General features: G+C 37.9%; 34 protein-coding genes and 2 long non-coding RNA genes across 72 annotated transcripts; 21 read left to right on the top strand and 15 right to left on the bottom strand.

Annotated features, from left to right (window-relative positions):
* The first annotated feature begins 20,169 nt into the window (after nt 1-20,169).
* On the top strand, nt 20,170-26,866 carry LOC124631985 (sorting nexin-4-like). Its single transcript, XM_047166638.1, has 10 exons — nt 20,170-20,362; nt 20,436-20,542; nt 21,032-21,170; nt 22,424-22,601; nt 22,978-23,116; nt 23,517-23,644; nt 24,045-24,207; nt 24,752-24,913; nt 25,961-26,075; nt 26,321-26,866. Exons 1-10 carry the CDS (start codon nt 20,285-20,287, stop codon nt 26,369-26,371), a joined length of 1,260 nt encoding a protein of 419 aa, XP_047022594.1. The 5' UTR covers nt 20,170-20,284; the 3' UTR covers nt 26,372-26,866.
* An 8,553-nt stretch (nt 26,867-35,419) lies between these two features.
* LOC124631927 lies at nt 35,420-39,687 on the top strand. Its single transcript, XM_047166564.1, has 2 exons — nt 35,420-36,027; nt 39,235-39,687. Exons 1-2 carry the CDS (start codon nt 35,851-35,853, stop codon nt 39,409-39,411), a joined length of 354 nt encoding a protein of 117 aa, XP_047022520.1. The 5' UTR covers nt 35,420-35,850; the 3' UTR covers nt 39,412-39,687.
* A 2,857-nt stretch (nt 39,688-42,544) lies between these two features.
* LOC124631610 lies at nt 42,545-137,693 on the top strand. 7 transcript variants are annotated; one of them, XM_047166096.1, is made up of 7 exons: nt 42,545-42,738; nt 131,451-131,647; nt 132,954-133,082; nt 134,248-134,367; nt 134,730-134,904; nt 135,189-135,317; nt 135,499-137,693. In XM_047166096.1, exons 1-7 carry the CDS (start codon nt 42,668-42,670, stop codon nt 135,734-135,736), a joined length of 1,059 nt encoding a protein of 352 aa, XP_047022052.1. In that variant the 5' UTR covers nt 42,545-42,667; the 3' UTR covers nt 135,737-137,693. The 7 variants fall into 7 exon arrangements, with proteins under 7 accessions (XP_047022052.1, XP_047022051.1, XP_047022054.1 ...); XM_047166095.1 differs by having other exon boundaries at nt 134,727-134,904; XM_047166098.1 differs by having other exon boundaries at nt 42,546-42,738; nt 134,742-134,904.
* On the top strand, nt 46,235-47,100 carry LOC124631612. Its single transcript, XR_006984527.1, has 3 exons — nt 46,235-46,393; nt 46,482-46,669; nt 46,949-47,100. It is a non-coding gene; the product is annotated as an uncharacterized LOC124631612 (long non-coding RNA).
* LOC124631613 lies at nt 52,729-53,507 on the bottom strand. Its single transcript, XR_006984528.1, has 2 exons — nt 53,218-53,507; nt 52,729-53,106 (listed from the first exon to the last, which is right to left on the bottom strand). It is a non-coding gene; the product is annotated as an uncharacterized LOC124631613 (long non-coding RNA).
* On the bottom strand, nt 91,613-95,837 carry LOC124631609. 2 transcript variants are annotated; one of them, XM_047166093.1, is made up of 2 exons: nt 95,743-95,837; nt 91,613-95,180 (listed from the first exon to the last, which is right to left on the bottom strand). In XM_047166093.1, exon 2 carries the CDS (start codon nt 95,178-95,180, stop codon nt 92,106-92,108), a length of 3,075 nt encoding a protein of 1,024 aa, XP_047022049.1. In that variant the 5' UTR covers nt 95,743-95,837; the 3' UTR covers nt 91,613-92,105. The 2 variants fall into 2 exon arrangements, with proteins under 2 accessions (XP_047022049.1, XP_047022050.1); XM_047166094.1 differs by lacking the exon at nt 95,743-95,837 and having other exon boundaries at nt 91,613-93,075; nt 93,121-95,590.
* A 2,582-nt stretch (nt 137,694-140,275) lies between the features above and the next one.
* LOC124631740 (cytosolic carboxypeptidase-like protein 5) lies at nt 140,276-157,911 on the top strand. The gene is made up of 17 exons (XM_047166311.1): nt 140,276-140,780; nt 141,450-141,601; nt 141,963-142,088; nt 142,476-142,686; nt 143,098-143,219; nt 144,161-144,432; nt 144,593-144,686; nt 144,944-145,135; nt 149,424-149,674; nt 150,014-150,152; nt 150,880-150,978; nt 151,452-151,583; nt 152,173-152,350; nt 152,862-153,000; nt 153,412-153,622; nt 155,080-155,217; nt 155,830-157,911. The coding sequence occupies exons 1-17, from the start codon at nt 140,678-140,680 to the stop codon at nt 156,481-156,483; spliced, it is 3,213 nt and encodes a 1,070-aa protein (XP_047022267.1). The 5' UTR covers nt 140,276-140,677; the 3' UTR covers nt 156,484-157,911.
* Nucleotides 157,912-161,733: 3,822 nt separating this feature from the next.
* LOC124632053 (40S ribosomal protein S14) lies at nt 161,734-162,973 on the bottom strand. The gene is made up of 3 exons (XM_047166706.1): nt 162,815-162,973; nt 162,391-162,635; nt 161,734-162,001 (listed from the first exon to the last, which is right to left on the bottom strand). Exons 2-3 carry the CDS (start codon nt 162,625-162,627, stop codon nt 161,783-161,785), a joined length of 456 nt encoding a protein of 151 aa, XP_047022662.1. The 5' UTR covers nt 162,628-162,635; nt 162,815-162,973; the 3' UTR covers nt 161,734-161,782.
* A 765-nt stretch (nt 162,974-163,738) lies between these two features.
* LOC124631764 (GTP-binding protein SAR1b) lies at nt 163,739-170,919 on the top strand. Of its 2 annotated transcripts, none has more exons than XM_047166356.1 (5): nt 163,739-163,757; nt 164,496-164,545; nt 165,590-165,709; nt 167,252-167,553; nt 169,139-170,919. In XM_047166356.1, the coding sequence occupies exons 2-5, from the start codon at nt 164,503-164,505 to the stop codon at nt 169,253-169,255; spliced, it is 582 nt and encodes a 193-aa protein (XP_047022312.1). In that variant the 5' UTR covers nt 163,739-163,757; nt 164,496-164,502; the 3' UTR covers nt 169,256-170,919. The 2 variants fall into 2 exon arrangements, with proteins under 2 accessions (XP_047022312.1, XP_047022311.1); XM_047166355.1 differs by lacking the exon at nt 163,739-163,757 and adding an exon at nt 164,035-164,196.
* LOC124631763 (histone-lysine N-methyltransferase 2C-like) lies at nt 170,662-216,802 on the bottom strand. Of its 8 annotated transcripts, none has more exons than XM_047166346.1 (51): nt 216,644-216,802; nt 216,392-216,479; nt 213,741-213,951; nt 212,951-213,094; nt 212,575-212,859; nt 212,079-212,355; nt 211,850-211,964; nt 211,514-211,633; nt 210,960-211,132; nt 210,253-210,443; nt 209,756-209,889; nt 209,576-209,673; nt 209,003-209,258; nt 208,480-208,640; nt 207,847-208,090; nt 207,512-207,671; nt 206,993-207,279; nt 206,001-206,099; nt 205,499-205,735; nt 205,097-205,231; nt 203,004-203,179; nt 202,403-202,655; nt 201,885-202,042; nt 201,183-201,307; nt 200,670-200,797; nt 200,135-200,337; nt 198,714-198,815; nt 196,597-196,732; nt 195,986-196,279; nt 195,634-195,753; nt 195,195-195,305; nt 194,761-194,867; nt 194,242-194,444; nt 193,682-193,892; nt 193,160-193,273; nt 189,542-189,652; nt 188,966-189,158; nt 188,527-188,660; nt 185,165-185,485; nt 184,819-184,977; nt 183,598-184,734; nt 183,428-183,518; nt 183,240-183,340; nt 177,079-182,967; nt 176,772-176,990; nt 175,849-176,004; nt 175,271-175,409; nt 174,604-174,877; nt 173,585-173,714; nt 173,055-173,237; nt 170,662-172,879 (listed from the first exon to the last, which is right to left on the bottom strand). In XM_047166346.1, exons 2-51 carry the CDS (start codon nt 216,477-216,479, stop codon nt 172,787-172,789), a joined length of 15,186 nt encoding a protein of 5,061 aa, XP_047022302.1. In that variant the 5' UTR covers nt 216,644-216,802; the 3' UTR covers nt 170,662-172,786. The 8 variants fall into 8 exon arrangements, with proteins under 8 accessions (XP_047022302.1, XP_047022307.1, XP_047022308.1 ...); XM_047166351.1 differs by having other exon boundaries at nt 195,986-196,240; XM_047166352.1 differs by having other exon boundaries at nt 195,986-196,237.
* Nucleotides 216,803-217,046: 244 nt separating this feature from the next.
* LOC124631924 (peroxiredoxin) lies at nt 217,047-219,142 on the top strand. The gene is made up of 4 exons (XM_047166558.1): nt 217,047-217,491; nt 217,593-217,710; nt 217,935-218,340; nt 218,445-219,142. Exons 1-4 carry the CDS (start codon nt 217,329-217,331, stop codon nt 218,499-218,501), a joined length of 744 nt encoding a protein of 247 aa, XP_047022514.1. The 5' UTR covers nt 217,047-217,328; the 3' UTR covers nt 218,502-219,142.
* A 2,715-nt stretch (nt 219,143-221,857) lies between these two features.
* Nucleotides 221,858-224,216, top strand: LOC124632001 (rhodanese domain-containing protein CG4456-like). 3 transcript variants are annotated; one of them, XM_047166653.1, is made up of 5 exons: nt 221,893-222,013; nt 222,096-222,182; nt 222,876-223,079; nt 223,558-223,720; nt 224,108-224,216. In XM_047166653.1, the coding sequence occupies exons 2-5, from the start codon at nt 222,122-222,124 to the stop codon at nt 224,169-224,171; spliced, it is 492 nt and encodes a 163-aa protein (XP_047022609.1). In that variant the 5' UTR covers nt 221,893-222,013; nt 222,096-222,121; the 3' UTR covers nt 224,172-224,216. The 3 variants fall into 3 exon arrangements, with proteins under 3 accessions (XP_047022610.1, XP_047022609.1, XP_047022611.1); XM_047166654.1 differs by lacking the exon at nt 222,096-222,182 and having other exon boundaries at nt 221,858-222,013; XM_047166655.1 differs by lacking the exons at nt 221,893-222,013; nt 222,096-222,182 and adding an exon at nt 222,341-222,512.
* A 146-nt stretch (nt 224,217-224,362) lies between these two features.
* LOC124632000 (putative thiosulfate sulfurtransferase, mitochondrial) lies at nt 224,363-225,780 on the bottom strand. The gene is made up of 4 exons (XM_047166652.1): nt 225,500-225,780; nt 225,211-225,408; nt 224,844-225,006; nt 224,363-224,553 (listed from the first exon to the last, which is right to left on the bottom strand). The coding sequence occupies exons 1-4, from the start codon at nt 225,597-225,599 to the stop codon at nt 224,502-224,504; spliced, it is 513 nt and encodes a 170-aa protein (XP_047022608.1). The 5' UTR covers nt 225,600-225,780; the 3' UTR covers nt 224,363-224,501.
* A 1,082-nt stretch (nt 225,781-226,862) lies between these two features.
* LOC124631823 lies at nt 226,863-249,022 on the top strand. Of its 2 annotated transcripts, none has more exons than XM_047166440.1 (18): nt 226,863-226,977; nt 227,156-227,330; nt 227,806-227,978; nt 228,128-228,282; nt 228,579-228,786; nt 229,174-229,400; nt 231,673-231,853; nt 232,898-233,047; nt 233,365-233,473; nt 233,871-234,016; nt 234,613-234,752; nt 235,063-237,327; nt 237,766-237,900; nt 238,238-238,362; nt 238,774-238,887; nt 239,299-239,384; nt 242,937-243,155; nt 246,536-249,022. In XM_047166440.1, the coding sequence occupies exons 2-18, from the start codon at nt 227,258-227,260 to the stop codon at nt 246,794-246,796; spliced, it is 4,767 nt and encodes a 1,588-aa protein (XP_047022396.1). In that variant the 5' UTR covers nt 226,863-226,977; nt 227,156-227,257; the 3' UTR covers nt 246,797-249,022. The 2 variants fall into 2 exon arrangements, with proteins under 2 accessions (XP_047022396.1, XP_047022395.1); XM_047166439.1 differs by having other exon boundaries at nt 237,754-237,900.
* Nucleotides 249,023-265,775: 16,753 nt separating this feature from the next.
* Nucleotides 265,776-314,293, top strand: LOC124631822. 3 transcript variants are annotated; one of them, XM_047166436.1, is made up of 9 exons: nt 265,776-266,019; nt 272,506-272,546; nt 291,868-292,144; nt 300,080-300,159; nt 305,776-311,330; nt 311,413-311,579; nt 311,668-311,879; nt 312,007-312,197; nt 312,313-314,293. In XM_047166436.1, exons 5-9 carry the CDS (start codon nt 305,799-305,801, stop codon nt 312,535-312,537), a joined length of 6,327 nt encoding a protein of 2,108 aa, XP_047022392.1. In that variant the 5' UTR covers nt 265,776-266,019; nt 272,506-272,546; nt 291,868-292,144; nt 300,080-300,159; nt 305,776-305,798; the 3' UTR covers nt 312,538-314,293. The 3 variants fall into 3 exon arrangements, with proteins under 3 accessions (XP_047022392.1, XP_047022394.1, XP_047022393.1); XM_047166438.1 differs by lacking the exon at nt 291,868-292,144; XM_047166437.1 differs by lacking the exons at nt 265,776-266,019; nt 272,506-272,546 and adding an exon at nt 291,646-291,758.
* Nucleotides 314,294-316,917: 2,624 nt separating this feature from the next.
* On the top strand, nt 316,918-322,608 carry LOC124631760 (contactin). Its single transcript, XM_047166342.1, has 3 exons — nt 316,918-320,567; nt 320,798-320,983; nt 321,159-322,608. Exons 1-3 carry the CDS (start codon nt 317,124-317,126, stop codon nt 321,465-321,467), a joined length of 3,939 nt encoding a protein of 1,312 aa, XP_047022298.1. The 5' UTR covers nt 316,918-317,123; the 3' UTR covers nt 321,468-322,608.
* A 347-nt stretch (nt 322,609-322,955) lies between these two features.
* Nucleotides 322,956-327,141, bottom strand: LOC124631701. The gene is made up of 7 exons (XM_047166251.1): nt 326,868-327,141; nt 326,585-326,789; nt 326,395-326,468; nt 325,798-325,890; nt 325,369-325,482; nt 325,058-325,183; nt 322,956-324,972 (listed from the first exon to the last, which is right to left on the bottom strand). Exons 1-7 carry the CDS (start codon nt 327,036-327,038, stop codon nt 323,233-323,235), a joined length of 2,523 nt encoding a protein of 840 aa, XP_047022207.1. The 5' UTR covers nt 327,039-327,141; the 3' UTR covers nt 322,956-323,232.
* Nucleotides 327,142-327,315: 174 nt separating this feature from the next.
* On the bottom strand, nt 327,316-440,575 carry LOC124631700. The gene is made up of 15 exons (XM_047166250.1): nt 440,129-440,575; nt 354,707-354,848; nt 341,623-341,744; nt 337,077-337,883; nt 336,858-336,998; nt 336,551-336,675; nt 336,341-336,469; nt 335,621-335,789; nt 335,120-335,283; nt 334,782-334,949; nt 334,257-334,459; nt 333,477-333,642; nt 332,385-332,518; nt 331,847-331,964; nt 327,316-331,759 (listed from the first exon to the last, which is right to left on the bottom strand). The coding sequence occupies exons 1-15, from the start codon at nt 440,232-440,234 to the stop codon at nt 330,173-330,175; spliced, it is 4,281 nt and encodes a 1,426-aa protein (XP_047022206.1). The 5' UTR covers nt 440,235-440,575; the 3' UTR covers nt 327,316-330,172.
* A 113-nt stretch (nt 440,576-440,688) lies between these two features.
* LOC124631621 (putative malate dehydrogenase 1B) lies at nt 440,689-443,573 on the bottom strand. Its single transcript, XM_047166113.1, has 5 exons — nt 443,436-443,573; nt 442,655-443,217; nt 441,546-442,014; nt 441,347-441,467; nt 440,689-440,933 (listed from the first exon to the last, which is right to left on the bottom strand). Exons 1-5 carry the CDS (start codon nt 443,571-443,573, stop codon nt 440,689-440,691), a joined length of 1,536 nt encoding a protein of 511 aa, XP_047022069.1.
* Nucleotides 441,166-445,289, top strand: LOC124631622 (ribonuclease P protein subunit p30). Its single transcript, XM_047166114.1, has 2 exons — nt 441,166-441,335; nt 443,865-445,289. The coding sequence occupies exon 2, from the start codon at nt 444,092-444,094 to the stop codon at nt 444,908-444,910; it is 819 nt and encodes a 272-aa protein (XP_047022070.1). The 5' UTR covers nt 441,166-441,335; nt 443,865-444,091; the 3' UTR covers nt 444,911-445,289.
* Nucleotides 444,880-465,661, bottom strand: LOC124631620 (protein Lilipod). 2 transcript variants are annotated; one of them, XM_047166111.1, is made up of 10 exons: nt 465,299-465,661; nt 464,094-464,358; nt 463,293-463,520; nt 462,287-462,352; nt 453,855-454,007; nt 449,836-450,038; nt 449,249-449,410; nt 448,730-448,961; nt 447,386-447,542; nt 444,880-445,431 (listed from the first exon to the last, which is right to left on the bottom strand). In XM_047166111.1, exons 1-10 carry the CDS (start codon nt 465,359-465,361, stop codon nt 445,287-445,289), a joined length of 1,674 nt encoding a protein of 557 aa, XP_047022067.1. In that variant the 5' UTR covers nt 465,362-465,661; the 3' UTR covers nt 444,880-445,286. The 2 variants fall into 2 exon arrangements, with proteins under 2 accessions (XP_047022067.1, XP_047022068.1); XM_047166112.1 differs by lacking the exon at nt 444,880-445,431 and having other exon boundaries at nt 445,797-447,542.
* Nucleotides 455,983-461,674, top strand: LOC124631623 (RNA polymerase II-associated protein 3-like). Its single transcript, XM_047166115.1, has 3 exons — nt 455,983-456,334; nt 458,136-458,381; nt 461,279-461,674. Exons 1-3 carry the CDS (start codon nt 456,062-456,064, stop codon nt 461,483-461,485), a joined length of 726 nt encoding a protein of 241 aa, XP_047022071.1. The 5' UTR covers nt 455,983-456,061; the 3' UTR covers nt 461,486-461,674.
* A 302-nt stretch (nt 465,662-465,963) lies between the features above and the next one.
* Nucleotides 465,964-474,930, top strand: LOC124631619 (DNA polymerase zeta catalytic subunit). Of its 2 annotated transcripts, none has more exons than XM_047166108.1 (20): nt 465,964-466,133; nt 466,254-466,375; nt 466,514-466,642; nt 466,725-466,819; nt 466,903-467,693; nt 467,773-467,953; nt 468,114-468,208; nt 468,292-469,496; nt 469,575-469,694; nt 469,772-470,456; nt 470,531-470,722; nt 470,885-471,005; nt 471,084-471,328; nt 471,603-471,763; nt 472,120-472,257; nt 472,630-472,767; nt 473,140-473,330; nt 473,640-473,867; nt 474,114-474,339; nt 474,591-474,930. In XM_047166108.1, the coding sequence occupies exons 1-20, from the start codon at nt 466,112-466,114 to the stop codon at nt 474,750-474,752; spliced, it is 5,247 nt and encodes a 1,748-aa protein (XP_047022064.1). In that variant the 5' UTR covers nt 465,964-466,111; the 3' UTR covers nt 474,753-474,930. The 2 variants fall into 2 exon arrangements, with proteins under 2 accessions (XP_047022064.1, XP_047022065.1); XM_047166109.1 differs by having other exon boundaries at nt 465,965-466,133; nt 468,295-469,496.
* Nucleotides 474,931-475,236: 306 nt separating this feature from the next.
* On the top strand, nt 475,237-477,885 carry LOC124631639 (interleukin-1 receptor-associated kinase 4-like). The gene is made up of 4 exons (XM_047166132.1): nt 475,237-475,516; nt 475,650-475,816; nt 475,892-476,988; nt 477,069-477,885. The coding sequence occupies exons 1-4, from the start codon at nt 475,338-475,340 to the stop codon at nt 477,465-477,467; spliced, it is 1,842 nt and encodes a 613-aa protein (XP_047022088.1). The 5' UTR covers nt 475,237-475,337; the 3' UTR covers nt 477,468-477,885.
* LOC124631640 lies at nt 477,727-479,643 on the bottom strand. Its single transcript, XM_047166133.1, has 5 exons — nt 478,976-479,643; nt 478,721-478,843; nt 478,496-478,642; nt 478,193-478,414; nt 477,727-477,997 (listed from the first exon to the last, which is right to left on the bottom strand). The coding sequence occupies exons 1-5, from the start codon at nt 479,450-479,452 to the stop codon at nt 477,731-477,733; spliced, it is 1,236 nt and encodes a 411-aa protein (XP_047022089.1). The 5' UTR covers nt 479,453-479,643; the 3' UTR covers nt 477,727-477,730.
* A 238-nt stretch (nt 479,644-479,881) lies between these two features.
* On the top strand, nt 479,882-480,906 carry LOC124631642 (MICOS complex subunit MIC13 homolog QIL1). Its single transcript, XM_047166135.1, has 3 exons — nt 479,882-480,042; nt 480,151-480,307; nt 480,385-480,906. The coding sequence occupies exons 1-3, from the start codon at nt 480,035-480,037 to the stop codon at nt 480,580-480,582; spliced, it is 363 nt and encodes a 120-aa protein (XP_047022091.1). The 5' UTR covers nt 479,882-480,034; the 3' UTR covers nt 480,583-480,906.
* A 389-nt stretch (nt 480,907-481,295) lies between these two features.
* Nucleotides 481,296-485,233, bottom strand: LOC124631641 (proliferation-associated protein 2G4). The gene is made up of 8 exons (XM_047166134.1): nt 485,073-485,233; nt 484,646-484,880; nt 484,170-484,323; nt 483,648-483,869; nt 483,272-483,364; nt 482,854-482,967; nt 482,593-482,739; nt 481,296-482,337 (listed from the first exon to the last, which is right to left on the bottom strand). Exons 1-8 carry the CDS (start codon nt 485,155-485,157, stop codon nt 482,248-482,250), a joined length of 1,140 nt encoding a protein of 379 aa, XP_047022090.1. The 5' UTR covers nt 485,158-485,233; the 3' UTR covers nt 481,296-482,247.
* A 452-nt stretch (nt 485,234-485,685) lies between these two features.
* LOC124632107 (UPF0415 protein C7orf25 homolog) lies at nt 485,686-488,653 on the top strand. Its single transcript, XM_047166776.1, has 8 exons — nt 485,686-485,935; nt 486,013-486,196; nt 486,269-486,405; nt 486,517-486,680; nt 486,890-487,086; nt 487,425-487,559; nt 487,636-487,778; nt 487,926-488,653. Exons 1-8 carry the CDS (start codon nt 485,786-485,788, stop codon nt 488,007-488,009), a joined length of 1,194 nt encoding a protein of 397 aa, XP_047022732.1. The 5' UTR covers nt 485,686-485,785; the 3' UTR covers nt 488,010-488,653.
* Nucleotides 488,654-489,059: 406 nt separating this feature from the next.
* LOC124631993 (DNA polymerase theta-like) lies at nt 489,060-496,235 on the top strand. Its single transcript, XM_047166646.1, has 9 exons — nt 489,060-491,248; nt 491,333-491,457; nt 491,537-493,557; nt 493,635-493,818; nt 493,901-494,082; nt 494,174-494,343; nt 494,640-494,967; nt 495,258-495,522; nt 495,820-496,235. Exons 1-9 carry the CDS (start codon nt 489,138-489,140, stop codon nt 496,107-496,109), a joined length of 5,676 nt encoding a protein of 1,891 aa, XP_047022602.1. The 5' UTR covers nt 489,060-489,137; the 3' UTR covers nt 496,110-496,235.
* A 721-nt stretch (nt 496,236-496,956) lies between these two features.
* Nucleotides 496,957-522,173, top strand: LOC124631892 (tubby-related protein 4). Its single transcript, XM_047166528.1, has 15 exons — nt 496,957-497,280; nt 500,265-500,429; nt 507,698-507,880; nt 511,146-511,319; nt 511,594-511,855; nt 512,522-512,622; nt 512,961-513,185; nt 515,478-515,694; nt 515,958-516,125; nt 516,546-516,667; nt 516,795-518,508; nt 518,970-519,210; nt 519,296-519,452; nt 519,536-519,730; nt 520,063-522,173. The coding sequence occupies exons 1-15, from the start codon at nt 497,185-497,187 to the stop codon at nt 520,177-520,179; spliced, it is 4,137 nt and encodes a 1,378-aa protein (XP_047022484.1). The 5' UTR covers nt 496,957-497,184; the 3' UTR covers nt 520,180-522,173.
* LOC124631891 (RWD domain-containing protein 1) lies at nt 522,170-524,304 on the bottom strand. The gene is made up of 5 exons (XM_047166527.1): nt 524,134-524,304; nt 523,714-523,916; nt 523,298-523,441; nt 522,605-522,791; nt 522,170-522,417 (listed from the first exon to the last, which is right to left on the bottom strand). Exons 1-5 carry the CDS (start codon nt 524,201-524,203, stop codon nt 522,305-522,307), a joined length of 717 nt encoding a protein of 238 aa, XP_047022483.1. The 5' UTR covers nt 524,204-524,304; the 3' UTR covers nt 522,170-522,304.
* A 245-nt stretch (nt 524,305-524,549) lies between these two features.
* Nucleotides 524,550-526,008, top strand: LOC124631681 (BRISC and BRCA1-A complex member 1-like). Its single transcript, XM_047166213.1, has 2 exons — nt 524,550-524,822; nt 525,203-526,008. The coding sequence occupies exons 1-2, from the start codon at nt 524,755-524,757 to the stop codon at nt 525,990-525,992; spliced, it is 858 nt and encodes a 285-aa protein (XP_047022169.1). The 5' UTR covers nt 524,550-524,754; the 3' UTR covers nt 525,993-526,008.
* A 164-nt stretch (nt 526,009-526,172) lies between these two features.
* Nucleotides 526,173-552,340, bottom strand: LOC124631679 (PH and SEC7 domain-containing protein). Of its 9 annotated transcripts, none has more exons than XM_047166203.1 (19): nt 552,031-552,340; nt 543,456-543,522; nt 542,826-542,879; nt 542,348-542,438; nt 540,342-540,584; nt 539,794-539,910; nt 538,017-538,143; nt 537,071-537,210; nt 535,479-535,589; nt 534,430-534,548; nt 533,771-534,144; nt 533,348-533,523; nt 532,477-532,670; nt 531,945-532,146; nt 531,316-531,467; nt 530,678-530,906; nt 530,210-530,354; nt 528,183-528,305; nt 526,173-528,084 (listed from the first exon to the last, which is right to left on the bottom strand). In XM_047166203.1, the coding sequence occupies exons 1-19, from the start codon at nt 552,163-552,165 to the stop codon at nt 527,959-527,961; spliced, it is 2,925 nt and encodes a 974-aa protein (XP_047022159.1). In that variant the 5' UTR covers nt 552,166-552,340; the 3' UTR covers nt 526,173-527,958. The 9 variants fall into 9 exon arrangements, with proteins under 9 accessions (XP_047022159.1, XP_047022161.1, XP_047022160.1 ...); XM_047166205.1 differs by having other exon boundaries at nt 534,439-534,548; XM_047166204.1 differs by having other exon boundaries at nt 537,071-537,204.
* A 187-nt stretch (nt 552,341-552,527) lies between these two features.
* On the bottom strand, nt 552,528-558,069 carry LOC124632095. 7 transcript variants are annotated; one of them, XR_006984581.1, is made up of 3 exons: nt 558,046-558,069; nt 553,198-553,311; nt 552,528-552,698 (listed from the first exon to the last, which is right to left on the bottom strand). XR_006984581.1 is itself a non-coding variant. In XM_047166760.1 (3 exons), exons 1-3 carry the CDS (start codon nt 557,898-557,900, stop codon nt 552,685-552,687), a joined length of 438 nt encoding a protein of 145 aa, XP_047022716.1. In that variant the 5' UTR covers nt 557,901-557,909; the 3' UTR covers nt 552,528-552,684. The 7 variants fall into 7 exon arrangements, 2 of the variants coding, with proteins under 2 accessions (XP_047022716.1, XP_047022717.1); XR_006984578.1 differs by lacking the exon at nt 558,046-558,069 and adding an exon at nt 557,916-558,018; XR_006984580.1 differs by lacking the exon at nt 558,046-558,069 and adding an exon at nt 557,948-557,966.
* Nucleotides 558,070-558,644: 575 nt separating this feature from the next.
* LOC124631933 (CDGSH iron-sulfur domain-containing protein 2 homolog) lies at nt 558,645-560,597 on the top strand. Its single transcript, XM_047166570.1, has 3 exons — nt 558,645-558,907; nt 559,345-559,553; nt 560,210-560,597. The coding sequence occupies exons 1-3, from the start codon at nt 558,811-558,813 to the stop codon at nt 560,300-560,302; spliced, it is 399 nt and encodes a 132-aa protein (XP_047022526.1). The 5' UTR covers nt 558,645-558,810; the 3' UTR covers nt 560,303-560,597.
* Nucleotides 560,598-560,770: 173 nt separating this feature from the next.
* Nucleotides 560,771-568,284, bottom strand: LOC124631932. The gene is made up of 7 exons (XM_047166568.1): nt 568,101-568,284; nt 567,539-567,597; nt 563,108-563,270; nt 562,821-562,957; nt 562,550-562,706; nt 562,153-562,219; nt 560,771-561,582 (listed from the first exon to the last, which is right to left on the bottom strand). The coding sequence occupies exons 2-7, from the start codon at nt 567,582-567,584 to the stop codon at nt 561,577-561,579; spliced, it is 576 nt and encodes a 191-aa protein (XP_047022524.1). The 5' UTR covers nt 567,585-567,597; nt 568,101-568,284; the 3' UTR covers nt 560,771-561,576.
* Between the last annotated feature and the right edge of the window lie 8,432 nt (nt 568,285-576,716).

Here is a 576,716-nt window from a genome sequence, read left to right as displayed (position 1 = left end):
TAAACAATAAGTCGTTGCGAATAAGTCGCAGTGATCAAGTTATAATCCAATTACTTACTTACTTGATGAACTATTTAAATTAAGTGACCTTAGAATTGTTTCACAAGAGCACTATATTAGTCCATCGTCGACATACTTAGTTTGTAAATACAAAACAATAACAACGATGCAATCTTGACTCATCGAACTATTTCAGACTCTTGATATTTGTTCAAAACTTCTCCAATGAAGATGAGTTATCGAATAATTCATTTATCACAATTAATGAATGGTAGTAAACATCAAAATGACCTTATCGCAATAAACCAAGACAAAGTTCATCTGCTGTGTCTTACAAAAAAAGGTTGGGATTGAGAATAAATGAGGTCATTAACCTTCTTTCTTTTCCTCATCACTGGCCACAAAGAATTGAAATTATCAAAGTTTTTTAAATAAATTTGACAAAAGGCGGTATGGATTTTTGACTTTATTCGCTAGAATTGTATAATCTTGGCTTGTAAAGCGAACTCAGGTGTGTTAACATTAGCTCCCTCGAGCGCAATATTATAATAAGCGATACACTAATATGCATGGTATGCATGTATGCATATGCTTACAAAGCCTGTTTGTAAATATGTTTCGGAATATAAGGTAGAACATTTTGCCAAATTCTAAGCTAAGTAGGTACTTTATATGTGGATTATAATGTAATTAAATATAATCACATATTATGACAATTTTGATCGTCATACTGTTCGTACACTTCAATTTGTCGTTTAAATAATAATAAACAAGGCTTCTTTGAAAATTTTAGGAAAAAACCTTCAAAACATTTGCAGTGATATACCGTCAATCGTGGCCATGGCGTTCCGATCATAAATGGCTGCAGTAAAATCACTAGAAGGTCTTTGAACTAGGACACCATTATGAATAGCAACTAAGAAACCGAAAGAAAGTACCTACTGAAAATTTCTAATATAAAATAGTAAGTGGCGACAAACTAGTATCATATCAACCGATGAACTGGAATTTATGTACGTGACCCACTGGACGAAGATACATTGTTCGCGTAGATGCATTTTCACGCCACAAAATATACTTTTATTAAAACTTAAAATCGTTCTACTTTATAGAGCTTCGCACGACTTTGTAGTAATTGTGAAGGACCTTTAATATCGGTGATAAAATATCAGGCTTCATTGGAATATGATCTTATAAAATATAGCTATTCAACAACTTGTGTGTGTATAAACTAAAATCTTCCTAAATTATTAAATTACTTATTTAACTACTTTAACCTAACTTCCATTAAAAATGTAATTGACCAAGTTCTTAATTTCTAAACCTAATGTTGCGTGAATCAGTGTAGTGTGTTAACAAATATAAGCTTTTTATATCGAACCTTACATTTAATCTAACACTCGTTCATTCAAATAAAACACTGCCAAAAACTGCACAACAAAAGGAACTATTTAATTTATCCCCATCCACTACTAACCTCGTTCACACGAGCGAGTAACCAAAAAAACATGGATATTCGTCAATAAACGATTCGGACACGAACCGACTGCGAACCGGTCCCATAGGAAATTGAAACGGTAACCTACCACTGCCTCCTACACATGGAGAACAAAATGACTTGCGGAGATGTCTTAACGCAAAATCTCTTAAGAAAATAACGCGTCCAAAATGCGGGTGTTCGGGGGACGAGGAAAGTTAGTAGGTCCACCCTTGCATGCCTTCTATGGAACCCACCATTATTTAATAAAATAAAATCACCAATCAATCAAGACCAATCTTTGTCATATTGGTTTTGATTTGCCAAGGAACCCGAAAGCCTAGTCAGTTTTAGAAACTAATCACGCCTAGGTTGCTTGACCTATAAGAAGGCGCCTGACCTACCTTCCTTATGGCATCTCCGCTTTCTTTCTTTCCTCCGTACTCTTACACGATGGCTCCATGTATGGAGGTTATCTAGTAAATGGAAAAACACGTAGTTTATTTAATGCCACGGGAAATATGCTGAGTGAGCGTCTTTAAGTAATGGCGCAGGCAAGACGACTTTGGAGAAATTGTCCTTTACCCTACAATATATGCACAATATGGTAAGGCAATCTATACTTACATAATAAGAGGGAATATACAAATAAGAGGGAGAATAAACAAATATATGTTATATTTGTTTAAACAAATATATGTTATATTTGTTTATACCCTAAATGCTTCGAAATTATTAAACCAATTTGAAAAAAATCTTCGCTGTTAGAAAGCTACATAATCCCCGAGCAACATAGGTAGGTAGGTACGTACGACACGCAGGTGAAACCACGAGAAATTGGCTTGTAATGTAATAAGATACATACAATATTATAGAACTTATGAAATATCAATTTATTTATTATAAGACTTCTCCTCGCGATAGTAGCAATGTGCTACGCCGTAGCTATTTTCGTAGCAAACGCGCTGCACTAACAAATGGAAATGTTCTACATTATGCCATGCAGCGGTGAGTAGGGAACCTTTATCATTTAAATACATACATATCTAAGTTATTTTTAAACTAAATATATTAAAATAAAACGTGGAACTCAGCAACAATTCGTAAAGAAAATAACCTCCATTTATTAACACCAACTAAAAAGGGATTGGCAGAAAAGTGTAGTTATAAATTATAGGGTCTGAGTACCCGCCATCCGTCAGAAGCTAAGGGACCAATACGTAACGAATTGATATGTTACGCCTCACTGCTTCCAATAAGATACAATAAAAGGTTTAAAGTACCTTCGAAGTTTGAACTCGATAGGATAAAGGAATTTGGGGAAACATATGAAGGCTATTCTTCCGTCAATATTTTATATAAGCCGTGTTCCCGCGGAGCTAATGCCCGCACCCGGATAAAATATAGCCTATGTTACTCGCAGATAATATAGCTTTCTAATGGTGAACGAATATTTAAAATCGGTCCAGTAGTTTTTGAGTTTTACATTACAACCAAACAAACAAACAAAGTTTTCCTCTTTATAATATTAGTATAGATAACTACTTATACAAGAATGGGATATCGTATGCTAGATAAAGATTATGGTGAGCACGGACGTTCCATAGATACCCACATATATCATATCCAGTCAAATGGGTCTTGACTGCCTTTTGGAGTCGTTACTCACTCGTAATCAGGAAATCTTACAACCAGTCTTCTCCAATGGATATCCTGTGACTCTTGTTGACGAAGCAGTCACTATAAGTGAACCCTAATACAGGTATCGAGGAAAAGCCTAGACCAATGTTGAGCATAGTTCTAAATATAGAACGACAATAAGTCCCCGTGTGGGTTTTCCTAGATAAAAGCTAGTCCTAACCGTGGGAGTTAGTCGACCGAAATAGGATTATTTGGAATTTTGGTTATCGGTATTCCCCAATAATTGGATTATGGAGGTCAGATAGCTGACGCTCCATGTTATATGAATATTCAGCCGATTCAGGTTGGATTGGAAGCTGAACCCAAAATGTTAAAAAAAGATCTGCATTCCAGAAATTGGTGGTACATAGGTAATTGTATGGTACAATGAAATGACAAAGTAAATTGGTACATGATTTGGTTGACAAGTAACCATAATTTTATTATTGTATATTTTGTATACGCTCATATGCGTAATCAAAATCGGGTATATCGAAGTGCGAATTATCTTCAGGCTTTGATAGAATCTAAATGTAACTTAAAATATAACTTGTGAAATACTTCATCTTCATGACTCAAAAACAACAACACTCTTTAAATATTGCATTTAAGTATAAAAACCTTTTCCAAACACACGCAGATTTAAACTTAATTAAAGAACTGGAAGCGGCGAGACGCTGAAATAATTGTATGAACAACCGCCGTACAAGCTTGTTCACACATAATTAAACTACGCTCGGTACACAGCTTGGTAGCAAGTAAACGAATTTTCGGCTTCCTGATGCGTCCTTAAAATCTTCCCTGGGTATATGAAAATGGCTCAAACATTTTAGTGCACAATTTTCTGGTTGAAATCCCGGATCATCTTTTAAGATACATGCATAAGCACATCATGAAATCTGGTATAATGTAGCGGTGGAATTTCTATGTAGTTAGGCTTTTTGTCTGTGTTAGGTAAGTATTAGAAAGGACGTGATTATAAGTTATCTAATTATTTCTTAATTCATAAAAATTACAGTTCACACGATTGCGTTTATTTTTGTCCTATAGAATTACGTTAGTCACTCAATGACAAACTGCAACTTCATAGATACAAACAACGCCATAGCGGCACAACTAAAACGATGAAAATACCATGGTATCCATAACAATACGATCTGTTAACACTAACCATCAGGCACACGGACGCACCGCTTTAAGCTAAATTCACTTAAAACATATTTAGTACGCAATAAACGTCAAACGAAGAAAGAAAATCGCCTCTTACTTAATCGAAGACTAATTGAAGACTAGCCACGTCCCGTGGAAACCACTTCCCGTACCCGGATAAACCCCTGCGTGTAACGCCGGATGTACCCGGTGGAACCTACATATGTCAGGGGATAGTGTAGTTTTATAGCAGCGAAAGGATATTTCAAATCGGTGCATTAGTTTATAAGCCTTTTCACAAATAAACATAAAAGTGATACCTCTTCTTAGTTCTTACATATTCATATTATTTACTAGCTTCCGCCAGCGGCTTCGCCCGCATGGTGTGTTGATAAAAAATAGCCTATATGTTAATCCGGGGTATCACCTATCTGCATACCAAATTTCAATCAAATCGGTCCAGTCGTTTTTGCGTGATTGAATAACAAACATACATCCATACATTGTCACAAACTTTCACATTTATAATATAAGTAGGATTTGCGTTCCACAAGTTTTTTGACAAGGTTCTAATAGCTAAGGACAATTGTGGACCCTGTTAGGGCTCAGCAATATTGGGCATTAAATGCCAGTACATAATAAAAATATAAAGGCACATGATAAAAGATTATTAGAAGTCACAGCTAATGAAGTATTGCTAAATTAATTTCATTAAAGTTGGAGATGAATTGAATTTCTAATTTGATCATTTGTTAATTCATTCTGCTTTGTTTTAAGATGAAGAAACCTATAAAAACGTTAAACTTGTATGATTTATTAGAATAGAATAGACTTGTATTTAAATTTATGAGGTTTCACAAAACCAGATGAATGTTCACCACAAGAATTAATAGCTGTTTTATTTTGTTTAAAGATTTTACATATCTACTTAATATTATGAAGCCAAAGAGTGTGTTTGCTTTAAGTCGCTAATCTCAGAAACTACTCACCCAATTTGAAGTATATCATTCAAGCCTATCTGCCTGCGCGAAGTTGTTTCCACCGAAGAAGCTTTTTTGTAAAATACAAAACTATGTAGAACTATGTAAAATATATTTAAATAGATAAGTTTTAGAAACTGTTTGACGTCTCCCAGGTCAACAACAAAAGGAACCAATTAATCGCTATAAATAAGTCAAGCGTACTAACACAAAAGCGTTTCAATCTATCATTTTCCCTTGAATTTTGAAAGGAATTTAATCAAATTACCTTTCGATAGTTGCTCGATATCACTCTTATTAGAATTCAATTCGTAAATAATAATCTTGTTCTGTGAATCCATGAGTTCTGTTCATCACTGTTTGTAAGTTTTCTCAAAAAAGTTATTGAAAATCAAGGTCATGTATTTTTTAGTCTGAGTGGTGACAGCATAAAAAGAGCATGAAATAAAAGTACTAGTACGACAAATTGCTCATTGTTTTGGGCTATCCACTTTCATATAAAACTGGTAAGTACTTAAGTAAGAATTAAGTATAAACATTATCAGAAAAACAGTTTCGGTACCGCAAAAAATGCTGTAATCATACTATTAAGAAAGCATAACAATACATCTTTGAAAGCGATAAAAACATTAATTTAAACAATAATAATGGCGTCCACGGCCGATTTCGGCCACGGTGGCTGTTCTCATTTAAGGAGATCAGCCAACTGCGCAGGACATTTTATCGTGCACGAGCATTTGCGCAGACACAGGTGCACTCCCTATTTCTTCACTCTCATAGCCCGATGGGACGGCAATCCGACACGACCGGAAAGAGATCAGGCGCAGGACCGACATTTACGTGCTCTCCGATGCACGGGTGAATCAATCACCAACTTCCAGACTACGGGCTGCTTTGTGAAAGTTTTTTTAAGAAAACCCACAAAGCGATTTCGGCCCGACCCGGGAATCGAACCTGAGACCTCGAGCACAGCAGCCGCGCTTGCGACCACTAGATCAACGAGGCAGTAAATTTTTATATAATTATATTCCAATTGAAACAATAACTAACAGGTAACAGATGCCCTTTAAAACTGAAATTAAAAATAACCAAAAGTTCCCTTTATTCTCTAAAGTCTAAACACTTATATTTCCCCACATAAAGCAGCTATCACCGCGGATCTATGTAAGTGAAATCAAGAGCAGCGCCGGCAGAATCCATTCCCTGACAATGGAGTCTGATTTTGTGCGACACAATACTACGAACTACATATTTACGTCCGGTGTGTGGACTGCAACAGGCAACTTGGAAAATACTTCAGAAGTACCAATTTACAATGTGTTTTTTTCTAAACAAAAGTCGAAAAAATAGGTAGATAGATAGATAGATAGATATACTCTTTATTATGTACACCAATTTAAAAAAAAAAAAAAACTACAACAAAACACTAATCTACAGATTTAAAAGTCGGTGACACAATGGGCGGTCTTATCGCTCTTTGGATGGATTGAAAATAAAAAAAGAAATAACTGTATTGCAGGTAGTTTTAGGTGTACTATGTATATATGTATACCTAAAAATAGACAAATAAAAATATAATAAATAAATAAATATATATATATTATATAAAATAACACAAATATGTATATATATAATATATATTGAAAGTTGCCAATTAACTTTAGTGATACCTACTCCGCAACAATATGGTATTTTACTGGATTATAAATTGGAAAGGTAGTGCTTTTTCACCAGGTTCTTGAAGACTGCTAGAGATTGAGCCTGCCTTATTGTCACGGGCAATGCATTCCACAACCGCACAGCTTGAACGGTGAAAGATTTATCAAAGAAGTTAGTGGAATGCAATGGCATCTCTAGCCTTAAATTCTCTGATGACCTTAGATATTTTGCATGTGTGTCATTAAGGAACTTAAAACGTTCTTAAAACTTAAACTTAACTTAAGGAACTTAAAGGGTAATTGATAATGGTGGTTTATCTCAAGAAAGCGGGTGAGCAAAACTTGTGCGTGCAAATGCAGGTATGTACATGCATTTTGTCTTGGTTTACATATTTAAGTAGTAGCCGAAGTACAATTACATACACAAGTATGGTTCATCCGTTTTCATCAAATAAATTAAATATCTACAGATTCATGCAACACAGCAAATAAGGATTGTTTAAGGTAATTTTGTTAAGGATTTGTTTAAGGCAATTTTTGGGTGCACATCCTATGGGGCGCTAGTGTAAATGTCGCTGGTTAGTGCATCCTTAACCAACACATCAATCGAATATTCAAAAGATAACCAAAACGTGAACTATCAATGAAATTGCTATTCAAATAGCTTGTCATCAACTCATCATCCCAAATCGATATGTGATGAATTGCAAATGTTAGCTTAGAGACCGAATTAATTTGAAACAACGACAAGTTGAAATAGCATCCATTTGGGATATTTGTGAACAAAGCTAAAGGGTAAACATTGAAATTATTTCGCAATTTGCAGCCCGAAGCAGCGTGATCGCAAATTGCAAGTTGCGAATGGTCAGGTCTGCTGATTCTAATTGTGTATTTCCGTGAATTCGGTGCTTCATTACGTACATAGTAAATAAGCTGAATATTAATTAATGAATCCTTTGATGAATTCATTATGTTCTATTTACTGAGATACCATCGATAAAGGTGCTCAGGAACCAGACATAGATTGCATAACATTCAAAGGATATTATAATGAATAGCATCATATAGGACTCGTTGAAGAATTCTTGAAATAGGTAAATTGATGACACAGAATTTGTAAAACACATTACACTGGTTATAATTTTTTTTAACCTGAAATATTGAACTAAACCTAAAGAAATATCACTTTCATCGTTGAATACGTTGGTATTAGCCTTAATCTAAATGTTCTGTTTTATCTAAAAGAAGTAAAGGTATTTGTATCCAATAACCAAGTAAAGCAGTGTTAAAATGCGCATAAAATAACACTTGAATCTTTCTTTATTGCCTGCACAATGACTCTAAAAGCCAGAGCTACAGATGATAGCAATTTCACGCCGGTACAGCGGCTGAAAAATTGTGAAGTAGTCTAGGAAAGTATTGGCTCAGCAATTTGAAGTGTCTCACATATTGTTCGATGTGACTTCCTTTTGTCAAAGCTTAGAGAATTAGACTTTGTTTTGGACTTCTGATTTTGGTAAGATTTTTTATGGAGTATTTAGACGTTGATTTTGAGTTTTTGTTTTGTATACTTAATATGTTGGTAGTCTTTCGTAGTCAATTTGTTACTGGTTATATTTATGTCACTGTTTCTATGTTCTTTAGTGACTACATGGTCATTTGATTCATTTCCTTAACAGTTAAAAAACCCTACTCTACCCCACAGATTTGTCGTGTGCAACCTACTTGATGTAGGTTCTGTATTCCACAATTCAATTTGTAAGGTGAATAGGTATTGTAAGCAATTGAGGTTAAGAGGAATATATTTGAATACCAAGTACGGGACACATGTAGTCCTTTAAATCCTGTCGACTGCAAAGTTTTGTGAAACAAAACTGCGACCCTGAATAACGTGTGATGCGGGTATAAGTCTAGCTTTGTCATTTCACTTTGAACTTTAGGAATAGTACTAATAAGCTTTGTAGCAAACCATTTACATTCCGAACATACTCGTCCAGTACGAGCGTCCCGTGGTCGCATCCCCCCGCGCTACCTTGACGGCGCGGACATAGATGCGCTCGGATAGCTTCGGCTTCTTTCGGCTCGCGCCGCTTAGGCGTCGAAGCGCCTACGACTGTTGGCCGGCCCGCACCCCGCGCAGTCCGCCACCAACCGGCGTGTGATACACACATATATATGTATGCTCGTTCCGCGCAGCCCCGCCAACAGCCGAGGCTAGTTAGTTTTATACACGAAGTCTATGTATACCACGAATCCTCCCGATAACTGTGTTCGTTAGTGATTAACTCTTTTTTTTGTAATAATTCTTATAACTTTTTTTGTACTTTTCTGATAATGGTGTAGTGTGGTTATGTTCTTTCTTCATTATACAAACGTAATCATAACCGGTGCGTTTAATTGGAAACCCCACTCCCATATGTGGCGCCCAACGTTTATTTCGTGTGATAAAACTATTCCTACGCGGACATAAGTGTGGTGCGATAAATAAGTGGACACTTGTAGTGACGAACTATTTAGTTACCTACGTAGTTTTTACAATGCCGATAACAAGGAGCAGAGCCGCTAGTCTGACTCGCAGGGATGATACCCTCGAAGTATTCCCCGACCCCTCGAGACCGACGACGCCGACGCCGACCGCGCCCGCCTATCACCAAGATGGCGGCGGCGCGTCTTCGCCGCGCACCGACAACAACAACGCTACGTTTTCCGCCGATAACGTCGCGACTATAATTGCATCTTTGCAACGCTCGCAGACGGAAGCGTTTAAAGAGCTGTTCGACTCGATGAATCGCGCAAACGCATCTACTCCAGTCGCATTGTTAGGGCAAAGCACCCTTACCCGCTGCAAGGCCACCTTCTCCGGCCGACCAAAAGAATCGGTCGAAGCATTTATTGACGCCATCGAAGCATACAGCGAGTGCGCACAAGTGACGGACTCAAATATCGTCCGCGGACTTGCGTACCTATTCAAGGACGAAGCCGCGACATGGTGGCAAGGCATTAAGAGTTCCGTGTCCACCTGGAGCCAAGTAAAAGAAAATCTAATTAGTGCCTACGGGGACCGACGGCCACCGCCACGTATTTATTTAGAAATATTTTCCACTCCGCAACAACAACACGAAAATACGGATATTTTCGTTGCACGTGTTCGCGCCCTATTAGCGAGGTTGCCGAAGGGCGACGTATCAGAGTCAGCACAGATCGACATGACGTACGCCCTGCTCCACAGCCGTATACGCAAAAGATTGCGGAGGGAGGAAATTAAAAGTTTCACTGAGTTACTCCGCCTAGCACGGAATATCGAAGACGCGTACGATCAAAAGCTCACGACGCCGATAAGTGATAACAGAGTGCAACAAAATGTGCAACCGCCATCCACATCCGCACATCATAGTCATCACGCTCCGCGCGCGCCGCCCGCTTCGTCGCATAGCACGACCGTGCGCGCGCCGACCTCAAGTGTCGTGCACGCGCGCACGCCGACTTCGAGCGACGCGATCGCTCGCGCGCCTGCCGCCGCTCCAGCCGCCGTCGCCGCGCGGCCCGCCGCGCCGCTCGCGCCGGCGCCCGCTCCGCCGACTCGCGACTCGCAGCAGCCCGCCTCGGTCAACAGGCAACGACCCGTCTGTTCGTATTGTAAGCGATACGGTCATATTAGGGACCAGTGCCGTAAGTTGGTGAACCAAGGTGAGCGTATCCAATCCAATATAAACTCTGCGGATAGTGAAACATTTTACTGTACTGATTTATTTTCATTTTATTGTACTGATTTTTTTTCATGTAAATATTTACAAAATGTTGTATGTAGCGATGCTACTACGGAACCCTCTGCTGGACGTAGTTTACGGCCTATTTTTAAAATTAAAATTATGAATTTTAACGGTACTGCGTTAATTGATACGGCCGCAAAACGTTGCATTGCGGGTCATTCGCTATATACTCTCCTTCTAGGTCAGGGACATTCTTTTAACTCCTCCTCACAGAACGTGAAGCTTGCGGATGGTATTATTCGTACTATGGACGTACTCACTACCACCTTAGAAGTACACTTAGAATCAAAAGTGATAACGATTCCGTTTATAGTTTTTCCCGACTCTACCAATAATGAAACATTATTGGGTATTGATTTTATTACCGCCGCCGGAATAGTTATTGATTTTGATAAAGATATCTGGTATTTTAGTAGCGATGACAATATAAAATACACCCTGTCCTATGAACCTACGTCGCGTAGAGTGTCATGCGCCTCTACAGATATACTAAGAGATGACGAGGGCACTCATCTTACGTCAGCTGAGCGACAGGCGCTCGCTGATGTTCTTAACCGACACGCACACGTTTTTAGAGCAGGGGGAGGTCCGACTCCATATGCTGAGCACCGCATAGAGACGGGGGATCACCCACCTATTGCTGTCCCTCCGTATCGATTAAATCCGTCGAAGAAACAGCTGATGAAAGCCGAGTTGGACAAAATGTTACGTGATGACATTATAGAAGAGTGCGAGTCAGCTTGGTGTTCACCGGCGTTGATGGTGCCGAAGTCCAACGGTGGCATCCGCTTCTGCGTGGACTATAGGCGTCTCAACGCAATCACCAAGCCTGACACATACCCGATGCCACGCATCGACGAGCTACTACAGAGCACGAAGCGAGACTGTTACATGAGCACGTTAGACCTTCGTTCATCATACTGGCAGGTAGGTCTTCGGGAAGCCGATAGGGACAAGTCTGCTTTTATCTGCCCTCTCGGTACTTACCGTTTCAAAAGAATGCCGTTCGGTCTCCGAAACGCACCTGCGACGTTCCAGCGTCTCATTGATCGTGTCCGCTCTTGTTCAGCTTTACAGGATGTAACCTTATTAGCATATTTAGACGATCTTTTAGTCATTTCTCAAGGTTATACTCAACATTTAAAAGACCTCGAGGCAGTTTTTAAACGTCTGGCCGAATTCAACCTCTATGTAAACAGGGAGAAGTGCGCTTTCGCTAGGGGGAGCGTTCATTACCTCGGCCACGTTATTACACAAGAAGGTGTTTCCACCGACCCTAGGAAGGTGAGTGCTGTTCTCGAGATGAAGGAACCAGGTAACCTTAAACACCTGCGCACCTTTCTACAAACATGTTCGTGGTTCAGAAAGTTCATACCGAATTTCTCGAAGGTAGCTGAACCACTTACACGCTTGACTAGGAAAAGTCAAATATGGTCTTGGGACTCAGAGCAGTCTCAAGCTTTTGAGGAGCTGAAGCGTCTACTAACCACAGCTCCTGTACTGATCCAAGCTGACTTCAATCGTCCCTTCATTCTGCGTACAGACGCAAGTAACTACGCCTTAGGTGCGGTTTTATTACAGGGCGATGGTAATCAGGAAAGGCCAATTGAATACGCCAGCCGACTCCTCAACGCAGCAGAACGCAACTACTCTACCACCGAGCGTGAAGCGCTTGCTGTAGTGTGGGCGGTGGAGCGTTTCCGGCCTTACCTAGACGGCCAACCGGTCGTAATCGGCAGCGATCATCAACCACTGCGATGGTTGCTTTCACTTAAATCACCAACAGGTAGGTTGGTCCGTTGGGCGCTCAAGCTTCAAGCTTTTGACATCCAATTCCAGTACACACCAGGGAAAGCGAACGTCGTGGCAGACACGCTGAGCAGGCCGATCTGTTCTAGCGACTCTCGTGACAGCTGCGGTATCTGCTCAGTCATCTGTGACTTGCCTACGAAGACGCCTAGTGAACTTCGCTCGGAACAACTCTCAGACCCTGAAGTGGAAAAGATTGTCAAGGAGCTTGAGGGACCTGATGATGTCGCGGCCCAAAGATGGCTAGAAAGGGGTTACCTCATGGATCAAGGTGTCCTGTTCCGATATAATCCGGACTCTGAGAGTGAATCACCGCAACTAGTCATCTCTGCAAGCCACGTTCCAAATATTTTAAAAGAGTTGCACGACTCTCCAACAGCCGGCCATCCAGGCATTGACAGAACGTACCAGAAAGTAGCACAGCTGTATTATTTTACAGGAATGCGGAGAATAATCACTGATTATGTCAAAGCCTGCATCCACTGCCAACGATATAAGGCCACCAACGCCAAACCACCAGGCTTACTCCAGACACCCGTTATGAACCAACGTAACGAGGTGTTGGCTATAGATTTATTCGGCCCGCTACCGGAGGGAGACCAGGGGGAGCGATGGATTTTACTCGTTGAAGATACGGCTACACGATGGACCGAGCTGTATGCTCTTAAAGAAGCCACAGCAGAAGCTTGTGCCCACATTCTTATTGAAGAATACTTCATGCGCTTTGGTCTACCTCGTAGGATTATTTCAGATAACGGTGTCCAATTTGTTTCAGCCGTCATGCGCCAATGCATGACAGTATTGGACATCAAACAAAACTTCATTCCTCTCTATCATCCAGAGTCGAATCCTGCAGAGCGAAAGAATCGTGACCTCAAAGCCATGCTAGCTCATCTCGTAGAGGGAGACCACACTTCTTGGCCAAAGAAGTTGCCGGTGATTCGATTTGCCCTCAACAGCGCTAAGTGCCGCACTACAGGAAGATCACCCGCTTATTTGTCCTTTGGCAGAGAAATGCGATCCCCCACAGAGGTCGTTCATGACCTTCGTGCCATTGAGGAAAAGCATAACTTCGTGCCGCAAATTACACCTTATCTTAGGCAGTTCCTCCACTCGTTCTCAGCTGTAAGAGAACGCGTGGAGGTCCAACAGGACAGGGCGAAACGGTATGCTGACGCTTCGCGCCGACCGTCGGATTCTTTCCAGGTAGGTGACTTAGTAATGTTGAAGTCGCACCTACTTAGCAGCGCATCGAAAGACCGTACGTCGAAGTTTTACCCACGTCGCGATGGACCGTATAAAATCGTGGGAGTAGTTAGTCCCACAACATTCAATGTAGCCAGCACGCAGCAACCTGATGTTGTCATAGGCAGATACCATTCGCAAGACATTACCCGTTACCACGGTAATGATCACTCCTTCCCTCTTCCCGTCATCCCTAAAAGGAAACGCGGACGTCCAACGGTTAGCATACCAGTTCAGGAGCGAGGGCGTTCTCCAGAACTGGAGGGGGAGTGTGTAGCAAACCATTTACATTCCGAACATACTCGTCCAGTACGAGCGTCCCGTGGTCGCATCCCCCCGCGCTACCTTGACGGCGCGGACATAGATGCGCTCGGATAGCTTCGGCTTCTTTCGGCTCGCGCCGCTTAGGCGTCGAAGCGCCTACGACTGTTGGCCGGCCCGCACCCCGCGCAGTCCGCCACCAACCGGCGTGTGATACACACATATATATGTATGCTCGTTCCGCGCAGCCCCGCCAACAGCCGAGGCTAGTTAGTTTTATACACGAAGTCTATGTATACCACGAATCCTCCCGATAACTGTGTTCGTTAGTGATTAACTCTTTTTTTTGTAATAATTCTTATAACTTTTTTTGTACTTTTCTGATAATGGTGTAGTGTGGTTATGTTCTTTCTTCATTATACAAACGTAATCATAACCGGTGCGTTTAATTGGAAACCCCACTCCCATAGCTTCATTATTAGTTAAAGTATAAAAAGTATAAAATAAACTTGACATAGATACAACTGGAAATTGCAGCAAAACTATTTACGAAGTAGATTTATATTGTACAGGGTAATTCCCTCACATTCACTTTTATCCAGTCAGGTGGTTTGGACCTCATTTCACACTCAACGTGTTAAGGATCAGGAGTCATTTCTGCATTTTGAACACGTAGATATCTTATACCAAGTTAATTGGCGGTTTGAAATGCTCAAACGATTATCCACGGTAGCGCAATATTTTATGCTAAGCCTAGGAAACCGAAGCCGACCTGTGACATAGCACGATCGAGACTCTAAGACTGTCAACATTTATTGCAGTTTATAACATAAGCTTGAAATATACCTAAATCCTGGTGTCAAGATAAATATGACCTGTAAGTAAAGTGTAGTAATATTATAAAGATGGCGATATTTTGTAATTGAAAACTTAGTACCTACCTATGCTAGTTACCTACGTAGATGGACTTTTTTAAAAACGAAAATGCCTGCCTCCTACCTATCTATTACCCTTTGTAGATGCGAATGACCGCGAATTTTCCAGAAACATGTTACCATTAATTTTAATACCAAAAACACAACATACAGTAAAGAACACAACTCTGAGCAAAAAAAATACGAATAAATTTTTTCACATGTTTTCCCATTATAAATCCGTTTTTTTTTTTAGGCTGACAACGCTAAACCCAGGATTAAGGGAACGCTCAAATAAAGCTTACGCAGCATGGTGACATATTATGAGTGTTATACAAATTATATTTTGTGGTTTAATAGGTAGGCTTGATTTACGTAGACACTGCATTCATGTACCCGCCTAGCCTTTTCCCAACTGTTGTGGTCGGGTCGCAGCCTAACCGTATATAACTGACATCACATAGGTAAATAACTTCAATCTATAGTGTTTTCGGTTTTTTGTTATTTTAAGGTGATATTAGAATACTATAAACATGAAGGTTGAAGTTGAAGGTTGTACCTTCATGTTTATAGTATTGTTGTTGTTGACCTTCATGTTAATCATAACGCAAAACCGACGGAACGAATTTCGATGAAACTTAAAACTTACATCAGAATAAAATATAGAATAGCTACTTTGTTCCCCCGGGACGAGACTGAAATCGCGGGCTACAGCTAGTCAAAACTTACAAAGGAATGTAGTTAAATAACTTAGTTTTAGCATTGAATTTAGACTTCAGTTCATTAAAATTCCGGCGCACCATAACTCGCAAATAATTCGAGGCTTCGGTAAAATATTCACATAATATTTGCTATGAGCTGAGCTGATCAAGGCAGGTACGTGGGTAGATGGGCTAAACTTTCACAGACAGATGGTATGGAACAATTTCTCAACTATTTTGGAAAACTTTGCCATGTTCAGGGCGACGACATTGCCTTTGAAACTTTTTAGCAGTGAAAACGTATTTATGTTGTTTTCAATTTTCAATACAATTATTTTTTAAACTGCCATTTACAGCACTATATTTCGGCACGTAAACAGGCATTTATCAACCAGAGTTTTTTTATTTATCTAGAAGTTACTTTAGTGAGATTTTTACAAGTAAGTATAAGTAAAATGAAACTCCAATGTAAATACATATTTAAACCCGCGCTTATGTTCCAAAAATCAATCTCTATTCACCCCATGTGTGGACTTTAAGTCAATAGAATTCAACAGGTTCAAGAACATTAGAACGAACCCATTGTATGAATGATCTTAAGAACTTCGGATTACTTAATAAGATACTAAAACCAGATTACATTACGAACGAAGCAATGCAAGTATTTCTAAAGAAAATCTTTAGTATCTTTTGCAGATTTCTTTTTGCAAATGTAATTTATTATTCTTCAGTCATACATTATACATGATATGGCTCAGCTTTATAATGTCATGAAGATCATTTATTGTCTGTCATCAGTGTTATTAATGAATGGTTTAGGTTAAACCACACATAAAGATTATTAATGAAAAAAAGAAAATGCTTCTAACTTAACATCGTGACCTAAAGTGATAATATAATTCATGAATTTTAGCCACCAAATATCGAATAAAAATATGATTTGTAATTTTCAAAAATTAAATACTTCCTACTCCTAATGCATGTAAGACCTAATAAAAATTCGCCTCTTTTTCCAACCTAGGTAGGTAAACCCGGACTATGAGTTCCTATGATCTAGATAGAAGTAAACGGGTATTTATCCCAAACCATTTGTTTTTCTGATCCAGTCGATCCAGACAGACGCGATAAAATGCGGCACAGAGTAATAAAGAACCAGTAGATTCACTATGATAACCGTAGAAAATCTATGTATCCATATCTGTGACACGATACGCCGTGAATCTAGGTCTTATTTTATCACTATCGGTTATTTAACGTCTGCCTACATATCTGTCTATATTATTCGCTTCCCTGCTTCCGAAAAAACGCCTTCCAAAAATATCTGAGAACCAAATCGTCTGTCTGCGCAGGAACGCTAAGAATTGAAACTTTTCTATTGTAGATATTTGACTACGTGCCTTGTAATATCCACTCTAATAACCGATATACCGTTGTACAACGTCCAAGCTACAATAGGTAGGGACGTGCCGAGAAAAAAAGGAAATACTTAAGTAATATTTTTGGCACCCTTATCGTTTAAATGAAAACGATTCTTAGAAAAAGAAAGTAAATCCTTTTGATAAAAAATGCTGGGCCATCATAAAGCCTGCTCAAAATTAGAATTAAGAGAAATTAAAACTAAGTAAAAACTATTTACTGAAAGAAAGTTCGTAGGCATTTTGATAAGTTAACGTAACAGTAAAACTGTCACTTGTTTCAAGATTAACACTATATACAGTCCCAAATTCGTCCCAAACAATACACGTATCTAGGGCTGCCATCTGCCGTTTCTCCGGATTTGTCCTCGTTTGGGAGCCGTCCGGGGGCCGTCCGGGCGGGGTTTCAAGAAGTGTCCGGGAAATCCGGACACTTTTCATGTGAGGAAGCACCTCATTGAATTTAAGTATAAGTATGTTAATAGTAAATTGATTACAAATTAGATATTATTTTGTATAAAAAAAAAATCGTACTCGTTCGGGGAAAAATGCGATTTACGCCAAATGTCCGGGTTTTTTAATGTTTGTCCGGGTTTGGCGAAATTCGAGATGGCAGCCCTACACGTATCAAATCTGAAACATACATTACCTACGTTTAAATTATCAACCGTTGGCTGTAGTTTATTAAACATCTGTAGCTGATGCGGAGCTCGTCACAAACCACTTTACGTTACAATATGTCCCTATCTCCCGTGACATCGCGTCGCCATTAATATGTTTGTCGAGGACAATAACTGTGACACTACGGATGAAGCTTTTTGCTTGAGACACATCTTTATAAACAGAGTTAAATACCTACAACTAGCTAATGTTATAAAGTGATTAAAGTACCTAGGTATGTACATAAAAATATCGCGTCATTACCAGTGGTCCAAATTGATGTAAGCACAGTTCGACTTTATAATTTTAGTATGAACATGCATAATACCTAATGAAATGTGTATAAGATCCACCGCCAAATCGGTTCATCCGTTCAAAGAATTTCGGCGCCACAGACAGTCAGACGTCGTCAGGGGTTAAAAATAAAATAACGATACCGTACAAACTTTTTGTTTTGACATGTTTTAGGTATATAACACAGACGAAAGGTTAAGCCGTATTTAAGTCAAGGCTAAAATTAACCTGTTTAATTCAAACTTTGTTTTAGCTTTAATATAATCCTGTTATTATACCAAAAGTGGGACGAATTTCACAGATTTCCGCCAACATTAATTACTTATTCGCGGTTATTTATAAGTTACTGAGTAACCGTTATAATCTATAGGTACCGTCGGCTTTGTCCCCTTTTATAGAAATTAATAACTTTATTTTTATTTTCCAGCTTTTATTAAAATGGTGTCAATAATCTGTGGTACCATCTACCTATACGTAGGTCCTTACTAATGTTATTACGCTGAAGAGTTTGTTTGTTTGAACGCAACTAATGGTCCGATTTGAAAAAATATTTTAGTGTTAGATAATAATAGATGCCCATTCATCGAGGAAGACTATAGCCTATTTTTATCCGTGTGTGGTGTAGTTCAGTTGGTAGTTTAATACTCAAAATCTGAGAGAAGCTAGTAAACTATAAAACAGCTAAGTCTAATTGTTTTCAATATCGAGGAAGGTAAATGGTCATTTTATGATTACCTATTGAAATTGTTTCACGAATCACGAACCGCGGTCCCTTTTCAATGTCACCTAGCTATGACGTAAATCTTATAGTACATGAGTCTAGGTTTCCCAAATAGTCAGTGTAGACTTTGTACCCTTGTCTACCCACTACTTCCACCTATGGAAGTGGGTAGGGACTAATATCAAAGGATTTTCTAGATAATTGGATATTTAAAGGATCCTACTAATATTATAAATTATGCCGTTAAAGTGTCCGAAAAATGCGTTTTTTACTCTTTCATGTACCCATCCATCAGGTTTGATAAAACTTAGCTAACATAGGAATAAACATACAAATAACATAGGAAGGATGGTTCCTATAAGCTACTTTTCGTCCTCATGCGGGAACCAGTTGCCTCAAGACGCTAGCGACCACGAGCACAAGCTATTAAAACAATTAAATCAAACGACGGCGACAAGTCGTATGACACAATTTTTGATACTTGTATGTCGAATCACTCCTCATTTTAAAAAATCTACACTTGGTGATAATTATATACCTACATCCTATCCTGAGTTACCTAGTAGCCAAAATTATTAATTAAACAAGTAAGGTAAGGTTTCGACCTTCATTAACAGTGCCAAATTGTTCCTAACATACTTAATTAAAAGGTACCTTATAAGTTTCAAGTGATTTCAAGATACCTTGAACAACAATAAATAACTTCAAACTGGGTACTTTCTCTTTGATGTCACACATTAACTTAGTTATTTCTGTAACCTTATCTATTAGAAAACAAACAAACTTTTAATTAGTAGCGCCCGCCCATCTACTGAAACTAGATGAAAAAGTTTCATAAACTTTTAGCTACCCACTTAGGTAGATAGGGCCACCTAGTGCTAAAATGTATCGGGAAATTTCCATGCTGGAAAGTCTCCGGAAAGATTTGTGACTTTATATCGAAATGTAATTGATCATAATCACAGTGATTACCATTTTACTGTTACACCTACTCTATTTATTCTCTTAATTACTACTTACTAATAATCATCGTTATATCCATCATCTCAACCTTAGGAAGCCCCCTGTACGGTGTACCTTCAACACAGTCTCTAAAATCTCTTAAATTACCCGCGATCTTTTTTAGACTATCGGACTACCTGGCTGGTACCTGCCAACTACCTTAGCTGAATCTGTCACTTTTGCCCTTTTGCCAGCCTATTGCCCGCATACGAGCAGGATGTCGCCACGCAATGCCTAACATCCTTCTTAGTGCTATGCATTAAATGTTGATATATTTAATTGTAGACATGGAACGCTCTAATACACCTGTTCCACGAATTAAATATTGCATTAATGTTTGTACTCTTTCACTCTTAGCACTAAAGGGATATAGTGCTATCCTGCTGTCACATTAACATAAAATATTTATAATCTGTCATCAATTTTGATATTTGTGTTGTCATTTGACAGTTTGTCACTGTTTTCTTGTCTGGAAATTTTAAATAATTTTCTTTATTACACCTAAATAATACCACCTCATATTACGTTAAATCGCATCCCAAAGCAAAATGTCAGCACAAAATTCGCCGGTCAAGGCGTCGAGATCGCCTAGCGTTATCGAAACAGCGGATGACTTCGATAGCCAGGTATTGTATTATTACTACGCCTACTTTCCTTTATTTAGGACGTGAAAAGTATTTATCTTTGTGTTATTTCCAGGATACGTTGTTGAAACACGTTGATATTTCGATAGTTGAGTCAGAAAAGCGCGCTAATGGGACGTTGCACGTTCGTGATCATTACACCGTATATCTAATCGATCTCAAGTAAGTGGTTCTATTCTATTGTTTTCTTAACAAATTAGACGTCCATTGTGCGTCAATTAGACTTATTACCGCTGCCTACACCACTTCCAATGGTACCAAGAGCCTGAGATTGAAATGTCAAAGCTAATTAGGTCATTTCCTCATAAAATTAATTATTTCTTGCTTTCTATTGTTGGTGTTACTGAAGGTAATGGTATTACTAAGAAAACTAGTTTTACATGCCATAGAATGTGAAACAAAATTTTTATATTAGAAGTATAGCTCTGCAAAGAAACAATATTATCAGAATTTTGTCATGCAATCATTTTTATTACTAAATGTAAAAGCAAGGCATCAAAACAACAGTCGATATGAACAAATCTAATAATAGAAAAATGCAATATCTGTATATAAGTGAATGTATGCTCAACTTTTTTAAAAATAATTGATATCTTATTTCCATATCTAGTTTTCAAAACATTTGCCGCAGTAATTTTCTTTTTATTTCAGAGTGACAGACCCCGATTACAAGCTGGTGCAGTCAAAGATTAGCACAATTTGGAGACGGTACACAGAGTTTGAACAGATTCATGACTACCTACTCGTAACTTACCCCCATGTCATCATACCACCACTGCCTGAAAAGCGGGTGAGTTTAATCAATATTTTTAACTAAAACCCAGAGGAAGGTACTTTTGTAGCTCTAAAAATTCTACTTTAGAAGTTCTACAGTTTAGAATGTTTTTATTTACTTAGATATTTACAATACATATAAAAAACTATCCTATAGTCTGTTTTTTAATCTCGTAGACTAAATTGACACTTGCAAAATGTCAAACTTTCTAATAATTTTGCTAGCTCTGTGGTGCAGTGTTGTACTTACGATACCGGTTCGTTGAATCGTAACTTTTTATCTATAATAGACGAATTTAATATTCATTCAAAGTTTTATATTTAAAATTCACGTACGTACACATGGCTGTACGACGTGCTACAAACTGCCAGGGATATCTGACCACGCAAAGCCATGCGTAATCATCAAGGATAAGCCCATTATTTCAGGATGACTTATTGTAAAAAGTTACGATTCAACGAACCGGTATCGTAAGTACAACACTGCACCACAGAGCTAGCAAAATTATTAGAAAGTTTGACATTTTGCAAGTGTCAATTTAGTCTACGAGATTAAAAAACAGACTATAGTAAAACAAAAAGAGACACTATAACTAAAACGCGTCAAAAAATTCATCCCCATCGCTGTCAACTGGGAGTTTACCCAAGAAGCTGGCAGTTCTACATAATATATCATCAAATTTTTTCTACATCCATGTATGATATAAGTGTTAATAACGTATTTCTTTCTATTAACTATATATTTTGCTTTCAATGTTTTATACATATATTACAATGAAGACATAAAACTATCTTTGTCTCTTATCTCATTGATGTAATTATTATCATAATTAAATCAACATTTACATGATAATTCTATCTTCAAATAGTCATGACTTGTAGAGAAAGTTCAAAACAATAAAGATAAAAAGTAGGTGTGTTAATATTTACATTACCAATCAATCGTTTGTTATTTTCTGATAACAGAAGAGTGAAAATAATACACCTTAATCAGCCAAAATATTTATTATTTATTATGAGTATTCATTGATAATGTAGACTAGTTAAAGTACATAACATATTTTAATTAGAAACAAGCAATTATTACCCAGCTGTTGTATGTTCCACAAAATATTGAAATGTCAGAAGGATAGTTACATCATTAACGCGTGTTATAGTAACCCAATTGACTTAATTTTAATCCTGTAATTTCTATGTATATTCATAATTTTGTCCCAACAAGTAGAACTTGTAGAACCGCCATTGTATACTATGACAATATATCTTCAGGTCCTTTACGCTTGGAGGAAGTCAGACACCACGGACCCTGAGTTTGTGGAGCGAAGACGAGCGGGGCTTGAGAACTTCCTGCTGCGGGTCGCGTCCCACCCGCGGCTGTGCTTCGATGACCAGTTCATCAACTTCCTACAGCAGGAGCACGGCTGGCGGGAAACTATTACTGATAGCGGTCAGTATGGAACTTATGTAATTAATTTTCTGGCACACTAATATTAATAAAAGTAATTAATGGAGTTTATTGCCAGTACTTCTCCTTGATATCCACTTTTTGGAACCATGCAACAAGTGTCTGACTGTTCATAAGGGCCTCGAAAGCCCTACATGAAATAAAAACTTTTGACTTTGACAGTGCCAAGACCATTACTCAATGTAAAAGAGCAGTACAGACTAACATACCTGTTAGATCCATAAGACTCTTGAGAATTTGGAGTATTTTTAGTAAGTGACACCCTAACTGATCATATCTTCAGTGCCTAAAAATAGGATTAGGCATAAACTAAACCTGCATATATAACTTAATTTAATATTATGTCTGATGATTTCAGGGTACATATTACAAGCAGAAAACAAGATCAAATCACTCTCTGTGTCAATTCGGCTAAAAAAGCCAGATCCAGAGATTGAGAGTGTTAAAAACTATGGGAAACAATTAGAGACTAATTTAGGAAACTTTCTTTATACTAGGTAAGTTTTACTTAATACTGGCTTCTTATATTTGACAGCCAAGTTTCATAATCCGTCCAGTAGTCTTAGGATGAAAGCGTAACAATCTTACTGAAAAGACCTAGGTAAATAGGTTTATAAAATTGTTAGGTAAACTGCAATTAATAGTGCATACCTTTCCTTCCTTTATTGCATTCCTAGAAAATGCAACATATGTTTTTCCTGTTTATGTCTAATATTTCCATTACTAGCACTTCATTTGCTTAACAAAAAATAATAATCTGGGAGTGGTCTAAAATACAATAAAATGATTAACACAAAGGTTCCAGAGAGCCGACTTTCCTTAAGACCAACACGTTAAATCGGAACCTATTGATTTTGTATTCGTAAATAAATAATATTGTATTTGATCACATTTCAGATCAAAAATAATAGAAAAGAATTACGCTTTGTGCAAGCTACACGCGAACTACGGCAAATTGTTCAGTGAATGGAGTGTTATTGAGAAGGAGATGGGCGACGGACTGCAGAAGGCGGGACATTACTTCGGTATGTTAGTGACCATCATTATTTCTTATATTTTACTAGAGTTATTTTACTTATATATTTACTTAGCCATACTCATCGTCATTCGTTTCGTTTGGGCATTTTAGAAGCATCTGTTCAAAGAGTGCGTTAATTTTTTGAAGCAGTTTCACAAACCCAGCAGGTTAATAATAAGCATAGTGCTGACTGAATGGTAATCTCCTAAAACTCGCATCGAACGACATATTGACAAATACGTATTTCGTGTTTGTAGAACAATAAATGACCTTGCGAATCTTGCTAGAGGGATGCCCCAGCAGACTTTGCTAGAAGGCATTTTTAAGGCTATTGTACATTTAGGAAAAGTTCAGCTCTGAAAATTCTTTCAAGCCCTGTTTAAAGAAACCTTAATTAATATTTACAGACTCAATAGCAGACAGCATAGACTCAGTGGCAGAAGACGAGGAGCAGCTAGCAGACCAGCTGAAGGAGTACTTGTTCTACGCCAGCGCTCTGCAGCAGCTCTGCACCAACCACGAGACCTTGCAGCGGGCACTGGAGAATGCACAGGATACGCTCACTAATAGGTATTACTATCCGAGACTTGTGAAACCAATAGAAATAGTTTATTTGTCCGATAAGTTACTGATAGGTTATCAAAGATTTTATCAGTAACTGGTGAAACTGCTTAGGAAAGAAAATATTTTTTGGTATTTAACATCTTGAAAGTTGTAGGTGTAGATTATTTTAAATAAAGTTATGCTGCTGCAAGTGATGCTCAAGGAATATGTTTCTTTTGAAATCATCAACTAAGTGTCAGACTTGTAGGTGTAGGAAAATGATAGCGGTGACTTGGGGAGCCAATGCCGTTGATGATTTGTATTGTTATATGGGAAAGTGTTTTTAGCTTTTATTACCGATTTAAAAATTGTAGATAGGGATAAAAATTAACATTTTACTGCAAAAGTCAACAAGTGTAGAATGGTTGGTCCAATTATTTTTATCTCCGTATAGAATTTTTAGGAATACATTTGTTCACTGCTCATAGATTGACTAACTTCACATCTCGCCAATCTATACTAAAATAATATCTTATATGTCACATATTCTTTACCATATTTCGTTCGTCAGGGTGTCTGAGCGCAGCCGCGCGGCGGCGGGCAAGTCGGGCATCATGTCGCGTCTGTTCGGCACCACCGACCCCGACATCGTGCGCGACCAGGCCACGAGAGCACTGGACACCAAGATCCTGGCTGACAAGGATGCTATAGAGAAAGCTAAGAGTGATCTAGAGTGAGTAGACATTAGGGAATGCAATCCCGACTCGAGATTGCAAATTCGGGATCCCGTCTAATTTAAAAAAAAATTGAATTCAGATGACTGAAAAAGCTGTATGTCTGATAACTGCTTGTTTGTGATAGTGAGGTTAATTAAAATAACATATTACTCGAAAGAAAATAAAAACCTTTATTCTTTAATCTTACCAACTAAATAATAATCAGGTTGTAAGGAAATTAACGTAGGTAAATTAGGTAATCAAAACAATAAGCTTATTTCAAGGGAATTAGTAAAAAGAGTGATTTTGAAAATGACTCCTTAAAAAACAAAGTGTATTAATAGTTTCATCTGCTAAACGGCATCTAATGTCCGTTGCAATGTACCCCGCTGCTGAGAATGCCCTCTCCGACTCAACGCTGGTTGGCAACAGCGTGGCGAAGCAATTATATGCAAACTGCAAAAATCGCCCCCTTGTTCCTCCACACTCAAGCAAATCCATTTCTTTTTTAATGGTAGATTCTAATTTTTCTAAGCTCGTGGACGTATATACAGGTGCAAAAGGACTTGGTTGTGTGTGTGTTGCGTCACTGACCACTGCCGCCCAATCCCGTCAATCTCGAACGGGATCTCGTCATATGATGCGTCGGGATTGATCCCGAAAAATTACACGAGATCTCGCGAGATCGGGATCCCGCGGGATCGGGATTGCATTCCCTAGTAGACATGTATACTCCTTGTTATAACCTGTTGACCAAATAAAATATAAATGTACTTTTCATGTGCTACTATTTCTATAATGATCTCCTAAAAACAGTATGCATGATTCAATGCGAATTAATGTATGCAAAATGTATATATTCCTTAAAGCTCATGTTAAATACATAAAGCTTCATATACAAAATGCTTTTGTTCGTTGGTAATTTAATCAGTTCGTTCATTGTGCCAGAAGACTAACTTTATTATGATTAAGTTGAAATTTTATGAAAATGGTGCTAGTATTATTTATTTCTTTGAACTACATTATCTTGGATATTTCATTTTGGATTATACAATTTGTTACAGAGAATTCACCAAGAAGGCGCAGGTAGAGATAGAATATTTCCAAAAACAAAAAGACAAGGATCTCCACGAGTCACTCGTTAGCTTTATTACTCTGCAAGTGAAAGCCGCCAAAAAGGTAAGATACATTAAAAAAGTTAATTTAATAATTCGAAAGTTTTATAAAATAATAAAAAAAAAACAACGGACTTCAACAATACAGCTAAAACCTTCTCCTAAATCTGACAAATACTATGCTGATAACCTCATCAAAATCGGTTCAGCCAAACGTAAGATAATATCCGCACATATAGGCCAAAATGACAACCTCTTTTATTTAAATCGTTTTCGTATATAAACATGTTTTTTTTTTTCATTCACTAGAACCTACAAGCGTGGACGCAGATTAAGGAATGCCTTCAAAACATGCCGTAGACTCCACCAAGGAGTTTTTATACCAAATGTACCTACTGTGCGTTAGTCTTAATACTTTTCTATCTCACTTTGTAAGTTGAACTTTTGTCACTTTGAAATTGAGCAAGGAAATACCGACTGTAGATCGCACCACGTAAATTTGCAATTCTGAAGTTAGCCATTTGACGCATTACGCATGTGCAAAAGTGTTTTCATCATTGGAATATTTTGAAACCAATTGTGTCCAACTTCGGATACCTAACCAAAACTGTCGGCAGTATGCGTAAGGAGTCCAATGGCTAACTTCAGAATTGAAAAGTTGCGCGAACTATACAAAAATTACATTCGTAAAAAATTTAGGCAGACGGCAAATAACGCCATAAATAACCAATCTTACGTCCGAACTGTAACATTGAGTTGCAGATGTCAGACCGCTAATTCGACCAATGGGCATCAAGTAGTCTTTTTAGGCTGGTTATGGTTAATAGGTGTAACTGGGTCTTTGGATCGTACTATATAACCCATAGATATAATATTACTAAACAAGATTGCGCACGCTCAAAATATATATTTACGAAAATGAACTCTATTCTAACGCAATAAGGTACTAAATTGGTTGCATAATACACAGAGGCAAATCCGAGCCGAGAAGGATAGTTCGAACGGAGGCTGTTTGTCTCTTTCTAACACCTTGCCAGCATAAAAAAATGTTGTGATCAAAAGTTTTGTCTTCCCAAAAACAATTGAATCACTTACATTTTTATCTTATTTTAACAATTGTAAGTCAACAAATTAATAACAATCGCATTAATTTATTCGTATTTATTATTAAAACATAAACAACATAAATTTTTATTTTGCTTTTTTTTATTTTCTAGCGGTAACCCTGAACATTCTTGGCGCGTAATCAGCATTTAAAATTTTGTTTATAGTTTTTTGTATTAAATCAATTTAAACTATTAAAATGGTGAAAAAGTGTTGCGTTTCTACTTGCAAAAGTGAATCCTATGGTGGTTGCAATATATCGTTCCACAGGTTAGCTAATAATAACATTTTCGTAAACCAAACAACTAGGGTGCCCATGAATTCTTGTAACGAGTCAAAATATGGGTGATGGATTTTAAAACTGTTGTACTATTGTTATAGCTTCCCAAAAAATGAAGAAAGGCGACATAAATGGCTCAGCAGTCTATATATGAAGTAGAAATACAAAAAAAACAGTCTTCACTTCGAATCTTCCTGCTTTTATACTGCTAATTTCCGCTAATTATTAAAAGCCTTTATTAGTATCTTAAGGTCACAAACTGCGTAAGTTAAAACTTCAATACTAATCTGTGTTTAATAATCTTAGCAAACTCGGATTGGTCTCACATAGCTTAATCTCATAGTCACCCTATTAGAAAGGGACAGACAGCCTCCGTACTAACTGTTTCACTCGGCTCGTTTTTTGGGTTTATATGCGCAGTCCTGTTTACTAATATTATGTCTATGATATAACCACACTCAAGTGACATCCGTCCCTCTATTTACGAACTCTTTGGACATAAAACCGTCCATGGACATTAAAAACCATTGCTGCCTATGAACGTCTAAGAGAAAAAAATATGATAATTATTCACTTGCTCAGTTTGAGAATGACGTTATATGTTTATATCTTATACTCATTTGTGAACGAAAAATCGGTGTTTAAAAAAATAGTTGTCATAGTATTTTTTTACTCTGTGTGGTAGAATTGACTGCAATAACTACTGTAATCAAAAAAATCTAATTCTTTTTATAATAAAACATCGGTTTATTTTTACTAAAATCTATAGATTTTGAGATTTCAGTCAGTTTAATAAATCTAAGATAATAATATTCCAATTTATATATTGAACAAATTAAATCGTAACTCATTCCATATCAGTAAATTGAATTGATATTAAATAATGTGTGTTAATAGTATTTGTTCTACTGATCGCTGTTATTATTTCTCCATACTATTTTTATTATGAGTTTCACCTAAATGTTCAAATATTGTAATATTGAGTTCTAGGGGCCAATGTGATTCGGGCGAGACTATTCGTATGCGTCAAATTGACTATGCAATTGTTTGTGGAAACTGTTCTGAATAAACTAATAAAAATAACTATTTAGAACAGTTGCTACAGACTCTAATTGGGCACCAGAATTTTACTGAGTAAATTAGTCCTAAAAAATTGAGAATAAAATGACGAGCGAAGATGTCAAACGAAAAACGCCTTCTTTTGAACCCGCTCCGTTTTGTAAAACCAAAAATTTTCTACAGATGTGTGAAGGAACCTTAACACCTCGTTAGTTCACCCGTAACTGATCATTTTGGTCACGACCCCATACTTATTTGACCTACAAGAAGGCGTCTTACCTACCTGCCTTATTGCACCTCCCTTCATCTTTCCTTCCTCCGTAGGGCAATCTGATAGATATTTCCCAGAGAATCCAAGAAAACTTCGTAAAATTCTCGTGTCCATAGAACGCATTTTAGCCTAAGTGTTAGACAAAGACATATACCTACCTAGTTCTATGTACATAACCGTTATAATTATAAACCTACGAGCTTTTTCTTCACGTGTAGTCTGTGACAGTTTCAAGTGGCGATTAAAGAATCATTCGCTCAAACTGAAACTGTGGATAAAAATGTATAATATTATAATTTTGATAAAATATGGCGTCTTGCACATTTTAGGCAGTACATTGTAGTCGGTAATGCTGAGAAAAATGTTTTTTTTGCGCAAATAGTCGATTTTTCCAGACCATGAGTGTTTACCGCCTAATAAACTTAATTACTAAACATATCGCTCACCTAGTAGTATAATGGCACATTTACAAAAAAAGCTATATTGGGTTTTTACGGCCTAAGTGTTTAAAAGTGTATAATTTATAAAGTGGTAAAACGGCACGGCGTTAGTTGTTAAAACCATAAAATATAAGATAAAATATAAAATGAAGTCATAACCTCGTTTCAAACGTTTGCAAAATCTTTGACCCTCGTTTCTGTAAAATAAGAAAAAAGTAGATGTGTCATTATACTGCTAGGTGAGCGATATTTCTTGTCCTAACCAGAAAACCAAAGGTGTATAATGTCCTAAAAATGTATATTGATATACTAGTCTCCGATAAGTGTGTTATTCTCAAATCATTTTCAAATTGAATAATGGAATCTTACTACATACGATACATGTCTACAATATATAAGAATAATCGGGAATTGATAGAAATAATATAAATTTAAATTATATTCATGAATTTCATTGTCGTTTTCAAAATTACAAATTGTAGTATCTCTCAAATTTCAAGGGCGGATCCACCGTTGTGGGCACGATGGGCATGCCCACAACCTTATTACCTAGACTTGTGACATCACACTTTTACGATAGGCTGATGATAATACTAGGGAACAAAATAATACTTTTTTTTGTTGCATTTAATTTTATAACTGTTGTTTACTAATTCGAGATCACCATATTTTTTTCTTACAGCTTTAGTTTTTGAGGTACTTTTGTGTCCCAAAACTCAAAAAAATTCGCGCTCGCTACGCTCGCGGCTTTTTCACTTTGCGGTGGTTTAAGTCCAATGTCGAAAAAGTTAGATTAGTTTAAGTTAAAATTGAAAGTAGAAAAGGATAGCACCCCCAAAACGCCCTCTTTCAGGACTTTCGGGTTAACAAGAAGCGGTGAAGAACAAAACAAACTTCCCAGCAACACAGCTGTCTATTACAATAAAATTATTATTATTTACAATAGTCACTATTTTATATTTTTTTGTACAAAACAGTACCAAAACTCAAAAAATCTCGCGCTCGCTACGCTCACGGTTTTTTTCACTTAGCAGTGCCTTTTTTTTTTACTTGTTTCTGTGATTTCGTGTCCCAAGACTCCAAAATTTTGCGCTCGCTACGCTCGCGCAAATTTATACGGTTTTATACCACGTCTTCGCTTTCGGTTTTATAACTTGGTATATAACTACGACGAAATCTAAAAATGTTCCGGCTTGCTACGCTCGCGCAAAAAACAAAACTACTCACAATCTTTCCATACATAGGGGTGCTTTAGTAATGATTGCACCCGGTACATAGGCTAGAGACGGAACTGATAGTGAGCATAATATGAGTTTAGATATATTTAAAAAAAACGTTTTTTTTAGCATTATTAGATTGGTTCGTAATTTTATTTTGTCGTTTTTTTTTTGGGGTGCTCAATAGGTAGCAGCCCGGGGTGCCACCCGATGCTATGCTATGCTAAATGCGTCAAACCCTCCCTATATTGGCTTACTGGCTACTAGAAGTTATTGATTGAAATAGGTTTGGATCGAAACTATTTTTTTTTATCGGGTCCAACTTCCTCCTAAGTTTATTTTCATTCCTAATGCCAAAGTCCTGATGCTCAAAAAAATAATTTCATTCAAAAGTTCATAAACGACTTGCATAATTTTTAATGAGCATGTTCATGCTCCGACTTTTACTTTTCTAGTAGCCGCTTCTAGTTTCGATTTTCTAGTAGCTGTGACCACAACCTTTTTTGAGGGCTGGATCCGCGCTTGTCAAATTTAAATACTCATCTGTGATTTTAAAGGAATCCGACGTTTGTATTATATTGTAAACTATATGATATGCTATGTTGACTATGTTTTATTTATGTTAATTATTTTTTTGAAGTGTCAATGAATCAGTTTTTAATAAACTCAAACACTTTGTATAAGATTTTTTATTGTTTCACTTCTATGTCGATCTCTTTTCATACTAATCTAGCACCATTTACCCGACAACAAAGATGTTTCATGTTTTTGGCGCATGTCTTATATTAACTTAATGATCATGTCCTTATTAACTGCATGGGGCTGAAAAATAATGGTAGGAGTCGGAGATAACCTTTTGCTAAACCATATTTTAAACGGGTAGATATATAGTAGTGTATATACAATTGTTTATTCAACCGGCCAACTAACTAAATTAAGTGATTAATTTTAAATTAAAGAAACCTATGAATGTCCTTGAAAAAGAAATATTGTCCATACAAATGACATGGCCAACAGTAAACAAACATTAAAAATAATAAGCTAATCAATATAAAAGTTGTAAGTTGCAATAATTTCCCACGAAGCGCCACAAAGAAAGACCCTCATAAAATATGTACGTTATGCGGCAGTTGAAAAGAATTCAGTACAGTCAGCTGCAAGATAATACGATTATTATGAAACTAACTTTAACCTTTATTACATACAGAAGTTAGAACATGTTACCCAGAATTCAATGAAGAGAATGCAGTTCTAGGTCCATCAGTTACTTGCTCCTAAATGCAGACGTCGACAAAATACGAATGCTCAAGCTGGCTTAATTTTCTACTGCAGCTACAAAACGCTTCAGGCGTCAACTTGTTCCTGGAAATTAGAGCTGAAAATGACAAGAAAAGACACCAATTTTCCTATAGGTATCTAGAAAGCTTCGTCGTTCAACTTACCATAGATTTATTTATTCGGATTTCAACCGACTTTCCAAAAAGAAACTGTATTTTCGTGAGAATCTTTATTTTGTGATCGACTGTACCAAAGTTAGTACCATAGTTGTGGCGGCCAGTCGATTCACACGTTTATAATTGTCTGCCGGCATAGCACGAGGTAACCACTTATTGATTTATTGATTCCATACGCTCGTAACATTGTGGTTTACTTAGATTTTTATTAATTCACTCTGATCGAAAATACATATTTGGGGGGAAAATGGGCAAAGACATTTTTTGGATTTAAATGATTCATCATCATCTTCCCGGCTAGGTATGGGGCGATATGAATTCAAATGACTATTTCCTTTAAATTATAAAAAAAATCAATCATCTTTTTGGGAATTCGGTAAAATAAGCAGTAGGTAGGACATGTCGCATTACAGCTTATGTTCTTGGTTAACTCTGTCTTTCAAACCTTATGAGAATGTCTAAACGTTGACGTTTTGCAAATACATATTTAGGTACTTAGGTAATCTTGCGCCTTGACACAGTTTCAGATCAAAATATAAATAGCTGCTGTTTATGTTTTATCATTTCGATGATAATAATATGACAAACCTATATGGACCTTTGTTTTTATTACGTAGTACCTACTTACGTACTTACTACTACGTCTTATATGCTAAGTTACGACTAAGACTGCATAGTAGAGGATTAATTATTTGTCTTGACTATCACTTGGAATAGAAGTCGTTGTATGATATTGTTGTATTCATATACGTAAGACCATACTATGTTAGGTATATACCTACCGCCTACAAAGGCATCTATTGTGCAACTTTAAGATATCTAGCGACATTGTTCTGATGCGAAATAAACGTACTACGTTAGCAGACTGCTACATGAATATCTCTACAGGTACAGTTTACGAGTACCTACCTATTTAAGCCTTTCTAGACTTATCTATAAACAGAAAGGCAGTTTTTTTTTACTTGCTGCTAAAAAATCTGTGAGCGTGACACTTTTGTAGAGGCTACGTACACGTGTGTAATTTTTATATACAATTTTGCTTCATTTTTAGAGAAACCATAGAAAAGCAACACCATACGCATCTTTAGACTTTTGCCCAAGTAAGAAATAATAAGGTTCCTCTGCTCCTCATGTTTCCTGAACCGTTGCAATTCGTTCGTAGCCACAAAACTATTTCAGCTATGTACGGCCAGCTTGCAAGCAATTCTGAAGCCGGCGCCTAAGGTATGAGAATTTAATCTATTATTAGGTAACAGACTCCGGTAGAAATACCGATGTTCGGTATCATTTTCTATCGTTTTTCATTCTATTGCTGTCTACAGTCTACACTTGAGATGTTTTGAATTACTGCATCTATTTTATGTAGGAGCAATGAACTCCGTAATATGCTTGATCCGTACTACCTACTAAGTACTTGTATAAAATCGCTGTTTCCCCGCTTTTTCCCGAACTTTTTCCCATACCCGGACAAAAGTGTATCCTTTCTCAGGGACTTCTTTCGAGACTATCTATAGGTACCTATATCAAACATTTTAATTGATCCAGTAGTTTTAGCGTACCTACAGACAGGCAAAAAACGCTCTAAATATGCCACTATTTTGAAGAACTTTATGAGATGTTCAACTGTCATAGAAATTAGAGCGAGTGCTCTTATCGGGCGTTGCCCTCGCGAAACAACTTCCAGTCCAGATAATTTAAGAGGTCTTGACTTATTCCACTAACGAGGACAGTAAACAGCTTTATATCATAAAATAATAAGTATCTGCCGTTGTTAATAAGCACGAAAATATCTTTGTCTTCTGTTTTGTTTTCCAAGTAAAATTACTGAAATGGTATTGTGAAAATATTTAATGAATTAGAATATCAACAGGAAGTCATCTTTGCAAATAACTTGGTATAGATAGTTCAACTCAGATTTGCGCGCGGCCCTATGTGTGCGTCGGCTTGTAAATATACAACTTTCGTTCGTGTGACAGTGACGTCGTCCGAGCATGACGTGTTCTTATCGCTTTTTGTTATGGGTACAGTCGTTTACGAAAATGTCTAGTTCTTCACGGAGAAAATGTTTAAGGAGTCAGGTAGCGTTTCAAAAAATGAAACAACATTCAAAGCTTTTTATTATTACATTTTACAGTTTTTCATTATTTTCTCATACGTTTTTTCAAATTGACATTGACAGTACCTAAGAAATAAATGAGGTGAAATATCTAAGATGAATTAAATACTTCTTACATATTTTCTAGCTCGGGGTACGAGGACAATAAATAAAAGTGTGGACTAAAAATGCAAAATTCATCATTTGATTTTTCAAGGAGCGATTCAGAATCATTATAAATAAATAAACATTAAATTACGTAATAACTGTTTTCTTTAAACAGCCGTAACCCCTAAATAACTGTATTTGTACCCGACTGTACCTCTTGTCACGCACACAAAGTCACTGTATATGTACAAGGGTTACCCACACATAAGGCCGCGCGCAAGACTGAGTTGAACTTACTATAATTGTACTACATTTATAGGTGCTTGGTAGTAGCACAATTTTGGGGATCCATTGCAATCATGAGCCTAAATGTTGACAGATTATCTCGGATAGGCATGATAATTTAAACACAAAAAAAAATACAAAAAAGGCGTGTTTTCCTCACGCCTCCTAAAATTACATAAAAATATGCTTAATATCCAAAAATTTACGGTGCAGTCTCCTTTTACGGAGCCATAAAAGCATTAATGTAACCCGCAGTGCTATTAAGAGCGCAAATCTGCAGTTATTTAATAAAAGTAAGTAAAACAAGAGGAGGCAAAGCGTTTAGTGGCTCGGTATTATCTTTACGACTGTTTACCGCGGTAGAAGTAATCCACAGCATCCCAATTGTGTAAAAGGTAGGTACCTAACTGTAAAAGTAAATATTAGATGGCTACAGCTAATCGACTGTTGTTTTGTCATAGTTCTCTAAACTACAGCAATTCTACTTAATTTGTTGATAGATTTTATAAAATATCTACGTGCTGTTCGGAAAACTCACCACAAAATTCATTAGTGAAATGGTAAAAACTACCGATAATTTATGTATCAATTGTCTTATCAACCGAAAATGTGCGTTTTTACTCACAAAATTAGTGTTTAGGTAAGTAAATAAGCTCTTATTATATTAGCCAGTTATCTAATTGGTTCTGTCTAGAGACCGTAGATATGAATTGAAATATTTTGCGATTGGCACTTGATGGAAATATACATTAATTCACGAGACTTGAAAGAGCTAATACTTAAATACTTAGTTACTCCTATTGTAAGAATATTATGAGTGGTTTAATAATAGCAGTAAGTGCATACATTTCAGTCACTATTTATTTATCAGTTCGTTTACGCTGACACATGCTGACATCGCTATTAATGAGATTTTGACCGAATATTTTTGTGATTGCTGCGTAACTTGTGGTTACGTGTTACTTTCCTAGATAAATAAATACAGATTATGCGAAGACGATAAAACTTGAGAACTTTTATTATTGACACTTCGGATATCTACTTGAAAACCCTTTTGTTTCCGTCTTTCAATCCGCTTCGGGAAGCTGTCTAGAAACCTACTTTGTAAACGCACCAATTTCCATATAATTTTCAGATAAAGAAAAATGATTTACTACTTTCCCATCAAAGTTGACCACTTCTGTCTGCATCAATTATTCGTGAAGCGACATCCACATAGAATCGATAGTGAAATGGGTCACTGTCATAAACACAGCCGTTTCTTACGGACCATTACACACGTGACCATTCAGGCGTCCATATACATCATTTACCATCACTTGATACCATCGGTTCCTTGACAACTGCTGAATCCAAAACAGTTGGCTATAGAACAATTTTGCAAAAACAAACGACTGTCGTTACCTTGCAAAATAGTACAAGAACAGCCAATAGAAAGATTTTGGAAAACAAAGGACAATCGCAAATTCCAAATTCGAGCTTCAAATTAGACCAATCAGATCCTTGTCTTAAAAACAAGATCGAAAATGAAGCATCAGCAGGTGAGCGTGGACTACTGGGCGATGTTCAAGAGCATGGCGATGTATGGGGTGCTGACAGTCTTGGGGTGGATGATGCTGAGGCTGTTCAATGCCGTGTTCTCGCTACCAAGGAGGTTGAGGACGCAGCAGGAGAATATACAGGCTACGTTGGAGGAGTTTCAGGTTGGTAACCATTTACATTTTACGTTTATTATTGAATACTAAATGCTGCCACAAATTGGCGGTGAATCACCCTATCAGCCTGTAGGTATAAACTGTGGTTTCAACAGAAAGTCTTTCCCTATTATTTTCCCGCTATCTCGTTCGTGTATGCAAATATCAAATTTTGCCAAGGGGTAGTTTAAAAACTAGGTAGGTAACATATCAGAAAAAAATACATAAGTAAGGACATACAGCATAAATGGCTCTTTTATCCAGCCCCGGATCTTCAATTTTTTTTAGGCGGGGCAAAAACTGAAAAATGCCGCCCCGCCTACCTACGTACTTATGTTTATTTTCACCAACGAAAGTCACTTTTTTGGTAGGTAAAGGACTTAAAAAAATGTGTCCAAATCATTGTAGGCTCAAACTGTTCGCCAGGTTTAAGTTATGAAGTCGAGACAGACAGTGCCGGCTTTAACTCTACTAGCGCCCTGGGCGAGATTTCTACGGCGCCCCCAACTACAATTCAAAAAAACAGAGACATAATATGTAGTTACCGATTGCGCGAGCGAAGCGAGCGCGAATTTTTTTTTATAGTTAACAAGTCAAAGCAAAAATTACCTAAAATGTAGCCCAATCGTACATAAGTTATTGCTGGTTGGTGAATGCAAAAACACGGGAACACAGGTTGTGATTGCGCGAGCGAAGCGAGCGCGAAATTTTTTGTTATATTTTAGAACTCAAAACAAAAATGACTTAAAATGTAGCCCAAACGTAGATAGCTCTTTGTTGGTGTTGGCGCCTATGAATTAAAATTTTGGGACTTAAAGTAGTACCATAAATAGAAACTAGAAGTTACTTTCTTATTAATAAAAGGACTTAAACTTACTACCTTTTTACTACTTAACTACCTTTTTGCCTAGCAAAAAGGTAGCGTCGTTTGTAGACAAAAAAATTTTCAAAAATAAAAACAACTATAAAGTGAAGCAAGCCCGAAACAGCTTTTTTGAGATTTGGATCACTAAAAGTCCTTAACATATATAATAAAAGGCGACTGTGAAGTGAAGAAGCCGCGAGCGAAGGGAGCGCGAATTTTTTTGAGCATTGGAACATTAAATTAAAAGTAGCTATATGTGAAAAAAAATGTAAGTATAAAGTAAGAAACCGCGAGCGAAGCGAGCGCGAAAATTTTTGAGTTTTGGGACATAAAAGTAGTGTATCTAACGCGCGCGGCATTGTATGACAATACATTAATTTAATTGAAATTTCTTGGTCCAGGAGCGTACCGCGGCGCCCCTGAGCTCGCGGCGCCAGGGTTATTCGAACACCCTGCACCATAGGTTAAGGCGGTCCTGATGCTATCCATACATTTGGATACAGTTCTTGTAAGCTGCGATCTTTGATGAAATTTAAAACAAAAATAGGAGTAAAATTCTGATCAAGGATTGGTTGGGGGCGCCTGCGGCGCCCCTTATGTCCGGCGCCCTGGGCCGTCGCCCAACCGCGCCCTACCCTAAAGCCGCTACTGGAGACAGATTAATGTACACAAAAAGTTAATAAGTAGGTAAAAAGCGCTGTAAAGTAGCAAGCAGTCGGAAGCGCAAACTTTTTTGTTTTTGAAGACTCCATAAATATTTTTTTTCGCTACATTTGACTTATAAAAGGTAAGATAGCGCGGATTAGACTAATGAAGCCAACAAGGCAAAGCCTGTGTAACATTGCGCGAGCGGAGCGATCGCGAAATTTTTTGAGTCTACGACACAAAAGTACCTACATTGTCAAGCCACAAGTAGCCGCGAGCGGAGCGAGCGCGAACTTTTTTAAGTTATTTGTTTGAAGACTCACAAATCAAACTGGGAATCATGTACAAATAAAAAGAAACCGTGATTAGAGCGAGTGCTATTTGTGTTCGTTGATTGGGTGCGTAAAAATAATAAACCATCAGAAAAACAGTACAGAAACGGTAATTTAACCGCGAGCGTAGCGAGCGAGAATTTTTTCACTTAGTTGGAGGATGTTATGAAAAATAATCAAAATGATCAATTAAACATAGCGAAGGCGACTTTTTTTGAAACTTTGCTTGTCAGTATCATGATACAATGGAACTTCCTTATCAAACGGGTGTAATTTCATCAAAATTTTCTGGTGGTGGGGCGTCCCGTGGCGCCCCCTGAGACCGAGGCGCCCGGGTTATTCGCACACCCTGCACCATAGGTTAAGACGGCCCTGTAGGTAACTATTATGGTAATCTGTGATGTAGGATTTAAAATCAGGCAGCCGCTTGATTTTGCCGCCCCCTGAATTTGCCGCCCGGGGCATGGGCCCCGGCTTGCCCCCCCCTAGATCCGGGGCTGCTTTTATCCATACTATGCCTTCTTTCCCTAATTGATTAATTGGGGAGAAATAAGATAAAATAAGAGTTAAGCATTAATGTGGATGGATGGAGAGGTGGAACTAGGAAAAGGTGGATCAATTGGCTTAAAGATGACATGAATAGGAAGGCAATAGTATTGTATGATGGCTGAAACAGAGCAAAATTGGAAAACATTTCGCGCTGAGCACAAATAACTTGCGAACTTGGGTAGGAAGAAGAAATAGGAGAAAAGCAAGATGAAATCCCCATGCTAATATTTATCCTACGCATACAATACATTACAAAAATTACATAGGTAAACAATAAAACCCTATTGCTTGATTCAACGGTGGTTTGAACAAACATTGATTTTCTGTATCTACCTCTATTTATCATAGTTTGTTTTATTATATTGCTTGTGTTTCTCAAAACACGAAGTAAACAATTTAATAATATTGAATAACTGAGATTGATGGTTTTGCTTTATTCGTTGTAAAATATACAAATTATAATGTCTCATGTTTACGCGTATCTATGTGTTTTGGTTGCCAAGGAGTTAATTTTCGATAAATACAGACTAGTTTGTGAGGTCGAAGGTGTAATTAAAACTTTGACACAATTTCATAAAATACCGCTATGAAATGGGACAAAGTTTTTAAAGTTATTGATAGTCATTTAATACATTGGGTCATACAGACCCAATATTTTACTACTTATCAAAACAATTTCTATAGGTTTTTATAATAATTTTCTCATACCTATAGGTAACTTCCTAGTTCAACTTGCATTAAATATTCTAAACACTTCTTTTTTTTAAGTGGCTGTGGAGCTTGTAGCGTTATTTTACTACAGAATAACTTAATGTACCATTTCAGAGGCGGTATCCAGACCTAAACGTGACAGAAGAAGACATAAAGAACGCTGAGAAGGAACTAGAAGAATGGAATAAAGAAATGGATGAAAAACTCAAAAAAGATAATGCAAATGACGAAGAATCTGAAAAAAGTGAGAAACCACCAGCTGTTGAAGGTTCAGACAAGAAAACTATATAATTGTATGAAGGCCTTTTGTTTTCAAGGCTACTCGTAATAAGTCGTAATGTACCAGTATAAGTTGATACGCCTCTCTATGAAACTTGCGCAATACATAAGTTCAGGTGAAAATGGTTTGTATATGATGGGTTTATATTGATTACTATTGTTTACGATTGATAAAGGTATTGTGTATCTATTGAATGAATGTTTCAGTTTGAATATGGATTTAATAAACTTAGTCAATATTAACTGTAGTTTCATACCTACAAAATACGAGGTGTTTTATGCCTTCGAATCTGGAATCTGTTTTAATTTAAAACATTGTAATTTATTGATATGCTTATCATTTTCCCAATTAAGATCGATCTATCAATAAGAACTGCGAAATGCAGGCTGCTAAAATGGATAAATAAAATCATAAGGTAGGTATCTAAGAGTACCTACTTAGGCCAAATAATCAGTTAGGCACATACTAAGACATGAGTCTCGCAGAATAAATGTAATCATCATAATTAGGCAGGTAGGTTATGAGTCCATAAACGTTTATTGTTGTCTGCCGTCGCCCATGACTAATACAGAAAAATTACAAATGTTGTTTACTTAGGTATTGTTCTCAGTTTATTGTGCGCAAAGTGATGTCCTCCTAGCCGATTATCGGCTACGGCGGCTGTTCTCATGTAAGGAGATTAGCCAACTGCGCAGGACATATTATAGTGCACAAGCATTTGCGCAGACACAGGTGCACTCCTTATTCCTTCACTCTCATAGCCCGATGGGACGGGAATCCGACACGACCGGAAAGAGATCAGGCGCAGGACCGACATTTACGTGCTCTCCGATGTACGGGTGAATCAATCACCAACTTCCAGGCTTCGAGCTGCTTTGTGAAAGTCTTCTAAAACCCACAAAGCGATTTCGGCCCGACTCGGGAATCGAACCCGAGACCTCGTGCTCAGCAGCCACACTTGCGACAACTAGACCAACGAGGCGCAAAGTAACCAGCATCTAATTAAACACCTTTGAGTTCATGATAACCAAAGAGTTTTTGAAAAAAGTAAATCTGATAAGAAAGAGATTGGGGTCACAAATAATGTCAACACACTATTTGATATCTGCGCATGCATGCCCAGCACGATGAGTTTTGTTTGGGGAAGGCCTTTGCCCAGCTGTGGAAGTTTTTCAGCTCTGGCACCGACTTTGATAATTTGTTTAAATTTTTTCTCCTTATTATAAATCTGTTTAGAGGTATATAACGCATGTTATATGTATTAAGTACTAGCCGTTTTCCCGTGGTTTCACCCGCGTCCCGTGGGAACAGCCCATATGGGGATATAGCCCTCAGTAATACTCAAGCTTCCGAACAGATAAATAATTTTTTAAATCGCTTCTGTAGGTAGTACTTTCGGAGTTTTTAGAACAAAAGTTTCTACAATATCTATTATATTAGTATGGATAAACAAAATAATCTCCAAATAGATTTCGAGCTCAGTGATGCAGACCACGGATTTGCATAGGGCTGCCATCTCGAATTTCGTCAAACCCGGACAAACATTAAAAAAACCCGGACTTTTGGCGTAAATCGCATTTTTTCCCCGAACGAGTACGTTTTTTTTTAAACAAAATAATACCTAATTTGTAATCCATTTACTTTTAACATATACTTAAATTCAATGAGGTGCTTCCTTACATGAAAAGTGTCCGGGTTTTCCCCGGACACTTCTTGAAACCCCGCCCGGACGGCCCCCGGACGGCCTCCAAACGAGGACAAATCCGGGGAAACCCGGACGGATGGCAGCCCTAGATTTGCATAGCGCGGAGTTCACGGTCCGATTTGTTCCGCGGTTTACAGCCCACTGGGTGCTTGTAATATGCACTTCCTATGCCATGATGGTAATGAAATTAGTTACGACGCGAGTATTTTCACACTTCAGTGATTATTGTAATATATTTAAAATCGCGTGGGCAAAGAAAAAAATACATTATTTTAGTTGATAATTTGCAAAAAAAGTTTCGCATGTTTTTGAACAGAGTGACTTCATATTTATCAGGATAAATGTTGTACAGTTACAGTAAACAAACTTAAGTGTACACTCTTACTTGTTTTTACAATAAGATTCACTCGCAAATTAAACTAATTAAGTTAAAGTTTATTAATTTGCAAGTTTTAAAATAGTATTTTCTTGTAAAAAAAAAAATGTTTTTCTACGTATGTTGAGTTGATATTTTAATAAAATTAATGGAAATAAATATCACTATAGTATTATAGAGAAGCTAGGCACTCAAAACATTGCATCTCTTGATACATATACAATCAATGCCAGATGACAGAAAATCTAGATAAAATAAACATAGTCACAGATGTCCGGCTGTTTGTTTTTCAATGTCAACTTTAGTTCTAAGAGCTGTCTCTAACAAAACGAGAATTGAATTACTCATCAATGTGAGTAACTGCTCTTTAATGGCTCGAGTGATGGACTTTAAGTAGATGATTCACTGATTAAGATTAAAATCAATCAAAAATAATCTTAGTGAAATTATTGTGCAAAATATCAGATTTACAGTTCAAAATAGGTTGTAAATATTTATTGCAAAAATACACTTGGGGACATTAAATTCTGGCCAGAACTGGAAATAGATATGTTTAAAAATAGATTTTATTAGCATAGGTATCAGATTAGATTCTGTTTTTGTAAATACATAGAAATAAACGAGTAGCACCTGGTGAATTTATTTCCATATTTACATCCTATTATAGCATGATAAAAAAATATCAAAAATGGGCAGACTCTAGCTAGCTCAAAGGTCTATTTATAAACCCTATTACTTGCCCGGTCAATCAATACTCAGCTGGAGCACTGCTAGATAAAAACAGTCCCGTTCAGGCGTTCACCCCTTGAAACTGAAGTTCAAGTGCCCACCGCTAGATGGCAGTGTACCGAGCGACACAAAAGCTGGCTAAACCGGCCCCCCGAGGCGTGGTTCCAAGAGCTTTCACCCCAGCTAAAATGTTATTGATCGGTTCGCAGAGTACCAATGCAACAGTAAATACACAGTCGTATTCGGCGTGTTTATTATTATCTTTTGAGTCGTCGATATGAAGAATATGTCCTCGATGTATAGATAAGTTATCATTCGCCGGTGGCGTAGTAAACACTGACATTAATCAGTCCGTTGCATGGATCTTAGTACGACAGGCGCGTCGATTGCTCAATTAAATTTACCGTGATTTGATCAGTGATGTTTTGTGGACTCAGCTGGTGATTCTGTGCTCAATATGACGAGGTCCAGCTACCGTCCTCTGGTGCCCAGGTCTTCCAATAACTCCTTGGATACGCGAGATAATGGGTGAGCTATTTACTTTTATTTTTCATTGATAGTTTTTCTTTTCGGCGTGAATTATTTTCCGTAGTCAATCCTATCGGTACTTTTTGTTACATTTGAATTAATTCTAAGACTGTCCTTTGTTTCATTCAATATAAAGATAAAGTCTGGCACCTACAGTCCAGCAAGTGATAAGTATTCAAATTATGATGGTAGGGTCTTTTCAACATGTTTCCTTAACAGGTTTTGCTGAGGCTGGTCCTTGTTCAGGAATGTATGTTTATTAAGTGTACCCTTTTTTGCGGCATTGATTTTTGTGCCGGCTCTCATTATTGTCCACCTTCCTACTCCGTTATTTTTCTAAGAAATATATAATTTTGGCTTGCTGCATTGTCAAAATATGCCTTTGTGCCTACAGTGATTCAAGTTTGAACCTGTTTTCTGAAATGTAAGTCTGCTATACTATACCCATATGTTTTTCAATTAAGTAGGTACATTCTTTTGAAAATGAAAAGAATACACTTAGTTCAATGTATGGTTTTTACCACACGCTCAGGGCACGCGAAGGATCTCCCATGGAGCACCAAACATCTTCAAATGAGAGCCGTTGTTACGTTTTCAACACAAAGACTTCGAAACTAGGAACCGGCTAGACCCAAATGTGATAAAATTCCATAATCAGCATTGAAATTATAAATAGCTTGATGACGATCCCGCATGTATATCTGGTATACATTATGACAAAGAATAAGCACTGAGGGTCATCAAGACATTCATATTAAACCTTCTTTGTATTAAAATACTCCTTTGTTGAACCTATCAGGCTATTTATTTATACAGTTATTATTCTAGCTCCTCTTCTTACCAGCATAGATAGATGTGATATCAATCTGTAGATCTAAGGAAATCTGACGCATCTAATGAGGAAACTAGACAATTTACGTGTCTTTATATTGCTCATAATCTTTAACCCAGTCCTTCATAATGGATAAGGAAATATTGTTCCAACAAAAAAAAAATGATGTGTTTTACACAGAAAACTAAACATGTTTATTCATTCGGGGTTTTGATTGAATAATGAAACCTTCAAAGTAATCTTATCAATGTTTTGTAGTCAGTGTTTATATATGTTACCTATTTACTTTCACAACAAAAGTAAATATTTACTATGAACCTAATATAGTGCAATAATTCGAAGAGGTTCAAATCAAGTGGGAAGGTAGCTACTATGGGTGCTATCTGGTAATATTAATAAAACCTTACTTTTAACGACGTCAAAAATCATCAAAGGACCCCTCCCGCTGTGGGTTAGCAACAGTGAGAGAGTGTCAGACTCTTACTGACTAAAAACCGTCGTTTATCCGTCGTAGGTCTTTTATGTACCACGGTAACTCTTTCGAACAATCCCGCAGCCCCGGTAGATTAAAATGATCTTGAGAGTAGAAGAGGAAAACCAGAAATATTACGATTTGCCTAAAAGAGTTGAAATCGTATATTCGAATTTTCTCAGTTTCTCAATAAGTGAAGGTTCTCTTAGTTGTCCTTTTAAGTAATGAAAACCTTCACAGTTTTAAGGTAACTTGGCATAGAGACGGGAAACTAATCAAGAGCCGAGTATGGCAACATGGCACGAAGAAACTTTGCGAAAATATGGGCACACTTGCCAAACTTTATGTAATCAGAAGTGACAGGTTGGAGGCTATTATTCAGTAATTGTATAAGTTATGAGCCTGTAAATATAAACAGAACTACTTACTAGGTGCTTTGTTCGGTGAAAGTCTAGGAAGATTTAAAATGCAAATATGTATATTTAAATTATTAATGAGACCATATTTCTGGTAATTAGTGTAATGGTGTGGCCGTTATACGATCGGCAACTGTGACTCTCAAAGCTCTTATATAGTTAATTCCCTACACTTCTTAACCTTGTCTTATTCTTCTGCTTGTCAAAATTTCACTAGGTAACTACTAGAAAATGTATAAACAAAACACTAATGTGCTTTTGTGAGGCTTCGACTGGCTAACATTAACATTAGCAAAGTTACATGATAGAAACTGTACCTAGTTATGTCACTTTTTATAGTAAAAATTAAAGTTATAACAAAAATAGCTCTCAACACAAAGTTAAGTAGGTAATATTCAGCCATACCTATGTACTTACTATTCATCTACGATACAAGTAAAAACATGCTGACTAGTTTTCTAAAAAGGTGATTATGCTAAGATAAATGAGTAATGCAATGAACACACCTAAGAATGATGATGACGGCAGTTCACGATTCGGTATCAAAGTGCAATCATAATAAAACTAACTCTAGGAATCTGTTGTCTTTGAGCACGAAGGTTGTATATAAAACGATCAGGTAAATACCTATCATTAAAAAAGTTACATTAAAATCACCTTTGTTATCTATGGCTGTGTCATTTTTATTCAGACTTGTTGTCACCTGTTCATTTGAAAAACTTTTTTTATGCATATAACACGTGTTTACGTCCATCTTATTATTTGACATAATGATAATCACACCTTTTAATTGACTTTTTATCGTTCATTGGATAAGATAAATAAAGCAATCGTCAATTAGCTCTCATTATCGCATTAAAATGAAGACACGAAAATTTTATAATTGCCGACAGTAACAATGAGTCAAGTCACTGTTAATCTGATGTATTCCATGATAAATAGTGACTCCACTAACATTATAATTGTGTAATCAACACTTAGGTACACCTTTTTGGTCGGCAGATTTGACCTACCTACGTTTAGTTCCTACGCTTTAGCTGAGTACCAAATCAATTATGACTATTTCCTACGTATCCAATCCTAATTATATTTAAGAAACATTTGAATTGGTAACATAGACACCAAATACTTTGGGGTACATTAAGCATTATATCTTTGATAGAATATACATGCAACAAAGGGTGTGCTATGTATGAATATAGATGGATGGAAAGGAAAAGGTAGACCTAGGAAAAGATGGATATTGCCTGAAAGATGACATGAATAGGAAGGGAGAGAGAGAGTCAGTATGACGAGTGACAGGGAAAAATGGAAGAGGAAGTCATATTGCGCCGAACCCAAATAAAATTGGGAACAGCCATGCGATTCTGTAACAAACACATCATCGATGCTAACAACGACGAGTTCACAGATGTCGCATCGTAGACATCGCTTTTAAAAACAACGTTGATAAAAACCGTATTCGCTAAGCAAAAAAACTCGTCGACGATCTGACGAACAACGATGACGGCTTAGATGTTTACAGTGTTGCCAAAATTCCATTTAAAGTATAATCGAGAAAATCTCGACTAACGTTTTTTGGCGTTATTTCGACATTTTAAATCAATGTAAATGCATAATATGCATGTTTAAGACACATTCTATTCGTTATGCAACGAATAATTAATTAATTATATCATTTTCGATATAGAAAATAATGACTCAAATCTTTGACATTTGTTATAAGGTTATGTAGTATAATATATAGTCTGTGTCATTTCAAAACTCAAACATTTTGCTCATAACTAGATTATAAGTTTATTTATTTAAATACGAGAAAGATTTCAAAGCTCCAAATGGCTTTAAGCGGTCAAGTGGACTTTAAAAAAAGTTGTACCCATAGCCAACGGCATTCTACTTGTCCTGTGTTTTAGTTTGGTTCCAAAACTGTCGAAAGTAAGTACACAATACGTAACATTTATATTTTAATATACAATACAGTCTTTGTGAACTACGTCTATTAACTAAAATATTTATCTTTTAGTATCTCGCAACGCACTGCCTTCGTTGAGTCAGCTGGAAGAGCTAGTAAGCTTTTTGGAAAGCAAACCATGTTTGATTATGATGGGCCATGCTCGTACTGCGAATGCGAGCATGCATGCATGATCCGTAAACAACAGCCCTAAACAGTGAAGTAGTGGGTGTATGAAAATATTGGAGCAGTGGTGTAAGGTTAGTAAACAATAATCATTTATGAACCTATATAGTGTGTGTTTACTGTTGCATTGAATCATGGTAAGTATAGTAGGTACTCTTCTACATTATGTTTTGTATGTATTAGGTACTAAATTAGTATTGACAGCAGGCAAATACAATGACTTTACTCTATCCTTCAAATTCAATCATAAAGGCATTTGAAATTACAACTGAAAGTTAAACCACACCAAGCAAATAGTTGTTCTATTTATTTTATATATTAGGTACACCATATAAGTTTTGCTTGTGTTACAGTACTGGAAGGACAAAAAGGAGCAGTTCAGAGGAAGTCCAGTTCTATTGCAGCTGCGAGCCAACATGAATTTGCCAGAACTCGGTGTAATCAAGTTAAAAATACATTCTATTATGCAAGGAGAATGTTTTGGAATCTGAATTTAAAAATAAATGCATATTAAATTCTTGACCGTTATTTGAAGCTTACTAGTTTGAGATAGGCACCTACGTGTTTTCCGCTTTTATCTCTGTCCTTTTCTACCCCATATCTTGCATCTCTCTCGCACACCGACCAGTTTCACTCCCCACCAGGCAGGAGGCGACGAGTGTTCTCGGCGGCCACAGTTCGTCATTGGCGTCTTGTTTTCCGCCCGAGAAGGTTGGTCTAACCAACCGCTGTAGTATTTCGTTGAAAAATAAACTCAGTGCTCTCGCAGAACACAGGTGAGTTTATAATATTTTATACAATTTGTTAACGGTTTTACCGTTCGATATTCGATTTTGCGAAATCAAGTGTTAATATTTTGTACATCTACCCCTTTTTTTGTCACGAGTTTCTTCCGTGTACTTTTTTTTTCAGTAATTTGTTTTCAGAATAAGTGACTTATAAAGCAAATACGGATGCGGTAAATAGTAAAGCTACCACAGCCCGTGCACGTGACTATGGAAAAGAAAGCAAGCCCGAAGTTCCTAAGGCACCTGTGGCCCTAGTTCAATCCTGCAAGGCGTTCAACTTTTTGACAAAAAAGAATGGTGTGAGGTGCGGTCCAACCAGCATCTCCTTAGTTCGGACTGGTCACTACCGCACTTGAAGAGGGCTGGTGGTGTCAAGAAAGCTTTTCGGCCTTGAAAGACTTGGTACGCTCCCCTCGGACTGCCAGTAAGTCTGTTAGCCACCCCCCATGGGGGTCGGCTCATTATCACGGCGTGTGATGGTTTTCGGCCTTGAAAGACTTGGTACGCTCCCCTCGGACTGCCAGTAAGTCTGTTAGCCACCCCCCGTAGGGGTCGGCTCATTATCACGGCGTGTGATGGTTTTCGGCCTTGAAAGACTTGGTACGCTCTGCCTAGGACTGCCAGTAAGTATACTAGCCACCCCCCGCAGGGGTCGGTTCATTATCACGGACCCGCGCAGGGTACCAATCTTGCATTTTGCGAGTCGCAGCATCATTACAAAGCAGGGACCAGTAAGTATACTAGCCACCCCCCGCAGGGGTCGGTTCATTATCACGGACCCGCGCAGGGTACCAATCTTGCATGTTGCGAGTAGCAGCATCATTACAAAGCAGGGACCAGTAAGTATACTAGCCATCCCCCGCAGGGGTCGGCTCATTATCACGGACCCTCGCAGGGTACCAATCATGCATGTTGCGGGTCGTACCATCATTGCAATCTACCCTCGCAGGGTGGCTTTTTGGATCGACTTTCGAAGAGTCGCCATTATAACCTTCCCTCGAAGGGAAATGGTAATCACACTCACGCTGAATGGCGTGTGACGCAAAACTCTAAAAGCTCCCTTGGGATATCACGAGTAAATTACAATAGGAACCATGTCCAACAGAGGAAACAGAAAGCGTCCAGGACCGCAGGCGGACTTTGATGCGTCCAACAAGGCACGTAAGTTATGACTTTCCAGGCGGGTTGCCTAACATTATATCAGGACCAATGGAAAGAAATGGGAGCTCCGCCTTTCTTGTTAAAAATAATAACTGGGTATTGCATACCATTGGCCAAAAGCCACCTTTGATAGATAATGCCAGATTTGACCAGAGAGTCCAAAGAGATGGATGTCGTCATATCCCAAATGATAAAACAAAAAGTTCTATTGATAGCTGCAAATTCTGCCAGCTTTCTTTCCAATATGTTTCTTGTGCCCAAAAGGCGACGGAAAGAACCGTCCAATACTCAATCTCAAGGTTCTCAACAAGTTCATAATTACGGAACCCTTCAGTTTAATAAATGTTTTTCGGGTGCTAGAGTTTCTTCAGAAAGACGAATGGCTGTGCAAGTGGATCTCGCCCAGGCTTACTTCTACCTTCCGGTAGCCGAAGGTCACAGATATGTTCTTCGACTAGTATACAGAAGAAGACTGCTTCAGATTACGTGCCTACCATTTGGCTTAAGCACGGCACCCAAGACCTTCGCCACAGTGACCAATTTGGGTGGCTCAAACTTTGAAAACTCAAGGGTTACTTATAATTGTGTATCTCGATTTTCTGGTGGCTCACCAAGATATATTTGCCTACTTTGGGATCATTTGCACCATGTTTTGGATGGCAAGTGAATAAATCGCAAGCATTATCAACAAGATAATGACAAAACGCACTACGTGACAAACAGCACGACAAACTTAGAAGACCTGCATAGCTTGATAGGACTTTTAAACTTCGCAAGTTTTCGTTGTTCCATACGGCAGACTGCATTACCGGGCTCTCCTCACTTTCCTCAATGCAGTGTTGAACAGCAATCTATACCTACCCTATTCATGGAACCGTGAGCCAAACGGTGAACAAACCATAAAAAGGGTTCTTATAAGTCACGATTGAAGTAATGATCATATTTTATAAAAATAACTACGAAAGTAATATACTGACAACATTAGAAATGATATTTTAGAACGATGTCTGTGGAACTTATGCAATCTTTTCAAACGTAATTGAAATCAAATATGTATAATAAATGCCGTAAATTATTTTCTTAATTTTAATGAAATATGTAGTAAATCGTTGACATTTAAAATGAACCTAGAAGTCTTGACTGTCATACATAGAACCCTACTTAATTGAAGACCACAGATACTAAGAACATTTTACATAAAAATGTGACGTTTTTGTCATCGGTCGGGTTATACCCACCATTTTGAAAAAGTGTCATTCTTTGGTTACATTGTGGGCTCACGGCTCGGTGAATGGAGTATAGCAATGTTGAACCTACCAGCAGATACCTTAGCAGATCTAAAGTGGTGGCTGGTCAGCTGCCACCAAACCTTGGATATTCATTCGCCACTTCCCTGTCACCTTATAACCACGGACGCCTCCGATGTAGGATGGGGGCACAACTGAACGGAACTCCCGTAATGGGTTCATGGAACGAGAGAGAAAAAGGCTTTCACTGCGATCTGAAAGAGATGCTTGCAGTATTAACTGGAAAATCACGGCAAGTTGCTAAAGAGATCAACAGCCATTTTTCAATGCAGAAATGGGACTGTGGTGTCATATCTAAGAAATCAAGGTGGCACCCGATCAAGGAGCCTACCGAACTTGACGTACAGAGTATTCAGTTATCTTGAGCTGTATCAAATCTATCACGTCGTGAATCATATACCAGCCCTATTCAACAGTCAGGCAGACCATCTCTCCCGACACAAACCTCCACCGGAGTGGCATCTTGTATCAGCAGTGGACCTATTTGCCTCGAAGCGAGCCCAGGGACACATAGTTGTGTACTACGTGCCCCTAGATCTGAAGGACCCGAAAGCGGGGTTCCACGATGCATTTTTCTCAAGTTTTGACTTACCCGCTAGCATGGGTATTACCGCCACCTTACCTTATACCGTAGGTCCTCAGTCATCTCAATTCAGGAACGGGAGTTAATCTCATAGTAGTTCCTTCGGTGGCACCAGGTATTTTGGCGAGCAGATTTGAAGTCCCGATCATTAGCAGTACCCTACACACTGATGAACCTCGAGCAGAAACCGATAGACACAGCAACGGGGATACCCCCTGCCAAGGTCAAGGAAATGGGGGGGGGGGAGGGACAAGGAGTCTCTCCGACTGAAGTCTTCTTCAATCCACACGCAACACTTATCAATCAGCTTGGAGTCGATGGTTAAATTGGGGCGAAAAGTATGAAATTGGATCCTATGAATCCTTGAATCCCTATTTGGACATAGGTCCAAATAGGTAAAAATTGGGTAAGTATAGACTTACCCAATTTTTAGCGGACTTACACATAGTAAATAAACTAGCATACAATACTATTTTATTACACAAGTCAGTTATAGCTACACTATGCAATGCAGAAACCACTCTAGAGCTAGGTTCACACGTTCTAGTCGGACACATTTTAAAATCAATAGCGCTGAGCAAACCTGTTCCCCGGGAAGCCGTCCATCTGGAATATTGACCAATTGGTAACCTACTTAAGTGCAGTAAACGTAGACGAGAATAATCCATTTGCAACTTCCAGGCACACTGCTGCTCTTTCTTTTGCTAGCTTGTTTCGGAAAGGCGAGTCCATGATCTTTCCTTGCTTGCAATAGACCCAGAACATTTCAAAAACAACAAAGATAATTTAATCTTATGGCCAGTCTTTGGCTCTAAGACCGACAGTTCTAGTCATAGGCAGTCGGGTTGTTGTTTGATGGATAATCAGGAAAATATAAATCTAAGTCCAGTGTATTGGGTCAGAAAGACTAAAGCCTTGTTAGAAGATAGACGGACATCGGCTAATTCCTTAAATTTATTTATATCCGTTAGAGGCAGGCACCCGAACGATGATGCGGGTGGATTAAGACATTGTTAAAAGAGGCAGGAATAACTACAACCCCAGGAAGCTTCCACTCGGCGGTAGCGTCAAAATCTGTGTTGACAATATACCTTTGGACGATATATTAGCAAAGGGTAATTGGCGATCAGGCAATACATTTGCCCATTTTTACAGAAGGGAAAGATACCCACTAAATAGAAGTAGCAAGTTATCTCGATTATTTAATTAATCCAGCTGATTAATGTCTATATTTTTGTTACTATTGTTATTAAGAAGTATCGCAATGTTTTTGTTAATTACTATTAGAAAATGAAATCAATTTTTGCTTTTGTTCTTGCATCTCTCTTTTAATTTTTATTACTCATCCTTCGAGCCCCTTTCCCAACTATGTTGGGGTCGGCTTCCAGTCTAACAGGATGTAGCTGAGTACCAGTACCAGTTAACTTTGATTACATTAGTATTCCAGGACGCAATACACATACTTACATGTGATTACTCGTGTACCTAAGTACCTATTTACATACACAATTTCATTGTGCTTTTGCTCACATTGGCGTCCACTTCCACCAGGCGATAACAAACACGTCTCAAACTAGTAAGCTTCAAATAACGGTCAAGAATTTAATAGCAGCGTTTTACCTGAAATAAAACGCATATTAAATACTTACCTTATTTGAAGCTTACATTTTAATTTCTGCCTGGTGTTTTCGACTCAATGACGAACTGTGGCCGCCGAGAACACTCGTCGCCTCCTGCCTGGTGGGGAGTGAAACTGGTCGGTGTGCGAGAGAGATGCAAGATATGGGGTAGAAAAGGACAGAGATAAAAGCGGAAAACACGTAGGTGCCTATCACAAACTAGTAAGCTTCAAATAAGGTAAGTATTTAATATGCGTTTTATTTCAGGTAAAACGCTGCTATTCATTATAAAATACAAAATAATAAAAAGACATGATGAATTAAAATATTGTTTTATTAATTCATGATTACAGAAAAGTTCAGTATTTTTATAAAAATTACTTTGATACCTGCACACTATTGTGTAATGTTAAAAATGTTTATATTACTATTTAACATACACAGGTAAAATACATATGTATTGTTAGAAGGTGTCTACATAGTATTGTTTATTAAATAACTTCTAGCATGACATCCACTGTCCAAGTCACTGCTAGAGTCCGGCTTGCTTATCCACCAGGTCACAGTTGCTTCTTACCTACCTCGTACTTATCAATAATATCTGGATGGTTGATGGCATCTAATGTATATTGTTGAGTCCTTGAGGCAGATGCTTGTGAGACATTGTTCTTGTAATGTCACATAGCATTATTTGGTACTTAAATCCCACTAACAAAAAATTTGACAGTACCTGCAAAAGGTGGATGGACGGTAAGTTTTAGGCATCTATCCACTGTACTGTATGATGATTTATATTATATTGATTAAGTGTAATATATTGGTGCGGTTGCTAATTCCTCCTCGACGATTCGCCTTTGTTAGGAAAGGGGAAATCTCAGGAAATCTTTCAACTGTCGAATCTGTTCTTCAGTCAATCTTATTATAGTTTCTATCAGTAGTTAGTGTTAGTAAATCCATAATACGTATCACGGAGGCCTGACTTCTTATTTATTTAATTATCATGATGTTTAGTTTCTTCCAACGAAAAATCATACAGGAAAGACGAACTGCCATCTAAAACATTAAAAATAGGCGCAAATGTTTCAGGGATTAAAGTACGATAAACAAATCATCATAAAAACATATTTTCACATTGCAATTTATTAAATAACTTGTTTTACTTACATTTCAATCGCCTTCATCCAAGAAAACATCCACAATTTACAAGCTTTTCGGTTTGACAGATAAAATCGAAGGCGAAGGCGAGGTTGTCGTTGCAGGCGAGGATGTTTCGTGTTGCTGAATACCGATTTTCATACATTTGGCACCAAATGTTAGTTCTATGTCACGCCGTCAACATCGTTGAGGCGCTACGATCGCGCAATTTTAACTAATGAATACCGCCGAGTTTTCATCTGATGTTACAACGATGATTTCTTGGTTGTAAAGATGTTTTGCCTTAGTGAATCGCACCCCAGGGCAGGAGGAAGAAGAATGAAGATCTTTGATAGAATATCAAAAAAACATTTTATATTTGAATTTAAAGCATTTCGTTCACCTTATATACTGTTTTAATAGTTGACACGCTAGTGCAAACGTGACAGTAACAATTAGCGGCCATTTGGATTACAAGCAAGGTAATTAGTCTATCGTTAATTGATACAAAACAATGTATGGGAGACCCTGGTATTTATAGCACGTTATTATGTTTGTAATTTCTCTCATAGTAGGTCAAGTGAGAGTTTTTTTATAGAAATAACCATAATTAGTGTGTTAAATTATTTATTTTCAAACTTCGCTCTACCTCCATCATAGGAAAATTTACTAAAAAATAACTTCTACTTATACGTACTAACTTACACTTGTACCGTCTTACCACAAAAACTTTTAAACGTCAGTTTATGCCTTGTCTAAAAAAATGACAAATTATGACGTTGACATATGGTTCATTTTGCAGCCAAAATTTTATTAGACAAGTGTAAAACAGGGTTTAAAGTTTTTGTAGTAAGGCCCCTAAGGTCTTACTTAAGAACACTTATGTGTGAAGGCGTTTTCATGCATAAGAACATGTAACTGCACTATTTCCCCAAATTATTAATTTAGTGCTAATTGTTTTTCGCTCGACTGCCAAAAAAAGGCGCTGTGTACTTCGGAAACACGGATTAAAGTCACACCAAGGAATAAGAAAGGAATAACCATACATTTTCATCAGTTTGAACTTGTATGAACTTAACTCCGTGTTTATTAAAAAGGGGTAAAAAAGCATAAACACCAGTGAAAGAAACCTGGACGAATAAATAAATACTAATTGAAGAGTTTTGAACATGACAAAAGGCGATAACTGTCTATCCTGTATTAAGTACCTACACCTAGCTTAACTACTTATATGCACTCAATGAGCTATTGTCATGTCATGAGTTTATTCGTTCTTTGACACGACACATGTCTATAGACATATACACAATTATTAGTGATACATACAAGTACGCCACGTGTCTGAATAATCAAGCTATTACATCTATGTCTAGTGCCTACTCTATATTATGCTTACTTTGTCACATTGCGTAGGTATTAATACTCCTTTGTATGTAGGTACATACGTTACCTATAGGTAGGTTCAGTCTTTGAGTATATCATCCAAAGTATGGTACATTATGTAATCAGAACATATAGAATAAAGTACAAGTTCTATAAAAATGCTGCATAAGTAAAACCCTATAAAACTAAAGGTCATTCACCTCAATTCATTAACACGAAACCAAGTCCCTACTAAATCGGATTGCTCAACGAAATCATACTCAACATAAAGCTACCGTCAAAGTAATCAACGAAAAACTACTGAGCTGAACATTTTTAAAGTTATTAAGTACATTTTTAATCTGAACCGCGCTCGAAACGTTCAAGCTTCAGCGTGCATTTTTAATGAACTCTTTTCAGAAAATATCGGCGCCTGAAGTTGAACGCACGAATGTGTATTTAAATCCTGGCTGGATGTATTTTTTAGTTTTGCGTTCGTCTAACAAATGGGTTCCTTATTTGAATTCCTCATAGGTGACGCGCGGAATTTGAATTAGGAAGATATTAGTGCTCATTTGGTTACTTATCTGTGGTCTCTTATCTTAAAAAAAAAACTAAATTAATCTCTATAATATCTAATCTTGCTGTGAAAAATCATAGAATATTGCTTCCGCATATTTGTTTTGGACTTTTGCTAGTAAAGGTAAAAATAACTAACAGGGCTTAAATAATGTTAATTCCATACCACACTTCTAAGAAACGTCTCAATATTGTGACATTATGAAATACCTAGACACGACATCATGTAAACAGAATGCGGTTCAAGGTATAGGTAAGACAAAGAACCGTCTCTATTTACAGAGTTCTCGCTACTGAGAACAACATTCACAAGTCTTAGAATTCAAAACCTAGAATTTCTCAGTAACTCAGATTAAATAATATATTTGCATTTAGAGAAAATTCTAGATCCTTCACTTATATTGAACTTAAAATAACTTTATGTGGGTTGAAGTATTAAAGTCTAAATTCGCTTAACTCAGTCTTAACAATGAGAAAAACAGGTTTAATGGTTTAATGTTACGTCAAATGAATTAATTTAATTCTAACACCCAATAAATCCATTGTATTAAGTTAATGAACTGTTATATAAGTATTTATGCAAGGAATTAATTAACTTTGGCGGTTTCTTCGGAAATGGGACCTACGTTACGTGATCATTTACGTAATTCTAAGTTACAAATCAGCCATGTTTAATTTATTTAAATAGAAGCTTGTGGACTGCCTTCTCTGTTATTAAAGCTTTTATATAATCTGGAGTTAGCTTGCCAATTCAATTAAGTGAAGGTCTTATAATAAGTACGATTTGAAGACTGAAGGATAAGTTACACAAAAGGTTCTGAGTAGCTACCTATAATTTCGTGGATTTGTATAATTTCGTGGATTTGAAATGACTGAAGGGCCGTGATGGATCTAGGGATTAAAACGTTGAATAAACATTTTGCTTTATGTCATAATTTAAAAAAAAACTGCTATCCATAAATAATTTTTACTAAAAAACCTATCAAGATAAAAAAATACTAAATAAACAAAATAAAAACCAGATTGCTGTAGCTACCTAATACCTATCGATTCCTAAATGCGAATGCTTTTGGCAGCATCCCCTATATATGGCTAAATTTAGACGACGTCAGCTATTACACCAGCTCGCTGAGCTTTCCATTTCCCGCCACATTAGCGAGCGTGTTCCAACCATAGATATAATATAACTAAACAAGATTGCGCACGCTCAAAATATATATTTACGAAAATGAACTCTATTCTAACGCAATAAGGTACTACATTGGTTGCATAATACACAGAGGCAAATACGAGCCGAGAGGGATAGTTCGAACGGAGGCTGTTTGTCTCTTTCTAACACCTTGCCAGCATAAAAAAATGTTGTGATCAAAAGTTTTGTCTTCCCAAAAACAATTTAATCACTTATATTTTTATCTTATTTTAACAATTGTAAGTCAACAAATTAATAACAATCGCATTAATTTATTCGTATTTATTATTAAAACATAAACAACATAAATTTTTATTTTGCTTTTTTTTATTTTCTAGCGGTAACCCTGAACATTCTTGGCGCGTAATCAGCATTTAAAATTTTGTTTATATTTTTTTGTATTAAATCAATTTAAACTATTAAAATGGTGAAAAAGTGTTGCGTTTCTACTTGCAAAAGTGAATCCTATGGTGGTTGCAATATATCGTTCCACAGGTTAGCTAATAATAACATTTTCGTAAACCAAACAACTAGGGTGCCCATGAATTCTTGTAACGAGTCAAAATATGGGTGATGGATTTTAAAACTGTTGTACTATTGTTATAGCTTCCCAAAAAATGAAGAAAGGCGACATAAATGGCTCAGCAGTCTATATATGAAGTAGAAATACAAAAAAAAACAGTCTTCACTTCGAATCTTCCTGCTTTTATACTGCTAATTTCCGCTAATTATTAAAAGCCTTTATTAGTATCTTAAGGTCACAAACTGCGTAAGTTAAAACTTCAATACTAATCTGTGTTTAATAATCTTAGCAAATTCGGATTTGTCTCACATAGCTTAATCTCATAGTCACCCTATTAGAAAGGGACAGACAGCCTCCGTACTAACTGTTTCACTCGGCTCGTTTTTTGGGTTTATATGCGCAGTCCTGTTTACTAATATTATGTCTATGGTTCCAACATGGCCGTCACTGCGATTGGGAATCCTGATCGTTGCTAGGCAACCTTGATTTGTTTATGTAGATAGCTTTTGTTTTTCTTTTGTAAGGTATGTTTTGGAAGCGAGCTGATGACTGCAACTGCCGACCGCACGTTCAGTGATGGTATGAAATCGGTTGATATGAGATTGGCACTGCATGTGAGATTGGCACTGCATGTCAGCAGCTCGCTTCCAAAATGTACCTTAATTTCAAGGGTTGTTATCGAAAAGTAAGTTGATATAATGTAGGATTTTTTTATTTAGATTAATTATAATCACGTGAACCCCATAAAAGTTTTCTTTATCTGTATGTCCCAGTAACTAAGCAACAAAAAGATTACGTGAAAGTTAACATTATAAACTCAGTTTCACTCAGCAACTAGAGTGTTTATCTAAATAAACAACGTCTGTGGAAACACAGAAGTTTTACAATTCACATCCTCTCAAACAAAACAATAACGATATTTGTCTTTTGTTATTTGTTTGATAATATCACGACATTATCACTTCATATGATAATAATAGGTACCTACTTACTGATAGCAGTAGGTGACAATGCACTTGCATTCAGTAAAGAGGAGTCTCCCGAATGTTTACGGACATATTAATGGAAGATTTTGTTAAAATATAGACATAATGAAATACAAGGTGTTTTGTATTGTCTAGGTTGATTTTAAAGTAATAAAGCCTGCCCTGTATTAGGCTTAAAAGTTATTTTTAACCATAGTTACTAGTTTTATCCATCCGTACTAAATAGCTACATCTATTTGTAATGGATGCTTGAAAAAAGCTCTCTTGAGATCACCAAGAATAAATTATGCAGACATTGCTGAGATCTTTGTTTTATAACGTAGCTTAAATTTAAGATTTTCTTTAGAAGCTGGTCTGCAATTGCTTTGCATGAGGTTCTGGATTAAATCAAAAGGTTGCGTAGCAATGTCTAGCTATAGGACATGACAAACTTAATGTTTTTGTGCTAGCATGCTCTCCTACCTAATTCTAGGAAAACAGCGACGTTATGTTTTGATTCCATTTCCTAGACTCTCTGAATAATATTGTTGGTTGTGAACAATGTGTTAGATAGATAGGATATGACAAACATTTCGAATAGTGCGCTATCTAATAGATAACTCACCTACTCATATACGTAGTATAAAACACCAAAATAAATATATACCTAGTATTAATCACCCAAATAGTGATAGCTGGTCTCCTACCAGAATATCACCTAAGGGTCTAACAGTCAGAAAACACCTAGGTCTACCAAAACACTACCAAAAAAAATAATTTTGAATGATACCCCAAAAACTAAATGCATCTTGTGCACTGGCGTGCATATTCGAGAAGGCTTTTATCGAACAGTGGATTAGTGAACCAGTCAGTTAAAAGCTATAGATTAATACTTAAGTATTTATAAGTAAAACAAAAGAAAGCGTGAAAAACATGAGACCTTTTAAACACTGACCTTTTAAACATTTTAAACGCTGAGAAAAATTTGCAACTGTGGGTGCATCCAGTACCTACCTACAGAGCATATTATTACATAGCATTGCACTTCAAGATATCATATGCAACGAATCAATGGATAAGTTCTTTATTTCCATGCGGTTTAAACGCAATCAATACCTAAGTATATGAACACGATGTGATATTATTATCTCGCAGATAACGGTTTTGGGCACGTTTCAATGACAAACCCTAGTTATTCACGTGTAATTCTACGTGTTCCCTGAAAAACGTGTTATTCAGCAATATTACTGTTTAAATACGAAGATTATATTGTATAAGGTATTTTATCAGGTATTTCCCATAATAATGGTCTTTTTTTTTAACGACGTCAAAAATCATCAAATGACCCCTCTGTGGGTTAGCAGCGGAGAGGGAGTGTCAGACTCTTACTGACTAAAAACCGTCGTGTTCCGTCATAGGCCTTTTGTGTACCAGGGCCGCGGTATCTCTTTCGAACAACCCGCAGCGCCCATAATAATGGTCTGGGTCCACGATTCGCGCTCGGGTTGTAGAAACAACCCGAACGCGAATCGCATACCTAACCATATAACCATAGAAATGGTTAGGTAAAACGTAGTCTTGAGAACTACGTCAAGATCGAAAATTAATTTCATTTCAATCGAAAAACTATATTTTCTAACCAAAGACATCATTAGCACCTACATGTTTAAATAAATAGCTATAGGTATACTGTATGTCGTGGTGGCCTAGTGGGTAAGGAACCAACCTCTCAAGTATGAGGGTGTGGGTTCGATGCCAGTTCGGGCAAGTACCAATGCAACTTTTCTAAGTTTGTATGTACTTTCTAAGTATTTCTTTTACACCAATGGCTGATAAAAAGGTGAAGGAAAACATCTTGAGGAAACCTGGACTATACAGTCTGAAATCACCAACCCGCATTGAGCAAATGTTGTGAATTGATTAATGCTCAATCCTTCTCCGTGTGAGAGGAGGCCTGTGCCCAGCAGTGAGACGATAAAAAGGCTGTAACAGTAACAGTATAGGTAGGTATACTTACCAACCTCCACTGATTAGTTCGTAATCAAAGATCCTATAACTGAGGTTCATTGGCAGAGGTGACCACTCCCTAACTAGGTCATCTCCTCATTTTCTCCATAAAAACAGGTCGTTAACCTTATCACAATCTCTGACGTTCATTACTGACCTACTCCTAACTTCTATATAATAATAATAATCATTTGACCAAGAGTCCTGACCTTAATGACACAAACTTCAGCGTTCAGGGCGAACCAATACATTTTATGACTTTGAAAAGTACTGAGGTACAGTCGGCTTCAAAAGTAGCTGAACAAATCTGAAGTTTCAAAATCGTTTAACACCGTGTCATCGATAATTTACCAAAGTATTTTTCTCCTTTTTTTTCAAAGTCCAGGATTTTATTTATATTTTGGCTTTTATTGTCATTACGCATTTTTTTCTAATTTTGATTTGTTCAGCTACTTTTGACGCTGCCTGTACCTAGTCCCCTTATTCAAATTGCTACAGTAAGTTTGAAACAAAGGAGGGTAGGATAACATAGTTCGATCCGATCAGCCTCAACTGTTCCCGACTTAGGAGTTTGGCCTATTTTCTGAGCACCAAGTGAATAATAGGCACGACTAGTTAAATTGTCCAGGTAATTTTGTTTTTGCGTCAGATTCTTGGAAATTGTCCTCATTTGGCAGAATCGTCAACATTGTCATCGACGACATCGTTTGCCATAATTATTTAAAAAGAAGATACCTACCGTGTTAAGGATATTCTCTTGATCAAGGGTTTTTTAATAAATGTTCTCACGAATCTGTTTTTTAAATAAATTCTAGACCAATAAACATTGAACCTACGATAATTTTATCAAGACCACATAAGAGCAATTATTTCTGTAACTTACAATAATATTTTTGAATTGTTTTACCTAATTAGGTATTTATATCTTATCAAAGTAACACTTTTCAATTCACTAAACTAGCACTCGTGTATTTCCTTCCTAGAACTAGGTATATTTGGGTAAAAATGTAATTTAAATCCAAATTCTATTGCACCCAAGCTGCAGCGTAGGTATGCCTTGCCCCTTCATTGCACAAGTTTCCAACAAGTATTTCTTAATTTTACCAAATCCAGAGAACATTTAATTATAATAAGTATGTAGGTATGTACAATTCAATTAAACGTAGAGCGGAAAAAGACTGCTGTTAAACTATAAAAAGATATTATGTCTTACATATTGGGTACCACAATCTATGTTATACCCAGTCTAAACATAGCTCTCATACTCAAAAATATTTTGACATATATATATTCGATTAATCATATTTTATTACTGGCCTACAAAACACTAGAATAATCCAGGCAATATTATAAAAAAAAAAAACACACAGAAAACAACATAAACCGTGGTTTACTTACACAATATGCCACCCACGAGCGTAAATTCCTCAGTTTACGACTTGGATCTCATCATGCATAGTCCTCATTCCAGAATTAAGCCGTCGCTGACAGGAGATTAACACGCGACCACGGTGAACAAAATCGCTAGCGGAGATGTCATAACGCAAAATCTCCTAAGAAAGTAGCGCGACAACATGCGTGTGTTCGGGGTACGAGGAACGTTACTATCTCCGCCCTTCTGCGTCTTCTTTAGAATCTGCTAATTTTTCACCAAGCAATAAAGACCAAACTTTGGCAGATTTGTCTTGATTTGAAAAGGAACCTAAAAGCCGCATTAGTCCTAGCAACTGATCAAGCCTACCGCTCGTTACTTGACCTACAAGAAGGAGCCTGACCTACCTATTACTGTTACAGCCTTTTTTTTTATCGTCCCACTGCTGGTCACAGACCTCCTCTCACACGGAGAAGGATGACTTACCTGCCTTATGGCATCTCCGCTCATCTTTCCTTCCTCCGTGCACGCGACCCAGATTAGGGCCACAAGAAAACAAGGGCGAGAAGTTTCATATGAAAAGGTGATGTGGTCGTTTTGTGAGAGACAGAATTAAGTTTTACCTGAAATGAGTTGCCACACGTGTAATTAAGTTGTATTACGTTGAGGTTCACGCAAAATAGGCTAGTCGCCCTGCTTTTTTACTATGTAGTAGTAGGCTAACTAAACTTCTAGTTTTAAAATATGTCATGAAATAGGTATGCATCAAGCTGGATGGTTACAAAACTTTCTCGTATTAAAAATGTCTCAAATTTAAAGTAGATATTAGAATATAATTTCCCAACTTATATAATGTGCTTTATGGGAAAGCTAAATTCATGCATGGTGCTAACATAATTACGACCCCAGTAAACCACAACAGCGAGAAAACTTTATAACAAACAACGTATTTATGATCGCATTAACCTCTTTTCTTTCAAGCTTACGTAATTTAAGCTCGAACTTACATAATTCGCAGTTTTATGTTTGACTAGATGTTTACCACGGTTTCACCCGCATTCCGAAGAACTGTGCTTATGTGTAATGTTTTTTTTTTCATACGTTGATAGTGAAAGGTTTACCTAGTGGAAATATTCATATTTTGTTATTTTTGTTAAGAATATTCAGCCAGTAACATGTCAGTGACGAGTACCTCACCTTTTGTTCCTGAAAAAAATATTGTAATATCTTACTGCCATCGTTTGTTCTGTGACAAATTCAGTAAAACAGGACAGTCATAGAAAATTATATATAGATAAACAAAACAATTGTTAAATTACTACGCGGCTACGCCACGCTACTGTGTGCTACGCGATGCTACATCGAGTACCAAACACTATTCTACACCAAGTAAAACTTTATTACCAAGACCTACAATATACTAAAATGAGTACCACTAACCTACTATTCACAAGGTATTAAGCTTCAAGCTTATCTAGAGTAACAAACTTTTTACACCAAGTATAAGCAAAGAGTTATGAGCCTAACCCCAAAAAAATAAATTGATATTGGATCCAGACAGCAGATATTTTTTCTCCTCTTAAAATAAATCATTTAAGCACGTCTGAGCGAGTGTTCTTCGCAGCTGACTCGTAAAACGGATCGCCTCTTAACGCCTGCCATCCATATTTTATCCATCAGCCGATCGTTCACCTTCTCATACAAAAAGTTTCCAGATTGAAGTGGAAAACCGCGGGGATGTGGCTTAAATCGTTCTTACTTGCTTTTATAAACATTGAAGAGTGAGGAAACATATATCATTATAATATGTTACTTTTTAAACTGCATTATGTTACAGGTAGGTATAGATTATTTAAAGAAAGCCTGATTTAAAGAAGCCTTTTGTAAAAATAACTATTACTTCAAATAATGTCTTAGTGAAAGAAGATGATATTGTGACATGTTTCACAAAAAAGGATGTCCTATTAACAGGATCTTTAATTATGTATATAGAATGTTATTTTTTTCCAAAAGTATTTTCGAAAAATGTAAGCAATCAGTCTGTATACTTTTAAATAAATCAAATCACATATATTTTGTTTACCACAAATCAAAGAACAGTTCTCTCCACTAGCAACATCTAGATTATCCAGAGCTCCCACGAAAGTAGTAAGAAAGTAGGTTATTTGCAGCACAGCTGGCCGGCAGCGAGCCAGCAACACTCCAAACATATTGCAGGCTTCGAGCTACGTCAGTACGAGTTGCTTTTCAAAAAGTGCTTGTGGAGAGGGTGACAACAATATTAAATTCGTGACGATTTTCTATTTTACCCTAAGTAGGCCCATAATGTACATTGATTTTGACAACGACATAATAGTGAATTTAAAGATGAAAACTTTTATGACTTACAGCCAGTTTCTTCATCAAAAGTAAAGTGTACAATATACCTAACGAATTGAAACTAACTCTAACGAAAGTGTACAATATAAACAAGACAACTCATGAGTGATACCTATTGGTTTCCAAATAGGCAGAAGTGGTATAGACAGGCACGCAAAATTTGCGCACAGCACCAGACCGACGTTCTAGAAATTTCGAACCTTTAAAGCCAAGAAAAACAAAACTAAATCCTATCATTATCAACGCATAAATCAAATAAGGAAACTGAAATATTTACAAATACATTTTTCCAGCCGAATCATGCCAATCATCAAAATATTCTAATAGAAGTGATGTTTATTCTCCAAAACGTGTTTGGAACAATAATTCTTACGCTTGTACGTAAGGGAGATAAATAGTATTGCGTTCGAGAGCTAAATAAAGCAAAACTATGATAAACTAAGGGGCACGCACGCCATACTGGACTTTAAGATATAGCATTTGTTATAAACACAATTAACTGATAGCTGCGATTTCACCCTCGTTACTATAAAACTACTTCAAGCAGCTGTATGAAGAAAATCCTTCATCGATAAATGGGTAAACACTAAAGTATATTTTTAAATCGGACAAGTATTTCCTGAAATAACCGATGATGTAAGGCATCGTTCAGACCAAACGTATTGTCGGCCGCTGACTGTGAGCGCGCGTTACGCAGTTTATTGCTTTTCCATATATATTGAAATTGTCGTTCACACCGAACCGACTATACGCTATTACGTCGTCTGTTGTCGCTGACTCTCAGTGGCCGATTATTTTACTACGCGGCTATGCACGGCGGACGCGGATTGGCTACGCGGACGCAGTTGCCGAATAGCGCCGCTCCGCCGCGCCCGCACCGCCGCGCGCCTCGGCCGCAATACACTCGAGAAACAAACTTCAATGAGGACAGACGTGACACGTGACACCTCGCGATGTTCGACACCGAAAAGTTTGTTGCAGAAGTACATTCTAGAAAATGTATTTGGAATGCGAATTCAGAAGAATTTAGTGATAGAAACTTACAAAGATGCGCTTGGGAAGACATAGCATCTGTTATGTATGAAGATTGGGGGGTTCAAATACTGAGCTCTTTTATGTGTAGAGTAGTCAGCCGCTCAGCGTACGCATCTAGTGTGAACCTACACGAGCCTATTCTTTTGTTCACACATGTAGCGCATCGTACGCGATAGCTTATTGTCGGCTTGGTGAGTACTGGTACTGCAGATTGAGTCGACGTTCACACTGGGGCAGACAGTGAGTATACTCACAGTCAGCGGCGGACAATACGTTTGGTGTGAACAATCCCTGAGACAAATTCAAAGGAACATTACTTTAATAAGCACACAGAACAGAATTTTGTCGATTTTCTACTGCATAAAAAAGTATTCAAACATTTTAAAACTCTTAAGAACAACAACTCAGTTAAGTCTTCATAACTTAAACAGGAACTTCATCCAAGAAAACTTTACGTTTTCCACCATTTTCCACTATCAGCTGTTTTTTGCGATGCTCTTGGTGAAAATACGCGGAACAACAAGGAGCTTAAAATACTCGTAGAAAATAAATAATTAACAAACATTATATCGATTTCCTATTGCGCGCTTGGGCCATATTGCGCGCTTTAAGACGCATATTTTCCCCTATTATTTTATTATTTCTGTATAATCAATAATGTGCCTCATTTTAAGCGTGTGTCTACGTCTATTGTTGCGCAATAAAATTTATTTTCTTTCTTTTCTTTCTTATTATTTATCTTTTAGACCACTTTTTTAACCAGTCTTTACAAATGTTCGAGTTGCCTAGGCTTTAAGGTTGACGGTAATAAAACACTGCTATTCAGCTGCATCCGATTAAACTGGAAACCCACCCCTACATAGTTGGATAGGCAGATGATGATGTCGATAGCTATTACATTGTAATAAATAAGGAATCGCTTACATAACAAAATTTCATAAAGTTCCTCACTGCCTATTTGTTTTCCACCACAATATTATTTTGTAATATTTTCATAGTCAAATCTTCTGGCTCATTAATTTGGCATAAACGACAACAGTAGCGAAGGGATAATAAATTAATAAAGAAGGTAAACAAGGGCGAGAATACATTTTGGCAGTTTAAGATAGAGATGCTTGTTATGTAAACAAGTTTTATTTTACTATCAAATGGTTGCCTCCGCATTAGTGACATACATTCTTCTACTAATCAAAGGTATTGCTGACAGCTAAATTGTCTCGTTTTCTCATTGTGTATATTTTAACTATAGGCACATACTAAACTTAAGGAAAATCGGTTTACAAAATCATTATCAAAAGCGTGATCGGTAAAGTCCATGTCTTTTTTTTTGGGTCTGCAATGTTATTCAAAAAAATTCTGGCTGGATATCCTTCATAATCATATTGTCCAACGATGAATGAGTTATACTAAATTATGATTTGCATATATATATATGCAAATCATAATTTAGTATCGCGACTGCACAAAGGACCCAACATCAGAGGACCCATATTTATAACAAAAAATTATAATAGAGACAACATTATTGATATCAATATGTTCTAAATAGAGGAATGCTATTAAGTATATGTCAGTGTGAGTGACTTGTTTACGTGTTTCGTTATCACTCCGCTTTGCAACGCAGTGGCGTAGATATATTGCATAAATGTACCTAAGCTGTGTATCATCTGCCTAACCTTTTCCCAACTACATATGTTAAGGTTGACTTCCAGTATAAACGTTTACGATGACGGACTGCATTTATATGAGCCCGCGTGGTGTCTTGATAAAAAATAGCCTATGTGTTAATCCAGGGTATCACCTATCTACATACCAAATTTCAATCAAATCGGTCCAGCCGTTTTTGCGTGATTGAATAACAAACATACATCCATACATTCTCACAAACTTTCAAAATTGGATAAGTAGGATATAGGATAAGTAGGATTATACAAGCTTAATTAGTCGAACAATTTTTTGGATTTGATTCTCAGTTTGGGTTAAACTATGCATGGTTTTTTATCAAGATGTCGCAAGTAACTTGAGAAATAAAGTTCTCAGAGTGTTCGTTGCATACAATGCAAAATTAAAACATAGCGGTCAGAGCCTGTTTGCTACGTTACCATTCCTTTTCTTAAAAATTATTTATATCCTATTCATCAGTGATAATTCGATGACAAAACAAATGCCAAACAATAAAAAGGTTTCCGTCAGCCTATTATACTACTTACGATAACCCCTGAACATTATGGCTTCTACACACAAACAAAAAAAATATCATCATTCACACCGTACAGTAGCAACATCTCGTAAACATTAGGTAAATTTCCTCTAAGAAAATAAGGTCAAATATCACGAACGAATAAATGCTGCCAAAAATATATATATCTGGCAAGCAAGAGCTCTGACAGTAATTATACTCGAGAGAGTCCTTGGTAGGGTCATTATCATTTTAATGAAACGGTGCTACGATGTGACGAGTACTCGTCACTCACGCTCGCTTCGGTGTAAACGCGGCCCGGCTGTTAATTCCAGGGGACTGGCAAGCTGCCAATACTGTGTTATGAGTATTGTCAGGTTATTGTCAAAAACTGTTTGTGTAGGAAAATAAAAGGCTATCCGAAATAAATGGGAATGTTTTAAAATTGCGCAATTTTAAAGTGAGAATGGTTTCTTAACTGTTTTTGTTTAATGATATATTTTTTAGGCAGATGATATTGGAGTCTTTGCAAATATAGCAGACTAACCAGTTTGTATCAATACATAAACACCTATATGAAAATTCTAAATGGAAATGGCACAAACTCTTTTTTTCATAAGATACGAATAAGATGAACACCTATTTTCAAAACATGAAATTACTCCAAAAATAAATGTTAACGTAACCTAACGTATACATATGAAAAGTTATTTTGAGATGAAAAGACTGTAATAGCTACCTACATTGCTAAGGTCAAATACATTTTTAGGTCACCCACAGACGGGCAATCAATTCCATTCAGAAAAAGCTACGCATACACGATAACGTCAAAGGGATGAAAATAGCTTCGAAGGGGACGGTTTTGCCCCTAATGGGGAAACTGGGATACAGCGTAGGTAGCCTTTAGGAAGTAAGATAAAAATGAATAACGATATATAAATGACAATAAAACTTTTTATGAAAACATAAAATCGACTTAAAATTGGTTCAGCCAATCGTAAGACCGCATGGGCAGGTCAAACTGGGAACCTCCTTTTTTAAAGTCTATTAAAAATTGGAAATTACGTAAAGAGTACAAACACGAGCAACATTTTTATATTTACTTACCAAAATTCAATAGCGTTTTTCTATTGTTTTATTTATTAACGTTAGATTTTTTACAAGCGGAAGATTTTGGAAACCACAATATTATAAAATAGGTCTCATCTCAAACTAAAAACCAATATCACGAAGAAATCGCTTTTCGAATCGAATACCTACATAATATTACACGTACATTGTAACACCTAATAAACCGAGATAGCTTACATTGTGCAATTTCCTGCTTCACCTTGTGAGACTCCCGGCATTAAATTAATTCTGAAGCCGGTATAGACGTATTATGGCCCATTTCAATGCAAGTAATCTGTCTAACTGTCCTTGTAGGCATGAAATAGGAGAATTATTCGTATTATATTATGTAACTAGCTGTTGCCCGCAACTTCGTCTGCGTGGGCAATATAGAATCGTCAAAATGACGTGACAGTATAATTAGGATTAGCACTTAGCAGTCGCATAGATTCATTGATCAAGGTTGTGTTGTGGATGTGACCATTTATCTAAACAAAAGAAGTAAAGTTTGTGACGTTGTTCAGCCAATTTCTAAAATTATTACGTATGGTGCGTAAGTAATTTTCACAGGAAACAGCTATAATCTATGTCTACATGCTTTGAGTCTGACAAAGCTGTCATTTGTACATTTTCTGCAGCTGCTGCGACTAATCAGAAGCCAGAAAGTCTGTCAGTCTTACCATAATATGGATATCGTCTTGTGTAGTTGACTGGATTGTAGATAGGTAGTCGCTCCAAGCAAAATATTGCTACTCAAACAGATTCGGTCACTGGAAGCCAACACCAACATAGTTGGAGAATAGCTGGATGGATGATAAAATGAGTCATCATCATCAGCAGGCGCGTAGGGTAGGATAGTTTCACTTACTCATGGTAAGGCTAACCCCACATTAGGCGTGCGCGATCCTCGGGCGTGTGAGTAGCGCGGGCTTCGCGAGCGCGCTGCGTGAACGTCGCGTTTTGCTGCCCTGCGGCATGTGTGAAGAGTGCAACCGACGCGCTCGCGGCGAGCACGCGGCGCCCTTCGCCTGCTATCCCCGCCGCCCGCTAAACGCCTTAGCAGTTAAACGTCAAGGAGAGCGGCGCGTGCGCGCCGCGAGCGCGCTGCAAATGCCGCAGGGCAGCAAAACGCGAGGCTCACGCAACGCGCTCGCGACGCACGCGCGGTGCCCGTGCTACTCACACGCCCGAGGATCGCGCACGCCTAATGTGGGGGAGGCCTAAGCCGGGACTCCACCGAAATGTTTGCATTAGTTCACGAATAGGCAAAATGTACGTATCTGTGAGAGTCCACTTCATGTGTTCGTACTTGAAACCTGTAGTTTTGTCAAGATTTTCAGAATGTACGCTCGCAATTTGTCATTTCTTGGTGGAGCCAGCAAATCAAAAGAAACATAAGTGTTGTATACTGTGCGTCACTACCGCACACCGGGAAAATTTCGCTCTTGCGGAGGACGTTTATATACCATATTTTGTGTCACACGTAAACAGGACGACAGTAAGTATCCACCGAAACACTTTCAAAGATCTGATGAACGAACAAATCAGAACTGACTTCGTCACCTGGGGCCAATCAGAGCTCTATGAAGCGATAATACGCTTTGGCTCCTACTGTTATTGTGGTTTCTGAAAATTTATTCACCTCATTCAACGATGTAATTCTGATGGTACTATTAAGAACACTTGCTTAGCGCAGAAGCTGACGTTGGCAGGTCAACTCTTTTGACTTCTCGAATAGGATACCATTGGTTTTTTTGCAATGCACACCTGCAATGCATTCTGGATTAGGATAGGATATAGGTGGATAGGATTTGCAACAGAGAACAATTCTGTCTTTGTGATTAAATGACATCAAACGTAGTTTTATATAAAAGGTGTTTTTTAGGGTTTTTAGACTTGGCTCGGGTCTTACTGAGACTGTTCGTAATCGTGAACAGTGTATTTGCGATCAGAAGTTGAAAGTAAGCATGTCTCTGGCATGCGGCGCGTAATTTGTACGTTTTCAGACGCATAAAGCATTTTACGTGTGTATGGTATTAAATAGAGAGAGCTCCCATTTCTTATCTGCACTTTGTATCTGGGCTTGTTTTTAAAGCTACAGAATCCTACATTACCTTCCTCACGCTTAGCAGCGGTTGCGAGAGATAGATCCTCATTTCTTCTTGGATTAAGTTTACATATTTTGCATCAGAAAAAATAATTAAGGTCTACTTAATACTACTCACTCAAAGTAATTTGTTTTAAGGCCACCACATTAGTGGAAGATAAGCTAAACTATGTTTATGAAAAAATCCTGATATGAACTCCATCTGTAACTTTAAATGATAATTAATTGTTCCACTAAAGTCATCATTTTTGACATAATGTTCAAAAAATAATTTAGATGGCACCGTTTTAAATTTGGCTGAGAACTATTAATTTTCTTTTCATCAAGGTAATAATTATAGTTGGATTTTGATGTGGCACGGCAAACTGACAAACACTATTGAAATGTCTATCGAAAAATTACTCTGCGTGTTAAAATATGGTGAATTACGGAAAATACACAACTCCATCTGTTGAAATAATAATCCTCTATAAAGAATGTATGGTAATATTGTCATTTACCACCTCGCAAATCGCACTCTCTCCTTTGACAAATTTGATGTATTTTATTTATCACAGATGGAGCTACTTTAACCTTGGCTAAACAAAATTTTCATATTTTTTTTTCTTCCGAAGTTACTTATAAAAGTGTGATTTTCTGTGTAAAGATTATAATAATAGGCCGATCAACTAATATAAGTACAACATTCAAATGTACAGTTTTGACAAATAGATTGCGTGTCGTAATATTTTACATCTTGAATTCACAAAATTAATCATATCTTTTGATAGAGTGAATCGATTTCGATGAAACAAAAACTAAATAATACCCCAAGTTACGTAGAATTTTTGTATATAAGCATTGTCTGCATTTAATTCGTAGATTTTACGTGAATCCCGAACAAACAAACAGATAAACAGACAAACAGACAAAAATGACAAAAATGATTGAAATGGGTTGTGTTAGTTATCCTTTAAAATGCTGGCTATTTTTTTTGTCAATTTCTTCAATGTACAAAAATTACTTTTCTACAGATTTATTATACCTATGTATAGATTAATTTTGATTTGTATCATTGAATTAACGCACATCCTGAAATTAGTTTGTTCAGAATCGTTTACTGAATCGATTTATATCATTTTTAATATAGGTAATTTTTTATACCAAAAATAATTAAAACTACGGAAATTATTGTCATATTAACCCTGTACAGTCAAAACAAATTCAAATAGACCGTAACTCAAAGTAATAAGAGTTTGTGTATTGTCGGCTTTTTCTGTAGTTTCGTTATGTTGTGTCGAGTCGAGCGGCGCGCGGCGCGATATTTGCGTGCGTAGTAGTATGATCAAAAAGTTCTCCAAGAATTGGTATAACTAATTTAGTAAATAACAATGCATATACATGTTAAATTAAAAAAATTCAGTGTATGTATTATGATTACAACATAATATTCTAATTGGGCTGTTTGAGGGTGTGCGTTAATTACGTTACATGTTGTATATAAACATAAAACATAATATAAAAGAGCATCGATCAGGCGTCGAAGTATTTTATGTCGTCATTCAAATTATCTTTGAAAATAACTCTATAATTATTTGTCAATCATTTTAGGTTTTTGCACTACTTTCTGGGAGCAGCAATTTCACTGCAGAGTTAGTAGTTCTACATCTTCCCAGCAAAAGACACCTTTTGAATAGTGCTGTTTTACCATCGTAATTTTAATACAATGACCTTTCATTTAATTTTAAAACACTTTCAAGAAAACTCTTCCTCTAAGATTCTACACAAATAACAACACACTACAATTTACTACACAACCTCCAGGCTATAAATCCAAGGCACTACATCTCAATGACGAGAACAGAAATAAAACAGAAAACTTCCACATCCATCTTTATTTGACCCACAAGAGCAGGGAGCCCAAGGTCAATCTATTTGTGCGACAGGAAACCTCAATCGTCAGTTTACTTGTATCACAGTGGGATCAGACAATTTGCAATGTCAAGTTGACACCAATAACTCTCAGTAAATGGCATATGAGGTATCTACGGAGTACAAAATGACTACCGGAGATGTCATATAGGAAAATCTCCTAAAAATGGAGCGCGCCAAAATGCAGGTGTTCGGGGGGCGAGGAACGTTAATAGCTCCCTAATATGCCTTCTTTAGATCCTCCGCCTGAAAACCAAATAAGCAACCAATAAAGACTAATAATAATCTTTGACAGATTCGTCTTGACTTCACAATCAACCCGAACGCATCGCTATTTCTAGCCCTACCTTACATTCTCATGTGGCATCTCCGCTCATCTTTCTTTGCTCCGTGGGGTCGACCTTATAACCTATAAATAAAGTTACTTCAGATCCATTACTGGGCCACTTTTCTATATGTAGAAAATCTGTGTCTAATTTTGAATACGTACCGTGGGAAGTTATTTAAGTGTGCTTTTATCGTAAAATGAAAGCGTTTTAGCATATTGCGTATTTGAGCGAATTATGGAAAAAGAAGATATAATTATATTTTGTTGCTAAATGTGAAGGGCTTACAAAAATATCTACGCCTTATTCATTTTTTTACGTCTATTTATAATATTAAAAGGCTAAAAATACGTCAAGAAATTCTAACCAATTTATTTACACACACGTACAAAGGTAACAAACACTCAAACAGCTTTTGAACTTCGAAATGAGAGTCGCAAGAAAGCAAGAACTAGGTTGTGTCAACAGCAACCTGAATGTAGCCTCAAAAGTAGGTCGGGCTTAACTTGTTAATGAGTGGGCTTGCACCCGGCCGATATACAAGCCTTTTAAAATTCGAACGCAAAGCTATGAGGTTTTATTTTAAGCCTCTATTAATTATACCAGTAATTTATGGAAAAGGCCAAAGGTTGACGAAATGACGCTGTTTGATAAGGCTCTAACTAAAATTATGCAAAATAAACGCAATATCATTTCCGATGGGAGTTAACTGTGTTTTAGTTGTCGTAGGTCATACATTCGTACTTAGAAATTGTGTTGATTTAAAGAATTTACCCATGAAGAATGGCTAGAACATAAGGATGATAATTTAAAGCTTAGAAATACACCCTCATGATTCTTTGATCAAACAAGGGCAAAGTTAATTGGATCTCGCAAAGACAAGCCAACATTAGCTCCATTCAATCAAAAACATATTGAGCGTCATTCATTCTATTATCAGTCCCCTGTCATTCTCATTCCCTTGGCATCCTCATTCCCCTGGCTCGATGTTGAATCAAGGATAATTCGGGAATAACCTTGATTATAACGTAGAACTCGATCCATTTATCCCGGACAAGTTATCCTAGCGATAGTTATTTATGTCGGCACGATTGGAACAGAATTGAGGAGAATAGTCCTCGATTAATTAAACTATGTTTGTTAGCCGTCCTCTTTGAATTAATTAATGGATTGGTTTCTTTGGGAAGGTATCTTGTACCTACTTTATATTCTCGGGTGTTGAAGATATTACTGAATGGGTTTCAGTTACTGTGCTCTCTTGTATCGTGTTGAACTTAATCTGTAAACATAAGACCTTTGAAGACGATCATTCGTGGAAAACTGGCGTTACCTGGAATGAAATTAAATTCTGGGAAATAAATATGTAATGCTGCTTCAGCATTTTGCGTCTGCAAGGGATACGAGAACAAATGAAGAATGTATTTTTAAGATTAGGCGTTCTACTTTTATTACTTTGTTACATTTTAATAACTATCAAACTGACATTATGAGCGACATAATTTAAGAATGTGTCACCTGTCCCACGTTGTCCGTTATTGGTTCAAGGCAAGCTATTAAACTTACAATTACGAATACATACTTAATAATAGAAGCTCAATGGATAACTTCCTACAGAGTTACACTTTCTCTCTCTCTTTAGGCAGAAGAGAAACTAAAGTCATGGGAGGCGCCTCATTCCATAAATCAGTTCTTATTATGGTGACTTACTCCAAGCCACCTACATGGGGTTCTGGGTAGGATATTTTAATCACCGCAATTATTAAAAAATAAAAAAAAAATAAACATCATTAAGTTCACCGGTATTACGCACAATTTGGTTATTATATCAGAAATGTTCGCCCATTAATAACGTTGACCATTAGCGGCCCGGCCGATTAGATAAAAAAATATGAAAACATTTTACAAGATAATTTATTCATAGAAAACCTTATCTCTTTGGGGTCGGGGTTGATGGGAGATACAAAAAAAACGTTTAGTAAAAATAATGTTGAGGAAAATTGTGAAAAAATTCAGAACACACTCAAGAACCCAACCCAATTATTATTTCAACGGAAAAATATCTATTATTTTTAAATAATAATAATAAGTTAGTAAAGGGCCAAAATTGATCTTTTAACACGTTTCAATAATAAAATATACACACATTGGTGAATCGAGTTTTTACTTCGGTGTCCGCGTATGGTTTGTGAGTACAAATAGTCTTTACACTGCAAAACAGATGGCGCTACTGGCACGTCTCAATGATAGTTTTCAGCGCTTCAGCTTTCAGTGTAGTTACTAACATAAGAAAGTAGCGGTTCAATATATTTTGTACAAGTTTAGTAAAAATTTAATTAAATTGATTACATTTTTCATTCATTTTATGGTTTTTCTAACCGTGTATATCTAAACTGAAATACGAATTGTAAAAGTTTTTGTTACGTTTTCATCGTCATGTTAGAATTAATTAAGAAAACTTAAAATTCAACCATATATGCAAATCAAACATGAATAGTAAGCACCCCACTATCGGATAGTCTTCTATTTTGATAGAAATACTGTTAAAGGACAATGGGCACTTTGTATGAGATTTGGTACCCGCTCCAACAGTAACGTATGATATATCATTAGAAAGGTATTTGCGTGAAGAATAATGAAAACTATGGGGCCTGCCTCAATTAGCTGTCCGATCCGAGTAACGATAAAAATTGAATCGACATAGAAACAAGTATGTCATCCATATATGCAAATTCATTAAGAGGCATATGTCGTCAGTGTTATAATTTTAAACTCAGTTAATAGACATCTTACATTGTTTGAGATACACTCTATTATAATCTAAAGTTTGCAATATTCTATGGAGTCATACTACGGAAACACAATCGTCATCTGATTTGACAAAAGTTCAAAACATTTCTATTCATCTTTTTTTAAATCATCATTATCTCAGCACCTCTTGAGGAGCAAGATTAAGTCGTAATATGTACTATGTTAACATCGTCTCCTAACTTTTCAACCTTAATTGATTGTAAATACTGAAAGACTTTCATCAAATACATAACCTAGTTCTGCGTGAACTGCAAAGGTCTGCACAGTCTTTTTTTAAAGCAGTCGGCAGGCAAACATTTTAAGAAGGCCTAATTCCTGTTTTTTGTTACTTTACCAGTTTTTATTAAATACAGTTCGATTTAAGAACTACATCTACGTTGATGATTTATAAACATTACACATTCTATTAGTCGATGTCACGCGAAATCGACAAGGATTTGGGACTAGTCGTCATAGTAAACATTTTTTGCCTTGCCAAGACCTACGCAATGGTACTAGAATCAACACTGTTGGACAGGGTACCAAAACGCCCATCGTCCTTTCTGATAGCCGTCAGACAATTTAACTTGTTCGGGCTTTCTAACGAAATGAGGTCGGTTTTCATCCCAAACAGTTAATGAATTCGTTACTTTTTGTTGGAAATGGACTGAATGGATGTTTGTTTTGACTTTATGAGTGGATCTATCTCTATGAGCTCAATTATTAATATTACCCTTGAGGAAATATACTATTTATATTATTTATCACTTAATACTTTTGTTCATTAATATTATCTGTAGTGACACATTTCCAATGAACACTCTTATTCGGTATTCCCCGTACATGCATGTAGATATGCCTGCCCACCTAAATTTATTTATTTATTTACCTCAGGGATCTAAAGACATAGAAAAACTCCCTTGATCTCTCATAGGTACTCATGATCTTTAATATAAAGTAAGATGAAGCTATGATCATCTATAGGACCTGCAAATAAGTCTACAGACAGTCTACAGTTAGGACTAACGCCTTTCATGCTTAGATCCAACCAAATTAATGGATTTCAAAGCGATGAGACTCAAACATTTACAAAAAGGTCACAATCCACAAAGGCTGTCTACTTTATTACTTTGTGAAAACGAAGGTGACCGATGACTGTCATCATCCTCCGAGCCTTTTCCCAATCATGTTGGGGTCGGCTTCCAGTCTAACCGGATTCAGCTGAGTACCAGTGCTTTACAAGAAGCGACTGCCTATCTGACCTCCTCAACCCAGTTACCCGGGCAACCCGATACCCCTTGGTTAGACTGGTGTCAGACTTACTGGCTTCTGACTACCCGTAACGACTGCCAAGGATGTTCAATGACAGCCGGGACCTACAGTTTAACGTGCCATCCGAAACACAGTCCATGGTGTCTAAGATATACTTAGAAAGTACATACAAACTTAGAAAAGGTGACCGATGACTGTATCTTCTTTTATGTTATAGGCATTTGAATTTAGAATATAATTTAAATATTTGCCTTAGCAATACGGTTTTATAATCGCTTTGTAGGCAGATTGTTATACTAAACCTAGGTCGGGTCTCATATTACCTAAAGCGATTGTTAAAAGTTTGGTTCTTCTTTCAGGAATGGATACATTTTAATAAAGCTTTAGTTACTGCTTCACAGCAGAATTGGTGAAAGGTGGGCGTTTTAAGGGCTGTCCTTTGTATATGAAGTTAAAAAAGTGATGTTTAGCTGCCAAGTTTGAATAAATGGTTTAAAAATTGTAGAAAATCTTCAAACTGTATTGATTAAGTAGGTACCTTAAGCACCCATGTTCCTTCTGGAATCCTTTGTGTACTCTGTCGAAGTTGCTAGGGAATTGAATAGCCCAGGCAGAATAGCTAAAAATTTTTTGGTAGAATTTCCAATCCGGTTGGCTGTTACTATTACTCTAGTAAAGCCATTAAGGGTAGAACATAATTAAACAATAACAATTTATGCGTTGCGTTATAGTAACCGCATCACGATGCACGTGGCTCAGAGTGGAGACTAACCACTTACTGTGGTTATCGCCGACTCTTGAAAACGTGAGCGCATCATATGTGAGCACTTAGAGTAAGAAATTATTCCGTAACACGTCATAAGCTATAAAAATCTTACTGAATAAGAAAGGTTGGCTTTAAAAAAATATTTCGTCTATGGCTCTACATATAGGTAGGTTATAAATAAATAGGTTCTTAATTTATATAACAACCTGTATAAGACTCTACAAACATGAAGCTTCGGAATTACAGCAAAAGTGCAACGCGCCCGTCCTACATAAAGTCGGACGAAAGACCTATTCAGGATGTCCTGCAAAAATCGGCCCGATTATCTGTCGGCAAAAAGGTGTGGGCGGGCAGCCTTATTTGTACTGCAAAGAATTTATCATAGACCGCAAAAAGGAATAGGTTTTAAATTCAAACTGACTTTCGATTTAAAATAAAAACAAAAAATGTCATAGATCAGAGTACAAAGAACAGACATGAAACTCCTTACATAAGACTACGTGGTCGCGCGTTCTAGCCACGTGTTAGTGGTCTACTACATGACACTACTACGCCGTGTAGGTAATAAGTTAGCACTTTGTTCTACTGCAATGCAACGTGTAAGCGGTTTGTCGGGTCTGCAGAATTAAGTTATTGTTCTGCTTAATTAGGTGGAACGAAGTTTTGCACTGAGCTTTTTAGTTGTGCTCTGGTTTGTTTATTACTAACATTCGTTATGTACGGTGCAATTATCAGGCTACTATTATGCATTTAAAGAAAGTATTTAATTACTTTCAATTAATTTCATAAAAAAATTCCAATCAACAAGATGAAGTATCATGATAAGTACACAAGTTTTGAAACTTCGACAAAAAAATAATTTAAGAGAGTTCCAAACTACGCAGTATATAAACCGTTAAATTATTATAAATAGGATAATATTTAGTAGACCTCCGACCCGACCAGGAAACACTACAATAGTTTGTGTTACACCGCAGTGTGGAATGACCTTTACATAGTGCATCGTATCTGGTGGCTTGCCAAATGGCGTGGAGGCAGTGACCACAGCTGTATGCAGCCAAACCGCTTGCACTATTAAATAATGTAATACCACTGAGATATTACTACGTAACGTACCTACTAGGTGTTCTTGTATGTAGATGTTGTTTTGTTTGTGTAAGTCAGTTGTAAATAATAATTGTTCTTATTTTGAATCCTATGCGTAAACAAAATAGATGTTGGAGGATTTTTCCAACAGACGTTGGAAGTATTAAAGGAAAATATCGTTAGGATTGAAAGAAGTCGAATACAGACCACTTTTGTTTTTCTCTGTAACATCTCCTGAGATTAGCTAAAAAATTAATTAGATAAAATAATCGAAATAAATAATATTTAATGAGCCACTGCAGCCGATCGAATTTATGCGACTTTACTACTATTTATATAAGTACGTAAAGTACCTACTTCAGAGAATTCTCGTGTCAACTAGTGTCAACGTTCATCAAATTATTTAATCTGTGGCTACATAAATTGCATTTGGAACAAAGTCTTTTGATCCAGCGACCAAACATCATTTAATCGTATTGAGCTTAAATTTACGGGATTTCATTCAAAAATTAAATTTAAGGTCCTTACGCCTGTTTTATTGGACTTTTATGCGAAAATGGACGAAATAATCGAGTTTATCCCGTAAAATATTCACCCTTAGTTACGTCAAACATTCCACGTGACGTCAAAGTTCTACCTTAACCTTTTAATTTAGAAGTCAATGCCTCAAATTGTCTATTCTTATTTTGATGCTCGGCCATTGCTAATGACTGAAAATAAATACAGGATTGAAAATGCAATTAAGATACGATTGTTTTGAAAATTATATCTAATTTAAAAAATATATTTACTTATTTGAAGTAAAGAGTGCGTAGGTTTATAAATGACCGTATTAAAATAATTTCTAAGTAATAATTTTCAGGTCATTGAACTCAGTAACTACGTCATAACTCTCAGTTGAACTTGTGTACAGTATTGCAATTTGTCGAGGTAAATAAGCATGAAAAAGTCATAAAATAGTATTTGTTTTGTGCAATTTTCACAATGCGCTATTATTGTGAATGCATTCATTCATTCATATGCGACAAAATAAGTGTGCAAAATGGGTATGCAGTACACATTGTAACAAAAAAATTGACTCAAAGCATGGACTATAATAATCCACTCGGCCTGACATTAAAAGTTTGATTTATTTAGATGAAACATAACATAATAATATGATATACCTCGGTGATCGAGCATACCTTAGAGTTATTTCTTCTTGGTATAAAAGTATGGATTCAACTGTAAACATAGTAAGGGTCATAGATTCAGTTTCAGTGCCATGTGTTAGTAACATCATAACATCGCATGGATATCTATTCCCCTAAAATAACTGGAATAATTAGCTCCGATTTTTTTTCTGTAATATTTGTTCAAATAATATAAACAAATGCTATCGAGGTCGTATTATGAAAATTAAATATTATAATCTTAAATATGAATCAAAGTACTAATATATTAAGATAGTACTGGCCTTTCAGTGAACAGGCCGATGACTGACTGACTCACTGAAAGTTTATTTCAATACCAAGAATTCAAGGAAATCTTAGTCTGCATTTATTTTTACCGGAAACTTACTGAACTGACGATTCCTGATTTTCATGAGTATTTGCTTATTAATATAAACAGTTCCCTCTTTTCCTGAGGTCAAATTTATTAACCTGGTTTTCTTAAAATGAGCGTTTAGAACTCGATAGATTAATTAAAATTATGTGAAATTGAAAATACGGGGGATTGGAAACGCACTTGATAAATTAAAACAGGTTTGCTGAAAGATATAATGAATACGATTCAGTTTACAGTATTGCCTGATTTCTGGGTAGATGAGAAGTTAATCCGATTATACCACCAATTACAATTTAACAGGAAGGGACTTTTCATAGAAGTTTAATTTGTGGAAAGCGGAAAACGTTGTTAGTATCACATAAAGTATGGCTACTATATTCTTCGTATTATTTTCAAAAAACTTTCTTCTGACTTCTTCCATGCAAATACGAAATACATCACAAGCCTTTTTTTTTTAACGACGTCAAAAATCATCAAATGACCCCTTCCGCTGTGGGTTAGCAGCGGACAGGGAGTGTCAGACTCTTACTGACTAAAAACCTCGGTGTTCCGTCATAGGCCTTTTATGTACCAGGGCCGCGGTATCTCTTTCGAACAACCCGCAGCCCCGGCAGGCCTTTGCCCTGCTGGGCCCCGCTGGGGTTGCTGACATCTCTTTGAGGAGCCCGTGGAACGGGTCTGTCGTCTAAGTAGACAGAGGGACGATGAGCCACCCGAACTCACCGCCCACAGACCCACGCCTACGGTGGCCGGGAGTCATCTCGCGACACCCGGCGCCCATGGTGTCTACCTGGTCCAGCGCGGCGGCCGGGATGAAAGGTGCGAACTCTCTTGCGTTCCGCCTCCTCCTTCTCGAGCATGACCGCTTCGCAGAAGGAGGCGACGGCATCCCATTCCCTCTCGCCCCGGACCATGGCCTGAAACAGGGCCGGACGCGAGAGGTCGCCGCCGCCCAAAGCCTCGACGAGGACCCGGCGGTGCCCTTCCCATGCGGGGCACACCTGGACTGTGTGGTCCACCGTGTCCTCGGGGCTGTCCGTACAATGGTGACACCCGGGCGCCTCCTCACGACCGATTCGGTGCAGGTACCTCCCGAAACAACCGTGTCCGGTGAGGACCTGCGTCATGCGGTACGTGAGGGCGCCGTGACTCCTCCCAAGCCACTCCTCAAAGAGGGGACTTACCGCCACGATGGTGGCGTACCCTGCACTGGGTTGCGACAGTCGCTCCCTCCAGGCCACCATGAGATCGCGCCGGAGCTCCGCCCGCTGCGCGACAACTTGCCGCGGCAGCGGAGTTTCCCCCCGGCGCATACATCACAAGCCTAAGGTCTTTAAAAGATTCAACAAAATACTGCTTAAAATTCTGTCTCATTTAATTATACAAATTAAGAATAATAACTACATCAGCATATGCAAACATCTCCTCAACTAATGAACTTAATTTAGCTATAAAGGATAACCTTTGAAGTTTCCAAAACGACTTTCTTGAAAGCCAGGAAGTCGCGCGGCTTCTTGTAAACTGTCGACTTTCGACCTCGTTGGAAGCTGGGAGAGCTTATGAATAAGCACTGTTGATGCCGAAATACGAGCGTGAGTAAAGCTTGCCGAGACCTTCAGGATAAACTGATATTTAGTAGGTAAATATGTTTAAGTTATATATACATATACCTACTAATACTGTAAACATTTTAAGGAATAGTGAGTGCACCTGTGTCTGCGCAAATGCTTGTGCTTTACTCTTGGCTGATCTCTTTATATGAAAACAGGTGCCGTAGCCGATAATCGGCTAGGAGAACACCACTGTAAAACTTAAATTAATATTTTATGAACATAAGTATGAATGAACTTCCTCTTATGTGAATTTTTTGAAGGAAAATAAAGTGTCTAATACTTGAAACTGTTAACGAGCTTCCAATAATTGAATTAGCCGTGAAACATGAATCACTTACAGGATAACCGGTAAACCCAATGAAAATCATGAACCATTTTCCCTGTATTTTCCTCTTTTGTAAAATTTATTAGAACGCAAGCGATGCTTTTCTCATTATCACCACGTTTGCTTGGCTCCCGACCAAATTGTTTCATATGAGAGCCATCTTTGAATCACATCGAAACATGGCAAGGGTGCGCGTGCGTTTCCCAACGTATCCTGCGTTAATCATGTTCTTTGTTCAAAACTAGCCGTTTTCCTTCGGTTTCACCCGCGTCCCGCGGAAACTACCGCCTGTACCAGGGTAAAATATAGACTATAGAAACATCTATTCTTATTTTATTCTTTGAAAGCAGTTTCAGTTCTTCTCCCTAGTTGTTACTTTCAAAGAATTTTTCCAACCGGTTTAAAAACAATGTTTCTTCCTCATGATATTAGTATTTATAATATAAATGTGCAACGTTATGAAATGATGCCGACTCGTTCGTGTAATATTTTCCAACACCCACACGTGTTAATAACCTTATCAGGTCGTGATAATGGCTTTGTTTGTTTTGTTTAGTTTTATAGCGCAAAATCAGAAACTATTCTGTTCAGTATCGATAAGAATCGATTTCACAATATTGATTGCGAATTTGTGCGCTTCATGCAGTGTTACGAATTATATAAGTATGTAGAATTAATTTAATGAAAATAGCTTTGATGAAACAAACGTATAGGATTTGTTATGAATAATAATAAAGAGATTTCAGGGGAGAAAACTATGTGATGATAGCAGCTGTAGGGGCTAAATCATAATTATTATTAACTTGACCCTAAGTAGACTTTAACAAAGTATTATAAATGCAGTCATGCGTTGATTAAAGCCAAACTGAACAATATTAATTTAATAAAATTATCAAATAAATATTTGAGTTTCGCTAATAAATAATATAATATAATAGTGATATAAATAATTACCGTTATATTATCGCAACGTTAGCGACGGCAGTGTAATGTGGGTTGCATTAATTACATATAATAAACGCATGATAAATTAGCAATGTTTTGTATAATTTTACTGAAACTTCTAAAAACGATTTTATATGGAGCGAGTACCTGTCCTCCGCAACCCAGTTACCCAGGCAACCTGATACCCTCTGGCAACACTGGTTGACAGACTTTCTGGCTCCTGTCAACGCGTAACGACTGCCAAAGATGTTGTTCAAACCACAAACTCCAAATATTGGCATCAATATTGGGGCCAATACTGATTGGCCACATGGAGCCAACTTTGGATCCGACTTCAGATGTCATAAGCCATCATTATCATCATGTACACCAACCAATGACAAACCTTTGATCACGCTAAATGCCACTATTTATAATGTAAATAAACGCACATTTACGAACGCGTGCCAGCACGCACGTGCTATATAAATAGTCTAATAGTATTAAAATAATTTAGGAAGTATATCCACTTAGTTCGGTCTGCTACGCAGTATAGTTGTTAATGAAAATGTTGCCTTGAACACTGTTTATCTAGAAAACTCATCGGGTTTTTCTATTACGCATCGTTTTTTTTCAGGGAATATAGTGTTCTGCGTAAATTTGAGTATCATAGATAGTACTTCTATAGTTTTGCAGTTATCAGAAGATTAGCTCATCGATCTTATTTTTAGGATGAGTCAGTTTTATATATTAGGTACCCGAATGGCATTCGCTTCAGATTTTGCAAGATTTTGTAGCAAGTTTTTTATTTATACCTAGTACGTTTCTAAGCTTTATGCAAAAATTTATGCTTCAACACTTTCAATATTTCAGTACAGCAATAACATATTTGAATACCTAATCTACAATTCGTTAACCCATCCTATTTATCCCGAACCTCTAAAAGTTCATTGAACCGATATCACGTGTTATGCAAATTGTCTGATAATTCCGCGTGAACGCCCTCAGGACTCCCTTTCTTTAAGATAGGGTGAATGGTTCCTCTTAAGTCTTTTAAAGCCTCAAACGTCTTCCCAAAGCCTTATAGTGCAATGACCTTACTAGTTGCTACTCAGTGAGAGTACGTGGTGCCTTAATACCTTCTACAGTAACGGTTAAGCCGTCTCAATAGTTCTTTGGGATCCCTTCCAATCTTCTAATGGATGATGACGTGGGTAATTTTATTATAGGTACAGCATTAGTGATTGTGTTTGTTTTGAACATAGGGTAATTTATATTCATATTTTTGTAAAGTACTGTTATTGTATAAGTATTCAAAATTTATATTATTTATTCATTATTTTAATAAGTGATGTCCGGAATATGTCTAATTTAATCAAATTAATAATTAATTGTGCTGCTGCTGTCGCTGCGGCTGCGGAGAACCTCAAGCGGCGGAAATATAGTGGCCTTGTCGGAAACTATATTTTCGAACCGTTTGGGGTTGAAACCCTCGGGTCGTGGGGTCCGAATGCCCACATTCTATTTAAAGATCTCTCTAGGCGGCTGGTTGACGCTTCTCGTGACCAGAAGGCTGGCTATTACCTCGGACAAAGAATCAGCATGGCGATCCAACGAGGTAATGCTGCCAGCCTCTTGGGCACGCTCCCAGTTGACAGCGATGGGGACGAATTTTTTGACGCTTTTTAGTTGTTTGTTTTACTAGGATAGTTTTTGATTTTAATTGTAAATATGTATTGTAAATATCTATGTAAATAAATAGTTTTAATTTAATCAATATGTTTACTTAAAACGAAACAGAGGGTACCGGGAATATCGTTTAGTTTTTATTTAAACGATATTTTATCGCGATAACTTTCTGTTTCCATTTTCTGCTACATTCTAGGTACATATATTTCGTTTACATAGAGAATGATGAAATTGCGTATTTTACATTCCGCACGATATTCTGTAAGTTTTCGAGCGCCTGCAACGAGATGTGAACATGAGACAGTTTTATTCGACTCACGTCTCTCAAATAGAATGTGAAGTGGTTTATTTACATAATAGGTACACATTTTATGGGTGTTCTAGGTACTTTGGAAGGTTATTTTTTCTATTGTTATGTAGGAAAATGAAATGGAGTGCGCCGTTTGAGTATTTGATGTGATTTTTGTGATACGAGTTCAGGATTTTATAAATGTTATTCTTACAATAGCATCCAATATATTTTTAGGTTTAATAGACATAGGGTAGGTAGTACTACATGCAGTATTGCACGTCTTTCGCATGAAATAAGGAAACATAGGACTTGACCTCAATAAGTTTTTTGATGATTTACAAATTCCAGCTTGAAATTTCATTGGAAAGGAATCTCAATTCTTGTCACCGACTATTTCAGTTGAACGCCGTCAGAATTCCAGCCATTCTATCTGTTGCCCAATATGACTCATTCATTCGTTTTCACTGACAACAAATATTACAAGGGGACTATTTTAAATCAGGTTACGAAAACCATTGAAAGTTGTAGAGTAGGTGTGAGTAATGAGTGGGTATTTGATAAATATCTCTGCAATGGTAACCACTCTAAGCCTTGCATAACGGATTTCAGGCGCTTTTGGTTTGGTTACTCTGTCTGCAACTAAACTATGATTAGGGTTTTTTCTCACTGGCTTTTATAATATGCATAAGAATAACCATGGGATGCGAATAAAATACAAACGTACAAGTAAACGTGAAAAGCATTTTCGTAAAAAAAAAATCAATCTTGTAAAAGCGCCAAGCAAAAGGAGGTTATTATCATATCCATAAGTTTATTCATATCTTTCATTGATACTTAACACCAGACGCATTTCTGTTACGATGTTACGAAACAGATTAAATAAAACTGGCAGTATCCTCTGGTTTAAAAATAGAATGCTCCTGCGACACGCCCCGAGGTCGTTCAACTTTAAAAAAATGTAAGAATTTAGTGCAACGCGGTTTTAGGAAGTAGGTACGTTAGTTTTTCTATGAAAGACTGGAGTACAGTAGACTAAGCTTTATATTTGGGACAATCTTTTTTACGTAGAATAAAAATAAATGAAGTTCAATGGTCTATTCTTACAGTCGCACACAAGTGCAACTTCAGAAGAGAACGTGCACTTTTCCACGGATCTTAAATATTTATAATTGTTTTAACAGTAACCTTGCTCTAGCGGCGAAAGTATTATAATTTATTGATAAGGGCCAACATCGCCAGATCGATTTTTGATCACTTTGATGGCACTCAATCTCGCAATTACCTACTTATATCTCTGCAGACTGAAAGACGAGAAGTGTCAATCGACCATCCAATTAGTGACCGTAAAATCAGTAAGTGAACTCCATCGAATGGCCGACATAACAACCCACTTACTCCCACTCATAATTCTAAAACGGTCCTATAGGTAGCCCGCCATTATTACCACAGTTATTACGTCCCGTCCTTACATCGGCAGTTCGCCAGTTAAGCTCCTTTACAACAAAATAACCCCTAATGATGTTGACAAACTCGTAATACCTGTACCTAGGATAATGACTCATTTCTTGCCTAAAACTCCGTAAATAGGTCCCCAAATTATAGTCACCAGCATGAAAAACAAGTTGATATACAAACTGCGTGGTCCGAATCCAAAATGGATATTTGTACCATAGATAATTTCTACTTTTTAGAACGTGATAATTTAAATTTGAATTACGAACTTGGTTGACATTTGTAAGCTACCACAAAAAATATAGGAATGATAAATGATCTGATTTTGTAGCTATCTTATTTATCGACTTTTACATGTACCTACGACATTTTAGGTCAATATGTGAGTGCTGTTTTTTGTCGACGAAATTAATTGTCAATAAGGAAAAACGACGAAATTAAAAAGCACGTTAAACAACTACGGACAACATTTTTAACGTAAAGTTAATAATTTAACTATACTGTACATCAACAAATCCTACGAATCACATTATGTAATGACAGAATACCATGTGGCCATAATTCATGATACATGGCTTAAGATGTGGATGGTACGATGACTAAGATACCTCATAAAAACCAACGCCATAATTACCGCCAAATGATGTTTTAATGCTTTGACAAGCTATCAAAACTTAACAAGGCTTCCAACGTCCATAATAAAATTACCTACCTATATACCTTTTATAATATGGGAACTCGATCACCCGAATGATTAATAAAATTATAACACAAACAAAAGTATAAATGAGTCACTTTATTATAAAAATGAACTACTAATAATTTAATGAATTCAATATTGAAAGTTTTATGCGAAATTATTGATCTGAGTCAGAACCGTCCTACGCGCCATCTTGATTCGAAAACTGATTCATCTCATAAAATCATGTAATTAATATGCGTTATACATAATTTGAGGTTTGTTTATGTATTCGTTTAGTATTTTGGCTCTATATTCATGTACTTAATTTTAGTTATAGCTAGGCTTTATTTATTGTTATGCATGTCTTATTATAGGAACACATTCCTAAGATATATGATATCTATTCGCGGATTGCTGATCCTATCTGTGACGGAAGGTATGTGCGATCGATTACTTGGTTGATACATAGGCACAATACTATCTATTAAAAGTATCTAACTGTAATATTGTATTATATAGGGTAGCATTTTGGGGCCCACATTATTTTTGATCTACATAAATGAGCTATGCAGCCTTTCGCTCCAAAATGGAGTTATAATGTCATATGCGGATGACACTGCTCTATTGTTTTCAGGCAAGTCAAGAGCTGAGGTGTATGCTATTGCTCAAAATGGTTTTGACGTTGTGACTAAGTGTCTCCAGAATCACCTCCTAACATTAAACGCAGATAAAACCAATTACGTTTTATTTACAATTAGAAACAATAACATACCACTCAGTAACGTAAACATTCACGCACATATTAACTGCACGTATGCTGACAATGCATGCTCTTGCCCCACTTTAGCCAAAGCTGACCAAGTAAAATATCTAGGTGTTACGATTGACTCAAATCTAAATTTCCGTAAACATATCGAGTTGCTATGTACGAGAGTACGTAAATTAATATATGTATTTAAAAATTTACGTAATATAGCCGACTACAAAGTAATAAAACAGGTTTATTTAGCTTTGTGTCAATCTATTCTTACATACTGCATAACTTCTTGGGGCGGTGCAGCTAAAACAATTTTACTCCCATTAGAACGTGCTCAAAGAGCAATTCTTAAGGTTGCTACCTTCCGCCCTTTTCGATTTCCTACGCACCAACTCTACACAGCATGCGATGTGCTTACAGTGCGGCAATTATTTATTTTAAACATAGTGCTTCACCAGCATACTGCACTACCTTTTGACCCTCTGCCTTCGGACAAGAGAAGGAAGGACTTAGTTTGCATAGAGCCTCAAATCAGACATGCCTTTACTAAGCGTTTTTACGTGTTTTTAGGACCTCTTCTATATAACAGGCTTAACAAAGTACTGAGTTTCTATAGTTTAAGGTATAACAAATGTAGTAAGATGTTGTCAAAATACTTAGTGACACTGAATTACACAGACACAGAACAACTTCTAGAAATTTTGACATAATATTTAGTCTGTTCTACTTGATAATGTTTATTTTTGTATTATTCCATAGATATAGTTATATTATGTGTACTATTGTATGCTAAGCTTAGTTGTGTAGTTATTTATTGTAATAGAATATATTTTCGTTTTAACTAAAACTTTCTGCCATAATGAAACTGGATTGTAAGTGATGACCTGAAACACAGGTTTAAATTAAACCTAGTTCGGGCGGTCCACTATCAAATAATGCATTTTCCGAATCTATCGTTATTCATATTCTAGTTCTAGTATATTTGTAAGCACATTAATTGTATCATCCTTGTAATAGGAAAACTTGTTTCTGTTGGATTAGTGTTCTTTTTTGTAAACATTATTTTTAATAAATTTTATTTATTATTTATTATTCTCTATGCTTTATCTATAAGATAGAGGTCAACGAACTCCATCATACAGTTGCGTTCAAAAAAGGTTGCAACAGTTCTTGTCTATGATTTCAAACTCCTTATAAAAACTAAAGAACATTAATTTCATACTTGAACCAGCACGTGTTTGATCGCGTGTTCTCTGATGTCATATTATGCTTTTTTGGCAATTCTCCATCTTTGCCGTGAGAATACCTATTTAGTTTTTGCTGATGAGGTTTAAGAGTGTCTGTAAACAGTCTATAAGAATAGCAATAAAACTAATTAATAAGTAAATGTAGTTAAATTTTTTGATCGCAAAAACATATTTCAGCTTTAAAGTGTAGAAATTATTAAACCTTTCATACAATTAGACTTACCTACTACGTATCAAGAGACTAGAATAAAATTGGATATAAAAACTATACAGACAGAAACTCCTTACAAGACTCAACCTTACACAGAAAACTACACACGAAAATTACAACCTACAAGCAACCCTTTTTCATCCAAAATTATGATCACGTTCCCCGTAAAACGTGTAGTAAAGTAAAAAATAAAATATAAAGCGAATGAGAAAACGTGGGCATGGGCACGCTTGCATGGCGTCTCCCGACATTTCCTAGTTGGTTTATGTAACCGATATCAGCCCGGAACTCGGCCCTTGTTGCTAAGATTGCGTAATGTGTTTCTAGTAATAAGTCTCCGAGATTTACATCTTGAGACTGTTCTCGTGATAGCGTGCATGTTATGTTAAATAGGAACTTAATTTTCTGTTAATCACTGTAAACTACGCTTTTATTGGTTCCATGTTTGTTCAGGATAGTTCCATAACTTTTGATATCAAATATAATCGTACGAAAAGTTTTTATGCAATAGTATTCAGGCTACTCTACGTTATTTATTTTTCATACATATCCACACTAGACTAGAAACATCCAATTCATCAAGTACCAATTTCCATCGGTCTGCGTCGGTACAAAAACATAAAATGGAATATTCGATACAAAAGAGTCAGTAACAATATCGTTGTATTTTGCAAGTGTCCATGTCAGAACGAATAATAAAATCAAATGCACGTGTCTGCCACACATGTCAACTAAAATGGACATAAAAGAACAATACTGTCCACAAATATATCTATGGACTGTCTATAACTGCTTGTCAGTTTTATCTCAATATAATATTAATACCACGTTGTAATTTTGTAACTCAAAACGGTATCACCTATCCAAACTAAATGTTTAGGCTTTGTGCAGACTATTTAGTAGATTATGTGAATTTGCAAAAAAACGGTTATTTTTGTAACAAATAGTATAGTACTTTATACGTATCGAAGAGCGTACTGCGGGCAACTAGTAGGGAAATATATATAAAATGGTCCATCTATAACCGCTTGTCAATCTCACTAAATTATATAATGTCCGTATAATGTAACACTCATGTTACATCTTCGGAGTTTCTGAACAATGCTCTTGAAAGAGCGAGTGGTACTCGTGAGACCGGTTGTCAAGCATCTCTCGACGATAAACCCCGGTCTACCGCATCTATGAAAAATCTTATACTTATCTTAACTTTCTTAATATGAAAAAGGAGGTTGATGAAATTCGGGATGGCAGGAGAGCATCTTGTTAAGCAACTCGGTTGGGCAGAGAGGTACAAGTCCTATGTAGAAAATAGGAGTTGTCTTATAGTTATGTGCCAAAACGAAACAAGGATAACCAAAATTAATAAGGTGAACATACCTATAGATACATGAATATTAAGACAGCTGTGCAATGCAGCGCCTATGTATCTACACATGGCAAATGCAGAAATGTGGGCTCCAAGTGCACCTTATTTATTCATATAATTTAAGAGAATAGAGGGTTCTATTGTGACGAAAGTTGATTCACGAAAACGAAAAAATAGGACTAGATACTTTAGTCTATATTTTAAGCTTACAGTTATTTATTAAGATCATCTTAAAAGATTCGCTTTTCCCCGACGCGACGACGGACTCAATGTCACAGTTCATTTTGACGTTAAACGCGTTGACAGATCTGTGACGTCACCTAGAAATAGGTACACTCAACTATATAAACTAATATTAGTCACTCTGAAATCTATTTCAGTACCAAATTCGCTCGTGCTTCAGTTACTAGACAAAAAATACAGTCAACGACATCTTGCATCAATTTAGTTGGCCATTTCTCTTTGTGGACTCTTAAACAGCGAATTCGATTCGCACTAAAGAATTCCTGTGGAGCTTTTAAATCTATCTTGCAAGCAAGAAGCTTCGACATAATGATAAACTTTTTAATATTATATAATATTGTGATTTGCATTTTTATTATGTTTTTATTTGTTTTGTATTAGAGTATGGCCGCCAAAAATTGTACAATAACAGTCGTGAAAATGTAACACTCTGTAACATACGTGAATGAAAGTAACACACGTGATTTTATTAAGCCTAGTGTACATTAGACATAATGTTAGAATTTGTTTTTTTTGGGTTTTTTGTTAATTTTACTGTAAATTAATTAATTTGATAAAATTAGATTTAAACTCAATAAAACAAAATATATATTAAAGAAAGTTTTATTTTTCAAATAAAAATGTTTTATGTACTTCTATTTCAAATTAATAGAATAGAACCATACACCTTATAGGTACTTACGTAACTGATCTGAAGTACGAGATCCAAGTACGAGTTATTATTATATGTATGTAGTAAAAAAACAACTAAGAAACAGTCTTCTATAAAAAAACAATAACAAATCAAATATTTTCTTCTTTGTTTACCATAAAAATAGTAGGTAAGAAAAAAAAAAATAAAAGTCTTTGTTTCGCCGCATGGCTTTCGTAAAAAAAAATTGTAATATAATCATTCGAAAGTAAAACCATATCTTCCTAGATAAACCGATTGTTATAAAATTCGATACGCAAGTTATACTTAAAGATCTAAATCTAAAATAAACACATTTAAGAAATATGAATATTATGAAACTATGGAATTTTCCGTTTGCATAGAAAACTGAAATTGACTGTAAGATCTTTTTAAAACACTTTTTTGAAAATAAATTATATAACTGGTATTTCGATCTATATAACCTGCTAATTTGTACCTATACCAAGTTTTATTAAAACTGTTTAGGTAATTCGTTTTCAAGATCAATAAAAGTTTGTATAAAGCCATTCCGCGTAAACGCTTAGCATAAAAAAATAATATTAGAAAAATATTTTAAAAAGTTATCATTCTTGACTTCGTATCGTTCTAATTAACTTATATTTGAATATGGCGGATATAAGTCAAAAAGACTAACCTTTTATAACAATATCAACATTTTTGGGAAATCTTTTCTTGTTTTCTCGTAACTTTAAGAATTACACTAATCAATCTTAAATCTACCTAATTTTTACCAAATAAAACTCAATCCGTGACAGACTGTACGTGTAATGCCGCCTCCACTCATTCGTCCAACACCCCCAACAGTTCTTCCAAACTTCCACGTGTGGAACGTAGGCGGCATAAAAATGTACGTTCGACATTAATTAGACATGACATAGATTAATAATTAGTTACGAAAGACAATAAATTACGTTCACAGATTATAGAAAATATATTTGATCTGATGTATCTTTTAAGACATATGCTTTCCCAATCAACTCTAGCTCTATTCTTTTTACCACACTTAATTCGGGAACAATATCACGATCTTTTTTTGTAGGTACAAATTTTAGTGTTGGTTTATAAATTGTTTTTAAAAACAGCACAGAATAACCTACAGTAACATCAACTTCTACCCTTTCTATAAAACCAACATAATATTTCCAAGATTGTCTTATAAAATACCTCACTAATACACTATCACCTACACTTATATTATCATCTTTGGTGTTTGGGGAATCACACTCTTTGTCAGTTATCTTGTTTATATCAGTCTCTTCTTGAATATTGTGATTATTTCCTGTTTCTTCTTCAACTGTTTCACGAGTTATAATAGAGTCAGAATCGGGTATAAACTGTTCGTCATCTGAGGTGTCATGAACAGAAAAATCATCATCGTTTTCTGTGGAGCTTCCACTAGAATCAGCGATATTTTGCGTCTCACGAAATCTTGTCTTTTTGAGTGTAATATTTTGTTTCTCATTTAGTTCTGACATGGTCGACGTGGATGGAGTTGGGTTATGATATATATCTATATTTTTTTTATATGATAAATTTAATGTATCACACATGTTAATATTTATGAGATTCGGTTTACCATTATGAAAACGTTTGATACAGAAGGCACGATTTTCCGGTTTGTACCTCACTTCTGATAATAGGGTTACTTTTTTTTTTGTGTCGTTACCAGTCCTACCAATCTTCTCAATCTCATTCCTGTTTTCTTTCTCTTCTTGCTCTGAATCAGATATTTCACTTAATTCTGATATTTTCCTTTTTTTATCATTCTCTTTTGCTTTATTCCGATCACGATTATTTATTGTATCACTGTCTTTTTCAGATTCTTTGTTTGGTATAAGTTGGTGGTTTTTGACATCTAAACATTCACAATGACCTTTTGGGAACAAGACATCACTACAAAAGCAGCTCAAACATCTGAATTTAATGACATCTGCTATCTCTGTGTTAGCAATTTGATGAAGAATCATTGTCTGTGGTACAGGCGTTAGAATTTCTGATATTGTGTATCTGGCAATATCAGCCTCTGTAACATAAAAGATCATTACTGACGTGTCCGAGTCCTTAAGGATTTTAAATGCTGTTTGGGCATTTGGTATATCTATGCCCTGTGACACATAACCATCGAGTCTGCGTTTTAACGCGCCACCAACTCCATCAGCGGCTCCCTTTCCATGAGAAGATTCACTGAAATTCCACGTGGAGTTAGGGAATCCTAACAATTTTGTATGTTTTGAAAACATATAAAAATTCTTCTTTTGTTTGTATTGGCTAGTAGGGCCATCAGAAAAAAAATGAACAGCGGACACAGTCGGAAATTCCTTTCTAATATGGTTAAGTATAGGTTCAAGATGGGCCCATATGGCCTCTGGACCATGTTCATTGCTTGGTGATAAAGAAGCAAATGCTTGTGGCTTGGTTCCACTGGTATACAAGACACCAGTATGAATTGTTATTTGTGGTTTAGATGCACCAAAGTGCATAGATTGCACTTCTGTTGCAAGTTTGCATGTGTAATTTTCGCTAAAATCTATATGAAGAGCAACTTCAATGTTTTTCAAGTTTTTTATGCACGATGTGTATTGGTTATACTGATGTTTAATGTTGTAAATATGTTTTTTTATAATACTAAGTTCTATGTTAAATTTCTGTACTAAATTTCCCAATGACTCACTTACTGGTTTCTTTTCCATCTTCTTAGTAATATATATTTTATTATCTTTTTTATTAGTATACTCATGTTTGTCAAGTCTGAATTCTTCGTAATTAACAGTTTCACTTTGGTTATGACTACCCCAGTTTAAGGAAATAACTTTATCTTTACAAAAAGAGCATTCCCTATACGCACATTCTTTTGAATTCAAGTCACACTGTACTTTAGACAAAATTATATCTAAATCCTTGGTTTCTATCATTCCGAAAAGTTTTAATTTTTCAATCTTCAGCATTATATTCTCATGTTTAATACATCCACATGTTTCTCTATTTGAGAGTTTAGGACGCAAGACATAGAATGGCCGGTACTTTTTAAATGCAGTATACTTTGCTTTGCCACCTTCCAACCTATACTTTTTGTAAAGATCCTTCAGACTTTTCAATAAGTAGCGTCGCTGTCGTTTATTTTTCTTAAAAGTTTTAACTTCATTCTTCCCGGCTGTTGCTCTGCTCACATCATCTCTTTCATAGAATTGTTTAATTTCTTCTAAAATCATCGTATTATTTCGCAAAATGCTTCTTCTGTGACGTACTCTTCCTTTCAGTCCCAATACAGCTGTAGTTATGCTTTTTACCTTGTACTTGTTTACTATTTCATCCTCAACTACTTTTTTAAGAACATTTCGATCTTTATTATCTTTAGAATTTTTGTAAGTATTTTGTATAGCATTTGTTAGAACGTTATAATTAAGAAGCTGTCTTTTTACTTTTTGTTTTTCTGGTGTGGATATATTGGGAATATTCTCTTCTATAAAGCTTTCGGTTTTTGTAAGCGGTGTCATTTCAATATCATCTTGGATTGTATTGGTACTTAAAGGAACATTATTTATTAGAAATTCTGCATTTTTGACTTCCAACTCGTTAATACGCGCGATTAATAATTCTTGTTTCTTTGTTAAACGGTAACATTTTTTTTTAAGTGCTGCAATATTTTTTGCCATCTTGTTGATTTTAACCTCATAGCTATTTTTTACTAAAGCCAAATGTTTTTGAAACTTTCTTCTTTCTGCTAATCGTGCTCTGTTATGAGTTAAATCATTACTCTCAGTTAGATCACTATTATTTTCAGTAACATTTTCTTTTATTTTATCTTTTTGTCTATTTTTTCTATTTCTCCACTGTGCCCTTAGGATTTCTTTCTCTCTTTCCGAACATTCACAAATTTTTTTTCTTTCTTTATTTCGCACAGCATTTTTACGCTTAGCTTCTTCAAATTTTTCTGGGTTGTTAGCTCGCATTCGCTCTCTGTACCGCTTTTGTTTTTCTGCCGCCGTCAAAACCATCTAAAAATAAAATATTTGCGTAAATCTATTTTGTCAACTATGCCAGGACTTAATTATTTTTTTTGTCCCCCAGGATTTGAACGTAAATCCATCAGAACGGAAACTGACTAGCTCTAGACAAAAAATACATTAAGTATAGCTAATTAAGAAAACTGATACGGATAAATCGACGGTATAAACTACAAATACGTTACGTTACTTTTTTTTTACCGAATTCAAAAAAGAAGGATCGTTCCGAAAAACGATCCTTACGGGTCGAAACCCGTATGGCATGTAGAAATTAAAAATTAAAACTTGTAGGTTTTTAAATTGTTTCTTTTTTGTATTTTATTTTCATTAGATTCTCTAGTGTGTACTACTCTTAACAGCCGATCACGAATGTTACGTAACACTAAAGTAACACATGGTATCATTCGTGAATCAAAATATGGTTGGACATAACCTTAAAAGCCTTTAATTCGCGTAAGTTTTGAAGTAATAAGACATCGTATAGTTTGAATTGCTAATGGAACACTGAAGCTACACACATAATTTGAATAAAATAACAAATTTGCATTCTTACCTTGCATTATTTTCACTTAAAAATAATAAAATCTTTTGAGACACAATTGCCGACTACCTTCTCGACCAACTTGGACAGAAACAAAATGGCGATTTTTATCTGTACGGTTGGCCAACTTGTCTGTGGTGTTGCTATTACTTAAAAATATTTTCGTGGCCAAGGTATCTTTTTGATTAAGCCGTTACTTTATGGTAACTTGCGTGAAGTATCATTCGGGAAAAAAAGTGAGACTATTGTTTAAAGTGCGTTTTGAATTAATTTTTATGCTATATTTTAATAATATCAGTTAAAAGTATACAGTAAATTACTCAATTAATTTAGAAATTAAAAGATTTTACAGGATACATTACAGTTGTACCCAATTTTGTGACTCCGAAGTGTGAAATGTCTAGGTAGGACACACGACTCGTGTATGGAAAGTAAAATAAACATATTAATAAAAAATAAAATGGAGCTTGTTTAATACACTCTAAATGGGTGGAAACTATTTATATTAATACATATAATACCGCGAACCTGAAATTATTTAAAATCTACCATATCTTCTGTGTAAAAATATCCATAAGTTATAAATTAATGACAAGGACAATATATTTTTCTCAAAAGTACAATTTTTGGCGGCCATACTCATTAGTAAATATTTTATCTCAATAACAGAGCTTTCGGTTTAATTGAGAGCAGCACGTGTATCTTTTTTGTTACTAAGTACGTTATGAATACTATTTTAATAAAATTACTTTGTTATCAGTTTTTTCTCTATTAGTTTTATGCTTTGATGTTATTTTATTGTGTGTAGGTACCTAGTATACAGACCTATTGCTTTCCAATTATTACTTCACTTGATTCTTTGTTGTTTTAAGCTTGGCCACGCGTAGTCCAAAAGCCATAAATCAATCACCAGAATATATCATCAAGCTCAGTACGATTCAAATTTGATTTACCACGTTTGATGTGAATGCGATCGCATCAAAATCCACTCTCGAATATCGTTCCCGGAATCGGAACTCAATATGTGTCCATTGCCGACGGCATTCGCCAAACATACGTCGAATGGATTTTCACAGATTTTCGTGAAATCGCGACGTATGTATCCGCGCCCCAGGCCTCTCCCGGACCGGAAAATTGCTTGATGCTCTAAAACCCTCGCATTTTTTGTTTCATTCCGAAAAGACAAATTCGTTAAGTAAAGCTCCCGCCATTTTGTGGAAACTTTGAGATGTTGTTGACAGCGCTATTTCCGATTCCAACAATCTGAAAAGGTTTTATTATAAAATACTGGCCTGGCCTACTTACGTTTCGGAATGCCTATTGTTAAGTGCTACTTGTTGATATGAACTAATTTGAATTTGGAAGAGAGAACGCAACAATGAAATATGTTTTATTTTTGCAGTCTACTTTACGATTCAATACAAACTGCATGCATCGCGATGATCTTGTTTCTATCTCTGCTAACTAGGCCACACAGGTTTAATTTAAACACAGGTGTAAAGTTACCTGTTTTCATTAATCAATTAACGCTCTGACCCGGTTTCTGCTCTCTGGTTTCATATAATTCAATAATGGCTGATGCTAATGAAGTAATGGTTTCGCGATAATTCCTCATTTATGAGCATTATGACGCACAAAGTTCAGATATAGAAGTAACGAATTCACATTGAACAATAATGTTTGTACATTTCTCATTTCTTTTGTTTCCTGCATAAATCTTTGTTCTAACGTGGGAAGTTATTGTTTTTCGGAAAACGGGATTGTATCCTGTCTAAATGCTGATCTCATGAGATTTACTATGAAAATCAAATCAATAGAACAAGGTCTCAGGTCGGCATTGGATCGATTTGAATCGAATTTTGAAATGGGCAGGGTATTGGATGATGTTGACTGTGTGTTTCATCAGTAATTTGTAAACTCAATATCGAAATGGAACTCACTCACACAAGTACGTTCCTGTTACATTGTTTGCGAACTGAAAGCGATCCGCGTAAAATTTCATTTGATACATTCAGCCGACGTTATGGTGACTTTTTGTTATCAAACACCAACCTCTTTTTTACCATCGTTTTTTTATTTTTGTTTTTTCCATCAAGGTTGGCATTTTTGTGCCACCTGTATATGTTCATTCGTGCATATAACAAACAAGGTTCAGTCATTCATTCAACAAAATAAGAAGAATCAACAAATTCATGTCTGAACGCCTACTTATGTCTTTAAACTCACAAACTCAAATTCAATTTTTTTTTATTTCAAATAGGCCTATAAGAGCTCTTTCAAAAACGTCAAAGTCAAACGTCAAAGTTAGGTGCACGGTTCCAAAGAGTTGGTCTCATAGAGAAGAACCGGCAAGAAACTCCATAAGGTATATACATCTTTGGGATTTTGATTAAATGCCCCCATACACTCAAATTCTCGTAGAGTCAGCTCAAAATACCAAACAACCCCTATTTTTCAAGGTCTTGGAAACTGCTTATCATATCAAGTCATCAGGCCACGTGCTAAAAGTAGAACCCACCCGACGTGCTAAGCGGTTAGCGGCGATTATAATGACCGATAAAAACACAATTTATCACTGTCTATCTTTGCACAGAATCTTAAAAGTTAACCACGGGAAATAGGTTGCTATGCTTTTATTAGCACTGTAAAAGGCTATATAGTTGTTAATATGATTAATTGTTCTTTATACGGACATCTTCTATTACGGTTAGAAAAATGTTAAAGCAGAGTTAGAGAAGCGCTTATTGAACAGGTTTCTTGGTTTATTTATTAAATGTAAAGAATATAATAATTTTAGAAGTATCGTACGCATGTAAATTATTATTGTACACAACAATAAACGTATAAGTAAACACGCAAGAATATAATGACTGGTTTACGCACAAAAAAAGAAGCCACGAAGTAATAGATCACTGTATGACGTCCGTACACAATATGACCGTTGTTTTCCGAACGAAAAAGTAAATAATACCCCTAAAATGTTTAATTTATGACTTTAACATACGGTACAATTTGTTTTGGAGTAATGCGGACATGTGGTAGCTCTCACGCACTGCAGCAAACGTTAAATGTCTTTATAAATAACATACAAAATGTTCATAAAAAGGATGTTTTGGAAAAACAGTTCAATTGTTTAAAAAAATTGCTTTGTTCGAAAGAGTTACCGCGGCCTAAGATGGGATGGGATTGTGGATTTTAGTCAGTACGGGTCTGACACTGCCTCACGCTGCCCCCACAGCGGAAGAGGTCATTTGATGGCTTCCCATAAAAACGTAACTAGCAGTTTCCCTCGATACTAATTCCTTCCTTATAAAACTACTTCACCTGGATCAGAAATACCCAATGACGTCTCCAGGCCTTATTTTGCCTCAAACCTATGAAAACGTAGCAATCAATCTAAACGAAATTGTAGTACCTAACAAATATGTATTAAATTCCATTACCAACATAACATAGGACAGATAGGATAAGACAGTGAACTATAAAGACAAAGCCAACACATGGCAACACAGTCACGTGTTACACGACCTTTGTCGCCTCTGTTTGTAAACGTCGCGTGAACCACAGACAGATAAAGATACCATAGTGCATTCATTTTTTACGCTCCTTCAATGTTGTTGACAGAGACAACGTTTGTTTTGCGTCATGGCCTCTTTTTTGCAAGCTGAGACGTGAAGTAGCTTAGCTTCTTAGTAGTTTGAATAGTTTGTGATTTATATGCTACCGAATTCTTGCCTGTGTCGTACACAATTTAAATAATGGCAGTTTTAGTATTCCGATGGTTTTTCTATTAATTTCCTTAACAAATATAAAGGTGGTCAAAAATCGGTTCTTAGACTCCAATTTTAGTCTTCCATTTTAAATCTGGAATTCAAGCAGACGACAAGATAGCGATAGGTCAAAGAGTAGGCACTCTTTGACCTATAGCTATTTGAGTTCTGCAAACCAGTTAGTTATAGGCATTCTAATATTGGATTAGCCCAGATTGCGAAATTTCTACTTTGGTAGCAGTTGTAAATATTCTACTATTTATAGAATTATCGACGTCAATACTTTAGCAATCCTTATGAAGCAGTGTCTACAGCTCTAAATCACTGGTCAAATAACACAATGAATAAGGATAAGCAAAGGGGATTTACTTAATAAAGAATTTTCGCACATTCCATTTTTTATATGCACAATGATGTAATGTAACCTTAAGTTGTAATACCCAATAACATATTACCAAAACCACAACATCAGCAAAAACTGCAATTACGTATGTATTCCTAACAAAAACTACATGGGAACGTTCAAAGGTCTTGGTTTTTCAAATTGGTCAATGGTCACCAGTGACATAGAACATCTTTGAGAAGACTAGAGGAGACACGGATAAGTCTAGCCTAGAAACAAAAGAACACTTGTACTTCCTAACCACTACATGACCCTCACATAAAAATTCACTCTTTCAAAGAAAATACTGTTGATCTAACATCAACAAAATAAAAAAAATATTATGTTCAAAAAAAGGAACGCAATTTCATCCAAAGTTATTATAAAACCTTATTGAAATAATCTCATCATTATAACCTTAATTCCTTCATTTCTCTTGTTCCTTAGAAGATCACAAGAAACAAGAACAATCGCTAATTAGACGGAATTTAACGTTTATTTAGGAAGCTCAGATGAAATATGAATGTAGACATAAATTATTTAGTTTTGAGAAAGATCTTTAGACTACAGACTTTCATCTCTGGGTTATATTTAGTGCTAATTTAACCGGGAGAGAGACAAAGAAAAACATGACTCTCATTATATCTAGGGTAATAACCTTGCCTTGAACGTTATGTGTACCATGTTAATTGATACTAAACGTTCCTGATAATACAAATATGTAAAGTATCAGTTACAGAAAACTTAGTGAGCCAAATAACTTGATTTGGCTGTCGATTAGGCCTGATCCAAACCACGAGGGTCCAGAAGAATCTTTAGAATTATTAAAATAGTAATTAGCTGTTCCACTGAATATCAAAAAACAAAAGTAATGCTGTAGATCAAAACAGTTTAAATGATAAAACTTGAACACTTAATTAAGCCCAAGAGGCAAGGATAGCTCCTATACATTGATTCGGATTCGGAGTGGAGTCTCTCAGTTATATATATTCGAGAATAAAGATAAAGCGTCGGTATTGGCATTAAAAACCCATCGAATTTTTAAAGAAAATATACATGTTAAAGTTGATAAATTAATGCATGTGTAATACAGATTGTGTTAAATCCAATTGTCAGGACCGTCACAATAAACCGGAGGCGTCTTTCAGCAGGTTATGAGTAAGTTTTGTAAACTATCATCATCAGGCCAGCTGTTTTGCGTTCCGTCTCCATAATAATCAGATATTGTAAGACAAACATAAGAGCACACATACGATACTCCTTAAAATATCACTGTAGGCACACGATGTTTATTTTGACACCTCATATTCGTGCAACGATTTTAGAAAATTGTAGTCATTTGAGATATTCGGAAATTCTTAACAGATGAAATAAAGAGAAGGGAGGTTTTTTAAATAGCGGAAGAGAACAGAAACTACATATTCGCAATGAGGGAATTGAGTATCATTCTGTAAGAATTACTCATAGATCTAAATGTGAAATTTTGACACCCAGAATCTTGCAAGCCAAATCAAATATTAGTTTTAAAACTTGATCGTGCAGAATTGAAATTCCAAAGTAAATAAAGAGATAATGTTATCAGGTTTAAGTATTATGTAACGTATTACATTTATCATAATTACAATACTGACGGATGTTAATGAACCTCGGCAATAATAAAACACATTCATTGTGGTTTCTGCTGAGAACCACACTGCTTTTAAGTACCTTTTTACAAGAATTTCCGTTACGTCTCCTTTAATGATATTTATGGCTTTAAAACACCTAACTTAGAATAAATAAGTAGGTAACTTCGATCATGTTGTCGTTAATTGTTGTGACTTCGAACTGTTTAATGTTATCCAATAGGCGGTTGTACACAGCGAATGTTGAAACAGCTGGACAGCCGCGACGGCTTGCTCACCAGTAAACAGTGCCACTAACTGACAACTTGCTCACAACCGGTTCACTGCTTCCGATAGATCAACTTTCCTTTTTATTTACACCCACGAGTAACACCACTAATTATTCTAATGCATCTCTATTTTGTTTCCAGGTAAATATTCCACGCTCCAGCATCATCACGTGATATTTCGGTAACTAGCACATCCTATATGAAAACAACAACATTTACACCGGAAGATGGATTGCAGTTATGATTGCTATGAAGCTCATTTCTAAAAATGGAGCGGTTCCTGGAAATAATGAGATGTAGTTTTATATGCACGTTTGCCGAAAACTCGTTTGCCCACAGCCCCGCCAAAATCAATGAAGGCAGTGGCTTCTACTGTGTCACATTATTTAATCATATAACAGCAGCGACACTGACCGCATTTCGGTTCGCAGCCTGCAGCATCCAACACGGGGAAATGCACCTACTTTCTTTCCACTGCAACTAGCGGGCTTTGGCTACAATCACCAGATTCGCGTTTACTCAAAACAACACATGTTTTTTTACCAAAATCTTCTTCATCATCCCTATCTTCACTAGGGTAGAGTTCATATTAGCTTGTTCAGTTTCTATTTATGCCCTATACAGACTGCGCACAATCCCGTTTATTTTTCCGTAGCGAGATGGGTGTACGCGACTCGGTCGGTTAGTCGTCCGTAAGCCACGGCGCGGTCGGGCCGCGCTCGCGGGTGCTCCAATTTATTGAACTGACGATATTAGTGTGAGATCTGTTTTTTTGGAACATGTGCTGTGTTTGATAAAGAAGATGACCGGTGAAATTTGCTGCAGCCAAAAATGGTATGCGTTGATTTGTGCGCGTAGCTGAAAGGAGAGATGCACTTGCGTGCTCTACTCTCACTCGAACGGACAACCGCCGGCATGAAGGGCCAACCGGTTTGGTGAGATCTTCTACCGATCCACACTCATGTAGAATAGAAAGCCCTTAGCTTAGACCATAGTGCATTTGTCCATCGTCCAGTTTCAGTTACGCTTCACAATTATTTTTGCTCGTTCTCAAAATTTAAGGAACCTGTAGCATAATGTATGTGGATCACGTCGTAAAAGACATTGTTTGTGCATTTTTCTTATTGGTCATACGGCAATTGTGTAGAGCTTTTTATTTCTTTGCAACATTACATAATTGCAGACACACGTTGTCGAACTCTGGGAATTTCATTAGTGGCTCTACATAATGTGGGCTTTCAACTGTGGCGTACAATAAATATTATTACGATTACAGAGATAACCATCCAAATTTAATTAAAAACGTTCGACATTTGTTCTATAAAATAATGATTGGTAAATAATATTAACATTTGTCAATATTATTGTTAGGATGAAAGTACTCTCTTTGATTACTAGGAATATTTCGTGTTTGCAATGTTAATTTATTTTACGATGTCCATTATGCATAATTAATGGTTGTACTTCCACACCCCTGCCTGTTGCTTAAACTACTTCTGAATGCAAAAGTAGGTGCAGCTTGTTATCAATTAATATACAATTATTATCATTTCACACTTTTCCGTTGTTTTCAATTAAGCATTCCAATGTTTTTATTATCGCACCCGTTAGTTATTTGTTTAGTTAAAAAAAGTAGGTATCAATAACTTTTGTAATTGGAAATTAGTTTTAGTTACCTACGTGGTAATTTATTTATGACGTTAAGTATATTATTAAATAGTATGAGAAGTATATGTATATTATGTTTATTTACTAAGGAATTCTATTATCTTACATTATTATATTTGTTTTTAATAAACTGGGTAATTTGGTAGATAATGATGTTCAAAAGTTTTGCTATGATATGAGAAAGAGGAAACAATGTATTTCTGTTAATGATATTATCTAAATTGGACTTTCTTTTCATTTATCTAATAGGTATGATACCTATCTTTTCTACAAACAAAACTTAATAACAAATATTAATGAGAAAGTTAAAAAATCAACTAGTACAAACAATTTTTTATCTGCAGTAATACGCAACGGTTCATATTTCATAGCTCTGTATCGGTGAATTTTAGTAAAGTCATTGTCCGGTTTCACGTGCAAGATCACTCTCGGGCTCTCTGGCTGAAACATCGCCAAAACACGAATACTTATTACGCATGTGCAATTAATTCTGCTAATTGTAGTGTACAAAGTCTTAGGCATTACATTCAGAAGAATCTTAAGCATGATATTACTTCTAGTTCCTCTAAAGATTTCACAAGACTGTGCCATCGGTCGTTGTTATGTGCGTTTTTCCGTTCATTTCCGTACTAATTTATGAGCCGACAAACTGTCGGCTAAAATATTGCAGCGTGAGAGTATTCTAAAACATACATTTAATTTTCATATAAATCTACCCAAATTCGGTCCTAGGGTGCTATGGCATCAATTTCCGATGCAAACTTAACCATAATCATCCAGAGCTTTAAAAAATCTGCGTACATAGAACAGAACCTGAATAAACTCCATACAAAGTCGCAGACTTGACCAAAGCCTTTGATTTCGTATCTAATATCACGTATCTAATATCAACTTTCTAACAATTGTGGACTACCCCTGTTTATAAGAACGTCAGAGTTTGTAGCAACACTGAAGATTGTCGTAGAGAAAACTAAGTTTTATCGCTTCGAAATTCTTGGTTCGGTTTTACTATGCATTAAAAATTTGTTCCCTCAAGGAAATATGTAATCTTTTGTATATAATTAGTTATAATCATATTACAGTCTTGTAGGTTTTTTTATTAACTCTCGGGATGGCCCAATTATTAAGACAGTTTGTTTATTATTTTATTTATTTGGCTTTTTCATCACCGTCATAAGCTGTTTTTTCCACTTTTTTCTTTGGTGTTTCTCTATTTTCAACATTGTACCATTTTTAATTTTTTTTCTGGATTAGCACTAAAAGTCTGTAGGTACTAATTAGTGATACCTGGATAAGCTACCATCATCTATTATTAAACCTTTCCTACCTATTTTTATCTCATGTCGAAGAGGCCGTTGACGTCTTCGGCAAACTTATCAACCACAACAAACTAATTAGTAATCAAAGTGTAAACAAAAATAGGTAAAGCACGTGCTCACATCATGTACCATCTGCTAAATATCGAATCTATGATGTTGCAGCCTGTGGTAGGTCTATCTAACCGCTGTCACGTGACACCAACAGCTGTCACGTTGCTTTACAAATCGAATTGAAACAATAAACGCACGATAATCCATTGCGGGTTTATTTAAATGTAGAACGTAAAATAAAAAGCATTATTTTCATCTGCTTTTGTCATAAAAATGAAGGCGTCCCCTACGTAAGCATAAGTATTAAGTAATATGCACTTGCTATAAGACGATCTTATTTCTTTAGGAAGACTAAAAAGCAGACAATCTCTATTGGCTGTTTAATCCGTGAACCTTTTATACATTGTTTAAAAAGTAACTTAATAATCGCTTACTGCAAGAAGCGGATGCACGCACAGCTATCAAAAATAAAAGAGTTTGCCTATCAGCTGTTGATGCAAAAAGTCTGTCGGACATTTATAAATCCATTTATATCTTGTACTGGTGCCAACATCTCTTACTTTCATTACAACTACGGTGAAATTGTAACGAAATTTCTTAGCTGTTGCGCATGCTGTAGTAAAATGTTTTGATAATACGTACAACATACATTTATAAAAAAAAAAACACGTGGAATCCGTCTAAACCATAATCTGAATTTTTAATTAAGTGTGTCAAAAGTTTCATTAGATAAGGGCCGCCCTATGGATAATGCTTAAATCCTTCTCATTTTAAAGATTCCTTTTTCATCCAATATTGGCTAAAGATATCAAACTTAACCCGCAACTTTGTAATATAAGATGTCGACTCTAGATAAAAGCGAGAGGAAAGAGTATCGGTTGTAATTTGACCTTTTTTAATCCCTATTGTGCCAGCAACAAAGCCAATGCCATCCGATCCCTTATCGACATTCCTTATTTGAATGGCATCCATAAGATATACGACCATGAACCGTGTGTTAACCTATGCGTCATAAAGGACACTATAAAAGAAGAACAAATAGGAATATGGAGGGAACCCAAATTGGATTGCCGCGCGCAGACAAAGAGATTTTTGTAGATAAGAATGTACCCTATTAATCTGTCTGCGAGTGTAGACTAATCACATTAACCCTTTGAGCGCAGATAAAGTATAAATATTTTTATAACGCTTTTTTAAATAAAACATTCCAATTTTAAAATTGCATGTCGGGAATGAATGGAGAACTTCATTCGCATTTGTAGCTAACGTAATTGTCATCATCAAGTGTTACAGGAAGCGCGCATTGTAGCGGACCCTTTCTTAGTGAAGTCTCATTAAAATTGTCCACGAACAGTGGCCATTGTTCGCGGCATCGTGCTTGTGACATCCTACTGTTACGCAATGAACAATTTAAAATGTTGAAAGGAGAAGACGACACTTTTATCAACATTTTTTGTATAAAAACTGGAGTAAAATACGGATTTCCACAAACTGTCTTTAAGCGATACTTGACAATTCTATTACCTCGTTTCTCTGATCTCAACATCTGTTAACATTTGAGCAAAGTAAACCTAAAATTAGCATAAACACTCTGTTTAATTAGGAAACAATATAGTGCAAGTTTGATATCTTACCACAAAGGTTAAGGTTCGCTCCAAATCTGATTGTCAACAAGACAATGTTATCAAAACGGAATTTAAATGCAAATAACTATCGCTATTAATATTAATAACGTTTAAGACTCCGTCGGGGCGCGCTCGACATAATTGAATTGATGGCAAAACTAGGGAGTTGCTACGTTCAGAACCTAATTGCCTTTAACTGTGTTAGCACGTCGAATATAGCCTGGAATATAATATTGTGGGATATAACGTGCTGTAAATTACATTTTACATGTTAAATAAGTGATGGAAATAAAAAAAAAACTGTCGTGGAGGAAATCCTCAACAAATAAGCCGATCAACCAACATAAAAAGCAATAACCAATAACTTATTCTAAACACATATCAGCGGAAAACGTTACATTAGATAGAGCCCCAAAAACCGTCAACAATAAATCAAGTTTTCCTAACAACACGAAAATACCCACGAAAAAGTCGTAAATAATATTTTTCCGCCATAACGACCCTTTGTAACTCTAAGATTACCCTAATTCCTTCGGGTCGTGACCTCTATAGGGTCTCCTGGCTGCTACAACCGCAAGAACGAGAAAAAATGTCCCACAGAACATTAAATGAGTTCTTATTTTATTTTCAAGGAATTTTAATCTGTTGGGCCGAGATTATAGTAACTCGATAAACCAACTCCTAAAGCATTGTGGCTCATAAAAACTTCATTAGAAAGTAAATATATTTTCTTTCTTCTTTCGCGTTTTTCGCGAAACAATGAGTGGTGCGATGACCGCGTTGTGGTACTAAAACAAACGCAAATCGTATCGCTTATAAATCTCCTTACTTACTTTAATGTCGTGAGTCTCTTTTGTTTTTTTTTTTTTTTTTGTTTAAACTCCGTGCTTGGTTTTACTGCATTATACAAACAAAACCTGATAAGCCTGGCCGACAAAATGACAGACAACTGTCAGTGGGCGAAGCACGATGCTAACAGATGACTAATAAGGATGACAAGATAGAAAATACTTATAGGGACTTTAGAAGGGACGAGACCATGGCACAGAGTTACAAATTGCCACAAAATAAATAAAAAATAGAGAAGGAAAATTTATCATCACAAATATATTTAAATTAAGTACATAAAAGTAAAATTGACTCGTCATGGTTACACTATTTCAACGAGCATAATTCGTTGGCAACACCCGTTAGTCAGTAACAAATTTTTCAATCAACCTAATCAGAATTTATGATAAGCCAAGGCGTATCATTACTACAGCCGGCCCACTACGTAATAGCGCTGATTTCTCTCATTAAACCCAGTTTAGTAAAGTGTGTCGAGCTAACTGTAAGTTCATCTAAACGTTCAACTAGTTAACTATATCAAGACTATATCACATTTGTAACCTGAAATAATACACGGTTTTAGTATTTGAACTTCTAGCTCTTTTTTTTCCGACGTCAAAAATCATCAAATGACCCCTCCCGCTGTGGGTTAGCAGCGGTGAGGGAGTGTCAGACTCTTACTGACTAAAAACCGTCGTGTTCCGTCATAGGCCTTTTATGTACCAGGGCCGTGGTATTTCTTTCGAACAACCCGCAGCAACTTCTAGCTCTGCGTTATGGAATCCATTGTTACTGTCTGCTTTCAAATTATCTTTAAAAATATTACTCTACGCATTTAGCTTTGTATGATTTTTCCCTAAGGTGCTCGTTCTTAATTCTAGTCTTAACACATCTCATCAACATCAACCTCCTGCTCTTATACCAATTTTATTTGTGGTCAGCGCAGCATGTTTTCTTTTTCTATACTCTTCAATCTGCCGTCATCTCACAAGTAACATTCTTTTCAGCCATGTCTAAATTCTTTCTAGTCTTAACCTACCTCATTGTTACTAATATTAACCTGCCTAGAGTTTAGACGTGGACTAACATCTCGCTCACTCATTGAAACTTTCACATCTACAACCAAGTATTAGTAGGAAATAGTATTGGCTATCGATTACTAGTTTATAAATAGTCCGGGTACAATTTTAACCGTTTAAGTTACAATTCAAGTTAGGGACAACGTCACAGTAGTAGGTCAATTGACTTGACCGCTTTTCCTTGACATATTTGTATATGCATTTACTTACTAATGTACGGATGCATGTGGGCCATTTTCTAGGGAATTTTAATATAGCTTCAATTCCTGGTAATAAAACAATTTTCCTTTTAGCCGCTTGTATAATTAACGGGACTTACAAATTTGTTTTTTATTCATATTTTGTAATGGAATAAAGTTGCTTTGTAAGAACGTATACTTACATAGTTATTAGAAAGCTTCAAAAGATAATTTATCGAAAAAAACCCGTTTGAAAAATGCATCGTTAAAATACCAAAGAAGAAGAAGAGAGAAAAAAAACGAATCTAATGATGACTTTCAATGCATCACCTACCATCAAGTTATACTTTTTAAAAGATAACAAATGTGTATAAAATATATCAGTCAGAGAAACTTCGGTATCTAGGGCACGCGAAATTTAATTTATCTTAAAAGCATTCTTGAACCAAGAAGAAAGAATAATCTCGAGTGTTGAGTATCGAAGATCCAGACATAATTTGTGTGTGTAATATGAATATAGAAATATAATTAAAATTCATCAGTATCAAATAAAGTTTCGATTATTGATTTATTTCTTTCTTTGTTATTTTTATGCGCGCCAACTTTTCTTATTATATTTTAATGGTAATGTGAAATGTCAGGGCACACTTTACAGCTGAACGAACATAACATATTCATTCAATTAGTCGGTTGAACGAACGAAGACCGACCGATTGGTTACTATAGGTAATCAAAACATTTGAACGAACAAACATTTCTACAATTGTTAATTTGAGGTTTATTTTGTAGTATTGATTGTAAAAGCAACTTTTGAAGGACGTGTCTAAATATATTTCATTGTATTCTATTTATAGTGCCAGTGACCTCTTATTTGAAGTTACTTTTCATGAAATAAAACGACATATAAAATTTATACCAAATAAGTATAAAATTCTTAAAAGCATGTTTCAGAACGAGTATTCGAATTATTTAAAAAATATTCCGAGAAGGCCATGTTGTTTAAAATGAAAAAAGAAATCTTAAGTTGCATGTAAGCGCTTATCATTCAAAGCGCGAATCGCAAATAAAAGATTTTGACTGTTTTACGAGGCTCGATCGAAATTCATATTGTTGTATTCGGAAAAAAATATTGAAAGAAGAACTTAACATTCTTATCACTGATTTGCCTCAATGCGTCATTCGTTTAAGTTGTACCTAACAATAACTACTTGCGTTTCAATGATAGAGGATTTCACCTTTAGCCTTCTTTTGCTGGCAAAGGAAACAATGATTATATACCTACTCCTATATGTACATCTACATACAACACTACAAATACAATGTATTTTGTTAAAATACCATTTTAATAACGGACATCTTTAGAATCCACTTCATTTTGTAATGACTCTGAAACAACCTGAACACTTAACAGAATGACAATTCAGTCATTTAATCGCCCAACTTATGTTTAATAGTCTTTTTATTATCTCTAATCATAGATGAAACATGCGTGTAGTTTATTGTAATTATTTTAACGATCAATACTTTGTTCCAAGTTAATTCAGAACTAAAAGCAATTGAAGTCGCAATTAATCTATTTCAAAGTTTTAAAACTCATGATAATGATATGTTTGCTATGCTTTTAACTGCCTCTATAATTTGGTCCCATTTATTTTTTCTAAAGACATTCGCAAAAAATTACCGTTCTTTCCCATTATAGTAACCGTTACCTGAAAGTACGCACAATGAACATCGTGAATGACCCTAAGACCGATTATAGTTCGGCCATTCAGAGAATGCGTTCCTGACACGTCGCGATTGAACTGACGACGTAACTTTGCAATGGCGTTGCAGTTACGATAAAAATATTTTTGCTGGTTGTTTACCGTTTTAACAATTGAGGAGCATTAAAACAACATTATTATATCAATAATCAATGAATGTTATAATTTTGTGCCAAACTGAGTGTCAAATAACTTGGTAAACAATATTTTTCTAAATCTATACTGCGCTATTACAAGGTTATGTCAGCGGTTTATATTTTGTAGTGCTGTGCTAAAAATAACAGGCAAGTATCGTAATCTGTTCTTATACAGTTATAATATAAAATAATACGTTTTGATTTTCTTTTTAAGAATTGGAAAATAATGGACTATAAGACTTAATTATAACGTTTATGAAATATAAAAATAAAACTATGACCAAACCGCATTTTTATACTTAGATTAAAAATGGTAACCCCAAATGGCGTTATGGGCCGCCATTTTGTGACGCTAAAACAGTCGTCCGTTGTCGTTTCGTGCGCATAGACCACGTTTTTCAAGTGTTTTCGATCTGTTTTTATTTGATTACCCGGCTTTTGTTAGACCGAGATATCAGGATTGATTCTGTTATTGATAATAATATAATTATACATGTAGGCGAAGATGATGATGAAGACACCACCTCCTCAAGCAAATCGGAGTCTGATTAATATTCTGTTCGCACATTCAATTCAATGTACTTGTAACAAAGAATAAATAAAACAATTTTATTATATGAATATTACCTTTTTTTGGTTTCCACTTAAATAACTAAAATATAAAACAAATGATTCCGCCAATTTAAAACGAAAATAATCTTAAAATAATGCGGCGGTTCATTTTGAAGGAACGGTAACGAACTCAGTGTTATGTTGTGCCCATCACTAGTCGTGACTAACTGATAGGTGTCAGGAACGCATTCTCTGAACGGCCGAAGTATAGTACAATTACGATCCATTCAACTAGCCTATCATAGTCTGTGGAATCTGGGGCTAATATTCGCCAATTAGAGTAGGGCAGCGGAAAGGTGAACCTTTGTAGTCGACACAATTTTAGACCAATAAGATCAATGAACTTAATGATGAGTCATAAATAAAGAGCTGTTCCTATAACCTATCTAAAGTGACAAATCTGAATTCTAATTATAATTTTCCCACCAGAGTGTGAGAATGAAATGAATGAATAGGTAAATTGATGTCACTTCCTTCCCGCGCAATTGTTGAATTCATAAATCGAAGCGAAAGTGTCTCTATGGTAAATGTGGGCGTTGGTCATGGCCACAAATACACGATGCTTGTAGAAAAACAAATATTTCCTTCACGCACGTTGACACCTACTCAACTATGAATTTATTTGTTTTATATCCCACATATATCCGATTTCGAAATCAATATGTGAGGTCAGTTTTTGACTTGCTTTAGTTTTGTTGACATAAAAATGACGACACATTTTGTTCAAGGAAAACAAAGGCTGTAAAAAACGAAAGTTATGACAAAGTTTCTCCTGTTCATGCTAATTAACGGTTACAAGAAAACCAAACAATGCTAACAAAGAAATTAGTACGGGTCAGTAAGCTAATTACGCATTGAGACAACGGTATGTACGTGTCTATGAATCATAACTAAACTCTATGCTTCCACAGACGATAAAATCTCAGACTTCAATTTACAGCCCATTACTGTTTACAGATCTATCATCAAAACTCCATCAATGTGAAACCGCGATGATACGTGAAACGTATTTAATATCTTCGTGGTTGAACCTTAAGTTTTTGCTAGTCAGTGTACCTTGTTAATGTTTATAAACGTCACTACCGCCACGACCGAGTTACCGTTAGAGGTGTAAAAAAATTGTACCGAGCCGAAAATCCGACGTTGATTGAGAATTCTGGGTCATTTTACATCTCAGTTGAAATGCTGTGCAGAAACATGAAGTATTGGTACATCAATTAACCGACGACAGACAGATATACATATGTTAACTAACTCGCTGTTGAGTTCAGCTTTGATTTGCGAAAATATATCTCAATACATTTTATTGAAATGGTAGATTTGAAATAAGTACATATTTCAATTTCTATCGAGTTCGCAGATGCTGTTATATTTAAAGAAACCTTCCTCGCGTGCCCACACTCCTCCAATGAATATAAAACAATAGAATTAGAGGATACCGCTGTAAATAAATAATATTGGCACAACACCTGCTGACATCCCTACGTTCTTGCAGACCCAATGAAATTCAATTTATTTGAACACCTGCCCCAGCCTCCTGACTCCGAACACACTCCGTGCCACGCAGTATTTTGTAACAGTTCAGTAACATTTACTTTTGTAACACGCTGAGGAAAATATAACTAAGAAATAGATTTAAAAATGTTATTTACAAAAATAGAACTATAATTTTAAAGTTATGCAATGTTAATAGAATACAAATTAGACATGATCGCGTAGATAGCTGCCGACTACGAATTGGTAAATTAAAATCAACATAGGTACTTTCGAACATTGGACCTCGTAACATCAAACCGGATTGAGAATACTAAAAAGTTTATACAGCAATTTTATGATTAAAAAAACTTACAAAAAAGGCTATCAATAAACTATTAAGATTAATTTAAAAAACTGGTATTGTGTACGAAGCTGATACCGAAACTTGCATAGCCCGAACTGTCGACTGAGTTCAATGAACTATTTTTTGTGGCGTCCAAATCTTGTTTTATATTTCTGGCAAAAGCTTCATAGAGATACAGAAACGATACGTTGTTACATTACACTTTTAAAAGGCTGACAATGATAAATAAATAATTCTAAATATTCTATGACTTATTAGCTGTGTTCAAATTATTTTTTTTAAGTTCATTGCTCCTCCGTCTCATTTTTGCGGATGTTTATCGTACCTATTTAGTGACAGATCAGTGAATGTTGTCTAGGCTTTTGACAGATACTAATAAGACCTAGAGTCAGCTTTTTATTTTTACTCAGAACATCAGAAGAGAAAAAAAATGTCCTGTCGAAAATCTGCAAAAAAAAAAACAACTACAACAGTTGACAATTTCTTCAATCTTCAAATTAAACTTAATATTCACCATTACATAAACCATGAAACAAGCCGTGCCCAAAACATTCTTGAGAAATATGCAAAATATGGTAGACAGAACTGCTGGCTATCACGCTACTGTCACCATTACTCCTGATAAACAAGTTACTTCCATCAAATTATCTACACAATCAAACTGAAGTATGGCCCAGGGTTTACGGGTTTCATTTATAGTTTTGTATTATACAAAACAAAACGCAAGGTCTTAACAAAGGTAGGGCAGCATTAAAACCTTTATGGAAATAAGAGGAATGGAAAATGGCTGACGCACCTTGTTAATTCATAATATTACAAGGAGGTTTTAGTTGAATTCAAATCGCAATAGATTAGTATTTGGTCGATTACTTACATAATAATTTCTAAGAATCTGTTTGCTATTAACAACTGGGTCAAACAGATGGAAATTAGAGAAAAGGCCTACGATCTAAAACAGACAAGCTTTCAACTGCGAATTCCAAGTAAACAAAGTCGTTTTTGCTAGTAAAATCTTACCTTATCCTTGACTTTCGTTTCCAGCCGTGTCATTGGCACGGAATCGCACGTGGATCACGAACTATTCAATAAAATTATGTGTATTTAAAGCCCAACTTTAAATAAGCATTAAACCACAGTTTAGCACAAGTTCGTAAATTGTTCTCGGGCGGAGTCCCCAGCGACCGATAAACGTTATATTTAGGGACGGAACTTAATAGACTGCTTCGTTTAATTTATGGAAGACAGCTTTAATTTATGATGTTGTTTTGTTTCTCGTACATCAAATAAAACCTTATTAGAAATTGTGGTAAACAGAATAACGACACGAATAGTTGGCCCTACGTTACCTATGTAATTGCTGCGGAAATGTATAGTTAACTTCAACCAGTCATGACCATGAAACAACAGCGTGGAGAATATATTGGACGATAAGAAAGAGCCTGACCGCTTATCTAGTACTTGATTTATTGTATCTGCTAACCACACATGAAAATACAGGCACAAAGAAACTCGCTTTACCTAACACTAACTGCGAAGGCTAACCTTCCATGAATCACCACAGAGAACCGCGCAGAGAACCGTTTACAGATGTTATAAAATATTGATAAAAATCGAAATAAAAACTTAAATGCTAAATATTAAAGGAAAAAAATTATAAGCAATTTTAAATGAAGACAATGCTATTATCTGGATGATTTCAGCTGTTGCTTTAATTACAGAAGATCTTGTAACACATTTTCACTTCCCCCAATCAATTTAAAATCTGGCGTGTTTTGTTTGTTACGTAATAATGAATGAGTATGCGTGTAAGAAAATCGCCGGGGAAACGCTAAACTAGGATCGCGTGTTCGTTTAAAACGCGGTGAAACCTGCCCTTTGCAGCTCCGAACATCGCAATGCGGACTCGGGACGCCAGATATAATTTACATAAAATACAAAAAAAAAGTTAATTGAATGCAAATTAATTTCTTTCTGTTGTTATAATCCATTTTCCTTGAGATCGTTTTCTGGTATGGTAATTGCGGCTTTCACTTTGTTTGATAATTTTTCTTTCAGTATTATTGTGAGTGTTTTGTCTTCCATTAATTAAATGACTTAGGACTGACAAACGTTACTAACCAGTAACCATTAGTCTTTATATAATTAAGTGATAAGGACATTAACTATTGCTCATGTGCTCACACGAAAGTAGATAAAAGTTCATTACCATCAAGTCGTTAGATAAGTTATAATATTGGTATTATCACGAGAGCATAATTTGTAAAGGAAGCACGCACGGCTATACCCACTATATTTCGTATGCATACCCCGAATTCTTTGACTGTAGGTAATAAATTCCTCTCAAATACCAAATATTTATACGCCTCGATCCGATTTCCGCTAAAGATTGTGGAATTGTAGTTCATCCAGTCATCAAAGCGATAAAGGTTTATATAGTGGTAAACATCCGTTTCCTCACGTGGTTGCGCTCCAATAATCTGCAATTTATAGGTCACAGCCTGATGACAAACCTTGTTTACAAAAATCATAACGCGTCAAATGAAAAAGAGGTTGCAACGGAAAGTTTCAACGTACAGTTTTTTTTTCCTTGATACTGCCATATGTTTTCCACCTGCAATCTTAGTTGCGACTGCAATAAAAGCCATAAAACAGTGAAAAACACATCAACTAGAGTGTTATGTGTGGCCTATTTTATTTTATTTTGTAACATTTATAGCAACACTCAGACCATGTAGCCTAAATGTTATAACCGTGTCTGTTTTACATTGAAATCGCGTTTCAGTAACCGTAATAACTAAAGTGTTATTTTGAAGCGGTTTTGGTTACTGTACTGACAATGACAGCGTTGGTTTTCTTATTCTCAATAAGAACAAAGGACACTTCAGTCAATCAAAACTCGCCACTGAAGATTTACATAAAAATAAATAAACCTGAAATTCTGACACTTTTAACTGAAGTTATATAAATTTAAATCAATTCCGCAGAACCAACGTTTCAATTTCTTGAAACTTTCAAGCCACGTGCAACCCTAACCAATTATGCGGCTAAAGGAAAATTATTATTTTCTAATGTGAATATTAATATGGCACAAACATCCAAAGCGCATATAAAAGAGGTTGACACAGTCTTCGTGTACAGTTGTATAAGTTAGGCAAAGGCTACGTCGCCGACTGCCACGGCTCCGACCTTCACGAGTCGAGGGTCATGGCTTTCACGCAAAACGGCTAATTTCAGAAGACCCACCATTTAAAACTGTTCGTTCAGCACGCCACAACTTCACATCTTTCCGTGTTACGCCTGCAAAACACGTGAAACTTTGCGTACTTGTACTATGGGAACTCGAAACTACCATAGCCTGTCTTTGAAGATTGAATAAATGTTTACCTTACGTTTAACAGATGTGGCCATTTCGACACCCGTATAAAATATACGAAAAAACCAGGTTATGGCAACAGTGAACCTATTTTTACGCAATAGAAACTGTTCTTTTATTGATGATGATTTCAGAGAAATGTGAAAATAAAATGTATGTTTACGTAAGTGCATCTGATAATGATTGATGATTTCGATTTATCACTCGTACAATGTAACGAGCTTTTCCAGTAGTGTTCTAGAGTTTTCAGTGTCATAATACAAAACATGTCGCTCATACATTAAAACAATTAAACGAGCTCTATTATAATACTCACTCAATTAACCTTACTTACGTTTATCACGCTTAACATAGCACTAGTTACGAACTTAATTGCTACAAGTCAACATAAGGACAAAACACAACAACTACATAAATGTAAATAAAAACTGCTTACTTCAGCCTCGTCGAAAGCATTAAAAAAAGAAAACATTTTTAAAGAAAACAATAATCGTAAACTCGTAGTAATCGATTGCTTTAAGTATAAAGGAAAGTTCTAATAAGATGTAATCACGAAAGCTTTGACCCTGAACGTTGTACGCGCTTACTTAATTAATCGCTCGCTGAGGCGTGATACGGCAAGTTAGACGAGGGGTGTTAAAACGACCAATTGTTAAAGATGTACACGACAATTTCAATTGGGGAGATGTTACGTAAATTATGCCCAAGTAATGAATGATGTGCCCTTTGCAAAACACAGTTCTGTTCAATTTGATGTCGTACTGGACCTTTAGAAAGTTTTGCAATTAATTACTTAGCAGTCGTAGAGCTCGTTGACCCGTAATTTAAAGGGTCACTTATTTAGGTAGGTATATTGTATAGCATCCAGCCAAACCTAGGTTTTTCTCAGAAGTAGATTACCACAGATTTCAGAACCTGTTACATTTTTCTACAAGAAGCAGACATTGTGTCTGTGGCAACTTGGCAGCTAAAATATAACAAATTCAACGAATAAATTCAAAAAACGAACAGACATAAACAACTTCACATTTCCAATTTTGAGTTTGAAAACTGCAAGTTGAACAGTAACACCTGCATTCAAACATTGGCACAATCTATTTATACGATGACGTCAGATGCATCTAAATAAAGTGAACACTTTTGAACTGACCAACCGCGACTGCACTTTCGTGGTTTGCCCTACATTTTAATTTTAAATAGACTCTGCCCTACATTTTGGCCCTGAGAGATGCCAGACTTATTTATACGTTTATTGGGACACACGGTTATTTTAATATTTTGGTTTGAGTGCATCATTCGCAGTAATTTGGCTGCATATCAGACTATCCATCATTTCAGGTGACATATGATACACTATTTATGGATTTTCTACAACCATACTTGCTGCTAAATCATCTAAAATTAGGAGGAAAGTTATTTTATGCAAACATGTTTGTCTGGACAAGCAGTTTTTATAGTTTATGTTGTTTTTGAAGTTGAGCGAGACATTATGAGCGTTGATATTATTTTGTACCAGACTAATATAATACGCGGTATTAAACAATCAATCTTCGCATAGTGTTGTAATCATAAACCAAATATTATGATACATGGCTTGGTTTATCGAGAACTGGCCGATTTTGGTAACACGCTGGGAACGCGAAGCTGGGGCCACCCGTCGCCATCTAGACATGTTTAAATTACAGACTTGTTTTCTTGTCAGATAATATGATAACAAAATGGATGACAAGGGGTATTTTTGCAAACATAATTTTAATTGTTAGTTTTAATTAATAAATTTAGTTTTTTCATGGATCTCATTGTGTACATCCTATTTTGATGCATATCTTAGGTCTCACGTCAATCTTAAGTATTTATCCCTGTTATTAATTTCAATCTTTAACCCACACCATAAAAACTTAAAAACACGAGATGTCATTCCATCTTTAAGCATTAAATTTTCCTTACTCAAAACCTCTTTGGAAGAATATTTTCGCACTGGCAACATTATTCATAGGATCACGCGCGTAGGGCACACGAGCGACCTCGGCCGTAACCCTGCGGGGCTTCGCTAAGTCCCATAATGAACCGCCACAATACATGAACTGTATTTAACATGCTTAACGATCTAAGAGGATCGACTATTGACGTACTTATGTATTTGCTTGTTCATTTGAATGCCGAGCCATGTTTCGATGTGTACTTTGCTTGGTTGTGTTTGTTTGTGTGATGTTCCGAATTATAATCGTGTATGTATCGTGAGGAATTTAATTATTCATAGGTACTATAACTACTAAGCTTATTAGGTATCTACTGAGTAGCCTCTATATAGACTCATACTGACTCTATAACTGATCTGAACTGTGCGAAAACGATACATTCAACATTCATATATATTTGCCATACCTTGTCAATGACAAAAATTTCAGCAATAATCACGCAAAAATGTGCTGCATGTTTACTAAAATTTTCCACACAGGTACATCCGAGATGAAATGCGATATCCTACTATAATCCAACTCCATCTATATCAATTTATTGCGCACTATGTAATAATGTTGCCATTACAAATAATTGACAACGGTCGTCAGCGGCAATCATCTGGCCCGGCCGTCATTTAATGAACCGGAAGAGATTATTAACTCTGGACTTTACATTACTGGATAAATGATGAGGATAATCTATCTACCTAATGTGATCATCTACGAGCAAAGTCATAGAGTAAACGACTTTAGGAGAAATTGACCACGAAGGAGATCGCTTATACTTGATAGCTTCAACGTGATGTCGATTACTGGACAATAGTTATTATCAGTCGTTAAAAGTACAAGCACATATAACTAAATAGCTAGTACAAGTAGAGACTTCTACGTCAAAACTTTTTCGTCAATTGGCCTGAAATCAGTAAACACTCAAAATACTTCCAGTTTGCAGTGCCAAGGCTTGAAAACCGATTCGAAATATATTTTTATATTGTGTTTCTCCAGACATAGAGAATGGACTTTGTGACTTCCTGTGCGAATGTGAAGAGAGAGATATAGAGACAGTAGCTATAATAGTAGTTGCACCTGTGGAAAAGAGACAAGTATTTGTTATATAAGCAGTTGATTTCTTATATAGAGTTGCCAATTTCACGAGGATTGTTCAGTCTATTCTCCATGTTCTTGTCATCCACACAAAGACAGCTTCTTGACAATTCTTGACAGAACTACACGGCTGAACAATAAAAGTAGGTGGCGATGCTATATGTGTAGTCGGGACGAGAACGTCAAGACGGACTATAAATAGAGCACAGGTGACATTGTGGATAACCCTCGCCGTTATAATTGTATCAGTTTTCTTTAGCCAATATTGACGTAAATTGGCGATTAGTAAACATCATTATTTATCAGGAATTATATGAAAACATACACTTTATTTGTTGACACTGACATTTTGTGAAATTACGCATTAATTATGTTATGAAAAGATTAAAAGACTTGGCAGATCAAACTTAAAATTACAGTTAACTTTTATACTATTTTTTAATTTTAATAATAATGGTACGTACAGTGGTCGCTATGGTCGCCAGATTTGTAACGAAATAGGTCGCTGAAACAAACATCAACATTAGATTGACAAATTGGAAGTAGAAATGCGTTTGATGTGTGATGTTATTAGGCCAATATCCAACAGTAGAGTAGACAGTAATTGCAATTCACTGTTATGACTTATAATATGTAGGATAATGTTGGTGTTAATGAGCAAAATAATGCGTTAAAACGAATCTAGGTGTCATTACACCAGATTTTAGTAAAACTAGCACAGCGTTATTAGATACAATATTTATTTTCTAATTGACAAAGTTGGCTCTTTTAACTAATTATTTGTCAAACTAATGGTTGTTTTTGTTGAAAAACCTTTTTGTGTTTTTCTTCGCATTTTGTAAAGAGGTTTTAGTTCGGCGCCGCGGTATATTGTCCTTGTCGGATATTTTACTCAGCCACTACTCAGCCTCCTAAAGCTTAGCAAATATTTACCCAGGATTGATTTACCGTTTACATTGCTATGTCTATGCCGCAATACCTATTACCTATAGACAACTCTTTCACTCAACTTAACTTTTCAGGAATATATAAGATTTGCTTTGCTTTTAAGAATAATAGGTAGTATATTTTATAATATTCAGTAGATTATATTTTATATGATATTATATGAAAAAATATTGAAAGTCGTCAAAATATCCGGCGGCAAAATCTGTCAGTAATCGAGCATGACGGCTTCCCGATAATCGAATGGCGCCATAAAGTTTTCCTTTTAGTGCGGAACCTAAAACAAGAAAAATAAACTAACCCAATATGCGTACCTATATCTATTGTATATCGTTAGGTTATATGAGAAAGTTACGACACACTAACCCTAACATAGGTATTAGATTTTCCAATAAAACCTCTTCAATCTGTTATTCTATTCGATCAATAAGAAAATCTCGACTAATTGAAATTAATCGGATCATTCGATCGGATCATGCGAACCCTGTGGCGTTTTACCAACGTTTTGCTTCAGTAATTGAATCGTGCAAAAGCTATTTATTGGACACATGGCGACACTTATTAACTCATACACGTGAACACGTGAGTATTGTGTTTAATCCAATTCATTAGTCTGTTTTAGAATAGCCATCTCATTTCAGAGTCACACATATTTACGTCAAGTCTGTAACTACCAACTGATTTGCATACCCTAAAAATATTGTCAACATACGTAAAACTTGTCTCTCATACATCATAACAGACACGATGATATGTGCTGTAACAATTTGAGGAGTCGCTAAATAAACGTAAACTGTAAATCACTACCTGTTCACATGTTTCACGCTGCATCTCAAATGTCCATTTACGTCAAAATAAACATCGTAGGTAATACTTATCGATAACTCACATCATAATACAATAAATAGCTGTCAAGCACTTAACGTCGCCTTTATATTGGCCATCACTTTGTTTACCAGCCTGACCAAAGACTGACCTTCGCTTAAGGCGTAAGGCAGTTTAATTTACGACCTCTTGAATCCCCAGCCCATCTATCTATAGTCAGCTAAAAGCCCTTGTAGGCGAGCCCATGAAATTCGGTACTCGTCAGCTTTATCTCTCAAGATGATGTAAGAAGCAAACACTAAAGATTTCTCCGAGCCCTTGCTCACAATGAAAAGACGAGTCTCACAATTTCACAAAGAACTTCGCTCCATTTAGCTACGTATAAGAACGTCACAGTTTTACAGTTTTCTTTTAGTACAATTACTTTTCAGTTGAAAAGAACTGAAGGAAAGGTCCTGTCGTTTCGCTGTTCGCTTCTTGAAATAAAGTTTTGTAGCTCTCAGAATGTTTTCCATGTCCTACATTACGAGAAAAACGTTAACAGTTATTGTACCTGTGAATGTGGATACCTGTTTCCTGGGAGTGGCATATAAGGACACCATTTTGTTTTTGTTATGTTATTCCATATTTGAAATACTTGTTGCAGTGAGGTTATGTTATAGTTAATAATATAATATGGTAAGTTATGGTTTCTTCATGTGACGTGTGCAGTTTATCAGACCAGCTTACCTGTACGTTTGATTTTTAACTTCTTTCAGAAGTATGTTAATTTTTTTTTCTAGTTATTTTTTATGACAGTACCTACATATTTCTAGTTAAGCTTTTCTTATCTTTTATTCGCATTATTGACGTCAATTGTTTGCACAGTTCTTTTACAATAGCTATCGAAATAAAGGTTCAAGAAAGCAGACCTTTGAAGACATGTAGATGTATTCGGGCGATGACAATTCGTTTCTTTTGTGTGATCTATATTTGATTAAAATAAGACATTACTTACATTACCTTTCTTCTACGTAATGTACAAGAAAACCTAACCCAATTTAACATTACATAATAAATATAAAATTATATAAAACCTTCTTGGCTGCGGAAAGGGCGTAATTCGAAACATGACATGTAATAATTAATCTAGTTACAGCGAACAGTGAGATTACTAATTGGCCGAACGCCAATCGCTAGGTCGAAAAAAATGGATTAATCGCCTGAATTCAGCGTCAATCACGAACAGTTATCGGCAAGTAATGCTGAAAGGCATGTGATGACGTCACTTGCTGTGTTCTACATAATATTCATTGTTACATAGAGCATACTGTAGACCTATACATACTGTGATGTATCATTATGCTAATTTAATAGAAAATAAATACTTTCTTTTGCTAAAGAATGAATGTTTTTGATTCGGAATCTGTGGAGAACTTACTACTATACCTAGTACCGTCTGCGGTCTTACCACATTAGTTTCTTTTATTACCTAATATAATTTAACTAGGTACTAGGTACCATACAGTTACCTTCAATACGCATTGTACACCAATAACGTGAGAAGGTTATCGGCAAACCTTTCTTCGTAATAACATTTAGGTAATAAGCCTTTTCATTTATAATTATAGTTCATGAAAAACACCTCAGCTGTTCAAATGTAGGTACCCTTGACATTACAATTACGTATACACTCATAATTTACCGCCGTTTACATTTGAAAACAGTTTACTGTTATTATGAATACCGAGCCTTTGATTGCGCCGATAAATTAACAGTTAGGTACCGCGAGAAGTAATTATTAACTTTACAATCACCAACTACATTATTATACTGAAAGTTTGTAGGTTACTTAGATAGAACGCCGCTCGTGAATAGTAGGTACAGAACAAATTAAGAAAAAAAAGAAAGATCCAAACCAAACAGTATGTTCAAAAAGATCAACAAAAAAGTTTTTGCTTATTTGTCAAGCAAAACGGAAGCCTTTGAACTTTGCTTAACTTTTTTCTATTCGATATTCAAAACAGCGTCCTAAAGCCACCGCCTCGACGGCACCGTCTCCTCTCCATATCCTGCATAGTAAAACGCATATTAATACATTATAGTAATATTTATTTATTGTGTGTGGCAATACGCGCGGGCGCCGAGTTGTGGGACACGGCGGGAAAGGGACATTGAACCCTGTCTGGTTTCCAGTCCAACGCTTCCGCACTTTGTCAGTGTTACCACTTTATTCACCTGCCGCACTCGATATTCATCTCTATGGTGCATGTCTAAACTTGTTCGTGCTTAATTTACGCTTGATGAAACTTTAATGAAGTGAGATGAGAAATAACACCAGAGATTAAGTCGTTACTTTAATTTGTGCAGCTGTAACTGTAAAACTAATTTAACTCTTACTTTAACATTTCCACATATGAAATATACGTACATTTTAATGCTAATAAGTCTGCTAGTCACTAAGGATGTTCTAAAGCCACTAATGAAAGCAAGTCTCTATCATTCTCGATTGAACTCACACCTCATAACTGTAGCCTACCTTTAGTATGACTTATGGGCTGTATAATTATTAATAAGCCGACATACCATCGCTCCACCAGGTACGGAATCATTATGTCTAGCTCTTAGCTGCTACCATAAATAAATAGAACCTAAGATGGCGGCTACTTGGAATCTGAAAAAATAAACGAGGCATTTCCCAGTTAGTTTGAAGATTACAAAGTTTAAAGTTAGCTAATCTACCTAAATACTGCGTCTATTGTTATTAGATAACACATGAGATAATATCTTGTTTTTACTAGATAACTGAACCTCCATGAAACCTTTCTGTGTTCATGAAATCCGTGTGATAATAGTTTTCCTGCCAAAATTCGTAATTGTAAGCTTAAGTGCGGTAACAGCAGCTTATAAAATTCATTAATTAAGTAAATATTATAAAGTACCGTAATGAGTAAGTATTTCCACGAAACAGATGCAGTCTCTTTGAAGCGTGCTCTGAACAACTCGCCAAAATTGACGAGGTACTTTCATCAAAACTTGATCAAAGAGCAACAGTTTAAGTAAAAGTGCTTTCAAAATAATTTTAACTGCTCCTTCGTGATAAAACCAAATCACGATACAATAGACAGCTAAAGCTGAGTGCAGACAATAACAAATGGCCAAAATAGAAATTGAAAAGATATTCATTGCCGTCTATTAATACATTTAATTAACCAAAGATCATGGCGTCATTGTTCACTAAGTCTATTTAAAGCTAAAATATTCTTAGAATAGATATTATGAAAACAAATGAAGAGTCTGCAGATCTTATTAACGACCACGCATCCGCATAATATTCACACTATCAGACTAAACACTCGCTTATATTCTGGGAAAAAAAAATATCTGTTCATTCATTCAAGAACAGCTGATCTAGAGAAAAATGTTTGGCTAGCAATAATACTAAATATCAATGAGGAAAATTGTTTTGTTTGTGTTTTCGTTGATCTAACCACGCCTTTAGAGCCATCGATCGGTGGGCGTGGCGACTTCTCATTAGAATTCAGATAACGCAGAAAGTTCCGCTCAGAAAGGAAATCTGTAGTACAATTGTATTGTGTGTTCCGTTTCAATGTGAATTGTGTTTAATTGCCACTTCGCTTCCACGTCGTTTGTGGCTAGTTCGAGGAAGACTGTTAGCGGAACTTTGATGTTGATTCCAAATATAAATTCTATTTCCTTTGTTTGAATAATGCACTGTGTTTTGTATTCCCCATGTGCCTTGTAAAGACACACTATTCTAAGCATATGATTTTCCTAGTGCCCATATAAATGTATATTTCCAGTTGCCGTAAGGTTCTTCGAACTAAGTCCCTATTGCCTCAATTACTTTGTACTTAAAGACTACGAGGCCTGCAATTTCTATAAAAAGATGTTTATGAGCCGTTTCTCTAGATTTCCCTTCGATGCGTTTTGCAGATATAACAGTTTACTTTTATTGCCCACTTTTACAACATAAATAACATCATCTTATGTAACAAGTATCTAAGCTATTAAGTTTAGAAGTTTTGATGCGTGATAACTGTTATTGTTAAGCTATAAATTATATCTAGCCATAATTACTAGACTAGCACACATAAACCATTTTTTTCTGTCTTGCAAATAGGAAGTTTGTAGGTATATTTCTTCCTTTGCTAGTGCTGCTGGATACAACATTATAAGATACCTAGGTATAATTTATGTACGAATACACTCACGTAATGCTAGCGAAATACGTAACAAACACAATATGCTTTCATCTGTTGATATAATAACTTCTGGATTTAAAACGGTTATGATGTACAGAAATAGTTCGTTCTGTTTCGACATTCCACTTGACATTGTTAGAATATGTTCAAGTGCTAGCATTCCTAGCCTCTATTAGAATATCTAATCAATCACAAGGTCGTACCATGGTGAATATAATTCATAAAAGCCATGGGAGGCATGAGAGCGCCCAAGAATCTTCAGAGTTCTGAAGTTAAAAGTATGCCAATAAAGGAGGGATCAAAACCATAAAATGTCCCCGACGTCGGATCAAGTCGTTTCCATAATTTGCCATAAATAGTTTCGTCGTTTGTCGTACTTTGAGACGAATTCCTTCATTGTTATTTCATTGTGGTATGTATTCCCTTATCCATCGAAATGAGTTCTTCTAATCTAATTTTAGTATCCGACGGACTCACGTGCAGAGATTGTTTTCAGAGCGACATTTCTTTCTATCCTAATCTCTGGGATTGGGAATAAGTCCAGCTTAGCCCTAAACCGTAATCTCCTTATAAAGCTTGAGCCGACATTTTTGTAGCTACTGTTTATTTCAGGTTGTCATTTATTTTGTCCTTGATAATAGCCTTGAGGTGTCGCTTTGATTCAGCAGTCGTGATTCTTTTAAGGCTTCGTGTGACAGTCACATAACATGGTATTTCATTACTAGAATTCGTTCTACGTATTGGAGTTGGAGCTTTTACATGTGACGGCTCTTTGTCAATCAACACGATGTGCTTTGAATTGTGTATGTATTCTGTATTGATGTGATTTGATCCCGGCGTATCGAATAGTTGAAAGCGAATAAACGGTACATCCAATCAACAGTCGCCATTCATGCTTTGTGCGATTTGTCCGATGGAATGAATTCAAAACTGATGGAACGTTCGCTTTATTACATATAGCGCTAGGTATTATTTAAAGATTTTGTATGTACTTAGACAAACAGCAGGATAGTTTTAGGATTTAGTTCACTTCGTCCTATTCGAAGCACAACATCATAACACAGAACACGTGATGGCTGGTAGAAACAAAACATGCCTGTTTTATTACCAGGCTATTTAAAAGTCGTAAATCATTGTTGTAATTTTATTTGATACAAATTACGTTGGTACTAATCACAATAGAGCCTCATACTGCTATAATTTTCATTCGGATCAAAAATAAACAAAGGTTTCCCACAGTTTACACTTCCGTGGGTTATTTTTGATCACATCATGGTTTTGTGAAACCCAGAATCGGTCGTTATAGTTTTACTACGACTTCTGATTCAATAAAAGAATCGAATGCAGATCGTAAAATTTCAGTCGAAGGAAATGGTTACGTAGACGACACTTATAAGCCCATTGGCGTACGTTTACGTATGAATGTTAAAAATAAACTAACTATAGTCAAATATTCATTAAAACTCTCCCGGTTCGTCGGAGCCAAGTGCGTCACTGTGCGAGATTCTTCGATTTTTGCAGTCGTGAATGTGTGGACGGGAGAGTGTTACCACATCGTGAAAAGGACAGTAGTTTAGCTGCTAAACTCATTATATAACGACTTAGATAATGTACACTGAGTCTTTGTAATGACCCCTTATAAAAACTCAATTATGTAGTTTGTAGCAGCGATAATAGCGTTGTAATTTTTTCATCAACTGGTCATACCTAATCCTTCGGTGGGTAACCTCATTATCCGGACAGCTACATAATCTACATCAATAATGAATAATGATACATGTATCTACTTGTATTCATCTTTAGATCTTGAAAAAACACCAGCGTCCATACCGTCCACTATAATTCATGGACGTGGTTTTTTTTAGATCCCAATCAGGTCTGCAACGGAACTGTTAACAAGTTTTTTACGCAGTCATACTTCTTTCTCATTGGTGTTTATAGGTCGTATACCAACAGGATATGTTCGTCCGGCACGTCCTCCATTGCTTGATTGTGTGGGGGGACGGTGACTATTTTTGAACAACACCAGCTAATGACGGCAAATTGCCCCCCACGTCTACTCAGAATAAACCAACTGAAATAAACGTCGCGTGTAACCAAACGTGGTAGACTTCGTTTACAATTAAAATTATCTATATTTAATCTAAATCGAAATATTAGAAATGTAGCTGCTCGAAATTATTTGTTTTGATGTCTTGATTTGTCGGAACATGACAATTAAAACACAAAAATATCTATAAACCATATTTAAATACCGATGCATCACGTAATCGCTATGGTACAAAATCCATCATAATAGAAAAGAGTAACTTTGTCCACGGCCAGTGGATCGGAAACCAGTAACCACGGTTAATTGACGCAGCCGAACCGGAACCACCGTTAAGTTCCCGCCATTATTCTCTTGTCATGTGCCAACATGGCCGCCAATTGATTTGTTGTAAAAGGAACACAGGAATGTGGCCATTGCAGCATAAACTTGTAGCGTTTTTGACAAACTTAGCGTATAAAAATTAACATCAATAATAGCCAAAAACATTTTTACGAAATATTCAAAACCACGAGTAAAAACCCATATATCCGCGTCCAACAACCAAATAACGAAGTTGTTTTGACACCAACCAAAAAAAGGAAAATAACTTTCCCATTTGTTCCCCAAATCCTCCTTGTCGTGTCAACAGTAAATCACAATTTATTATGTGTATATGTAAGCTAGGGACGTCAGGGACGTGCCACAAGATATTATATGTATAGAAAAGCTTTACGTTTTAGGGTCGCAAAGTCAAAAGGTTGTTTTGGGATTTTGGGCGTACTACTTCCACGAAATAACATATTTTTTCAGGAGAGTATATATACCTATGTAAGAGTTCCTTAAGTATATAGATTTCAATATACATATGACATCTTTAAGGACCCGCTCAGGCCCAAGTTTCAAGAAGGAACTGCCAACCTTTGGAATCCAACGGTTGGACACATAAAATTATTTAGCATCCTACGCGGGCATTGTTTTCCTTAGAAGGGAGCGAAGGTATATGTACCAAGGCTTCGACCTAATATTGTGACAGACAACAAAGAATGCACAAAGGGAACAATTAATTATGTCGTTCTGTCCCCTTACCGACGTGGTAATCAACCTTTTTGTTTTTTTTTTTCTGCAACATCTCGTCCAGTCGACCGCAGCTTTGTTCCAGGTTTCAATGACGATCTGCCATTGGTTAATTAAGTTGTAAAATTACTGGCTTGATTAAGGTAGTATTTTTTTGCAAATGCACCATGTACTTCCTACTACTGAAACCGTTCATCAAAACATTTTAAAGCGACACAATAATCACAACAGACATTTGATTTATTGTCTATCAGCAGACGTATATTTGTCATCTATAACTCGCCTTCATAGAAACTATAACTTTAAGAGGACTGGTGAGCATAATAAAATATGGATCCGTCTATTGTATGCAAAGTATTCATTCAATGATATCTAATTAATAGCGTCTAACCATTTAGAAAGTAAGAATTAATCGATACGTCATATTTTATATGCTATGCTAGACTTAAACAATGCTAGTTCTGCACTATAGTTTATACATATAAATTAGATATGCTATGCTCTACCAGTGACATGCCTTTATGGATGTGAACTCTAAAACATTTTTTTTATTTAATAACACGCACATCAACACGAATGATAACTACACACGTACGTAAATTAAGCGGATAAAAATATCTAAAAAAATAGAAACTTCAACTGCAATTAACTATAATCAACGCACGTGATTTGATTGTAAAAGCTTTGTATCAAAGGTAATTGAGCGTGTGTTGTTTTGAAATATAATAAAACATGTGTATGAATATTAACTGATGCATAAAATGGAATATTTCAGAGAATCACTTTTTGGAAAAATTTATTTATATTACACAATATGATGCCGACGCTTTGAGTAAACATTTTGTGTAATCAATACGTATATAATACTAAAATTAAAAATAAATAATGTGAACCAGCTATAAAACTTCTTCGTGACGTCAAATTTTCACGTAACGACCAACCATAGACACGTTTGATGACGTTCTTCTGAAATGTAAACAGAATCAGAACAAATTAATCGTTAGCACTTTACAAGATGACTGTGTGAATAACAATTTCATGAGAAATGGTAATAAACTCTAAAGAGTGACACATATAGGGCAATATTGGCCAATAGTTCGGTATTATACGACACTGGTTTAGTGCCAAACACACTTCGTTAATAGAACGGGACCACGTTTTCAAGCACGTGTGTCCAGCATGGAAAACTTCTCATTTAAGAGATGATTGTATGTAGGGCCACTACCTTAAGATACATAATAATTTTTAATAATGACGAAAAATGCAACACAAAAAATGTTACAAAACACTATTTTGTAGTCTCTTTAAATCCCACACAAAAAAGTCTCGTTAATCCCGAAAAGAACTCTAGTTAGATCCTGAATGCGAAAAAACATTCGAAAAAAATTTGCACTGCTTTAAACAAATGAATACTCATGTCGTTCTAAAATATATTGATTTAAGTAATTAGATTAAAGATTCTGACCACAAAACCAACAATACCAAGGAAAAATAACGTTCAGAAATATATAGTACGAGTAGATCTAGCATTTAACGAATACATATTCATCTATGTACCAATAACACGTCAGTCAGTGAGAGCAATTTCTAAACCGTTTATTTTCATACATATTCTAGTGTAGGGAGAGGTACTTAAAACACCATTATGTTAGTCGATGATAATCATGTTTATGACACCGATGGTCTTCACAGGTTCATCGTAATGTTCGAGTGTTATGATAGCTTTAATTTTAGAACTAAAAATATGTGGGATCGGTTTGGTTAACTAATATTTTCGAAGAATAGTTATCAGATATTATGCGTGTAAAAGTATTTCGTAAACTTTTAATTCCATTACTGAGTTCAATTTACATTAAGAATTGTATATTAAAATAGATACAAGGACGCTTAAAACTATCAAAGGTTCTAAAATTCTTTAAAGCAAAAATTTTGTATTGTGTCTCTATCGTACACATTCTGTAATGAAAACTGCTTAGCTTAATGAAAAATCCTACAAAAAGCATCTACGCACTCTTGAGGAATTTAAAAAAATCGTTACCAAAAGCAATACATTACATTTTCGCTACAAAAATATTAAAATGTTTCATCAGTTCTGACGTAAGGAAGAGTAAATACAAAAGAGTTATCAGACTATGTACGTAGGTGATCTATGGTACATTGCGCTGTGCTTACTCATTAAGCGTTCAATTCTTCGCTGCGTTCTGTTATTCCGACTTTAATGAGTTTTACAAAGTTTTTTTACGTCTTCATTGCATCTGGCCATGGTTTACGATTCGCGAAGCTCCGTAAAAACTGATAGATTAGCGGTTTACTGTTTTTTTTTTTGTAGTTTATTTGAATACCGTTAGCATTTGTTCGTTTTGTTTGCACGTACCTAATCATTTAATTTTATCACTGGACTATATATTCTTTTATTTTCAATAAAATTCTGCTTCACTCCACGATGGGTGAGATATAAACGTAAAATGACATACCTATATACTGTAGAATATACATAGATACTATTCTTTTACGAAATCCAACTGCTAGGTATTGTTACAAATAGGGCCGATGAAATATATTGAGGAACAAAAGTAGCAATTATCACGGCACTTCCAGAAATAGCCCAGGCCCTGGGCCACGCTGAACCTTCAAGGTTGAGCCAAGATTATATTAGATACTTCTCACAGAGCCAACGGAACATTTGCTTTAGCTAAATATTTCGTAATTAGCGCTGGTGAAATGTTGTCGTCTCCATTGTTTTTGCTAGATAAATAGAGCAAGCAATTATCTAGAATGGCACTCGCTTATGTTTATAAATGTGTAATACGATTTTATTTAATACGAATCTACTAAAATTATGTTTTTATGACTTTCTGGGACTTAGTGATACCTACCACCAAATGTTTTGCTAGTTACCGATTACAAATTATATCTTTGGCACATATGAGTAAATTATTAACTGACCATTTTTGTTTAGCTGTCACCATTTTGCTGTCCATATTTTACATACTACATCAAAGCACTCTATTTTAAAAATCGAACCAATATTCAAATATTTTCTTTCTTTGTTGCCAGGACGACGTCACCACCCGGGGAGCCGTTGGTGCGGGCCCCGGTGGGCAAGCCAAGATGTCCGCCAGCCATATCTCGTCTCCGCGTGGAGAAGGTGGAAGGAGGCCTGGCGGTCGCTGGGGTCGTCGTCGCAGCCAACTGCCAGATAGTTCTACCGATATTCGGATTCCTGTTCATGCTTGTAGGATGTGTGTTAACTGGTGAGTATTCAAAAGAACCAAACTGCTACATTGTACTTAATCATTTGGAACGTGACCAGTTTACGTAGCAATCTCTTTATTGTTTAGTAAATAATTTATTATGCAACTCATATATTTACCTATAGCCCACCTCCAGAAATACCGGGAAATCGCCAGTTTCTCATAGCGCAAACATTAAACAGACAATAAATAGAAATACTTTTAAAAGCAACAATATAAATTTCCCGATATCCGTCGCTTCAGGGTCGGTTCTGAACTAATTTCAAACTGAGTCTTTTATTTGATTTCATAACGTTATTGAAAGTGCAGCCTCGCCTACGTTTATTTGACTGGAGTATTCTGTAGATACAGTATTTAACGAACTAGAAAATCTATTTAAACTAAAATAGATGTCCATCTAAATGCTACCCTCGCTGAAACGACACGCCCACTCTCAGTTCACACTAAAGTATTTTCACATATTGACTCAGCAGACTACAGAATTCCTCTAATCTCGTGACAATGGCCGGCTTTCGTTTAGAGGCTACTGAAGATTATTCACGTACCTTATTATACACTCTAATCCGTCTTCTATTAGTGTTCTCTAAATTCTATCACAGTTTAATTCAGTCTAATTAAGGCAAATATGCTCAGCGTCAATACGGTGTCAGAATGTTGATTACAACATAAATAAATAACACTTCTCGTATATTTTTTTATGAATATAATGCTGATTCAAATCATAATTAATTCAGTTAAAACATGTAATATTTTCCCAATATTGGCCTCCCACGTCGCAGCTAGACTTCACACTTTCATAATTGCACATTATGTCAATGCACTAGTGAGATCTTTTCACAACACTGCGGCGAACCGTGAAAGTGACCAATGTTATATTGTCTTTCATAAACACGTTCTGAAATTCAATCTTTGTTTCCGCATTCAATGCGGTTTGTGCTTAGAGAATTTAACCAACCGGAGGTGCCTTCCTTCCCAGCGGGACCCCGTAGGGCCAAACTATCGGGTCAGCAGGATTGTAAGAAAAAGATATTGCAGCCCTGGTACTCAAAAGGCTCCAGAAGGAACCTTTTAGACATACACTAACTGCGAAAAATCCACCAACCCACCCACCTTCCTCGAGGGTCTTATTTGAGGATTTCCCTAAAAATCAGACCAAATTATTTATTTTTTCTTTCTTTCTTTATTTGCATCGAGATTTGTGCTCATGGCAGTTCCGGGTGGTTACATGCTATAAGAACATCAATATTCTATCTGCAACAATGTCAATGGCAGTCAATACTTAATAGTATGTTGTGTTATGTTACAGCGGCATCATATCGCGGTTGTGGTGAGAATGAGGAGCCGGATCACTATGCTGCCCGGATAGCATTTACTGGAAACTCGCGAGTATTGGGTCCTGTGTGCATCGTGGCTGGAGCTATCATGACCATTGCTGGTACGTACCTATCATTATTTAATCAATTAATACCTTGATCATGATTGGATATATTCTAATTAATTCAAAGAAACGCCAAATGGTCGTTAGTGACTAGGTATAGGCCGAATAGATCGGTGATCACTCCCCGAAAATTAATGATCAATTTCGTTTCTGGAGTCGTCGAAATGAGATATTAATCATCTGCCCTCATAACACTGTGATAAGTCATTTCACATTTGAAAGATCCTTAATAACAAGAGAAATCAAATTAGAGCTTCGTGCAGGAAACACTTATAACGTGTGACTTGTAAGAGTTAATTAACGGAAGCCAGTTATTATGGCAATCATGGATGACAGACTTGTCTTGATTATACTGCTGCGGCTGTCGTTAACTACGTCATGCGTACGTGACGTCAAACTGTTTCAGACTTAATAGCAGCTGAAAATTGTTTTGATCAAGTTGCCGTCATACTTACTTCGGTAGATTCCTTCTATAATGGCAATCGCTGGAACTTTGAATTCCGAACATTTTATCGCTAAACTTTTTCAGCATGATAAAGTCTATCCAAGGACAAATTAAAAGGTGAAGAGGGCTCTCAAAGACGAGGTCGCGACGAACCCAAAGGGTCACACGTCAGATATTGATCGCATTAAGCTCTGTGTGAATACAATGAACTTAACGAATGATTAGCATTAATTACTCATTCACAAACATATTATTAAATTAAAGACAATCATTAACATGAACAAACCCTTTAAAGACATGTGCTAACACTGCGAGTGTGTTGACATACATTTGTAATTAGGTTGTCTGAGCGTGATCTGATTCTTGAAACAGTATTATCATTAAGGAATAATAACGAATAGATACCAATATCATTAGGTACTGCAGAAAGTCTCGAATGTGGACTACATAGATTATTCGTTACTATTATCGCCCGTACCTACCCTGCAATGCCATTATCTACTGAATCATCGTAATCATCTTATTGCCCAGAGAATTTCGGGGCTAGATTAGCTAAATCTAACTTTAAGTAGTGAATCAGCTCCTGTTATAAGGACCCTAATCTTTCATCGTTTGATTCAAATTATTCCGGCTAACACACCTCATTTGACCATCCTACGCATTGGTTTAATGCTGCCATACAACGGCTAAATAAATCGAATGTATTGTCTATTCCAGGTATCGTGTTATGCATATTGATGCGAGCGGCACAACGTCGTCAGCGTAGGCTGGCGTTCCACTGTCCCATTCACGGCGACTTCTACCCACTGAGCCCACAGAACAGCAGGAAATATTCGCGTAAGTACCTTGTCGGATTTGAATATACGATACCTTTTTGGAATACCTACAATTGTTTTTGGATTTAAGACTGCGTTGTTAGAATTATAATTTGACGTATTAGTTAGCATGTTATTTTATTAGTCTTTAAATGCATCTACTGAGAAGAGAAATATTGGAGTCAACTATGACATCATCTTCTACCAACTACTTCCACAAACTTTACTAAATGCAATAAACTGAAAATTAAGAACTTTTCATATTATTCTTCTAATCATCAAACCTCTACTAAGTACATCTCGCACGAAACACCACTCTCATTGTCATAACCACATCATTCATCTTCCTTAAAACACAAATCTTTTCTGTCCACTAAACAGCAGTTGTTCCTGCAGGCACGCCAGCAGGCATGTGGCGTTGGATGCGCAGCTGGCTGGGCCTGGTCGAGGAAGGTGAGGCTGCTCGCTGTCCAAGGTCTGCGGAGCCTGCGTCACCGGCACGAGCTGATGCGCCGTGCCCCCCACCTTTACCTTTCTTAGTGCCGTCGGATTCTGTTGTGTGAGTTTGAATTTGGAATACTTTTTTTTTGTTTTTGAACCAACGAGGTTAATGGTCAGTCGATGTGGTGATATTTCTACTGTAGTTTTAGAACAGTGGCATAGCAAAACCTCACTGATCTACTCTTCTATGGATGGTTTACCTACTACACTCTCACAACTTTAAATATTTTTATAAAACTTTCTTCACGAGTCTGGAATGGAATTTTAATCTTTATGAGGATTATTCTTGGTGTTCCACTTTCCCATAACATTTCACTTATTTGTTTGTGCTTGTCATTACAGAGGCATGGCATCAGTTCTTGGAGCTCCTCTTAGTCCCGAGCAAACGTTCGGTTCCATCAAATCGCTCGCGATATCCAGGGAGGTCGCCAGCTTCCCGCTGTCGCGCTCACCGACACCGCCACCATTGAGGTAAATATTGTTAATCCACTTATGTATAAGGCTTCTAAGATATACCTAGGTCTCAGGAGTAAAAACTGTTAAGCCGTAACTTGAGCTCCTTGATATCTCATCCGGAATAAATACCGGACAAGTTTAATAGAAGTTCCAAGGAAGAATTCTTAAACTAATAAGATTGTGTTTATATTTTCAGTTGTCCACCGTTCAAAGAGGAGTCCAAGGGTTCAGACGACATACCGAATGCAGTTATAATACGTCCAGACTTCGACTGCGGCTCGCCGACGTGCAACTACCGCGTCGTCGAGTGCAAGCTGACCACTACGGAGGAGATACACCGCAGTGCCCCACACAATAGTCTTCATAGCGTGGACAACAGACCAATAAGACCCAACACAGTTTCTATAACGATACCCGACGAAGGGAAGGGTTAACAATCCGTTTTAGGCTAGACAATTTTTTAATTAAATATTGTTCAAAGTGAGCTGGAATGCGCTATTCGAAATATTTGGCGTAAGGGTTGGCGACGACCAAATGGGCGTATATGTGTTTGTGTAATGCCTAGTTTTATGCTCATTGTTGTTAGTAGTGAGCACAGACAGCCACGATACGCCTAGTGTGGCCGCACCCTGACGAAAACGGTGTACATAAATTGTTTTATATAAGGATCACAATATTATTTCTTAACATTCGTCTGCTCAAACGATCACGATTTGTCTTCCGCTGCTGCTCACTCGATCAGCCACGAAATTGATCACTGTAAAGTTTTTACTGTCACCTTTGCTGCATTTACGTTGGGTTGGTTTTTCAATCTTGCAATTAGTTCTTGGTGTGACGCAAATAGGGTGTGATAGCCAACTCAGGCTTGCGGACAGTTACAAAAGGACCATTTTATATATAGGTTCTACGGTTGAGTGTTAAATCCTAGATTATAATGAATACCACACAGTCTATGTTTATTAGCAATATATTGCGCCAAATATAGTAAGTGTAATGAATGAGAGATTGAATAAGAATGTCTATGTTAAATGTTATATGATGAAGTGATTATACGTTATATTATTTTGCTTCCATTTACTTTGAACTGAGCAGAGCATTTCGTTCATTTTACATTGTGCATGTTAGGTTTAACTCGTCCTATTTATGTGACACTTAGAATTGTCTGAAGACGTCAAAATAATTTATTACTGAATTATCATACAATTAGTATGACGCAACCCAGAGGCCTCGAAACACGTATGTAACTTCTACTTACGGAATTAATGTTTTTTCTTTGTTTTCATTATCGTCATTAGATTATTGAACTAACAATAGGTGCACGCCCACGTGCTTTATCATTGTCACTTAATAAAATATTTATTAATTAAAAATAGAATAATAAAATGACAGGTATGACTTCGATTACCTATTGTAAGACTATAATGTTCCTTCAGACAAGCTACAGTAGATATCACGTAAATAGGACATTCATTATATCTCATGATTATCCCAATGATCATTGTGTCGGCATTCTAGTCGTATCGTTCTATCTATACTTTGTTGGTGTAATTATATACCTTATTCATATAATATGTACGCGGTAGAAGAAATGTATTGGCTCAGTAGGATAAAACGTTCCTTATATTAAATAATATTTGTAGGAAATTGTCCATTACATTCGTTTACACGTAATATTAGTGTAAGTATTATTGTGTAAGAGTACATACAAAACACATGCCCTAGTTATAGTCCCGATTGTGATATTCTTTTAATTTTTAACACTTTTTTGACTTGAATGCAAAGGCAACGTTGTTGCGGCCGCAGAGAACAAAAGAAAGCATGTTCAAAATGCCTTCTTATTTTATCTGTGGTTTTTACCTATAAACAAAATAATTTGAAATCATTTTGTATATAAAATATACATATAGGTTGTCCCTATTTTGTTGAATCATAAATCATTGTTTTGGTGAATGAGCCAAAAGGAAGATGCCAAAATAAAGTTCGTCGCGTCCATGTCTCGTATGTTGTTCGTTTCACACTCAATAAATTAATTGTGCTCAGAAAAGACAATTGAATAAGAAGCAAGGATGTAGATAAAAGTCGTAGTCCACGTATATATTATATAATTTAGAATTATTGGTACGTAGGTCAAGTTATAAGTTTGTGATGAAGGCATTCATTGGCCAAGTTATTCAAAATTATATGGAAGGTAATTTTTTATAATCCGTAGCTAAGTGCCACGCCTAAATAATCTATTATAATATTGTATTGTATACTTAAATTAAGCTTATTTAATATTGTTATAATTGTAAGGATGAAATGAAAATACAAATTTGAGTTAAAAACGAGACCTTTTCTTTTGATTTTATTTGAGTTTATATGGAATCCCTCTAAATATATCTTATGATTAATTATTGTTTTTTTATTTATAATCCTTTATACTTAGGTTTTGGCTATCGTTGAAATAGTTCGTGTACCTATTGTCATTAAATATCGCGTCATAGAATGCAATTATCATCGGAATATCTAAAAAAAAATTGCAAGTAGCAAGAACAAAACTAGCAAATGACTACAAATTGCTAAAAAATTACACCTAAAAGGTAAGAAGATAGTGATTTTTTCTTTAAATACACACAAAGAATCCGTCTACACTAGCTGCACCTGTGGTAAAGACCCCTGCTGATTCTTTGTGATGCCATACACAACCCCAAAAAAAAATTTGCACCCGTCGCTGCTTCTTTTGCCGGTGCGACATTATGTTACATTGTGAGTGAGTTAAGACAGGTGAGTTTTGTACGCATGTACAAATTTTGAACTACCTGCCTATTGCTTTGATGTCTACTTATTGATAACTTAATAAGGAAGCAGTATCGCACGCATCATTGCCAAATCATTGCTTACAAAACCAAAACTACCTACTGAACCGATTTAAAAGTTTGCTAGAATCCTATAATAATCTTCCACGCCGATTTCGGCAACGGCGACCACTTCGACCCTAATGGCGTGCGTGTGCTCTCATGTGGCTGGAGTATCCAATTTTGTGCGTGAAAGTCCGCGCACACTGTTACCAGCCACAAAATTGTAGTTGATAGCTACAGGTGGTCAAGCTTTCAACTCATCTCGTTTGGCATCCAACTCAGCGTGCTTCAAAGTCAAAGACTTTGGCTTTAACGCGGCTTCTCCAGTCTCTGCGGTTGGATGCCAGATTCTCCCACTGAGACGGGTCAATGGAACAGCTTTTCATGTGGCGCTTCAGCACATCCTTGTATCGCAGCAGCTGTCCGCCACGTTTCCGCTTGCCCTCCTGCAACTCGGAGTAGAGGATGCGCTTGGCCACTCTAGTATCCGGCATGCGCAGTACATGCCCGCACCAACGAAGCTGTCTCCTCATGAGGTATGCTTCAATGCCACCTACATTGGCTTTCCTCAACACTTCTGTGTTACGCACACGATCAAACCAACGGATATTTAATATTTTGCGCAGACATTTGAGGTGGAAGCGGTCTAGTTGCTTGATGCGGCGTCGGTACGGTGTCCATGTTTCCGCTGAGTAGAGTATACAAGGCAACACAACTGCCATATACACAGAGACCTTTGTGGATATCTTTAGGTCATGGGAGCTGAAGACCTTCTTGTCGAATTTGCCGAAAGCAGCGGCTGCAGCACCAATTCTGCTATTGATTTCGGCGTCAAGGTCGCACTTTGCTGTTATAGTGCTCCCCAAATATCGAAATTTATCGACCTGCTTCAGGACATCTTCACCAAGCATAATGGCCAGTTCTTGACGTCCGTGATTGTCTAAAGACATTACTTCTGTCTTTTTGATGCTGATTTTTAGACCAAATGTACAGCACTGCTTGTGAAGGTTCGTGACTAGCTGTTGCAGACCTTCAGGGGATTCAGCCACGAAACAGAGGTCATGTGCATACATAATGTCCTGTATATGTGCATAGGACACCTTTGTGGTCGCCTTGAGTCTATTCAGGTTGAAAAGTTTGCCGTCAGTCCGATAACGAATACGAACTCCTTCAGGAGAAGAAGTCAATACTTCACGGACTACAACTGCGAAATATAATGCAAACAATGTGGGAGCCAGGACACAACCTTGCTTCACTCCACAGGTGACGGAGAAGAAGCTCGATTGGTCATCTTCAACCGCTACACAACATTGCATGTCATCGTGCAGGAGTCGCAGGAGTCTTATGAACTTCTCTGTACACCCCAACTTTCTCAGTACCTTCCAGAGGGCCTCGCGAGGGACGCAGTCAAAGGCTTTTTCCAGATCAATAAAGCAGAGATACAAGTGCTGTCCCTGCTCTCTACTTTTTTCCTGGAGTTGACGGACTGCGAATATTGCCTCACAAGTTCCTCGGTCTGGTCTGAAACTAAATTGGGCTTCCGGCAGAATCTTTTCAGAGAGGTTCCTGAGACGGTTTAGAAGTACTCTGGCGAAGACTTTTCCAGAGACAGAGAGCAGTGAAATACCGCGGTAAGAACCACATTCCGACCTACTCAAGTAGTCTACCTACCCAACAAAAGTCGTGAAGATTAGACGCAGGTCATCAAAACCGGACGGACGGAAACGCCCTGTATTGACGTCGACTTTTAAGTGCAGGGCAACACTGAACATGAAATAGAATCAATGTTCTATTGACATATAAACTGATTAATTCTTATGTGATTTTCTATACTTCTTGTTAGATAATTTATACACAAATTGAAAATTAATTAGAGAATTAAGTGAACTGCTCATAAACGCTTATAACATAAGCCCAATGATTTACTACTGGATGATAAGATAAATGATTCTCTCCATATAAATATCGCAGATAATTCCCGGTCTAACATTTGGACTCAAGTCGTCCCATAATTTAGACCCAACCTAACAAAATCTCTTTGTTTGGGACTGAGCAGGATAACATTTTTCACACTGGCATTTTCAGTTTTCTTTGTACTCAAGTCGAGCCATAGTCGAGCCAGCAAATGAAATGTCGGCCATCTTGAATCAAATTTCATAATGGCATGTGTCTTTCCAAATATCAAGTGATAGCAATTAAAGCAATCGGGAAAATAATAAAAACTTACCATAAAACATTTGCATATTTATAAACTAAAAATTAATTATTCCAACTGGTTTTAAATAGTTTAAAAAATTAAAAAGATCACCAATAAAACAAATCAGCTGTTATCCGTCAATCGATGTCAACAAAATTACATAATTTTGTTTAGAAAAACAGTGCAGCCTCCGTTTTTTAGTGTCATTTTGAAATTACCAAACATGAAGATTCGATCTATGTTTCAATGGACAAATTGATAAAGTAGATGTGTACCCAGCGGCTCACAACATTGGCGACTGTGATTTTTTGTATAATGTAGTCCGCTGTAATATTTTAGTTATGGATCAAAACAATATAATTGAGTGCGGTGGATTTTATTTTATTCATAATTTTGACTCTGGGAATCTCGGACATGTGGAACGGGTGCCGACGGAGCTAATAGGTGAGTGGATATTTCGGTAATTGACGTAAATTCGCAAGTCCAAAGACCTGCTATAATTTGGTGAGTAGTTGCCAATTTTATGCCCTTTTCACGGACTTTTTGTTATTGTTGTGTGCTCGAAATAGATTTGAGGTCGTTTTAATACATTTGTATGAGCTCTGGTACACCAACTTAATCAATATTGACTTGACACAGATAACATGTATTGACAGCACAGCAAAGAAAGTTAATTTAATCAAATGGAATATTCCAGCTTACCCATTCACTGTTATGCCGCAACAAACCAGACCTTAGCTCATCAGTGTTTTAAAAATGTATCTCATCCAAAAATAAAAATATTAACAAATATTTTGATAAACATTACAAGAGTATGCAAAATGTCATAATTAAATTATTATAAAGTAGCACCTTTCACTTTTCCTTTCATCTGCGTATGTTGTAGAAGAGAAAGATTAAAAATTCTTACCAGAATTACCCTCAGTACTTTAAGTACTCGCTAGTTCATTCTGCTTATTCTAATTGTAATCACATGATTTTTTTATATTACCAAGGAACAGCACATTTATAGAACAACTATTCTCATTAGAAATAATCAAATTAATCATATATCAATTATACACATCTTGTAATACAGGCAAATAATTAATAACTTTTTTTTTTCTGCCGCAGCTCCCAGCTTAAACCCAAAGACAAATGTATCAGAAACACCGGACTATGAATTCAACATGTGGACCCGGCCGGACTGTGCCGGCACGGAGTTTGAGAATGGCAACCGTACCTGGTTCTACTTCGGAGTACAGGCCAGTGAGCCTGGCGTACTGGTAATTATTGTTACCTTTTTTAATTCATATACCTTTTTATATCATTAAATTTTTTGTAATTGGAAATGGAATGTTTGATAAAACAGAACTACAAAACTTATTTACTTAAAATTGAAGCTTATAAGAATTCCTTTACCTGTATTTCTTTTGCCATAAAGACTACATACTCTGCTCTAACAAGACTACATAGCCAATCTTATAAAACTTATGGACGATTTCACTGGTTACTGATAAGGTCTTTGACAGCCTAGGTATCATTCTACCTTCATGATTTCTGTTAAAACTTATTTTCTAAATACTCTTCAATTACATATTTGTTGTTCTATTAATTCTATATTTTTATTCTTGTTTTTTCTACTAGGTGCGGTTGAATCTAATAAACCTGAACAAGCAAGGCAAGATGTACAACCAAGGCATGGCGCCGGTGACGCGGACGCTGCCTGGCAAGCCTCAGTGGGAGAGGATTAGGGATCGTCCTGTACACTCAGTAAGAACATATTTTAATTACTAGCTATATATTACTGTTTTGTCTCCAGTTTAAAGTTCCTATGTTTTCTTTTATTTATTGCAATTTAAAAATGCATAGCCTTCTAATCTAGTGGGCAGAGCCATATATCATTTTCATGCAGTCAATAGATAGCACTAATTTTGTAGGCTGAATTAAAAAAAGTAAACAAGAAAAGTTACAGGTTTTTACTGTTCTACTTAAATTCCATGTACAGTTAGACTGGCCTATTTTTATCTAATCCGAGTTCCAGTTGTCTTTCTTGGGCTACGCTTGAGACCCTTAAATACGAATAAAAAATGCTAAAAAGCAAATCAAATTCTCATAATAACATTACAGTAAAGAATACTTATAAGTTATTTTTTCCAGACGGATGACAACACATTCACCCTGAGCTTCAAGTACCGTACATCAGAGAACTTGAAAGCGACTACATTCTTCGCTTTCACCTACCCATTCTCTTTTGCTGAGCTGCAAATAGCTCTCAACTCCATCGACTTGAAGATGCTCCCTCTGCCACCGCCGCAGTCAGCTGATGATATCTACTATACGAGGGAATGCCTTATCTATTCTTTAGAAGGTAAATACCTGCTAATAATTGAATACAGAATCATTTATTTTACCTAAAACTTAAATAGAAATGTTAAAATTCAGTTATGTTTCACGTTCATTTGAGAATAGCAAAAATAATGGTATCCAATAGGTCCAGTAGGTAACTATTCAGATTGAACTTTAATAATATTTTTGAAGTAAAACTATAGACAGATGTTTTTGATGTATGTTTCTTATATAGAAAAGATCTTGAAACACATGCTGTTTAACTGAGATTTTATTGACCTATCTATCTATTGATTTTTTACTAAAGAAACGATTTTTACATTATCCCTATACAAGCAATGTGGAATTTCTATCTCTAGTAAGCAAATCCACATACAGATATAATATTGAAATCCACCCTTAGAGAATTACACCCTTTCTTTCATATGTTCAGGAAGGCGAGTGGACCTATTAACAATCACATCCCATCACGGCATTACAAATGAGAGAGAGGAAAGGCTCAAGAACTTGTTCCCCGACCCCCAGGAGAGGCCTTACAAGTTTCAGAACAAGAAAGTAAGCAGATTTACTAATAAGATCATATATTATGTAAACTACTATCCCTGGAGATGGATCTTCTTACTGGAGATTATCCAGCTTAAAAAATTTGCTTAGAAGTTCTTAAATTATTTTTAAACTGATGCCAGTTTTTTTTTTCTGATAAGCCATACTAAAACTGTAAGGAGGGTATTGATTTCGGCGTGATACAAAATGTTTATTAACCTATGTTTATATCGTTATAAAGTTGACTAATCAACTTTCTAAACAGTCATTATTAGTCACTTCTGCAAATAAAAAAACGGAATAATGTTGGCAAATTCCTACTGCTGCATAAAAACCAGACAGACAAATAAACGATATAGACTTATTTATTAATAATGATCAAAATCAAGTTCAAAGAACCCTATTTATTTAAATAAGGAAAGGATTCATGTATAAAAGCCATCATGTTTGCCAAACGCTATAATAAATTGATTATTGGCAAATATTTCAAACAGTTTGCCGAGGACTAGACAATGGTAATATTTTTCTCACGGCAATAGGATAACCTATTGTTAGCTTTGGATATGTAATGTACGGGAATATTATGGTATTTCTATATGTTTTTAGTCGTATGTTATTGTTGATACAGGAATTGCCCTTAACAAACATAGGGTATAAATCCGTAAAATTTTTTGTTTTCATGTTAAAGGTATTTAAAACCTCCACCCACTAGGAATAAAACTACTTGTGTCTATGGGCATGTCAATTTATCTATTTACTGAACCCAACTTCGTTTCTTAAAACCTTCACCAGTTTTGCTGCATTTAAAAAATCTAAATACATTCTGAGTACCTACTAGCAAAAATAAAGTTCATTATAAGACTTTTCCGCTATACGAATTTGAACCTTCCACTACCAATCTTAAAGTCCAATTTCGTCTACCATCAATTCTAAATAAATCAATTTTCCCACAGGTGATATTCATATCAGCTCGCGTACATCCAGGAGAAACCCCTTCAAGCTTCGTGTTCAACGGTTTTCTGAATCTCTTGTTAACCCGTAACGACCCCATCGCGATCCAGTTGAGGAAACTCTATGTGTTCAAAATGATCCCGTTCCTGAACCCTGATGGGGTCGCCCGCGGCCACTATAGGACCGACACGAGAGGGGTTAACTTGAACCGGGTCTATTTGAACCCTTCGTTGGCTCATCATCCTACTGTGTATGCTTCTAGGGCGTTGATAAGGTGAGTTCTAGACATAAGGCTAAAACTTTTTTTTAGTTTGATCGAACCCTACTTATGTCACTCAATATTTATTTTATATAAATAATTTAATCCTATTATTGTAAACTATAAGTTAAGCTAAGCCTATAAAAAAACGTAAAAGAGAGTATATTGTCCATAGATATTACCACTATGGCACAGAGAAGGAAGACTTCTGTGATGATAACAAGAGTTTTACTTCACGCAGCATACAGAACATTAGCGAGAGCGCTGAGGTAACATTAATACAAAATCTATAGCAAGTCCAATAAAAAAATTACACAACAACCCAAAACATACACTTCTATCGATATTTGATTATATTGTTGTTCAGTAACTCAGTTCATCAATTCAATTCAGATCATACATTTCTGCCAGAAAGCTTTATATTGCAGATCTCTATACTACTTTTTCCCACTCTGATCTAATGAAGCTTATAAAGTACTCGATTTATCCACACCCTACCTCTGTCTAACTAAACTTTTACCTTCAGCTTCTAGAAGTAAAAAAGAAGAAACCGTCAAGCACGAACGCGAAAGTGGGCGAGTACAACAAGCGAGAGAAGCCGACTAAGATAACGAGTAACAAGTCTGCTACTACCATCAAACCTCCTTCTTCCACGTCAGATAGCTCTAAGAAAGAGTTCAAAACGCTTAGTGGGGAAGCTGCGAATTTGGCTGAACAAGTAAGTAATAACTTTACTATTGTTTATAGATGAAACAGCATTTTGGAAATAGAACTCGCTGTATTTTTGTCATGTCTTTTTGTTGTGGCATGTCTACTTTTTATTTAGATAATATTGGCGTTATAAACTTTACCTAAAATGAAATTGCACTGCAAAAATAACTTCTAATAAACACACTTCAACATGGCCAGTCAAAGTAGACGGAAAGTTAAGGTTATCCTTGTAATAATTGCCAGAATGCTTGAAAGAAATTGATGTCCATTATTATATGGAAACTATAAAAATCCCATCGATCCGATGAAATAAAATAAAAAACAATCTCAAAAGTTTTATCAAGACCAAATTGACGATTAACAAAAAGGTATTTTTCGAACTGGTTTGTTTATTTAATCCGCAGTGCCAAATAAATGCAAAAGTAAAACGTTAGCCTTAAAAAATCGAATAAATACTCAATACTCAATGACTTTATTGCATTCCATAATGTGTACAGGCTGGTGGGTAAAATTAAAAGAAACAATTATGGACCCTGTCGGGCACAGCAAAGTTAGTTTTTAGAGGAGAGGACGAAGAGCGCTTTTTAAACATAATAATATTGAATTAAATGTAGAAAATCTTATTATATTTAGATATTTGAGTAGGTATTATTTCTGTGTAGATTTATTTACATTTTACTTATTTATTATTTATTAAATTTATATTCGTTTATTTATATATTATTAATTTTATTATAAATATTCTATATTATGTATTAATCGTTATTAATTATTTTATTTATTTATATTTATTTATAAATTAGCTGTAGTTTTTTTTTTTTTTTTTATTTATGACTCAATAGTAAGAATTTAATTAAAGGTATTGCACGGTAAGTAAGGTAAATAAATTGATATATTAAGTACTGCTTGTTTATTCCAGTTATCCTAGTTTCCCTAGTTGTATTTATCTTTGAAATATTCGTCAATTGTGTAGTAGCTTTTATCTAAGAGAAATCGTTTTAGTTTATTGGTAAATATATTATTTGATTCAGTGTTTTTTATGTATTCTGGTAATTTATTGTAGATTTTAATGGACGTAACAAACGCACTAGAGGAATGCATATTTAATCGTGAGGTTGGTAGATTGAGTCTATTTCCATGTCTAAGTTTGTGTTTTGTTTGGATGTCTGCTCTTTTACTGTAGAATTGTGGGTGCTTCCTTACAAATTTGCAAATTTCAAATATATAGAGGCAGGGTAGTGTTAAGATGTTTAGTTTTTTGAAATGTGGTTTACATAAGTCGGTGTCTTCAATGTTGGTTAATATTCTTATAAGTTTCTTCTGTATTGTAAATAGTGAAGGTGCGTCTGTACTGTTACCCCACAATATTACTCCATATTTAAGCCAAGCGAATGCGTAAGCATAGTATGTTACTATTGCTGTTTTGAGGTCTGTTGTTTTCTTTATTTCTCTGAGGGCATATGTAAATTTAGATAGCTTAGTTTTTATTTTCTGTATGTGTGGTTTCCAGTCTATGTGTGTATCTATGTCTAGGCCTAAAAGGGTGAATTTATTGACTATTTCTAATTTCGATCCTTTGTATTCAAAATTAATATTTATGGGGGTTTTTTGTCGCGGGTGGAAAGGAATTATTTTTGTTTTATTAAAGTTAATTTCAAGGTTGTGTTCGCTCATCCAATATGTTGTAGTGTCAAGTATAGATGTTAGGGTTTGGTTTAAATTTTGGTTATTGTTGCATGATGTTAAAATAGAGATGTCGTCGGCAAATAATACGCTTGTTTCGTTTATGTAGTTAGGGAGATCATTAATGTAGATTAAGAACAGTAGGCAGCCTATAACACTTCCCTGCGGTATGGAGGCGTTTACGGGTATGTTTTGTGATCTAATTAGTTCTATGTGTTGTGTATTGTAGTGTTCGATTTCAACGACTTGTTCTCTGTTTTTTAAATATGATGTAAACCAGTCATAACTTTTTCCACGGATACCTATGTTGTAGAGTTTATTTAATAATATATCAAATTGTACTTTATCATAAGCTTTGGTCATGTCTAATAGTAGTCCAATAGCGTATTTTTTGTTGTCAATAATTTTAAGTGCTTCTTGGATATACTTGTAGACAGCCAAAACTGTGGATCGGTTCTTGCGAAATCCATTTTGGCTGTCGTTGAATATACTATATTTTTCGCAAAAGGCATAAACACGGTTACACATAACTTTTTCAAATATTTTTGATGCTGTTGGTAGTAGTGCAATTGGACGGTAATTGTTCGGGTCAGTTTTATCGTTTTTCTTGAAAATGGGTTTAATGAGTGCCTTTTTGAGTAAGTCAGGAAAGACACCTTCTTCAAAGGATTGATTTAAGAGTATATAAAATGGCAAGGTTAGTTCATCAGCGCACTGTTTTATCAGACTGGGTGGAAGTTCGTCAATTCCGTGGCTGTTCTTGTTCTTTAAGTTTTTGATAATTATATTTACTTCATAAGGATCAACTGGGTTAAGATATAGTGTATTTTGTGTAGTTAAGGCTGTCGGTAGCCCTTTAGGTGTACTGCCGGTAGATGTGGTAGCTTTCCCACCAATGGAGGCAAAGAAATTGTTAAAAATGTTGGCTACTTCTTGCGGTTTCGCCGTTAACTTATTCTCAACTTGTAGTGATATATTATGTTTCTCACTTTTACGTTTTTTGTTTGAGCGTTCATTTATGATTCCCCACATTGTTTTTACTTTATTATTCGATTTTGTCATTTTATTTTTGTATTTAAATATTTGGCTAGCGTGAGTTGAGCTTACAAATTACAGTTCCTTTCGGATATCGTGCCAGAAACAGATTAAAACTTTTTAAGGAATAACCGAGTTGGATTGTTTGTGGTTCGTGTGAGCAAACAATAATGGCTGGCGCAATCATTTTATTGAAAACTTATTTGTATTTCTAAGGTTATGACATAATAGGTGTTTACATTAAACTTAGGCTTCTGAGTGAAAATAATAATTTGAAATCATCAACAATGACACTGAGATTATTAACAAATAGCCTATACATACGTTTATCTGATAAATATTTGCAATGGCAAAAATCATCAAATAACCCCTCGCGCTGTGGGTTAGCAGCGGTGAGGGAGTGTTACATTTTTGCTGACAAAAAATCCATCGTTTTACTTCGTAGGCCTTTTATGTACATAGTACGGTAACTCTTTTGGAAAATTCCGCAGCCCAGCTAAATAATTGCCAAGTTTCATGAAAAATCCATCCAGTAGTTTTGCGTGAATGTAGAAGAAAATACACACCTTACAATAAATATTAATAGGATTCAATAAAACATAGTCTGACATTAAGCTTAATTCCTTTATAATTAATTTGTCGTCAAGCGATCCATGAAAAGTGCATGAATTAATCCATCGTTAAGCTTATCGACTCAATTTCGTATAAAGTCAGTGGAGCGGCGCGGCGCTCAGGCGGATTATCTCGAAAGCTCTTGTATCCTTTCATTTTTAATTAAAAAAACTACCGGTTATGCATATGTGAAATAATATATAGGTATATAAAGGCCCCAGTACACGTTGGCCTGTGTTGGGCCAAGCTGTGCAATGCACAAATGTAGGCCACGATCAAATGGTGTTTACACATTGGCGCATGGCTCATTGCTGCCTGGCAAGCCACTTGCGATGGACGTCGAAGTAATTAAGGCTTCGGCTATTTATTTGTACACTACTATACATATTTTTATTATACTACACTACTATATATATTTATATTATACTACACTGCTATATTTACTACTATATTTATTTTTACACGCAACTCAAAAGTGTACAATCCTCAGCGGTCGGTGATGAACTAAACATTGGCCGAATGTGTAAACACCACACGCCAAGCTGGACCAAGATTCCTTTGATGTGTGCCCAAAAAACCGACAACTTGCCGAATGCGCGCCAACCTTGACAAATGTCCGCCAACCTGCACCAATACCCCGTGTACACATTGGTGATGGCGTGTATTGGCCGCACTTGGGCCAACGTGTACTGGGGCCTTAAGCGAGTGATAGTCGACTTTGACCTTTTGGTTAAATGGTTTAAAATATGTATAGGTAGGTACGTTAATAAATATGGAAATGTGACCTATACAATAACTGGCGTTTATTTCGTTTCTTTGATCGAGAATACAAACTTTTGAAACAGAATAAATAACCAGATAATGCTGATTTTATTTTATTTGACATATCAAGTTTACCCAATCCACATCTGACGATCAGCCCTGATTCTATAGCTTGGATTTAAAATACAACCTTCTTCCCCTAGGTATACGACTTAAAACTGCATGAACAGCCGTCACAAACGAGCGATTCTTCCTCCAAGCCATCTGTGTCCAACATTGGGGAATCGCCCTCTCTCCTGAACGACAACTTGCTGCGAGCCTGTTTAGGCTCCACAGTACATCTGAGCACTAGTGAGGAGCTCAACTTCCAAGGACCCAACCCGCTGAGACCTCTGAGAGATACGCTCAAAAATAGTATCAGTCTGCTCATGGAGTCTACGTCGTCTGTTGCTTGGTATGTTTGAAAAAAACACCCTTAGAATAAGAACAAACGTTTTTATTTTAAATGTCTATAAAACTTTCAATAAAGGAAAAATTCATTAGAACAAAAATTGAATTTTGTATCACCTAATTATACAAAAAATATCGCCGTATATCATGCTTAATTTGCATCTTTTATTTGTTGTTATATTAATTGTTGCTTTTATGTTTTGATGTTGTCTCAAGTCTAAAAGTCGATAAAGTTCATATCTATTGAATGTCTGCTCTATTGGTCCTTCGAAGTATTTAATCCGAGACGGTGGTAAATTCATATTTATCGGCATTTGGGTAACTTATTTTATCAAATCCGCAGTGATGGCTTAGCCGGCAAGGAGTCCAGGCAGTCGAACGTGAAGATGGGCTGGTGCCAGGACTGCAGGACGGCAGTCAGCAAGCTGGAGGACACCATGCCCGGCATCACGAGCATGGTGCCCGGGTATAATGTTGCCATGGTAAGTAGTACATGCACAGTGACAGGCAAGGAGGCCCGGCAGTCGAACGTGAAGATCTGCTGATATTAGTAAAACCTTAAAGAGCAGTTTTGCCACTAATATTCTTCCCCATATGTATTTAAAGCCAGTACCTACACTGTGATTGAGATTCCACCGGTTTGCAGCACTTTGATGCACACAAATATTTCTTCTGGTTTACTGGCTCTAGAAAATTTTCCCGAAATTGCAACCTTTCTGCGCGTACACATTTTGGTGGAATCTCGACACAAGAAATACCCATCCTCCTACTTTCCTATCCGTCCCTAATAAGTCCCGTCCTCTCCCAGGGCCGTCAAGACAATATGACGTACCACACCATAGACGAATACAGAGAGCACCAGAGACAACAATTCGACGAGCAGTCCAAGAAGGTATGCTGACAAATGTTACGTTTCCGTATTTACTATATGCCATGTACGATCCACTTTGTCAACAAATCGTTAGACTATCAAAACGTTTTCCTTTACAGTGCGTGCCGAATTTCGACCTTATTGTATTTAATTGTCATTTACCTAAGGAAGCTAAATCGTATGGTATGTTATGTAGAAGGTCCATTTTACGAAAAAGGTTTGAGCGCATGTGGCGATCAACGTTCATTCTGTATGAGAAGAAGACTGTGCCCTGCCCAACCCAGTGGTGTTATTAAATGTCACATACTGTATTTTGAAGTTCTCCCGTTTGTCCACAGTCTCAAGACCCATCAGACCCGCCAGCGAAGGACGATAATATCCACTTCTGCACAAACTGCTTCAAGAGATACGTACTCACGGAGTCTAATGAAGAAATCGTAAGTCAGACTTTACTATTATGTATATTGTCATTTCAATTATTGTAAAAATAAGTAGGTATTCCATTTTGGGCCAAACTGTCAAAGCGTAGCGGATTGAATAAATTTTTAAACATCGACGCAAAAAATTTTAAATGATAAAGGGTGGGATTTTTGGGGAGGAGGTCCTTTCAAAATTCCTGAGTTACAGAATATAAATTATTGATAATGATGTTCTCCTAGCCGATTATCGGCTACGGGGGCTTTTTTCATGTAAGGAGATTAGCCAGCTGCGCAGGACATACGCAGACACAGGTGCACTAACTATTCCTTCACTCTCATAGCCCGAAGAGACGGTAATCCGACACGACCGGAGAGAGATCAGCCGCATGACCGACATTTACGTCATTATGGAAATTCCATTGTCCACTCATAAATTAAATTCAAATTTTCACTTTCTTCCCTGTTTTCTAATCCGTTGTTTTGGCCCGAAGGTATGCAGCGTGGTATCGACGCAGAGCGTTGCGGTGTCGGCGGAGGAGAGCTCCGAGCACCGCACCGACACCGACTCGCACGACACCGTCGCCGGCAGCACGGGGGATGCTGTCGTTACTGTCAGCACAGCTGTGAGTATGCCTTACCTCACCCAGCGGGGCCCAGCAGGACTTAGGCCTGCCGGGGCTGCGGGTTTGTTCGAAAGAGTTACTGCGGCCCTGGTACATAAAAGGCCTGCGAAGGAACGCGATGGATTTTAAACCAGCTAAAGTCTGAAACCCTAACCGCCGCGAACCCACAGCGGGGTCATTTGATGATTTTTACAATGGGAAAAAAGTATGCCTTTTCTACTTGTAAACTGACCATATGTGTTGACAACTGATGGTTATAACTAAGTATATTTTAAGAGTATCTTTCTTTAAAACTGTCAGCCGCGCTGAATTTGAGGTTGTCATCCATCAATATAATTCAGGAATTTCTGGGCCTCTTCCATATTCGGACGTTTCGGCGCGTGGGTTATAAAAATGGTGTCCTTAAGCGCGTCTGATTCGTTAACCTCCGATAGAATTGCGATCTACTTACATTTTTAGGAAATAATACAAAAATCAGTGGTACTTTTTTGCAGGATTATTTAATATCAGTGCAGGTTAGCTCTCCACCACAAAAAATAGTTTAAGTTTTGTATTCCAGTATCCTAATTCGCTTATATGTTTCTCCTAGATAACTGTCCCAAAAGAAGAGAAGCCCAAGTCTCCCGTTACGAGGCAGGCTAAGAAGAAAGCTGCGCCGGTGCCGTCCGCCAATAACAGTAACGCTACCGTCACGAAATCACCGCCTAAAGAGACCGAGTCAGGCCTGTATTTGTATATAGATTTGCATGGACATGCTTCGAAAAAAGGTAAGACATTAATACTCCTACAAGAAGTGAAATAATGATTTCCAGAAAAGCCTTTTAGGTTTTACAGAAAATTAATTTCTATCCCAGCTCTTTGAAAATTTCATGTACAGACACATTTATGCACATTATTTGACAGATTGAGGAATCTGACAAATTTCTTCAATACATTTTCAACCCTATCACAATAGTTGAAAGTTAATGTTCGATTGGTAAAATTTGACGAATTGGGTAGTTTGACCTGTTCATACATCACTACAAAGTATAAAACAAAGTCGCTTTTTCTGTGCCTCAACAGGAACATAGGGATGTTCCTTTGTACGCTTAAATCTTCAAAACTATGCAACGGATTTTGATGCAGTGTTTTTTATTGATAGAGTGATTGAAGAGCAAGGTTTATATGCATACATATAACATCCATTAAATAATGGGGAAATACTATTATCCCGTGTAAAGGGAGCGGGTCGCTAGTACATAATATATGAGTAGTTACATAATAATGTTTGTTTCCCAGGTATATTCATGTACGGCAACCACTTCGACGATCTCGAGAGCTGCGTGGAGTGCATGCTGCTCCCTCGCATCATGTCCATGAACAACCTGCACTTCCACTTCTCCTCCTGCAACTTTACCGAGAGGAATATGTATCTCAAGTGAGTAGGGTTGTACTCTTTGTTAGGGGATTTTATCGATGTTAATCAAGGGATTTTTGGGGCGAATAGATTTATGCTATATTTTTTTGTGAATTGAATATCGACTTATGAAAAAATGATTTTTTTAACCCGAAAACCATATTTTTTTCAAGCGCTTATATTAGCTTCACTTGTATTTATGTTTGTAAGAAAATCTTGGAATCTTCATCAGACCTACTTTCCGTCTTCGATGAGGATGAAATTTTGCACACGCTCTGAGTTCTGATGAACATACATGACTAGCTAAGTAACGTCATTATATAAAGCGTGTTTTTTAGTTTTTTTTTTAACTATGTATTTTTGACTCAACAACAATTCGTAACTGAATTTGTTATTTTAATTTATTTATTTAAACTAAATTCGTTCCTCTAGGGACCGTCGCGACGGCATGTCTCGCGAAGGCTCAGGCCGAGTCGCAGTGTTCAAAGCCACAGGACTAGTGCGTTCATACACACTGGAATGCAACTACAACACGGGACGCCTAGTGAACGTCCTCCCGCCGACATTGCGCGAGGGGCCCGCCACCCTCCCCGCGCCGCCCGCCCCGCTGCCGCCCAAGTACACGCCGCACATCTTCGAAGAGGTAAACCCCTTCCAGGTTTGTGCGCCGCACGTCACCTAGCACATGACTGTTGATTGATCCTCGGCACTGGGAGACGACAATATCGACATGTTTGTCGATATCGATAAGCCATTTGACATTTCTCGGGTATTATGATTTTTGGCTTTAAAGATTCCAAAAGTCGATGTAAAATTATCGATACCTAAGTCATTTGACATCACTAATTACCGGAGGTGATTATGTATTTTGATTTTGAAGATGACAGTACCAAAAGTCAGTATAAAATTATCGATATCGATAAATTGATGTCGCATCGAAATTGATAGGTAATGTTTTGAAATTGTTCTTTTGTCTTCTGTGTTCTTTCTTTCTTAACTTTCTTCTGTGTCTGTTACTAACCCCGCTCGCTCACAGTGTCGATGTAGTGCATCGTAGAGTACTTCCCTATCATCGCAACGTTTACTTTTGGATGCGCAATATCTAAAAAAATTCGTAGAAATTAATACACCACTCTCAAAATCTCTGCTGAGAAAAACGCCTGAAAAAATCTTAAAATATTGTTCTACAAAATAGGATGTAACAAATGTTCATTTTGAAAAATATAGTAGTAGTTTTCATCGAATTCGTTATTTAAAATGAGAATGGTATATTAACACGATCTTAGAGAGTGAACATATTTCAGGGAAGACACTGTCGCGCAAAGAATCTGGAGTTTTTCGAAGAGATTTGCCCCAAAGAGGTCTGTCATAAACCTTGTTTAAGCTAGTTCACATTTGCAAAATAATATCATGAATATATGCTATACGTATTAGCTTTAAAACAAGTAGTTTGAGCAACGCTTTATAGTTCACACATTAAAATAGATTTTGTAAGATACCTCTTTAAAAAAATCTCCAGATTTTTTGACACCCGCTGCTTAATAAGCACCCTTTATTTTTATGTCATCATCTGCCTAGTTTTATGTTGGGGTCTGCCAGTCTAACCGAATGCAGCGAAGAACCAGTATTTTTCATGGAGCGACTGCATATCTGACCTCCTCAACCCATTACTACCGGCAAAAGCCATATAAATGTCACCCCGGACCGACAAATTATAAGTGCGGTCGGAGGATGTCATTGCGAAACAAAGATGGTCACCCATTCACGTACCAACCGCGTGAAGCATTGCTTAACATCAATACACCTCATGATGATCTATCAACTCGAGCCATTGTTACTTAACCACTTCTGAAAGACGGTGGAACTATAATAAACTGAATATTGTGTATGCATACCTAAAACTCCTACATGATATTTTTTTTCCACGTCGTTTTAACTTTTGCAAATGTGCCTAATAATTTTGTTCACAGGATTTATTCAAGCTTGTGTGTGCTTTGCATTAACTGCAGTGTTACTATACTCCTACTTTCCAAAACCGATTGCACTAGATGTAATAATAACTCTTTTAAGACAATATTATAAAGCAACACTGATGTCTAGGTGGGGCGTTCCCTGGGCGCGTCGATCTTAGACCTGACGGGCCAACACCCGAACTCGCGCATCCCGTGTTCGGAGCATCGCAACTTGTCCGCCGTACGTGAGTGGCTTCGAGCTCACACTAGAACTATGCGTCCTCAGGTATGTACTGTAGGCAAGAAGATGGAAGGACTGGTTCCTACTGGTTTGATTGGGCAATAGTGTTAGGTGGCTATCGATACCCATCCTAAGTACGAGGAGTGATAACTGCAAAATGGGGGTTCTTGGGGTACCTACTGAAAATTTTCCTTTAATTTGTTTTTAATCTTTAGCAATGCAGTTTATGTCCAAAATCATGTTCTTCTGCCATGATTTGAAGTCTGGAACATTGCGGTATTACTTACATATTCACTCAGGTTCGACATATCGATCAGTCAGAAACCGATCTATAACTTACGCTACAAATAACTGACACAATCAACACATTACTTGCACGCTTCAATAAATACACTATTTTCTCTGTTGGTAACCCTACGTCTTTAATTTTCAGTGTTAACTACTAAACACAACGCGTTTTAAACTAGTCGTGGTAAGAAAATGTACTTATGGGAGTGGAAGTGTGCCGTTCAATTCAATCATTTAACATACACTTGAATGTTTAGCACTAAAGTTAGGAGATAAGTTTTAGCTGCATTCGACTCTTTTATATGTTCTCATTAGTCATATTTACATTATACAACTGTCAAGTACTTTATAAATACATCTCTATTCCAGCTGACGATGTCACGTTTACGGCCCAAGACGGTGTCCCCTCCCCGCGTGCCGCTGTACGCTCGCTCTAAGGGCAAGGTGACCGAGGAGCGCAAGGAGAACACGTACGTCGGCGCCAAGACCGACACCGAGCGCAAGCGCAGCCCGCCCGTGCTGGCGCCGCGCTCCGGACACGACATCATGAACCTCAACATGAAGTTCGGCAAGAAGAACGAGCCCGTCAAGACCGCCTCCCGCACCAGATACCTCAGCGAAAACGAGCCCAAGCCCAAAACGTTGTCCACCAAGCGTAGGAACATTCTAGCGATACGGAAACCGAACTCGAGCAAGACGCAGGTGAGCGGTGGGGTGGTGAAGGCGAAGATGAGCCGGCGGTCGGCGGACGACGCGGAGAGCCCGCGCACCTCCATCGTGTCGGGCAAGCTCAGCAAGCGCAGCTTCACGCGCTCCGGCCGCGGCTCCGCCACGCGCAGCTCGCGCCGCGCCGCCGCCTCCTCCTCGTCCGACGACATGCTGGGCGGCACGTGGGAGGACGTGGCGGGCGGCACGGTGCTGGGCGGCCTGCACGACGCGCTGCCGCTGCCCGGCAAGCGCCGCTCCTTCCCCAACCCCGCGCCCGCGCACCTCAAGAAGATCCGCCTCAAGACCGTCATGTAGCGCCGACTGCGCCGACCCGCCCGACACTCGCGCAACCCCAACTGACCGGGACGGCTAATCCGTCCGTCTCCAATGTACTGTCGGCCAGAATTGTGGTCTACACCACCCTGTGGGCGAGGCTCCTTTGGACGTCATGAAACTTCAAAGTCGATATCCTCTTACACTTAGTTAGAAATGTATACCTGAGCTAAGTAGATCTCGCAGAAACTTATCAAAACTACCTACTCGACCACTTTCATAGCTGACGACATCAGAGCCGGTCACCACGTGTGACACGTCGTGCAGCTGCGGCGGGCTCGACGCTCCGGCCACGTCACTGCCAGCGCTGAGCTAGTTACCCAACCACCGTCAATGGCAATCAAGTGTGGGGTTACATTTGGCGCCTGTCCGTAACTTATGCCATTAAAAATTGTGTGTGATCTTCTCCTCACTGTCCTATCGATCTAGCTATAGTATTTTGTCTCGTTTTATGTTTAGGGTTAATATCGTTTCTAACTGCGACTTGCCACCAGTAGGAGTTTACGATGGTTGATTTGAAACTTTTATTTTATTTTTATTTATTGGTAGAAATATTTTTAATGGCATGAGATATAATTAATGTGAGCTAGTGTTGTAACTTAAATTTTCTTTGCTTTATTAAACCCTGTAACTTGTGATTATGTTGACTGAACAGGCGACTAAATTCTTGTGTTCTCTTTAGCATAATGTTTTATATGTCAATTTTTATCGTTTAAAATTGGAAGTCTGTATAATGTTTAATCCCAATTTTTGTGGATTGAAATATTTATTTAACAAAAGAAGTTTTTTACTGTAAGATTTTATATAAAGACAGAAATATTATTATTGTTTGCGGTGAAGATTATCATCTCCTGTAGGCGAGTTGAATGCTCATGGAGCAATGTTTTCAAAATGTGCTTATAATGTATAATGTACTATTGATCTCATTTATGAAATTTAGCAGAAAGCTGGTTTCAAGAGTGCTCATATCTATTCAATCACAAATATTTCTGTGCCCATCCATGACTTGTTTTAGCAGCTTCGAAAATACCGAAAAAAATGGAAACAGAAATAGCAACAGTAACAAAGTGTTTGTGATATAAAACAGCTACTTGATTTATAAAGAGTTTTTTTAGAATAATGTATGTATTATTAACATATTAACTTGTCTACACATAGAGTAAGAAGCGGACGTGGCTTACACGAGCGACAAGTTCCGCGCCACCAATCTTAGTGCAATAATTTTATATGAATTACTATATGTACCGGAAGTTTTATATACAAACGTAACACTAAAAACATACTTTCAAAATTCATATGTATAATACAGTGTTTACGGTAGAAATGCGTAGTGTGTATATTTTAAAACAGTAACTATTTATTTATCTGAAATATTAATATATGGTTAAATAACATACAATGTTCTCACAATCATTGGTTTTCTTTTAAATTCCTGTACCTAAGGCTCAGGCCTTCCTAGCACCTGTTTGCACTTTCCTATGTTCTGATAATACGCAGAAATAATGTTGGAAACTTTAGACTTCAGGTAAAAACAATATTTTACCTTAGCATGTTACTCCAAATACATTCAAGGTATGAGTAGGAGCAACCCCAGCAGGGCCAAGGCCTGCCGGGGCTGCGGGTTGTTCGAAAGAGATACCGCGGCCCTGGTACATAAAAGGCCTATGACGGAACACGACGGTTTTTAGTTAGTAAGAGTCTGACACTCCCTCACCGCTGCTAACCCACAGCGGGAGGGGTCATTTGATGATTTTTGACGTCATAAAAAAAAAGGTATGAGTAGGAGCCCTAATGGCCAAGTTCACCAACAAGATAACCATCAATTTTGTTACTGAACAACTGAATTTCCACATGCAATTTCAAAGTAAACAGTAGTTTAATGATAAACAGATGGTTACGTTGTCGGTACAAATGAGCCTACATATGACCTTGTAGGTGTTGAAGGAGTTCTTATATTTAATCGTACTGGCTGTTACAGTATTTATTTTTTATATTTCAAATATTTTCATGTCACTTGACTTGTCAAATTTCACTTAGTAAAAATTTTTCCCTTTACATAATATCGTATTTTTCAATTACAACTATTTTACAACAAATGGTTATGGGCCTAGTCAGCGTCGACAAAACCGCATAAGGGTTCACCAGTTCTTTTAAAAGTTAGTCCATAATCCAACGTACCTTTCAGATACTGCAAGACACGCATAGCCGCAGTCCAGTGAGCCTGCATAGGATTCTGATTAAATTGACTAAGAAAACTAACAGCAAACAAAATATCAGGCCTAGTATTGATAGCTAAAAACATAAGACAACCAATTAAGTTTTGGTAGGGAACATTGCCAGCCGATTCAGTTTGAGAACGCAGGTTAATGCTTACATCCATAGGAGTGGTTACAGTCTTGCACTCCGACATATTAAAACGACTCAAAGTCTCTAAAATATACCGTTTTTCGTCTACCTTCACATCGTTAGTTCCGTTTTCCCTAGCGATATGCAAACCAAGGCAATAGCTGAGTTCACCTAAATCCTTAACACCAAAATATTTTGTCAAACCGTTCTTTAAGTAAGATAGCTCAATCTCATTATCATAGATAAATATTAAGTCATCTACGTATACTGCTAGAATGGAAATATTATCAGGACCTCTTTTCAAATAAATACAGGGCTCAGACTGTAATCTGTTATAGCCTAAGTCCAAAAGTACCTTATCAAGACGTTTATTCCAGGCTCTAGCTGCCTGTTTCAGACCATAAAGCGATTTGTTCAAATGACACACTTTTGTCTCTTCGCCTTCAACAATAAAACCTTCAGGTTGTACCATGAACACATTCTCTTCAAGTTTACCGTACAAAAAAGCAGTGTCTATGTCTAAATGATGCATTTTCAAATTCTGTTCAACTGCTAACGCAATTAAAACTCTCAGCGACGAATAACGAACAACCGGTGAAAAAGTTTCCTTATAGTCAATACCATAACTCTGATGAAAACCTTTAGCTACCAAACGTGCCTTGTATCTACAAATGTTACCTTCGGAATCACGTTTTAACTTGAAGACCCATTTACACGGTATAACTTTCTGACCCTTGTTCTCTATTAAGGTCCAAGTACCGTTGGTCATCAAGGAGTTGTATTCGTCTTCCATAGCAGCTATCCATTTAGCTTTATCAGGTCTTGAAAGAGCATCAGAATAAGAATAAGGTTCGTCTGTTAACTCACCACTTAGCATCGTCGAACAACAGACAGTACAGCGATAATTTACAGGTTTTCTATCCCTTAAATTGTACCTCATACCAGTTTCCACAGGCACTACTTCTTCCTCAGCAGGAACTATAGAAGTTTCAGGAAGAGGAGAAATAGGTAGAGCTGGTGGTGTAGGTACAGCAGGAGCACTACTTGTACTTGCCACAGGATCATCATTCAAGGCTGACTCTATTGCTGAGCTGCCTTGGACCTGTAAAATATTGGTATCAGAAGAGAGAATAATGTCACGACCAGGTGACTCATCCTTTTTCGGAACCGTATCTGAAAAACAATTCTCCAAAAATACTACATCCCGTCCTTTAATGGATTTCCTAACAATAATAGGATCTCGAAATCTATACGATTTGTTGTCATCACAATACCCAACGAATATATACTGCTTTGCTTTCGGGTCTAGCTTATGACGATCGCAAGCGGGTACATTTACGTATGCACGACAACCAAAAACACGTAAATGAGCAAGATCTGGCTTCCTGTTATACCATAGCTCATACGGAGTACGATTTTCTAAAACTCTGTGTGGACATCTATTTTTAAGCTGTACGTACCGCTTCTTGCCAGAAAGTCTTGGGTAGGCCACTATCTTGCAGCATACACCTAGCTTTTTCAACTAAGGATCTATTTGTCCTCTCAGCAACCCCATTAGACTCAGGACAGTATGGAACAGTGGTCTGATGCCTAATTCCTTTTGAAGCAAGATAAGCTTCGAACTCAGCATTGACGTACTCACCGCCATTGTCAGTACGTAAGTTTCTTATTTTAAGAGAAGTTTCTCTCTCAACAAGAGCTTCAAACTCTAAAAACTTTTTCTTAACAACCGCTTTAGAGCGTATAAAATAAGAAAAAATCATTCTAGAAAAATCGTCTACAAAAATGAGTAAATATCTGTTCGATTCTAAAGAAAAAACATCAAAAGGACCATTAACGTCAGAATGTATAAGCTCCAACATTCTAGTACCTTTCTTATACTCAATAGTTTTGAAGGGTTTTCTACACTGTTTTCCTTCTACACAAGCTACACAAGGGTTTTTATCTAAAGAAGAATATTCAATACCTTTTGCTTGACCATGACGCAGGTGTTCCAACGCAGCGCGGCATAAATGTCCTAGCCTGCGATGCCACAAACTCGAAGAAGTATGTACATCGCCAACCATTGCGCTTACCGGGCAAATAGGTATATGATCGAGTCTGTACAACCCACCAACATTGCGTGTTGCGTGCCCTACTGGCTTGCCAACTACCTTTACGCTGTTATTGTTGTACATGTTACATCCTCTTTTATCAAAAACTACAGTAATGTCTTTGTCAACTCCCTACTTACAGAAATTAAATTTGTGCTTAATTCTGGAACAAAAAGAACGTTTTTAATACTACTTAATTCTAAGTTATTTTTCTTTAACAACTGTACATCACCAATGCCTGTCGAAGAAATCTTCTTATTATTGGCCAAAGTTATTACTTTACTCTCAACATTAGAATTGAAGTTAGAAAGCCATTCCTTTTTGCATGACATGTGTGTGGAGGCGCCACTGTCCACGTACCAATCCGACGAACTTATGCTTCCTCCAGCACCAAAAGACATTAATGTCGATTCCTTGACATATCCTTGCTTTGACTTTTGTCCTTTTTTCTTTTGCGGACAATTCAGACTTTTATGTCCAGGCTCCTTACATCGGTAGCACAAGTATGATTATTGTAAGTACAGTCGAGGACATTTATAAGTTTACTTGTTTGTACAGTCATGCACGATTAAAGGGAGGATGTTGAAGGAGTTCTTATATCTAATCGTACTGGCTGTTACAGTATTTATTTTTTATATTTCAAATATTTTCATGTCACTTGATTTGTCAAATTTCACTTAATAAAAATTTTTCCCTTTACATAATATCGTATTTTTCAATTACAACAATTTTACAACAGTAGGGCTTGGATATACTCTTAAAATATAAGGTAAAAATAAATAAAAGAAAGAAATACTGCAAACCCGTTTATTTAAAGTCCACAGTATGCTTAAACTAACAGATTACAACCTGCGACCTCTTCGGCCACCCTTCCTGCGAGTAGAGTCTGAGGGCACTGGGGTAACATCCTCAATGCGGCCAATCTTCATGCTGGAACGAGCGAGAGCACGGAGGGCAGACTGAGCGCCAGGGCCAGGGGTCTTGGTCTTGTTGCCTCCTGTGGCACGCAGCTTGATGTGTAGGGCGGTGATGCCAAGAGTCTTGCACTTCTCAGCAACATCCTGGAAAATGCAAAGTGTCAAGTTAATGATAATCAGATTTGCTAGGGGTAGACAAAATATGTTACCTACAGTATTTTAGTTCTGTTACTTTTATCAATAACTTAGGGCCAGTTAAAATAATTCTGTTAAGCAATTTTACCTCAGACATGGTAAACTTTATGAAAGTTAGTGTACTTGTAGTGAGTTGTGACACCAGCATTGAATGTTTATCAACTTAACAAACGATAGTTAATATATAATCTAATTTTCTTGTAATATTTAAGAAGGAAATCAAGGTCGAAAAGACTAATTCTCATCTGATAACATCCAAAATACAGACATAACCTCAAAATTTACTATGTTACTGCGAAATCCTCAAATTTTGGGGAGAATAAAAGTGGTAAACAAACCTGAGCGGCTAACATAGCGGCGTAGGGCGAGGCTTCATCACGATCAGCCTTCACCTTCATGCCACCGGTTACTCGGGCAATGGTTTCCCGACCGGACAAGTCAGTAACGTGTACGAATGTGTCATTGAAAGAGGCGAAAATGTGAGCCACTCCGAACACTGTCTCACCCACCAAGTGCTGTGGGCCCAGGGTTACCTGGACCTCCTCTTTCGCAACTTTGTTTTTCCTCGGTGCCATGGCTCAGCCTGAAAATAACAACACTTCAGAACCACTTTTGTAACCTAAAATATCTGAGTAATCCACACACTGTTTATCGCGTGCACAGAACTAGACATTAGATAAATGTTTCAGCCATATGTAACTGTAATTATTTCTCGTTTATTCAATAGTATTTAGACATTATTTTAATAAAACTCGATTATACCTTTAGCTTAAAAAGCTGTCAAAAATCAGAAAGAAACCGAGTTGTCAGTGTTGCCAATATAGTTACTAAAAATCTTGTTGCATTAGGAATATTAGTTTATTTTTTTCAGTGCACTTTTTACATTTATACTATTACAACGTCTAGTTTTGTATCTTACTCACCGTTTTGTACTTTTTCTTTTATCTTTTTAAACAGAACACAATTAATGTTTAACGCGCTAATTAAATGTTTGTAAGAAAGTTAAGAGACAAAAGTTACTTAAAGTTTACAATAATTCGTTTATAAATTTTAAATACAACACCAGTAATCTCGATACATACAGCTTGGCAAAAAAGAGTCTGACGCGGTGACAGTTGGAACTAAAAATCAAAATCAAATAAAAATTGTTAACATCGTTATAGTTCGGCCATTCAGAGAATGCGTTCCTGACACGTCGCGATTGAACTGACGACGTAACTTTGCAATGGCGTTGCAGTTACGATAAAAATATTTTTGCTGGTTGTTTACCGTTTTAACAATTGAGGAGCATTAAAACAACATTATTATATCAATAATCAATGAATGTAGTTACGTGTCGTCAGTTCAATCGCGACGTGTCAGGAACGCATTCTCTGAATGGCCGAACTATAATACTGGACATTGAAGTGTCCCATTGACATCGCCTACTTAGGATTGAATATCTCCAAAAATAACAAATATCAAAATCTGTGAGTCGTAGTATTCCGGGTTGCCACAGGTGCGATAGTGCTGACCTCATTTATTCCACACTCTTTTTTGCCAAGCTGTAAATAATATTTTTCAGAATAACTGAAATAGTAAAACTTACAAAAGAATTTATTGAATGGGGTATCACTATCACCGTGTTGCACTCAGAAAATGGTGTGTTCTAAATATTGATTTTACTTTGATAAGAAGCAATAAGTGTAAATCGTAGTGTTCAAATGTAGATAATTAAGTTATTCAAATTTTTATGTAAAGATTGCTTATAATGTTGTTTTAACCGACCTTCTAAAAACAATATATTTTTATTTTTATTTAGCGAACAAAAAGGAGGAGATGATTACAAAATCTAAATGTTACTTTAGATAAATCTGTACCAAAATTGTATTATTTCATCATACAGTGTTTTATTTATATAGGAAATAACGAATGCTCACTAATAAAAAATGCCAATTATTTTATTTATCTAGGAACGAATCCATAAACGCAATGTGACAACATCCGGAAATAGCGTACGTCATTGCCAACAGATTCATATTTCCATCGCATATTCGTTGCTGAGAAAAATCGTCGGTTTTAGCGACGTAACATATTGCAAATAAGTGTGAAATATTGTGATAAACTTCCTTTTAGCATTAGTTAAACTAGTTCAATTTTAAAAAGTGAGTATTTCCTTTGCGTTTTTGTGTAATCCAAGTTCGAAGTTTCAAGTACGGGAATGACGTTCTGTCATTCATGTTACTCAATTCAATATTGTATTCCTAATACGTTTTCGATGTCTCGTTGAGTTTGACTGCATGAGTGATGTGTGGTGGCACTGGTCAGTGAAATTCCACTGCTGGTTACTGCGACGTAATTGATAACAAAGCGATTTGCAAGTCATTACTCATTCCATGCCATACGCTCCTCTTTGTGATGAAGGTGGAGATGCCCTGAAATAATTTCGTTTCCTACGTTCCAGATTCAAAATGTTTATCTTGGATTGGTTCACTGGCGTTCTTGGGTTCCTTGGTGAGTGCTGTTCTTATTAGATCCCTTTTAGTGCTGTTAATTAGTCATTAATAAGAATTAATGATAATATGATTATTAAAGCATCCTAAAATAGCTGACTTATCTAACGTATAGTAAAGTAATATCAAAGAATTACCCTTAGAAACATAGTGGTATTTGTAAAGCTTGCTCAATGTTTGATGCAATAGTAAGTGCTATTAGATAACAACAATAAATTAATGTTCCTCAATGTGTTATTTAACATTCTCAGTATTTTGAATGTGTAGCAACTAGAAATCCAAGTAGTGGTTAATATTTACACTTGTGGCATAAACTGAATCAACAGTTTAATAATGAATCTAATTCATGAACTTGTGCTAATTACTGTCTAAGCAAGCATTGTTGCAAACAATACATATTGTTTTATTACATTTAGTTCTATTGCAGATTTATTTATTCTTTTCCTCCAAGTACACTATTCTTACAGTTAGGCTTAAAGGTTTAAACTAAACAGCTTACAATGTTATACTAACTAAACAAATAACAAAAAAATACTCTTAAACAGTAGAAAAATTATACAGATGAGTAGCAAACATTTTAAGAAAAGAACAAAAAAAATAAACACTAAAGAAACTATGAAACTACATAATTTCTTAACACAACTATTACTAAATGATGAAAAGTGAAGGTCACTGGTTAGTTTGACACAGTGACCTACAAACCATAGCCTTTTTAGGCTGGCATTGTTTCCTCAATGAAAATTTAATGGCTTCTGTAATTATGCATGAAGTTTTATACTACTTTATTAGTGAACTAATTAGTATTGCAATTATATTATGCTTTTTGGTTTAATTACATAAATACTTGAAATAGAATGAAACCAACTTTTTCAGTGTTCATTCAGTATAATTACTGGAAAAGATATTTATAGTGCAATTCTAAGTAAATGTACATATCAAGAATCAAATAACAGTGACTAGTATTTACTAGCAATATTTTAAATCATAATTCTATTTATTTATACATAAAGCTGTGAATGACTTAACATGGTGTCTTGTTTATCAGGTTTGTGGAAGAAATCAGGCAAGCTCCTCTTCCTAGGGCTGGACAATGCGGGCAAGACCACACTCCTGCACATGCTGAAGGATGACAGATTGGCGCAACACGTTCCCACGTTGCACCCCAGTGAGTAACTACTATGTTTTAGGTACTCTAAGTACATACAATGGATTTCTATAACCTAGTATGGTATGATTTGTTGTTAGAGATGGTTTTTGGATATTAGCTCCTTAGAAATTGTGTCAAAATGCAATTTCTAATTACAAAACAGTGGATTGGTTTTAGAAATCCACTGTTAAGCAATGAAACTGATGGTGACTTAAAGTGGTCTTGATAATGTTATAATAAAAAGACTACAGTCAAATTTGTGAGTCATCATTACTTTTTATTATAATTCTGATACAAGTCTAAAGTTCAGTAAAGGTAATTACAGACAAAAAATATTAAATAACCTTGTTTGTGTGTATCCTCAAAGTTGATATTTATGGAGTTTTTTTGATCAAGATAACCCTTTCTATATGACCACCACTCAATAAAATTAAAGAGGAAAAACTATACATTTACTTCTTACAAGGCCATAATAACATTATTACAATTTTATGAATATTCTATAATCATAAAAGTTGAATTTACAGTTTCTTTTGTTACACTTTGTACTTAACTTTTATATAATTTAACAAAAAATAATAAAACATATTTTAGTAAATATTACACACATCCAATTTTCAACTAGTTTGAAGCTACCACAATAATTTCAATAATAGAGGTGGTTTCAAGGTCACTACGCCGTCTAATTTCCTGATTTGAATCAATTATCTTGACAAATATAGCAAAGAGGTATCATGATGACTGGCAAGTTATTGTCAAAATATAGTTCTATAACATTTTCATGTGCCAAGACTACTTACACTATAAACAATAGCAACAATCTTATTTATAATTAAAATGTATGAACTTGCTGTTTTATAATGTTCTCTTTACTAACACATTTGCATCCTGTAAGATAACCATCATTATCTTGTTTCAAACTAAGTATCCGTTATCATGAAAAATTCTTAGCACACTTAATAGAGTTATTTATAACTTATTCATATTTTTATTATAAAATCTTGTAGGGAAGTTGAAATTAAGAATAAAAATGTTTTTTTTTTTTTTAAACCAAAAGCCAAAAAGTAGTTTTGTGAATACTAGGTCTCTTTTATTATTGTTATTTTAATTTATTCTGACTTGGCTTTCTGTGACCGCACTTAGAATTAATATGTGTGTGGTGTGATCAATAATAACATTGGCTGTACTATACTGGTATATTCCTTGATATTAATCTTGTTGGCATGTATTAGTAGTCGCTTGTACGCTACATCTGTTTTGAATACAAAGTTGGTCTTAGAAGTTAATTATTAGACCAAAGTAAATGTTATATCTAGCTAGGGTATAAAATCAAGTCACCGTCTTAATTCTGGGGTCAACTCTACAGTTTAATCACATACCTACCCTAATATTTCACACATCTGGATGAAGCCTGTCGTAAGCCTCAAGTTTTTATACTGCACTGTTCATAATGTCAACAAGTTAGCTTCACCCTCGCTTGAAAGTGGTACACTAATACCACACACAATAAGTAGCAAAGATTATTGAATCTGCTCTTATGCTTAATGTTACACTCCACAGCGTCGGAAGAACTGTCAATAGGCAGTATGCGGTTCACAACGTTCGACCTCGGTGGACATCAACAGGCGCGGCGCGTGTGGCGCGACTACTTCCCGGCGGTGGACGCCATCGTGTTCCTGGTGGACGCCTGCGACCGCCCGCGCCTGCCCGAGTCCAAGGCCGAGCTGGACTCGCTGCTCACCGACGAGACGCTCAGCAACTGCCCCGTGCTCATCCTCGGCAACAAGATCGACAAGCCTGGCGCCGCCAGTGAGGATGAACTCCGCCAGTTCTTCAACTTGTACCAACAGACCACTGGGAAGGTGAGCACACTACATCTTACTCAGCTATTTTATTTCCCCACTGCAAGACACAGGTATCTTATTTTGGAACTTTTTGGAACCGTGCAGCTAGTGTGACTTTTTATAGGAGCCTGCAAAGGCCTATTTTAAATAAAAACTTTATAAAGGGAAGGAAGAGGTGGTGTCTTTATGCATACTGATAAAAAGTAAATGCATTTTGTTGTCTAGGTACTTCTAATTGCAACAAAATTAGTTCGACACTTTATTTATGAAAGCGTAACGAACAGTTAATTGCCCATTTATATTTTTTGAAACAAAGATTGCATCTATTTATAACTGCTGTATTCTTTGTGATGTAAACGGCAAAAATAGACTAAAAACAATGACTCTTGAGCTTACAGTTCTATCTTCATTGTCCATGTTGTAACTTTAATTAAATGCAAAACAATTCAATAGACTTTACATTATCATCCTGGTGCTATATAAATTAATACATCAGCCAACTGACCCATTTTATAAGACTCTTATCATTTGTATTTTTATGCTCCGACTACTTTGGTAAATGTATGTACTTTTATAATTAATAAGTTATTATTCGCGGCGTCTACGCATAAATAGTTAGGTCAATATACCCGGAAAAGTAGTCTGTAAACTACAAGATTCATCAAAATGGATATCTTCATTCTAGGACATCTATTTATTCTTTACATAAACCAATCAATCATTACATTGACAGCATTTTAGCTGTTACGTAAACGTGCTATCTTTTCCCTATCAGTCAGTCTCACCATGTAAAAGATACAATCTTTGCCACAAGTCCGCCACCGCAGACCTTGTCCCCGCGTATTATCTAGTATTTATATTTATTTATTAGTACCGTTATCGCATCGTAAATGCATGAACGTGCCTGTAGATTTACCAAATCTTCATTTTAAATAGAATTACGCAGTGTGCTTCCCATTGCCGTTCTTTTTCTTCCTTGTTTCCATTTTATACTGAAGAGATAGATTTTTGAACCTAACAGGTGGTTAATTAGGGCAGGAATTGTCTAATTGGTTTCAACTTGTTGCATGTGTTTTTTTTTTAATTTTGAATAATTGCCATTCTATAATAATATAGGCGCAGTATCGATTATGTTAAAAGTATAACATAGCTGGTAGAATTGGTATGCAGGCTTGTCAAGGTTTATTTATTTATGCTAATTAACTCGACGTAGTGCCAGGTATAAATTGGTATTATCTATTGCGGTAACAACGTGATATTTCCAAATCTAGGTGCAGTTAATTTTCTTTGTATTTATTAGCCATATCTTGCATAGATACAAGCCTCAAGTGATATAGTTTGTCAAGTATGCCTTTAAATAACTTATTCGTCACCAGAGTATCTACTCCACTCTTGAATTAATACTTCTAAACTAAATACATAAATACCCAGGTGACATAGCTCATAGGTTTGCTAGGCTTTACAATCTCTTATAATAAGTGTAGTGTTTTAATATCTTCTGGAAGATGGGAGTTCAAGATCGCGGAACGATGCCTGCATTATTGAGCTTATGAAATAATGACGTATGTCCGAATGTGCTAAGCCTCATCGTACATTGTTGCAGGGCAAAGTATCGAGATCAGAGCTGCCCGGGCGGCCCCTGGAGCTGTTCATGTGCTCGGTGCTGAAGCGCCAGGGCTACGGCGAGGGCTTCCGCTGGCTCGCGCAGTACATCGACTGAGCGCCGCGCCCGCCGGCTCGCTTATACTCGCGTATGCTTCTCATATAAATGTCAAAACGTAGCCGCCCAAACGCAATAATATACTCTGTGCCTGTGTATCATTTCTCTTACTTTACATTGTCACGTGGTTTATACATGAAATGGGACTTTACTATTATGTACATATTTAGGTGAATGATGCTTTTCTCAAGTTTTTAATAATACAACCATGCTTGTTTTCGGAGTTGTAGACTTTGCCACAATTTCGTTTAATGTGTGAGGCGATTACATACTGTATAGCTAGAGAGAATAAAGCGGCTACGTTTCTCAGATGTATATATGCTCAGAACGCGCCCGGTTGTAAGCAGCCCAACCATCGCTCACTAGTAATGCTTAATATATAGTGTTTGTAACATCTCGGTATCGATACTAGACATTTACTAAACGAATCCTTTTTATTATTGTAAGAAACATATTTCAATAAATAAAATAATAATTTATTATACTGCCTCTTTTTCCTAGGTTAAGTAACTAATTTGGCAGTGCCCTGTGTTGGGTTCACACCTCTGTATGTGTACGAGGTTTTGCCGCTTCTGATGTGGAAGCAAATGACGAAGTACTTAGTTACTAGCAATACTAGTGTTAAAGTACAAATGTGTCGCGAGCGAGCATTACTAGTTAGCGATTTATAATGTAATGCGGTTCTACAATATCTCAGCTACGAATAGCTGCTAGCTGTATTGTTCAGTGATTTTGATTTTGGCTGTAAACTGAAACAACAATTATAATTTTACGTAAGTCTAATGATTGCGTCAGGTGTTTCTTCAAGTCCTTTAGGTTTGTAAAACCATTATAAATTTGTGTCTATATAAATAAGGTAATGGTGCAAAGCATGGTCATTTGGTATTATGTATCATTTCATCGCCAAATATCTTCAACTGTTGAGACAAAGCCGCGCTACCCTGTACAAGCAGCTCTGTCGTATGTCCTCCTCTAGTAAGCGTTACAGACAGTTTCCGTCTCACCCTCGAGTCGAGTGTAACACGCAATTCTATTCAAATTTTAACATTAATTTTCTTATTCTCATTCCAACATGAGTGATAATTTTGACTCGATTATGTATTTATCCAATAAAGCTCATTGTGTTGTATGTGTTAAAGTGACGAATGTTATATTTTTGTAAATTATTTCAATCATTTGAATTTTTCGGAATGTTTAAATAGACATTGTAAAGAAACGGCTAGTCTACGTTAGTGGTAGCTGAGACTTGAAATGAATTTTAATACTTACTCAGTTAAGGTTTATAGTATACAAATATCTTCCATTAATACTAATTGAAGGTGCAGCAAAATGGAACCAATAAACAGTATTTCATTATTTCTGTTTTCAAGCACAATCAACTAGATCATTATAAAGATGTATTTTTGTTTCGATCAGATTTTAAAATATTACATCAGTGAAAGGAATTTGTAACGATGTTTTCTGGTGTGTTTCCATTAGTCAATTGACGTGAAGTTCGAGACACGCCTGTTCGCGCGATGGTCGCCTCGCTAGACAAGCCGTTTCCAATAACTCAGTTGCGATCAACGTGTGCTGGCTCTCCAGCTTTACTTAGACAATGTTCTTTGGTATATTATTTGCAGTTTAAGTAAAAGAAAGTTTGTAATAAAATTTATATGAAATAACTCGCTGTTTTATTTTATCCATAAAATCCCTGATGATATGGAAAAAATCTAAAAATGAAAAAATCTTTGGGCATGGTTTACAGGTTGAGATCGATTGTGTAACAACAAATAAAAACTGTTTTATACTAATTAAAATTTTAATTATAGGAAAATAATGCAATAAAAATACTAATGTATAGAATATTACTAAAGTACATAATTTTACAACTTTCAAAATGTTCTCTCATGAAAATAATAATTTGAGTCAAACTTTAGTGCATAATGTATGGGAATGCTTTAAATAAAATCGATGGAAACATTTGATGAGTGGTGTATAACTGATTACAAACAATGCATAAAACATATCTATTCCATGATTACATGTTCAAATGTTCATCACTGCGCTAGTCATATTTACAATCTGTACTCAAGATATGATATTGCACATTTAACACTTAAAATTACATTGCATGAATTTATAACATTGGTAGACGGCGACCTGCGTTACATAATTCCTTGTGCTACATACATACATTATATAATATTTCTCTATAACCAGATCTTACAAGCGCCTCGGTAGATTCCTGATACTCTACAGACGTCGTACGCGCACGAGCGTAGCGGTAACGCAACAAGCTAACCTAGTAGGTTATAATGGCCACTACATAGTGAAGTTCACGCGAAATTATGTGAGGTAATATCACATTTGGGACTATTCATTAAATTTATTACATAAATAATTACACTAACTACTATATGTGCACGTTGTTTTATTCACACCATTTATTTGAGACGGTGGCACTATGTATAAACCATTACTTTGAGTAAATATTCGTAAAATAATTTCATCACTAAATGTCATGTCTTCTCTCGAAAATATATATGAACCCTTCTCCTAACACTTGTCCTGCTGAGCAGTATGCGATAAACCATGTGAATAAAAGTACGCACGCAGACACTCATACATACAAACAGGCAACAGTATACATTAAAGTTCGTCCACCGTCGGAAGGCGCGATGTGTTCCGCAGATCTAAGCTACGGAGTTCAACAACAACGGGTCAGGCACATCGTGGCGTCTCGTGCCGCTCCATTAGAAATTATATTACTACCCTGTTCATGAAACGCGTTCATCTACCTAACACTGGGCCCTCGATAATTTCTAATAAAGAGGATATTAATATCGCTAAATAAATTGTGCTCTATGCATACTAAATGCAGACTCGTCTATTTGGTAACTTAACCTAACAATTAGTCACTGCTGAGATTTACAAGTATACGGTGAGTATACGCAAGTATTGATTGCCTGTGACGATCTAGGTGCGATACTTCTCAAATAAATGTTAATTAATAAAATCATTTAAAACAGCGACACAAAACATCCATAAAATACACATAACATAATAAAATTATACACTTATTCTACTCTACTCTCGTAAAACGTCCACATCTAAAACATTTAAAATTCAATAACAACTTTTTATATTGATTTAATATTATTTACAAAAAAAGGTTTCCGATCCGATTGATTACCGCGACAGTTAAATATAATAGTTATAAAAATGAAGATTACCGGTAAGTCTGTTGATATTGTCTTATTCGTAGATCACACATCAGCTTAAACAGAGTGAATCGTTTAAATAAGTCTAATAATAATGATTTATTTACTTACATGTAGTACAATCACTTTGGTACATAAAACTAGGTATCATAGCCTTTCCTACGCTAAATTAAAACCGAGTATGGTTGTATATCAATGTGTAGAGGTAAATGTGCTACAGTATTTACATTTAGACATGAATATCCAACGGTGCGAGTGCACACTGGGCGTGTATGTGTGGGTTCAGTCTCCGGTGCAGGTGGTGACGACAGTGGTGCGGGTTCGGTGTTCAGTTCATCCACTTGCGGCAGTTGGGCGCGCCGCACATGCACATTATTTTATGAGCGTCGTCTTCTATGTCGAATTTGTAGTCGTATGCCAACTGTTGAAAAAAAAAACATTCATTAAGTATAGAAACACGAATGAAAACATATGTATGTGTATATAGGACAGGTTTGCTCTCCATCTTGTTACGCTGTTCTCTGTCGGGTCGAATCTTATAAAAAGTACCTCGTCTACAACATGGAATGCTTCTAAAGAATTAGGCTATAATTTACCTCTTCCCCGCGCGCGATGCGTCGCTTGGCGAATATGATGATGCGCAGATGTCGGTCGACCTCGACGGTCTCGGCGACGCAGTTGGGCTGGCACGAGTGGTTGATGTAGCGAGCGAGCCCGCCCGACAGCGTCGCGTCCACCACGCGCCGCTCGTCCAGCCGGAACATGTAGATGCCGCGGTTCTGCAATGTTATATGAACTTAGTGGACTTTTATATTGATATTAGTTTAGTACGGACGAAGCCTTGGGGCAAAACAGCTAGTTTTATTTTTATAATACACAAATTCTTAATAAACATGGGTAGGTTGACACCAAAACAAACTTATATCCGCTGATGTAGTATTTTTTGCCCTATGTAAGCTAAGTCAAATTCTAACCTATGCAAAGGTGCTTAGCTCATTCAGAATCGTTACCTTATCAATTATTTTTTTAATAATGACCAATAAAACTGTGAATGTCAAAATTGTAACAACTGAGTGCAATATTATGTTTCTTAATCCACTAACATTGCTTTAATAATATTCCTTACCTTAGCTTCATATTGTTTCTCCCGTATCTCCGATAGCTCGGAGCGTATAATCTCCCCGATGTACTCGATGACCATGGTATGTTTCTCCAAGTCCCGGGCGGCGTACAAACCCAACCCCTGGATTTTAGACCTAGAAATATTTTATATGTTAGATTCATTGATCAGTTTGTTTTCGTATCTAGAGGTTGATCTGAAATGGGAATTAAATACTGTTAAATATTTTTTTTTGGTATTTCTCCTCCTTGTATTTGTCATGTTACTGAAAGAAAAAAGATCTTGGTTGTTTCTGCCATAATTTTGGTGTCGTATCTAAGTATTTCAACCTCTTTGTACACAATAATTTCGTATTCTCCGTTTCTCATTCTTACCGTATATTTTCGAAATCAATTGCTATTTCATATTGTTTATTATGATATTCATTATGATATGCATTTTTGATATTCGTCATGTTTCTTCATAAAATTGACTCGTATCTGTGCATGTGATGTCACTGGATGAGTCGTTGGTCATCTCTTCTGTTTTTAAATGTTCGCGGCTAGTTTTTGTTTCATTTTCGTTAACGGGTACAGCTTGTAGTGACGGCTCAACTTGCTCACTGAGATTCAGCATAATATGTTTACAATATGAATGTGACCTGATACCAGTAAGTCGTTAATTTACTTAGATGTCTATTCAGTTTTATCTGACTGTTTTTGAAGTGGGTTGATTATATCAATGAGTTAGGTTAGGCTGTATATTCAATTTCATATCACAGGTTGTCTAGCGTTTATTGAATATACATAGACAAGAAAATAAATTACCACCATTATGATGGTTGATAGCACCACTTAGGTGACAACTTATGCGCAAAATATTTCATCACCCTTTTAAAGTTATAATTTGACCATAAGTAGGTAAGGAAAGAAAAAGAAACATTTATTGGCACAACATAAGACAAACACAAAAAATTACATAAAAAAGGAATGTGTGTGCCAAATAGGTCCCGTTAAACTTTATGATAGTCAATAAGCAGCACATACCTGGCGAGGTAGACGTTGTTCCGCCACTCGCTCTTCATCTTCTTGTACTGCGAGCTCTTGGTGTGCACGAACTGCTTGGAGTAGGGGCAGGCGGGGTGGTCGGGCATGGGCGGCGGCGCGGGCGCGGCGGGCAGCAGGCTGCGCGTGGGGCGGCGCCACGCGGCCCGCGCCCGCGCCTCGCTGCGCGCGCAGCCCGACGGGTTCACGGCCAGCCCGCCTTCCAGTAGCGCTGACCGACCGAACTTGAAGCGGTAGTCCGTCAGCGTCTCTATGCCTAAAGATATGGGAACATTGTTGATTATATAGTCGTTTGTTTATACTGGGAGCTTCCCAACGGTGAAAAAAAAGATCAAATTGAAATTGTTCAAAATCTTAAACATTACAGCCTTACTACAAAACCTTAAACATCTGCTTAACACTTGTCTAAAAAAAGTGTGGCTGCAAAACGGACTTTATTTCAACGTAATCTGTCATTTTTTTAGACAAGTGTCCAACAGACGTTTAAAAGTTTTTGTGGTACGTCGGATATAAATTAACGCCAAAGGATGAATAAAAAAATTGTATGACTCAGAGCTAGTATGTTGATTGTAGCTAAGTTGAGTTGACGGTAAAACACGGCAGATCACTTGAAATAGTTTAGTCACAAAAAATATTGTCAATAACTTACCAGGCAAACTCTCGAGTACTCTGACGACAGCTGGTTCAGTCAAACCGAACAGATCTTCTCCAGTCACATAGTTGGGCCACAGTTTCAGTACTCCTTCTTCAGGGCGTCCTTCGCGTAATGCCGCTACGGCGTCTAATACCTAAACAAATACGTTATACATTAATTTAAAAACTAGACATCTTTACCGGGGCCTACACATTCTGTGGCCGTCTTGTGGTATCTTATGGGTGACACTGCTGGTCCACCTGTTTGGATGCATTCAGTTTGGACGTGTCCAGCTCAGTCCCATTTTAATTTTGCAGTTTTTTTTTACCCACATCGAAAATTCACGTTGAATATTAATTCAAGATATTTAAAAATAGTTTGTAACAAAATAACATATTGTTATATGTAGTCATTTCAGTTCTTGTCAGTTATTGTATTGCAAGTCTGAAGGGAATTAGGTTAACCACTCTTTTTTACTCCAACATTGTCATTCTCCATCTCAATTCCGAGCTCTACGTTCTTCCCCACTCCCGCCACCAGCAGACACCTAGATGTTTCCGTGACGAAAATAAGTTGTCGCTCACTATACTTACATTAGCCCAGGCGGCGCGTGGCGTGGCGGCGGCGCACTCGTTGCGCGGCTCGTCCTGCGCGCGCACGTGGAAGCGCGGCCGCCCCGCCTCCTCCGAGATCCAGCACAGGTAGCGGCAGCGGCAGTTCGCGCGGGACATCGACCAGTAGAAACGGACCTATAGACAACATGCCAATCAGTAAAAGACAAGAAAAAACAGCCTAAAATATTGATTATATTGGACACGTAGTTTTCTTTTCTCGAGTGGCGGATCTACCAGTGGGCAAGCCCACAACTGTTACTGTGACATCACAATTATTTCCTTTAGGTAGTCCCCTATGCACCCCTTCTGTAGACTGTACTCTCACTGTTTATGTTCCCCTATGAACTACCTATATATATTCTTCTTATTTACTCCCTTATACACTACCTCCATCTGGAGTCGTGGTGGCCTAGTGGGTAAAGGACCAACCTCAAGTACGAGGGCGCGGGTTCGATCCCAGGTCAGGCAAGTACCAATGCAACTTTTCTAAGTTTGTATGTACTTTCTAAGTATATCTTAGACACCATTGGCTGTGTTTCGGATGGCACGTTAAACTGTAGGTCCCGGCTGTCATTGAACATCCTTGGCAGTCGTTACGGGTAGTCAGAAGCCAGTTAGTCTGACACCAGTCTAACCAAGGGGTATCGGGTTGCCCGGGATACTGGGTTGAGGAGGTCAGATAGGCAGTCGCTTCTTGTAAAGCACTGGTACTCAGCTGAATCCGGTTAGACTGGAAGCCGACCCCAACATGATTGGGAAAAGGCTCGGAGGATGGATGGACACTACCTCCATCTGTTATCTATCTACAAAAATCAAGATACATAACTATGTATCTATTTTTATTTGTACTTATTTTAAGTTTAAAATCTCGAAAATGTCAATTATTGTTCAAAGCTACTTACAATTTTGTACCCAATAGGGTAGATGTAATTCGGCGTATGGAATGCCGCGAGCTGATGCGGCAACAGATGTCCAGGGCTCAGAAATATGAGTCCTCCCACTCTGATGAGATGGTTCGTATCAGAATGCAGCATGACTGATGCCACTTGACGTTGTTCGTCACGAGAGATGTACACACGACGCTGTACGCTGAGGGTCGTAAGCTCGTTGTCTTTTTCATTCTGTGGATCAAATAATGAATGATCAAGAATTACGTATTTAAGTGCAAAAAAAAAAATACGATGGACAATATATTACTTAAAAACTTACCTTGGGAGCATGTGACGCGCAGAAAGCAGTCTTGTTCTTATAGAAGACGCAGTTGTCTTTGACCGCGCAGCCGAGATGGTAGACACTGCCACAGCGTACTTTGAAGCATCGCACAGTTGCGCCGAGTCGACGGCACACGGCACACGTGGCATTCGAACCAGCTGCTAATGCCGTTTCTACGTTCATGAGAGCGCCGCTCACGGTCTCGTACACGCCTTCAGACCACAGAGCGCAGTTTAAGTGCACCCAGCGGTTCACGTCACAGTTCAGTAGACGTGACACGCCGTCCGCGACACCGTCGCCTTGGATACCACACAACTCACACCGTCTTGCGTCTTCATTTGTGACGGGCATTATAGCGACGCCAGTTCGGAACACTAGCTCAGTGAGCTCTCTGTCAGTCGGGCGCTTGTACTTCACAGGCGGGCCAATACAACCCGGCGACCACGCCTTGTAGCGTACTCCTCTGTATTTCTCCCTCTCGGTACTTTGGTTACTCTTGTCATCTTGCTCACTCTTCAGGTCTTCATCGAGCGCGCTGACGTCATCACCAACCTCCTTCATCAGTTCGTCGTTATCTAAAGAGTCCATGAACGACAAATCCATTTTCTCGTCTTTAATGTCTGGCTTTATATCTAAATCGTCAGTCTCCATACTTTCCGTGGATGCTGTGTCGAAATCATCTCGGTCCTTAGACAAGTTGGTATCGACTTCAGACTTCGTATCTTCCTTGACAGCAGTCTTAGCTTTTCCATCAAGAATGATGTTAGTAGGACGCCATGCAAAGCTCTCGTAACATTGTGTGCTACAGAAGTATAACTCTGAATCACTATCACAGAGAATTTCTTCGGCATTACCCTTATTAGCGGAGAGTAATGGGAACTCGGATGCTTTAGCTCTTACGACTGAATCGAGGATGACAACGTCACAATGACGACAGAATTTGGCCGCTCCGTTAAGTATACTTTGGATGTCAATAGGCGTTCCCTCTTTGCCATCCTTACCCTTGGACCTGTAGAGACCAAGCTTATGTGATGGTGGAGTTGCAGTCCTTTCTATGATTTGATACGACGTAGGTGGCGGAATGTGTAAGATTCCGGCGAGCTCTTTGAGTACGCCAAGAATATCTTCAGCAGCTCCAGACGTGAGGGTGAGCGTGACGGTGACATTTTCATTTGTTTCGGTACTACCAGGTGAATCTCCGCCCTTAACTTTAGCGGCATCAGTGTCGAGAGTCTTAAGCGCTTTCGAATTCTCGTCGTCATCTTTCGACTGATATAATGACACCGGTTTCACTCTGATGGGTACTGGTGCAATAATAGGTATTATAGGTGAAATACGTCCAGAAGCAGAGTCACTATCTTCATCCTCTTCTTCATCATCAATGAGTTTGAGACCAGGGAAACGGTTGGGAGGTTCCGTTTCGAGGCATTCAGGACTAGAGCAGCTAACAATGCTATCAGGCGTGTCCGTATCTCTCTCTTTACAGATGAAGTCCAATTTCTTATCCTCTGGGTCATCATCAAATAGAATAGGCTGGAACTCTTGGTCATAGAAACCTCTCTGAGTGGACGCTGGTGGTTTCTCAGGCAGAGGTTCCTCTTCTCCAAACGGTTTCGTGTTGTAGTAATCTCCAACGTTAGGTATTTTTGCATTACCGAATTCGCCAACTAAGTCGCCTTTTAATAGATCGTAGTCTTTATTTTTTAATTTTGTCAAGTCTCCAGACCCGAATAGTGGGCAAACTGCAAAGTTTGTAGTTAGAGCGGGTTCTTGTATTTGCATTGCTGGCAGTAAACGTAACTGTGTCATGAGGTTGTCAATAAACGTATCGTAGTCTTCCTCATATCGGGAGCCCTTGCGCGGTCTCTTCTTAGCATTAGCTGCATTCAAGTTGTTTTCAGCGGCAGCTTTCATATTCATTTGTATTTGTTTTCGTTTCTTTTGTTGATATTCACGACGTTTACGCTTCTTGGCTTCCGATGGAGTCTCGGGAGCATTGGCTTCTGAGGCCGCATCCATATTGACATTCTCCGTGAATTCTTCTTTCATAGGCTGGTCAAGCTTGCCCTGATCAGACGCGGTTGAAACTCCAGAAGTCGCGGACTGCTGAGAGCTTTCGTCTAGTAACTCTTTCTTTACATCCATAGGAGTAAACGGCCTGTGCACAGGACTTTGTTGAGGAGGAGCAATTTCTTTCTTTATAGCTTGTTGTAGCTGCTGATTCTCAATACTCATTGGATACATTTGCATAGTTTTCATAGTGGGTGAGCTTTCTGGTATAGGAGTGGTCTCCTCTTTGCTCATCATCTTAATAGGCGGCTTGCGAACATCCATCAAGGATTGCGTCGACGTTTGTGTCAGTGGGGATATCGAGGACGTAGGAATAGTTTGAATGGGCCGGGTGTTGAACGGCGAGTTCACAACGCTACTAGTCATTATATTATGTCGTGGGGAGTTCTTTGGTATTTCTACTTCTGGCGTCAGAGCTAATGTTGGTGGCGGTATTGAAGGTCTTGCCAGCTGAGCTTCTAGAGACGGTATGGTGCCCAATGCTGGCGCAGTTCTCTGTATGGTCAGTGTACGTTGAGGGACAACTGTAGCCGCGGCAGTGGTGGTTTGAAGCAGTTGCTTCAGCAACACGTTCTGAGACTCATCATTCTTCTGGTTGGCTGTAGTCTGTTGCACATTGTGTTTATTTGATGCATCTGTCGTAGTAGTTGTAGAAGTGGCTGGCTCATCTGTCTCCATCGGCTCTGATTTTACTACTACGGCTTCAACGCTATGCCTTTTCGTGGGTTGAATATGCCCCACGATAACTTCACTCTTTGGCTCGTCTGTGGACTTAGATCTCTTTAGAGGTGAGGTTAGTTGCGTGTGTAGCAGTTTCGATGACGTGATGAAGTTGATGGAGCCGGGCGGAGCAGGCTTGACGGGTATCTGATTGATCCCTGAACTAACAATGCTATGCGTACGCACAGTAACGTTCGGAGCTGGCTCCTTGTTACCCATCATTGGTCTAGAGGTCATGACTAGAGCTGGCGGCTGACTAGAACTTATGCTTTGCTGACTGAACGGTAGATTACTAGTATTTATTTGTCTTGTAGGTTGTAGTAACGTGTGACCTAGTATGCTAGTTGGCAGTGACGATTGATTCTTTTGGAACCCACTCATACTGGTAGTGATTGTGTTATTCGAGTGTATCATAGTAGCAGCTGCCGTAGAACTATGTATTTTCGAGAGAGCTGGCATTTGAATTATTTGAGAAGCGACCGAGGTAGGTCCGGCGTCATCCATGGGTGAGAACGACTGATTCGAGATCATCTGTGCGGGAGATTTCATTAGTGAGTTTTGTATGCCGACCGGGGAGTTAATGGGCGAGACATTGGGTGACTTGCGCATTTGTCCGATCGATGAGAGCGTGTTAACTCGAGAGCCGATAGCCTGCGCGGCACTCATGGGCAAACTCTCGGAGCTGGGTATAGATGTGATGGGTTTACTATCAATTCTTTGTATAGGCGATGGCCTAGACGCTGCCACCTCAACCTTGGAAGAAGGTAGCAAGTTTTCAAAATTCACTTGTGTTGGTGTTGTGGCGTCACTGTTTTTCCTCATGACGGGTTGTGTGTCCACTTTAGACGTGTTGGGGTTAAGTGATGACATGATTGTTCTAATCTGTTGCGATACATTCACCATGTTTGAGGTTAGCTCGGCGGGTTGCGAGAGCGGCGACAGTTGAGGTACAGTCGCTGACTGCAGCGCTAGTCTCTCTGGCTCTCGCTTCGTAAAACCTGAATTATCCTGGCTTTCCTTTTGTTCTGGTTTTGGAGTACTGACATTAGGGTTTTGGACACTTTGATTACCAGGTTTAGGATTTTGCTGTTTCATTCCATAAGTTTTGGTTTCATCGCCAATGTTTTCAAGAATATGGAGCATGTCTTCGAATGTCTCCACGTGTTTCGTATTCTCTGCGGTCTCGTGGTGTTCCTGCATTGTAATGTCATTTAAATACCGCTCTTGAGACGGCGTCGGTGAAGGAATAGATATTTGCACGGAATCTTGCGCCATGTCCGAGGTAATCTGCATGTTTGAGTCTATAACCATCTCTTTAGTTTGGTTAGCAATCGCTTTTATTGTTTTGACCACATTCTCTTCTGGTTTGCTCTCAGACATCGGAGGCGGCGGCGGTGGCTCAGAAATGCTCTTATTGTAAGAAAGTAGCAAGTTTGTCTGTATGTTATCCTCTGGTTTATCCTCATCGTCGCCCTCCATAATATTATCAGGAATTTTCTCTGGAATTGGATCAGGACTCTTTATGTCAGCCTTTCCTAGTAATAATGGCGTTCTATCGCTAAGACACAACGTATGCGGGAGTTCTGTCTGCTGACTGATTTCACTTTCTATGTCAATATCCTTGTTTGGCTCCTTAAATATCCCAGGTCTCTGATCCATTTGCGATGAGCCCTGAGCGGTCAGTGATGTCAACTGTTGTGACGTCGATGTCATGGGGTTGGTAATAATATCTTTCTCCGGATTATTTTCAGATGACACAGTACTGTCAGGTGATGCTGCGTCATCTTGGAATATCTTAGCCGGTAGAGTTGCGTCATGAGTTACCGACAAACTTGATAGCTTGGAGTTAGATAATGCAAGCATCATTGGTTTCTCGATAGTTTTAACAATTTTTTGTTTCACTTGGTGTTGTGTCAATATCGAGACTGGTACTCGAGGTGGGTTTACATTAGCTACTTTTGGTACGTTCGACGATATTACACTTATAACTGAGCTTATTGGCTTGGAGAGCGGTGGAGTCGACATGTTGATCGTGAGCGGTGGATTAGTCAAATTCAATGGAACTTTCTTCATCTGCGTTTTCCCGACTCCGCTTACATGACTGGCCACGCTTGCGATGGGTACTGATAGATTCTTCAGTACGGGAACAGAAATAGTTTGGTTGGCTATCGAGACGGAGGCTACAGTCGCCTGCGATACCTCGTCAAGTATCTTAGTGTTAGTGTGCGGTGAAAGCATTGTCGCACTTAGTAAAGGCAAGCGAGCGCGGGAACCAGTGCCCGGCTTAAGGATTTTATATTGCTGTACGCTAGCTGGTTGTTTTCCTGTAGATAAACTAATCACAGCCACAGTCTTAGTGGTAGTTTCAGTACGTGTCGGCGCCCTTTCAGCCGTCTCGTCTTCAGTTTCATCATCAGGCTTACCACTATCTATCAGCTCTTCAAAGTCTTCCTCAGTAGCGATACGTTCCTCTGGCGAGATCGCATCAGGTTCGACAAGTACTATGTCATCATCATCTAAATGTTCTACGAGTTCTTCAACATCGTCATCGTCATCGGACCGAGTTAGTGATGATCGTGGTTCGTCGCTGCGGGAAGTGCGTGGTCCATATTCTAAGGCATCAGGTGTGTATACTACGTAGCTTCGAGCGTCAGCTGAAGTAGGGGACGCAGTAGGGTCGGTTTCCTCTCTATCAGTATGATGAGTAGCCGCTGTACCTAACATACGTGGTCGTGGTGGTGTACGGCGTTTAAGTATTGATACTTTAGTTAGATGCGCGGGTCGACGCCTATCTTCTTCTCTAGGCGGCCATCCGGGTGCACCTCCGAATAGACCAGGTTTGAAATACCTGTATCCGGGTGGTATTGGCGCGGGCGCGTGGGGTCCGTGTAAGCCTCCGCCGTGGTCATGCATGCCCGGTGCATGGGGGCCGTGCATGCCTCCACCATGCTCGTGCATGCCGCCCGGTGCGGGCGAGGCTGCCGGGGAGGCGGATGGTGTTGGAGTACGAGCCACGTGGGGTGAACGAGCTACTGATGGCGAAGCGGGAGCCCCGCCCATAGGACTGTATTGTTGGCGTTGTAGCATTTGTTGACGCTGTATAGAAAATAAGTCAAGGTTAATCACGATCTTGTAACCAATGAGAAGCTTGATTATTATAGTCAATTTGAGTAGGCAAGAAAGGTTTACCTTTACCGTTAATCTTGATAGGACTTCACACAAATACATAGGAAGTAAATAAACTACTGCTTGAAATAATGATTCAATCGATAGAGTTCCTGTTATTTTTAGCTGAATTTTATTTTTAAAACTAGTTTTAGTTAAGTGCCTACTCAAATGGAACATAGTCAATAACTTATTATACTTACAGCCATCTCGTTAGCCGGATTGCCGGGCGACGGTAGAGGCTGTGGGCTTCCGAGAGGTGAAGTCTGTTGTCGACCACCGAAAGGACCGCCAACTCTTATACCTAAGGTACAAACAAATATGATATATTAAAAAAATAACAAAAGATAAGCTTTATTGTTTTATTCAATTATATTTTTGACGTAAGTACCTTGTTGGTGATGTGGCGGTCTAGCGAATCTAGTTGGCAGAGGGGAACAGCCGGGAGCAGGTCGAGAGAATCTCCCCGTTCCGTAGTCAACCTATAACAATTATAAATGTGTTATTTTCTAGCAGGTTTGAAAGGGATTTAAAAATGTAGATTAGCCTGGATAATCTTACATTTTGCATTTGCGGCGAATGTGAAGCCACTGGACTTTGAATTTGTGATTGTTGATATATCTGAGGACTCCGACTGGGCGTCGGCAGTTGAGGACTAGTCCTCTGAGCTTGCAGTTGTTGCAAGAAGTGTTGCGGCGACATCGAAGTTTGCATCGGAGACTGTTGTGTATGCATCGGCGACTGTTGCATATGCATCGGCGACTGCTGCGAGTGCATCGGCGATTGTTGCGGCATTGGCGAGTGTTGCGACATCTGAGTCTGTTGCGCGTGCATCGGAGACTGCTGATGCATAGGAGATTGTTGAGGATGCATCGGCGACTGCTGATGCATCGGTGATTGCTGCGGATGCATCGGAGATTGGTGCATCGGCGACTGTTGAGGATGCATCGGCGACTGTTGCGGCATGTTGGTCTGTTGTACATGCATTGGCGACTGTTGTGAGTGCAAAGGTGACTGTTGCGTATGAAGAGGGGATTGCGTCGATGGATGCAGTGGCGATTGAGACGTGTGGTGTAAGGGAGACTGCTGAGAGTGCAATGGCGATTGCATCGGTGATGTCAAGTGATGCAGCGGAGATTGTGGCGCCAGAGAGTGCAGTGGAGACTGAGAATGTGGCGACTGCACGTGGAGAGGAGACATCGCTGGTCGAGCACCAGGAGTTCTCGGCGTCTGTGGCCCTTGTTGCATGGAGCCTCTCACTCCCGCCATCTGCTGCTGACCGAATTGGACCATTCCTCCAACAGACTGAGGCCTCTCCTGGACCCCTGATAACTGTCTAACTAGTTGCTGTTGGGGAGCACCTGACTGCTCAATCACAAGAGTACGACCACCTTGCAATAATCTGCCCTGTGTATTCAAAGGTGAAGTCACCAAGCCTATCCTTTGCTGGGATATTGGCTGACCATCAGCACCAATCACGGTTTGTTGAGTACGTATTATTTGTTGTTGCTGTATTGTGGCTCCTTGGAGGCCAAGTTGCATCGGCCGGTTGATCGTGGCCTGCTGTTGCACCTGTTGGCCTTGGTTCATGTTCTGGTTCTGAGCGAATACAGTCTGATTGGACGTTATTTGTTGTTGGTTAATGACACTTTGTTGGGCCAGTTGAGGGTTTTGCTGGCGCTGTTTGGTCTCGTATTCCTAGAAAAAAAATGGAGATGATCAACACGTTACCAGGAACAAAGTGTATTGTTATTTTTTAACTGGGGGTCATCATTAGTTTACCTGTATCAGCATGCTGTGCTGACGAGCTTGCTTGCGCGCAGCCTCGAGATGCTTCTGTAGCGCCTGCTGTTCAGTAGATACGCGCTGTAGTTCAGCCGCGTCGTTAGGCAGTAGCTCGTTGCCAGACTTGCGCAACTGCCGTTGCTTGCTGTTCAGCGACTGTAAATTGAAAAGCCTCAAGTGTAAAACCGGTTCAAGACCGAGCGTTAAGCCCCCGAGTTAGTGACAAGTTGGTTCTGTTACCACGAGCCCGGAGTCGGCACCTGGAATGTTCTACAAGGCGGCCGGGAGGACGGCGCTGCCACTACAAAGCTCACGAACACGAAAGCGCACTACTGCGGCTCACCTTGCGGATCTTGCGAAGCTTCTGAACCTCGACCTCGTAGTGGCGCTGCTGGTCGGCGGCGAAGGCGTTGTACTGCTTCAGCCACTGCTCGTACAGCAGCCGCGCGTGGTGCTCCGCCTCCGTGACCGGGCGCTCGGGCGGCGCGGGCGGGGCCGCCGGCGCCACGCCCAGGTACAGCGGGATGGCGGGCGCGGCGGCGGGGGGCGGCGCGGGCGCGGGCGCGGCCCCGGGCGCCGCCCACTCGCCCCCCTCGCGCTCCTGTTCCCGCTTCTCCTGCTCCAGGAGCTCCTCGAGAAGCAACGGTTGCTCCTGGTTTACGTTCTGACGGTTAAAGTAAGCCTGTTGATGACGCTCGGCCTGCGCCGTCGCCCGCCACCGTTAGCTTCGTCACCGGTCGCGATGCTAGCTTCCTAGAGGTCTTAGCTATGTCACCTAGCGACACGTTTGTGAATCGAGCTCGGTGCGTTCGCTGCGACATTCACTACTTATATCGATGCATACTTTATTGTTTGTGGCCGGTTTAAAGTTTACAATTTACCCATCTCATCTTGAGTGTTGAGCCGAATGAAAGCCTTTAAAATATTTTTATTGAAATTCATTTTACACATTGTTGTACACTAACATATGAATTAAAACTCTTGGAGATTTTTCAGTCGGCTCGACAAGTGAATTACGAACAATTTTGAAAAATTAAAAATTTTACTACTTTTACTTGATGTGTGATTATTTTCATAACAGTTTAAAGAATGACGTGACTTAGATTGTATCTAATAGTTCAGTGCGCATACTCTATCGATAGACTGTTGATATAAAATAACAAATGTGATATAATAACGCGGTGCTAATATCTAAAGCACATATGTATTTGTACTTTTCAAGTAGCAGCTTGACAACTATCTAAAGGTGTCTAAGAATCATCTAGAAGTTGTTTTGTGTTTGTGTAATATACATGTCTTTGAATGTGAGTTGATTCTTCTATTCTAAGCTTCTAAATACGATAAATTACATGTAAGGCACAAAACTATTCTAACTTCTGTTGGCGTAAGTCGAGGCTATTTTAGGCTCTGTATCGCCCTCCAAAATTTCTGTCATAGGTACTTTTATGTATTAAAAAACGAAACACAGAGTAACTATATTCTTCATTGCAAAATACCTCTTATAATTAATCATTGGAGGTTTTAATTATATTATGGATATCGCATACATTAGACTTTATCATGCATATTGAGCTTTGTTCATGCTCGCATCACAAATGTTTTGTACCTCGAATATCTAGTTACGTACATGCCTTTACCTATGCCATTTGTTATCTGCCTTACTTAACAGCTTCTTGATAAACTACTTTGGCCCAGGTTCATCTACAACAGCGGCCGTTTTTCTTAAATAACTGTTTACTTCGAAAATTGAACGTAAAAAATTATAATAAACAGTTATTTTAGGAAAACTGATGTTGATGTTGTCAATGAACTTGTGCCTTAAAGATTTCGGCCCACAACCAATTCGAATATCGAATTTCCATCACCTTATTTGTAAAACAAGATGAGACAGGTAATCATATTATTATACTATCTTCTACTGTCTTTAAACAATTTATGATTTAATAGATATTGAATATGAAATTTTGTGTACGTTTTAGTGCTTATTTGTTTAGAACGTTAGTGGTATTGTGTTAGGAAGGATGCTGAAAAGGTACAAAGGTTAGTAGTCATTACGCATGCGTGCCGCGAGTAAGCAAAGTAAAAAGCGTTAAAACAGACACGAACAAGGTGGTTAGCGGTGACGAGACCCTCAATCCGACTGGGCCCACTAGACTAAGGAAAGGAAATCTAAATGAAGGATAAAGGAAGAGGAAATATAGACTCTATTTCATTGTTGACAAGAATCAATTTACTTGTCCATTCTTTGCTGTCGAAAATGTACTTTACGAAGATAGAAAACGATTTGTTACCAAAAAGGAAACAAAGAGGTTGGATAGATTACTAAAGAGAGTGAAGTATGGGAAGTTGAAATTGTCTGTTTCGTATTTAATCTGAGGTCTCGTCAACAAGAAGCTTATACAATAAAAGTTGCATTCACAAAATGGTGTTTAACTTTTAAAATATTTTTCTCTTTTTCTTTGATAAAAGAGAAAGACATCTAATTATATTTACTCAGTTTCTCAGGAGATGTATTTATTGCAAATCTTTCTGTACCTACTCTGTGATATAATATACCTCGTTCAGTTACGAATCTAACAAAACATTTTTAGTTACAGCGTTCTAACACTAGCCTCATGTCTATTGATATTAAAGAGGTTTTATATCTTAGCTTCTTATTGAAAGACATGGAGGTACGTAGTGGGGGGGGTGCGGTTCTAAGTGCGGGGGTGGGGGTGGGGTCTGACCTGCAGCAGCAGCGGGCGGCGGTGCAGCCAGTCGCCCCAGTCCGCCGCCTCATAGGGCTGCCCGCGCCAACAACCATCAACCACCGACATGCAAATAACACGCCTGTACTCCGCCGTCCACATTCAGCCTACGTCACGCAACTCATACGACCTTTTACGTATAAACCTTTTTTTTGTGTCTTTTATAGAAACAGTAATGTTGTCTTCTCAATTTAAAAATGAAGACAGGATTTAGGCCAGTATGTTCCAGTATAGTCGTATGAATTGTTAGCGATATCTGATATACCCATGCAATATTAGTCTTCTAAGCTCGTAACGAAAAAAGCGACAAGTTTAATTTCAGCGCATATTTACAGTCGAAAGGATCCGCCACCAACGCATAGACAAATTAATATTGCTTTGGATATGATCACGCTCGTTCAACTTCACATTGTCTGCGATGCGATCGAATATCGAAGCGACTGATGAACGTTGTTACAAGTTCACATTTATTGCAACTCCAGTGACAAATCGACAGTGACTCGTAAATGTGAACCCAAGCTTACTGCATACATTTAAAGCCAAGAATTTACTTCGACATTGTCGCCGTGTCGAAACAAATTCGTACAATAAAAAAACACGTAGATATCAAAATATTACTGCATGCACGACAATGTATCCAAAAATCCTCCAAGACTATCAAAATAATTAATATTAGTAAGATTACTTAATCGTAAGTTGTCATTCAGTTTTGTAAGTTTCATCATTAGAATTTTTTAAATAGCAATGATTTGTGATTTATGACGTGACACGTTACTATATTTGAGTTAATTGCGAAGTATATCGACTATGTATTTAGTCATCTGCAATTTAGTAAAAAATATAGCATTTTTAATCATTCTCAAAATCATTATTACTGTAAAGTTAATAAAGCATGTTACAGTGTATAGCGTGGTGTCACGTCACGTGTGGGTGTGTGTATGTGTGCGTTGGAGCCTACCTGTGGGTAGGGCGGCGGCGGCGGCTGCGGCTGGCGCAGAGTGCCGGGGTAGGGGGGCGGGGGCGGAGGCCTGGCCCCGCCCGCCGGTACAGCGCCTGTTTGTACTTGCCCCACCTGCCCGCCTTGCACTGTTGCTGTGGGATAACTTTCATCTTAGTACCATGTTTTCATGCTATAAGCTAAGGTACAGTATAATAAGTTGAATCTTTAAGATGCATTGTGTACTTATTGAAACTTAGTTTGTGTTTCGTTCATATTATATGTCATGTCAGCAACTTGCTGATTACTGCGGTTCCACTAACTCTGAATTTTCTATATTTCTTCTACAACTATCAGTTTTACCTTTGCTTTGATTGTTCAGCCTGATTAATCAAACTCCGTCCAGACCAGCCACATAACCTCCTTAAATAGAAGCTATAGTATAAAGTAGTATACTGACCAGCATAAGGCAGATGTGCGAGCGCCACAGTGCGGTCAGCGCGGACCACGCCGACCGAGCCGTCGGCCGCGACCAGCCGCGTGCCGGCCGCGATGTTGCGGCCCGCCGCCAGCGCCGCGTTGACCTGCGCTGTCATGGCGGACACGATGCTGGCCGCACTCGCGGGGATACCCGTGGGACCCGCGTTACCTCCCTGGATTGGATACAAAATGATAAATGATATTTATTTTACAAAACGTTGAAGTCACTTTTAAACGTCAAATTTTCTGTAATAGCGAGTCCAGCATGTACTAAGTATCAAGATTGACCATAACAGGTGACGCGACAACTAAATATAGGTGTGAAAACAAACTTTAATCAAGTTTGTTTCTGAAATATATAGAAAATACTACATATAGAAACAACACCGAAGACAAAGAAATATATAAAAATTAAGTACATCTACATTCCAAATTGAGTATCTACTTTTTTTGAAGTCAATATTTACGCTAAAAAACGTACAAACACGTTAAATAAACTCCAAAAAAATGGTTCGAAAAAAAATGGCCACTAAATTGTCCACTTGAAGAATCATACCTGTGCATAATGCATGTGTTGCGCAGCAGTGAACTGCACTTGCGGTCTCTGCACAACTTGTTGACCCATCACCTGTTGGCCCGGCTGTCCGAATTGTTGAGGACGCTGTTGCTATAAACGAACACACTGGTTAATATCCCTCTTTTTTAAATATCCAGGCCCCCCTATAACCTGCGGGTTGTTCGAAAGAGATACCGCGGCCCTGGTACATAACAGGTAGGGAATGCAATCCGGACTATCCGTAATCCGAAAAATCCTGATATCCGCACATTTTTACTCGACTTGTAAATCCGGATTCGAAAATCAAATCCGCGGATTTTCTGAATAATAAGAAACCTAAAAAAAAAACGGACAGAAACAGAAGAAGTAATTTGCAGAACTGTAGAAACCCGTATTAATCCTATAGAAGTGTTTGTTGAATCACATAAAACTATTTCCAGAGAACAAGAGTGTTTAGATCAAGAAATGAGTTTTCGAGAGAGATTAGCATTTGAGATATACAAAATCAACTAGCTCGTGCCAGCGGTTTCACCCGCATCCCGTGAGAACCTCTGCACGAACCCGGATAACAAGTAGCCTATAGCCTTTCTCGATAAATGGGCTACCTAACACTGAAAGAATTTTTCAAATCGGACCAGTAGGTCCTGAGATTAGAGCGTTCAAACAAACAAACTCTTCAGCTTTATAATATTAGTATAGATAGTATAGGTAAGGCTGGAGAAGAAAATGTCCTCATCAGCCGAAAGCCTGAAACTGATATTCCCAGTTTAGTGCGAGTGGAGATGGCGCTATTCGAGGATAGTGGTTCACGAGGATGATACTTGGAGGCCGCTTACAAGCATCTTCAATGCATTCCCCCTACAAGCGTCGAATCAGAGCGTGCTTTTTCTGCAGCAGGAATTATGTGTAACCGAATTCGCAGCAGGTTAAACGATAGCACTTTACTTAGATGCTTTATTATTTTTGAGGTCACATTTTATGTACATTTTATGTTTTTATCTGTATCCACCTGCGCAACAGAGAAGCGAGTCGAACCCTTAACATCTAGTGGCGAGGTGTACCTATCAGCCATGAGCCATTGCAAGCTTCCAAAATATCTGGGTGTAACTCTCGACAGGTCGCTCACTTTTAGGAAACACTGCGAGAATACCAAGCAGAAAGTTGCCTCCCGCAACAACCTGTTGCGAAGGCTAACGAGCACGACCTGGGGAGCCTCACCATCGGTGTTGCGAATCACTGGCCTGGCACTGTGCTACTCCGCGGGCGAATATGCTTGTCCTGTGTGGAGTCGTTCCGCTCACGCCGGGCAGGTGGATGTAGCACTGAACGAAACGTGCCGCATTATAACTGGCTGCCTCAAGCCGACCCCGGTACAGATGCTGTACCCACTGGCCGGCATTGCCCCACCAGATGTTCGCAGAAGCGTGGCTTCTGGCATCGAGAGAGGAGAGAGCCAAATTCGACACAGACCAACGACACCGCATGCACAATTACACCCCAGTGCCACAGCGGCTCAAAAGTCGCAGGGGGTTTTACAAGATCGTTGCTCCTGTCGATGGTGAGGCCTCTCTACCCAGACGGGAACTTTGGCGGTCGAGGAGTTCCACTGCCCACTCCGTTTGTCCCGCTCTTGGAAAACTCCCTCCTGGATACGATCTCCCGAGAAGAGTTTGGGAGTCCTTAAACAGACTCCAATTGCAGGTCGGCCGAAGCAAAGACAATCGGTCCAGGTGGGGTTTCACGGGCAGGGTGGACCTTAGGTGCGAGTGTAGGGCTGCTATGTAGACCATGTCCCACCTCATCGCATGTCCACTGTGCCCTGAAACTTGCTCACGGCAGGACCTCATAAGTGCATCCGGCCGTGCTCTCGCTGTGGCGGCATATTGGGCTGACAAAGTGTAGTCTCACTGTAAAACGACATGTTCGACATCGACACGAAAGAAGAAGAAGAATTTGTACTTATTATTTTACTAACATTACTCAGCACGCGAGTTACAAACTGATTATTTAATGAGAATATTATAGCTATAACACCAAAATATTAGTATTAAAATTGATTAGTATTGAAATTGAATAATTCTAAAAAACAAAAATAAAATAAATCATATGATTTGATTTTCCAGTGTTTTTATTTTAATCCATTTACACAAATATGAGAAACTTTATATTATACTTCGGCCGTTCAGAGAATGCGTTCCTGACACCTATCAGTTAGTCACGACTAGTGATGGGCACAACATAACACTGAGTTCGTTACCGTTCCTTCAAAATGAACCGCCGCATTATTTTAAGATTATTTTCGTTTTAAATTGGCGGAATCATTTGTTTTATATTTTAGTTATTTAAGTGGAAACCAAAAAAAGGTAATATTCATATAATAAAATTGTTTTATTTATTCTTTGTTACAAGTACATTGAATTGAATGTGCGAACAGAATATTAATCAGACTCCGATTTGCTTGAGGAGGTGGTGTCTTCATCATCATCTTCGCCTACATGTATAATTATATTATTATCAATAACAGAATCAATCCTGATATCTCGGTCTAACAAAAGCCGGGTAATCAAATAAAAACAGATCGAAAACACTTGAAAAACGTGGTCTATGCGCACGAAACGACAACGGACGACTGTTTTAGCGTCACAAAATGGCGGCCCATAACGCCATTTGGGGTTACCATTTTTAATCTAAGTATAAAAATGCGGTTTGGTCATAGTTTTATTTTTATATTTCATAAAAGTTATAATTAAGTCTTATAGTCCATTATTTTCCAATTCTTAAAAAGAAAATCAAAACGTATTATTTTATATTATAACTGTATAAGAACAGATTACGATACTTGCCTGTTATTTTTAGCACAGCACTACAAAATATAAACCGCTGACATAACCTTGTAATAGCGCAGTATAGATTTAGAAAAATATTGTTTACCAAGTTATTTGACACTCAGTTTGGCACAAAATTATAACATTCATTGATTATTGATATAATAATGTTGTTTTAATGCTCCTCAATTGTTAAAACGGTAAACAACCAGCAAAAATATTTTTATCGTAACTGCAACGCCATTGCAAAGTTACGTCGTCAGTTCAATCGCGACGTGTCAGGAACGCATTCTCTGAATGGCCGAACTATAATAAACTGATATAAGTAGGTTTGTTTATTTTCATGAAAAATCCGTAATATCCGGATAATCCGGATTGGACCAAAAATCCGTTCTTAAAAATCCGGATTTTAAAACAGAACGGATTTGCATTCTCTAATAACAGGCCTATGACGGAACACGACGGTTTTTAGTCAGTAGTTTTTAGTTAAGAGTCTGACACTCCCTCACCGTTGCTGCAAACCCACTGCGGGAGGGGTCATTTGATGATTAAAAAAAAAAAGGCCCCCCTATAACGTACATACCATGGACCCCACGACAGACATGATTTTCTCTTTTATTGGTACTCTACTTTTTTCGATGTATAATAGGGCCAATTTTATTAACAGTGCCATAACAAACCATATAAGCGTTAAGCCGAAACGTCAATCTGAAATTCACCTATACCAAGGCCGCCCGTCCCATATCCCAAGTGATAATGATTATAATGTATTGTGTTATGTATATATAAATACCGGATGATGCAGTTGAAGCCGCTGTGGCGCGTTGGTGAACATTTGCGTGAACACAGGCCGGGGCTTGTCTTCGTTTTCTAGCTTAACCTCCGATTTGATGGCTTGCATTGCATTCTGTTTGGAAGAATGCGACAATGACTTTGAGCGAATTTAAAATGGAGAAAATTAAATTAAAACGGTAAGATTTGAGAAGAAACTACAAGCATTACTGTTGACTGTTGACTGTTGCTTAACATAGTGTCGAACTAAATTGATGCTGAAATCATCTATCCTACCACTTTCAGTTTAGAGATAATGGTATCGATAGATTTATCTTTGAAAACAGAATATAAAGTCTGCACATAACCTCTACATAATTTTCAAGAATAGGTAATTAAATCACTTTCTCCTGTAAAAGCCTGTGTCCAAAAATAAACCCACAAAAAAGCTGTAATGATAAATGATCATGACAATGACACCCACACATTCAATACCACAATCCCACAGACCATAAAACATTTTTAAAAATAAAACCGTCCTTACCTGCAACGCCATCTGTTGATTCTGCGTAATAACTCTTTGCACGGGATCGTTGTACATGGGCTGCGGCGCGGGCGTCGCCGGGGCTTCCAGCTTGACGTCCGGCTTCACGTCTTCGAGTTCCGACTTCACTTCGGCTTTCGATTCTATGTTCTTGACGGCCTTTTGTAAGTCGTTGTACATTTTGTTGTCTTGTGCTTGTTCGTGTTCATCCCTAAAAGTTAGTATGGAACTCTTAATATTTCTAAGGTACAAACACTTTAAAAGTGAGCCATAGCTCAGACTTAGGACTCGCGTAAATATTATTATCATTTGTTCTGCAGTTTCCTAGTATTTTTTAGCTAGTTTTATAATCCTTGATCACGTTTTTTTAGAAAAATCTAAACACTACTAGACATTTGAATTAAGACATTTCTATTTCTTTCCATTTCAAAATATGGTGGCTCATAAAGAAAAGAAGAAAAGAGAATGAGTCGGGAAGGAAAGGCCACTTTAAACAGTCCCTAGATAATCTAAAACTTATTTGACTAAAACAACTATTCTAAAATTAAAACACTACTTACTCAGGCTCTCTCTTCGCATGTCTCTCCGGCATGCCATCATCAGCTAACTCCAAGCCGTCCAGTATATGTTCCGTATCATTGAGCGCTGCTAACTCCGGGTCTGCGTACTCTAGAATATTGAACTGTTCCCCTATCTCTGCTGTTAGTGTCTCGAACAACTCTTCGTCGTCTTCCCCGCCTAGACCTGTTAGGATGTCGCCCACCTTTGGAAATAAAAGATGCGAGTTAGATGTCGGAAATTGGTACTTATATAAGTATATAAATAAAAGGCGTGGCTAAAGTTAAGTCCATTGGTTAGAGCTGAGGCTAAACATTTTTCTGCTTGACTATTCGTTTGGTTAGATATTGTTGAGAAGCTTTGCCGAATTTGACAACTGTTGACACGTAACTACTTCTATTGCCTAATTTCATTTGCAAATCAAACGAGCCTTTTTCCCAACTATGTTGGGGTCGGCTTCCAGTCTAATCGGATGTAGCTGGGTACCGGTGCAAATAAGAGACAAATAAACGGTAAATCACCTCTCCGATATTGGCGCCATCTTGTTCAAGTTTGTCCATATCGCCCATATCCATCTCATCGGTACCCTGTTCTTGGTTGGACTCCTGCTTGTTTTCATTGCTGGGAGCTACGACATATCATAATCATTAATATTCATCCTTTATTTATTTTATATTCGGTATTAATAAACATTAAAATGTAGGTAATCACATTTTGAAATCAAAGTCATAAAAGGCTAAGATTTTGATAAACATAATAACCAAATAATGTACTCCATCATAAAAACAAGTTGATGATTTCTTGAGTCAACTTGTAGAACGTTTATGGAGATATAATACTCAATACTTTACAAGCATTCCATATGTTATACAAGTAGTACATTTTATAACACGGGAACAATATGGACCATATACCTTGATACAAAGAATACAGAAGTATAATGTACGAAACTCACCGTTATTCTGTATGACGTTTTGTTTTTGCTCCACCATTTGTTGGGCGGGATTAGGTACTGCTTGTTGCAGTTGACTGTTCTCTGCCGACACTAAACGCTGTTGCATGATCACTGAAACAAGTCATAGGTTGGTTAAAAAAAATTTTTTTTAGCATTACTAGGTTATAAAGCTGATAAGTTTGTGGGTTTTAGAAACTTCCACAAAGCAGCATCGAAGAGAATTCAAAATGTCGGTCCTACGCCTGATCTCTCTCCGGTCGTGTCGGATTGCCGTCCCATCGGTATACGAGAGTGAAGGAATAGTGAGTGCAGCTGTCTCTGCGCAAATGCTTGTGCACTATAATATGTCCTGTGCAGTTGGCAAATCTCCTTACATGTGAACAGCCGCCGTAGCCGATGATCGGCTAGGATGAAATCATGAACAGTCGTCGGTACTCACAGTGATGGTCAGGTCTGTTGGTGTGCATGAGCGGCGCCCGCGCTCGCAGCGTCACCGGCAGGGGCTGGCGGAACGGCTGCCCTTCACCCACACCTGCGGCCGGCGATGATCCTTCGTGTTCTAGAGTAAATTACATTAATTGGGTAATGTTTCATTAACAGTATAACAATGTCGTCGGTATAAAAAATATATCTCTAGTGTTATTATTTAACACAAACCGTCTTCAAATATTAGCAATAATATGGCAAAGTACAACAGGATTAATCTCAATATGTATTCCACAACAACTTTTCAACAAAATGATATATTCTGATATCAATCATTTGAAATGCAGACACTCAGAATGACTTACGTCCTGTCCACATTTTCTCCGGGTTCCTTTGCAGCAAATCTCTAAGCTGTCTGTTAATATCATCATTGTTCCCGTAGTGCAGCGGGAAGCGTTGTGCAGGGAAGGCGCTACGGGGCGCTTCAGCGGGTGGCGCGGGCGACTGCGGCGGGGCCCCAAGCTGCGGAGCCCCAAGCTGTCCCGGGGCTCCCAGTTGCCCGGGGGCCCCGGCTCCCGGCGGCGAGCTGCCGTCCGGAGCGCGTAACCGCTGCATGGCTGCTTTCGGGAGGACGTACGTGCCGGTTAGTGGACCGTCTTCTAAAATTTTATTGTAATCTTGCTTTTTGGAACTTGTTTTTCAGGTTAATAGGTCACAACTATCCATTTAAATATGCAGTTAATAGTTTTTGAAAATCAATACTTTCAAGTTCTAATTTGTCATCAGCAGTAAAAATCTGCCCATTTAAACTCACTGAAGGGCGAATTTTAATGCGCTCAGGGTGTGGTGAATATAGGCAAATCCCCAACCAATTCGAGACCTTGTAGTAGACTGTTTATTGGCTGTGCCGTAATTACTGTAATTTTTATCAATACAATCTAAATTCAGTGTGCAGTCAAACTGCATTAGTCAGTACCTTGCATCCTCTGATCATGTATAATTTGCTGTTGCTGCTGCGTCTGTTGCTGTCGTTGCTGCTGCAGATGTTTCCACTGCCTCTCTTGTTCAGCCTCCCTCGCACTGCGCTGTTGGTTGCACGCGCGTTCTTGCTCCTACATCATCATACTCCATGTCAGCAACACAGGACAGAAACGTACACGGGACTAACATTGTCATTGTATAAGGACAAATTCATAGAAGATTAAATTAAAAAGCTTTTTTGTAAGGTAAAAATATTTGTTCTAAAATTTGTCTTTGTATGACAGATTTGATTCAATAGGTAATTTCACTGTTTAGAATATAGCTGTAGTAAAATTGCCTATTGACTTGGATCTATCGTAAGACTGATGTTAGAGCAAATATTTGTACATTGAGCGTCTTTGAGTGCGATAGGTTTATTATATGATATGTGAAACAACGCACGCAGTCCAAATCCACATGAAACGCATCATCCAATTCCTTCTGCATGGCACCATCGCGCCAGACTGCGGTCGGTGCGTGAAGCTCCTAAGAGATAACACTAGATATTAATTTTTAATATTAAGTTTCCGCACCACTAAGTATTAGATTATGCAACCTATACAATGACAATCAGTTCCGTGTACTTGTTGTCCAGTATTGTAACATGCTGTAACTACGCAGGCAATTTTATTATAACTCGCTATCCTATGACAATGTACATATCTGAAGCTAAAGTTAATTATGATTTCGATGATGATTAAATGCTATTTACATCACTAGAATATTGTCAGTCTTTTGTACTAATACTATTTCTATTATACAGTACTAACACAATTTTATTTTAATCGATATTATGATAGTGTGATTCGATAAAGGCTTTTTCTTTGCTAGCCATTTGTTCAATCGTCACAATACAATCAATATGTCACAAAGTCACACTACTACATTAAATTGAATTTGTGCTAAGTATGTTCATTTTTATATTTTTTTCACAATATTTAGATCTATTAGTATGAAATGCTCCAAATTAGGTAATATCCATGCTTATGTGTTAATATAATCCGATTTACGAGATGTAAAATTAATATACATTAAGTTTAATTTAAATAATTCGATTAAATTCTTAGAAAAATGCATTAATGTACTCCTTACAAACTTAATGGATATTAATTTATGACCCCATAATGATTATGTTACGTCATGTTAATATTTTTACTATACACAAAACCAAAAAGTAAACTAATAAAATACTACCATTTTGTACATTATTATTGCTAAAACTTTTTCATAATATAGAACCTAAACCTAATAGATTTATTGTATAGAATAGAGTTGGAAGTAACAACTTAAAATCTATACCTGTGAACTTACAAAGTACATCCACAAAGCTTTATACAAGAGCGTAATGACGCAAATAAACTGTGAACTACATCGAACTGTGTTAGAATTGTTAGCACACCACAACCAGCCACCAACAGCGTCCAATGTTAAAGCCAACACTACCAAGGCAAAGCGAAAATAATAAAATCAACATTACGGAAACAGGGGACACGAGTCCGGGAGGCTTTCGGGAATCGATGGGAAGGTAATGGTCTCGTAATAAAAAAAAGCTTAAAGAAAATTAACAAAATAATCACACAGCGTCCAACGCCATTAAACAGCCAAAATTTTTTTGTTGGGTGATGACAAGAATTTAAATAAAAATCGGAGGAAGTGCTCAGGATCGCGTGGTGCGACGTCGCGAGATCACCCAACAATACGAAACGTATCTCGCATATACACGCACACGATCTTGTGTTCTTGTGTCGAGTCATGTTGTGTCTCTAAATGTACGAGTGCTAATGTGTACTGTTGTGTTCATTTTTTCATGTAGAGTATGATGTGTATGTATCCAATTTTTAAGTTGAGTATTATGTGTATCCAGTTGAAATTAAATGTGATGATGTGAGTAGAATGCGATGTGTATCTGTGCATGTGTGTGTCGCGCGGTGTGTATGCGAGGGCGGGGCGCGGTACCGTGTGTCGCGCGAGGCGCGGCAGCGTGCGCATGATCTCGGAGGGGGTGAGCACGCGGATGTGCGCGTCGGCCTCCAGGAGCCCGCCCGCCGTCACCGTGACGTTGGGCGCGCGCACCCCGGGGCCCGCCAGCGCGCTCGGAGGGGGGGCGGCCGCGGGGCTGGCCGCGCCGCCCGGCGCTGCGCTGCTCTCTGCCTCGCCCGCGCCGCTACTCGAGCTCTGCTGCGCCCCAATCACTTCTTAGTAACAGTTCCATTGTCCCCGACGAGACCTCGTCGCGCGATTCGTCCGACTCGCTCCCGGGGATTCAATCGGTCCGATATCGAAACCTCAACGATCGACGTTGAAACGAAATGTGTAGATGGGGTAGTTGTGAAATCGGAAGGAATTTAAAAGATTGTCTGACTAAACGGTGGGTTTGGGATATTTTAACCTAACCCGTGTGAAATCATGATATTGAGGTGTACTAGCAACGGTATACAATGTTTGTCGTGGCTAAAGATGATTGATACCCTGAACCGACGACGTGGCAAATATTGTGTATTTTATTGATGCGTGCACAATTTATACCTAGCTCGTACAATACTCTTCATGAATGAATAAAACAGTGCTATTCGAGCCCGTATGCACACCCCATGAAAAATATGAAACAATACAAGAAACCTTAGAAGTACTAGCACTAAAAGGACTATTCAGAATGTGGACACAAAAAACAACTACTCCCCAAAAACTCGTTAACACAAGGTGTCTGCCCAAAAAGAGTAGTGACTAAAATATTGTGTTAAGTACTGTAGATCCTCTCACTTTGATATTCAACTGCTGCGAAATGTATCAAAAGTCCTTTACAAACAGAAATCTAATGAAAACAATGTGCTAGGTGTATCCTACAGACATATTATGTACACTGGTGCTAGCATATTGAAAGAGGCGACAGAATCTACAGCAGCCGTGGTATTAACAACAGATCAATTCCTAAGGCCACGTTCTTGAGTGATTGCGTAGTCATTAGAGCGAACACAGAGAAGAGACAAAGATTCATATTAGTTTTAGACTAACTCGGGAAAGATAGAGTAAGATATTTTAGCTTTATCAAGGAGCCCACTCTAGTAACTACGCTAGCCCTTCACTCCGAACGGGCAAACTCGACCGTGAGCGAGACAAACCATAAAACGGACAGTTTAGCTATCACTAGAACATTAAAGTGCACGTTTGTCAACGTACAAGTGAATAAGGTTCCAAGCGGGCGATAGTAAACGAGCCTTACCGTCAGATGCACAAAGCTCCATAAAAGTTAAAGCTTCTTTAAATCTATTGCTGACTCTTTCTTTGTCAACAAGATAAAAAATGTTAGCAATAGATTTAATGAAACTTTAACTTTAATGAAGCTTTGTGCAACTGACGGTTACTCTTATTAAGGCTCGTTTAGTATGGCCGTTTAAACAACCCGTGTGTAGAGTATAAATAACACACAGTATAAACACGGTGGTCAGTGAGTTGGGTTAGCACACACCACATGTATGACATACAAGCTGACATACCTGTTGGGCTTTCTTCATACGTATAGCGCTGCGGTTGTCTCTAGCGCGTTGTAAGTACGGCGCTTTCTGATCGGACGGTAACGCCCGCCATTTCTTCAGGATTTGTTTGCAGCGATCCACCCAGTTTGGAAACTCGGTTTTCCATTCTGGGTGGTTCGTGTTGGCGTATAAGACCGCTGATATTGTCGCCGCTGAACCTAGACCTATAGAGCGCGGTACGATATAATACACAATCTATCTAAAAACTGTAATTGTAAAAAAACAAATGGTACTCTTACGGCCAGTTTCACTGGTTACTGATAAGGTTTCTGACGGTCTACCAGGAACAAAATTTATAGTTTATCTGTCGGATAAAACAGATAAACTGTAAATGTTGTTTTCATATTTGACGGATAGCAACATCTGGCAAAAATTATAAGCAACTTTCTCTGCTGCATGTGAAAGATAGCATTAACTTTCGGATAACTAACCGACACTTTAACAGTACCAATGAAACCGGCTTTAATTTATAAAAAGAAGTATTTATTGTACATACTCTCATCAGCTCGCATTTTATCAGCACTGCGCTGGTTGTAAGACGGCGGCTGTGCTTGCGCAGTGTCGGGCCAGGCCGTGCTGCCGCTGCCGCTCTCAGAGAACAGTGGACTCATTGCACTGTTACTGCTGTATCGATAACATAAATAACAACATGTCAGAGATCTTCAGGGATATTTGAAAATAAATAGATGAGAAGCTTCGGGATAATAACGCTTTATATCCAAAAGACACATAACAACACGTGTCGAGTATAATTTCGGTTGCATGGCGACTGTCTCTTTTAGGCATAAATATGCACCTTTTCTGCATGTCTATATGCATGAGAATAGGACTACATCCTGCATCAAATGACAATTTTGTATCTAAAAATGTAATTATATAAAATTTATTATATTTTTTAACACATGAAAATACTGCGGAACGGGATACCTATAAAAACAAACCTACCAATGTTAAGTAAATAAAAGCAAATCCTTGCATCTTAGAACAAATATTAATAAAACAAACAAACCTGCTGCCTCCGAATTCAGGATAAGGCGATGTATATTCCATGGGGCTCTGCAGCTGCTGCCTCTGCTGAGAGTACGGCGTGCTCGCCATAGAGTTCACGTACGATACCGACGACTCTTGTGATTCCTGTTATATAATAAAGTTTATTACGGGGTTAATTTGTATGAAGGAGGTGTATTTTGCTGTATTGATAAAGTTTATTTATTTATGCTCTTCAACAATGAGTACGCTATTACAGACATGATTATACATTTAAACTTAAGTCTATGAGATCCATCAATACATCACAGTCTTTAAATATCGAAAATATTCACACAGAATGAAGCATAGATTCCGAAAATTTTGATGAAATCACAGACAGAAAAGTAAGAATACAGTTCTTTACTTGACAATCTCTAAAGCCTTGCCGCTTCACGCGGGTGTGACACATATTTCCCGTTATGTACCTTCTTCTCGTGTCGTGTCTCTTATTGTAATTCGTCCTTTTTGTTTATGTCAATTTTTTTTTGTATTTTTTTTTTGTTTTTGTCCATGTGTCACTCGCGTGAATACAATGTTGTTCTTGTCTTTCTTTCTTACTTTTCTATTGAGAATTTTCCCTGCACCTTCCGAGTGTCAGTGTCATGATGTCAAATGCACTTTTTATTAAGTCCAATAATGCAGGTGTCCAAATTGAAATAAACATTAAAAAATCATGACAAACCTGCGAATCATCAGTGAGTACTCCTTTGAATATTTCATCGACGTCATTGCTGTCCATGTCGGGCAGTCCGTCGCGAACCATCGCGTCTAAACTCACGCCCAACAGGGAAAGGTCGTCTTTCGGCGATATTGTCGATGCTTGAGATGAACCACCAGTTTCTAGGACGAAAAATTTATAATATCACAACTATTTTAAAAAATATTTTATCAACATTACACTAGCTTCGCTCCGCGGTTTTCCAGGACAGGACATAAAAGGTATCCTGTATGTTAATGTTATTTTGATATATAATAACATATATTACTGACAAGTTTATATAAGACAAAATCCATCCCGTAGTTTTTACGTAAAAGGGGAAGAAACATGCACACATACTCAAAAATCAAAGAATGGAGTAAAATTTACTAGTACCATGGAGTTAGCTAAAAGTTCGGCGCTATTTACTTATTTGCACTGCCCTGTATTTTCTGTGACCCTTAAATTCCCAAGAAAAATAAAATAAAAAAGAAAACACTCACCACTGCTAATAGTCTCAGTCTTCGTACTATGCACGGTAGGTATGCTCTCAGTAGCCACAGTGGGCGGTTGTTCCGCCTCAGCGGGCTGAGGACCAAGTATCGCGTTCTTCAAAGCCGTGGAGTCTTCCGTATGCTTTAGCTGTCCATCATCAGTTTCTGTCTTTATCTTCACTGTGCCATCTGAGTTGGTGGCGGCTGATGAGTCTTCTTTCTCGTCTTTCGGTTTTAGGGACTTGAGGATTTCGGCTTCGTCCTGTTTTCCAAGATAAGGGGTGATAAGCGCATATAAACTTTTCAAAATTACTAACTAGACTGCAGGATTGTAAGAAATAAATAATTGAATGAAATAGCTAAGTAAATAGGGGTGTTCTAGGATGTGTTGTCACTCAGCAAATGGTTTTTCAATAAGTACAACTTAAAGCTTCAAACTGAAAGTAGAAGCCCTAAACCGAGCAGAAATAGAAGTCTCTCTCATTTAAAAACTCTTCATTGGAGTTCAGGAATTCGTAGACAAAATTAATAATACCCTATTACCAATAAAAAAGGATTAAGTTACATCGTACATTTTCGATTTAAACTTGTATTATCAATTCAAAATTACCGAATTCAGCGCTATAATAACCGAAGTATCATGATCATTAAAGCTAGTTAGCGCGGCGAGTACATCTTCGCCGTCGCTGTCTGAGTTGTCCAGGTCCCACTTGAAGTCCCGCAGCTCTCGGTACCCTTCCGGTGTAGCTGGTCGGAGGGAACCGCCTGGACTTTCTGCAGGATTCGCTGAGTAATAATAAAAAAATAATATTAAATAGCTGAATAAAAAATTAAATTATTAATTTAAAAAAACCCCTGACCCAAAAAAAGTACGCAATTAAACCCTATAAAAAGCAAAAAATAACTTTAAACACTACGTAAGTACCAACTAAAGCATGTCAAACTAAACAAAATTTTGTCGTGTCGGGGGACCGCTCTAATTTATTAGCCTCACGTTAGAAGTAATTATCTACTGCTACAATATATACAGGAATGAATTTTATCCAGTGCGCAAACTTTGTCAACTTATAGTTGAATAAGTTTTATAGATACGTATATTTTTAATTTGTCGTGTTTTAGTACAAAAAAGAAAAGTTATTGATATCGAAAGATGTTTATTTTGTAACCGATTGTACGGTCACAGTCGTCATAGTAGGCACGGGGCGGCAACGCGAAACCGGTTTACTGACGCGAGCGGTGCTCGGCGCGCGTAAGAATAGTTGGTATCCATATTTTGCTGATTTTAGGGCACACAAATGAATGAAAAAAAAAATTTTACTGATGATGCAGATATGTTCTATTAATGATTCTGGACCACCAGTTATTTTTTGCGGACTGCTTAAAATTCATTCCTGTATACTACATATAACTTTGTATATAAAATAATTGTGTTTAGATACGTGTTTTTTATACGAGTGTTATAATTAGGTAGGTATCATTTGATTTATGTAAGTATTTTTAAAGGTAAAAAGCGGTCCCCCGACACGTCAAAATTTTGTTTAGTCTGACATGCTTTAGTTGGTACTTACGTAGTGTTTAAAGTTATTTTTTGCTTTTTATAGGGTTTAATTGCGTACTTTTTTTGGATCGGGGTTTTTTTTTAATTTATAATTTAATTTTATTTCATGCTTTTTGAAGGAGCTCCTTAATTTTTCCTTCCTTCATTTAATTTCTTTTATTTTAAGATGGGGTCGCTATATGCGATCACGGCCAAAGGAAGCTGTTTAACAATCCTCATGACAAACTGGCTCTGGGAGAATTGCACAGATTAAGAATCAATAAAGATTAACTTTTGGTCATTCTAGATTTTCAGCAAAAATATAAATCGGTTTATCCGTTTCATTCCGGCATTCCAGGGTTTCATCCGTCACATCCAATTTCCAGTATCAGGTTCTCGTCAATTACAATCATGAAGAGAACTAGTCAAGACAAATTCAACGAGCCCAAACTCGATGCGTTTACTAAAAGGCAGTTCAGGGTTACGTCTCCTATCTTCGTGCCCTAACAGCAGACCAGCTCAGCGGTTCCAGAAGACATTAGTGTTTCAAATTTCAGATCCCACATATGCTTGCAAGTAAACTGAGCGTGTAACATTCCTATCACACCTATCAAACGAGCTGATGACCTTAAAGACCTGAACCGATTTCCACCAAACATAGCTAAGAACACTCCCGAATGACATTCCTTTCAAACAAAAAAAAACCGCATTACAATCGGATCATCCGTTTGGGAGCTACGATGCCACATACACACACACACACAGAGACACGTCAAACTTATAACACCCCGTCGTTTTTGCGTCGGGGGTTAATAAAATAGTATATGACCGACAACAAGCTTTGGAATGCCTTAGGCAATAGTTATTTTTTTTATCAAAGTCCAATTTTGAACAGGCTAACTGTAAATAGTCAAGTAAACTTAGGGTGAATTACACTATTTAACTATAACGATAACGAAATCGTTTTGAGTTGTGAAATCGCCGATTTTACTAGTGGGCGGCAAAAATACGGCCGGTTAGACGGTGCAACTGTGTCTTAGTAAATAATATTCACGGGTATTTGCGTGACGCTTTGGGGGTAAAATATGAGTAAAACTGACTTTCAAAGAAGGCTTTGGAAAATTACAAGGGCAAGTAAGAGCACAGATATACAAAAATAATCTTACCAGTTGACGAAACGGCTGCTTTAGTTGGCTCCAGCAGTTCTTTCCCAAAGAATGCTTCTTGCATGTATGATGGAAACTGCTCCATCAGCTTAGATCGAGGCTTACGACGCGGTTTGCGCTTATTACTCGGTGATTCTATGTACAAAGACAATATTATTTTTAAACATCCACTTCTCTATAAAAAAAAAATGACAGCCCAGTTTCACTGGTTACTGAAAAACTGTCAGTTATGTGATAGTTAATGCTATCTGCCATATAAAGGCTGCTTAAATTTCTGTCAGATACTGATAGCAGATAAACTATAACTTCATCTGATAGATGAGTTCCTGACAGACTATCAGAGCCTTTATCAGTAACCGGTGAAACTGGCCTATAACTCTTCTGTGTTCTTTCCCATCTTACCTCCAGAAGCTTGAGTCCCATCTCCATCTTTCTCTTCATCAGCTTGAGCTTTAGCCGTGGTTTGTCTCTGCCGTACCACAAAGCCACCAATACCGAGCTTGTTCAAATTCCTCTGCCTCTTTCTGCGCAGTACGGTTAACCCTGAGTCTGTGGTATAGATGGTGAAGCCTTCGGGAGGAGGCCCGTCGTTGGCGACGTTCCATAGGATGCCTTCCTTGAAATTCGTGTTTGGTACTCCTGTGATGAAAGTTTAAATAGTAGAGATATATTTGGGTCGTTTGCCTAGCAATAATTAGATTTTAAATTAATTTTGATTAGGGATTTATGGGATTATGAGCAAACTATTGTCTTGTGGTTGGATTCATTTGCAAGTATCGATAATTCTCCAAAAAATAACCAGTTAACACTTCAGATCCTATCATCACTATAAAGCGCTATAAACTTACTTCCTAGCAGGTATTTTCTTCACAACTATTCTATGTTGGATCTTTGCAAAACTCACCTGGTTCGTCTTTAACTTCAGCCGTGCTGTCAGGCTTGGAGTCATCTCCCATCTCGACGTCTGCATTCTGAACCACTGTTTCAATAGATGCCATTATTTCTAATCCACAATGCCAGCGTCGAACATACAAAAACTCATGTTAGATACACATCTTACATGTAATAATTAAATAATTATACAGGGTTACTGGTAAGTAGACCGCATCCTTTCAGGAGGTGATAGTATAGGTCAATACGGACAAATTTGACCCTGGGATACACTGGGCAAAAGTTAACCCGTTTCAAGATAATCGAATTTCAAGATCAGTCGTCTAGGTACACGTATAACTTTTCATTATTAGTTAAAAGTCTCATTTTTGTGGATTTTTGTTTGTTTTTGGATAGAAGATGAATCATTTCATAATAACAAACCATAAAACTGTACAAATCTCAGAGGAAATTATAGCGAACAGAAATTACTTTTTTAGTAGATATTTTCTCAAAAATATTACTTTTCATTTTTTTGTGCAGAATACTTAAAAAACATCTACATTTATATGGCTATCCAAAAAGCCACAAAACACACAAAAATCCGCAAAAACGAGACTTTTAACTAGTAATAAAAATGTATACGTGTACCTAGACGACTTGTAAAGAAAAGATCTTAAAATTCGATTATCTTGAAACGGGTTAACTTTTGCCCAGTGTATCCCAGGGTCAAATTTGTCCGTATTGACCTATACTATCACCTCCTGAAAGGATGCGGTCTACTTACCAGTAACCCTGTATACATATACCTACATAGAGCAATCATATAATATAGTAAGCATAGATAGATAAGGCATAGACAAAGAGTTTAGCTGTTTTTAAGTTTAAACTCTGTTTTACATAAAGCAATATTAACCATAGATATAGTAAATGACGGTTTAAAATAATTTACACAGTACATAGAAAATACTTCCACCCCCATAAAAAATACCCCCATGCAAAGCTGAAAACCGACAAAATATTCACCTGCGTCTTTCTCAGTGTTATCATTCTTGAAGCGACGCTTACGCCTCGTGTGCGTGATACCCATCTCGGCCTCCAACTGCTTCATATGATGTGCCCCGCGCTGCGAGAGGCAGACGTCGTCTACGTAGTACTCGCCCGCGAGGCCGAGGGACTGGGGCGTGGGCCTGGGCACTGGGCGCGAGGCCACGGGGTTGCAGATCGCACTGGCCGTGGCTGAGCCGTTCTCGATGGCTCGCGCAAGGTGAGGTGGTGGCAGCTCGCGGCCACGGCATAGTACACATTTATAGCTGTGATTGGAAAGAATATTTCGCATGAGTCAGAAACCGTCTTTTTAAAACGTATTATGGCGCCAAAAAGATCGGTCTCAAAATGAAATTTTGTTATAAAACGTATGATTGAAACAGCCTATAATCATTTAATTGCTCATTTTGCGCAAATATAAGCGCAATTTAGCGCAGATTTAAGCGCAAATTGGTGCAAACCAATGCGCAATTTAGCGCAACTACAATTTCAACTCACCCAGCCCGACAGCACACTTCAGCGTCACTCTCGCTGCGGATGGAGTCGCAGGAGGCGTGCAGCCAACGCCGGCAGCCCTCGCACTGGATGATCAGCTCGCCGTCGGAGTACGGCTCCGAGCACACGCAGCACATCACCAGTGATGCACAAGGGGCACATTCTGTGGAAAAATGATTCTATATTAAATTGCCGCAGACGTGGAATCTTGCAGAATGGTATCTTGTTTTTGTCGGTAGGTATACTGAAAATAGTTGAAGAATGTTTGCTTGGGCGATGATGAAAAGCGGTGTCCCAGCTATCTGAATTGTCATGGCACGTGGTGTGGCAGTACGTACCTGTGTAGTTGTCGCACCAGGCCAGCGTCTGGCGCGTGCCGCACGTGAGGCAGCGGCGACAGCGCTCGCAGCGCCAGGGCCCGCGCGGCACGTCGGCGAGCGGCGGCCGGGCGCAGTACGTGTGCCACGTGGTGTCGCAGTCGTCGCACAGCAGCAGTAATGTCTCGTCGCCCCGGGCCCCGCAGCCCTCGCACACGGTGCAGTCCAGGCAGCGCCAGCCTTGCGTCACGATCACTTGAGATACCTACATTACAGATACGTTAGCCACACTCTGCGAGCACCGCGGTCGACCGCAGCCGCGCGCTTCCTGTGTCATCGTACGCGACAGACGCGGTCAGCGGACAGTGCCAGACAAACGAACGCGCGCCACTACGATTGACAACAAGGTAAGTTCGGAGCCATAAATTCTTTGGATTCATGTCAAATATGGATATTGCGAGAACCTAAAACACAAGATCCGAACATAATGATCCCATGTTGAAACCGAAAGAGAGCCTCAAGTTAATATTAGGAAAAATTATAAATTGGAATCTTGTCACACTAGTTCACTATATGTATTTAGGCCGTCATGATAAACTGATACCTGAAAACAAAAAAACTTAAACTACACAGACCAAACAACCAATCACTCACCTTAATATTAACACAATAAGGATGATACGTCTGCCCGCACTGAGCACAGGCTATAAGGCACCCTTCCGAGTCCGTCCCTATAGCGCCGCACATCACGCACAGATCTTGCGTTAGTACGAACTTGTCTTTACTCGAACACAACACTAATTTATTTTCCACACCTGTGATACAAATATAAAAGAAAAAATAAATATTATGTATGTTAGCAGCACCTCAAGAAGGCATGATCACTGAAAAAAAGTAATTAGTCCGTCTTTTAGATAACCCTAAAATAATAGTTTTTTTATTTAGTCTCACAAACAAAAAACAACGAAGACATAACACGATTGAATTTTGTGTGACGTCACTTCTAAGTTCAATGTTTACATAGACGTGACGTCACGAGCCCCCTCTTAAGCTGCGTTATATCTTAGTAAATATTAAAATTTGTGTTAAAAAAAAAAAAAAAAAAAAAACAATATTTTTGGCCCTTCTAAAATGGGGCCTAGTTAGGATCACGCCTATTCCTAAACAAGTTTCTTACCTGGATCATCTTCAGGCGCTTTATTATCAGGAGCCTGGGGTCTTTGCAGCCCAAGACCTGGTACTCCAAACACTCCCCTCATCTTTGGTTTAGAACCCCTCTTCCTTCCGAAGTCCAGAACTGATCGCTGACGTTTCTGGAAACCCAGTTTACCCGCCGGAGGGAACCCGCCCTTTAGTTTGTATCCTCCAATCTTCTTCTTCGCCACTTTTGCTGACACCGTGAATGGTTTACCCTTGCCCAGACCCACGTCCGGCTAAAAGAAATTGTATATTAGTACAGCCGCTAATTTAGATAATTAAGTGTCGCCTAAGTGATTAATATCAACGTTATGTATAATGAGTTAGTCATAATTATTTAATTCTTACTTCAGTCTCATAATTATGAATTAGTTTTTTGAGTTCAGAACTGAGGTATTTTAAAGAAGTCTTTACAAATATCCCATTTGACTATAAAATAAGCTCCACCTTTTATAATCTGATGCTCATTTGGATCATTAACTAATTGCCACATCATTATAAAAAATGTCTTACAAATTATTTAACCTACACTACAATATATAAAACTATTTACTTTTGGTTCAATCGCAAGAGGATCCTGCTCTTGCTGCGAGTTCTCATCGCCGAACGACGAATCCTGAGATGTTGACGCTACCGTATCTTCGTCGAAAGCTGTTAGAAAACACATACATTTTTACAATACAGAAAATTTACCTTATAGCAAAGTAAATAAGGTGCATTTTTGTGTACTCACATCCAGACTTGGAACCGGTTAGATGCATCTGTGCCTTACAAATTGGACAGCTGTATTCATATGATGGATTCAATTCTTTCTTCTGTCTGTATTGCTGTGGTTCCGCGTCCGGATCGCACATTCCGTGTACGTATCTGTTATCAAAATTTATAATTAATTTTAAGTTAAATTAGAATGTAAAACGAGGATAGATAACTTCTGCCGGAAAATAAACAATTTTCTGCAGAAGTTATCTATTCTCAAAAGCTACCCCATGTGTATTGAAAAATAATTATATATTTGCCTAATAAGTTTAACTAGTTTCGAAAGATCCTGACAGCCGCAAAAGCATATTATTATTATTTTTTTTTATCGTGCTTGTTAGTGATCCTAAGTTGTCTGTTACTTTTTCAGTTTCCACCCGTGAGAATCTATAATTGGCTTACTATATCATATAGAATTGTTATTCCTTTGTTACAGCTGTTGATTCTCCTTCCAGTAAATAAATAAATAAATACCTTTTACACAATATACATCGTATCATATCTCTATAGGCAGCGGCGCGGTAAGCACGGCGACAGAGCGGACAACAGGAGCCCTTGTTGCGCTGCTGGTAGCAGGAGTCGCAGACGGTGTAGTGCGCGTGCCAGCGCGACGACGGGCCCGCGCCCGGAGACCGCGACCCGCAGTCCGAGCACACGCGGCAGCACTGGAGTTAATAAGCTTGTGCCATTACTCGCCAAGAAGATGATAACAACAAAGAGGTCCGCTTTACAGCCCTGAGTATCTATGCTCTGGACGCCACGAATTTTTGCCGACAATGCGGCTAATCCAGAACGTTTTTCGTAATTCCAGAACATCGAAAAATGGGTTGTGGTATGAGAACGTTTAATTTGTAGTATGATAACTTCATAATAACCGTAATATTTTAAAGGAGCTAATTAGCTAATAAGGAGCTCATTAGAAAGATTTGATGACAGATAATTATGTATTTTTTTAGGCAGTGCACAGGAGGGATTATTATTAATTACGAAGCCATTTACAAGAGAAAACTTTTGGAGTGATAAGGTCCAATTTTCGATTTGATCAATTCACAGCTGATTCAAATCACAGGTGTTCTAATTTCAAACAACCTGCTGCTGAAGATAGATGTTGTTTTTGTCTTTGTAAAGGCACAATATTATTTCTTGTTTCTAAAGTCAACCTTCTTCCTGAAAATCCTCACCTTACACTTCCACCCATACTTAGGCACGGTCGCCATGACGGGCCGCAGACAAGTCGCATGGTATAGCTTATCGCAATGTTCACAGGTGACGGCCCTCGCGTCGGCCGTGCTGGCCTCGCCGCGGCACACCTGACACACGCGGCAGCCGCGACACGACCACCCGGAACGAACTCCTGGGGAGATGTGGAGATTTGAGGTTGCGTCTAAGGTAGAAAGGCTGTATAGGTTTTGGTACTGCTACCTAAAAGATATACCTGCTATTTAAAAGAAAAAGGGCAGCTTTAGAGGGGCAAAACATCAGACGAACCAAACATTGCAAAGTTGCTAATTTGCGTGAAGCTGTGTGGTATGCGACTTAGATTCCTTACTCAATCTCATCTCATCAAAAGTCATTAAAGAAGTAATGAAAAAGATTCACAAGACATTGATAGTTGTCTGGAAAATATGGAATTTTGCTGCTGTATTTAAATTTTCTATTGCCTTTTTATTCAGTCTTACATCTGCTCTGTCACAATGTACAAAGTATTTAAAATTAATTCGAAAATCGTACATACCCGGCAACTGGGCGAGTCCCACACATGTGCCGTGGTAATGCGCGCCGCAAGTGACGCACGTCATCAAGTTAGCTATGTCGCCGATAGTTCTACACGTCCTACAGTCTATGTCTGCGGTACCTGCGAATATAACACTCCTTTAAAAACATTATCATTACTAGCTTCTGCCAGTGGTTTCACCTGCTGGGGCCAACTTCGTGCACCCGGTTACAAAAACAACCTATAGCCTCCTTTGATAAATAGGCTAAAAATATTTTTTCAAATCAGACCAGTGCCAGAGATTAGCGCGTCATAAGAAACCAACTCTACAGCTTTAAAATGTAAAAATAAACTTACAAATAAGAGGCACTTGATAAAGGTGGTCCTTGCAAAAGGAAGACTTGATCTGGAAATCCATGAAACCCCCAGATGCAAGTACACATGGGAGGTGAAAATATTTGCTGCAACTCATCTGCAACAAAAAATACAACATTACAACCTGAGAAAAATCGTAAAAATTAAAATGTTCAAATTATTTTTGTCTTAGAATGTATCTGTTAAGAAATCATACATAGTAAAAACTCACTTTACAAGGTATGCTTGCACCATGTCTGCTACAAAAGGCACATTTCCTCGACAGAGCGGCGGTCACAATCCCCTTAACCCTCGCCTCTTCCAACTGCTCTTTATCTTCATCAGAATTCGCAGCTGCAAACACTTGGTCTTGGAAAGGCGGGCTGAACTCAAGACAACACCGATGGACATATAATGCTCCTGACGATACAACCCCTGCTAATTCCAAGATCTCTGGGTACCCGATGATGGATAACTCATCTGTATGTTCCATGTTGTAAAGAGGTGTCCTGTCAACAAAAATACGTCATTGATAAACTGCGACAAACCTTACAGTTTCAAGTCTATTCATGTTTCTGTTGTGATTCATTGCCTTATCATTACTAACTTCCTGGATTATATCATCGAATGACTTAGTTATAAACACGAAAGTATGAACTAGTAAACAATTGATTTACGCGTAAAATTCCACAGTAAAACAATAAACAATTGAAAGTGTAGATACTTACTTGCACTTATTGAATGCTTTCTGGCGCCTACTGAGAGGCAGCGCAAGAGGATGTTGATTAGGGTCCACAAGTTCAGGCGGCGGGGACACGAGCCCAGGAGTCACAGGGGTGCTAGGAGTGCTCGATGGTGTGGTAGCATTGGTAGGAGTCGCGCCGCCGGAGTTCGATATTCCAGGAGTGGTGCTGCCGTCGCCTTCCCCGAGTTTGCATGAAACCTGCCGCATCTCGCCTTGACCTAGCTGACTTCGTTCGCTCAAATTGCATAAAGCGCACACCTTCCCTGGCCTAAACAAAAACATAATTATACTTATAAATATAACTACCTAGGTATTTACTAACAACAATCAATTACTCAACAAGATGCAGATTTTCGTACCATTTTTCAGGCATATAAGGTGGTTCTTCAGGCAGGGGTGGAATAGAGAAATCATCGTCATCCATCATGTCTTCAAGGGAGTCGTCGCGACTACCGCGGTGCCGCTTAGCTCCTCTAAGAGAACCTGCATTCCCCCCTCTATATCTGTTGAAGAAGTTCAAAGGTAACTTTCCTACTTGATTACAACATTAGAGCCAGTTGAATTAATTTCAGGTAAATTCCCTATGTATATTGTGCAGTGAAGGATTAGAACTATGACACAATACATTGCCATAAAATAAAAATATGATAAGAATGAATGGATACAAATGGCTGAGTTGTTAAATTTTCCATCATAGTTGCTGGCATGTAGGTAATTCTCTATGCCTCTTCTGAACAGATTCCCAATTAAGATTCATAATAGAGTAGGGTGCTCCTACATTCATCCACATTAAACAATTTATTTATTTTATTAATTAAACCTGTGCTTACTTTGTCTTTCAAAAGTTGACTTTATATACTTGACACACATGGAATATTCAAAAGCAATTTAAAGTAAAAGTATTTGATCTTTTTTTCTTATTAATAAGAGCTCATTGAGAAAGTTTCCATAAACTCGCATATTTACAAAAACATATACCACAAATTCTATCTCTGCTAAACAAGACTAGATTACTATTTACAATGCTGTCTGCAGTGGTAAACATGATAAATTTTCCTTGCTCTTGAAGTCAGGATTTTAGGGTGTAATAATACATCTTCATTGTATCTATCTCTCTTGTAGAAATTTCCATTCATTCTTTTAACTTACCTTCTGACTATCTTGCCTTCTCGTACCAACTTAGGACCTTCCTTCCTAGGACGCCCTGGCCCCCTACGGCCTGATGTGAAGAACGGCCGAGTGTATGTCTGATGGTGAAAGAAGGCAGGCTGCGACACCCCTCCATGAGGAGAGGCAGGCTCCTCCCCCCGAGGAGATGAGGCACATGATGTTGGTGTTGATCCAGGTCCTGGGTAGAACTCTAAAATATATTTACTGTATTAGGTATTTCAATACATAATTTGATTAAATTATATGCTGCAGGAAAGTTTATCTCTCTGTCTATTTAATTACCATACAAACTTTTTTTTACATGGAGCTAGGATGAAACCTGAATATTTTAATAAGGTAATAGCCCGGTCAAAATAGACATAAAAGTAGTGGTCAAATAACATAAATTCCCACAGAGCTGATTTTTGGTGGAGAGCTAGATTTGATCATTATAAATAAAATACTAAAAGTCCCCATCGATCCCATGTGTGCGTCAAAAGTTATTCGAGGCCAAATGTCAAAATTTTAGGTTTTTTGTTTTTTTTTCGAAAACGGTAAGTTTTATCAAAAAAAGACATCAGACCAAAGTTGTAGATCTTTAAATTTGCTACAAAAATGGCATTAACAATTCTCTCCTAAATCTCACCATTCCTGAGATATCGCGATTCAAAGAGTCACACTACACATGATATGCATATATAAGCCACGTATATACGACGGCTGCCTTTAAGTTGTGTAGTTTGAAATAAGTATAGACAATCTAATAGGTTAATATCATTTATTGTTTTTCAAAGAATTCTCTGCGATATCTAATGCCCTTTGCATGCATTAAACCCAGTTCTTGAAATATTTATTCCATTCTGAAGTGGGGGTAGTCAAATTGGCCGATTTGTATGAGTCAACAGCTTTTTCAGGTGTGCTGAAACGTTTACCACGAGACTTTACTTAATTTTGGGGAATGTAAAACAATCGTTATGCCCACGGATCCATGTCACGGTATGTTACATGTTGGTCTGCGACAATTAACTGCCGCATAGCCTCCATATTATCTTGGGTCATATCGGGTTTTGAATTACCTTCACGTGGTTTGTCGCTAAGGCTAGATTGCCCACTTTTAAATCCTAAATATCAGCGTACTGCAGTCCTAAGGCATGGTTCTGCATCACTAAACACAGAACAAAAATTTTTAAACCGCTGTATTCGCGACAATCCGCTTTTAAAGTTGTAGAAAATTATCGCACGCTAATTTTCCTTCGACATTTCCATTTTTATCCAGAAGACTGGGGTTGGAAATTGATACATAATATCTGGACCCTATTAAAACTTTACTCCCACCTGCTCCAGAAAAACTCCTGACATAATTTTTTGCAATTGCAAAAATGATTATAGTATCAAATCATCCTCCGAGCCCTTTTCCCAACTATGTTGGGGTCGGCTTCCAGTTTAACCGGATGTAGCTAAGTACCAGTCCTTTACAAGGAGCGACTGCCCTATCTGACCCCCTTAACCCAGTTACCCGGGCAACCCAATACCCCTTGGTTAGACTGGTGTCAGACTTACTGGCTTCTGACTACCCATAACGACTGCCAAGGATGTTCAATGACAGCCTACCTACAGTTTAACGTGCCATCAGAAACACAGTCATTGGTGTCCAAGATATACTTAGAAAGTACATACAAACTTAGAAAAGTTGCATTGTTACTTGTCTGACCTGGAATCGAACCCACTCATACTTGAGAGGTTGGTTCTTTACCCACTAGGCCACCACGAGTTTTTGTATGAATCTGATAAATCTATAACAATCACAATGATAGTTAACCCAATAGTTAATATCAATAATGACATCATATTAGAACTTGACGGCAATTATTCCCTTAAACTATCCTAAAATTGTCATGACAGTTAGTGGAGTAGGCCTACAGGGAAACCACGGTAAAGAAAACGCGCCGAGTACACTACCTCACAGGTGGCGTGGAAATGTGTGCATGTCCTGTATGGAATATACTTTGAAGCGCGATATCTCAGGAATGGTAACATTTAGGAGAAAACTGTTAATGCCATTTTTGTAGAAAATTTAAAGATCTACAACTTTGGTCTGATGTCTTTTTTTGATAAAACTTACCGTTTTCGAAAAAAAAACAAAATACCTAAAATTTTGACATTTGACCTCGAATAACTTTTGACGCACACATGGGATCGATGGGGACTTTTAGTATTCTATTTATAATGATCAAATCTAGCTCTCCACCAAAAATCAGCTCTGTGGGAATTTTTGTTATTTCAAATGTCTATTTTGACCGGGCTATAAACGCAAAGTAGTTTTTTCAGGATGCGCGGGAAATAGCTAATTACAGTATATAAGGTACACTCTTAGACACATATTACTGCTCTGCTCTTAACAATGACAACAAAAATACAAAAACAAAACAAAATTGGTTTAGATCTAATTTCACAAGGCCATTTAATTAGAAGTCAAAGGTTTACCACAGAATTATAACAAGGAAGGGCCAGAGTTCACAGGGCACAGTAGTTAGATACATCAACTTACTATTTTATGTAAACTTAAAATATTTTTCATATATTTTGTACTAAAAATAAATAATAAATGGCACATATTATAATACTTTTTGATAGAATATAGAGGTTTATACCTGACGACGGCGGGGCTTCGCCTTCTTCTTCGGATCCATCGTCAGCTAACAAATCAACGTCCAAAACTGTATCGTCCTGTACGTCCATCTAAAAGGTGCACATACAAGATTACAGGCGCAGTTCACTTCTCTGTACGTAAATGTTTTGTGGTTATGACGAAATTATTTACAACTAGCATCGAACCAAAGCAATGAGACCGCCATAATGAACGAGAACGACAAGTGTATTCCATTGCAAACTTTTAAACTTACCGCAAGACCTTGCGATGGACTCAAAACTTGTCAAATTCAGTAAAGAAAACTTATAGACGGTAATAAAATCATTTTACTATTTAAAATTACATTGAAAACACAAAAACAGAAAAATTATACGACTCGCTGAAATGCGAACGAAACGAAGCGCATAATAGTGATGTCATCATACCGATACCAACCAAACTATCTACAATCGAAAAGATTAACTAAATATTTACTCGATTAAATTTTAAATCGATTTGAGATTCCATTTTTAAATTATTCTAAAAACTTAAACCAATGAAAAATTGAGTTTTATTTTTATATATTATTGTGTGTATTTTAGGTAACAAATAAGCGTAAAATATTCAAGTAAATGTCAATTATTGAAACCCTGTTATGCTTTTTCTGTGAAATGGAACGTAGAACTTACTTGCTTACGTGTTTGTTGTTTCATTGGATTTTTTAATGATGCTGTTTTTTTTTGTCAAAATGAAGATAAACACGTTTGTGTTATGTGTGTACAGTTAATACACACCTGTATGACGTGTGTGTGTGGAGTAGGTTGCATTGGTTAGCCGGTGATTGACTGACTTTTTATGTATATGTTGGTGGGTGTCTACGATACATACACGATACGTGTCAGATAAGTCATTGACTTAAAATTAATTCAACTTGGTGCGATAATAATAAATGAGAAACCATGAAATATAATTTGGTTTCTGTCATACTGGTGCTAACATTCAGTGTTTCTTGTAAATCATCACTATTTGATAGTGATTCTTGCTACTCATTCGGCAGCGGCAATGTTTTCCCCGGCGGCGCAAGGAAAGTTGATCACAAACTACAATTTACAAAGGCAATGAGTAAGTTCCATTTAGTAAAACAGGTATTTTATATACATATCTATGTAAAAATATTATTTGTGATACTTTTATTATTAATTGTTGATTTCCCTCAATTTCAGTTTCGAAACCGGCTCCTGAATGGGAAGCAACTGCGGTTGTTAACGGTGAAATCACGCAACTTTCATTGTCAAGCTTTAAAGGAAAATACCTAGTATTCTTTTTTTACCCTCTGGACTTGTAAGTATAGATTTCTTTCAGTTAAATCTCGCATTATAATGATATTACCTACTTTAGCTATGGTAGTTAAACTAAACCGATAATTTATTTAATAATACATATTATTTATCTCTTTTCACTTCTTTTTTGTTCTTGTTGAGCAAAAACTATATATTCCAACATAACATGATATTAAAACATTACTTTATTGGTAAAAATCCTAATATGCAACAATTTTGTTTCAGCACCTTTGTTTGCCCTACAGAAATATTAGCTTTTTCTGAGAGAGTAGAAGAATTTAGGAAAATTAACACTGAAGTGGTGGCATGCTCTGTTGATTCCCATTTCACACATCTTGCCTGGATTAACACGCCACGCAAGGAAGGTGGCCTAGGAAAAATTAACATACCGCTCCTTAGTGACTTAACTCACTCCATCGCCAAAGATTATGGTGTTTACTTAGAAGACTTAGGCCATACTTTGAGAGGATTATTCATTATTGATGACAAAGGTGTTTTGAGACAGATCACAATGAATGATTTACCCGTAGGGCGATCAGTTGATGAAACCTTACGACTGGTGCAAGCATTCCAGTATACAGATAAGCATGGTGAAGTATGCCCTGCTGGCTGGAAACCAGGGCAAGATACGGTGCGTATCTAAAAAATAATTGATAATACTAGATAACAACTTTAATTGAATTTAATCTAAACTTGTTTGAGATAAGTTTTTTAATTGTTATTTTATCATTACAGATTATTCCAAACCCTGATGAAAAGAAGAAATACTTTGAAAAGGTGGCAAAAAATTAGTTATTCGAGTTAAATACTGTTGTGAGCTATGTCAACGCACAATAAATCAACATGGAATTACTGCCACCAGATAAACTGCTCCAGAATGACAAGAAAACTTATATTTTTTGGGAAGAAAAGTTGTAAAATTCAAACACTTCATTCTAATGTCAACTTTTATATGATCATGGATTAGGTATATAAAGTTAGGTCTGACAAACAGGTTAAACTTAGTTAAAAGTTTATCAAGTTATTGTCTGACAAAGAAATTAATATTATATATAAATCATACATTTACACTTTAACATTCTATCACAATAGTAGAAATACTCTGTTTTAATAACTGACTGCTTAAAACTACACTTTTGTGTTACTTAATATACATAAGAAATTAGGTTTACAGCCGCTAAAATGCAAAAAATTAACGTAATGAATGGTACGTACAAATTATCGTTTAACTATTCAATTTAATATTTATGTCAATAAATCACCAACAATGTTACTTTAACATCACTAAGTACAAGACTGATTAATGTGAAGTAAAAACTTTTTTATCGATCATTATTACTTAATTGTCAGGTGTATAACCAAACGCCTTATAATTATTTTTTGTAAATTTTAATACACAGTGTTTTTTAAATAAACTCTAACTAAAAATCATATCTTAGCATTTTCCTACCCTAAACCTACTTACAAACTACACATCATATATACATATACATTAGGTAATTAAAAAATTAACATGAATATGTATTAATTAGTATCAATATTACATTTTGATTTGTTGTTGTTATTATTGTATGGTCTTGCCAAGTCTTATAATCGATTTAGACACTGTATTTCGATTGAGGTAATAATCAATGAACATCACTAGTTTTGTCAAAATATTTGTTGGTTGGGTTCTCGTGGTTGGTACTCCGGTAATCTTCATCGGAGGAGGGTTCATAGAGTAACTTTTAAATTTTAAAGAGAGTTCCCGACTGCATAGATCCGTCTAATGAAAAATATTTTTTTATTTTTTGATGCAGCGCAGGAAGTGTCAGACCTTTACTAACAATGTTCCTTCTTACGCCCTTTATGTAACTCTTTCGAACAATCTCGCAGCCCTAGCAGGCTTTGGGCCTAAAAGGCCCCACTGGGGTTTGCTGACTCTCTGGGGAGTGCGTGGGAAAACGCGCCGCCGACATGGGCCTACTGCTGTCTCCTAGGAGACGGAAGAACGACGATCCACCCGAAACTCACAGTTCACAGACATAAAAAAAATATTAGCAGTTACAATCGTGTTGTAATGCGGTGCCTATGCGGGCCGCTCCGCAGGGAGCCATACAGTCATTTAACCACAGCGATGGAACTAGTCCGAAGTTTATAAAATAAAGGAAATGCTTTTTTATAAGACATGTTTTATAATTGCGTCAATGTGAAACAAACCCATCGATATAAATGTACCTACTCTCATAGCTGGGCATTAACTCGTTAATCCGTTAATCGTTAATTAACGAAGTTAACATTTTGATTAGCGGATTAACTTTTAAGTTAACTTTAAAAAATGTTAACGGACATGTTAACTTCCGTTAATTATGCAGAAGTCCGTTAATCGTTAATCCAATGCCTACTATTAATTTACCGCACGGCTCCGCGGGACGAGGCGCGAAAAGCAGGTTCAGACAAGTGCCGGGCGCGGCGAGCGCGGCGCGTGGCAGCGAGTGAAACACCAGATTTCAACCGAGCCAAAGGCCTTCTCATAGTCCACAAATGCTAGACACAGGGGCTGATTATACTCCTCGGTCTTCTGTATAATCTGCCGCACTGTGTGGATGTGGTCTATGGTGCCTTCTTCCAAGAGATTGTACAATTCAGCTCAATTGGATTCAGTAGGTATTGGAGCACCGGATTCCTAGGGGGAACAGATATTTATAAATCTATTTATTAAATACAATACTGCTATACCCTCAAGCGCTGCAGTAGAACGTCTGTTTTCCACGGGTAAAGACATTTTAACACCAAAACGAGCCCCGCTTTCAGACGAGAACTTTAACATGTTAATGTTTATGAAGGGGAATATGCACCTTATGTCCAACAATTAAATTACACATTTATTTATTTACGATATAAAAATGCAATTTTACACGTAGTTAACGGATTAACGATTAACTTTAACTTGCGTTAATTCTTCCGAAATGTAACGCTTTAACGTTTAACGAAGCTAACTTTTTTTGTAGCGAATTAACGATTAACGAAGTTAACAATTTTATTAACGGTGCCCAGCTATGCCTACTCTCTAGAATATGTATAATATAAATGACCATTCCATTCGATCCAAGCAAAATGCTTGAATTTTGTAGTGGTGGTTCCTATTTATTCCAAACTGGCTATGTTACTTCCCAACAGTTCGGAGCGTATAGAATAGAAGAAGGAGACAACCCCCCCGTTTTACGTAAAGAATGTATTTTTTCTAACCTAGTTATTAAAAATTCCATAACTATTTCAGTTTTGTACATTGGTCGACATTGGTCATCTATTTTACCGATGTATTTTACGTTTTATAAAGTGTCACATAACAGTAAATCATGCCTTGAAAAACGGTTTCCAACTTATTGGGTTTCCCCCAGATTTAGGGGGTAAATAAGTAAGTTGGGACTTTTTTAGAGGTTTTTATTTTTTATGACCTAGCGATTTACAACCACTCTGTGGTGACTGGCGGTGATACTCGCGCCATTGGCGGTCACTTTATTGTCTGTGAAAACAAAACCGCCTTCTTGTTCTTCCTCCTGCCCTGTTCCCAATTTTATTTGGGGTCGGTGCAATATGTCATCCTCTTCCATTTTCCCCTGTCCCTCGTCATACTCACTCCCTTTCTATTCATGTCATCTTTCAGGCAATCCATCCATCTTTTCTTAGGTCTTCCTCTTCCTGTCCATCCATCTACATTCATACTTAGCACACAGTTTGTTACATGCATATCATCTTTCCTAATTACATGCCCATACCATGACAATCATCAATCTACTTCTCATCTTTTCTGTAACTGGCGCTACTTTCAGACTTCCTCATTCCTCACTTTATCCATTACAAGAATGAAGAACACCAAACATCCATCTCAGCATTCTCATTTCTGCTACATGCACTCTCTTCTCATCCCTCTTTTTCAATGCCCAACACTCCGATCCATAACTGGACGACAAATCTTGTTACGGATTTGTATTGAACAAAACCGCCTTCTAAAATCCCTAAAAAACAAAAAAATTTTTTTTTTTTAGGTGCATCGGCCTACGATTTGATGTCTAATCCTTACAGCTATGTTTTTTTATAGGAACCGGTTTTTTATTAGATGGACAACTCAATAATTAAGGCGATTTTAGGGGTTTTTGAAACCAACTTTAGGGATAATATTTTTCAAGAGTTGGTAACACTGCCTTGAAAGTCAATAGGTAATGTCAATAAAGAGTCGTCAATCAATCAAAACAAGCTTATTTTGAAGAACTTTTTCATGAAAGTAAACCTTTTTGTTGAGTTTATATTATTTTAGGTAAACGGTAAGTCTTTAGCATGATAGCTTGCATACCTTTATGATTAATTTAGTCATTTCTTCACCAGTCATTTAATAATTTTACGCAGTGTTTACAGAATAAAGAGTTAACGCGATGTTTTCATTTCCTACATCTCTTACTACTGCTAGAAATGCAGTACGTAAGACGAATATACGTACGTATCAGAGCCCTAGGCCTGAGTTCTACCGTTATGTCCATGTTTTAATAATAACAACTGCTTCTCTGATCAATCGTGCATACAAGAATGCCTTTTGTTATTGAGTATTATCAAGTTTTATTGAACAATACCTCATTTAACAGCTTACTCTTATAAGAATAGCACGTATTATACGTAATAGCTATATATCATATGTTCAAGTATAAGACGATCATAAAATTGTTGAATTTATTGCAAGTGGTACTGTGAGTTGTTCAATAAATTTTATTCTTAGAGTATATTGGCATCTGTTTACACATGAGTGTTAACTAGTTAATTTACACAACTGTAAGTATTGGTCACTATCATGTGATAACACTTATTTGCAATACCTAAACTAACATTGTCATGTGTCATGTATTAATCATATAGTATGAGGGTATATTTTATAATATAATTATTTATTCACTTTCTGTTCCTTCCATTCGTAAGACAATTGAATAACTCAATCATTAAAGACTTGTAAATTCTTATTGTATTTGTTTCCATCATGTATATTTTAGAATATATATAGAATGTAATTAACATGATAATTAGTTGTAGGTGAAGCATTGTGCAAGTAACACATCTGTACTAACTCAATAATATGTAATATAAGAAAAAAAATGTATATCGCTGACTGGTTATTTATAAATTTACTATTTATTACAGATTCATTGTACAGTTTCATAGTAGGCAGAAGGGAAAGCACAAACGGAGAGACAGATTTCATAAAAATGGTGGACCCCAAGAGAGTGTTGAAGTACGAAGATATGTTGCAAGTAATCCACCAGCCAGAGAAAGTGATCATTGATGTTCGGGACCCAGACGAGGTGCAATCCACTGGCAAGATACCATCCAGCATCAATATTCCATGTAATGTGTCTAAATGTTTATTTCTGATTTTTTATAACTTTCTTCACAAAACAACCTAGACTGATGGCAGTAAGAAAAAAATATTTAGCTTTATCTCAAAGAATTGAAAAACTACAAATAAAAAGATAATAATATTAAACAACAGAAGTTGTTATGAGAAGAATAACAATAACTGTAAATATTTGAGACATTCAACCTTTCATGACCCATAACAGCAGTTTAATTGATAATATTTATGAATCTTTATTTCATGTATTTATTTCTTGAGGAAGGAAAAATTTTATAGTATTATATTAAAACAAATAATAGGATAAACTTAGCAGTAACCAGAATTTAAACTCTATTCTTTTGGGTCTAAGATTCATTTTGGTTTAGATCTGATTTCTGAGTACTGTGTTTAAATGAGTATTCTGGATTAAAATTCGTCATTTATTATGTTAGATAAATATGTAAATTATAACAGCTTCTCTTGTTACAGTGGGAGATGTCCATGAGTCATTGGTGACAATGTCTCATGAGGATTTCCGGCGTCAGTACCAACGAGAGAAACCATCAAATTCCGATGAGCTTATCTTCTATTGCCAGTCTGGCAGACGATCTTCCGAAGCCTTGCATAAGGCTTTGCAGATGGGCTACGTAAAGTATGTATGATAACAACTGGTACCATCTACACTTAGTCATAAGAGTTCTTATACAAACTTATTAAATCCATCTAATTTTTAGTACCCCGAAACATAATATTTGCATTTATAAATCTGTTGGTTCAAAGTAATCTTATCATGTGTATGTTTGTGTGGGTTAAATATTAATTCTGGCACATGTTTTTTTATCAATTTTACAACGACATAAAATATACTGCATCTACTTACTATAATTACTACTTCAGAGAACAGTATACACCCATTCGAGCAAAGGCGAAAATGCCGAAATGTTTTAGGCATGCGGTTTTTTAAAGCTTAAAATAAAGCGAGCTCGTAGGCTCGCATATATTATGAAAATCACTCTAAAATATTCCATTTTATTTTCAGCTCAAAAACTTATTTGGGAAGCTGGTCGGATTGGTCCAGTCGACATAGTGATAATAATGTTTAAAATGTGATGTATGTTAAACAAATAAAAATATTTTTCTTATTTTAATTAAAAGTTTTGTCATTCTAATCTCAGAATACCTACCGAGTATGTGTCCTTCTGCAGCCATTTATAGTGAAGTAACCACATTATTGGAACCTATTTGTGGTTCCACAGATATAAAAACCACAATCTGAAATAACTCAAACAAAAAATAATAGAAATAAAATCAATTTATTGTTTACCACAAATAATAAGGAACATAACATTTTTATAATTTGACAAAACCAAAACAACTTGAAGCAATAAGTATGTCAAGGACAAGTTAACCATTACCAACATATTTGAGCTGATTCACTGGGTTTTGCTTGCCCAGTCTGTCCAACTACCAAGGTAGTTCTTTGCACTGAAATAAAGCAAAGATAAGTTACAGTTGCAAAATAAAAAATAACCTTTGCAAACTCAAGTATTAAATTATGGTCTCACACGATTACAATATGATGTGTGACTACCAATAAAACAGTTACAGGTTTCTACTAACACGCTACTAGACAAATTGCAGCTGAAGACAACTTTATGGATTTGACATTTGAAAGAGATATTATGCAATAGATCAAGGGTAGGTACTAGATATTCATTTCAAAAATATAACTGCTTACATAAACAGACAAACTATGTCTATGTTTTACAACTTACTTTTTAAATCCCAAATTGATAGCATTCTGTTGTGCCATGCCTGACCTCTTTCCAATCATACAGTAAAATATAATTTCTGTATCTTCAGCAGGCTTGGGCCTTTTGTAGGTGGTTTCAAATTCTTTGTCAGGCATTGTTCCCAGCACTGGTGTCACATTACCCACTGTGCAAATGAGTAAAACATAAGTATGTTACCTATCCTATTACCGTTTTTTTTTATGTTTTGAATAATTGCGGATGGAATGTGAACAGTTTATTATTGTGGTCTTATAGTCCTCAATTATTTTATGAGTATGTTGGGGTGGTACTGTTGAAAATTTGAAGTACTTACCTAAAATTTAATCTATATCATAATGAAAGTACTTACGTGGGATGTTGACGCTGTTTGGAATCTTCCCATGTTCTTTGATTTCATCAGGCTCCCTTACATCAATTATAAGAGTACTGTCCTTAGTAGTTGCCTTTTTCACATAATTATAATCAACTGTTAATTCCTCAACGTTTACTGGTGTTGAATATGATCGTACTGTGTTGGTAATGGTAAGGTGGGATGACGGAGTTATATCTATAAAATAAATAAAATAAAAGAAAGCCTTGTTCGCCAAGTTCTGAGTGTTAAGTAGCAGAGATATATTGGATTTTTTAATAAGACTTACGAATGTTGTATCTTCTGAGACATTTCAAATTTGTAGTTGCCGCTGTTCTCAAAGTTTGAAAAGATGACGGGAGACACCGACGGATGAACCGACATAGCATTTTTACTAAAGTATTGGTTTAGTTATTATTGAATAAAATACTACAACCACTTTTCAATTTCTAGGTACGAACTTAGCTTTTGGAGACTTTTAGCAAATTATTTGAAAGAAACAACACTGAGATTTTTTTCCAAATTTTCGCTGTTTTTATAGTTTTTGAAAGATAAATGATATATATTGACATTGACATAAAAAAATATTGACAAGTTACGGTTTTCTTCTCACAGATTATTAATACTTTGGACGATTTCAATCTACAGCGAATGGCAACAATTTTGACTTTAGCAATCTACGAATTTACCCATAGACATAATATTAGTAAACAGGACTGCGCATATAAACCCAAAAAACGAGCCGAGTGAAACAGTTAGTACGGAGGCTGTCTGTCCCTTTCTAATAGGGTGACTATGAGATTAAGCTATGTGAGACAAATCCGAATTTGCTAAGATTTTTAAACACAGATTAGTATTGAAGTTTTAACTTACGCAGTTTGTGACCTTAAGATACTAATAAAGGCTTTTAATAATTAGCGGAAATTAGCAGTATAAAAGCAGGAAGATTCGAAGTGAAGACTGTTTTTTTTGTATTTCTACTTCATATATAGACTGCTGAGCCACTTATGTCGCCTTTCTTCATTTTTTGGGAAGCTATAACAATAGTACAACAGTTTTAAAATCCATCACCCATATTTTGACTCGTTACAAGAATTCATGGGCACCCTAGTTGTTTGGTTTACGAAAATGTTATTACTAGCTAACCTGTGGAACGATATATTGCAACCACCATAGGATTCACTTTTGCAAGTAGAAACGCAACACTTTTTCACCATTTTAATAGTTTAAATTGATTTAATACAAAAAAATATAAACAAAATTTTAAATGCTGATTACGCGCCAAGAATGTTCAGGGTTACCACTAAAAAATAAAAAAAAGCAAAATAAAAATTTATGTTGTTTATGTTTTAATAATAAATACGAATAAATTAATGCGATTGTTATTAATTTGTTGACTTACAATTGTTAAAATAAGATAAAAATATAAGTGATTCAATTGTTTTTGGGAAGACAAAACTTTTGATCACAACATTTTTTTATGCTGGCAAGGTGTTAGAAAGAGACAAACAGCCTCCGTTCGAACTATCCCTCTCGGCTCGGATTTGCCTCTGTGTATTATGCAACCAATTTAGTACCTTATTGCGTTAGAATAGAGTTCATTTTCGTAAATATATATTTTGAGCGTGCGCAATCTTGTTTAGTAATATTATATCTATGGAATTTACCATTCTCAATTTTGACAGCTGACCCCATCCATCAAAAGCTTTCAAGCTTGTGCAAAAATATTTTTAATTTTTCTTAATTTATCCTAACTCCATAGACGTTGTAAGTGTATGAGTGTTATATTATCACATAAACGAAGTTATAGTTGTATTTTTATCACAGAGAAGACATATCATTATGTCGAAACTCGACGCCTACTATACCTTGTGATTTTTATTGTGTTCTATTTCTATGCGAGACAGCAGTATCAATAAACATGAGTAACTTATCTTACTTCCAGATGCTATAAGCTTAACATACAGGAGTGTGCGAGTGTAGTTGGTCAGTGGTGTGGTGTGAAATGATTTCGTGTTGAAATCTGTCAGGTTACTACGTTAGCAATATGGGGTCCATGCGACCGACGGGAAGGTTCCTATCGTTCGCTAATAACATCCAGAGGACACAGAAGCAAACTGGTAAGTTTGTAACTCCAAGTTGTCAATAAACTTGATCACATACCAATGTTATGAATCATATATACAACGTCCTTGTTTGCAAATGCTATTTCATTTATGTATGTCAAAATTGTGTCGTTCCTTTCCGCAATAACGTTATAAATCAGTTCCATACTAAATTACAACATTATTGTTTATTTTGTACATTTATTTTTGTATGATGTTTGTAGTGACTAAGTACTAAGAGTTGCAGAATTAAGTCATTGTTTATTTGTATTCTTATTGAACCTGCTAATGTTATGCATGTGTTTCATGAAGTCTAGTAACTAAAATGAATAGTTTTATTTATTTCATGAAAATTCAATATCTTAATTAGAATCATTTTGATGTGTCAATGAATGTTTAATTACAAATATTATAAATAAACAGCCAAATGAGCAAGTAAGTTACAGTTTGCATCATAATTCTTTACTCTACACAATATTTGTTCCTCAAGTGCCAAGTGGATTCCCGCAAAGCCTATCAGGCAGTGAGACAGATGTATCAACATCTAATGAGAACCTATCAAGAGAAGAGCGCTATGTGGTCCGACACACCGCCAGAGTGGAGCCTCAGGGGCAAGAGAATCAGACACAGACTAATAACAATAACAACCGCAATTCCCTGAAGGTGAGGAAATATTTTTTGTATAACACAAGCATGAACTTGCATATTGCAATAGTCCCTCTATTCTCTCAAATTAAAACTGTCAGTCTTTTAAAAAATTACATTCTTTGTACCTAAGAAATTATCAGTAAAACTTAATTTGTAATTTGCAGGAGAGTGTAACAGGCAGTAATCGTAACTCCCTTAAAGACTCTGTGGGTGGTGGCAACAGCAATAGAAGCTCACTGGACGTGTCCTCATCTTCTTACAATACTCTTATCATACACAACCAGGATGACTCCTGGCCTCCAAGACCTACTCCTATCAGGTGAGACCTTATTTCAGAATTAGTTTATGGTATTCAAAAACTATTGCAAAAGATGCAACTAATAAATGAGTCTTGAAGAAGTATATGTCTACATGTACGTGTAAAAAGTATGGACTCAACAAATCTTTGACAATTATTTAGCCATATCGTTCAGTGTTGTGTATAGAATTTATTCTACATATATCCAGCTGAATAGTTCTTACAGAACACTGAATATTTAAAAACAATTATTCAGAGAATAATCATTTATATGTCATGTTTTTTTTATATTTATTACTGCAATCTTTACCCAATAGAGAGCATGAAAGGACAAGTAGTGAAGTAAAACACCCTACCACTCAGTCATCACCATACCACACACTGAAAAAGAATGAAGGAGTGAAGAAACCTAGTGGGATACCTGTACCCAAGATGCATAAGGAACAGAATGTGACTACTACTGCCAACTACATTGATATAGGTGGCCAGAGGATTTATACTAGCCCACCTGATCATGGCGTTCAGGTATGTTTATTACCTTACTGAATTGCATGTTCTAGTCATTTTAATTGGTTGTCTTTCATTACTGAAATAAATAACATAAAAAGCAATAACCAAAAAAGTTGAATTAATTAAAATCAGGGGTATTAATGAGTATGGATATGAATGAGGATGGGTAACAGAAGAAATAGAGCAAAAAACAAATCACACTGACTTCCTGTAGATTTTGATGCAAGACTGGAAACTGAAGCAGAGATAGTTAAAGAAATGATTGAAATTAGGCTTATTAAATAATCACTTTTTCAAGTCAAAATACTTTGGACAGCACAGCACCCCCAAAAACGCACCCATTTGACCACTTCCTAGTGTTATGCCTGCAAAGAAATGGTTGACAATGTATTATATTTTTAGGAAATAACCGAAATCCCCGACGACTTTCTCAACCAATCGTCAGTACTAAAGCATTTAGCAAAGGAAGTAGCGCAGTCGCCCACCCCCCGCGGTCCCACCCCGCCCGCCTCGCCTCGCGCCCCTGCGCCTCCTCGGGATGATTCGAGGAAGGCTAAAGGGAAATGTTCTAAGGCTAAGCTTAGTAAAGAGAAACTGAACCTGTCTAGGTCACAGCCTGATCTTACGAGGTGAGTACTATGGATTTATATATTTATTTCTTTGTAGTAATCAACATTTATTAACCAGTGTATTAATGTATTTAATTTAATGTGATTAGGTATGACACACCCGATATACTCCTCTTGTGTACTCCTCTTATGTTCTCCACTTATGTACTCCCCTTATGTACTCTCTTATGTACTACCTTATGTTCTCCACTAATTTACTCCCCTTATGTACTCCCCTTATGTACTCTCTTATGTACTCCCTTATGTTCTCCACTTATGTACTCCCCTTATATACTCTCTTATGTACTCCCTTATGTACTCTTTTATGTAGTCCCCTTATGTACTCCCTTATGTACTCTCTTATGTACTCCCTTATGTTCTCCACTTATGTACTCCCCTTATGTAGTCCCTTATGTTCTCCACTTACGTACTCCCCTTATATACTCTCTTATGTACACCCCTTATGTACTCCCTTATGTACTCTCTTATATACTCCTTCAGTTCTCCACTTATGTACTCCCCTTATGTACTCTCTTATGTACTCCCTTATCTACTCTCTTATGTACTCCCTTATGTACTCTCTTATGTACTCTCTTATGTGCTCTTCTTATGAACTCTTGTGTACTCCCTTACATACTCTCTTATGAACTAAAAATGTGCGAGAATTAGATAGAACACAAAAGGAGTACATACGAGGATTACATAATAGTAGTATATAAGAGGAGTACATGAGAGAGCAAATAATAGTAGTATATAATACTAGCTGGTGCCCGCGACTTCGTCTGCGCAGGTTTAGTATTTCGAACAATATGTTTACAAATTGTAGCCTATGTGTTATTCTGATGTATAAGCTATATTATTGTAAAGTTTCATTAAAATCCATTCAGTAGTTTTTGCGTGAAAGAGTAACAAACATCCATACATCCATACATACAAACTTTCGCGTTTATAATATTAGTAGGATAAGAGGACTACACAAGAGAGCACATAATAGGAGTACAAATTTTTTTTTAGCTTCTTTAGGGAATTCACGATTAAGAAAACTTTGAACTATAAAGCTAAGCGTCCACTTGTCGGTATCGTAGGCAACGGACGCATCGTACAAAACGGATAAATATTTCACAGTGCGTCCACTGAACCGGCAGCGTACGGATTACCGATGGTGAGTACCAGCATACGGATTGACGATGCCAGTTCATTCGGATTTTCATAGTGAACGCACGTGTGGACTCTATGAGAATGGAGGAAAGCGATGAAGAATATTTGCCGTTGTAGCTTGTTTGTTAGCAGAAGAGAAAGATTTGGAAAAAAAGACAACAAAAGAAAACATATTATAGTATCTGTACACAACATATTCAGATCGGAACAAGGAGAATATCACACCCTATTTCCTGATTAGTTAAACGATGACACAAAGTTCTTCCAATATTTTCGACTGACGATGCAGAGCGAGCGCGCGGACTGCGTCCAGTGATCGGCGTTACATATGACGTCATCGGCAGGCATCGCAAAAGTTGCCTCTCGGAGCATAGGTGTCGGCATTGTCGATGTGCGATGCGTACGATGCGGACACGTGGACGCACTTATATGAGTTTCTATATAAATAACACTACGATCCGTTGCGTGCGATACGTCCGTTGCGTACGATACCGACAAGTGGACGCTTAGCTTAAGGATTGGTTGGAGGGGCTTGCGGCGCCCCTTTTATCCGGGGCCCTGGGCCATCGCAAAACCGCGCCCTACCCGCTACTGTTTTTAGGCATCTGTCTTACCTAGTCAATGCCATATAAGTTACAGGAAGTTACAGTAAAATAGAAAAAAAAATGTTTTTTGTGCATTTAGTACCTAACTTGGTGGAACTTGGAACTTAGTATTTGAAAACTATTAGTTTTAATAATCGCCTTTTAAGATATATAGATATCCATTGTCTTGTTGTCATTGATATCTAATCTAAAAATAGTTACAAGATATTATCTCATTGTTACTTCTAGTATTATAAAGGAAGAAAATGCGTTTGAAAACACTTTCATGCAGCAGAAAAATGGTTTACCAGACATAGTTTATATGCCTCAATAGGCTACTAACTTGGTTTTCCAAGTAGTTACCTCACAAAGCAAAAGAGATACCTACCTCGAAATACTAAAACATTACTTAAAAAATCTTTCTGTCATAGCAAGTTTTGCAGGGATAAAATTAAAATTGAGTGACATTTCACTACTCTTCCGCTATTCCCATAGAAACCGACCACAAGTCCCATACTAAAACTACCATACATCCTATTTATTTCCCCCAGTGTGGGCGTTCGTGCAGTCCCCGGAGGTTCAGAGTCCAGTGGTTGGTGCAGCGGCGGCGAGGGCGAGCTAGAGGAACCTGACGATGCATTCACTGCAGTGCTCGATGCCCTGGCTGCGGAGAACCATCAGCTCAAGAGACAGCTGGCTGATGCCTGCGAACGAGTTGCTAAGACTAATAAGGTAAGGAAATGACGAAGATGGTATTCCATAAGTCATTAGCAGTCTTACTTACAAACGTGAATTAAATAATAAGTTATACTTAAGGGGTGTTTAAGAAAAAATCTTACTTATAAACGTGGCTGAAATAAATCATTTTCTTAGCAATGTCTTAAATGAGCTGTCAAATTAAGTAGCCTCACACCCTTGTTTAACCCGCTAATAAGCAAAATGGCTGGATCTTTACCAGCTGATTTTTCATTTCCGGTTTATTGACAGCTCAACTTTTTAATTTTATATTTTACGGATGCCATTGTTGCCATTACACAACGTTTTCATGACAAATATTTTTTTAAGCTACCAACATTCTGGTAGTGTTGAGAAATTAGTATGTTTTTATGTCATTATCTGTTCATTACTTAAGACATGCTTAAGCAACGTTTATAGGTCAAAATAATTTAATCACTACTTAAGGCTTTAAGTAGTAATTAGTTAAAACAATGATTAGAAGATGATTAGTTGATTTTTATAAGTAAGGCTGTTATAGTTCGGCCATTCAGAGAATGCGTTCCTGACACGTCGCGATTGAACTGACGACGTAACTTTGCAATGGCGTTGCAGTTACGATAAAAATATTTTTGCTGGTTGTTTACCGTTTTAACAATTGAGGAGCATTAAAACAACATTATTATATCAATAATCAATGAATGTTATTACGTCGTCAGTTCAATCGCGACGTGTCAGGAACGCATTCTCTGAATGGCCGAACTATAGTTACACATAGTTATATAAACTTTGTTCAGTAGGAATAGTTTTTGTGTGTCTTGACATATTTTTTTGGTTTTGTATGTCACACCGACGTTAATTTACTGTTATTATATGAAGTTATGTATCATTATACATAATCATGATAACGTGTTTAGACTAGATTTTAGGGTTCCGTACCTACAGGGTAAAACGGGACCCTATTGTTTTCGCAATGAAAATGAAAATTGGGATAAAAAAACATGAAAAAATTACATAAAAACTTAGACTTAGATTTAAAACAAAGTTGTATTTGTCAAATAGCTGGAAGAAGAAGTAGAGAAAGTCCGCACTGCTCACGAAGAGCTGGTGGGATCGTGTGAGCGACGGGAGCGACTGGAGCGAGCGGCGCGAGTGCGGCTGCAAGCCGACTGTCGCCGCCTGCACGATCTTAACCGCGCGCTTAAGCAACAGGTAACAGTGACCTCATATTATGTATGTGGATATTTTGGGAGCAAACTCAAATATGTCAATCAAGACTCTTGTCTGTTGCTTTTATTTTTGATCTCTAAACTCATCGCAGCAGTTAAAACAGATTTTCTATTCAAACAAAAGTTGAAGCATGACACTGTTTAAACAGGTCACGATTAATTATATTAATTAAGTAGTCCTAATATCTTCTCAATGTAATACTGTAATAATTAAATACTTATATAATAGAATATTTCTGTCTAACTAAATCCAAATGAATTTAGTTAGATAAAAATATTCAGGACAAAATGTTACTGTAGGTGGAGCTACTGTCGCAAGGAGTTCGCACTGAGAACGATAGCAATGCGGAGGCTTTACGCAAGGAGTTGCAGAACAGAGAGATGCTCATAGCACAACTCATTACACAGAGTAAGTTGAAATCGATCTTTCTATCTGGCTTCTACACTAGAGTGACGAATAAAATCAATAAAAAAAGACTTTTGTTTAGTTATTACCTTACTAACTGTGTTTGTGGACATTAATCAAGAATAGTCGAATGAAAGATGTGATGAACGATCCCTATAGAGAGAATATTTTTCGTTTGAAACTTTTCCATACATGCTCTTATAATTTACTAGTTATATAAAGCTTATTATACAACTGAGGAGGTGTAGTTATGTCCTAATTTTCACCATTGTTTAATAGTGACGAAACCACATGATAGCTCTTGAGCTCCTTTTCATTCAGCGGGAACTTGGCATATCGGACCATTTAAAAATTATAAGTCACTTAGCAAAGTTTTACTACAAAGTTCGTCTATCGGCAGATAAAGAGTTAGCGTGTGCTAAAGAGCGTCAAGAGATCGAGATGGCGGCACAACGCGCTACGCTACAGGAGCAGCGCACGCACATCGACATACTCGACACCGCGCTCACCAATGCACAGGCCAACGTCGTGAGGCTGGAGGAGGAGGTTCGTATAGCTCGCACCAAACTTTATGTCGTCCGTCGTCGCCGAACATTGTGAGAGTCCCTGTGGAGAAAACAATTTTAGCTACAAAGCGGGTGGTAGGGAAGGCCAAATGCGTTTACTGTGTTCGGAATTTAGTTATGTGCGTTGTCCGTCCCGAATGTTGATCAGGAACTTCGTGGAAAATTGTAATCTCTAGTTCCTTCAAGATTTTAAAGAAAAGTCCTTCGCCTTTTTTACTTGTGTATTTACATCGTTGTTAAATTGAAATAAAAATATAAAACATAAAATTCGTATTAAAACATATGGAAAAGAAAAATCAATAATTTTAACAAAAAAAACCTTTCTTTTGACAACTGACATCTTCATTCTTTTTATATTTGTTAAAGGTTGCATACCTATATATACATACTTATTTGGACACTTCGTCTTCGTTATTTGTTTTAATTAACCATGGCCATGATGGCCAGATTGGTTTGGACCACCCTACAGTAGCCTAATGAAAACACTAACCTATAAAGTCTCTTTGAAAGTTATCTTGTCTTATTTTTTCGAGGAAATAAATATGGTCTTATATACTACAATACTACTTTCCCCAGTGTCGTCACGCGAGCGGCTACGTGGAGCGCGTGATGGGGCTGCAGCGGGCGCTGGCGTCGCTGCAGCAGGCCTCCGACCGCCGCGAGCACACCGAGCGGAAACTGCGCGCACAGCTCGAGAAGGAGCTGCAGACCCTCAGGTACCCATCACACGTTATGGTGTCAACCATGAACCTCCTGCCCTTATTCCAATTTTATTTGGGGTCGGCTCAGCAAGTTTCTTTTTCCATACCTTTCTGATTGCCGTCATTTTACAATCATCCTCTTGTCCTTATCACGATTTCTTATTTTGATGTCGGCTTCCAGTCCAACCGGATGCAGCTGCATATCAGTGTTTTACAAGGAGTGACTGCCTTATCTGACCTGCTCAACCCAGTTACCCGTCAACCTAATACCCCTTGGTTGGTGCTGTCATTTCACAAATAACCGTGACATTCGTTGTTGTGACAGGAAGCGCGAGTGCAACTGCGGCGGCGCGAGCGCTGCAGGCGGGCAGGGGGGAGGGGAGGCGGAGCTGCGGCGACAGCTGCGCGAGCGCGACGAGCGGCTGCTGGCGCTGGAGGGCGAGTGCGCCAAGTGGGAGCAGCGCTACCTGGAGGAGGCGGCGCTGCGCCAGGCCGCCGTCTCCGCCGCCTCCATACCCAAGTCAGTACTGCAGCTGTGCCTAGTGTATAGCGACGAGCGGCTGCTGGCGCTGGAGGGCGAGTGCGCCAAGTGGGAGCAGCGCTACCTGGAGGAGGCGGCGCTGCGCCAGGCCGCCGTCTCCGCCGCCTCCATACCCAAGTCAGTACTGCAGCTGTGCCTAGTGTATAGCGACGAGCGGCTGCTGGCGCTGGAGGGCGAGTGCGCCAAGTGGGAGCAGCGCTACCTGGAGGAGGCGGCGCTGCGCCAGGCCGCCGTCTCCGCCGCCTCCATACCCAAGTCAGTACTGCAGCTGTGCCTAGTGTATAGCGACGAGCGGCTGCTGGCGCTGGAGGGCGAGTGCGCCAAGTGGGAGCAGCGCTACCTGGAGGAGGCGGCGCTGCGCCAGGCCGCCGTCTCCGCCGCCTCCATACCCAAGTCAGTACTGCAGCTGTGCCTAGTGTATAGCGACGAGCGGCTGCTGGCGCTGGAGGGCGAGTGCGCCAAGTGGGAGCAGCGCTACCTGGAGGAGGCGGCGCTGCGCCAGGCCGCCGTCTCCGCCGCCTCCATACCCAAGTCAGTACTGCAGCTGTGCCTAGTGTATAGCGACGAGCGGCTGCTGGCGCTGGAGGGCGAGTGCGCCAAGTGGGAGCAGCGCTACCTGGAGGAGGCGGCGCTGCGCCAGGCCGCCGTCTCCGCCGCCTCCATACCCAAGTCAGTACTGCAGCTGTGCCTAGTGTATAGCGACGAGCGGCTGCTGGCGCTGGAGGGCGAGTGCGCCAAGTGGGAGCAGCGCTACCTGGAGGAGGCGGCGCTGCGCCAGGCCGCCGTCTCCGCCGCCTCCATACCCAAGTCAGTACTGCAGCTGTGCCTAGTGTATAGCGACGAGCGGCTGCTGGCGCTGGAGGGCGAGTGCGCCAAGTGGGAGCAGCGCTACCTGGAGGAGGCGGCGCTGCGCCAGGCCGCCGTCTCCGCCGCCTCCATACCCAAGTCAGTACTGCAGCTGTGCCTAGTGTATAGCGACGAGCGGCTGCTGGCGCTGGAGGGCGAGTGCGCCAAGTGGGAGCAGCGCTACCTGGAGGAGGCGGCGCTGCGCCAGGCCGCCGTCTCCGCCGCCTCCATACCCAAGTCAGTACTGCAGCTGTGCCTAGTGTATAGCGACGAGCGGCTGCTGGCGCTGGAGGGCGAGTGCGCCAAGTGGGAGCAGCGCTACCTGGAGGAGGCGGCGCTGCGCCAGGCCGCCGTCTCCGCCGCCTCCATACCCAAGTCAGTACTGCAGCTGTGCCTAGTGTATAGCGACGAGCGGCTGCTGGCGCTGGAGGGCGAGTGCGCCAAGTGGGAGCAGCGCTACCTGGAGGAGGCGGCGCTGCGCCAGGCCGCCGTCTCCGCCGCCTCCATACCCAAGTCAGTACTGCAGCTGTGCCTAGTGTATAGCGACGAGCGGCTGCTGGCGCTGGAGGGCGAGTGCGCCAAGTGGGAGCAGCGCTACCTGGAGGAGGCGGCGCTGCGCCAGGCCGCCGTCTCCGCCGCCTCCATACCCAAGTCAGTACTGCAGCTGTGCCTAGTGTATAGCGACGAGCGGCTGCTGGCGCTGGAGGGCGAGTGCGCCAAGTGGGAGCAGCGCTACCTGGAGGAGGCGGCGCTGCGCCAGGCCGCCGTCTCCGCCGCCTCCATACCCAAGTCAGTACTGCAGCTGTGCCTAGTGTATAGCGACGAGCGGCTGCTGGCGCTGGAGGGCGAGTGCGCCAAGTGGGAGCAGCGCTACCTGGAGGAGGCGGCGCTGCGCCAGGCCGCCGTCTCCGCCGCCTCCATACCCAAGTCAGTACTGCAGCTGTGCCTAGTGTATAGCGACGAGCGGCTGCTGGCGCTGGAGGGCGAGTGCGCCAAGTGGGAGCAGCGCTACCTGGAGGAGGCGGCGCTGCGCCAGGCCGCCGTCTCCGCCGCCTCCATACCCAAGTCAGTACTGCAGCTGTGCCTAGTGTATAGCGACGAGCGGCTGCTGGCGCTGGAGGGCGAGTGCGCCAAGTGGGAGCAGCGCTACCTGGAGGAGGCGGCGCTGCGCCAGGCCGCCGTCTCCGCCGCCTCCATACCCAAGTCAGTACTGCAGCTGTGCCTACCATATGGCACCATATCTGTACCTAAGTGATGGTGAGAACCTCTCGTCCCTGTGTGAAACGAGGACGCGAGATGTCGCCTGGTGATTAAATTCGCAAGTTGGTAGACGATGAGTAATACGGGAACTCTGTTTCGTCGGTCCGAGCAATATAAAGCCCGTATCGACGGTACGTAATTCACGCATCCTCATAAAATATCGAATTGTAAGAAAAGTGAAAACCCTAGACAGATTTACCACAGCTCTTGTATACAAAAGGATTCCAAAAATACCGATGAGTTTTAGTCACTCAAAAAATGATCCCTTTGGCTCCACCAACTAAGGCTAATTTGATGATTCCCCTCAATGCATTCATACTCAACCAACGCTCAAAACCTAAAAAGAAGTTCCATTGTAAGTCAAAACAGTTCCGTGTTCAGGGACGCGAAGATCGCGGCCTTGGAGAAGACGTCGGCCGAGTCCGAGCGGCTGATGGCTGAAGCTCGCAACGAGAAGATACGACACATGGACGAACTTCACTCCGCGCAGAAGAAACTCGCTGATTTGGAGGGAAGGTGTGTATTGCTCAGCATTTTTTAACCGACTTTCCAAAAAGGAAGAGGCTTTCAATTCAGCTCTTTGTATAATTTTTGTTTCATATTTATGTACTTTTATTATAGGGTGTGTATGTTAAATGAAAATGGTGAGAAATTATTCTCATGTTTTATAACTAAGATTTTTCTCTGGGATCTGTGTATAAACCATTCATTTGAACAACAGATGGAATATTTTTTGCTGAGATCAATTTAGATCAATTTTATGCCTGACGTATATTTGTGTGTGTAACCCCCTTGTTATGACATTTAGGAAGTAAATTTTAACTAATATATGTGTCTTTTTATATATCCACAGGGTAAAGGAACTAGAATCTAAAGTAGCAGAGCGTGACGCGATGATCAAAGTTTTGCAGAAGCACACGAGTGCTGCCTACGACAGCGGCGCCTCACTGAGGAACAACTCCAGCCGCGAGGAACTTGGTGAGTCACTGAAAAAAACAACTTAAGAAAATTAATGAAACCCGCAGTAATGTGGATTTAGAAGTACCTCCATAGTTGGGGGGTAGTAGTCTATAGTCCCTCCAATTAAACTCCATGGGGGTTCTTTTGTGACAAAATTTTTCGCCATATTTTAGTGAACTTCAGACAGGTGAAACCGGTAGCAACATATTATTTTTATTTTTTTTCATAATCTGTATATCTATACAGATTGTAATCTATTCAATCTTTTTTATAAAAGTCCGGACTTTTTGTCTGTAGAAATGAGATCACTTTCACGCAAAAAGTGTTTGGATGACCACTGATTCCCAACTCTTATTACTACTGAAAATAAGGGTTTTATTGTGAGTTGTATTCAGCCTTATATTTGATTTGCGTGTTGTACATTTGCAGTGGGTCTGTCGTCGGGCGCGTCGTTCTCGAGCGCGGAGGGCGGCGGCAGCGTGGCGGGCCGCTACCGACACCTCGCGCGGAGGAACTACTCGCCGCACAACGATAACTCCAGTGGTGAGTAAAAAGCCTTTTTGAAACCCCATGCTTTGCGAATATTATCATCTATAGGTTTTGTCAAGAAATCTATAAGATGCGGTTTTTTTTTTCAAAATTACAATGGTAGGTGAACTGAATACGAATCTTACTGTTGAGGTTATTTTTTTATCGACCTTAATACTTACTTTTTATTACTCGTATTTTTTACTGACGAAAGTTTTTGATCGAACTTTAACGTTCTTTATGTCTCTTTTTTGAGATGTTTAACTGAATCGAATTCAAATTATTACAGTGTTTTAAGTTCATTTTATCATATCGATAATATCATGAACAGTGAAAAGGAGGACGACTCCATCAATTTCATTTCTAAAAACCATCCAATATTTTCCCAACCTATCGTCAACTAAGTGTAATTTATTATGTCATCAGGCTGCGGCTTCGACAGCACATCCCTCCGCTTGGACGAGCAACTCGCAGCGCTGGAGTCTCGGCTGGAGCGGCCGCCCGTGCCTGCCGTGAGTTACCTGCCGCCCGACCCGCACCGGGACTATTACTGACCCGACACCACTAACCGCACACATACCTACCCATCTACAACCATTTAACATCGACAAAATTTCTCGAAAAATTAGATATATGAAAAGTTTTTATCGATTTTTAGCTACACTAGCGCCATAATCACGATCATTATAATACAAAATTGGAATGCGGTTTTAACTAAGCCACCACCATCTATGGTTGCTATCGATATCCACTTCGATAAGTTTGTTATTAATCGCAGCCCAAACAGCACGTATAGTGTCGAGAGACACTGGTCCACGTTTTTCTTCCACAGACAGTTATTGAGTAAAATGAGTGAAAAAGCAATCGTTACTTCTTGTATAACCAGTATCAACTTCTAAAATAAAATTATCTATAATATTTATATGCAGCGCGAAATTAAAGTCAGCTACTACAACTGATTACTCTCACACAATATATAATATACCTATGGCGGTACAGTGCTATTTATCCATATCGATGCCGCAAGCTATTCAATTTTAAAAATTGTTTGATGTGCTGGGGTTATACAATCTTTGTCTTGATGTCACACCATCACGGTTTGACAATTCGAATTCCAATTCGAAAACGATTATTCGATTCGAAATAATTAAGAATTGAAGATTTGATAAAAAATATTAATATTCTCGAAACTAATTTAAATTTATATTCGACTGCACTACCGATCTCTCGAACTAGGCATTTTTCTATCATTTTATATTAAAAAACATTCCTGAACTCGATAAATTCCGCTTACTCACACACGACATTCCGGCGATGTACAAATGTTAACGAACAATGCTTCGTTTTGTGTTCCATGTTTTTATCCCAAGTTTTCTTAACCCCTAACTGCCAACAAAGACAGTAGTTATCTAAACTCTAGTTAAATGGTGTGCCTTTAACCGTGTCTTAACTGTAAGTGTGTCAAATAGCGTTTAAGAATCTCCGTAAATGTATTTACAACTGTTTTCTTACACTCCACTAGTATCGAACTAGTCTTATAAGATTATAAGGATAAATTGTAGATTACTCACCAATTTTAAGATAATTTTCATCAAGGTTTGTGTTAATAAATTGTTTTCGATATTTGTGGCTGCAAAATATTCCAAAAGCTAATGAAAATATGTTTAGCATCTCAGGAGTTATCAACCACATGGCAGCTTTTTCGAACGAAAATAATTTATTAATACAGATCTAGAAGTACCACTGTCAGTCAGTCAATTAAAAAAATGTGAATTCAATATTTCACTTTTTATATTTTGATACTTTTATATAAATTAAAAAAGCAAAATAATCGAGTACAGTGGTATTCTATGTTCCAGTTAAGGTTCACTTGTTGTAAACTATTGTACAAGGTGAAAGGTATCAATTAAATGATAATTAACTTCTTACGATATTCGAGTGATCCTGATTTTATATAGAAGTAAAACAGAGGCATTGGTCACAAAAATATGCCAAAGTTAGTACCTATTATATTATTTTTTCGGCCCATTTATAAAATGTACTCCTTAAAATAAAACATAGAATAAGAATTACGTTTGTTTTTGTATTTATTTAAATTAAAAACATGCTAAAGGAATTGAAATTATATTTGTTTTGATTATGGGTCAGCAACATAGATTTTGTTCCTATAATTAAACAAAATAAGCCTTATTATATCTTTAGAGGAAGTTATAGTCTCATATAATATTAAGTTGCCTCAAAGTCGGTATATAGCTTGAATGTGCATAACCGCGTGATGACTGCGAGATTAACCTAACATAATTTTATCTCTGTAAACCCTTGATTAGGATGATCTTAAATCCTTCAAACAAGTCTGTTTAACTTGAGAAGGCTACATAAACCATTATGATAATGTCGCAGCTATATTAGGGAAAGATATTCAATTATTGTAAATCTCATTAATTTAGATATTGATGGCCTTACTACAAAAACTTTAACCACTGTTTTACACTTGTCTAAAAAAAATGTGGCTCCAAAATGAACCATATGTCAACGTCATAATTTGACATTGTTTTAGACAAGTCTTAAACTGACGTTAAAAAGTTTTTGTGGTAAGACGGTTTATGCCTATTGTGTTGTTATTGCTAAGAGGTGCTTGTATGTAAACCATTAGATGTCAAAGTTTGACCCATTTGTATGAAATAACAATTAAAAAATTGTGCCGAGACTAGAATAACATAAGTTATTCATATCGATATTATATTCGCCGTTAATCTGAGGCTTTTATCTAATTAATAAGGAATTGTATACAGATATATTTTTGTAAGTCATATTCAATGTAATATTAATCACATTTTTAGAAGCATGTTTTAGAATAAACATCATGTTTTGTTTGTTGTGGTTTTACTGGCTGTTCCTAACACTAGGCTTGGTGATGTTGTGAAGAGTGCCCTCGATTGGCGAAAATAAACAATGAGCGCGTATTTGCGTCTTCGTAATATTAACATTAATGTATTCGCTTTTGTTTGGAGTGTTGCAGTGATAGCCTACTGACACTGTTGTTATAACAAGACTGCTCTATATAGGCCACTTTGAATCTCACACACTACACAGAAATAAGTGAAATAATTCCTTTCACTTGACATTTTTATCTAACTTAATTTGAGTAAAGATTGAAAGTTATACAGTTGTAAAGTTTAAATTCATTGATTTTGAACTTTCATAAAGTATTCATCAGACTAGCGTTATAACCTTAATCAACTTCTATTTCTTATGACTACCTCGCCGTATGAAGAATTAGGGAACGCAATACATTTTTCTATACAGTATAAAATAAATGGCGTCAGAATATTAATGAATATGAGTGGTCTTACTAGAGTGGTCACGTTATAACTTTCTTCGGGCAGCGCCGCTTCCGTAATGAGGTAAGAATCACTAATTATTGGCGTTTGTCCGTATTGTTCTATTGTGCCAGTTCATTAACTCGATAACACGTTGCCACACCAACCCAATTTGTTTTAGTTCATCTTATAAATATAATTGTTACGAAATCATGGAATGTTTGAAGCATATTAATGGTGCTGTTTACATAATGTTGACATTACCATATGATTAAAGATTGAATAATGCATTTACCTTAATAAAAAATATCATAATGTCTCACTCTAAGGGTCAATTCCCACTGAAAGAGCAGCGGCCGGCAGCGGCCGTAAGAGCACGGAAAATGTAAGAGCGCGGCGCGGTGCGGCGCCGCGCGGCCCGCCGCGCTCGCGCTCAATCCCTTGCAATTACGGCCGCTGCCGGCCGCTGCCGGCCGCTGCTCTTTCAGTGGGAATTGACCCTAATTCTAAAGCTAGAGTCAACTTTGATCTCATTAGTCCCATATAGACTAAACTGGGACTGAAACAGTATTTCTTTAGATTTGAGACTAGCACCTACCACAACGAAAACTTAATTAGCCTAAATGTTTCTACATAAATCGATAAGATAAAAATATCAGTGGTATTCCCAATTAATATCTTTCTATCTTTTCATTTGAAATGTTACTAAAAATAACAAATCTGTTAATGACATGCCATTGACAGCGCGGCCTCTGCTGCTTCCCCGGGCTGGGCACGGTGGGCGCGCGGGGCGGCGGCGGGCGCGGGGAAGAGGCACTGCTCCTTGAGCGCCAGGGCAGGGCTTCCCAGCAGACGCGCTCCTCGAGCCTGCCCCCGCCCCCCTCCGCGCTGCCTCGCCCCCCTCGCAAGCCCTCCGCCAGGAACACGCGATACGACCGCTTGGAACATAGAGATGCGCGTAAGGTCAGTAAACACAAAGAAGTATTTGCAACTTAAAAAGGTACCTGCATATGTATTAGCAATACACACACAAGAATGCGGTGGAGAGGAGACATGACGGCATCATACCATTTGTTTATTTACCTGAAACAATCAATTCGCGAGATTCCACAACTTTACAGTTCTTGACAGGTCTTTTACATTCTCACTCTACATTTTAGATTTCTTTATTCCTACTCACACATCGATGTCCAAAATATAACTGTATAAAATAGGTAAAGGTAAATTGTTGTTAACGGAAATTATTGTCATTATCCTGGCAGTCACTGGCCGGAAAACGACCCTGATTATACCTATACAAACAGATATTTACCTTGTGACCGGTAATTAGTGAGTTTTTGTCTACCTCGATACAGTAAGCTTTTTTAGGATTTACCATTAAACAGGAAAGTTTAATGCCAAACATAATTTTTATTTATTTATTTATTTATTTGAATCAGGCATCTAAGGCCCATAGAAAAATACAATACACGAATATTATAACATTAAAACATACACTAATACATATTTTATTTATGTAACTTAAAAAACTAATGCACACGAAGTGTCGGCGTCGTGTTACGCAGCGAGGTGTCGCGTAGCCATCCTCGGAACCTCCGATAAACGACACCTTTCGGCCAAAACTCTTCCTTCAGGAATGTCTCGATGTAATGAGTTGGAACTCGCACCATGAACGAATTGAAGTTCGTATTGTGGCGCGACTCCAACTTCGCCACCCTCAAGGTCCAGTTTGTCTTGGATCGGACATACTCCACGATCTGCTCCACCGTCGTGGTGTGATGTAGACGGGACACGTACAACTGCGTCGTTGGTACTGCAGGACGCAGCAGGATGTGGGGTCCAGTTTGTGCGGTACCGCACTGATTCCTACAAGGTGGCCTCTTCTTTCTCCTTTCAACCTTTATGAAGCCTTGTCGCACATGTCCTTCTTAGGACCAGTCTGTGGCTGTGAGGTGCCACGGGTTTGTTTACCCCCTTTTGCTTTGGCCCGCTTTGTTTGCGTCACAACGGGCTTGTTGGTGGCTGCTACTGCCGCGTAGGCGCGTTTGGGGGTTAATGTTCCTACGCATGTCTCGGCCGCAGGTGTTGACACAGCAGCGGCGGCGGCGGCGGGGCGGGGTGCGTCGTCAGCAACATCGGCGATCGGTGACGCACTCGAATTCGCTGACTCGAAACTGATGACCGACGCATTTTGCGCCCCGCGACGTGTATTCACATTGATTATATCTAATGACCCACTTATGGAAACAGCGTTGCGCAACAACGCCACTTCACCACGCAGGTCACTGATGGTAACCTGTGAAGCTTCCATCTTCGACTTCATATCCTCCAGGCTTGCCTTCAGACACGTTATGTCTTTCAGCAGCCTGGTGACGTCGACGTGATCGAACGTGACGGGAGGCAGCTTATGCAAGTCCTTCGCCACGAATTCAGGCACGTCGTCAGGATCCGTCCTTTTCAGCAGGGAGATGATGTCCTGCAGGCTCTTGTCGCCACCGTCCCTTCGGCGGGATGGCATCTGCTCGAGTTGTCCGAGCGACTTGTAGAGCAGCAGCTTTGCACTGCAAACCTCGTCCTCTTTGTAGGCTGATCTGCAGATCTGCACGATGCTGACCTCATCCATATAATCGATGGCATGATTAATGAATGCCAACACTTCGTTGGCGATGAGCGGTTTAGAACTCATCGCGACTGAGACGGGCAGCGGCTATTGCCGCGCAAAACGCGAATATAATATTCGTACTGTGCAGCGAAAACGCGACCGTTCTCGAGCGCGCATCGCACTACACTATCATACTACTACTACTATGTATTATAGTGATAGTACATACTATGTACTATCACTATAATACATAATTGTGTTAATTGAATAATATCGCAATAGAATAAAACCGTACCTACTTTTAAATTATACTAAAATTGCTGAACTAGCTATTACATAGGTACGTACACCAGTGAAAACTCCAAACATTACATCAGTTTTAAATGCAGTTGGTTTTCCAGAAAAAAAAAACAGCCTTTACTTGGGACAGAGTACACCATAATATTTATTTAAATAGGAAGTGCATGGGTACTAAATTGATAAGATGAGGAAACAGCATACAGCACAGCAGCACAGCATACAGCACAGTTTATCGAAGTTTTATCTCAGGTTCGATGTTGAACTGGAACGGTAAACCCGTTTCCCACCTAGATAATACATAATGGACTAGTTTTCAGCACTGTTGTGCTTTCTCTTTCACTATCTTTCTATCGCCAAGTTTGTCTTTAATAATTCTCATGAAACAAAACTACTCTAAGCTTCAGATTATGTAGGTATGTAGTTCCTCAATTAGATAAGTGTCAAGATTCCCTTCAGTAGTCGGATCATTGATAAAGTGTAATTTATCCTTAGCCATTTTCCTTTAAAATTAATAGATAAAGCACTGATAAAGGTTCTCAGAAACCTGCCTTAGACAGCTACAATTTTTTTATTTACCTCGTACTTGAAAACGACGTAGTGCTAAAATAAGTTAGCACTTTTTTAGCTACTTTATCATATAAAAACATGCTTTTTCTTGCTAAAAGCTCCGTGTAGTACGCTTGGCTAGTTAGCCACCAGTAAGTCATTAAAGTAGAAACGGTTCACATGTTAGTTTCTAAGTGAGTGATTAGAGAGTGCCAACACCATGCATGTGTTCCTACTAGCTACCTAAGCTATCTCCGCGGTCGACAGGTGAACGATAGGTCAATTTCTTCACTCAATTACGAATGATGAATGCGTTCAAATGAACTGCAATTTTAATCCACTAACAAGTTAATTTGTTATCGCAGATGGAATCAATAGTCTTGTTACAGAATGACGTTAGTCGGTGTAGTCTGGTTTATTTTTAGATTTAGGTAACTTAACTAAGTACCGTAATTTGATTGATTATTGGTAATTATGATTGAATGTACAAAATCACTCCGAAATCCGATTTAACTAATACAACGTAACAGACAGATTTAGCCACAATTTTGTATGGAATCAGAAGTACAAACAATACCTTTTCTAGTTCCATTGAAGATAAATTTAGCTCGCCAAAGCTGAGTAATGTAATGTCAACGGCCTGTTCCAAGGCCGGTTTATGGTAATAACATGATTATTTTATGACGCTCTATAATATCAGTGGTAGGTAACTATTGTAAATAAATACCTACTTGCGGCTTCGGAACATACGAGTTTTCTTATTCTGCAAACACATTACAAGGGTCATCAGCCCTTGTTGGCAGTTGGATAAAAGTTATCAACGATAACAATGTTCAGTAACCTCTGTCTCTGTTGCTATTATTTCCTCAGATTTTATCATAACAATTTGTTCCAGGACTCTGACGGCTCCGGGTCTATCGCATCAACGGCCTCTCGCAGCTCACCCCTCCCATACGACACAGTTCGCAAGTTGCCCTCAGTACCGACCTCCGCGTCCCTCCCCGCAGCCGAATCCCGAGAGTCACTGGTCCGGCCCCGAGACTCCAGCCTCCCGTCACCTTCGAAGCTGGCCGTGTATGCAGCAGCAAGGAGACGGTCAGCCGAGTCTGCGAAAGATAATAACAAACGCACACATCATTATAGGATTCAGTTTTAGGACAACCTGGATTTTGGTCTATAATGGCGTACAGGCTGCTATTAGAACCGGCCTGTAAGTAACAAATTGGCACAAACCATGGTTATTATCAAAGGAACCTATAGAGTAGTAGCGGTGTGCCCAGACTACAGGCAAAAAAATGTATTTATAAATATTTACCAAAGTATGTATGTAGAGTTTTACATGTCCTAAACACATAGGTACACCTAGGTACGAAAGCGTTCACTCATCCGAGAAGCCCTTCATGAAACCTGATATTGACGTGTTTATTTTCAGTTTAAACATGGCAGCCGTAAATAAATAGATGTTGCCTGTGTTTTTGAACATGCGAAATCCCCCTAATACTTTTGATTTTCGATATATTTTGAGATAGAACCCCAAATTTTAGAGGTGTGAATTGGGTGTGAATGACAAACTAGTCTTATGATAATTGTTTTTTTTTTTGTTAGTATTATCGGGATTGAAAAGAAGAAGAAATTAGAGTCCCTATCAAAGTGCGAAGAGATTTAGAATTCAGCACCGGTGACCTTTAAACCAACACTTAATTAGACCCCATTTGCGATGTAAACAATTAACTGACAATTCACTGTTTGAATCCTACCTAATGAGTAATAAGGGAGTTCTCTTCTATCTAATAGTTTAATTTATGCAAAAAGCGTATCCATGTCTTATTCAACGCCAAAAGATACGGCAATAGTAACAAATAATGTACTCTAACGATGTCTAGTAAGTAATTAATTCAATATCTGTGTGTTGGTGTTTTTGCCCACGCAACGCCCACTTAACCCTAAATAGCCTACGGGTCTTAGATGTTCTTGAAGACTGGGCATATTTTTTGTATGGAAAGCAAACTAAAGAAAAAATATGATTTGATTGACGAAGATATTCCTTTGTTTAATTTCAGTGGACAATTAGTCATTTTTGATACGAATACACTTACGAATCAACGATACATTGAGTTTTACGAAGTTTTCATGAATGAGTGAATGAATGAATTTAGTGTTATTTTTTATGGAAGAAAAAAAAAGAATGGTAATAACAAAAATTAATCATAATGACCGCTGTTGACATTTTTCATTGAGTAGGTAAAACGGTTAGTAATCGTGTTTTGCGTGTGAAATTATGAGTCTGTTGTAGCTAGTCGCGTTATTTTAAGTTTAGGTCGTTTTATTTAGAAGAACGACATTTTTATTTTTTATGTCACGTTTTCAGCCATGTACGATGTTAAGAAACAAAAACTTATTTAAAATACACATAAAAAAGATTAAAAGGAAAAGTGTTCAATTAATATTAAAATTAATTTAGTATGATTGATCGTAGTTAGATACCAAAGATATTGTAACTTAATTTGTAGTTTAACTTTCACTAAACTAAATTCAGTCTATTGTTCTATTGGCTAAGTTTCACGATCAGTAAATAAACCGAGAGTCAATTAATTCAGAAAAGCGAGTCGAAATTGGTAACAAAAACTTGTTGTTTATGTAAACATCTTACTTATCGACTCAAATAACTGTATAAGAAGACTTAGTTATTACCTTTTTAATAGAAGTATATAGTAGATATAACGATACAATAAAATAATAGCTTCGGCCAAGACGCCCGCGGTAATTGGAACTAATTAAATGTTAGTTTTTCTGTATTGCCCGCTGGAACGTTTTGCCGGCAAAGTACCACTTTATATTTCACATTAATTGCATTTAAAGTCTGAATATTAAAATACTTAAATAATAGCTCAAATAGATGGTAATCAAACGCTTGTTTTTGTTTAATGAATGCTCGATGATCGTTGCAGCTATTTCGGTAAGAAATTGTTTGTATTACGGCAGTGTCGGGTCAGTCGACGGTTTGCTTGTAGAGCCTATTTCACACGGCGCTTGTTTGTCTTGAGACACTTTATAAATATTTTGAATACAGTAAAAAATAACCGTAAAATCTATTTAGCGTACCTATTTCGTTAGAAAGCCTGAGATTAATGATAAACTTTTAATTCTCTTGAAATATTATTAACTTATCTACCTGGCGCTTTTGTTAATTCTCCTTGCAAAAGTAGAAACATCTTGGCGCGTGTGAAGTGGGTTATTACAATTTAGCGAACGTCACGCATCGGTAGTTCTGACTTGAATACAATAATCATGAACAAACAATTACTTTCAGCTCGAGAGATACTGTACCGAATTTGTGAACCCACTTATTGCTATTGATCGAATAAATGAGAGCGTTTCTATATTTACACTTGTTTTATTTGTGGCTTTTTATTTTTCCTTATTCCTACAAAGCGTCAGAAATCAGTAGCCGTTCAAAACACGAACTGGGATTTGTGTAAGTACATACTGCTTTAAACTAAGTACGTATAAACAGCAAAAGCAATAAGGAGCAAGCTTTACGACCAATAAGATTGTGTCTGGGGAAGGATTGAAAAGATACCGAGTTACGACGGCGGGATATCAATTTAAATTGTAGCTCACAATAATGTAATATTGATTGCTCGACAAAGAACATTATCCGTCTCGTTTTCTTAGTAAGTACGTAGTTTGAATACTACTTACGTGTGGGAGTTTTTCAGACGAAGGAATTGTTGGGACAGAAAATTATTGAAAAATTGAACTGAACTAAGTAAATTAGTAACTGCGGAGCCGGGAAGGGAAGCTATGTAGTTACTAAAAAAACATCCTCAAAGTTTAAACAGAACTTTATTGCGCTTTTATGTCAAATCTGTACGAACTTTATTACCTTCATAGAAGCCCCCTGCGGCTACAATTAGCAGTTAAGGAGCTCAATAAACAGATAAAGAATAAAACGTTAATCATGAACGAGTTTGAATAAATTCTTGACTGTTCATAAAGCGACCTTGATCCTGACATTTGCGTACCTAACGAGAATGAGGCCGAGTGGCGGCCTCGCGCGCCTGACCGCCTGTGCTTGCGCAACTCAACCACCGACCACCGCAGATAGCCACGACTATTACAATACGAGATAAATGTAGGTACCTCGTACCACGGTGCCACCCTGCATATCGATATCGCCTGTCAGCTCTCGACAATCGCACAAACCTTCGCGGTAGTGACGTGACACGCTATCAATACACTACTACGGAATGAGGACAATCGAACAATTTACTATTCATTTATCAAATTGATTTCATTAAAAATTTATATCAATCAACTGCCACTCAATTCAGAGAATGCTGTACTTATGTACAATACAGATTAATAGTGATAATGATTCCTGGGGTTGTTAATCAAGATAAAAATTGAGTAATGTAATCGTAGAACTTTTATACATAGGTACAGTGTCTTTACATGAATAAGTACCTACCTATTTATTAATTTTTTTTTAAGTCGTGGTGGCCTAGTGGGCAAAGAACCAACCTCTCGAGTATGAGGGCGCGGGTTCGATTCCAAGTCAGGCAAGTACCAATGCAACTTTTCTAAGTTTGTATGTACTTTCTAAGTATAGCTTAGACACCAAATGACTGTGTTTCGGATGGCACGTTAAACTGTAGGTCCCGGCTGTCATTGAACATCCTTGGCAGTCGTTACGGGTAGTCAGACGCCAGTAAGTCTGACACCAGTCTAATCAAGGGGTATCGGGTTGCCTGGGTAACTGGGTTGAGGAGGTCAGATAGGCAGTCGCTTCTTGTAAAGCACTGGTACTCAGCTGAATCCGGTTAGACTGGAAGCCGACCCCAACATAGTTGGGAAAAGGCTCGGAGGAGGATGATGATTTATTAATTTTGTTTAAATAGGTATTGTAGCATAAGCAAAATCGGCATTAGCAGTACCTACCTAAACCGCAAAACTAAGTTGCAGAGTGCAAAATCCCAAGTACATAAAACAATCTCGTAAATAATAGAGATGTAATATTAAAAACGCAAAAGTAACAAAAAAAAACATTCGACATTGTCACTCTGGGATAAGATAAACGATAATAGATTGTTTACTTAGATCGTAGGGACGCTTTATTTATATTGTAGCTTCACAGATAAACAAGTGAAAATCGTTCACATGTCAATAGCACGCGGTGATCTCTCAAACAACGTGTTATCTCTCAACGACCACGTTTATGGGCAGACTTCTATTGAAATACAATGTATGTTTAGTGTCCCGATAAAGATTTTTTCGTAATACTCTATGCTACATTGTATTTCTTCTCTGAATCGGGCATATCAATTTGTGTTATTTTAAATTGAGCCCAATAGCTTGTGTCCTTATAAAATCACAGTTAAATAAAGGCAAGGCATATGCATAAACAGCCTATTCTGATAATACCCCTTATCCTTGATCTACCAGTGTCTTAAATAGGTCGTATTCCTCGACAGCTCGATAATAAACGCTGATGTTCTTGTAATTATAGTGTTTGTTAATCGATATAATGAGCGGAGCGGAGTCGTGGGCGGAGCTCAGTAAATCACTCTTCCTGAGGCACAATCGGCTGTATCACGACATGCGAATCGGAACTTAGTGCTACCATGGAACTCTTATTTAAGTTGGCAACTTTCCTCAAAAAGATATTGCTTTGACAGTGTTAGCTGTCTTTGACAGTGTTGCTTAGACATAGTTTACATATCGATCTTGAAACTTAACGGGAAAAGCTCTTTATTTAAAATGGAGGAATAAACGATACGAGGAATTTGCCAAATATGTAGGTAATAAGCATTTAACCATATTTAAAAAACTAATCATTCCGTGTTTTCTGTTTAACAAAGAGGCCGTTATTAAAGTTGGCCCTTAAATGAGTCCATGTGGAACACCATACTATAAACTTATTATTGTAACTTTTTACGGCTTAATTTTACTGGTCTATTACCGTTACGTTCACAAGACAAGTCTCTCTGAATTCGCATCGTACGATTTTTTGAATAGTACCTATTTGATCTTTTAACGAAAATTTGCATAACAACGAAGTTGAACGCGTTGGTCAGGTTGATATAGGTACATAGATTTCTAAGCGCTTAATTCAATAAAAACGAGAATGGAGAGTAAGTGGTCGCCATTTGTACGGTGTTTCTGAAAGTCGCGTGTGCTCAATGGTAATACGTTATTGTCGAGGCTGGTATCGAAACCGGTTGCAAGCATTTTTTGCGATATCGACAAGATGACGACGTGCAACGGTGCCAACACGCACTCGATGAATATTGCCAGCTCTCCATTAAAGATTATTAAAGTTATGCTTACATTTAAATTGTCATTCTGTATTAATTATCACTATTAGAGCATCACATTTTATAGGAAAATACTTAAATAAGCTACGTAACCTGTTTGTAAGGAAATAAGAAAAAGTAGATGAACTTTGACTTTTGAATCTTAGGAAATGTCGATCTATTTTGCTGTCAGGTTGAAACACAAATAGATATTGCCAACATTATTATTTACTTAATACTTATTACACTTAAGTGCATTGTGTACGATTACCGAGTAAACCAAAGAAGGTAATTATCGCATTGTCATATTATTACTCAACCGATACGATTGACCTGGGGCGTAGCGTGTGAAAATAAAACGCGTATCAACTACAAATGTCTTCGTCGCATTGTCAACAAATAAAAAATCGTATTACCAACTTAGAAATACTTTTTATACAGTCTAGAAGGACAGAAAGGAGCCTGATTTTTCTTTGATTTGCCACCTATTTAGTAGTAGTGTTTATGCGAACAGTGCCGGTTTTAACTCTGCCAGCGCCCTGGGCGAGATTTCTACGGCGCCCTCCAACTGCAATTCAAACCCATACGAAAAACAGAGACATTTGTAGCGAAGCGAGTGCGAATTATTTTTATATAGTTAACAAGTCAAAGCACGGGAGCATAAGTTATTGCTGGTTGGTGAATGCAAACCACGGGAACAGAGCTTCTGATTGCGCGAGCGAAGCGAGCGCGAAATTTTTTGTTATATTTTGGCACTCAAAACAAAAATTACTTAAAATGTAGCCCAAACGTACATAACTCTATGCTGGTGTTGGCGCCTATGTATTAAAATTTTGGGACTTAAAGTAGTACCGTAAATAAGAAAGTTCATATGGGAACTAGAATTTACTTTCTTATTAATAAAAGGACTTAAAAACGACGCTACCTTTTTGCTAGGGAAGACTAAAAAAAAATGAAAAATAAAAACAACTGTAAAGTGAAGCAAGCCCGAAAATTTTTGAGTTTTGGATCAGTAAAAGTCCTAAACATATATAATAAAAGGATAACTGTGAAGTAAAGAAATCGCGAGCGAAGCGAGCGCGAAAATTTTAGAGTTTTGGGACATAAAAATAGTGTTTGTTCGAGAATTTCTCAAATTTAACGCGAAATTAAACACAAATTAAAAGAAACCGTGACTGGATCGACAGTCAGCTGTATGTGTTTGTTTCTTCGGTGATCCAACTTTTTGTTAAATTGAGAACTCTAAAAGTAAACGCAGAAGAAATTAGAAATAAAGAAGAAACCGCTAGCGAAATGAGCGCGTTTTTTTTTCTTCGAAGTCTGCAGCAAATTTGCTTGTCTGTTTGACATTTTACAAGGCTAAACTTCCATATAACGCAAGCAATCCCATGTTTATTATTTTTACTGGCTAGGAATTGACTTGGTTGGTGGTTTTAAAGATTGTTATTGAAAAACCTATTCGACTTCTAATCCTCTCAAGTTGAGTGATCGTCTTATGGAATCTAATGTCCTAGGCCTGTATGGCCTTTGGACAAATCTAACGCGCCGGGCATTATACGACAATACATTAATTTAATTGAAATTTCTTGGTCCAGGAGCGTACCGCGGCGCCCCTGAGCCCGCGGCGCCCGGTTTAATCGCACACTGCACCATAGGTTTAGACGGCCCTGATGCTATCCATACATTTGGATACAGTTCTTGTAGGTTGCGATCTTTGATGAAATCTATATAAATAAAAATGAATTGTTGTTCGTTAGTCTGATTAAAACTCGAGGACGGCTGGGCCGATTGAGCTGATTTTGGTTTTAAAATGTTTGTAGAGTTCCAGTGAAGGTTTGAACGATACGAAGTTCGCGGGATCACCTAGTTTAAAATAAAAATAGGAGTACCATTCTGATCAAGGAATGGTTAGGGCGCCTGTAGCGCCCCTTACATCCGGCGCCCTGGGCCGTCGCCCAACCGCGCCCTACCCTAAAGCCGCTACTGTATGCGAAGATAGAATTTCTCGGAATTAACCTTAACTCACATAATTTGAAATCCTCGTTATTTCTATCTAAGCTGTTAAGTAAATAAACATGTTCATTAAAAGTTTTGTCTTTCTGCGTTTAATGATTATGATGAACGTAAAAACCTAATTCTCAGAATATAATGTCGTTAAGTAAGGTCGATAGCTTTCGAGTGAGTCATTAAACTTAAATGACGCATACAAATTCCCATAGTCCCATGTGTACAGGTAAAGTCTTAACATGCTGCTGATTTTTTGAGATTGTAAATCGGGGCTTACCCCAAGAATCCAAATGTATGTAAATAAATAGCTATTGATACTTAATAATGCAAGAGATACGTTTATCTGTACAACGCAGATAAAATACATGCATATTCTAAAACGTGTTTCTGTAATTGTGTGTTACTCATCAATTTTATTAGATCCGAGCGTCATTGCTAGTCTGTTTGCTTAGGTAAGCGCATCTACTATATCGACTTAGCCATCAATTAGTGTGGCTTCGAAGCGCCCCTCGACTGCACGTCGAGTCTCACTAGCTTATTAATAATTGACAAATACATTTAAAGACGAGATAGTAATTGAAACTTCCTCGTATCTCCTTACCTGTGGATATGTACGCAAGCTAAAATCGGAAATTCAGGCGTTGATTTGGTAAGACCTCATCAAGGATGAGGACAACATCTATAATTGGACAACTAAAAAGCCTGCATGAAGCTCAACAAAAATAAACAAAAAGGTAAATGAGCACGAATATAGAAGCAAAGAGGGAAAAAATATTTTTCTAAGCGTGATAACCTTAGATTGGCGTATATACTCAAATTATTTCCTTTTTATCTTAAATCAAGGTCAGTTTAATCTGGTGTTGTAGGCTTGGTTCATCTAAATGTTACGTGATTTCAAAGTTATCCTGTTGTGACTATGTGATAAAGTATAATGTCTTATATGCCAAGGTAAAATCCATAGTAGAATTGTTAGTAGGTAATCATTAATAAGTACCAAGTTACGATAGCTTTGATTTTCGTCGTCATCATCGTCATCTGTCATAGGACATCCACTTCTACGTTTATAGGCTTCCCTCATTGATTTCCAAAAAGTGGATGCGACCTTGTTTCTCTTTGACATGAGAAACCTAAACAATAAAAAACAAATCTCTTCCGAATAATTTAAAGTTTTTCCTAAATCCGGTAGCAGGTCTACTTTGATTCCACTTAACAATTCATCGGATCAGTGGAATAGATGCAAACTTGGTTGTTATAAATCGATTCCTCTTGACCCAAATCCGTGCGGGTCAAAGCCATGTCAAAGCCTAAACGGCCGGAATAATAATGCTGTGTCGACTGGACTTTGATTTTTGATACTACGAGCGAGTTTTGTTTTGTTTGTGTCCTTTACTATGACTTCCAGATAACGTAGACTAGATTCCGCAGGCGTTCCACCCGCGTTCCATCGATACTTCTTAGTATACCCGGATAACAAGTACCTAAGTTCCTCGATAAATACTAGGTACCTAAGACTGTCAAATCAGATTTGTATAGCTCCTGAGATTAGCGGACTCATACAAATAAACACAAAAACTCATGAGCTCTACATACATAACTAGGATAGAATATGGCATCCACATGTTTAGCATATTGAAAGAGCTTCAGCTGCAGAAATATATTTAATCACTCGGCTATCGACTATCTCCATGTCTAACTATAGTCCTAATGGTTTGCCCATTCAAGCGCAACATACGATCTGATAAGCATCTAATTTCACTTTTATATTATAAATACCGTAATTCCCATCTATTGTTTCATCGGATCAGTCAAATAGTTCAGATTACTGAGGACTATGTGTACAATACATTCCTTAAGTACATCTTGGGACAAGATCACAACTCATTCAGACTTTAATGAGAACTAATTAGTAATGGGTGATTCAAAGAATGGTGATGGCGTGATTAACGATTTAAAGAGCTAGTAACAGCTCGTATATTTGTGCATAAACACTACGTACTCGACTACGATATTTATGCAGTTGTCTCAATTTGTGTAGGTGCTTATACAACATTAATTTTGGCACGCAGTGTTTCCACGTGGCGTTAGTTTGTTTACCGTCCAAGAACCAACGATGCATAATTAATAGGTTACTGCACTTAATATGTAAAATATATTTATAGAATTATTCGGAAAATATTACATATGTAGTATAATTCATAAATTATAGCAAAATGCGGTTTAGTTTATTTCTATGTAAAAATGTAGGGTATCTTTAGGTCGCACTCAAACTGTTGGTAGCAGACAAATAACTAAACCTCTCTTCAGGTAAAACTGAAGCTGCAAAGTCAATCTCTAGCCATTTGGATGAAGATGAACAATAATCAGGATATGTTATCACAAGGTCGTTCCGTCCCGGTGCGCGATGCGTTCGAAATATCAGCTGTGCAGTGCGCACGGCTGTCGTGATGCACCGCGCGCCGCTGCACTCTGCCTATTACGTATTACGTACTTCGATTGCATTTACGTATGTAACGGTACTTGTATTTTGAAGCATCGTGAGTCTCAAATGTCAATGTGATAATGATTTGTAGACTGTGTTATGATTATGACTTATTTATATGTAGGTAATTAGCTGTAATAAACGAATTAGTTTTTGGTTTTTCATTCAGTTGGAAATGGGCCTACTAAGCTAAATCTTGTTTTGGACATACATAGTATAGCTTAAAAGCTTTTGACTCTGAGCTTTAACTTGCCCTATACCTCTAAGTTTGGAGCCAGTTCACACCTTTTGTGCTCGAACTAGCAAAGTAACAATCAGCGAAATAAAAACACTAGGTACCAACGTTATCTATAAGATACAAGAGGTATACCTATTGGCTATAAAATTGCTATGTAATCATAATTAACCCATTTGGTATGCCGGAAAAGTGTTGTAACTTGTAAACCTCACAGATCTCAAGCATTACGTAATAAACGTAATATAGATAAGATGTAGTACCTACATAAACATATTCTAGCAGTAAATAATAGCAGAAGCAAATAGTGTTATTCATTATGTGGTCATACTCGTTTACTTAGATAAGGAAAATAGAAAATGCCGCCAGAGTGTCGGTTTATAATGCCGGAAGGATTACGATGATTTCGTAATGCCTAGCTACTAAGTTTCTTTAATTATTAATACTCACAGATATTTTCTTTAAAAAATATGTTTTCGAAAGAAATATAGTTAAGATTTTATTAATTATAATTTTATTCGAAAATAATAACAATGAGTAAGTACCTACATAAGTTATTTAAAAAAAACTAATTGCTTTTTATTTCGTTTAAGATCCTGAAACATAACCGTGAAAAGAGGCATGACACATGACGATGCAAGATGATTTTTTAGCAATATCGTAGTTGCTTATCTAGACGATTAAATACCATGACTAGACAAAAGAGAAAAAAAATATTATAGTGACTTGCTTAATTTTATCACACTATGTTACTTTTTTATAACACCGATTTTTGCTACAGGCGCTGTGAATTTGGCTGGGAAATTCGATCATTATACCTACCTAACAGAAAAGAGGCTTTATAAGAGCTCCGGAAGCGCCTTTACATAATTTTGAGAAGAATTGAACTTTAATTTGAGACTCCCAGTTCAAAAAGATTAATTGCTTAAAATGGCAACATAAATCTAAGCTAGCTGCGCCGTGATCATTGCAGGCCGTGGATCTAGAGGTTATGTATTCTTGATTTCTAAATAAAAAAAAAGACACTAATTGACATTTAAGAGAGACTTCTTTATGTTAACTTTTGGGTCAAAATCTGACCTATACCACGGAAAACCAAACTAAAAAATAGAAAACATTTGATGTCAAGCAAAACATTACCAAAAACATTGTCAATGGTCTTATTCATAGGAAAATAAAGACGGTCAGAAATAGCACGATTCGTCGAATAAAATAATCTCCTCAAATCTTCGTAAGTGTGAAAGGTTAAGTGTGAACTTTCTCATAAAGATTCACCTTTCCAAGTCGAAAATTTAGAACGTGCAGCCGACCTTGTGCCAACGACTTTCATAGACAACCGGAACACGGCACAGCTTCTTGTATAACCAAGGAGTTATGTAACTTACTGCAATTATACACTGATTCCATCGCGAAAGGTGATTAGCTAACAGCGATTTCTTATTCAAATATGTTTTTAATAAAAAACAGGATAAAACGCCTTTTAAGTGAAACTTTAGGACAAGGAAAATCAGCACTTTTATAATGAAATGGTCAAAAGGATTTTCCTTGACAGAACAAATGAGGGGAAATCGAATAAAAAACAGATATTCTGCGTACAATGACATAATTGCGCTCAATATACGAGAGTCTGAGACTGAAGTAAACTTTTATTCCGAGTTTGAAGTGTAGTTCCCTTTTAGCTTTTAAAGTTAAAATGTATTCGGGCTTATTCTGTCCGCTCCAATAAAAAAAGTGCTCTAGCAAACGGTCGCCTAGATTTTCAATTAGTTTAATGTAGTATATAAAATAATACTATCTACTGCTTTAATGTCCATATTAATACAACATTATTACAGCTATAACTATAAAATATAAACTAAAATAAAAAGTGTGCGCGACGCATGCGCGGTGCGAGCGACTCGCGCGCAATGCTAACCCAATTCCAGCGGTATCGGCTTTCACAACTCGTTGCATCACAGCCACACAATGCAGAGATGTGCGAGCCTGTCTACGTGTTATATAAAAATAATTGCTCTATTCTATTAACCCCGACTATTAGATTTTAGATAGATAGTATGAAAAAAGTAAGTATTCAAGTGGATAGCTTGTTCGATTCCAATTTCATAATTTTAACCTAGAAAATCCTATAATGTATCATGTAATGTATTATTTACTTACATTCATGAGTATCTAGGGGAACTTTTAACTTAATGTTTATGATAAAATTGCACAAATAATATGCGAAGGTAAAATCCAAATCACTGAAGGTCTAGGACGTGTGGCGCTACGCAACTCGTGTAGCTACACCACGCGAGAAAAACGTAAGACAGCCAACGTTATATTTTCTTAACGTTCATTATATAAACTTTCACACTCATTTTATATCTGAAACATATTTGCTGATATTTCAATTTAAAATGAGTTAAAATAATTGGCGTTCAAAAGCGGTAACTAGAAACGGTGCTTACTTACGTTAATAGCCGTTTTAGAAACTCTCGTCTCTTGTTCTATATAATAACTCAATTATTTGCCAAGATATGCGCTAGGTCGCTTTTTATGGAAACAATTTAACACACAACCTGTTTTGTAGGTCAAGTAAGCCACGAAAACGCTGCATTGCCTTCCTATCCACGTTCATGTTACTATGTATTGTTTACTTAGTGCACGATAACCTAAATATCCTTAAGTTACGATTACGCTAGAATTGTAATAGGTCTAGATTGTTGCTTAGCTCGCACAGAGCACGTAACAAGGATAACCAAACTTAAATTATAAATAAAGAACCAATTAAAGAGGTTTTGTTTCATAGGAACTAAATATGTTACCTTGGTCTTTTAAACTTGAAATGTCGGCTTTATGTAGACGAGTAATAAATTAGTTAGTTACCTAGCGGAAAGGAAATAAATTAAAGAAAGGTGAGCCATTTTTCCCACGCAAATTGTGCTACTTTGAGAAATCGGTTAGTGTGATTGTGGTGGGCGAATTATCTTTTTGTAGATATCTATTCGTCTGTTTACTTAAGAGATAAAAATATATGATAATAAATATATCGTACTATTCGTATCTTTTTTACAATGTACGATATCTTTAGACTATCTTTTCAGGCCGATATGTGAAGAGTGTCGACGACGACAGACACGCGGCAGGGAGCGCGCAATTAGTTAAATGATTTATTTTAATTAAATCTTATTGACTTCCAAAGAACGTCCTGGGTGTCAATGACCTCTTCGTAATTGGTACTTTGTAGAAGTACTATACGATTTTTAAGGAATAACAATTTCATACAAAATTATTTTCATACAAAAATCTGATAGTCATGATAAATAGATGGATGACACATACACACAGATAACCGTCTTAATTACAAATAATGAAATATCATTTTACCTGTTCGGGTGGGCAAGAATAAGTAAGATACACTAAGTAGGTACCTACCTATACAAGGTGTTGATTTGCATTTGTGCCATAGCTCAGGAGGAGGACATACAATACCTAAATAATCCATTGGAATTACAGTAGATGGGAAATAACTAATATGCACTGCTTTTTTTGTCATTGTAATGTCGTGGTATTTCCGAAGTAATCCAATTTTATGAATGAAATTTATGAGTGATCGTTGCGCATGCTTTGTGTTTGCGTTTGTGTGAGGGTGCAGCACGGTTTTAACGCCAGTAACATACGCGCCAAGTTTAAATAAGGCTAGATGACATTTACGGAATTCCGAAAAAAAATTAAAGAAAAAAAATTACGTACCAATTTTTTTATTGATTTGGGTCGAGAATCATTAGCATAATTACCTCCTTGAATATGGCACGGATGCAAATCAACAGCTTGTATTTGAAATTATTAAATAACACAGAATTCTCGCGTGCAAATAAACTAGAACTGAAAACAGATTCGGGACTTCCTTATTTTCAGAAATCCATCAAACAACAGCAAAATCAGCGTGCGGTTGGCCTAGACCTTATACCAGGTGAACTTCTGAAGTACGGCGGCGAGGAACTGCATTCGCGCGTCTGGGAAATGTTTGTGCTTATGTGGGAGAAAGAACAAGTTCCTGAAACTTTTAAGTTATCACGCGTCAGGGCTCTCTATAAGAACAAAGGCGACCGGTCGGAATGTGGTTCTTACCGCGGTATTTCACTGCTCTCTGTCTCTGGAAAAGTCTTCGCCAGAGTACTTCTGAACCGCCTCAGGAACCTCTCTGAAAAGATTCTGCCGGAAACCCAATTTGGTTTCAGACCAGACAGAGGAACTTGTGAGGCAATATTCGCAGTCCGTCAACTCCAGGAAAAAAGTAGAGAGCAGGGACAGCACTTGTATCTCTGCTTTATTGATCTGGAAAAAGCCTTTGACTGCGTCCCTCGCGAGGCCCTCTGGAAGGTACTGAGAAAGTTGGGGTGTACAGAGAAGTTCATAAGACTCCTGCGACTCCTGCATGATGACATGCAATGTTGTGTAGCGGTTGAAGATGACCAATCGAGCTTCTTCTCCGTCACCTGTGGAGTGAAGCAAGGTTGTGTCTTGGCTCCCACATTGTTTGCATTATATTTCGCAGTTGTAGTCCGGGAAGTATTGACTTCTTCTCCTGAAGGAGTTCGTATTCGTTATCGGACTGACGGCAAACTTTTCAATCTGAATAGACTCAAGGCGACCACAAAGGTGTCCTATGCACATATACAGGACATTATGTATGCAGATGACCTCTGTTTCGTGGCTGAATCCCCTGAAGTCCTGCAACAGCTAGTCACGAACCTTCACAAGCAGTGCTGTACATTTGGTCTAAAAATCAGCATCAAAAAGACAGAAGTGATGTCTTTAGACAATCACGGACGTCAAGAACTGACCATTATGCTTGGTGAAGATGTGCTGAAGCAGGTCGATAAATTTCGATATTTGGGGAGCATTATAACATCAAAGTGCGACCTTGACGCCGAAATCAATAGCAGAATTGGTGCTGCAGCCGCTGCTTTCGGCAAATTCGACAAGAAGGTCTTCAGCTCCCATGACCTAAAGATATCCACAAAGGTCTCTGTGTATTGTGTTGCCTTGTATACTCTACTCAGCGGAAACATGGACACCATACCGACGCCACATCAAGCAACTAGACCGCTTCCACCTCAAATGTCTGCGCAAAATATTAAATATCCGTTGGTTTGATCGTGTGCGTAACACAGAAGTGTTGAGGAAAGCCAATGTAGGTGGCATTGAAGCATACCTTATGAGGAGACAGCTTCGTTGGTGCGGGCATGTACTGCGCATGCCGGATACTAGAGTGGCCAAGCGCATCCTCTACTCCGAGTTGCAGGAGGGCAAGCGGAAACGTGGCGGACAGCTGCTGCGATACAAGGATGTGCTGAAGCGCCACATGAAAAGCTGTTCCATTGAACCGTCTCAGTGGGAGAATCTGGCATCCAACCGCAGAGACTGGAGAAGCCGCGTTAAAGCCAAAGTCTTTGACTTTGAAGCACGCCGGCTTTCTGAGTTGGATGCCAAACGAGATGAGTTGAAAGCTCGACCACCTGTAGCTATCAACTACAACTTTGTGGCTGGTAACAGTGTGCGCGGACTTTCACGCACAAAATTGGATACTCCAGCCACATGAGAGCACACGCACGCCATTAGGGTCGAAGTGGTCGCCGTTGCCGAAATCGGTGTGGAAGATTATTATTTTCAGAAATAAGGCGTTTCTTGTTAATCAAAATATAGTCTATTTTTATAATTATTAAACAGAATATACATAAATGAGATAAGATCACAGAAAATAGGTCAACATATTTAATATAGCAACAAGTGTTAGTTCATTGTTATTCTAGTAAACATTTATAAATGTTATACAGCTGTGGTTTATTTAACTTTAGCATTACATAATTGGCTGGTTAGTCTTAAACAGGAAGCAGCATAATATAAAGCAATCGCGCCATTTCAATTGACGGCCGGCCTTGTGCACGAGTCGCACTTGACTAGATTAGCAGATCGTCAGGATATTTGAATTGTTAAACGCTATTGACAATTTTGTTTGCTTATTTATTTCCTCTGATAAGGAAATAGCCATGAAACAGGTAGAATTATAATCTCTGTGATTAGTATGTATTTGATTCTGTGGTTTGTCATTACTATTTTGCCTAGATGCAGCTGAGTACCAGAGTGATTTACATAGAGCAATTGCCTACACGACCTCCTCAACCCAATTACCGCCACCCAAACCAGAGCTTAAAAGAGTCTGTCAGATCTCTGGCTTCTGACTACTCGTGACGACTGCAAAATATATCAAATAAAATAAGTTTCTATTGTTTGTCGTGAAGATAAAACAGTATGTGACACTGGGTATGCAACTCAACTCAACTAGTCAGCTGGACATTGAAATCTAAAAAGCTTAGTTATCTGTCCATGCAGGTGGAACACCAAAAAAGGCGCGAAACAAGTTCACAGCGTAGCTACTTGCATGATATCATCTCATTATGTCATAATAGACTATGGTCACAAACCATAAACGCATTAATAAACTTTAGCACCTGTAAACCTAGGAAAACATCGACAAGACACTCTTCTTAGGAAACCTTTTCATAATGTGTTTTATGTGCTAATGTGAGCTATTACTACCAAGAAGTAATATTGAGAAAAACAACATGGAAAGTGATGCGGTGTTAATAAATTCTAAACGTTTTTTTAATGTCGGTAGACAATGACACCTGTCGACCACTACAGGCGAATATAAAGAGTTTAGCACATGACCAGCATTGTCTATTCTTTAGTCATAGCTTATACCTAATGGTCTTCATATTTTGTGTTTACTGCCCTAAAAGTCTTCGTAAAAAGCAAACATCAAACAACTTCACAGTTAAGATTAGGTAATCTGAACTAAAATATATATAAAAATAACAAATCAGCTGCTATCAAATGGCACACTTCTTATCTCGCCACAACTTTATTACACTCAAGAATTTGACTGATGTTAATGACGACACAAATTAGCCATTACCCATTACTAACGCCAAATAATACGAAGGTCACGTTTCAGGAAATCCACCTGAAAATATACTAAATTATGGAGAAATATCAAATAATTTTCATACACCAGACTGTTATATCTCTCCTTGCGAAATGTATCTTAGAATAACATAAACAGAGCAATGTAGAGTCGTCAGCAATTAAATAGGCCAGTCCCGTCCACAAGGTCGCGTCCGATATTTTCTGAGAGCAGTTCTTGGAAAATATCTTCATAAACCGTCCATATGTAAATTCGCCCGATTACGAATATTCTTCTAGCTTTATTTACTAGCCCTTATCAAGTCGTGTGTAATGGGTTAGTAACCTGTCAATAGTCATGACGTAGTGCGGTCTTTAAACTCCCACGCGTGTTTGTTTTCGTATCACAAGACCAAAACACTTTTTGACGATTTGTTACAATATTTGTGAACGAGGAAAACTCCTGACATATTTTCTCCGTACTTTTTCCCATACTTACGTGGATGTATGAGTAATCCGATCGTCAGTAGTTTACTGTTGTGCTGTTGTACGAGATGTTTGTATTTTGTACACAAACACGGCACGTGGCCTTCCACATTGTCGTTGCATTGTTTTGCTCCGTGATTTACAATTACAAAAATAATGCTTATGTTTTAATAAAACTTATGATAGGTATGTACCAACCAATACATGGGTGGGTAATTCCTAGCTTTCAATTTTAATTCAACCTGCGTTCCTTTATGAGAACCAAATTCACCTTTTTTAACCGTTACTTTCTTTATTAAAATTCTATATAACGTTTTCCCTGTTACAGCTGTTATGTTGTTAACTGTTTTATCATAAGTTAACACACGGTCACTGTACCTACCTAGCTATCGTTCAGTCAGTGCCACCTGTTCCGTAATTATAAACTGTTTAACTTTGTTAACTATGTATACTATCTCTGTTTGAATTATTTTATATGAAGCTACTTTTATGGTTCATAATTAATTATGACTTTAGTTGTATATAATAAAGCCAGCGTACATAATATTCCATTTAAGGAAAATATGACAAGTCTTTTCCCATTCTCTTCAAGTCATCGGAATTCTACGACTTTAAACCTGAGCAAGAGGCATCAACTGTTTTGATACAATATTTAATAACAGTGCAAGTTAGTCATAAAGACCAGAAAATCAAATGGAAGTGGAACAAAAACAAAACCTTCCCACGTGTTCTGAGAACAATGACATCGGAAAGTTGTGCGAACGCGCCGCGATAGCGAAGAAAGTCGACGGAATACTCAAGCATCACCAAGATTTTACGAAGTGTTAAAAAGAGTTAACACTATAGAACAGCAGTAGTCCGTCACCCTCTCGCTCGGGGATAAGTAACGAGTTTCCTGGCAATACCGCGGAACGCGATTCAACCGTGAACTGTGCAAAAACGCAGCGCAGAGAAATTTGCTTCATGTACAAGTTTTTGTTGCGTGTTGGTTGCTACATAACGGATTTGTTTTTATACTGTACGCTATACTGTTCAAGATATTTTTCCACAGTATCAAAAACTGACAGTGTAAATGATTATTAAACATAGCCACTTACTCATACTGCTTATAACAGCAGGTGTTTATGTTCCCGATAAAAATATTTTATATCGGACCATTACGAAAACAAAAAGATAAATAAAATTAAACTTACATAAACCTCCATAAGTTGGACCTCAAATAATAAAAGTAAAAGTAGAGTCACTAGGACTCTACTGTCCCAGCAAAACTTCTGTGCAAAATTTATATGGAGTATTAATAGTCGCTAAGTATATGGAGTCTGATATATCCTGTATGACTGTCTGGACGGACTGTTTCTGCAGAGGATAAAGAAACGTTTCAATACCTACAGTGACACGAAATATGTGTCATTGTCCTTAACGCTACAGGTCCTGATGCACTGGTGGTCGGAGGCCGTCTCTGTCCGCTGCACGCACGTGCACGCCCCTGCGATCTCCCGTCATGCCATAGCGGTGATAGCGGGATTAGCGAGTGCTCTTCGGCTCGTTTCGTTACCTTTCGGCTTGCCTCGCGACTCGCTTGCGTCCCCAGCTTGGACGTGATTGCGAGAGCGAATGAGACCTCGTCCCCCCTCTTCCCGCCCGGGGACACTACCTACTTGACTCAGTCTACCTCGAGCCTCGCCCGTGTGTGGACGTCTTGTCGCTCGCAAGAGCGATTTTGGCCGTCTCTTAATTCGTGTGTTCTCTTTGAATAAACCTCAAAAACTATTGGAAGTTGCTATAAAAACTGGATGGTACGCTTCGCAGGAGCAGTATTAAAGTGACTAAAGTTTGTTTTGTGGTGAATCGGTGACAGTGCATTGGAGCTGCTCGCGCTACGTCCGTCGTCGTGCCTGAGTTGGCGTCGTCCCTCCGATTCTCGCGAGGTAAATGCCGAGACTCCTTCGAGGAGAGCGATCGCATACGTGGACAGAAACCGGATTGCGGTGTCGTGCTTTTAATACAATCTATTTCTTAAAAAAAGTTAGTGCAAAGTAATTGGATTCGCTTCTTGCTACGATTGGCACAGAGCTGAACCAAGTTCGAAAGACGTGTACCGTTAGCCGACGTCGCGGTCGATGCCTGCTCGCGGAGGTTTTCCTTAGTAATTTTGCTGGTTAATGCGAAGTTTATCAAATGTAGAGGCATCATTGGGGCCACGAAACACCGCGGTCAGCGATGACCTGAAATAGGCGATCGCTATCGCTGGCTGATTTAAAATAAGGAAATGTTTACCGTGTTAGCATGTTTCAATGCCATTATCTTGATAAAGACGGCTACGTATGCGGAAACTGCGATGAGCAACTTTATTGTTCCTTAATCAGCGAGTGTTGAACATCTGGCCTTTGTCAGTTAGAAAATTATGAAATATGCGATGTGAAATACGGGGTAAAGTGATAATAGGAAGATAGTCAAAAATCATTTTATGTATTAGGAAGTCAATTTGACAAAACTGATCACTTTGAAATGGTAGTCAGTTTGAAATGGGCGTGGCAAGTGGCCAAGTGCTTCAAGGCTCTCTGGGACGGGTTTTTAAATCGTGCTCTACGAGTGTGCCCACTTGAGATGTTTCGACATCGCAGACGAGCGTTGGGTCACCAGACACTTGTGCTCCCATGATTCTGTTCAATCTGTTAACCATTTGCCAGACGACAACTTCAAAAAAAAAAACATCGTCAGAAATGTGTTTCAAAAATAAATAAACTGAGATTAGATTTTTTGTTGGCGCACCCAACACTCTCGAATAAAAAGTTTGAAGCAAGTCTGCACCGACGGAACAATTGCTCAAAGTTCAGCAGTCTCTCGAATCAAACTTTCTAATACCTTATTGAAATTAGTGACGTGGTGACTAGTACAAAAATGTTTTGCGGTTAGCATGTATACGCTATCTACTAGTAGTTTAATAGGTAGTTAAGAAGAGAATAATAGCAATGAGAAATTTTCATTTCAAAATAGGTACTATAAACGACTTTTGGCATAAATCTACTTTGATATGTCGACGAAAAGGGTATAATGGTGCCAACAAAAATTAAGTAAGTAGTAATTCAAACTAGAAATGGAGTATTGGGGAAGCCAGGACCAATATCGACGCATTAGACAGAGAGGCGACGAAATGACATTATAATGATGTTGGTCGTGCTTTCTCAACATTACGTCTATTTATAGAAGGATGCCATGCGATGAGCTGGGGCGGTCTGCGCCAACAAACTAGGTCGCGATATTTGCGCGCGTACCTGAACATGCGCAAGCGACGCGGACGCCTAGTCAATGACACTGTGCGAAGGACGTGAAAAATTACCACTAAATAGGCCACCTCGATATCCAACACATAAAAACAAACACCACATCGCTTATGATTAATTGAATCCATTCTGACAAGATAGATTAGTAGTTAATGCTGAAATATTGGAAGATCTCTAGAACGTAAGATCGTTGGATTAATCTTGGTTATCGGAGATGAATTTCGAAGAATGCTCCGGAATAAACAGGTCAAACACCCAAAATATCGCGAGGCAAGCGGAAGTTTTTGTGAATCATGCCTGCAGTTCGATGTCTTGCTTTTTAATTACTGATCTTAATATTATGAAAATGCTTATTCAAAAGAAGTGTGTAAATTATGAATAATTATGTGAATCGAAACATTTCTTTGAATTTGATGCTAAGATTAAATTCAAAAGAAAGTCTGCGACTAACAAAGTTTGGGGGCCCTTTGTCGTATTTGGCAGAATGTCACTTGTTTCCGTGACGAAGGACGGTGCCGGTGAACGAAATATGGCGTGAAAGATAATTTCTCGCAGTTGGGCCGATGTCGTCAGCTGATAGCCGAAGGTTAATGGCCTCGACTTTGTCTCAGTGCTCACGCGTATCGGCCTATCCTCACCAAGTTAGGTCGATGGGTTATCGGATTACTTTTGTTGATACTGTAGAAACCCAATTTTTGATTGGATATTAACGAACTCTCGGAACCAAGCCCTCATAATTATGTAGATGACAAATAAATGCTTGATTCTTTATTGTTTTCTATTTCTCATAATGATTTCGGTTTGTTCTCAAACAAGGAAAAATAACTCCGATAATTTGCGGACTGTAATTGTAGCAGAAGTTATTTAGTTTGACCTTGAATCGAAAATTCGGCATTAGCTGAAAATAATGATCGCAGACAGACATCGTAGTCTTAACCTTGGTGTAAATTGTTACTCAAATGTCCAAATATTTTAAAATAGGCGTCTATACGGTAATCAATGGTCACAGTGTAAAAGGAAGCAGACATTGTGATATCGGGGCCCGTGACGTCACATCCTCACGAACAAGCAAGGTTAGGCGTTCGGCAGTAATTGAGCAAGATTGCCTTACACGCGTCCATGATTCATAATAATTCATCGCGAGAACTGATGGTTTGTCTGATTTATGTCCATTAATTTGCAAGTCTCGAGTATTCTGGATTTTCTCTCGTAAAATTCGTAAAAAATGTTATTTACGCCTAAAACAAACCATCCCTTTACAAACATAATAACAGAGCTAAACAATGTCTCGACGCTAATAAGGCCCAAGGTTTATGAGACGCTTCACATATTGATATGGTATTTGCTGTCACTATGGTTCGTGTTAATGGAAGTTAATGGACTCGTATCGAGCTATGACACTATTGTTATTTCCCTTGGGATTATAGCATCTTGAATGTATGTGGTGTAAATACTAGCTTATCAAACACTTAGAGGTACTATTTGAGTGTTAATACATCTACTATTGTTTGTTTGGAATACAGAAAAATTAAAATTTTGCTGGTTCAATAATAGCTTACATAGCAGCAAAAGGCAATTATTGTAGTCTGAAGGCCGCTGGGTTATACAGAAAATTAACAAAGAGCAATAAAGGGAGAGTATCTTTAGGAATTCTATTAGGCACAATCTACAAAGTATCTTTTACGTTCCCCATCGCCGGGAGCAACTAAGTTATCGATGTTTCAGACCTGACTTAACTCAATAATATTGTTTTACAAACGACTTTGTTATAGACTGCCCGCTGACCGTGACTTCAGCTGAGTTCTTCTACTTTGTCGAGGTTAATTGATTTGCCGTCAGACTGAAGTAGCGTAGACTTTATGCTCTTGTGCGCCAGGGGTCTCTTAATTGTAATCAAAGGACAGCTACAAAAAGTCACGTACAAGAGACCTGAAGTGGCATAACGCCTTTCCTTACGTGACAGTAAATTCATTAGTGATTTCTCACACAGGCCGTCTTCCGAATTGCAGAGTTTAATGCGATCACTAAAGTATGTTGAACACGATAATGCACATCGTAGTGTTTACAGTTGTCATTCACACGAAACAGTATTCAAAATAAATACGACCGCTCGTCTACATCGCAGTTATTATAAGTCCAAACAAATGAAAGTGTTGTTGGCAGCTTCCATTGCGTTTTATTGGCTAAATACTTGTTGCATATTTATTACACTGTTTAAATGCATAACTAACAGAACAGCTACGTAATTTTACGTTACGCTATATCTAGCAGCAACTAGATCTGCAACTTCAAGTCGGTGACTAGGTTTTAGAGCAAAAACGTTTTTGTATAAGACATTGACAATTTACAATAAAGTTTACGTAACAATTATTATTAAACAGGAAACAATTTCTTCATGTAACAATAGTTCGCGTGATCATGTATGTAGGTGATACAGTTTAGAGCGATGCAAGTTCCGGATGCGATGCGCTGGCGCTCGTTGCGAAACCGTCAGCGGCCTCAATCTACGATCAGGGTCAGCGTTATGGATTGCTTTATCAAACTATTCGTTGACATTGGCTTATGTTTTTATTATATTAATCCTTGAGTCATACTTCTTTGCCAAAATTGAGGCCGGTTTTTAGAACTGCTGTTTAATTGCGCAAAAAACATTTGGGCAACTTGAGGTAGAGAGCCTCTCAGCCTACCTAGGTGTGGATCTTTTGATGATATAGCTATAATTTCAAGGCTTTATTTAATAATGTAGCTGTAAGGCTATAACGGTTTAACCCAGGCTGAATGAACAGCATTATAACCTCTGGCTTGAAACTGGCCAACTTAGCAGATATACTGGATCTTCAAAAGCGAGCAATTAGCCTAGTATTAGTTATAACAGTTAGAACAGGTTGTGCAAAGATTTAACGAGGCAACGCCGACGGCAGCGACCATCGGCCACCGCGGCCACTTTCACCGCCGCCATCTTGCGGCGGCCATGTCGTGCGTTTGCGCCGTCCATTGACGAATTGGCACGCCTATTGTTGCTAGTGACGTCACGCACGTCACTAATGTGTTAGGAATATCATAAAAGAATGGCTGGTCTTGGCAGGGTTTTACATTATAGAATGCGATTATTATGAGCTTCGATTATAAATTTGCTTCGTTTGCTTTGCTAAGCTATACGTTTGAAAGGGTTTGTCAAATTCTCAATTTGGCGTAGTATAAAATTTTGCATCAAAAACTGAAAGCATACTGATGAGGATATGGCTGGTTAAAATTACCTTGACCATGTGACATGGCCAAGGTAATTTTACACAACATGGTTCATGTCACCACCACCATCAACATACCTAATTTCTGAACATGGCCTACTACTGAATATGGTATAGGAACATTGGAATGATAGCAGTAAAATCATCAGGTATGTGTGTTGACAGCACGCTCTTTACAGCGAAGTATGGCGTGGACCAGACATCTCCCGCAATGGGCATCCTACCTAATACAGACGGAGATAAAGATAAAGAAAACGCATCATGGGAACAGACTGCATTCCTTTTCCCTCGTGCCAGTAGGTTAACATGTTACGTTGCATTCGCCAAATGCTTCGTATATTTACGCTGCGGTTAAATAGCTATTTATATTTTGGGTTCTGTTTAAATCAACGTTAGCTGTTTCGTTTCATATTGACAGTCGATTGCGAAAGATGATACGTTTAATTTACAGAGCACTCACCTGTTGCTGAAGATTGAGATTTAATACTGCTGCGATTTATCACGACTCAATGATTATGACTTCGGTGTTCTGCTGTGGATCAACACGTCTTGTTCAGGTCTAGGCAACCGTAGATATCGTCTGCAAGCTTGTAAAATGGGCAATGGACTTAATCCTTGAAATATGACGTTTATTGATAAATAGGTAATGTGCTGCAAAGATTAACAATACCATTTACTTAATTGAACGATTAACTAGGTATGAGGCAATAAGCTTATCGTATTTTATGCAGTTGTTTTCATGTTTTTAAATTCACATAAGCTGCAGCTGAGTGGAAAATAAACAAGAACTCCTCTCGATCCTAAGTAGCGTGTTATTTTCTACATTATATTTTCCAAGAGGTTTTCAAATCAACAGGTGCACTTCCAAGAAAATACTCTTTTCTGAACATTAATTATAGATTTCTGGATATTTTGCCATTTTCCTGCAAGTAACGGATTAAAAGTTAGTTATGTTCAAGCATAACAAACAATCCTATCATTGTAATTACCACTCGGGTTCAATACTCTGTGGTAACATTTGGTTGCGGAAAAAAACATCAGAAAAATACCTATTTATCGTTCAGATACTTGTACATTGCACATTATCCTTAAATCTGCACGAACATTCCTAGTATTTATAATTAAATTAACATGTAGGACCCTGGGTTTCCTCACTTATAGACGTGTGCCTTCGGGTGTCAACCCTAGGGAGGCGCAGGGGCAGTCTATTTTCAGAGAACGGCTTCTATATCTCTTCATAAGTTACATACATAAACATACTGGCACCAGAAGCCACGTGTATGGTTCATACAAGCTGCTGCTTCGTTTAATCATCGGTCCTCTCCTCCGGTCTCGAGTCCCGAGCGCCGTAGCCACGCAATTTAATCAACCTTACGTGCATGTATAATATAAACAGGTTGTACTTACTTTATACGCCTCGCAATACTTGTTTATCTGGTGAATTAGATCCCTTTAGCAAAGAGGATATTGCAAGAAACTGGAACACAGATAAATGAAAATTAAGTTACCTAATTATTTTGAGAACCACAAAACCAAGTGTGTCAGTAAAAAGTTTATGTATTTAATAAATAAACAAAGCTATACTGACTTATAAATCTACCTGTAAGATTAGAAAACAGACAAATGTCTGAAATGCTGCCAATGCTTAGAATTTGGCACTTGTCCCACTTACCGTAAAAACGGTGGTATCTCGTTATTTCTTCACCACATGTCAGCCAGATGAATGAGTCGTAAGTTCGGGAGGGAAAGCTCATTTTATCAGTTTATAGTTATTAGATTAATCGCTTATTTTAGGCAAAACGAAAACGAAATGAAGTTATTTGTATTTTCGTATGTTTATCAAGTTTGGCAAAATCCTAACACCAAATTATGTTTGTTACAGATTATCAACCGATATCGTCGTATTCCAATTGCCACAAAAAGGTAAGCTGAGAAATATTATCTCAAAGGAAATATGTACCTATATGAACTCGCAGAGTGACCATACTTAACACATTTTATTGTGTACAAATGACACAATATACCGTTGAAAATGACTATGACAATATGTGCCTATTATGCTTCCACGACCGGCCTCCAAAGGATTGGAATATTCATTAACGTTAATTTAATTATGTATTTTTTTATTTAGAGTAACACACTAACTTTCAAGGATTAGACCAGTAACTTCGGACGGTTTAAGTAAATTACACTATTGAAATAATTTAGAATCGTTTTCCTTAAGAATTCTATTAGTTACTTCATAGCTTTGTAAGTTTTTGGTCGAAATCGCGAGTTGAGGCAATTGCTCAAATTCGTTTCGTAAAAAAGAATGTTGTGACCTCGAATGCCAGATGTTCAGTCGTTTTGCCGTGATACATGTTAAACAGTCGTACATATTAGAAATTCATCCGTCCAAAAATTCCATGAAGTGCCCCGAACCCAGTTTTATGATGCCACATTCGTGTAAAAACTAGATGAGCTACGTCAGAATACATAAAAACTAACATAGTAAATGTCTTCCTCAAATTTTGGTTTCGAAAATAACTAAACTTGTATTTAGAAAATCAAAAACATTTGAGAACCCCTAAATGCAAATTGTTCTATCCTTGCTAAACCTCATAAGATTCTGTTGTTTCGCATGATCAGCTGTTTACAATTGTTCGCAGTCGTTGTCGGCAAGATTTCGATAGGCAAGGCTACTCCAACAATGGCTCGTGTATATTCATAGGACGCAAAATGTTCCAAAGAAAGCTTTTTACTACGTGCAAACAATAGCTTTACGATTATGACGGTCGGTTCGTGCCTCCGATATGCGGAAACGAAAAAGTTTTTTTCTTTTCCTTTTTTTTTGCATTGTGCATATTGTCTGGGCCTGTTTAAAAATAATATACCAGAGGACATACACCAACGGACATTAAATTCATTGACTAACTTATCGAACCGTTTCATTTTCCATTACCATCTCCACAGTTTCAGAGTTATTCTGTCTGCGTCAAAAAAATAAATTAAATTAATTTGCTGTTCTCTTAATTAAAGGTTGAAAATGCTTTAAATTTTAACGATACGTTCAGATTAAAGCTTTATTAAATTACTTGTTTAATGACGTGTATCAGATTGACCTTCAAACATACACGGATGCCAACGACACTGTGTATGTATAATAAATAACTTAAACATAAACCTATTACGTAAAACTTGTTAAAGATAAGGCAATTTATATCAAAATTGAATGAGACCAACAAAATTACGTATTTGTTGTAATTTTATAGACGTTTTAGCTTTTCGAATTCAATGGTCTCAGCTGTGTTCATTCTACGATATTAAACGAATAGCTTGGGTGTATACTTATTTATCTATTATATGTTCCGTATAAAACTGTATAGAATATCGTAAAACGATCGTAACCTATCTAGAAAAGTTTGCAACATTAAACTTCATGGCCATTTGCTGAAAAACTATGTAGTTATAGTTAACAAGCTTTATTTTCGAAGGTGACGTTACTCTTTCAGTCGATTTTTCAACGTTAACTCGAAATCTTACGTCTACAGATTAAGAGGCAGTGACATCTGGCGTTACCTTGGTTTATTTATATTTTGTAAACAGTATTGTGCCGCGGCTCCGCTCATGAGTTTAATTACGAAATTGTATTCGAAAGAAAGTGAGAAGCAGTTTATCGCTTGATTTTTATTACCTTCATCAATCATGCACCAGGAAATGAGGTCGGTGGATTGGCATGTACTATGGGCCATTAACGTTTCTGACTGTTGTTACTTTGTATTTGTTAAGATGGGAAGTAGGTGCAATAAACTGCATCCGTAAATATAATATGTATTCGGGACTGAGTGTACGCACCTACGTAGATTAAATAAACGTATTGCGAGGTAAACATGCCAGCGTTTGACCCAATTTTTAACCAAATTTTGTAAATAGAAGGTTATCGGCTTGACCTGCATTCTATGTTATTCTCAGCTCCTTTGCTACTGCCAAAGTGTGTGGTTTTCGTATTAATTTATAATACTAGCTTCCGCCAGCAGCTTCACTCTTATCCCGTGGGATCTTTTTCACGCACCGGGTTAATAAGTAGCCTATAATAGCCTTCCTCTTTACAGGGGCTGTCTAACACTGACATAATTTTCCAAATCGCCCCATCTGTTTCGGAGGTTACCGCATTCAATGAAACAAACAGACATACAAACTCTTAAGCTTAAAAAGTTTAGTATAATGTTACCCATCTGAATTTCATATAAGAATCTGTTTACCTAATACTAACATAAGCACAGCGTATTATGTGTATTAAACGGTTTAGTTTTACATAGCGGTTTTGCATAGTTAACACATACACTGAAGCTCGTTTACATCTTGAGAGTACAGGAACTTTAAACTAGAATCCAATTATATTTAAGATTTTAACAGAACTTGCGGCCATAAAAATAAGTTAGCGATTTTATCTTTCTATTTATTGTCATTGTTAACACGATTGACATTAGGAGTGATACACTCAAGCACCTGTATGTCTTTAATTAGTGCATCCTCTTCTATTGTTATATTTCTTTCTATTGTTCAGCCATTGTTAATTCCAATAATGTTATGTTATTTGCGGATACGAAACGTTTGTTTATTACGGAATCTTTTGACATTACCAGTGAGCTGACAGAGACTTGAATACACCGGCAAAGTGAGTTTTTAGACCTGTCCTTTATGGAAAGCTATTTAAAGAAAACGTGAAAGTAGGATAAGAAACCACAGAATGATACTAACAATCAGATATGACATTTTATCTTCTAGATAGGGATTGAATCCGTAGATAGTGGGACAATTCTATATTCGTGGAGGCAATTACATTATTATAACTAAAATGTGGAAACTTAAATACCTACTATTAATGCTGATAGAGATCTAAATATAGAAAAACCGGCCAAGTGCGAGTCGGACTCGTGCACGAAGGGTTCCGTAAATTACAGTTAAATCAACCTATCTCAAAAACTATAAGAGATACTTTGATCAAACCAAAAATCGTTGAAAGAGTTAATTAGCATGCATCACCTCTATTTTTTTTAGAATTTTATACCCCGTAGTTATAAAAATAGAGGGGGGGGGACATACTTTTTACGACTTTGAGAGCTGATATCTCAAAAACCGTTCACTTTAAGAAAAATGTTTTTTAGAAAACTTTATATCATTTTAAAAGACCTTTCCATTGATACCCCACACGGGTATGTACATCGAAAAAAAAAATTTCATCCCTCAGTTACATGTATGGGGGGCCCCACCCCCAATTCTTTTTTTTACTATTTAGTGTCATATTTTTGTAGCGGTTCATACAACACATATTCCCATCAAATTTCATCACTGTAGTACTTATAGTTTCCGAGTAAATCGGCTGTGACAGACGGACAGACGGACAGACGGACAGACGGACATGACGAAACTATAAGGGTTCCGTTTTTGCCATTTTGGCTACGGAACCCTAAAAATACCTATTCGAAGCCAAAATCTGTACCTACACATCTGTCTGGCTCTTTATAAATCGAATTATAAAAGAGTACGCAAGGACCCGAACGTTTTATAGCTGTTTAAAATTGAGTTATTTATGTAAATCACCTTGACATTTTTGTAAAGGCAGGGCGGTAAAGGGTATTAAGCGGCTGAAATTCTCCCTCTGTCTATCTATTCATCCTTAAATAATGAACTTGACCCAGTAGGTCGGGTGGCGGGCTCAATGCTCACTTGTCTCGCCCGGACGACCTTCGAAAAAGTTTTTGTTACATTTGTACGATTTGTTCCCAACAACCCCAACTAATCCGAAGCTGTACGATTTTGGTAACTTATCGTTGGTCTTTGTCAGAAGTTGGGCTCTTTGGTTCTCGAACTGCGCAAAAATCTTTTCAAGAAAGTAATGGACGTGTTAGAAAATCAGGAATATTTTCTTTATTTAATCTTTAACTGACATTGATGTTCATAGTTGGTTTTTTGACTACCTGCTCAACAATCATTACAGGTACTTAGCAAGGGCAGAGTGGCACTAGGTCATCACGGCCCTGTTGAGCCCGTGTCGTGAATATCAATCAATTTACTTCAGCAATATTTAAATCGTAAATCGGTAACGAACGCCAATATACAATGAACTACGTCACTAGTCAGTGAAATAATAATTCATAAGGTGACTGAACTGAATGAATAATTCAGAATGTTATCGAAAAAATAAAATTAATTTCCATGAACAATTTATAAACTAGTAAGAACAGAATCAGAAAATACGGAAAATGCTTTTACGAGTTGATATGTATGTTGAGTTGTATGAGTAATGATCTAGAAGGGTTTCTAGGCCTAGCAAAAAAGTGTCCGCTACATCGAATTTGATTCGCATTGCAGCGACACAATGAAGTTACGGTGTCGTGGTGTCGCGGCTCGCGCCCGGGGCTCGGGGGCCGGGGGCGCAGGTCAATGACGCCCCGCGTCTGGGGCCCACAGCCCCCGCCCGGCCTCCGCACCCCCCAGCCCGCCTGAACCAGTTCTACATGTAGCTTACCGTCATCTCTATCTAGTTTACACCGAGTGCCTACTTGCTTACCTGCTGAACATTCTCCTTAGCTTTCATTCTGTGACTGTAAAAACTATCGATGAGAAAGATTCACCTCAAGTTATATGGGTCAACGCAGAACAATTTCAACTCTTTACAAACTTCGAAGTAAAACCACTATTCTTGCTTCACTTTTGAACTATCGGATTTCTGATTTCTATTTTTGAATTTAACCAGTTTTGTTTCCCTTACTTACGAAAAAAAGTGGTTATAATTACGGTGATACATTCTGTGTAAACTAGCATCAAAAGATGTGATCAACATGTCCTATGTAAAATATCTTCATGGCGTGCAACTCTACCATATGTATTTCGCCCATGTGTTGTGATAGTTCCAGCACATGGGCAAATGCCCGATGATGCACACGTGACGCGTATAGTCATCTTGACAATGACATTTATAAAACAAGCGAGTCAAATTGAACAGTGACATCAGTCACGAGTCACGACTCCTATTTGCATCTCCTGCACAAAAAATAAGATTAATATTTTCATTAATTTAAAGAACGATCGTGTGTGACCAATACAGATAGTACAAAAACTAATAAATGATGAACAGATTGTGGTGGTGAGCGAGGTGACGATGACGGTGTAGTCAAAAGGAGTCGCGGCGCGGCTGGCGATGTCGCAACAATCGCTTTCGCAAATGGTTTCGTAACACCGAATGCCGAAAATAGTCGAAAGTTACTTCATGTTTTTTATCCTCACGCACGTCTCGCTTTCCGGTCGTTCAGAAAAAATATATTTCATGGTTTTTAGGTCTGTTCAATGGTTTCAATATGGCCAGTTTTCAAAGTAAATATTCACAGATATCATAGTTAATTAGAGTAACAGAAGAGGAACCCGTATCTCCGTACTATTATAATATGGATACCACTTTATCTGATATACAAATGCGGTAGCTCTTACTTCTATTCTAACTTGAAGAATAACTTTGATGATTAATTGACTTTTGTCTAAAGAGGAGTTTCTTAAACTATAGTCTGTTTTTTAATCTCGTAGACTAAACTGACATTACGAGTGTGGTCAGTCTATTGCAAATTGAATTGCAAACATCCTGAAATAATGGGCTTATTCTTGATGATTACGCATGGAGTTGCGTGGTCAGATATCCCCAGCAGTTTGTAGCACGTCGTGCAGCCGTGTGTACGTACGTGAATTGTAAATATAAAACTTTGAATGAATCTTAAATTCGTCTATTATAGATAAAAGCTCAAATGTCAATTTAGTCTACGAGATTAAAAAACAGACTATAGGTCGATCCATTCTTGCGCGTATTGCGAATTGCTGTGTTACGCATGAAAACCGAAAAAAAAGTCGTGCGGTCTCGAACAAAATATCTTCAAATTAGTACATCTTTAAATTATCTTTATATCTTTATAACCACTTAAGAATTTTGTTCAATGATCGTGATATGTGATTAATCTGAAGCGTTCAAGATTTTTTTTCACTATTCTGAAACTTAAGTCGTCCATCAATCATTTGCGCGTTGCTGCTTCGCCGATTAGTATCTTAAAGACTAGATATGATTCTTAAGCTTCAAAATAGCAACATTATTAAAGAAAAAATACACCCACAACGTGCCTCATAGAGTCACGAACACATCAGTACATATTCTTATTGTAAAACAATCTGCCAATATTCTCAAAAGAACACTTCTAGACAACCTTGAAAATGCAAACGAAAATATGAAAGATACCATTGTAGGTAATGAATTATTGAACTTGCAAGTTAATTAATACGTTTGCGGAGATATTACAAACAAAGTTCAAGGTCCGTCGCCGGTCGCTATTTGCGTTTGAGATCATGAAACAACAACACTTGGCTTCTGGTACTGAGCAAATTGATCGTTTCAATCTACCAGGAAGGGAAAAGTGATATGAATACGTCAATTTTCTGTAGCGGGAGTTAACAACGGTATCCTGCATTTCCAATCGCTGCCACTGGTAATGACGAACGCTCAGTGGCTTGCATAACTACCGCTTCGTGCTGTCAACTTGTCTTTTTATAGCAAATTGTACATTTAGAACTGAGTTAAATACAGCTAAGATGTTGATATTTTAAATAATACTGAATAGCGTGAAATACTGAAATCTGATAAACTTGATAAAACTCTCGTTTAAGATAAAGCTGTAATAATCTCTAGTATGAAGAATGCGTTGAATACATAAATCATAACTATAACATAGCTGATATATACTTATTTAACAGTGGTTGTTACTTACCACGAGGATCCCGGGGGAGCCAATACATTACTGTAATCAGTCCAGTATTTTCTGGACAAATGTTATAAAAAATAACAGATCTCTTTAAAGAGGATATAAAACTTTGGAGATTGGTCCTGATTCAGACTAGAGTCTAGGTACTTTTGCATTCAACTATTTCGCATGATTTAAAGACAGCTAGGTATTAACTATTGGCAAAACAGAAATCATTGAAATCTTTACCTGCGTGCTGCGAAGGTCGTCTTGTAGTCGTAAAGTGGGTGTTTGTAACATAAAAAGTGATTGAGCAAGGAGTTAGTACAGTGGTCTATTCATCGGATTGATTACTACCAATAAAATATGTTGATAAACAAACGTACATTGTGTACGTTAAAGAAAAGCAAATTACGTAACCCTTTAATCATCCTCAATCTCCCGCGTCATTGTGGTGTTCCACAACTATCAGACGAAATCGTATAATAGCTTTAATCCTACTGCAAAAAGGATTGGTTATCTGAGTATTTACGATGAGCAAATAATTTGCTAATAATCAATCAAAACCTATGTTTACATATCGTACCCCCATGTCCCAATCAAACAATATCACGTGGAGCTTACCTGTCCTTACACCTGTAAATAAGACGACTTATTGAAGGGTCATCACACCAGCTGCTGAGACTTGTCTCCAAATAAAATACGAGTCTCGTACATACATACCACTCAAAACGCCCCCAACGGAAAACAATATTAAACAAAGATCGATCAGTTCATTACAATCACTTGTGTCTCGTTAACGACTTTAAATTACACATTTGTCATCTCTCCATGACTTTACAAAACTTCTCTTTGATTAAATTGACGGAACGATAAAGTAAATCCGCATCATCATCATCATCATCAGCCTATCGCAGTCCACTGCTGGACATAGGCCTCTCCAAGTGCACGCCACTGAGATCGATTTTCAGCTTCTCTACTCTCTTACTCGAAAAAAACCCTCTATCAACCCGTCTGGCCAGCGTGATAGCAGTAGGCTAAATACCTCTATGAGCAGCACAAAAAAAGTAAATCCGCATTTAAAAAATATTTTCAAGTTTTAGACTACGGCAGGGAAATGCAGTGCGCATTGTTGGCTCAAAGCCAAGGTCAACATTATTTTAATGTTTTTAAGACCTGTATCGGATATTGATTTGGTTGTCTTAGCTGCTTTGTAGAGAAAATATGTAGACAACGGGCATTCTTTGTCATTAACTTTACTAATTTATTTAGGTACCTACCTGTTTAGTGTTTTTACGTATGTATATGAATACGTATTTGTATTGATGACAAACACGATATTAATAAGAACACGGTGCCGATGGACGAGCGCAACTCGGCTGTGTACACACGGATGTGGCCGAGGGGGTCAACGGTTTTCCTTGGTGGGGTGTTCACCTTCCACGACCTCATTCGCTGCGTATTGTACTACACGATTAGTTAAATTGACGTATTCTGCATTGTAATCACAACTCAATTACTTTTATAATGAGCTAAAATTAAAGTTCCTATCACAGATTAAATGGTCGCGCCAGATGTTTTACTTTTGCACATTGTGTGTAGGTGTTTACTAACTATTCATAGCCACACAATGACTATTGTTTGTAGTGATTAAATAGATAGATGCGTATCTACGTTTTCTTTGCATGTCTCGAAAATCAGAAAGCCGATAACTTTGTGTTTTGGATCTATCATCAAGCACGGCTAAATAGCATGTTGTTGTTGTGCTAGCTAGTTATAATAACTGTGCGTACGTATTAATTTACGACACCAGCATGAATCTCAAGCCAGTCATTACCTACATACATGATGTCGTGGCCGGAGAGTTCCCGTTCAAGTATTTACACGAGAAAATTGGCTTTTTGGTCACGGTGACCTGCGCCGCGACTCCCGCTAAACAAACTCTGCCACGTGTGCCGCAGCCCCGGCTCTACTACACCTGTGTAGTAAATATCGTGTCGTCATTGTTTGCCCTTCTTCTTGCGCCTCGAACATAATGTTTCAATTAAATCCTATTATAGTACTGTCACCGAAGGGAATTCTGTCTACACATGTGCAAACCTTTTTTTAGAAAGAGCCAAGATATAATTTGTAGAACACCGCTGTGTATAATAATAAGGTTGTTGATGTTGCCCGGTGTAGGAATCAGAAGTAATTAAACATTTTCGGACTACGAGCGTCATTACCATTTATAAATAGTAGCTATCCAATTAGGTACGCCTGACATAAATTCGATATTTAAATGCTGTAAACAATCGTTTACATAAAACCTACCACCACCTTCACAGTTTGTTGACATTTTGTGACCCCGACAATTTAATTTATTTTCAAGAAAGACAAGTTTTTGCACTTTTTGCAAATCGAATCGAGCACCTTGAGTTACCGATTCCGCCAGTAAAAGGTCACTGAATGACAGAAAATATGGTTTGTTTTTCTGTCGCGTCGTAATCAAAAACAGACAGGCAGGTAATTGGCAAGCTAATGTACGATAAGAGCTCGGTCTTGATACATGCAAAGTTCACTACACTGTGAATGTATTTAATCGCTAATGGAAATTGATAAGTGATTTAGATGCGAACACAAAGTCGGTAAGGAAGCATGTTTAAAATATTCAAGTGAATCGAGTAGCGAGCAGGCGAGTGGCGCGCGGCGTGCCGTGCTCGCAACCTTGCGGCGCGCGGCGCAGGTCAGATTTTTCGAAGGTCGATGACTCGCCGCCTGTAATCGCTGCGAGTTATTATTATTTGTTAACCAACCCCGGGACTACGAATAGTGCTTCGTATCGGCGCACGAATCGATGCGTGCAACAGGACAGTCCCCTTTCGATAATCTTGTATGGGTTCATTTGTCATCTCCCCTAACCTGTTCGTTTAAGTATCGTTGTGGCGATAACAATTAAGTTAGTCAGTTATTATTGCTTAAGTTTGCAATACTTTAAGAGTCACAGTTTAAAAAATTGCGAAAAATTTAGTTTTCGCTGTTTTTATTGAACGTTGGCATTTAGCAGCATTCTGCTAAAAATGTAATCTGTGTACAGACTCACGTGTTACTAATAAATTCACAAATACCGAATGATGGTGAACACAATACACATTGTCGGCGACACAAAATTTACCGCGACATTGTTGTGAGTCGGCCTTCGGATTGCGCAACATCTGTGCCCAAACGTTACGGACCTACACAAAAAATAAAATTAATAGCTTTGAGAACGATTTCAGAATGGGGATGATGTGGTCCGCATTCTAAGATATTAAGTTAGAGGGGGAGGTGGTGGGAGATGACAAAGCTTTATTAGAAGAAACACCTGTCGCTAATAATGAGTGATAAGAATGTGGGTGAATGAAAAATAATAAACATTGTCAGTAGGAACTGCTATGAAGTAAAGAGTAAGGTAGAGTTCAGGAATTATTGTTTTGAAGGGGATGGGGAAGAATTAAAGACAAAGCTAATAGCCGTTTAAGGAGAGACCAAAGAGGAGACTGACCACATGCTAGGTATATGAGTTCAAGATATCGATACTATGGTGTATGGCAGCGGTTCCCAAATGGGGTTCCGCGGAACCCTGAGGTTCCGTGACAGGCCCTCAGGGGTTCCGTGGAAAATTCAAGATTTCCATATGGTAAATCGCTTCACTTTTGACAATATTAAATTTATATTCATTTTTAATTAAATTGTTTTAAATATTGCATTCCAAAATTCCATTTAGGCACCATGTAGGTGGGTACCACACGTGAGTGTAAGTCTCGTACATTCGCGACAAGTGGCGGGGGAAGGCCACGGCAGCAGATAATTTAATTCCGTTTTTTACAAATTGTAGATTAACTTAATACCTCCAGGTCTTCGGCAATCGGCAAAAGTAGATAGCGAGTCGGCCAAAAATCACCGCATTTTTTAGGCTAATTTCATCGCCAGGATTATATGTTTTCAAACATTTGACAGAACGTGAAATGACACGGCATACGAGTATTTCCAGTGGCTATTTTTACCATGGATCAAAGTGTGACATTATTTCCAATTTTTGCACCTCCGCGAATCAGAAAATTTCACGCTCGCTTCGCTCGCGACTCCATGTAACGTGTGATGCTTTTATGTTCGTTTAATTGCTCAAGTATCCAACACCGAAACAATTTCGCGCTTTTCCGTCGAGGTTTTCTTTGATGTTTATTTTTTATTCCTCTGGTTCAGAAAAAGCAATAGCGCTTTCTTCGCTAGCTGCTTCTTATTCATTTGCATTTGCTTTTTTGTGTGGATATTGTACTTTTTGAGACCTTATTAATTTACAGTGGTTTTGTTTATTTTGGGTACACTAAAAAAAATTCGCGCTCGCTTCGCTCGCGATACCAGCTAACACTGACTCCCTTTCAATGCTAGCGGGTACTTGGAACTTCTTCTTTTAGTTAAAAAAAATCGCGCTCGCTCGCCTCGCACCTGAATAAACCCAATCTATTTCTTTTTGTGTTTACTTTGTCAGTCTTCAAACTGAAAAATATTCACATAATACACAAAGTCAAGGGCGGCTAAATTGTTTTCTGGCCTGTGTGGCAGATAGCCATGCTACGTCTGAGTATAATGAATGTGTCTCTAACCATAATATTACCATTTGGTGCGCTACCACACGCCAAGTGCCGTACCTAAGTGTATTTATGTCTTTAGTTTATTTCTTACTTAAGCTAGGGTTCCGCCGAAAAATGGTGAAACGAAAAGGGTTCCGAAGCAAAAAGAATTCGGGAACCGCTGGTGTATGGTATACTTAAATTCATACACGAGCCCTAGCGTGACGTGACGCATTCAACGATTTGCAGTTCGCGTGGCGGGAAAGCCGCAATTTTCCTTAGTTTTTCTACACTTATATTTAGAGCGATAGCCTTCAGGGATCAGTAGACTGAGTATTATGAACCTGCATTTACCCTAACGCCCCCGCTACATTGTGAACTTGATGTGGGCGAACTATTGTAACTCGGCGAGTCGACTTTATTGTTTGTTGATGTTAAATTGAGAAATACGGATTCATTGCAATTTGCGTCGGTTGAACTTCAAACAACGAAGGAAACTGTCCGTGCAACATTGTAGTCTCAATATCAATATTTTGTTTAAAGATATGACACTGTTTTGAATAAGAAAGATAAATAATAAATAAAATTATAATCTTTACAAATGTGACGTGTGATGTAACCCGAGTTTTTATTCGATCTAAAGTAAATCACAGGAGATAATACAAAAGGGCAATATATTGTAAAGTTTTTTGTTGCTCTAACAAAAAATGCTGACATCCCTTCTTTAGACCTGATAAACGAGAAGTCAAACTACCTGCTGTGGAGATCACGAATAATATAGTAAATGGGGGACCCTTTCCAACTTGTGTTGTAGATATTTTACAACAAAAAATATTGAAAAAAAAAAACGATGTTTCGTTGTCGTTGACTACGGGACGTCAACGGTCTGCAGGTTAGTTTGAAATATCTCCTATAAGAATTCTATTCGTTTCCGACTTAGCAACGAATCCAACGAATTCACAGAAATTCTTTTAGGTAATAATAAACGTTGTATTTAGATCATTTAATCAAAAGCAAATGCTATTGTTTCAAACTTTTTATGACATTACTTACCTATATTATGAAGTTAACCCGTCTCAAAACAGTCCCAAACGTTACGTAGCTACAAACTTTTGCTATCCTTGTAATCGCAAAACAAAAGAAAAATTTTAAAGGGTCTCTCTTTTCGTTCTGTTATTTTTCTTACAATTTTAATATACGAAACATGTCTGTATTCGTTTTATGCAGTCAGTCATTACACAATACATATATTTCTTTGTTTATCTAGACATCTTTTTATCCAAATATGCATTGGTAAGATCATCAACGTTAATCGTTGCTAGGCGACGTAGCCATGAGCGCAATTTGTATGAATTCGCAATGAAAACGATAATCGACTGGAAGTCTAGCTGAAGGTTGAATCCGAAGGTCAGCCAATTGAATGGTGCGGAAGCGGGATCCGAGCGAAACGCACGTTTGTCTACGAATACCTTTATCTTTTTAACTACAGCATTTATTTAATAAGTATTTTTATAGAAAAACTTATGTCCGTCTATAATTTTTGATGCGCTCTAGGAAATATGCGCGTCACGTACAGCAATAAAGTTCTAAATTCAAATCGTTATGAAGATGATTTTTATTTTAATTTATGATATTACTTACCGTTCAAGTTTTTCATATTTGTATATATATGCCGAAGTTGGTAGATAAAATAATAGTGAGTACTTATCATTCTAATTTGTATGTAAACCTTTTTTGAAGTCGCGTGTTAAAGTCACGGTCAGACACCAAATCTAACCTTTTTCAAGTTCAGTCTAATGATAAGAAGGCGGATGAATATCTACTTATTAATCAAAATATTTCCAACTAACAAACCTATACTTAACAATTTCTGAGAATTTAAGTACATACATAGATAATCGCAATAAACACCTTGCTATTTTCTTCATAAACATGATCAAATGAAAATTACGATAGATACATAAATCAATCTGACTATAATAATGAGTAGAGTCATTAAATAATATAATATTTCACATAGATCTTCAATTCAATTTGATACTAACATAAATAATTTATTGGTCATGGTAATATCAGCGCATTCATTTATTTTTCTTTTTTTAACTGGTCATTGACACGACGTTTTATTATTATGATTGTTAGCGTCCAGCAGGTAGGTATGTAATTACAAACCAGCGATTGTTCATTACGTAACCATAATTCAAACGTAGCTAGAATTAATTGATATTCACACCATTTTTACCTCGTAATCGCCTCAAATTTCAATTATTATACTTGTTTGCAAAATATTGTGTCAATGAACCCATAGTCCAGTAATTACAGGTTTAATGTGCACGTTCACAATTTATTTACAATGTAGAAAAATCCGTTCTCCGTCCTTAAAATCTGAATAAAAGCGTTCGTAAAAGGTTTTGTGAGTAAAACTTCGTGGAAAATCAAATTAGTGAATATAAAATTCCACGTAGCAATTACTTACTACTTCGATGAAGTTTTTCTGGTTCAATAGATAGGATTTAAATGAAATAAATCCTCTTTGCACTGCAGAATTTTACGAGCCACGAGAGATTCCTACGTTTTAATTTATGCAATCGGATTTTAAGCCGGAATTCTACGAACTTTATAATGAATTCATATCGAATGCTAGGTAAATAAAATAGTTCAAAGTAATGAAATATAGGTTAGATACCTAGTTATTTTCCATTGGTCGTATGCCATTCCGGACGAAAATAGCAACTTTATTTTCAGGACTTGTTTAGAATTGGATATGTATTTTTTCATAGCATAATGATGTAAGAACCAATTAATAAATCTATAATTTAATATTGTACAACTTCTAATTACCATAAGTAATTCACCCTCCATTGTTTACCGGTACTATTGAATAGATAATATCAAAATAGGTTCTACTAACGGAAACTGAACAAGGTTTGGTTTGAACGTTAAAATGTAAATGTTATACTTTTGTTATTATGCACATATTCAGCATAATTCCTCTCCACATTTAAGTGTGTATTGTGTTCATACCAGTCTGCAAGTCCTATGAACTTTTACATTTTTCGCAGCTTTCAGGTAGTACATAAGTATGAACCTATTTTATCATTTTATTGTAGTTTATTGCAGCCCCTCGTATTTTTGCTTCGATGTCGAATCTAATAACCAAAACGTTTGTCATCGAATGTTGCAAAAACTTTTTGCTTAAAACGTGGTGTTTCGTTTTCATTGCGACAGTTACAAAAAAAAAAAACCTAGCCTGACACTTGTCGTAGGGGAATGCAGCGAGCGAAAAAGCGCAAAATCGCTGACCTAGTGACCCAATTGTGGTGTCCATGAGCGAAGCAAGGTCAGCCCGCGCTCTTGTTCGCTTATAATCACTTTTATACCGAGCACTAAACTTGATCGCCTACTTACCTACATTATTTAAAGTCCAGTAGATGTGGATTTCTGGGACAGGTCACATTACATATTTGGTCCAGCTTATGTTTGTGAAGCAATCAAAGTTTAATTGTTTATTTGAACAGGATATAGGAAATGGGAGCAATTTAACATTTATGACGATTTATGTGAAGAAAACAGGTTACGTTAACTTGATGAGGAAGGACTTTCTCAGCTTTTTTTGTACTTTAAACTTTAAAATCATAGAAAGATCGCTACAAAGTCCACAGGCAATCTAATCGCTGGATCGAACTTTGAACAAACGAACAGACGGACAATGCGACGACGCACGCACGGACATCGATGAAAGACCTTCAAAATCTCTCCGACCACTATCTTTCAATGTCAAGCAATGTGTTCGGCAAATAAATAGCATTGTCTATTCTGTCTCCTATCAAAACATTATTCAGTTTTCAAATAATAAATATTCTTAAACACATAGTCAGGGACACGGGCAACTCTTCATTATCGTGACACCTAATCACCAATATTTAGGCCGTCACTTCAAACACATAAATATTCGTTACTATTTAGACAATGTAAATAGCAAATGAATACAGTAACTTGATAAGGAAGTGTCATTGAACGTTATTTACTTAAAGATAATACTCGTTTATTATCTTTATACTAATGTTGATTAAGTGTAGGCGACTGCGGCTCTAATGGCTTGCCCATGTCGTACATCATTGATGTCTGGTGAAGTTTCTTTTGTTTTAGCTATGCAATCCCAGTAGAAAGATAAAGAGAGAAGAGAAAGAATATCTTCCACCAAAATGGTCATCGTTCGGTTTAAGTACTTAATCGTTTAAATGCTACGGCTGTCGGGCTCATGATGCACATGCTGATGCTAATGGTAAAAACTGCACACTCCGCCGATTTCTTTCTTCCAGTTTATAAAATAAAACAAAACTCTCTGTTTGTAGGCGTAAAAAAAAAGTAAATCAAACCCACAACATAACGATAGGAGCTGCTTACGTAGATCGACCGTGTTTGTAAACTGCTCAGTGACCTTTAAACCGAAACATTTATCCCACGCGTGTCTACACCGTGTCATATCAGTACGATTAAGTAATTAATTACTTAACCCACATCTACAAACGCCTGCAGCATCTGTCAAAAAGCGATATTCCTAATGATGCAGCGATGAGACGTCATGCTTAAGTTTGGACTCACGTGTAACTCTCTCGTGACACCTCGTTGTAAAATCACGGGCTTAATTTATAAGTTTGTATGCAGCCTGACCCGTTAACGTAACATCGCGTACCGTAGCGGCCTGCCGAGAAAAAACCGTTCCGAATAACGGAAACTGAATACCACCGCACCACCACTTCATTGCTAGTTTCTCCAAAATTTCCCTTCCTAGAACTCTACGCGCTTTGCAAGAGCTACATATTTCTGCACATATATTTTTTAGACTAAAACCACAAGTACCTATGCACCTTCAAGTAGTTACCTAGTAAATGAAATTAGACGCAATTCCAATATTAGATAGGTGTGTAATTATGCAATTTTTACGATTACCTATTTTAAGAGTTCAGAAAAAAACAATTAGCTTCGGTTCTACCTTGTATTTTGTGGTAAAGCTTCTTCAGCATGTGACAAAATTTTGCGTGTCATCATGCAAATATTTACTGCCCATACGTGGCCTACACATCAGTTGCGCAATCTGGTCGAAATAAGTGAAATTTTGTTGCTAACCGTAACTGTGATATGACGAACTTTAAATTCGACCTCGTTACGCAAAAGGAGGTAACGATATCCCGCTAAAGCCTCGACTCGGTGGCTCGCCGAAACTCGACGGCTACTTGGAAAGTATTCGCTTGGAAACGGTCACTTTCTCTAGAACAGGTCCCAGTCTCGATCCAACCGCGGTGGTACGTGCTCACACGCATCGCTACAACTCTACTGACAGTGCAAATAAGCTTTAAAATTGTGAAATACGTGATATGCAGCTGACCGGTTGCTCACAATGTTAACGTGCCGAGCCTGAGGTAAATTGTGTGCGTGTGCTTAACCATATAAGCATTATTGACCTTGGTGGTTTTGCAATAAGATGACGATTTAGCAATACTTATGACTTTTAGCGAATCGAATCGTAAATGTTTACATTGCCAAACTTGTGAAAACGGGACAGTTCATCGCGTGAGTGTCCATGGTTATTGGCTCAGCAAAGGTGTTCGCTTAGCATATTGGTAGGTCCCGTTAGAAAAAGAAAATATGTTTCTCTACTTCGGAAGATATAGGTAAACAATGCTTTTAACGTTATTTCGACTATACGATAAATAAAAGGAATAAGGACTATTGGTGCCAACTGATGAAAATTCGGCGATGCTTCTAGCTATGTTATTTAAGGTATCTAATTCGGGTTGGAATTCAATCGTGACATTGCCGATAACATTAATTGAAATAACTAGATACAATATAATACAATACACAGTGAAAGGTTTTTAAATTTTGCCACGAGTTACAATTGCTGCCATTAAAAATAAATAAACTGGTAAGACAATGACTTGGCATAGGAATAAAAAAATGCGTTCGTCGTGCGAGACAGAGAGAGCTGTAGAACCAAACAAGTGCGTTACCCCCACGAAGATTATCCGTGTATTTATTTTTATTTATCTGTGGTACGAGCGCGACGTGCGTAGCCGTTCGAGCATTGCCTATAGATAAGTGCACCATGTAGAGCCATGTTCATGTCAATTTAACTATATTGAATTGATTCGTCTTTAATATCTAGTGGGTTCTTACTGCAAGTTTCGTCTAATTTAGCGTAACAGAATGTAAATTCTTTAGTTATCGTCTCCAAAATCTGCCAACCAAAACATATTAAACCGGTGTGCCGTAATAGACTTTTAGCACTTAATACGAGTGTCTGATCTCGTGCCTTCATCGGAGGCAGATTTTCACTCATCGTATTTGGCAACTTTGCAAATTCAATGGTTATTTTTGTTAGATTTAGGACTAATAAAAATGTGTGGAAATTGACACGATTGTCAGTCCACACCACCTAAACTTGGATAAGTCCATGGAAAACCCTTCATCTGATCTACTTATGTAATATCAGTGGAAATTAAGTTTAGGAGATACTTCTATACTATTTCACTTATCAGCAATGAAACGAGTTAGTGGCTGGCCTTCACTGCTTATCGTGGTTAGAATAGGTTTGTAATTAGTTTGTAAAATTAGCCGAACCGGTTAGTTAGCCTTTATTTAGTCGTGTTACCTTCATAACGCCTCATTCATAGGTATTTTTTAAATAATACCGAATCGCCTAAAATGCTTCATAGCATTTTTCGCATTCGCAGGTATAATTGACACTTTCGCACCAAAAAATATATATTTCCGAATTTCTAAAGCATCAAGTGATGCGAAAGTCTCTCCATGTTTATCGAAGCAAAGTCATGTTTAGCTGAAAGGTATCCCCCGTAGCACGCCATAAGCCGATTAGCGTCGATTGACAGCAGTCAAATCCTGCCTACCAATCGGACATCATTCTTCAGTCGATCTTAATTTTATAGAGGAGATAGGGATTTACGTATCAGTCCGTAAGTGATGCGGACTTTCAGCTGTCGGTGTCGCCGACCTTTGCGTAACGTTGGAGATGAGCTGCTCGCACATATCAGACCGACTAAAGCCGATCCTACGGCGTTAAGTCGAAAGAGAACTCTTACGATTGACGTATCTTATAAGGAACTGTTTCCATAGCCCTTAACTTTAGCTTTATCAGCCACTATCAGCAGTTATCTCACTGAAGTCAAATCTTCATGATTGTGACCAGCGATAACTTTTGGATAAGAAGTGATATCTCTTTCGAACAAATCCAAATATTTTGCTCTTCTTACAGTAATTCGACAGCCATTGTTATTGCCTGTAGCAACTAAGCGATGACCTTTACGCTCAGTCGCCTGACCATGAGAAATTCTGAAGGTTGCGTATACTTCTCGGATGACCGCTTTGCAAGATTTATCTCTTGGTATATAACTTTAACATCTTAACTATCTGAGGTAAAAAACTTCTGAAGCTATGAAATAAAGAAACTCCTATCGTAACAGTTCGAAACCATAAGTATAGTGTCGCAGTGCACAAAACAGCCTACAATCTTCTGTCTGACATTGCTGCTGTGTGTGTGTCAAGCCAATAGGTCGACCAACCAGTCGACCAGACGCTCTCCCTCCCTCGCTTTGTCCTCCGTCTGCCTGTTCTCCCCTCCCCCGGCGCCCCTCCTTCCATTGCGCCAGCCAGCCAGTCAGCGTTTGGTCGGCAGACAGACTGCACGTTCCGCGCCTCCGCTACTACAGAATTCTTTACGTCATAGTTAATTTTGTGCTCATTTTAAAACTCATACCAATCTAGTAAGTGACACGTGTCTTATCACAACGCTCTGTTTTTAAGGACGTTGTTTCATCTGCGGCGATTATGAACTCAAGTCATAAAACTTACTACCGCTTTGTCTTGTTACAGGTACCTACTTGGAACTGGGTGTGAACCCAGATACGGTGTGTGTGGTTTTATGTAATCTTATTTATACTGTTATTGAAGAAACTCACAGTGGAGTTCGTGAATTACCCGCTCAGTGTGTGTGCAACGAGGGAATTGTATCAGAGCTATTTGATTAGTTATATAAAAGTGCAGTGTACACTTCAACGACAGTTCTCCGATTGTTATGCTCTGTAAACAAGTGATTTGTGTCTTTATTGGATTGTTATCTATTTGGATTCCCAGCAGCTAAATGGCCATTGTAAGTGTTTATTTTTTCGTTATCTGATTTTAAGTCTTTACGGTACGTAAATTGACATCTTTTGCTCTTGTATTAAAATGATATCTGCAGGGATAAAAACTCGCAGGGGAATTATAAAGAGAAAAAAATATAAGAAAGGAATATTCGTTTAATAAATTCAATTACTTAGGTTTTTTGAATGTAAGAGAAAATGTAATAAAGTCATCAACATAAAAATGAAAATTCCTTAAGCGTTCCGATTTCGCGTGTTAAAGTGGTAAATATAAAAAAGAACTGGACCTAATTCAGGAGAAGCAGATGAATTTGAAGAATTGTGGAAACCAATCAGTTGCGTGCAAGCTAAGATTTTTTCTGTGGACAATAAATTGTGATTCGGAGAGTTCAGGCAGGTGCAGTGAACATTCTCCGAATTCTCACGCTCGCTCGCTATGCTGGCCTTCTGAATCTATTTGTTACATGTATAAATTACTCATTGTGAATTGTTGAGCAAGGCTGCAAAGCTAATGAGACATCGAGATTGCGAATATACGGGCGCCATCTTTACGATTTGACTGACGCGCATCGCGACCTCGTGAGCAAGTTCACTAAATTTAGAACACGGTTGACATTCTGTGCTCTCGATGCTTGCTTAAATGTTTAATCACCGTTTACTACCAAAATTCAGGTTTTAATAACTCTCCCAACGATGACGTTAATTCCATTAGCCATTGCATCGAAAAGTGACACAAATGCAAAAAACTTACAGTCCGCTAATGCTTCCGTTAAGTCTCGTAGTTTTTCTCTCTATACGATTAGTTTTGATCTAGCTACTGAGACTGAGTTTCAAATGATTGCTTCGTAAACATGTGGTAGCGAGAGCTTGGTTCGCGCTCATGAAGAGGTATATAAAGTGGGTCAAGGCGCGCTCGCGGGCGGCTGGCGTTTCCTACTCGCCGCAGACACTGACGACACTACAAGGAAGGCACTCGTTATTCGCACTTTAAAACAACCTCCACAGACATTAACTGCTGTAGCCCAATTATTGCTAGTCAACATTAGATATCAGAAATCCGTTCAAAACTGCACGTTGTCAAAAATGCTTGTCTATCTTCAATTGAAGAAAATTATCTGTGATAATTAAAATACTGGCGGCAGGTGTTCGAAACAACTCCGACGACGAACTTTATAAATCTTTGTACGGTTATTACAAGCTCATTACTTAATTAATAGCTACAATTTCATAAATTGACGTTCTGGTAACCGGTGTTGCAATTTCGAAACATTCCGTTGTTACTTACATGCGGCTCGATCATTTTAGGTCAAGGGTTTTATAGATAAACGCAAGTACTGCCACCTACATTGATAACAATCGATGTGATTAGCTTTCCTTTTAACTTCATTATTGATTAGATTTGCAAATGAACGTTTGGCTGTCTGTTGTGTATAGGTACAAACAATGCGAAGTACGTGTTTAGCAGATAACAGCAGTTTGCACTAGTTAACATTTGCGCCGAGCACCGACCTACTTAGATACCGACTATCACTTACCGTTACGATAACGTCCGACCACTTTCTCTGCACGCTCCATTTCGTGAAATGCCTCGTCCTCGTGTTTGTTTACTTTGTAAGTTAGTGCTTACTTGTTACATATCGATACTCGAAATTCTTTATCTTAAACCGAACTGGTAATATTTTCTGCGTGGTCATACTGATCCTCATCCTCATCAAATAATAAAGAATCAACGTCTTTTGACAGATCTCTACTGTCATCGCAGATAATTTCTTTAGGAGAGGAAAAAACAGTTAATAGTGTTTTTTGAATCTCTCAAAATAAGGTCAAGGGTACTAGTGAAGTGCAACGTGAAAAAACCGCGCTTGGGTCGAGGTATTTGTGCAAACAAAAGCGGTGATCTGATGCTTTAAACATTTTAACGGTACAAAGTAACGGGGAGTCTCGCGAATTCCGTCTGCCGGTAATCATGTGTGTCTCGAGCAGCACGATTATCGAATGTAACATTGACTTTCACATTTGTGTCGTGTGGCGCTGATGTAACGCGGCCCCGCCGCTGCGCCCGCGCCGAGCCAATGCGATTAGGTAAACGTTGCGCGCAGCTTTCACCCCACTTTCACCTCTATTTCCGCGTTGCTTGGAGCCGCTCATTGGCGCTCATTTATACAGATTATTCCATGTTGCAACATTTTTGTGTTTTAGCACTCAATTTTGTAGTTTCAGTGATATTGTAATACTTGGTTAAATGTGACAGATATCTCGAAATTGCCTGGCGATTTCCGTAGAAAATACTTAAGAAAATTATTGATAATCAATAATTGTTATTGGTTGGTAATAATAGTTATTAATATTTCTTCATAAGACTTAAGTATTGTCATGATCTTGAAATATTGTAGCCCATGGGTAATATTGTCTAGAATACTCTAGAAAATCGGTTTGGCTTAGCGAAACTATATTTATTACCGCGTCTCGTTGAAGCTCTGCACTTCGAGAAAAATAATACATAATTTCTACCTTCAATCCGGGAGCAGAAGCCGATTCTGCCAAAGAAACTGAACGAAATTGTGGAGGAGAAACTCGTACCTATTCTGATTGTTGCAACGTTTTTTTATTTATTTCGATTATTAACAAAACATTAGGCGTTTTAAAGTGTTATCAATAAACGCGTAACTAAGCACTGATATGTATTATTTACATTAATATAATTCCAGAGCAGTGTGCTACAAAGGTTATCTATTTCGATAACGTTGTGGCGCTTCCTATATTATATCTGCTAGTAACGTAGTTTGACGTAAATAGGTACACAAATATTATGTGGAATTGTACGATAATAAACGACAAATATTCGCGGAATTTAACGTTGATTCGGCAGACTTCTTGCGTAAACCTACCTGTATTATGTCACCTGCTTCTCCACGAATTATGCCATTTATTTATTTTCCCAGTAGACTATTACTTGGAACATTAATGAGCGCTCATACATTTACAATTTTGGGTCTTGAGGAAACTGGACAGATAGAGTGGTAGAACATACTAATCTAATCTCTATCATTCTGTTTTTGGCATCTCGTAACTATAATTTTCAATACGCTCTTCTCTTTTCGTTCGGCACCTCATGGTTATCCAAAATCATTTTCTCAGACATGAAATGAGACTATAGAACGTCACATCACGTGTTTAGAAATGGCACAATTAAAACAGGTGAAGTAGATAATGTCGTGACATTGGCCCGGTGACCGATAGTGAAGTTCCATCGGCCGCCATCCGTTTGCACAACTGTACAACTCGATCCCTGCACTATCTGCAATTATAGCGTCGTGGAAAAGATTATCGCTGCCACGAGTTATGTAATTGCAACAATAATGTACTTAATACTGAACAATTCTGTTGCATGCAGGAAACGTACATTGTTAGATAACCGCCGTTCTGGTCATACACGTTGGCACCATTTTTTTTATACCGTTCGTAATGTTTTTTTATCTCGAAAAAGGTCACTAAAAAATCAGTTAAGGTCAAAATTGTGTTAAACAGGCCAGTAAGTTTTATGAAGCTACGCTTTAATAATAGTGAGCAGGTTCGTGAGTTGTTTGCGAATTGTACGGTTGCAACCAACTATTGACCTACTGACATACTAACGGCTGAAGGAAAACAACTTAGTTGAGTGTCACAATCGGCCGCCGATGTAACTATCGAGATTACTTTCGTTAACGATAAACGATTCGGAATTAAGAAAAAATTGAGGCAATTTAATAAAAAACATTTGGGCTATTTTGTGTTATTCATAGCCATGTAAGAGAGCAGAGGTTGGACGAAAATTAGGTGCTTGTTATATTATATTATGTAGGTAGTACGCACTAGTGCGGAAAACGGTAGCAAACGGTAAATTATTTTCCGCTGCGTAAAGAACAAAAAGCTATAAAATAAATATTTGACTGAAAATACCTTCTAATAAACAATGTAACTTTTGAGAAAATTGTATTACTCGCTTTGGATTCTTTGAACTTGCTTATTACCCATATTGATGGTGTTAGTATAGCGTAAATATTAAGTAATGATAATGACTAAGGATAGGAACTTCCTTATTTATAAACTAAGCAGGTTTACTGCAAACACGATTAGAATCAAGCAAATTAATGCAGTGAACTTAAGTTTTAATTTAATCACTTTATATCATAAAACTCTTAATACCTTTCAGCTAAGTCATTTTGGACAGGCATAACTTTGATTTTTCCTCTCTCATTTACCAAGTTTCTATAACAATGCGTATTACACAAATCGGATTTTTCGGAACAAGTTTGTGTAAGCCGCGCAACAAATAAACAATTTCAGAAGTTTTGCGAAGTTTTCCTCACATTTCCTAGTCGTAATATCAACAGTAACAGACAACAAAAGGACGATCGCGATCTTTATATTGTTAGGTGAATGTTGGAGACACTCCAAAACGCCGAGCTCTAGTTGTTACAACTCTTAAAATAGATCCTGTAGGTATTTTATCATAACCTATTTCTGAGAAGGCACAGCTGTTCGCTCCTGTAAATCGAATCTTAATACGAAATAGAAATGCAACTGTTAGATGGTCGGGGTCAAACGAATATGGTTAAGCGTAGGCTGGTCGTCTATGAATGAAGTAAATTCTCGTTGATTTAGGTATACACGAAAAATATATTCTATTATTTAATTGAATGCTTGTTTACTTGATTGTTATTAATTAGGTCGCTGTATATTGTCAAATAAGTCGTCGTCATCAAGTGTGTGTGTTAGTGTTAGCAAATTATGTAAAAAAATCGTAGGTACCTTGGAACTTGGCAATTATGATTAATACCTACAGTATTACGCATTCACTATACCGCTAACTAAAGCTATAATTTTCCGTATTTACAACATAAACAAAATTGTTGGGCACCCCCGTGACTAACGTTTATTGTATTATGAACTTATGACATGTGATATTGCTTGACGTAGTTGTTTGTAAAATATGCTCTGACTTCGTATTGAAGCTTGCTATTGTTATTTTTTTTTACTGCAATGTAAGAACAACGGAATCTGATGTAGTCAACCAGAATACGAAAACATAAGATTTCATAACAGAAATAGAAACAAATACAGGAAGTAAAGGCAATTGAAACTGGTCGATGTTAGTCGGTCGACGTCCATAAACAATGCGGATCTAATAATAGAGGGCGCTAGCAACACTGATGAAAAATAGAACACGCAATGTGGGCCACAGCCGCTCCCGCGCCGCGGCGGACGCTCGCTGGTGCGTTTCGATGTGCCCAGATCCTTTGTGATCTATTCTAAACTCTTGATTGTTAATTAGATAAATTGGACACGAAGCGTTGGTGCCTAGACGCTTAAGCACACGACAGGGAGTAGTGAAATAGTGGTCACCAGCAAAATACTCTAAAATTTAATTGAAGACTCACAAGAGGGCCTAGCAAGAAGAAAATCGATTTTGAGACAAGCAAGAAATTGTGGACCGTCTTAGGCCGTCTAAACGAGGGCGCTTAAGTAAGAAACCAACGTGGAGAACGTTACAAACTGCTTTCTGGATGTAAGGCATATCGTCTTTAAAAAAAAAAAAAACATCGACGTTCATCTTGTTGGAGAGTCGAAGCGTCAAACGCAAGCATTTGTCCAGACAGACACACTAACATTATGAAGAACTGTTAAACCAACCAAGTCTCTAGTTGTTGTGGGACAAGCGGAATATAAAGATGTAGGTACTTGATATCTTCTGAGTAGTAAAACAGTAATTCACTTATGGATACAGTAGCTAGATCACTACCAATGATATGACCTGATAAGTGTCAAAATAACAACCAATACAAATAGCTTGACAAATTGGAGTGCGTATGAATTCTTGCTAGTACAGTAAATATTAGGTGTTTGTACTGAGAATCAATTAAATATGACCCTATCGTGTAAAACGGCCGGAGATGGAGGGGAGTGCCGATATAATTTTCATTCCCCTACGCATCCCCTTTGGCCATTATTTGCGTTGGCCCCGTAGGGAGTGCACGTCGGGGCAGTAGGATTTCTATATGAACGTGACGTACCAGGGTGTGGGGAAGATTAATTGACTCTGAAATTAGTTTGGTGCTTTATTTTACGACGATTTTATTGCTGATGGAATTGAAAAATGCATCATGGTCATGTGCAAAGGCTACACACAACACAGCTACAGCAAATAAATACTTAAATGTATCATCATGAGGTCTTGTAAATATTGACGCTACATCTCGCGATACGTACGTACATGTTACGTATTCATTTAAATTACACACATTTCTGAACCTACTTACCGTCTTAGACAACATTTAAATTCATCAAAACATAAAGTAACTTCTGAGAACACCTCACAAATCGGTTTCGAGTTTCGACGTATCCACACCATCCACGCGATGACTCGCTAATGGTTACCTGACACCTACATGTAATAACACTCGTCTAGTGATCTCATACATTAGGTATTATTAATACAATTTGCGAAATGGTAGGTATAAAAACGTTTTAGTGGAGTCTCATTTCAATAATGAAGGAGACAAAAAGTACAGACATTACGATTCACCTTGTTTCGCGCGGCTCGCGGGGGCAATGACCCGACACAGCTGTATCGCGTCTGTGTACGTAAATAGTGTTACACACGCGCGCGCTCTTGTTGAAGAAAATTTTTAGTTTTTTGACGTTTGTGTACTTACGGCCTACGTCAATGGTTTTGTTGATAGAACCTACTGAGTATTATAGTATAGGATCTGTAACTACTAGTTCAGTTCAAACGTGAATTATACAAAACGTATCGTTCGATCGAATTGATTTAAATACGATGTACCTATCTTGCGTTAATCCTTATTTAAAATTTCTAGCCACGTGAGGGACGTTGCTATGAATATCAATTCCTTTGCATTTCTGATCTGAGGATCTAGTGATTACAAAGTCTTGAGAACTGGTTTTAGTTTTACAACACATTGCACTCTCATAATTTTAACTGAAGAAGATACATTTATTTTGCAAATCTGTTTTACCTGCATAATCTGTTTTAGTACATGAGGATGATGTGTAATTATAATTTTTAATTTATCGTTTATAAAATATTCCTACCATAAGGACCACCTTTGCGTTCAGCTTATGAACTAGAATTCTTGCTTCCTATTGCACGTCCAATGGTAGAGACCTACAGACAACACTTTGCTTGATACAAGTCTTTATAATAAAACGGGTGCTCTATTATGTTTATACGGTGTTTACATAATCGTACGCACGCTGCACAAAACAAAACGCGTCATCGGAATCAGAACACGCCTATTGTGTATTTTTATTCAACAAAATCGATTTACAAGTCAATTCGCATGATGTGCTGAATCGTTTGTCAACGGATGTTGGATGTGGGTCAATGTCCATTTGGTGCAACACTTACCTATCAGCGAGTGACGTATGTGCTTCAAAACTATTGATAAACTCACTTATGTGTTTATAGACCATCTTATCAATAGTCAGTAATAATAGTAATTTATTAGATTTATTGCGACTGACTTACTGCGCGCTTCTTGTTCCAAAAAACAATCTGATTATCGCCTTCCTAGATTGAATACTTACCTAGAGTTTGCTCAGTTCAAAGTTATATGGTTTCTTCGCATAACCTGGAAGTTTAAAGTAGAATGGTTGCTTCAGCTCCCAGAACTTTGCGATAGTGGTCGATCGTTACTCGTGCCACCTAAACAATAAAAATATCACGATTGTCATAATAAACGACGCCATTTTCCTAGATTAGTTATGTAATGTTTGCTCTTAAACTAATAACCTTGAATTTGCCGGCTGTGCGAATAGCTAAACGATATAATAGAACGAGTCCTGATTAAGCTTAATTTTAATTAAGCTTAATTAGCTGATTCCGATCAATTGTTGCTTCAATAGCAAAGTCGTTAATGATGGTTTATGTTTTATTTCAGGTCTTTCTGGGAAAGAAGCCGGAGACATGAACGCGCATAGGGGTCGCCACTCTCATCAAGCAGGGTAGCTGTTATACCACGTAAGTTGCCACCCCTTTTATTAAACCTTTGAATTAATCTGATTTACTACATTATTCAATGGTTCCTAATGGAAAAGTATGAGAAATTATCACCAAGCGCCTTATCAAAACGCCATTGTTTTAATTAATAATCTGCCTGGAGTTCAGTGGTCTGTAGGCACAACATTTTATTCCGGTCGACATAAATACACAGTAATCATCCAGATAAGCGCAATCGAATTTATTTCCTGCGTGCTGATCTCATTTCAGGAAAACTTGTCTGGCTAATAATACAGATTTACAATAATCTGCACAATTCTTACGTGCCTGGAATAAATAGTTCTAAAGAGTAATAAAAAACGTCAACGTTTTTTGTCTGAGTCTAATTACGAGTATCTACCTAGTGCCTATTTCTTCAGCGAGACGTTATACTCTTTGAAATAAGTATAGATAATAGAGTTAATGCATACAAAAAACCGTAGTTTTTTGGCAAGTTATCAAAAGGACCACAACATGCTGTGAAGCTGTATGCCAAAATGCGTTTCACATAATATTCATTATACACGAATTACTACGGGGGCATGGCTAGCACAGAATCCTACCGTAGTAAGAAGTCGTGTACATACAAAATATCGTGGAATTACCACCCAGTGCTGAACTGGCTTTATTATCAACTCCACTCGTATTTAATAGAACAGTAGAACTATTAATTAGTCAGTGATGTATGACTAATTTATACTTTGATGGGTCTTATAAAATGTGGACTTACGCGACTTCAAACTAACCCTCTGAAAAATTACGTAAAAAGCTAAACGAATTATCGTCAAATTAAGAAAGAAGATATGTTAGGTACTACATAACAAATAAAAATTCATAAATACTAATACACAAGTAAGCGAGGACTAAAAACACGTTATGTAAAACTAATTCCGGTATCTTTCTATTACATAGCTAAGTAGATTTTCCAGTGCGGCGTTCTCATAACGGAATCCGCATAAGTGCACTACGCGTCATTGCATCTTGTAACGCTCCGATGCACACATGCAATTATTTCACTTAAAAACAACGCGAATATAGCTTTGTTACACGTTTAACTTCGTAATTACGGAATCTAAGCTAAAGATAGAAATAGTAGCTACCTGTTGGATTAAGTTTCACGATTGTATAGCTACAGAACCCGAGTGAGTTCGACCGTTAAGAGTTTTATACGCTTTCTCTCTGTTTACTTTTTGCTTCTGAATGTAATTTCATCTCAATTCACAAAGCTGAAGTTTATTTAACAAAGTTTTATTGAATCCTTTTTGAGAACAAAAGCGCTAGGTGTGCAATTTTCTGGGTAACTGAGTGAGTTGAGATTTTTCATGTTTTCGAAATGTAAATAGCTAGTAGGTATCTGTTTTATTTTTGTCGCATTAGCTGGGGACAGTAATCAGTTAAAAATATAGGGGCAGATAAGATAGAAAGCATAATATTTTCAACTGTTATCAGAGGTTGCTGATACAGAAAGGTTGTGTGAGAACGACAGGTATAAGTTGCTACTAACAGTCTAAGAATTTCGTTATCTATGATTGTTTTTCCCAGTCGCACGACGTCTGACGTCAACAATACGTAGATATCTACATTTGATAGGTAAATATAATGGGTCGCGGGGTCATTAACCCCGTATCTTACAGACGGTCGGGTAGGTGACATTGACCTTACTGGAAATCATAAATAGAGTAGGGATCGATCGGTCTTTCTGGAAATACTAGGCTGGATTACTGGTTACATCATTTAGAAAATTGTATGTATGTGCTTAGGAATAGGTACCTACTAACATAGTAAATTTATTTAAAATTCATTGGTGCATTAACGTTATTTCGTCACTTATTATTTGAGAAATCTATTCTGGTTTATTTTTGGACTTAACCGTATTATGCAAACACACATTTGTATTTTCTTTGTTGTATTACGTCTATTGGCCTAGTAAAACAATTCAATTGTTACCGAAAGATTATTTTTATTGCTAGTCACTTCAACAAGAAAAACATAGCTTCGTATTAAAATGTTTTACTTCTGAATATTCAGCGCATGTAACTATGTATGTTCAAGACACATACATAAATACAATTACCATATAATTTTATTTAGGTACGTGAATAGAAATTAAATCGTCTTACTACTCGCCAGGGCGTATATGTGTTATTTACTTACCTAATTAAAACACACCTTAAACTAAACAAAAAATATCTTTTGACATTGAAGAATTGTTTTTCAAATTACAAGTAACGTAAAATGGCCGCCGTTTACCAGTTTAAATATGGAAGTTCTCATGTAAGCGTAGTCTATGATTTAGTTTGGATAGTTTGTACGGGGTTCGACGCATCTCATCCGTCACCGTTGCCAGGGCTCTGCAATCGATCGAGGAGCGTCGCCCGGAGACCCGGCTTCCGCTCCCGGGAAGCTTAACAAATATGCGTTCGGATACACATAGCTGCAATGTCAACAAACAACACCGCAGTATCGACTCAAAGCGTTTACGATACAAGACTTTTTATTTTCAATCCGATATTGGTATCTGTATTAAGTTTCAGTACACAAGCACTTGATGATCAAATAAAAAATCTGTACAATCGTAAAACAACTTTGCAGACAAAGGTATTTATTTCCAAGTTCTCAGTCGGACGCGGAAAAAGTAAACCCGTACAAATAAAAATCAACGACAGTCCAGAGGGAGACTAGGGTGAAGAAAGCACTTTTTCTGAAGTGGCAAGCGTCCAACTCTCCCGAAGATCGCGACGCTTACAGGCTTGCAAAACGAGCCACAAAACGAGCTGTAGCCAGAGCCAGACGTAACCACTTACAGCCACTATATGATAGGTTGGAAACGTCTGAGGGGCAAAAGCTCATTTATAAGTTGGCTCGTTCCAGGATTAAAGCGGCACAGGACATCTCCAAGTGCCGCTGTGTCAAAGATCCTGACGGCAACCTGTTATGCGAGGACCTCGCGGTGAAGGAGAGATGGCGCTCTTATTTCCACGAGCTGCTGAATAAGCAGCACAGAGAAGTGCAGCCACCGGACCTCCCTCCGAATCAAGGACTGGTGCCACCGATAACGCCTGACGAAGTCCAGTTGGCTCTTCGCCGCATGAAAAATCGGAAAGCTGTCGGAGCCGATGGAGTCCCCATCGAAGTATGGAAAGCTATGGGGCCTCGTGGGGTGGGCATCCTAACAAACCTATTTAACCGCGTATGGGACACCGGCCGGATCCCGAACCAATGGAGACGGAGTGTCATCACTCCAGTCTTTAAGGGCAAGGGGTCTGTGCAGGAGTGTGGAAACTATCGCGGTATAAAGGTCATGTCCCACACCATGAAGCTCTTTGAGCGGATCGTTGACTCTCGGCTCCGGCAGGAGTGCATTGTTTCGGATTGTCAGTATGGCTTCCGCCCTGGTCATGGAACCATGGACCCTGTTTTCGCCCTAAGGATTGTGATGGAGAAATACAGGGCGAAGAACACACCTCTGCATTTCCTTTTTCTGGACATGCAGAAGGCCTTCGACTGTGTTCCTCGCATGATGATCCCGTGGGCGCTGCGGTCCAAAGGGGTGCCAGAAGTCTATGTTGACATTATCCGAGACATGTACCGGGATTCCGATTCAGTGGTTCGGACCGCTGTTGGTGACACTACAGCCTTCCCTGTTACCGTTGGAGTACACCAGGGCTCCGTCCTTGGCCCGTTTCTGTTCAGCGTGATACTGGACTCATTGTCCGAAAGCATCCGAGATGCGCATGAGCAGCCCCCGTGGTTGCTCATGTATGCTGACGACATCGCGCTGGCAGACGCGGACAAGGGACGGTTGGTGCAGCGTGTTAACATGTGGAAGGAGTCACTCGAGAACGGCGGTTTGCAGCTGCATGTGGGGAAGACTGAGTACGTGGCCTGCAACTCGACAGATCCCACCTCCGTCGGCATAGACGGTAATATGGTTGAGCAGACGGACCAGGTCAGGTACTTGGGATCTGTCCTTCACGCGTCTGGTGGCATCGATTGCGACGTCAGGGCACGAATTTCGGCGGCATGGGCCAAGTGGCGTGAGGTGTCTGGTGTCATTTGTGACCCTAAAATGCCGGTTAAGCTGAAGGGACAGGTCTATAAATCCATCATTAGGCCTGTCCTATTGTATGGCAGTGAAGCGTGGCCTGTGCTTGAGCGGCACAAGCAGGAGCTGCGGGTCACGGAGATGAAAATGCTGCGCTGGATGTGTGGAATTACGCGGAAAGACCGCGTTAGGAACTCGCGCATCCGCGGCAGCCTTCATGTCCGTGACATTGCAGACAAACTGCAAGAGTGTCGCTTACGCTGGTACGGACACGTTTTACGGAAACCGGCCACTTACGTGGGGAACAAATGTCTAGCCATGGCGCCTCCGCCCGGCCGGGGCAGACTGGGTAGACCCAGGAAATGCTGGCTTGACGTTGTAAGGGATGACATGCGTGCCAATGGACTAACCACCAGGGATGCCGAAGACCGAGCGAAGTGGAGGAGAAGAAGCAGGAAAGCGGACCCCGGGCCCGGAAGGGCAACCGGGACAACGCTAGGATGATGATGATGAAATAAAAATCAACGGCAAAACTTTCCTCAAATTTTTTAGTTAAATATTACTTTTGTTATAGGGAAAATAAAAACTAAAAGGGTTATTTATTTTTATAATAAGGCTTTTTTAATTTTAATATCTTTGTGATTTTTTTAATTTATAGGACTTTTCCCAAATGGTTTCAAGGCTTTGTAAAAGATACATCCTTATGCATATTTATAGTTCTCAACGTTTCACTTCACACTGCCTTGAAATACTTAACTGTCAACCCTAACTGACCTCACACAGTCGTACACGTTACGCGGGAAATGTAAATGAAGATTCTGAAGCACTGACGGCTAATTAACATTAATTGCTGATAAGTTATAATTAATACAAATAAAGAAACGAGTTACTAATGAAGGTTAATTTAATATTTCTTATGTTGCCTCCAAATACCTGCCCCGAACATAAAAGGTAAACGGCATGCGGCACCAATTGAGTATGTATGCAGAAACACTTTCTCATTTTCGCCCTCTCAGTTTATAGTTTAAAATAACTGCTAACTACCTACACAGTAAATTGAAGTGATATTGTTATTTTTGGTTTTCTGTTGTTAAAATAATTTTCATTACGTTCATACTCTTAAGATTATTGATGATACCAAAGTATCGACAAAAAGTGTGTTCATGACACCTTGTTTAACAAGAATTGTGGCCCCAAAAGAGTATGACCAATTAATTGCGCGGGGTTTTTGACATTCATTCGTATGAAGGTTAGTTAACTTTAAGCAACGTACTCACGCGGAAGTTGTATTAGTGTGTGTAATTTCGCGAATCTCTACAGTCGTTCATAAGTGTGCGTGCGGGGGCGAAGTACGCTCAAGGGCAGCCGTCGGGTAACGACCCAACCACGCACCTTCGACAAGTCGTGCGTTCAATACCGATATCGGCATTTACTCGCTCGATGCGATGATTGATGACTGTTGCTTTTATTACCACTTGATGATTATAGTAGTTATTTTGCTCTGATCATAAGTCTTGAAGACATTTTTAATTTCTTTTCATCTTTTGTTTCAGGTGGTGTCTAGAGGAGACGGAGTATGGACGTGTCTTTTAACAATGTACTGGAAGGGACGCGCCAGTACTTTATGGGGGTACCGAAGCAAGCACAGGCGGACGGCTCGGGTCAGCCCTTATGGCCATCAGGTGCTCCACTACCAGAAGAAGGAGCTCCAGCGCAATCCGGAGCTCCTGCTCCGTCGTCACGTCCGCCTTCTGCTGCGGCCGCCCCGCCTTCCGTCCCAAGCTCGACGCCAGTCGCAGTTCCACCGCGGCCACCTTCGGAGCCTATTGAGCCCGAACCACACATCATCCATAAAGCTACCGTTATGCGAGAGGCTGCAGAGAAGCGTCGCGAGCAGCCTGAAATTGAGGATGATGAAGAAGCAGTGGGTACTCTTTCACCTCCATCGCACATAATTCGAAAGCCGCCGAGGACTCTACCGTCACCCGCACCGGCTCCTGCTGCTCCGTGCCCGTCCCCGGCACGACCGCCGTCAGCCGCTCCACTGCAGCCTCCAACGCCTGCAGAACCTCAACTGGAGGCTCCAACTGCACAGTACCGCCCGCCGGTACATCGTGTACAAACACCAACTGCCAGGCAGCCGGATCATTATGCACCTGGTAGACCACCAGATCCTTATCCTACTTCACGACCACCGGAATCATATGGGCGGTATCATTATGATTCAAACATGTCAGAAGGAAGCCGAAATTCTCATGGGCCGGTAGCATCACCTCAGCCTTCAACGCATTCGCGCCAAAGCCCACAAACTTATGCAAGGTTATCGGGGTCGATGCCGCAACACACCACATCGAGATTGCGCGAGGTGGCTGCTCAAAGTCCACCAACGCAAAGATACCAAATGCAACCAACTCAACCGCCGCCCCCACCGAACGATCGCGTTCCACCAATTCATCATCCACAGCCCGCTCCTCCTGCACAGAGACATACTGCTGACAGCAGATCTGCTCAGATGCAATATACAACTATGCAGCAGCGCCGGGATCTGTCGCCTTATGGACGAACTTCCTCACATTACGAGCGGCATCCTGTGGTACCACAAAGAAAATATGACCACCAACAGGCTTATCCGAGCTATCGGCCTTCGCCTGTTGCGCAGCCTGTTCAAAGTCACCGCGTGGATACACATCATCAAGTGCAATTTAAACACGCTCCTATGGATGTTATGAGCTCACATTACGCGCCGAAACCACAAGAGCGTTCGCCAGTGCCAATCCCACCGCACCCACATGACGCTGCTCGCTTGCCACCACGTGCAGAGTTTCCTACTATAAGTAGATCTGTAGATACTAGAAGCGGTTACCACTACCCGGCGCCTTCAACGTCGACATCTAGGTATGGACCTAGTGCACCCGTTCCAATTGTTCAAAATACAACTCAGTCAAGATCTGTTTATCATCCAGCAGCTGCACCTAAAACTAGTTATGAATATGTTCCGTCAACTCCCGTCCAAACATCCCCAGCGAGATCGACAGTAAAACCTGGCTACCCTAACCAAGCACGCATGACAGTATCTGTAACGTCACTAGTTAATCAAATGAATCAAACTAAGCAAAAGCAAGAACCACCTGCTGCAGTATCGCAAGCTAGTAAACAGAAACGAGAATCCCCGTTAGATTTATCTGTGAAAACAGTAAAAAATTCAGCTGACTCGTCTACAACTCAAGACGATGCAATTGATTCAGCAGCAGAAAATAAAATGATAGCTCTACCTCATCGTCCATCATCGTCCGGTAGTCGTCACGCACATTTGCCAACTACAAGTTATGTAGCATCTCATAAAGTGGATTTCGCACCAAATTTTACTCAATACGGAGGAGACAGGAACGCTGCACACGGATATGTGACACCATCGCAACCTGGTCACCCGCCTATGCGTTACAACGGCTCATATGAAGCACGTCGGCCTGTAGCCGAAGCTTATCCTGTTGAATCTCCCCATTCTTACCAAGAACGTAGTGTTCCAATAAGAACCGAATATGTTCCTAAAATAGACCTTACAAGATCTCTTGGAGACCAACGTCTCCCTGAAAATAGAGTTCGTGATGATCGGCATTTTATAATAGAAGAGAGAAAACGACCTGCGGGTCCAATTGCAAGCAACATTCCGGAGAAGATAGTTCGATATGAAACCTGGACGGCAGACAGTCGGATAGACCACCTAAATCAGTCTGCCCGAGAACAACGCGAACTTATGAAACAGCCGGTTTACAGCTATAGCAGATATAAGCAGCAGTTAGAAACTTATCAAAATGAACAAAAACGACCTGCTGTTTCTAGCGTTTATCGGGAACATCATACTCATGCAAATCGCAGATACTCAAATAATCCATATCATCCTGAATTAGCTCGTGAAACGAGCGATTATCATGCTCACTATCATGACAGAAATCCGTCTGTCAATAGCCGTCACCAAGTTATACAAAAAATTCCGAGCCATAGAGATATGCATACGCATCATTTTGATCCTGCTAGTGGAATTCCTGCTGATAAAAGAGTACTCAGTATACTAAGAAACAGTTTAGAAACGAAACATACCGGGTTCATGGAACCACCAAGACAAGTCAAACACGTCCCAGACCTAATCGTCATAGACGATGCCGAAGATTCTGTAATAGACATCACAGATCTTACTAAGGAGAATGATACAGAATTGGCATCTAAAAATGTTGTTAGACTTAATTCAAATCACATTACTCCCAATTTACATCAACATATCCAAATGCCTAAAGCTGTTGATTCGTTACCTCGTGACTCAGAATATAACAATAGCCCCGATCCAAAACCTATCTCACCTGAAAACGATGTTGCATCCAGAATAAGAACAAAGGCAGAGTTAAAAGTTATGCCTCCTTCACAAGATACCATGGCGAAAACTGAGACAAAGCAAACCATACCACCTGAAAATGAAAAGTTAAAATTACTTCCCAGAAAAACACACTTGTTTAATCAAATAAGGGAAGACAATTTGAGGTTAGAATCTGTAATAAAAAATGAGGAGTTGGCTGCAGCTATCATTCCAGAAGTTAAAACAGAGCCAATGAACATTGAAGAAATTGAAAAAGACGCTGAGATTTCTATAAAGACGGAAAATATTCTAGAAAGCTTAGAGCCCGTAGGTATTAATGAAGTAAATGATGCTCCTTTTGAAGATTTGGATTGGGCAAATGCGTGTGATAGTTTTATGGAACAGCTTAAGTCGGGATGTCATAAGAAGAAAGTACATAGAAGACGAATTGATACCCTTGAGAACGAAAATGAAAGCAAAGTTGAGAAATCTCAAAGTTTAGACCCAGTTCAGGCGGGCACTCAAAAAACAACAGAAGATATATTACCTTCAGAGGCAGCGTCTCAACCAGCTACTATAAATGTTACACCACTTGCAGGTGAACCTACACAAAGTACAGAAGAGGTACCACCCATAGTCATTAAGCAAGAGCCTATGGATGAAGATGAACTTGAACCTATTAATGAAATTGAAACGCCTGTTTCACAAGAATTAATTACCGTCGAGAAGCCGTCCAACAAATGTGAAAAGGTTAAAAATGACAAAAAGATTGAAAAGCAAAAAGATTCTGATCGGCCTACCAAAATGAGAGCCAAAGCGAAGGTTAAAAGTGAAAAATCCGATCAATCGTCTTCATCCAAGAAAGAATTGAAAGAAAAGACACCTATAAAAACTTTGATCAAAGAAGAATTAGAATCGACGGATGACGATGAGCCGCTCATTAAAAGCAAGATTCTAAAAGAAAAGGAACAAAGTGATCGTCTGAAGTATCAGCTATTAAAGGATTTATCCGAGAAATCTGCGTACGTTAAACTCGAGTGTTGTGATGTAGATGTAAATAAAAATACTAGAAAATCACTGGATTCTACAATGTCAAAGGATAAAGAAGAAAAGCCAAGTAAGGGTAAACTATCGAGGCAAATATCAAGATCTAAGAGCAAACTTTCCGTAGACACTAAAAACGAGAAACATGATGTTAATTCAAGTTCTGATAGTGACGATGATGATATTAGTGTAGCAAGAAGACTCCGTATGCGTAAAAATACAAAAACAGACGAAAATAAAAGCACAACTAGTTTGAAAACTCCGGTGAAATCATCCCCTGGAAAGAAACAAGATAGCAGCAGCGCAAGTAACAGTTCTACGCCTGTGCGCAAACCAACATTTGGTGACGGATCATACTTTCATCCAGGTTGGGAAGAAGAATTGTATAAATACAAACGTTCTCTTCGTATGCCTACACGACTTATTGCCATACCACGAGGGCGCTCTGGTGGACCATTTGTCAGCAGGTCGGGTGCTATTTTTACTCGAGGTTCGACATCTCTACCTGACTTGGACCCTGCACCTCTTTCTCCAGCCCCGTCTTCGGCACCGTCGGCTGCTACAGATGATTTATACGCACGTCGCCCTGAAAAACTAACCCTTGACAGTGATTTGGATTCGAATTCTAGTTATTCTACACCAAATAAGTTGCATTATGATTCGGAAGCATCGACATCAACGGTATTGTCGTCTAAAATTAATAAGAAGAAAAGCAGTTCCATTGTTGATGTTCTGATTCAAAAGTGTGGCAAGAAAGAAGACGGCCGAAAAGAAAAAAAAAGTAAAGATAAAGACGATAAAACTCCTAAGATCATACCAAAAAAATCGAATGAGTTGCTGCCGACACCCAGCTTAGGTCTTGTAAAAAACGGCAATAAAGGCAGTTACAATGTTAAGAAAGAAAAATTGATGGAAGATATTTTTTATTTAGGTGCATTTAGGAAAGAAACTGTAACTGCGTTCAGGAATTCATTTATTAAAGACACAGATGGTCTCATTGGTGCTACTGAAGAATTCGCACCAGTTGTTCTGAAATCGAGGACAAGAACAGAAAGTCGAGTGCTCAAACAAAGAGCAACAATCAAAGAGGTATTTGGTGACGAAAGACCGGCCTCTGCGCCTCCTACCTCTTGTCGAGAGGACGATGTAAGCGAAGAAAAGGAAACTAAAATTGTAGAAATAAAAAAAGAACCAGATTCAAAACCCAAATTTAAGCCTAGAAAAATCGTAAAAGACAAACTTAAAAGAAGGTCAAGTTCAATAAGAGACGGACTTAGAAGCACTAAATCTTTGAAAAGAAATGACGCTAAGGGCAGGTTAATGCGTTTAAAAAAAAGGAATAGCATTATGAAATCGCTTAACCACAAAAGAACGAAAGAACTGTCGGCTAATAAACATAAAAATGATAATGCCAATCAAGAAGATAAAGACAAAACTAAAGTAGAAGGGAGTTCATTAGCTCCTCCTGATGGTGTAAATACAAAAAGGCGGCTTAAACGTCTTTTTGGGAGAAGAAAATTTAGCTCTGGATTTGATTATATTAGGAAAAAGAAGAAAATAATACGTAGAGAGGAACCTACCACTAAGATTCGTAGGCCAGCCGTGAAGCCTAGTCCAGAATCAGTTCACGATATACAGAAAGAAATCAAGGGCTGGTTCATCAACAAAAGTATTGGAGAAACGCATCTCCACAGAGCTGCCAGATTAGGATACACGGTAAGTATTATGTACAAATTCAAGACAAAAATACAGTAATAATTTTTTAAAAGTACTAATGAAATGTTTGTCTTATTTACAGGACTGCGTGGCTTATTGCTTGGAGAAGTTGGAATCGGACCCCTCGGCGAAAGACAATGCTGGATTTACGCCCCTACACGTGGCAGCCGCTAAGGGTCATGTCAGAATAGCAAGACTACTGCTGCAGTACGGCGCAAACGTGTCTGCTGCCGCTCAAGGAGGAATAAGGTGAGTAAAAAAATCTGAAAGCTCACCAGTTATGTATTGATGAAAAATATTGAAGATGTATCTAATAAATACAATGGTTTATTTTTAGACCTTTACATGAAGCATGTGAAAATAGTCACGTGGAAGTTATACGTCTGCTTCTTGCGTACGGCGCGGATCCATTGCTCGGTACATACGCGGGCCAGACTCCAGAAGAACTGACAGAAGGACCCGCTGCAACTCTGCTGAGACTACACATCGCCGACGTGCAGGGAAATGCTATTGAACCCTGGCGATTTCCACCACCTACTGAAATTATAGGTAGGTTACCCATATACTTAAATAAATAATTCATACGCTTTACAAAACTCCTGGCAAAAGATTATATCAGTGGATACAAGCAAGACGGAGCATTTTAAATCTAAATAGAGACTTCTTAATATTTCAGATCGCGAGGAGATAGGGTGCGATGCCCTATCCTCACCGCCCCCGGCGTCACCTCCCCCTCCTCCGGACTCCATGATCGAGATCCAGTGCACCGAGGCTCCGCTGCCGCCCTTTTACAGCCTTCGGACCCCCACTGGTCAACCGGCGGACGGCCTGTGGTGTTTGCTGCAGGATATCACCAATTTACTACAGGTAAGACTTTTTTACGACTTAATTATGCCATTGCACAAGAACGATCCGTTGCAGGTTTTATGTTTTCGGTTTTAATGATTAGACAGTCACTCATTTAATCATGTTCTCGTTCCAGATCAAATCAAAAGACAGTCTGCTGAAGCAAATCCACTGTGGGTCCGGATCACCCAAGGAATTACTTCGCGAAATCCGTACGCAAGAGTTTCTGGAGCGAGCGCAGTGTCACCAGCTGCTTGGCGCCGGAGAGAAAGTCAACGTGCGCGCTTCTAAAGTGGCGCTTGTTAGAGTTACTGACAAACTGAGGCAACTGCTAAAGATTGAAACCGTACTTGTTAGCTGACACTAGGTCAAACTATAAGGCCTCCCATTGATCAAATGACACACAAGAAGTGGTGACACGGAAGAAGGCCTAATTCAACTCAAATATGTCTATTGCCGTTTTTTAGATTGGCATTGTCATCTTTAAATCGTTTTAGAATGTGATTGGAGACATTTTCAGTTATAAAAGTATCCATCCCTTAAGAAACTTTATCACTTGAGAGATGGAAACCGACGATTTACTACAGATTAGTAAATCAATTCATAATGACATGATACATGCTTTCATGTCATAGGTACATAATATAACATTGTTTTTAAATAAACACATAATACACGCGTTTGATTGAAGACGGCTCAATAACGAGATCTTAATACCAAGCTTGACTGATTATTGTAATGTAACATGTATCTCATTTAAGAACAATATTATAAACATATTCGTTTTATGAGACTGTGTATTTTAAGGCAGCCATTTCATAATCATTTTTTTGTCTCACTCAAAGTCTGGCTTGTGAGATGTTGTGTATACTATAAATGAACAACTTGTGTAAATATTGTAAATAGTTTAATATGTAGTTTAATGCGTATAGATGTTTGCTTTAAATGTTCGATATTCTCATGGGTGCTATTTAACGTTGGTGTACGGTGTATTGGGTAGATAGGTGAATAAGTAATGCTGCGGCGAGATGTTTAGTGTAATTCTATTATAATATTAGGAAATTAACGACATGTAGTTACCACACTGTTAATTGTAAGGCGTTAGCATAATCTTATACTGTGTGTGCAATAGTATACGTGGTTATTCTTGAAAATGTAGATGATTTTTATTGTGTAATTGGAGTGAAGGTATCAAGTCACAGGGTTGGATGGCCTTATGCACACGACTGTTGTACTTAAGTCATCGCGCATGAACAAGTGCACTATCGTATGCAAGTAGATTCTATGAACATTATTGTGCGCTCCTTGGCAAGTTCTTCTACCTGGGTTTATCCAGTGTCATTTTCGTTATCTGCACATCACCTATTAACTGTTACTGTTATAATTATGTAATGTTTTGAGATTATGCTAGTAATTTCTTTATCAATTTTAATTTTAATATGGCATTTTTTGTTCTTTTGTTATGTTTGCTAATATTGTCTCCCCAAAATATTTTTATTAATATTGTACAATATTTTTGAATTAATTATAAATGAGTTATGTTTTTATATTTATACAGTCCTGTAAAAATAGGAAAATTTATTAAATCATATACGCATATCGCAAATACAGTAACAATGTAAATAAGATGAAACTGTAAACAAATTATTTTTTAACTTATTTTGGAGCGGCAAATATCTGATCTAAGTAATGCCAATGATGTTCTATTAGTACATGTTTAATTCATGTGGCATTATTTGGTGCAGCACACAACTTCTGTATAATATTTTGAGACTCTGTACGAATATAGCAGTTTTTATATGCAGTAGTCAAGGCCATTATCCGCCCTATCTATTTATTTCTTTGTGAAAACGAGAAACGAAGAAGTACATTATTAATCTGTGATGAAATATTATTAGGAGAATTATCTTGAGCGGAAAAATGGTATGAAAAATAATGATAGTTTTTGGAGTAAAATGTAACTAACGATTTATACAGAATTGTATACTTTTCTGAATGGTATCGAAATCGTGTAATGTTTTATCTGTTTTAGCTATACCTACAGTATAAGTATTACTATAATTATTTGACTCTTATTTCTTGTTGATAACATGGAAAATAAAACCGTGAACAATGAATAACATACTTATTTTTATTTATTTTTAACTACCCTCAACAAAATCAAAATCTAATACCGAATTACTGACCCAACATTAATTGGAAAGAAAGACTATTCTGTAGTACCTAGGCTTTTCCAGGATAGGTAGTAATGATGATAAAATAATGCGAATAATTAAGATAGGTATTCCGAAATGCAAGGGAACGAATTTGCGGGCGACCTCCTGTATATTTTGGTATATATAGTGTGTAATGTGTTATCTAAGTTTATTAGGGGCTAAAATCCAGAATACAAACTCACCTCTTCATTCACTAAACTTGAAGAGAGCCGCCCGCCCTAAAAATTTTAGGTTGTATAATAAAACAAGTTGACAAAAAACAATCTTTTGCACTCGGTCAACCGGCCTTTGATTCGGTATGTCAATTATGTCATGCATGAGTAGTGTTGCCACAGAACACATATACCCTATAGTTATATGTCAATGATATACCCTGACGAGAATTCCATAAAAGGCACCGCGTTGTAACCGCCAAACTGAGTAACCCTGCAAACGCCCTACATCAGTGGTTCCCGGTGGTCCGCGGATCACTGCTGGTCCCTGGAGGCATTCCAAGTGGTCCGCGAAGCTTTGCTTCGCGACGTTGCTATCCATCCATAGATGTAATATAATAAACAAGATTGCGCACGCTCGAAATATATATTTACGAAATTGAACTCTATTCCAACGCAATAAGGAACTAATTTTGTTGCATAATACACAGAGGCAAATCCGAGCCGAGAGGGATAGTTAGAACGGAGGCCGTTTGTCTCTTTCTAACACCTTGCCAGCATAAAAAAATGTTGTGATCAACAGTTTTGTCTTCCCAAAAAAACAATTGAATCACATATATTTTTATCTTATTTTAACAATTGTAAGTAACAAATTAATAAAAATCGCATTAATTTATTATACGAATAAATTATTTATATAAATTATTATTCTTAAAACATAAACAACATAAGTTTTTTTTTTTTTTCTAGCGGTAACCCTGAACATTCTTGGCGCGTAATCAGCATTTAAAATTTTGTTTATATTTTTTGTATTAAATCAATTTAAACTATTTAAATGGTGAAAAAGTGTTGCGTTTATACCTTTAAAAGTGAATCATATGGTGGTTGCAATATATCGTTCCACAGGTTAGCTAATAATAACATTTTCGTAAACCAAACAACTAGGGTGCCCATGAATTCTTGTAATGAGTGAAAATATGGGTGATGGATTTTAAAACTATTGTACTATTGTTATAGCTTCCCAAAAAATGAAGAAAGGCGACATAAATGGCTCAGCAGTCTATATATGAAGTAGAAATACAAAAAAAACAGTCTTCACTTCGAATCTTCCTGCTTTTATACTGCTAATTCCCGCTAATTATTAAAAGCCTTTATAAGTATCTTAAAGTCACAAACTGCGTAAGTTAAAACTTCAATACCAATCTGCGTTTAATAATCTTAGCAAATTCGGATTTGTCTCACATAGCTTAATCTCATAGTCACCCTATTAGAAAGGGACAGACAGCCTCCGTACTAACTGTTTCACTCGGCTCGTTTTTTGGGTTTACGTGCGCAGTCCTGTTTACTAATATTATGTCTATGTATCCATCTTACTTATCCAACAGAAAAAAAATAAGGTTTGAAATGTGGGCTACATTTCAAACCTTATTTTTTCGTAATTTTGGTTCTGAGTCTTAAAAAATAATTAAAATTTCCCGCTCGCTTCGCTCGCGTATTCAGAAACTATATGCTCTCGTTTTAACATTTGTCAACAAACAAAAAGTTAAAGTACGTTTGGGCTACATTTTACGTAATTTTGGTTCTGAGTCTTAAAAAATAATCAAAATTTCCCGCTCGCTTGGCTCGCGTATTCAGAAACTATATGCCCTCGTTTTTACATTTGTCAACAAACAAAAAGTTAAGTACGTTTGGGATACATTTCACGTCCTTACGAGTCCGAAAAAAATTGAGTAGTACTGAACCAAGAATTCAGAAGTTAGTAAAGAGAATGCAGTCACAAAAATCTCATTAAATTAAAATCTGTAGCTTTTAGTTTTTTGCTAAATAATAAAGAAATGAGTGCTAATTATAAAATGTGCTTGTATTCTTTATCACAGAACCCTCAATTTAGACAAATCAATGGGGTTGTCCCCGGCAAGACAAACTTTTGGTAAAGTGGTCCCTCATGACAAAAAGGTTAAGAACCACTGCCCTATATGCTATTATCAACTTTACTAATACTAGTATAAGTAAGGAGTAAGTACTAAAATTCACGAAAAGTCGAACCGATTAAAAAATTCTTTTAACCTTGGGAAGCTGCACTATCCCCGGATGACAAGGGCAATATTTTATCCGAGTGTGGAAGAGATTATTCTAGGTTGCGGGTGAAACTGCAAAAAACAGCTGTTCGACAATAAAAATGTAAACTACCTAAGTAACTGTTTAGGTTGAAAAGGGTTTTCGAAACAGTTTTCGCTCCAGTAAATCCTTTAAAATTCTTGACATATATTTTTTTTTGTGTTGCAACATTCTAAAAACCGTAAACGTCAAATAAGCCTTCACGATTTTCTTGCACATCCCTAAAGTTGAATAAAAAATATTGTTCCTTGAATGAGTGAGTTGAGTGATTGAGTTTGTGGGTTGGGCGAGGCTTCATTTCAAGGTGTTTGTCATCATCAAGCTATTTTCAAATTAGAAACGAATTTTAAAATGAAACTGTGATATCTATACCTTGTGAAAAACGTGTCCAACATCACAAAAGTGTTTTCTACTCATCAAATGAAAATAATGTAATTTTTCTCTTTGTTTATTAACGGAAAATGACGCGTGTTTTGTTACTTCTCGCATTGGCGAGTTGCGTGAGGAGTCAGATTCCTGAGTCCAGTGGAACGTTCAACCCCAACTATAATCAGCAGCCTTACCAGGATAATAACCAGAATGGTACTCTATACCGTCCAAACCCTCAAGTACCTTACGGCAGCTTTCCAGTGAACAATAACGATTACAATTCGGGTCAGAGTTCTTTTTACCAAGATAACTTTAACTCTGATAACTTCGGCACCAATGATAATGAGGTTGATCCACAAAATACAGCAACTTATTACGCCGGCCTGGACTACGAGGAGAGATACAGATGTCCGCCAAATTGGATCAGATTCCGGGAATCGTGTTACCGCTTTACTAAGTCGCCGGACCGACCTAGAAATGAGGCCCGTAAGATTTGTTTAGCTTACGAAGCGGACTTAGCGGCTGTCAACAGCCCAGAAGAACATGGATTTATCATCACAAATCTAATGAAACTTGATCCCCAGAAAGGTTCGTGGTATATTGGTGCACACCAACAATCACCAGGGTATTGGTCCAATGATGCTGATGGTTCACAGTTGACTGGTTTAGAAAATGCATTTTTCAATGATCATTCCCAAATATATAACAGTTATAACTTATTGCCTCGTGATTACTTGGTGTACAGGTTCTCCCAACTTGATGGGCGCTGGGGCTTATCTCCTGTAGAAGGCAACCAGTATTATCACTTTATTTGTGAAGGACAAACACAAAGACTGCATTATCTTATTGAAGAAGAAAGGTCATTTACCTACGGACTGGAAACTTATGATCCGGAGAGGATTCCTAGAGGACCTTACTTTATCAAGGAGCCTGTAGACACAATATATGATCCTATGAGGAATTATCATGTTCAGTTGACATGCATAGCAGGAGGCTACCCAGCACCTGTGTACAAGTGGTACAGAGAAGAGTATCAGGTAGACAGCCCTATCTTCACTGAAATTGATCCATTAGTTGATACCAGATTTGTTCTTAGTGGAGGAACACTCATGATTTATAACCCAGATACTGATAAAGATAATGCAAGGTACCACTGCACAGCCTCCAATAAATTTGGTACAATCAGGTCCGAATCAGTGCGATTGTCATTTGGTTTTATTAGAGAATTTAATCAGAAGAGGTCGGTTGAAAGTGGTAATCAATATTGGGGTAAAGTAATGTATTGTGATCCCCCATCCTACTATCCTGCTGTGAACTTCTTATGGGCTAGGAACTATTTTCCTAATCTGGTAGAAGAAGACAAGAGAGTATTTGTGTCTTATGATGGAGGTCTCTATTTCTCTGCTTTGGAGACTATTGACAGGGGAAACTACAGTTGTAATGTGATGAGCCAGGTTTCAGATGCAGGCCGAAATGGACCATTCTTCCCACTATTTGTCTATCCACATTCTGATTACCAGCACCTTAAATTTCCAAATAATTTCCCTAAAGTTTTTCCTGAAGCACCAGTTGTAGGGCAGGAGGTCCGGCTTGAATGTGTTTCTTTTGGTTATCCAGTACCATCTTACAACTGGACAAGACGTGGTAGCAATATGCCAAGAAAGGCTCATTTGAGTAACTATGATCGCGTATTGACAATACCAAATGTGGGAGTTGAAGATGAAGGTGAATACATCTGTGATGTTAAGAATGACAGAGCCCACATAACCAACAGTGTCTTCCTTAAGGTGCAAGCTAAGCCTAACTTTACTATTCCCCTAGCAAATAAGCACATGGACAACAAAGGTGAATTACATTGGAACTGTGAAGCTTTTGGTATTCCAGATGTTAACTATACTTGGTGGAAAAATGGAGAGAAACTTACCATGGATACTTTAGAATCTGAAGATAGAGATCGTTATGTTATACAAGATAATGTATTAATAATAAAGTACTTGGACCCAACTAGAGATCCAGGCATGTACCAGTGTGAAGCAAAGAATCAGCTTAAAGGCAGTTTCTCTACAGGACAGTTGAGAGTGTTATCTTTAAAGCCGTCATTTAAGAAGCGGCCCCTTGAGTCTGAAACATATGGTTCCGAGGGGGGCAATGTTACTCTGAAATGTAATCCTGAAGCAGCTCCAAAGCCTACATTTACTTGGAAGAAAGATAATATCGTTATCGGCGCTGGTGGCAAGAGATTTATCGCTGAAAGTGGAAACCTCATAATTCGACAACTATCCAGGGATGATGAAGGCGTGTATACATGTGTCGCCAAAAACCAATACGGAACCGACGAAAGCCGTGGACGATTGATTGTATTGCGTGCGCCGCGCTTCCTGGAACGACTGCCTCCGAGAATCACAACACAAGTTAACCAAGTGGTGTTTCTACATTGTAACGCCGAGATAGATCCCATGCTGGACACAGCTTACCTCTGGAATCACAACGGTATTCGTATGAAGGAGGCAGCTGATCTGTATGCTGACAAGAGAATTAAGATCGACGGAGGTGAGCTCACCATTCTAAACGTGAGTCTATCGGACGTCGGAGACTACGAGTGTATAGTGAAGTCAGCTATAGGACGTATCTCATCGCATACTCAACTGCGAATTGAAGGACCACCCGGTCCGCCCGGTGGCTTACAGACGCTCAACATACAACGTTCTTCTGTCACTTTGGAATGGACCGACAGCAATTCAAACGGACGTCCTATCACGAGCTACATTGTTACTGGTCGCACGCACTGGAACTCCTCGTGGTACACTATAAACGATAATGTCGTCAATGTCATGGAGATTGACCGATACAATGGACGCAAACGTGCCACCGTAACTACGACACTAATGCCATGGGCTATCTACGAATTTAGGGTTCAAGCCGTAAACCTATTGGGACCTGGAAAGCCCTCTGCACCCAGTCCACAATTCTCTACTCCTGCTGATAGGCCATACGTGGCACCTGCAAATGTGGGAGGTGGTGGTGGAAAAACTGGTGACCTTACTATTACGTGGACCCCACTGCCGCGGTCTTTGCAGAATGGACCAGGGATTTACTACAAAATATTCTGGCGCCGCAATGGTACCGAAGTGGAATTCCAATCGTTGTCTCTCAAGAAGTATGGTAACATTGGAACATATGTCGTACATATATCGACAACTTATTTCTATACCCCATATGATGTGAAGGTGCAGGCGTACAACGAGATCGGCGTGGGTCCGGAGAGCGAGGTAGTGACGATATATTCGGCGGAGGACATGCCGCAGGTGGCTCCTCAGATGGTGTTCGCCAGGTCCTTCAACTCTACGTCACTCAACGTCACCTGGAACCCCATCGATCAGTCGCGTGAGAGATTGCGTGGCAAGTTGATTGGACATCGTCTCAAGTACTGGAAGCAGGCGAATAAAGAAGAAGAATGTATCTACTACCTCTCCCGAACGACGCGCAACTGGGCTCTCATTGTTGGTCTGCAACCTGATACATACTATTTTGTAAAGGTAATATAACTTTTTTCATATCTTTATTTAGCATATTAATAAGTCCAACCGATTAGCACAAATTGTGAAGGATACTTAAAAGTTATCAGTGCAACAATTTGTAGTTCAATAAAAATAAGTAATTTGTATTGACCTTTTTATCACAGTCTACAAAATAAACATACATATCTCCTTTTTTCTCAATAATATTGCTTTGTTTGTATAATATTGATAATGGGGCCTTTTTGCAGGTAATGGCATTTAACGCGGCAGGCGAGGGTCCTGAGAGCGAGCGGTACTTGGAGCGTACGTTCCGCAAAGCGCCGCAGAAGCCGCCGGCGTCCGTCAACGTATGGGCGTACAACCCGACGACGGTGCGCGTCGTGTGGAGATACGTACAGCCTACTGATGAAGAGGAACCTCTGCTTGGATACAAGGTAAACAGCAAATATTTGATAGGAACAAGGTTAATAATTTAGTTCAATATTTATTATGCAAAGAAAATTTCTGGACTGATGGTTGGATACGTTAGCGTGGTTCTTTTATAGCTGATGTTTGGAGTTTGAGATCAGTATTTTTTTAATCATTTATATAACTAAATGTTATTTTCAGGTGCGCGTATGGGAGATAGACCAAGACATGAGCACGGCGAATGATACGATAGTGCTTGTCGAACATAAGCTAGAGGCTTACGTCATGAACCTAACGCCGGGCAAGTCGTATAACTTGCGTGTGCTAGCATACTCGAACGGAGGTGACGGCAGAATGTCCTCTCCAGCCATCACCTTCCAAATGGGAGATTATCACACAGACTCTTACGGATATAGCGCTAGAAGCTCCGCCCCCAAACATATACAAACTCTAACTATATTATTTACCTCTCTTCTATTCGCTTTCTCGTGTAAATGGGTTGTCTCGTGATGTACAAATTTTGCATCTTTTTCTTCATAATTATGTACCTTAACCAATGTTGCATTCCTTTTTTTTTGTTATCTGATGTTAGGTTGTGATATGCGTCCGGCCATTACTTTCGCTCATATCTTTAATTATATTTTATTTATATTTTTGTATGAGCTTGAAATCAACTTACGTAGTGACTTGTTTAGAGCTTAGGTTATATCTATTTGTGTGACTTTACTTTGTCCGTAGCTGTAACTAGTAGACTGGTTTTAGTTATATTTTTCTACTCAAAACTTTTCCACTGCTTGAATTCAGGTAAGCACAAAGCACCGCGATGATTTCATTGTCTAACTTTACGACTTTTTTGTTAAACAGGTGAATATTGTGTTGATAGCTGTAGTTAGTTCATAATCTTTATTGATAACAATTGTATGTAGTTTTACTCTTTTCTCATAAATATGTATATTATACTATTTTTGTAATAATTTAAAACCTGTCAATTTTTTATTGACAATAAGTAATTTAATAACATTTGATATTACTGATTTAGTAAGCGGAATTTATATAAAATTCTTTGATATAGGTCCATATCACATAGGGTAGATTAAGGATAATAATATTTTGTTATATGTAACAGCATATTTGTAATGTAGCTATTATAACCACCAATCCGAGCCATTATAACATTTGATCTGATTTATTTCGAGTATATACTTTATTTTTATATTTATATTTTATACAAGTGTTCAAATACGAGTTTAGGAATAACATGACAATTTATTTTCTGTTTATTTAGTACCTGCAATTAGAGGATCGACGACGTGTATAACATTTAACGTTACCCAATAAATATATGGCGAGTTGTTTCCACTTTAAATGTTAAAGCTTTCAAATCATTAACTTATGTCAACTACATCATGCTTTGATTCATTTGTAATTGTAATTTAAACACGAACAAAAAGGCTTATTAAATATGTGGAACTTTACAATGTATATCAAGTTAGTAGACTAATCCCGCCTACTGTATGCCTGCTAAAATGAATCTCAATATTTCCGATAATTGTTGTAGTGTACTAGATGTAAAAGAATATGAAATGCCTTATAAATGTTAAAATTGTCATTTTAATATGTATTTGTTTCAAGTAAAAGATATATTAAATTATATGGTACCTATTTTATTTATTCCAAAAGCCTCTTAAGTTAGATGAATCCGGCGTCTCCCTTTATGGCGCTCGATATACGATTGCACCTCACTCACTGCCCTAGGGCCGGCCCTGTACACGTACACCGAGGCTGTAAACATCATCTCATCTCCGATTTGGTAAGGTTAGGGACAAAAAGCTGAACTTTGATGGAGACCTTGTGTTCACCATCTATAATAGTATAAAGTTCAAGAGTTTATTTGCACGCGCCAATCTCATTAACTACTAGTCAGAATTGAAAAATCATTTCAGTGTTAGATATAGCCCATTTATCAAGAAAGGCTATAGGCTACTTTTTATCGGGGTTCGTGCAGAGGTTCTCATGGGATGCGGGTGAAACTGCTGGCAGAAGCTAAATAAGAAGCTACATATCAAAAGTCCATATCGATCCAGAGTTGATTCCAAGATATTCGAGGTAACAGATTAAGGTTGAGGGAATTTTGTTTTTTTTTTTTTCTAAAAGCAGAATTCATGGTCCTTAGATGGCGGGTAAGTAACTTTTTGTTTCACGTGTGTTAAAAGGAGTGAATAAATGAAAAAGGTAGGATATTTAATTTATTTATTATAAACAAAGCAACATTTTATCACAATTTCTTGTATTTGACCTTACGTTTTAAACATTTAGCATCTACATTATCTAGTAAATCAACATCAATGGAATTTTTCCTTTTCAGTAAACTTCCATCTTCTGCTGGTTGGATCTGTTTTAGAGGCAGCAATCCCACTGCATATGGAATATTATTTTCTATAGTAGAATTAATGTTGTTATCGTTTGTAGTAGGCTGTTCATTTTCTTTATTCAGTTCATCGGTTTCAGTCATTATATCGCCCCATTGCTCGGCTTTGACATTTACAGGCCCAGTTAAATCTATCACAGAATCTTGATACTGAGATTCTGACGTCAGTGAATCGATTTGGCTTTCGTTGTTCGTTCCACAATCGTTTCGTACGTTATCGTCAGTTTCATCGGGTTCTTTGCTATTGATATCCAAACTGTCCCACTGCAATCCACTCGAAGTTATTGTTGCAGACAAGTCTCCATTACTGTTCTTTGAATTGTTTAATTCTTTACTATTTTCAGACTCATTCTCAAACACGTTTGGAACATTCAGCGGATTCACGTTAAAATCTGGAACGTTGGAGCTTGAATTTAAATTATCTTGATCATTCTTGGCTATCGAATCATGTTTATGTACCATATTCATTTTGTTCTCAATGTTCATTAGATCTTTTATAATTTCATCTCTCTCCTGCGCCCGTTGATCTAGCTGTGTGCTGTCCTCGTAAGTATTTTGGTCGTCATCATTACGTTTCGGTGTCGACATAAGGCAATCAAGAGCATCTTCTTTAAAAACCGCACTTTGTGGTAGTTGCAGCCCAAAGTCATAGCAGTCTTCGTTCCTTCTCAAATCTTCAGGGTTAAGAGGATTATACTGTTGACTTAAGTTTGAACTCAAATGTGAACTCTTTGTGTCAAGTAACGAAATACTGAAATTCGTATCTAACGAATTACTTGTAGGACATAACTGCTCAATAACTCGAGCGTCATGTAGTTGCTGATCTTCGTAATATTTCTTTACGTCATCGCTCATAGATTTAGTGAAGAATTGCATGTCACCGTCGATGCAGGAGAAGTCATGAGCATTTACATGATCTATTGAACTGTTATTTTCTTGTAAACGTGGGTCTAACACAACATAGTTTTGCTGTTCTTCGAAGGATTCCAAGTTATCTGGTAGTATCGCGTTCAGGCTGTTGATTGTGTCTTCGTTGCGATTATATTGCGACGAATCTTTATCGTAATCAGAGTTTGAACCATACCCTTTATTACCAAGAAGCATTTCTCCTCTTTCTATAGATTTCGATAGATCATCGATGCTCTTTATTTCACTCGGGTCTGCAACCTTTTCGATTATATTTGGTTGTTCTATAACTTCGTATTGGATTTCGCTGCTTTGCACCATGTCTAGTAGTACTTGTTCATTGACGTTGATGTAGGAACCATCTCCAGATTCAAAGAGAATTGGCAAATCTGTAGGAAGTCCAGCATTTTTCAACGCATTAACGTATTGGGACATAGCCGTACTAATGCCACTTGTGGACGTTTCAGCGGAACTGGTAGGATTGGTGTTGGAATAGCTAGTGATCGTTTCATTGCCTATCGAGTGCTCTTTATTGTATGCGATGGTGGGATCAAGAACGTTGGACGAGACCGTCTGATCCATATACATGAGGTCATTGTCGATATTCATGTAGTTGGTGGAAGATTCTGGACCGCAGATGCTGTTGACGGCTTGTGAGAGAGTCACTCGGTCCATATAATCCTGGGAAAAAATATTTCGTTCCTTTTATGAAATGGAAGAGTATTTAAGTGGTCAATGCTCTATCACCAGGATTTTATTTTATTACCTGCATATGTCTAGTCTGCAAATGTTTCAACTGGTGAATGGCCTTGCGTGAGTCCTGTTCTCGTCGCAGCAAGGCTCGTTCGGCAGCGCGGCCTAGTGATCCAGCTCCCTCCCATGCCCCTGCTCGCTGCGAGGTACAAAACAAACTGTATTTATGTTTGTTTATATTCAAGATATCTATGACCTGATGATAGTGTTTCATTTCTTAGAAGTAGTGAAACATAATTTATAGGTATAGTTTGGATAAGTTATCAGGTGTTACAGCTTTTGTATAATATATAAGGTAAATTGGCAATTTTGGAGGTATCTTACCCTAACGCTCGGCCTTCCGCGGCGTGGTTTGATAGCCCTTGGCACGTCGGGGTAGTCGACTGTAGGCGCACTGCCCCCATTTTCAATGTCAAACGGAATGCGGACTACCATATCCTGTAATAAAATTATGAGGTTTTTGGTAGTTCAGTACCTAAGTACAAAAAGTATTGAATTGGAATACGGAGAGACTACCGGTTTACTAAGATGCCGTCTCCTATGATCTGCCTAGCCTTTTCCCATCTATGTTGGGGTCGGCTTCCAGTCTAACCGGATGCTTTACATTGAGCTGTTCTCTGACACCTTGGTAGGACTGGTCTCTAATTTCTTCTGATTTCTGACTACTTCTAACAACTGCTAAAGTTGAAATGACAGCATAGGTATATGCTGTCATTTCATAGATGTTGAAATGAATGTTGAAAGTCTGCAAACCTTATTCATTCGTCCGAGACTATCCACTGGCTGGCTTGTACTAGTAGCTGGCGCAAGCTGTGACGACTGCTGCGCTTTGGTACTGTCGGTATCCTTGAATATGATTAATTGTTGATATTAGGTTGCTAAGCCGTTATGTTATATGCCCAGTTCCCAGTTACCCGTTCACCAATAGCATAATCGGGTTTCTTAAAACAATTTTTGAAATTTTAATTGTAAACATTTTAAGCAAACCGTTGTTTTAAGAAAACCGACGCAGTCGGCGAACTGAGGCCTTAGTGGTAAAAAGCATGTCACATATCTATAGGTACTCCTAGGAAAATCTAGGGCTTGATTATCTGCCTTCCGATTGTAAAATGGGCAGTGTTGAATATATATGTATTCGTATTTTCATATATTCCTACTGAATGGGTAAAAAATATCATATCAAGGTCTACGCTAGACACCGTCCAAAATCCAGGAGGCTTTGATTGGGAAAATTAAACTACGTGGTACCTATAGGTACGTTTATCTACGAAAAATTAACGTTGAAAGATTACTCACTTATTTGTAGATAGTTGGTATCATTATATTAGAATGGTAATGACTAGTAAGTACCTGAGAATGCAAATCAATAAGTGATTGCGGAGGTCTGTTTATCACAACAGGCGGCGTGAAGACTGGCATTTCACCTTAAAACATAGTCATCTAATTACTTACCTGGGCGTAAAACAATTTTATTTATAAACTATTATATGAATTCGTTTTTTAACACTGGTAACCACACATCATATATTTAGGGACTTACTGTTATTTGCAATACCAAGACCTTCCTTAGTGACTTTCGACAGTCCTTTAATTTTTAAGAATTGTGCTGCAGATACAAGTTCATCCAAATTCTCTTCAAGGCACTGAGTTTTTCCACAGTACATAAATTCTACTAAGCATTTCAAAACACTGAAGCGCATCTTTAGAATTATTAGAGGCTCTCCCGTTTGTTTTTGTAGCACCTCCTAAAACATTTTTCGCAGTAGCTATAACAATAGCACATAAGGCTTAATAACTTTATCTGATGCTAATAGAACTTTTACCTGAAAGTAAGCACTACTCGCAGCAAGTACAGCTTTATGAACTCGCAAAGTGTGAGAGCTACACATTAACGTCATGTCGACTAAAGATTGCATTTGTAAGAGTTTACCAAATCTTGACATCAAATGTTCAGAATAATCTTCATAGTGGAGGCTATATCGAATTGGAGCCATTTCGAATTAAATTATTCATTACAACAAGCACTTTGCCAATATTTTGTCACTATTTGATAGGTTAAATAAAACACTAACGAGAAAATTGTAGAATGGCATTTAAAAATCATTTATAGAACGTGTTTATGGTCGCATCAAAAAGTTTTTAATAGAAGATGAATAAAGCAAAAGCAGTGGTGTCTTTAAAAAAAATTAACTAGGTTAAGTGTGTGTGTGTTTCTGTTCTGGGATCAAGTTTTTATTTTCATTAGGTAAGAAAAAAAATAACAGACATTTCTTATTGTTGGAGTCTTTTTAATCCATTACAAATGCAGAAAAAAAATAGTAAAATGTTAGAAAATGAAATTTATTACAAATTTGTATTCATAGTGGATACATCTAGTAATGTTAACGGTAGATATACAATAAATTAACACATTTTGAAGAACAAATGAAATATAATACATGTTTAGACGTAGGTATTCTATCACAGGCTAATTAAGTACTTAAAATTGATAACATAAACGATTTTACGATCAGATCATATCTTTACAGTTTGAAGAAATATTTTTATATAGGTAATAATAAATCCAGTGTAACGAGAAAGTTTAAACTAAGAATAGGCATAAAATTTGGAATGTAAGTAGGAATGTAATAATGATTTGTTCATAAGGCACTTGGAACAAATACAGTGAGATTATAGTCAGATACCTAACATCACAAAGATCTGTATTGTAAGTAAATTAAAGATACTTTGATAATAATAATGTTAGTGTCATAGGTATAATCCATTGAGGGAAAGTTTTTCCAGTCTATAAAACCATTAAATAGATGTATAGAATCTAGTCACATTTAATTATATAATATCAAATTCACAATTAACATGTACTTAAATCGAACATTTTATTAAGGAAGAGTTAATAGATTTTTACAAGAAAAACAAACTCACTCAAGACAAATAGATTTCTAGAATATATTCATGGATAAATGCAAATATCTAAGTATAAGCACTAGTCATTAATCCAGCGGATGTGGCCTTGCTTATAGATATCATCACATTGTCCACATCAGTATTTTTATAAAATACAAATTTGTAACATTTTCAATACTTTAGGATCTTCTTAGAAATCAGTTCCTATACAATACAATAGCTTTTACGTTTTACCCTTACCTCCCTACGTCGAAGCTCATAAACGCTGTGCCACAGCCGCAAAGCTTTCGCACGACTCACAAAAATACTGGAACACATTCTGAATAATATCTGAGATAGAAATTAAACCACCGTCATGACAATAATATATGGTCATCAATATTGTATATAATATAAACTTTTTTGAGTGCTATATGAAATTTCGCTGGGTCAGGGTGAGCTGACAAGTCGTTGTATGTGGATTTTTAACCGACTTCCCAAAAAGGAGGAGGTTCTCAATTCGGCCGGTATGTTTTTATTTTTTTACGATAAAAAACAAAGAGGGAAGACTTGATTCTTTTTATGCATCGCGTAATCGATAACTGGGTTAACCGGACCGCAGTTGCACCTAATCATGACATATTATAAAAAAAATACTGACCGAGGCATCTTCCTTTTTTCAAACTTTTAACTTGCAATAAAATAGCAGTTACAAAATATATGGGAATTGAAAAATAAGTCTTTATTATCTCTCTTATTTTCCAAAAGTAATGTTACGATGTTTGGTAGCAGTTGTTTTATTCAACATAATGTTTAATTGTTTTATGGCAAATTGCAGTATCATTGAGACATAATATTTTTTTTATTATGCAACACTCATTGAATAAAAACCATAGATTGACATAAATCATAGACAAAAATTAATTTATCACAAGTCCTAATTTAGGCGGGAACTTAACAAAAAAAATTGTACTTAACCACTAGACAGCATTATTAACAATTACAATATTTCGAAGAGATATAATTTACTTACATTATGCACTACGATATTGTCATACTAATACGTGAATTAAAAAAACACATTCCATCCCAGATATTGCAGAACTAAAGTGTAAAGAACATAGTTACAGCCATGAGTTCGCTTACGTACGAGTCTGTTATTCAGTTTGATTATCCAATACGTATAGAAAAATATTTTTATCAATAAAACCGTTTTACGTTCGTTTTTAATTATTGTTTATACAACAGAATTTCATAGGATTCTATCATGTTTCAGATAATGGATGCTTATATATGCACACTGGTACCCACGCAAAATAAAATGTAAGTAACAATGCAATATCGATCATACTGGGTAAGTTGGCAAGTTCAATTATTTTTTTTTATTTCATTTTATTTTAAACCTTGATTATACTGGTTATTTTAAACATGTACATGTAACATGGTTATTACATACTCACATAATAGGATCCTATGTCAGTCTTGCTTATTAAATTATAATTACTTTGTTTTTTTTCCGAATATTATGGTTTACAGGCAATATTCTTAAACGACTATAATGTTAACAGATTGACATGCTAATTGACAGCTATTTAAATAAAAAAAAAACATGTTAGAAAAATAAAAAAAAAAGATATAAAATGAACTCGAATGACGTAAAGTATTTTAAAGTAATTAAATAATCTTACATGAACACTTTACATAGGTTTGAGTAAATTTGTACAATACATAGCATGTAGAAAAAATAGAGATTCATTTTATAGAGATCGTTCAGTGAAACTAGATCATTGCCAGCTTTGTATGTACTACTACGCCATAATTTTTCACTATACATAGTTATAAGTGGGTATAATGTTACACAACCCTATGATTGTAAAAGTTAATAATACAAACAAAATACTTTATCAAAAAAATGAAAAATAAAAACTTAATAATACTAATTCACGGCGAAAAAATAAAGTCTCAAAAAAGCTCTAAAAAATAAAATGTACTTCTTTGATCGATATTATTATAACGTATGTACTTCTTATTAAATTCCCAGTGGTACGATGGGAGAGACAAACTGAGCAATGGTCTGTTTCAGTGGCAGGTTACATTAGTACTAATATTAAAAGCAAATTACAATATTTACACCAGCCGACAATAGTACATCTTGCAAATAGGTATCTAATATACACGTTAATTATTTGTTCATATTTAAATGACCGCTCGCGGCCATAGTACGCTTACTCGTCCCCAATAATACTTAATTATCAATAATATTTAAGAACTCCTCGGGGGAGATGTGGACGTCGTCGTCGGGCGGCGGGTCGGTGGCGCTGGGCAGGCCGTGCTTGAGGTCGCCGAAGGTGTAGGCGGGGCGCTTGTGCCGCTCGAGCCGCCGCGCCTCGCCCTCCGCCCGCCAGCAGAACGCCTGCCGCGGCTCCGCGCCCGCCGACATCGGCATCGCCAGCTGCACTCGGGACTTGCACAGCTCGTTATCACTTAACTGTCTTTTTAACTTATCCTTCCCCACCACCAACTGGAAGCCCCTCAGCCCGCTGTCGCCATGTGATTTGGCCAATTCCACTTCGCTGAGTTGCCTCTTCAGTTTGGAGGTCTCAGTGGGGCTGCACCGAGCCGGCTTGTCGACTAGACTGTTTTGACGTGAAGTTTTGCTGCCGCCCTGCCTGGAGCTGGAGCTGTGCTTGAGAAGCGCGCTGTCGTGGCGACTGCTGCCAGACGAACTGCTCGTATTCGTATTACAAGTATTTACATCGATGGCATTATTCTTTCGCAGCGATTCGATAACATTGTAAAAGTGTTCCAGTTCGGAGGAGCTGCTATTTCTGGACCTGCTTATATTGTTTGTACTATGTCTATGTGGGCGGATTTGAGCTCTAGGTAAATGGCCGTAACTGCTCTGCCGAGCGATGCCGCCGCCGACACTGGTCTGTCGTCGAGGCATACTGCAACTTTTTGGAACGAAAGCATCTTGCGACATCACTACATTTTCATAAACATGAGCGTTTTCACCATCTTCCTGTGAGATTAGATTTTGTCGGCTCTCGGTAGTCTCATTCTTTTGACCTACCGAGTTACTCTTTTTGTGTCCGTTACGAACTTTAGCTTCGGGAATTTTTTTCGTTAATTTACAGTCACTGGCACTTCGAGGTAGTAAATTGGCATAACCATGAGTTTTATTTTCTTGGTTTTGTATTTTTTCTATTTTAGGAGCACTGGGAGTTGCAGTATTTTCTACAACCCTCGTAGAGTTAGAGAGCTTAGGAGTTTTAGTGGTTGGATTGGCTTTCGACACGTCCGTGGGAGCTGGCAGTGGTGCAACTTCGTGTCGTTTCCTATCCATGTCGGGCTTAGAAGATTTGTCCAGGACGACTTTCGTTTTATCACTCTTGCATATTTTAACACTAAATCTGAAGGGAGGTTTGAACACGACTTGCAGCCGGGCCTTCTCGCCGGACAGCAAGTTGGTGGCGCTCTTGGACGGTCTTGTTTTTCTCGAACCTTTCTGTACTTGTCTGTGGGTCCTCTCGGTGAGCCCGAGTGGAATGGATTTAGATTTGGGGATGGCAGCAGGTTGCGGCGAACTGAGAAGCCACCTTTGCACCTTACTCAAAGCTTCGGTATCTTTGATCGGGGAGGCGGGGTGTTTCTGCATAGAACTGTAGTCTATTATTTCTTTCTTCATTTTCGTCTTTCGTTTTTTAACTTTACCTTTATGTTTAGAAAGTATCACATGTTTTGGTGATTTGCCTTCGGCGTTTGTGACGATAACTGTGCTTTCTTTAGCTATTTTAGGAACTTCTTCTAATTTTGCTTGACTATTCGGCTTCTGTAAAAAGGACACAAAATAATTGCCATATCAAATAATTAAGCACGATGTGTTGTAATTAGAGACTCAGGCACGTTTCAAACTTACCCTCTTCTTATTGGCACTATGAAGCGGAGACGCTTTGTCTCCTAACTTCTTATGATCTTTCTTATTGCGATAAGCTCGAGTTCGAAGAGCCACTTTCTTCTTAAGAGGTAGTTTTGACCTGAAACAAAAAAACACATAAAATTAAGCAAAAGCAAATTATATATTAATTTAATAATTTAATTTATATATTAATTTAATTAGTTAGTTAGAGCTATGCAGGTGTTTAAACATTGAAGGAAGACTTAAACTTCGTTCCTATAATCCCACCTACCGATTTGCTCACGGATTGATTGATTAATTGATTAACTATGTAATAATCCGTTAACAACACGAATCCTTACATAGGAACCGAACATAAATGCAGTTGTACAAACATGTATGACACATAAGGCCTCAATATTCTATGTAACTGTCGATTTACTTGCGCTCGGAATTTGACACTAATGTCAAAACTCTATCTCTAGAAGATCTCTAGTAAGCAAATCAGCAGATAGCTTCATTATTGGGAAGGACAGTTAGTGTAGAATGTATATTGTACCTGACAGCTGTATGAACGATCAGGCCCTGGTCGGCAGCGTCAGGCAGGCGGACGGTTTCAGTGGTGGACGAGTGGATGATGGTCACAGACTTGAGCTTCTTACCGTGCCGACCCAAGAAACGTGTGCTTGCCACCTAGAAAACAACCATAAGTTAGGTATTGTTTATAAAGGGTTTATTGTTGACAATATTTCTTATACGTAAATGATTTTATAGCCTATATGAGAATGAGGGCATTGAAATATAAAATATCTTTTACTTCGTGTTATGGAATACCTTTCATACTGCACGACACATCTAATATTATGGTAGCATTGTGATATTGGATAGTATTTTTTCACAGGCAAGGTATAAAGCCTTGGCTGTGAAAAAAATTCAAACCAGCATTTTTATAGAGTTTGGATTATTGGTGATAATATTTCTTATGCGTAAATGGTTTGTAGCCTATATGAGGATGAAGGTATTGAAATATTTTATTTGACTTTGTTATAAAAGGTACTCGTACGTTATTTAGCTTTACCTTGCCTATAAAAACTGCAAACAAATTCTAGCAAGTAAATACCGACAGATCATCTAGCCTACGTAAAAAGTATTGTCGATATACCTTCCCTGAGGAGTTAAACCTAAGCTAGACACTAACACTTAGTGTCGATTTCTACCGCAACATCAAGAGCGCTGCAGCATCGCTGAACAAAACAGTTTTAAGTTAAAACCTAAATAAAAAATAAGAAATATTGGACTACTTCGTGGAGTTCAGAACGGGTACGAGTGATTTTTTTGTATAAATGGGTACCAAAAGAAATCCGGTATCCATTCGTAATTTTGCTGTCTAGGCAGATGTCGGAAAAACTAGTAAATAACAGTCCCGATAAAAGGGTAAGTTGTCTATATTTCCGAATAAATCAATTTCATAACGTAAACGATGTACTAATAAGATTGTCAATTGGTTGAGACCACATACTGAAAAGTGAATGATAATAATATTTAAGTACAGTTCCAAAGAATCAGCTGAAGACCACAACACAACATTCTATGACACACAGCACAGAGACGGAACATTTAAACAATATTATTAATATAGATAGGTACTCACCAGTAGAGCAATAACCGCGAGCAGTATAAGCAGCACGGCGTACCAGTGCTTGAGCACCCAGCGCTTGAAGCCCGCGATGCTCTCGTCCGACAGCAGCAGCTTGCGCAGCGTCGCCAGCGGCCCTGACGGGTCCACCTCGCGGCAGCGTTGGAACACGTCGCAATAACTAGAATTTTATTAAAGTATGTTCGTTATCATCGTCAGCCTTTTTATCGCTCCGAGATGGATTGAGCATTAAAAGAAATAAAATATTTGTAAAACATATGACTTCACATTTATGGGTTTTATAATAAATCTGTCACAGCGTCGATTCTTAAACCCGAGAAGTCGTGACGTCTGCAATTTATGACTGAGCCTAGTCAACCTAAGGTGACAATCGGCAAAGAAATATAAATGCCAGCCGAGGGCAAAGGCGTCACGGGATTAGTCTCTCTATGACAGACGGCCACTTAACCACAGGGCGAAAGCGGCTTAAGCTGCTTAACCTTGATTTACCGATAAAATCAAGTTAGCACTGGCACACAGAAGCCGACTTCTGTGTGCCAGTGCTAACTTGTCAATCTATTTATTTGTCAGTCCAGTCTATTACGATAAAATTCTACTAATCCTACTTCCTACTATTATACATGTGAAAGTTTGTGAGAATGTATGGATGTATGTTTATTATTCTTTCACTCAAAAACGGCTGGGCCTATTTGGTTGAAATTTGGTATATACCATTGCCATCAATCGCGGAAGCTAGTATCTCTTTAATTTTGCCCCTTTTCGCAAATAACTTACCCATTATAATCATTGCACGGCGTGCCCGGCTTGGCATACATGTCGGGCACGTCGTAGGGCGCCGTGTTCCAGTCGAAGGAGGACATGCAGGCGCCTCCCGGCTTGCGGCAGCACAGCTCGCATGCCGACCGCGGATCGTCCTTACGTGCTGCACACTGGCATGACTCCAGGCCGTAGGCGAGGCAGATAGACCCTGTGCACTCCTGCAATGAAGAAGGTAAATAGATATTTTAGATATAGGTTGAATAAAAAGGAGTTATAAAATAACCTTCTGTCTCAAGTGTCACATATCCTCAAAATTATCAGCTCTTTAATTTTGTGCTTTCAATAATAAACCCGCCTGACTCTAAGACGCCCAAAGCTCTTTGAGAGAAGGCCAGGCTCAGCCTAGAAAACTCGTTAACAATGTAAACCCATCGTCTATTAGAAGACCTAATTTATCAATCGGATCATGGTTGTAGTAGACTCTTATATCTAAATCTGCAAGCTAGGTTCAGAAAATTTACAGGAGCATAAGAAACTTACGCCCATATAACAGACGAGCTCCTTATCGCAGCGAGTCCTATTGGGCTTGTGTCGGCTCGCGGGACAGTTGGCGCGCTTGCCGTCGCAGAACGCAGCGTCCCGACACCCGTTGTCCGACCGACATTTGTCGCCAAACTTCAGAGTGCAAGATGCCGTGCAGCATGGACCCTGGAATGTAACGAAGGTTTTCAAATTACGCGGAATTACTGGGTTTTTGCAGTTTTCATGAGTTGAAACTATCAAAGTTGTATTTAACTCTCAACACACTGAACTTGTATCATCAGAAGATATATAAAAGGCGTGATAAAAATACAAAAACATCCTCGATAATATCATACCTGGCTAGGACTGCACACGCTGTGTTCGGTAAGCGTGCATGGCTTATAATGCGGCCTCGCGGCCTGAGGACGGCAGCACACGTCGGTACATTCCGAAGCCCAGCCACAGTCGCATTCCTCGCCTTCCTCCACCACGCCGTTCCCGCAGATCGCCGGTTGAGGTTCTGCAAATTGTTTATTTCAGTTAGTAAAACAAGCAACTTCTAGAAATGGACAAAATAGGTTTTCGAAAACTTTCTTGCGGTTCTGTTATAACCAGCTAAAAAGTTTTGAACTCGGAAACAGATTTCGAGTAAACTAGGTATTTCAAGTGAATTTTGAGCTTTGCGCGCTCCTATAAGCACAAGATATTTTGAAAGCCAAAGAAGAAATTAACGTGCACATGGAGCGTCTGAAAATTACCGTACGATATTTAAGCATAGAAAGAGGCACCCAGGCATAAAAAAAAAATTATAACATTATCACTGGTAAGTACAGATAATGATGAAAATAAAAGCTTACCAGTAAAGCATCCCTTAGGTGATCTCGCCTTATTGTTGAGCACCGGGTCGATAGCTCTGAGCGAGCACGGCGAGAATTTGTTGTTGTTCTTCCTATCGCCGCTGGTGGCTCGCGCGAACATTATGTAGTTGCCGTCCTCGCCGAATGGCGTGCATACTTCTGGGTCGTGCTGGAATAAAAAAGACTTTATTGAGGACTTAAAATTTGTTTGATTAACTGAGGAATTCACCCCTAGCTTTAATTATTTTGGAATTAGTACATGACGGCCATATTGGAAAGCTAACGATAGCCTTTTGTACGCATAATATTCGCTCATTACCACTCTTGTGGATCTGTTATTGTAATCACATAATACATCGTTTTTATTATGCATTTCTTCTTACATTATATTCTCCTCAAAATAAATCCCACTCTATTACCTAATAACGCGCTTCGAACATACTTAGTCCAACGCGCAGTTCTTCGTAAACTATGTTCCAAGAATCAAGTTAGGCTGTAGTTTGTTAACGCAAGGCTGGCGGCAAAGATAGTAATGACATTTACGAATAGTTTTCGAAAGTTCTTCAGGAAGTCTGGCCTTCGCATCTATTTAGTAATCTTTAGCAAATTAGAAAATAACTTTATGTTCACGATAAACAATGTCGTTATAACTGAAAAGCCTGTTAAATTACCTACTATTGAAGGTTGTATAAAAGACAAAAGCCAATAATTACAACGTACCGGTGATCCGAAGTTGTGTCCGATCTCGTGCGCGAGTGTCACGTGCGAGACAGCCGGCGGCACGTGCTTCCCGTAATTCAAGAGCGTCACTATACCCGTGTTTAGGGACTTCATGCTGCCGCGGTAATGCTATCAAACAAATTATAAACGTATAGTACAAATAACCTATGTTAACCTATGTTATGTATTTATATAAAAGGTAATAATTACCCCATTTTTCTCGCAAACACCACCAGCGTTCTTCAGATCACCCGTCCAAGCGAGACCCAACGTACCCATTTCAAAATCACGATACGTAAACATGTACGCCAAACAAAAGGCATCGTAATCTTCCTCTGAAAGAAAATAAAACATAAATCTTCCTTATAATGAATTTCCTTATAGAAATTAAACAAGCCCTTTGGATTTAAGCACTTATAATTCATTAGTCTTGTATCTTAACTTTCTGTAATTGCTCTCCAGAGACAAGACCGCTCTTTTGAATGCTTAATTTAATATCGATGAAAAGTAAACATACCTGAAAAGAGCTCTAAATATTTTTCTACCCCGTAGTTATTTGGAAACCTATAAGCAGGGTCTTTCAATGCATCTAACGTGTGTACTTTAATTCTTTTGATCATAAACGTGATGTTGTCTGGCTTGCCGTCTTGGTTGAAGTCTGAAACAAGTTTTGCCATTAGTAAGAAAATTATAAATTAACTATATTCCTTGAGAAGAGCATAAATATGAGTATTACCGGTCACTTTGTATATCGCGTTAACTTTCTGGACGTGGCGTGTCATGACTTCAATGCAGGCTTCCTCTGAGCCGTATCTTTGATAGAACATGTGATCCGCCTGCAGGTACACGAGACACGTGGTTTTCCTGGGATCTACAGTCGCTCTTTTGTTCACATGGCGTCCATCGTCACTCGCGTTCGCGGACAACACAGTGTACCCCACTGGCTCTTTCTTAACTATATCCTTACTAACAGTTACTACTCCTGCTTTCGTTTTTATCACTTCGACGTGCGTCTTTGGCTTTGGTCTCGAGTCTTCAGAATCGAGTCGCACTTTAGTAATGAGGTTACTTTTATCGATTTTGGTTTTAGGTTTTCTCGTGCTTAACTTATCGACCGGCTCATTATTGCTGGTGTACGGAAAGTCTAAGTCTAAAGGTAATTCTGGATTTTTCTTTGGCTCATCGTCTTGCATTTCGTCCTCGGGGAGCCATCTTTTTTTGCGTCTATGTATTTCACTGCGGAGATCTTCAGTAAAATTGTTCATGGATGAGTCTTTAAGGTTTCGTTGATCAGTAAATAATTCAACTTCTTGTCCTAAAGTTCTTTTCATATGAAGCAGGTGTGATGCGCACGGTGCTCCTTCACTTGTGTCATGCGGATGCTGGACGTCTGACCTTCGATATACAACACTATGCATGTTTGGATGGTCTATGTTATATCTAGATATAGGCTCCACATAGTACTCTTCTGTAGGAGTCCAAATCGTTCCATCAAAAAGTCCATCAGCTGTGATAACTCCGTAGACGTGGGATGACTCATCATCTAAAATACAAGAGTATTTGTAAAATTTATTCATAATCGCAACTTTCATAGTTGTAAATAAACAGAGACTTTATCTGGACGTTTAATATAAGGACTTCAAAATAAGCCTTTGAAATACAAACAACTCGGGGACGCTCAAATAAATGGCAGGCGATATTTTATGCAAACTAATTCGAGGTGCAAAGAGCCTCGGGACTCTGAATGAATTAAAATCACAACTTGCAGTCGCAGTAGGGGAGGGATTGAAACCGCTCATAAATAACGGTAATTACTGCTCTCACCTACACTCTGTTTCTCCTTCATTCATCTTCTAGCAACGGGTAATAAGCAAAAATCACCGGTGTAATACAACCACCCTAAACTTGTAATGGGCCAGATATCTTCTGGTAATTGTTTATAATGAGCTTCTCAGATAAATCAGAGGCAGCATTATAACGGTCGGCCGAATCATAGGAACAAGATTTTTGAATAATGGTGAAGCGTAACTTAACCGAAGCCGTCTGGCCCCAATTCTTATGGAATTTTGATTTTGGAACAAAGGGAAAATTTTATTAATTGGATGGGATATTCAAGGGGCTCCTGATTTTTATGTAATATTTTTTGCATATTGTGAATGCTATTGTCGTTTTCGTCCCTGGTCTAGATATGAAAGAATTATAAAATTAACAACGTATTTACTATGAATGCAAATATACAAAAAGACGAATTTGCAAGAAACATACTTCATTAAACTTACGAAGTAATTTGTTCAAAATTCACTTTGTCTCCAGCGTTCCAGATGGGTCGCAGCACATAATTTCCTTTTATTAAGTTAGTCACAGAATGTAGAAGTTTGTTGGGCTCATGTTTAATTGGTTGTTTCAAAGACTTGGGAAATAAGTGAAGGGTTGGAGTATGTCTAAAGTACTCAACTAAATTATATTTTAATTAAAGCAAAACGGAATTTTGTAACGAAGTTACGGATGGCTGAGTTATTTTGTAACGTTTGTGTTGGAAGAAAATGAGAGCTTTTGCGTTTACTCAAATAAACAACGGCAAGTCATAAAAACAAACTCCATGTCAAGACTTTATAAGTTGTATATCGTTGTAGTTTACTGTGTAAAACGTATTTTAGAATAGACCACTTCCAATCTGACCGTTCATTAGTTAATTTAAAGTATCGGTCGTGCCATGAAACTGTTAATTTGTTAACTTAATAAGGACACAGTCATTTTGCCAGGACTTTCACTCTTAATTAAAAGAAACCTCGTACAAAGCTGTAATTCGTTTAAGGAAAACAATTTGATTCCTCAGTTCTCCGAACAATTACTGTTGGGTACGGATAAAAACGAATGTTCCCAACTGCAATGATGGAAATTTACAAATCGTTTCGTTTGTACATCGAGTTTTTTCGAACTGGGGATTTGAATCAAAAGCAATTTATGTTGGTGTATTCTTGAAACATTGCATCAATAAATATTTTTAATTAAATCGTATCTCTGTTTATTTTATTTATCACTGTTTAGTACTTTATCAGTTTACTAAAGTAATAAATAAATCACAGCTGTTTTGAGGAAACCAAATTAGAATTGTGAAGGCAGCACTGATTGACGGTGAGATAGCAAATTTTTGTATTAAAATATGAATAGGGCAAATGGGGCGACGTGACACTGCTGGGCCAAGGGCGGGTGAAACCACGGAAAACAGCCAGAAAACGTGTTCAGAAGTTACAACTTCGTAATCCCTTGAAACGCTATTTTACTGAAATAAATCATTATGTTTTGTTGGCCAAAACACTGCCTATTCCAGCGAGCATCCACTCAAACATAGGTTGAAGATCCAATGGAACTGCACATTCCAATAAGCCATGTAGGCACTTAACATCGGTTAAGCCATTGAATGCCTGTCGTGTACTATGCTAACGATGCAATATGCCTATACCGCGATTTGGCCCGACTAGCTCAGGTATGTCCGTGGAATTCGGTAAAGTATTAAGAGCCCTGCCTCACATCGTGGATTAGGAGGTTGCATGAATTGGCACAAACGAGTCGGCTCGCACGTGACTGCTTTTGCTACAGTTCCTCATTGTACAGGGCTGACGATTGCTATGAGAAACTACATGTTATGAGACTATTTATGTGTCTTTCAAATACTAACAAACTTAATTCGTTTAAATCAATTTGCAATTAACTTTGAATCTTTAATAAAGCTTTTTTTAAACCTTTAGTTTAATAAGCTTTTTATAAAAACCTTATAATAGACAAAGCTATCATTTCTATTCATTAGATTCAAAAAATATTATAAATCTTAATAAAACTCTTAAAAGCTGAGCAAGAAACCATTACAAAGATAGGATGTCATTTCTTTCAGTTTAATTAAATCCCTTAATTTTGTACGGACGTCCGTAATTATAGAAGAAAAGAGAAGTTCCACAAAGGAAACGGGGAAAAGATTAATATTGTAGCTACTTAAGAATTATGTTATCGATATTGTAGGATTGGTAGTACCGGCAACCCTGCGCACATCTCAGTTGGCTAAGACCCGGGATTACATCACTAATGCTTATCTGATGCCGCGGCTACATTATGTGATGTTTTATTGTGTTTATCGCAACGTCTCTGTGTGTTTAACGCGCCAATTACTTGGCTCGGTCGACCGCTATTATAATATCGAATTCGTATTTTAATTACTGGGTCGGATGCTAAGATTTAATAACAATAATGGTTTATATTTGGTTCTCTTACCAAATATAAACCATTATTGTTTACAAATATAAATATAAACCATTAGACTTAATTATGCCTTCGACGTAACTGAGAGGCGATTGATCCGACCTGAATAAAAGCCAGGTTTAAAAGGTTACAATTTTGTTGGTGATAGCAGTACCTAAATAATGCTTACAGTCTGATGAAATTAAATTACGATCAAGTCCTTTTTTGTTACAGTAGTGACCTCAACGTGAGTTACAATCACATAGCCAGTAAACCTCTGTAAGATGCCGTTCACTTTCACGTTTAACAGGTTACATCATATCAGGCGAAACTTTTAGGCTAGACTGAACTTTACACTATAAATTTAAGCACATAACTCACATCTAACGTTCATTTTTGCGAAAAGTAAGGGAACATTTCTTTTTGCTAAAAAGAATTTTGTAAAGAGAAATAGCTCGGAAATAATAGCTGGCTTTGGTGAAAACTTTTGACATGATAAGGTTGTTTAAGTTAGTTAAGAGCTGATAAGAATGTTGTTGAAAGCTAGGCTGTAAATCTCGATTGAAGCGCTGAATTTCATGCTATGGTCGGGAATAAAGTGTTGGTTTACTATTTTAATCGGCCGGATTGATTTATTGGTTAGGTAAGTATGATTAGAATTAAGGGCGAATTAATCCAAATTCACGATCATTTGGAGGATGAAATATACAGACGTATTCCGTCCGTATAGTTTCCGCCAAGTTTCCGAAAAATGTAAGCTTTTTGTATAACTATATTAAGATAAGGACTGCCGTTGTGTGGCCTTAATACTAGGTTAAAATAGCGCTAATTAGCGACAGTTTACCGCAACACAATAGCTAATTTCCCCACAGATGATTATTATAATTCTGAGAGATGGGAACCAATTTGTATTCTTTCACACGCATTACTTTTTATATCCTAAACAAGATGTTCAGGTCCATCTACCATTATTTTAAATAATTGAGTGCCAGTCCCGTTTTGTACAGTTCTTAAAATCTGTAATTTAAAATGTGTGGTGTCTAACTGACCTTCCAGCTTCCCCGAGTAAACTTTGGCAGGGTTGAACTCCACTTGACCGCCCGTAGAATGGAACTGGACGCCGTCCGCGAATACTGAACTTGGATCCGGTCGCAGCACCAACTTGAACTCCCTGAAACATTAAAAGCAAAATTAAATAATGTTGTTAAAGAAACACTTAATGTCCTAGTCCACCTAGTTCTATATGATAGCTTACACAATAACGAAGTTGCAAGTATTGCGGGGTTATTGAATATTGAATAAGACTGGGGAGGAGGCCATAAAAGCGCTAGGTTAGATATAGTACTACCTAAGAATAAGCCGCAATGGCCTCCGACCCTTATCACAGGGTTACTAAAACATCAACGTGAGTGCTTAGCTATAGTTAGAAAAGACTCAGGTAGCAACATGATTACGTAAAGAATTTGCAGAAAATCTTGTATCCACTTATTCTGCTTTAATCGATATTGTTCTAAGAGCAACATCCATTGTAAATGCAAAAGTCATCTTTATGGTCCCAGTAATAAGCTCGCGGAGGTGAAGTGCTCAAAGTTTCGCCGTGAAATAATACGTCCGACCTCATATTATGTTCATACAGCACGTACAACTAATTATGATTTAATGCTATTCACACTGAGTTCAAACTGTTCGTATTAAAATGTAGAGCACCAGTGTAATGGCTAATAAATCAGACGTATAATTCTGATATACTGGGCCTCGTGCCCTTTTAATGTTTTTAGTTGAGTAACTTTTATTTAAGGTACGTTTTAGTAATATTAAGGTAATAGCGACAAGCGGGCGGGATACGAGGATAGCCAGTATCCCGGATATGTTCTGCCCATGCTTGTGAATTTTAATGATACAAACCGTCTTAGGAATCGTTTTAAAATCAAATTTCCGGCTTGAAATAACGTTAGTTGTGGGACGAGGATACGACAGTCAGATTGATTATAACCTATACTGATGTGAGAAAACAACATTCTGAGGGTGACCTCACGAGGGCCGCCATAATTAATGTAAGAGGTATGGTACGAGGAAAACGTGTTCACCATCATCACGGATTACTTTGGATGGTCTCCATTACAAATGTATAGCTTAACTTTCATAGATTAAAATGACAAAGTCGAGTAATCTTATAAAACCAAGAAGATTAAGATTGAAGGATTTGTTAAACAATTCCCGGAGGAGTCAAGAGTGGCTTTGACAAGTTACCGCACAAGCAATTCTCGTATTCTGTAACATGACTCTGAATACAATAACGTCTCATGATAGTATTGTTATCCTACAAAGGATTCTCTCCAAATACATTTATTCTTAGTGAAGCGACATCAAGCGACGTGAAACATTTATTTGTGACTCAAGTGATTTTATTTTCATTGTGGACAAAGTAAAACTTTATCTTTACTTTTCTATTTCAAGTGACGTTATTGCGTAATAAAAGTTTACAACAAGCAGCCGAAAAACTAGTCGGTAGATAATATTTATCTAAAGAAGAAAGAAGCCTTTAATCAATGTTAAACCGAAAGCCTGAAAGTGCATCTATTTAGCAGAATCTAATACAATATAATAGGTTGTTGAGCAGTCGACAGTCGAGGTATCATAATCAGAATGAATCGCATCACTATTTACGAGGCAGATTTGAAGACGTCTGATGTAGGGCGTTTGTAACTCAATAAAATTTTCACAATTCCCCCAGATTGGACGTCAGAAGCGGCACTAACGAGCGGTATCTAATGATGTTAGTCGAATAGACGGTCGAATGTCTCCCCTGTTTGTCTGATCTAACTTCGTTATAGGAAAACTTGCTCTGATTCCAATTCAACAAAACCGATGAAGTGTCCTCGACTGCGGAACGAAGGTATTCACTGCGGTGTGGCTGATCATTATTTTCAGCACGATTTTTACGTTTACACGACGTGAGGATATTCGGGAGACATGAGGCATCAATATTATGCCATGCGTTGATACGCTAGGAGCGTCGCTTCGCAGCGTTCTAATATTTCCCTAAAGCTTTGGTTTCCTAGGAAAGCGGTGCCGTCATATAGCGGCCGTAATACAGCGGTGAATGACGTCACCAGAACGTTGTCTATGTAAACAAAATGGGGCGGTTTCCTAGAGAGCGGTAACTGACGCCGTAACTTCAAAAAGCGGTGCCGCCATTTGAATGACGGCCGTCTTGACGGTGTCAGATAGTTTGGTGAACGTTTTATTGAAAGCGGTGAAACTTTTTTAATACGTATTTGTGTTTTTTTTTCGGAACAACGTCAAAAATTTGTTACAACTCTTGGAGCAGCGAGGACGACGAAATTTTAATAGATTTCGTTCGTAACCACGAAGCAATATATAATATAAAAAGTAAAGATTATAGAAAAAGTCAACTAAAACAGAATTGGTGTCGTGAAATTTGAGAAATATTAAATAAAACAGGTTAGTAAGTATGATACAACTAACAAAAAGTTTATGACGGTGTGTTAAAACGGCCGTGGAACTTTCCACATGTCATCACCGTAAAGACGGCCGTCTATTTGCGTCCGTAATATGACGGTCGCTATATGACGGCACCGCTTTCCTAGGAAACCCAAGCTTTAAGCTTTGGTTTCCTAGGAAAGCGGTGCCGTCATGTAACGGCCGTAATACAGCGGTGAACGACGTTACTAGAACGTTGTCTATGTAAACAAAATGGGGCGGTTTCCTAGAGAGCGGTAACTGACGCCGTAACTTCAAAAAGCGGTGCCGCCATTTGCATGACGGCCGTCTTGACGGTGTCAGATAGTTTGGTGAACGTTTTATTGAAAGCGGTGAAGCTTTTTTAATACGTATTTGTGTTTTTTTTTGGAACAACGTCAAATATGAGTTCCAACTCTTGGAGCAGCGAGGACGACGAAATTTAAATAGATTTTGTTCGTAACCACGAAGCAATAAATAATATAAAAAGTAAAGATTTTAGAAAAAGTCAACTAAAACAGAATTGGTGTCGTGAAATTTGATAAATATTAAATAAAACAGGTTAGTAAGTATAAGACAACTAACAAAAAGTTTATGACGGTGTGTTAAAACGGCCGTGGAACTTTCCACATGTCATCACCGTAAAGACGACCGTCTATTTGCGTCCGTAATATTACGGCCGCTATATGACGGCACCGCTTTCCTAGGAAACCCAAGCTTAAGGGAATAAACAATAGGAAAAGTGTTTTCACATTACCAGTCCAGATCGTTTGAAATAAGAACTTTTTTAACTATTTGCCATTCACATTTTTACCTACCTTTATCAGTTGTTAGGTTAATTTAGTCTAAACAAGACCCTAACATTTTTTACAGAAATACAATCTTATTTTACTTTTTTCTCCAGACGTAAAAATCTTTCGAGACCATCTGAAATGTCTCCTATTTATATTACTGCTGAGATTATCATTAGTGTTTTTCTTAATGTAAAGGTGATTTATTTTAGAACATTCTATTTTTTATATTAGTACGAAGAAGAGACGCTTACTTAACTTAATTTAAAAGAACGTTTAATATCTCTAAAAAAGTTCAAACTTTGCTGACGTAAAGCATATCGACTTCGAGTTTAAGTACCCGGGAGCAATTACCGTCTTAGTAATTAGTCAGATATTCATGTAAAGGCAAGATATATTATAAAAATTACTTTGTCATTTATAAATTGAGTGTGCGAGACAGAATTTTGCCTAGTCTATTGATTGCCAACCGGATTTCTAACTTGATTAACGAATTAATTACCTGAGTAATTCCATTGGACCCACGAAATTAACTTGAAATAGTCTCAGGGGTAATATTTAACTCAGGCCGGAGTAAATATTAATAAGTCGACAACTTATATTTGCTGGGGTTTAGGAACTTAGTCCCGTAACGAGATTATTGCGGCGGTTTATTGAGTTGACGTCGGAACTCGCCTGAACTATAGAGTAAAACATTATTTTATTGTGTACTCCAGAAAAAGAACTTGTTTATCCGTACGGATATAGAAATGGTGAAATATTTATTAAGAATTCGCTGAGAAAACCCCATAACTGATTCAAACTTGGTAAAATGGAACTTGAAATCAGATGTTTTGTATGACTTCGTTCAACCATTTAATTTAATAAAAGAAGTCGGCGAGCATCTTTATTTTTAGGACACTAATTTGGTCCGAGAAAGGGACACAGAAAATAAAACGAAATTTCTTTGCGTTTCCACGTCTTTAGCAGCCAAACAGAGTCGACAATGATTAATAAACAAGGCGTTTAAGTCGAAACAAAGTGACAGCGAAAATTCCGCCTTAACTTTTATTACGAAGTTGGAGTACATCAGCCGTTCGTCCATCCCTATTTGCTGAGGGTAGATCAGACCTGAAAACTCTGTAAGAAGTTATTAGCGAAGGCAATTTCCAGAAGCCATTAGTCATTTCTGGTAACAAACAGGCTTGTAGGCGGCCTGGAGGCTCCTCGCAGTGTAATTGTGGGAACCGGAGCGCGAGAATATTAAGTGACGACGTCACGGGGAAGTGGCTTCACGTACGCTCACCGCTGTAATTGAACTGAAGCCTAATCTTGTCTTCTCAAAATAGGTTCCATATACCCAACCTAGGGCGTCTAATTATTACAGCCAACTACCTGAATTGAAAAGGAATCTTTTAATGAATTTGTAATTCTGCAAAATTTCCCTTTATAGGTACTGTGATCTTTGAAAGTCATCCTGAAACTTTTAAAATGGACGAAAAATTCTGTCATCAGATTTTTATCTGTTCATGCATGCGAACATAACCGCCAGTAATTTGAACCTTCGTAAAAGGTAGGGATCGTGAAATTGTGAAAGAAAAGTTTCATTGCGTTTTGTCTAATGAAAAGTTCTTGGAATTGTTCAAAGTTTCGGTTTGGTCAATAGCTCGTTTGAGAAACAATCAAACTTGTGGTCAGTTTGACATGATATTCATTATCCATTTGTAATAATACCCAGCGTTTATTACTAATAACTTTGAGTACTCATTATCATTTTTAATCATTGATGTAGAAACTTTCTTTTAAGTGGAAATTCCTTTTAGTAGCTACTATTCATAATCCACTTTGCTCCAGTTAATAGGCTTAAAACTTTCGCCAAAGATTTTTGAAATTGGGGCAATGTATTGAATTGCCTATCTATCTAATTACGATATCGGTATAGCGCCCTAATTATCTAGTGACATAAACAAAAACAAATATGCCTACAAGGCTTTACTAAGCCACTTGTAAAGCACAATGAAGTTATTGTTCACTAATGAAGGCAATTATGTGTAATTAATTCTACCTTACAATAATTATGATTTTAAAGTTATACAACCCAAAGGGCTTTACGATGTTTTCTCTACAGAGACATTAATATAAAACTAATTTATACCTTCCCAAGTAATAATTCCTTAAATTTCAGTCTAAATAATTAGACTAATTTCGACCTTGATAATATCGTCACGATATTTGAGTAAGCGAGCGTTTAATTAATTAAATTTGGAAACTTACTAGAGTTTAATTTGAATAATCTACAAATAAACCGGGGGACTCGTTATAAAAGTAAGGTGGGATAAAGCGTGAGCGGGGGCTGTTCATTTTTATATTAAAATTTTAATAGGAGTCTGAATCCAGAGCTTTCGAGATTAGATGGCGGTGTACGTAGCACAGGTTTACTCGCCGTGATGAAGGTACGCTCGATGACACAACGTTTACCGTCACCAAAATATATTAAAGCCAATTTTTCCCAGATCTGCTTTTAATTAAGTATGAATATTTTATTAAAGTGAGGTCTATAACGGTAACGGTTATGAATAAATTGTTGTAATATTTAATTAAAAACAAATAAAAGTGACCTGAATAAATGATACGGCTATTCGCTTTTATTAAAAAATATAGTAACAATTTCCGTGTAAATTGAGCGCACATTTCACTGTTGAGTGCTGGGCTCGTACCAGCTCGCACACTTGGGCAGGCCGCAAATCACATGGTCTTCAGCTTTATGTTCCATTTAGTGCCGCCCTGCGCAGCCGGCCACGCTACGTTTATTTCCGCTCTATAACACTCTGTTACACTATTAATTTCTACCTAACAACAGTTGCTTGCAAACATTTAAGCTAAGTTATATTGTGTTATAGTGTCCCTGTCTGGGAACATAAATTAATTATTATTAACATAACCTAACCTGTGACATGAAATTTAAAAAAATGTTGATTACCTAGTTGTGTAGGCTTTTCCTAATCTACTACCCCCTTACTTATAAAATCTCTAATCACCTTCTAAGCAACATTTTAACTAATCTCTACTTAAAGTCTTAAGTAGTGATTAAATGTTAGTTAAGACATGCTTAAGCAACGTTTATAAGTAAGAATTTTCTTAAACAGCCCTTAAGTATTACTTATATTTAATTCACGTTTATACGTAAGGCTGATAGTGTTTATCCTTGGCAACTTCTTTTCTGCCAAGTAGTCTGTGGTTGTCAAACGACCAGGCTTTTTCGACGGTGCCGGCGCCTTCGGCAATCTTAGTTGACCTCTCGGCCTTCTCTCTAAGTACCTCATTCCAGTTATTCAAATATTAACTCAAATGTGATGCGAAAAATTTCGTAGGCGTGGAAAAAGTAGCACATTCCATATACAGTGCGGCATTATGTGTAAATCCAGTTGTAAAACATGTCACGTAGCGTTGTTAACAGCTAAACACTAAATTTTGTTGCGGTGTGTCCGCGCCTGTCGCATTTCATGCTGTGCACACAATACGCACTGAGTTGCGTTACATATTAAAATATGCAAAACGTATTATTACCAAAAGTTTGTAATCCTAGTGAAAACATTGTTTGCGGTTTGAATGATCCCATTTGATACTTTAGTGAATATGGTTTTCATTAAACAAGCAGGCAGTCAGAAATATTTTTCAACGATTTTTTCAGGCCCTATGTTACAATGTACTTGAATAGAAAAAGCTTTAACCAATAAGTTAACGTTAAACTAATAGGTTCTGCAAATAATCTACCGTACAGCCATAAATTCGATGACCAATAAACGGAGCGAAGCACCGCTTTAGCATTTAATATGATTAAAAAGCCTAAAAACAAAAAAGCCTCCCTCTACCTACGCATTGTGTTTGACAAACATCACAACATGATTTAGGATTTCAGTAGACACGCGTGCTCAGTCTACCAGTTTATTTAACGAAAAATCAATAATGACATGTCGGTCGGTTTTCACGCTTATTTATACAAAATGTACAACGTATTTCGTGGTTGGATGTGCCGCATTACATTAATCTCTTTGATGTTACCTGTGAAGCGTAATTTAAATTTAAACACCTTTCTGTACTTTTGTCTCTGTTTGTGGTGAATACTCTCGTTGCGAGTCGATGGTTCGCTCCAATTTCAAGCTTCAACGCGGTTTTGCGTGGTGCCTTATCACGACGTCTTATGTAACTAACTTTAATCTACTACCGCACCAATTTGTTTATACATTTCGTGCTTACGCTCGGTACTTTCATCACCATTATAATAAATATGAATGGACCATAAAGAAATTCGGCTCGCTGTTTCCAAAACTATTTAGTTCATATTAAATACGGTTCGCAGAAATTTGGCGTAGCCATCTGTTTATAATGGCTTCAAGAAATAAACAAATTTAATTAAGGTCTAGTTATTTCAATAGTGCCTTAGTTCACAGCGATACAATATATGTAAGTGCTTACATACTGAAATTTAAAAATGTATATATAGGCGTAATGGGACTCGCTGTTACGTCGTCACAGCACATTTTTCATACCGTGCGCAAAGGAAGAAAATGCGAGGGAGGCAGAAAGCTAATTTAAATACACCAGGCAGAGGTAAATTCCTTTTACGCTCATTTCTCGAGGGTTAAATTCTCATCTCGGGTGGATCGTCTCCGTCAAACTATGACGTCCGCCTTTAATACAGACTCAATCGACCGCGAGCACAGGATTTCCTCTATTCGAATGAAATTATCTGACATCCGTATACGATACACATGAAAAATAAAGTTTGGGCGTTCTATTTTTAGATGATTGATTTATCTTCAATCATATCAACGAATGCTGAAAATGTTATTGTATCAATCACGAATAGGTATAGGTGCCTACACTACCTACGTATTTTGTGGTTAACAAGAACTAATTGTCCGGTGGCAAAGTTAAAAATATGTACATTGGATTAAAAAATCCGAGGCAATGTTGTGGTGAATAATTTGGAGCAGACGTCAGACTAGATTAGTATGTGCAAAGCAGTGGAACAGTTTGTTAGCATCTGGATACAGCGCCAGTACACGGCGGCGTCACGTCCCGAGTGCAACAACATCAGATAAAATCTAGCGGATTTTACACTTTGCAGCGAAAATTAAAACGAACTTTGTTATCTCAAGTTAAATCTCGCGTCGTGTTTTTCTCGTCCATTATGATAAATTGGCGTGTAAACAAATAAGTTGACTTTTACTCATTACGTAAATTAGAGAGTGAAGTTTAATTAAGGATAATGGAGTCGTTAAAGAATTTTGTAACGAGTTTATGGAATAGAGGTTTAACGTCCTGGCTTTCTGGTTCAATTACATGTAATTAGACTGTTATGAAGGTACTTCTATCTAATCAATTTTCCGACAAAGACAACGCAAGGAAGAAGAACTTCCTTTCTAGAATATACGACTCTGCGTTTTGATACACAGCTACTATTTATGGGTAAAGTTAAAGTCTAATAGAGTGGGTAACATTAGTTGTTGGAGTCGCAGGTGTTACGCGGCAACAACGCTCTAATCACTAAAGTCAAGCACTCGGTGATTCAGTGCTTAATGCGTTTAAACTTTAATGGTATTCGTGTTGTATTAATTGCGACGAAGGATAACTGGTTAAACCTGATGATTACTATACATACCTGTTTATGTTACAAGATTTTAGATTATGTCTCGTTCTATGACTATTGTGGAGTGATCAATCGATAACTTTTGAGTTTTTTTTTTGCTATATATATTAATAAATGGTCTAATTACATCTCCTAAGACTTTTATTTCGGAGACGTGACTTCAAAATCTCTCCAGCAGATGAACATAATATCTGTCTTATGTTTAAACTTCATGGGATGGCGATACCCGTGGAGTAAAGTGGCGGTTATTCTTAGCCTTAGCCGTGGCTGGACCGGTCCAGTCCGTGATCCCACTAGCGTGACGAGACCATACCATTATGTGACCATTGCAGTTCGTTATGCGGACCACAGCCGTACAATTGGCCAGTAATACGATTAAAATGGAGTTTCAGTGTACCGGCGACGCTAAGCTATGCGTGTCGTTACTTGAAATGATTCTATTACCCGGCTTTTGGTGAAGCGGTTTTAATGTTCAGCTGAAAATTGTATTTGCGGTTCAGGTATAATCAGGGTGTGGAAAATAAAATTTTATTTTACTTTAATTAAAGTCAGTTAAAGATTATGCCGCACGACATTTGGATGACTTAGACTTTACTATTAGGGGGACATACATTTAATTGAACAATACAGTGAGGCACTAACATATTTTGGAGACCATATAGACTACCAAAATACCGCGCATCATCATCATAAAAGCACAAGTCAAACCCCAAAACATTACCCGTTTTTGTTTCCTTAACTAATCTACCACGCAGTTCCAATTCGGAGTAACAATTGAACCACTATCGCTCACAACTGCGCTCAAGAATAAAGTTGTTATCATCAATTGCAATCGGCTGTATCCTCCTTGTGCGTCCATTTGAATTGATTGACAGCCAATCATTTCGTTAACGATTCCAAACATAAAAGACAGTTCCTGTTATGAAAAACATGTCGTGCAATGAGGATTTCCTTTGGTTATGTTCATGCACGCATTCACGCACGTGCCTAAAGAAACAGCGTGACTAACTTAGTAACTTTTACTCATAATTTTTTTTTACGTGTAACTTCATTTATGTACCTAAACGGAAAAATATACTTGCTGGAGGTTTAAAATTTTGAACCACAAAAGTTTGTGGTTTTTGTGATTTTTCCAGATTTCTGGACCAAACTTTTCTCTGAGAGAAAACAAATCAAAGTTGCTTCGTTCGTTCGGGAAACATGATGCCACTCTGACAAATAACATGCACAGTCAAACTTTTCTAAGCTTAGCAAAAGTAAGTGGAGTAAAAGTTGTCTAAGCTAAAAGGTCTTTTAAGTATTAACGTGATAACCTAAGCCTTCATCAATTTGATGTTAGTTCGATAGGTAGCGCTCGTGTATGTATGGAACTCTCTAGAGATCCTTTGTACATACTGATTAATCCTTCCAGCAACGTTATAGCGGCAAATTGGCAGCTTTTACTAACCAAACTACTTTACACGTAATACATTGAAGTTTACCTAAACAAACATACACAACGTCTTTACAAAGAGTGTTTAAGAGAATATTAATGAGAGCACCAAATATTTTAAAATTTTTAAACCTTTATCATCGTCATGAGGTCATTGTCGTCCACTGCTGAAAACAGGTCTCCTCCAATACTAATCTTTTTCTTCTTTATTTTTTTGTTACTTGGAATTTTAATTCTGCTGATATCTCAAAAATCTCTATATTCAATAAGCATAAACGAAGGTCCTATCATATTGTTCATCTTGAATACCGCTGAGGGGTCCTTCGATAATACAAACTTAGACGTTCCTAAATCAAATATTATTGGGGCGGTCTGAAGTGGTATGGCGGTGCTCAGACGAAAGTATTGATAGACACGGAACTCTTACGTGACTATTTATTTACTGCGCGATACTCCGGGGAATTGTCTGCGGAAAGTGGATGAGCGTCGCGACTCGCTTTGTTGTTTAAAAGCATGATTAAGGAGTATCGCGGGAGTGAGCTCGTGTGCTTTTTATATGGCAGACTGTTACGTTGTCTGAGTAGTCTTTTTAATTCATAAATAAGTCTAACATGCATATTTTCATGACTATATAATATATGCCTAAAAATAACAACATTATTGATTCACCTACTGTGCTTAATATATATTTCCGTGACCTCTCACTAATCATGGCAATCAGAAACCCATAGCAAAACTTTTAATGAAATGGATCAACCCTAAACCATGCAAACATAAACGTTTAGATTGGTCAATAAGCCGATAGCAGTTACTAAGTTGAATCAACAAATTGAGTGCAGCTCAACTTTGTGCCGCTTATCATAGAGCGGTATCATTCAACATGGCCGATCGTCACCAGAGATAATCTGGAATCGTCGGTATAAAGGGCACGTTTCACTATATTGGCGTACGAACGTTTTAATTAAGGGAATGGAGCGGCCAACGGTTGATGTGCACGCTCGCCGTACACAACTTACAAATGGATTAGTCTGAAACACGTTCAATTAACTTATCTGAGGCGATGAACTGGTGCGCCGTGCGAGCTTCCTCTTCAAGTTCTGGTTTGCACACCTATGTTTTGCGTTGCTGTGATTTTGAATGTTTACTACGTTTATGAGTCGGTTGAAAAGCTTTTCTGTGCAAATTCGTAACTTAATCCTTATTGGAAAACATAAAGACAACATGCTTCGGTATTTTTAGACTAGTTAAAGAAACTACATATACACTAAATACTTCGAGAAAAACTGGCTTGATCTCGTTTTGATAAGAAAAATCCCAAGTTTCAGCTCTAAATCAAACCACAAAAAATTATGAACTACTATTAGCATTTCAAAATGATTTTCATTCTGCCAACCCAATATTACCCATAATATTTGAACAGGTATCAATGGTAAGCTTGTGTCCATACTATTTGCCAAACAACTCGAATCCCGGTATTACGTGTATACAGATATAATGGCATGCTTTAATGCTCATTTAATTGGATACGAGCTGCCATTATTCATGTACAATGGCCAGCCGCTTTGAACACGACATACACGGAAATGTATTAATTATGAATTTGAATCCTGTGCTAAGTTGAAGCATATTAACCCTCCGTAATTATGATATAGACAGCATTTAGGAGCTAATAATAGCAGTTCTAAACTAGTTTTGGGGTAGATGGGAAACTCTTGTTTGTTTGTTTCGAGTCCACCAATGTATTGTGCATAAATACTGAACTTTTGGAAACTCAATTCAGCACTTTACAGAGCAACGAAACAGTTTTATTCGTCCACAGATATGAAATAACTTTTGAGAGATGCTATTGTATAATTTGCATAGAAAATATTGGTAGCATGTTTCAGAACTTTAATGCTAACTCCAAAGAAAAGAAACAGTTTTGTTATTTTAACTAAAATTTTCTACGTAGCTCGGCTTTACAAACATAACCGTTTTCTCAAGTGAAATAAGTGTCTACTTTAAACTAAAAGTTTTACTTGAGCTGTAAAAGCCGGGACTTCGCTAATTTTTAACGTACGGTATAGGCGCAGTTGCCGAGTGCCAAACTCTTAACGTCGTAAACTTTAGCTTATATTTTTTATCTCACTACAAAAGCTAAAGGATTTTAAGAACTTCAGCTATTTCAAGTTTTTTTAATGTAAGAAAGTTTATTTTTTGTTATTTCAATATTGCTTATAATAAATCAATGTTTATCGATGAAAAAAATGGCTATGTGCGCCTATCACATAACTAATGAGACATTGACTTTTAAGACCATAAAAAATATTAGTCGATCTTATTTACGATACTATCTAACATTGAGTAATCGATGAAGCGATGGAAATCACTTAGCCGTCATGAGTCATTAGTCAACCTGCCTAGTCACATATCTACTTCAGCGGTTTAATGAAATTCGTGACCAACAATTTGCTACGCTTTACGTTTAAAGTTCCGTACTTTCATACTCGTTACAAAGGCACATTTTTGGGAGCTCTAATTCGTATTTACGGAAATATGTTCTTAATATAACCGTACCTACAGTTTATTCAAAAATTACAAGCATGCTCACAAAGAAGTCTTTATTTAAAGTTCGATTACTTCAATACTCATAGATCACAGTCACTGCTACCATGACCTCAAAAACCAGAAGTACAGTTTGAAACGTAGACACACCCGATTCCTGTATGACGTGACACCCCAACTCCAATTTAACTATTTCGACTTAGGTAACAGTTTTAAGTATTGTTCTTTGGATTTTCTTCTGGTGTTCTTACCTATTATGAGCATGGAAGGACAGTCGCAACGGCGGTGGCGGGGGCTCGGGCGGCGGGAGCGCGGCGCGCCGCAGCCGGTGTCCCCCTACATGCGCGTACGCCGCCGGCTGCCAGTGCCGCACGAATGGTGACAGTGACAAGCCTGGAAACAAAAATAGGACATTTGAATTTCGAACACTAAATCTGATTTCTAGGTACCAGTATGAGGATCTTTTAATCCCTCAAAAGAGACTCTTCTGAGTGAACGTGACGGATTTTTGCGGATAAGCTATTTCAGTTTTACATATTCTCTATTACTATCAGCATTCAAGTTCAATTAAAAAAAGTACGCAATTAGTATGACAAAAGGTTGAAAACGCTAAACCCTATAAAAAACAAAAAATAACTGTTAACACTACGTAAGTACCAACTAAAGCATGTCAGACTAAACTAAATTTTGTCGTGTCGGGGGACCGCTCTAATTTATTAGCCTAACGTTAGAAGTAATTAAGTATATACTACTTATAACTGTGTATATAATTTTGTTTTATACGAATGTTGTAAATAGGTAGGTATCATTTGATTTATGTAAGTATTTTTGAAGGTAAAAAGCGGTCCCCCGACACGTCAAAATTTAGTTTAGTCTGACATGCTTTAGTTGGTACTTACGTAGTGTTAAAAGTTATTTTTTGTTTTTTATAGGGTTTAGCGTTTTCAACCTTTTGTCATACTAATTGCGTACTTTTTTTGGGTCGGGGGTTTTTTTAAATTTATAATTTAATTTTATTTCATGCTTTTTGAAGGAGTTCCTTAATTTTTTCTTCTTTCAGTTAATTTCTTTTATTTTAAGATGGGGTCGCTCTATGCGATCTCGGACAAAGGATGCTGTTTAACAATCCTCATAACATACTGGCTCTGGGAGAATTGCACAGATTGAGGAAACATAAACCTTTGGTCATTCTAGATTTTCAGCGAAGATATAAATCGGTTTATGTTTCATTCCGGCATTCCAGGGTTTCATCCGCCACATCCCATTTCCAGTATCAGGTTCTCGTCAATTGAAGAGAACTAGTCAAGACAAATTCAACGAGCCCAAACTCGATGGGTTTACTAAAAGGCAGTTCAGGGTTACGTCTCCTACCTTCGTGCCCTAACAGCAGACCAGCTCGGTGGTTCCAGAAGACATTAGTGTTTCAAATTTCAGATCCCACACATGCTTGCAAGTAAACTGAGCGTGTAACATTCTTCTCACACCTAACAAACGAGCTGATGACCTTGAAGACCTGAACCGATTTCCACCAAACATAGCTAAGAACACTCCCGAATGACACTCCTTTTAAACAAAAAAAAACCGCATTACAATCGGATCATCCGTTTGGGAGCTACGATGCCACATACACACACACACACACACACACAGACACGTCAAACTTATAACACCCCGTCGTTTTTGCGTCGGGGGTTAAAAAAAGAACTATATTTTGACAATTCACATAAGAAACAAACTCCCTGCCAACCCTAATTTTCTTGCAATTAAGCCTCGTACTTAAAATATATGTACATTTACGATTTCACAATGTTCTCATACTGTACTACAGTTAAGTGCCTTCAGCCTTGATAACAAATTCATTGCCAACATGACAGGTGTTGTGAACATTTACATAAAAGTATCGTTAAAACGCAGCCCTCTGAAGGATTTTTAATTAAAATTTTCGAGGCAATAGACTTCTGATAAATCATTATGATTGACGGCCTTTTAATTGAAAGGAAAGTATTGTAATCAATTTACTGTCTGTCATGTATAAATTCTCGTACAATGCCAATATTTTAAGGTCACTCCAATCTACCTAGCATCTAACGTTATCTCTTCTGTAATCAAATTAAAGTTGTTTAGAAATTCTTCCGACGAGCCAGGAACATGAAGGTGATAAATAATTAAGTGATCTATCCTGTTGGTTTGTGAGTATCAGTATCTAGATCGATTGTAAAGCCCACACAGGTGTTGTTGGGTATTTCAATAAAGAAATTCCCAGTAGGAACCCGGATTGTGATCTTAGGAAGGAATTAGACTCACCCTCATGCAGTCAATTACACAAATATAATTGGTACAAAGTGGATAGGTTATTTTTCTCTTTCTGTCGGTTTAACAAAGTTAATAAATGAATGGCTCCAAAAGCAATTTCCATGCTAATGTAATATAACGATAAGGAATGAAGACAAAACAAATCTAATACAGATTAATCGAGGAACACAAATCAAATTAACACTGAGACGTGTACCTACAATTTTACAAGATCGCTATCAGATAGCTAACGCTGCAATTTATCATCTGAAGGAAATATGAGTCTCACCACCGACGTAATTGGAAAATCAAGTGCAATATATTTCCTAACCAGACTTCCCCTGGGTCTTGGGGATTTACACGCGTCTAGGATTCAGAAGTTAGTCTAGATTAGTACCGGCCGGATCGGGACGGGATTTATTGGGACTGTGGGCTAGCCAAACTACGTATGTCGGACAAACGGACTGAATAATTCCTAACTTCTACGTATTGGGAGATTATTGTTTTATGAGTTTGAACGTGTGCTATATGTATAGAGTTAACATTAGATCAAATGGTAGATAATTCAGTAGCTTTAACACGTTCTACTAACTATGTAAATTCTTAGATTCACAAAGAAAGAAGCAGCTCGGCCATTGTCTACATCAGTGATGTTTAAACCATGTCCTACATTCAGAGCACGTGGAATCTCACACATTCCGACAGTTTGTTTAAATAGATTGTTAAAGTTGCAACATCAAAAAGCACGCAATTATTATGACAAAAGGTTAAAAACGCTAAACCCTATAAAAAGCAAAAAATAACTTTTAACACTACGTAAGTACCAACTAAAGCATGTCAGACAGAACTAAATTTTGTCGTGTCGGGGGACCGCTCTAATTTATTAGCCAAACGTTAGAAGTAATTATATACTACTACATTACATATACTTCTTATAACTTTTTATACAATTTTGTTTAGATACGTGTTTTTTTTAATACAAATGTTGTAATTAGGTAGTTATCATTTGATTTATGTAAGTATTTTTAAAGGTAAAAAGCGGTCCCCCGACACGTCAAAATTTAGTTTAGTCTGACATGCTTTAGTTGGTACTTACGTAGTGTTAAAAGTTATTTTTTGCTTTTTATAGGGTTTAGCGTTTTTAACCTTTTGTCATAATAATTGCGTGCTTTTTTTGGGTCGGGGGTTTTTTTAAATTTATAATTTAATTTTATTTCATGCTTTTTGAAGGAGTTCCTTAATTTTTCCTTCTTTCATTTAATTTCTTTTATTTTAAGATGGGGTCGCTATATGCGATCTCGGCCAAAAGAAGCTGTTTAACAATCCTCATGACAAACCAGCTCTGGGAGAATTGCACAGATTGAGAAACAACAAAGATTAACCTTTGGTCATTCTAGATTTTCAGCAAAAATATAAATCGGTTTATCCGTTTCATTCCGGCATTCCAGGGTTTCATCCGCCACATCCCATTTCCAGCATCAGGTTCTCGTCAATCAGAAACATGAAGAGAACTCGTCAAGACAAATTCAACGAGCCCAAACTCGATGGGTTTACTAAACGGCAGTTCAGGGTTACGTCTCCTATCTTCGTGTCCTAACAGCAGACCAGCTCAGTGGTTCCAGAAGACATTAGTATTTCAAATTTCAGATCCCACATATGCTTGCAAGTAAACTGAGCGTGTAACATTCCTATCACACCTAACAAACGAGCTGATGACCTTGAAGACCTGAACCGATTTCCACCAAACATAGCTAAGAACACTCCCGAATGACATTCCTTTCAAACAAAAAAAACCGCATTACAATCGGATCATCCGTTTGGGAGCTACGATGCCACATACACACACACACACACACACACACACACACACACACACACACACACAGACACGTCAAACTTATAACACCCCGTCGTTTTTGCGTCGGGGGTTAAAAAACATATAAACGTGAAAATAGACAAGATTTAGGACGCGCAAATGGGAGAATAGAAAACTGGAAGAATATAGAAAGTTTATTTAAATAATATGAAAGCAGCTGAAAATATTGGCAAGTGTAATGCACTCGTATGCCAGCCTCGTAGTGAATGCAAAGTGTATAATTTTTCGCACCATTTGCCGATGAACGAGGGACGTGCACGCTAGATGGCGCCGTCGCGCCGGCCGAGGATACGTGACTACCTCTGCTGACTACCTCACACTCTAGTACAGTAAGAAGTCCGTCCACAGTGTACAACTTATCTAATTCCAGAGACCTTTATTTGTTTCCGAATGAAGTCCGCTTAACGGTCCACAGATCTTAAATAGACCGAATTTCTTTGCTGTGATTCTGAATAAAAAAGTTTCGATAAATTAGCAGTCTATGCACACTGCTGGTTCTCAATAGACCCAATAAGATGAGTTCGATGTAAATAGAGTTTCAGTTTGTTTAATTCTCAGTCGTCGAGTTCCATTGAAGGATCTTTTCTTCACACTTTCCGATTTGGGAGGCGTAAACATGCTTTCTAAAGGGGACAGGGTCATCTCAGACTCACAAAAGACGATTCCATCCCACGACTGCTATTTTCGTACCCGTAAAGGCTTAAAATACATTTAATTTTGTTGACAATTTTGAGGGTATGATTTAGGTACAAAACTAATCAAGTTAGCAAAACTTTGAGACGTTATTTATGCTATGACATTCAAACATTCATTTGAAGCATTGTATTCAAAGTTGTACGATTCATAATTGCGGCGTGTAGCAATCAAACGTTACATATGAACTTTCTCTTATCTTTTGTATCTTTGAGCTATTGTCAAGTCCAAATACCGACGGGGATAGTTAAGATACGAAAGCGAACTTGTAATATTACGTTATTATACTTGTTGGAACTTCTCACATTGAAGTCATCAGTGGAAAACACGTCTATGGTAACGGCACAGTTATTGTACTTATCTTCGGTTATTATGTAACTTTGTTTATTAAAGTAGGTCTTAAAATGATGTATTTCCACTTTGCACAAAAATATTTAAAAGTATGAAAGCTCTGTAGTGTATAAGCGTAACAAGAGAGCATTTAGTCATTTGCAGCTGTCATCACAAAACAAAATACAAAATTTATTTCGATAAATTAATTAACACTTTCAATTCCGAGTAATTTTTTACATGAATTCTAGCTAAATTCAACAGCTTTAACAAGCATGGAAATCGTTGTTTTCATGATGCAAAAAAGCATCCCTGTTTTGCACTTACGCTTATTTTATCGCAAAATAAATACTGCAGTGTTGCACGTGAACTCGACGGATGAAACAAGCACTTTACTCCGTATGAAATGGATAACATGTTGGTTTACTTCACAGAGATTCAGTTTACATATCGGCGAGGTAATAAATGTTTCAATTGAAATTGTTACACAGCCGTACGATAAATAATCGGAGCGTATTAAGAGACGTTCGCGTTCGTTAAAACTGTCTGTTGTGTGGGTATGATACTTATATTAAGTTTTTTTGAACTTATGAGACAAGGTATTCATAAATACAATATTTACAGAGAATCACTTGAAATACCAAGTAAAATAGTGCTTAAATTTGGAAATTGCGCTGGTCTAGACGACAAAGGGAACGTATAGTGTGGCTTCTTTGAAACCTGACTGAACGTCGTTTTGTGGAGAAATACCTAGGTATATTAAATCTGAATAAAATCAATAGCTTCTCCCTGTGGCGCGGCTTAATGAAGGCCGCTTGAATGCTTATTAGCCGTGCTCACTCCAAGAAAGGTTTAATGGAAAATCGGATTTAGCGTAGTCAGTCCGCCGTGGCGTATTCCAGATTAGTACCGGTGATTAATACAAGCTGCGGCCCTCATATCTCTGGTCTGTCGAGGACAGATGAAAAATGCGTCCGCATCAAATATCAAAGGGTTGATCTGGCAGCAGATGACTTTGTAGCCGGCTTTTGTTGTATACCGTTTGTTGTCGAACATTATATTGCTGTCATTTTTCACTTTGATTGTTTAGAACTCGAAGTATGTAGAGTATTTCTTTGACCGCGTTTCTATTCATTCTGAATGCATGCTCCGTGAGTAATGTTTTTTACAAGTCTTATTTTGTTATCTTGATCAAAAGTCTTTTGATATTTATGGGCTAAAGACAGCCAATTAATCTTTTCATTCATTCGTACCTACCTAAGTTTATTAAATTTAGAAGGGTAATTTACCATGACCTGTATATTTCTGACTGCTTTTAAAAATATTTAGTTGATTGAACGTAAATTGTATTAACTGGATACTTCTAAGTTCAGTGACATAGCTACTACTCCAAAAATCGTCTAAAAGAGAATTTATTTTCTAATGCCATATTCATTTGCAAATTTATCGGTCTAGCAATTCTGTCTCGCATTGATTTGAATAATCTTTATCGAATCGTAAAGAAGTCTCTCTGAACATTTGCAATTGTGAAATATAAAAGGCGCTGTGGGTAACAATACACGAGTGTGTCTTCTAAGTTTACAGCATCTGTCGAATGGTAAACGACTTTTGTCAGTTCATTGGTTTCCAGTTTCTGTATAATACAAGCTGTTGATTTGCATCCGTGCCATATTCAAGGAGGTAATTATGCTAATGATTCTCGACCCCAATCAATAAAAAAATTGGTACGTAATTTTTTTTTCGGAATTCCGTAAATGTCATCTAGCCTTATTTAAACTTGGCGCGTATGTTACTGGCCTTAAAACCGTGCTGCACCCTCACACAAACGCAAACACAAAGCATACGCAACGATCACTCATAAATTTCATTCATAAAATTGGATTACTTCGGAAATACCACGACATTACAATGACAAAAAAAGCAGTGCATATTAGTTATTTCCCATCTACTGTAATTCCAATCGATTATTTACGTATTGTATGTCCTCCTCCTGAACTATGGCACAAATGCAAATCAACAGCTTGTATAAGTATTTTGTTAGAGCGGTGAGCGGTATAAGAGATCTTATTAGGGTAGCGGTAGTGCATCCGGGTAGCTACGGATCTACGGTTCCACATAAATGGATTTCCCATTAGATGCAGTACTTGCTGATAGAAAGAACACGGAGAGGCGGCGCCGCGGAGCACTGCTTTGAATACATTCCGGGACCTTATTGAAGAGTTTCCCTCTGCATCTTTGCCTACGTAGGCTTTTCAAACAGTATTTTTACTGAATGATTTATAAAATAAAACGAAAATATTAGGTACTTTATCACATCCATATTTTTTACACTGAATGTAAATCACTATCGTTGAAAGATAAATCGAAACATGTGTAGGAGTAGTATAAAATATTTTCATCAAAAGGTCACATAACAATTACGTTGATAAAGTTATTTCCGAAGTTTAAAAGCTACGAAAATATCAGTAGCATTTTTTTAAATACACGTGTAAAAGCCGATTGATCGAGTAAGCCCACGTAATTTACAAAGTAAATAATAAAGTATTAACGGCGAATGGAAACAGAATTTATTACTAATTGAATCACGGCAGCGTTTATGAACATTGCTTTATGTTGATTTTATTCAAACCTCGTATAAGTAGGAATGTGATGTTCCCAACTTGTACTAATGGGTATCCCCTATTTTATTGACGCACCAACGATTAGGTTCGTTTAGTTTGATAGTTGAACAAACCTCATAAAGTTATTTAATCCCGGGACTATATATAATTCACTTTATCGGATTAATACGTGTTGAATAATGTTATTTCAGAAGCAATCTGAGGTTCTGCCATCCATTGCTGTCCGATCTTGTGTTGGGAATATTTTCAGTTTCCATTGGCACTTTTTTTTTTTTTTTTTTATCGACGTAAAATCATCAAATGACCCCTCCCGCTGTGGGTTAGCAGCGGTGAGGGAGTGTCAGACTCTTACTGACTAAAATCGTCGTGTTCCGTCATAGGCCTTTTATGTACCAGGGCCGCGGTATCTCTTTCGAACAACCCGCAGCCCCGGCAGGCCTTGGCCCTGCTGGGCCCCGCTGGGGTTGCTGACGTCTCTTTGAGGAGCGCGTGGAACAACGCGCGCCGTCGACACGGGTCTGTCGTCTAGGAAGACAGAGGGACGATGAGCCACCCGAACTCACCGCCCACAGACCCACGCCTACGGTGGCCGGGAGTCATCTCGCGACACCCGGCGCCCATGGTGTCTACCTGGTCCAGCGCGGCGGCCGGGATGAGAGGTGCGGACTCTCTGGCGTTCCGCCTCCTCCTTCTCGAGCATGACCGCTTCGCAGAAGGAGGCGACGGCATCCCATTCCCTCTCGCCCCGGACCATGGCCTGAACCAGGGCCGGACGCGAGAGGTCGCCGCCGCCCAGAGCCTCGACGAGGACCCGGCGGTGCCCTTCCCATGCGGGGCACACCTGGACTGTGTGGTCCACCGTGTCCTCGGGGCTGTCCGCACAATGGTGACACCCGGGCGCCTCCTCACGACCGATGCGGTGCAGGTACCTCCCGAAACAACCGTGTCCGGTGAGGACCTGCGTCATGCGGTACGTGAGGGCGCCGTGACTCCTCCCGAGCCACTCCTCAAAGAGGGGACTTACCGCCACGATGGTGGCGTGCCCTGCACTGGGTTGCGATAGTCGCTCCCTCCAGGCCACCATGAGATCGCGCCGGAGCTCCGCCCGCTGCGCGACAACTTGCCGCGGCAACGGGGTTTCTCCCCGGCGCTGAGCCTCCTCGCGCCAGTCGTACAGGCGCAAGAAGACCCTCGCCTCCAGATCCCACGGTGGCAGTCCAGCGAGTAGGCCAGCTGCTTCGCGGGAGATCGTGCGGTACCCCCGGATTAGCCTAATGGCTATCACCCTTTGGGGCACGTTCAGGTAGTGCACAGCCCGCGGCCGTGCCGAACGTGCCCATACCGGGGCCCCGTAAAGGGCCATGGACCGCATGACCCCCGCGTAGAGTTTACGGCAGGGGGCTTCCATTGGCACTTACGTAGAAATTATCGACACGCTAGTATTAGAAAAGGTGCTAAGGCAAACACCGTATCCTTATGTTAATTAGAAACACCCGTAAATAACAGCATTTCCTATTAATTTAAACATACCTTTTGGAAGTTAAACCTAGGTATGCGTAACATTAGTTCCATTATGAGTTGCTGACTACAGTAAAACCGGCATAAAACAATAATTTACTAAAGGCTCGTGATTTATAGCTCGGTGGAGGGCGCTCGATGAACCCCTGTATGCGAACTATTGCCTGGCCCTTATCTTATCAGCTTGCTATTTCCTTGTAGTTTGTATACGTTTAGCTCACAGCTTATTGTTTATTCAATTGCGAAGGCAGGTTGAACAGGAGTTGCGTGCGTGGCTTGTAACCGATATTTATGGCTGTATTCTTTTTACATTAATTCTCTAAACAGATGGCGTAGAATTAATTTTCCGAAGACTTGAGGAGGTTTTCAATAAGCTAAAAATAGCAAATTTTTTCCTCACATTGGAGTGTAGTTTTAAGAAAACCTTTTTTTACCGGTCTTCGTTCATCTAATTTATACCTACGTAGGTTCTAAACATCACACTAATGAATATCGTCATCGTTTCCTTTAAGGGAGGGGTTATTAAACTGACAGTTGTCACCTCCCACGCCGCTGTGATCGTTAACCCATCACGGCACATCACTATAATACCGTCCGACGCAATTAATGTTAATGTGTACTATGTATAGTCTATAGTTATGTACATTGGACCACGTTTAACTATCTCATGGTTATAATGTATCGATATGTCGGATAGTTCTCATTTGATCATTTAGAGCCATCAATGGAAATATAGATTTATAGGTAGGCGGGTTGTATTTTGGTTGCTGATAAAAAAATATCATATTTTTATTCTCTAGTGTTACGATTATTACTTACTCATTGGAGATGTAGACAAAAGTGTCCCAAAAACATATAGTAGGATACCCATAATACATACATAGGTATCTGATAATACAAAGCCATCAATTTACGGACTTAAGTAAAATTGAGCAGCTCCCTTTAAGCTACTTATATCGTAGGTACTCGTAAGATCGAACTACGAGTTTCAAATTTCCCGGATGGCTTTTCGAATTCGGTAGTTAGCTAGCGAATTCCTACAAAGAATCCTGTGCCGTAACAGATAAGCGAAGTAATAGCTTTCAACGTGTTTCTAATACTTTTGCCGAGGAAATGTTATAAGAGATATTCTCGAAATACATTCATGGGATATATACTTCCATGATTTTCACATTCCCTATGTACCTACGGCATGAATTGGATTTCTGAAAGTATTGAAATGAGCTTACGCAGAAATCGATATTTCTCTAATGTTCATTCAGTCTTCCGATACTCTTTCTGAATAGTATTAAATAGTAAGTCCAACATTTGCTATTTACACCGTATTCTATGAAACCAGTCAATAAGGGACCTCTCTTCAAAGAGACACGTTACATCCATGAATAAATTGAAAATGTAGTTACACGGCACTTGAGTCTATGCACAAATACAGCCACAGCAGTTTGTCACTTGACCCTCCCCAGGCATCCGATACCACCGAGCACCATTCAATAGGCATCTGCAAAATGTTCAAGACCCCAGCGAGAGTTTTGGAATAACTCCGCCGAATGGTCGGTGCATCGCTTTTTATTAACCACTCCTAGTGCGCTTAATCCAATTAAAGTTCCGAGTTTGGTCCGTCGGAGCGACTGGCAGCCGTTTCATTAAAACTGTATTTCATAGGAGAGGATCTGTCTCATTATTCTCACAGCCACGCATTCTCTTTTCAAGCCAAAAACAGTAATTAACTGTACACAAAATTAACCCTAGTATAACGCTGAAAATATTAAATTAATTCTCAGCCTTCTTCTAGTGAAGATTCTAGACGCCATATCATCTTTCAAACAGCCAAGCATATACAAAGAACTTTACGCTCAACATGGCTTACCAAAATCACCCCACCCCAGACAGGTTAAAGGTTAAACTGTCTAAGTACACAGATATTTTGTAATTAGTTAGGATATTAATCTTCTCGCAATGTTATAAGTACACTTAGAACAAGTTAGGTGGAACTATTTTCTAGTATCTAGCAATTAGTTTAAAAAATATGTGAATAATTTTAATTGGCTACGGGCTTGCTGAAGTTGCAAAATACGATGCAAAGCTAGAATCGTAATTGAAACAATGTTTTGTTGTAGAAGCAGCAATGAATTAACTTACGTGTCTGCCATTGTTCTGTTAATATTATGCAGGAAAGGGTTCATTATTGAATAAAATGTTACTGAAACATTTTTCAGGTTTTTTGTATTAAAGTATGTTGTCCTCTTTGATATAATCCCCTGTATACACTTAGAGGAAACATGTCTGTAAGTAAAGCATAGTGGGATTGATTATTTATAAATTCGGGCCATGCAGTGTCGGCCCTTTGGGGAAAGTGACATAAACATCTGTTGTTTATTCATCGTGTCCTCCGAATAACGCTACACTTCTCCTTTCCCTTTACGTGTCTATTTTTGTTTGTAAAACGTGTCTTTCTAGAACCTCTCGTACTTGAAGATAAAACAGAACGAAAGCAATCACTTGAGTTTAATACAAAAAGCCTTGTACACATACATGTTTTAGCAGTAAAGCCGAGCCAAATCCCGAATTCTGAGTGGAGCTTAGAACAAATCTTGAATTTATAATGAACATATAACATCTCATTATATCAATGTCATTTATTTAGCACCGCAAGATTCAAAAATGTATTATGTAGGTAGCTCATTTCAATGTGAAAGCTCGGCTTGTATTTGCGAAACTATTTTCCCGTATTTGAGTCTTTCAAGTGGTAGGGGTAGATATTCGAATAAGGCATGATCGAAACTGAGGACCGAACTGGCATTCCATTGCAGGTGAGGCAGAGGCAGGTAATCAAGTGTCATTCATCGAGATGAATGCCCGGCACTCGCTGTATCCTCGGCGAGCTCAACCCGGAGTAGCTCGCAGGGTTGAGTAGGTTACGTGTGCCTACATAGCGAATGACATCGCGTTATTGACGAATTTATCTTTAGTGGCAGTGAAACCAATAAATACATAGCGTAGATACAGCAATCTATTCTGGTTTAACAAAGTACTGGGTATGATTAATATGTATTTTGTTTTAAGCATTTTATTTTATGCATGTTCTTAAATTGTGAAACAACGAAGTTTGTTTCTTAGGCCGGATGTTGTACTTTTTCTCTCGCGCTCTTAAGACTCTTCCGGGGAAGTGGAAAATCAAATATTGAAATCTTCAGACTTAATTCCCTATTCCCGATTCGAAAGAAACAAGATGAATCTGTAGCCTGCTCTCGTAACCAGGTCAAGTAGATTGAGAACAAAATACCTGGAAAATATAACTTCCAAAGAAGCCTACGCCTTAGTAGTTACTCCTTACTAAAAACACAGATTATTATATTATATATTAGATTATTATATATTAGATTATTATAGACGGAAAATTGACGTGAAGTAAATAACTTTGTTGAAACTAAAATAAAGCAGTTTGTTATTATTAATTAACTGTTCCTTCCTGATTAAAGTTTCCAGTACAAGGGTAAATATACACGTCAACTCGCTCAGTAAACACAACCCGAGTTTGGTAGAATTAGAAACTCATACAGACTTGAAATTGGATATTCGTTGCCTTGACGATTATTTTTCTTGTTACAATTCGAGTAGAGTGTGTTTATATTATGTACGTGTTCATTGTTGTGAAACATAAACCGGCGGGTACCTGATACTGTTCCCACGTAGGCTCTCAAACTTGAGATATTAACTAGGAGGCACACATAGTGCAATTCTGTGTTCACCGACAGATGAAACATCAGCGTCAGCTTTACGTGGCGCATTAATTTGTTACAGTGTACACCGAATTTAGTATTCAAACACGCGCGCAACTAAATATTCTATATTTGCACGTGCGGCCTAATTCGTGAAAGCTCAAACCAAATTCGCTAACGATGGGGTTGATTCCACAACAAATGTGGAAAATAGCCCAATTGCCTTTGAATGTTTCGATTTCACCTGCCGCGCCCGCGCCGCCCAGGCGAGCAAGGTATGAAAATGGATCATAAAATTATTCACGAAAATAAAAACACGAGATGAAAACGCTATAAAACAAAGCCTCGCGTTGACATATTGCGGAGCACGCTTGACATTGTTAAGTCAAAATAAAAAGATATAAACATGAATAAAAGCGCAAAGATAAGGAACGTTATTTATTTTGTGAAACAATTTGGAACACCGACGGAGTTGGTGTAAACACCGAGACACCATTTGAACAGGAAAATTCCGAACTCGTATTTATTATGTTCAAATGTTTTAATTTGAAATTTAAATATTCAGGCACGCTTTACGTACTTACCTTAGACTTTACCTTGATTCCTGAAATTGTATTTACGTGTTTGTACGTTAGTTTATTGGAAAAATACATATTTGCAGCATTACTGTATTAAGGCCGTACAAAAGAGTAAATATTTGTTAAGAAAACCCTGTTTCATATTCGCTCTTTGATTTGTCAATCAGTTGGTTGATTCAAAGAAATGCTTCCGCGAAGTTGTACACGAGCGAAACGACCTTCGTCACGGTATCATGAACATCTGCTTATATAAACACATCAATGACTCATTCATGCTATCTCAGGTGCGTTCCGAATACCAAATACCGAATACATTAGTCCGAATGCGTGTCCGAATTGTGGAGACAATCGGAAACTAGGTCATCGTGCAATTCGAACGTTAATAGAATTCGCTAGATTAGGTTTGACAGGTAAGCCACAAGCGTTTGGCGGGCGTGCCGGCAAATTGACTGCACTTAGGAAGGTGCACGGTGGTTACTTCATTATGTTGCCGCCTGCTCTTATGTGTAACACATTACTTAATGTTTATTTAATTTATTGAAAGTCACGAAAGGAAAGGAAGCTTAGAATTACGGTTATAAAGTCGGTACGGTTATGAAGTCTATAACAACATAATTATCCATGAATTAGTTCCAATTAGGTTGCTTAGAAAAAAACTTCAAGGCTAATTTTATACACAGGTAGATGCCTAAATAATTCGACTTGTAAAACGAGACATTTGTTTGCGATGTATACCAGGAAAATGGGTATTGAAGAGTCCTAAGAAACTCTTTATTGTTTCCAGCATTTGCCAATCTCCTTCAATAAGCGAGAAGGGGAAGGAGCCAACCTTCCTTCAGCGTTCAGCTCCACAGATTAGTATTCTCTCGCCGCGCGCAACACGCAACTGGCGTCAACTACTGAATGAAATGCGACTCAGCTACGTTCCTTATTCACAAACTTTAAACGGACTTTAGTCAAGCCAATCTGGCTCTTCCCCCCTTCTATCAAAGTGTTCATCAACTGCAAAAGTGTTGTCAGGTGATGAGATCAGAGTCGTCATTCACAACATTCACGCACTACATGTTATGTGTGCAACTCACTGGGTTATAAGGTCGAGTTATATAAAAATGTAGTGAATTTTGTAAATACACGTGAAAATTACTAACAAGTACGTTCATTACGCCACGTGAAACGAAGGGTAATTTCTTTCAATTTGTACGTGATGCTAATTGTTTTACCGGAGGCTAATAATTGTAGCGTTCCTCCTTTGCTCGTTTCCTTTCTACAATCTTTTGCAGAAACCTATTTTCAAATATACAGCTCTTTATTTAAAATACTCTCACGATAATTATGCGCCCTTGGTTATTTATATAGTACCCTTTAATTAAGTGCTTATGTTCTGTTCTACCACCATTAATGAGTTAAGTATTCGGCCTAATTATGTAAAGTTATTAAGGTCAAACATGAAATTGGGGCATTTATTCATATCCATGAATCGTGGCTATAAAGCGGAGTGACAAGAAGTGTCATACACAGGTTATAAAGCAAGGTAAACATTTAGGAAGGCTGCTAAAAGCGGAAGAACTTCCAACCTTCACGCGAGCATCTGTGTAACGAGGTAACTTCGTGTGCTGTCTTCAAAATGTTATGTTAGTTAGTACAAATTATGGTTACTTATGTGGACTTGTGAAGTGTAATGAACGTGTGTGAAATATGAGTATACTTGAAGAAAGATGTATAGGTAGAGCAATTCTTTAACTTTTTTATTGTAATGCTACTTTATCGTAGTATAATTTAAAGTATGAATTTATTGTAGGAACTATTTATAAATTGCTACCCAAATCCAATTTGACAGCCTCATTTAGCTTCTCGGCTTCTGTAAATTAATGAATAAATGTTAGGGAAAAGCGGGGGTGTAAATGACATTCCAAAAACGTAACGATTAGCTAGCCTATACTTACTTCCCCCGGGGATATTTAACCTTTATCTTCGCGAGAATTTTCCTGTTTCCAATACCTTTATTTACTTTATTTAAATCAACGCCCCGATAATAAGAAACCTCCCGCTTTGGATCATCTCCAAATAGGTCGGCCTTGTAACACAACCGCTCGAGGTCGCTATTGTGTCCAGATCACCAAAACATTGTGCTCGACTATCTCATAAGATCTCCGCTTTCATCCCAGCTTATGGGAAACATAACAAGTGTAAAGAAGACAGATATGTGCCAAGAAAACGCCTTTTAAGACTCAATAGAATCGGCCGCCTTTATGTGAGCTTGCCAACACATATCGTGCCAGATACTTCTGAAATATTTGTAAAAGCGAAATTAATTTCTTCGCACGTCTTTGTATTAATATTGACAATATAACATATGTAAATAACGATCGTTAACGTATTACTGAAGCCAACTTCAGATAATACTTACTTATAGTTCTGCACAACCCTGATAATGTTGTCGGTTCTGGATGAATGACTTTATCATTTAGAGCACGCATTCGTTATCATACTAATAAGGACCATATAAATAATTAATGTTGCTACCTTACGAGGCAACTTCGACAATTGGGAACAGTTGTATCGGACGTCCATTTGATTCTTTATACATATATGTATTAGAAGGAGAAAATGTGGAAAACATGGCGCGACCCTGCGGCGCCGACTCGACTGTTTATTTATGTTACGTTCGAATTAAGGATTAGGCCGCTTAGGTATACTTTAGCATGTGCAGCCTGTTTAATGATATCATTTGTCAGCTGTTCCTTTGGAGAATAGCCTGCATTTGTTGCTGAAGTTAGTGAAACATAAATATTGATTTTAAATACCAATACCAAAAAAATACATCAATCAAAGAATCATAAAAACGCGACGTAAAAATCACGACTTTTACGTCGCCTTTCAGTCGTTATCTGACGTAGTTACATGACTTTGGCTCAGCACTGTCACTTTCATGCAGCATTCGACGTTCGCGTTCCTGAGCCTGGGCGTAGGTAGGCACATACATACGTTCCGCTGCACCTAAGTATATCACGTCTAGTTAGATTACACTGATCAGGGAAGCTAACGTCGGGTTATTTATTGGTTAGCACCAGCCGCACCGCACCTGCGATCCGCGTGGGAAATTCTGATAGAAAATGTTTAGCTTCCCTGCCTGGCGCTCCAGATAAACTTGTATGTATTCATGTTTCAGTGAGCTAGCTTTGTAAAGTATTATGTGCTTAATTGATATAGTGGTTTCTTTCTTTGTAATAATTTACGACTACCTTGAATACAGTGACTAATTACGTCATAAGTCTGATACATTTTGTAAATAAGCATATGTATGTTTTGTTCACACTATTTGGATCATTAGTGCTGGTAACAGTAGGTTACCCGTAGCCATTATACTTACAGGAGTTATAGGTACGAGGAACTGGTTCCAATAAATCGTAAAATCTAATTAAAAGTTTGCATTGTCAACATGGACATTGGAAAATTACGAACAAGTTTAGGTACAGATAACATTGTCCTGTGTAGTTCAATAAGTTTGTCATTCACAATATACAATTCTTTTTTTTTGTAGCAGTTCCGGGTCTTTTTTGCATACTGATCTAAATAATATAATGTAGGCAGGTACTAAATATTTATAGGTAGCTAGAATAATGTAGGGACTATTTTTTAGTTTTATGTTGAGTTTCCATAGATTATCCTGGTTGAATGACGCCTCCTTCGTCTACAACTTAAAGGCAGAAAGGGCATAAATTAGCTGTACGTGTTCCGAGGGACCAATTGTGAATGAAGGCCGCAGAAAGATTTGTTTCAAACTATTCAAAAACTTCGCGGGTTTCTTGGAAATTTTGCATGTAAGCCGAGATTCCACTACAAGAATTCCTACAAAGTATTCCGAATTTTTGTCTGAGTTTGTAGATAAAAAAACTAGTTCTTAGTTTTGTGGAGAAACACAAGACGTGTACAAAAGATAACATAGATGAATAACGTAGCTGGATCATCCCATCTTAAAAGTTAAGATAAGAAGAAAATATTGTCTTCAAATAACTTTAACAAGCAATGCTCGTTAGAGAAACTAAGGTGTAGTGTGATGCGTAGCTTAGTAGTTAGTAGAACCACAAACAGAATCTAAATTACTAAGTTACTCAGCGAAAAGAGAAAAATAAATACTAGTCGAAGAAAAAATATCTTAACTAATGATAAATAGTAAGTACGAAGTTATAAAAATGTTTTCGCATAAAATAAATTCACACACAAGTAAACAAATTGGATTCTATCAGGCGAATCGTAAAATATATCTATAGTAAAAACAATAAAACCAATGCCAGAGAAACTGTGCACTGAATATCTGCTGGCAATTTTTTACAAAGGCAATACTTAGAGCTAAGAAATTGAATATTCTTTGAAAACAAAGATGGTTTAAACGTCTCAGTTTTATTTCTTTGAGAGCTAGACTTTGGAAATGAGGACTACAACACTTTGTTTTCTCTTTGAGCTATTGTGTTCAGGATTTGGTAGGTACATCCTCAATTGTAATGAGTTGCTGCAATAACGATACATCGCTGGAAGGGAAATAACAATTCCTTGTTCTGACATCCTTACTTAATCGCAGTGTTGCCAACCGCACCGATGTCAATAGTACATAGTTAAAATCATTTATTAGTTTACCTGACATGGTTTGACAGGTCACTAATAGATAATTAATTCAGTCTTCACATAAACACAGCTATTAATTGTAGATACATTGTTATTGGTCTATCTAGAACATTATGTAGTAGATGTTAATGAATCAAATCATCGCGTTATTGTTGGATAATCAATCTCCGTGCAGACACCGTGACAATAAGAACAACATAATTAGCGAATGAATAATGATGCAAGTACATATATACAGCCACGGTGTATACCAGTAATCTACGGGAAGATCTTAATCTTTCCCCTTTGTAGGATTTCTCATCCTGGTCCTTTCGATCTCACTAATACCTATTTATAACTGTGAAAGTCACCACCTGCATCTTTAGGAAAGTGACTACAACAGCTGCGCCAATTACCTATAATGAAACAAGCAAAAGACTCAGGTATCTTATAGCCGGTTCCTTGAAGTCTCGTAAAGATGCAGTTGAAACTATGGTCACCTTTTTTCTCTCTTTCGAGGTACGGGGCTAATGCTGTAGGTATGCTTTTGTGATCATTCTAATTCTGAGAATTATGGCTTCAACTATCGGACATTCATTCTCACAATGCAGCATTAAGAATGCAATAAGGACTTTAAAGTAATAACAGCAAAGCCCATATTACTCTGCGTAAGAATAAAATGCGGAAAAGTTGCGTGCTCCATTTGGGTGTTTCTCATTCAGTTCCAAATCTTGTTTTTTAATTAAAGTAAACTCAGCAACCAAACAGTTTATTTAATTAAACGAAAATGCTTTGTCCTATCTTTTAAGGTTTCGTCCACGGAAGAGCAACAAGAAATTATTTACAACGTGATTTTATTTCTGCGACTGTTCATTTAAATTAAGGAAATATTCATACAAAGAAGGTATAAAACTACTGATTGATTGACATTTCTTACGAAAGTTCACAATGTTTGGTAAGAATAATTTTTTAAATGTATTTTTTCGTGATTTTCCGATCGAAAATTAAAATATCAAGTTCGCAGTTCCTTGTTGAATACGATTATATTAAATTATTTTTAAGAAAAAGCTTATTATTATAATTTTTCGACTAATTAATCTTGTTAGACGGAAAATGTTAACTTAAAAAGCCGGAAAACTGGGTCATCGTAAAAGCCGGAAAATAAGACCGTAATCGGCTCATCTTATAAATTATTTTATTGTTTATATAAGGTAATATTTTTTACCACAAAATTAAATAAAATGGTAACCTCTGAAATAGTAAATTAAGTACACAACACACCCACAGTGTCGCAACAACACGTAGCCAGTGGAACATTACAACAGTGCGTTGGATTATACATAATAATCAGTGCATATTTATTAGTGCATTGAAATTAGAATAATTCCTTTCATTAGTCACATACCTGCATTAAATCAAGAAGCAACATTCCTCGAACAACATTCCCGCTGTCATGTTCACACAGTTCGTTCATAAATTGGGTACACTGTATTTCAATTTAACATATTTCCTTTCAAAGGAAATGATGACGAGAGCCTTATACAAACAAGGTTGCACTTAATGAGCGTGTTGACGAAGAATTACCATAGACAAAGCTGTTATCTCTTGATGTTTATACCAGTGAGCAATTTGACGATCCTCGGTCATTAAGATTTACGAGGCACTTGGTATCACTGACGCCGATACAAAAGGGATAAAGATAAGGGACGAAATAAAGCTTTTATGGAAATCCCGTCCGACAATCGAGACGGGATAAACACTGGCTCTTCATTAAATATTTAGCCGTTATTACGTAGAAGTCGGACCATCTCTACGTGCTTCTAAGAAATTGGGAGATCATTCATCGCGGGCTATTATAACAGGTTGTGACAGAACGGTAATAATTATTTATCATTTATAGAAGTCCTGATAAAAAACTGGTTTCGTAATATAGGCTGAAAAAGATATAAATCAAGAATAGTATGAGAGAAATACGTCGTGTCACTTGAATAGTTCTACAGATAGGCATCAAGCGAATGGGAATTGGGCGGAGGAAATATGTCTCCCGTGCAAAGATAAAATATAATTGGTTGTTACGAAAAATCCAGGTAAAAAGGGCTGCTTTTTACCTAAGTGCCATATTTTCGTGCCAAGAATATTATTTATAGTAGTTATATGTTTATTTTGCGCCAATCATTCTTTACTATTTACCTACTCGATAGGTATGTAAGTTATATAGATAAAGAGAGAAACTGCACATACATTATAATTTCATCAAAGATTCACTTTATACCCTTTGTGTAATTAGACGATAGCATCAAAGGCAATTAAGAATTGTCCCTAATAAAATTGTTTTTAAATTGCGAAGTGTCAATAATGAAGGCGTTAAATAAGTCTACTTTTATACACAAAAATACTATACTTTTTTATTTAACACGTTTCAATAATAAATTCATAATGAACACAACAATATTCGAGCATAATCCCGAAATATGTCAGAATATCTTTAGAATTTACCTCAGAATATCACGAATAAATAAGTAACATCTTACTAATACCTCTTATAAAGGATACTATAATCCGTACATATTTAGTTCCAACAGACTTATTGCAAGATTGATCGCAGGTCGTTAAATCCCGCATTAGACAACGGCAAAAACCACAAAGGAATATCACGATACTGCGAAGCTGCAGACCGACAGACGTATTCTCTTTGTAACAGAATAGTGGCGGGAACTACTAGGAGATCATATTATACAAGGAGGTGAATCAAAAAGCGTTCGTACCAAGTGCGTGTTGGCAAGTAATTCGAGTACACTCGCATTCGCGTCGGTACGCAATGAAGGATATTGCAAAAAAATCCAATAACAGCCGTAGGGGGAATGGGGTGGGGGACAGACGGCACCTGTGCCAATTACACTTAGCGGCATGGAAAATTGCCCACACGTGAACTGATTACACTGTAATTTTCTAATGCAAATACATGTTTGATATTTTGAGTAACTGTTAATAATCGAGATATTGTATGTTGCATGGAAAAGTAAACCCGACTATTTAAGCTCTAAACAATATCCGTCTTACCACAAAAACTTTTAAACGTCAGTTTAAGGCTTGTCTAAAAAAATGACAAATTATGACGTTGACATAAGGTTCATTTTGGAGCCACATTTTTTTTTTAGACAAGTGTAAAACAGTTGTTAAAGTTTTTGTAGTAAGGCCATATAACTTTTAAAACTGGTTATCAATAAACCTTAATTTAGAAGCAATCGGCTATAAGTAAGGCGGGTATAAAATACAAACTAATCAATTTATGAACAATCGTAAAATATTCATGAAATTCTGTTTTTGGCCCACTTAGCGGTTTATTACTTCGATAAAAGTGGTTTAAACAATAGTTGTCCTAGTGACCCGGCGCTTTCTCGCGACCTTGACTTGACATTAACTGTCAACATTTCTTTCTCGTTTGGTAACCGGCCAACTTGAACATGGGAATGAGAACATAAAGGTTACGCAAAATTCCAAAGTGACCTTCATGGATGCTGGATGTGCGCCAGTCCATGGTGTGACTTTGACCCAATAAACGAGAACAAACATTAAGTTGCAAGCCAAAATTATAAAGGTCAAGTTTGAACAAAACTGCATCTGATTATTCAGGTTTTGTTCCAAATAGCTATAGCAAGTTGATACATAGTAAAAACGGGACGCTGCTAGCATAAAACAAGGATTTCTTCATTTTACAGAAGTTCTTCCATGCTTCGGGAATTGTTCGAAATCGTAACAAAAATGCGAAAAACACATTCAGTAGAGGATGCTAATGGTCGAAGTAAAAGAAAACAAAAAACAAGTTGGGAAACGACAAAGGTATGTTACGTCGTTTTGTGATATTTTACAGGGTTCAGTACATGCTTGCTAGAACTTATCAGGAGTGCACGAACAAAATGAGTTCCTCGATTGACTTAGTTTTACCCAAAAAGATTCAACAGGGACCAGACAATTTTTGGTGCGACAAAAAGTTTTTCAGTCGCGAACAAATATCAAACTTCTCGTCCCATATAAAAGGACAAAGATCAGTTTTTGGTAGATGAGACTTGACGAAGAATGTAGAGAGTTTATTAGGAGGATAGTGTGGGTCGTATCGAAAAAGTTTACGTCTTCACTTGAGAGCGACATAAAGTCGCGAGTCTTGGAGTGCGGACATCCCGCGCGGATTAATTAGCCGTACGGCGGGCACTTGAATTTAGTTTTTACGAGGCTCTTTTGAGTCGCATTCTCCACGAACATTTGCGGAGACAGTTGTAGAGGTTATAAAGCTAGCGTTTACGGTCCCCGCAGTAAACACATGCTGTGGTCCGGCGCTTGAATACCGACCCTCGTAAACGACACGCCTCTAACAAAACACACGCTTCCTTTGTTTCGAGGAAAAATCACGTTTAATCCATTGGCTAAGCTAAACAAGCTTGAAAAATGTTTGTTTTTCTACAGATTACATACCTCCACACACATTTTAATGGAAAGTGGAAATAGTAAAGATTTGTTTCAGAACAGTAAAAAGCCCAAAACAAACGATAATGCTATAGCGACACAACTATTGAGTTGGCACCTACACCCCGTTGCTAAGACAAAAGCAAACTCAGGTTAACACGGGTTCCCACTCGGCGGGTTTAATAGGCGTCACCGACTGATCGGATCGCGCCCGGGGCCGCCGGCCGCGAGTACGACGAACACCACTCACATCTACCGCCTGTGTTTTGTCTACAAACAATTCATATTCAACGTTGTTATTACTGCATAGAATAGATCCAACAGTATCAGTATCGCGAATGCCGCTCACATTTATCAACGCTGATGCAGCAGTATTTTTAAAACAGCAGACGAAAACAATAGCGCACTGTCTCATGTGAAATTAAATTCATTTATTTCTGTAAGTCATGGAGCTGCAGCTCTTGAAGACGCTTTTATAAAAGTAATAGCTATGAATAAAAACATTGCATAACAATGATAAAGTCTCCCTTTTTCGTCATACAAAACTCACGAAAAACCAAAAACAAGATTTGTACGAGTCATTTGAGAAACGGGAGACAAGCTTAACTGGGACAAAGTTTCTGAAACAATCGTTATTTTTATTGTCACTCCAAGTGTTCTTGTAACATAATATATTTATGTGTCACAAGGAGGAGTGGTGGGACATGAGCCTGTGAAGAAAAAAACAAAAATATAATTAAGCACCTATTTCATTTCAGACTGAATAATTTCCAGCCGGTCTGGCACAAAAACAAAACTAGGTTATTTATACGCTTGACAACGTTGAAATCTTGAATCATAAAGTTTTCTTGAGAATCCCTTCAGCTGTGCCCGCTTTGAAGAGGAAATAAAGAGATCGACTCAACCCGTTCCCGTTTTTGTTCATCCTTCACGTACAAAGTTTAAGGAACTCTTCACAGGACCACATTGCGTTGTTGATCTATATGTGGTGTGAGGCATTACCAAGTTAATGGGCCGTAAAATTATGCTAGTGGTTTTCCCGAGTTGTTTCAAGAGCATGTAAGTAATCTGACTACGTGTGGGAGTTAAGACAAAATGGGGTGTCTTCTCAACAAACTCCCTAATCACGGAAATATATTCCGGCGAACAGGCTTTACAGATTGGTTTTTAGCTGATTAAAGTCAGAATTTTCAATAACATCGGAATAGCACAAGTTACACACACAATGGCACAATTTAAATATCGCATTTTGGCTTGTACAGCAGTGGATTATGTGAATTATATGAGAGAACGCAGAGGTCCACATCACAACAATCAAGTGATTTCATTAGCGTTCCCACAAACATAAATAAAAGAAACAACGAAATTTGTGATGAGCTTGCACAACCACGAATGTTGAACTACCACAAACATACAACAAAAGAAAACTCGAAACACCGTTGCTGTGAAGTTGCGATATAAATAAGAAAGTATCTGACCAAAGCCCCGAAATGTTCCCTTTGTTCACGGGCACATTGTTGAGTGAAACTATTCAATAACAAGTGTAGTTAGTCCACAAAGCGAGCCCGCCTATTCCACCTGGCCATTATGAGACTTGGCAGTCAGGAGGTAATTCCTTATTAATTTATAACGCGCATAAACCGAACGATGTTACTTGCGACAACAATTTCGGCTATTTCGAATTTTCGACGTAATTTACTAAGTTCATAACAGGGAGTGGCGGACTATGTGATGAGAATTTCGCTAAAATAACACGAGGTTTTATTAAGTGGCGAACATGAGTCGGTCATTGTTGTGGCCAGACCAATTTATTGACTGGAATGAGCATAGTTATTTTTATTATTATTCTCACGCAAGAGGCGAGAGTAGGCAATAACATGAAGGCTTAGATTTTTATTACGATAATAGTAATAGAAATAAATAGGTGTACTTAGAACAGATGGACCTATAACTTCATGAAGATACCTAAAATGGACAATGAATAAATACATTGTATATGTAGTATGTACGCTTCAAAAACTAACCAAAGAGCGATCATGTTAAGGAATTAAGAACAGTGGACAGACTACTAATTAAGGACAACCTTAGATAATATGTATCTTGTTATCCCACAAGGACTTGTCGAGTATGCACAAGTACGAAAAGAATTATTTGCTATCATCTTTGCCAATGTGGTAATACAGAGATTACGCTTCAGTACAATACAACATCACATAAATCTTGTCTCAACGGATAAAAATAGAGAGGTCGAACAAATAAGAGTTTACTTTCCACTGAACATGTCTCGGAGAAATATAACGTCTTCATCTCCCGTATTTACCTTTTTCTTAAAGATTTATGTACACAATAAATATAGGCCCACTCGCGCGCCCAATCACGCTCCCAATATTCGGAGAGGTTACGTCCAGTCCTAAATAAACTCGACCCGGCCCCTAAAATGTCGATTACACTAACTTCTCTTTGCAAAATGAAATAAACCTAATTATACAAGCATTCTACAGTATGTAAAGTCATGCATATCACTCAAGAGGGTTTTAAGAAAACATAAATTTTCGAATTGTGATGACCTAATCTGCATAGAAAGAGAAAAGGTAAAAAGCCAATGAATTGTTTAAAGCAAAGCTCTTCAATATGGCTTTTCAATGTAAAGTGGGACTTTTATTTAAATTGCGACGTAACTACTTTCAAACCTATTTACAGCGCGATGTCACGGCAAATTAGAGCGAGATTGCGGCGGAGGTAAGGACCAGTAGAAAGTGTGCAAGTACATGAATAATCTTATTTTCTATACTTTTTCTGCAAATTATGTTCTATTGTGTTCATTCTTTTGTACTAATAAAACAAGGAATTTAAATGACTTAAAAAAAAATTAAAGGATTTAATATTGCCTTAAGTGATAGGTAAATGCTATAAATCCAAGCGGTAAAACCACCAACCTGAGCGTTATTGTAAATATGTAGTTTACGATTAGCGCAATATTAAAGGCCCAAGATTCCATTATCCCAGAGAGCCCGGGCGTCCTGAGGGATGTCAAAGAAATTCACGTACATTGTACGCTCCCCTTTCCAAATTCGATAATACGCAATATACACAGATATATTTTGGAATTATTTTCACAAAACTCTCATGTTTCCTTCCACTACAATATGTTATATCATTAAGATACGTGCGGGAAATTGATATTCACCTTTTTTCAACGATATGTTTCAATGAAACGATCGACAAAAACACTTATTGAAATTGAGTAGGTAATGTTCATGTGAGAAGTGGAAACTTTATAGTCTTTGAGAAACCTTTTAGTTCGGATAGAAAATACATATCATGGCGCGCTGGGTGAGCAAATACCTATCTCGGAGAGGTTACCTAAGCACCGACTTCAACTCCATATTCTTATAATAAGAAAATTGACAAAAGGTGGGGAGGGGGTGCCCCCACAAGGTCATCTACAAGGAGCGAATTCATTGATTCTCAAGAATTCCCTTTAGGCTTAAGAGGGATTACCGATCATTTGTTTCAGTTTGATTCAGTGAGACAGGGGCAACCAGGTAATTCTTGTGCGCCTTTTTAGAACAAAATGAAAATATAATGGGAACGATTTTCCTATTCATCTGTTATAATCCATTTATTGGGGCTAAGGAAATATTCTTGCAATCCAACATAATGTGGTTTCCTTATTGCAAAAAGGTTCACGTTTTTCGTTCAAAGAAAGATTATACGGAATACATTTATGTACACAGGCTAAATAAACACTTAAAGCAGAAGAAGTAACATGTAGGAATAAAATAGAGCTTTAGTTGTGAATGTGAAAACAAATGTTAGTGCAACACATGCACTCAAGCAGCCTGTATTCGTTATTCACTTAGTTTCCATATGAAACGTAGTGTAATACTGCGCGCATTACTCTAACATTTCCTAAATTTCCTCTCCGTAAACCTGCGACCCTGGTACAATCGTAGCCGTGTTAAAGTAGTTTAGGATCAGATTAATATTTAAACGTTTGCACATTATAATTCTTCAGTACGTCAATTTTACCTAACATAAACTCTGCATTTGCTATTCACGAAGGGAATAAAAAAATACTGCGTGGCGACTGTCCCGCGGAATCCGGGCTAATGTGAAAGCTTTTGCTGTGCTGAATTATGCAAATTTAATTTAAATAACTGACTTTGCTAGTTTTGTTCGCACGCCACTACAAAGCTATATGGACAAGGCTACATGTCGAGTGGCGTCGCGTGGCCGCCTGCCTTCGGAAATAGCTCCACAACATATTTGTTACGTTAACGTTTCAACGTATTTCGCTAATTCAACTTACTGCTAAACAAGGCATGAATATATTGACTTTGAAACAAGTGTTTTTACCACAACTTTATTCCTGTATGTTATTCCAGGTTTTGTTACTTTGTTTTTGTTTGAGTTTTATTGTGAACTACGCATAAATCCACTTCAGAAAGGTTTCCATTTCAGGCGTATATTTAGATGTAGGGTTAGACTTAGATAAGCAGTTATTATGTAGAATACTCGTAAACTCTTTGTCAGAGATACTTGAGCGTAGAATCCGGACAAGGGTAACAAAATGTATTTGATACTTATGTACGAAAAGAAGATGTATGACCCTTCTTCTTTTAACGGATTACTGAACCTAAATTTGTCATACCAGAGCACTAGGGAGTAACAACTAGTGTGCCAAAATGTGACAGACTACAAAAACCTACTAATTTAGCTTGAAGAAACATAAAGTCTAATTAATTCACTTGGAAGCTTTTGTCGCGAGCTCTGCCAACTTTAGCACGGCGAGACTTTGACGACTTTCGCATTAAAACGACATTAATGTTGACTTTCCATTACATTTCGCCGAAATATTGTGATAGTCCCCGCCGTGAGTTTACATACCTGTCCACATGACTTTGTATTGTAAGTTATTTGCCAAGTCTGGCTGTTCACGCAACAGATAATAAAAAAGAAATAAAATGGTATTGCGGTTCTTTAATTAAACTTAACGATTATGATTCGTAAACACCCCGATGTTTAGTTTAAAGGTGAAGATGCTAGACATAAAGATATGCTCGCTGTAAACCTTTGACGGTTTAGCATTTGACCCGAATCATTTAACCTTTAAGCACTAATAAAATAAAACGAATAGTTCTCTTACACTAAAAGCTGGAACCAATTCCCTCGCGTGTGATATAAACAATTTCCTATTTTATAACGGTCGGCGCGGGTACTATAAACTTCTGTAAGAAGATATTATGGTGGTCGCCATCCCTCACGTTAATTGCTTCTGTTTTAATCTCTTGGAATAAAAGCCGTCCTAAACAAATATATGGGAGCACCTCGTTAGATTTTATAATCATTATGTGAAAGCTTAATTTCCCAGCCGCGGATAAAAGGACCAAATATACGACTATGGTTATGGTTATAGAACTTTTGGTGGAAACTTTTTTTGTACAGAATTGGTGAGCTAGACACAGGCTTTTATACGCATAACTAATCTAGATTGTATCAAAACTGAATAAATTGATATAACAAATGAATACTGTGTCTTTTGTAAAAAAAAGCAATATAAAAAGGGGATATACATATATATATTATTTTCATCTCTTCATACAACCTCTGAAAAAATCAATCTGCTTCATGACTTATACACTAAATAATTACACATCATATGGTGTATGCGGAGGCTACTGGCTGAAAACTTTTCTACTAGCAAAATATAAAATGCTACAAAGTTATGAGTCCCCCTCCACACATAAAAGATGTCACTGAGACTATAGCGAGGATGATAAATAGGAAGAAAGGAAACGAATGGAAGCAGTTTAGCTAGAAAACTAATATTTAAAGAGTGATGAATATTACTTGTTATATCACCAGAATTTGCACAAGTTGGAAATAACAACAAAAATTATATGTGTTTGTCCATTATTAATAGCCCCAAGGCTCTTTAAAAGTAATTAAAACGATCAACTTAATTTAAATAATTGATCCTTTATAATTCGACAGCGCGTAGGTAGACCATCACTTCGTTTACTTTATAAGGATAGAATAAATATGGTATTTTTGGAGGTTACCCAGAATTATTATTAAAGCTTACGTATTTATATAACTAGGTATGACGTCAGTTACAATTGTTCAGTCATGAACTCAAAGTAAGCAGTTCATTCCCCTTAGCACCTTCAAAGGCGTCACAAGTGAACCATAGCCTCGTAAGCACATAGTTATAAAGACTAGTCTAGCTTCCACCATCGGTTGTCAAGTATTTACTGGGAACTATTCTAGAACGACACCCCAATACCACTTAATTATCCGCTTATTTGTGAGTAGCGTCGCGTCGCTAAACGCCCACAATTTGTGACACCAATAAATATAATGGTAAGTGTCGTGGCGGGCGCTATCGTGGACCCTCTACCGTCCAGTCCTGCTGTGATTAAACGACTACAATATAAATGATGAAGGCACGCAATTAAGCGCACTCGTCCGCCGCATCAATCACTCCACCAAGATATCTCGGGAACTGATTTTGTTGAGCCATTTTTTGGTAACACACCCTTTCACTTCTCACGACGGTGTTGTGGTTTCGCAGAGATTTATTTTACGTAGAAGGTGAAAATATTAATTTTGAAAAATTGGCAGCTGCTCCATCTTACCAGATATTTGATTTGGTGTTGTTTTGATGTCATTTAAATATAGAATGTTGTAAATAGCTGGATCCGCTCGTATGTGGTATTAATTTACCTGAAACAATAAGAAGTAAGTTGTTAGATAATGAGAATATTACAGGTTCATTGGTCTAGTTATGGTAATCATCGATGGTATGTTACATCGAATGACCATGAGTCACGAATGAGTCTCATGTACTAGCTAATAAATATATTGATACAACATCAACAGCAGATTTCTCCATATTGTGCAAGAAACATCCTACACATTTTTTGGCTCCAACAAGCAAGTTCATGACGGAAACCATGGCGTATTGCCCAACGAGTTTCGATCTATTACAGGAACGTTGTATTAAAACCTCATTATTGTTACGTAAGTACAAGAGTCACGATGTCTAAGCACGACGGAGGTTAAATGACATTTCACGTCTCTTTGTCATCTTTACTTTGTGCTCGGCTTCATCGCACTGTGCAGCGGTGCAATAAAATGCAAGTGCAACGCTATTCGCCTTTGTGCCTCACAGGAATCCTATAAAGTATTTATTGCCTTGTTTAGTCGACATTCAAGTCTTTAAACGGTTTCAAATGAACTCGCATGAGGTGATGTTTCTCGTAACTGCTAGTTTATATGCTAATAAATATTAACGCATAATTGGCTTCATCTAAGAACCTAAATAAAATAATCAAATAATGTGCAAAATTACATCAATAATATACCTAGGGCCAAAATAGGCTGAAAACCACAAAGCACATTGCTCATTATAAACGGGAAACACCGGAATAGTATTGAAACCACATACTGTAGTGTTACTACAAATATCAAACTATTCGTGAGCGAGCTTTCGAAATGCGCGGTCATACATTTATTGCGTCATATGAGCATTGTCTCACTATACTGCCAAGCAAAGGCCAAACTTTAGCACTCTAGAAGTTAATTAAGTATCGCATGATGGAATCTATGAATTCATTAATAAATAGCATATAACTCGAAATTATCGATATTCATAACATGTTGCACCTGAAACCAGATTAATAAGTATCAGATTGTTTTTGAAACGAACATTGTTAATCACTTAATTTACAAAGACCACGAACAACATCAATTACCGTTTAGTGTATTTAATCGGGACGCGGAAAACGGTATCGGGTCGATCTGATCGCGTACCTCCACATAGGACGACTACTCGTTAAGATAACAATTCGATTGTCTTAATAGGGGCGGGGTTTAATTCCGGCATCCACACCCCTCGGTCATGCCTATGTGTTTACGAGTGCTTACGTGAAGTGATTTTGTGTCAGCACGTGGGTATTTCGAAAATAGGTCGCGTGCGTACACCCGGAACGATCAAACCTCAGTAAAACGACATTCATCACTGAATCGGCATCGAGTGTAGACGTGCTAATGTCACCACCGCTCCGGAATCGATGACGTCACTTGTCAATAGGCCAATTTCGACAGCCATCAATTCTGGTGGCTTTATCGCGGTCGCGGTCACCGCTATGAATATGGGACAAACAACCCAATTTTTCACGTCATATCTGAAAAACCTTTCTAGTCGGGCTATGTTGACGTCTGTTCCATCTAGTGTATAGTACATGTTACAATATGTCTCTGTCGAAACCAAAGTAAAATGGACCCTTCTTGGTCCTCGATGTGTCACTTACATATGGGAAGAAATCGTGTTCCGATTTAGTAACTGGTAATTTTGTCAATGTTCCCAGATGAACAGGTAACTAAATAGACAATATGGCATGGGAACAGCATAAACGGAAGTGCAGCATTTTTCTTTTATCCTCTACATAAAGCTTTTTATCGGCGCTCAATTTCCCGCTTTCAATATAATAAGTACGTAATACGTGCAAGTAATGTCATACAGCATGACATAACGGCATTTACGATAATACAGCATTGTTTGTTGCCGTCAGTCACTACCGAATGATTGATAGCGACTTTCGAGAGCGATGGATCATTCCGACCGAGACGAGACGACTTTACGATATTGAATAAGAACTGCGTGCTACGTAACGTGTTATACTTTGACAATTTCAAAAGTATTACAAGTCATTGTTAAGGTCAAATTGTATCCAATTAGTTACTATTATTAAATCAGTTGTTAGTGGAAATAGAATAATCACAGGTATTGTAAAAAAGTAGTATTAAAGTAACAATTGACTGTCAATGCCAGGTTATTTATTTCACGGCAACGAGGTGGCACGATATCTATAATTATAAAATACGTAGCGTGTCCAATACAATAGGTTCATAATTGTGTTCGCTGAACGTCGCTTCCCGGATAGGTGCGCGGCCGCAGCCGTGGGAGTGCGAGTGAACGAACTCGCGGCGACGTGTGCGCATATTCATTTGCCACCCACGTCACATTAAGCCTCTGGCCTCTTTACTTAACTAGATAAATGTGCGGTCACATTTAACAATGCTTTAGAAAACCATTGCGATATATTATTACTTAACTATACAAAATGCAGTGTGAACTGAAACTGTTTAAAGTTTGTTTAAAATATTGAAGTGATGAAATATTCTTTGTATCGGTAAACAATAGTAATTAAATACAGTTTTATGACGGGAAAATGATTCTAGGAAAACTAAAACCATTCAGACGAGTTCGGTCTCAAGTTTTGTTGGGCGAGTCTGGAGTAGTTCGGGCAGAGCGGATCGCCCGAGGCTCGCGGGACCGATCTGCCGAGCGATGTTCACGCCTTACAGATTTTTTACAAAGTATGCATATGAGGGAATACATTCCTGAGCACTCCAGATATTCTCCACACCAACTTATACGCCCTCATAAATATGTAGTTAACTTGTATAGCCGAGAAACGATTCCCACAAATTGAAAAGTCATGCATAACAATTTAACTTTGGAATTGAATTGTATGTCGCTTAGGATTGTGTCTGTCGGCTCATGATGTCTAAGATCAAACTCACTCATGGCTCAATATTCCTCACAAAGCCTCCAATAACGGTTTATTTTCAGTTGAATTCAGAAGTGCTTTTTATATTCCGCTCAAGTTGTTTACTCCAAAAGGTATTAATTTTTACGGCGTAATTAAGAAACACAAATAACGGCACACCAGACTGGCTTCAGAACTTCTAAATTAATTTATTTTTTAACTCTTTGAACGCTTAAAATATTTCCAACTGGGCGTAAAAATTGAGCTTTTAATTACGCAAACGTTAAGCATTTATTTAAATAGTTCTACAAAGGAGAACTTTCATAAAATAATATAATCTTGTAGAAATATTCTTAGTGAAAACTTGTTAACTACTACCCTTTCAAAATTAAACAATGATAAGGTTTGCTTTAATTAAGTTTAGTTAAGTAGATACTAAAATAATGAGTAGTTACAAAATATCGGATGTTTACTAGACTAGTCGAAAACTCGATGTAAATAAAAGCAAATCTGTTGCCGGGCGCGCAGATAAAACACAGGATTTTGATCAAACATTCCACGTATAAAAGAAGTCCCGTAAAATACTTTCGCACTCAAAATATTGGCGACGGGAACACACATAAACATAAAACACACAAAATATTGTACGGTACACACGGAACCCGAGAGATATTGATACTAGAAACATTTACGGCGTTTGCCTCACTGGATAAACCTCTGCACATAATATATAGCTCTAATATATTCAGACTATGACGAACGGTAAGAGGCTTTTATGGTGCGCCCTGGAATCTTTCTTTACTTTGTGCTTCCCAGTATATTAATGTATTGTAAATATGCTCTGCTGACAAAAAAAAAAGGTGAAGGAAAACATCTTGAGGAAACCTGGACTATAAAGTCTGAAATCACCAACCCGCATTGAGCAAGCGTGGTGACTAATGCTCAATCCTTCTCCGTGTGAGAGGAGGCCTGTGCCCAGCAGTGGGACGATAAAAAGGCTGTAACAGTAACAGTAAATGTGCTCTCTAGTTGTTCCATGACTTGGATGTTCATTTATCATTGGCGTGTTTAATTACTTATTATTTGTGTCAACAGTTTCTAGTCTGCAAGGAGCTTCGTTATAGGAATGTTTGCTGTAACAATATGGACACGACTACTGTTTGCTTCTACTGAGACTATTTCGTTACGTGAACTACTTTCCTTATAATTATTTACTTCTCGTAAGAGGTTCTACAGTGATGCCGTTGATTTTGCATTTAGAGGTACATATAAACATTGTATGTAAAGTAGCATTTTTAAAAGAATGTTAAAGACAACCTTCCAAACATTTTTATTTCAGAATAATCATACGTTTTACAATAAAAACATTCATATGCACTTTATAGCTACAGTACTTAGTCCCCAACAATAACCTCCACATTTTTAAAGTCTATTCAAAACACAGCAAGGTCACAATGGGCGCTAAAATTGTTTATTCTTTAATGCTGGCGTACTTTCAGCGCATGAAGCAGGTTTTGCGGGAAATATACGAGTGTACAAAGCTCAACACTTGATATTAAATGTAATTTATCACGCAAATTATAAACTTGCCGCCAGTTGGAGTGTGCTCGAGCTCGTGTCAAGAGCCAGCCTGTAACGAATGAAGGCTCATACAGTTCATAATAGAAAATAACATGCCTGAAGTATCGTTTTAACTAGCTTCTGTCAACGCGGGTTTGGCGTGGTTAAAAAGATACGCTTAATTCTCTAATGTAAGCTTTTCATTTTTACATTTGTATGTGATTGTGCTCCATCAACAGACAGCACTCATAAGACATAATTATACCAATAATAAACATCATCAGATATTAAAATAAACCTTCTCCAAGTTTTTCCTTCTCATCTAAAAGTTACACAAGCTGTCGTTGATCTTATGGATTCCTGGATCCCTTCTTGAGCTTATTGATGAGAAGCACCGACACTAAAATAATCTGTCATACAGACATTGGACTCAAAACACTAAAAGGGGAAACTCCAACACTAAGCTAGGTGCACATTTACCTGACCCCTCCCAGGAAACAGGAGAAACCTTATATCCTGCACGGTAACATCTATAGATGTACCACGGAGGAGTAAACAAGGCCAGTGCGAAGTCAGGAATTAGGTCACATAAGAAACACCCGCCGTAACTCAGCCTTGCAACCGTAGAAAATGCAAGTGCATAGTTCATCGTTTAACTACTCTTATTTCCTGAGCCGTTCAAGAAAGTTAAAGTGTCCTTTATTTGTGAAGAGCTTGTTAAGGATACTTAAAATGTCCAATACACCTACACTTATTCACTGTTTGAAAAAGAGTCTATGTTAGGATCTACTACTCCTGCGAAAAGTTAAGTATGTAGTTAAAAAAATATACTTAGTCACAGTATTACGCTTATGAAGAACTATCCATCTAAGACTAAGGCTAATATTTTAGAATGGAATTTAATAACTCATCTCTTAATAAAGACTGACAGTTACAAATTGGTTGCGAGAATTTTCTTACAAAGCTTAATATACAACTACAACATTTATCACCATTTTCCAAATAAAGTCAGGATCAAACTCGGAAGCTGACTCGCGGCAACTTAACCAATATTGTGGCTTTATAACATCATTAATTAAGTGTTTTCACTAGTTTGTGAAATTATTAAGGAATCATCGTCCTAACGCTAAGTAACTAGACACGCCGACGGTTCTGTGCAAACATTTGCGTACGCCGCGCCGCGTGCGTGTGCGATAACCAAAGTTAGACGTGAATACATTAATAACATATACTGTTATTCCATGAATTGTTCATCGAACTTCAATCACGTTAATCGCATATTTTATACTAAACAAATTAATTTTATTCCAGTTCAGTTAACTCGGAATGGAAATGTTTAAAATTATAATATTTGATCGGAATAAAAACGAATGAAGTCTCTTCAATGAGAGAGGATGTTTAATATCAGATAAACAACAAAAAAGAAGTGAATCAAATCGCGATAAGTGACGCGGCCACGTAGAAGGCGCCGCCGCGCCGCCATTGTTGTCCGAAATAATTTCCACGTGTTCGTCCCGGGACCGCCGCGAACATTAAGCGATATTTCCAATCTCACCGCTCGCACTCCTGTTTTATTAGATTTTTCTCATTTTTCAGCAGCTCACGCTATCGTGAATCTCACCGGTGCCAAATAATAATAACGATATTCAGCAAAATTTGCGTTTCGCTCACCGTCCCGCGTCGCCCTATTCCCAAAATAAAAATGATAGGCATTTTTCCAATGCCTTAATAGAATAAATCGTTTCAGCTGAATCGCATGAATAAAAAATCCACAGCGGCACTTTTACCCGCATACCCTTAGGAAAGCCATTAAACATTTAAATGTGGTATACTGGTGAGTATGTTAATTAGCAAGTTTTATGCAGGCGAGCGCGCACAGATAGTTTGTGACGGTCCGGGCCACCGCCAGAGCTCCAGGACGTTTTATTGCCGCTGTTCAGTTTTGTGAAAAATTTAATTCAGCCGCACACTCGTTCACGTCCACGAATATTTATTCAGAGAGTAAACTACGCAACCGGGAGCGAGCGCTAGTTCTACATACATATCTGATCCATCTAAATCAATGCGCCGGTGCTCGGAGCACGTTTATACAAACAAGTTGGTTTTGGTCTCTTGAAAGTGGCCGTCGTTATTAAATCAAGCGAGTAAGGCGAGCACGCCGTGTGCTCTGAGCGAGAGCTCGCCGGCGCAGCAGCGAGCAGCGGTGTGTGCGGGTGATGCGGCGTGGTGCGCCGGAGGTCGTCGCCGGTGACCGCATGTTGCCGCACTTGCACCCGACAGATTTAATCAGGCGCCAACAACCGCGAACACGATCTCAGGGCGTTCCACTCCACCGGCCACTTCACTCGTATCACTCCACCATTATGCACCGTGTTAGTTTTTTAACAGTTCTCGGAACGAAACCTTGCAGACACGAACACTCGGTTTCTATTATATGTTCCATGTTGCTGAATTCATTATCACCGCGAGCCACATGGGAACGTGAACTCACGGCTGAGAGACAAAAGGTGCACTTTAATAGAAATATTAACGATATCGAAATCATCGTCAGCATCATGCAACGAATTCGGTTTGTCACGATTTCGAGAAAGAAATAAACGAACAAAGAAACAAGGAGAGCATGAAATCTGTAAGAAACATGCAAATCAGCGTGATGTTGCGGAGCGGCCAACGAACTGCACGACCTCAAGCCATGGCGGAGTTCAATATACGCGCACCACAATAAACTAAATTAATGTTCTCCCACGCGAGATAACGTATTCGGGTACTTAGCCACACCCGGCTGCTGCTGCAGCTTCTAATAGCAATAACAACAACCCTTAATGAAATGCGAGAAGTCGTTCCGTACCGATGTCAACACCCGCCGAGAAATATGGATATAATAGACACGCATACCTTCTATAAACAACTTCAAATTGGACCTATTGTGCGGTTTAAATGATAAGGTAAACATAGTGAATGGTCGAACAGTGGTTACATACAAAGTTTAATTGTAGATTGGGAGGCACACATGATCACCAGCGGGCGTCTGCGGCCGGGAGGGATCAGTTTGTACTTTATCCACAGCTATAAATTGCTCTTGGGACAATTTGTCGACTGTCCTGGATCGTTATCGACACTCTTAACTTGACTTTGAAGTACTCTTTTCAATTTAAAATGGGATTTCTACCACTAACCGCAGACAAATACCTGTTTCTGAAAATACGGAGAATTAAAGTTTGGTAGAAACGATTTAGTATCTATCTGTCTTGAATATATTTTTATGTAAAGGTTAAACGTGCTTACTAATTGCATTCAACTGTGAAAAAGTTCTCTCTAGCCTCACATAAAGTACAGTACTGGGATTCTATAAAACTCGATCAACAACTCGCATTTCACTTCGATTCGTAATGTCATTTCATACTTTAGGGGAGGTAGGGGAGGGATGGGCACTTTTTCACAATTTATTGCATAAAAAATCAGATTTTACAGATCATTATCAACTTTTATTGCCATTTCTTATATTCGGCTAGATATAATGAAAGAGCTTTCCTAAAAATTACAATCAGTTTCAACATTACGAGATATTTAAACGGTTTTATTTAGCTCACCCCGTTTGTTTTATTATTTATTCTTGGATCAAATTTAGTAATTCAAATTTCACCCTCTTCCTGTCAACCGATTGGTCTGAAATTTTGTATACACCTTTAATTAAATCCAATATGGCCGCCACAATATGGGTATCAAATGAAAGGGCTACACAAGTAGAATACTGTCAGCAACCCCAGCGGGGCGCAACAGGGCCAAGGCCTGCCTGCACGTCGATTCTATAAAATTCGAACAACAACTCGCATTTCACTTCGCATTCGATTCAGAACGACCTTGATTTTGCATTCTGTAAACATCACCTAATCACTTGCGAAGTGAAGTGAGCTCGACATCGACCAATGCTGTGCTAGTGACTTCCCCACTCGACAAAATGTCAACCGAGATTAATCAGTTTTTAATTTTATCAGTTTTGACACAGAATTTTAGCTAAAGAAGAAGAGCAAAAATTTACAAATTATACATTACATGGTATGTCCAAGCCTCCCTACCATAGGGAGCATTGGACACTTTTGACTTAGTTTATGAAAAAAAAATCGGTAAAAAAACTTTTAAGTTAAACGGTTTTATCTTATGTGCACTGAAAACTAGAAAATAAAAAATAGTTACTTACCTGTCAACCTACGTAGGTGGTCCCGGTCATATTAGACTAAAATAAAAACGTGGGGCCCATTAACTATTGCTGTAGTACTCTCTTCTAAAGGTATAATAGGTGTGGATTGCATCGACTTACTATAATTGTAACTGGAGATTTTGACAATCAATAATTAATAATAGAAAATACACATACCTTTCATTAGTTTTCTCTTTATAACGATCCGAAACCGCAACAAAATATTTAAGTACTTTTACGAGTGTTTGTTCTTGACAACTCACAGAAATGACAGATAGTCTATGGATGAACACCGTTACCAGTCGGTAACGTAAACTACCCAATAAAAAAAAACAAAACTATGATCAGAAATCAGAATAAAAGGACCCCCCTTTTATTCTGATTTGATCATGTCTCCCAACTGCCCATCTCTCCCCTACCTCCCCTATAGATAGACAGATTTTGACAGATCTGTCAAAATCTCGACTTTGATTTAGTTCAACTTGTCAACACGCTCGATAGTGTAGCGCTAGTGTAGTTTGACAATGTCAATCACGAAACTTTAAGGTAGAATTCCGTGGGTCGCGATTGTCGCAGCCGCGCGCGACAAAAGTCAACCTATGAAAATGTATGGCACCGCTGCCGAGGGCTGCGACAGTCGCGCGCGGACGACGAATTTCGTGAGCCGCTCGCGGCCGTACGCTTCTCAACATGGTCTAGCGCTTAATAACATCTATAGAATTTTAGTAAAACCAGAATTAAATTTTTGACAATGCCGCGAGCAGCTTACGAAATTCGTCGGCCGCGCGCGACTGTCACGGGCCTCGACAACGGTGCCATACATTTTCATAGGTTGACTATTGTCGCGTCCACGGAATTCTCCCTTTAGATCGAAGTCGAAGTGAGAGTGATGTCGAAGTGAGTTGTGATATTTTATAGAATCGACATGCAGCATTCATCATTACAGAAATATTGGCGTGTCGACACATCCGTTTCTCAGTGGCAGTACAAGCATAACAAGAAGAGCGAATGCTGCGAGTTATACAAATTGCGTTCCATTCGCTCGCTACTGAAAAATACGAGCTTCACACAAAAAAGGGTTGCTTGGGATGGAGCGAGCTTTGAGTAATATTACGGGTTTGAAAGAACCGGCGAAGAAAATCCACGTCCTCTGTGGAATTATTGTTGCCTTGACAAATGACTCGCTCCGGACTTTTGATATGATAATGAGATTAAATTAGGATAACCATTATGTAATTATCATAATTTTTATCACGACATTGATGATATTTGTTAATAAAAATTCTGTTCAATGCTACGCTTCAAATTAGTTTCATAACACCAAAAGTGGAATCAACGCACACGAAAAACATCTTCCTTTTTATATAAATTGGGAAGGTACACAGAACAACACACACAAGAACTAAAGACTCACGAAAGGAACTGGAAAAAATCATAACGCGTCAGCAGTTTTAGTTTGCTCGCGGAACTTTGCTCTCCGTCAGTAAACAACTCCGAAGACACAACTGTTTTCTGCAAAGAAATGTATTTAGGAATCAGCTACACGCCTCGGTTGGGAGAAAGAAGTCGGAAAACATTCCTGCGTTGTATAAAACATATATGTATTGATTTAAAATACCTACACTACCGTTACTTTTCCCGCGGTTAACATTGCGTGCTCAAAGCTGTCTGCCGTACATGCCACGACCACTTTTTTGAACCTTGAAAAACGGTTTCAATTCATTGCTGTGAGTTTTGTTACGTTTTTATAGTTTCACTGTACAGGGTTTAAAATTTGAACACGGAAGGTAATAAAAGGCTTTGTACTAAGCTAACTTGAAATACGACAATACGTTATGATACAATATGAAATGGTTTTGAGTAGGTACTTCTAAATAATACATGAGTACAACATATTGTCCCTTTGAAAATACATACAGGCAATAAACCAGCAAGAAGTAGGCACACAAATTCTATTAAAAGGAATGAACTAAGCGAAATATTTCACAAAGAAAACAATTTATAGTAAGAGGAAATTCAAAGCGTCTTCCGAACGTTTGGATCACAAACTTGAATCGATCCGTCGTCCCGTGAATAAATAACATTTTCGCGTAATTTAACGGTAACATTCCGCGATTGTATTCAGGCAGCTATGGCGACGTCGGGTGGCACAAATTGCACCGGTCGCGCACCCAGCGCTCTGAAAAATGCTTTCCTTTTAACAACTGGAAGGGGAACGGCACAGGTTAAATGGTCATATTCAGTCAACTCTTACGTACAAATGGGCTCTCGTGAGCTTCCTTCGAAGCTTTGTTTCGGATCGCTGCTGAACGTCTTGCGTTTAACTTAGAGTGTTATGTCTTTACTCAGCTCGTTCGCTATTAGCTTTAAGTATGGTGGGAAACTATCAAAGGGAAGGATATATTGTGTATCATAATCTAGAACCAGCGTGAGACAATGATAAAAAGCTGCTAACTTACTTGCCTTGCCCTTAAGATGGACCAATTTTGTTTCATTACTTACTTAGGAAAAAAAAGGCAAAGTTCTGCTATCCCCTCAAATCCAAATAAAGATAACATCACCCGAAATTAATAAACTCTCCATTTATTTCATAAAAATAAACCAAAGCCTGAGCAAAGAGGAAGACGGTAATAATTTCAGTCACAAAGAGGCGTTGTTTTTCCACAAGAATTTTCCAATTTACGTCACAGCGTCATAAAGCAAAAATACAGCATGGAATAATAAGTTTTTTAATGCAATTAAACGAACCTCTGCGCTGAAGGGGGGACATGGAAATAAAAAGAGTGAAGGTGGCATGCTCGCTCGGGTGTACCGCCACTTTACATGGAAAGCGGGGAAGATGCAAACATCTGCATCTAGCTAAGGTGCGGTGCGGGTAATCGCAACCCAGACGCAACAATACAATTACTCTTTACTACAAAAACTTAAAATATATTTTTTATTACACTATTCATTGAAAGGAGTCCTTTATAATGCTTTCGGTCACGGACGGCCGGGCCGGGGTATAGCCGTGACCAAGTGCGCTGTAAAGGTTTGAAAATAAGTGAAAAATTTAACAATAAATGCTAAGTGATTCTTTGAATCTAGTGAATTGCCTTTCTACAAGCGAGCCGCACTGTTATTGTATTTAAAAGCATTTTATTTATATAATGGGGCCGTTTGTTAGACCTTTATTAGATTTATTGCATGTGAATTTTATACAGTGCTTATGAGGGTGCCATTAGACGTATTGTTATATTTTTACATGCAATCTATTTGACAACATATACAAAAAATTGGCTCAAAAGTAAGATCCCCAAAATGCTTAATATCGTTCTAATAATGACAAAGACCTCTAAAGAATATGTAAGTACAATGATTTCCGAACTTTGAAATTCCGCCCGTTGTTGTAGATTAAACTGCTATGAACAGACTCCGTTGAGATTTAGGTACGAGTGCCGACAATTTTCGCTCTAATCAATTCTGACTCAATAAGTTTTTAGCTTTTTCTGATTCCGTAAGTAGACGCCATGCCCGCTTAAATTGAATTCGATTACGTTAAGAAAAATGACTCGCTTTACGAAACGAAACCATGGCTTTCTGAAATTTTATTGGTTTGGTTCTCATTGACTAATCATTAGATATTAAAGTCGTGTTACTGTAATTTCCAGTTACACATATGAGAATTCGCTTTTGTTGAAAATCCTTTGATCTCATTCGCTCTTTGTAAAAAATCCTTTGCACAAAAATACTGCTTTAAATAGTTTTAATCTTTGAGTTCATTGAATTTATCTGTAGTGGGCAAACAAAAGCATTAAATGTCCATTGAAAAGTTGAATATCTGATAGCCATCCGCAGTGACCTCTCCTGTAATCGACTCTTGGACTCTGTATCTCTTTCATTTGAATGCGCTCAATTCTTCAGCTATCACATTTAATATCATTAAACCCGGTAAGTAGCCAGCTGAACACCATAGATTTAAAAAGGCAACATGATGAAAACATCCTTAATTTTAATGATGATAATACATTTTCATGCAGTGAGGTTTTCATTGCGGAATAAACATGAAAATATAAAGGTTATTATAATGAAAATTAGGATAATTAGATAGAGGTAAAAAGTATTCATTTTTATTTTTAATGAAGTTAAATTATTTTAAGCTTGAAGGTCGAAGGTGTTCTCTCGTGTCAGCTTGCAGTTAGAATGATAATAACATACTCCAAGTTTTACATCCCCCGATAATACCGTATCGATTCGTAATATTCTAGCGAGGGTATCGCATTGGCTTTCCATATCCGCGGATATTAAATCTGATTCGATTTGCCTATCGGGTTAGAGAGTATTGTTTTTACTGGCTATATTTTTTTTGCGTCCAACCATGTTGTGCCTGAATATACAAGGGTTAGTTGTAAATCATTTTCCGAATGGACCGCTACGATATCCGACACATATTTTGTGTAACATCTGCCAAATGTTCACTTTTGTTGTATTAGTTACGTTCATTCTCATCTTTTACTGTATTCTGTAATACAGTATATAGCAAAATAACATCATAATGTTTCAGTCAATTTCGTAAAATTACATAAGCAAAGCAGCATATAAGATGAGCATGAACTGACAGTTGAAAGTCGTCTGCGAACCGTTCAAGTACGCGAGAAGTTCTACCGCGGAGTTGTAACGCACTTTGGGAATTCGGGAACTCCTGGTATGGTTATTTAAGTTGGTGTGGTTCATTAAAATTCAATATCAGAGCGAGTGAGGCTCGATATCGATCGCGGCGTGCGGCGACGTCAGGCCGGCGTGACGCGTAAACAACGCACCGGGGACGCGCTGCATCCTGCCGCCCAACGTGGGACTAATAAACAGTAAATATTCTGCTCCCTACATGCAAGACAGACTACGTGTACAGCCAGCCTTTACTCGCGTGTGAATGAAACATCTCTTTGCTGGCCTTTATTTGTCTAAAATGTCCGTAATAAATTCACGGACATTTTAGACAAACTTAATTCGAAACTTAATTGACAGTCACATTCTTGTACACTGTATATAATTAATACACAAAATAATCCACTTAATTGTTTATCGATTCAGTAGTAGCATTGCAGTGCAGCTTCAACACAATCCTCCGTATATTTATTATGAGTGCGATTAATTAATATCAAACAGTAGTTGGCACACAGTTTAATTAATAGGTAATTAATATTGTGATATTGTGTTCACGTTACGCCCTGGCTGTTTAATGATTGCCCAAATAGTACACAATTCCATCACAACTGTACCTGTGAATAACTTTTAATTAATTCTACGAAAATAACTCCAACTATTTATGCTTTGAACTCGAACAAAAACAAAACAAGAATTGAAAAGCGAACAGGAATTCCATGCAAATATTTTGATAGTCTGTTTGGATAAATAACAAATCCAAATTATCAGTTGTCCTATACAAAATATGTACTTCTATAATGCCTTATAAATGTTACATGCTACTTTGTTAAGATAGGTTCATATCTACCTAACATTTTTTAATGAAAGTATTATATCTCAGTTTCTTTACAATTTACGAAGAATGATCACTAAAACGGCAATAATACAATCAACACTTCAGACTTACACACGTGTGTACATTGGCCGAATAAAATGGCCGGACGGGCACAGATGCGCACGGTCACCCGGGCCACAATGGGCGCACAATAGCTTGTCAGCCGCCATGCACAATGCGACAATACGGTCGCGGAGCCCTCGGCGACCACGTCCATTACCGGCCACGGCTCGGCCACGGCTCGTCACCGGCTTTTCACATCCAGAAAATAACGTTGAAAGCCCGCTATGTAATTATTTTCCAACGGCTCAGCTGCGCTTGAGACTATAAAGCAGTTTATTGCCGATTCGCCGACGAGTAATTCTTGGTTTTTGAATGGACTTGACTTACGTTTTACGATTATTAACGCAGTGAGCTTGAAGTGTGAGGTTAGATAGTGTTTGATGTACTTATCTGTTAGCTTTAGGAAAATGAGTAGGCATATATATATATATTTTTTTTTTTTTTTTCAAATACCATCCTAAGATTCTGAACATTATTTTGCTCCTGCCGTAAGCAGCCTTGTGGTAATTTCTGCTACAAATTGATGCACAGTCAACTACACAAGTTTTCCGAAATTACTAAAAAACCGAAAACATTACCGAAATTGTATTTCTAATATTGTACCTAAATCTACCACTGAACCAAATCAAAGCATTCGATTCTGCGGTCCGCTATCATTTATTGATGACGTTTATAATAACGCGATTATGCTTTAATGCGTGATCGCCGCGAATTAGTGTAATAATGGTCAAACAATACGCCAGCTTTTAGAATATTGCCTGTTTGAAAGGTCATTGACTTAACTGTATTCGATTAGGGATGAGGGGACACTGACAACCGAAATCCACAAAAATAATGATTAATGAAAAATAACTGTTTTTTTGGCGAAATTCTTGTATTATAAAGAATTCGAATAAGAAACCCGCTTTCATAGTATTATTAGAATGATTGAAAATACATTGTTCAATCTATTTTGATGGACTATCTCAAACCACTATCAAGTAAAAATAACTGATATTTTGGATAGAGCTCCTTCTTAGAAGTCCTAACTAAATATCAATTTACTGTGTAAACAGTCGGCTAGGACAAAATTGAAAGTCTTTAAAATAAATCGGCGAAAAGAAACGAAAAAAAACTATCATCCATAAATAATTCTAAAATCCTTTGCATAAAAAAAAAACTAGTTCGATTATCAATATTGATTTAATTACTGCATTACATAGTGCTTTAGAGGAATCTTATCAAGTTGAAGCATAAATAAATAAAAACAATACAACACTTACAATAGTTCTCACACAAGTAGTTATCGAAACAGCTTATAACAACACAAACTGCATGTTTTTCGAATGGATTTACTCCAGTAATTGCCGTAGAAAGCATTTCCGACGAAAATGTATTTTTATTTCAACGAAATGTTCGTGTAAATATATCGAGGAAACGCTAATACGGGAACGATATTCAATGTTTTTAACGCGCAACAAAACTATTTATTTTACACTGACAATTTCGTCGAAGAAAATTGGACTGATTTTCAATACATTGTTGTTTTTACAACACTGTTGCTATTGCAACGTATATCTGGTATACGGTATTTTCTGAGTATTCGTTCATAAAATTGCGGTAAACTGTCAACGAACGCTACAAATTCTGAAAGTAATTCCGCTCGACCGACTCAAAACTATCGAAAACATGCAACATTCTATAAAGTTAGGTGAACAACCACCATTGTCTACAAGTGTTGTATGATTAAATTCCTTAAGCTCCAGTCATTTGATATTGCAGATTCTGAGAAGGGCCCCATCGCTAAATTCCTTTCAAATTCAATCGGATCGTTGCTTTAAAAAACAAAAACTTCAAGATTTGGCAAGGATCGTGTTATTAATTTAATTGGAATTTCGGGTATGTGTTATTGTCTACGGTCTGTTTATTTGTAAATACGTAAAAGGTATTACATATAATACAAAGTAATACCTAACACTGTTTTGAAAAAAAAAAACGATGTTTTTATTTTAAAGGAATTGTTTTCAACGAGTCATTTTAGTTCTTTGAACCTAATGTAGAGAACTAAAACGACAGAACATAACTGCATATTACATACAAAGTAAAAAAAAAATCCAAGTATTCATATCACATACAAAAACTGGGACAAAACAGCCCAACAAACAAATAAAGGAGAAGCACAAGTGAGTCAGTAAGTACTCAATTACCGTCCATTTTATATGACAGCTACATTCAGTCAGCTATTATGTTCTAACACAAAGCCCCACTAATATGTGCCATTAGAAACTTACGTTAAATTAACATTAAACCATTAAATACACACGAGCACGTCAGTTTAAATTTGCTTTGAATTCATTTACGACGCCATTCAGGAGTTTAGTATAAGCAATCGTCTGAAAGTTAATGTTTACCTATGTAGCTGCCGTTTATGTGACACGTTTTAATTTGTGCTTTAAATTCCCTTTTTATTTACAGTAAATATATAACAATTAACGATCAGTTTGACTTCTATTCAAACAGTCTTCAAGATCAATCTTAGATTGCTTACAGCGTTTATGTACTCTGACTTTTACTTACAGTTATTACATTGTTTCGATAACAATTTATCTTACGATCTAACTTCGCACTAACTCCACGTCAAGTAAAATAAAGGTTTACTTAACGCAGACGAAATAATAATACTCGAAGGTTTATAGCGCTGAGTCATTTCACATCTTGTGCCGACAATTTCGTGGAGGCAAGAGTACCTTCGCGCAACAATATTGAAATGTAACACTTTTGTGCATTAGCGTCCTTACTGTTCCCGCGAACAATATTGTGTTACGAGTTCCTTCCTAAAAAAGTACTAAAATAAAAAAAGAAAGTTCGCACATAAAACTGCCGTATCCATGTTAAAGCTGTAAGTATAATGAGATGTTACACCCGACGGTAACTTTTATTAAGTAACTAACAAGTAACACGCCTTTCTAGAATGTTCCGCGGCATATGGCGCAAGAGTTTTGCTATAGTTGGCTACGTCTAGAACTTTAGATCATAAATACAAGTTTCGAACACATAGCAGAAGCAACTGAAACATGATATTAACGGAACTGAAAAGCTGTTCGTTTTAAAAATAATAGTTTGTAACATACTCGCACATTGTTGTATTCCTTACACTATATTCTCGTAGCCGTATACCTGAGTTTACTAGTAAAGTAAAAACTTTGAAAATAAAATGAGATTCCTAAAAGAGGTTCACAAGAAAACCTTTATTCACGATCTTAAGGTTTTCCTTGAATTTCATTTTAACGTGCGTTCGCGTTTGTTTTATCTTCTTTTATTAAGGTGAGAATGAAAATGGGAGCTGTTTGTTGTTATAATGATGGACCTTCACAATCTACGCCTCTTACCGCGACGACCCGATACTGTATTCCAGAAGCTATTGATTGATGTTCTTCATTTCCTTATAATTGCTCGAGGAATTAGCAGCCATTATATGCATTAATGAGATGGAGAGATTATATCAAAACTCAACATTTATCACTGTTAATGCAAAAACTCAAGAAATAAAATATTATCTTAAACAAACATTCAGGCTTAACAACATTAATTTTACAAAATGTGCCTGTTAAAATAACCTATCTGGGATTTTCAATCTCTAGAAGAAGAAATTCACATTAAATCCGTATTAAGCCCCGCATTTTATCCTCAACCTCCATCAAAAAGTTACGAGCCTTCCTTCCTTAAGACACATTAACCTAGAATATCTCACGTGCTTAAAAATAAATTTCTAACTTTGACTATGCAAAATCCGGACAACTTTTTAAGATCCCCCCAGGTAAATGGACTAAGCCCAACGCGATATATATTTAAAGACCGTTCGGATACTGGCAAAAGTGCCTATTTAGACGAGATCAACCGGCCGTAATTCTACTCGTTTCTCTTATTTAGATAGACTCCTATTCGTTGGAAACAAACATAAGGCAATTTACGTTCGGCTCTATTTCACTACGTAAATAAGGTGAAATGATGGAGAAATAAATTTCGAGACAACTCCTACTCTTTAACCTAATCTTCGTTATAGGCCTACTTAATATTATTTTATCAATCCTTTAACAAAAGGTCACATTATCTTGTCGACATTTTAGAACAGGCTGCCAACATGGTAGTAGAAAATATCTTTTGGAATCTTTGTCAAAAAGACTACTTAAATAGAAGATTATTTCTGACGACAGTTTTTCAATAAAATAATCCAATCGGTGGCCCCATATAACGTACGTATTCGTAGATTTCGATTAACATTTAAAGAATTCGCAGGTTTATAGGCCTCATCAATCCAGAGACGAAGTTGTCTTATCGCCTGACTAGTCTCCAAGATTTATGAAGGCAATCCAATAAACATCGGATCAAGCCTTAAATATATGGTGCCGTGTGCAACGATTTCTCGAAGCATTCGTTCACTGCAGATTTTTTAACATCCGGCACATCAAGTCCTATTTTGGATCATTTTATTGCAGCGGAGATTAACAACGCCAGTCGTTTCGAAGTTAAATGGAATTGATACATCTCAATAATGTGGTCGGAGCCCTAGACGATGGCAGTATTTTTAGTACTTACACGCTTCCGATATCCAATCAATGAACTCGGGAAAGCAACTACTATTTTCTTAAGGCACCAAGCGCGTGCACGGTACGGCTTCTTAGATGAAAGTTATCGGCAGCGCGTTACACAATAGGTGAACCTATAACTGATTTTGCAAACAGTGAGGTTTTCACAATGTTTGCTTTATAGTTGTTAAAGATATAACTTCGCACAAGTTTTTGTACTTGTTTTTGAAACGTTTGTTTGATTCTTTGTGTTTTGTTGCTGATGTATCAAAAGAAAGGAAGCCTATTTTATTTCAAATGTAACACAATTGGAAAGTCCATTACTTTGCCAATATCCCTGTACTTTGGTTGGTAATGATGTCCATATAAATATAGGCGCCCACCTCTGCCGTCCGTGTAACTATGTGGCGAAGGCAGACGTTTATGGCATCGTCCAGTAACCGCATAATATTCGCATCTCGCCGGCGCAGTCGGACGGTGTCGCAACGACGCCGCCACGACACTACGACCGCTCTGCGGACAACTGCGCCACCAAATGTTCACACGGAGCCATCTTGCTCCCAAATAAATGCAAATGAATTGATAGATACACGACTTCGTTAACATATTCCAGTCTATTTATGAATCTCTGAGCCAATAAGTAGAATTGAGTGTGCCAAATATTGTAAGGTTTCGAATTAGCCCGCAAATATCATAGCCTTTGATCCATTTCTGTACGGTTTCGCTGATCCATTTTGGGTGTCAAAAGGTTACGATTGCGGACGAATACATCACACTTTTCTGGCACATTCTAAGCAGGTCACATATAAAAAAGGTCGTCGAGGGGAATCATTATATAATAGACAATAAAGTCTCAGGGGTGTTGTTCCTGCCGACTTAGCGTACTGTGACCTTCCCCGTACTCATTTGAATAATTTGCGACTGGACGCTGGACGCACAAATATGTAAATTGTACAGTAGTAATATATTATAATTTTGTAGCTAGATTTAATTTACATTGCTTTACAAGTTTCATTAAAAACATCAAACATTGCAGCTGAGGTTAATTTGAATAACGAATGCAGTCGAGAATGTAACTCATATTATATTGCTTGTTGCAAAATAAGGCGGCCCTGTGGTGCAATTACGAATCCGCAACGATAAAATGCGAGTTCCACTCACACGCCTAGGGATCCGCAGCGCCAACGTGAAGCACTACAGCCACCGATAATAATAACGGAGAAACATCGTCACGATCCACATAGCTACAACAATAACATCATGTTACATAGTAATTACTGAATACCTATGTAAACTACAGGCATAGCGTTGTGGCCAAATGAAGCAAATTAATTGTTGATTAATCCTTTGCCGCATTAGCGGGAACGGCTCTGCGGTGGGATTGGTCAGAGCCCTTGATCACGTCGATGCAGCCCCATCAGTCATGCGGTACCTGACTGACGAGGGACCCACGCCGCCGCCCAGGGTGCAAGCGCGGAGGACAAACGTGTCATTAAGTCTCACTACACGGGTATAAGCATTAGGTGTTTTAACATGCGCCTTAATTTATAAAAGAATACGAAAACATCAAGATAAACATGATATCACCGTATTAATAAAATAATTCAGGGAATTGTCATAACTCTCAACAGCTGATGAAGCCACATTACTTAATTAAATGTATGAAAAAGTTTTTATTAGGTGCCCAATATAGCAGAACCCAAGCCAAAGTTTTTACAGAGCCCGTAAAAACTGGATGATAACTCAGCTTTTTAGCGGAATAAATAAGGAGAACGTAAAATATGATAAAAATTTATATTACACGGCTAACAAATTGTCGGTGGAGTTAATCGCCTTTCGCTCGTTACTTATTCCCAGGCGTTGCTGATTAATTGAGGCAAGTTTGCCGTCGCCCGCAAGGACGTCGACCGCACGCAGATAACTGCGGTGACCCTTGTTGGGTAACTAGGCATGCGGGGACACTTCCTAAGACGTGTGACTGACGCGGGAACATCCACTAAATTGCTTTATATCGAAGTAATGTGTTTGAACAGAACCGGTTTTATTACCCCCGGGACTCCTGCGAAGGAATTCCTGCGAAGCAACGCCTAATAACCATAATACAAGATGTCTTCGCTGACAGCCTCATCTATCGCTGATGTGGAAGAACAGAGATTATTCTGAAAAAAATGTTTTATAATGTCACTCCATAACCAAGTCGATATCGTCTCGCAAGCGCACTCATTTTAGATGAGATGTCGGATAACTCATATAATGTATATGGCTTTCACAGTAATCGCAATTCTAGCTACTTGTATCATTAAACGTTTAATCAAGCCGATGTTGATGGTATTTCAATTAAATATAAAATATAAAGCTCATAAAACGCACTTTATGTCAAGCTCGTCGGCACGGATATTGGCAGCGCATAAGTTTCAATATTGAAGCTCATTCCGAAGGGAACCAACGAGTTTATTACAGAAAACATGAGTCATAAAGTCAGATCACTGGGCTAATAAAACGGTTACCCCTCGCTGTCTGCGAAAATACAGCACCCAGCCCCAACAGAGCCCCATAGCGGTGACCCGTTCCATTTCTGCCCATGTCGGGGTGTGGGCGAGACAGGGATGAAGTATTGCCACGTTTGGATCCTAAACAACAATAAAATCGGTAACAAAAATAGCGCAAAGCTCCAACAAATTACTGGCGCACCAAAAACATGTTTCCTATACAACAAGATATATGGGACTACGTAAAGGGAGCTTTGAGCAAGTCAATAAATATTTCCCAATAACTTGATTACTGCAGAGCCTTTGATGGCAAGAAATTTACGGCTTGGAAACAGGTGCTGCCTTCAATCCATTAGGAGGCTTCACTCGCATATTTAGATACACTTAAAGCCAATCTTGATTTGTTTCACTTTTCAATTACTTGAAACTGTTCAAATAGCTATTAACTTACCACATAAACCTGAGGTCTGCCTTCTCTTAGCACCGAGAGAGTATCTTCACAGAATATATTAAGTTTGATAGTTCTTACACACTCCGTGAAGCATCAGCGTCAGTCTCGTGTCGTGAGTTAGCTGAATGCTGTAACAATTCCCCAGGGGGATGTCTGAAGTCTTGCAGGATAAACATAATGCCTGAACGGCGTCGCCAGTAAAGCTCACCCTGGATGGAATTGAACGTTTTTAGTGCCACAACGGAACGTGTGAAATGCGGCTGCCCTTTATAATATTCACGAGGATACGTGGCAAAAATGTTCGGTGACCTCGAAATGGGGCTTTTTCCCGGAGGGCTCTCGCCGAGTCAATTTCGTAACACTTTGACCCTAAAGGTGGCGAGGAACGCTGCCTAAATTATCTTTGGGACTACTTGGAAAGAGGTCACCTGTGTGATAAATAGTTAAGCTCAGGTTAATGGGTTGGACGTTAGTGCAAAGTTGTTTTGTGGCTGAATGTTAGTAAACACTTTGCATTCGGAGAAACTAACAACAGCTTCAAGCTTAATTGCTTTTAAATTGTCCCTCACAGTTACACTTGCACAAAAATGTTGCAAGTGTGAATGGTAAATTCTGTTTTATGTGCCAACGTTTGCAGGCGAGCATAATAATTTATCTGGTACACGCTGCAAACAGAATAGTGGAATTAGTGAGTGTCACAGGAATCAGGAAATCAGGACACGGTTCTTTGAAGCATTTGTTATACAGTTGTGAATTTCCTTTGCTTGCTTTGGGGGATAATTTATTCGAGTGTTCAAATAAGATCATTTCAGAATGGTCATAAGGTCAGAATAATTTACAGTGTCAAAGTCGACTACATAGTGAATGCTGTAATTTACGATTTGCGCTAGTTGTGCGAACGTAATTACAAAAACAAATGTCCGAGTCATTGACTCGTGGACATAGCGAGTCCACTGTAGCATGAAGAGAGAAAGTAGGCGCGTACTCATGCCATCGGGAATGTACGCAAATTGGGTTTCGATTTCTATACAGCCATGAATAATTAGGTTTGTATAGGAAAGTAAAAAAGGTACAAAAAGCCGGACAGTGATTATGAACGCGCACACTACCAGTAATTTGTTTACCATCGTTTTTGTTGTGTTGGGCTACGGAGGGCGATTACAACGTTATTGCGAACATGAAAAAAGGTAAACTAGATCTAGCAATAAATACTGCACCTTTTTTAGCAAGTCAAAGTTTATTTCTCATTTTCTTGCAATATAATTATAACACTCCAAGTTTTAATTTAAACTTAAAGTTTTTCAATGTCCTCTATTTTTACATTACAGTTGTATTTGTCTTATAACTTGCAATTTTCATTATAACAATATTTTTATGAAAACATTACTTTGACCGCAAAAGTACAATTCAAATAACTACTATTGTTTAACTTTCATTGTTCGCTACCGTTTTCATTCCTGCACTAAATTAGAAGGGGAAAACTGGACATTACAATGTGACTAGTTTAATACTTATTTATATTGTTTATTAACATACACTTCCACTCTGTACCTACTCATATTTTTTTTTTTCACAAACACACTTTCAATAAAAAATCTATATCCGACTAAAGATACTCCACGAAACAAAGAGCCGCATCATTTAAACAAGAGCACCCAACGAGCACAGAGTTCGATACCATAAAGCACGTACTGTTTAAAACAATCTCAAGAGCCAGTAATAACACGGCACATAATTCAGCAAGGTTCAGAGCGCCGTCCCCAGCGGTAGGTAGCTACAGAATACATAAACAGTTCAATTTAAAGCCCCACTAATGCATGAGGGAGTACAGAACTTCAGCAGTGAAAGTAACGAACCCACTGTTTTAGTTCGCCTTTACGAGGTGCCTGCGGTTGCCGCCTATCACACCGAACCGTAACGATTTACACCTCGACGATTCGGTCTTTCCATTACCGCAAGTTGGAAATACTCATTATATCTGTGAATTGTTCGAGCGCTCTCCAAACTCGGTTCATCATTATTGTAGATGTGTTAGTGTCAGACGAAACCTAACGCTTGGTGTCGACGTACTTTAAGACTAACATTATATATCTTATATCATGTTCTATTAAGGTGTAAATGCCAATAATTATACTCTCTTTTCTTTATATATCTATGTCGTTATAACCCCGCTTAAACAACAATAACCTCTAGATTCTTAAGTAATAATTAGAAATTACAGTCAAAGTTACAACTTTAATTGCACTTTGACCTTCGGTAATCTTACGAATTTAAATTGGCAATAGCACTTTACAGCAGAATTAAGGAAAATAAATAGGAGTTTGAAAGTCATAATGTTAACGCAGATTCGTTATCGTAGTTGCCTTTACAAAACGTGAGTTATTGAGAACAGAATTGGCACGAGGCCTAATAGATTTTCCCAGTGGCTGAGGGGAATCGAACCCTCGTCCCTTATCTTATAAAGAGAACTCCCCATCGCGCCGAGACGACGCATCAGTGTTACTCATAATATAATAGGGCTCGGCCAGACGGTAACTCCGTAATCTAACCCAGACAATATACAGCGCTAGTGTATGGTTAGAATGCCTACATTTCCATCTGCATATAACTGCGACACGATCGGCGTAAATAGCCATTAAGATTAAAGTGTGTATAAGAGCGCAGCTGGGTCGTCCGCGGAGCAATCCCATTCAACGGGCAAAGTGTTTAAGTGGCAACACTAGCCGAGCGATCCCTCCCCGAGGTGTCTGCGAGGGGACAAGCGAAAAAACTACCGAGGCTTTTTATACTTAACATCATTTCCCAAAAACACATTTTACTAATGAATAGAAAAAAGACTTTGAATTGCCTACTAATTACGTTGCCAATTAAGCTCCTGTGTTGGCCGAAATGTTTCTAAATGCAGATTGCTGCATAAATTACACCAACACAGAGTTGATCGATGAATTATTTATTGAGAGTACACCAAAAACTAATTCAAAAATGTGCGCAATGCGGCCCTAATCAAACCGACATTACCAGCAACATGTTACACATGTATAAAACATTTCGCGCACAGCGTATTTATTTACCAACGCTCAATGTGCATTTAACTGCTGTATCGCGAATCAAACGGTTTCAACTGTTTGATTACAAGCTCATGTATAACTGTACATAAATCGCATTTACTCGTACATACAGTACCAGAAATACACGCATACGTACAATGACAGTAACGATTTTCGTCGCAAAGGGTTTCACATAAATTAATGTTGTATCAAAGAGACCGCCTAATACATATCGTCGTGCCGGTTATAGTCGAGAGCTAGGCGGAGGGGCTGGAGTGGCGTGTAGTGGCTTCCTCTTGTTCTCTAACCCAATTTGTAGTAAAGAGGGCTTCATGATAGTGCTTTGATTTCGTTTCCAATTCGACCACTGTGAGGATTGGCTCGCGTGGACTTTAAGTCTGGAAGACAAAATTGAGTAAGGATCTTGTATGCAATTTGCGAAAGTCACGTCATCAGTAAATGTAGTTGTCAATCTTTCCAACTGTAAATACGTAAATACACTCTTCGAACTGCTTGAGTAAGCTATAATCACATTTATGAGTAAACAGGAAAAAACATCGAATACAATTTTAGATGGTGTCTGATAAATAAAGACGGAAGAAACCCTTTTCAATTCTCGGAATTTGTGAATCATTCACGCCAAAGCAGTTGAACAAAAAAGGATCAATGATCGTGCATTATAAAAAGAACGTGGTTTAGAATGTATTTACAAAATGGTTTAGTGTAAAGCAGTGTTGTAAATAAAACGTTCACAATGAGTTCATCGCAGTTTATAATGTAGTACTTAGCCGCCTCGTTCATCAAGCGAACTTAATGAAAGGAGTCAAAAGGTCGTATAATCTGAACGTATAACAATAGTTTGTGCGCTGCTTTCATAAATAAACATTACTTGTTTTCACCTCGAGAGAACGCAAACATTTTAAGGGTTGAATATACATAAGTAAAACATGTGTTGCCACTTTATATATTTATGCTGTCTCATTACTGTGGCACTTCGCTGGGACAGCTAGGGTCGAATGACGCCTTTGCCAGGGGTCACCTTAATTTAGATGCTACCCTTTTATACGTACATGTTTACTCATCTATTTTTGAGTTTATTAACCTCTTACTTACTGTATGTTTCTTCAAAAGAACACTCGGAATTTTAAGTTAATTATTTTGTTGTTGAAAGTGCCCCTAATGTCTAGTAATAAAATCTATATGCAAATAAATAATAACAAACTCCGATAACTAAATTAATGCTAAGTGCGATTATAACGGCAATTCCCCTTTGTCCGATAATTTTAGCAATTATTGGAAAATCTATGTTTATAGCCAGGCTTATGTGATAAATGAGTTTTCATGAAAAGCGATTAAATTATGTTGACCGGAACAAATTTCGTTGGCGAAATGTCTTTAATTGCTTTAGTACTGAAACGGTTCATACAATTAAATACGGGTCTTTCTGAAATTCTTATCTCAGTTTGTTTGGAAAATTATTGTGTTATGGTGTTCATATAAACTTAATATACTTTTTATTGAGATGTTGGAGGATTTTTTTTTTCAGAAGCGATTCTAAACGAGGGCAAACCTAGTTAGAGTATAATTTTATTTGCACTTGTGTTAAAATTAAAATAATCAACAATATGTAGTTTTTTGTGAGATACTACGCCAACCTATTTCGCTTACGATCATTAAAGTCAACCAAGCCATTTTTAACGTTGCTTCGTACTTTAGTTTGTAGGCACAGATTCAGCAACTCTAACTAAAGACACTAAAACTATCATTCAAAGATTCATTACACGATAAAATTCCATTAACAAAAATTATTCAACTGTCATAAAATTATAGCATAAATTCACACACATTTTTCTACATACGAGTGTTTAAAAGGAGTTTTTATCTCGACGAGAGGTCGGGCGCACCCACGCGGAAGTAGTAGTTAACGAGTCTCGTGAAAGACTTGCTATTGTGCCGCCAGACTAACCAACATGGCGACCGTTTTGTGATCTACGTATATGACATCATCACTCACGTACTCGTGTATGAGATTCCAATAAATGAAAATTAATTATATTAATTATACATTTATATTTTCGGTATTTTATAAGTGTATATAAAAATAAATATTTTGAAAATATAAGTTCATGTTCTTTATGCTGGAGAAAAAAATCTTTTAATGCAACTTTCTTGCCATTAAAAACGTAATTGGTAGAATCTAGTGAAAGCCATCGATACTCTATCTCTTTTCTTTTCTAGTCATCATAGTCAATATTAGCATCCACTGCTCTGTACCACATTTGAAAATCAACAGAATCGAAAAAGCCTGACTTTTGCAACACACTACAAAAAACCTTTTAAGTGTTACTTAAACTTCATAAAAATCAGAACCAAACATCCCAGTCATTCGTGAGTAACGCCCAGCCGACGCGTGCCTATACCAAAGTAATCCAAGTTTCCACATGACGTCACTAACTTAATGAAAAATTAACTTAATCAAAGTTAGAGCGAAGCAATTTGTATAATGAACAGATTTATTACGTGTCTTTATATTTAGCAGACAGTTTTGTCAACTGTGTTTTTTTTTTCTTTTGCTTTGCTTAAAAGCTTTTTTGTTTTATTAATTAGAGTGGTGTTTTATTCATATAGGCAGGTGTGTATGACCGTATATTTTAAGTAAATAAAGTGACAATAACGGAGAATTTTATCGTTGATTTTGACAATATTTAATTGCAATATATACATTGTTGCAAAATCCTCAAGACAATTTAATCTCACTCTCTTTCTCATGTAATCCCTAAGAGTTACTAAAAAAAACACAAAATAAAGCGTATATTGAAAAGAACGCAATCTCCAGGATAATATCTAAAATTAAGTTTGGTACCTTATTTTCAAGGGTGAAATTGTTTCATAAAATTTCAACAAAATCTCTTACGTTTCTGTAAGCAAGGGCCAAGCCGTTATCGAATTTGCTAGTCGCCCTCATTATGTTTTTCGGCCCGTAAAATGGTAGCCTAAGTTAACTGAGGCACACATCAAAGTTTCCCTACATTTTTAAAATGGAACCTAGGAGCTTTACATTTAAATTTGCAAAAATAGGTGTATAAGGAGACGAGTCATGAGTTACTATATTATCATGCAACTTACACATATGTATAAGAAAATGGAAAAATATAAAATACACCATAAAACAATATAAAAGTTTAATATTTTATCCAGAAAAATATTATAGAAATAGCATAAAACAATAAACTATCACTGGGAATTTAACGTCCAGTATAGAAGATAGCCCGTTGAAATCTTCCATACCGCTCGTAGCACTTCGAGCGCTCGTAACTCCGTAGCGCTACGGCTACGCTCCGGCGCGTAGCTCGCCCGCAAACTTACCCGATAAAATTTTACTATTTAATGAATAAGTTTATGAAATCAAATCGAAAGCATTCACCTCAATGTTTATTCACAATTTGATTAAATTGCATAATATATTAGTGCAGTTTCACGCTTCAATATTTCAATTAAAATAATAACACCATGTAGCCCACGTAATCCCCGGCGGCTAATAAATTATCCATATTTTGTTGAAAATGAGTTTGATGAAATCAGTTTTTGGTTTACAGAATAAATACATAAACCATTGATAAAGCGAATGAATATAGTTTTTTCATCGGTGTTGTGTGATACAATGGGAGTTTAATTAAAAGCTGACTATCAATTGCCTTATTCACACAAATGAAAGTTGATAAACCTGACACATTAACATCCAAGAATTGTTTACACAGAACAAAATAACTCAGTTAAACAGAAGAATCAATTATAGCAACAGCCTTTCAAATTCTCTTATAAAAACTTCTGGCAAAGGTTCCAAGGAAGAACAGTTGATTCCCAAAAGAAATCTCATTAAAGTGTCTTGCATTGAGGACTGATTAACGTTCGGCCGCGCGCCCCACGAATACTGATGTTAGCCGCTATTCTACTGATAAATACAGTCTCTACTGATATATACAATGTCTACTGATATATATATATATATATACAGTCTCTACTGATGTATTACTGCTTTAGTAAACTGTGTGGCTGCAAAGTCAACCGGTTGAGAACAACAGTTGAATGTCTAATTACGACTTAATATGTCGGGTTTTGTTAATTTGCGTTGCCATGGTAACCGCTGTTATACAAGTAATACAAAAAGCTTTTCGTATATACGAAATAGAATTTGCTGTGAATCGTACATAACACAATTATTGTAAGAAGTTAATCTTTAAATTGAAGAAGCTAATTAATTATACACATCTTGCAAAAACACCCTTAGTTACCCTCATTAAGTCTTACTAAGTGAGAAGTTTTTACGCAACTTCTTTGAGCATTGTCTTAACACAGTTTACACTTAAACGCGTAATTAAATCACAAATATTTCATTTACTTCAACTCCGAGAGATAAAACATTTTCAAATAAAAAGAAAGAAACATAGCTACGGCTAGACATTTTTTTAATACAAATCCGGGGCTTAACCCCTCTGCTCGACAAGATTTTGACATATGACTATACCGTTGATTCGGCGGGATATTTTGAATCGCGACATGGAAGTCAAAAATTTGTACTAACTTTCAACACATGAATTCTAAGTCCGTAATGCCTGATTAGAAGTATTTTACCTATAACTTTAGAGCTCACTTATTTGACAACAACGTGCAAAGGTCAAATGGGGTCAGTTAATTCAGAAAAATATAATAATTACGGCGTTTTTAAGTCTATCGAAAAGTTAGGCATTTCAAATTTGGTGAAAACTTACCATTAAATAATCGCATCACTTTCTCAAACACAACACAAACGTCATATTTATAACATTTTCAACCCATTGCAATACATTTGGTGCACTTATTTATGTTCAATAACTAAAAAATCAGCACATAAAATACACAATAAAAATGAACAATATTTACAAGATCAAAGTCACAGACAAGTAGAGTTTGGAATAGAGTTTTATTATTTTTTTTTCAATCATCGGTGTGCATTCGATACCTAAATCGGATATTTATTATAAATAATCGAATACCAATTTTATATATTCTTTTTAATAGCAAGTTATTTCAATTTTATTTATTAATTTTAAATTATAGGTCCAATTTGTTTTTGTTGTTAAGAAAAAAGATATTTAAGTTTTATGAAAGTTTTTAGCATTAAATTTTTATATGTATTATTTATTTTGGTGTTGCGTCATTCGTAATAATTTTTAACTTTAATTGAATTTTTATTACCTATTACGGAATTTTAATTTATTCTTATATTATTTCTGAACAATTCTAAGATTTTTGTTTCGGCGGAGGGTAAGCCTGCTCATAGAGGTATTTAGCCTACTTCAATCGATCTCAGTGGCGTGCACTAAGTGCACTTGGAGAGGCCTATGTCCAGCAGTGGACTGCGATAGGCTGATGATGATGATGATGATGATGAGGGTAAGCCTGGTGTTCTGAAATATAATGCAATTTGTAACTACCAAAGTAATGTACTTATTTGATGATGAGAAACAATAATAATAATTGATTGATTTTAAAGTCACCAAATATTTTTAACCGAATCCCAAAAAGGAGGTGGTTCTCAATTTGGATGTTTGTTTTTGGTCGAAAGGGTATATTCCCCATATTTGTTATTAGGTCCAGGATCTGATGATGGAAACCTTGAGAAATCGAGGGCAACTCTCGAAAATTGTAAGCATAGATAAGGTTATAACTTGACACTCAGATGTATGTCTGGGCCCCGATTCTCCTAAGTTAATAATGTCAAAATCTAATAGAAATCGAATCGCAATATGATCGTTATAGCAGTTTTAACCATATCGGGCATTCTGCTACTAATAAAAGACCAATCGTATTCGATTGACATTTGATTGGTGTGCGATTGGTCTGCTATTTTGATGATTTTGGTCTATACGGTAGTTTGCTGTACAATCATTATGCAATCGTAAATCATTTGCAGACAAAATGATTCATTATTGAATGACAGAAAAGGATAAAAACGTTTATTTCAAAGAAAAAATAGCGGAATGCCACATACGCTTCAATCGTAATCGAGTCGGGATTGGATCTCAGTCGAAGCGAGTCGAACGTCAATCGAAGGTCGCTTAAGTAAAATTAGGAGAATCGGGCCCCTGATAACACTATGAAACAGTAAAGGTTTGGAGCTGACCTGATGATGGAGACCAGAGAAGGTCGAGGGATCTCGACAACCGAACTTCTCTCGTCTCCATCTCCTTCACTGTTGCAGAGGCCTCGTAAATACGAATAATATAAGCACAAACACGAGAAAGTTTAAATATTCAGTTGTCGAGTTCCCTCGAACTTCACTGGTCTCCATCATCAGTTCAGCTCAAAACCTTCACTGTTGAATAGTGCTACCAGGCAAACACCTGAGTGATAAGATTTCAACCTATGTATTTCTGCAACTTTCGAAAGTCGCCTTCGATTTCTCAAGGTTCCATCATCAGATCCTGACCTGATGATAACGGGACCACCTCGGAAGTATACGCTATCAAACAAAAAAAGAATCATTAAAATCGATAAATAAATGGCTGAGTAATCGCGTAACAAACATACAAAAAAAAAACGGTCGAATTGAGAACCTCCCCTTTTTGGGAAGTCGGTTAAAAATAAGTCGGCGGCGGCCATCTTTCCATCTTGGACCAGCTTTCGATGAACAGCGAACTATTTGCCCTTTCAAACAATGAAATCGTCATAAAATTTTGCGATAACTACACCTAACTATGGCTCTCGTCAAATAGCTTTGCCGCACAGTTAAAAAGTTGGAGTAACGAATCGCCATTAAGTTTGGCAGGTCTACAGGAATCCTGCACATAAAACACCCGAAGAAAAAAATAAGTCTTCATTTGCCGTCTTCAGAAACCCTAAAAACCGAAGATTTTTTTTATTCCGGCTACAACGTATTTTCTACCACTGATTTTCTAGCACTTTTTTCAAAATAAATTAAGTCATTTTACTTTTCCTTATTTATTTTCAGATTATGGTAAGTACCTATACAAAAGTGCAATTTAGTAATATTATAATATAAAATTATTAAATCGATTCTTTATTTTAACGAATCGGATCATTCGATGCAAAACTTCTATCACCGTCGCCATCTTGTCTATGCGTCTTCAAATTTAAAAAAACAACTAATGTAAACAAACATGGCGAGTTCGATCAGAATTCCCGGTAATTACGATTGGATTTTAAAAAGGTATATTTCTAACGGGATGCTAAATATGAAAGGTTTGAATACGTAAAAATAATTTAAATTTATTTAGTTATTTTATTTAGTACTCACAAATGTGGTTTGATTGGAAAGAAAATAAATATGAGCGTAAATAATTAGGAAAGTGTATGACTGATTCGCAGACCCCAATTGGGGTCTAAACCGAGCTTACGGTGACATTGATGTTCAGACCCCGATTGGGGTCCGCTACGGATTTGACGGTTAATTAAGTGGCGTTTTCTTCTTAAAACGTCATCCGACATCCTGTAATGCCTTCCATTCAGCCAGTTGTGTTAAAAGGAGCGATTTAAAGGTTTTAGCGTTAAGAAAGATTGCATTTCCGCCGTGTTACGAGTTTCATAATGGAAGTGGGCAATAAGGTGCTATTTGCTCCCGCAATTGTATCTGACCTCTTTTCAAAAAGCCTTGTAGTTCCACGTTCCAAAAAAAAAAAAAAAAGAAAAAGCCCCCGACCCAAAAAAAGTACGCAATTATTATGACAAAAGGTTAAAAACGCTAAACCCTATAAAAAGCAAAAAATAACTTTTAACACTACGTAAGTACCAACTAAAGCATGTCAGACTAAACTAAATTTTGTCGTGTCGGGGGACCTCTCTAATTATCTAATTAAGATTCGTGTTTTTTTAAATACGAATGTTGTAATTAGGTACTTACCTATCATTTGATTTATGTAAGTATTTTTGAAGGTAAAAAGCGGTCCCCCGACACGTCAAAATTTAGTTTAGTCTGACATGCTTTAGTTGGTACTTACGTAGTGTTAAAAGTTATTTTTTGCTTTTTATAGGGTTTAGCGTTTTTAACCTTTTGTCATAATGATTGAGTACTTTTTTTGGGTCGGGGGTTTTTTTTAAATTTATAATTTTATTTTATTTCATGCTTTTTGAAGGAGCTCCTTCATTTTTCCTTCTTTTATTTTAAGTTGGGGTCGCTATATGCGATCTCGGCCTAAGGAAGCTGTTTAACAATCCTCATGACAAACTGACTGGTAGAATTGCACAGATTGAGAAACAATAAAGGTTAACCTTTGGTCATTCTAGACTTTCAGCAAAAATATAAATCGGTTTATCCGTTTCATTCCGGCATTCCAGGGTTTCATCCGCCATATCCCATTTCCAGTATCAGGTTCTCGTCAATTAGAAACATGAAGAGAACTCGTCAAAACAAATTCAACGAGCCCAAACTCGATGGGTTTACTAAAAGGCAGTTCAGGGTTACGTCTCCTATCTTCGTGCCCTAACAGCAGACCAGCTCAGTGGTTCCAGAAGACATTAGTGTTTCAAATTTCAGATCCCACATATGCTTGCAAGTAAACTGAGCGTGTAACATTCCTATCACACCTTACAAACGAGCTGATGACCTTGAAGACCTGAACCGATTTCCACCAAACATAGCTAAGAACACTCCCGAATGACATTCCTTTTAAACAAAAAAAACCGCATTAAAATCGGATCATCCGTTTGGGAGCTACGATGACACATACACACACACACAGACCCGTCAAACTTATAACACCCCGTCGTTTTTGCGTCGGGGGTTAAAAATACAAAAAGGTAAACAAAAAAGTTCCAATCACAGCGAGTCGCCAACGAGCTAGATACTTAATTTATAATTAAGAGAGCTTAGTACTTAAAGAGATTAATTCAGCAAGTCCTACTTAGTCAGCCGCAATTATCTAGACAGCGCAATAAAGGCATGAGAAAGCAATATTGTCAAAGGAAAAGAACCACAAATTGAAAGAGACAAGTAAAAGTAAAACGACAAATGTGGGTTTCCTGGCACACGTAAGCTTCGCTGTAAATATGCACTTGAAGCTAGTTCTGCAAGTTTGTTTGGAAAGCTGAAAGTTTGTGCAAACAGAGATATGCGTTAGCATCCAATTTGAGGCGGGTGACGTCACGCGACGCCCTCGGAAGTCGTTAATCAGAGCCGCTGCGTCTGGTCGCCGTCGATCACGGTAACACCGACGCTTAGTCTAGCGACGCAGGCACCTCGTTTACTGACCTGCTCCTAAAATACCAGCATTTTGCTTCTGGGCTTGAACAGTACAACGATTGTAATCATTTCCCAATATTTCGCCTGCTATCAGACAGCATGCCTAGCTAACAGCTAATATCCACAATCGTAATATCATATCTATTGCTCAGTTATCATAAATGGCCAAATCTAAATTGATTCATTAATTCAAATTAGAGGACCATCGACGTAACTTTATATTACGGCCGACGCTTCGAACCGCAAATACCAAAATGAAACCACGAATATCGAACCCTCCCGGTCTGAAGCCAACGTACAAACAAATAATAACAGACGTGAGCGAAATAAATTAAATGATTCGGAATCGCTTTTCTGTAATAAAGAACCCTTAAACCTTACAAACGCAATTCGTTTGAACAGATCACGTTATAAGGGAATATAATTTTTCAATACAGAGAGACGTATGAAAGTGTTACGAAGTCGGCGAAAGAAAATCCTTATAAATCTGTGCCCTCGCGGGCCTCGGCTAAAGGGGGATTTGGTCCGCTGCGCCTCCTTCGCAGACTTTCATTAAGTCCTCGTTTAAACGCGACAAAGCTTTGTGGCAGTTTAAAAAGCGACGTAGGTAAACCGGGACGTAATGAATTAAAATGAAGACGAATATAAGAAATATTGCGATCACGAACATAACACTTGTCACTAGCCTTAATTTAAGCAAGCTGATATCAATCACTTTATCCAAATATATATTTAGAGGAGATTCGATTTATTTCTGCGAAATCGAATTTCATTTACCAACAGCGCTTCTTATACATTTAATATCGGGAAAAAATAGGTCTTTTCTCCGGTAGATGGTCAGATACGAGACGGATGGCGGAGTACTAGACCAGAGGCATTGTGCGTTACAAACACGGCTAAACTGCGTAATTACACGCTCATTTATTGCACGCGTTACTGCGTGAGAATATGTCATACAATTATATTGTTGCACTACATATCATACATAATGACGTATTTACATCGTGCTTTCGTTCCTGCACCTATGTATAGTATTGCGTACCTACATACAAACATGTGTACTGTCGACATGTCACTGGGACTGAGGTATTGTTATTGCTTCAACAATTGTTATTCGATAGTCGAATACCGCACGGAATTGACGAAGATTCTTATTTACGAGTATCACGAACGTCTCACTTGACAAGTGTGTTGTATGAATACACTTTAGGGAATAAATCGCACTCCGCGCTTCCGAGGCTGATCAGCGCCTTACGACGCGGTTTCTATTTCGGCACGAAATATATGGTGCTTACATATACATACATACACCCATTTGAAAGTACTTCTAATAGATTGCTTCACATTAACGCTTAACGATTAAGACCTTCATTTACAGGAGGTACAACTTTTACTCGCCCCAAGGACAGACCTTTGATAAACTGATATTGCGAACTTCACCGTCGTGAATTTCGGATGACCAGTCAATAATAGGCGTGATATAACTAGGCTAACGTGGCGATCACAAACAGCATTAATAAACAAAACATTATTTGCACTACATAACTCTAAACCGAACCCACATTTAGCATAATTGGTAAACACGTTGAGTAAATAGCGAACGTTGTTACATATTGAAAATCACAATACAGAGCGTTTCTATAACTGTTATAGGGCTGTATTCATGTACATGGTACACCAATTATATACTAATAATAAAATTGGAAAGTGTGTTTCTTTGTTTAAATATAGTAATCTTTGGAGCTAGTGATCAGATCTATGATGAAGTTTTACAACATTTTCATTAAAGATTGAGCTTCAATTACCAAAATCACCAATATGTATATAGGTAGTATTGTGCTTTTTGAAAACGTCAACAAGGATGAAATAAATCATTCAATGCGACATGCTAGTTCATGACCCATGCACAGGTAAAACCCCGGTACACAACTAGTGAACGATATACCGATATGAAACGTGCGATACCATTCACTTAATCATTCGTTCGTTGCGGATGTTCACTCTCTACATGAATGAACTACAGAGCGTCGAGCATTCATATCCGTTAGCGAACGCTATTAATAATACGAATGTTTTTATTGCACATTGCAGTTATATATATCAAGTTTATTAACTTACAACGTATTTAATGGATAGTTGAACATCGTAAATCAATGAAATGTATTAATGTTTCCGCGGCCGTTTTTCTTGGCGTGTTTCTGCTTTTATTCTGGTAATCAATCAACGTTTACAACCTTGCCATAATAAGTACACGAAATCAGGTAGAACCTCCGTGGGTAGAAAAGATTTGTAAATTTTGGCAGATCTGTTCTTCCCAAAATTTATTTATGAAGATATTATGCTACTTAAAAACATCAAACATATTGGATCGTTATTTAGCGCCTAAAGTTGTAAACAGCGCGCTAACACAAATTACTCGTATAAACACAAGTCCTCGAGTTACAAGTCACGGCATCTTCAGCCACGACCTATAAATCGGAGGTAAATTGCGTGACATCTCATCTCAATACCATATTGGTACATAAACCGTGCAATTGCTGACTCCTACTGCAATACATTTCATAATCACGCCATTACGATATAATTCACAGATGAAAGCAATACGCGATTATTTTATAACACTTAATTATTACATTTGAAATAATTTCGCATATCGAATGGAAAATATAGGCGATTATTTCTTGCTGAATATTGCTCATGGTATAACGTCATGCCGTTCAAGCTTGGCATACAAACACGCGATCTAAAAAGTATGTGTTTAATCAACGCACAATCTAATAAATAGAAAAACGTTGTCAATTTATGTAATAACTAGCGATGTAGCGTGAACTACTTTAATATGTTTGTATCTACAAAAAAACCTCGTTGCATTTGACATTCGTAAAAGGTCATCTAAATACACGATGATTAAGAGTTAGTAATTAAGTAATGTTTTTATATGAAGAATAAAAAATGAATTGCTTTGAAATCTAATCCACACAATCCTAAAACCGATGAAAGAAAAATCTAAGCTCTATAATCTGCATATCGCTGTGACCTTTTCCGAAGTATTAAAGCGGTTACTTTGTAAAACGATGCACTTTCCAAAGCGATCGCTTCAACAGAATAAAAGAACTTCAAAGGTTTGAAATCTAAAAAACACACTATCGCTTAAAAAGGAATCCATATTCAATTATTTAAATGGACTTTAAAAAAACAAATAAGGTTTTATTAATAATATTAATACCAAGAATGTCTAATAGGTTTTTTTTTATGTGTTTGTTCGGAATAGATATTGAAGTGTGAGTCAAGAATTAGCAAGTAAAGATGTCTGCTTATAATGTCAAGGCTGAAGAGGCAACTACTCGCTCCCACTGAGGTGACATTGAGAACATATTATTAGCGACCGGCCCTAGCAGAGACTTAAAGGAGAAAAGGCCGATTTAAGGCGCCATACATAAAAAAGGAGAACGTAAAATTGATGCTCTGGAGATCCAGTATATTATGATCGCTCTTATATTGAAGCCAGAAAGTTCTCACCTCAGTTATTCAAACGGTCGTTGGTATGTAGCAATTTGGAACCAAAAGTACATCTTTAGTTACACTTAATATGCAGATGTGACATCCCACACTGGATTATTTAAGGGATATAGAAATTGAAAGGTTTAGTTTGCATTCAAGAAAATAAATTACGTACTTCATAATTAAAAAATGAACCTTGTCGAGTTGATTTTATTACAAAACCAGGCTTCACCAACCATATTGTAACACATTTCCTGTCTACGTGCACAAAGAAGGAAAATAGGTACTCGCATTGTATATTAATTAGGTACACGTACAAGTTCATATTATACGCCAGTATTAGTCATCAAAAGTAAATAAGTAATGCTCACTTTATATGTAGAAACCAGCACTCTGCGTTAATAAATATTGTCTAGACTAGACAAAGGTCTTAACTTATTCAAAATGCTATGAAAAGCTAAAGCCATATTTAAATCTTATATTATTTAAGACACCGAACCAAAAGTTTGCTAACCTTAGCTAATAGAACCAAATGAGAATCAATTATGAATATGAAACACTCTCTACTTAAATAAATAATGAACATATTTCATTTGAAGAACGAACTCTTATCGTTTTTATTATCCAATCAATATTTGGCAGACATATATCGCTTAAAAAGCTTTATAGTTAAAGTTAACTTCATAAATATTCACGCCAACTCCGTCGAGGAAATCCGATAGAAGGAATAAATTGAGTAGAGAGAGTTATATTGGCCCAGCTTTAGGTGAGAAATAAAGTACGTAACCAACTAGGCATACACGTCATAATTGAAAACGTAGATCGAATATGTAAGTCCGGAAATTGGTTATTCCCAAAATCCATCGTGAAATTGGTTCAAAGTTTGTGAATCATCCAAAACGATCGACATCTAAGGTATAAGTTATGTTTTAGTCTTTGGCAAACTACTTTCTATGTTTATACCTTCTCGTGTTTTGAAATAATCTTAGTTTAAAAGCACCCTTAGCTGCACAACCTTTTCCAGCAAATAGTTTGCTGAGAACTTTAAACTTTCTTATTGTTCCACTAATACACAACATCTTCTAGTGCAGTGCACACTGCAACCATTTTTCTTCAAGTACTTTTCCATTACGGGCTACAGTTTGCAGTTACTAACATTCACCCGTATATACTTGCAAATTGATAGCTCAAAGAGAATCGATAAAATACATGAATGCCATGAATCCGTTTACAAGAGCTATGTTGACGTACGAATTATATGGAGAGGTTTAAACTGAATAATTTATGAGCAACAGCGCAAAACTGAACATTCAGAAATAAATACAAAAACTTTATGGAATACAATCATTACGAAACTCGCGCATTTAATATTTCAGTTAAAAATGCTTCCGTTACAAATATGTCAGTACTCAGTCATCAACTCATGCATCAAAACATGGTTTCCAATCAAAATGTACATGAACAAATATTTCAAATCCAGGCTTGAACATAGTACGCATAAATTATATTGTCTTTCTATTTTAACTTCATCATTTTATTAACAGTCCGAGGCGTGAGATGGAAGCTATTTTTATAATGAACAATCGAATCAACAATCGAATGAACTCGTAATTTTATCTGTGCGCTAATATTATATTACAGCACCTGAAGTATTACGGTCTAGACAAGTCTAAAGTTTATAGACATTTTATATGGGTCACCTTCATACCGCTCTCAACCTAAATCAACAACAACTTTAATACATTTCAAAGTTACATTGTGTTTTGACTAAAACCTAATAGTTTTACTAAATATAAATAGCCCTCTGGCCTCTGGCTGTTGCTGTTTTGTTACGTAAAAGCAAGATTTTTTTATACCTGGCCGACAATGATTAATGGCGATTCAGTGATGAAGCGATTAAGAATTCAATAGGCAGTTTTCGCGACTTAATATTTCTCTATAATGTGCACTTAATGGCGAGTAGGGAAGGGCTTGGCGTGATGATAAACTATGAAGAATAATCTAATATTAGATTAGTATCAATCTTCATTTAAATTCTTTAGATTCAAACTGAGAAATAAATGATGGATCTTGTAGAGCAGATAAGGAGTTACAAAACGATTGACTGGCGGAACGACAAAACGGAAAAAGGAATGGTTTAATCCAGGGACAGTGGAGCGTTTGACAATGTATTTTGCACAGACAACAGGCCTGTCATATTGAGGTTCGGTGTGCTCAGATGACCGCAGTCGCAACTAGGGCTTGCGGTCGTTTTACACGGAATCGAAGGATTTTGTAGTCAATCTATTACGACAACGACGGTAACTTGGGAAATGTTTTGGTAAAAGTTATTGGTGATTCATATCTGTGAAATAGTTTGACCGATGTTATTTATGTATTGAGTAATAACTTAGTCATAAATCAATGTCTTCTCATTTTCGCAACCAAACATTTTATTGCAAAGGGTTACCTTTTCTCATTTTGATCAATGGACGACTGATGTTCAATTATTCGCTAAATAATCTATTTCGCCCAAAGAAAACTCGTAAGGAACCAGCTTTTATAAGTCTTCGTCCAATAGTCAGTGGCCTACAAATTGGAGGATTGTCTGGTACTTTAGGATCGATGTTATATCAAGAATCTTTTGTCTAGCTTTTGCCGCGTGAAGATGGGTTTTAAATGCTTCGAAATATTTCAATCTAAAGAATAATTTGAGGCTGTATAAATATTTATGTAGATGACATCATTCAACAGGTCTTCTAAAAATAACAATGATGTTTCCAAACAATTTCCTCTCAAAAATAGTAAATACATCGTTATAGTACAGTGAACTACATGTGTACTCAAATTGTTAAATGCTAATTTGTGGACAAAACAGAAACAGTTAAATATTCACGCGTCATACGACACACAAAGGTCCCTGACACGCCCACAGTTTTTGTTATTTAAACGACTCAACGTCGAACAAGTATTCAAAGCATTACTCAGATTAAGCAAGCTAACATTTTTTATGAGGTTTTAAATCACACACGTGGGCGGAAGTGGGTTAACGATCTGTGATTCAGACGGAAGGACGATGCACTCGCAAATGATCCTCACTTGAATCATGGCAAGTACCCATAGACTTATACAGCAGTACATAGGCAAGAGAGACTGTCGATGAATAACAATTCTCTTCAACATTTCTATAAAGCTGAATTAATGTAAGAAATTGAAGTTGACGGGGAAGCTGATGCTATTAAGTCAGCTAACAATTTAACTGTAGACGCACTACTTTGGGTAAATAAGAGAAAGCTTTCGGAAAATGGACGGAGCTGTACTGTATTCCTCGTTGAAACTACGTCCCCAATAGGGAACCCATCCCTAGAACCCAAAGCAGCAAATAAAGTTAAATGAAATCGTTGATGTTTGTTAACCTATTTCGCAAATGATACTGTTTGCTACACCGGTAAACAGTTTAAAATCAATTTATTACTTAACTGTAAACACGCTACATACGATAATATAATGTCGTTCAGGAAATCTTTATAATTTTGGATACGTAAGCTAAGATTAAGTATATACTTAAGCAGACTTAATGTCGAGCAACAATTTAGTTTCTTGCGTTAAAACAACAAAACAATTCCAGGTAACAGCTTTTTTTAGACATAATGGCGTCATTCAAGACGAGCGCTAAGTTGAAAGCAACATTAGATAATAGAATGACTAAGTATATTGGTGTAATATAAAACCTCTTACTAGATGTGGATCAATATTGACAAAATAGAAGTTTGGAGATTTTTTGGGAATTAAATAAGTCTACACCACAACAAAATCCAAAGCACTCTAAACGTTGAATTTGAGTCAGTTTTATCTACTGAAGTAGGGCTCCATAAGCCGGACACAGACACGCCTAAGCTTCGAGAAAATATAGCAAAAACCGTGACCAATGCACGTGGCTCGTAAGTATGCGCATTTTAAACTTTCCACACCTTTTCCGATCCACTTGTACAATGTCACGCCGTCACACGTAGGTGCGCCGACCTTGCGATCTATAAGATAACTCCAGGGTTCCGGTTTACTTACAAACCAATAAAAATAACGCTACTTTATCAAAAAAGGAAAGAAGACCATAACTAGGCCAAAATGATGATAGGAAACTAAGCAAAAATAAACTTAATGATGCCTACATTTCACGGACAGAAAAACAAATGCCAAGATGTGTCTGACCTTATTACATAGTGACTTAAATGAATATGAGGCCTACCGCTTTACGTTAGGCTGACGGGCCCAAACCACAGAACAACATATTAGTGTCCGCGGCATAAAGTGTTGCATGTTTGTCTATGTCCGCGGTAATTCACAACGCTGTGGATCAGGATTTGAGTTGATTTATAACGTAAATACTCCGGAAAATACAATAGCCTGGAGCGTCCTTGCAGAGAGAAATGGGAGTACACTTTAAGTTTAAACAATACTGTCTTGTAGATTGAAGAGCCCAGAATGTTTGATGAATTTCAACGGGCTATGGCACATATGAGTGACAGTAATTCCATGCAAAATATTTATTGTGCCGGATCAAGGCTTGGCGGAAAAAGACAAGTTTACCTATAAAGTCTAAAAATAGGCTTAAATAGAAAGCTGTATTTAAAAAGTTAATGTACACAGGTAGAAGTTATATTAGGAACAGTCATTACACATGGACTTTGATATCTACTCGTGTACACTACACTATAATAGTTGACATTACATGCTACATTATAATAGTTGACCCACAGTTCAGCACGCAAACTTTTTGACAACGCCAGTAATAAACTCATGAAAACAGTGCTTTTGTTTCCGCTATATAATTGTTTGTTACGTTATTTAATTTAATGCATAATGAGCAGTCCAGGTGTTCACACATCACGCGTCTACACTGTTCCGGTATCACAACCAAAGTCAACGAGACCGACACTGCCGACTCACATCATACTGACAACATTATACTCATTTAGAATGTATAATTAACTATCTATATACAAGTCTGGCAATGCGACTCCACTAAACCCTCGACAATTAAAAAGAACGTTAATACAATTACAGCAATCAAATTAATAAGACTAATGAAACAAATTCCACCGGGGAAAGGGACAAAACCGCAAGCAAGCATTATTGTATCCCCTTTCGGGTGTCTCTTTCCAATGCCGTTTTAGGCTCAATGTAGGCTGTTCCTTCAAGTGCTCGATTTAAACTCGAAGGAAATTCGTGGTATAATTGAAAGCTGTTTCCTTGAACAATTAGGTTGTCAGCAGTGGGGAAATGTTCAGGACGCTGGGGGCTTGCGCGGCGCCACAATTTTCGAACAAATAATTACTTTTGTTGAAAATTTTCGCCTCCAACTTAGAAATTCCCAACGCACGCGTCACTCAGGTAATACTTGCTTATTGTTTAATCGAAATCCCTCTCTGAGGCAAGGAAGCCAACAAACAAGTCGTACGGGTTCTTGAATCGTGATCTAAAAAGAGCGATTACGCTAGCTCGAGATTATACTAAAATAACGAATTAATATGCATGTATGTGTCCATTTACATAAAACTTGATTGGTATGGCCGCAATTAAGAGCCACAAGTAAATGTGAGCGAAGTAAAGCCCAGGCTTGACACCGATACAGCTCTAACGATACGTATCTACACACCAACATGAATTGGAAGCGTATTTTTAAATGTAGGAACACAGTCGTACGGTTAAAGCGTACCGCGATGAATATTACATCGCCGTAATACTTATTCCGCTAAATTATTCAGTGCAACCGTTCGCCAATTACGTCGGCACTACAGCCATATGTTTAAACACACAGTATAAAATTTCCCACAGTTGTTTTTATTTGGCTCGTGTAAGTGTGTTGTAAATCTGTGAGAACAGTGTGCCTACAAACAAGAGCGAGCTAATAACACGTTATGCAATGAAATGAACGCGAACTAAACCGCAGAGCGCGACTCCGATGAAATTAATTGAGTAATTATGGTTGACTTCGAAATTTCCCGGCCTACGTGAACGTTGGGTAAAATTAGACAGCTAGGAAATGAGGCCGATGTTCACTGTCTAGACTAAAAGCACGTAGTGGTATTAAATTGAAACATTATTCCAATAAACGTTACATTACACGGGGTACTTTTTGCGAACATTGTTTTCGACTTGTTTAACGTGTTTCACGGAAAGTAGGCCGCGTTGGACCTACGCCTTCAATCAAAGAACAAGTAGACAAGTAGAACAATTAGCTAACTACTTCAAGTAGGTACCTAAATGAAAAAAAAAAACTTAGTAACTCTTAATTGGTAACTTGGCTTTTCTTCATTATAAGTTTGGCTTGTTTCAACAACTTGTTCTGTCGCCTCACTCACATGTCTGATAAGCAGCTTTCGTCAAATAGTGTTTTTCGTAAAAGTACCTGAAACAAAATAATTCATCATTAAATAAAGTTGTGATTCACGTAAAAATAAGAATAAGTAGTATGTCTTTTCAAGGCTGAATTTTACAGTGTAGATCGGATCGTAGGCGCTGTTTGATCGAAAATACATTAATATTATTGGGAAAAAAACTCAATTTAATTATTTGCTATTTATAGAATACAATGTATGTATGTATTTTGTTTGTTCTAAGGAAAAAAATAATATCATTTCACAATTTCAAGCTTTTAAATGAAATTAGAACATTCCTATTTATTTAGGTAAATCCTGTAATAAGGAAAATACTCCCAACAATATTTAAATAATAATTTGCTATTATAAAAGTTCCTTGAACTGTATTCATGGAATAATTATCTATTTAGGTACTTAATACCAAAAATAATTATTTTGTACTTCCCTGTGTACGTAACGTTGCTGGTTTTATAACATTTCTAATCAATGTTTTTGATTACACGGTAATCTTACCAAATCTTGTATCTTATGATATCTTTAAAGATACTAATTAGTTAACAGCTTTATAATTAAGTAGTATATCTTCCGTTACACTAACACTATGTGTTTGCACCCCGCGGTACGCACACAAGCCAGCTTTGCACGTAAGCTTACCCACTCCTGCTTAACAAACGTCCACAAGCAAGATTACAGTTCCACTACAATCTGTTAGCAGTAGTTATTACAGTTCCCGTCTTGCAGAACCCTTAGTAATGTTAGATCCAATAACTAAGCTGCCTTCTTGGACTTCAGTAAGCGCACCTGCTTTCTAAGACCTATAAAGATTGTATTTTTACCTCGTAGTTACTGAACCACCACTAGATGTATAGCCAAAGAAAACTCAATTAAATCAACGAAGAAGCAAGCAGGAGTGCTAAAATAATTTCCCCCGGGATCAATCCGGGAGAAACCACTGCTTAATTGAAGTTATATTTAGCAAGAATGGTAAAAAAAGAATTTGCAAATCAGCTTAAAGCACGTTTAAAACATATAGATAAGAGGATACAACTAAGATCAATCGTACACACCCAGCTAAAGCCGGTTCAGGCGTTAGCCATAACATTTATATTTTTTAAGTACATGATGGAAAACGGTACCAGTACCAAGCTAACACATTATGATACTCAATCTTCTTTAACTTAAAACAGCGTTGTTTTTATTCAACATTTTGAAACAACGTAATTCATCTTCACAAAAACAATTTGATAGCGAGGCGAGTCCGAGGCGGCTGGCCTGACCTTTCTAACGGCTAGAACATAAAAACTGTGTTACGCCCAACTCGTCTCGCCAAATAAGGAACATGTACAGTTACATCCCGATTACTGTAAATAACATTAATCTTAGCTATTAGTGCCAGTGCACGGATCTAATGTTTCATATTATCTTCTTATTACACGCAGCCCAGCTCATTTATACGCGGAAATCCAAAGTTACATTACAGTTCGGTTAAACAGGGCCTTTGCCAGGAAACTTTAATATTCTGATGATGATTAATAATCGGAAGACTGATTTCCATGTACTTTTAGCTGGCTTACCTATAAATATGTATGAAAAAAGTTTGACACATGAACCTGATACAAAAAATAAAATGATTTTACCCCGTATTCCAATAATATTTTTGCATCCATATCAGTTATCAGTGTTGGGAAACCAGGTAAAAATACTCTAAAATTCCTTAATTAAACCAAGGATGTTCATTATCCTCCAGATAGCCCATTTCCGTTAATTTACCTCGATATCATACATGGAAAAATATTTTTAAAATCTGATCTGATTTAAAAGCAGGATAATATTACTAGATTTAGATTTATTGATCCCCAAAATAATTATATCAGCCTCTAAAACTAGTCAACATAAGTTCTTTAATTGGCGAGCGATAATTTTATTCATTTTCAATAAATAAAAGTAATTGAGTTTTATTACTCTAACAGACCAGTCACGACTATATTTTTTTCGATTTAAAGTACCTAATACATTTTCATCCGGCATTGGTCGTCTTGCATCGGAGAAGGATGACGCGACTAAATGCTCGACCGATGACTTCACCTCAAGCAAACACATTCAAAATAACAGCCTTTTATTATTCAAGTCAACTTTAGCATTTTACAGAACCTTGGATGATTAGTTGAGCTGTTCTTGAGGTTAGTGCACTGTCGCTAAGTGCTAATATACCTACAGCATACATCAATCTACAGAACTGTAGGATCTCTATGTAGAAAAAGCACGTAAGTTTTTAATAAAGCCTTTAATTTCTGGGTCATCTTGGGGCATAAGAGTGATTAAAAAAAAAACTTTAGCTTTAAAATTGATCTATGCGCAAAAGGTCACCCACTACATGATATTTTCATATTTTTAAGTGCTTTGACTTTGCCAAACGTGCCAAGTTTATAGCCTAAATAAATTTGTACTAACATAAAATAATTAATTTCTAGATCCAAAACATATGTATTACATTTATCTACGACTTTCGAACGCCTACACACGTTGTCTAGAGTCTAGACTACACTATTGAACGTGAATTTTCGTCACTTATGGTCGATCGATCCCCAGTCGATCTTTAGGTAATTTTAAGTTATTATTCAGTATTTTGAATATACATATACCTTTCTCAATACGGTTCTCAATTATCACACTAGACAACCTTTATTGGAAAGTGCTCAAGATTATAGGATGTCTGTAAAAATATTAAACCTTTCGTATCCTTTCTACTATAAGCAAGTTTAAGTATGTTGTACTCTAGATTTCTCTAATCAAGTACGTGACGACTTCATGCGACAACCGGTCCTCACATAGCACATTATAGCCAGCCCACTTCATGTCCGCGCCAGGGCATTAAACATTATATAACGCGTCATTATAAACTGGTAATATGTAGGTACGCAATCTTCATAAACGAATAAGGTTGCCGAAAACCACGCTATTAGACATACTCCACCAGAATGTATGCGAGTTGAGTAGATAATAATCAAAATTTAATTATGGCTTATATCCACAAGGCACGCGGCCATTAATTGGCTTGTGTCGAAATAATTACTGGAGGGGTTGTGGAGGGGAAAGGCGACAGCCCGCGACCTTGCGGCTACCTTCCGTCTTCCGTTGACACACAACGTCACGTGTTATATTTTCAATTTCATGCTGAAATTGACTTTCAATAATCTACGTTGGAGGCTTTACATAGGTACCTAGATTTATTAAATATCCTTGATAAAAAATATTAAGATGCTCTTTTTGTTCCAACATACGTTTAAATAAAAAACATAACATAATGCATGTTCGAATATAATGGCAATAAACACGACCTTTGAAAATTATTCCTCGGCATTGTGTTCTTCAAAATAAACACAGCAAAACCAACGAATTTCAATTTAAAGAGTAATTTGATGACCACAATAAAATATCCAAAAAGATAAACATGGCGTCTACAAAAAAGAAATTGCTTCTTTAATAGCTAGTCAGCTTTTAGCACGAACAGCGCCGTTACTAAAGAAACAACGGTTCTGTTTTTATTTTAATTAATTTTGCTTATGGCGTTGAGAATGATATATGTGCATGAACGCATGTACTTTAAAGTTACACTTACTATCTGCTTCTTAGTATATATGCACGCTATTCTGCAATAAGATATCTTTACCGATTCTGATTAACCGACTTGTATAACAATCAAATTAGGAAAGGAAGGAAGAAAGGCCTTGGTTATTGATATATATGCTTCACGTTTAGCCATCCTTTAACCGCTACTATACAAGTCATATACCACATCACTTGTATAGTAGTTAAGTATATCGATCCACCAACTGGGACATCCTGTACTAAATATAGACAATGATATCATTACAATATTGATTTACCTAGATAAACTATGTACCTTAGGGTGCGTCCACATCTGGCGAATGCGCAGCACGCGAGCCGATCGCGAGCTGTCCGCGAGCTGCGCGCGTGCATTTTTGTTCGTGCGCCGCTTCTGTGCCGCCCGTGCGCAGCTCGCGCGCGACCTAAGCGCCGCACGCGAGCGGCGCGCAGGCGGCGCGCGACGTCTGCCATCTTCGATAGTACTGAGCCAATATACGGAACTGTAAGGGCGAGAACTGATTGCGCGCAGATCGCGCGCCGCTCGCGCGCTCTATACGAGCCTTGCGTGAGTTGCGCTAAAGAGGCGCACCGAACTATTGCAGTGACTGCACGCGCGCAGCTCGCGGACAGCTCGCGATCGGGTCGCGTGCTGCGCATTCGCGGCGCATTCGCCAGATGTGGACGCACCCTTACCTACATACTTTATGCCAAAAGGTAATAGACACTATATTCAAAGATCAAGTATTTACCATTTTAAATAAGTTTCTATTGTATTCTTTGCAGATGACACAAAAAGAAGGTTTTGCCAACCAAGGTTGCTAGTTTGCGAACATTAAATACAATGACGAAGACGATATTTAGTAGTAAAGGTCAGTACATAGACAGAACAGGTTAGATCATTTTAGCTCCTGCGCGCATACACATAAAATTATTGCTCAACAACCGGTCGGCCCTGCTAGATTCCCAGTTTATCTAGTCGCAGTGAGCCAAGAGATATAATATTAAGAAATTAATACTCTCCAGGTACTCACACCAGCTCTTAGTACACAGTAACAGTGGTAGATTACTTATTCACAGCGTGACAGCGCCATTTTCCAATTCAAGGTAAACCTTCTTGGTTGTTCTTATAATTAAAAATCTGTCATAACTTTTAAGCCATGAGAGAATTAAATGATGAATGTTTGAAGAAACATAATGAAGGAGCCGTTTATTAGAAATACGTTAAGCCTACATTTGTTTTTTCTTAGTTATGTATAGATCTAGTTTAAATGCAAAATAGTTGAAATACCAACCCCAAGGGAACCTCGTGAAGATATAAAATAATACCATAAAGATTTTCTTATAGATATATTTTCCCGATTTACAAATAACGTGAAGATTTTTATACACAACAATATCTACTGAAGAGCATAGGTAAGCCGGTAAATATATTACGCTGCAAAAGAATCGGCCCGCCATAAAAAGAGGCTGTTTATACCAAGCCAATTTGTACAAGGACAGTTAAAGAGATTCTTCGCTATTGGTTTACGAGTTCTTTACGCAGACCAAGGTAGATATATATTATTTGTGTTCAAAATGCTCGGTTCATACATGTTTGTTAAAGAATTGGACATAGCTAGACCTTTGCCTCTGAAAATACTAAGAATAATTTCGATCCTCGGGGGCGGATCCAATCTATATGTTAAAGCATTATAATGTATATTTATGAAAATACTGGAGGTTGGTATGAATACGTACAGAGAGTAAATATTTTCCCAGAATAAAACTTGTATTTGGCTTTTAAAATTCTCTTTGTGTTCCTTTTTGGAACGCCAAATCGCTTGAAAGTACACCTTACGTCGTAGCACATAGATGAATAGAAAATTGTGGAAAATATAGCGAAGCCAAGTTGTGGGTTGCTAAAAGCTGTGGAGAAAGATAAAGAGCAAGGATGTCAAGTGTTTACTATACAATTTATATACCTTCAGCACTTATGGCAATTTTACCACAGCGGCCTCGCCAACACAATCGCTGCGGAGTGCCGAGAGCCGTCAGCGAACCCTGTCGCAACGTTCGCATCATTGATAATTGTGTTGTAATCTTATTATGTTGCTTACCCACAGGTTAGAAGTTATCAAGATTTAAGAATTCTTCGTATTTCTTGAGAATGAGTATTGTTCAGTTTAAAGGTTGTGAAGGAATACTATGGGATCTATTGTTTAAATACCTACAATGGGTATCTTAAAACAGATTCAAGTAATATATTTTATCTAATAGATATAAAGTTTAAACTATTGAAACACGAAAATATTGCAATATTCGTTAGCAAATTATCTACATCATAGGTTACCTATGTTCATTTTCATTTATTCCTACGTACATATTTTAGAGTCGGTAATAAGTGAAGCCTTAGCATCCTTAGTGTAAATAATGTAGGGAGCTTTTCCACTTTTTCTCTCAATTTTACCGAAATGAAACTATACACCATCTAACACTAAACTGCTTGCTGTACTAATTTGCTGAAATCTTTTGTAGCTGTTAAAGATTTCTGTAGTACCCGTACCTTTTAGCAAAACATTCCAAGTGGCGGCCTTTAACACTCGTTTTATTCGAGCTGAGTCGGGGCGCAGCTTCTTTGATAGCTCGTTATAAGGAACAAAGGCAACGCAACATCAAACGAGGTATTTCTTTACGCCGCTGTGACATTTTAATAACGGTTCCCCAATTGGTTTCCCATTTTATTGTTAACGTCAATTTAACAATGGTTGGTCGTCGAGCGATAAATTGTTTCAATTGCGCTCTTTAGGTACACGATTTCAATTACCTGGATAGCATAGCAGCTATGACATTGTTCTGAATGTCCGGGTAGATGCGACTATCACTATTATTGGTGGGTTTTACCGTTGCAGACAGACAAGCGAGCACCGCAATAAATAAAGCTATACAACTCGCAAGGCAAACGCAGACTCCCGCTAATTGTGTGGCCAGATCTGGATCATAAAAACACAATTGAGAGTGGTATTCGTAGACAAACCTAGCAATATCAAAGAGTGTTTGAGTTACACAGTTCTTAGATGTTTGTGAAGAGTGAAGAATAAATATTTCATAAAAAATAGTTCTGAGCTTTCGAATGAGGTTCTTGATTAAATAAATCACATTCGGAGACCCATCAGGAACATTTTCATAAAATGAAATATCAAGACGTTTGTAATTAAATATCATCTAGGCAATTTCTTAACATACTAAGTTTCCTCTGAACTGGAACCAGCATAAATAAAAGATCATGTTTTTTTCTGAACTTAACCGGGCTTTAATACCTGCAAATTGTAAACGAGCTAATACGTAAATGTAACGAGCCACTGGGAGCTAGCGGAGTCATTTGCCATGTAATGAGACTCATTGCCCTCTGCAAACCAGTTCGATGGACGCGCGAACACAAACAGGATTCGCGGTCTGCGCCTTCCGTACTCCGCGATTACGAACCAATTACATGAACACGTTAAAAGAGTCAATTTAGATAAACAAACTATATGCTATCAATAGGCATGATGACAGTAATCAAAAATCATTAAAATAATATATTTATTAAATTAAACTTGAAGCTTGGAATATAAAACGCGCATTGTTTTCTTTATTAATAATGTGATTAATATGTATTTTTATAAAATAAAATTACGAAATAAGGCAATCCGCCATGATATCTTGAACACCAATCAGAGCTCGTGACGTCATTTCTCAAAACAACTCGCGCGAAAGCGCGCGAACGTCACATTTCGTTATTGTGAACTTCCACTGCGATCTTTGTTTTTAATTAATTAATTGTTTATAACACGAGTTATGGAGCCCGGATTTATCAAGGCAAACAGCGCTAATTTGCCTAGAATTGATATCATAATGCTGGGAAAGTTTTTGGCATCAAATAAAGATTTTTGTTCAGCTGAATTTAGAAATGTTAAAACTTCCATGTAAGTATACTAGTTTAATTAAAAAACAATGAGAGATGAAACCTAACCTCGAAATAGTTATTTACGTTATAAACTATGCTAGAATCTAGAGAACTATGTAATAACTTACATCAAAGTGATCTTCACAAAAATAAAGTTGTACCCTGGGCAATATTGCTTTTGAATCTCGCTTTGCAAGTTTAAGCCACTTGTTTCGTATTTTTTTATTGTGAGGAACGTACACAAATAACTCATCAGGAGTTGTTTTGGATGTGTTCTTATACTGGGGGACCCCACAACACCTATGCCCTTTCGAATTCATATTTAATAACACAAAAAACTTAATTATTGCACGAGCGTTGTTTACAATTGCATCTTGTAATTTCAGTTGTGACGTCACAAGTGACGACATGACACTGACAAGCGTTTTCGCGTCGGATTCAAAGTGGACAGAGAAAAATGCAATTATTTGATAAGAAAACTTCGCAACTTCTTAAAATTAATGATTTTTCATATAAATACCTACATCATACAAAGGAATTTAAAATTTGTCATGATGCCTATTGTTGTAACATGTGTACTTAATAGTGTTCAAGTGACCTTCTTTCTAGTTCAAAAAGCTACTTGGTTTCATTGCGTCCGCCAGGGGCATTGTGTTCGATCAGTCACGGTCTCGTTCATGATCGCACGAATAAGCTCGATCCATCGGACGGTCCGCGATCATGTTTCACAGTCATATTTCGTGATGGGAAATGACGAAACGAGGAAGTTTCGTGAGAGTCTTCGGCGCGTTACTATCGCATCATCTAGATGTGGTGATGCTGTGCAAAATTGCTAAAACACTTATCGATGTAACTGGCTGGAAATAATATCTGTGGTGTCGAATCTGACACAATGCGATAGCACGTCTAGCCTCGGAGGTTCGGAGCTCCCTCGCGCCACAGTCCCGTTAGCCGGATGCCGCAGCGCCCGCTTGTTATGCAACTGATGTGTCCCTCGTTTGCCGCACCGACGCGGATCGTGCGTCGTCGGTGCTGCCTGCGCCAGCGCAACATTTACATCTTTTATAACCCAATTACTTCATAACTAACCTCTTTAGTAGTTAATCTAAAATAGGTTGCCTTACTGGGACACATGAAATAAATCCAAAACTTGCAATATGGTTCACGACATGAGTATTTAACAGCCGCAATGTCACGATCAAACGGTAACCTTAGGCCTGACTGTCTCTTGCGATTGATACCTGCAGATTTGTATAAAAACCAAAACAGTCTCACCAATTAAAAGGATTCAGTCACTTGATTGAGATGTAGAGGTAAAAGTTGCTCCATGTTAAACTAACAAGGTTAACACGGGGTGAATATGCTAAGACTAGCATTACCTACTTAATTAGGCTTATAGAAAAAAACACTAAATAAAAAAAGGTGTAAAGACATTTTGTTACAATGACAGTTTGTTTGTACCTACTTAACAATATTGGAAAAAAATACTGGCTGATCTCATTTATCAATGAAGTTGCTGATTAGTATTATTGTAATTTACATAAAAACTAATATATATTAAAGAAAGTAAATTATGATTTTAAAATTAGAATGGGGGTAAAACCTTCAAAATATTTAGCATCATCACTGAGCAATCTAAAAAGGTGCATATAAAAAATATCATAAGCCATTCAGGAATATAAGCTTTATGAAATCAGTTAGAGATAGTTTAAGCCTATATTGTTATTGTTAAAAAAGTGAGTTTAAAACCCAGGACTGTTATTTATATCACTATTATTTCCGTTAATGTTAGACTTAGGATCCCGCTACGATTAGCAATGCGTGATGGTATAAGTCCAAAACACAGGCACACAAGGGGCCCGTACTGGCCCTATGTCCTCCAAATTAAAACAACAAAACCTACAATATTTTGAATAATGTTATTAATGTTCTTTGATCAAAATCAAGAAACACCAAATACTGATTTAAAAGTTCGCATATTTACTCGCACATAAAAAGTTTTGGCTTGATTGTTATTCTATAATAATTTATAATAATAATTAAAATCTTTATTTCTCTTCCACAAAGGTTCTTAAAATTAAGTTCACAACATTTTTCAGACCAGTCCTTTGTGGGAGACTGGTATCCGCACTAGGAAACCCTGTCACGCAGATTACCAGGCCCCCCCACGAACATAGTGTAACCAGTGGCGGATTAAGAGTATCCGAGGCCCTAAGCACAGAGCCTGTGTAGACCCTCTATTGATTAAATGGAAATGGAAGGAATGGAATGGAAGGTAGAAGATATTGACCAAGCGAAGCGAGCGTGACGCTGTAGTTACAAATGCGCGAGCGAAGCGAGCGCGAAGTTTTAATTATTTTTAAGACTCAGAACCAAAATTACGTACAAGGTAGCCCAAACGTACTTAACTTTTTATTTGTTGACAAATATAAAAAACGAGGACGTATAGGTTCTGAATACGCGAGCGAAGCGAGCGGGAAATTTAGAATATTTTTTAAGACTCAGAACCAAAATTACGTCAAATGTAGCCCAAACGTGCTTAACTTTTTGTTTGTTGACAAATGTAAAAATGAGGATGAATAGTTTCTGAATACGCGAGCGAAGCGAGCGGGAAAGGACAATGGGCGATTCCGGTCCAAATGTCCACCACGAACGAGACCTATGTGGCTAGATAGCCCGTTAAATACAGAACATTTTTTGTTATGAAAGTAAAAAAATATATAATGCCAGAAAAAAGTTATAGCAAAATCAAAAAACTCATTGCATAGATTTTATCAATTTCATTTTTTCAATTACTTTTCGTGATGTTCGATTTTCATACTTTCTGACAAAATAGAATTGTTCATTATTAGAGAGAAGACACCGTCAGTTACATCGAACTTTCTTAGATCCAGGCACCGCTGAGTATATTCAAGCACTTCTGGCGCCTCAATTGGTTAGTGATTCGCCATCCATCGGGCAAAAAAATATGGGCTGTTTATATGCAAATGTGTCTTACTCATCTTAGTTTTAGATAAAGTGCGGAAATGGAAGTGGAATAAAATAAAAAATAATAATGATAACATACAAAAACTACCGAAAATTAAGAATACATTTTTGGCTATAACTTTTTTTGGCATTGTTTTTTTTTACTTTCTTAGTAAAAGTTACTCTAAATTAAGTGGACTATTTAATTATATAGGTCTCGTTCGTGGTGGACATTTGGACCAAACTTCATACATTCTTGCCCAATCTCCTTTAGATTATTTTTTAAGACTCAGAACCAAAATTACGTCAAACGTAGCCCAAACGTACTTAACTTTTTATTTGTTGACAAATGTAAAAACGAGGACGTACGGTTTCTGAATACGCGAGCGAAGCGAGTGGGAAATTTAGATTATTTTTTAAGACTCAGAACCAAAATTACGTCAAATGTAGCCCAAACGTACTTAACTTTTTGTTTGTTGACAAATGTAAAAACGAGGGCATAGTTTCTGAATACGCGAGCGAAGCGAGCGAAAAATCTTGATTATTTTTAAGACTCAGAACCAAAATAACGTAAAAGGGCTACATTTCAAACCTTCATTTTTTTCTGTTGCACAAGTAAGATGGATATATACGAAAGATCGATAACAAGTCGCGAAGCAAAGCTTCGCGGACCACTTGGGATGCCTCCAGGGACCACCAGTGGTCCGCGGACCACCGGTTAAGAACCACTGATCTAAAGCATCCAAAATTTTTGGATATGATTGTTATATTGCACTCGTAGTTACAGCGTGAGCTTCCCAACGAGTGTCCGACAGCGACTTCAGAACGCTATCATTGCCTATTAATTCTTTTAAAACAGCCCAACGATGAGTAGAGGCAGAAAAAAAATTGTATAACAACTGCACGATTGAAAAAAAATTAACTGCGATCGTACAACAATCAACAGCACTGCGACCAATCAAGTTTAGAGGCGGGGGTGTATGAAGGGTCACTCCCGAACTGCTCGTGCCTTGTGATTTCGGACATATTTTGGATGAATCTCGATAAAATTTAGGTATAAAATGAAACGCCAGCAGAGGATGGAGGCCCCTGGAGAACAGGGGCCCCAAGCACGTGCTCGTGCACGTGCTTGTTGTGCTTATCTGTTAATCCGCCACTGAGTGTAACTCAATATTATAAGTGTACATAACATAAAAAACAATTGTAGCAAGTAAAACAAAATCAAATAGGAAAAAAATAAAAAATAACAATAATTGGAAAACATTTTAGAGATTAAAACTACTTGTGGCTTGAGTGTATTTATTAATATGTATTTATATATTTCCTGGTGTTAACTAAATATGATTTGTGTGTTAGTATGTGGAGTATAATGTGAGTGAGAGTGTAAGAGGGTGTAAGTGGATGTGTGGGTGAGGAGTGCGTGTATGTATGTATGTGTCTATGCCTTTCATAATTAATTATCTTTATGTGCAAAATTCCATAATTTTCAGTTACTTATTAATTTTGTTATGAAATGTTATGTCTTTTACATATCCAGAGTTTTTACAGAGGCATTGCTCATACAAAATCATTTATCATAAAATCAAATATCGAAGAGAGACATCAGAAAAATTATTGTGCTTGTGATTCGTGCTTCTTTACATTATCACACTTAAAAAGGTACGCAGTCTTATTGTTTGTGATAACCACCCTGATAAAATATTGTTATGGAGTTAGAGCCAAATGTATAAAGGAGTTTTAAAAATAATAATTAAATAAAAAGCTTCAAATTCTAAGCAATTTATTAATAACCATAATAAAACCTGTTCACAGGTATTGTCAAATAAAAAAGATGTAAAGAAGTAGTTGTTTAAGGCATGCTAAGCAAGCACAAGAGAGGGACAGCGAGGCAGCAGCGAGTAAAGCGTAGGCGACAAGGTTCCTCTCGGCTCACCTTGCGGGATAGTTGGCGCGGGGTCCAGTGGCGTCGCCAGCACGGCCGCCAGCTGCGCCACCGCTTCCACGGCCCACAGCACCCCCCACATGTCCCACAACCACATCACAACACTCCACTATCTCATTATTGGCACAATATTCACACAACTTAACCAATACGAAGGCCTAACTATACTAATAACTTCTATTGAAACGATCATACTTTGGAAAAAATCATGTCGCAATTTGACCCTTTACTAGCATATCGTACTCTATCTATCACATTGTTCTATGAATCTTGGGTAAAGTATGAAATTGGTGTTATTCAAACAAAGACAGTTACTGCACGTCATAACATTCCTTTGACTGCGAATTACGAAACAATCTACGACAACGTCTCGGCGACCACTAGCTCGTTTCAAACTCGACTACCTTGTTGTGTTGCTTGTGTTGACAGCAGAGTACGCTCGCTCGTATTTTCTCCGTTCAGAAACGACTGGCAGTTAAAATTTACATCAAAAATCGATTCGAAATAATCGATTTGCTTTAATTTATTGTTGGCCTTTCAAAGTAACAATGTTACGTGTCCTTCTTCACATCCTTATGTTTGTAAAATTTTGGTTTGCAAATGCATGGTCCGTGCAATTTCACTTCTGGCAATTCCTTAGGTTTCATGTTTAGCACATATTCTGCAATTTGCACTAAATATGGAAGCTTCACTTGACGATCCAATGGCATCAAGAAATCTGTAGCCGGAACCCATCGTCCATTAACTAATCTTGCGGGTTGAGAAAATATTCCATCGAAATTTAATCCAAACGATCCTAAATAATTAAATAACATTAACTAGCTAACACAACCAATCGTAGGCAATTATTTTTGTGATAGCTTTGCAAATTCGTTTGTGACACAGCTATGGTCCCCGAAGATTAGCGGAGAAGGAAAGTTACACAATCAGTCACAGTTGTGGCTCAGAGATCTCATCAGAAAGAGGCCACCTTAATTCGTCGGAAGCTTTTATTTTTGTTTTCACGGAACTTTTATTTTTAGGTATCAGTGGGAGGGAATTCAAAGTGTATGGGTCAGATGCACGTACATGCCATCGAGTTTTGCAAGACCTATACTTCTATCAGGTGACCCCGTCCCGCGAGTACGTGTGATCAACCGGCCCCGCCAACCCGTGGATCATGGAAGTGTCACAAATGAATCTACCAAAATGATATAATGTAAGTATTACCGTCACAACACATTCCTAAAGATACTATGTTATCGGGGCTTGGATTTAGGAGCCATAAATTGATCAAATTTATCACTGCAAGCGCTTTGCTTAGTCGTGCCTCTCCTTGGCCGTACTTTTGCTAACAAAAGAAAATATAGTTTTGATTTGAATACAAGATAATAGGCAGTAGTTATGGACATTAAAAATATACACTTACTTTCATTTCCCCTACTTTAATCCATAAAGATCTGTCGAAATGCATCAAGTAATCTAAAGTCCGCATTTCTGGTGTTATTGATCCAATGTTTAGAGTTGAATTCCTTACTCTGGTGTATCTACTATAAGCACTGAAACAGTTATACTTATGTACTGTCGTTCTTATATCCACCAATTTGTTTATTCCAACGAAGCCCCATACAGGTGGACAAAATATGTTTCTCATAGGGACCTCGACTATCTTTGCAACGATTGGTAATATTTCCGTTCCTGCATCTGATGTCGCTACAACAATATTCTGACGGCAAATGTTCACACGGTTTTTAAGTATCGTGGCGTTGTAACAAGCTGGTCCTAAGTTAGGAAAAATTATAACCATTTTCCTCGACCCTGAAGCGTTAATCATCAGAGCCAATTCTTTCATTTTCCGTTGGTTATCGCGCAACCATTCTCCAACGGGTCTAGATTCTCTGAAAAATAAAATTACATTAAATATTGACCGGCATATCGACGTCTCTGATCATAGCGGCCCCTAGACCTACAATAATTAACAATAATATATGTTATACTGTTCAATTCAATTGATCGTTTAGCTAGCGCTCTAGTTCCCTGATTTACATCCTTGGTCTCAACTTACAACTACCTTTAGTTGTGTTACAGTCTTTTGAGCTCAATGTGGGTTGGTGATTTCAGACTTTGTAATCCAGGTTTCTTCGAGATATTTCACTTCACCTTTTTTATCAGCCGTTGATGTCCAAGATATACTTAGAAAGTACATACCTACAAACTTAGAAAAGTTGGATTGGTACTTGCCTGACTGGAATCGAACCCACACACTCATACGTGAGAGGTTGGTGCTTTACCCACTAGGCCACCTCGAATTTTTAAACTACTTTTTGATAAACATAAATACGAAGAACACGTAACAACAGTATTTTTTTCAGACATAACATAAAGAAGAAAAGAGTATACTATTTTCGACTAACTTGGTCGAGAAGTCAATAAATAGATAAAAGGTAAAACATCTGTGTAATAAGCTACTAATGCACTATCCACTCGTTCAAGACTACTTTATGTTTTCCCAATAATAGTTCTAAATAGGTTTCTTACTGAAATGGCACATGATCCAGGACTATCAGCACATCCGTAGACGTAAGGGCCATTCCGATTTTTGTAACATACTTTACAGTTCTGCCAGGATTGTCTGTCTGGACATAAGAACAATCTTTTTCCACGAAATTCATGAAGGTTTGAGAGCAACATTCGTCGTATAAATATATTTTATGTATATACATATCACCTTCTGTCATTTCATAGTCCAGTAGCCCCGAGATCAAATGCATTGCTAACAGATGACCGGCGCCAGAAATAGTTACCACAATATTACGTTTGCGTTCAGTATCACTTGGGTGGGATTTTTCCTCATCTGCTCTAAGATAAATAGATTCTATATTGACCTTTTTCTTAAACTGCAATACATTGTCTAACAATCCATCGTATTTATCAGATGCAAACAAAGAATCGAAGTTATAATAGGAATAACAGTAGTCCAAAAACTCTGAAGCCCCTCCAATATAATATGCCTTGCTGCCCTTCATTAACATTTCTTTCCAAACTATAGGAGATTCCATATGATGCCATTTATTTTTAATATTAACTTTGCATAGCCAGTTCTGTAACAAAAGCTCCAGTCTCACCATAAACATTAACAAGCTTAAAATAGAGCCTTTAAAAAAGTCCCTGTGCAAAATAATGAACCCATCGTGCATACCATCGCGTATCGTGCATACGTCTAGCCAGCTGGAAACTAGAACTAAATATAGAAATGTTAAAAAGGAAAAACTAATTCCATGGTGTGAGAATTGATTATCTGTTTAACAATAAAACATACCCTCCAGTCCATAACAGACTTCTCAATACAATTATAACAAAAGTTTGGAAGATTTTGAGCAAGATAATCTGCTAAAAGACAAGTTTCTGCGTATGCTGGGCATTGTGACTCGCCAGCAATTACAATACGAAATCCCATGATTATTTAGATTTACAAGAATAGTTCATAGGAAATCTAATAGTGTCAAATGGATACTTTTGACATTGATTACTAAAATTAACAAAAGAATAACTAACAATAAAAGTAAAGCAAGAACATTTGCCTGTAATAAAGAATGCGTCTTGATGGCTTATTAATTTTGTCACTTTTTCTTTCAATTAAATACAAGTCGCATTAAACAGTACCAATAATGACGAAAACTCGCAGAACCTTTTTTTATATCGATATTTCGCCTAATTTCTGGACGTTTACACAATTATATTTTTTTAGATGTGGCAACGACAACAGAATGAAACCATCTGTCATTTATCAGTCAAGTGTCAGTGTCACGCGAAAGTCAAATGAAACGTGTGTTGCTGTTGCTGAGCGTGATCAAAACATTAATTTCTTCACGGAATTCTTCACTTTATCGGAAATTATAGAAATGCAATTACATCAGATTGTGCCAGTATAAACGATTGTTTAAATTAAGAGATTGTGCTGACCTAACTTGCAATATGACTAGTCGCAATTGGGGTTTCTGTGACTTATTTATAAACAAGAATTATGAACTCGAGAAATTGCATCTCCTTGAACAGCTTGGATTTAATACGGTAGCCATAAATACGCACGTTGAAGAACCTTCGGACGAACCCAAAAAGAAGAAAAAGAAAGGAGAACCAAGAGATAAAAAAGATTACGTGCCTCCAGCAATAGATTTGCCAAAAGATTTATCTGATGAAATAAAACTTAATATTTTGCAAAGGGTTACAATAGAATTCTCAGATTCTAGTATAGCTCACAAAATAAACCAATCAGAGAATTTAAAGAAGTATGACATTATTGCAGTAATACCCAAAACTTTACAAGCATTTCACTATGCTTGTGGAAATATGGATATAGACATAATATCATTTGAGCCGGAAAGTAAGATACCTTTCAAAATCAGTCGTAAGCTATATTCACAAGCTGTGGAGAGAGGTATATTCTTTGAGTTGATGTATTCCCCAGCTATCAGAGATTCTACCTCTAGGAAGAACATTATCAGCACTGCTCACACATACCATGCGGTTGGTAAATCTAGAAACATAATCGTCACTAGTGGTGCTGAAAGCTACATGCAAGTCAGAGATGTGCATGATGTCATTAATTTGGGTTTTATACTTGGCCTGAACAGTAATGAGAGTCTTGAAGTGGTCAGGAATAATCCCAGGAGACTAATTTTGAAGGCAGAAGGAAGAAAACTGGGGAAACACTACATGCTTGTTGAACCGTTCACTGAAACGGACAATAAAATGTCTGAAGATTATATTGCATTATTTATTGACCTTAAATAGACAGACCCTGATATAAAGCTAACAATATCTGTATATAATAAGAATACTTTGTGCTTAATATCAATACTTAAATATTTTTACAGATCACAGGGGTTTTATATTATCATGAGAATGCATAGCAAAAGATTGTAACACAAAGTATTGATATACTTGTTTTAGGATGAGTTACCTAACCAAAAAAAAACCATTGACATCCTTGGAAGACCTATTGATGGTGTATCAAATATTTTGATCTGGTAGTCTTTGTTTGAATGGTTTAAAATTATACAAACAAATACATAACAAAATCTTGAGAAGGTTAGTTTCCACATCATACTGTGGTGTTAACTTAAGTAATAATATCACCTTTGCTTTGGCATCAATACATATTGAAATTTTATTCTGATTTACAATGTTCGTCTTGCTCTTTCTCCACCTTATCCACAGGAGGACTTCTCTCTGCCGACACTCTTGTTGTGTCTATGGTCACATTCGTCTTTACCTCCTCAGGGAATGTGAACCAATCTGCTAACCACTTGTATCTAAATCAGAGAATATAAGTTTTTAGATAATGTACTTGTGAACTCACCTAATGAGACTTAATAATAAATACTTCAGAATGCAACATTTTATAAGCTAAAGCAATTGTTCCAAAGCTTAGCGGCTACAGCAACTGGGTGATGCAATGGTTAGTTAGATGCAGTCCTAGCATGTTAAAATGATTTCCAAGTTTTAGTGGGGAATGAAGTAACAAACGGAGTAATCAATCTTAAATCATACTTTATTTGGATTGAAGTCATAGATCAATTTCAATTTATGAATCAAGTAAATCACACACATTCCTTCATGTGATCCATTAGGGTAATATCTCTTTGCATAGATGTGGATAGAAATAAAAAGAACCATATCAATTTTTATTATGTATTGTTTCAAATGCAATCTCAACGTTTGGTACAAGATAATACAAAATGTATAAAATCCGCACACTAAATATAATTACTCTACTCACAAACAATCGAGATTCACACACAAGACTTATATAAGCGCCCTAATATGGTTGTTCTAAGTACATTACAGAATAACATTACACATTTATTTCTTGTGGTGTTCTAGTATATTTTAATGATAAATTGTAGCACCACTGGCATTATTTTTTCAACTATATACATTAACATATATTTAAACACACTAGTTACATGTTGCTACAATAAAGTGTTAACAAACTCTCCTAAAGTAAAATGTAAGTTTGCGCGTTAGTACGTTATGATGGCTGATGAATTCTTCGAAATGGGTTAATTGTTCGAGAATTAACATTTGTGTGCTGAAGCTCGTAAAGAAAGATCCCTGCAGCAGAGATCTACAAGACTAGAATGTTGTATCAGTTAGCCTCAACAAGTAAACCGCAAGAAAAACATTATTTCATCACCATTGCAGGGTTATTTGTGTGATGTAACTTTGAGCAACAAAAGCTTACATAAATCTATAGTTATTCTAGAATAAAAACAGTCTTCAATGTCTTTTATATATTTATAATCACTGTGGAAATATTGTTGCACAGCGTAAACCAAAAGAAATTGAGACAGGATAAAAAAATTGTGGTATCAAACGTATTAACATTTATAATTCATGGCAATAATAATACACAATTGTTTAATTTAAATAATATTATCTAATTATTGTAATTCATTCACCAGTCACATTTAGTAATTACATAGACGTAACGAAATAAAATAAATAATCTCCTGTTCCTAATCATAACTTTAACAAATTCAGTCTCATTGGTAATAAAAAAACAAATTTATACTAGCGAGTCTTTCCTCAAAAACTTTACAATATTACAATTTACAGATAGTAATTATGACACAATTTGTATACAATAAAATACTAAAATAGGAACCGAAATAAATAGAAATAATTTTATTGGTAGAAAATAAATGCAATAATCTTACAATAAGTCTGCCATGTTAGTTAATAATATTGTGGATTCTACTATTTTTATTAATTTGTCATTTGCCATAGTGAACACTTATGTTACATGTATGTAATTAATTAATTATTTAAACAAATACCTAGTAATTTAATTATTAATAATACCTATAAAATTGTCATTTATTACATTGAGCTTCAACTACTGTATAGTTGAAGCTATATCAGCTGCGAATGCGATACCTCCACCTTTATCGTTTGTCTCCTTTGTTTAATTTTTACGTATTGAACAGCTAAAACTAGCTACATTTTTTAAAATTCATTTTCAAGAGCTATATATAAAAAATCTATTATAGATCCAGATCTGAGATGAAAATTCTACATTACAAAATTTCCAATTTTAATTGATAAAAAATTTTATTCAGCGGTAATTTGAAACAGTAATTGATCTTTAAAAAATGTTTGAAGGTGTTTACATATTAAAATTTCAATGAACAAAGGACGTCGGAGGCGCGTCAGTTGTTGAGGAAAGACACACAGTGCGCGACCGTGTTAACGTTTTCCACCAACCTGTTGTAGAGTTCCCGGCGGACACTCGCCGTGAACTTGCTGACGAGACACAGTGTCACCGTGCCCGCGAATATGGCATTGTAAAGGAGGACGAGTTTGAAGTTGCCCAGCCATTCGATGCGCCCAAACTCGCCCAGCAAATCGAAGTTCGTTATACCTGGACAAAAAATATTTATGTCAGTTTTTGTTGTTCAAATGTCAAAGAGCGTTGCTCAGGAAAATTTTTAAACTTACGTTACACTCTCACAAAAGAAAGAAGCCTTTTATGTTGAAGTGTACTCGCAAATTATTATATAATGTATATTTCAAAATATTCTAGTCTTACATAAACGTCTTTCTGTCGCAACAATTATCATAAGTGTGACAGAGTTAGAATGATCTTTGAGCATTCATAAAAATATTTTTGAAATCGGTTCAGTAGTTTCGGAGCCTTTAGGGTACAAAAAAGAACCAACTTTTTTTCTTCATTATTATATGACATGCTCCTCTCCCTCTATATGACATGTGACAGTAGACTCACCCAGCATCTTGACGAGCAACGGGTGCGCGGTGGAGTAGGCGAGCAGCAGCGCGGCGTGGGCGATGATGCTCTCCCTCTATATGACATGTGACAGTAGACTCACCCAGCATCTTGACGAGCAGCGGGTGCGCGGTGGAGTAGGCGAGCAGCAGCGCGGCGTGGGCGATGATGCTCTCCCTCTATATGACATGTGACAGTAGACTCACCCAGCATCTTGACGAGCAGCGGGTGCGCGGTGGAGTAGGCGAGCAGCAGCGCGGCGTGGGCGATGATGCTCTCCCTCTATATGACATGTGACAGTAGACTCACCCAGCATCTTGACGAGCAGCGGGTGCGCGGTGGAGTAGGCGAGCAGCAGCGCGGCGTGGGCGATGATGCTCTCCCTCTATATGACATGTGACAGTAGACTCACCCAGCATCTTGACGAGCAGCGGGTGCGCGGTGGAGTAGGCGAGCAGCAGCGCGGCGTGGGCGATGATGCTCTCCCTCTATATGACATGTGACAGTAGACTCACCCAGCATCTTGACGAGCAGCGGGTGCGCGGTGGAGTAGGCGAGCAGCAGCGCGGCGTGGGCGATGATGCTCTCCCTCTATATGACATGTGACAGTAGACTCACCCAGCATCTTGACGAGCAGCGGGTGCGCGGTGGAGTAGGCGAGCAGCAGCGCGGCGTGGGCGATGATGCTCTCCCTCTATATGACATGTGACAGTAGACTCACCCAGCATCTTGACGAGCAGCGGGTGCGCGGTGGAGTAGGCGAGCAGCAGCGCGGCGTGGGCGATGATGCTCTCCCTCTATATGACATGTGACAGTAGACTCACCCAGCATCTTGACGAGCAGCGGGTGCGCGGTGGAGTAGGCGAGCAGCAGCGCGGCGTGGGCGATGATGCGCGCCAGGGGGGTGCGGCGGGCACGCGGCAGCACGCGCAAGGCTCGCATGGGGGTGCTGAGTCCCGTCAGCGACGCGGCGTACAGGTACACGATCAGGAACGCCTCCAGCACCGCGCCCGCGCACCCCAGCTTCGACAGAGACGCTATGCCCAAAGTGAATTGCTGGAATTTATAATTAAGCATGATCAATTTTCGTTATTATCTTATGCAATGTGTCAAGTCATTATTGCATTAAATTTACGAGGTGATATTTCAATTCAATCAAGATTCGTCAGAATCTTAACGGAATTAAATAAAGGGAAGGTTGACTGTATGTTTATTTTAAATTTAAAAACTGTTAGAACTCAGAAAGTGTGAATTAATGGACAGCAAACCCTTATCAACCACTAAAAGTTTCCTCTAAACGAAAATCAAAGTAATTCAATAGTTCAGGTATGTGTTATATTTACCCGTGTGCTAAGCGGTAGAGCTTTGATTCCGATGAGCAGTTCGAGCGTGTTCTGCAGCACCATGAGCACTGTGATGGTGGTGAGCGCGAGCAGCAGCAGCATCGCCAGCGGGTACACCACGTTGCGCTGCAGGGATGATGTCTTGCGCTGGCTTTCTACTTCCTGGGAGGGAATAACGGTTTAGAATATTCTAGAAATTCTGAAGTTGTGTTCTGTTGAAGACGTTAGTATAGGACTGGGTCCAGGGTTTTAGATGACAGACACTGCCTCACTCATTGCTACTCATAATATTGGAAATCGAAAACAATTTATGATAAATAATTTAGCCCTCTGAAATCAGCTGTTGGATGAGATGAGCGCAGTCTTTAGTAGCCAACTTCGGAAGTCCAAAGATTTCGAATAAGAAATAAGAAATGTTCGATAGTAGGTGAAGGGCCGAACTGATAACACTATCTGGTTAAACATAGGCTCCTTAACCCCGACATAATATGTATTGTATATTATAAAAAAAAAAACACCCTTTTAACATAAAGAGAAACCTGGAATACACCATTTTATTAATTTATTATCTAACAAAGTCTTCTCACTTTTCTCATCTGCACGACCCTATGCAGCCTATCATTGAGGCCCGCTTGCAACGCGCCGTTCCTCAGCCTCAGCAACGGCGTGGTGTCCTTGCCGCGAGGAGACGCGAGCTGGCTGTCCTTCGATATCGACACGTCCGCGTCCACCGGCGCCGATATGTCGCCGCGGTCAGGGTACATGGGCTCGGGCGATATGTAGCCCACTCCTGTGGGAGTAACAAGTGTATGTGTAGATTTGGAGAAATGTGTTTTATATTTTAGATAAGGATTTTTCCAAAACGTCAAGGAAATTAAGGGAGTTCCATTATTTAGGAGGGACTTGAGGGATCAACTTAACCTGGACTGTGGTATCGTTTGTCTCTCATCTGATTAAGGCTGTAGAAAGCTTATCAATACCAAAGAGCAATTGAAGAAACAAAGGATGAGTTTTATTCGGATGTTATCAACCCACTCCTAACATTTACAATTCATATGACAGGAATGACCAAAAGTGTCATAGTTCAGATATGGTCCTTTATAAGATTTTGCTATCTTTTTCCTTAGTCGATAAGTCTATACATACAAGTGTACCCAAACGGCCAGGGCCATTGCACTTATTAGATAGATCTAGATCTAAACAATGTCTGCTAGAACGGACATCCGTTCTGTATACTATTGTTCTATGTCGGGGACATTTATCGGATAAGTACAGTTTATTGCGCTTTTGAGTGTTGACTTGTTTTTATAGATAAGATGATGAGATGAAAAAACCCACATAAATCATTTAGAACAAAGAAAAATAAATATTTCCTTATTGCTCTATACAGCCTCATCACCAATGATTTTTACTGTCAATTTATTATCCATAAATAATAAATCATTAGTTTGATGACTGCATGATTCTTTCAATTGATAGTGCATCGTTTATTTGTATGTATATTCTTTGTAAATCTAGGTCAGTTAATACCTACAAGTTTTAAGAATGCATCACTTATACTCAAACACGATGTATTTTCCTTTGATGAAGTTTAGAACCGAACACCTATATTTGATGCCAAAATGTCAAAGGAAATTGTCCTAGTTAATCAACATTCCCAGAATATTGCAAGTTTTAATTCAAGTTAAAAACCCTACGACGCAAGATATTGGTAATAAAATGAAAGTTAGATAACAAAAAAATCGATTACACATCGGTCGTGATAAAACTAGCTACAATTATATATTTTATTCTAATTATCGTTGTTAAAAACCTACACGTGTATTTTTTATTCACGCTCGATTTACCGAAGGTTCTTGGCACGCTTCTAGATAAAATGATCCATTATTTACACGGTTAACAAGCAAAACACATTATAATGTAAAATGGCTATATTACTTTTTCTACAAATGCTATTTTATTGATATTGAAAGGAAAGTAGATTTCTTAAATAAAGAATACGTACTTTAATTTAAGACTACTAGACAGAAAGAAGAGAAAATATAAATAAAAGATGAATTGGAAACAAGCTAAGAAGGATTAGAATTTTGTGAGCTATTCTATTTTGTGACCAAATAATGAACTTTTCGAATTTTCTTTCTAGTTTCGTATAGGTAATCTTACTGACACGTGACGACCGATGACGTAGGTAAACTAACATTTTTATGCGTCCATGTGCAAGTATATAAAGATCAGGTGAATATCAATAAGCGGTCAGCAATCGTCATGGACTGCGGCCAATGTTTGTAAACACACGCTATTGTTCGCAGGACTCATCTCATTACGACACAGTGCAGTCACTCACCATGTTTGCTTGCCATTGAATTCATCATTCAAATAAATAACATTTCTGACAATTATTTGAAAGATAGATTGATTTGGTAATGGTACAAAGGTGACTAATTACTAAGGCGAGGTGACTAACTGCGAATCTTTCTATTGATTTGCTTGTATTGTATTGTATAGGACTTGCACATAATCCCCTTACAAGTAATATCAAATTCCTATCTCTTGTAAGCTAATCTACAGATAGATAGGTTATTGGAATCCGCCGTTAGGCAACAAAGATAATTTAATAAAATCGTGTCAATGGAGATTAATTCGAGGAATTCTCATTAACTTGTGGGTCATTATCATTAGCGAGTTCCTTCCGAATGGAACCTGACACAGAAAAAATGCGTAAATAATACAGCGAAAAATTGCAGACATTAAACTAATTAAAACCCGAACTGTGACATGATTATAATTTTTCGGATTTTGTGATTGTAGAAAAGGTTGCTTGCCGTTACTCACGCCTCACGAAATTTATGTGGCCCAGCAATGTATGGTACTTTCATAATAAAAGGAAATAAATTATTATTAAATAACTTTATTACAGGAAAACAATGTATTACATTCTTTAGCCCTCGGCTGTTGCCACGACACCCACGTTACAAAACTATTCGGCTGGAACCACCCGATTTAAATACCTGCTCATTATCCAAAAATACGTGCCAACCAAAATAGTTGTGCAAAAATAAACCTACTGCAATTTATGTTGTCATTATTGTCAGACTGCTCGGCTCATTTACTTTTATAAACATAAAGATCTTCAAAAGAGCTCGTGGTTAGGTCAAAGCCGTGCCGATCGATTGATCATAAGGTTGAACTCTTGATGCGGTCGATCCGTGGATGGGGGTCCATTTAAACATCTTTGGCAGCGTTTACAGAATGTCAGAGGCTAGAAAGTCTGACAACCAGTCTTACCAAGAGGTAGCGAGTTGTCCGTTTAACTGGGAAGTGGAAGTCAGATACGCATTCGCTCCATGTAGAACACTGGTATTCAGCTGCAAGGTGAAACTTTGGGAAAAGGCCAGGCAGAATCATAAAAATTTGCTAAGGATGTCAAATGGAATGTGGGCTTGATGAAACGTGTACGTCAATTAGGCGCACCCGAATCGCAGTCATTAAAGAAACGATGTCACGTGGCAAATACCAAACAAACTGATGAGTTCTATTGCGTAACATACGACATAACGGTGTTTTGAGTACCTACATGATGCTTGCGAATTCTGACAGTAAACGTGGATGGAGTTCAGTTGAAGGAATACAATCGACGGATATGTGAGAACTAATTGTTATAATCACTATACTGAGCAAGGATATTTAATAAGGGAACTTAACGGATTGGTTTTACTCCAAACAAAAAAACAGTAAAAAATAAGACATTATTTTATTTTCTTCTACGAAAGTGAGATAAAAAAATATATTTTTATAGAGATAATAATTTTAAGTACTTCTATCTTACGGCATCTTCATGCCTATCACTAACCACTCCGGAAAGCACGTGCCGCTTCGTAATCATCGACTTTGTATGAAAGGGTCACGTCTACAGCTGATCCCTTAATCGTATTCGTAAATTCCCAGAAATACCTCATACACTCATAATACAAGATATCAAAGATCACAATACATTAGACAGTAATTTACGAGTACAGTTTTACTATTGCTTATAAAAATAACACTAACGTATTTTTTTCCTCTAACATGGTTGGCAAGTGCGATGCGATTTAAAAACGTAACGTTGGAAGGTCGCCTCGCCTGTTTGTAAGGTTAGGCCTGTCACGTCACAGAGATATAGAGGAAGTGAACTCTGCATCATTATGTACTGACTTTAGTATCCTTGTGTGTATGCGAGCTTGGTTTTGGCTACTGCATTGTTTAGCTAGCCTTCTACCCGGTTGATAGCATTTACGATGTACTGTTAGCATGATTATGTTATGTACGGCAGATACACAAACACTCTCATGCGTAGTGTTTGCGCAGATTGCTGTCTTCAGATTTAGAATGATGAAGTGTTTCTGTTACAATGATATCGAATTGCTCTGTGACCGACATTGTGTTTGAGATTAATGTTACCCGTTTACGGTAATTATAGAGGACTATAATATTGTAATTTTACCTATTAAATGTCTTTGATGAGAAGACATTGGTTTTACCATATAGGTTTGCAATAGATGGCCTTTTTAGACCTTCCGCAAACTCCAACTCAGCATTAGTACCTACTTATCTGAAAACGTAATCTTACCTGTAGAGACAGCATTGTTGATCCGTCGCCTGATGGTGTCCTCTTCAAACGAGTACACGTAGTACTCCTCATTGAGGTCCCTCAGGAACTGCGGCTTGACGAGCACGCCGCCCACCACGCCGAACAGTCGAACAAAGCCCAGCGGAGTGAACACTGAACATAAACAATTGCCGTCATTCAAACGTCGAACGTCTGATTAATGAATGAGTATCATCTCTAATTTTATACGCTGCATGATTTATTTCCACGGTCCGAACATACTCGGTTAATTATAGTTCATAGAGATAACTTTGTTTTATAGATACATGCTCGATAAATTCTGAACTGGTTTTAAAGGACAATGGGCACAAATATATGGGACCTGGTATACCCGACCAATAGGAATGTCATATATATCATTGGATAGGCCTTTTTATGTAGGACAAGATTTACTATGACAGCTTTGCTGAAATGTTTGTCCGTTCTGAGATATAGATCAAAAACTGTGCTAAAGTTAGAACCAAGTAATCTATTGATACCTCAAGTTTTTAAAGGAAAATCTGAGTACTAATAACTTTAAGTCTTGTAAGTACTACTGTGCCCGTTAGGATCCATAATTGTTACTATTATGTAGCATTTAACCTTTTATTGTACCAACTGGATGTTGGGCGTAGTGAGAAACCGCACCAATAGGAAAGTCATACATATCATTGGATAGGTCTTTTTAACTGGAACAACATTTACTATGACAGCTTTGTTCTGTTGTTTGTCCGTTCTGAGATATAGATAACAAACAATCTTAAAACTGATGCTAATCAATACTGTAATCTGATTTTCTTTCATATACAAGACTTACACTTAGTAGTTCTTAGATTTTCCTTTAAAAACTTGAGTTATCAATAGATTACTTAGTTCTAACTTTTGCACAGTTTTTGATCTATATCTCAGAACGGACAAACATTTCAGCAAAGCTGTCATAGTAAATATTGTTCTACATAAAAAGGCCTATCCAATGATATATATGACATTGCTATTGGTGGGGTATACCAATCTGCCCATTGTCCTTTGTAGATGTACATATTTTTTGTTCATCCAAAGATAAATTAGCATTTAAGTATTTTATTTACAAAACTAACAAGTCCTATGAGCTATTATTTACAGGTATCATAAATTAGATCTTTTTTATTAGGGTTCCGTAGCCAAAATGGCAAAAACGGAACCCTTATAGTTTCGTCATGTCCGTCTGTCCGTCTGTCCGTCTGTCACAGCCGATTTACTCGGAAACTATAAGTACTACAGTGATGAAATTTGATGGGAATATGTGTTGTATGAACCGCTACAAAAATATGACACTAAATAGTAAAAAAAAGAATTGGGGGTGGGGCCCCCCATACATGTAACTGAGGGATGAAATTTTTTTTTTCGATGTACATACCCGTGTGGGGTATCAATGGAAAGGTCTTTTAAAATGATATAAAGTTTTCTAAAAAACATTTTTCTTAAAGTGAACGGTTTTTGAGATATCAGCTCTCAAAGTCGTAAAAAGTATGTCCCCCCCCCTCTATTTTTATAACTACGGGGTATAAAATTCTAAAAAAAATAGAGGTGATGCATGCTAATTAACTCTTTCAACGATTTTTGGTTTGATCAAAGTATCTCTTATAGTTTTTGAGATAGGTTGATTTAACTGTAATTTACGGAACCCTTCGTGCACGAGTCCGACTCGCACTTGGCCGGTTTTTTAAGTTGTTTTTGCTTTCTTACGTTAGCATTTTTTGTTCTCTACTGCGTCAATAGCTAATATTGAAACAAAAAATAATTAATTAATAATTCAACTCGCTATAGACACCGAATGCTGACTCGCTGAGAAACATCTGTTTTATATTTACCATTCGGAAACATCTTTATCTTACCTCGGTTAAAAATAGAATAGACTAGAATATTAAAAACTCTAGAACTCAACCGTAACTCGGAATATAAACACAGGATTATCAGTTCAATGACGTACCTACTTTACAAACAAAATAAGCAAACGAACACTGGCCACTGGACAGAAATAGAAAAATAATTTATTTAATAGAAATGTCACCCATGTCAACGTCGCTTGACAAGTGGTTTTTGTTTGACCTAACAACGGTTGCTATGTTCGTTGTTACGTCAATGCGGACAGCTGGTAAACAAGCTGCAGACGATTTCTGAGTATCGAAATATTTTTACCTGAAATAACAATGAGTATTCTCAACAATCCTGCTTTTAAGGATAGAAAACCCATAGAATTGGATGAAGAATTTAACAACTTCATGAAGAGAGTCGGTGAGGTTTCCAGTCTTGTTAGAGACATGGCTAGCGGTGATAAAGTTAAGGCAGACGCAGCCAAGGTTCTAGCCGATCAGTATTTAGGTGGAAAAGTTATACTAGACGACGATCTCCAGTTGAAAGTGAAACAAAATCGCACCCTGATCAATGAGAAAGCGTTCGAAAACCTAGGAAAACAAGACGCGGTAAGCATTGAAACCTGACGATGGTCTGATGATTTGAAATTGAACTCCGGTTCAAACCCTTAAAACTGCTTACCACTACTAATCTTTTATTTATTCCAATCTGGCTACGATGCAGACGATATTATACTAGTTTCCTTGACTAAAGTTGCTATTATTATATAGCCATGGTTATAAGCTATATCCTGCTTGCATCCCCCTTCGTCCGTGAAATCAAAATAGAGCACCTTTTAACTTTGGTCTTTATTGTAAGAACATAGTTGGGGGGCGAACAAACAGGTTTAGCAGTCGAACTGTTCAAAAGCTATGTTAACGACCCTGTTTAACGATTTCTGAGTTACACAATACTTAACCAAAGTAGGTTATCAGAAGTACACTTTGGCAACATGCACTTTATACCGACGGTACAAGGTGTGAACCGATCACGCAGTCTACATCAATTCCCAGACATGCATTAAAATCGTGAAAAAACCCGACGAAGGTGGCATGTATAAATATTTACATTTGTATTTGCGAACGACAATAGCACAATAACATGCCAAGGAGCTTATATATTAGTAGTAGTCCACACGTGGGACTGAATTTAGCTCGTCGAAGCTCGTAATAGGTTATCTAATCGTTTAATATTTGGGGCCTACCATGAGACCGCGGCGCCATTACATTTGTACGACATTGTCAAGTGGATGCGTATTGTTTATTTATGTCGTTAGCTACACCTGGCTGCAATTCCAGACGTCATGCGATGCACTTTCGTAGTAGACCTCGGAGATGCGACTATAGTGCACGTATCGTATTATATTATCAGTGAAAGCAATTTGGCTCGCGTTTCTCTATAAATAAACATTTACCTCGTGTAGATACTGTTGTTCTTTTCTATTTGCGGCGTGGATAGAAATATTCATGTTTTATGTTTACATACACTGCAGACTTTTGTCTACCACTGTTATTTAAAACTAAACAACTGAAATGACATCCTCGCCTAAAGAGTCACAAAAGGAACTTTATACGAAAACGACATTTGGCAATAGCAAGTAGTCCTATAAACCTACAACTTATTTAATGAGCTAATAGTGATAAATTCAAAAGTTCACACATATGTACATACTACAGCAACCTTTTACAAAACAAGTGTGTCAATGGAACAAGATGTGATTGACCGAAAACACGACAATATTGGCTCGATCAATTATTATAGACTTCTTATCGTCAAGTACATATTTGTACAGCACCACAACTAGGCGAATCACAAGGTCTTTTCCACTTTGATGCAATTTATGTCTTGTTGGAATGTCAGGACCACAATATAAATAATTGTATTCTATAAGAACGTTGGTTAATGTAGCAATGATATCTATTATCAAAATTACACGGCTTGGCAACCGGCACGAAGATCAAAGATCGATAATAATTTAAAAGACTGTGTGACTCGATGACCCATACATTTCTTTGCTAGTGTATTTTAGGTGTAGGCATACCTACAACCTCGACTTTATCAATATTTTAATGAGTTGAGTAATACCAAATTATACAGCGAGTATTATCACTATCTATACCTATGATAAATAGATTAATCAAGGCATTGTTTCTATCTCCTTAAACATAATATACCTATCATGCAACAGGTGTTGCGTTTCCAATTGAAGTGAATAATGAGGAAGGTTCAAACTCTGACTTGCCAATAAAGGTTTTCAAGCTGGTTTGGCTGGCTTTAATATTAGAAGTCTATGATTATAACTGAAAATTAGGATCTCAGGTCCAAAATGTTTGTCATATTTCTAATAAGATATAACTTTGCAAATGACAGAGCGAAATGGACAAGGAAGCTTGGATGGCAGAAGTGAGCAAGGATGCTGAGATGCGCTACCAAGACCGCAAAATTCGTCGCGAGAAAGCGGACACGTTGAAGACCCAAGCTGTCAAGGCGTTCCGTCGTCAGGAGTACGACAGGGCCCTGTCTTGTTACAACCGAGCCATAGAGCAAGTTCGAGACGACCCTATGCTATACTGCGATCGCGCACTCACTAAAATCAAGCTCGGAAAATTTGACAAGGTCAGTATTATACGCACAGACACGGCGACATAGCGTGTACTCCGTTATCATTATTTAGGCAGGTCAGAGTTCGTAAACGTGACGTGCTTTTAAAGTGCAGACATCTGAATAATGTCTGCACATCAATTAGGGAGTCAATAGCTAAATTCGGTATTGTCTATTGTCTTTTTCATTGCGTTATTGAAAATTACTTCGTGCGTCAATTTCGCTGGAAACTTTTGCGTTGAGGACATTGTCCCGGATCGGAAAGAACAAGATAAATGCTTAGACCCAAAGATAAATTATCTACATAGTTACATACAAGGACCGGTTTATGAAAGATATCGTTATTAGACGTATTCATGCGATTATCGCATGATAACTTTATAAGCACCTATGTAATAACTTATTAGGAAATCAAAAAAAGGTCATTATTTTCTTCGAAATATTTCTAGAGCTTTGTTTCTCGACTTGTTTGGGTATATCGTAGCTATAATGTGAACTTGTTTATTTGTAATTTTTGCCTTCGACTGTCAAGATGTATATGTATAGATATGCACTGTGTATGTTTGTGTCGTCTTGCGCACGTTTATGCCATACGTTTTACTTATCAACCATTATCAGTCCGGTATTAATAAATTGTTATTTATGTTTTCGCCGTGAACCAAGTTTATTTAAGGCACATATATATGTATTTACAGAACTTCGTTGCTAGATGACACTTTAATAATGTAAGGGTAGCGCTCAACTCACGCTAACTCAATCTTGTCGCTAGAAACTGCAAATCTAAAACTTTAGCCACATGTATATTTCGTATGAAGTTTGTTGATGTTTACATGAACACATAAACGTGTTTGTCGCTCTTCATTCAGTATTCAGAAACTGAGAACTGAATACGCAATAACTCGTAATATAACATCATGCAAACTGAACAAACAAAACTATTGTACGAGCATCATCATAAATCGTTTGTCTTTCAAAATATAGTGTTCGACGTAATGCTGAATTGAATGCGTTTAACTCGTCGACTAATTAATATGTACCACGCTAATATATAATAAACTAGCTTCTGCCCGCGACTTCGTACGCGGATCCTGTCCCTTATGCCAGCGACTACGGGGTCAACAAAATCAAAGATCTCTGATATTGAATTTTAAGGGCCCGTTGACTTGAAAACACCGGAATACGCATAACCATTAGAAACGTTCCATATATTTAATTTTTGTACTTTAACGGCAAAAGCACAGCAGACTAAACAAAATGCTGAGAACTGAACCGCAATAGACGTGACCATAGGGATAAAAGTAGTAATTCTAATTAGTCGGCATTTAAGTTGTGTGTGGCAAAAATATTACACGTATTATTACGTAAAAAACCATTAAATAGATGACAAAGTCGTGGTGACTTAGTGGAAGTCGTGGTGGTTTAGTGGGTAGAGAACCAATCTCTCAAGTATGAGCGTGCGTCTTTGATTCCAGGTCTGGCAAGTACCTGCCAATGCAACTTTTTTAAGTTCGTATGTACTTTCTACGTATTTTTTGGATACCAATGACCGTTATTTGGAGGGGATGTTAAACTGTAGGTTCCGGCTGTCATTGAACATTCTTGGCAGTCGTTATGGGTAGTCAGAAGCCAGTAAGTCTTACCAAGGGGTGTTGGGTTGAGCGGGTAACCGGGTTGTGGAGGTCAGATAAGCAGTCGCTCCTTGTAAAACACTGGTACTCAGTTGCATCGTGACTGGAAGTCGACCCTAACATAATTGGGACAAAGGCTCTTGAGATAATAACGACAATAATAATGAGATATAGGCACCGCAGGACATCTAAGGCTGATGACGGGGAGTAGCGACCCCGCGGGGCTATATATACTGAGTTCTCCAGGGAGAGTATACTGTCCCCCATCTCCGGCCGGTCAGAGTGAACCATGACGGGGGTAGGTCTCACGCCTCTGGCTTGGCTTGGCCGTCCAGAGTGGAGTGGAGTGCTAGAGCAGGATTAGTAGCCCTGCTCGGAGGGTAAGTACAGGGAGCGCGTAATCTGCGTTTAAAGTCCGCCGAGGGATCCTCACCCTTCAGCCGCTCATGTCCCTGTTGCCCTCTTGTTGCTATTCAGTGACTGGTTCCCGGGGGCCCAGTAAGTGAGGTGGCGAGTCTCCACCTGCCGTTTTTACATGTACCAAATACATTGTCATCCACTAACATCCCATCACAATAGCCCAAGTAGTTTTCCTCCATAGTTAGCAATAGTTTAGCACCCAAACAAACAGATTACCTACAGTTCAGTTCGAAGGTAATTAACTGGCGGAGAATCTTAACACCGCGATTCAGAAATGAGACGAAAATGCACAGCGTTCATCATCCCTTATTTTATCACCCGTGGGGGTTGAATGGGGGTTGAATTAATCAAAATCGTATTTAAGCGAACGTCATCATAAAATTCTGATTCGTCATCAGGACTTCTTCATAAAATCTAAGAAGATGTATACAAAATTTCATCCCCTATTTTATCCCCTTAGGGATGGAATTTATCAAAATCCTTTCTTAAGGGTTGCCTACGCCATAGTAGCTTTATGCATGCAAAGTCTCAGTCCGATCGGTTTAAAACTGACAAAGTTTCATACAAACTTTCATCCCCTATTTTATCCCCTTGGGGGTAGAATTGATCAAAATCCTTTCTTAGCGGATGCCTACGTCATAACATCTACCTGCATGCCAAATTTCAGCCCGATCCGTCCAGTGGTTTCAGCTGTGCGTTGATAGATCACTATGTCAGTCAGTCAGTCAGTCAGTCACCTTTGAGTTTTATATATTTAGATAGATAAAATTCCAATCTTGAAAGGTTGCCAGCTCATCGCCTTTCTACTGATATACAAGCGTATAATAAACAAATACAAATATGATAAAAACTTTAATATTTCAGGTTTTCAGTGATTGTGACATGGCGCTGCGTTTGAACGAGAATAGTTTGAAGGCTCGTCTCTACCAAGCCAAAGCGTACAAAGAAATGGAAGAGATGGAGAAACTGCAAGAGTGCAGGAAAGAATTGGACGAAATGTTCCCACAGCACCAGGAACTGATCCAGGACTTTCTGGACAAGAAAGTTGACTACGAGGAAGAAGCCGAGTAAAATAACTGCTAGCTCATAATTCACGCATCATTTACGTTATTTAATTTATTAATTTGTTCTATTATTTTTGTTAATTATTGCAAAACGGACGCAGTGCCGGACAATGATAAGACACGGGCGCCATTCTCGTACATTGTTTGTGTACTCACGTGTATTCTTAGCTAATAAACTTATATTGGTTTAAAAGATTACACCTGGTTTAAGTGCACCTTATCAGTACTTTAATATCAACAAGCAATTCCACATCGCTCTACTTTACAGTTATCGATTACGTGTAATTTACTCAAGTATCCACGTCAGAAGTTTAACTTCATTATTTTATTCAATATGTCAGTAACAGTCGATGAAATTGAAAAGGCATAATAGTGTCCCGGGTTCAATGCACCTTACCTTTTGACTAACGACCCTCAACGAAATAAACAGAATGTAATAATTAGGGGTCAATGTCTGCGAGAGTGGGTCTCTTCCAAATGACGTCAAGGTACTTAAAGTATCTCCGATAGACCTTATTGCAAATGAACGTGCATAGAATTCTCAATAATACAACAAGCAGCATTTACACGCGGCTAAATGATCAAGGAATGTAAGAAGAGAATATAGTACGTTGTTATAAAATACTCGCCGTGATCATGTGCAATTTGATGGAAAAGTTGCATAGAACCAGTCTATGCGTAGCCAGTTTTTACAATAAAGAAAGCAGTCAGGCTAACGACCGATCCGATGATAAGCGGTTGACGTCGGTTATACTCATTAATTCTAAAATAAGTAATTGTATAGATAAAAGTAATGTTAGTGACTCACCTAGTAGCATTAGAACTCCGACGAACGATACACAGGAATACAGGAAAGGGAGGTATGTCCACAAATCTGTGAGCAGACAATGACAAAATGTTAATACAGTTTTACCATACAATGCATTTGATACGCGTCGTAGGTTTGATTGTCAGGGCCTGGGGGTACTGATGCGATACGACGGGCATGGCAATCACGACAACACATAATAGATCCGCGAGTTTGCATGTAGACGCTACAAATCAGGTGATTAATCATGCATTAAACAGAAAAAGGCTAGTCAAAGAGGATGTGAAACCGGTGCAAAATCTGTGAAGCAACCAGCTCAGGGCAAAACAAACAATTCGTGACTTGTATACAAGTTAATGAACTATTTCAGTACTAGTAAAACGGAACTCGTTTATTTTTGAAAATTCTGTCTCTTTAAGTAGCACAGTTTCCCGAGTAATCGGCGCATCCATTAGCATAGACTGTGGTGGAACAATTACTGCGCGCTCGCTTTCTTCACAGTCAATTGAACACAGCGGTCGCGTACATTATTTGCGTTGACTTCACTATTTGTAAATTACAAAATACAAGTCAGTTTGCACGAGATATTGAAGGAAGTCATACAAACTCTCAGGCTAGTTTTTCCGTTCGTTTATTAGGAATAAAGCGAAAAGATTAGCCAGTCAACTGGAAATTCCCTCCCTTATGTGTTAATTACTACAGCTATTGCGTTTATCTTTTCGTTCGTAATTCTATTTTTAAACCTGATACGCATTACTGACCTATACAATGACTTTTATGTAAGACTAGCCGTTTCATCCGCGGTTTCATCCGCGTCCCGGGGGAGCTACTGCCTGCACCGGGATAAAATATAGCCTATGTTACTCGCATATAATATAGCTTTCTAATGGTGAAAGTATATTTAAAATCGTTCCAGTAGTTTTTGAGTTTATCCATTACAACCAAACAAACAAACAAAGTTTTCCTCTTTATAATATTAGTACAGATAAATAAAATGCACACTCACTAAGCAAAGCATCAATACTGGAGCGGTCGCCTTCCAACCACGCCGAGATGACGTAAGCCAAGCCCAGCATGGCAACACCAAGTAACGCGAGGACTATGAAGGTCTCATACACCCTGCCCTTCAGCCCCCGGCATCCAGGGAAACCTGACGACTCCGAGAACAGATACGCGAACGGCAAGAACACGAACATCGACAGATTTGAAAACAGGAACACGTGGTTCCATAGTCCTGGAACAAGAGTTATGATAAGAATCTTTGTAGGGTGAAAATTATTTAAATGGATTTAATTTTAGAACATGCACATGAATCGCAACAGCTAATTCACTTCATTCATTCACTGCTCGAAAAATGCCTCTTATTTAAATTAAAATATGTTTAAGAATGAATACCAAAATATTAATTTAAAAAAATTGCAGCCACATACATAGTTAAATGTATGGAACAATTCAAAGTAATTAGTGTTTAAATTATGCAATAGGTAAGACTATTACATTAGATAATACAATTTCTTAATAATTACAGTAGGCACAGGCAAATATTTGCTTTGGTAGTTGGAAAAGCAAATAGATATTGAATACAATAGATTGTAAGGAAGGTAACATCAAGGATTATTTATCTTGTGTGATGAAATTGGTAAGAGACACTTCTGTAATGCAAGGCCTTGAGCCTAGCTCAGAAACCAGACACTAGACTATTGCATACTTTATGCAGACAAAAACATAGTCTGAAAATTTAAATTACAAAGAAATATTGTCTCTGAATATTTTAAAATACACAAGATTTCTCTATTGTAAAACTTACCCTGTATGAGAGAGCTGTTGAGCCATTTGACATAATAACTGTTAGGGTATAGTATGAGGACCTCATTGCTGACTATAGATACTGGCAGTAGTAGGGCAGAGCCTAGTGACACGGCTAGTGCGAATGTACACAGCCATAGGCTGATTCGGTACACTTTAACTTCATCTTCATCCCCAGTAAAGTAATCCTCACTGTCTCGACGTCGGAACTTCTCAATCAACATGAATGATACAAGGTACAGCAAGATGAATAGTAGTAGGAAAATCTGTGGACAAAATACAATCTTTTTCACTATTTCATGTATAAAACATGTACAGTTTCATACATAATTAGTTTTAAGAATGCCACAGAGAGTCACACTATTCTCTCATTAGTTAAAAATTTATATAATTGTTAATTAGATATGCAGCAAAATTCTTGGTAATGCAGAAGGTTTTTAATTAGTTCTTACTAAAATTATATACACTCAAGTTTATTATGTATTCTGTGAAAGAAAGCTTAATTAAATGACGACAAGTCCATGATGGATGAGTTAAAAGTTGGTAGCCTTTTATTTTATTCAGGGACACTATAATAAAGATAAAGTACTTCAATTAAATAATGTATTGACAAAAATAAATATACAAGTTATTAATTTCCAGACAGTCATTAATCATTTTTACATTATTGTATTTTCTAGTCATGGAGTAAAAGTTATATAAATAGGTCCAGAACATTACCATTTTATCTTACATTTAGTTCAGAACTATATATCATAATATTGATACACTGCCTCAATTTGTCAATTTTTGAGTAGATTTTGTGGCAATATATCCCTGTTTAGTTACAATACCATTCATATTACAGCAATAAGCTTATAATACTATTGTGAGAGCAGGATCTAGAAAACTAGTAGGAGCCTAAATTGGTGAATGAGATTTTTGTAACAGTATTTACATGGCCATACAGGCCAGTTGGCACAAATTATTTGATATCACGAAAACCAGTTAGCTGGTCCTGGAACCCTAGGTATGCATGGTTTTGTCTGAATAGCATATGAATTAGCACAATTATAACGTTGACTTATCGCTACCATGAAATTGAAGAGGCAGTAGGAATCTAGCATGACGAACGAAAATAAATAAAATTGTGACAAAGTAGCACAATGAATATCTTATTGTTTGAACTTTTGGCATTCCTAGTATTGGCATTGTTTCGATACTCACAATTTGCTCCCTCACGTTGTTGTGGAAAATCTGTTCGCGCAAGTCTGCCTCATCATCATCCATCTTCCCGATTTTGCAAACTTCTTATCTTTTAACAAATATTGGTGTTTCTTGGCTGAGTCTTTCATTGAAATAGCACTTCATTTTCAAATAGCATTACATTTTACTGTTATTTTAAATAAATAAAACACCGCACTTTTCACAACACTTTGAATTTAATATTTACTACACAGAAATAGTTAAAGAGATTCAATATGAATGATTATTAATTAATATTAGTTTTAAAAGTAGCACGCAGCGCAACAAAATTGTGAATGTATGTTTTACAAAACACGACCAATTTACAATGAATGAATGAAACGAATGACTGACTATTTTTTATAGTGACTGGTTGATTTGATTCTGTCGAAGCATAGAGAAAACCGTAGAATGATGATGTCAAACATTGTCGAAATGACATTGTCGAAAGGTTTTTCCGCGATCCTTAATTTCGTACTTTTTAATCCACGGTTTAAAAATCTGTCGTCTGACATTGCAAAGTTACTTGTAATATTTGGATTTCTTAAAAATCAAGATTTTTCAAAGATACTGATCGTCTGAGCAAACCATTAAGAGATCTGGATGTGGTGTCAATGTCAGTTGGTCAATTGTCACGACTGTCAACAGTCAAAACTTGTAAACAAAACGAGTTTGTGAAGCAAATGTTGTGAGTGTGCTTTTCGTGATCTATCAAGCAAGTTGTAACATGAAATTGAAACAGAAACGTAATTTTCGAAATCCAGCCGAGTCATTTATAATAAATTCTGGAGATAGATGAAAATGGTCTCAATAGAAAGTAAGTAAGAGTATACTTTAAAGGGCAGGTAACGTCCGAAAAACGATGGTAAAAACCGCCTCAGAAAATATTGTGTCAGTTAAATTAAATTGAGAGAACTAATAATTTACATACTTCCAGACAGTAGTCGAGTAAATCCTGAATTCTCGGTAAGAATTGTAGTATGCGACCATTATTTGACTAAACCAACGCCAGGCATAGATGTGATTTATTCAGACTTCCGAGGATCCGATATTAAACAGGTAAGCACTTGCAAACTTTGAACCTCTGTGGTCTGAGTACCATACCATGGTCCTAATTACTCTACTATATTACTTTCTGTTTAAACTTAAGTTTAGAGTTCAGATTTCAAAAAAAACAATCAACATTACTTTTTCTAGGTACCAGTTTTAAGGATATTTGGACCAACCCCCGATGGGCACAAAGCATGTCTCCACATACATGGAGTGTTTCCATACTTCTACATTCCTTGCCCAACACCAAATCCACAACCACAATTTTTATATCAGGTAGTAAAGAAATACTGTAAATAAATACACAGCTGAATCTATTTAAAATGCTAACTGTTATAACAATCCAACTTATTTGCAGATCGCAGCTAGTTTAGATAAAGCATTAAATATTGCATTGAAGCAAGCAACTTCTGTTAACCAACATGTTTACAAAATATCACTAGTCAAAGGATTGTAAGTACTGAAAAAATATTAAATTATTAGAACATTACTAACTGCTATCATGTATAACTAATTATAATTATATTAATTTTCAGACCTTTCTATGGATATCATAACAAAGAACATATTTATCTGAAAGTATTTCTGTACAGCCCCGGTTTGGTCAAGCAAGCTGTAGAACTATGCAGCAATGGCGCCATTTTAGGCCAAGCATTCCAACCACATGAATCTCATTTAAATTTCACATTACAATTTTTCATAGATTTTAACTTATTTGGTATGAGCAATATAGACTTGCAATGTGTCAAGTTTCGCAAAGCAGGAATATCACTAAATAGCAATGAAGGACAAAGTCCTAATGAATTTGGATTAAAACCTGAAAGTTCTTGCTACTACGAAGCAGATTGTGCTGCCTCCCATATTATTAACCGGCAGAGAATAGGCAAAGGAGATGGAATTGAAAATCCAGGCCTAGAAGAAGTATGGAACCAGGAAACTGAAAGGCGAAAGCAGTTAAATATATCTCTAGCTTCTAAATCATTATCTCAGGGAAGGTTAAAAGCTGAGGAAACTGAATCACATTACAAGTTCGAAAATTTGTTTTTGATGAAAATGTCCAATTTGATGAATAAACCTGTGATAACTGAAAATAATATAAAACCTTTAGAATTAGTGCAATATCCAGCTGAAAGTATGGAGGGTACACAGTTGTTTAATGCTGTGGATGTTAGTGTACATTTACCAGACAGTACATTGGGAGCAAGTTTTAATCAAACATTGAGAGGACATTATAATGAAACTACTACTGAAGATATGGATGCTACACTTGTAGATGAAACTCTGGCTCTGAACAGCAGTCTGTCATTGCATTACAGCCAAGTTTATTGTAAGTATTGCTTAAGAAATAATTGCTAAACATTAACCAAAATTGATTGCAAAATAACACGCTCATTTGATTATTATAGTAAATACTGAAGATTTGGACCTTGTTAACATGTTGCAAGATATGGATGAGAAAGTAGTGGAAGAGGACAGTGTGATGGGAACACCGGCTAATGCTGACCAATTTGAAGATAAGGAATTAGATGATGCTGAATATTCACAAATATTTGATGAGGAAACCATCATTCTTGATCCAGATGAGAGGTTAGTATCAATTGTCAGTTTTTATTCAACTATTGCTTGCGCAAGTCAGGCTCCCATGGTTTTCATTCTATTTCCCTGCATCCGACCTTCAACCTCTTAACTCATTAACGGCTCCCGCACCTGCAATTATCATTAGCCTCTAAAGCAATGTTTATTTCAGTAAAGATGATGAAAGTTCCAGTTCTCCCTCATGGAATGATTCGTTTTGGGAAGGAGCTAATATTCCACAACTTGATGGAACATTTGACGACGATTGTAAGTAAACAGTGACTTTAATTATGGTACTTTGTTTTTCTTTTAATTCAGTATATAACATTAATAAATTTTACTTGTATAAGTAGATACAAAAAAGGTGAGGAAAAGAAAAATGAGACCATTTAAACTCGGATTATCAAGACCTAAAACCAAGAAGAAAGATGGTAGTGAGATAGACAGTAAATCAGAATGTAGCGCGGACATAAGCCAAATGGATGAAATAAATGAATCCAGAGAAACTATTAAGGATATTTCAGATGCACATCTAAGAAGAGTTATTAAGGAAGAACCAGAAAATATTTCAGAAAATTCTAGGATTTCTATTGTGGAATTGGTAAACATAATATCAAATAACTGTGTTAAAAAAGAACATCAAAATTCTCCTGAGACCGCAGCCAAGGTTTACGATTTAGAGAACAGATTTGATCCGAAACCAGGCCCTTCACATACTGTTAAATTCGATAAATCATTTGATCAAAGTTTGAATGACACTATTAGTGATTGCGAATCTCCTCTTGAAAATAATAAATTGGGTATAATGAGCTTTTATGATACATCAAAAATATTTAATATGTCTACTGAATATGATAATGAAGTTGCTAATGAATTTAATGACGATGTTGAAGCTAAAAGTGGCGAGCGAATAATCAAAGATGATACTTTAACTGACAAGTATGATTCAGAGACACGATTGCAGGCAGTTACATCACCAAGAAAAGAAGAAGAGGAAGTAAAAAGTGATATGAATTCGTTCAAAAGCGAACAGTTTGTAATAATAACGCCTAAAATTAAACCTCCCACTAACAGTTATATACAGTCAAGTCTACACCACTATAATATACCAAAAGTGAAAAACCCTGAACCATTCTACTCAGATCACAAGTATGTAGGAGACAAAGTGGAGATAGGCCAAATGATTTTAAAAGTCAATAGTAAACTATCGAGAGATCAGAAATCTTTTGACAAAGTGTTAGGCAGAACTAGTATTGAGGAATGGCGTCATTTACTATTCTTGCAAACGAATGAGATGTCCCAAGAATCTTCGAAACCAGATGCTTTAAAAGTACTACTGGCTGGCAACAGACAATGTGTTTTGGAGCCAGTGAAAAAACCGCCGACGACTAGTGAAATCAAGCAGTGGTTGGCTAGCAAAGAGACTGAGACAAAACAAGATGAAAGTATTACGAATGCTGATGAAATTAGTAAAAATATCGATGAATTGGAAAATTCTCAAGCCTTAGGTCTAAATGAAATGGAAAACAGTATTAGTTTAGAGGTAGATGATAAAGTAAGTACTTAATAGTTAGACAATTATAATTAATGTAAAAAATGCTTCCCAACTATTGCGACTTATATTTTCTTACAGAATAAAACAGATTTAAATAATAGTCTTCAAGTGACTATGCAGCCCGATGGTTCTTTCCTGTGTTTTGGCAGTCATGAAAATCGAACAGACATCAGTGAAGTCGCCAATCCTACAGTTGATGTAAGTGTTGACAATAAATACCATGTTAGTCATTTGTATTACTTATCTACTGTAAAATTTTGTATTTTGTCTGTTAGGCCAATTTTCTTACAGTTATGTTGGTGGAAGTTCACACAGCAATTAGAGGCGACTTCAACCCCGACCCCTCAATTGATCCCATTGAAATATTATTCTTGACAGTAACTAACGACTGCCCGCCAGGTCATCGCTTACAGAGAAACCTCACAAAAATCATAGTCGTAGAGAAGGATACGCCACTACGATACTTAGATAGGTGTATCTTCAACGTCGATGTTACATACGTCGACACTGAAAATGAACTTTTAGAAAAAGTTATAGAGTTAGTGGGGACACATGATCCAGATATATTGTGCGGGTATGAGACAGAAATGACTTCCTGGGGATACATACTAGAAAGAGCACAAGTTTTAGGCTTAGAGATTATTCAAGAAGTTTCCAGAATTACGGAGAAGTATCGCCAAAAACGTTGGAGGAGTGAAGAAAACGATTTCGAAGGTAGAATAATTGGGCGAATAATGTTAAATGTTTGGCGTCTATTTCGTCATGAGATGGCACTATCCAGCTATAGTTTTGAGAACTGCATGTATGAAGTGTTAAAGGAGAGAGTTCCTAAGTATAGCTATGCTCAGTTGGCCTCATGGTGGCGGGATGAAACCAGGATATTTCGATGGATTCCTGTTGAGCATTATTTGACCAGGTTATCTGGGACTGTGAGGATGCTGGACAAACTTGACATTATTAGTAAGTATTTTTATTAACATCGGTGACAGAATCTTCCAGAAATTTCGTTTTACATGAAGTCAATCTCTTTGTAGATCGAACATCAGAATTAGCCCGTTTATTCGGTCTGCAATGGTGGGAGGTACTTTCGCGAGGCTCTCAATTCCGCGTGGAGTCTCTGATGCTGAGAGCGGCGAGGCCTCTTAACTTGGTGGCCTTGTCACCCACTGTGAAGCAAAGAGCTGCTATGAGGGCCCCAGAATGCCTTCCTCTTATATTTGAACCAGGTAAGGATCCGTGCAGTGGACTGCTATAGGCTGATGATGATGATGATGATGAAGGATCCATGTAAAATATTTAGCTGCTTAATAATTTTGACAATATCTGCTTCAGTATTCCATAGTTGGCGGTATAAAAATATTCTTTAATACGATTTTTTTGTTTCACAGAATCTCGTTTCTACACTGATCCTGTAATAGTTCTGGACTTCCAAAGTCTTTATCCATCGATGATGATCGCTTACAACTACTGTTTCTCAACGTGTATCGGACGGGTGCAAAATATCGATGGGTACGTTATTTATTTCACTTATCGATCTATCTCTTCTTTTAAACAAAATTTAAAAATAGAACGTAATTTTTTTTTCAGTGAAGCGGCCTACGAATTTGGAGCCTGGCGACTAAGAATACCAAAAGCTAAACTAGAAGCGTTAGTGAAAAAAGGTTTAGTTCACTGGTCGCCAGTAGGAGTGGGGTTCGTCAAGTCTTCTGTAAGGCGAGGGGTCTTACCTGCTTTGTTGAGGAGAATCCTAGCAGCCAGGCAAGCTGTAAAGAAGAATATGAAAGTTCAGACTGATGAAGCCGTGAAGAAGGCTATGCATTCCAGGCAATTAGGTAAATACCTATGGAAGTTTCTAGTAATAAGCACTCCATATATATATATATATAGACTGGTGTTTTCGCAGAATATTTGACGTCACCTCATGCTCTGTTATCCCCTACAATGTTTGCCCATTTCATGTGCGGTGATACGTTTCTGTTTTCAGCTATTATTTATCTTGAGTTTTAACGAGAAATAGTGAGGAGTGTCTATATCCCCTTATTTTACCTAACCTTGGTATTGTTTTATGTACATACTTATTTCTTAATTTACCTTATTGCTTTTCAGGTTTAAAACTGATAGCCAATGTAACATACGGGTACACGGCAGCTAACTTCAGCGGTCGCATGCCTTGCGTGGAAGTGGGCGATAGCGTCGTGTCTAAAGGACGCGAGACGTTAGAGCGTGCCATCAAAATGGTGCGAGAGAGCAAGCAGTGGAACGCGAAGGTAGGTGGCAACATTGTGTGCTTGTAGGTCGTCCTTTTTCTTATTTCCTTTTGTAGTACATACTCCATTTTAAATTGTATTTTTATTTTCAAAAGTTAAATCAAAGTCATGTATTTAGTCAATTTAGAACGACATGTTTTGTTAAATTGATCGGTAAGTATACAATCACACACAGAACACTCACCAAAACTAACTTATGTCCTTTCGCAAAATCTTGACTATCTGTGTACTTATGTATACCATTTAAATCAATTCAGTACCTACTTTAGGCATGAAAGCCGAACTGATAGACAGAATTATATTTACATCTATAATATCTTACATTCTTGAAATATAAATAAATATTCCATGTCCAGGTCATCTACGGCGATACGGACTCCATGTTCGTACTGGTGCCAGGAGGCACGCGCGCCGAGGCGTTTGAGATCGGACAACAGATCGCCGACGCCGTCACCGCCGACAATCCCTCGCCTGTCGCCCTGAAGCTTGAAAAGGTAAGTTGTATTTGTATTTTATATTGTCTTACGCTTCTTTACTACGATTCTACCTTAGAAATTCACCTTCGACAAGGAATTTAAAAAATTCTAGACTACTTATTGCTTTTATGCCTATTCCAACAAGCTAAAGAATGGAATATGGGACGGTACCTGAGTATCTATATTTTTTTCTCCTACTAATTTAAAATTACTACTTACCCTACTTGTGAGACTGTCGTGTTAAAAGCATATCTTTTTGGAATCAGATGCCCCACTTAATAATTTGCCCTTTAATTGGAGCTAATAAACCTTAATATCCATAGCATCATAATAGTCCTGGCATTTTCAGCCCAAGTTCAATTTCTAATTGTTAGTCCATACCTATGACAGGTTTACCAGCCCTGTATCCTACAAACTAAGAAGCGCTACGTGGGCTACATGTACGAGAGTGCAGACCAACAGAAGCCCGTGTACGAAGCGAAAGGCATTGAGACTGTTAGGAGGGATGGCTGTCCGGCGGGGGTTAAAGTAAGTCATCAGTTTATTAAGAGTCTAATACTGAAAGCTAGTCTAAAATCTAATTTATTTTACTTTAATTTGAAGTAATACATCGATAATAAAGAACAGTCTGATGAAAAACATACATCCGAATTGAGAACCTACTCCATTTTGGGAAGTCGGGTCCATAAAATAAAATGCCAATATTTTCCTTCCATTGTTCGGATATATGAGGCCTAAGATATTTTCTTTTTCATTTACGATAGGCATTACACTCTTAATTTAAGTTACCCTTAATGTTTGGTCTCGACCGATCTCAGTGGCGTGCACTTGGAGAGGCCTATGTCCAGCAGTGGACTGCGATATTCTGATGATGATGATGATGAATGTTTGGTCTTCCAGCTGCTTCAACGCGCCCTATGCGAGCTATTCGACACGGGCGACATGTCCCGCGCCAAACGCTCAGTGATGGCGACACTGTCGCGTCTAGCAGACGGCTCATTGCCGCCGCAGGAGTTGTTCTTTACTCGCGAGTACCACGGACCCGCGGGGTACCGGCCCGGCGCCTCCGCTCCGCCTAACGAGATAGCCAAGTAAGTGTAACCTTGATACGTCATCAAAGGGGAAGACCCTTATTGGGTAACTTAGAACCATGTATCGTGCCCAAGTTCACCGACAGTAAACGTCAGTTTTCCTTAAACAACTGCTTGCTATGAGTTGTTGCTTCAATTTAAAAATTAACAGTTGTTTAAGAAAAACTGACAGAACTTTGGCCATAGTGATGGCAACACTGTCACCTTAAGTACCTCTATAAAGAATAATTCCTTTGAAACCAACTACGTTTAGTTACGTACATTGGAATAACGTGTTTAAATAATATTTAAAACATGTATTTTCCACAGACGCCTATTATCATACGATAGACGCTCCGCCCCTCGTCCCGGCTGGCGAGTAACATGGCAAGTGACTGCAGCTGCGCCCGCAACAGCGCTCGTGCGCCTCGCACGTACGCCCGCAGAGCTGTTACGGGAGCCCGCATTGCAACCGCATACCACGTACTACGCGGCGAGAGTGTTACTGCCACCATTGCATCGCTGCCTCTCGTTGTTAGGCGTTGATGTATTTAAATGGTAAGATGGTTTAACAGGATGTGAAAAAGTACCTATCTTATTAGTGTCAATAAATTATTTTGACTTTGATTATTTTGTGTCCCAATGTTATGTAATTCGTGTCATTTAGGCATAAAAAATTTTTTTTGCCTTTTTGATGAAATGATGGAATTTTAAGAGAGAAGGTTAGCAGGATGGGGAGAGGGGTAAAATTGGCACAGAGGCCATGTTTAACCCATCAAATACATTCGCCATATTTTATTTCAGGTGGAATGAAGTAGGCTACACCCGTGAAATACAGCAACGCGAGAGCCACCGCTCGGGCGGCATCGCTCGCTACATGTGGCGGGAACGTTGCGCCGTGTGCGGCAACCGGAGCGCCCGCGCCGCGCTCTGTGACGCGTGCGCCGCTGCCGACAGCGCGCAGCGCTCTGCCGCCACACTCGTCACGAGACTGGACACGGCGAAGGAACATGTTCAGTACTGTGCTGCTGTGAGTATACAACATTGTTATGATGTGGGGTCCGCCAGGGCTGTCTTTACCGACTCGAGGGCCTGTACAGCAGCGCATAGACAAAAAACGTGGCATGACCAGGATTTCCCTTTCGGTGGGCTCTTAAAAAGTATGTAGCGGGGAGTTAGTGTGGGGAATGGCGATAATGACTTATAATTTTATGACAGTTCCACGTTTATAAACTCTTATCTACATTATAGACTTGAGTAATGTATTCTTCTCGTCTACAGATCTGCGCGTCATGCTGCGGGCATGGCCAATCTTCAGCGTGCGAGAACACCGAGTGCCCAGTTCTATGGCGACGGAACACTGCACATAACAAGCTCTCTCAAATTCGGGACGTTGTCGCCCACTTACCACCTGCATTCACTAGAGAAAGCTTGGACTTTTAAATATTTAACTATGAGAAAAATAAAATCAAGATGGAATCAATATAAAACCATACGGCTCAAAATGAGAAATTCATACTCCACCTTCTGTAGAGTTTATAAATGTAAGGCAGCTAAGCAGTATTTTAATATCATGACAATGGAATATTGAAAATTATGTAAAAATAAATATTTATTGATATTTTTTTGTGTTTCCTTGTTCTTTTTGTTACTGATGGAGTGTAAACCATGTGAAGCAATTACTGAAGTCATAACGTGACAATACACAAATAATGAATTTTGATTTTGAACCCAGAATAAAGATCAAAAAATAAAATGTAAATATTTATGAAAAGTAATGTACCAAGATCATTTAGATAAAAATAAATTATGAGTGAGTTGCAAAGGCTTCGTGACATCACTTTTGTCGTCACTGTAGCATTGCCACATAAAAAAAAACCAAAAGTTTTGACATTGACATATTTGACACTAGTTAGTGAGTGTAAGTGTCACTTTCATTGAGTAAATAGTTCGCCCACCTCTCACCAACTCAAATAACAAATTAATGTGTACAAAACAACACAGCTACAAGTTAGTTTTGTATGTAAAATGGTGAATTCTACTACAATGCAGCGTCACATTGAGCTACGGAAGTTACCCGCAGCTTCCCTATGTAACCTGGCTAACATATTGGAGATAAACAACGACTGGCAAAAAGTTGTGCCCCTGATACCAAAAGATTTGCAAAGTGAACAGTTTGAACGGAAATATAATTATGAGCATATGAGGTAACTAATTACTTTGTGTTCCTTAGTATTACAAAAAAAACCTAGTTATCTCACCCAGCAGTTGTTTATTTGTATGTAAATCTTTTTGATAAACAAACTTTAGTAATATCTTACTACCTCTTCTTGTTATCAGATTAATAGAAGACCATGCTAAAAACACAAATAGGACCTGTGCCGAAGTGCTGTTTGACGAATGGGGTACCTCAGGCCGCGTTAGGCCGACTTTAGGCACACTCATGAACATTTTATATCAAGCCCAAATATTCAGAGCTGTTGACGAAGTTGCTCGAATGCTAGGAGGTATGTAATTAATTAAGTAAAATTCCTTAGTACTAAGCCTTACACTTGACAGATTATCTAGATTTTATGTTTCAGAGCCACCACCACCGAGGCCCAGTGATGGCCCAGCAGCTCCCATTCCAACTAACCTAACAGACCTCCTTAATGAAAGTGTAGAACAGAGACTGAATTCAATGGCCTCCATAGAAAGTGATAATCTGCATAACTCCAGCCATGATCAAGCTATTTGTAACCGCACAACAAGACAACTAAAGGAACCAAGTGACTTAATCAAATTCTCAGAAACTATACAAACAAAGGACATACCTAACTTGAGTGTCCTTCAAACTTTTGGCAATAGAAGCACGGCTTTGATGAAACAATCCAATCTTATTAACTTTTCTAGTTCAACAGTAATGACTACAGGAGAATTTCCTGACTTTAGTGCTTTGATACCAAAAGGCAATGGTATGGATGCTAAAATAGCCAACACTGCAACTGGCACAGCTTCAACAGCGTCAGAATCCTCCCAGGTTGATATGACTCCACAGAGTGAGTTCTCCTACAATGGTGCTGGTGGAAACCTTAGCTCTGTGCCAAATATATTCAGCATTATAGACAATGCTATATTAGAAGACAAAAAGCTGGTCCACTTTGATTATAAGGAGTTGGAAGCTATTACAAACAAGTTTTCTGAAAGTTTTGTTGATAAGCCAGTTGGACCTATTGGCAAAATAGGGAGTGGGGGTTTTGGAGAAGTGTATGTTGGTACACATTACAAGCATGGTGCCCTAGCCATCAAGAAAGTAAGAATTCATTTCCAGATTAGCTGTGAAGTGGCAATGAAAGTGTTTAACACTGAAGTGAAGTCTCTTTCTCATCTGAGGCATGAAAACATTGTTCCTATATTTGGGTATTCAATAGACGGGCCAACACCATGTATTGTATGTGAATACATTGATGGTGGCTCCCTGCAACAAAAAATTGCTGCTAAAGTGTTGACAGAGAAACAAAGAATGAACATAATGAAAGGTACTGCTGAAGGACTGCAATACATACACCATAGTGAAAGACCTCCCCAGTATGATGAAACAGGACCTCAGTCAGACTCAATATCTACAAGAAAAAGCTATTATCTCCATGGAGATGTCAAAAGTGCCAATATTTTGCTAACTAAAGATTGTGTGCCAAAGGTGAGGAATAACTTACTCAAAAACCTATTTTTAAATTGTTCTTTTTTATCTTATTTTACTAAAAATCTTAAATTTTACAGTTATGTGATTTTGGCCTGGCCAAACAACTGGAGACAACATTCATCACCACCAAGTCTATGATGGGAACCTCAGCCTACATGGCACCAGAAGGCTTTTCTGGTACAGTCACACAAAAAAATGATATCTTTAGTTTTGGTATTGTTTTACTTGAATTACTAACTGGCCTGAAACCAATTATAATAGCCAATGGTGAGAATAATAACATTAAAAATTATGTTGAAGATAATTGTGTAAATGGAGATATCACAAATCTTTTAGATAGTGTTGTTGATCATTGGACTATAGCTCAAAATGTGTTCACTCTTGCTCAAAAATGTTTGCAGCATCACAAAAACGATAGGCCTTCTATTGATGAAGTGTGTGATATTTTGACAGAAATTAATCGTAAATTGCATTAAGTTTTAACTACTAAAAAAAGTTTAACTAGGTACTCTGTAAGTAAGGCATATCATGAAACGTAATGTAAAATTGGTAAACCATAAAATTGTTAAAAGTAAGTAAACAGATGACCAATAAAGACAAAAAATTATATTATATCTAAGTTACAATATAAGAATAATTTAAATATACCCTGTTACTTATAAGTTATTTTTTATGAATTTTATATAGAAATCTTATATATTTTACATAATGTTTTGATTAAATAAAACAAGCTTGTGCTTTAAGTACAAATGAGTTCCTTTATTGCATTGATCCTCTTTGAGAAATCATTATTTGACTCCTTGGGGACTGATTCTAGATTGCTTATTATTTGCTTTTGCTCTTCCTCAGTACATAGTTTGATTAGAGTTGAAATAAGTTGCTGCAGTTGAATCACAGTAGTTTCATCCTTAGCTACATAGAGAGTCTTAATGAGTGCAGACAGGATTTTCTGGTCTGTTGGCAGCTTCCAGATGCACCAGCAATGCCTGATCCACATAAAGAGACACTGGAAAAATTTTGTTTTATCTTAAAATTTGTTCTGTACTTCCAATAAAAAATGGTCTGTAGTAAACAGGGACAATGTATTTTGGATTCATTGAAAATTATAAACCTTACAAAATATAAATTAAAATGTTGAACAATCTATTCTCTACTGGCAGTATTAGTTTATTTCTTGAGGTGGAAAATTGCTGGTTATTACCTGCATAACATGCTGAATAAGAATTTCATAAACTCCTTCATTAGTGCAGATATCTAAATTGTCACAAATTATGTCTTTGAAGATTTTTTTCTTGACACAGTGAATGCCATGCATTTCTATTATTTTTGTAGTGAAATCAAAACAGGCAGCCTTTCGGTACAGATTTGTTTCTGTGTGTAGTTGATCTATGGCACTTGAATACACATCATCTAACTTCTTTTTCTGAAAGAAATAATGGAATTAGGAAACTATGAAATGAAATTGAGAAAATCAAAAGATAGGATTATTTTCTCTGTTTCTTACCTTCTCATCTTGAGGCAAGATTTGCAAGAAATCTGGGAAACACGTAAATAGAGCCTTTGTTACTTCAATATCCTTCTCATAGATGTTTTTCTTTAAACTAATGTACACAACTTCATAGTAATTACCAGATGTGAAACTGTCAGAATTCTGAAAACAGACTTTAGAATAAATATTTCACTTTCACGAATTTTCTATATTTTGATTGGACATAAGAAAATAACATACCAAGCATTGAATTATCAGTGTGCAACACTGCAACCCTTTTACTTTATTTGGTGTGATGTAGTCATCAACCAGGAGCAAAGCAATCGGCAGCACTGTTATTGGGTTTATGGATAGATTGTATTTCTGAAAACAAAAACCATCAACAGTTAAATATGTAAAAGTCATGTATAATGTAAAAATTCCAATCCTTTTGGTTGTCCAGGTCCTGTTGTCAATAAAGGTCTTATTAACAAAATAAAATACTTAATTGCTCACCTGTACATCCTTTATAATTAAACAATAAACTTCAATCAGACTAGGATACTTCTTGAAGTCATCTAATGTCATTTTCTGGTGCAATTCTTTGATGCACTTATCAAAAACTTCTTGAGCACAGTAAAAATCATCTTTGAATAAGATTTCTTGAAATGTAATATTGTATTTTCTTTTAAATATATCATCCAATTTGGCAGGATAATCTTTGGCGTTTACGTTTTCTGTGTTCCAGGGTCCTTCTGTCTTTAATTCCAAATATAAAATAAGCAGAGAATACAAAGTACTTGAGCCTATCTCTGGAAGCTCTCTAAAGTCAGCGTCTTCTAGAATTTGTAACAGCTTTGGAAAATACTGATCCAGTTTACTGATACGTGCTTGATATTCAAAGTGATAATCTTTTTCATGGATTGGTTTAGAAAGTTTGTGTAGTAAACAATTGTTTAGGCATTCTTCTAAATTCACGAATGTATCTATCATTTTAGGCCTCTACCCAATAACTTCCAAATTGAAAGATTCGTCTCCGATCGCAAAAGAAAGATTCAATAGAGAGACTAGTTGCTAAACTACTCTCAAGCAAAATAAACAGCAATTAATTATATAATATCCGTAATTTTGAAAACTCGTATCGTACGTATCGCATCCGGTTATCGATCGACCTACAAACACCTACAAAATAAAATACTGTCTGTCAATGTCAAACGAAGTAATTGTCAATATCAATTTTGGCATATCAGTGCAAAATCTTCGTCCTCTGTTAAATTATTTTTGGACCGAGCTTTGCTTTGTAAAGCTTGAGTTTTGTGGCATAATCTCGCCTCAATGCCGGTGTAACTTTTGAAACAAAGATTTATATTAATGTATTGAATAACATTAAAAAGACCATCAATTTATCTGACACGTAAACTAGCAACACTGAGAAACTCCGTTGTCATTGTCACTTGTGTTGGTCACTTGTCAAAATCAGTTCAGAAAAATTAGGGTTAGTTGCTTCGAAAATTACATAATTTTCGAAGTAAATAAACATATAACTTATAATTTAATGACCACTTAACCGAAAAAATGTTGAGGTAAGTAAATTTGACACAGTTCATTTAATTTTCATTTAAACAACATCGCAAGTATGTATTTGGCTAGTTTATACATACATTTGTCATCACATTTTTGTGTTATTCTAGGTTCGGAATAAAATCAGCTGTGCTTGGCTCAGCAGTATACTACACCATTGACAAGGGAGTCTGGAGAGACAGTGCCACAACCAGCGCTCTTTATGAAGAACTTGAAAAAGGTGTTTCACCCTATGTCGGTGAACTTAAAAAACAGATTCCCTATGAGGTAAGCTACAAATATTTATTTTATTCCTATATTGCAATAAACAATATTTTCTAATTTATCAATGGTATTATTTGCAGTTGCCGCCACTACCATCAAATGATAGAGTTTCATACCTGTTCAAATACTATTGGAACAGTGGAGTGAAAGCCACATTCAGCTTTTTAGTTGATCTTCCGGAGCACACTAGTAAAGCTGCAACCAAGGCTTATGACTACATTTCTACAGCGCTTGATGGAACTGAACAAAGCACAACGGCTAAACAAGAAAACAAGTGAAATTGTTTAAGTAATGCTATTTATTCAGAATGTGATTATTGTTCATTAAAATAAAACCTAAATAGGGGTTTATATATTTTATTTTTATAATTATATATTATGATGAAGATTGTATATTCCATCTAAAGGTAAAATCTTTATTTCAGTAACCACCAATCAATCATAATATTCAGTTGTTCAAAGGGAAGTGTCCATGTGGTAGGCATTTTAAAATGTTTATTTATTTTGATTTATTATTGTTGTATGTAGGTCCTAGAATATAAATGATAATGGACAATAAGTCCACAAAAATAATGTATCTTCATGAATAAAGCAGTTACATTACTAACTAGTTTGAAATTGTACTTTAGTATCTAGCTGCCTCCAGTGTTTTCCATTACAACCTGCAGAGAGCGCCTGAATTATAGCATAAAAAATAGTCAGTGACACAGCTTTCTGCAACCTTATTTTGCATAACTTTGTACTCTTAGGCAACACAGATTATAATGGAATAATTCTGTACTATTCAACTACTACCAACTTCTGGAGTGTGCTGGTTATGTTAAGCTAAAGAATGTGTTTGCAGCACTAATCTCAGGAATTACTGAACAGATTTGAAAACAAATAATAGCTACAGCTCTTTTGGCAATTGGTAGGTAACACCATTTTCAATATTTGGTCAATTACCACATAGGCTGAGGTAGGTATAGGGGAATAGTGAATAAAAACACAACTTTACAAAAACAGCCCACAACTGTGGCACAGTTTGATTTATTCCTTTCTTGCAGTGTCACATATTTTACAACTTTACCTAATAATAGGGTCTGCTCCATAAACATGAAAAACATTTCCAAGCTTCAACAAATATTGCAGTTGACACAACACAGACACAACATTCACTAAACATGAATGTCTATCTTAATTTTTTAATATAAAACCATCATTTAACTAATCTCTTTCTTAACACAAATCTATTTAACATGAAGAACAGTAAAGCTTGGTAGTGTTAATAAACTTATGTAGCTGACAAACATGAACATAACGAAATGTGTAAAACTTTAGATGGGGAGTGGCTTTGTAATATCGGTTTTGTAACAATTATAATCTCCAACAATATTACACAAATGTTACATCGCGCTGTCGGTAGTGACTGATACAATAATGTATCAATATTATATTAAAATAAAGGAATTAAAAATTTTGTGCACTTTACATAGACTTAAAAACATTTTTTAAGGAATGGTCTTACATGGTCATAGTCCAATTGAATTAGCTTTTTTATAGTGCAAAATCACCTCAGTCAGTGGGAAAAGTCACCTTATATACAATATTCAAATGTTTCAAATTATGTCTGGAAGTCTGTGAGGAAATACATATTGAAAGCAAAATAAAGTGGTTATCTAATAAAGTATGAAAGCACACATTTGCATTCCTACCTATTGCAAATCCCACATAAAAAAAGTATCTTGTACATAATAAGGTTCAAAGTGGTCTCTAATATCTGATTTAACACAAGCCTAAATTGTTCAAAGATTTACTAATTTAAAACAGGATAATATCACTTAACATTTTGGATAAAAAGGCTTTATTTGATTAAGGCTTGTGTGATATATATTATTATTACAGGTATGTTGAAGGAAGCTGTAGATTTCATTTAGTTTATGTCCTGGGCAATTTGTCCCGTTGCTAGGCAACAGTTTCGACTTCCATGGGCTCTTCAGCACCAGTTTTCTTTTTCTTCTTCTTGTTGGATTTTGCAGACGAGTTGAGAAGTGCCTGTAACATTTATGTGTTTTATACAAAGTGCTATGTGTGTAGCAGACTTATGCTATGTAAATTATTATTGTTTGCAAGTTAATGTCGTAATGGTTCAAACAGACATGCGAATAATATGCATATCGGCTCAAAAACAATACTTTTTATTTACCCTGTGCTTGTTCAAATCACGCCTTGAGATAGCATGCTTTGAAAGATAACAGGGAAGGTTCATTACATCCATAAATCATGTATGATAATATAATTAACACTCACGTTAAGTTCAGGGTCCTTGATACTGCGTTCACTCTTGCACGTACTTTTGTCGAAGGGCAAGCCGGTGATACGGTGCGTACCGCTCGGCAACAACAGAACTGTGAACTTGAATTGCGCCACCAGCTCTCCTGAACGTTCATACAGCACCTAGGAAATTATGACGTATTATCGTAATTATATTAACTTTTTTCATAATTTAAACTGAACAGAGTTAAGTTCTTGGTGACAAAGGTTATAAAGAACATAAAAAGTTGACTGTACCTGGAACGGCTCAATGAGTTTGTGGTTTACACACTCAACGACGCCTAATCTCGCACTGGTCTCCTTATCGAAGCTTCGCAGGTTGAAGGGCATTGAACCGTGCTTATTGCGTACCTATAAACAAAGCAAAATAATAAATACAGATTGTTCTTAAAAAAACAATTGGCAAGACAAAGTAAATCTCTGTCATAATTAACATTTATTAATTATTATAATCTGCTTATGGAAATTAATGTCGAAATTCTCTATGCCAATACACTAATTTAATGTACTGGTTCAAACAAATTCCTTTTAATATATCCAGAATGTGGACATTGGCATTGATTTAGCAATACCATTAAATTAACACATTCTGGAAAAGCAAGAAACAAGGACTAATATAAGACAAAGGAACTAGCTATGTAAGAGGATATCTCACCTCACTGTAGAACATTCTTGAAGCTTTCAGTTTCAGTTGATAAACCTCGTCAGTTTTCTTGTATATTGTACACCTGGTATCCATTTCTCGGCCCTGCATTACAAAAAGCATAGTTTTTATTAAAATTACAGTAAAACATTTGAATGAACCAAGTAAATTCTGTTTATTTGAATGTCAGCAAGATAAAACCAAAATGCTATGAGAGCAATTTCAGTTAGAATGTTACTATTTTTCTTTTCCCTGAGTACTGCCAGAAAATATATTGTACAAAATCTGGAAAGAATTCAGGGCCATACTTATGAACTAGATTCTATTTTAATAAATCCACTTAGGGATTGTAGTAGCATTAATTAATTTAATACTGTGTAATACTTACAACTCCTTCACCAGTAGATACTAATACATCCATTGCATAAACTTCATAAGTCTCCAAAGTTGCCTTCTCATGTTCCTTACGCTGTGCCTCTGAAGGGTTCTGAATGATGCTCTTCTCTCCATCAATGCGGAACTGCTTCAGCTGGTGTGACAGCATGCCCTCAACAGGCTTGCAGCCAAACTCCGCAGTGATTTTTTGCACTACTTCGGTTATTGCATAGTTCTAAAAATAGAAAGATACTATTATTTGAAAGAACTGGAAGATTACCCTAACATTATTATTGTTATAAGAACAGATAATGCATAAAAAAATGCAGCTGCAAGTCATATTGTTATTTAAATGCACAAAAATAACATTAGTTTGTATAGTAGAAAAGTGAAAGGGACTTAAATCATATCAAATCACTACCAAGGTGTAAAATTAAATAGTATGCATTTTCATTAAAAGAATAAAAATAACTCGACAGTTTTTTTTAAATGTAAATGAACAAAATGATAGAAACATCTAAAAATTAAAGTATACCTCATTACCAGGCCGCAACATCCTCAGGGCGGCTTCACTAGCATAATGGGCAGCAAGGAGGACATCAGCAGCTCTTCCTGATGCCTCACCTCCACCGACAACAACAGTGTGGGCGACCACCGCAATGAACCCATCTATGTGTGCGCCAAGATCTCTATAAATAGAATGGGCATTTATCATCACCTAGATACAATACAACAAATGGAATTTTACCAAATTAGCCTAAACATTGACTCAGATAATAATAATAATGTAAGCAGTATCACTTTTGTATGACCTAATTGGGGCAACAGGATATTGAGGTTATAAAAGTAAGATTGTTAAAATAAGAGTCAAATTATAATCTAATCCATTCTATCTTCACATAATAACTATACACACACAGTGTACCTAAAAAAATAATACTAAAGCGTATCAAAAAGACATCCTGTATGTGTTTCGTACAAAGTTCACTTCACCAACAAGCTAATACTCACATCTTGGCTAGGTCTCCCTCCTTGAGGATATAATCGTTTTCGCTAGGTATCGGCGAGAAGTGACATATACAATTGTTCACCGAGACGCATGTTGAGAACGCTATACCCTTCTTGGAATCCTTTTCTTTTTTGAAAACCTTTGAAGTCTCGTCTAGAATGAGCTTGTCACCATATTCGCATATCTCTCTGGCGGAAGCGTCAGGCACACATTTCGTGATTAGCTGTTCCAGGACACCTGTAAAATTACACGGGGTTAAAAATGTATCAACTTATGAGAATAACTTGGCACGGATAGCGGCACCACATTGCCCGCATGGCGATGACACGCGTCCATCGCTCCAACCTACAGAGAAGCTTTGTTCATAAATCCTTTACGTTGGCGCGTATAGCCATTAATTAAATCAAATTAAGATTCACATAAACTTACGATTAACAATTTGTCCAGCTAGTTTGTACTTGGTTACAACCAAGTCTTCCGCAATAGTTTTCTCAACTTCTTTATCGTCAGCCATTTCTCAAAATTGTGGTTGTGGTCGGCTAGCCCAGTAGCATTGGGTTTTGATTGGCTGATTTAGGTTATGGTCATGTGACAGGAGTAACGAATCACTGAGTTGGCGGGTAAATCAGAATAAAATGTTCATCGCGTTTTGCAATAAAACGGGTGTTTGGTTATTATTGATTTTATTATACTATCAGAGATTTAAGTTTCTTTGAACTTTATTTAGTTTTTAAACAATCAAAGTAAACTCATTCAAACTCTGAATTCACTTTTTATTTATTTTGATTGATGATAGAAGCCACGTCATCTTACTTTTCATGACAACGTGAATTGTTTTTTCTTTTGTTATTCCTTTCATAAAATAAAGTTGTAAATAAATTGACAAATATTTATAATTTTTCAGTACGATTGAAAAAGTCCGTGTACGCGATTGGTTTAAATTTTTTGATTCTTATTCCAAAATATTAACTCTAGTTGATATTATAATCTGTGATCTATAGCAGGGCAGTGGATATGCTGTGGCGCCAAATGACAACAAAGAAATGTCACAAAATGTGGTGACAGCTGTTCTGCTGTGAAAACATCAAAATTTGTCTTTTTGTAAATACGAGGAAAATAATTAATAAATAAATTTGAAAAAAATGGAGAGCTCAGAAGAATTAATGTCGTTACTAAATGATAAAGTAAATTTTGGCGAAAATCTTGTGATAAAATTGGAGCCTCTTGTTGAAATAGACGGAGTTATGAAATTACAAAGGAAAATTAAGCAAGAAATTGAATTCTTAAGAAAGGTGAGTGATGGTCAATAAACTGGTATCCGCCTTGTAATATTGAAGCATGTTAAGCATAATACGTATGTTTGTTTTAGCTCCAAAGATCCAAGAAAGTAAAAATCGAACAACTATCGTGTTCAAATCTTCGGCATCTAGGCGCGATGGTCGAGTCCGCTCTGAGGCCTGGTGTCATTGCCGTCTGTAAAATCTTTCACACAAACGATAATACTAAACTTGTTATTGATATAATTAGCGATGAAGGCCGAGTGTGGACTAAAGGTGATTAACGAAACCTGCAACCTATTATTGAGAGAAAAAGTTGTTATAATTCTAAAAGAATTTTTGTTTCAGTTATCGCTAGAAATCCTAAGTCTCTCTCAGCGCTGAGTGCAGGCAAGGCTTCATATGGAGCTCGGTCAATACTGGATCAAGCTGAGGACTACCTGGAGTGTGCTAAGCTATACCCTTGCATGTATCAACCTCCCAAAGTATGTACCTTCTATAGCAATATTTAAAATTATTGTGTAATAGGTAATTTAAATACCAAATTACTATTTTAGTTAGTAAATAATTTTAATGATTGTAAATCTTGTTTTCAGGTCATATTTGAATTCATGAGTGGCATAGAGGAGAATTTGGCAAATAAATTGAAAGCTGTTGGTGTGATAGTTAAGGGAGAAATACTGCCCAATTCTAACCCCTGTGATGATAGTAATGACTCTTGGAGTGAAGAGTCTGATGATGAAGAGTGCCTTCAAGACAGGTACATTAGTATACCATTTTGATTATAATGAGTTTAGCTTATAAGGACAATACTGGAATCCTATCAGAATCAGAAACATTTATTTGTAATATGTGTATTACATTTACTATATCATGACTATGGAACATACACTGGTTCATAATCAAACTATCCTATTTATTTATTTATCTTTATTGGTTGACCATAATTCTCTTTTTCTTTCAAACCAGCCAGGAAATGCCACAATGTATGGATGAGCATCCAGAGATTAAAACTCTGAACCTAGATGTGACAGCCATGATGGCTTATGTGAGCAATATGACAAATGGACACTGCAACTATGTCTTCAAGCAAGAAGTTCTCACTCAGCAGTCGGCTTGGGAGGCTGAGAGGCCAGTTAAACCTATTTTGGAAAGATTATTTAAAGGTAAGGAGGATAAACTATTATCACATTGAATTTCATGTTGACCCACTGTTCCGTGCTTGTGGTGTACAGTCACAGTCTTACTTATACTCCATTTAAAATTTAAGTAAACCTTTTTTACTTCTATTCCGTAGACAAAAGGACAGAATTGAAAGCCAAATAGTGGTTACAATAACAAGTATTTACTGCAGCCGCCATTAATCATACTACTAACGTCAAAATCAGTTGAACAAACAGTAAAAAAGGTTTACTTAAATTTCTAATGTTATTTTAAATGGAGTATAACATAACATAAGACTAAAAATAGGAATTTAATAAAACTAAAAAAATAATTGTTTTAGATAAGACATTGGTTTGCTGCCGAACAGCATGGGATGATTTTGAAAAAATCATAAGTAACTTGGGAGGACCCATGGAGATTAAAAGAACTGAGGAACTGAAGAACATGATCAGAGTCTTTCCTGATGATTATGGTGGTACGTCACTGCATACCTCTTTCTCTGCAAGATGAAAATAAAGTAGAATAAATAATAAAACTAATTTCATTTCTAGGTGAAGATGATTTTCCTAGGAAGAATTTAAAAGTTAGAGGTCACGTCAGATTAAGATCCAAAATAATTTTTAATTTTGGCCATAGAATTAAAGCCCTGACTGTGTCAGCTAATGAAGGATTTATTAGAGCTGCCATGCAACAGGTAAATTAATGCACTCTTTCACTTTTTTTTATATTCATTTATATGGCCACAAAGTTAACCATGTTGGTCATGGTCACTGTCCACTATAATGCATGTACGGCATGTATATAATTGTATTAACGTAAATATATCATTTTTTTCTTTCAGGGCATCACATATGCATCATTTGTTCATGAATCAAGGGCTCTAACAGAAGGCAAAGAACCAACGGCAACAAAAATCTCATTATGATATGATTTATTTTATAGTTGAATAATAAAAATTATAAATAAACTAAGAAATTTGTAAATAATGTAAAATTATAAAGTGTTCTACATTCATTGTTGCCAGGATTCTGTGAAATAATTGAGTGATTATATATATATATAAACTTATAGTTGCATAAACTCTGCATTTAATTTTAATATGTACTTCTGGAGTGTCATTTTTTAAAACATCAATTTCATTTGCTGAAACCCTGCATTGAATCAACTAAACCAGGAGGGTCTTTTAAAACAATTTAATTTTGTCCTGATCTCACTTCTCACATCCAGTGTTTTAGCTTTTATTACCTACATAACTATTCATTTTACTACATAATTAATAATGAAGATCATATTATAACTATTTGGTGACTTTTTAATTTTTTGCATATGTTACGTACATTTCAATAGATCAGTAGTTGAAATTAAAAACTTTCATTTCCACTTATTGTTGTAACTTGTTAATTTAGTCTAGAGTTTATTCAGATGAGTAGCTACCGTTGGTTGATTTTATTACCACCTTTATATAGAAATATCTAATCTAATTATGTTTAGTGGCTAATTCTGTGATCAAATGGTATGGGTGTATGTAAGGCTGTAAACCTTTAATAAATTGGTGTATCCTACAGCAAATGACTGGTTTTATTTTTGTCAATATTCTTTCCAGTCTACTACGTGCTACGTGGAAACTTTTGAGTGGGATGTGATTATTTCGTTAACAGTAACACGAATATGGATTCCTTTTTTGAACCACATTAAAATATAAGTTTAGGCTTCAATAAAATTAATGTCAACACAGTGTATCATCTTGCATATTGCCGAGTGAAAGCTTCCCACAACGAGATCCAGTTTAGACGGTTTAATAAAAAAAGTTTCTGAGAAATCTGAGTTTTCCTTGTAGGTTTGTATTTTATGCGCATTGTTTGGGTTTTGCATGAGTGGCATTGAAAATAATTTTCGGACGGAGCGAACCAATGTCATCAATGACAGTGACAAAAACTGTCAGAAAGTAGTTTTCTGACGTTTCGTAACAGCTGAAAATTTTGTCTGTTGTGTTTGATTTTCAGTGATTTAGATTTTCTTGATGTTGTTATGAATTTTGTTTAATTTAATTCAAATGGCCAATGTGGATGAGGAAGGTATTGACACTCAGTTCATAGCTGAAAATATCGGCTTCTTAGACAATTGCTTCGACAATTCATTCATATTACAAAGTTCTTTGCAAGTTGTAAAAGAGCAAGCTTTGGAACAAAACAATGATTTGAAACTGACTTTGAGGCCAACCAAGAAGATTAATAACTATTCACAGAATACAACAATAGCGTTACAATCAACTGAAAATAATCTGGTGAAATCAGGCATAGATCAAGGTAGCAATAAAAATTTAAAAGCTTGGGGCCTACCACTTGAGATAGCAAAAAAATATGAAGAAAGAGGAGTTAAAGAAATGTTTGACTGGCAGGTTACTTGCTTGGGTAACTCAAAGGTACTCTTTGATTGTTGTAATTTAGTATATTCTGCACCTACATCTGCTGGGAAAACACTTGTTGCAGAAATATTAACAATCAAAACTATTTTGGAACGTCAGAAGAAGGTAATTATAATTTTGCCTTTTGTGTCAATAGTAAGAGAAAAAATGTTTTATCTTCAAGATATATTGTCTAGCTCTGGAATTCGAGTGGAGGGGTTTATGGGTTCCCAGTCACCTCCTGGGGGTTTGCAAGCTGTGCATGTGGCCATATGCACTATTGAGAAAGCAAACAGTTTGGTCAACAAACTCCTAGATGAAGGGACCATATCAGAGCTAGGTGCCATTATAGTAGATGAATTGCATCTCCTTAGTGACCCCAGCCGTGGATACTTACTAGAACTGCTGCTGACAAAGATCAAATATGTGACATCTATGTCAGATGATAACAAAATTCAAATAGTAGGGATGTCTGCCACATTACCTAATTTAGAAAGCCTTGCTAATTGGTTGAATGCTGAGTTATTCATCACCCAGTTTAGACCAATCCCTCTTCATGAATACTGTTTAGTTGGAAATAAGTATTATGATAAACTAGGAGCTTGCGTTAATACTGTAGACATGAGTTTAACTGCTGAAGGAGATAATGTTCTGAAAATCTGTTTGGAAACTATTAAAGATGGATGCTCAGTACTCATATTCTGTATGACAAAGAATTGGTGTGAAAGCTTAGCCCAATCAGTTGCATCATCATTCTTTAAATTAGGATGTGAAGACAGCCAGGCTGGCCAAGTTTTAAGAAGTCAATTAAAATCTGACAATATTTTAGAAGTCCTGGAGCAACTAAAGAATTGTCCTGTTGGATTAGATCAAGTTCTCAAGAAAACTGTATCTTTTGGTGTTGCATATCATCATGCAGGACTGACATTTGATGAAAGGGACATAGTTGAAGGTGGATTCAAGACTGGGGCGATAAGAGTCTTAGTAGCCACATCCACATTGAGTTCTGGTGTGAACTTGCCTGCCAGAAAAGTTATTATTAGGTCACCTGTATTTCAAAGGCAGCCAATAAATATCTTGACATATAAACAAATGATTGGTAGAGCTGGAAGAATGGGGAGAGATACGCAGGGTGAGAGTGTATTAATATGCACAGAGGCTGAAAAAAAAATTGGGTTTGAATTAATGATGGGCTCCTTAGAGCCAGTAAAGAGTTGCATTGAAACTGAAGATAAATACATGAGAGCAGTGCTAGAAATGATAGCTAGCCAAGTATTATCCACTAAGGAGCAGGTAGAAATATATTCGAAATGCACATTGCTTTACAATCAACAGGATACATCAGGTTCACAAATTAGTCTCTTACAAAAGACATTAGATGAATTGAAAAACTTTGAATTGGTAAGAATACAAACTGAAGGTGATGAGGAGCATTATGTTGCTACACCCTTGGGGAAAGCTTGTTTGTCATCATCAATGGCTCCAAATGATGGATTATCATTGTTCTGTGAACTGCAGAAAGCTCGTCAGTGTCTTGTCTTAGAGACAGATTTGCATCTTATATATCTGGTAACACCTTATGGTGTGAGTAGTCAGTGGGGAAACATGGATTGGATTCATATGCTAACTCTTTGGGAATCTCTAACCAAAGCCCAGAAGAGAGTAGGGGAACTAGTTGGGGTACAAGAGAGTTTTATAATCAGATGCCTTCGGACTAATAAAGCAAGCAACATACAAAATAGAGTGAATATACATAAGAGGTGTGGGAATTGCTTGATTATTTATTTTTTACATTCGTAATTGTTCATAGATTCCAAATATTAATAATTGTTTTTCTATTTAAGGTTTTATACTGCCTTAGCTTTGCAGGACTTAGTGAATGAGGTGCCTCTCGCCGAAGTAGCGACGAAGTTTCAGTGCGCGCGAGGCTTCCTGCAGAGTCTTCAGCAAGGAGCTGCAACTTTTGCTGGTGAGTTTCTGGCTGCTATTGGCTATCCATCATACTTTGCCTATTGATTTTGCATGCTTAGACTATTAAAACTTTTCAGGTATGGTGACAGCATTTTGCCGACAATTAGGATGGAAAAATATGGAAATGTTAGTATCGCAATTTCAAGATCGTTTACATTTCGGCATTCATTCTGACTTGCTGGAGTTAATGAAACTCCCTTCTCTCAATGGCATGAGAGCTAGAACACTTTTTGACGCGGGTTTTGAAACAATTGCTAGTATTGCATCAGCTGATGCAAATACTTTAGAAAATATACTTCACAAGTCCGTACCTTTTCAAAGTGAAAAGGAAAGAGACGATGACGACAGTGATGATATAAGAAAACGCAATAAAATAAAAAATATTTGGATAACGGGTTATTGTGGTATTACTACTAAAGAAGCAGCTGAGAATCTTATTTCGGAAGCTAGGAAATACCTTTCTCTTGAAATTGGGGTTGCAGAAATTAAATGGAATCAAGAGTCGACAGCAGTTCCTAATGCTGTAAACTCTACAGTAGGCAAAGATGGGAATGTCACTAGTACTGGCAAATTAAGTTATATTAGCCATGAAAGTAATAAAAAAAATGTAGCCCAACCAACCACTACGTATGAGAGCACACCAGAAAACCAAACCTCTCAAAGTTCCGGACATACTAATACTGAAACAGTTAGCGAGCAAGTTATTTCAGAAAAAAGTGATGATATAATTATTAAAGAAGGTTCACGGGTAAATATGAAACTAAATCGGCTATCGAATAATAGTAGTGCTAATAGTTCAAAAGAATATTGCACTGCAAGCGAAAGCAATAGCCAATCATTATCAACCAATGACATCATATGGGACTCTTTAAATTTTACCGACGCTGCTTTAGATAATTTAACAAAATTACGCACGTCTGATAAAATGTTTTCACCTAACATTAGTTTTGGTGAACTGGAAGAAAAATCTTCAGCGCCAGAAACTTTGAATAAGTCGGATGTTTTAAGTTCATCAGCACATGTGTCGGCAAAAGATATAAGTTTGTTTTCATCTGATGGTGATAACTCGAGTTTGTTTGAAGAGAGTTTGGCCGTAGATTTAATTCCTAGTAAATTACTAGATAGAGAACCATCCATAATTCGTCAGCAAGAAACCACAACTGAATATACCAGTATAAACTCTAACACAATTTTAAACGCTTTTAAATCGACTTTAATTGAAACTGAAGGCGATGACGATGCTGACGGTACTAATATAAAATTAGTTTATGAAGACGATAAAATCATGGAATCGGAAAATGTAAATTTAGAAAACAATATAAAATTAGTTTATGAAGACGATAAAATCATGGAATCGGAAAATGTAAATTTAGAAAACAATATAAAATTAGTTTGTGAAGACGATAAAATCATGGAATCGGAAAATGTAAACTTAGAAAACAATAATTTAGAATCAGTCAGTTCCATTGTTCACAAAAATATGATGACTTATAAACGAAGAAACTCGACTGGCAAAGAAACGCATCCTGTGATAAAAAAGAAAAAAGTCGATGACATGAAAATAATGACCAAAGGAGAAATATACAGCCTACCAAAAATAAGATGTTCTTTATCGAAACGATTTTTTATAGAATTTAATCAATATAAAGTTGATTGTTATGTTTTAAGAGGAAATGATGTTATCGAATATTCACAAGATATTCAAAATGTAAATAGTGCATCTATACATTTGAATTTGAAAACAAATAACCCAGGTAGCAATGAAATAATAGGGAGCAACTTATTTAGTTGCAAGCCTGTTCGAAAAGCCGATGATAAAAATGAAGATTGTCCAATGAACGGTCTAGTCATTTACTTAAATCAAGGAACAAGCATTTACTTAGATTTTACATCTGTAGATTGTTTGCAAATAGTCAAAGGCAGATTACGTACCTGGTTCAAGAAGAATAATTTAAAATTGAAAATGTTGTGTTCGAAAACCGTTAACTTTTACATAAAACGATGGCTTGGAGTTAATTTGTCGTCGGACTGTACAGATGTATCTTTAATTGAATGGTTGATAAATAGCAGCGAGAAAATACCGAACGTTGATTATCTAGTAAGTGGGAACAATATTGTGTTCTATATTTTTTTCGTACATACTTATTAATTAAACTGTGTTCGTGTGTTTTTTAGATGAAAAAGTATTGTGGTATAGATTTCTCAAATGCGCTTTTTAAAGTTAACAGTCAGCAAAAGAGGTTCAAAACTTTCGATAGTTTTGAGAGTATTTGCTTAAAGGCTTCTTCTGTGTGGATGGTGGCTGAAAGTCAGGAAAATACATTACAAGAATCTCTACAGCCTGCTCGAAATATAATAGGTGCGTTAAATTTTATCTAAGTTTGACCTTTATAAAACTGATTTAAAACCGCGTCAATATTAATCTAGTGATATTTGTGCAGATATCGAAAACCGAGTTGCGGAGATTCTGTCGAACTGCGAATATTACGGAATCACTGTAGACAAGGATCTCGCGTCACGACTTTTGATTGATGTGAGAAATTCCCAAGAAAGTCTGCAGAAGAAGGCATACAAACTTTGCGGATATCATTTCAACTTCAACTCGTCGAAAGATGTTGCCAAGGTACCTAATAAGTTTCGCAATAGGTACCATCTAGTTTTGATATGTGGCTATGTTTCTTGTACTTTATATTAAATTCTGAATGTTCTGCCAGGTCTTGGGTATCTATAATGGGCGCAAGGTAAGCACGAAGAAAAGCGTGTTGACTTCGCACAACAGTCCGCTATCGAGTATCGTTATTTATTGGAGGAAGCTCAACTCTATATTGACGAAGACGCTGTATCCTCTGACAGAGAAGGCTTGTATTTACACCGAGGGAGATAGGTAAGTTTTATACCCTTAATTCTATCCATTCCCGTGTCGTCGCTTGCATTTTCAATTAAGACTTTCAGGGACTGTGGACGGTTTTTTTCCAAGAAATAATAATAAAATACACTTAAAATTAATGTGGCCTAAATTACTTATTCCATCTGAAATAGAAGGTACTTTCGTAAAATACTGAAAGTTCATAAACAGTTTAACGCAAGCAACACGGCATACAAGGGCTGGGGTGACACGTGTAGTAAGTAGGATTAATTAAAGTGAGAGCTTGTAGCAACCCCTATATTTATTATTTGCAGAATAAATCCGACGTACACAATGTTCACTTGTACGGGTCGTATCAGTATGCATGAGCCGAACTTGCAGAACGTTCCGCGCACATTCGCGATTCCTTTCGAGTACTTGACGATGCACACAGGCGTGACTGATCACGTGGCCGAGTTCAACTGCAGGAACATATTCAAAGCCGCCCGCGGCTACGTCATTGTGTCGGCAGACTATTGTCAGCTGGAAATGAGGATTCTTACGCACTTCAGTAAAGATCAGGTGTTGATGAACATTATGAAGTCTGATATGGATGTGTTTAAGTCTATTGCGGCATCTTGGAGCAATGTGACTGAAGAGGAGGTAAGACTTATCTGTAAATATTTTTTCTTACATTTCTAGAACTTGATTTAGGTACTCATAATAATAGGTAACACTATGTTTACGTTTCAAATAGGACTTATATAAAAATAGTAATAAACCCTAGTTTCACAAATCGACGCAGGTCAAAGTATATTTAGCGGAATCGTCTATTGTTTGTTAGGCTTTGAAGCTCAACATAAAAGAGCACTTGACTGAACTCGACTTCTCATTATGTTAAGCTTATTACTTAACGTTCGATATTGAAGGAATAAACAATGACTTATTAACAGGTAGACGATGATTTAAGGCAGAAAGCCAAGCAGCTTTGCTACGGAATTATTTATGGCATGGGGAACAAGACGTTGGGGCAACTTCTCGATGTAACGGAGATGGAGGCGGCAGTTTTCATGGATTCGTTCTATAAAACGTATCCAGCTGTAAAGGTGTTCACGCAGTCAGTCATAGAGGAGTGCAGGGAAAATGGTTATGTGGAGACGCTCATGAAGCGGAGAAGATATTTGCCCGATATTACAAGCACTTCTGCGCCTAAAAAGAGTAAGTTCTCGTCCGTGAAACATATTTGATGTGTTATTTATAAGATTCGCTCGTGACCAAATCTTCATGTTATTTATTTCTATTTATTTAAAATCCTTTGTCGTTATGGCATTAATGAAGAATCGCTAGGAGTAGAATTGAAATTTGGAGGAAATAATATATTGTATCAACGCGTGTTATTTCTGTAATATTAAAATGTTAAAAGCATCGAAGTTTCAAAAAAATATATTTAATTCATAATCAATCAAAAATAAAACTTAATTCACAAAATAGATAATTTAATTTTAAATATCATAGGTGCTGCCGAGCGTCAAGCAGTGAACACAACTATACAAGGCTCAGCCGCCGACATCGCAAAGGCCGCTATGTGTTCCATAGACACCATGACCGACACTCTCGACCCCAAACCTCGGCTGATACTCCAGATGCACGACGAACTCATCTACGAAGTGCCGGAAGCGTACCAACACTACTTCATCACCATCATCAAACAAGTCATGGAGAACACCCTCAAACTCACCGTCCCTTTACCCGTTAAAGTCAAAAGTGGACTCACCTGGGGCTCTTTGAAGGAAATCGAGTTTTAATTAAATTAATCATGAACTTTCTATTCTATTCTTTAGTCTATATTCTGTGATATTTTATTCTGTTCACGTGATATTTTATCGTAATATAGGTAATTTGGTTTTATAGACAATAAACTGTAGAATGTATGAAATTGCGTTTTTATTTATTTGAACGGTTGTTAATAGAGGCTGCGTATTTACCTATCATTCAACTCGTTCGTACAATAAAAATATTGCGGTATTTAAAACGAATTGCCAACCGTCCGCACTCGACGGCACTCGACATCAACATTTTAAAAGCCTTTCATAAACAACGTGGAAATGAAAAACGATGAGTACCTGTGGCCCGGCCGCTTTTGTTCTTGTTCACACTATGTATAATTAAGAAGGAATAAACGTGGGTGCATGCTAATGGGATTGCAGTGCCATTTGCCAAAATTCGAACAGTAGGATTTTCTGCCGGCCTCCAAATAATTTGCATCCCGCAAATTATTCACCAGGGTTCTTCAAATAAATTATAGTTGAATTATTTAGCACCGCACCTGGCATAGCCCAGTTAGACGTTAAAGTATATACGCACGTACCTGCTTCAATATTTTTTAATCATAAGAAGTTGCGTTTGTTTGTATGAATATTTACATGGCATTCTTGGCTGTGCTGAAGGAACACTTTATTTATGTATGTTTTGGTATGGTGTTGAAATTGGTCCTTGTGTTGGGTATCGCAGCGCCATCTCAGCGGGCTTTCCGCGGGTTTTCCCGGTTTTCCTTGGCAGCGGTAGAGGTCGTGGGGTGCGCGCGCCCCCGTGCGCAATCAATACCTGCGCCGTCCGCCGCCGTCCCGAAGGCTCGCTTGTCACCCCCTGTCACGTCAGCCGAGCGCCGACCGACGCGCTCTCACCCGACCACTTCACAATCCGACAAAAATGATCTTTCATAATCCGATCCCAAATGTATTATCACTGGTTCCTGTGAAATGTGCGCGTTAAGTTGTCAGCTCGCACGTTCGCGAAACGGCTTGCGAGTACACAGTGTGTTTGCATAATATACCAACGATGTTAAACGTTTGAGTTTACGTCTGAACTGATAAAGCGAAAATGCATCTTCACTTCGAGAGAAACGTAAACGCAAAATGCGACTGTTCCATCCTGTCGCTGTCCTGGATGGGGAAGGTGCCCGACGAGCTGCCAGAGGTGAGTTTAATTCATTGTTCATTATATCTTAGAGGCCTCATTTTATAAGAGGTCTACTATCGCGGCAACCTCAGTAAGTACTTACAGCGCCAATTTTAGAATATACGTGGAAGCTAGGCTCAATGCTATTTTTTAAATCAATTTTACATTAACCTACCTACCCCTTATCTACTAATGCATATCTAATAACCAAATTCAAATAGGTTGATTATGGGAAAGAAGTTTGCTTTCGCATTTATAAAACAATGAATTCATGCATGCAAATTGGCTTAGAATCGAATAGCTGACTTAAATAGGCCTCAGGTAATGATAATTACATAAAATATAAATCTGACATAACATATAGGTACCTAAATTTTGGTTTGTTTGTAGGTTCGCACACAATCCACATAGAGCATCGTTCCATTATTCATTGTTTTGTCACATAAACCCCCGTATGAATTTGTTTATGGTCAGTGAAATAGCTTGAAGCATTTCTCGCAAGACTTGATGGTGCCACGCATAACTGTAATCCATGTAACGACTTGGAATGAAATTGCCAAAGCTTGCTGCGGTGTTAAGGCACGTTAGGGGGTCCCATTCTATTAACCTTCCGTCGGCTTTACCAACTTCTGACCTATTTAATTCAATTTCTATGCAACGCTTGTCACTCGGGGGTAATTTCCACGCGTTACCTCAAAATATCCCATCAAAATGCAACAACGTAACTCTGGATTTGGTTGATTGGTTTAAGATGATAACTTTTTGCGACTCATCTGTAGGATTGGTAATTGTAATTCAGTTTCCAATTTGTAATGATAGGAAATAGAAGAAAAATTTAGGTATATTTTATGTGATCTCTCGCACTCCTAGAAGTCTGTCAGAAGTAGGTTTTTACACTGGCTATCATGACTTGGCTTGAGTCATAAGTGAATTTGAAATATTCCCTCTCCAAATACGTACCCTACCCTTCAATAGATAAAAATAAAAATAAATTGGCAAGAATAAGATGTTACAATTAGTTCTTCTCATAATTTAAATGACCTGCATTTGACCAGGATCAAATCTAAACGGCACGGTATGTAAGATCAATTTCTCTAAAGACAAGACGAAATAGATGTACAACAATTAAATGATAAATTAAAAGCGCAGTCCGATACGCTCGATTTTTTCCTCTTAAAACCTAATGGATGTTGCTTACAAAAGAAGTCGCCGTAGGATCCTTGGTGCAAATTATTTTTAATGGGCTTTCAGTTCTCATTAGTCACGGCTAGCTGGAGACACTAAACTATGAGCAGAGCACGCTTCTCGCTTGTAACTGGTTTAATGAAGTGGCGGTGTCTCCGCCTTTTAAAATTTCCAACCGATTTCATTCTTTGGTAACCTAATATACTCGTGATGGGCCATCGCAAGCCTTTAGGCAACGTTACTGCCTAGTCCTTGCGTCCTCGGTATTGTGTGAGCCGCCCATTTATAGTGACAGTACTTTTATTACTGTAGCTCCATAAGTACGTTTTTAAATATGCACATACATGTCAAATAACGAGAATTGGTCCTTTGAGTCTTAACACGTCACGCATACAATCGTAGCCGTAAGTACAACTAGACACAAAAGTACAACAGAATAGCTATCTAACTACATACTTATCTGGGCAAAGTTTTCTTGGTTTTGACCAGCAAGTTAAATCTGTTTCCGTTAAGTGCTTGCTTTTAATGAATACGAAAAACGAGATTAAGTAAAGTAATTTAGCATTTTTTGCCTTAAGCCTAAAATGGTCCTTTGCTTTTTAGTGAACCTTGGCTACGGATTAATTTTCCTTCCGAGCTCTCGAGAAAGCTCTGGGCCGCTCCTGATATTACCTTCGTAAAACTGTATTTTTTAGGGGGGAGCAAAAGCAATTATATTTTAGGCATTAGATAGGTCCTACATCTCTATCATAGGGATTTAAATTTCTACCTACCCAGTCCGAATTCGAAATAGGATGATTTCGTTTTAATTAATTTGAACAACTCATCAGACAGCAATCGTATCAATTTTCCAACCTGTAGAGTCCCCACAGTACGGACTGTACAGATATTGGTAAGAAATGTGTCCTAATTGGGCGGCGACGTATGGATTAATGAAGCGGAGGGTGTCGGATCGTAATATCTAGCTAATTGCCAATTTCGCCTTCGATCTCCGGTCGGCCGCCGTCGTCGGGACGGGCATGCACCATTACGTGCCTGTTAATTGCCTGGCTTCCTATTAATGCGGCCTCTACAAGTGAACATGCTATTTGTAGCAATATTGAAAATTAATTATTCTGAATTATTAATTCTTTTAGTTTTATATAATAAAGTTAGTAGCTATGTGCTCGTCTAGATACTCAGGAAACGTTTCAGTTGATTGCATTTACATTTTCTTTAGAGGAACCGTTTCTCTGGAGCTACATTTAGCCTGGTTGGAGCATGTTTGATGTGCTCTAACGATGTTGGCAAACGATGAAGTTAGAGTTTGAAACGGGTTAATTTGCCACCTATAGGTATCGTCTACAAGAATTGAAAAGCATTGTAAAAAATTGTGTTAGGAAGGTACATGCTTAAAGTAGGTACCTACAGCTTTTAAAAGTCGGGATAGTTACCTGTTAATTCCTAGCACAAGATTTATTAACTAACGAAAACAATAGTTTTCGATCATATTGGTATTATCACGCGGTAAATAAGCAGAAAGGTACTTTGCTTATGATTTAATTTAATTGTTTCACAATTCTTTGTTACCTTTAAAATTCAGTTTCGTGTAGGTAGAGTCGTTTAATTGCAGTAGCTAATAAAGTAATTAACATTACCTGATTCTAACACGTAATAATGCATTTTCTTACCCATGTAATCAATTCACATGTCTAACGCTAGCGCAATTTAAAAGCAACGATTCCCCGTTGCACTGCTCGTTATTGCAAGGCCAAGGTCGTCATTGGAGGTTGCGCTTGTTATATTCGTGCAATTAAAATAATGCTTTGTTTGTATAGGAGGAGGGTTGGAAGTTGAACCGCAACAATTATTACCAAGAGGGCTGGCTGGCGACTGGCAACGTGCGCGGGGTGGTCGGAGTGACGTTCACATCGTCGCACGCGCGTCGCCCGCACGAGCTGCCCTTGCGTACTAACTATAATTTGCGCGGGCACAGATCAGACGTAAGTTTTTTTTTTTAATTAGTATCTACATATATTCATCTTTCATCTTGTTTGGAAAAAAGTTTGGAGTCAATACAAGTCAATGGAGCAGGCGACGATTTTCCTTAACCGATTTTCTTTTTCTGACTTTCGGGTAAAGTGCTCGTGCATTTGTAATTTTTTGTCGTACAACAAGTTCAAATACTCTTTTGACTTTACATCGATTTTCTATTTAGGTCTGGTTTCAATATAGCTCTACCCGAGGCTACCCTGACCTAAAAAATTAGTTACCCATTTGGGGTCCCTGCCAAAATAAAGTCAACTTTATTTGAGAGTCTCTGTAAATTCAAGTTTAATTTCAAGTCACGATTTACACAATGGATTCTCTGATGGGTGTGATAGTCGTAAAATGTCTTTTTACACCGTCATGTACAACCCTCTTCGTTAATGGTTTTGAATCCGCTGAAATGTGGCATAAAACTTACTCCTAACGTATGAAAGGTATTTTAATAATGCAAACACAGATAATGTATTTTGGTGAGTTTGGTGACCTTTCGAAGTAACGAGAAAACCCTTACTGACATATTAATCCCGATAGTCGATACTATCTGTGTTAGTGACATCGCGTGATGCTCTCATGAAAAAGGGCAAAATCTAAGTATAGATTTGATTGGACTTACATAAGATAGCTTACATAAGAAGTAGCAGTACCTATCTGCCCACGCATTTGAAAGCTTTTCCTCGCATTTGGTTTTTGTGGATGATAGAAATCTTGGATTCTATAGAGCGCGGACTGCGGTGTCGCTAATGACATTCTGTGTATACTTTTCGTTCACTTTGAAAACCCACAAATAAATAATACTAGCAGAAAAATAATTTGTTTAATGGTTGAGTCAAAAAGATAGTCCATTTAAAAAAGTTTTAAACACGAATAGGTTCCTTTTAATAAAGAAAAGATACCGTTCGGTAGTGATGTTGCAATCTATTCACGTTAAAAAGCTGGGATTCGTTGAAAATGTGGCTAGAAATAGACATGCTTTAAGGTTTTCAGTATGTCTGTGCTTTGCGCATTGCCGAATTACAAAGTAAATGAAAAGAGTCTGGGGTTAACTAAAACGGAGGGAGCTAAATGCAGGACCTATCAAAGTAAAAGCTGAAAACCATTTTACTTTAATATTAATAAAATGCTAACACCACAGGTAAATAAAGTTATAATATTAAAAGTATTTACATTTACTTATTACTTTGATACTTGAATACATTTAGTTACTTAAGTACCTAGGTATAGATAAGGTTCCATTTTTAAACTTGCTCCTTGTTGCCAGACAATAAATTGAAATTCGTACCTAATTGTTAACATTTACTCCAAAGATTTATCTTTACAAAGTATTGTTACTGTGCCTAATCAAGTACAAGGCAAAATTTAATATTCTTAGATCTATCGTTTTGACATTCAATTTGTTCTTTAGAAACAAGGGCTCTTGTACTTGTACCTTCTTTGTTATTTATGTTTCAGGCGGCTTTTCAACGAAAAAAATATCTAGATTTTTTCAAATTAAATGCGAAACATGTAAATAGATACAATTTAGATAGGACCTATTATTATTCTCATCTTCATTCATTATTATTCCCAATGGCGTACCCGTATGCTGTCAAAGTGCTGGTACCATTAGTGTTGTGGTCCTTTACGTCATTAGTATCGAAGGACCAGTCCATTAGACTGGTATTAGACGGTAGTGCACTTGACTTGCCCTGATGCAGATGTTAACAAGGTTAACAGCAATTTATTAACTATCCAAGTCGAGAAATACGCATTCCTTTCAGAAGAAAAAGAAAATTATTTCATTTGGTTTGAATGGGAGGACAAAATCAGCTAGTTTATAGAGTCAAGTTCAACCAAATCAGTAAGGGTATTACAGTCTAGTGGTTAGCACATATGAAAAATAAATAAGCGTAGGAATAAGTGGACTTCGTTATATTGAAAAGGCAAAGTCCTCGAGCGACTTGCATGACTTTGTTTTAAGCCCCACCCTTTCGTGCTTAAGTGGCACTCGCCGTGGCCTACACTGAAGCCCTTTTTATATTGACCCAAACATAATATTTGCAAAAAACACTTAGCTGCTTGTTTGTTTGCCATTTATAGGACCCCGGGCGTCAACGCTGTAGTTAATATATTCAGTACCACCCACCTGCAGTCGACAAACAAAACAGTATAATAATCGAATTTGAACCATCGATATCGCGCTGATCGAGCCGAAATAATGTTAATTACTTTGAAGTTTAATGTTTGGAAATGAACGAACTAAAATGTTTTTAGAAAGAATCCTCTTTGTGCTTGGAATTCATCAAAAACTTTCAAAGTGACTTCTTTAGAACTTTCGGTCTCAGAACCTTTTACTCATGGATTTCAAACATACGTTCTAGTTTCTACATACTTATAGTAACTGCATATTGGAAACTTTGTCACTGCATCTTACTCAACCTGCTGGCACCTTTTCACTAAGAAACTTTTAAAGCAGTTTGAAGAACCGACATTTTGTAAGAATAATCTTCTTGGCCCATTTTCACTTCATTTCGTGTAGCGCTAACTACTTTTCGCTTCAGTGTCTTGATATGAAACGTAATTCAGCGTGTTCTTCCGACGCACAATCTACGTGTACCTACAGTCGATACCTAAGCGCAGAAGCCCTATAGACGTAGGTATTCTGGGAGAACTAACGTACACGCACTGATACGAGCCATATAGAGCCTCCGAGCCTCATAAATTTAATGCTCTCAATGCGGAGCCGAGAGACTTGTGTCAAACGTGTGATTGCTGCCAGTGTGTGTAGCGTTGGATTCCTTCACATTCCGACTGTTTTCTCTAAGTGGGTGTAACTTATACGGAGCGAAGGGCACGTGGAATGTGTAATAACACTGCGTCTGGAGCGCGACGGCTATAATCTTCAAATATACTACCTCCCCTTTTTTTGTCCCCCTGAGAAGCTCAAGAACATTTATACAGCCAATTTGGTAAAGAAGAATTTCCTTTTTGTTAATATTGTTTTCTTTTTCCACTTAAGTAGTCAAAGCTGAAATCTATTAGTAGCCATAAAGTTAAACAAGTGGCTTTTGTGTTATACTCCAAGCTGGTAATGGAGTCTTCAATTTATTATTATGCCGACCATCGTCCTTGAGTCGTATTGTCGCTTAAGCTTTTCTTTTACGAGTTGGTAAGAGCTTCATGCATTTCTCTGGGAAAGTTTATAAATGGTGTCATATGGAAGCTTGTTGCGGATCCATCCTCCGAGCCTTTTTCCCAAACTATGTTGGGGTCGGCTTCCAGTCTAACCGGATTCAGCTGAGTACCAGTGCTTTACAAGAAGCGACTGCCTATCTGACCTCCTCAACCCAGTTACCCGGGCAACCCGATACCCCTTGGTTAGACTGGTGTCAGACTTACTGGCTTCTGACTACCCGTAACGACTGCCAAGGATGTTCAATGACAGCCGGGACCTACAGTTTAACGTGCCATCCGAAACACGCTTGCTTGTTGTTGTTGTGAAACGTGCTTGTTGCGGATATAAAAATATTATTAGGTTTTAGAACTGTTGTAGTGATGGATAGCATCGCATCGCTCAGAGCGGTCTCCAACAGTGACCGCCGGCACCAATCAATTACCAACATCCGTCAAATAACTGCTAGAACTTTGACGTTGGTACGTAACTATAATAACGGGGTATTTATTGAGTTACTAATTCACAAATATATGAAAATAGAAGGAACGGCATCTGTTAAGTCTTCTCTATACATATTTACAAAAGATGAAGACCAGCTGATTAATTTACTCATAAAGTCTTTGAATTAACCTAATAGAAAAAAAGTGCAAAAACATTTCCTCCGATAAGATAAGATCATAAACTCTACTCTCTATAAGCTATCTGACTTGTTGACTGGTTGATGTCCTTTAGAATATTTTTTATCAAATCATACTCAGAATCAAAATTAAAGTTCTTCAAAGGTTTTTATAGCACTCCACTCACCGAAGGAAAACGTGTGTATTTCTTTGTACAGGTATAAATAACTCAAGTAGGTGCAGGCCCGCCGTAAGCGGGCGTGCAAGGCGTGCACCGCACGCGGGCGGCACGTCCTAGGGGGCGGCAAATCGAGTGACTTATCACGTAATATTAAAAAAATACAATATCTTTTTACCAATTATTTGATTTCAATATTTCCGAACACAGCAATAGCCGCCCTCGCTTTGGTCGTCCCCTATCAATTTTGACGGGTTTACCCTTTGCATCCCCAAAAAAATTCTCGCTCGCTGCGCTCGCGCCTCCATGTCAGATGTCGCAGTTAGTAGCGGTAGGGCGCGGTTGGGCGACGGCCCAGGGCGCCGGATATAAGGGGCACCGCAGGCGCCCCCACCAATCCTTGATCAGAATGTTACTCCTATTTTTGTTTTAAATTTCATCAAAGATTGCAACTTACAAGAACTGTATCCAAATGAATGGATAGCATCAGGGCCATCTTAACTTATGGTGCAGCGTATGCGAATAACCCGGGCGCCGCGGGCTCAGGGGCGCCGAAGCGAATTTGTGTTTAATTCCGCGTTAAATTTGAGAAATTCTCGAACAAACACTACTTTTATGTCCCAAAACTCAAAAAAAATCACGCTCCCTTCGCTCGCGGCTTCTTCACTTCACAGTCGTGTTTTATTATATATGTTTAGGACTTTTAGTGATCCAAAACTCAAAAATTTTCGGGCTTGCTTCACTTTACAGTTGTTTTATTTTTCAACAATATTTTAGTCTACCCTAGCAAAAAGGTAGCGTCGTTTTTGAGTTCTTTTATTAATAAGAAAGTAACTTCTAGTTTCCATATGAACTTTCTTATTTACGGTACTACTTTAAGTCCCAAAAATATGATGATGATGATGATGATGATGATGTCCTCCTAGCCGATTATCGGCTACGGCGGCTGTTCTCATGTAAGGAGATTAGCCAACTGCGCAGGACATATTATAGTGCACAAGCATTTGCGCCGACACAGGTGCACTCCCTATTCCTTCACTCTCATAGCCCGATGGGACGGCAATCCGACACGACCGGAAAGAGATCAGGCGCAGGACCGACATTTACGTGCTCTCCGATGCACGGGTGAATCAATCACCAACTTCCAGGCTTCGGGCTGCTTTGTGAAAGTCTTCTAAAACCCACAAAGCGATTTCGGCCCGACTCGGGAATCGAACCCGAGACCTCGTGCTCAGCAGCCACACTTGCGACCACTAGACCAACGAGGCAAAAAATATAATACATAGGCGCCAACACCAACAAAGAGTTATGTACGTTTGGGCAGAATTTTAAGTAATTTTTGTTTTGAGTTCTAAAATATAACAAAAAAATTCGCGCTCGCTTCGCTCGCGCAATCAGAAGACATGTTCCGGTGTTTTTGCATTCACCAACCAGCAATAACTTATGTACGATTGGGCTACATTTTACGTAATTTTTGCTTCGACTTGTTAACTATAAAAAAAATATATTCGCGCTCGCTTCGCTCGCGCAATCGGTAACTACACACACCTCTGTTTTTCGTATGGGTTTGAATTGCAGTTGAAGGGCGCCGTAGAAATCTCGCCCAGGGCGCTGGTAGAGTTAAAACCGGCACTGATCGCAATTTATCTTTGTTTAATTGTTGAGGCATTCTGTACCGAAAAATCATTTTTCGCGCACGTCCGTTATAGCTTTTTGTTCACTTTGGCTTTTTATGATATGTTTACTTCATGAAAACTCTAAGGAAAAAATCGCGCTTGCTTCGCTCGCGGCTTCATGTACGTTAGCACTTCATTTCTGTGCATGTCTTACTTTTTGACTTTGCTTTGTTAATTTACAGTGGTTTTTATTTGTTTTGTGTCCTTAGACTAAAAAAATTTCGCGCTCGCTTCGCTCGCGCTTCCTTACATATGAAATGTGTCTCATGCGTCGACTTTTTCAACGGGAAACCCACCAAAAACCATTAATAACATATTTTACTGAAATTAAACATTGCTATAGATATTTAATTTCGTTAGTTTAAGTTACCCATAATCTGTTCTAAGCACTTTGATATACATTATGTTGGTACCTACCCATTAATCACAATCTTTCAATACATAGGGGCCACTTGGGTAATGATTGCACTGTATTGATGCCCTAAGCAATTGCTTAGTCTGCTTATGGGCTAACCCAGGACTTCTTAGGTTACTCTAAGACTTAGAGCATTTCAAGTAAATAAAAAGTTATGTGTAATATGTTATGTACCTATTGCAATATTTATGTATCCAAAAGGAAGTGCGTTTTTTGCAATCAGAGCGGTGCATGTACATATTTTTTTCTGTTGGACAAGTAAAATGGATATGAATGGGCGGGGGGGTCCGGTCCCCCTGGACCCCACCCCTTATATATTTTTTGACAAAACCCAGTATAATATGTAGTCGTAGGGCGGCATAATCGGTTTTGCACGCGGGCGAACAAACAGCTAGCGGCGGGCCTGAGTAGGTGGGTAAGAGTATTTTACTTAGTACTGCACCTTACTTAATTAAAACTACGTGCGGTAATTAATCTAGAGCTGTCACTAGAGTGGATTCTTGGCGCTGGATGTACGAGGGAATGGAGTACCTATTCGCATTCGCGATGTACACGTACCTAGTTAATGTTGAAGTTGACAAATTAAAAAGTTTGAGAACTCTGCAACTGCTACCTACCTGTAGTTTGATGCAGCGAAAACAAGTTAACTTAGTTATGTATGATACGCAATGTTACATCGGTGCTCTAGGAGTTTCGCAAACTTTTTTCAATCACATTTTCCATTTCGAAACCTCCATTACTTACAGCCGTCCCATGTTAAAGCTGGTCCTGCGATTCGAAATCTAGTCCGCTTTCAAGAAATATTTGGCGCAAGTTTATTTTGGGAAAGCTTCCAAGCGCAGCCACATTACTTTATGTACTTACTTACCTGGGATTACGCAGCAGGCTGATTTATTTCTGCGTATTAGTAAAGGGTCCTTAATTAATACCCTTAGTCCACTGCTGAAAGCTGTTTCTAAAATTATACATGGCGCTGGGGCCTACTAATTAATTTGACCTGCCGTAATTCCAGGGCATTCGCCGACTTTAGAGCAAATCTATGTTCATCGGTATCTGAAATCTGTTGAAATAAATGTAGCTATATACCTATATGTCGCTGCGTTACTTTTGTAGAACGAAGTGTAGACAGAACCACAACCAGTTGTTTTAATTGCCGGTTTCCTTTAAGCTTTATTTCCTGTCCAGGTAATCCTCGTGAAATGGAACGAGCCGTACCAGAAACTGGCTTCGTGTGACAGCAGCGGCGTGATCTTCGTGTGGATCAAGTACGAGGGCCGCTGGAGCATCGAGCTTATCAACGACAGGAGCACTCCAGTCACGCACTTCTCCTGGTCACACGATGGAAGAATGGCACTCATATGCTATCAGGTTTGATCATAATTATCAATTGTCTTTAGAGTTTTACCTGCTATAATAAGGTAGAGGTCGCGAAATACGGAGATTTCGCGGTCAGTCCATGGATGAGTGACCTTCTATCTAATTTCATAATGAGTTTCGGAGAGCACGTTAAATTTGTAGGTCTTTGCTGTCACTTAAACATTTTTGGCGGTCATTACGGGTCCTAGTCAAAAGCCAGAAAGACTGACCAAGGAAGGAGACAGCGGTATCGGATTGCCCAAGACACTGGGTTGAGGAGGTCAGATAGGGAGTCGACAGTATAAACCACCGGTACGCAACTACATCCAATTAGACTGAAAGCTGACCCCAACAGAGTTAGGAAAAATCTAGGTAAATTATGTACTCAGACATTTCTAAGTTCCAAAAGTTTGCTGTAATCGTTAGTGACAACATGGGTTGCCTAAATCTCGTGTTATTGCTGTAATGTACTTAAATGTGTATTCGGTGTATTGTAGTGACAGTTGAGTGTGACTTAAGTGGTCTTTCAAGTGTTCAGGCACACTTAAGTAGTGTAATTTCTGAAACGACCTAACTTTTGTTACGCTATCAGTTTCTAGGCTCTGTCTACGAAATCAGATTGTTTTTGTATAAATATATGAAGCCACATTCTAGCTCATTGGATTGTATACATGTTTGGGCATGGTCCAAATTCCAAAATAGTCTTGTTTCTTATACCACAGTCATATGTCGATATTCGCCTAATAAAATCTTCTCCTATATAAAAATGTTCTATTACTAACTTCTACAAAGCCGAGGGTTTCCGCAAAGTAAGTAGTTACTTATAGAATATCTAGTAGATATGTCCAAGTCCGTAAAGTGATTTATTGTCTGGCGAGCGAGACCGCACGGTTCTTGAGATTTGTTCTTAGAATTTATTATTTGATATTCCAGAAAGGATACCTAGCCGTATGTTATCGGGAAATATTCATTCGTGTGCTAACTCAAAGGGTTTTGCAATACGTACAAAAAGGATCCGATCCTTATCCTTCTATAGGGAGTAAGTAGTTCAGTAGATTGCAAATACTAAGAACGATGTGAAAGAGGGTTTCTAACTTTGAGTCATTCATCATAAGCAAAAAATTGATAAGTTCATTAAAATGTCCTCCCCAAGTTCTGAATTATATTATGAATATGCAAATTAGGCTTAATTTGTATGTTAAATAGGTTTGTGTGGGGTAAACGAGGTCGTTACGGTATCTATATTACCTAAACTAGCCTACAGCTCTGGCGCTGAAACCTTTCAGTGTGAGCTCGTTATAAAACAATGTTTGGCGGTGTCTTATGTAAGCAAATTGGATGTATTCGCTGCCCGGTAGCTGCCGCTGAATTTAGATAACCTGGCGAAAAATAAGGCTTCGCCAATTTTGTTTAGTTCGTAGCAGAAAAAACGTAGCTATGAGGCGGGATTGTTTTAAAAATTGATTCTCTGTTTTCAAGGTAGAATATGGCTAATCATTTCCTTAGTACTTCGTTAGATGAGAACTTATATCCTAGTTTGAACCTTAAAGGAAAATAAGATTTTTATTACAAAGATATAAAACTTCTTCTTTGCATATTTGCGACGTTTCGCTTCATATTTGCAGTTGACCGATTTGTTATCAAAATATCGGTGTATCGCCAACGTGCCAGTCCGATTTGCCACGTGATGTGCATCCACGTGAATTGGGAGCAAAGCCTCTGCCGGATCAGTCAAAATGTCGCAAGCAATTTGCTAAAAGGCTTCCCAGTGACGCCGAGTGGCGAACGTTACGTGACACCTATGAACACAAACAAACGTGAACATGCTAAGAAAGGTGTGCCGATTTAGCGGGGGCGTGCTTCGATCTCGATATTATACGTCATATCGTCTCCGAGACTTGACGGCGTAGACAAATACGTCAACGATTTATAGGAGACGTGATATCTGGCGACAGCGACCGTCTAGAGACTGCTTGTTACGTAATGCACCTGTCGGCTTGCCTAGTGCCATTAGGGGGTTGTGTGTTTGTGCTCTAAATATATCTCACTAATGAACTGGTATCTATACAAAACACACACGAAATAGGAATAATACCCGTATGGCTTCTTATGAAACTTCGACTTGGCACTGTTGTTGCTAGTTAATGACCAAATCGTTTACAAAGAGACCAAGTTTTCTTTTAGTAGGTCTTTCTTCAATAACTAGGACACAGAGACCTTGATAGTGTGTTGTTTGGCAAATATCTCGGCGGGTTTCTTTCATGCTAGCATTGCCCGGCGACCCGACACGGTAACACCCCCAGTACTGATGGAAAACTTTTGCAGGGTGACAATAAAATTGTGAAATCGGTTAGGGACGATAAACTTTGTAGCGGTTGGCGGTCCAATCCAATTTATTATAACATCACGGTGATCGTGAGCGCTATAAGCGATGAAATCTTTTGGGCTGATTGATGGCCCATTTTCTTGGGTTTTACAGGCTTCCTTTATTGTTACATCCTTTCTTACTTATTTTTGCGCAATCGTAAGGTGGAAACATGTTGTGCTTATTTTCGCAGATTGAAAATGCTATTTGTGTTTAGTTGATACGTCTGAATACGATAGTACTTACCTCTATATTACCGAATGAGCTCAATGTTGTACACAAATACACACGTATTTGGGAAACCAGACGAAGTTATTATTTGATAATTAATTAATAATGATGTGTTTAACTGTTACCTACATATCGTATTTTAACAAATGAAAATGCAACAGTAACAGTAGGTAATTATACCGTTTATATTGCAGTGTAAACACCGAGCTTTTAGAACATTGTGCTGCGTGCTTTTAAATGTTATTTAGGTACCAACACACATTGGGTTCTCGGTTTAATTTAAAGTTTAACTCTTAAAATAGAAACTATGTAGGAATTTAGTCTTTATTTATTTATTTAATAGTTTTGTACAAATAAAAACACAAAGAAGAATAAATAATAGAAACAATTGTACAAGAGCACAGCTTATCTCTAAAGAAACTCTTATGTCTTTGTGCTTTATAAAAAGTTTTAACGTACCTACTTGATAAATCACGTAGATTTCGGACAAATGCTTATGTTTTAGACAATGTAATGTTATATTTTATCAGGAATTTAGTAATTCGTCGTCTTCCCGGTTAACAGAAAAACTTAAATGCAGCATAGTTGACCAAAAAATCGTGATTCAATTTAACAGATTTTGCAGTTTATTATTATCCGAACTGATTTTCGATATCATTACAATTTCACTTTATTCTCCAGGATGGCTTCGTACTAGTGGGCTCAGTGGCCGGGCAGCGGTATTGGTCGTCCATGTTATCACTGGACGCTCGCATCACGTGCGGCTGTTGGACTCCTGATGATAACCAGGTGTATCTGGGAACCGCGTCGGCCCAGCTCGTGGTGATGGACGTGCATGGGGCTATGGTTTCACAGGTTAGTTTTCGTTCTATTGAACTTTATTTAATAAGTAAAAACAAGACTGGTGGACTCTTCAGGCTACGGAATAGTTCGAAAAAGTGACCGCGTTTGTAAAGGTTTTTGAGGTCCTGTCGTTAAAAGGGTGAAGTTTCTAATCTGCCTTTTTGATATCCAGAGAAGTTAATAATGGCAACAATCACATTTCAACTATTTTTGAGACATTTTATCAGTAAGCAAGCAACATTAACATTATCACACGTTAGACTATAATTAGTCTATATCACTGCAGGTACAACTAGTAGCAGAAGGAGGTATAACATCAATGGCGTGGTCTTGCGAGAAGTTCAAGATGGAGGAGGGGGAGGAGGGAGGGGAGAACAATGGCGGGCACGTGTTAGCCGTGGCTCTAGGCAACGGAGAGATAGTGCTCCTGCGAGGACATGATGACGTCAGTCCCGTGCGAGTGGCCACGGGACTCAGAGGGAACACGCTGGCTATGGAGTGGGCTAACTCCAGGGAACTGTTGGCTGTTGCGGGCACGCTAATCGCAGGTAAGATTGTGAAGACCTTTTGCGATAACTATACTAATATTATAAAGCTGAAGAATTTGTTTGAACGCGCTAAGCTCAGGACTGTTCCGATTTGAATTTTTTTTTCAGTGTAGACTAAATATCATCACACTAAAACTTATAGGAGCAGAGAGCATTCTGCTGCGATCAGCGCTGTGCAAATGGTAAAAATTTCGCAAAAATGATGTATGACAGATTTTTTTCCCTTTAATGGTTCTAAAAAAACGGCGGGCGACCGCTACTTACAAATAAAATATTGAGTGTAGATGTTTGATTCGAGGATGATGACGAATTTAGGGTGAGGAATGTTTTTCGTCCATGAAAATTAATTATTGATGAAACCTACAAAAATTGTAATCCGGCTTAAAATAGCTTCACGTTTTTGCACGTAATCACCTACACGTCGAGTCGGTTCGCACCCTGAATGGTTTCTATGAAAGAGTGATATTGATAAATTGATGTGTTGAGCGGACCATTCTATCGTTTTGATAAATGATGCGTTCGTTTGTGGTTTGTGGCTGGAGGTCCGCGTTTCAACATGTTACTTTATTTGCTGATTATTAAGCGTTGTAGGTGTGTATAGAAAGCTTTGTTTTTGTTGAGTAATTATTAGGTAAATAAAGCATATTTGTATCACAATTGTTACAGAAGCGGATGAGCCTGTGGACACGCCCCCTTACAAGAACGTCGTGAAGTTCTATTCAGATGTCGGAGCCCTCATCTATACCGTCCCTATACCTTACACGCAGGTCAGTTGTCATTTTTATAATTTGTCACGATTTTGATTTACCTACGTATCTTGACAATCAAGAAGTTAACTTTTAAGTTAGTTGCGAAGCAGAACCTATGAATCTATCGCGTAGTCAAAAATCCTTTCGTGTCTTTTCTTACGCACCACTGGTATATATAGGTCTTTGTGATATAAAAACCTTTGACTTTTACGTATTCCTGGATCGTCATGATTTTTACGTCACCTCTAAAATTGACGAGGAATTCATTGGTTGATTTCTTGCTAATAAAGATACAGGATAGTGTTAGAGGAATTTTGGGTACTGTCTTATGTTATTGACATTGTATACTTATCCAGGGTGTAGTCCGCGCGCTAACATGGGGCCACATGGCGCGGCGGCTGTTCGTGTCGGCGGGCGGCGCGGTGTGCACGGCGCGCGTGTGGCGCGTGGTGGCGCCGCTGCAGCTGCTGGCGCGCGTGCGGGCCGCGCAGGCGCTGCGCCACCCGCGCCTCGCGCCGCGCCTGCCGCTGCCGCCGCGCCTCGTGCCCGCGCTCGCCAACCTCTTCGCGCATACCATCCGGGTACGTGTCCTCTAGCTGCCTGGTGGCGCCGCTGCAGCTGCTGGCGCGCGTGCGGGCCGCGCAGGCGCTGCGCCACCCGCGCCTCGCGCCGCGCCTGCCGCTGCCGCCGCGCCTCGTGCCCGCGCTCGCCAACCTCTTCGCGCATACCATCCGGGTACGTGTCCTCTAGCTGCCTGGTGGCGCCGCTGCAGCTGCTGGCGCGCGTGCGGGCCGCGCAGGCGCTGCGCCACCCGCGCCTCGCGCCGCGCCTGCCGCTGCCGCCGCGCCTCGTGCCCGCGCTCGCCAACCTCTTCGCGCATACCATCCGGGTACGTGTCCTCTAGCTGCCTGGTGGCGCCGCTGCAGCTGCTGGCGCGCGTGCGGGCCGCGCAGGCGCTGCGCCACCCGCGCCTCGCGCCGCGCCTGCCGCTGCCGCCGCGCCTCGTGCCCGCGCTCGCCAACCTCTTCGCGCATACCATCCGGGTACGTGTCCTCTAGCTGCCTGGTGGCGCCGCTGCAGCTGCTGGCGCGCGTGCGGGCCGCGCAGGCGCTGCGCCACCCGCGCCTCGCGCCGCGCCTGCCGCTGCCGCCGCGCCTCGTGCCCGCGCTCGCCAACCTCTTCGCGCATACCATCCGGGTACGTGTCCTCTAGCTGCCTGGTGGCGCCGCTGCAGCTGCTGGCGCGCGTGCGGGCCGCGCAGGCGCTGCGCCACCCGCGCCTCGCGCCGCGCCTGCCGCTGCCGCCGCGCCTCGTGCCCGCGCTCGCCAACCTCTTCGCGCATACCATCCGGGTACGTGTCCTCTAGCTGCCTGGTGGCGCCGCTGCAGCTGCTGGCGCGCGTGCGGGCCGCGCAGGCGCTGCGCCACCCGCGCCTCGCGCCGCGCCTGCCGCTGCCGCCGCGCCTCGTGCCCGCGCTCGCCAACCTCTTCGCGCATACCATCCGGGTACGTGTCCTCTAGCTGCCTGGTGGCGCCGCTGCAGCTGCTGGCGCGCGTGCGGGCCGCGCAGGCGCTGCGCCACCCGCGCCTCGCGCCGCGCCTGCCGCTGCCGCCGCGCCTCGTGCCCGCGCTCGCCAACCTCTTCGCGCATACCATCCGGGTACGTGTCCTCTAGCTGCCTGGTGGCGCCGCTGCAGCTGCTGGCGCGCGTGCGGGCCGCGCAGGCGCTGCGCCACCCGCGCCTCGCGCCGCGCCTGCCGCTGCCGCCGCGCCTCGTGCCCGCGCTCGCCAACCTCTTCGCGCATACCATCCGGGTACGTGTCCTCTAGCTGCCTGGTGGCGCCGCTGCAGCTGCTGGCGCGCGTGCGGGCCGCGCAGGCGCTGCGCCACCCGCGCCTCGCGCCGCGCCTGCCGCTGCCGCCGCGCCTCGTGCCCGCGCTCGCCAACCTCTTCGCGCATACCATCCGGGTACGTGTCCTCTAGCTGCCTGGTGGCGCCGCTGCAGCTGCTGGCGCGCGTGCGGGCCGCGCAGGCGCTGCGCCACCCGCGCCTCGCGCCGCGCCTGCCGCTGCCGCCGCGCCTCGTGCCCGCGCTCGCCAACCTCTTCGCGCATACCATCCGGGTACGTGTCCTCTAGCTGCCTGGTGGCGCCGCTGCAGCTGCTGGCGCGCGTGCGGGCCGCGCAGGCGCTGCGCCACCCGCGCCTCGCGCCGCGCCTGCCGCTGCCGCCGCGCCTCGTGCCCGCGCTCGCCAACCTCTTCGCGCATACCATCCGGGTACGTGTCCTCTAGCTGCCTGGTGGCGCCGCTGCAGCTGCTGGCGCGCGTGCGGGCCGCGCAGGCGCTGCGCCACCCGCGCCTCGCGCCGCGCCTGCCGCTGCCGCCGCGCCTCGTGCCCGCGCTCGCCAACCTCTTCGCGCATACCATCCGGGTACGTGTCCTCTAGCTGCCTGGTGGCGCCGCTGCAGCTGCTGGCGCGCGTGCGGGCCGCGCAGGCGCTGCGCCACCCGCGCCTCGCGCCGCGCCTGCCGCTGCCGCCGCGCCTCGTGCCCGCGCTCGCCAACCTCTTCGCGCATACCATTCGGGTACGTGTAGTATTCTATGTAGATACCTGACTGGTGGATCCACTGCAGCTGCACGCGTCCAGGTCCGACAAAAAAGCTGCTCGCGACTGCAAATAAATATGCGAAGAAGCAGCTCGTGGATGCAAAAAAGTTTACATATGAACATAAAATAAGTACTGCTCAGTTTTCAAGAAACTTGTGTGCATGCAAATTTTGAAGCCAGCAATTATTGAAGCCGTTTTGTGTTCCCTGAGTTACTTACATAAAATTTCGGAGTACACACCTAACTAAAATATACCATCTTTCTCTAGTGCAACGTACCTGAAACAAACGAGCTCCGTCTCTTCGTGTCCCGCCCCCCGGCGGCGGGCGGGCGGCTGCACTGCACCATGCTCCGTCATGATGACGAGGAAGCAGGCGCATATACTCTGTACCTGGAACACCTAGGGGGACTGGTGCCCTTGTTGAAAGGCAGGCGCACCAGCAAGATCAGACCTGAGTTCGTTATCTTCGATCCACAAGCTGAAGGTATGGAAATTAAGTTTATTTATATACTTTACACAACAACATACTTACAACCAAATACAGTCAGCTCCTGACTCCTTATTTTGCCAGGGGCTATGTAATTGTTAGAAGGAATCGCCGATCCTGGAACCCAAATCCTGGAATTTACACCTCCATTTTCCTCGTATTTAATTTTGCCGGTTAGGTCGAAAGCTAAAAAGATAATTTAGACACATTTTTTGACTTATTTTGGGTCACTAATTTTACGGCTATTTATCTGTTACCAGAGCAAGTATCAAGCAGCGTAGTGGTCCGCGCTAGCAGCAGCAGCAGCAGCGGCGCCGGCAGCTCGTCCAGCGGCGGCGGCGCCTCCCCCCGCGCGCCCCGCACCCCGCGCCCCGCCCGCCATCCCCACGCGCCCCACACCTCCTCCTCCGACACCGAGCGGGAAGAGGGTAACTATAGTACCCAAAATGCAACACGAGGCCATGCTAACTTGTTGTTTATTTATTACTAGAAACCCGCCCCATCTTCACACGGGACCCTGCGTCGTGTCGGAGTTACCTACCAAACCTGCCTCTGCAATCACTCTATCTTCTTATTTAAAAAAAAACCCTTGCGTAGTTTTAAAGATTACATCAAAAATTACATTTTTGAAGCATGTCTCACTTTTAATAAAATCCTGCAAAGGCCCACTTGAAATAAAAATTTTGAGTTTGACTTTCGTAGGTTTCGATAAATAATGCCAGGACAGAATGTCATCCATATACAAAAAGTTTTGGGTTTGATTTCCATACAAAAACGGACACTGTGAAAAAATCATTTTTCATCCATTTAGGCCTAATTTCTGATAAACTGTCTGACCTAAACGCCAGGTTGTTCGGGCTCCCCGCGACTACAGCGGCGGCGGCGAGCGCGGGAGAGACGTAAGGTACGCACCTCCAGCGAGAAGGACGAACCGCCAGACGAACTCGCCTACATCGACTCCTTGCCAGAGGTATGCTTTTACATTACTATTACGATTCGATATAATGTCTTGTTTTACTGATATTCCTTACTGAATAGGTACATGAATTACTTTTCTTAATTTGTATTTTTTTTTCTCACACATGATCTTGTTGCAGGATGTGCGTTTAGTAGAAGTAACTTCTAATATTTGGGGAACTAAATTTAAAATGCATGGTTTAGCTAAAAATGTGCCCGCGAACCTCGGCCAGGTCACGTATAAGACCTCCTTGCTGCACCTGCAGCCGCGTCAGATGACGCTCATGATCACAGAGCTTAGGGACGACTATCCCGTTGGCCCCGACCCCTCGTTTAACCCTAACATTTTCTCCGAAGACGAAGAAGAAGTGTTTCCGACTAACGACTCCACCGATTCTCCAGCACACACTAATAATAATAATATCAGACGAAAGCTGACCCTTAATGAGAGAATGAACAACTCTAATAATATAAACCAAAATGAGAGCTTTACTGCTAACAATAACAACTCAAACGGTCCGTCACTCGCCAGAGCCGAGTCGTATGATGAGTTCCCTTACATCGACACTAACGAAACTGTTAGCAACGTACCTGAGAGCGTGTACTCCACACCCGTGCGTCACGCGAGCCAGCCCGCCGAGCGGCGCGTCAGCAACCCCGCCGGCGTGCCCAACCGCCACGCCATCTCCCCGCTGCGCTGCGAGAGCTCCGTGCCCACGCTGCAGTCGCCCAAGAACGCCGTCGCGCCCACTGACATCATATTCGAGCGACCCTCCCCGCAGACCGTCACGTGCGGGGGACGCGGCGACTTCTGCGGAGGCAGGACCGACTACAGCGTGCGCGGGGATAACGTCTCACTCAAAGGGAACTTGTCTAATATAGAGCAACAGTCTTTTAACCTCAGCCTGAGTCTAGAGCCAAGTCGACAGGTGACAATAAAGAAATGTGATAATCACGTTACAGACAATTGTCTATCAAAGCTACGCAAAAATATTTGCAGCAGGGGTGAATCTGCCTCGTACGATATGAACACAAGGATTTTAAAGTCACTTTGTAACAAAAATTACGAGCACGAAGTGCATCCCGACGCCCTGAGCAAGCGAGGCGATACTATAAAACACTTGCAAAAGAGTGAAGACTTGAAGTTCATAGATGAGGAGACGCCTGTCGATACCACCATCAGTAATCTGACTGACAAAGCGCGGGAGGTTACCGGTAAAGTGCAGAGGACCACTACCGTAGTACCCATCAGTCCAGTTTGCGCGACCGTCCCCGTGTACGACACCATGACGCGGAGCTGTAGTGTCGGCTACCTGGACCTGGTGGACCCTCAGGTGCTGCACGCACAGGTCAGTCTGAGTGCACTGCGCGGGGAGCCGCCCCGGAGACTAGTACTCGTCAACAACAAGCGACACAGGAAGCAGCGGCGACACGTGCGCGCCACTGACGTCAAACAAACTGAGTGCACCAAGACGCCAAGCTTGCGGAGATGCGGCAAATCCAGGAGTCTCGACTCCAGCGAGATGTCGCTCACGGTAGACAAGAGTAAAAGACTATCGCGGATAGACACGGCGACGCCGAAGGCGGACGTGACGCCGGCACAGTCGAGCAGCCGCTGCAACAGCACGGGCGGCGAGGACAACAGCGGCACCAGCACGTCGGACAGCGGGCGGCGCTCGCGGCGCGACTACCCCGTGTGCACCGCGTGCCGCCTCGTGGCGCCCTACGACACGCGCCCGCCCGGCGCCGCGCCCTACGTGTGCGTCGCCTGCAGCGCCCGCGCCCCCCCCCCCGCGCCCGCGCCCGCGCCTCCGCCCCCGCCCGACTCCGACTCCGACTACAGCAAGTATTACAGTTAGTACATAAGTAGATGCTTTACTTCACCCGCCGTCGAACACTCACACCCTCGTCGGCGACGCACCCGCTCGACTCGTCGGACGATCGCCGGTCGTCGGTATTCGGGTAACGTTTCGACGGCTTCTTGATATCCCCGGCTGCACCCCTTTTTCGACTAAAGGTAGACTTTTATTTTAGTTTGACTCGGAGTTCACCAGCCGAAACATGGTCACTAACTCCCACGCTCGTCTAGACCCGCCCGGGTCCGCTAAGCACGGCCAACCCAACCTAACAATGCGAAACACCTGTGGCTGCACCGAGGGCTTCACACTCGACACTTATCGCTTCTACCCTGGTAGACACGCGCTTTTCTATAGAACGCATGAAGCTTGCCTGAAGGGGCACCACTCGGCATGGACACAGGTAGAGATCAATGTAAACTCCACGACACGAAGTGACATAAGTATCTATGTGCACAGGTTCATTGGAACAGCTGGCGCTACGGCTGCTGGCGTCGCGCGGGTCCCGGCGGGCGGGGGCCGCGGGGGCGCGGGAGGGGAGCGCGGCGGCGCGGGCGAACGCGGCGGCTGCGCGCGAGTGCAGTTCGGCGCCGGCCTCCCCGCGCGCCGGCCGCAGCCACCCCGCCGGCTCCGCGCCCGCTGAGTCGGCGCCGCGCACGCCACCACGACGACATCGATACTCCTCAGCATCGCCTATCAGGTCAGCGTCGCTGTTCTGTTAGATAAACTTTCATACATACATACGAATGGTTTCCAGGGCATTCCAAAACATGTGTATTTTGCAGGCAACTCTTGAACTCCCCGCTTCTTAATCGAAGAAGAAACAAGAAACCGTCCGAAAGTTCAGACGACGAGTATTCCACTGGCGGCGGCTACAGTGAGGTCAATGGCAGGAATTATCGAGATTTAGAAAGCTTCCAGAAGGCACAACTGAGGAACAAGGTGACATAAATACTTTTGCATCACGAGCTTCAGATAAATACCCTAATTAGTAATATTATAAATCATGTAATTAAATTGTCTAGCTGAAACGCGCGGGCGGTGTGATGCCGACGAGTGGCGCTAGCGACAGCCGCAACAGCGCCGCACGTCGGCAACTCGTGATGCACAACAAGGCGCCCATGTGGAACGAGAACAGCCAGGTGTACCAGCTCGACTTCGGCGGCCGCGTCACACAGGAGTCCGCCAAGAACTTCCAGATTGAATATCATGGAAAACAGGTTGGAATCTGACTGCCAATCTACCCCATGACTTCCCTACACTATACTTCTTCTTCTTAGCGTTTATCCCGTCTTGTGACTTCCCTACACTATACATAATTTATAATTTTCTGTGGTGGTTGCTTGCCGCAAAACAAATAGTTTCGTTGCCCAATACTTAGAATATCTTCTGCAGCATAGATCAGGGACCCAGAACCATTTACTTTTACCATACCGGGAAACAAACCCACGACATGCAGTGTAGCAGTGTAACACTACATTTCTCCAAACTGTGTTATAGTAGGGTTTAGTGTTTATAATATACTAAAGAAAGCCACGTTTTTTTTTTTCAGGTGATGCAATTTGGACGCATAGACGGCAACGCTTACACACTGGACTTCCAGTACCCGTTCTCAGCATTGCAGGCCTTCGCCGTAGCTCTCGCCAACGTAACTCAACGTCTGAAGTAACTCCATCCTAGCTTACGATTAATAGCGCACAGTTTCTCTAACTCGAGCGAGCTGACCAGAGGGTATCGTGAGACACACGGATTCTAATAAAATGTATTCAGAACTTGACGATTTTCTACAGTAATTGGGACTGTAGCAATCCTTACTAGGTATTGCTATATTCCATTTGGACAGAAACAAGTACTTGAATTGTTTGCCGTCTACGTAGGATCTCAATCTTAAAGTTATCTTTTCTCACGGATTTGTGGCTTCATTCGAAATCCTCTGTCGGCGTATTTAATCGTAATTGTTAAAACATTGCTCGATAAATAAGCTTTTTACAAACACTATTAGTTAACGCGTATTGATCAGCGAATTCGCCCATCCATAAATATTTTTTACACAAGCTTAGATAGGATAGCTTTGTAAAGTTTCAAATTTATGGTCTCAATGCCGAAAAACGAACAATAATTCGGAGACATTGGGACCGCCATCACGGACAAAATGTAAAGATAAGTCTTATGTATAATAATCCATTAATCCCCACTCTATAGGAACGTAAAAAGTATTTTAGGTAAAATATTATATATTTTCACAATAGACATATTTCACGCATTGAATAATTCTCAAGTAATAGATGTGTTGGCCTACAGTTACCAAACCTCAATGTAACTTTAATGTCGTTGATTGGTTCTCAGCATAGTGGTCGAAACTTACGGCCGCGTGGGTAACCTTGATATTGTTAACTTATTTCTTTAATTTTGAACGATTAATTTGCTTACACAGGATGTTCATAAATGCTGGATTCGTCTGGAATTGGATTTTGACAGGGAAACATACATGTATTTCACGGTGTAGAATCGAGGTGCAAAGTTCAATTTCAGACGATTTCAGGTATATTGTCATCCTGTAAGTTACCTGTCACCAATCATGCGGCCTAGGTATATCACGCATTCCTCCAGAGGTGATATAACATGTCCACCAGTCGATATGGATATCTAAATTAGCGAGTGTAATGTGCATCTAAGCACTTTCTGATTAGGTCAATGAATATTGTTGTAATGTGTGTTATCTTTAAAATAATGTTGTTGTCATTGTATTATTACTATTACATTAACCTAATGTTCTAGGTGTTTGTCTTTTTATTTATGAAAATATTCACTATTGTATTTTTTCATTTAAGACATTGAACTGATTTACTAACTCATACCTGTGTATATAAAGTTATACATAAGTGCATACCTAGAAACTAGTATTTAATAAGATAATTATGTTAAATTGCACTTATGTTTTTTACTTTTATCAAAACTTACATATCTATGGTTAATTATTACTAGATTGTTAGAAATGTATTTCATTTTCACAGATTCATTTGAAGACTGCACATCATGAATATATTTTGATACCTCTTTTATTGATTAATGTGTATCTAATTTAGTAAAAAATCTTAATGTTAGGGAATGTTGAATAAGCTGAGTTAGATTTGTTTTTGTTGCTCAAGAGTTTTTAGGTTTTTAAATGTTGTGGTGTTAAATAAATAGATGCGAAATGACAAGTATAATGGATGTCGCCCACTCAACTCTCTTGATCTGCTTAGATTTAATATGTCCAATCGAGATAACAATTTTAGCTCATTTCAAAGGTTGTATTTTAGCATCTTAAAAATCAAACGAATAAAGGTGCAATATTTGTAAGCGTCAGTTTTCGTCACAAAGATCTCGAGTAACATGTGAGTAGACGACATAAATTACAGTTATTTTTTCGATACTTGTTAGAGAAAACGGATATTATCGATTGAAATGTATGGTGTTTTTTGTTATTGCCAATGATTTGTACTTGATGTTATGACAAGTCCGTTAATGGTAAAGCAGCACGATTTCCTAGTTTTCTCGCGCTTCGTTTCATTGTGCTGCCATCTATAATAGTTGTCCATCGCTTTTTCTTTGATATTTCACTTGTCCGTTGTACATACCTACTTTAGTGACAAAGTGTAAATAAAATATTCTCCAAGTAAATATAAGTAGTTTTATTGAACAATAACTGAGTAACTGGGTAAACCACAAGGATCAAAGGCCGCGCGTCAGCCGAGTAGGCGTATAGTTCTATCACTGGTTCACTGTCCCCGCGAGTGGGGACTCACCATTTGCTAATCACTCTCACTGCCACTCTGACCTGGAACATAGTCTTCATCATCTTCGTCAGATATTTCAAGGTCATCCAGGTCTTGGAATAGAGATTCGTCGACTTTGACTGCATCTCCTGCAAATAGAGGACATTATTTTGAACATGTGCTTACTCAATGCAGTGGAAATTGGGCAATGGGCTGATGATGATGAGTACCTCCACTCATCATTAGATCATAACGAGATAGTAAGGTCTAAGTTCTAAATAGTATTGTACAGAAATATCATCAAGTTGAAAAGAAAAAATTTAGTGTAATATTTACCATCATCAAGGAATTTAAGATCAGATTCATTGAGAGTTGTGTCCCTCAGGAATAGTTCTCTGCCGGTCAGCTTGTTCTTATCTTTAGATTCCTTCTCTCTCTTAGCAGGAATACCCATGTCTATTTCAAACTGCTTCCTCCATGCTAGGAAGGACTCAACTGTGACTCGGGTACCCTCAAACCTTTTCTGTAATTGAGAGACAAGTATGAAAATGATGATTTTGAATATTCAAAATCTTCCAAAATTCAGGACAGAAATGTTTCTTAATTTATGAACTGCAATACTAAAGGGTGATAATATCTGACTTGGTGTTATGTTAGTGATGTCTATCTGAGTCAATTTTAGAACTGCAACAATATGATCATCAAAATACTAAGAAACTCTTAATATTTTCACATTTTTAGTTGAGGCGACAATTAAGCATGAATTAACAAATACATACTGATAGATAAACACCAAGTCAAAAACACACTCAACATTATTAAAACATAATTTAGACACATAATTGGGAAAACTCAACACAGGCTTGAAGATAAGTTTATGAATTCAAAAAATGATTCATGTGATTCAATATTAACAATTCCTAACACAAAACTAATCAACAAGCCTTTTAGAAATTAAGAAATTATAACAGGATGATGGTCAACAAAGTATAAAGCTGTAAAAAGATTTTAGACAAGCAGGTTGCATACCAGTTCAGCTTCCTCCTCTGCCTTCTTTTTGGCCAGTATTTGTTCTTCTCTCTCTTTCTTTATAGTATCCCATCTCACATTGAGCCACTCTTGTCCCGCCGATACCAATGTGAACACCATCACCATACCTAGGTTCTCATTTCCCTGTTAAAATATTTTAATACTGAGCTCAACTAACACAATAAACTTATTTTATATTGTGCTGAGATCAATTTAAGAGACTAACTTTTTTTTAATAAGTGTACATATATTGTGGTGCACATGATTTGAATAATACAAAATAAAAGTAAGGGTAGAGTTATGAGTTACATATTACTGACTAAATATTTAGAAGACTGAAAACATGTTAGCACAGCACAAGAACAAATGGTTTTCATATAACTATTAAAGACAAAAAATATGACATTCTGTAGTACTTGTTCAGTTAAATGTGAGAGCAGTTCATCCTTATCAACTATGTCATCAAAGTTCTCTTCATCCTCTATTTCTATGACGGGCAACTCATCAGGGTACTTAGCAGTGTATGTGAAGACTAGCTGACACGCCAGACCTTCGCCTTCGTCGAACCCTTCAGACTTTATCGGTATACTAAACTTGTGGAACGGTTTCGTTTCAATCACTGTAACAAAAGATTATTGAATAATTTTTGATCGGCAAGACACGTTGTCAGAGGATTTAAACGGAATTTCGTTATAGAATATCTACAAAAAGGATTTGGATTGATTAAATCGGCGGATGCCTAAGTACCGGTAAGGAGTAAGCTCAAGCCTAGAAGATTGGTTAAACTGTTTTGAATAAAAGAGCTTTAAATGCAACAACGATTAAGACCAACTTACCTTGCATGTCCCCATAATAAATAGAGTCTAAAGCTTCTACCTCACTTGTCTGTTCATAATTGTAATCCATGATTCCTACTGTTTTATTGCTATTTTATTTTATTTCACACGTTTTAATTACGCTCCCACATACACATTTTTCAATCTGTCAAATTCTTCGGGCAGCAGTGTGACAAACAGATGAGATGACATTTCTCGTCAACTTTTATATGTCAGTGTCAGACCTCTAGTAGTCTACCTATTTCGAAAAATCTATGCAAAACTTACGAATAAGTGGATGCTTTTGGACATTGGGACTTACAGTTTTAATATAAATAAAAGTCACGGAGATAAATACTTGGTATGACATGTATATAGAAGCGTGAAATAACCTGCAGGTGGTAATGACGACTGAAGCAGAAGCATGCAAATATTGCTAATATCTCTATGGTGCATGCAGCCCGTGCAGCTTGAAACCAAAGACCGTAGGTAATTAATTTTTCGGTATTCGGTATTCCAATGATGACAGTTGACAGATTGTCATTTTTTATTTACTACAATTGTGGCTTGCTTGAGTGAATTGTTTTAGTCTTAAAGCAAAAATAAAGCTTTGCAGTTGTTACTGTTTGTTACATATTCAATATGGATAGCCCAGATTTATTGCCGACTCACGTCCCCCTATCGGATTCTGAACAATCTAACACTTCAGGGTAAATACATATAATAATAGTTGCATTGTTATTGTATAGGGCTGCCATCTCGAATTTCGCCAAACCCGGACAAAGATTAAAAAAAACCCGGACATTTGAAGTAAATCGCATTTTTTCCCCGGACGGGTACTTTTACACCGAATGAAGTTAGTGTTTTGTATCATAATGCCACAAAAATTAAATACGGAAATACAGTAAGGTGCTTTCTTACATGAAAAGTGTCCGGGTTTTCCCCGGACGCTTTTTGAAAACCCGCCCGGACGTCCCCCGGACGGGGTCAAAACGAGGACAAATCCGGGGAAACTCGGACGGATGGCAGCCCTATTATTGTATCATTGATGAGCTTGATGTTATAATTTTGTGATTTTATTGCTTTACAGGGGTGTTCCCGCTAATATAGCGACATCGGCAAACGACGATTTCTCTGAGCTTCAAGAGCAAGTAATGGCTAATTTCCAGAAGCCTAATGTACCTAATATAAACGTTCCTGAAAAGATAATATTTTGTTTGGACGTTTGTTACGACAACAACAAATCACTGTATAGGTTGGGCGATGGTTCGACATTCACTCCCATTAACATGATGAAGCGGGTCCTCGACTTTTTCTTACACTCAAAGAGTGCCATCAATAAAAAAACAGAGTATGCTATTATTATTCTTAAAGACACAGAAGCATCTTGGGTTCTTAATTTTACAAGTCATGTGAAGGATGTTGTAAATGCAATTGATTATATCAATCCTGAGGAGTGCACATCGGAAACTTTTGACTTCAAGAAGCTTTTCCAGTTGATAAAACAAAAGGTTGAAATACCTGAATATAAGGAAGGTGATTGTATATTGCCTCCCTCTTATGTTGTGCGAATGATCGTGATGTATGGTCGATCTAGTTGTATTCCAGCTATACCACAAGATGATGCATATTTCATATTTCTGAAGAAGCAGTTATATTTCTACATAGACATACTGCTGGCTCATGAAGAAGATTGTGCACTGTATAAATGTGAAGAGATTTATGATGCGCTGCAAGATCTCGATAATGGATATTCTTATGTTTATGAAGTATCAAGAAATGCTACCAAGATTCATGACTGCATTGCAAAACTACTAGCCCACCCTTTGCAGAGGCCATTACAGAAAAACACAGATTATGCATTTGGTATTAAGTATTAAAATTTAATATAATTAATTTTTAGTATGTTGTTGATATGTATTATGCCCTTATAAATAGTCTTCATTGTTGGCATATCAGACTACATTTCCATCATCCTCTTTCAATGCAAGTTAGCTTGAAGCGCATTATTAGTGAGACTTTGTAGTCCATACACTTAAAGTGGTAAAAGTAAACAAAAATTCCATTTGTGATATTTATTTCAGCTCTTAAAAGGGGTTATGATTGGTATAAAAGAAAAAAAAAACTAATGCTATTTTATTACACAATAGTTTCAAATACTTAGACAATTTATTATGTACTTTTAGAGTTGATCAATATTGTATCAGGCTCCCAAGACTATCTTATTTACATTTTGCATAAGCATAATGTCATAGACTGGTCAATTTATAACATTCTCAATTGTGTGATGTTACAAGGTGGGCTTATGACAGATAATTTCACTATACCAACTATAACATTCCCAATAATTAGATATGGAATCATGTTTGTAAATCTAAATTTTCGGGCACAGCCAACAGTTAATTCCATACTTACCAATAGAGATTAATTTATAATACTTGCAAGATGACTAATTTGGATACAATGATATCTGAAGAATTAATGGAAACCATAAGAATAAATAGGAAAGTTAATCAATTATTCAGATTGAGCAAAACTAGCAAATGATTTATACTTAACAGACATACAAATCCAATTATGGATTTTTGCATCTTAAAGATAGGTTAGCGAGACAATATTATGAGAGGAATAAAAATATCACGTACAGGCTGTTAAATGTCACAAACACGTAGCAAACATTTAATTATTAATAAAATAAAACAAAACTCGCCAAGCTATACATTTAAGTAAAACATATAAAAAATAAAAGTAACATGTAAACATTTCATAAAAAATATTGATTTATTTACAACGATTGGTTTTACATCTAAAGCAAAATATAATCACTTAAATTTCGGGTGCTTTGCTTTGCTGGAATCAATCATAATACAGGAAATACAATCATAGGCATTATTCTGAGAACCTATAGAAATAATATATAGGACAGAATCATGTTAATTTGTGTACTTGTCTCAGATATGTTTCATAGTTTGGTTTTAAATCAATTTTTAATATATCTGTTACATGGATTAAAGAAGGTTTTCTGATAGCTTAAAGCATTCAATAATGTTATTTTTATATCCATTCAAGCTGCAACACTTATCATCAATAGATTACATAATTCAGATTTAATATCTTACTACTGCTATCTGCCTAATGTCATAAGACTTTAAAAAAATTAAATAAAGCTTGTATTACATTAATACGTGATTTCCCCAAGTACAAATGATTGATCAACACGAGATTTCATACACATCAGTCGCAAACATTCCATTCTATAGCTATAATATAATTACATCTGAGATCCTAGGGGTGTAATGATACACTATCGATGCCTAAGATTTGACACTGGTTAATTTACGAACGAAATAAATAACTTCATGTATCAGTCTCAATATTTTAAAAACTATTTACAATATTGTAATAAATTCAGCCGTTGTCAAATAAAATACCGAGTGAATATCATGCGGAATAAAAATGAGTCAACAGCTACTCCTAGCCACTTTATCACTTTCTTAAATCTGTACTCTAATGACCAGCGATACAGATTACATGGAATGATAAATGATTTTACTTACAGTATCTTAATTATGCCAATATTTGTGATATTAAAAGAGAATAATTAAAGCGTATAACCGCTCAGCCTCATCGCTGACGCGAAATGATACAACGGAACTTCCTAAATACGACGAAATTTATAAAAACGATCGCAAGAGTCGTCCGGTGGCCGGGCGGCGGCCACTCACTACAGAGAAGTATCACGTGACAGTCATCAGGAAGTCTCGCCTATGCCGGAGGAGTCGGGCGACTAGAGACACAGGCGCACAGCGGTCACAGCACGCAGGCGGCGAACACCGCCATGGCGCGTCAGGGCGGCGGAGCCACTGCGCCCGCCGCCAGCGCCCGCTCCGGCAGCGCCGGCGCCGCCTCCTCCGCGCCCGCGCCGCCGCCGCGCGACCGCATCACGTACGCGTACGTGCGGTACCTCTTGATCTGACACAAACAACAGATTCATTAGCATTAGCTTCTGAATATTTTTTCTCTTTGAACAAATTCACAGACAGCTTATACAGCTGCAGTGTATGTGTTACCTCGTGCACGAGGTAGTGCTCCTTGTCCCGTGCATGCGGCGCGTTGTCCCGCGCGTGGCGCAGCGCCGCCAGCTCCTCCTCCAGCCGCGCCGCACGCTCCTCGTGCTCCGCTAGCTGATCGCGCTGCAACATACCAGATGATTAATTCATCATAAAAAATATAATCATAATCTTTTGTTTTTACACAGTTTCACTACATTTGTCTTAATTATGCCTCTCCTACTACGGGTCTGCTGGAAGAGATTTCATTAAAAATAGGCAGTGCCATTGTACATATCATTTTTTTTGATACTTTACAGGCAAAATAAGCTTAAGCTTAAGCTAAATAAGCTAGCTAATAATTACATAATTTTTCTAGACAAGTAACTGTGTTGACTTAAATAATTTATTAATCAGTTTATAAAAGGGGTATGTATATGAGGGTGTTTTTCAGAAAAGAATACCCTGTGACGCACAGGAAATATTTTTTTTTTATTTCGTGAATTCTATTATATTTACTCTAATATTAAAGAATATATTGTTAACTAGCTAAATCTGCATTTTAAATTAAAATTATAAGATGATTTTAAGAAATATTAAAGTTTTTCTGTCAGCGTATGATGCATAGTATTCCTGAACGTCACAAAATATAATTAATTAAAAATAAAACAAACAAGTATTAAAACGAAATCAACTTATGGTAGCATAAAGATATACTTAAAATCTTTTAAAAACAAACAAAGCGATAGCATAATTCTATAAGATTATTAAATAATCATCTAAATAATTTCACTTTCGTCACTTCTTGGACACATCTCACTAGAAAAGTTGTTATTACTAATGATATCCGCTACAATTTCCAAAATCAAGCCTAGTGAGAAATTTTAGATACTAACAAAATACTATGATGCCAAAATAAACGCTATAAAATGAAAAATATATATTTTAAAACCATTTTTGTAACATCCAGAATATGGGACAGTGACTATTATGAAAATTTCGTGATGGATAAGAATAATTTGAGCAATGTCCACACTGCCGTTTTCAAAACACAATTACAAAGAATAAAGTATTAACTCACAATTTTTTTAGATATAAACCTTTACACACACATATATAAACAAAACCGATTAAATGTAAGCCTTTTCGTTTGATACCTACCACACGCGCGGACAGGACGCTCCCATAAATTATTTAATTGTACACTAAGCTTTACAATTCAAGATCGTTACGATTTTGTTCCGGTAGTATGTAACGTGACGCACAGGAGGTGACGTTTTCATCTCACGAGACTTTTAAAATTGAAAATAACTAATATTTATTTAAACTACCTTGTTTTTAGCCTTACTAATCTAATAATGATGAGTTGTTTATGTTATATACAGTGTTATAGAGTTAAAAAAACAATTTATTAACCTTTTAAATACTGCCACTATCCGGACCAAAAATTTTGCGCGCCGATGACACCAACATTGTCGTCACAGTTTTCGCCTTAACTGACTTTAAAACGGCAATGCAGGAATCCTAATACGATCATAAAGTTGCCAAGAAGGTAGAAAAAACACAAATTAGTAGATTTTGTCTTCAGTACGATATCAAATTCACCGTGACGAAACCGGATTTTCCGGAACAATGATTTTCGTAGGACAACATTAAAATAATGATATTTCTTAAAATAACAATAAATTTATGGCATAAAAATTAAAAATACGTTTTTAGAAATACAGAGACTAAGTTCAAAAACTTAAACATACCTAAAAACGAATATTTTAGAAGTTAGATGTATTTGAAATCTCCAAGAGCGCCATGGGACACACGATATTTATACGTCCTCTTCAGGTTTATTTTAAATATAAAAATAACTATCCACTTTTTATGCTACATATCGATTTAATTGTATATTAAAATATATACCTAAATTAATCAAAAACTCACTTTCACACGTGCCATATAAAAAAATCAAAATAAAAATGTTTGAATGTGTGGGACAGGCCCATTTTGCTAGGGTCAAGTTTTCTGAAAAACACCCATGAACAATATAAACATACCATGTTAAGCTTGGTATGCGTGCAGGGCAGCAGCGGGCGCTGGAACTTGCGCTGCGAGCCGACGGCACCGGCCAGCGGCGCCGCCGAGTAGGCCGCGCACACGAAGTTTATCGTCTCCACCCACGAACATAGCTCCTTCGAGTCGCTGGTAATACAAGATAGGCATTAATAACAACTATAAAAATTATAAAAGTCAAAAATGTTACAAACCAAGCACAAACATTTAATTGAACAGTAATCGCAGAAAACAAAACATTATAAATGTCAAAAAATTTGAAATAGAATAGCTGTTATAGCTGAAAAGTCAATAAACAATTTCAGAACTAATGGGACTGCTAGAGAAAATGTGTGTAGAAGACGATATGACCAGACAAGAGATTACATAATATTACTTTGATGAAAATCCCGATCTTTGATGATTCCGTCCATAAAATATGATAGTTATGATGGAATAAAGAACACACTTACCTCGTTTGAAATAAGTATTCGGCCTGATCAGCAGTCTGCAATCTAAATACATGCTGCTTTTTCGTATAATCGGTCGCTTTCGTAGCCAACGCGTGGTGTATCCTTATAGCGTTGTGTAAGTTGTCGGACATCTGACTGCGCCTGAATCCGTGTTCGTCTTTGTGAAGATACAGCACCAAATCTCGAAGTGTACAGTAGAACATTTTCCATCCCCGACGGCCGAAAGGAGCTGGGAAAACATTTAAAATAAGATAGATAGATAAAGCGTTTATTCAAACAAAAAGACACCACAAGAACTTGAATTATACAAGAGGTAGTGGGGTCAATAACGTTATAACATAGGACAAGTTCGAATCAAAGTTCGAATCAAAAGTACTGTTTGTTTGTGGCAAAACGCAACACAAACTTGCTGTTTCAACAATCCAACATAAATTATTATGTTCAAAATCAGCTGCCAAATCACCGATTTGACAGCTGATTTGTGAAATTATCACTGCTGGTTATGGTATGGTTTTGAACCCAGTCTTAATTTACTCTTAATTTTTAACACGCCTATGTTAGCTTCACTTGTAACTAACTAGGTACATATGTAATTAACACACGAAACAACTATTTATCCAGTAACATCTTTCACTTACTCTTTTTCCCATTAGCATCGACGCAGCATTTCCGCATGACGTAGCCCTTCTTATACTCGACAGCGCGGCTCTGGTCGGGCACGTCTAAGAAGGGATTACTGCCCACGCCCGCGCGGGACTCACCCGCTCCACCCGTCGTAGCTTCCGCGTCACTGTATATAGAAATGAGGGTTAATTTTATATAGCAAACGTCATTCATCACAAAGTTGACGTATTAAAATTGCTCTTCCAAGACCTAGAAAGTATCTTGAAATTAGCTTTAAGACATTTAAAAAAGTAAGAATTCAATATTGGGCCCAAAACTAGCATAGTTGGAGTGGTTAAAGTTGTGAATGGGCAGATGGTATATCTGTCAAATGTTATCCTCAATAAGAGGCATGCCTACATTGCCAAACTGACATGGTGCATCTAGCTGGGGCAAGTTAATATACGCAAGTAACAAGAACACGCAAGTGGGCATTTTGCTTTGGTACATGCGCGAGTCGCTGGACTCGCACGTTTTTAAAATACATGTAATCTGCTCATGCGCCTCAACATGCCTAAGCTAATTGCACGGTGTATATGCACCCTCACGTATATGTTGGCCACGTCGTTTGCGAAATGTATGTAACATCTTCACATGTACGTACAGTGCCCACTGCAGCGGCTGCGTGCGGATGGCGTGGTAGAGCTGCTTGAGCGTGTCGCGCGGGAAGTGCTCGCCGTCGTTGAGGTCGGCCAGGTTGTCGATGAACTCCGCGCACGACATGCGCCGGAACCCGGCGCCGCCGCCGCAGCCGTGCAGGTCCGTGTTCAGCAGCATGATCGCGCACGTCAGCGTGTGCACCGCGTCTGGGAACAAAAAAAAAACATACAAAAATTCGAATTAAGAATGAGCGGGAAGTCTTTAATAAACGGCATAAAGGAGGCGAACAGTCAATATCTATATGGTGCGACCACTTTATAAGGGAGTATAAGGGAGTTGAAAAGTACATAAGGGAGTATTAAGTGGGAGTACCTACACATAATAGAGACATAAGTATGACGTCACAAGTAAATTAGGGTTATCAAAGCCCATAATGACCAATATAGTAGATCTATGGCTTTGGGCTTCAACATAATAGATCTGTTCAAGATCACAGAATATAATATGTTGAACATTCCTAAGTTCAGTATTGTTACCTTGCGAGTTGAAGGAGCCCGGGTTGCAGTCAAGATAGCGGCGGGAGAAGTGCACGAGCACGCGCTCGCGCTCCTGCGTCTCGCCGCTGAGCGCGAAGCGCGCCAGGAAGCCGCGCAGCGCCGCGTCCAGCGTGGCGCCGCCGAACTCGAAGTGACGCACGTACTCCTCCGCCACCGCGCGGGAGAACTCGTTACTGTAAGGAAAACATTGCATTTATGCCCGCTCTTTACTTAGCCCGCGGATCGCGTGATGTTCGCGAAAGGCCGCGAACGCCAAGTGTGGAGCCGTTTCGCATATTCTTCGAAACGCATTTCGCGCTCGCGGGCGGTCCGCGGGTTAAGTGTAGAGCGGGCTTTAGATGTCACTCGAAATAAGTGCATGGTTGTTTCGAACGGTATTTGATATTAAAAAATTGAAAAGCGCGAAAAATAGATAAGGGTTTTTTAAATTCGCATATTGAACACGGCTACATATTGCAGACGATGACACAGTGATTTGTAGCAGCTGATGCAGGAGTACCCATTGTCCAAAGCCCCATAACAAACACACTTCTCTATATAATTGTATAATTAAAAAAAAAACATCTCTTGTTTTTTGTTTTGTAAAACCACTGAACCATTTTGAAAAATTCTTTTACTTCTACTGGTGGGAACCTAAACTACGTTTTCTTGCTGCATCCTGTACAACTAATTTTTAAAGTATATAAGACCGCCCATTAGTGAATTGGTGAAACATTGGAGGGCCTTATATTACTAACTTTAATATTTTACTTTTTATTTCGTTACTTAAATTGTTGTACATAACAAATAATATATCTATCTTTCTATATAACATACCTTTATAATTCAACAAAAATTAACAGGCACTAACTTTTTACTCAAATGTCTAGAGACATCAGACTTCTTGAATCCGTCGAGGTGATACAATCGCTTGGCGAGTCGCTCGGCCGACGGTATGTCGACCGCCTTGGGGCTGTAGTGGAACGAGTGCAGGGAGTCACCGTCTGACCCCTCGTCAGACCCACCATCTGACCCGCTGCCTAGCTCCTGAGACAGAACAAAATAAATTAAGACAAATCTGGAAGTACGCAAATGTAGTCGAGGCTAGTCGAGCAAAAATATGGCACACCCATACTATCTTTTTCTTGAAGACATAAAACCATTTCAACCCTTTGTAATGTTGTTGTAGAAAAACTTAGAAACCTAAATTTTCTGACAAAAAGGGAAGACTATATTGTGAACTTAGTAGGTACATCCAAGAAATTATATTTATAAGGTTAGTAATAGCACTAACCTGGTATCCCTGGTTCTCCGGTGAATTATGACCATTTTCTTTACCATTCTGCGTATAGTTGCTATTGTTATTATTATTTACATTTTCTGTCGCGTTCGCGTTCTGTTTGTCGGGGCCTTTCACTTGTATCACTATTCTATAGTCGTTGTTGTGGTCGCCGTTGAGCGTGACGTCGCTTCCGTGTTCGTTTGAGTATGAAGAGTTGGATTTGGCTCGTTTGTGGCAGGGTTCTGACACTAGGATTGTGGAATCTGAATCGGAGGGATCGGATAGTTCCATCCGCGGACACTCGCGGCCTGTTTCGAACATGTCGTCCTGGTCTTGGTAGTCCGGACTGGATATATTCGACACTGCTTCTGATAAACTCATATCACCTAAAGAAAAAACGATCGTTAAATAAATGGGCGGTTTCAGCGCCTGGCACGTTGAACCCTTTAAAAACATGCCTCGCGAGCTTCTTGGGGTGTTCCTCCGTATATTTGTCACTTTTAAGGTATAAAGTAGAGCTTCAGCTTGTAAATGCAAATTACGTTAAATGCGATAGTCAGATAGTTAAAAAAAAATCTGGAGATGAGATACAACTTTCTTGCTGCTTATACAGTAACGCAATAATAGAACTACAGAGGTAATAAAATGCATGTCCTAGCTAGTATAATAACCTGCGTTACCATTAAGCGGTCGATGATGGTGGTGCGCGGGCAGCTGGCGGTGCGGCGGCGTGGCGCGGGACGACATCACCGACGACGACGCAGACGTCGGCGACGCGGGGGAAGACGAGCTGCACACACACATACATTATTCATCTATATTTTACTAGCTATCAAGGTTAGAAAAGGATTTTAATTGGTATCAAAATAGGTTGTACAGAGGGAATCTCTTAGGACTGCTTACCGCAATTTATATTTAAAAATTGAATCTCAATAGATATACAAGTCCGATAGTACGTTATAGACAGGTAGGTTCGGAATGGATGGGCACATCGACATTTGGCAGTTTATTAGTAAGCTCTAATACAACATATAACACAGTTTACAACATTTATTAGAGCAGGACTTAGGAGGTAAATTAGTAAATATTTATTTAATTTAGGTATCAACGCCTTATTGCTCTAATGTTAACAAGCACTGCTTCGGACTTTTCTGATTACGATGTCATTAAAACTCCGTTGGCATGAAGTATCGCAGAATATAAACAATAAATTGATCTAAAATAAATTGAATATTTCCGTGGTTAATTTTACACCTTTATATTTTAGCGTTATTTGAACGCGTTTTATTCACACAGGACGGAAAAAATCGTAGGTATTAAGTTGGGCTACTAGAAGATACATGGATCTAGCTAAAACGGAAGAAAAGAAGGGGCAAAGATTGGTCCGCATTTGAAAATACCTTCACCGAAATAACCTAATTCGACGTTTCCGATAGTTGTATACAGGCGACCATAGAGTAGTTACTAATTTCTAATATAATATTTTGTCTAAGATTTTCTTTCACTTTATTTAATCCCATTGTATGAGATTATTAGTTGCCAGTATATACTATGGTAATAACAACTAACAGCGTTCAGAATAAAAATCAGTACCGAAGGTTTTGTGCAGTTGACAGCGTGACAGCAACTGTCAACTGCAGCAAAAAGGTCAGACTGTATGTGTTTTTTTTACTCGAAAGTGTAGTACCGTACAAAGTATCAGTATAAAGATGAGCATTACCGTTGGGACATGCCGTCGGATAGCGAGGTGGAGTTGGAGGTGGCGGCCGAGCCGTTGCAGTGCGTTCGCTCCGACGCGCACGACACCGGCGCGTTGTACGTCCACACGATCCTACCACACAACCACTCACTGACGCCACACGGGTCGGTTTCACCACTCGACACGAATACAACCTTTTTTTTTCTGATTGGAAATGATCAAATGACTCTTTCCGCTGTGGGTTACCAGCGGTGAGGGAGTGTCAGACCTTTACTGATAATTTTGTATCGTAGGCCTTTTATGTAGCATGGCCGCGGTAAATCTTTCCAACAATCCCGCAGCCCCGGCAGGAGAATATAACCCCTCAAATATATGCCCAAGTGTCCTACAGACATTAGTACCACAAACCGAGATACTCTTGACTTGAGAGAGGTTTGGCGTTAGAACAGTTTCAAACTAGCTCATTACCCGCATTGTGCGTTTACGCATGATATTGGCTATTTGGCCAACGGCTGGTAAAAAAGTGGTCATTTGCGAAAGTGTACTATACAATTTGATAGTTGTCAACTTTAGATTAAAATGAATACGTCCGAATGAATAGCCCATGTATTTTTGCACCTCGTAATGTGGCCCGCTTGTGTTAATCCCAGCGCATACTCGCAGAAACGCTAGTCTGAGGCCGCTCTCAGAATTTTTTGTATAACCGACATTCGAGGGGTAGTGTCCCAAAATATTTCGTACAAACACTAAATAAAATCAGTTTTACAAGTCTGTAGGTCATTCGAGTGGTGAATCCGGCATAGTGTATGTATATTAAGATAAAATTGCCGTGACAGAAATAAACCGAGCAGTGATGCTAACGCGAAGCAGCGTGGTTAAAACAAAACAACATTAAACATGGATTGATGGTGACACTGAGGTGTGTGCTCTAGTCTAGTTAATGGTGGCTGGTAATGTATGTTCAATTAATTTAAACACAATAGTTTGAGGAAAACGCAGGTAACAATTGTTGGAACAAAGTTGATGACCTGTTTTTGTTAAGTAAATAATAATTGTTTACGCGGTAAATTCGTGAATAGGCTTTTTGATGTGAATCATCTTTTTGTATACTTCTCATAATGGACTTGTGTATAGGTGTATCGTAACGGCATGACTTTAATACAAGCCGTCTTATCCAGTTCTTAATTATGTACTTTACATGAAGCCATGTATACGAAAGGCTATAAATTATTTATTTCCTACCGATGATTCACATTAGCTTAACATTTTTTAAATAATATTTTATCCCCTTTTTTTTCTTAAAACCTATGTCATGAACAAAATCAGTCAGTTGCGTTTTTATTTATTGTAGTAAACTTGAGTCACCAGCCACCATACACTTTTAACATCCAAGTTCACAGCTTTTCTTAAAACAACCGTTTACTATGAATTTTCTTGTCCAATTGACAAAAAAATAAACATGATCTCCCGAGCCATTTTCTAACTATGTTGGGGTTGGTTTCCAGTCTAACCTGATGCAGCTGAGTATCACTGTTATTATGTTTTCAAAGTGAACAGTTGTTTTAAAAAAACGACGTTTATATAGTTTAAAGGTCCCATTATGTGAATGCCACCTGTCCCGTTCGGGGTCGGAGTCGGACCGCGGGCCGGGAGTGGCGGAGTCGGGCCGGGCGTCGAGCAACGTGTTGAGTGATGACGTCACGTCTTCTTCCATTTCCACTGCTACGGCGCTTAGAGAAGACTCCTTCTGGAACTTACGGTGGAATATTTTATAACTTGGTATTTGAATTTAGAAAGATTTATTAGTGAAGCAAAAATCCAAGGAATAAATACTCTTTGGACTGTCTTGTGTATGTCTTAGGTTAAAAAGGCCAAGTTTGAATAATTGCTTTTAAATATTGTGGTATTTTTTTTTTGTGTGCTTCATATATTATTTGCTTTTTATTGATGTTCCAGCTCATCCAATTTCAAACTGTTACAATAAAATTCTAATTGAATGTTAGCAATTTTACTGCCGGCGTTATATAGAACGAGACGATTTTATGTGAATTTTATTCAATTTAACAAGTGTTCAGTGACTCAATACTATATTTAGATACAAAGATGAGTAGTATAGTCGGCTTTCTTCGTGCTAGGCCGATTCTGGGATGAGTTATTATTAGGCACAATCTATTTCCTTCTATCTAGCAAGGAAGGAAATATTCCACGCCTCAAAATTAAATATTACCTAAAACCGTTTCCATACAAAAGTTACAAACAACATGGGCCGTCAACATGCTGCATCCAAGTCTCGATTAATTGTTTCGTGGAATTAACAATAAATATATTTTCTAACATTTAATGTCATGAATTTCTGCAGTAACACCTAATTCTATAAGGCCCGAGTCACACCGGTATAGCAGTGGCCGGCAGAGATGCGGCGAGCACTTTCAGTGTGAAATAATTTTAAACTTTAAAGTATGTAGTTAAAGTAATAAGGGTGCCATGCCAGCCGCTGCCATTTGGGTGTTACCTGGGCCTAATTGAACATTGTCCTTTATGGTATTCCCATAGAGTTACCTGTAAGTGGTCCTCTGAGCGCGACGTGCGCACGGCGTGGTGCGCGCGCGCACTCGCGTCGCCGGGGCCGCCCGCGCCGCCCGCGCCGCCCGCGCCGCCCGCCGGCGACGCTGGCTGAGATATGAACCTGGGACACAAGCTCTTGTCAAATATATTTGTTTAAGGGCCGATTTTTCAATCATTAGTTAACTTCTTTCTGAGAACTTCTCTGAGGAATGAATATGGTCGTTTGACGTATTTGCTGTCAAAACGTCAAACATATTCGTCAGATAAAAGTTATCTGGCAATTGAAATATCGGCCCTTATGACATATAAAAGAAGAAAAACTGGAAGTATTATTTGTATGCATCAATAGCAACTTGACTGATAGATAGACTTTAAATAGATTGGTGAGTAATAGATTTAAGAGCATCAGACAAGTATAAGATAATCTGCTCGATCATCTTATGAAGCCTGATAGTAATCGATCAACGATTTATGTAAAGACGACAAAACAAAGGCCTGAATGACATTAGTAAGGTCTTATCGCACCGTCGTAGTAAACAAGAATCTTGTTAACCCTAGAAGCCTAATCTAAGCCTGCGAGACGTACACGCATTCGAATATCGTTTGTTTTTTTCTAACGGTTGAAGCTAGCGCGTGGTGCTCTTCTGTTACCTCCGTGGCCGACGGGAGCTAGAGGACGGTGCCCGTATCGTTGAGGTAAGTCCCGCCATTTTTGATTTATCGAAGTGTTGCACGCCTGCGAGACGTATGTTTAGGCTTTGTGTAACTTTTAACTGAGATTGAGTGATTTTACTATTGCTTATTTTTCGTATATTTTATATCTTTTTTCGGCGTTGTTTCAGGTATAAATATGTCACGGTCTAATGTATTAGACGAAGACGATATTTTTGCAATTTTGAACGAGGAAGACAATCCTTCTCAGGAAGATTCAGATTCCGAAGTTGAGGATAACCAGATTATCGACAACGTTCAAAGCGAGGACGAAAATAATGAAGTGTCTGAGTACGTTTCGTCTTTACAAGAATCTGGAGCCTCTGAAGAAACCGACCCTACCCTTGTTGCAGAAGCTGGTCCATCATCTGTTGCAGACCGTGTTTTACCACCTACCAACTCGGAGCGGATTTATCGTGTTCGTAATCGTACTCAGAATGGACATATTTGGTCAACTGTTAAAGCTCAAATCTGATTAGTTGTAATGTTTGCTCTAAGAATAGATATTAGCGTAAAAAAAATATTTGGTATTCAAAAAAATATATATGTTTTAGCTGATTTTGAAGAAGTTAATTTTTTTTGTTCCAATTTATGCATATTGTTTTTTTGTTGTAATAAATAACTGTAATTATAGTTATAAAATTAATAACAGTGTTGTTTTATTTTTTGTTTATATTCTAAATTAAAATTTCTGCTCAATAATAAAAATAATAATTAAATAATGTACCTAAAATCGGGGCTTTTATATGTGTACGCCTCTGAGACGTATGTTAAGGCTTTGTGTACGTTCGAAATAGATTAGGCTTCTAGGGTTAAAAGTATAATAAACATAAACTACTATATATAATAAATAACTACATATAATAAAGAAGAAACATTTTTGTTTGTTTGTACCCAAAGAGTTTAGAAACTTGAGAACCAATTTGAAAAAATCTCACTTTTGGAAAACTAGACTATGCCCGAGCCACATAGGCTATATTTTGTCCGGGTACGGATAGAAGTTTCCCACTATAACAAACAAAACAAGACAAGTGAAAACACAAGAAACAGATGGTATTACATTTTACTGGCATGGTCTCCAACGAGGCCGGTGTCGGGCGAGGAGTTGTGTCTCTGCGCGAGCTCCACGCGCCCACAAAGGCGGTTCTCGCTGGGAGACGCTGGCGTTGAGTTGTACCTGGACATACCACATAGCATTACTTCTGTATCTATTCTAGAAGATTCAACGTTACAACGGATCGAAGGGATATTTCCTGATGTGACATGCGTTTAGGCTCGTAGAGGGGCGTTCCCGCTATTGCGATAAGTGAGACCGATTTAACTGTTTGTTGGTCTAAAACTAAATGACTGATAACAGTATTAACGACATGGTTGCTTCTTCTTTGTGTTTGCGATTTGCACCAATTAGTTCAGTGACTTTAATTAAGTAAACCTCGTAAAATGTACACTGGTAAAAACACGATCTTCAGAATATATTTGCGCTGATTAGAATTAGGTAGGTACAGGAAGATAATATTAAAATTGAATATCGGCGACGGGCGCATGAAGTGAACCCTGGCATTCAGATGGAAATAGCTACATAATGAAGTAAGTAGAGAATGTAATTACCTATGGTAGTGTGTTCGGTGTGTGGGCGCGTGGTGGTTGTGGTGGGGATGCTCGACGCGCGACAGGTTGAGCATGAGGTCGCCGGTCATCATGTAGGCCTCGAACTTGGGCGTGCTGCGGCCGCGGCGCTTGTCGTCCGCCACCAGCGCCTCGCAGCTGTCCCCCGAGTGCACTCCCGACCCGTTGCTCGACGAGTTACTTGACGAATTACTGTTCGAGTTGCTCGAAGGCAGTGATGCCGATCTGACGGGAATCAGTCACTAACTTCTAAAACATGTTTAACCTTCCTCGACTCACAAACTTGTACTATGATCATGTCCAACTGGAGCATACAAACAGTCGATCTAATTACAAATAGGTTACAGAACATAAACTGCGTTTTCAGTACATTAACTGCGGTCGACACAATAAGTTTCGTTCGCGCCGATTGTCACGTATGCGGGAAGATAAGTGCCTGCCTGCACCACTGTAATTATTCATACCTTCCACGGTTTGCTTATGTTTATTGTTATGCAGTGCAGCTCATAACTTTGTTTTTATCATCTAGACTGTTTCAAAAGGAGTCGCAATTCGAGGTAAATATACTAAATTAGTCCGAACATATCGGTGACCTGTGACGCATCGCGATAACTTAGATAAATATAAACTGGAAGTTTTTGAGATGACGCGGAGATAGTTCAAGAAAGAATACTTGGTAACAATAAAGGTTTGACAGCTGGGAATTGTTTTGTTATACAGATGCTGTAAACAATTTATTAAAGCTACTCTACTGGCTCTCTCTTGTACCCCGCTCTATATTTATTTCAAATGCTGCTAATATATATTTTCCTTGCTACATACAAGCAACGAACAAAACGTTAGTTTGAAAGTCCCAGTGGTAAAAATATTGAAGTTTAAGGATACATCTATTTAATAGGTAATGTATATTCTTGAAAAAGTTGTTTCTTATTTTACAAAAATATATTGTTCAACTACATTTTCATTAAAGTATACATTTGAATCAATTAGCTCTTTCCTCTAGGCGTGTGTAACAGTTTTATTTTAATAACTCACTAAGCATAAACTAATTTAAGTAACGCTTCAAGATCACATTATGGCAAAACTTAATAAGCATAATAACGGTATAACGTTCAACAATACAGTAAATCACTTCTTGCTTATGAATTAAAGAGCGGCAGCTGAGAACACATCTCACGAAAAATATTTAGATGTTGAATCCGTTTTAGAAAATCGTTAAATCGATTTCATCAATTGGCAACAGCTGCTGGTAATGCTTTTAGAATATCTTAAAAGCGCTATAAAATATTCAAAGCTAAAACAAGCCAAGCATACACGTATGCACTTTCAAGGTTTCCGACCAACAGATATTTTAATTATCAAGAAATACAACGTGAGGCTAATGTAAATATCACGACTTTTTGATATCCATCTCAGGAGAATAATTAAGGCTTTAGATTAGATAGATGTTAACATTCAACTGAAAGTCATATTTAGTTGGTTGCAGATTTCCGTCTGCTTCAATTTCAACATAAATATTTGGGCATGAATGCATTTGTCCTGAGTTAGGTGCTGTATTCATGTTGAGAGGGAGCACTTCACAGTACCGTGTTCCCAAAATACACGAGTAAAGAGAGTGTCGTGTCAGAGTGGCGAGGGTGGCTGCCTACCCCTCCGAGCCGCGCCGCGACACATGCTACCAATATTCACCTATCGACGTCGGAAATCAGCTGTCGTACCATTAGAGGGGTTAGTTTCCGATTACTTACCGCATACACCAGGCTTCACCCACCGCCCGAACATAATCGGAACAAATTAATGAACGCAAAACTGTCTGCGATTTCACGTAGGTAATACTACCAATATCCATGCAACTATGTGTTTGTTTCATGTAATGTTATGTATGAAAATAACAAGCACGCGCGTATTTTGTTGAAGCAGCAATCATGCTTTCACGGGCATCAATGAGCTTATCTGTATAAAATCACAGCAGGAGAACAGAAACTCACTTGTCGTGGTTGGTGCGTGCGCCTGCGCCGCTAGAGCGACGCTCGGCCGCCGCGGCCAGGTATCGCCTCACGCTGGCTTTGATCTGTGGGTCTGCACACATACAACTATCAGCTGTTATCTCACGCACACCCAACAACCACGCCGTAACTACCAACTTATGAAGTATTTACAAAGAAAATACGAGTACTATACAATATGAGTATCGATGTGTTGCGATATTACATTATTAAAGAAACAAAGCCACTGTGAACGAGAGTTATCCCGGCCCAGATCCCGAGAGCCACCTATAAAATTACTTCGCGTATGGCTACTCTTATTTGTAGAGGCTTACTTCGCAAACTCGACCAAACCACTCGGGGATAAACGAATTTTATTACTTGCAGCTGGCGCGATATATTCCCGTTTCGAATGTCATAGTTCAAATGGCTCATATCCACCAATACATTATATAAATTCTGGATAAAATATTAGACTCACCCTTTCTCAGTCTTAAAGTGACGGGGTCCGACGATAGTCGCAAGCATTTTAGAACTGTAACAATCAATGCAAAATTCTGTTTATGTACAAACAAAATATGTTTAATAATAAAATACCTATGTATTAATAATTGTGATGAAAATAAAGGCAAAGTTATAAAATTACGCAGGCTGTACGACAGAGAACAATTTATAGATTTACGTTGTGATAACATCTTGATTACATGTCGGAGAAAATCAATTTTGCGGACTCAAAAGGTTATTTTCTTATTGTTGGTCTGTATGTAGACGTGTGAAATGTGAATTGCGAAGTTGCGTGTCGGGCACGAGCCGGCCATAACGCGATCATTGAATTAGTGTTAATAAGTTCAAAGATAGCGGTCAGGCTTGACGTTTTAATAACATAACGATTCTTTCAACGCATTATCCGTGCGTAAACTTCTTGCTAAGTTATATAGCGAAGCTGCCTGCTGCTATCCATTCAGTTATTTGAAGATTGAATCACAGTGGCTCTTGTAGAGTATTTACATATGAGATGAAATATCATTTTCAATTACTCTGCCAGTTATCTGTATGTTAAGAATGTTTCGTAGATAAGTGGCATGTGCGTGATAAATGGCAAATTCCTTACCTTCTCGGGTAGTGAACCGGTTTACATCAGTCCCATTAACCTTGAGCAAAACGTCTCCCGCCTCGACCTGTAATTCAACACGCGTATTCACTTACTTATTTCAAATCGAAAAACACTGGATCTACAATTGAATTTAGTCCAATTGAGCACCTGTCCTTGTTTATACGTCAGTTACGAATCATAGATTATAATAAAACGATAGTTTCCAACTAGGGGCTTGCACTTTACTAAAGCATACGATAAACTGGCGAGAAACTAGTTCATAGAGTATGCGAATACAAGGAGTGACGATACTAACAATCGATTCAGTATTGTAAAATAATGCAGTTTAAACATGCATTTACATGTGCGGCACAGCCTTCAGTTATTGTCAACACGTGACTTTTAAACTTATTGGGGAACCACCAGAGCCAAGCAAGGTTTCAGTACATGCAGAACTTGTCCGGTTGTAAAATATAATGTACAATACATAATATAATTTAAGGTAAATATGACACTGAATAGTAAAATGTTTTGATTTGATCGTAGATTAACAGCCCTAGGGATACCTTCGCTGCAAATGCAGCGTAACGAATGGAAATCCAAATCATGTTTTAGCACATGCACGCAGATGGCTAACCAAACATTACCGCGAATTCAACATAAATACCAAAACAAGGTTGTAACACTAACCAAATTTGGCAATGTTGCCGAATACTGACCTTAAATTTTAAACTCAAGCTGATACGTGAGTTGAGTTCTGTTTACTACGAATGTAAAGTCACACACTCACACAAATTAAATTGTTATTTACACAGAGCAACTAATTAAACAATAGTTTATTGACGACTAACCGTCGGTATCACCGCATCCTTGCGGCGATGTCAATGATTCACTGAGGCGCAGTCCATTAATCATGACCGGTCTGTTAAAAACACTTCGTAACTTGATACTCAAACAATCACAACACACGGTTCTTTTTATCCTGCGATTAAGGTCGTATTTATATTCCGGAATTGTTCGTGGCCACAGGACTTCCCGAGCACGAACACATTACGTTGGAATGGATAAGTTTATCTAATGGGGAGTAGCGGTGCGGTGCGAGCGTCCGCCGCGGTCGGCGTCCCACTGTCAACTTGTCGTTATCACACGAGGGTCCGCTAATGGATTGAGCTTCAGATAAATTTGATCAAACTCCTACAGAAGTGCGTAGCGGAAATATGAATTCTGTACCAGCTGAGCTCCGATTATCGACGCTACAGCTAACTTCCAAGTTCCGGCACCTACTTTGATAAGAAAACAACGAACCCATTAAAAATAGAGCATTGACTTTATTGTTTAGAGTGCTGTCCTTGGTCATTCATAAGAAGATCTGCCAGCTGCGATATGTGGGAAAGGGATAAATATGTATTAAACTGTGAATGTGAGGGAGGATCCACCGAATTGGGTTGTGTTTCGTTACTTACATATATTGCGTTATAATTTTTAATAACAACTGCAGTGATTTTCTTTGTCCGATAGCTTGTCTTTTGAATCTGATAGCAAGGGTGTAATGAACGCAGCTATTCAGTGTTGAATGAAAGGCATCCACACCATGCTGTGCTTGTTAGATGATGTCACAAGACAACACGCCTTATTTGCAAATATGTTTTTTAATTAAGTTTAGTGTTTGTTTGTGTAATACACTACGTAAAATGTGGCATGTGTTTGCAGACAGGAATTTATTGCAGTCGTCTAGAGGCGTGCATGGCTATGGCTCGGCCGCCTGTAATTCCGACCGACCGCAGGCACTACGCCCACTCGGGCTAACTTCTTTTATGTACCACCTACATGCTTTTAGTAGTTCTTCACCCAGTTTTGTTGTTCGTATCTGAGTAAGTTTAAAGAGTTTCAACATGATACGCTATTTGTTTGTCCATGCTATCTATTGGTTGCTATCTCCAGCTTGTGAGAGTGAAATGAGCTCAAACGGACCGCGACCAGCTAGCGTGCTCATTGTATCGAATTACCAATGCCATCCTACACTAGTATCTTAAAGGGGGTCACTTCCAAAGGTTATTAATATCATAATTTAATTAAACCAGACAGCCTAAGGTTGTTTAATAATTCGTCACGTTCTAATGTCCTTAATGCTATCTTAGGCATCGTTCAGACCAAACGTATTGTCGGCCGCTGACTGTGAGCGCGCGTTACGCAGTTTATTTCTTTTCCATATATATTGAAATTGTCGTTCACACCGAACCGACTATACGCTATTACGTCGTCTGTTGTCGCTGACTCTCAGTGGCCGATTATTTTACTACGCGACTATGCACGGCGGACGCGGATTGGCTACGCGGACGCAGTTGCCGAATAGCGCCGCTCCGCCGCGCCCGCACCGCCGCGCGCCTCGGCCGCAATACACTCGAGAAACAAACTTCAATGAGGACAGACGTGACACGTGACACCTCGCGATGTTCGACACCGAAAAGTTTATTGCAGAAGTACATTCTAGAAAATTTATTTGGAATGCGAATTCAGAAGAATTTAGTGATAGAAACTTACAAAGATGCGCTTGGGAAGACATAGCATCTGTTATGTATGAAGATTGGGGGGTTCAAATACTGAGCTCTTTTATGTGTAGAATAGTCAGCCGCTCAGCGTACGCATCTAGTGTGAACCTACACGAGCCTATTCTTTTGTTCACACATGTAGCGCATCGTACGCGATAGCTTATTGTCGGCTTGGTGAGTACGGGTACTGCAGATTGAGTCGACGTTCACACTGGGGCAGACAGTGAGTATACTCACAGTCAGCGGCGGACAATACGTTTGGTGTGAACAATCCCTTAGAGCGTACTAATTGCTTGAAATGTCATTTATTCAGAAGTTAGGACTAAAAACAAACTACCTAACCAATAACATTCATGCTAAGATGTATCCTGCCCGGGTACCTCTCTCACGTCATCGCGGACCAATTAAAACAAGGTGTAAACTATATTTATAACGCGGAATCATTGAATGAGCACTTACAGACGCCCGTTATTAACATTTTACGGGAAAATAACATCGTTTGTATAATTTTACAAGCCGACTTCAGGACAAACTAGTTTTTTTCCAACTGAATAATTTATGCAAAGCTGAGCAAACAGGGTGTAGTTTCTTAAACAACGCCAAGACTTAATTGATCGATCAATTTATTATTACTTAGGTAATGGGTGTCGTCGTAAACTGACGACATCGAATACATTTTTTATTGCATTTGTTTTATTTTTATACTGATAACCTTTTATTTAGTGCGTTGCATATTTATACGGATAATGTATTTCCCTGATGCAGAAAAATCTTGCATTATTAGTTTGTTTTTCAATTGTTTAATTTCGGCAGTATCACGCATATCGGGGGACTCAACTTCGATTCTGTTTAGGATATCTAAACATCCCGAATACTGTACAACTTGCGGGGTTTGATTGCAGGACGTTCCTTAGTTTAATAATAAATGACAGAAGCCCGGATTCTGCAGGATATTATAAGGCAAGCTTTTAAGTCGACGACTTATCTTTAGATGACCTAGATCGTCTCAAGAAGAGAGTCAATTGGTTTTGCAAAGCTCTTAGTTCGTTGCTAGTGGCCAGCTCTGTAACCAATTTGAGAACTTCCAACGAGTGATAAAAGAAAATCCATCGATACATACGTGGCGTGGTATAAATGACAGAAATGCTATTACGCAGAAGTCTCATCAAATGTGAAAGGTCTATCGAAAGGCGAAAGTAAGCGGAACAGTGGTAACACCAAAACAGCTGTTTTACATACAAGTACTACAACCAAATGCTGTTACGTGGGGAACTTGCAGGTCAGGTAGATTCCAGCGAAACTTTGAAAGACATCGGTAATATCAAAGTCCTTCATACGACTCATGTCTGGACCAGATTCAAAATTGACCACGAAATACATATTTTATCGATGTTTACGCAAATTGTAAGCAATAAGTTGAGTGCAAAATGACGTCAACCTGTGACAAATAATTATTAGTTAGTGAGTTAATTTAATTAAACAGGTCGCATGTAGGTATACGCATTTAATATGTGCCCTCGGCATTTGCTGTGTCCTGTTTATTATTGAATGTTTTATTGTCAGAAGGACTAATAAAGCCTAGTGAAAAATAACGTTTCGTTTGGAAGAGGCTCAAAAAGAAACTTCGTTACCTATGTATAATGAAGAGTTAAGAAATTCAATATTACAAAATGAAGGAAAACGATTAAGCTGTAAATTCAGTTTCCGTAGTTTATAGCGGAAAAAGATTTCTAACGATTTCTGCGATCACTGCGGCAACTATAATTGTTAATGTTTGCAAGGTACACAGTTCTATTACAATAATACTCTCGATAGCACAACGCCTTTGATAGGAAACATTGTGAAATTGCAATAACAATAGATTTTCATTCACATATTTTGTACCTGTTTTATAACTGAAATTCAAGAGTTTTAAAAATAATAGATAACAGGACGACGGCACTGGAAATGAAGCACAGAGCCTTTATCAAATACAATGGGCTTTTTAATGATGTCTGGTCTGAAGTTAATAAAATTGGCGTTCTGCTGCGCAAGGTAATTACGAGGAACACTTTCTTATAACTGAAACACGGAGCCTCCCGAGATAAAAGTTTAGTGGACTATGGTAACGAAAACCTAATGAAATAGGCTGATAATATTGATGACCTTATTCCTTGTGGAGTAAATCCACAAGGTATAAGGCTAGAAAGTGCTACTAACCCACAACAAAACACCATGAAGAGTGTGATAAGCCATGGTGTAATTCGCGATCGCTTGTCTAATCGGAACATGTAGCTCGTTATCATGTAAAATTGATCGATTATCATACTCAACCGTAATTAGAAGTGAAAGAAGGTTTATCGTCTTGCTTTCGCATTATCGCGTCCAATCAAAGGTATTAAATTAACAAATGACATTCGATCGCAATCGCAAAACAGAAACGTTTATTAGTTGTTTGTGGTGGATAGTGTGCTGTCGATGTATGACGAGATGATTACGAAGCTTCGGATTATAATACTTGATGTAGCACGCATGAGCGACGCAAATAATTCACCCGCTAATTAGAAAATCGAAAGCGCGGGGCCTAAAAATAGTGACACATTTTATTCATCTCTGTAATTTTTTGCCGCAAATTCTTAAAAACTGCCCAATTATTTTCTGGGGCGCACTGCTCACTACGGTAAACGAATTGCACAAAGACATGACCTGAGTAGTAAGAATGTTATTAAAACTGAAAAAAAAAAAACGGCTACCACACAAAGACGAATGCTATAAATGGCATTATTATATTCATGTCACTGCGAATAAATTATAGTAGGATCATAAAAAATACTATCAAACGTTAGTAACGCAGTGACGCTGCCTCCGGCTGCTGCGTGGGATTACGGGTCGTGTCCATGAGTATACCTACATGCCGTTTAAGTAGTGAAAACTAGCGAACTTGTATGGAATGATACTACTACATTCTAGTACGTAACTGTCTCGACTTCTGCGAATGTTACTAGCCATCTACTAGTGTGCTTTAATCGAATTTATAAAGTCTTGTTATTTGGATGCGAAATGGGAAGGTCTCCTCAGTTGACGTCATGAGCACTAAAATATGTACAGACTAAACAGTTAGGGAAAAACGGCGATTAATTTGCCTTCATAGGTTCGTACAGTTGTAAAATTTATAATGCTAAACACGTGTTGTGAGCTGATCGCTGCGGTAAACGGCGACACCTATCACGTTGATAAATATCAACCTTCGACACTGCATGATGTGTTAAGCATCTAGACAAGTATTCATTTTATTAATATTAGAGCTATCGCTTTCAATTTCGTTCAAATATCTAACAGGTTCTATGACTTTTGTTAGTAGCTGCACTTTGGTAATGGCACACAGGGTGGGGTCTTTTATTTTTGTAAGCCTCAAATCGTTTAGCGAAATGAGGGATTTCATCCTTAACTCGAATATTAAGAGTTTTTTTAAATATGATGTCCTCCTAGCCGATTATCGGCTACGGCGGCTGTTCTCATTTAAGGAGATTAGCCAACTGCGCGGGACATATTATAGTGCACGAGCATTTGCGCAGACACAAGTGCACTCCCTATTCCTTCACTCTCATAGCCCGATGGGACGGCAATCCGACACGACCGGAAAGAGATCAGGCGCAGGACCGACATTTACGTGCTCTCCGATGCACGGGTGTATCAATCACCAACTTCCAGGCTCCGGGCTGCTTTGTGAAAGTCTTCTAAAACCCACAAAGCAATTTCGGCCCGACTCGGGAATCGAACCTGAGACCTCGCGCTCAGCAGCCGCACATGCGACAGCTAGACCAACGAGGCAGTTAAATATAGTTTGTATATGAACAGAGCTACTGTGTATCCAGAAAATGCCAGCCCCAGAGTTCACTGCTCAGACTAGTTAGTCATGGAGATGATATGTTAAAAATGGCCTTGATATAATTTGTGCGCGAATTAAATTCTATCGTCAGTCGTCGCCTGTTTGACCCAGCATGTCATGGAAGTATTGCGGACTCGCAACTGCAGTGACGTTTCATCGCGTTTAATAAAGAGTTATTACTTATTTGGTACACTCAAACTCAATGATTTCAATCTATGATGTCATTTGCAACACAATATTGACATATTCAGGTCCTATTGGAATACAAATGGTCATAAAACTATTTATTAGAAATACGAGGTTATTGTAGGTAATGTAACTTTGTTACATCAGTACTATATTGTGCCCATTTTACAGTTTTTATATTGAAGCCAACATTGGAAGCAAATCTCATGTTTTAAAAATTCATCCATCAGGCTAAGCGTTTCTAATATTGCTAATATTGGCAGTTTGGGCTACACCTAGTTACTACTGCTACTGTGTCTACATAAGTGTGTGTGAGAAGAAAAACAAAGGTAGATAGCCTGTGCTATCAACATTCAGTTGAGGCTAAGGTTATCATTCATCAACAAACAACAACATGCTTGAAGTTAGCTACTAGTAGGACTTATACGAGCTTGATAATCTTGTTAAGTTTCCACACAGCATTTAAAGGTTTTCCCTCAGGGTAAACAGCGGCAAGTTGCCAAAACAGGTACAGTTCATCTATGGTCATTATGAATAAGTAAAAACAAGTAAATGTGTGGAATATTTGACACTGTTTACGCAATTCACCTGCAGGTTGACAATTAAGTAAAATGGGCAAATGATCTGCATAATGAGTTACCTAAACATGTGCACCTTGACATGTTGAAACTAACTGGGTAATATAATTGGATGATGTGTAATGCAATACAGATGCAGGTGCTAGTCACATGATGCACATAGTTCAACTGATAATAAACATCACTATTGTGAGGCAGTAGGTTCATAAAATCCATGTTCACTAGACAAAAGGATATAGAATATGGGAATTGATTTTAGTACTAAATCTAACAATGAATATTTGCCTTATGAGACAAACAGGCATTTCCTTTGTATTCATAAATTTATATTTAATTTGTGAGCATTGTTTTTTGGACATGAATTGCTGCTTTGCTACATATCTTAACAATAACAACTTTGAAGTTAAAAAAGGACAGTTTTTTGTTATTCTATTAATAAAATCATATAAAAATAAAAGCTTGTTATGACTCACCACAGTTTATTTTAATAATGTTTTACTAGACAACTGTTTTTAAAGTATTAATATTGAAGGCAACTACTTACTGTTTTTGGAAATGGCTTCCTGTTAAAAACAATGATTAAACTATACTCATAAAATTACTACACTATTCTAAAATATAAACAGATGCACATATTAGACTACAGAAATTGAGAATATCTAAAATTAATGATTTTGTCACTTAACAAGCAGGGGTGAGTCATTTCAAGTCAAATAAAAGAAACTAAGAAACCAGGTGTTTACCAAGATTATACCATAATGAGCCAAGTAATAAACTAATTTCAGCATTCATTAATACAAGCAGATTAGTTTTATAACCATCTTATGTTTGTTATCAGCTGACAAAATATTATTTGGATTTAAAATTAAATAACAGTGATTAGCCATTCAAGTTTGTAAATGAGGCTATATTTTGATTTACATAATTTCATTTTTGCATATATTTTTGAACTGGTTGTTTATAAGTTCAGCATAATTACAGGCGTGAGTGAATCATACTGAGTATTATTACATAGACAAACAGCTGTAGTACCTACATGGTGTTGGGAGTTCACTGCATCATTTTAATTACCTACTCTCACCACAATCCTATAATCCTATTGTATTGGGATTATACTAGACATTTGTTTAGCTACTTTAATCAGCTTATCGACGAATAAAAAAAACTTATTAGAACTCGATCAGCAAAGCCATTAAAAACTTTAATATGTTGCAGCCCCAAGTTTCAGAATAAAAAATAAGTTATAATCTGAGTAAGCGAACAATCGTGATATATTTTTAACTAGGTTTAATGAAATTTTGAAACGATTTTGTTTGAAACTGCGAAAAGCTGGCGAATATTAGTGTAAAAGTAGGTAGGTACATACTATACTTGAATTACTACATGTATGAAAATAATGATTTCAATCTTACTTCACCACTTCGAGCGGCTGGAGAATTTTCTTCGATCTCGTATATAATATGTGGCAAACCGGCTTCGCCAAGCAAAGAGAATCCGAATCCCAAATTGTCACTACGATTCAGAACCACTAGTCTTTCGTCAGCCATATTCAGTGTACAGCAGCATTGATTAGCTTCCACAGAAGGATTTCACTTGTAACACTTTAGTAAAACTACATGAGGGACTATTTAAAATGGATATTATTCTATTTTAAAACGAAAAATATTCATAATTACAACACACGATAAAAAGCAAGCGCACCCAACCAAAGCGAAGACGGGTACAGATACATAATAATTTTGAAGTTTAATTTATTGGGGTGATATTCTCTGTCAGTGTTCTCGTATTTAATAATGTATCACAATGATCACAATGTCATTGATAAAACAAGGCAATCTTTTGAATATTTCGTTATAATTTCATACATGAATGTTACATGTTGAAGGGTATACCACCTATTCTTCAAAAATTCTATTCTATTCTATTTTTGTTTCTGGCAATCTCTGCCGTCGATGTTGATGTCGACGATTCTGCCACTGACAAGTGATATGAGAAGCAAGTAGGTACGATAACAATTTTAAAAACTGAAAGGAGAAAACTTTGCACTTATTGTAGAACTTGTTGCGTTAGTAGGACGGCACTGAAACAAACACATAAATAAACTTGATATATTGTTAGTACATAGAAGTATAAAACAAAACATATATATACACAGAAATAAAAAATAAAAATACCACAACCACATAGACAGTGGCCTAAATTGACCAAAGTCTACAATTTAATGTTATTTTGGAGGATAAAGATCAATAGGATATGGATCAGTTCTGGAGAGGAAAATGTTAAAAGGGAAGGGAAGTTGATTGGTACAGGAATCTTTAATTTAATGAGGCGGTTATATAGGTCGAAGGATGAGGAGTTTATAGGGCAGCTGAAAAATATGTGCTCCAAGCTACCTTCATCCAATCCACACTCACAGAGAGACGAGTCCTGTACACGAATTTTGCGCAGAAAAACAGGTGTGCAGCAATGTCCTAAACGGATTCTGCTAAAAACCGATATCACGTGCTTAGGGAACTTTTTAAAATGGTAATACCAGGGCTTACTTTGAATTAAGGGTTGTATATTAAAAAAGTATTTACCCTTTTTACTGCTGGAAACGTTCCAATACTCTTGCCATGCAGTCTCAAGATGCGCTTTTGGAAGGTTCAGCAGGTCATACCCTTGAAGGGAGAAGTGCGCAGGATCGGCTGTAACTGATGTGCAAGCATCTTTAGCCAGGGCGTCCACACATTCGTTACCCTTGATACCACAGTGGCTAGGTATCCATACTAAATGGACCTCTTTTTGTTGGATGCTACAAGATAATAGGGACTTTTTAATGCTAAGGATTATTGGGCTTTGGAGTTTACTTTTAAATGGATTTTGGGAAAGGGCTTGTAGGCAGCTCAAGGAATCTGAAAAGATAACCCCTGAGCTGATATCGTGGGATTCAATGAACAGGCAAGCTTCCAATAATGCCACACACTCGCCTGTAAATACAGAGGACTCCTTTGGACATTTAAATTTTAAAATAATTTTAGAATTTTGATAGTAAACCGCAGCACCTGTGTTACTGCTTGATGTTAATTTGGAAGCATCAGTAAAAAACCTCTGAAACCCAAGCCATCGTTCTTCCACCACCGCATTGAAGGCAGAATTAGCCGAAGGGGACTTTTTGGAGATACCGACATTATAATATATTTTGGGAGTAAAACAGAGGACTTCATAAGAAAAGTTGAAGAGAGGTAATCTGGGGTATTGGGATATGGGGCAATTCAAATTTTGCAAATGGCGAAACGTTTTCAAGATGAGTGGTATTTCTTTGTGTTCCCAGTACTTGGAAGATCTGCACAGAGAATCTAACTCTTTAAGTTTAGGGATGAGGGGATGAAAACTTTTGGGATACACACGGCATAGAAATCGGGAAGCTAGATATTGCCTCCTCAGGGCTAAAGGAGGTTCGGCGCATTCTACCTGCAAGGCGTTGACGGGAGAGGATTTCATGCAACCTGAGATGATTCGAAGGCATTGAGACTGAAGCCTATCTAATACTGCCAGAGCACCCCTGTTGCAAGGGATCAATACAAATGAGCCATAATCTAAAATGCTGCGGACTAACGCGTTGTATATCAATTTCATGGTGTAAGGGTGAGCCCCCCACCATACACCAGAAAGGACTTTTAATATAGATATAACCCTTTCGCACCTTTTCACCAGGTAAGTTAAGTGCTCAGTACCAGTCAATTTAGAATCAAGGTAGACCCCTAAAAATTTAGCCTTCTTAGCAACAGGAACGCCCTGACCTTGGATTTTTATAGAGACCCGAGGGATCAGACGCTTCCGAGAGAAGATTACAACCGAGCTTTTTGGAGCAGATAGTGTTAGACCACGATCTAGAAGCCACTGGTGCAGAGAGTCCAGAGAAAGGCAGAGTGATGAAGCAGCGTCCACAATTGAAGCATTGGTTACATAGAGCGCCAGATCGTCGGCGTATTGCAAAATGCAGCAGTCTCTGTTTAAACAGGAACCAATGTCAATTGTGTACAGGTTGTACAGTAATGGGCTAAGTACAGAGCCTTGGGGAAGACCCTTCCATACGTATCTTTCCTCAAATACCTCACCCTGCACCCTCAGCACCAACGACCGCGACATAAGAAGTCCGCATATGGCTTGTATCATCTTGACCGGGAGACTCAGCTCTTGCAGTTTCTGCCTGAGAATGGGAAGAAGGACACTGTCATATGCGGAGGAAATATCTAGGAAGGCGGCTACAACCGATTCATTTTTGGAAAAGGCTGTACGAACATCAGTAACTAATGTTGCCACGCTGTCCATTGTGCCAAGACCCTTCCTAAAGCCAAATTGATGGCTCGGCAGTAAGTCTCTAGATTCGACCAACCACTCAAGTCTATTTTTAATCAGATGTTCAAATAATTTGACCAAGACCGAGGACAATGCAATTGGTCTAAGGCCATTCGGATCATCAACATTTTTGCCGGGTTTCAGAAGAGGAATAATGATTTGAATTTTCCATTGATCAGGAACCCAACCAGAAGAGTAACAGTAATTTATAATGTTTAAAAAGTATGATTTTGCGTTTGAACTAGCATGAACTATAAATGAATACGGAACGCCATCAATGCCCGGGGCAGAGTCCCGAACATGACGAAGCACCGCATTCAATTCATCCATTGTAAATGGTTCGTCCAGAGGGTCATCCACTACACCCACAGGCGGGTGATCAAATTCTGTAGGCAAAGGGACGTAGGCTGGAGCAATTTTATTAAAAAAGGATTCAGCGGTTTGTCTAGTAATGGGGGAGGATATTGATGGAGAGCACCCACGTCTGAAGCGGTTTATGCTCTTCCATACTGCGGACACTGGAGTGGAGGGAGAAAGAGAGGTGCAAAACTTAACCCAACCACGACGTTTCTTCTTACGAAGAAGCCGTTGGGATCGGGCATAGACTCGTCTGTACTGTAGTAAGTTTTCGTTGTTCATCGCTCCATTGTACCGTTTTTCGGCTTCTTTACGTTCTCGAATCGTGGCTGTGCAATCTGGATCCCACCACGGAGGTGATGGAATTATGCTTTTGGCACCGTTACGCAGGGGGAATGTGGAATCAGCACTGGAGGTTATAGCTGACACGAATGCCTCATAACAGCTCTTAGCATGGTGGTGACCAGAAGAATGAGGGAAAGCAGAAGTTAAATTTGGAAGAAGACTAATTTTCTCCTCCAATAGAGAAGCAAACCTTGACCAATCCGGTTTAGATAGGTTGTACTTCAGAAGTGGAGGAGAACTTTTCTCTAGATAAGTTTTATTTAATAAAGTAACAACAATGGGGTAGTGGTCGCTACCATGCGTAAGAGCAGTACATTCCCAATGGAACGATGCCGCCAACTCTACAGAACAGAATGTGAGATCTACACAACTCTTTTGTTGCCCAGGAAGGGATTTACGGGTAGGACAACCATCATTTAAGATGCACAGGTTTAGGTCATCGAGGATTTCTACTAAACCTTCCCCAAACGCATCACAACGGTTGGAGCCCCACCTAAAGTGGTGGCAGTTGAAATCTCCCATAACTAACATAGGCCCATCTACATTATTGAACACGTTTCTTAGTGAGGCTAAAAAATTTTGACGGGGGTGGGAGATATAAATAGACATTACTGTTATGCCCTCGAATTTAGCTGCAACAATGTTCAACTCACCATCCAGAACCGGAAGGGAGAGGGTCGAGAGTGGTACTCTATTGTTAATGAGGAGAGCCGACCCTCCATATCCATCAGACCTATCACATCTCAAAATATTAAAGTGTGGCATGCGAAAGCTAAGGCTCGGGGTAAGCCAAGTCTCAGCGATGGAACAAGCCAAGGGCTTGTATTTATTGAGAAGGAATATGAGGTCATGCTTCTTATGAAACACGCTCCTCACATTCCACTGTAGGAATACCTGGCGAGGCGCCATTCTTAATATTTAGTAGGAGAGTAACAAGTTGATGGGCGACGTTGGACGGTATTTCAGAATTATTTGAAAGAATAGTTGTAAGTACTTTACTAAGAATTTCAATAATAGGAGATAAATGATTGGAACCAGCGAAGGGGTTATTTAGGGCGCAGCCATTAGGCTGTGAAGGTGGAGGAGAATTTATAATGTTCTGATGAGCAACTTTGTCGTAAGAAGGTGAGAGGGGAGCGTGGGTCTTCGGCTTTAAGAAAACTGTTTTGCGGTATGACTGAGATGATGATTTTGCAGCATTTGCATAATTGCGAGAAACAGGTGGGATTGTTTTGCTGACCTCAGCATATGAAAGTGATTTCTCAGCCATGATATTCTTTATAGCTTTCTGTCTACCAAGCTCCGGGCATGACTTGCTATTCGCATAGTGATTACCAGAGCATAGTACACAGAAGGCCTCGCCCTCAGAAATGTTGCAACCATCACCAGGGTGATCGTGGCCACATTTACTGCAGCGTGGTTTCGAGCGACAAATAGACTCCACGTGACCGAACCTGCAGCACTTGCGGCACTGGATGGTGGGGTAGACATATTGGGAAACTGGAAGAGAAGTATAACAACAGTATATCCTTGTTGGTAGGACTTGGCCATCAAAAGTAATGACACAAGTTTCGGTAGGCTTAAATTCAGGTATACCATCTCTAAAGATTTTCCTGCTAATACGACGAACCTTAAGAATTTGTCCACATCCAGAGGGCACAGTGAGGTAATTCATTGCTTCTTCTTCTGTGAGGTCGGTAGGCACACCAGTAACCACACCCATGCGGGTTATGTTAAATGTGGGAATCATGGCAACATAACTATTTTTTGAAAGAATTCCATTTATTAGAAATGAATTAGCATCCTGAGGGGATGAAAATTCGACAGAAACTCTGTTCCTACCTACTTTCTTGACGCCATCACGAACTATGTTACCAATTCTGTTGTTCACCAAGAACATGCCAAAAGTTACAGGGTGTAATGTGGTACCTGCATTAGGCTGGGACTCCAAGCGTGAGACATGTACGATGAACGGAGCTTTATCGGTGGCAGAGTATCTATTGCGACCTATTTGGTTTCTCTGCTGCTTAGACGGAATGTGATTCGGCGCATTGTTTTCATCTCCAGAACGTTTCCTACCGTTCTGGTGAGATGAGGATTGGGAATCGGAATGGGACGGGATTTGGGAATCCGCGATGCTGCAAACAACATCTGCGAATTGGGAAAGTGGATAGTTAGGGGATGGCGGCGCAAGAGAGATGTCAGGCGGATCAGGGTCAGGCGGTTTATTGCGGTCCATATTAGTAAGACTTACTTAAATTGGCGGAAAAAAAAACGTTCACACACAGAAACACACACAAGGACAACACACAAAAACAAAAACAAGTCACAAAAAGGCACTAAATCACTCAAAATAAACAAAAATTCTAGACACACGTGCTAACCAGAAACACTCTGTGGCGAGAATCCTTCTTCAAAAATTAAAAAGAAGATGTTATGTGTGATTTATTTTATAGTTCAATTTTGGAGGCAAACTCGCAGACGTATATTCTACGAAGTGTTACTGAATTTCTTGAAAAATAACCTGTAGTAACACTAAAAACAAAGTCATTAAAGTCAATGTCAATGTCACACGGTAATGATTTTTTTGGTTGTATTTTTGTAATTTTTATCACGTTTTAAGTAAATAATATGAAGTGCAAACAATAAGTATTTATTTCTCTTAGTAAATATTTCGTGTCATGAGTTTGTTTACATTTAAAATATTTTTTGATAAATTTTGTGTGTTTGGTAAAATTTTTGAAACTGCCGCCACCATCGATGTAAAGATTGGTTGGTGCAGGTTGGTGTCTTTGGGGCTGCGGAAGAATTTGGATTCCCGCGGCCCCGCGCCCACGTGTAAGGAGGACACAGGGGGGTTTTAGCCGGTAAGAGTCCGGCACACCCCTCCGCCTCTCCCCAGGCGGAGGAAGTCCATGAGGATTTCCCCCGAGAAAAAAAAAAAAAAAAAAAAAGGTTGGTGTCTTTGGGTTCCATGGAAAGGAAGTATAGTATGTTGAACATAGTATTTTGTGACGGTTTGAGATTGTGTAACTTATTTGCGGTGCTGTAAGCAATCTGCGAGGTATTTGGCTAGTGGACGGCGCCGCTTCAGTGAGGCTGCTGTTGTATTAAAAATATTTTCAAAGATATAAGATAAACTTATAAAAATGTACATTGTCTCGAACTTAGTGAAAGTTACCATTCCCAACTATTTGGCTGGATTGCCTATTCCAGACTCATTTGGGGGCTGGTTTCGCCTTGGAGGTAAGATAAATGTTCAACCATGTGAATCCAAATTAAATGCCTATGCTGTGGCACTAATTTCTAAAGTGGGAGGTATTTGGATTTTCCTTAAAAAAATTTTTGCTCTAGATAGTTTGCAGATAAAATTGATAACTGTACATGTTTATTACCAGAACTACACAGTTATGTTTTCTAATGCATTTGATATTGAACTCTATGTAGTTACAAGAAAACCTTTTTTTATGTGAATTATTTTTGAGGTTGTTTTGTTATATTCCTCTTAGCTCAGTTTATTTTCAATGACACACTTTCAAGTCTAATGATTTATCTTACCTTTGAGACACGACAAATTAAACAGCATGCTATTCCATTACTACAGTAACTAGTTGGTCATTGGTTTAAATTAACATACTTATTTAATATCACATTGTCTAATGATTTTCGTGTTTTTTTTTCAGTGAGGGATTGGCTAGCATTAATTCCACCAGCGGCTGTAGTGGGGGGTATTTCCTATTATTCTTACCAAACAATAAAGAAGGCTCAGGCTAATGGAAGTGGACATGTGAACCCTGCCATTAGGAAGGATATCAACAAAGTAGTTGATTTCATAGACATTGAGGACATTACGGAGAAGGTGTCTCTGTGCCGCTGTTGGAGGAGCAAAAACGTTAGTATTATTTACAAAACAAATACATATATTATGAAATGTAAATCATGTTATCTAAGTTGATCTCCTGAGATCTGTGTCACCTCTAGTGACACCAGAAGTAAGACATTGAATATTATAAAAGTTCACATTAGAAATAATTAATTTCTAATTAAAGTTAAATTATGGAATCTGAGATTACTTAACAGAAAGCCATGACATTAAACAGTATAAAATTAAAATATTATTTAATATAAAAATAGTGCTAGTGCCTGGATTATTTGAAGTAGTGCCCAAATAAATTTGGAGGAGGCTTAGGATTGTAAATAGGTGTGCAGAATAGTTCACTAAAACTATTCCATGTGAGCAATATAATTAATTGAACTGAACTAACTAGACTATTATTAATTACCGACCATAGTTTCCTTCTTCATGTATTTTATTATCATCATGTTACATAATGTGTACAGCTCTGGCAGCAATGTTAATTATTAAGATAATTGTAGCATTGTGTGTTTTATTTACCAGTCGCACTATGTGGCCCATATAGATATTTTATCAGTTTTTCAGCTGATTTTGTTGACATTATCAAATTAGGATTGGTCTGATAAGGTTTTATATTGAATTTTTGGACTTATCCCCTGCAAGTTTTCTAAGTAATCTTTATATTGTTTCAGTGGCCCTACTGTGACGGAGCCCATGGTGCCCATAACAAGGAAACCGGTGATAACACCGGACCCGTTGTTGTCAAACATAAGGAGAACAAGTGAACAGTAACACAAAAATATGTAACATGGTGATATACAAATTGTGATCATAATAATATTTATTACAAAAATTGTTGCCCTTTTAAACAAAGAATTTAAATCATATACAGTAATAACAAAGATGCTCGTAATAACCCGTAAGAACAATTGTTAATTTTAAGTTTACTTTTGTTACATTTTTTACGTTTTGATGTTTATTTTCGTGGCTATTTTTATTGTGGTCATAGTATTAAACATTATAAACTTAGTATTTTACTTAAAATGAGATCAATAAAAAATTGGATTGTTATAGAAATAAGCTTATCTTTTATTTCAAGTTCGAAATGATTCGTTTCTTCTGAACTGTAGACGGTCGCGCGACGAAACATAGGCCGATGACCTCTGCTGCGTATCAAATTAGACCTATCGTTGATAGTTTATCTTTAGTAACAAATTTTTATTATACCTACTTGGTGAAATAAAATAAGAAACTGATAATCTTAAAAATGTTTATTACCAAATTGTCTTAATTAAAAACATCACAGACATGTTCTGACTTTAAAATATAAATAAATATTTAAACATGCCAATAAAAAAGTACTAGAAAAATTACATTTACTGAAAATGACTTGTAAGTTAGTGTACAGTTTTGTTCAAAATAATAAGATTTATGGCACTGTTTATTTGATAACTTGCAACGTACAAAGTTTATTACATATTATGCATGTAAATAATAATAAGAAAATACGTAATATCGTTACAACTAGCTGCCAAACGATAGAATAAATATTTATAGAGATACAATCAAATATTTTTACGTAAGCGACTTAATTGCTAGTGCAAGAATTTACGTCTGACCAAATGAGTTACATGTTTCCTGCAATTTCCGGCTGAAAAACGTTTGCCATGACTAGTATCAGGAGTCTGTTATTACAACATCAATAAAAAAATAAAGATACTGAAATTCACGACTTGCTAGTGTAAATATACCAAAAGATATTATGTTATATCATACACCGTCGAAATGATAAATTACATATTTTATCAATAACATGTTTTATCAAAAATAAACATAACTTCTGTACTTCTTGTAACATTTAGTTTCTAGGAATACAATTATTTGTTTGCATGCAAAATTATACATATTTTATTAGGCCTACTTAGTATCTACCTAATGATGTTTAATTCTACGGAATTTTAACGTAATTCAGTCTTGAAGCTTCTCAGAAAATGTGCCACCGAAACTAGGAAGCCGGGGAAATCGAGTAAAATGTTCAGGGCTCTTCTTTTCATAAAATTCACAGCTGAAACAGAAGACAGTCATTCATAATAAAGTATGTAGGTATTAATTAAAATAAAAACAATTTGGCATTGTGCAAAAGACACTGAAAAATAAAAACAATGACAGAGTTGTGGCCTCATGGATAAAGTTTCATTATATCTCAATTAAGTGTGAAGGTCGTCAACGAGTCACTTTTCAAGTAACCTTTCTAACTTCAACTTGGTAACGCACGTCAGCGTCAGTTTGGCCTCGCGCCTTCTTTGATTGAAAAGGGACTTTTACTTCAGCCCGCATAGATCAGGGAATTCAAATATTGAAAAAGGTTAAAATAAAACAGGTAGTACTTCAAAACTTCGATGACACCAATATGCTACCTTGTGGCATACCAGTTTACTACCTATACAATGTAGGTAATTAAGTAATGAATCGACAATTAACTGATCAGTTTTCTCGGTCTTTACCTAGGTATAACTATAAAAAAGACAATAATCTCTACAGAACAATGACTTTATTATCTGCAGGAATAAATAAATTAGAAGGCTTCTTTGAAGCTATGAGATGGTCAATGATGATAACCAATATATAAACTTACTTCTATTCTGGTCTCGGCGATATTCTCTTCATTTCGTAGAAGCTCGTGCTTGAGTCCATTACGCTTTCTGGAAAGAGCATAAATTCTATTTAAGTTAAATTAAATCCAACATGTTTAAAGGCTTTAAAAGTTTGTATCGAATAAAATGAACAATAAACCGCTATGAAGTCTTTGTTCGGCGTTTGCGTCGTCAAGAGGGTTATATTCACTTAGCATAACGCGGTTTCCGTCCTAGTTGACCGCTTCCTACGCACCGCGTCTCGGGAACGCGCATATCATGTTACACCACACAATAGACGTTCTATGTAAACTTGGGACGTATAAATCCTTAGCCCTTCCTTTACTTGTGTTACTTTGAATGAGTTGTATTTATATGAGTTGAAGGGATTGTATTTACAAGTATATCCTCCTCCACACGATGAGCGCTGTGTAGGCGAGGCACACGATGCTGCAAGTCACCACGACCATGATGCCAGCGGCGGCACCGATGGGCTCTCCTCGCATGCCAGAGTACCGCACCTTCTGGGAATCTTTACGAACTGCCTCGCCAGTGACTGAAAAAAATAACATGAGTTCGTTGGTCAACATTGTTTGATCAGTTCTTGTGGTCTTTTGTGATCCAGGGTTCAAGTGTCTTGGTAGAAAACTCGTATCAAATTAGTACCTACCTTGCAAGAACTCTGCCTGGGCATCAGGTATCAAAGACACCTCCGCGCGAGCATCCTCTGTGTCTTGAGGGAAACTGGGCAGGTCTATGTGTTTCTCATTGTCATCTCTGGAGTGAAGCATGTCGAACACCTCTGACCTGCAGATTGCATTATAACTGACTTTACTACTGAATTCCTGAATTATTTTCAATAAAGTTAGCGCACTCTTTGGAATTTAGAACGGCTGGTAGTAATTGTTTTCGTTCCAATTAGACAAACCAATTATTCGTAATAGTAATTGTAGGTACCTGCTGACACCATTTTTGTCATCAACTAAAAGCTTCAGAACAGTTGCGTTAGCTTCTAGTGTTTTGTAACGACTGTTGTCCTCTACCTCCTTCGCGAGCTCCGGTAATGTACTTTCTTGTTCCTTCAGCGTGGCCGAGTTCTCGCCGTAACATGTTCTTATATCTGGAATACGATAATAAATGCTGTACACAGATTTTACTTGTAGATTAACCCAAAGTGTTGTGCTAAGTAACACAATTCAATTAACACGACCCATGTGAAAGTTTTGAATTTGGAAATGTTAAAAAACCGTTATCACCATGTTCAGAGATTTAATGCTAGTGTTAAGTTGTTAGCTAATAGTGGAGAACGAACTGCAGTTGACTTTAAACTTATCTAAATGCAAACATTCTTGTCGCCGGGCAGGCAGGCAGCACTTCAATTAGTGGGTCAGGCGCAGCTTTAAGTTAATGTGTGTACTTAACGGTGTTTAAATCCGGTTTCCCGGACTACCGAGACGCCGTCTGAGCTCATATTTTAGTAGATATGTTATTTCCGAATGACACGATGGAGTGACTCATAGCAGTCTCATTGTTCGGAGTAACCTCGTATCTCAAGTGAAAGTATTTATCGGAGCAAATCGGCTAGATCTCGTTAGTACGTAGAATATTAGCCGGAGGCGTTGTGTGATACATTGCCTACAGTTGAACATGATTAACAATTGAATGAAAGCGAGACATCTTCTAGCTACATTAGCGATATAGTAGGCCACGCGAAATACTTTTCAATTTTTGATTTGAGCATGCTTGCTGCTTCATCAACATCTTCCTAGTTTTTTTTCATCTGAGTAGGGGTCAGCATCCTGCCTATCTGGACATAATAAGTACTAGGTATAAGTTATACCTAGTAAAGACCGTTATACCGTATAATAGTCTTTTCCAAGGACCTACTGGTATCTGACCTTTTCGACCAGATATCCCTTGATAAGTGTGATTGTCAGAATTTCCGGCTCCTGAATACTCGTAACTTATTTCAAGGAAAAGGAAATAGCAATCAATCATTTTAAGTGAACTGCATAGAAGTCCCATTTGCATCTTTTCAAAGAAATCAGATGATTACCTATGTATTAGCGGCAAGGACTGTAATCAATCATTATTACATCATAATAATGTCACTTATGATTGGGTATTTCCTCATTTCTGCCCTAACACACGGATGCACCTTAGAAGACAGATTTACCATATTCTCGGTAAAGTCTTTGTGTCGTTGATGCGTCATGGCAAGGTGCAACTAATTGGGCGGCCCAGCAATTAAGTTATCTTGATCATAATGGTCGCGTCCATCGCGGTAGTTTCCGTCAGCAATAGATTACCGAGCGGAGCCATTATTTAAAAAATTGATTCCATAGTGTTTCAACAATACTTATAAATGGTATTATCTATTGCCGCCATTCTCACGGTCCTTGTCGGAAGAACGGTAAACGCTTCCGCGTATAATCACTACATACTCACGAAGAGTTCATTTGAAACCAATTAATTGATTCGAAACCATGCGCGGTTAAATTAATCAATAATTTATAAGTGAGTACACGCAAGCATAATCCAATTGATTCCTCTAGCGTAACAGCCAGAATTCATATAAACATTCACATAACTATATTTACAGATCAATATAATCAAACAGGTATGGCAATGATTAGCAAATATGTAGGTACTCATCAGTTAATCAAATAATAAAACACAAATGGACGTTCAATGTTTAAAACAAATTGCTCTGTCTGAGGTTCATTATGTATCTACAATCATAAATATTCTAATTCGAACCCAAGTACGCCTTAATTAGTTGGTAAATTACGAGTATTATAGTATGGCCATAGTAACAAAAAGCAGCCCAACACAAAAGTCCTAATAGGTTTACATGCTCAAGCGAAGCACTATTACACAATTTTCTCAGCATCATAGATATAATTCAAGATTTCCTTACAGACCCGCATAAATAGGCTAAATGTATCTGTTGTCATAACTGAACAAACGTTAATGTTTTTGGGCCATTACAAGAACTCGTCAGTTTAACTAGATTTACGTGGCTTCTTGTTTTCACCTACTTGCCTTGTTTTTCCATTATCTGTTTAGGTAGGTCACACCATTGTTTATTTTAGTTTATTATGATATCGTAACACGTACTGTTGTTACTGATAACTTTGTTTGTCTTCTTGTTCATCGAATTTCAGAGTTTTGACTACTGGAAATGTATGCCTATCTACACTTCTATCCACCATATCCCATTTTTTTTACAATTACAAGCATTTTGTGAAATAGATATACATAGGTAGTTTATCATTAGCAGGAGAGTACTGCAACTCCAGAAAAAAAAAATATAAACATTAATCGCAGTGCAGAAAAAACCAGTAACTCGTAAAATGACGGCGGAATCTCCTACCTATATTGAAAAGTTCTCGCAAAGTTGACCGCAATACACGTGATTTTGTATTTATAAATAAAGATTGAGTGGAGGCGTCGATATGTTCGATAAAATACATCAAAAGGTGCTTAACCTTACGACAATATATGGTCAAAACAAACCTACAGATAACAATTTGATTACATTCTCACTAGCATAATGCACCAACGACAACCGCCTTAAGCTTTCATTTACATATACGGTCTCAAAGGTCAGTTATAATCAAAGCAGAAACTTCCATTCGGCTATAAAATAGTTATGCATGTACTACATTGAACCGGTGACCTGCGCCGGGAAAGGGAATAATCGACTTGCGTCCCTTCTCCAACTTAGCATGGTCACGATTTGCCTATACAACTGCGTAGGCTGTATTTTAACTAACTTATTAGAAGACATAAATATGTGGTATTGCTATCAGTACGCGTATAAACAATTGCATATCTATTTAAGAGTAAAAGTAGGCCTCACATGTTAGCTCACATCTGTTCACACTATTTTATGTTTGTCAACGATTTTTTGCTGGTAGAATTTTGCGACATGTGGTCCCATTTAACATCGTTTCGCTTCTTAGGACCATGCTCTCAATGATCTTACGAATAGAAAGGACACAATGAGGTAAACGTATGAAACATAAACTTCATTCATTCACGGCCACCTGAGAAGCAAATACTCAGCTGCTATGAATCATTATGTAAATAATTTTACGCTTCTTACTACTACAGACGACACTCATATATTTTGTATCTCTGATGTCACTTATAAGGTATATTTACATGATAATAAGAATTTGTTTCCTTATGAGTCGCTTCCACCGCTAAGATCATCGAAATCATGAATCACGCCCACGTAAAAGATTTTGTTCTCGGAATTTGGGAGTAACAAATTGTATACAATTAAAGCGCCATTAGTTCCGAAATAATGAGTCTACTGTAAAGTGTGGTGAGTGGTCGAGTGCTTCTTGAGATAGCGACTTATCAGGACTCACTCACTCTAGAAGTATATCAAAATACTTGAAGTGCTAGATGCCGATTCATTGATCGTCAACACTAGGAACAGCAAGCCAACTTAGCTCTCTCAAGATTGGGGTCGGTATTGAGATAATGAATTACTTACTTAACATGTTCTATCTAGGTAGATACTACATATAAGTGGTAGCATATTGCAATGAATATTAATTAGAACGAGCCATTGAAATTAAATTGAGTAGGTTAAGTCCCAAACAGGCATAGGGCTGACTTCGTGATGAACAAACGTCGTAAACTAGTTTAATAGTAGTGTCTGCTTATTTAATATCTTGTTCGGTAGCTCCGTGCCTAGTAGCTACATAGAAAGTTTTTGTTGTGAAAAGCTGCTTTGAGAACTTCCTTAGCAAGTTTTGTATTCAAACATTCAGTAGGAAGGGTGAAGCCGTAAGTGTTGTGTTTAAAGTTTGAAACAGGCAGTTAAATAGAGATATCCTGAAGCTGTTAATATGTATTCATGGCAATGTGCGCCGAGACGAGGCCGAATGTGATGATTTCTGTGCCAAGTTCTTGATCAATGATAAAATAATCGTTCTGTGTAGTGCTGGGGCCCGATTCTCCTAAGTTAATAATGTCAAAATCGAGTAGAAATCGAATCGCAATATGATCGCAATAGCAGTTTTAACCATATCGGGCATTCTGCTACTAATAAAAGACCAATCGTATTCGATTGACATTTGATTGGTGTGCGATTGGTCTGCTATTTTGGTGATTTTGGTCTATACAGTAGTTTGCTGTACAATCATTTCGCAATCGTAAATCATTTGCAGACAAAATGATTCATTATTGAATGACAGAAAAGAATAAAAACGTTTATTTCAAAGAAAAAATAGCGGAATGCCACATACGCTTCAATCGTAATCGAGTCGTGATTGGATCGCAGTCGAATGTGAATCGACATACGATTAAGTAAAATTAGGAGAATCGGGCCCCTGTTTGTAATGTTTCTCTTGTTCTGATAATACATACCCATCGAGGCGACGATGATTAAACACAGGACCTGGTAGCGCGCCATTTCATTACTCGCCCTGCAAACAGATAACCGATTGTTTTATTTACGTTAATAGTCCCACTGTATGCGCTTATCTGCTGTGGTCAGACAACACACTTAACGCATACCTAATTACGTACCTAAACGGAAACATTGATAAGCGGACAGTGACAATTAGGAGCTGTGGGAAATAAACACTTATTATAATTTACCAATTTGTTTGTTTATATTACGCAGTCTATTTTCAGTTTCAATGTTTTGTACAATAATTTTGGTAGCAATGCAGAAGCGTAAATAAAACCGACACGTTCTGCTAATAATAGATTGTTGTTTATCTCAAAGGAACTATCCGTAGTACTTACTCTTGCCCTTCGCAGTCCTAACTCTGCACTACTTGTAATATAAAAAAAATGATAAATAAAATTAACAATATGTTTGCACGTTGTACCGGTATCGGTATTAACAAGATATTCGAGTCACTTTCGCGATCTTATGCTAGAAAACCAGTTCTGGATGAGAGCACGACTGCTCTAAAAATACCTGGGAGTTGTCGCGAGGGGTCCGGTCTTTGCTGGGAAGTACCACTTTGCACGATCAATTTAATTTTATGATCACTGTTTTTTGTCACTGTCGATGTGATGCGTGCGCGGGCGCCGGTCGCCGGGCGGACGTTCGCTTGTGGCCGAGCCGAGCGGTATTCTGCGCAAGAGTGGCGAGTCAGAGCGGTGCGCTCGACGGGAGCCTGAGACGCTGACCTCACTGGTGCAGGAAATACACTAATCTGGCAAACCGCGTGGATATGGCAAAGGTGAACCGATGGTAATCACCTTTTAGGTGCCAGCTCCTGTCTGTTAAGGCGGTTTCTTGCTTGCTACATTTATGAATTTGAAAAGGAGCGGCTTAGAATTTGATGAATATTTCAGCATATTCAAAGTACCTTTTCAATTTGAAGACAGAAATTCATTTTTGAATTCCAAATAGCTATTTTTATTTCATGATTTTACCTACATAAAGAAGTTGAGATGAGCCTTTGTAAACTTAGATACATGGTAAGTAAGTAGTTGTACTTTCTGCATTACCCTAATATTCAACTGTTGCAGCAAGGATCTTTTTAGACACAAAAATGCCTTGCAGCCATACTGCATTGCAAAGTAAATCGAATTAGAGCTTCCGATACAACCTTCGTCGCATCATTAGTCACTTAGCTTAGGTTTACAATTTACGCTCCAGACTAAAAGTAGACAGTCACATTGGAAAGAGGATAAGAAAGGAATATTATCCTAACATGTGTTCTTATAATGTCAACCCTAAGAATCGCAGCTTCAAAGCCCCAGCTTCATGGACAAACGCTCAATATAATTGTTACATCGTTCAATAACTATAACATACTTCGATCAGTGTTCTCGTACAGGAGCCTGTTCTATAGAGATTCAGATAAAAACTTCTTTGTTCGTCAAACGAGGCGGACGGGTGCGCGTGAGACATTCGCAGGGAATTCGCGCCTGCATGCGCGTTCCCTCGACGTCGGCGGATGGCCGGTGACCCCGCGCATGTGCTACTAACAATAATTTCATTTTAATTGACCTCCTCAATTGAAACTTCATTTTAATTCCGTTTTAACGCTCGTTTATTTTTGTATTTTAGTTGGCCGGCTCACAATTTGTTATGCACATTGTAACTGCCCATATCGGGATAAAATATAGATTTTTTCAAATCGATTCAGATTTTTCGGATCCTTTACTGTCCTAAAGCTTATTTTAAGTAAACAATTTTTTTTCACTAAGTGGCATGCTAATGTTTCAAAATTTACGTCACCGTAATACATATCTAGGTACCCCTATCTATAGGTATCGTATCTGTACGTAGGTACTTACCTAATAGCTCCCAGACAAGACGTGCAGACGAGAGATGAACTCTGGCCCGAGCCGCGGTAAACATGCACCCAACAGAATGTTGATAAACAGTTACCTAAACGCACGAGGACTTACTATAACATTATGACTGCCTCGTTGGTCTTGGGCACGAGGTCTCGGGTTCGATTCCCGGGGTCGGGTCGAAATCGTATTGTGGGTTTTATTGATACATTGTTTTGTAGTATGTCAAGTCACCGTATGTCAAGGTAGTTAAGGTTTATATTATTGTTGTCTTCAAATGCGCTACGACGCGCTTCCAGCGTTGTGCGCTGGGCCATACGAACATTTGATGGTCTAGCCAGCTTATTATTTGTATTATTTTTGTTGACTACGTTACAACCTCCTTTTGGATATAAGAAGTAAACCTCCGGCTCATTCTTTGTCAAAAAAGACGTAACGGCTGACAAATATAAATATAAATGGACAAAACATAATCGTATTCTTTAATATTTTTATAAATAAACTAAAATAGAAAAAAAAATGTAAGAACCCATTAAACATAAAAAATACAATGTGCATCGTTTGTTCTTCCCACATTAAATCATAATTCTCATCAGTGTGGCTTATAAAGTTACTACCCTGGTGTCACACAAAAACAGAATGTCTGAAGCACCAAAGAATGGCGAGGGGTGTCTTCCTTGTCTTAAAATGGACCGTTCAGCAATTCTTAAGAGGAAAGAACTATATTTGGCACAAAAAGAAAAACAAATATTGAAAATGGAGAAAAGGTTGAACGAAAAACTTAGGAAATATAAAAAGAGCAGACCTGAAGCAGGTCTACAACCTGCGATAAAGTTAGATCGAAAAAAAGTGCACTTCGTCGGCGATTCAACAGAAGTAAATAAGGAAATAAAACTGAGTGAGAAAACCTCATCAGATTCAATATGTGAGGAGCTCAGTAACGAGCCACAGCGCAAGTGGTGTATGTTACAGAAATTCAATAAAAGTACTGCTTTATGTTTTTGTGATAAGAGTCGTGAACTATACGATTTGTTTTTAAAGAAAATCAGAACTCCTTGCAGCTGTGAGGATAGAAGTGCAGCATGTGAGTGTTGTAATGAATTTAAAACATACAGGAGACAAGAAATGGCTGCTGAAGATTATTGTAAGATGCTACTGGGTAGGAATAGACCCATATGCCTTTGGGAATATCCGCCAGTGACATCTGTATACCCGAGATGCCAAGTTCCTGAGCTATCGTTGAGAAATTTAGGGTTATGTTTATTGTTCATAGGGGGAATCCTGTTTTGGGCTCCCTGCATATTGTGCATAGTGTTGTGCAAGTGTTGTTGCTGTTCCTGTTGCTACAATTGCATATAAATAAATCTGTGTTACTTGAATAAATGAAATAATAATTATAAGATAAACACACACATTTGCTTATGTTTTCTTGTCATCTTGGTTGGTTTGGGTAGGTATTACATTCCTTTTTGTTTTTTGGTACGCTACAAGCAGTATATTATTATGAGTTATTAAGTAGCCAATTGTGTATTTCGGTTCTTAGGATCAATTTATACTACCGCAGAGTCGAAGTGCATCGAAGCGTCTTTCCTAAACTGCTGAACTTAAAATTCAACCTTAACTCCACAGCGTAACGCACAATTACTTCTGAGATTTAAAAAAAGTCGTGTGAATTCGGAAGAATGACGTCTGCGCGTCAACAATGATTGGTGAGCGCGTATCCATGCGCTCGCTAGTGAACCTACGTCATCAGTCGGAGTCGGAACGGCCTCCGCCGGTGTTACACACACGATGAACCCCGCGCGCGTGTTCTGGAGAAAACGCGTTTTCACCATCCAGAAACGGGAAGCAGTTATCTCAGTTAACATAAAACAGAGTAGGTAGGTTCGGATAGGTCCAGGCAGAGTCCCAGGTTCTCAAGTAGAGTTAAATGCGCAAAACCAGAATAGAAAAGAAACATAGTTTGGTCGGAACCACGAACAGAATCAATTAAACCACTTTTTAATAAATTAGAAATTTCACAGAATCTTTGAGTACTTACCTATTTATTAAAAATACTGCTCTTTTAAGCATGCTAAAGCCTGCTTTATTACCTACAGTTATCAGCATATAGGTTACCAGAATGGATTAACGCCGCCCGCGCCGTTATAAAAAAGCCGCCGTTTTATAGCTGTGCAAGTTTTATTCATTTTCCAGCCTGGTCAGATTTAACATCAATACTCTTTCCTAAGATTTTCTTAATCCAAACAAAACTTTTAATGACAAAATGATGACAAGAATAATGCACAATCGTTTTTAATGGCTTTTGACTGTCAATTTTGATAGTTTGTTTTTAAGTTTTTATGATATATTTACAATTTTATTTAATAGTTTAATATGGCTAAGTTTTTATTTAGTACGATTAATCTACAATGCTCGTTATAAAAATATAATGTAATCCATCAAATGCCTGAAGAGATATTCGTCATATAAGAGCATGGATTTGCATAGATTGCGAGTGGTGGAGTTCGATACGTTAGTAAGTGAACAAAAAGGCGATAATAAGTATATTCCTGAACTTGAAGAACCTGTAGAAGAAGACTGTAAAAAAAGCGCCGTTGATAATACAGACGAAACAAATGAAACCGATAGCACCATAAAAGGCTTGGCTGAAGCCAATAGTCCTACCGAACCATCGAAATTATGTCAAGGTGATGTCAAGAACTCGCCAAGCACGTCAAAAAAATATATTGGTGTTACCAATATCCCGATAGTCCCAACCGCAAATTGTGCAGGAGACACATTAAGCCCTCTAAGAATATCATCGAATAAATATAAGCGTGAACAAAATAAACAATCGGGGACACCAATCAAGTTTCTAGGTAACAGATTAAGCAGACCAAGAACATCAAAAAAAAATCTTGGTTCCTATCTGGGTCTGCCAGGTACATCTAAGCAATGTGCTGTTGATAGCACAAGTGTGCCTGGAACATCAAAAAATTCAAGTTCTTCCATCAGTCGTAAATCAAAAAGCGAAATATTTAAAATTCCTTCAAAATGTAAGTCCCCTTATTCACGGCTTGTATGTACCTAATATGTTGTTAGCTAGAGTTTAGTTAGACTAGTAATTGCCATTATGCTAGAATAATAATTATCATGAACGTCATTTTAATAACGTGCATAATGTATTGAAGTGTGTAAGAGCACGCAATTTTCTCAAAAAGTTCTAAGAAGTTCATCTGGATATTTGCGTAAGTCAATTGGTGATGTCAAGATGGTGAGCGACGAGACACCCTAACTATAGTCTGTTTTTTAATCTCGTAGACTAAATTGACACTTGCAAAATGTCAAACTTCCAAATAATTTTGCTAGCTCTGTGGTGCAGTGTTGTACTTACGATACCGGTACGTTGAATCGTAACTTTTTACAATAAGTCATCCTGAAATAATGGGCTTATAAATCCTTGATGATTACGCATGGCTTTGCGTGGTCAGATATCCCTGGCAGTTTGTAGCACGTCGTACAGCCATGTGTACGTACGTGAATTTTAAATATAAAACTTTGAATGAATATTAAATTCGTCTATTATAGATAAAAAGTTACGATTCAACGAACCGGTATCGTAAGTACAACACTGCACCACAGAGCTAGCAAAATTATTAGAAAGTTTGACATTTTGCAAGTGTCAATTTAGTCTACGAGATTAAAAAACAGACTATAGGATATGTTAGGTTAGGTTTTTTTTTGTAAACCATCCAAAACTAGAAGTCAAGAGTAGAGGGGCTGGCGGTGTAGAATAGGCATATTAGGCGGTAAAAGGTACTGGGCATCGTACATTGGTTCCTTTTTGTTGCCCGAAAAATAAATAGATAAAAAGCATAATTTTCTTAGCATGATTTTATTTTGCCTTTTTTGCTATTGTTTTCGCTCCTCTGTCCGTCCGTCCGTCTGTCTGCCACCAGGCTGTATCTCATGAACCGTGATAGTTAGAAAGTTGAAATTTTCGCAGATGATGTGTTTTTGTTGCCGCTATAACAACAGACTGAAAACTAGAATAAAATAAATATTATTTTTTTGCTCATTTTCTAAATATTGGTACGGAACCCTACGTGAGCCATTCCGACTCGCAGTTTGCCAGTTTTTTTTATTTTGAGGAGCTTTGAGATAATATAAATTTTATGTAGTTGGTATTCAATGAGAGAAAAAAAAACTAGCGAACTTGGGAACCTCCTTCTTTTTTTGAAGTCAGTTAATGAATACTGACAAATGAGGCTGATATATACGTTTGAAAAAGAGTTAAAATTCAAAAACAATACAACATGCCATTTTGTACTTACTTCTGCTACCTACTCAATATGAAAGAATTAGTTAATTATGTAGGTCCTGGTGAGGTAATACCTATTGTAGTGTATGGATATAAAACATTTATCCATCATTTATGTTTTTCCAGATAAATGGAAAAACCGTGAACACAAATATAATTTGAGTGTTGTTGATATAACGAAACAGTTCCATGAAAGTGCACACACGCGGCAGAAGAGACGACCCCTTAATTTGTTCAACAGAAAATCTAGGTGTGATCAACATGTAGGAGCTGTACACGCAAAGAACGAAGAAGTCAATTTTGTGTTTGTGCGTGATACTCCTAGTTTTATTAAGTACTGTAAAAGAAGAGCAGAGAAACATGATAAGGGGAAAAAAAGAAAAAGAGATACCAAATTACCAAGTGACATCTTTGGTTTCCAGAAAAAAACCCGATACTTCGATCCATATCTGTATCAAATGTCTTGCCATCCATTCAAAAAGTTGCGAAAAGGATTTCACCGAAAGCCTAAAGAACCTGTGTGTCTTCCGGACTGTCTTTGTAAGCATCACACAGTGAAAGTACTTAATTCAGGCGGACAAGGCGAGCCGGCATCGTCCCTTTATTATAATATACATAGTCCCCATCTACATAAACCTCACCGCAGGCGTCGCTATGATGAAGACGAATCATTTCAGAGAGACCGTGTTTGGTTTAAGGGCAAGGATGTTACTGTAGGTGTTTCCCCTTCGTCGTTAACTCCGTTAATAAGATGCCGTTGCGATGCCCGTATAGGCCCTAGCAAAGCGGAGGTTGCAAACCTTTCGAGTGCCACCCCCGGGCCGCGCAGCCCAGCCCGCCCGTCCGATACCCCGGGACCCCTCGGTTCTGGCGAAGCTCCGTCAGCACCGTCAAAGCCAAAAGGCAAAGGGAGTAAGACAAAGAAGCCATACCCCCAACACAGCACACCAAGCCCGAGTACCGCAGGACCTTCTCCGGCATCAACCAAGCGACACCCGGTCGCTCCTATAAAGAAAGGTAAAAAAGTAAAAAAAAAAAATGTCGATGCTTGCAAGGAACGTAAAAAAATAATATCAGATCATTGGAAGAAATTTCTTTCTAATTTTAAAAAAATTAAAAAACTTAAAACAATGAATAAAAAAGAAACAGGAAAAAAGGCTTTAAAATATATTTTTTTTGGACTATTGATTGTGGCGTGGTCTCCATGTCTGCTGGCGGTAATTTTGGTATGGGCAATATCGTGTCCTATAAAGATGACAACCTTAGTCAAAGCTGATTATGGTGTATCTTCAAAAAAATCTATCCCATTGATACATTCATTCCTGAATCGATTTCGCAAGAGAGGCACAGAAAGTGAATACCAAAGAATGTGTTTTGAAAATGGTATACCTACTACTAGGAGCTTTGTGACTTCAGTAGCAAGTTGGTACGCACGTGCCGTCGGAACTGTTATGAACTCTTTTAATGCCATGATGTCTATGCTGAAACTTAAAAACGTTCCAACACGCGCTGCCTCTTCGTTTTTGCCATCCAATCATCCGAACCCGAGGAAGAAGTACACTATGTGCTATGCGGACAATAGAGGATGGATGATGAAACCACCACGACGCAGCAATTCACGGTCTTATGCCAGCACTCGGGTAGTTCAACATATGCGATGCGAATGTAAACCTACTTTTTGGGTCAAAACAGGCCCTAGAAAAAATGAAATTAGGAAAAGTACATGTCAAAATATAATTCATGAATGTCCGGTTCATGGAAGTCAATGCATTCCCAATTTTGGAAAGGCTGAGTCTTCGCCAGCAGGTGATGCCGGCCCGGTTACTTGTGGGGATAAATGTAATCGAAAACAGGATTATCGTCCACAACACCAACAGGTAAATATTCCACAGATATATATTCAATCCACATCCGGTGTAATCCCTAGATCAAATTTTCAAACAGTTAATACTTATCCAATACACACATATCAAAATGGAATAGTGAATAAGCATTTGCCTACAAACCCTTTGAGTCAGCGAAAAAATGGGACTCTGCCATTTGGAGTTAATTTGAAGTGTCCCTGTGGGACGAAATACCCACTTATAACGAATTTGGAAACATATCGATCTCAAAAATTTGGTTTAGCAGGTAAAACACTAAACATGTCGACAAAATACACTCCCAGCTTAATAGTAAAAGGCTTGCACGAGCATCTTACTAAATATTGGAGCAAGCACGAAGCAAGAAATACTGGTAAGAAAACACTTGGTGCTCATAGAATTAATGGATCAACAGAAATTAAAATAAACTCAAAAAAGAAATATTCTGACGATTGTAAAGCAAGTGGATTTAGAGGGCAAACCACAAGTTGTGAACTAAAATTAAAATGTCCTTATTTCAAAAACCGTAAGCCATGTAAAGCTGATAAAAAAAAACATGCTGTCCAAGAAAAACGTTGCATCCACAAAAAGCGTGATCTAACGGATACATATCAGTCTGTACTGGCTAGACAAGCAGATATAAGCAATTATAGATTAAAATATGAACACATGAATCAAAACATTTTAAAACATATTCAAACAAAAAACATACATAAGGCACAACCCGATGTAACTCTGAATTATTCTTATGGAGCTAAACCTGCATCCCCTAATCGTAGTCCGTTTAAATCAGATAAAATTATTTTCCCTAACAAAAATCAAACAATCCCATTTGAAAAGAAAGCAAATCGTAAAACTGAGATTGTTATGAATAGCACTTGCGGAGGCAAACTTGAAAAACACTCTACATATAAATCAGATAAATTTCTGGACCCAAAAATACAGACAACTCCATTTAAAATAAAACCGAGCCCTAAAAGATCCCTATCTAGCGGGGCTAAAAACGATTTACCTATGAAAGTTTACACAGGAGAAATAAGTAGGCTTATCCGAGCAACCCAAAACCAATTCTGCAGTAAAATTGACATAGCATTGAATTGCCCTTGTGATAAAAATA

The sequence above is a fragment of the Helicoverpa zea genome, chromosome 7 (genome assembly GCF_022581195.2).
Source record: "Helicoverpa zea isolate HzStark_Cry1AcR chromosome 7, ilHelZeax1.1, whole genome shotgun sequence".
NCBI lineage: Eukaryota > Metazoa > Arthropoda > Insecta > Lepidoptera > Noctuidae > Helicoverpa > Helicoverpa zea.
The sequence above is the reverse complement of the archived record's forward strand: the minus strand, read 5'-3'. Positions and strand labels throughout refer to the sequence as shown.

Bases quoted from the DNA above. Each gene is read 5' to 3' on its own strand.
- LOC124631623 (XM_047166115.1), top strand. From the start codon at position 456,062: ATGAGTATTCTCAACAATCCTGCTTTTAAGGATAGAAAACCCATAGAA. The intron at 456,335-458,135 runs GTAAGCATTGAA...TGCAAATGACAG, and splicing joins ACCTAGGAAAACAAGACGCG to AGCGAAATGGACAAGGAAGC. The intron at 458,382-461,278 runs GTCAGTATTATA...TTAATATTTCAG, and splicing joins AGCTCGGAAAATTTGACAAG to GTTTTCAGTGATTGTGACAT.
- LOC124631609 (XM_047166093.1), bottom strand. From the start codon at position 95,180: ATGGTTTTGACGGCGGCAGAAAAACAAAAGCGGTACAGAGAGCGAATG.
- LOC124631933 (XM_047166570.1), top strand. From the start codon at position 558,811: ATGTACATTGTCTCGAACTTAGTGAAAGTTACCATTCCCAACTATTTG. The intron at 558,908-559,344 runs GTAAGATAAATG...TTTTTTTTTCAG, and splicing joins GGGCTGGTTTCGCCTTGGAG to TGAGGGATTGGCTAGCATTA. The intron at 559,554-560,209 runs GTTAGTATTATT...ATATTGTTTCAG, and splicing joins GCTGTTGGAGGAGCAAAAAC to TGGCCCTACTGTGACGGAGC.
- LOC124631763 (XM_047166346.1), bottom strand. From the start codon at position 216,479: ATGGACGTACAGGACGATACAGTTTTGGACGTTGATTTGTTAGCTGAC. The intron at 185,486-188,526 runs GTAGGCTCCAAC...TTTAACCGTCAG, and splicing joins CGCCGCCGCCCTACCCACAG to AACGTAAACCAGGAGCAACC. The intron at 173,238-173,584 runs GTAAGGAATATT...ATAACATTGCAG, and splicing joins AGAAACAATATGAAGCTAAG to AACCGCGGCATCTACATGTT.
- LOC124631701 (XM_047166251.1), bottom strand. From the start codon at position 327,038: ATGGCTCCAATTCGATATAGCCTCCACTATGAAGATTATTCTGAACAT. The intron at 326,469-326,584 runs GTAAGTCCCTAA...CTATGTTTTAAG, and splicing joins TCTTGGTATTGCAAATAACA to GTGAAATGCCAGTCTTCACG. The intron at 325,891-326,394 runs GTACTTACTAGT...ATCATATTCAAG, and splicing joins TTATTGATTTGCATTCTCAG to GATACCGACAGTACCAAAGC.
- LOC124631620 (XM_047166111.1), bottom strand. From the start codon at position 465,361: ATGGATGATGATGAGGCAGACTTGCGCGAACAGATTTTCCACAACAAC. The intron at 454,008-462,286 runs GTGAGTCACTAA...GTTTATGTTCAG, and splicing joins CGGAGTTCTAATGCTACTAG to TGTTCACTCCGCTGGGCTTT. The intron at 448,962-449,248 runs GTAAATATAACA...TATAAATTCCAG, and splicing joins CTCTACCGCTTAGCACACGG to CAATTCACTTTGGGCATAGC.
- LOC124631681 (XM_047166213.1), top strand. From the start codon at position 524,755: ATGGATAGCCCAGATTTATTGCCGACTCACGTCCCCCTATCGGATTCT. The intron at 524,823-525,202 runs GTAAATACATAT...ATTGCTTTACAG, and splicing joins GAACAATCTAACACTTCAGG to GGGTGTTCCCGCTAATATAG.
- LOC124632053 (XM_047166706.1), bottom strand. From the start codon at position 162,627: ATGGCACCGAGGAAAAACAAAGTTGCGAAAGAGGAGGTCCAGGTAACC. The intron at 162,002-162,390 runs GTTTGTTTACCA...TGCATTTTCCAG, and splicing joins CCGCTATGTTAGCCGCTCAG to GATGTTGCTGAGAAGTGCAA.
- LOC124631764 (XM_047166356.1), top strand. From the start codon at position 164,503: ATGTTTATCTTGGATTGGTTCACTGGCGTTCTTGGGTTCCTTG. The intron at 165,710-167,251 runs GTGAGTAACTAC...TACACTCCACAG, and splicing joins CGTTCCCACGTTGCACCCCA to CGTCGGAAGAACTGTCAATA. The intron at 167,554-169,138 runs GTGAGCACACTA...ACATTGTTGCAG, and splicing joins ACCAACAGACCACTGGGAAG to GGCAAAGTATCGAGATCAGA.
- LOC124631641 (XM_047166134.1), bottom strand. From the start codon at position 485,157: ATGGCTGACGATAAAGAAGTTGAGAAAACTATTGCGGAAGACTTGGTT. The intron at 484,881-485,072 runs GTAAGTTTATGT...GTAATTTTACAG, and splicing joins AGCTGGACAAATTGTTAATC to GTGTCCTGGAACAGCTAATC. The intron at 482,740-482,853 runs GTACAGTCAACT...ATAATTTCCTAG, and splicing joins AACTCATTGAGCCGTTCCAG to GTGCTGTATGAACGTTCAGG.
- LOC124631892 (XM_047166528.1), top strand. From the start codon at position 497,185: ATGCATCTTCACTTCGAGAGAAACGTAAACGCAAAATGCGACTGTTCC. The intron at 511,856-512,521 runs GTAAGATTGTGA...CAATTGTTACAG, and splicing joins TGCGGGCACGCTAATCGCAG to AAGCGGATGAGCCTGTGGAC. The intron at 516,668-516,794 runs GTATGCTTTTAC...ATCTTGTTGCAG, and splicing joins ACATCGACTCCTTGCCAGAG to GATGTGCGTTTAGTAGAAGT.
- LOC124631640 (XM_047166133.1), bottom strand. From the start codon at position 479,452: ATGATAGATACATTCGTGAATTTAGAAGAATGCCTAAACAATTGTTTA. The intron at 478,643-478,720 runs GTATGTTATTTT...GTCTGTTTTCAG, and splicing joins CACTGATAATTCAATGCTTG to AATTCTGACAGTTTCACATC. The intron at 477,998-478,192 runs GTAATAACCAGC...AAATTTTTCCAG, and splicing joins TTATTCAGCATGTTATGCAG to TGTCTCTTTATGTGGATCAG.
- LOC124631621 (XM_047166113.1), bottom strand. From the start codon at position 443,573: ATGGGATTTCGTATTGTAATTGCTGGCGAGTCACAATGCCCAGCATAC. The intron at 442,015-442,654 runs GTAAGAAACCTA...TTTATTTTTCAG, and splicing joins CTGGATCATGTGCCATTTCA to AGAATCTAGACCCGTTGGAG. The intron at 440,934-441,346 runs GTAATACTTACA...TTAATTATTTAG, and splicing joins TTTAGGAATGTGTTGTGACG to GATCGTTTGGATTAAATTTC.
- LOC124631993 (XM_047166646.1), top strand. From the start codon at position 489,138: ATGGCCAATGTGGATGAGGAAGGTATTGACACTCAGTTCATAGCTGAA. The intron at 493,558-493,634 runs GTAAGTGGGAAC...TGTGTTTTTTAG, and splicing joins TACCGAACGTTGATTATCTA to ATGAAAAAGTATTGTGGTAT. The intron at 494,083-494,173 runs GTACCTAATAAG...ATGTTCTGCCAG, and splicing joins CGTCGAAAGATGTTGCCAAG to GTCTTGGGTATCTATAATGG.
- LOC124631985 (XM_047166638.1), top strand. From the start codon at position 20,285: ATGTCAGCACAAAATTCGCCGGTCAAGGCGTCGAGATCGCCTAGCGTT. The intron at 20,363-20,435 runs GTATTGTATTAT...TGTTATTTCCAG, and splicing joins CGGATGACTTCGATAGCCAG to GATACGTTGTTGAAACACGT. The intron at 21,171-22,423 runs GTGAGTTTAATC...ATATATCTTCAG, and splicing joins CACCACTGCCTGAAAAGCGG to GTCCTTTACGCTTGGAGGAA.
- LOC124631822 (XM_047166438.1), top strand. From the start codon at position 305,799: ATGGACGTGTCTTTTAACAATGTACTGGAAGGGACGCGCCAGTACTTT. The intron at 311,880-312,006 runs GTAGGTTACCCA...TTAATATTTCAG, and splicing joins ACCACCTACTGAAATTATAG to ATCGCGAGGAGATAGGGTGC. The intron at 312,198-312,312 runs GTAAGACTTTTT...TTCTCGTTCCAG, and splicing joins ATATCACCAATTTACTACAG to ATCAAATCAAAAGACAGTCT.
- LOC124631639 (XM_047166132.1), top strand. From the start codon at position 475,338: ATGGTGAATTCTACTACAATGCAGCGTCACATTGAGCTACGGAAGTTA. The intron at 475,517-475,649 runs GTAACTAATTAC...TCTTGTTATCAG, and splicing joins TATAATTATGAGCATATGAG to ATTAATAGAAGACCATGCTA. The intron at 476,989-477,068 runs GTGAGGAATAAC...TAAATTTTACAG, and splicing joins CTAAAGATTGTGTGCCAAAG to TTATGTGATTTTGGCCTGGC.
- LOC124632107 (XM_047166776.1), top strand. From the start codon at position 485,786: ATGGAGAGCTCAGAAGAATTAATGTCGTTACTAAATGATAAAGTAAAT. The intron at 486,197-486,268 runs GTGATTAACGAA...TTTTTGTTTCAG, and splicing joins AGGCCGAGTGTGGACTAAAG to TTATCGCTAGAAATCCTAAG. The intron at 486,681-486,889 runs GTACATTAGTAT...CTTTCAAACCAG, and splicing joins GAAGAGTGCCTTCAAGACAG to CCAGGAAATGCCACAATGTA.
- LOC124631760 (XM_047166342.1), top strand. From the start codon at position 317,124: ATGACGCGTGTTTTGTTACTTCTCGCATTGGCGAGTTGCGTGAGGAGT. The intron at 320,568-320,797 runs GTAATATAACTT...GCCTTTTTGCAG, and splicing joins ATACATACTATTTTGTAAAG to GTAATGGCATTTAACGCGGC. The intron at 320,984-321,158 runs GTAAACAGCAAA...TGTTATTTTCAG, and splicing joins AACCTCTGCTTGGATACAAG to GTGCGCGTATGGGAGATAGA.
- LOC124632001 (XM_047166653.1), top strand. From the start codon at position 222,122: ATGTTTTCATTTCCTACATCTCTTACTACTGCTAGAAATGCAGTACGT. The intron at 222,183-222,875 runs GTACGTATCAGA...TATTTATTACAG, and splicing joins AGTACGTAAGACGAATATAC to ATTCATTGTACAGTTTCATA. The intron at 223,721-224,107 runs GTATGTATGATA...TTTTATTTTCAG, and splicing joins TTGCAGATGGGCTACGTAAA to CTCAAAAACTTATTTGGGAA.
- LOC124632000 (XM_047166652.1), bottom strand. From the start codon at position 225,599: ATGCTATGTCGGTTCATCCGTCGGTGTCTCCCGTCATCTTTTCAAACT. The intron at 225,409-225,499 runs GTAAGTCTTATT...TTTATTTTATAG, and splicing joins TCTCAGAAGATACAACATTC to ATATAACTCCGTCATCCCAC. The intron at 225,007-225,210 runs GTAAGTACTTTC...TCATTTGCACAG, and splicing joins AAACAGCGTCAACATCCCAC to TGGGTAATGTGACACCAGTG.
- LOC124631740 (XM_047166311.1), top strand. From the start codon at position 140,678: ATGGATCAAAACAATATAATTGAGTGCGGTGGATTTTATTTTATTCAT. The intron at 153,623-155,079 runs GTAAACCCCTTC...ACTGATGTCTAG, and splicing joins CGCCGCACATCTTCGAAGAG to GTGGGGCGTTCCCTGGGCGC. The intron at 155,218-155,829 runs GTATGTACTGTA...TCTCTATTCCAG, and splicing joins CTAGAACTATGCGTCCTCAG to CTGACGATGTCACGTTTACG.
- LOC124631619 (XM_047166108.1), top strand. From the start codon at position 466,112: ATGAAAATGGTCTCAATAGAAA. The intron at 467,954-468,113 runs GTTAGTATCAAT...TGTTTATTTCAG, and splicing joins ATTCTTGATCCAGATGAGAG to TAAAGATGATGAAAGTTCCA. The intron at 469,695-469,771 runs GTAAGTGTTGAC...TTTGTCTGTTAG, and splicing joins TCGCCAATCCTACAGTTGAT to GCCAATTTTCTTACAGTTAT.
- LOC124631924 (XM_047166558.1), top strand. From the start codon at position 217,329: ATGAAATATAATTTGGTTTCTGTCATACTGGTGCTAACATTCAGTGTT. The intron at 217,492-217,592 runs GTAAGTTCCATT...CCTCAATTTCAG, and splicing joins ACAATTTACAAAGGCAATGA to TTTCGAAACCGGCTCCTGAA. The intron at 218,341-218,444 runs GTGCGTATCTAA...TTATCATTACAG, and splicing joins GGAAACCAGGGCAAGATACG to ATTATTCCAAACCCTGATGA.
- LOC124631932 (XM_047166568.1), bottom strand. From the start codon at position 567,584: ATGGCGCGCTACCAGGTCCTGTGTTTAATCATCGTCGCCTCGATGG. The intron at 563,271-567,538 runs GTATGTATTATC...ATCGTATTCCAG, and splicing joins AATCATCGTCGCCTCGATGG to ATATAAGAACATGTTACGGC. The intron at 562,707-562,820 runs GTAGGTACTAAT...TATTTTTTTCAG, and splicing joins CCAGGCAGAGTTCTTGCAAG to TCACTGGCGAGGCAGTTCGT.
- LOC124631891 (XM_047166527.1), bottom strand. From the start codon at position 524,203: ATGGATTACAATTATGAACAGACAAGTGAGGTAGAAGCTTTAGACTCT. The intron at 523,442-523,713 runs GTACTACAGAAT...ATATTTTAACAG, and splicing joins TCTCACATTTAACTGAACAA to GGAAATGAGAACCTAGGTAT. The intron at 522,418-522,604 runs GTAAATATTACA...CTCTATTTGCAG, and splicing joins TCTTAAATTCCTTGATGATG to GAGATGCAGTCAAAGTCGAC.
- LOC124631679 (XM_047166203.1), bottom strand. From the start codon at position 552,165: ATGGCTGACGAAAGACTAGTGGTTCTGAATCGTAGTGACAATTTGGGA. The intron at 538,144-539,793 runs GTAATACCATCT...CTTGTGTCCCAG, and splicing joins GGAGACCATGCCAGTAAAAT to GTTCATATCTCAGCCAGCGT. The intron at 534,145-534,429 runs GTTATTATACTA...TTTTTTCTTTAG, and splicing joins ACCGCTTAATGGTAACGCAG to GTGATATGAGTTTATCAGAA.
- LOC124631622 (XM_047166114.1), top strand. From the start codon at position 444,092: ATGACTAGTCGCAATTGGGGTTTCTGTGACTTATTTATAAACAAGAAT.
- LOC124631823 (XM_047166439.1), top strand. From the start codon at position 227,258: ATGGGGTCCATGCGACCGACGGGAAGGTTCCTATCGTTCGCTAATAAC. The intron at 238,363-238,773 runs GTGAGTCACTGA...GTACATTTGCAG, and splicing joins CTCCAGCCGCGAGGAACTTG to TGGGTCTGTCGTCGGGCGCG. The intron at 239,385-242,936 runs GTGAGTTACCTG...TGCCATTGACAG, and splicing joins AGCGGCCGCCCGTGCCTGCC to CGCGGCCTCTGCTGCTTCCC.
- LOC124631642 (XM_047166135.1), top strand. The intron at 480,308-480,384 runs GTAAGCTACAAA...TATTATTTGCAG, and splicing joins AAAAACAGATTCCCTATGAG to TTGCCGCCACTACCATCAAA.
- LOC124631927 (XM_047166564.1), top strand. From the start codon at position 35,851: ATGAAGCATCAGCAGGTGAGCGTGGACTACTGGGCGATGTTCAAGAGC. The intron at 36,028-39,234 runs GTTGGTAACCAT...GTACCATTTCAG, and splicing joins CTACGTTGGAGGAGTTTCAG to AGGCGGTATCCAGACCTAAA.
- LOC124632095 (XM_047166760.1), bottom strand. From the start codon at position 557,900: ATGGACCGCAATAAACCGCCTGACCCTGATCCGCCTGACATCTCTCTT. The intron at 553,312-557,590 runs GTACCACATTAC...CTTGCACATCAG, and splicing joins GGAGTCCCAGCCTAATGCAG to TTACAGCCGATCCTGCGCAC.
- LOC124631700 (XM_047166250.1), bottom strand. From the start codon at position 440,234: ATGTGGTTGTGGGACATGTGGGGGGTGCTGTGGGCCGTGGAAGCGGTG. The intron at 337,884-341,622 runs GTCAGTTAGACA...CTTGTATTTTAG, and splicing joins TTACTCGGGGAAGCTGGAAG to ATGATGAGTCATCCCACGTC. The intron at 336,470-336,550 runs GTAATTATTACC...TTTGTTTGATAG, and splicing joins GTGTTTGCGAGAAAAATGGG to CATTACCGCGGCAGCATGAA.
- LOC124631610 (XM_047166095.1), top strand. From the start codon at position 42,668: ATGACGAGGTCCAGCTACCGTCCTCTGGTGCCCAGGTCTTCCAATAAC. The intron at 131,648-132,953 runs GTGAGTATTCAA...GTTATGTTACAG, and splicing joins TGTAGGATGTGTGTTAACTG to CGGCATCATATCGCGGTTGT. The intron at 135,318-135,498 runs GTAAATATTGTT...TTATATTTTCAG, and splicing joins CCGACACCGCCACCATTGAG to TTGTCCACCGTTCAAAGAGG.